The following is a 474872-nucleotide window of genomic DNA, read 5'->3' as shown; positions in this document are numbered from 1 at the left end:
ACCAGTTCATATCCTCAGGCATCGCTCCCGTCAGCCCGTACTGCAAAGCTTCTCGCAAGCCAACAACTAGCTAGTGGAAACTGGAAACCCATGGGTTCCTTGCCGCTGGCTGTGGGGTAGGTCTCTGCCATACGACAGAGAGGGGTATCCAGGGAGGCAGCGCGTTCAAAGGAGGATTGCAGAGACACTACAGCCAGCTCGGGAACCACACTAACCCCATCGGCAGAGGAGGGCAGCATAGCAGAGGCGCTATATTGTTTAAGATATTGTCCTGTGGTTTTTGGCATGCCCCGATTTCTGGGCCCATAACCACCAGCTGCGTGGGTGGCATTTGCATGGTTGTTAACTTCTCTCAGATTCTTAGTGAGGGGATTTTAGTCAGAGCTTTACGTGCTATTGCTAGAAGACTTGATTAAAACCAGTTTATAAAGATTTGGATTAATTGTCATTTCATGATGTGGAAGGTCGTACCCCCTTGGAGAGTCCCACACTAGAATAAACTGATCCTCTCTGTCCCCACCCCCTGCTCCCTCCGTTACCTTCAGCACAGCAAGTAACCATGCTCTCCCTCCAGCCCAACATAATTTTCCCCTTTCCAAGCCCATAAGTGAGGTCTTTATCCTCACATTTTCCCCAATGTCTCAGAGCCAATTCATCCTTTCTGCAATCTCAAAATCACTCATGGGCCCCAAGTCTTCAGGGCAAGCAGACTACTTTCTCATTTACTGTAGCAAGACTGATTCTGCAAAAACAGAGATGAAGGGATATCAGCAGAGGGCAGGCAGATCGCTCATTCTGCCTTCTGTATACTCCTGGGGATCAGCCTTCTGTTTGTCTGCTTTTCCCAGATGTTCCAAGGAGTGAGATTGTTTTTTCATGACAATAGCATGTAATGCATATTTCTTAAGCTGTAAATACTTTTCTCAATCCCAGACAGAGTACAACGAACATGATTCCCGTCATCTTTCGAATCACAATTCCACCACATCTCTGGGCTTACATGTCTACTGACTTATCTGGTCACATTCTGACACTTTAAAAATTAAACCAGGACTATTGCAAATGGGGACTAATTCCCCTGGTATTAATTAAATAGTCACTTCGGAAAAGGATATAAATTGGATAAAAAGTCAGGCCTCCTGGGTCCCAAACTCACAAGAAAGATTCTTCAGTGCATAACACTCAAATAACTGCAGAACACAATTATCTGTAAGATCAGAAATATCCAGCTAAGTATTTATATTCAGAGGTATATATACCTATTTCAGAATTTTTAGCAGAAAGCTGAAAACCTCCTCTTTCTGACATACAAAAGAAATTTAGTATTCATTTCCTATTTGGGATTCCCAGACCAGTTCCTTCCAGTGGCCGCTCCCACTGCATGGATTAAGGACTCTCTAGCCCATTTACCCCTCCCTACTCCTCCAACTCACCCAGGCCTGCTTGTCTGGATGCTCCCTAGAGCAGCCAGCTGCTGTCCTGCTCTTGCATGAGGCAAGGTCCTGCAGGGATTGCTTCTGCCAAAACCAACCAGCCATGGCTGTCAAGAGTGATCTCCAGTGCTTGCAGCCAGAATCCCAGTTCCATCTGCATCATCTAGAATAGACTGTAAGTGTTTAAAGATACACTGACACAGAAAAGGTGAGAGAAAAGCCACAAGATTTGCTAAAAATTACCAGGGACTAGGATTTGAAAGGACTTAGCCAATATGCCAAACAGGCATGTAATGTGCGCCATTCATCATCTCACTGGGGTTTTACGCAGCCTGGCTCATATTCGCACAGCTTCAACTTTACACAAGCCTCTGTGTTTGTTCAGCGGTGAAAGCTAGTGACCACTGAAGAATGATTTCCATGGTCAAAGTAGTGACCTGGACAGATAACTGTCAGGAGCTAACCAAGAAGAAAATATTAGGCACAGGAACTTAGCAGGAATTTAAGGCCAGCTGAATAGATCCATTTTATGCATGCTTAACTTCAGTCAGAGATCTAACACGAATCGTTCTGCAACTCTGAATACAGAGAAGTCCAGATATAAGGGCTTGTAAGATCAGATCTTGATATAATAAAACCACTTTGCAGCAATAATTTCACTATATAGAGGCTGCCAAGGAGAAAATATGTTTAAAAACCTTTTCACAATTGCTCTTTTCTAGAGCAAGTTTCAAATTTCAAAGCACAGTGTCCTAGCAACGATTTCAGTGATAAACGAGCTCACATGAAAAATAAGCTCAAACAGTTCATTACTAAATTAACTGATAGTCAAGTCCTTGTAATCATGTCTGTCATCTTCACAGTGCAAACATATCCAATTGTCATTGTTTATGGTCAACTCTTTAATTTCTTTTTTATTTTCTAGCATACTAAAAACTATGCCAAAGGCCATAAGTTCTCACCAACTTCAAAAATTGGATAAAAGCTTTATGAACAATAGGCATTAATAACTCTGTAAATATTCAGGCAAAACATCTAGTTAAACTGTGCTGGAGAAAGACTGCTCAGCCACACCCTCCACAGTTTTCTACTTCACCCTGAATTCAATCCAGATTGCAGTTGAGTTTGCAGTGTCTTCAGTCCTGTGTGTGGTCCCGTTATAAGCAGTGAATGGGGAAGATGGCACAGAGTGAAGAAAACAGGAGAAATACATTTCATTACTGCTCTGCACATTGGAAGATTTGATAATACTGATGTTTAAATTAATCCCAGCATAGTAAAAACCCAGTCTGTCTCCTCTTTTCCCATTCATAGAACACTGTAAACCTTAATGATATTGTGATTTTGTTCCACAGAGCACTCCAGAGAACAAAGATTCACGTCTTAATCCCACTTTGGCTCAGCTTTCTGATCTTGGCTCACAGTGAAGGCAGGCTAGCACAGAAGATTCTGAAAATCCTTGGAAAGCAAAACAGCTGATGTTAACAGGAGAAGAATTTTATGGGAGACTCCTCTTTTGGTTTTGCTTCTCGTTATCTTTCAATTTCTTTACTATTTTGTTCTTATGTAAGAAGCAATAAATGATCTGGACTATACAAGCAGTGTATTTACTTCTTCTATCACAGGATTTGCAGTCCATATATGTGTACAGTCGATACATAGTCCATTTTAGGTCCTTAGTCTGTAAATTTATCAGTGTGTTAAGAGCTGTCTTTGCTGGACATTTTATCCCAAGAGAGCTGCTCCTAGACCTGCAGTTCCAAGAACAGATCAACCAGTCTAGTAAGTCCCTGCCATGGAAAGGGGGAGGTCTTGCTTGCTCCCCTCTTCCCTCCCTCTAGAGTCTCCTCCTTACCCCTACGCCTCCTCTTTGCCTTTTTCTCTTCCTACCTTGTGGTGGTGCTTCTTAGATTCTTTCTGAGCCGAGTCCTTGCAGAGGTCCAATAGGTCCTAATGCTGGTAAACAAGTGAGAGAGGATGGAAAGAGAGGAAGGGAACAGGACCTTTTAGGCAGTGGCAAAGCTTGATACTCAGCTCGCCAGACTACTGAGCCTACCCCAGCCTCCCTAAAGTTTTAACTAGGATCTGGGCCAACTGACTTATTTGTCCAGAGGCATCTCTTAGTATCTTAAGCATATGAAACACAATGAACCAAAAGTATCTATTTATTTATGTTAATAATAAACAAAAAGTTGCTTCAGATGAGGGTAAGGGAAAGCAGCTGAAAGCAAAAGTCTTAACAAAGATACTGGTTCCTGCTTAGAAGGCAAATTTGCATGTCAGGAGAAAGAAATAGACCAGTAAATTCTTTGCTGCTTCTTGTCTACAGTTGTTCAGTGACTTTTGACATAACCCCCTTGCAGCAGTTATTCTGAGATTACACAGAGATTTATGGATTCTGTGGCCAATTTGATTACTCGGACTCATTGGTTACTGCTCAGGGCTGAATAAGAATCAGTCATAAAAAAATTGCCCAGAGAAGCTGCAAGAACTTGGACATTTATCTTTGGGAATGCAGAACAGGAACATTCTGCAATGAAAGTGAAATATCTCATGACCACTGACAGCATTTGTGTTTTTTATTTTAAGTAAATATTTTATTTTGGCATGGTGCCCCTCTTCACACCTCAGGTGAAAACATTCAAACTTCCATTCTCAAGTCTTCCTCTCTCTTCTTACAAACTTTTTTTAACAGGCCAGTCTTCTCACAGAATCGTTCTTGTCTTTTAACACAGTGACTATTCTCTTAGGTGATCCGGATCCTTCTTACTGTCTTTTTCAGTTAAATTATCTGGGCTTGTCATATGAAAGGTATTTGCATAAATACTTTTCTACTTGCTCACATACTCCTTCTCTCTAAAGTGCAGAGGCATGGATTTGACAGATGGGCCACTGGGTGTATAAGGAATTGGCTGGATGGTCGTACTCAAAGAGTTTCAGTCAACGGCTCAATGTCCATGTGACCTGTGACATTCCTCAGGTGTCTGTACTGGGACAGGAACTGTGCAACATCTTTTTTGGTGACAGGGATGCTGGGACTGAGTGCACCTTCAGCAGGTTTGCCAACGACACTAAGCTGTGTGGTGCAGTTGACACACTGGAGGGAAGGGAGGCCATCCAGAGGGACCATTACAGGCATGAGAGGTGGGCCTATGTGGACCTCATGAAGTTCAACAAGACCAAGTGCAAGGTCCTGCACATGGGTGAGGGCAACTCCAAGCACAAACGCAGGCTGGGCTGAGAGCAGCCCTGAGGAGATAGGCTTGGGGGTGTTAGATGATAAGAAGCTCAACTTGGCTAGGCAATTTGCGCCTGCAGCCCAGAAAGCCAATCTTATCCTGGGCTGCATCGAAAGTGCAACCAGCAGGTCAAGGGAGACGATTCTTCCCCTCTACTCTGCTCTCACCAGACCCCACCTGCAGTACTGTGTCAGCTTTGGGGCCCCCAACAGAAGAAGGACAGGGACCTGTTGGAGCAAGGCCAGAGGAGAGTCACAAAAATAATCAGAGGGCTGGAGCACCTCTGCTATGAAGACAGGCTGAGACAGTTGGGGTCGTTCAGCCTGGAGAAGAGAAGGCTTTGGGGAGACCTTACAGCAGCCTTCCAGTACCTAACGGGGGCCTACAAGAAAGCTGGGGAGGGGCTTTTGACATGAGCATGAAGTGATAGGACAAGGGGCAAGGGCCTTAAACTGAAAGAGGGTAGATTTAGCTTAGCTGTTAGGAAGAAATTCTTTACTATAAGGGCGATGAGACACTGGAACAGGTTGCTCAGAGAAGTTTTGGCTGCCCTATCCCTGCAAATGTCCAAGGCCAGGTTGGATGGGGCTTGGAGCAACTTGGTCTACTGGAAGGTGTCTGTCACAGCACTATCAAAACTAGCCAGCTGCAGCAAGGCTTTTACCATCCCATACCAGGTTAACTTCAGTAAGTAGTTCCCACACCTCGCCCCAGCACAGCCACCCATCCCCCACAAGGTTCCAAAAGTTCATCTACCATCTGCGCCATCCCTTCATCCTCTTCAGACGAGCCCACCCTGCTTCTTGCCTCTTCTCTGCCCAGTCTTCTTTCTCCATGCTCCTCTTCCAGCCAGCCCCTCCTCATCCAGGTCACTTTCTTCTCCCTGGGCCATCTCCTTGACTTTCCTACATCGAGGGCACTCTCTCCCTTTTCCCAGCTCTCTCTTCATCCAGAGCTTTCCTTCTATGCCCCTTAGAGCTATTTAACTACTTAGCAGGAACCAGCCACAGCTGCACCTTATCCACGTCAGCCAACCCACCGCCCCTGAAGCCAGCCCACAGCTGTATGTTATCAATGTTAATTAACCCACCTTCATTCCTCTATGATCCCTCTACAGGTGTCCATCTTTATGGGGGGTGGGGTCGAAATTAGATGATTCCCATTCTACAAGTCTGCTGAAGGGCTCTGAACGTGCTTTATGTGCTGCATAGTACTATTTTACTAGCAGCTCTTCCTAGCTGTTTATATTCAGGTGAAAGTGTATTGAAATGACCAGTGGGAGTGGGAAGAAGCTGAGAATACAAGTGTCATTGACTCCATCCTACCCACTCCGTGCCTGCTCAAATGATGTTTGCAATGGAGGGTATCTGTACTGCTCACCAACTGTTCCACGCGCTGGGACACCCTCCCCATGCAAGGCCCTTCCCCTCCACCCCCAGCACCAGGTCAGAAAAGTTTCCACCAGAAGGAAACATGGCAGAGAGGGACAGCGCGTGGGAAGCACGCTGGTTGGGAGGACAGCGCAAAGAGGAAGGAGCGATCCCTCAGCCAGGCCGCCAGGGCCAGTAGGATGTATCCTAAATAGCTTCCTATGCAGTGGGAATGTATGAAGCTTGCAAGCCAGTCCAGAGTTGCTGGAATGTGAGCAACAAATATGCAGGACCAGTCTGTAAGGGCATGTAGCAGGGGCGAGAAGCATTTACAAACCCTTTTATTTCTAACATCTAGCATTCTGCATTTTCTCTGTGGTTTTTTGGTTGCTTGGTCTGTTTGATTTGGTTTGGTTTGGTTCTTTAAAGTTAATTATTCTCGTTTCTGTTCCAATAAACCTCAAATATAGAACCGGCATGTCACAGTCCTCCCAGGTCTTTTCACAAGGTCTTTCCTCCTATTTTGTGTAAATTATTATTCCATTGCCACGTTCCCTTTCACTTTAGCCTGGCCTCATTATGTAGGTAGCAAAGACTAGTACTGATTTTATTTTTCCTCCTGTTCTATACCACAAGTGAACCCAAAACAGTCCAAAAAATGAGAAAGGCCAACGTAATCAGAAAATTCGTTACAGTCATCCCCAAGCACTGGGATTTTTTATACTTGTCTCCAAGTTCAGAAGCAAAATCTGTTTCAAATAAACCAACCTGCAGAAGCTGAAAGAGCAAAATAGAACTAGACTCATTCCATAAACACTTATCTTCCAATTCACCCCCTAAATTCCTTAAGCCATGTTTTCTCCTATCCCGTCACCTTTCTTTCTCGCCACTCTCTTTAGCAGAGTGGTTTCTTTGCTGAGACCACCCACAGACTTTTGAATGACTGTTCCAGTGGCTCCTAGGTTCAGCGGTCCCCTGATGCTCTTTGGAAGCAGGGAGACAAATGGAGGTCTCCTACAAACAAGAAATATTTTCACCTCTATTGTACACATATAAAGCAAGAGTGCAATGCTCTCGGGTACCTACAGCTGTCTCTGTGTTGCCCTGTAGATGATTTAGTCTGTGCTGCTGCAGATGGTGTACCTGCCACAACTGGCAAACAAGCTTTATAATTTTGGATGAAGTTTTCTAGGCGCCAATCATTTCAGACATTTTGGTCATTAAATTTTGATTAGCCCCAGTACAGTAAATATCTCTGCAAACATACAACTTAAACACCACCGTGGCCTCCACTGACTTCACTTCATACATGGGGGTGTTTTAGCAACAAGGGATCAAGAACTTTATTTTTTCCTATCCAAAGGCTTTGTACTGATGGATATTTGTTTAATAGAGCTCCTCTGTTAGCAAGGAGAGCTTTAAGACAACCACATCAGACAGAAATGTAAAATAAATCCTCACCTGTGCCTCTCAAGGCACCCAATGCTTCTAACCAGTTCCATCAAGACCAGCTGTTATTCTAGACACGAGGGTATATAACAGTTTATTCCAGTTTGTTGCATTCGTGTGGTGCTGCCAGAATATACAATGAGCCAGTACAGAAATGGGTTACCTGGAGCACTTCACATGTCGTGCACGTATATGAGAAATCATTGTACAAGCCAACAGAGTACGTGGAGGTGCAAGACATGCTATTTTGTTGTTCTTACAGACAAGCAGAAAAAGATAACGGTGTACTTCTGAACTTATCGATCTGATTGTAACTATACAGTTTCTCTCATGAGTCCAGCTGCCACAGCATGATTGCTGCAGAACAAGATAACAGCAAACACTGTGGCACAGAAGTTACTTTAGAAATACCCTGAAGTACGTTACATCTTTTAAGCACTGACTTTCGACAGGCTGCCGCACACTGGGCTGGAAGGAAGTGGCTTGGAAGCTGCAGCTGGGGGAGGGACATCATGCTGAATCGATGCGATACGGCTGGGAGGAAGTCAAACAGCATACTGTCAGTGGGTGATCTTAACCATCCTGATTAAACGGGTTGTGTTTAAAGCTAGCATTCCAGGCAAGGGTCTGTTGAAAAAGCAAGGTTTAAGGAAGATATTTCTCAGGTCCGAGAAATCTAAAATGTTTTGCTGTCATTTTGTACACTTCACACCTAATTTGAATTGTGCAGAGGGGTTGAAAAGTGAATAGAAGCATTTTTGGTCATTGTCTGATTACTGGGTTGTCGGGGACTGTCTCTTTTGTGGGTTGTTTTGTTATTATTTTTTAATTATGGAAGTATGTTCTATGACTAGAGGCAGATGCAGGTGTTCTTAGGATTTGATTTTGCAAAATTAAAATCTAATAAAATCAGAATCTCTCTGAAATACAGTATGAGGTATTTAAATACGCTCTTACTATTTTTTTAAAATCAATCACTGTTTCCACATGACTACCTTTTGATGCACTTTTAAAAAGAAAGCATGTTGAATAGACTATTTATTTTGGAAAACAATGTAAAACCACGTAGCACCAACACAGAAAATTAATAAAACATATATAAGGCTGATAGCTAATTTGCTTGTTTTAAAACAAACTTCAGAAAGCATTACAGAGAATATTTGGTGTTGATTTAAAAACATGCCATCATTAGCCAAATATTAAATGAAATTTATAATGTGCTGATGTAATTACGAACAATATATTTAGATGATTCCTTACCTCATGAGTTTAAATATTACTGCTTAAGATTCAAACAACAGGGAAAAGGGAAACTTAGAATCTTTTCCATTAAAAAGCTTGTCAGCCTCCACAGAAAGACATTCCCAGTACATTCCTTTCACCTTCTTAACAGAAGTCTTTAAGTAAATAGCTGTAGGTGAGTGTTTGGAAAGCACTTTCAACATGAAAAGTCCTTTAGAGTTGGTAAATCTTGAACATTAAGGGAGATACTAATGAAAACACACAAAGGTTAGATCTTTTTTCTCTTTTTGTTTTTGAGATACATCTTTAGTTTTGCTGTCCTGGGCTAAAACTTTACTGAGATGATTTCCCAGTACGTATTTCAGATTGCATTTACGTCTTACAAGAGCAACCAACAATATTATAGAAGAGGCAGGCAGAACCGTTCTGATGTACGTGACTCTCTCAAAGATTTCATTTCTTCTGAAAGCAGCACCTCTGTGTGAAAAAGCATGCTTTAATCAGTGTCTAAGAAAATTTCTACTTTGGATTAGAATGATTAACACAATTTTAATTTTTGAGGATAATTTCAAAATAACTCATAGCTTAACTTCTGTTTATTGCTCAGTTCCTTAGCCATTCTAAGTGTATCACGCTATCAGGAAAACCCCTGGGAAATATATGGCATACCTTCCTAAATTAAAATAAGGGGTTGGTCAATACTACTGACTGTAGAACCATTTAATTTTTCAGACCTGACTAAGGAACACATCTTTATTGTCAGTTCATTCATCTATTGACTAATCTATCCATCTATAAAATGGGCTTTCTCTAAAAGCCAAGATTAATTCAGCCCCAAATAACACAACAGAGAAATTAAACACATTCTAAAATAAATACCATATCCAGATGAATTCATCACAGTAAAAACACTGCAACTTGTCACCTTTTCAAGCAAACTACATATCTGAACATTTATTAAAACAATTTTTAAATATAAACGAGCACTTATTTTCACCCACACACAGTAATAATGTCATTTTAGCTTCACCAAAATAAAAGAAAGCAGAGCTGTAAAAACCCCGTTTTCTTTATCAACACAGGGAAACATATTCCTGTACTTCTGAACAGAAAGGATACTCCAGTTCCTTAGCATTCCCCTGACTGGCCCCTTCCAGCACTTAACTACACTCACGCTTGCAGTTTATCCAAACATCTACCCCAACGTGTCTTTTTCTAAAAAGAAATAGTACAACTTGCTTTGAAATTAAGGTCACCGTTCTGTGGGTGGAGGCAACATAAAACTATCTTCACATTGCTCCCCTATTTCTGTGTCACCAGTTCCCTCACTGTAGTCTTAAACTTCAGTAAAACTTTTCTTAATCGGCAGTAGCCAGTATCAGAAATGCGGGCATACACGTTTGATTCCATGTATATGGGGATGCTGAAGAAATATTTAGCAAGGAACTGAACAGTCACAACAGTCAGAAGTTTTCCTAACATAAGATACAAGGTACAAACAAGTATTAGGGCATAAAAAATGTTAGAACAGCTGTGGATCCTAACATTGTTCATTATTTTCTACTGCATTAGGAAGATTTCTTGCACAGCCATGAGGCAACTATTTCTCTACTCTAGTTATAAAATGCTAGGTCTTTTTTCAGTGTCTGTAGGAATTTTTATTTTGTTTCAGTAGAGGAAGGAGGTACAGTTAGCAAACAGTTATGTTTATGATAAAGACTTTTAATCTATTGCAAAACACTGTAGGAAAGTTGTTTTTTTCTAAAATAGAAGATGTGATGTATGCACGCCCAAGTCCATAAGTAATCATGCAACCCGTTGACAACTTTTGCATGCTTAAATAGCTCTTAAATACAAGATTCAGCTAGAGGAAAAAGCTGCTGTTTGTCTTTATAGAATAACATGTAAGTATAAAAGCAAGGTATGGATTTGAAAGTGCTAGAGTAATATTACTGTAAATTGGTATAGATATACTGAAGTGTGGCATTTTTTTTTTCTTTTAGTTGCATTATTCTCAGAGCATTTTAGGCAATTGTGGGAAAAGTAACAAACTGCAGAGACTGCATTCATGCGGTGTGGCCTAATTTTAGTCATTCATGTATACCCCTAAGAGCACGTAAAAAGTCAGACCCTTATCCCTCTTGCGATTCTGCTTCTCAGAGACTTTGAGTGTAGAAGTGCAAAACTGAACCGTCTGCTGTCAAGGTGAAGGCCACCTGGGTTCTCCTTCTCTCACCTGTCACATCTATTGAACATGGGAAATGCATGGTCCAGGCGTTCCAGCAGGATGAGGTGGGACATGAAAAAACTTTCCAGGAAAAGTCAGCTGGCAGTGCGAAGTACCCCCCTGGTGAGGCGGAACAAAAAATGGAAACAAGCCTCTGAATTTCTCATCTTTACTGTGTGTGGTTAAACAACGTTTTGCAAAGTTCAGTAAAGAGGACAAGAATGCAAATTGTCCTGTGCTATTCAGAGAGACAACCTAGCGGGATTTTCAGAGCAGGAAACATAGATGTATTTCTTCTTTCTTCTTTATTTCAGACCTAGAATAAATAAAACCTACAGCTGAGGAAAAAACGTTACTTCATAACGCAAACAGACAATACAGTTTACAAGGCATAGACCACTTATCATTTTTTATTACAGTGCTTAGCACATTGGTTCTCAGTTTGTGGTAATACAAATACCTCCTCACCCTAAAAATTCGTGCAAATGCTGGAGCATTGAGATGAAACTAAAAGCAGTGGCACTGCATAATGCAGAAGGGTTGCCTAACCTAGTGTCTTGTATCAAACTGCATTCAGTGGTGTATGCCCGGGGATTGTAGGACTGTCACAGGCATCCAGGAACACTTCCCTGGTTACAAACTCTTAATTTCTAGTGATCAGCCTTCAGCGAGTTTTCTACTCAGGTGTGTTACTTCTGCATTTTATGCCTCCACAGGCTTTGCTTCCATTAATTTCTCAGTCACTTCTTACACCATGTAAGCTATATGGGCAGTTTTGCAATTTAAGCATGGCATGTGTGAAAAAATGCTCTTCATTTTGGACTGGCTATCTCCCTACTACTTCTTCTAACAAAAAGACATACCTTTTCCACAGCACTCCTGAATTTGCAGATTACATCCTCACTAAACTTCCTCTTTCCCATCCAGAAGGGTCCCAGACAATTCAGCTCCTTCTCAAATGTGTCGTCATTACACAGCTTTGACTACTTTAATCCTCCCATTTGAGCCTTCCCTAGTTTTGCTACCTTTTTACAGCAGAACCGACTGGAATTTTACACTACGTTAAGACCTAAGTGAAACCACCAGTTTACAGTGTTGAACTGTTTTCCGTTCTGTTCTTTATCTCCTAATGAGTCGTTCTTCGCCCTTGTCTGACCTGCTGCTGAGCAGTGAGCTGATGTTTCCATAGCGTTACCGAGAGAACTCCAAATCGCTTTCCTACCCTGCAAGAGCTCCTTCAGAGGCCCCAGCTGCAGGTAAATTGAGTCTGAAGCATTACATTATACCTTATTTTATATTTACAGTATTTTAGTAAATCTTGAATTACATCTTCCGTATAATCACACTCAGTATCATGAGATTGTTCTGCTATTCCTAACACTTTACATTTTTGTGGTAGTTGAGAACCTGCCGTAAGTGCAAACACTGTTACTATTCATTCCTCTTTAACTGATCTGTTACGTATCCATTGAGCAGCAGAGCCCTACTGGACTCCTCCAGCAGCCTCTCTGGGTTGGGAATACTGGTGATTTATTCCTTTACTATTTACTGTTCTATTTTGCAAATAGTCATGTAACATTAAGGGACCTTCACTCTTCAGCCAGTGCATCACTGGTTTTTAAAGAAACTTTGATAAGAGACACTCTAAACGCCTTTATGTGGACTGCATCAACCTGGCCTTACCTACTTGGTGAAGCTTCCAAGAACTCAAATGACCATGAGGCAAGGACTCTGCCAATATGTAACTACTCAGCTTTCACACTGTAATTACGTGCTGACCTATAAGCTTTTCTCACAGGCTTCCTGTTTAAAAGAAAACAAAACAAAAGCATGCACAGGTTTTATTATTCTATATCTTTGACTTATGTATTGCATTTTTTTTTTCATGTTTTCACATTGGTCCATTTCTGTTTTCTTAACTCTGACAGAAAACATTAATGTACTAATGAGGACAGAGGTAGGGGGTTTTCCTCTTGAGAGTTCTCCAAGTAGCTCCTTCATGAAAAAAATAATTTATATTGCAATGAATTAGCAAACAAATGCTCGCACTAAAAATTGAAGTTATTGGGAGTTGCAGCCTCTGCACCACCTTAGTTACGGTTACCAGCAGAGTGAGGGATTTTGCTATATATGGTCTCAGTTCTCAGAGGACTTACTTCTTAGCCCTAGAGACATAGACATTCAGTCCAAGTGGAGTCTAGATTACCTGTTGCTTAACTTCAGTTCACAGCATGGCACCAGTTTCCAACGGAACAGACTTTGTTATCTCTGTTGTCTCAATATTATATCTTACTTTAAGCCAGATATTCTAGTCCTCGAGTGTTTTTTTAAACAGAGATTTCCACAGGGCTACATACAGCGGGTTCAGTTCCCAGTTTTAATGCAGCCTCAGTTACACTGCTCTTTGTTGTTTATTTTCTCCAACTTCTCCCCTATTCTTTTACCAAAGTCTGTTTACCATCCATAATCACATTTCCTTTCTTACACATCTACTTACCCCAGCTTCATGGATTTAAAATGCCTACTATTCTCCTCTTTAAATAAATGTTGTGCCAGAATCCCAGTTTCATTTCGGTTTGGGTAAAGCCTGCATTTTCTGCACGTACTCCTATTACTAATAAGCCTCTTTCTATTTCCTTGACAGTATTTGCACAGCTATGCAATGAAACACTGCTTCTCTCCCTCACTTCTCTGTGTGGGTTTGGAAAGCTACCACACCAACACCACGGTCCTCCAGCTTGACAGCCTGAAGAGCAACCCAGCGCTAAAGTAAAATCTTTATACAAAAGGGAAAGTGTACTTTTTCAGTAGCGGAAGGAAGTAGGAAGGAAAAAAAAAGGAGTAATAATCTTAATTCTCTTCAATGCTGCTGCATGAAAGAGCCATACAAAAACAACAAAAGGAAATTGTCAGTGAAAGGAAATCTACAAACTATGGCCAAAATAAGCAAGTGGGGAAGAAAGTACAGAAAACCTTTCCATTCTATTCATGGTCAAGGTCTAATTTAAAGATCAGTTTTCTGATCCTGCACTGCAACATGTACAACTCATAGATCCAACCATCCACAGGCCTGCATTTGGGCTTCCCGTTACGCCAGGGGTTCTACAAGCAGGATGAACTAACTCCCTTTTTTCTTTCCTGAAGTGTGTGTTGGTTTATACATGAAAACCACTCTCCAGGAAGGAATACGGTCACTGCAAGACACTCTTACTATGGTTCTCTTCTCCCCTTCCCATTTCCATACGTGCCATTTCCATACATACCATGCAGACAGGAAGGCAATCCTGTCTGTAGGTATCTCTTGACATGGTAGGAATCCTTTTTTTTTTTTTAATTACATGGAAAACAGAACTTTTGTGCCCATTTAAGCAGGTGTCACTGATTGCTCGGAGACAGACACATCAAAGCAAATACATTTCAGCATTTGCCTACGTATGTATTAGTTACCCACCCATGAGAGAAATGTCCTCCTGTGCAACCATCCTCCACATGGGTCACGTACAGGAATTTCTTATGCAAACTCAGCTGTGTTCCTCTGATATCATTTCAGGGACAAACCTTTTTTTGACAAATGTACGGAAAACATTATTTCAGGAGTTGAGGTTGTTTTATTGTAACACCTAATACAATTCAAATTTAAAGGATTACTTGCACAAAAAAATAAACACATTTGGTATAAAAATTTATCATCACTTTAACACCTTTTTTTCCTCTTATGGCCTGCACCTTCTCTGGAGCAGAAACATATAAAGACTAATGGCACAAGTTTGTTTTATTCTACAGCATTTTTTTTGCTTTTACATACTCAAGTACCCTAGAGGACAACAGCCCGCTGTATACAAGAACCATTTTCTTCAGCCTGCTGAATTAAGTTTCATAAAGAACCAAAGCTATAAAGGCATTTTAAAAACCATTGTCTCTTTTTTTTTTCAGAAGCACTGACTTTTTGCACCATTTATATACATAGTGTTACATAACAGCTCTTGAGTACAGTACATGCAGCAGAATATATCTGTTGTATATAAAACATACATTTAAAATCTTGATTTATCGGAATTTTTGGAAGATTGAGTAATTGTAGAATGCCCACTGCTTAGAGAAAATGGTTTGATAGTACAAATGTCTGCATATGCTGGCCACTGGAACAATCCAAGGCTCACTGGAATAGTATCCGTAGCACATCAATGTGCATAAATAATTTACTTACAATATTAAAACACAACTAGCAAAATCAATAGTTCAAGATCTTACGACTGCTATGTTAACCCTTAAGTGGTTGCAAGGAAGTGTGGTGGGATTCCTCCCCCTCCCAAGTCCTCTATAAAACCTTTAGTATGTAATTTGTTTTCCAGATGAAGAAACTTATTTATGTCTACTGCCTCTTCTCTTCATTGCAGCCGTACACTGTGGACAGAACCATTTCCCTTTCGGTGCTTCTGTCAGTCCAACACATCCATAGTGGAACCACTCAATAGGGCACTATAAAAGCAGAATTAAAGAGAAGGTTTGGGATCTGGGGTTTTTTCAAAATACCTATCACAAATACAATACTGTGAAAATGAAGTATTAGTAAAAAGCAGAGATTTTGCTACTCACACAAAGTCACAGGGCAAACAAGAAGAGAGGAGGATTTAAGACCCGAAAATATATTCAACGGACTAAGGAAAGTTACAATTCTAGGAGTCACATATGGACTCATTAACAGCAAAAAAAGTATGTTGTGCTTTGAAATATTCAGTTTGTCAACACTAAGTGACACAAAAGTCATCACTCACTCCTGTTTAAATGTAGTATCTCAGTAAATACATGATTACATTCAACTGTTTTTTTACAACTATTTTACTTGAAGGGGACAACCGATAACAGTAGTGACATAGCTACAAATTCTCAGAAATAAAGGGCATTTTAAAGATATCAAACGTTCCCAGTAAAGGGTGAAGCCTTCTAAAAGAACCTGAACAGTGGGGACAGATGAGAAGTTTCCTGAAGAACAGTTCAACGCATGTGCACGTCACTCTAAAGCTGTACTCCAACGCTAACTCTAAAGAAAAGTAACTCCTGCAACCAATAGTTACATGCACAAGCCTCCCATGAGTCTTTTGAACGTTGTTACTTACATCTTGGTTATCACAGCCTACCATTTCACCATAGGACACCTAGCAAACAAGAAACAAAAACCTTATTAATAGTTATATTAGTAATGAAAAGCAATCAATGTTTTCAAAAGGCTAAAGTTCAAGTTTCTTCCTTTGAGGAGTTTTTCCATTAAACAGCAGCAACATTTTGATTTTTCTTTTGTTACACAACCCAAAGAACCCAAAGTTCATAGAAAATTGATTTTCAAAATTTTTTTATGCAAAAAAGAAAAGCAAAGATACTTCCTGCATATTTTAGGTTGGATAAAAAAAGGTCAGTATTCAAAACCTGAATGAAGCGCATTTTGCTCTAAATAGTACTCGGCACACTATCAGCCCAGTTTTCCAGATTATATTGATGTTTCCCTTGCATACATGACAATTTCAAGCACTTTATTTGAAACAATCAAATATTTTCAAGACAATTACAGAAGTCTATAAACTCTGAAAAATGCCAACACCCTTAAAAATCTTTAAGAACAGGCATTTTTACAATCAAAGTTTCTCATGTTGTCATTCAGTCTCACAAGTTTCTGGATAGCTTTTGTTTCGGGATCATTTGCTGGGTTTTTTTAAAGGAAAGTAGGGGAGATCAGGCCAATTCCTCACTAACTTTAATATTTTAACTACATTCACTGTGAACCTATTCAATTTTTAATTGAGTTATTCCTGAATTCATTGAAAGATTTAAAACTCTCTAAGCATGTCACATCACCAGAAAACTTCCTTGGTTTTAGCTTCAACAGTTGAATTTATTATTCATATCAGCAGTAAGTAAATAAAAACATATCAGAATTTCAAGACTGCAACAGAATGTTTTTAAATTAGCAATCAGAGAAGGAAGTTCAGCTGCAACGAAATAGCAGCTGTAGCTGTGTTTCGGGTTGGAAGCCATCCTTACCTGATTACAAATACAGTAACGTGGCTCATTTGGATCATAAGTCCAGTCAACCTGGCTATTAGAATCGGTCTCTGGTATTACTGCTGTTTGCTGAGAGAGTTCTTGTGCCAGTGCAGATGAAGAAGAACACGATGATAGAGAGGAAGAAGAGGAAGATGATGAGGACTGCTGACTTGAAGATTTGTTGTTGTTTCTGGGGAAGGGTAAAATAAGAAGAAAAAAATAGCATACATCATTTCATTTCCTGCCAAGTGAAAGAATCACTAAGAAAGTACTTTGTTGACTCTGAAATACTGCAGTATGTAAATCCCAAAGCATCATTCCCCAACAGATTTCATTCAACAATTGCAAGAACTGAAATGGACACACTGAATGTTCTTTGGAAAAGAAAACAAGTTGTACCAGCTTACAAATGTGAGCCATGCTATTCTAATCAATTGAATCTAACAGCTTTAAACTGCCAAATACCTTTAATGAACCTTTTTCTTCACAAAATTTTCCAACAACAGCCTTGGTGTCAGGTCCCCATAAAAATTATATTACCAATAAAAGAGGAATTTACATATAAAAAATGTCATATGTCATGTACAATAGATAACTGTTTTGAAGATGACTGATTCTATGTTAATCTCCACTCAAGCATCACTAATGTCTCCATAGAACAGTGACAGAATACAAATTCTAGCTTTTGCTTATAGGTCAGATCTGACACCCAAGATAGAAGCATTTTTCATGTATGGGTAAGATAAAATTACTAACTGAGCTGTGAACACACACAAATTTCTATGAAGAAAAAACCCACAAGTCAGTTTAAAAGGATGGGCATTTTGACACAGGCGCTCTCAAGTACAGCTTGTGTGGATTGCTGTCACAATGTGTTGTGACACTGTGTTGTTTAAAATGTTTTTAAACTTCATTTTAATCAGAAATAAAATTCATTCTGTTTCCTGTCCTAGATGGGCAGCACCAGAAACCACTTTGTGATTATTTGAGAAGTGGCATGAAGCAGATCTCCACATTATTTCAAAATCATCTAAGCCACTGCATGGTAATTCCCCAAATTTGCTTTTAGGGCAAATCTTCTCTCCAGAACACAGAAGAACAAAGGAAGAAACGAGACTATATCACAGAATACAAAGCAAAGCAAGACATTTATTTAAAACCCTGAAGTGAATTTGCTTAAAGAAAAAAAAGACATGAAATGACAAAAGAAGAAAGCCCTGAACTAAAAAAAAAAAAAAATGCTAGCAGGCAATCACTATTTCTGCTGATCCCCCTTCCCACATATATGGCCCATGACCTTTAAAGAAAAGCTTATTGTCTTAAAAGCTGTAATTGCATTCAACAAGAAAACCTACTTGCTTTTTCTGCCACTTCGTGAATCTGTGGTTGATGAACTTAATGTCTGTGTTAATGTAGATGCCAGAGCTGATGATGAATATCCAGTTGAATCTCTGGATAATGAAAATTCTCTTCCAAGCTGAAAATCATTGTTCTTAAATGCTTCATAGCTGGCTTTTAGACTGGATGTTCGTCTTCCTTCCTTCATCTAAAGGAATACTGATATTGTATCAGATTACACAGTAGAGCTCTTACAGAAGACATACCAGGCTGCTAACTGCTAATTATCTGCACAGGATCATTAGTTACCCTGCTAACAAAATGATGTAAATGGTAAAAAGGTGTAAGAATGTCCCACAAGAAAAGCTAGAACATAAGCTGTCCCTTTATGCAAGTTTTATAGGATGAAACTGTAGCATATGAACCCAAATGGTAATATGAGAACGGAATCACACTGCTGAAAGTGATCATGGGAACTCAAATTAAAAAAAAAAAAAAAAAAAAATCACTACTCTTTCTTCTTAATTGATAGCAGATGCAGAATGACAAGAATGTTTTGACATTACCTGTGCTGTGGCTTGCACTGCTTGAGCTGCTGCCATGGTAATTGCACCAGCCCCAGATCCTGAAGATAATGAGCCCAGGTTATATGATGCCAATGGTTGAGAAGAGTTTGTATTGTATGCATTGTTTGAAGAGGATGATGAATTACTGTTTCGACACCCTTGATGAACAGAACACATTTATGAAATTCAAAATGAAACTAAATACCTTTGCATTTTAAGAAGAGTTATACATGACAACCAGTGAAAGAGTCGGAACTCCGTTTATGCATCAGAGCAGTCTGATCATTTGGAAAAAAGTGTAAGACGTTATTTGACACAGCCAGTATTGGCTTAAGAAAAAAAAGTCTGTTGCCCACCTACCCTCACGTGCAAGGACTCCTTTTAGAAAGGCAGTACTCACGATCATATTCAGTTATCAAGGAACAGATGCAGCTGCCATGTCTATAAACCCAACCTCTACTGAAATAATGCTGACTACCGTAACCATTAAGAAGGGAGTAAAAATGTGACTGTACACCTATCCTGCCTCCGAAACTTAAATTCTAAAAACCATAAATCACAGTTGTAATGCAAGATTTCCATGACCACCTACAGACTGCTCAAACAGTTACATTTTATGCACCATCTCATGTGCAGTTCCTTCAAAACAGAAGTAAAATGGGTATGTACTGAAACTGATCAACAGTACTTAATTCCAAAGCGTAAGGTAATTTACTTACTGTAACCTCTCACCATCTTTTATTTTCAGAAAAGAAACTATGAAACACCCTAATTTTGAAAATGGGCAGAAAGTCGTGGCTTTTTGTTTTCATATTACTCAAAAAGACTTCTCACCTCTTTTGAAATAGACAACACATGGAAGAATTTTATTTTATTGTAGCCAAATGCCATGTTAGACCAACTCTTAAAAAAAAAGCGTGAAAATTCTTTTCCCTTGCTTTGGAAAATGTTGCATGTGTTTCTTTTTCCCGAAATAATCATGCATTGATCTCTTATACTTCTGCTACTGGCTGAATTAAACTGTACTGCGACCTTCTTCCAAGCAGCGTAAATAAAAGGAAAGATGCAACATGCTCCTGTTAAATGACAACAAAGCTGTTGTGCTCCATGGACAACACAGATGAGTAACAATGTTTGCAAATTCTCACATTTCAAATGACCAAAAAATCCCAGAGGAAAGGGTATAAGCCTCTGATTTCAAAAGACAGTAACTCACAAATATAATTGAGTTTCTCATCTTCCGATTAAAAAGCAGTAAAATCCACGACAATTAAGATTACCTGGTGTATTTTCTTTAGAAGCATCTGAAGTCAGGGTAGATAGAAGAGCTTCAGATTTAAACTTCTTTTCAGGAGCGTGATCTGTTGCACCATGGTGCGAAGATGGATTGTTTCTCCTTTCTAAATGAAACAAATGAAGGGAACTTAAATGTAAAAACTTTCCAGCTTGAAAGTCAAACTATAACTAAAGACCTTAAAACAGCACTTCCAACTAATTTCCACCAGTTTTCATTATTATTTCATTCTTGCACTTCTTCTGAATAGGCACGATTATCATTGAATTATGTCTTCCCCCCCCCCCCCCCCCCATGTCTGGAGAAAAAGAAAAAAGTTGCAAACATTTTTTTTCCCTAACACTACTCAACTACTCAAAATAAGCAAACATAAAGAGTGGACATGTTCTTAAGTCTCAAATACTTACTCTCTACTGGAGTGTGAGAATGGGCGTGATGGTTATTCACAGGCTGTGATGGTGTATCCAGCTCCAGAGACCCTATGAGGGAGGTAAAAAGGATAGGTTTTGACTTTTAGATACTAAATGGATCTTTTTAATATTAACCAAATCACTATTTTTAATAGAATAGAAAAACAGAAGGGGTTTTGCTAGAGTTGAAACCCTTCCTTTGTACAACCAGGAGGCAGTGAGAATAACAGTTTTAAAATAAAAACTGGTGACTACTGCTGTTCAACTGTTGAAATAGGAAGTTAAAATCAAGGCCAATATGGAGAACAAATAACATTGTTCTCAACATGCCACTTATTCAAATGAGCTGCACACAAGCTGCTGATAGTTTGAGAATGCTGCACCAAAAATACTGACAATCTATACCAACGCGAATTGAAAAGACAATTGTAACAGGTAAACTATATTAACGAGGTATCTTGTCCCACTGAGTCTGTCTTGTCAGATGGAGTCAAAGCACACAAGCACTGGCAACGTTTGTCAAGATGATCTAACATTCAACAGGAAGGGATCTGGATCATTACCCAAATTTTCTTAGTATGCAAAATACACAGAGCAACAATTCAATGAAGGCGGGGGTTGGAGGGGGAAGGCAGCGGGGCACAAATTCAAGTCCATGTCTAAGACTAATATTTCTTCTAATGTGAGGCTAAACAATCACAGCATGGGAGAGACTCTGACCATAAATTTCCATCAGCCCAATACACAACAATTTGTGTATGAATCTTTGACAAAAAGATTTTGAACTAGCTGCAAAACCTACCAACTTACATTTATACAAAAGACAACTCAAGTAAGTAATTACTCATTTTTCAAAATCTGTAGCTTTGACATTTCTTCACCTCTTTCAGTGCTTTCAAAAAGTACACGAATGTATTGACAAAAGTTTAAAGAAAATTATTCTAAAAGAGGTTCAAAGCATAAGGAGACATTTTGGCTGAGCTGACATTAACTGTTATGAACTAGTCCAAAGGTTGCCCTCTGGCGGAACCTCAACTGCATGGATTTACTCTGAAAGCCAAAAATGTTAAGAGGCTTCTACTTTTCACTTAATTAAAAAAAAAAAAAAAACAAAACAACAACAAAACAAAACCAAGCAACCTTAAAGATGCAACATGCAATCTGGTACCTTTCTGTTTTGAATTCTTGAAACTCTACCTACCTTACCAAACACACAGCTCAACTGAAGGCAGTATCTCATCTTAAACCTGCAGCTGGGAGTCCTTTTCTGTAGTTGCTAGTCCAATAAAAGCACTTACTTTGCAGTTCTCTTTTTGTGCCTGTTATTTGTAATAGCAATTACAAATAAAATATCCAAAAACTCCCAGCTTTTTGACAAAGCTGCACAAAGTTCAAAGAAAGACTAGTTATTCCTAATCTCAAGTGATTTAGATCACCTTTCACTACCCTTGGATACGAGAACAGTCACTGCCTCTTAGCTCTGTAATCACAGCAGTTAAATCAATTTTTAAATTAATCATGATTACATTTGAACTTGATATCTAGATGTTTTGCTGTATTTGTTAAGCATGCAGGTTTCTTACCCAAAATGCTTCTCCCTCGCTACCCTATTACAAAACAACCCATTCTCTCCCCTTCGGGAAAAGAAAACCACTGAGTACCGAACTTTACTTGACATCCCACACCTGTAACTAAAATAATGACCCTCCTCAACTTGGTGGCAATCAATTCAAGTAAGAAATGGTACACTTTTAACTAGGTAGGTGGCAAGCTTAGGCTGAAGTACTTGTCTGAATACCTACAGTCATTAAAAACAGGTTCAAAGAATTATGTACCTTACTGTAACAATTCGTAAGTGCAACAGTTGTGCAAAAAAAAATAAATTCTAATTGCTCAGTTGTATTTTGACTTCACCGATAAAAATTGAGGTTGAAACTAAAATTTCAGAATCAGTGACTGATGAAAAGCATGCAGGGTAAAACACAATTCTGAAACAAGTGGAAATACTGCTGGCCACAAACAAGTGGTACAATATTTCAATTTTGTAAATTGACAGAAAAATCTGTCAAGTCCTTAAAGAAAATAATGTATACTTACGTCTCTCTAATATTTCTGTAATTCCAGCATTATCTGCTTCAAGTTCCATTTTAAATTTAGCAAGTTCCTGGTCCAATTTTCTCAAATGACGGTCTACCTGTTTTTGAGACAAAGCACCAATAAATACCATCCAGCTCCGGAACATGAGTATGAACATCCTTAATCTCAGGATCACTAAATATTTCCTATCCAGCAACTCTCTGCCGTGCTGTACTAAGCATGTATAAGACCGCTAAGAAGCATAACTACTCAGTCACCTACATTTCCCTAACTCCGCTGAGATACTAGAGTTAACACCAAAATAGCACTGTTGCTCCCAAGCTGTGAAGTCAATCACAGGATACAAGAAGGCTACATATTGGCTCAGCAGCTAGAAGCCCTCCTCTTACTGCAGCTGACATTCCAAGGCACGGTGTTAAAGTGGGGTTTTTTGAGGAAAAAAAAGGCGAGGAGGACTTGGGGATACTGTGGGTATGCTACAGAAAGGGGAAGAGAAAGAACATGCACTTTAGAAGAGGCTGCGCAGCATTGGGGAAATTGCAAGTTCACTGAGTTGCAATCTCTATGCCATGCCACTATACACACCAGTAAACCTAAGTATTGAGTAAAGGGGTCTCTAAACTGGAAGTGTAAAGACTCCTGTGCGTTTGAGTAAACTATGACTTGCTCCTGGGTACTGAAAATTAACAGTAACAAAAAAACCTGAACTTCATTTCATGGGAAGAGACACAATGTTCCAATGCTTTCTTCATCTAAAGTCATACAGCAGAATGTACCTGTCCCTAAACTATTAAAAACTGAGCAATTTTTTGCAGTTACCAACTAACCAAGAGAGAGGGTAAGTTCCAATTTTTTGAACTTCTGGTTATCTGAAGTGAAATTAAAGCAGACAAGAAATAATTGGTTTATGTTTACTATGTCCTAGTGCAGTCTGACTTGCAGGTTCTATTCTCTAAGAAAATGTAAAATAAAGATACTTAAAATTCAAAATACACATGCTATAAGGAAGTGAAACCTGCTTGCAGTATCTTTGAAAAAAATAATAAATGAAACTAAAACAAAACCAACATGCACAAAAACCTTATGATTTCTAAAATTATTCCTGTATGTTTTGTATTTAAGTGACACTACTCATAGCAACAAATATGAAATGCTTCTTTCACCAATAAAAACATCTGTATGTAGCTGGCATAACAGTACAGGCTGCACTGTTGTAGTGCTTATCAAAATGTTTATAAGTCCTTAGGGCACAAATTTAGGTAGTTCACCACAAGCCTTCTGTCCACTTACCAAATCATATATTTGATTAGCCAATTGCACTTTTTCATCTGCGTCTTCCAAAGCCTTGTAATAATCCTGTTATAAAGAGAATTTTTTTCAAATTATTAATTTCGCTCATTTTAAGCTTTGTTATTCAGCGCAAAATGTAAGTTACAAGGAGAAATGCAAGTCAGTTTTCAGAAAGAGTATGAAACTCTACTGTAAACAACAATCAGCTGAATTTAGATGAGAGATATAATACGTATCAATTTACTGTCTGTGCCTTAGAAAAAGCCAAACTACAAGATATGGACACTTCCTCCTTAGATTTCTGCAAGAAATGCTACAAGAAAAGAAACAATCTATACAGCATAAGGTTACAGATTCAAAATGAGACTGTATTTCACGTCATATGGAACTTTAGGACCACCACAGATACTATCACCCTTCAAAATTATGCTAACAAGTACTGTGAGGGGAGGCCTTTCCAACACTGTAGTTAAACAGACATAATGATGTACATAATTTAAATTATTTTAAAATACATAATTCATAAATGTATAATAATTTGACTAAAGCAATCCAATTTTAAACTCTGCTCTAACTAATGAAAATCCACAAACAAAACCTTTTTTTTATAAGTATGTCTGCACATGTTTTTACTCTAGATTTAAACAGGTTTATGTGCCTTTTTATTCTCAATTTCCACTAAAGAGTATCTTGCTTAGGTGAAAACTTGAAATTTTGGTAAAACTAAAGTCAAAAGCAAATTTTTCGTTTATGCCAGGGAAGTCAGAGCTTTGACTTTTTCTTTTTTTAAATATATCAATCTGTTTGTATTAACTAAAGAAAAAAACACCTTGGCCAAATAAGGGACTGAAGTAGCAAGTAGAAGACTACAGAGGAGTTTCTCCTGAAAAAATGATGGACTACCTTGCTAACAATACCATGACCAATGCCCAAGTGTTGAAGGATAAAACAGAACACATCCACCTTCTTATTTCTCCCCTGCTAAAGCTACATATACCATATGTATAACACATACAAGGACATAGGCAGAATCACAGGAAATGCTGAAGCTAAGCTTGAAAAATATCACCTAAAAGAAAGCTAATTAGCTTACACAACTCCATGTCACACAAGCAGAAACAAAACATCTGAGCTAAAATTTAGTACCTGGTTTCCTCACCATTTCAGGATCATAATTTTTAAAATGCTAGCAAATACTGGGTAAAACTTGAGAGAAATGCTTCATCAAAGAAACTTTTCAGTAATTTTTCCCCTCCTAGGTAGTTTTATCCATCTCTGTGAAAGCCCAAGGGAAGTCACAGTTCTGAACACTTAAGTCTCCATCAATCATAAGCTATTTTTTTCTAAGGTTCTTTTTGTTTGCAAAATAAAAGTGTGATCCACTCCTGTGATATCCTTACTTTTTTGATTGATGTCATTTGTTCTTCTCTCCATTCAGGTTTGTTTTTCTTTGCATTCATAAAAAATTCATTTACCCTCTGCTCAAGCTGATCCATTGCATCTGCAGCACAGGAAAAAATTAAGATAAACGTTATCTTCTCATGTACATAAACATTATGAAATAAGGTGGAATTTTTTTCTTAAACAAAGTTGACAGGACTGAGGTGCAAACTATCAGAGGAAAAAAAAAACAAAACCAAAACAACCAAGTGACAGTGGACTGAGAAGGGAAATACTTACCTTAATTTCCAAGAAGCAGAATTGCATTCTGGTAGGATTCTCATCAAGGTTCTTGTGCTCTCCAGCATGGGACAGGCAGGACTCCAAGTTCTAAAGGTTTTTTGTCCCTAAGAGCAGTGGTAGTGACTTAAAGCACGACCCAAACTCCTCACCCAGGGCTCTAGACTGCTGATTTTGGAACATTCTAGCCAGTTACAAACTGAGCAGGAAACAAAATGTTCTCCTAAGAGAAACAGTCAAATACAAAACCAAATAATTGAAAAAATTAGTGCCTCAAAAAGGTAGAGCAACTGAAGAGTCAAGTCACTGCCTTTAATTCAAGGCTCTCTCCACTGTATGTACTGCTAGGAAGGGCGAGGGCAAATTGGAAGCACTCACAAAGTTATTCCCCCCACCCCCACAGGGTAGCACTAAGGGATATATGCACTGATGAAACACTATTTGGACAGGATTCTCACTTGCATGAAGTTGAGAAGTATCGTAAGGAAAAAATAAAATCACTAATTCTCTAACATTAACTATTGTAAGAAAGGAAAATGTCAGCCACAAGTTATTTGTTTCATTGTTTACTGAGATGGGAACAAGGATTCCCTTCCCTTTCCTTCCTTCAAAAAAAAAAACCAAAAACAAACCAAGAAACTCAACACTGAGTTTAATATTTCAACAGCTGGACACCTGTGCATGCAACAGCTTGCATATTTTTCCAAACGCACACAGCTCCCTCGGTCAAATTGGCTTTGATAGCCTTGCTAGTCTCAGGACAGATGACAGTACTGAAAATGTTTTTCACAGCACTCTCAGTAATACTGTCCAGATAGCAGTTTCAAATCAAACATGACAATGCACCAGCTACCTACAGACTTCAGGCTCTGGGTGTAAAACACGTAAGATACTTTCAGAAACCACCATTAAAACTGGATCACACGATGGGCATCATCCTTTACCAAAAAAAAAAAAAGAAGAAAAAGTAAACTAACTAATTCAAGAAACTCATGAATTCCCAGGTATGATAAACTCTTCAAATCCAGTGGAGCCCATTTCACAATCTGTGAAAATTCAAAGCTAGAAATAACTGTTCATGTAAAGAACCAACAATCATTCATACTAAATGATAAAAAACATTCATCGGGTTTCCCTGTGCTGAGAATGTCCAGCATCAAAACCAAGAGCAATCTAACAACTGACCAGCCAGAGCTCAATCCCAAGGCAAACCGTTGTGACATAGGCTCACATCAACTTTACTTAGACAAACAAAGTAGTCAAACCGTTTTGGCATAAAAAAAGGTTAAAGATGAGAGAACCTGTACAATGAGCACTTTCAGCTTGCACTGTGCTCTTCAGAGCAAAGTTTAGAAAGCCTGAACATCAAGGAAGCCTGCACACACTCCACGTGGAGGCTGCTAAAAGCTTTGTTCTTTGACCAAATGACTTTAATTTGGTCCATAAAGCCAAGAGACACAAATGTTCCATCTCTGATTCCCAGAGGGCAAACAGTTAGGTGATAGCTATTCTAATAGCTCCAAAGATGTGAAAAGAAAAAAAAAAATAAAAAAATCAGTCTTACATCTTCATTTTTTACTGAGTATACCTATATCAGCCTGTGTAAGACTGCCCAAGGGAAAACTTCCACAGAAACCTGGTCTCTCCTGGAAAGGCAGAAACAACAAAAGGGAATGCAGGTCAGATCTATTATGAATTCTAATTATCTATATGAAAAGTTCTCTCTGGTATGTTCAGGTTCCTTCACCTTTTCTCCTCCCCTACCTTTTTAATCCAACTGTGATACTATATTCTGAGACACCAATCTCTTAGATAAGATTTCCCAAGAGAGTTGCCAGAAACTCTATCAGGAGAGAGGCCTTTTTCCAGACCTTGACATTTTACCATGGAGGTCTGATAATCCATAATCTGAATTTAGAGAAACATATTTTATCCTCCATGTGGAACTCAGTTAAAGCGCAAGAGTCAAATCGCAGCTCAGATGGTCTTTACTTTTCCCACAGCAGTCTTAATCAGGACATACAACAGGTACAGCTGGTTTATTATTTCTTCTAACAACAAACAGCAGCACCTGCCCCTTCAGATGTCCACGTGGTCCAAACAGGACAGACTATAACATCAACATTGACTCTAAAACCCAGCAGCACAGTTATCTCTTAATTACAACTCATACAGGTTTCTGGGACAGCATCACTCATCGAAGTGCTGTTTTCAAGTACTTCAGAGATACTGAATATTCACAGCAAGTCACTGTCACAGCATGAGAACAACTTCCACCTTTGTATGTAGTATTCAAAGGGCAGTTTGGCAACTGATGTTGAAGAGATGCTAGTCCAGAAGTTTCATAAATGCCTTTGGATGCTTTATCACTCATTGTGCAAGAATTGCAGAAGTACCAAGCTCCAAGAGAACTTTTCTCTGGGCCTAAGGTTGACCTTAGTATACAATATCCAGTGCTATTTGCTACTTCCAGTAATATAATGTGGAGTGTTATTTGCCGCTTCCAGTTAAAGCAGAGGAAATTATGCTGCTGCAACTCTGGCGGTGCTAGTTGGCTCAGTTCTGAAACACACTTCAAAAAAAGTAATAGCTTTTTTGCCTCCCTACCGCACAAAAGTAACATTTGTGAACTTGCTCTGAACTACCTAAGCCAGTGAGCTGCTCGCTCCCTCTCCTGGTGTGCCTCAGCAACTGTTGGTTCAGAGGTGCTACCTCCCAAGAGGAGCCATTGCTCTGTTCCCACAGCTTCAAGTGCGGAATCCAAGACAGCACTTGGGCCATAGTATACAAAAACATCCTACAGCCAGCTAAACACGTTTCAATAGCCTGTTAAACAGACCCGCTGGGTCCACTGAAGTAAACAGCCAAGGGAAAGCCTGAGCCCACACTTCAATGTATTGCAGGTTAAACTATCATTTTCAAGAATTCCTGTACGGCATTCACTTGTTATTTCAATCCTTGCTCCTTCTCTCATTCTTCTTTACAGTGGTCTGACCCTCCTGTATTGGTGATTCCTCTCATCTTTTGTGCAGTAAGTTTCATGAACAGAGACCTTTGTACCACAGTTAGAGATAAACGTATTAATCAAACACATCAAACGACAGCAACACCTAACCAGGTGTTACAGGACACCTATGTCCCAGACAAGATCGCATCAGAAAAGAAGAAAACGCAACGTGTCCTTAAAACAGCATAAGGCAGTGGATTATATGAGGATATAAGCAGAGATATTCCCTGGAGGCATTTAGAAGATGTGTAGGTGTGGCACTTAAGATGACACAGGTGAACTTCGCAGTATTAAGTTTACGATTGGAACGGATGATTGTGAAGGTCCTTCCCAACCTAAATAATTCTGCAGTCCCATACACAGTGATCTACAAAGAAACCTAAAGCAGACTGCGTATGAGGTTACTTGTCAGCCAGGGCACACACGGCTGAGCAAGAAGCACCTTCACGTTCGCTATTACGAGGGGAGCTGGCCAGGAAGTTTCAGAGACAGCACGCCGCTACCCGCCAAAGGAGTGGGACATAACTCACGCTCCAAACCACCATCACTGCTCTTAGGGATCAAAAATCTAAAGAGTTTGGGACGTGCCACCGAAAATGCCTCTGGGAGCAGCACAAGCCCAGGAGCGAAACTCCTGTCAGGCCCTACTCGCGCCGAGGCGCGGCTGCGGGCCGGGGCCGGGCTGGGAGCGGGCGGCTCGGCAAGGTCGCGGCTCGGCGCCGCCGGCGGACACGGCGCCAGCCCAGCGCGCCCCGCCCCTCGCCGCGTGCCGGCGGCTCCCCGCGCGGCGCCGGGCCTCCGCAGCGCCGCCTCCCGCCGCCGCGGCCACTGCACCGCGCCGCCGGCCCGCAGGAGACGACGCCAGGCGCCCGGTGCCGACGAGGCGCGCCCGACCTTCAGCTCCGCAGCGGCGCTGCCGGAGCGCCGGGCGCGGGGTGGGAAAGGGGCGCGGAGGCCCCGGGCCGGCCCGCGGGGCGGTGGCGGGGAGCGGAGCTGCCCGCACAAGTCGGAGCGCCCCGGCGGCGCCACCTCGCCCCCGGCTTCCCTCCTCCGCCTCCTCCTTCGCCTCCTCCTCCTTCTCCTTCGCCTCCTCCTCCTTCTCCTTCGCCTCCACCCGCCTCCCCACACCGCGGGCCCGCGGCTGGGCGCGGCGATGGAGCCGGTGCCCGCGGCCGCCCCCCGCTGGCGGGGCGGGGCGGGGCGGGCGCGCGCGGGGCGCGGGGAGGGGAGGGGGCGGGCAGAGCGGAGGGGGCGGGACTCACGTACTCTGCACCTGCAGGTCCATCTCGCGCATCTCGGTGAACCTGTCGCGCAGATCCATGGGAAGCTGCTCGATCACTGCAGGGACACGGGGGAGCGGGGAGAGAGGGAGGGAGGGAGGAAGACAGTCAGTCACTCACCGCCGTGGGGGAGGGGGGGCGCCGCCTCTTCGCCGCGGCTCCCCCCCGGCTCCCCCCCACCGGCCGTGCCCGGCCGCCCGGCACCCCAGTCCCGCACACACTCACTCTCCAGATAGTCCTCCAGATACAGCATGGCGGCGGCCGGGCCAGCGCCAAGGGGCTTCTCGCTAACGGGGGCTCGTCCCTTCCAATATGGCGCCGCCGCCGCCAACAACAGCAGCTCGACTCAGCGAAAACAACATTGGCGGCTGACGGCGCTCGCCCCGGCCGCGCCGCGATTGGCTGCCCGCGCCGCTGACGCACACCGTGGCTCGCGCTCTCCCGCACGGCTTCACGGGAAACGCAGTCTGGGCGCGGGCAGGCGGCGGGAAACTGCATGTGCCGGCATGCACCGCGGCGGCCGCGCCTCCCTCCCGCCCTGCCCGCGAGGCCCCGCGGGGGCTGAGGCGGCGCCCGCGGACGGCTCCGGCGCGCTCGGTGCTGCACGGCCTTGGTCACTTCGGCCAGGCTGGGGCCCTGGAGGCGCACCCGCCCTGCGGGATCCGTGCGGTTTTCCCCAGGGAGCGCCCTCCCTCCCTGCCGACCGCCGCCTTGCCAGGCGAAGTCGGGCCGTGCGGCTGCCGGCCCCGGCCGAGGGTCGCCCGCCTCGGGCAGCCGCGCCGCACCTCTGGCGGAGAGAAGGGAGAAGCTCGCAGCTTTTGCATCAGACTTATGTTCTCGTTTATTTATCCGTTATTTTTATATGCTCACAGCTGGTAACAGCGCATTAAAAAAAAAACAAACAAAAAAAATTACCCTGCTAATGAAATTACTCTTTACTTTGTGTCTTCTTGTGAGTGACCCAAAGCAAAAAAGCTGCTCTGTTCGAGATACACCAGTAGTATATACCTACCTATCTATCTGTCTATCTATATATGTACGCTACACGGGTAGTAACAACAGTACAGGCACACGAGAGCATAACCAGCTGCGGGCTTTGGAACTACTGTTCAGGAGTAGGAAAAAATAATTATCAGGTAGTAATGATTGCAATCCATTTGCAATACTTCTTAGTGTAATTTATTTTTTAAATGTTTGAGGCTGAGGTTTTTCACGCAGTTTCAATCCCCCAAATAGCTTATTTCATCCTTCTGTCACTATCTTATATTCCTTGCTCTAATCATGGACTGGTGCTTTTACCCAGATTTGGTTCTTGACTGGGAGAAGGAGTTTGTGTGATGTCAGGTGTAGGTACAGGAGCATAAGAACTGCAGTAGGATAGGCTAGCTTCCCACCATGTTTTTTATAGCCTTTTCATGTTCTCATCTGTGCCATATACATCCAAACAAGGAAAGAAAGTATATGTTTACGTCAAGCCTAAGTAAAAATCTGTGTGGGATGTTTTTGAGTGTCAGGGTCAATGGAGCATGGCGTTCTTTTCTCATGTTTTAAGTTCGAATGTTGTGAACAGTTAACTAGCTAAGGATGACTGAACTTTGGGAACTGAAGCATAAATTTTGTGTGTAGCATTTATGAAGACTGATGTTAGCTATGGCTCAAATACATAGGGTCTAGATGGATTTTTTTGTTGGTTTTTTTGTTGGTTTTTTTATTCCTGTGTCATTACAGAGGAAAAAAAAAAAGGTACAGCAATAACTATTAACTTTGCAAAAGAAGTGCTGTGCCAAAGTGATTACTTTCCACACTCGCTCCATCATTAGCTATGTAGCCTCTACTGCCAAAACAGAAATATCAACTAGTCTCATACATACCAATGGACAGTTTTTATATCGTCATTAAGCTCAGTTATCCTTGGTTGAAAGAATCTGTGTATTATTGCTCATACAGATCACTCTTTAATGTAGAACTTTTGACACACTGGTGTAGGAATGATAATATTTTTGGAGTTTTGTGTGAGAAATTGCTTGGCCCCATTTTGTTATGCAGAATACAAGACTGACCCTTCCTGGGAAGATAAATGCCTGCACTTTTATTAAAGTGAAAGGGTTGATGCAGCAAGAGAACTTAGACCATGCAAAAGCACAGCAAAGTAATGACATCCTATATTAATGTAGCAGAAAAGTTAGGTGAATTTAGGGAAATCTGAATTGATGGGGTCACCTTTTATGCTTAGTGGTGTCTTTAATGCTTTTAAAACAACAAAAGAAATTGTCATAGACATGTTTGGGAGCACATTTCATGCAGCCGGATTTTAAGAGAACAATATTGTACACAAATACCATACAAAGACCCCGTTGTTAGAACCGCAACTGGAAAACAGTCATACTGTAAGTTCTTAACGTTTGCTTCACGACCAAAATCCTAAGACAACTAGGACATTGGGACCTTGTGACTTCTTCCATGCTCCAGTTTTCATGCATGAGTTTGCCACATCCTCATCATTGCAAGTTTGGGAATAGCCAGCAAAATCCACACTGAGGGCTATTGTGCAAGGGTATTTTTATCTAGATCTTGTGTGTTGTGGTGCCCAGATGATGTAAACCAAGAAAAACAGCTCCTGTCTCAGTCATTCCCTTTAGTAATAGTATGTGCACTGTCTGCATTAGTGGAAAGGGAAGGTGAAACTCGGGCATACCAGAAGAATGACAAAGACACAACACTATGGGCCTGGTTGTTGTCTTCAAGGTATGAGTGACCCCATTTATACTTCTTGGTTTATTGGAACATGTGAGAGGCTTTTATAAAAATAGGAAGCTGCTTCAAAAATTGTTCATTTTTACAGCAGGGGATTGGAGGGGATTACATAGTAGAATACAAATGAAAATATGATTCAGCTTTATTCAGTGTGTATTGGAAAGCAAGCAGGAGCTTATTTATCTGTCTGTAGTCTTCAGTATTTGATACTGTCACATTTTTCATTTCTGCCAATATTAATTCATATTTTATAGTCTAAATGAGTAACCACACCAACTTCAGTGGAGTTGTGTGTGTAAATGCTGCTTATCATGACATATGGATGGAACTGAGTTTAAACTGACATTTAAGAAGTGATTATCCACTCAGACCATAAAAAATAAACTATTTTTACAATGGAAAACCTCCTGTTGTGTATAAATGTAAAGAATTAACACTATTTAGTGATTAACTTGACTTTTATAACAGCCTCATTAGAACAACTCCTGATAAGGAAGCATGGATTAATGACAGTATTTATTGGGATACAAATACAGTGAAAAAGAACTAAACACCAACTGTGAACTCAAGGTAAAAAGAAACTCAATTTGTGAATTACAATCGACATTGCTCAAAACACTTCTGTACAACAGAACTGCTTAGCACAGGGAAAGAAAGGGAGGCCACAGGAGCTGCCGTTTTCTCCTGTTGATATAATGTTATTAATTTTGATGGCATTTCTCCAGCAAATGTTTCACATAAATCATGTATCATCACTTGAGGCAGAATGATGGCACAAAGGAATATTACAGTTGCCCTGTGATCTACCTAAAGCTAATTGTTTGCATCGGTTTCACTAGTTTTCAACTGGCAGGAAAAAAACTGATTAAAAATATGATTTATGTTCTATTTTACACTTCTCAGATGGGTTTAAGACACTTAAATCATCTGTCTTCTGTCCTTACCCATTCCAGATCTCTGTAACGTCCTTTTTCTATTATTTGATTTCTTCTATCTCTTTGCATGTGTAGGGTTGTTTGACACATCTCTACCTCCATTCTTTCCATCTTTGTATTCCACGTGCTATGACTCTGCTGGTCCTTCCCTTCCCTTGTTTCTTCCAGATCCATTTTGTCTTCTAAGCTGTATGATTTCCAGGGCTTTCTGTACCCATTTAGCACTTTCACAGTTGCATATTTTCTTCAGTACTCTGTTTTTCAACTTCGTCTAATCCAGTGTTTCCAGACCTATAGTCCTTATGTTTTGTTTCTTTGATTTCAAGAAGAAATGTTTCTAATGCTTTGCTTCAAAAAAATCAGGAAAGACCTACCTGGCCCATCCTTACACTGACGCTCCAGGTCTCAGCTACTACTGGTAGGTTCCTGCGCTTCAGTTTCTCGTATGGGAGCCTCATTGCCTGTTGCACACAAAGATGGCTGATGCATGCGGTGCAGAAAGGAAACCCTGTCTGTTACGGAGGGCTAGCCTGCTCTCACACAGAACTTTAAGACAGAGTGACAGCAAAGTGGCATCTACCAGTGGTGCAACGGAGCCTCTGCACGACTACAAGCCTGGGTAGCTCTTAAACTACTGGAGAGGAGCAGTTCGCTTTTCTTTGGCACCCACTACCGCCGCACTACAGCAGTCCTGTCTGGCGGGCCAGAATCCATTCACCACAGCGCACTGCTGCGAGCATGTGTTGTCGATCGCAGCATTCCTAGCAGTTTTGTCTGCCAGTGTCAGCATCAGGCCTGCTGGTCTCCTCGCATGCTTTCAACTATTTTATTGTAATTCCTCCCCATTTCCTGTTTGTTGCCTGCTATTTTTCTGCTGTTGCTGCTGTTTTTCCATTCTTTCCAGTCCTCCCAGTCTCGCAGGCCAGCTGTCACTCCCAGCTGCCATGGAGCCCACCGTCTCCCATATTCCACCCCTCCTGCTGCTGTAGGGGCATCACCCACAGCCTCTCTCTCCCTCTGCAGGAAATAGCTATCATTCCTGCTGTACTACACACCATGGCTATTGGAGGACATTAGTTAAATAACTAAATTGTCTTGAGACTGAGCACCATGTAAGGGTTACAGCATGATCATATTTGTTCTGGGCAATCAACTTTATGTAATGGGAAACTCCATCCAAAGCTGAATCCCAGGAAAAAGCTGGGTGAGACTATCAAATACATAATGTTACCCTTATCTAGTGCAGCACTATGCAGAAACTTCACACTTCAATGAAATTATCCTCAAAAGAGCAAGTTTGGCCCAGAAGTATTGTGGCTGGATGGTAATCTGAGAAATTGCTTTGCTTTTCTACTTATTACAAACTCTCTAATTCTGAGATTCACATTCCTATTTCTGGAAACAAATCCATGACCCTAGATAATTAATTTGCTTTAACAGTCAACAGGAAAATGGAACTGCCATTTATCTTTCAGCTTGACTTTGTATACAGACTCAGGCAATTACATCTTCATCTTTTAGTTAATTTTATCTGCTACAGACTCAGTTAAATGTACTTGCAGATTTCAGTTATTTCCTGAAAGTCTGCAGGATATGAGCAATTGCTGTTTATATATTAATCACTGAAATGTTTTATCCTGACTTCCTAAGGAAATAAAGCTTATATGAGCAATGCACATGTTTGTGTGCACACTTCTTTATCTGTCCTTTCACTCTGTCCTGTATCGAATTGACTAATTTCAACCTATCTGAAGGACAGTCGTTCTTTTAGAGATGAATTATGTACTCCTTAAATGCTCTGTTGTCCTTAATAGTTATGGGAGGTTTTTTTTTCCTTTCACAGAGGAAAAGGTTGCAATATGAACCTTCCACCTATTAGACTCAAGAAAATCCACACTCAAGAGGAATGAGTGCCCCAACCATGGAAGAAGCTTCAATTGGGCAACTTAACTTACTAGGCACTGTTGGAAGCCACAAATGGACAAGGAACCAACTTCAGCAGTTTTGCTGCTTGCACAATGTCTGGGTTTGTTCACTTGATTTTCTTAAAATCCTGAATGCCGGGTCACATGGCATGCATGGGAATAAAGTATGAAAATAATTATTTTAATAACTAAACACTTCTAGTAAAAATTTTAAGTTTCAAATGCCTTTAGTCATTTATCTGTAATGATTTTTTGCCTTTTAATAATTGTCAGATTTACAACCATATTTTTTTCAATGAGGTCAGCACATTCTTGTGGCTGGGAGAGGTCCATATCTGCTAGCTTTCCACTAAGAAATGCAATAAATGGCTGCTATGTCATCGTCAGTGGCACAGAAGAATGTGGGATATGGTACCATCTCTCCCCTGTGCTGCTTAGAAGATGTGTCCTCTGAGAGCTCAGGTTTGCAGATGGAGCAGGTAAAAAAATAAAAAGCTGAAAGTTAGGGGATGGCAATGCAGTTGTATTGCCCTCCACCCAAACTGATGTTCTTGAGCCTCCTTTGTCTCTGGACCAAATTCAAAAAAGTTGAAAGCGGCAGCAGGGGAAGGAAATACTCCCAGAAATTTGCCAAAATAGTGACATTATGATTGAGTGAAGGAGCACAGCTGCCGCAGAAGAGGACGCAGACTTTGCAGGGCAGGCATGAATCTTCACTGCTCCTGGGCATTCACTGTCAGATACATGAGGATAACCCAGAAATCACCTTCTCCCTCATGATCATTAAGCACAAGCTGTGCAGAGATTAGGGCACTTGAGAAACTGGAGTTCAGACTCAGAGGAGTTGCAGGAGAGGCTAGACCCTTGTGACAGAATGGAAATACCATAACTTCTTAACAAAGGAGAGAAGATCTACTGGAATTTAGCGTAAAACAGAGGTCTGCCTGTTTGCTGTGATAATGTTTGGCAAAACTTGGGGAAAAAAAGGAGGAACAACTGACTTTCTTGAAATCTTATTACTGCATGTATTGGAGATGGAAATAACATTGTAGCTGTGAAGCTCTAAAGATACAATCAAGTGATCTTTCTGGGGAAGCTAATTTACATGATAATTATTTTATTAGAGATGTATACAACTGATGAAAATACAGACAATTTGTAGAGCACATAAGCTGTTCTCCAGCTGTCCTATTGACATTTTTTTGGGTGATGTTTTTAACTTTTACGAATATTTCACATACCTGTTTTACATACCCTTGGTCAAGTTTGCATCACAATTAAAAATATATCTGCTGAGCTTACAAATGAACTAATATTATTCCCTACTGACTTGTATCAGCTTACTTTAAGGCTATTATTGTTTATCATTTTTGTTCTGAAATGCAAATTCATGGTCCCACATGTGGTGAGACCTGTCATGTTGGTTACTACAGAAATAAAGCATAAAAGGTGGCCACAGGCTGAGTTAATACCTTATTTGTTTTTTATCTCATGCATTGGTAGAGTAACCTTACCGTATTTTTTAGATAACTTCTAAAGGTTTGCCATCAGCACATACCATAATTGTAACAAATTACCTAATGTTTGCATGAATGCAAAACCCCTTAATGTAAGTATGCCTGAGGTCATTTGAAATCACACTGCTAAAACAAAACAGGCAGTAAGTGCCATTGCAATCCATTTTAGAAGGAGTGATCTTGTGTCAGGTTTTCAGACATGTCAATAATTCTTATGTATTTCAAGGCCAATTCTTTCCAAAAAAGAAATCTAAATCTTAAGTGTGCAATATTCTTTTCTTTTAGTGCATGTGGAGAGTTTGCCTGTTAGACATCCGCCTTGCGTCAGTACTGTACTTCAGCATGTACGAAGAGAGTTACATAGTCACTTTGGACTTAACTGGCATATTAGTTGGCATTCATTGCAATGAACAGCATGTTTCCAGTGTAGCAAGTGGCAGGAATGCTACTTCAAAAAGAACTTTTCTACCATGAGCAGGAGATCTTACTCACAAAAGAGTTAATTTTGGCAAAAAGGTTCTAACTGAGAGATTTTCCAGCTCTCATTTTCATGCATGTTGGTTGCAGGGCTGTGCGGTCTTTTATATTTGCATGTGTTTTGCCTATTAAATTTGTTGGTATCACAGAAGTTATAAAAATTAAGGGCTTTACCAGAACAGAGAGCTACTTCATAGGAGGCCACAAATTGAATTTACAGGATGTCAGCAACTCTAAGCTAATGTGAAAAGGCAACATACTTTTATTAAGAAACAAGCTCCTTAGTGTTAATTAACTGTCAATAATTTATAAGGAAACAAATAAAATTACTACACTTTTTAACCACAATTCAATTTGGAAACAAAAAGTATTTTTTCCCTAGTAATAAGAAATCATGTATTCCACTTAGTTACAATCTCAGATCTTCTCTGAATCTCTGCCCTTAAAGATTAACGCAGAACGCTTGGGATTGCACCTGACTAGGAATTCTTCAATTAAACTTTTTTTTTTTTTTTTTTAGTTGGAAAATACTCATTGACTATATACTAAGGCATTTGCAAGAACCTAGGTGCTTCAGCAGGACTTTTACTGAAATGCAAAACTCAGAGAGTGAGGGGTATAATGGGTAATGGCTTTGTGATTGTGAAACTCTCTTGGGAGATAAGCAGCAAATTCAGCAGTCTTCTCTGCCTCAGTTAGGTGTTGGGCAGACTTAACTTAGTCCCCTGACTGCTAGGTGTGAGAGAAACTGCTACAGAGCTAATCCAATGATTATTCTGGCTATCTGGGATGTTGGGTACCGGAGTACTTTGTTACTTCATGGCTTTGTTGCAGAGAATTTAAACAAAATGTACAGATACAAAAAGTCATACTCCATCTCTTGCTTAGGAAAACCACTGCAAAGTTGATTTCCTGGTGGTTGGCACAGATTTCTGGGACAGTGAGGAATGGCAGACCTGCAGACTGAACCTGAACCTTTGACAGCCTAGGTAAATCCCTGCCTCTCACTGCCAGACTGTATCTGTGCATCCATAACATTGAAAGGGTTTAGTGTCATTTTATAAGGAAAAAGAATATTTAGGAAGCTTTAAGATGTTTTACACAACCAAAAAACCATTTCCTGATCTAACCTGGTATTGAGCATCTTCCATTAGCAGGGGACATATTTAATTAAAAATATTTATGATTATATATGGCTATAAACTCATATTATTTCAGTTTGACTCTGATTATATTTATATCCTGATATCATTAACATTAAGGATTACTTCCATTAGCCATGAAATCTGGTACTTTATGATTGACAATGTCCAGTATATAGAAAGGGAGGATCTAATTGGAAAAAATTGACAGAAAACTTGAAGAACTTTATATAACTTCCAAGACAGTGTTTTATAAATTTTTGAGGAAAATCCAATGGCCCCTAAACTCTTTGCCTAAGGTATGCTCTTAAAACTATCAGGTAACATGATGTTGTAGTTTTATAACAACATTTAGCTGCTAATTAACATAGTAACAGATAAGTATTTGGTAAAAATAGAAACAGTTCTTAATTCTTTTTTATCACAGATGTCAACATTTCTTTGCTGTGATTACATCTGGGCTATTTTTCCATTTGGAAGCTAAACGTAAATTCAGATTACAAATGTTTGCTTCTAAAGAATATTTACTGGAAGAAGAAAAGCCTAAAACAGTATGTCTGAGCAGGTCTCTTCTTTTGTAAACAGGATTAACACAAATGCTGCTGCCAGAAGATGATGATTAATGGTTCTAAACACTATGGATCTGCATTATGTAATGCATCTCATATCCTTGAAATGAGGACTGTAATTTGTCATTGTTGTCTAGAGCTAAAATTACAACAGGTAATTTCCAAGAATAGATTGTAGTGTTTTATAATTGCATTTTTTTAAAATTCATATGGTCTTGTATTTGAATAAAAGTTAGATCTCAAAGCAATGCATTCATTTCCTGTGTAGTGACGTGCAATGGCTGGGTAATCAATTATAAATTTGTTTAGCTAAAATGACCTCTACGAAATTTCTTATACAGTGTGGTACCCATTAAGTAGCACCACAGGATAAACCCACACTCTTCCCACCAAGCACCGTTTTTCTACTTTTATTTTCCTCATGCCTACTCAATCAGAGGACTGGCAGGGTTTGCAGCTAACCCTTGAGGTGGGAACCTATTCTGCCTGCTCATGAGAATCGCCTTCTGGTCCCTTGTCACCATGCCCTTACGGAGGGCTGCTTTCTCACGGGCCCTCCCTGGCACCTCTCCTTGCCCTTGCTGCGTCCCTCTGTTTTAGACAATGATCAAATTCTCTGACTGGCCTTGGCTCGTACCAGGTATATGGCTCATTGTGTGCTGCAGAGTTCATTAAAAGGCACACCGTATTTCATAGTCAAAGGTCTCTCTGAACCTCTCTGTACTCCTGCACAGAATTACAAAACAATTATGTAAGAGATGCCAGACAGAGAAACCTGATTCATGTTTTTTTGGGGGTTGGGTTTTTTTTTGTTGTTTTTTTTTTTAGGAATGCATTAAGAATCCAGTATTTTGGCTTGTGATATGTTCTAATGTGCCCTACTGATGTGAATAGGAAATTCCATTAAATTGCTGACTCACAATTCTGGAATTGCTCAGTGACCTCAAGTGCTGGAGGACGGCTGTAGCTTGCCTACTTTATTTACTGATGCCGGCTCATAAATGTATCTTGCTAGCTTGGAAACAGAGACAGCTCCCTTGTGGGCCACTTAGTTGAACTTGACTGGAGAATGTCTGCCCCTGGAAAGAAAAATATTTGGTTTTTGACAAAAAGCTGGAAGTTTCTGTGCCAAATGGGACAGTGTTTGGAACAAGCTAGAACAGAATGGAAAGAAGATTAAATTATCATGCTAGAACTGAAAGTTATTCTATAGATGCCTAAAACCAAAATACACCTATGTGGGTATCTGTCTACTGCGAATGTTCTTCCTTTTCTATTTTCAGTCAGTGTCAACTGCATAAAGCTAATGTGTAATCATTCCTATGATTTTCATACAATGAAAAATTGTAAATATTTCAAAAATATAGGCACGTTTTGTTAAATGTATAACATTGGCAGCAAGTGATATGGTCACTTCAAGCTGTTTAAGAGAAGAAAATGCAGGTCCTATCGGTCTTCAAAGACTTTACAGGGCCCTGCAAAATTCATAGTACCCAGAGTTAAATGCCTTTGCATCTAGAATCACATTTAATTGAAGTACAGTCTGGAGGTGCTCTGTGTCTGCTGCCTGTCTCAGAGATGTAAGAATTTATGCGCTATTAAGAATCAATATATTATACAGATTTTTAGTTCAGAATGAGCATATTTAAATTGAGGTCAAATATTGTCATCTGGTGAACATTTCCGCTTTAATCACCCACTCAGACTGGAATCTTAATCACCCCCTTCCAAACACACATCCACTCCATATAAGTACATGTGTATGCGTGTGAATGCATATGTATACATACATGTGTTATTTTGGCAATGGTACTCAGACCTTGTTCATAAAACTATTTTCCGTTACCTGTCCTTGCACATCTCATTTCAGTTTGCACAATATATACTTACAGATTCAGAATTTGAAAGTGATAGGAAAAGAATGCATATTTCCAATGAAGGCATCTGTGTGGTTTTATGTAAGATTTCTGTTATGACTGAATTGAAAAAGGGCAAAGAAAATGTTATAAAGGTAAACCTAGAGAATTTATTGGAATGCTATACTTTTGTTTATTTTTTATTTATCTTACAGATTTCATGAGAAAGTAATAATGACATTATAGAATTCTGTAAGATAATATCAAAAATTAAAATGACACATACTCAGATAAGTTCTGTAAGTATTAAAGTAATTTCTCTAGAATCCTGTCAGCCTCCTCACCTCTGGAGAGTTCTAAAGGATTTTCTGTAGATACTCTCCAGTCTGTTCACAGGAGGGCTGAAGGAATGGATACAGCCGGATGATACACGTGCCTTACTCAGTGAATTACTAGTAGCTATCATTTGCTGCCTTGCCGCAGCAGTAACAAAATAGTAACAGAGAGCAGAACTCCCATATCGGGTAACACACACGCACCAGCTGTCCCTTTAACCCACTGCTCTCCTCCTTTCCCATAAAACCCGTTCCAAAAATCTTTAAACGTTACATATTTCTCATATATGAATAATACTTTGTTTACAATATCGCATCTTAAGTATGCAGTGAATTATGGAAAATTCTGTTTGTAATGGACATAAAAGGCTCACTTCACACTGATAAAAGAAACCCAGAAGTTTGTCCTTCCTGTTGGTATTTGTGTAACTTTAAGAAATGCTTTTGCATCATGTACACAGGTGCCACCGATGCAGGAGTTACCATGGAAACAACACTATTGAATGGCGAAATCAGGCTTCAGAATAGCTTTATCTTAATCACCTTCAATTTTTCCATATGTTCCAAGTATTTTCTCTGTTCAACATGGAGTGAATGTGAAACATAACAAATCTGTGGGCTGAAGGACGATACGCTTCACTGGCAGAACTTTTCAGGCATTGCCATCCTCTTTCAGTAATGAATTCCTTTTGTTCCTATTATTGCTTGTGTAAAAAAAAAGACCACTAATGGACAAAGCATATATATATTTTGCGTACATATTTTCAGAAGATACTGTAAAGCAGACATCTTCTAGTGGAGACTTTAATAATTTAAGCACTGCCTAAGTAATAGTGATCCCACGAAAAGTCCATCAACGATGCCACACTGTGTTTTATGGAATAAAGGAGAATGGTTAGTTTGAGAGGGGACCCAAGACACCACTGAACCTGCACATAATGGTCAATTGAGCATAGCCGCTATTCTCTTGCATTAAAACCTCTATCAAACAATGCTTCCTTCTTTGACTATAAATTTCATCATATGAAAGAGCTTTTATTATATTTTTGTATTATAAGATGTTCTCAAAGGAAACAGAAAATGTACCTGGTATAATGCTCTACATAAAGAAGAACTCTTTTCTAATAGTGATGACTGGGCAAATGTGTCAAACGTACTTATATAATACAATCCCAATCAAAACTTTTTTTATTATAACGGTCAAGTTTATTGACTATCTAGCAGACCTAATAAAACATTCTTAAACTTTTATGCTCTCTGATAGAGAAAAACAGGGGGGGAAAACAGGTCAAAGAGTACAACAAATAGTTGCTAAGTATATATGTTATATTTAAGACTGACAATAGCATGAAGAAACACCAACACAACTGTAAGTATACAGATACATATTTAAACTATGATCCTGTCACACATAGCTCCATCTTTGTTGTTCAGCCACCTAAACTTTTGTTTCCTTCTTTGAACAGAGGGGAAGGTTTCTTTTTTCTTGGGTAGCTGAGTAAAGTACGTTCTCAACACATCGTACGTGATGATATGGAAAATCCTGCTGAATCCCAGCTGCAAATGAATCATCTCATGATGTCAGAGAAGGAAGGAACCAGTGTGGACTGTGAACAGCCAGATACAGAAAAGGAGGAATTTCCAAGAGACTGATTTCACTTATATCAGCTGGTAGAAGCAAAGTTCTGCTGAGGAATGCTTACAAGAAAATTAAATAATTAGCTAACCTGCTGAGAAAGTAAAGACAGAGCATGTGAGAAATGTCAATATCAGAAATAAAGAATGGAAAAGCGTATAGTGAGGACCTCTAAGTAACCATAAGATTTTTCTAGAAGAATTAAAGATACAGAAAATGAAAAGAAATTGCTGTTGATAGTGTGGGGGAGAAGAACAAGAAAAAATATGGGTAAGAAAGAGAAGAGAGGAAACACAGCAGATTAATAACTTCGGAACTAGAAATGAGAGACGACTGTCAAGGAGAGTACTGCAAAGTCATGGTCATTCAACATGTAGCCAGTAAGCATGTAGAAAACAATGGTGGCTGGTCAAAAACAGTTTGGATGGCCATCTCCTAAATGGATCAATATTCAATGAAGAGAAAGCTAAAGTGAATGGACATTTTGGTAAGAAGACCAATCACTTTAGAGAAGAAAATAAAATAAAAAAAACCCATGTCAAAACTAGGAGGAGGGAAGAGGTCCGATGAGTGGTCAAAATCAGAAATGCAGCTTCCTTCATACATAAGAAACTAAAATGTTTTACTCTAGCATTGAAATTTTACTTCCACACAGTCACTTCCCTTTACCTCTGGCCTTCTCAAAATCTGTTGCTGCTGCAGCTTTCCCCTCTCAATAAAAATGTTCTGTGCTTCTCTTGGCTTCTTTATAAGTCAAACATAACATCTGGCATCAGATTTTGACATGGGTGTGGACTCAGTTCCTAGGGCCGTATAAATAAAAAGGATGAAATACACAGAAATTTCATTGTCATTTTAGTTAGTTATTAGTTAAGACAGAGATTTTATAGCCTATAGAGAAATTTTTTATGAAAACAGTCAAACACTCTGCAATGAAAACTGCCATCCCAAGTACCAGAAACTGGTGAAGGAGGAGAGCATGCCCCTGCTGCTGCATAGCTGTGCACAGTGTGAGGCTGTGGCTAGCCCTGATCATTTGAGCATCAGTACCAAGAAGTTGTTGTTATAATGTGGCACAGATGAAAACTCTTTTCGCTCCTTTCCCAGATCCAGTAGCTCCTTACAATTTAAGACATTCCCAGAAGAGGGTTTATTAGTATTTTAGTTTAATCAGTTTTGTGTATAAAATACTGATGTGTGTATAATTTATTCTGCTTCCATTTTTAAAGTCTTACTGGATTGAACTAAGTATTCTTCAATAATTATGAAGCATGAATAACAGTCTGGGTATTTAGCTGCTGATAAAATTGAAAATTAATTCTAACTTCAAAACCAGATTGACTTCTTTTTCATTATTAAAAAAAAAAAAATAAAAATCACAGGCTAAAAAAGTTATCTGAGGCAAGTCCCATTTGCAAAAGTAGCATCAATGTAAGCATATATTACATAAAAGCCAAAGCAACTAATATCTGTACACAAAGTGCATAAAGAAGTAGTTCATACACAATGAGAAATATGGCTATTAAAGTGGCCTATTAATCTATAAAGCAAACTTCGTAATCAGTCCAGCAATTTTTCAGTCTCAAATAAGCCATTTGATGGGAGTCTAATTAGATTTGGTTTCTGTTATGGAAAGACTATTGTGTGTACTTTTTCTACTGCTTTATAGGCCATAACAAGTTGTTCCCAGGACACGTAACAGACAAGTCACATTGTCATCATGCACTGGAGCCTCGAGTACATTTAGGACACATTCTGCAGAGCTGTTCGCTGTAGTAGTTCAAGGACACCTGGTGCTGTGGAACAAATACTTTATTTACAAATATAGATTTAATGAGTTTATGACATGCAGTAAGGTACCCTTTGATCCTGAAAAAGAAGAGCTGATACATACTAGTGTGATGCAAACCGAACAATTTAAACTAAGGCATGTCATAGCTATCAAAAGCATCCCAGTGCTGTAATACTGAGTAAAAGTTCTTTGATTAACAATCCACTGGGACTATAGTGTCATTTTAACACGTTCCATGGCAAATCAGTCACTGATGTGATAGCTCAGAGCAGACAATTCTCTTCAATAATAGTGTTTCAGTGCTGGACAAAATTGAGCTTTATGGCATTTTGGTTCCTACTGTGTTTTTCAGAATGGCTTACAAAGTCTATTTATAATCACTCTGGTATCACTAGGATGTTATACTAAAGTTGTATAGCATTTCTGTACCTCTGTTTGTGCCCACTTTACCTTACCTGCTTGATCCCGTAGCCGTGTCCCGTCATGTCAGTGCCAATGGGTAGTGGCACAAGAACTGATGATCTTCAGCACCACTGAGTGGCAGTCCAGTTCTGCGTGCTTACCTCTGCATCGCAAATCCAGCACCCCTCCTCACCAGGGTGTTTGGTCCATGGGAGTAATGCATCAACGTTTCAATAACACATTGTTTACATGACAAGCAGACAATTCACCCACTTGACAAATGGCTACATTCAGGAAAGGTATTACAAAGAGACTCTTTATGGTGGAATTTAAACAAATAAATGCCCTACATTCTCATTTGCCAACTTAAAATTCCAAATACTTGAGAATTACAAGTACTTGTGAAAATAATGAGGTTTTGTGTTGAGAGGAAGCTGTACAATGATTCTGCTGTACATACTTACGAAGTACTGCTGTTTTGCACCAGCACACAGAAGCTCCAAGGAAAAAATCACAGCCTGTGCAGAGTACTACCTACAAAAAACTAGCGTAGAGACGGCTCTGATTTAGGGCACAAGCAACCTACTTCAGATAATATACAGGAAGTAGAAAAAAAATAGTGAGGAATTCACAGTCATCCTCTGTCCCATGAAAGATCATTTCTGATTCTGACTTTAATGAAAGCTAGTTACTCGCTGACTGTCATAATATTAGCCTATTTTCTCACATGAAGAACACTTCATATTGCAGAAATGTGAGACTGATTACAATGTGAAGGAAAAATATGGTAGCAAGCACCATCTCAGTCACCATTCTGGGGAGAAAAACAGTTTTGACTTACATGCCTAAATATATTCACTCTTCTGACCCTAAGTTCAAAGCAATGAAAACCTGCCACCTGATGATTCAAGATACTCAGTAAAATAAATGATGCTTTGAGAGGCATCCTTCTCATAAAGACTTTCCATGCCTTTTATATTTTTTGTTTAGATAAGTATCTTGGCAGGCATGTTACTTTGTCCAATACAGTCCTAGTTATCACATGTGAGAGTTAAAAAAGTCATGGTAAAAATTTGTGTCTTCTAACATGGAAAAAGAACTTTATTAGATTAAAGAAAATTGCAGCCAGCCAACTTTCTTTTTTTTCCTTCTCTGAAGAACTGCAGTCTAAAGCATCTTCCCTCCACACTTGCTGCCAGGTTTTGTAGTAATAGCAAAGTAATATATAGTTCAGATATCTTCATATCTCTTGTTTTCTTTTTCAAGCCTCAGCATCCCTTCATCATTCTCCAGATTTTTATCTTACCTGTTCTTAATGTCATTGAATTTCCACTCATCTCTGTCATTTCTGTGTCCTGCTTTCTCCTGCATCACTCAAGCCTCCAATGACAGTTTCAGAAGCGTTTTTCATGGGAACTGTAAGCCAGCCAGGGGGGGCTTTCACATCCAAGGAGAAGGGAACACCATTTATTTGTCCTAAGGCACCTCACACAGCATAGCTCCAGGCTTTGTCATCAGAAGACTGGTGTAAGTGATCCAGACAGAGCCCTCACCTCAGACACTTCTTTATCTGGCTCCTGGATGACAGTCTCAACAGGAAGAAGAATCTGGGCAAGGAACTAAAACTTTGGAGGAAAGCCAAGTTTAGCAGCAGAGGGTATTTTGAAGCGGAGAAAGAAAAAAAGTGGAGCTGAAAGGAAGGATAAGGAGAAAAAGGAAGAAGGTGAAACGAATGGGAAGAAGGGGAAGACTTCTCCCCTTCCTGTAAGGCCACAAGGAAATTAATGATTGCTTAAGTAACCTCACATTTTGCTTCATCACCTCTAGTAAATTCTCTGCTAATTCTTAATCAGAGTTGATCTCTGATTGTCACACCTTTCAGACCTGGGACCTCTATTATGGAAGATAATCCCATAAGGAGATGTTGGATTAGATGGAACAGGGTGTGACAGCAACTCTGCACCGCAGAGCAGCTATGTGCAAAAGCAGTGTATTCGCCTTAGCTAGATTCTCATCACGAGAACCTTTTCTGAAAACCCATTTCTTATTCACCCTGACCTCCCCAAAAAAGAACTGCCCTAAGAGATGGATGATTTATCAAACACTGAAAAATAAGGAAGTGTCAGAGTTAAAGATGCCTGCGAATCTTTAATCCCTTATTAAATTATGAAGCTAGCTTTAGTTATACAATCACACATATTTTTCTCCTTGACCTCTGCTTCATTAGGTGCAAAGAATGTCCTGGTTAGTATGTTCTTTTAGCTTCATTCAGCATGTGGTCTATTTACTTTCCACTATTCAGTCCCAGCTGTGAGGACAGCCCCACATTTTCTTCTGGCCTGTTCTGTGGCTCTCATAAATGTGGCACACACACGTTTCACAAACATTCCTCCCCACCACACTTCCCAGAAAGAACAGTTTTATCATCTCCACCCTACCGCTGGGAAACTCGGGCTGTACAAGACGAGCCTCTGAGAATTCACGCTCGTCCAGCTGAGTAGTTCACAATGGGCAACATTTCATATTTTCAAAGGGCAGTTCCTAGTAGCTTCAGATACAGTTGTTAATATTTAAACATTTCTGCAAATCAGCCTGTCAGATCTAAAGCTGGACAACAAAAACAGAGAACAAAATAATCACCTGGGAAAAATGTGATCAGAGGAACTTGCCACACAGCAACTCTGCCTCCAGTTCTCCAAAGCGGCTACTGTCTAGCGATGAGATCTCCCTTGTACTTCCCTAAGGCACCAGGGCTTTATGATAACAAGTGTCACGCAACCTTGCTAACTAGCAGTGCTACTGGCACATCACAGATACTAAAATGTGCTCTTTGCTCATGTAAAATCCCCTGTTGTATCTGAAAAGGAAGTGTGGGCTATAATAAACAGGACTCTGAAGATCGCTGTGCCTTTTCTCGTTTCTGGAGAAGTTACGAATGCTGAACACCTTGTTGTGGGATTTAACTAGAAGCAAACGCCTAGCAAAAACTCTGTGATTCCCATTATAACGTCAGGCACCATGTGTTGAAGAAAAGCCACCAGAAAACAATAGAGCAGATTTTGCAAACTGTCTTTTAGTGCAGGCAAGATGTTTCTGTTGAACTGAAATCCATACTTACGGAGAGGGGAAGAAGACAATGAAAAACAGGCACTGGGAAGTGCCCTAGGATAAACAGCCAAGAAATTAATTCTATGGCAGGGATAAAGCAACCCAACTCTGTATTTTTCAGGTCCTCTACCTGGACTCACCTTGGGAGTCACGTTAAAAAACACTGCTCTTTTAAATCCATAAAGTATTATTCTTCCCAAGCTCTATGACACATGGCTCACTGACCACATGACATTTTCTTTCTTGCCTCTGAGAAATTCACAGTTATACTGTTTGCTTAAATACTTTCAGCAATTAGCTCTGGTAGCAGCCTTTCATCTCTCACTGGCTGTGCATATTTTCTGGAATAGATGGGATTTCCAGACTGTCCTAACAGGGAGTTCACTCCTAATGAGCTGACAAACGCTCCTGCTAAGGATTCTCATCTCCTGGCTTGTGTAGCACATCTCAAGTCTGTTGACCTAGAAATCACACAGCCAGATTCATCTGTTTCTGATTATTGGATGCATCACTTCTGTTATTCCCAACATATAAATTTTGATATCAAGGACATATTTTTCCAGCTGAATTTGGTTCTCACAACATTTGTTTGACATGCAGATATTTATGCATTTTTATACTTAAAAAAAAAAAAGACTGAAAAATGTGAGTTGTTCTTTTTCATTTAGTATTAGAAGGAAATTTGAATCCTCTCATTTTTCATTTTTTCAGCTGCTATACAGTATATTATTCTTATTTCACTCCCTTCTTTTTCTCTTTCCAGATGCCCTGACTCTGAAGAATCCGTGGTCACCTGTACTTATATCCATATTCATCTTCACGGAGAAACACTGAAATATACTGTGACGGATGGATTGCTAGCTCAAAATGCACTTTGTACGAACTATATGTTGTGTGTTTTGTTAAGAAGGTTTTGCTGGCTGTGAAGAGGGAGGCTGTTTGCCTTGTTGCTGCTGCTGTGGTCCTCTAGTTAAGGAAGAAAGAGGAGAATGCTCACCAGCCAAAGGGTGTCCCAGAGGAGCTTCTAGAGGGACACTCATGGCCAGGACAGGAGACAGAGGGGAAAGAGGTGGAAACATAGGCTTAGAGAGTAACACAGGTTGGAAGAGACCAGCTATGAGGTCAGACCACGTTGCTCAGGGATTTATTCATCTTGGGCTCTGCAGTGAAGCCTGTGAAATGGTGGAGAGAGAGAAAACTGTCCTAGAATCCCTCCCGTCAAAATCTGCTGAGGTGTTATGTTGGAAGAAGGGTTCGCCGGAGTCAAGAAGACGCTCAATATGAGTTGTGCATCTTGCTCAACTTTATTAGTTTCTAACACTACTTATATAGAACCGATACACATGCATATTCGTAAAGCAGAAATATAATGGGTTAGTAGTCTCTAAACACACGTGGTTCTCACACCCCTAATTATCATGACTAAAATAAGCATTCTATCCATGTAGCTAATTGTGTTGCTGTGCTTCAGCCTTGTAGTTTGTTACTCCCTATTTGCCCATACCGGTCCCTACCTTTCTTGGCCCTGCACCTGCTTTCCCAGCAGCTGTATCTTGTTACAGCCACGGCCTGTTGGCACAACATAATTACTTGGTCTCAGGATTCAAGAATAGCTCAAGGCTACCTTTCTTGTTAACTTCAGCACAGCAACTTCAGTACAATTCTGATTACAGGCCTATTCTAATACCAGGCCTGGATTGTGCAGATCTTCAGAGATTCTAAGGCCATGCTTCTGCAGCCATTCTTCTACAGTGTTATTTCAATTAAGGGAGCCATGGAAAGCTGCTGAACTAGGAAGCAAGGGAAGCTTTTCTGCAAGAGTCCATTAAAAACCAGAAGGTTTTCAAGACTATGATAATATCTACTCTTTCGTAGTTTATTTATTTCAAGTGCTACCTTATTCCAGACTGTTTTTTCATGTTTGAGTAAAACCAAGCTTTAGAAACCAGAAGAAGTTGGTGTCTGGGTGTCTTTTGATGTCTTTATTTCAAAAGAAAGAAGGGCACTTCTACCTCATGACCATGAACGATTCTGGGTCCTGATACAAGCACAAATTTACTAGAGAGGTTGTTCCTGAGTGAACTAGTACACCTTCAGTTTTTACAGATATACTTGTGTATCTGAGAATTTTGTTGTTAAACAAACCTCCATCCTGCCTTTGACATTAATATTGTCATTAGGAAGGGGATATTCATTGGGCAGACAGTCATAACCAGCGCTGAGGACCAGGCAAGAACCAGGCTTAAAAGAAGCAAGGCAAACCAGACCCCAGAGAAGTTAAAAAGGGTATGAAGCAAAGAGCAGGAAAAGGGAAACATGGACAAAAGGGCTCTAGAGTAAACAGCTCAAGGAGCAAAGGGAAAGAAAGTAAGTCAGAACCTAGCCTGAAGAGCAGACAGACATGGAATGAAGCTGAGAAAGAGCTAAGCTAACCAAACAGGACCAAAGTACAGAATACTATTACAGTGAAGTAACACGCTGAGAAAACAAGACTAAGTGGTGAGATGCCTACCTGAGACACTGATCAGCTAACAGCTAGCTTCAGAAATCCATCCTCAGAGGTCAGCGTTGGCACAGTTAATCACACAAATTACTCATTGAAGACAGATGCCATTTATAGAACTTGCCTACACAGGCAATACCTGGCAGGGGCTTGCAATTAAAAAGCTATGTATAAAAAAGGAATGGCGTAAGTAGCCTCAAAACTATGCAAACACCACAAACCAAAAGGGATCACAGAATCTCCACATCTAACGGACAGTGTGGCTGGAACAAATGTATTAAAATTAACTCGTTATGAATTGCCCTGGTGCTATCAAAGACATTTCTAGCTTAAACAAAATTTTGTAAGTAAATTTCTACATGAGCAGTTAGCTTATTAGTGTAGACCAAGGTGAGTAGATACCATACAGAATTAAAATGAGTATGTACAAAAGCACATCTGCACATATGTTCCTCTGTTCAGTACTCACCTGAGTAGTTTTAAATGTAATGGCAGCATATAAAGGGAAATTACTTCAACTCATTGCTTTTTCAATGATAAAGTTTCCTGCACCTTGTATCAAGCAATAACCACCTATAAATTTACACACATGCCTAATGGTATTCCACTTGATTAGGCTACTCATGTTGTTTAAATTAAGGACACTTGCAGCTATATGCTGGATGGGTGTTTTTAATATCCACTCCTCTTTTAGTCAAGTTTCCTGATGAAGAAGGACTTATGAGGTCATACTGTAGTATTCATGCAGACATGTTTGTCAGTCCACACTCTTCTAATAGCTTTTGAACCTGTTGACCATTTTCAAGCACACATGACAAAAAGGAGCTAGCTTACAGATATTAAATTTCTATACATCAAATTAAAATAGTTAAGCAGAGGAAAGAGATTATCAGAGCTATTTGTGTTTCCATTCCCGTCCTTTTCTATTGATGGAAATGCTGTATCATATTTAAGTCTACAGAATTCATATTGGAAAACTATTGTGGATGCCCTGTCACAGAAAAAGGCTTCATGATTTGTAGTTTATTAGACATCAGAGAACCCAAGCAGACAATATCAATCCACAAGGCTTCAATAGCTTCCATGCTCATAAGTCTCTGTGCTGCATTACTTGCTAACAGCTAAAGAAGCATTACTTGCTAACAGCAAACTCTTAGATCAAAAAAGTATAAATATGAAGAGCTTCACCTTCTGTTTGTAAAAAATATTCCCGTCTTGCTCTAAATAAAATCTGAAGTATTTAATTTAATGGAAAACAAACAAACAAAAAAGTGTACTGAAGCAGCATAGTAGTTTCCCTGATTTTTTTGGGGGGTGATCAGCTAATACTTCCAGTTTAGTTACTGTTTTGAATGCATGGGAACTTTCTGTGCATTTCTTTCCCAGTGATGACATCATGGAAATTTCACAGTTTGACAGTCTGGTAGAAAGCAGTATTCCAAAGGGACCTTTCTCTGGGCCCTATGGTATCTGGCAGACATTCATAAATAGGACCTGCTTTCTTTAGGTTTTGAGCAAAATCTCTTTGGGACAACTAATGATTTTAGCTAACAGCAAAATGATAGCAAAACTCTTTAACCAACTAGGGGAACCTTTTTATGTTTGTGGTGGAGTTATTGTAACGGAATTTCAAGAAATTAGTCGGAGAGCATCTTATGACCAAAGACCTCCAAGAATGAATATTCAGAGACATATAATCTTGAAGTGACATTTTTAGTAAGCTTTTTAACAAGAGAACCATTTTCTTTTTCTTTGCATCAGATTCCTGATGCACTGGGAATAGTTGAGCTCTAAGCCAAAAAATATCTGAAACAAGTAAAAGAATTTCCCATTTTCTGTTTTAGGTATGTTTCAAGAAAAATCACCAGGTGTAAGATAACTGAATATTTTTGTTGTGCATTTTTTATAAAACCTTGCTCAGGTAATTTGTTTTCTCCGAAGGTACAATCATGAACACAAACATGTCAATTATAATTAATTTGGTTTATAACAGACTGTATTGTCCTCAGACAAGGCTGGAGCTCAGTTGCAAACTGACACTGTTTTTGTAAACTGGCATGGGTTCACTGAAAATGCCGTACCTGTGCAAGATCTGTCTTGCTGACTGTGTTCAAGCAAAGTCTTCAGTAATAAGAGGAATGAATGGTATGTAAACAGCACAATGAATGTACAATGCCACCTTTTAACAGTATCTGTTTTAGCACAGTTTGCTTTACTTAGGTTTGGAATTAGCAATATTCACTGCAGATTAGAAATGTGGCATACTACACTTCCCGGAGGGGCTCTTGATTTCAGAAAAGAGGATCAAAATAGCAGTTAAAGCTTAGAAAATTTCAAGGAAGAAAAATCTTTGCACACCACATTTCTGCAACATTCTTGAGTACTTTCAACTTTACTACCCTTTTCACTTCTATAAATTTGGCATAAAATCCCTGTTGCATGGGATTTTATGTCCATCCATGTCCATTTTCCTTGCTTTTTAAGGGAGGATAAATACACCTGAAGAATCTGTCTGCCCCAATTCATTACTAATGCCAAGAAAATGTGGAAATTAAAGCCAAAGTGAGATTCCACCAGCAGCCTCAGTGAAAAGCATTTGAATATCTGGAGTTTGTGTGTTTTTTCAAGTCATTGTTTCTAGTGCTTCAAGAAACAGATTTTTCTTTGGCCTCGCAAGAGCTAGCTTTCATCCGTTACATCCTTTTTTCCTCTTTCCCAGCTTTCTCTAGCAGTTGTTAAACCAGTCTTCATATAATGTGTAGTGAAGATCATTTTCCTCTTCTAGGTAAGAAACATTTTTTCAGTGTATTTTCTTCAAATTTTTGTGCCGGTGGCACTGCAACACCTTTATAGGTATTCATGGGAAATTCTTTGCTAATCCACATGTAACTCCGTGTTTTAAGCTGTAATTCTTCCTTTTGAAATATTGAGAGATATATACATTGAAACAACACTTTAGCAGATTTCAGAGATGGGATTACCTTTTCAACTTAGTTGCGGTGCCTTAAGGACCACGCACAGCATGGGGCAAATCAATGGCCGTTTTGCCTAAGTAAGTGCGGATTTTGCCAGTTTCTGGAATAATTTATCACCAATACAGTTGCACTTCTGTATTTGCTGCTGAGGGTGGGGAGCGGGGGACAGGCCCTCAACGACCAGGGCCGGGTTTGGTGTCGGCAGGTGTAATTTCTGACACAACAACGCCGAAAACTCAGGAAAGGCCTGTGAAACCTTGCGAGCAGCCCCAGGCTGTGTGAGGTGTTTGCCACTCTGGGCCAACACGCCGCAGTTCGGGTGGGGGGTTTCATGTACTTCAGTTTGTCCGAGCCCACGGCCTAACGTCTCCCCTGAAGGAATGATGCAGCCCAGGCCGGGTGCGGGGCTGTTGCCCCTTTGGGCTTTGCCCCACAGGCCGACAGCCACCGCCGCCCAGGCGGGCGCAGCTCCCCCCGCGGACACCCGCCGTCGCTCCCAGTGCAGTCGGCACACGCCCCGCGCTGCCATCGCCACTCCGCCCCGCAGGTACGCCCCCGCAGCCGGCAGGCCGCAGAGGGGCCGCCGCTTGCCCGCTCCCCGCCGGGCCTGCCCGCCTCACCCCGCGGGGCGCTGCCAGGGCGGGAAGCGCGGCGGCGGCGCTAGGACCCGGCGGGCGCGGGCGCGGGCGGCGGCGCATGCGCGGCGGTGTGGGGGCCGCTGGCCGCCGCCGGGCTCGGCGGAGCGCTGCGGGCGGGGCGGAGGGGCCGGGGGCAGTCGCCGGGTTCTTCGCCTCAGTGCCCCGCTGGAGGCTGCGCCCGGCCGCCGGGCATGGGCGCCGCGGCTCCGTGCTGCGCTGCCTCGCCGCGTCCCGATGAGTCCTCGCCGGAGGAAGTGAGTGAGGGGGGCGCCCGGGCGGTGAGTGGCCGCTGTCCCCCGGCCGCCCTCCCCGAAGCGGCGCGTCCCCGCTGCGGGGCGGGAGGAGACCCGCGCCCCCGGGCCGTGCCCTCGCTGCCCTCAGTCCCGCTCCGCCCCTGGGGCAGCCCGCGGCTTCTCCCTTTTCCACGGTTTCATTTTTATTAAGAAGCCCTCGCCCATCGCTGTCTCCGGGAGCGGCGGGCGCGGCGGGAGGCGAAGGGAGGCTGCGGGGGGTGGGCGGCCGGTGGGCGCTGCGGGGGTCCCCGCGGAGCTCGGCCGCTCCCGGTGCAGGGTTGCCCCGCGGCTCGGCTCGCCTCGGCTCGGCACCTCCACCTGCGCGCCGGTTCCTCGGCGGGGGCGACCCGCCCGACCCCTCTCCGCTGCTTCCCCGCAGGGCGCTGGCGGCTCGGCCTCGGGAGGGAGGATGTGGTGAGAGGATGGGGCTGTCTCCCGCGGGGGCTCGCCATGGCCAGGGAGGACTCGGTGAAGTGCCTGCGCTGCCTGCTCTACGCCCTCAACCTCCTCTTCTGGGTGAGTGGAGCGACGCGGAGCGGGCCGGGCCGGGGGCCGCAGCGGGCCGGGGGCCGCCGCCGCCCGGGCAGGTGGCGAGCTGGCGGCGTGGGGCCGGGGACGCGGCGGCCTCTGGGCGCGGGGCTGGCGCAGGGGCAGCGGCGCTGCCCTTGGCGGGTCCCCCGTGCCAGGCAGCTCCCGTAAGGGCGTACTGATCGCTGGGGGGAAAAAAAAAAAGAAAAAAAAAAAGTGTTTGGAAAGCAGTTGCAAGTAAAATTAGATTTGGTATTAACCTAGTGTTATAAATACACGTGTGAATTCGTGCACCTATAATACGGAGAGAGGGAAGTATTCACGGGTGCTGTGGCTTCCTGACTGGATGAGTTTCGGAGCATCCTGTGACCCAAGCTGAACTCTGAGCTCTTGCAGGTATCTGATGCTCCGCGAAGGCCTTGCCCAGAGTCTCTTTTGTGCTTTCAGCTGCCAGATCCTAACTGGCAGGCAAGGCCTGGGGTGATTTCTTTCTTTTGTTTTCATCACTTCAGTCAAAGCTGTATTTGTAGCAGCAGGGCTCCTTTCTCTCCAGCAAAAGTGGGTGTGATCGGCGCTTGCTCCTGAAGTTTCACAGCTCTGGACAAACAGCATAATGGAGATTGCTCAGACTCCTTACTCACTTGCACCAAATGAAATCTGCGTCGCCTGAATATTCCACATTTATGCTGGATAAGTGTAATTGGCAAAAGGCATGGCATCACACAGCTGTTCATGGTGGCAGACCCCTGAGGTGCAGTAGACTTGAATGACACTGGGATATTACATGGGCTGGGACCAAGCTTATTTTATAATGGAATTGAGATGAAGTCCCACGATCACTGAAAATTAGGTGGAAATCAGAATATGAATGAGAGAGAAAACCGTTAAGCAGCATTTGGTACAGAACGGTAGATTTTATATAAAGCAAGTGATCTGAAAATCTGTTGTATGTAGCTTTGTATATTGGGCTTAATAAAGGTGAAAAATAAGTTATGTCTGTAGTGAGTGTAGGAATAAAGCCCTTTGATAGGAGATGAGGAAATCTTTATTTTAAAAAATGATGGGTATTTTTTTCTCACACCATACATGGTTTTCATTGGATACGGTACAAAATGTGAAATCCTGTATTTTCTTTTAAGGTGAAGGTTGCCTGGGTTTAACTGACCAAAGTTCAACTTTGGATTTTTACACGTGTGCTGTTAGAGTTGAGCGAATGGACATCCACATGGTTGAAAACACCCTGTCCTGCCATTTGCCTGTCTGCTGCTTTCCTCTGCTTCCTGTGATTCCTGCCTTGAGCTGCCCTATCAGTTCCTATTCACACCTTAACTCACGGCTGTCTTTGTCCCCTTAAAGTTACTTTGCTCTTTTTCCCTTGCCCTCCATGCTTGTTGCCTGCTGTGTCCCATCAGATTTATTATTCAGTGATGGCTTTTTGCAGTTGAAGTAGCCATTTAGGTGGTACCCAGGTTACGTGTGAGGTTATACCCTCACACTGTCTGTTGCATGGTGATGGAGGCCTTAATACTGGAGGAGAGTGCTTAATTTCTCATCCAAGATGCTTTCTCTGTGTGGGAAAGCCTGCCCTTATCTTTGGGGGGGAACTAGTGCATTGTGTTGCAGTTCTCTAGGGAGATCAAGGTTTCACCTGGGAGGTGTAAAAGTGTCTACTCTCTTTGCTCAGATTTTAGTTCCTTGCCGTGTCATATTGCTCCTTCTTACTGTTTTGTTCATGTGTTTTTCTGTTGTGGCCCTCAGATACGGATCTACACAGCACCTTTGAGCTTGGCAGTGCAACAGCCCTAACCACGTGGTGCTGCTGTTAACTTTGCCCATTCTTAATTCATGTCTAGATTTGGTTTAAAGCATTCATGGCTGTAAGTAACTTCTCATTCTTTAGATTTTGTTCCCTTTAAATAATGATGTCTCAGATCACCCTCAACTAGAAAGTGTAAATTCCACCCCCTGTCGTATAGGAAAAAGAATCTTTTGAGTCTGCTGTGGCATGACAGATCCTAGGAAGGAAAGCAGTAACTTACCATGCTTGTCTCCAAAATGTAAGAAATGCCTGTAATTAATAATCTTCCTAGCTGAGTCTAGGACACTGGAAATTACACTCAAGCAGCTAAGTGAAATCTGTATAGTGCTGAAGCATGTGAATATGTAATTAAATAATGCCAGCATTGCAGATGACTTGCTTCACAGATGTTGCAAAGAGTTGAAGTTTTCTTCCATAATGTATATAAAATTAAAGGTGTTGGAATTCAAATGAAAAGTCGTCTAGTCCATTTGGAGTTCTATGCATTTTATAGAGTAGATGAGTGCAGTGGTTTGGTTCAAACTAAAATAAGCAAATAAGCAAAAAAACCCAAGTGTGCTAGAATTGTGTGGTAAGAAATACGTGGGTGGGTAGTTGGGTGTATTGCAGTTGCATCAGACTTTGAAGGAATGTGTGTGTAAAAAACCTTCTTTCTGCTTCTTATCTGGTCCTGTTATTTAACAACTAAATACAGATCTGCTACTAGCTGCTTGTTGTGAAATCTGCTGTATCTCTCCTCTGGCAGAGCTTGAATTTTTTCCTGTTTGGCTTAGTGGGAATTTTGCCACTGACTTTTTTGAGTATTGGAGCATGACCTGTGAGGCAAAGTTTTCTTGTGAAAAGTTCCCTTGGCAGCAGGTGCTTGTGCACTGGTGTGGACATGGGGACCATGATTTCCCCGTGCTGCCACTCTTCCTTCCCTTTGGAAAGCTTTAGCTTGCTTATATTGGTGCTTACTTGGATAAATAAAAGCTCAGGTTATGGGCTGGATGTCAGGAGGTTTGATCAGCCACTTGAAAATGTGCAGCAGTGTTCCTCCTGAGAATGGTGGGTTCTGTCCCAGCGGGTGAAGACAAGAGTGATGCTGTGGTTCCAGGCTCTGTACAGATCTCCTTATTTGGGACACCGGTCTTGGAGGGTTTTTCACTTGCTCTTCCTTCCTTCCTTCCCAAGGGCCATTGCCTCCAAATGACTTCAGGCCTGTTGATAATGTGCCCAGTGTCTGTGTCATTTATCAGTATTTCGCTGGAAGCAATGAAGATGTGCAAACTGTGTGTTGACTTCTTAAAATCATGGTTTGGTTGAGAGTCCTGGCTTGAGCAGGGTGACACACTCTCCTTGTTTCACTGTAGTAGTGTCTGGCAGTATGTCTCACCAGACATTGTACAGAAAGGATTGCTTTCTTCTCCAGGCTGGGGGCTGAAAGCTTTTGAAGTCTGGACAAAAACTGTGCAAGAGCCAGTAGTCACTGTCTGGTAGGGTCTGATGGTCAGTCTCCTAGCAGGGAACATCTGAAATGGGCTTCAGGCATGTCCTGTGTGCAACTGTCCCAGTGTGTGTATGACGAGACTCCCACATTTGTCATTGCCAGCCTGGTGAGGGCAGACTAGTGCCTCTGAAGCTCCTTAAGAAGATGTTACACACTAGAGAACTGGCCAGTCTGACCATTAATATTGCTGAAAAACTTAAGATGGGGATGGTTGCCACAGCACACTGGTGTCTTCATAATTTGGTTGCTGGCAGAGCCTACAGCAGCAGAGAAGTGAGAGAACCTTATCAGTCACTCTGCTGCCATCCTTGTAGCTTCTCCAGAGTGTTACTCTTAAGTGTACAGTTGTATGCTATCTATTTGGAAAGAAAGAATTTATTTTTTTTTTTACTGGGCTCAGCTGATGAGCTGTGATGAGGAATGGTAGACAGGGTGATATACCTGTGTGTGCATGAGAGGGCGGAAGGCAATTTTGTTTGTCATGCGTTTTGTCATTTTTGGGCTGAAGCCTGCTTAGATGTGAATAATTCATAAGCAATCAACTGGAAACCTAAGGCTCATAATAGTTCATCCTGTTTTGATAATGGACCAATCGATGTACTGCCTTTACTGCTCCAGAAAAGCACTGGATTTATGTGAATGGATTGGTACTTCTGGAGCTGCAACTTGCAGCAGATCTTGAAAGGAGTTTTCTTCTGAGGTGGGAACAATTTGTTGTCAGTGCTCTAATTGTTGATTAAGTGGCTGACTGTGGTAATAGACCTGATGATACCATTCTGGAAGCTGTTTCCAGGGTCAATTGAATCATGCCTCTGACTTCAAGATGTCTCAAAGCAACGGGAGTTGCAGTTTCAGCACCTCCTCAGCCTTCTAATTTCATAAGAGTTTTTTTGACAGTGCTGTGGACAAGGAATATCCTTCAGACTAAATTCCGCAGTTAACATTTGGTTTCATTCTGTTATACTCAAATATAAATAACCATAATTTCTTAAGGTAATTTATGAAACTAACACAACTTGATGCCTGCAGGTATCTCGCCTCATGCTTTGTAACACTGCTATTTGCAGCGTATTACATTCTGGACAGCCTAATAAAAAGGGGGGGCCCTCCAAAAATGGGTGTTTGGTGTTTTGTAGTGAAGACTTAGTGCTTAACTAAGCAGATTAACTTAGGGGTGCTTTAGAGAAGACATGCCTACTACTGCTTCCTAATTTTCTGTTCTTAGTGGCAGTACTGGTCTTTATTATCTCTAGATAGCATGTGTGTCAGGACTTAGAGAAATTTAGTTTTGGTAGTTCTACAAATGTATTTTAGGCAGTTTATGAGACTACAGGGCCTTTCCTTCTGGTAGGGGTTTTCTGTATCAGCAAGCTACTGACTCTGTTCCAGCTCAGTAGCGGTCATGGATGTAAAATGACTACCTTCGTTCATTTTGAGCACTGTGTAACTTGTCCTCACAGAAATCCTCCCTGCCACATTTTGCAATGTTGCCATTGTTGCTCAGTGCTTTGTGGTCTCTTTCCCGATTAAACCACCTTCACAAGCAAGCATGCTAGGGAGACCTTCAGTGGCAGAACATGGCCAGCTCAAAATAATGGCACAGGCGTAACAGGAGATTATCCAAGCACAGTGACCCCTAGGGCAGAACAGGAACTGGAAAATGGGGCTGAATACAGGAAAAAAATCAGTCTACTGGCTGCTTACAATAGTAGCGGATTAAGCAAAGCAATAGCTGTGAGAGGCATAGGCCTGTTTTACTTGGCAGCTCAGCCATGCGTATTCTTTAAAAAAAAAATTATAAATAGTCAAAATACATGGACTAGGTAGTGATCGTAGATGCTAGTAAAAGCAGCACATTTTTTTTGTGTCAATTTTTTCATTTTTTTTATAAAAAGCAAAGTATAGCTAATGTGCAGGAAAACGTATAGACCTTTCTACCTTGAGAAGACTGTGAGCTTTTTTATTTTATTTTTTTTTTTCCTGGTGAGCATGTGAGGCAGAAAAGAGGGGCAGCTACCTTTATGTCAGTTGTAACTAAGTATGATGGTACTGCAGTGGCTTGGACGTATCAAGATTGTAAGTTGCAGATGACTGCGTCCTAGGTGGTGAGGATCTCTTAACCCATGATTGATAGTGCCAGTGGATGTGTGAGCCAAGTTAGCAACGTTGCCACATCCTTCACTCTGTGAGGTTTTTCCACCTGGTGATAGCTATTTCTGCTGAGCGGTGCCTAAGTTTTCCTTCATGTGCGTAGCAGTACCATCTAACTTTGGCTGTGTGGTTGCAGCCAATAAACCCTTCTTGCAGGTAATGGAAATTGTTTTGCAACTATCTTGAATTTGTGCTTGTGACAAAAAAAAAAAAAAAATCACATACAATGAAGGAGGGACAAGCTTCCAGTTTAGTTTTCCTTTTGTTTTGAATAGTTTGTACACTTAAATCTTCCTAGTTTTAGCTATGTGTACCACCGGAGAACCCAGAGCAAGGGAATGTTAGCATCGTGCAATGAAGCACTAAGGGTGGCTGGAAGCAGTAGTACTGTATTTCCTTCTTTTTCCAACCTCAAATGTGTGTGTTAAAACTAGTATTTTTTTGCTTCATTTTTCAAATGTACTTGACATGAGAAAGAAATAGTCTATTCTCCCTTCTGTGGAATGAGATTCTGCATAGAAGTTGTGTTTCTGCTTCTTTCCAATTTCCACTCACTGATGGCATTTGTAGGTACTTGGAATGGACAGTGTTTGGGTCAAGTTTTCAAGGAGTTTAAGTGACTAATAATATTCATTGAAATGAACGCTGCCTGGCTGGGTACCTGGAGCAGTGTAAACATGGGATTAAGTCTAGGCTAGTACAGTCTGATTTTAGAGTCTGCAGTGTAGACCTGTGTAATCGGAATTTTATTTTCTTATCATTCTTGTATAAAGAAAATATCTAAAAGCCATGCAAGAGTAACTCTGGCTTCTGTGGGAAAATGGTATCTTTTAAAGGAATGCATTCAGCAGAGCACGCTATACGAGGAGATTTAAAGGATGAGAAAAACTTTTAATTCTGGTCTTTGAGAAATCTTTCATGTTCTGGTGTCTTTAGGCTGTGTTATTTGTATCACATCATTGCATTACCAGACCATGTCCTAACAAAGCAAAGCAGAGTTCTGCCGTAAGTCAACTTTATATCTACCGCTGTATAACCTTTTATCCCACATATCTTTGTGGATGATATGGCTCACCCCACATGGCATGTCAACAGTGAATTGGTAGATGAGTCTCTGCAAAACTGTTCTGAAAAAAGAGTGGCTTGCTGTGATAATGGAAAGGACAAAATAAACCCAGAGCCCATCCTAATGTTAGAAATGACGTTAATATGCTTCTTAATTGGCTTTCAGAATTCAGTGAAAGCACAGACGTTTCTTGGATAATCCTCACAACTAACTATGTGCAACTCATTGCATCAACCTTGAGGATAAAGGGACAAACCTGTGCTGGCTACATTTGAGCTCATAGCTCAAGAGGATGGAAAAACTTCAAACTATATGCTTATACTGGTAAGCCATGATCTCCAGCAGAACTGGGAAGCTCCATCTGGCCTTAAGGTAGTTGCATATTTTTTTTCTTTAAATTTGCATCTCTTTCTGTAGAAGATAGCTACCCAATTATTCATGAATCCCCAGGCACTGCTTCTGTATTGTGAAGATTTTCCATCATCATTTTAAGAGTCTGTGGTAGACACTAGACAAGGCTCATATGAATAAGACCAATTTTTTAATCTCTTGTAGCTATTTCCCAAGGTACAGGGGACAGTTTAATTTTGTACAGTTTTGTAGGAATGTGTGATTTACTTAAAAATGATGGTTCATTTTAGTCATCTTTGTGTGCTCATGGGTATTCACATGTAAAACGGGAAAGTTAAGTGATGTGCTGACAGCCAGCTGATACATACATCCTGTGGATGTATGTAATACATAATTCTTTTTTCATACCTGTCTTCCAGTTACATATCCTGGGTTTAAAAATAATTTGCCTGCCATCTGCAAGGTAGGCTGCTGTCTGGGAACAAAAACAAGCTCCTACAGAAAATATAATTAAGAGTATATCGTGTATATGTAAAGGTGTATTGTATTGACATTGGTGTGTGGCTTGCAATATGGATCTGGACATGAGCTCTGAGCATTGCTGCAAATTGCCCACAATCAGCAGCACATGCTTCTGCCTCCCCAAAGGCAAAAGGTCTCTTGACAGTGTGATGCTTACTTTTGAGGGAAGAGTGGCGCAAATCATGTCCTAACAAGAAGTGCAGTGCCTAGGTAGTCACAGAGGGGATGGATGGAGAAATGTTTGCACTTTCTTGTCCCTCTGCTTTTAATGTACCCTTGTGCTACACAGCCCAGAAGTTGATATGTAGGTCTGACACTCAGTAGAACTGGGTGGTAGATCAACTGTACCTCGACCTGTTTGCTTAGGTGGGTTCTCACTTGTTCCTTATGCTGGGCTGCTGTAGGAGCCTTGCACAGCTAACTGCTGGGAAACCTGCTTGCTTCCCCTGGGAGGGTGACCCGTTAGCAGTCTGTCAGGGCTCTGGCAGTTGCCTTATTGCGAAGCGTGCAAGTTCTAGCCTGTGCCAAACGCAGAGCAGGTTGTTAACTCAGTGTTGCAGCTGTGCAAGCAAAGGCAGATTCAAAGTGCAAATACGTACATGCTTCAGCTGTTTGCATGTGGGAGGGCACCAAGGCATAACCCTGTGTAGGAAGCTTAGCTAAAACAAAAAGTTGGCATGTCTGTAGAATAAAAAGTGCATTAGTGGGGAATAGGGGAATTTCCTTTTTTTTTATAGGCCACCCTTTCTCTAAAGATTTCAATGATTTTGCCAAGTAATACAGAAAAACAAGACCTCCAGTCCTGCTCTCCCCTGCCCTTATGCCTCTCCCTCACAAAAAAAAATGTAGTTGTCTGTTTATCCAGGGATCTGAGTCATCTATGTTTGTTCAATGATCTGAGTATTGACCCTAATTGTGAAAATTCTGTGAAACCTTTGCAACATGTTCTGTTCACAACCTGGTAGTGATTTATCCCCATGCCCCCTTTGGCAAGTCACAGCTTGGGTTACCCAAATCGGTTTTAACTGAAAAAAATTCTCAAGGTTGATTTCTTTACTAAAATTAAAGGACATGTTCTGATGAATGTTGTCATATCTGGGAAGTAATTTCCTTGGAGCTGGAAACCTTTTTCTGCAAAGCAAGTTGCTCTGAAGTGCGGCTAGTCAGCATTTTGTACAGGTACCAGAGCGTAGCCTGAAGTTGTTTGCCACATCTGTTATCATAAAAAGAATGCTGTGTGATTTTTAATATAGAAGATACTTTTAATCTTTGAATGCCAGAAATAACGAAAGAATGAAAAACAAGTGTGCACATAGCGACAGCAATTAGTCTTACTCCCTCAAAGACAGAAATCCATGTTCATCTATTAATTGAAAACACACATTTATTTTGCAGTTTAGGTGTGACCTCAAAGACATTATGAGTAGGACTGTCACAATAAGGGCTTAAAGTAGCTACTTAATGAATAAAATACAAATTGACATTTTTTTCATTTTTATGCATAATTTATATAAAAGAGTTCTAAAGGTAATTTAAAATATGCTTGGAAGTGACCACTCCTAATAGTTTGAGCTGTTGTTAGATATTATAATTCAGTTGCCTAAGAGAGCTCTAGTAGCTTTAAGAACTTCATAGATTAGTTTGGAAATTCAGTACTTTATTGTGTGATCTGCATATTGGTTGTATATAAAAATATGATTTATTACTGTTGTTTAATCCGTGTGAAAATACATTTAAAATAGGGTATGACAGCAGGCAGTTTTGTAAACTCTTCAGTGTCTTGTTGATGGCTATATAACATACTGTGACAATTCAGGATGAAACCCATAGTGACTTGTGCAGCCAGCTGCAACAAATAAACATGTTTTACTGCCTATCATACTATGTTTACAGCACAGCAGACTGGCTGTCATCAGAGAAGCTTGGATGAAAACTTTTTGGTGAAATGATGTAACTGCTAATGTGGTGAGAATTATCTTCGTAGTTTTATTTCTCAAAACTTACGGGCTTTCGTCTGATTGCTTGATACAGATTTCTAACTGTGTTTTACATCTAAATTAGTTACAAAACAATGGCTGAAGTCGGGGCTGTCAGTTTTTTAAGCCTGCCTTTTTGCCTTCCTCCAAATAAACCAACAAAACCTGTAATCAGGACCTTGCCCCTGTCCATGACTCCTTGAAAATCACATGGCAGTGAACTGCAGTGATGGGACTGCTGTTCTTTGCTAGTAGGTTTGGATGCACAGCAGGTTTTTTCGGGAGGTTGTTACAATTCATGCCTGCTAAGTGCATGGGCTGAGTTGTGCTGCTGGTGTTCATGTAATTCCTGTGCTGCTGGCTGAAGATCTGCCTCTGCCAGAGGTGGTGTGAAGTGGTGGGTGCCTGGAGCCTCCTTGATGTCAGCTGGCCCTTGAGGATGCTTAGTGCTTTTACAGGGCAGCACATGTGCATGTTGAGCTGTAAACAGGAGGCCGTGGAGGTCAGTGTTGTGTTCTCATGATTCCCTTGTGTCTATAAAGCAGGTGAGCAAGTTGATTGATGGGTATGAGTTAGTGCTTGATAATCTTTTGTTATTAAGGTAAACATCAGTCATCATTATGCAGGGCAGTCTGGTGTTGTGAATACATCTTTCATCCTGCAGGGTGTTCCTGCCCGAAGGCTCACTTCTGCTGATCTAAGGGGAATAGGACTTTTTTCCCAGCACTTTCCTCTGCTAGCGAAGAGCTGCTAAGCTTTTGCTGGGTTATGTGCCATAAAACATACCTTTTGTAATCAATCTATTGCTGAATTGGTTTTTTTTTTTGAGTTACCACAGCGTGCTTTTCCATGGGCCTCTTTTGTGGTTTTTTGGGTTTGTTTTTTTGTTCAAGAGAAGCTTCTGGAGTATTTGCCTGTTCTTTTTCTGAGTCATGTCTTTGTGCCGCCTCAGTTTGAGTGTTGCTGACTTTCATAGATGTAAATTCAGTGTGTCACAGCCCTCTGGCTTTTTGGATTATTTGGAGTAATAATTCACTTTGGACTTCTCTCCCAAGGAATTTGTCTGATTGGCAGAAGGGTGTTGCACAGGTAATCTGTGTTGTAGCGTCTGTGTAGCATCGAGGTAAGGCATTGTGTGTGTATGTTTTTAGAGTAGTGCTGAGCTAGCTTGTGTGTTGATACCATACGTGCGTTCTAAGACAGAAGTCAGTAACATCTGAAGAAGTTAGTGGCGGTGAGATCATTCAGGGCACAGGGTAGGTGAGTGGGTGAGCTGTAGTGCGGCTCTCACAGGGTTTACAGAGAGAGGGAATTTTCTAGCATGTAATTTATGTCTGGCAAGAAACAGTAGGAATTGATTGTTAGCAATTTACACTGAAGGAGAACAGCCAGGGGACCTAAATGGCTAAAAGCTTTTTGAATGAAGTGAGAGACCTTTCATAGAGAGCTTGTTCTTATGAGCTGAAGTATTCATATAGTTACATTATTGGTGAAGGTTATGTTTCCTAGGTGAAAGGAAGCAGTCCTTTTCTTCCAGTTGCCATTCATAAATGAAATCAGTCATGTTTCATGATACGGTCATTAAGTGTTTGTGTAGAAGTCATGTGGCTGTCTGTTGGCCACAGCTTGGAGATGCGTCTGCCTACGCTTTCCTCTCACTGATTTTATGTGAGCAAAAATACGTATCTAGGTAGAGAAAACTCAACCTAGGCAGGCAGAGCAGAAACAAAAGTTCTCCTTCCTCATTTGCCTTTGAATGCAAGTCCTTTCTTCCAGCAAACTGAATGGTTCTCTCAGTGGCTTGATTCTGCTCATTGCTTTTGATCTCTGGGAAGTCCTTTCTGTCCCTTCTGCCTTTTACCTGGTTGCTCCGTCATCTTCCATCTGTTGCCAAATAACCTGCAGGCTCCAGTACCCTTGTGGTGACTCTTTTGCCTGCCAAATCGTGCCTCCGCTGAAGAAGCGATCTCTTGCCTTTTTCCAAGGAATCCACCTCTCATTGCTGTACAGGAATGTATTGCTGCATACTGAAGACTGAAGGAAAATGAGTGCAGCCTGTGAGTTCCTAATGAAGAGTGGGGACTAGGCAGTCCACCAGTCTGGTATGGGAGGAATAGTATTATTTACCAAGTAAACATTTTTCTGGTAACAGTTTTTGTAGCAGGACCATCTGGCTCTTACTAAAAGTTGCTGAGGAGTGTGGTTTTGATGGTCTTCTCACTCCTGAGCACCACTGCTGTAAAGCAGCGTAACCAAATTTATCTCAAGTATTTTACTATAAATAGAGTGGAAGTGTGAGCTAACAATTTATCTGTGTGTATCAGGAGGACTTGCAGGGAGATGTGGAGGGTTAAAAATATTGCCAGTTGCTTTTTTACCGTGAGAAGGTTAGGCTGGCTGGTTGTAGTCTTCTTTACCTCTCTTAGTGTTAGAAATGTGTTTTTATTGCTAGTGTGATATATTTCCTGATGCTTTCTTCCAAGGAGGTAGCCATTGTTGAGGAGTCCATCTAGAAGGACATTCTAGTCATCTTCTTTTCCTTGCTCCTGCAGCTCCCTGCAAGTAACACAACAGAAAATGCTCTTTACTCCTGCTGTTCTACCAACCAAAATAGATCCCACAGAGCATAAAGGACATGTGTGTACATAGACTTGTAGTGTGCACTAGCTTTCAGGACTATGCTTGCAGCATGCCAAGCTCCCAGGGCTCTTGCTGGCACCACACAGAACCAAGGCAGTGCCTGTACTTTGTGCATCCCTTTTGAAAAGCAGGAGGAAGATGTGGAGTAGCCACTGGGACTTCCCTTGAAATTTTAAAGGCAAATTTTGAAGGTGTTAAGTTTGAACCTTTTAACTTATCTATCCTTCATAACGACTTTAGGGAAATACGGTGTGTGGGAAGCTAGCTGTTGAAGGCAACAGGGGAGATTCGCTGGTTTAAGATGCAGGTGGTATAATGCTGAGGTTTCCTGGCATACACCTATGCAGTGCATGAAAACAGTAGCATTCAGGAGAGCCAGCATGCTTAGGTCTCCCTCCCTCAGCTAGGCAGTGGTGCTTCTGAAGTCCTGAATCTGCCAGGTTCGGACCCTGAGCTGTAGTTCAGGCTTAGGTGCCCATGTGAGACCACTATTCCTAAATTCTTTGTGTGTAGTAAACCAACTGAATTCCCTGAAATGATCCGGGAAGTACGCAGTGGCATTAGTAACCTTGCCTTTTCTCCATTTTGTAGAAAAGCTTAGTGGTTCCCTCCTCTCCTTGAAGGAGTTTATAGCTGTGTGTCTCACCTTCTGTTTGGGGAGCAGTGGCTCTTGTCTGCCCTGTGCATGCAGGAGGACAGGTGGTGCTCTGGGGGCCAGAGAGCATGCACAGAGGTGGGGATGACTGCCACTGTTCTGTGAGCCCTCCTCCGGGATGAAGAGCACGCTGGCTTACCTAGCCCAGTGCAAAGTGCATGGACCAGTGCCGTGGTGAGCGTCTTGTCCTCTAGCGGTACCTACCAACAGAAGAGCTGGTGCTGTCTCAATGTAGCAGATGTGTTCTGACCATGTAATTCAGGTTTGGCTTCTCAAAAAAATCAGAGGCCAGAGCTTCTACTGGTAGATCCCAGGTGTGCATGATGGCATCAGGTGATAGAAATCTGGGTCTGCCAAGGTGTGGAGGCAATTCTAAGTGGTTTTAGTCTCGGGGATTTACTTGCTGTAGGAGCAGTCCTGGTCAAAGTGTAGTGGCTTTATGCCTCTCAAGTACTTGGCAGGTTAGGTACCCAAACACTTTGATGATCTGGGATTTATAACTGAAAGTGCATTGAGTTTTACTGTCATTTTACAGTTCAGGAAGCTGAGGTGTAGTGTTCATGGTTTGACTATTTGAATAAGTGAGAGTATCAGAATCTTCTAAATTTACCCCCAAGATAAATCTCATCTCCTATTATGTATCAGTACCGTTGTATTTTGCATGGGGTTTCAGGTTATTTTTCACTGGCTGTGTACCTGAGCATGGTTTCATACAGACTGGTGGATACCACCTGTAAGCCCTGAAGAAAGTCACTGATTTTAGGCGCATAAAGTCTCACTGTTGTTTCTGCGGTATGATGTACAGCAGGAGGACTTGAGCCAGCAGTAGCATCACTGGGTGGACGAGAAGGTATTCCGGGCATTAATTATGCATACTGGAAGAGAAGATTATTGTCACTGGCTCCCTAAACACTTGGGCAGCAAACCAACTCTGAGTGTATAGAAGTACAGTTTTGGTGACAGTATGCTGTTTGGATAAGTAAATGCATGAAATACGTTCCTGATAATTGATCCTCTACTTAAGTTATGAATGCTCTTGCAATTTTCTAAAAAATGCATGATAAGTAACTTCATCTTTTCTTTTTAGCTGATGTCCATCAGTGTATTAGGTGTTTCTGCTTGGATGAGAGACTACCTGAATAATGTTCTCACTTTAACTGCAGAAACAAGGTAAAACTTTCGTTAAACCTATTAATCTGTGTGGGTGATTGATTGCAGTATGTATCATTCATTCTGTACTGCAAGTTTCCTACTTAAGATCTCTAGAATTAAGTAGTCTTCTGTTGAGCTAATTATTGTTTTGTTGAAAAGTGTATTTTTGCCACAATTTCTGGCTTCAGTTAAAAAGGTATGAATTCAGTGTTGTTTTATTCCTATACTTTCTCTTCCGACAGGGATCAATTTTTGGCCCATATTATATTACTGTTTAGTTTTGAATACATTTTTTTAGTCCAGCGATTTAGGAATGCTGTTAATTTTGTTACAGCAGTGCTTGTGAGCCCTAGTGATGGAACAGGGCCTCATTGTGCTACATACCATGCAAGTGCAGGACAGGAAGATCACCTTCACTCCAAAATTTTGGGTGATGCATTACTTTCTGGTACCTGAATGCAGTATTTGACTTTAAAACCACATAGAAGAGGTTTTTGTGAAACGTGTAGGGCACTGGAAAGAACGCATCTACTAATTCACCATTTTTGTTTTAATGGCTGTATTACGTTCTTCTTTTGTACCGTTTTTGTGTGGTCATGCTTTTTTTGATTATGGATCTGATTGGTTTTAGGGTGGAGGAGGCTGTCATTTTGACTTACTTTCCTGTGATCCACCCGGTCATGATTGCAGTCTGCTGTTTCCTCATCATAGTTGGAATGCTGGGCTACTGTGGAACAGTGAAAAGAAATCTGTTGCTCCTTGTCTGGGTATGTTTCACAACCTTTAAAACCAGCTAACTTCTGCTTTATTTTGACAGTGGAAGAAAAGTTTTAATCCAAAGGCACTAGATAAATACTGATTATTTTTTTATTACTGTGTTGAGTTATGATATCAGTGAGGAATTGTAATTGCAAAGCAAACAGTAGGAAAGAATTTATTGCCTAGACTGCATTATGCTGCGACTGAAAGACAGGCAGTGTCTCATTTGCAAAAATCCACTTCATTTAGTAGAGGAGTTACTGAAGGGAAAAATAACTCGAACTCTTAAGTACTAATAGTTATAGGAATGTGTCTCAGTGCTCTGAAAAAAACCCCTTATGCTACCCTTTTGACTCTTCACTGTGCAATAGCTAAATAACCTAGACTTTGCTTTATCTCCACAGTTGCTTGTTTGTGTAAAGTTACAGCATTTTTAGCTGATGAAAGTTCATTCTGAGCATATTCAGAAGCTTTGCCTTCTCTTATGTGGATGTGGAATTTTACAGTTGCATTGGGTTGTGAGCGAGTTTAAAACTGAATTCCAAGTACCCAGCCTTTTCCTTGGATTGGAAGCTAACTGACACAACAGCAGCTGAAAAGCAAGTCTTTCCTGCACAAGGCTCTATGTACAATGTCACTGTGATGAGGCTTTGACTGTCGAGGGAGCAAAATGCCTTTTTCTTTATCTGGAAGTCAGTGAGTTTGAGGACAGTAACACTGTCCCTGCCTCACCCACCCCCCCAAAAAAACCCCAAAACCAAAAACCACAAACCAAAAAACCACACACCCCCCACCACCAAGCAAACCCCAAAACAAAAAATCCCCACCCAAACCAAAAAGCCCATCAAACTTGCATTCATTTTAAAGATTGGGAGTTTAAAAATGTTTAGACCGTTGGCAACACTGAGATCAAGGAGTGTCATGTGCCTGTATGCTTCTTAGAGGTCTGGCTGATAGCCCTGCGCTGAGTTTGACTTTGTGTTTCAGCGTGAGGGTAAGCAGGATTCTGAGCAGTCTGTAAGCCCCAGAGAGTGGGAGCAATGGATGTTGAAGAGGTGTATGAGACTTGATTATTGTAAATGCAGTAGGAGAAAGTGGACAGTAAAATCCTTCAGCTCTTGAGAGTATCCAGGAGTCTTACACAAGCAGAGTTGGGCTCCTGCTGTTTTTTCACTACAGTGTGTGTTGAGCTCCCTCAGAGTTGCATTGTTCTTGTGGATCTGTGCAGGCTGAAGTACATGACGTGGACCTCACAAATTTTGCAAAAATGACTACAAACCCAAGTGAGAAGTTGGCTGAGGTTTATGCAGCCTTCACTTTTAACTAACAGGAAATATTCGAACTGCAGCTAAACCTATCATGAAACTACTGGGGTTTTGTATTAAAATGGCTTTTTTTACTTAAGAGGGTTGGAGTAAGCTTTATTTGAGATTTCCAGCTGAAGGTCTGCAGCAGAAGTGTTCTTCCTGTTGCAAGAGGGCAAATGCTGCTTCTCCTTTTGGGTATTTGTTAAGCCCACATATATATATATAAAAATATATATATATATATGAAGATTGTTGTTTCAAAGTTATACAGTTAGGAAAAACTGCCATTTAATTCTGAATACTTTATAGTAATACAATAGTCATGCATTTTTTATTTCTAGATCTTTACCTTGCAATGTTAAAGTCAATGGAAACAAGTTTTAAGACAGATATTACTTTAGCTAAGAGCACTTGCATGGAAATAATGAATGAATGTAATTTTATGCCATGCAATTATTTATCTAGTCATCTTTCTCACACACATACCTTAAGAGAGCTTTGTACATATTTTTGTTTTATACAAATAGTGAAAGTATTAAAAGATGGTAAACTTATTAACCCTTAGGGTTTTTGCTAAGATTATTTTTGTGAAGTGTTCTTTTATTTTATAGTGGTGATACTTTTTTTTAATGTGAATTAAAACTAATTAAAAGGCAAAAGTAACTATATGATGTTGATCAATGCTACATAGTATCTAGAAAAGTTACCATTTTTTGTATAAGCCTTGGGAAAAAATCCTACCTAATTAAAAAGAAAATTAATTTATAACTGGGTTTGGCCTTCAGTTTATTTAAACTGTCAGTGAAAAGAAGAAATCATTTACCACTTCTAATGCCATCTAGAAATATATTATTTAAAGTGTGTTTAGGCAGTCAAATTATACTAAATCAAAACAAGAAATTTCTATCAGTTTATGTTGCAACATTTCATTTTCAGGAGCCTGAAAATTTGCGCTTGCAAAGCAAACTGATAAAAAAACCTAAATGATATCTTCCTAAGTATCTCATTGTCTTTGATTAATTGTTAAATGAATGCAATCATGTTATACCATAGAAGTACGCAGACGTAAGTCAATGCTTCATTCATCAGGCTAATCAGAAAAGTGATGGATCAACAAAATGAGCTTTTGTACAACCAGATGAACTAAAAGAAAAGAACCTTCATGTAAAACATTAACAACCTCTTCAATCATGTTTTTAATCTTCTTTTTGAAGTACATGAACAGCCATAATTATGGCATGCAGCAATATTTGGATACAAATCTTGATGTTGCTGGCAGCGTGTTAGTTGCTAGTGCTAATGTTTTTAATTGACTTGGATTTTTGGAAAATCTAATAAAGCATAAGGACCATAAAAAAAATATATATCTTACGGTGTTAGATATTTATAATACATCTGAATACATAATTATTTTCATTTGTTTTTGAAATTTTATCTTGCAATTGATTAAATGCTTGACTAAACTTCCTAGTTTCACATGGGGCATAAATATAAATTGAATTAATGTTTACTCAGCTTAATTGTAAGAACATATAACACCTCAGTCTTCTGGGGTGTGTGCTTTTTATTATTTGTAGAACCAGCATTTGAAAGCTATGATTATTTAATTTTAATTGCATCAGGAATATGTAGTCCTGAAGGCTATTTGGTATAAAAAGCCCATGTGTACCCTAAGTGCCTGTAATATAATTTAATTATTGTGCATGACATTTAAGTATTGTGTGTGACTGATGTCCTCATGTAGGAGTGGCTGTGATGCCAGCCTAAACTGGAAGATCTGGACTCTTGTAAGTTGCTAGTCCCTGACTTGAACGTATAAAAAGTCCAAGGATAAGAAATTAGAGTACAAGTTTAACAGTGCCTATTACAGTTTATTTGGCAAGATTCTTAAATTATTTTTTTCAAATCCGGAACCGTCTTTTACCTCTTCTAAGGCTCTGTATATTTGGGTTGTATTGAGTCTGTTGTGCATATAGTCTTAACTAAAAAAGCACCCTAAACCCAAAACACCCCAAAAACCCAACACCCCCCCCGCCCCCCTTATTCTCTAAGAATGGTAACTTCATGGGTGTGTGATTTTTTTTTTTTTTAAGTTCTTGTTTTATTAAAACAACAAGAGTAAACTCTGTTGTTTGACAAGAAGAGCTTCATGAATAATCCCACTGGAAAATATTTTCTTGGCTGGAGTTTTCATTGCAAAATCTGGCATTTATAACTATGAGTTTTCTGTAATTACAGCATTCAAACAGCACAGGATTCAAATTTGTCTGCATATGTTTTCGCAAAGGGAAAAACTGTTAGAAATATTTGATGGTCAATAGGGCAAATCCTTTTACTGAGTTTTATCATAAAGTTGGCAGAGAAATAAGTATTTCTCAGAGCTATACGTTGTTAGACCCTGTTGGTGTGTGGTCAAAGAGCTTATTAATTCACTTATGGCATAACCTGGATATAAATTGAAACTTGGCAAACTGAATTGTCTGTTGAGTTGAAACACAACCAGACAAGCAATCATTAAACTAAACTGGTCTTTTCTTTAAAAACAGGCTGGTATTTCACAGAAGAAAAAAATGAAATGGTACTATGTTTTGGTTGAAAAGGTAAATTGGAGGCATGCGACAAACGTTGTGTACATGTAGCTGTTTCATGTCAGTAGTTCTTAGCCAGTTAAATGCAGCGTTGGTGAAAGTGGTTTCTGTGGAGTCCGTCTGAAGAATGACGGGAAACCACTGACCGTATCAGCACTCGGGGCAGATTCTTCTGTACCTGTACACCCATTTCAGTCTGTAGTGCAGAGGTGACGGGGTGATTAAATTCGGATGTCTGCTGTGTTGCAAGGTATCGGTAACTCCTAATGTCTTCCTAGAAAGAACTCCTATTCTGGGAAATGTTAGCCTACTCTACAGTACCACAACACCAGCTATTCTACAGTACTTATGGCTACAATTGGCATTAATTAGCATAAGAATTTAGCACCACTTACTTCTTCAATAATGTAGGTTATTGGTTCTACAGTAATAAAGGATATTTGTTCTGACCCAGGTGGACTCTTACCACAGTCACAGCTGCTCCAATACCTTGTATTAACATTTGGCGCTGGAATTGTTATTTACCAACCAGAAGTATTTATTCATTATTTAACTACCAAGCATTGAAAGGGAAAGAATAACTGACAAACATACTTGGGGTAAACCCATGCAGTTTAGAATTAGACAGGACAAAGACCGGGTTATCTTTCATATTTTGTGCCTTTTATCATCAGTTCATTTATATGTGTGTGATGTGAATGTGGTGTGAGCCTTTTATCATCAGTTCATTTATGTGTGTGTGTGTGAATATGGTGTGAGCAGGAGGAAAACTTCTTCACAAGACAGGTTGGCCTGCCTTCTTGAAAGACTGGTTTAAGTAGGTTTATAACACTGTAGTACCAGTTTGATGCTCAGAGGCCAGTACTGTGCTAGAACTCGCATTCACAGTCAGTGTAAGTAAGGGGCTGGACATTTAGTTTGTATTTTGAAGTGCTGCTTGTTTGACGTTCCACTTGTAAGAGAAAATATACTTAAAATTCACCAATTTTTATTATACCCCAGTAATTTCACATATAAGCAACTTTCTCAAGAAGATAAACACAGAGCTTTTTTTTTTTTTTTTTCCTTTATGGATTTCTAACTTTCAATTCAAAGGTGAACTGCTTGAGGAGATGCCTGTACTAACGATTATTAGACATCTTTTTGCCTTGAAATGAAACTTCCCTGTCCAAACAGGATTTGTAAGGTTCATACAAATTGTTAGATATTGAGATCAGTTTTGGTGATGCCACAGTGTCACCACAGAGCAAAGATGGGCTTTGCAGGGGTGGGTGCGCTCTGCAGGGCTCCCGGCACGGTGGGGTGGACTGTGTTGGTCCTGGGGTTCAGTGCCGGCCTCTCTGTCTGCATAAGGATGAGGTGCACTTTGTTGACCTCGTCTTCCCCTATGTAAGTGTACAGGACAGGATTGTGTATATACTTCAAAGACTTTTGCAGAGAGGCAAGTGCTTTGAAACAGTGCCAAATTTTCTTAATTAGGAGAGGGAGTTTACAGAGCAGAGACACAAGGTGCCTAGCGTAATGGGGAGGTATTTTGAGATGAAGGGTGCTGCCTGCTGACCAAACCTCAGGCAAGAGCAGCTGCTTGTGTGAGGAGTATGGAGGGAAGAGTGTTGGGGTGGAGGAGCGTGATAGGAATGGAGCTGGTGGGAGTGTCCAGGTCTTCTTTCAAACGCTTGGCTTAAATCCAAATGTTTGCTGTGCTCATGGTGATGATCCGCTTCTTTCACCCTAGCACTTAGCAGCTGCCTTGAATGCACAGCCACGTTATACCAGAGCAGAGGCAGCATAGTACTATTTGGTGCAGTTATCCAGTGGCTCAAAGTAACAAGAACTGTTCAGCCCTTTGAAATTTTGAAATTCAGGGAAATGCCTTTGACTCACGACAGCAAGATTGGACAGTGTGGTTATAATGCTGTCAATTGAAATGTTTTGGGTTTTTTTTTTTTGGTGTACTTCTACATTAGTGAAGACCGCTTACTCATCCTTTTGGAAAAAAAAAATCACAGTGTGAAATTAAAAGATAAATATCTGTTGACAGTAGTAATTTTATGGTTCCAGAATGTTTTCAGCATGAAACATGCTGCCTGGATTTCTGTCACACGCTTTTTACTGTGTGCTGTGCTTTTAGGCTTACCTGTGATGGGGGTGACTACCTTGCCTGTTCCTGGGGATGTGTGGTCCTGAGTATTGGTTTTCCTAGGTGTCACTATGTGTGGCCTCATGATCCAAAACTTTTGGAGCAAGCCTTGTTCCTTTTATCTTCTTTGTTCCTGTTTTCCCCTATTCCCACTTGTTACACTGTTAGTACTGCTTCCACCCTCCAAGTTCTTGAAAGTCACCGATACCCAGGGCAGTAGAAGAGACTGAAATGGCACCAGAGCTGAAGAGGGCTCTGGAGTGGTACTCCCTGGTAACAGAGGAGGGAAGATAGTAATAGAAAGATTGGTCAAGTGCAGTGACGGAAGTGGGTACCGGGAAGCTATTGAAAAGACGGGTTGATATGACAGTACGTTCAAGGGACTGGGGTTGTTGAGGCTAGGGAGCTGGGAGTGACACCAGGATGGAAATGAGGGATGCTGCATCTTGACTGAGAAAAGAAGGTGGGGAGCTGCTGGGATGATATGTGGTCTTGCTGCTGTAGTGCTTTTTTTCCCCTCTGTCCTTTCCAGCTCCTCTTTTCTCATTGCTTGTTTGCCCAGCTTTTTCTCTGGTGAAAGGAGTAGGGAATGGGAGAGTCCCTGAGGGCAAGGAAGGAGTAAATGAGTAAACAGATCCACAAAGCTCTGCAAAAATGCCCCTGTCTTGTCTGAAATACAACCCAGCCTCACCTCTGGGGCATGCCTTGGCACTGCAGTTCAGCTGCATTCTTGCTGCCACAAATAGAATATGGAGTGGATGTCCTGTCAGGTAAATTTATCTCTTTTTTTCTTACCTAATCTTGCCCTCTTGACTAATTAACCACAGAGGCACTTTGCTGTGTGCACAGAGGCTGCGGTGTGGGTTTTATATCTAAGAGCACTTTTTCAGTCAAGGTGGTGAATGTTTGAAGCGTTTCAGGGCATGCTGAGGCAGAGTTACTGCATGTATCAGCACTGATTTGGCCTGTTTTGCAAGGAAAAAGGATTTTCTTGACTAAAGAACCATTTTTATGGTGTTTAATTTCCTTAGTAGAAAATAGAGGGGGTAGAGAGATGAAGGAAGATGTGTTTCAAAAATCTGTGCAGAACAGGAAACTTTATTTTTTAATATAAATCCTATGAAGTAAGTGAAGAAGAAAGGGGAAGGGGAATATGGTAAGCTGTGAGGATATCTTTACTTATGTCCTGTTCAGTACTTTACCATGACCTTTCAACAACCCTTATTCCTTGGAGTTCATTGACTTGAGGTAATTGAGCCTTGAGCAAATAAATCCTAATAGTTGTCTGATGTGTGCATTTGCTTATTTCCAAAGTAATACCTGTTCCCTTGTATAAGCAGAGATTAACCATTAAAGTAAAAATTTAAACCAGGTCATTAATATGTCACAGAAGAGTTGAGGCTGTGAACAATGTTCCAACTATTCATAAATAATTTTGTTTAGTTTTTAAAAAAGCAAAAGGGTCAATCAAAAGAACACTTTAGACAAATAAAATGTTCATTGAAAAAAAATATCAGAAAATCAGTTATAAACATTTTATATAAGTAGTTACCACTTTTTCTAAAACTCGGACTTTGCAAAGGTCACAGGCTTTAAGACTGATAAAATTTTGTGATCTAGGAGACTAGAATCTATAAGTAATAGAGATATTTGGCCATTTTGCTGTGGAATGTATTTCTTTTGAAGAACTGGATGGTATTCAGTAGCTAATGTAAATTGGTGGTTTCAGGCCATTTCCTTGTTGACTTGTGACTGCATCTCTCACAAATTTCTATGTTGTCAAGCAAGTAAACCAAATTTTAAATTGGAATGACAAATGAACTGTTAATCCCTTCAGGGCAGGGCTGAGGGAGCTGAGGAGGGAGGAAGGGAGGGCAGGGGAAAGTTTGAGGTGCCGGAGTGGATAAACAGAGGATTTCAGTTTCCATGTGGCTTGTCTGACTCCATTTAATGAGAGTTTGCTCCAGTTTTAAAAAAGTATAGCTGGATTAATCATTACAATAACCACATTAGTTTGTAAACTGTAACAAAAATAAAGGGAACCATAGCCTGTAACTTACTGAGGGAGGAAGGACTTCTTACTAGGTTTTGCACAGAAAGAGTCTGGTTCCCATGGGTGATGTAGCAGTGGTGGTCATCTGACATTTCTCAGGGTGCAGGCAGATGTCTGGATGACCTGTGCCTCAGAAAAACAAGGCTGATGCTCTCAGGCTGTTAGCCATTGGGAAATGCAATGCACAACCCTCTTAAAATTTTCTGGCATTTCTTTTACATACCATATACTCTGGTCTTTTAGAATTCTGGTAAGTCTTAATTCTGCAGCAGCCTTACCCTTGGAATATCCGTCAGCCCTTGCCCTTGCCCCTCTTGCCATGTGGACCACGTTGCTCAGGAACGTGATGTGAGCAGCAGACAGCAAGTCTGAAGAGGCTGGACTTGCCGATCAGCTGCTCTTCATTTGGTCTGACAAAGGGGTTGCTGTTTCCTTTGAGTCTGAAGGGAAAAAAATAAGTTTTATGTCTTCTGGGAGAAAAGAAAAGCGCTTGGTAGGGTAGTGGTAATACTTGAAAAAGGATGTTTATTAAATGGAATACAGAGCACATGAATTCATTAATTAGTACACTGATTCTTCAGAAAAAGGCACATTTGCTCAAAAATGGAAGCATTTCTACAGTCTTCTAGAGCAGATTCTCCAAAAGCTTCAACACCCTCCATGCTGGCCCTTTTCTTCACCATGTTGCAACTTCTGACTCCAGTCATTAGCCCCAGCCTGCCATTGCCATTTGCTTTCACATGCAGAATGCTGTCTTGCTTTCTCGCTGTCTGGAAGTGGGCTTAAGAAGTCAGTATTTTGAGTGTGTTGTGTGATGGGTTCTATTTGTTCTGTAGAAATGAATTTTGTAGGCTGTGAAGTCTTTTCAGGTTTTCTAGGACGACAGTAACGGAAGTGTCATGCAACATGCAAACCAAAAGGTTTGAAGGAGGAAAAAGATCAGTACATGTTTTCAAGACTCTTACTTCCAATTCACAGTTCCAAGCTGCAAACAAAATGGTCAGACCCCATTTGGTACGAGCAGGATCAAGAGAGCATGACTGTGTATGTCTTTGGGTCTTTGTTTCTCCTTGTCTGTGGGATAACAGTCCACTGATTTTACAGGTTATAGTAGCTGAATGCTGATGAGGCATTCCACAGGTCATTGGGGAAAAAAATTACCCAACCCAGCTGGCAGACTGAAAAAACCCCCTGTGGTATCACTTCAGGAATGTACTTGGGTATGTACGCACGGCTTTCCAGTGTGACTGCCCTTACCTGCCCGGGCTGCTCTAGCACCAGCAGGCCATAGTGACTCCTTGGTCACTAAATACCCTAAGCCGTCAGATTTCTTATGAGGGCTCCTGCTCTTAACTTAATTTCTAGCATAATACTTACACTAGAGCTTGGAAGGGCAACCTCAGTCACGTGGTTTTCGTAGCTGTGCCAGTGCGATTGTCACGGCGGTCGATAATAGGACACTGGGTATTGACGTTGCCCTGGCTATCGCACTGAAGACGGCTACCGCAAAACACTAGAGTTTTAACTAGTTTTCCTTTGCTAAATGCAATTAGAATGTAATACTTCCACTGTCAAAAAATCTCTGAAAAATTCCATGTTCTTGGAAGTATTTTGGAGAAGGGCATTTAAACTGGGGATTGGGGTGGGGGGAGGAACAAAATGTTTGTGAACTCCCTCCATGTACTGTGTTTTCTGAAGTCCCAGTTTTTCCATTGTTCTGTTGCCATGTTTGTAACAAAAATAGAACATTATTTTTCACCAGTTCTTTTCACCTGTTGCCTGAAAAGCATAGACAAGTTATATTAAGTGATTAATTGCAGGAATTGTGGCACATTCAAGACAAACAAAAAATCTCTAGACCTACACTAAGAGTTTTGTATTGCATCTTTGCAGAAAACAAAAAACATTGTGCTTCACGCTTTATATTCTTCCCTGCAGTTGCCCACAATTGCAACAAAAAAATCCTGTACTCTGCAGGATAGAAAGCATGAGTGAGAGATTGTGTGTTGAGGTACTTCATGTGTGTGCTGTTCAACATTATTCTCTGAACAGAATGGGAGTTGTTGGAACAAACACCTTTTAAACAAATGCAAAATATCTGAGATTCAGTAATTGTGGCCTTTGTGTTTGGATTTACTATTTTTATTTGTGTTTGTATCTAAATGGTTGAGGTGATGAAGAAGGAAATGTGTTCCTGTTATGTATTTGGTGGTGGTGGTCGTTTGCTTAGTTTGGTAGAACAAACAGGATAACCAAAAACCTGTTACAATTTAATTTGGATAAATTAATTTTGCTGTTCAGTTTTTAGCCTTAGGTGGACAGATTCAAAGACATTTTGGGCATATGCCAGAGCATATATGGTCTCTGTATGAAGCACTGGGGGGTGTGTGTGTGTGTGTGTATATATGGAACTTGTGCCCTCTTATGGGATGCCGCTGTGGTGTGCAGGAATTTTATTCAGACTGAAACTTTCGATCCTATTTAGGCAATCCAAACAGATTTTTCTGAAAATAGTTTTGAATTATTTTGATTTTTTTAATATGTATGTGAAAATACCATGTATCTTTCGAGTACTTTATCAGGTTTTAATAGCCTTTATGCAGAAAGCTATCTGAATAGCCATCTGAATTGGCACAAAACCTATTACTTCAGTGCTAGTCCCCGGTTTTGTTTGTTGTTTTGTGGTTTGTTTGTTTGGTTTTTTTTCCTGCATTTTATTGTTTACTTGATGGTTACCTCCCTTCTATTGTGGAATTTCATCATTATTGGATTTCCATACAATATGTTCCACTATCCCATTGTCCTTTCTGTCTTACGTATGAATTCTCTGTAGAAGTGGACTTGCAGTTGTCTGATTTGCACAGGAGCATGACCTCTCTGGAGGCTGTTACAAACTGTAGTAGCTGAATATGATCTGGTAGTATTCATTGTGGTGGGTTTCTGTGCTGTTGATGTGTGTGGTTTCTGCACTGGAAGTTTCAGGGCAGGATGAGGATGTCAGCTGTGGTTGCTTTTACACCTGTACCATATGAAGAGTATTTCAGCAGAACAGGGTCTTGTGATTACATAGAGAATATCTTTAATATCTTCCCTTGGACCTTCATCCGTCTGTCTTTACATCTCTGAAAGTGGTTTTCACAGTAATGACTTTGTTCCCACTTGTTTCCTGTTTACTCTTGCACAAGAAAGGGAGGGGAACAGGATTCTCCTGAACAGGGTCCCCAGTTCCTTCACCTCTGTTTCAGGACTGGTGTGTTGGAAAAGTACAGTGGTTTAAGCCTCTGCATGCTGTCAGCGCTGCAGCTCTGTGCTCTGAGGATGGAGACACGCACACATACCCATTCATTGCTGCAGGAAAAAAAAAAAAGCCAGGAGCTTGTGCAAAGTTCCTGGTATTAGACAAGATGCTCCTGTTGGAAGCTACTGCTTTGCTGAGCTGCTGCCTGCCTGCCTGCCTTCCTCCCCTGTGGCCAGCGGTGGTGAGCAAGCTTAATGAGGAGGATGCTGGAGAAGTAGCTCCTGCTAGTTGACAGCATCCATTTGACACTGCAGGGATACTGGAGTTCAGGAGGATCTTGGCCACATGTGTGTTTGTGACTTACTGAGGAGCGTTACATTTATATATTTTTTTTTTTAATTGACAAATATTTTTACATGGATTTGTTACTTTCAAAATAGTGTTGTCTACCAGCATTTCAGTCACTCAGCTTCTCTCAAGGAAGAAACTAGCTTTTTCACAGCCTTGCTGGAGGAAATCCTTGGGTGAAACTCTCTGCCAGGTTTGTAACAGGATGAAGCCGCTTCAGTTTTCTGATGGCTTTGCATAGTCTCACTAGGGAAAGAATGATAGTGATTAGCAATTGCCTACAAAAGAGAAATGTTAGAAGTCTGCAGGACTTGACATATGAAAGGTCTAGTTCTTGAAGTGATCATGACTTTGCATTAGTTGCTTGTAGACTTTTTTTATTTTATAATAATTTTTAGATATGTAGATATCTGTGTGAAACCATTCACTCCCTTCTGTGCCTTCCCCAATTCTAACCTCTCCCTGCCAAAAAAAAAGAATAATTTAGAAAATATTTCAGTGATGGCCAAGACTGATGTTAGGGAGATTTTATATAGAAGGTAGTATCAGTGACCTGCTGGCACAGTGTTGAGTGTAATACAGAATAGTGCTCCTCAGTGTGTTAGTCTCCTTTACAAAATGTAGCCACTCAGCTGACAGGAAGAAATATAAGCCTTACTTCAAAACAAAGTCCCTGTTTCTGGCAAAAAGCAGAAGTGTGTAAACGCAGAACGATGCATTTATCATTCAGACTCCAGTGGGAATTTAATTGGGGACAAGGAATAAGCATTGAAGCCAGTAATAATTTCTGTATTTGAAAGATGGAAATTAGGGGTAATAAATTTAAGTAATGGTTAGAGGGGGTTTTTTCCACACAACTTCTAAAAAAATTATTTGTTTTTCAAACCATTACATTTGGAGAGAGGTATAATATTCCCCTTTAGTAGCAGGGTGAAACTGAAGCTCCTGTGTGCAAGTTTGGTGTGCCTGCAGTTGCTCAGTTCTTAGCGTGTGCTTTCATGTGTGTAAACTCTTTGTGTCTTTTTTTTGTCTTTTGCCTTATCAGTAGATGATGTGCTTTCTCAGGACAGAAGGCTTGATTCTGCAGTGCCCAGATGGGTTCAGATGTGCTAGCTGGGAGTGCTCAATTCCTGGCAGACCCAGAAGTCTTTTATGAGTGAATCTGGCTAAATAATTTTCTGTCCTGGGCTGTATTCAGTAACTGGAGAAAATCTTGGGTTTGGCTCTTCTGTCTCAACTGCTACCACAAACTTTCTTAACGATATGCTGACAAAAATGAGGAAGTCTCAAATGTTAAGGCTGGTGAATGAATGAAATGTTACAAGGAACTGCAAATAAAGAGTTTTCCAGAGAATGCCAGATGTATACCCCCAGATGTATCGCTTTCACCATGATCAGTGAGTTTTGTATAAGGTCTGGGGACAGCAGGTAGTCCCAGGCTTGTTACTCAATTAGAGTATAAAACCACTGATTTTTTTTTTTTTCACAGCTGAGAACTCAAATTTGCCTTTCATCAAAACATTTAGTTGTTCTCACTCTCAGAAATCTCAGTATTAGCTGTGATTTCCTTAAACATTTTTTGGTATGAATTCAAAGAGTTGAAGCATGTGGCATTCTTTCCTTCTTTCAAAGCGAATACTTTGTAAAGAACCCTTTTCATAACTTGCAGGCACTGAAGCGATAGTGGATACATTGTCTAGAAGCTCATAAATTTATTTTTTAGAGAAAGCATAATCGTTCTTACAAGGTATGACTCAATTTTTTTCCTCTTTTCGGAGGATGAATGTATTGGTTATTGAAGGCCTCTACTGGTGCTCTGTGTGAACTCATAATGTTGATTTGTAAGGATATGTGATGTCTTGGTCAGCTACAACGAGGATGCAGTGTAACATGATGGAGACTAGGACAGCTGGACCTCTTCTTTCAACACCATCTTTATCGAACAGACCTTTGCAGGGAGAGGGTATGAGTATAGGTTTCTCTTGAAAGTTCAGATGAATATTTTTACATACACATTTTTAATTTGGCTGTTTGTGTCTACAAACCTAAATCAGGGAGTTAGATTTGACCAGCAAATAGAAGACACTGTTCAGTAGTTGCCAAGGTATCTGTGAATTACACTGTTCTAGACAGAGTAAATGAAAAAGGTGCTGTGTAGATGACTGTTAAATCCTAATATTGTAGATTTTTATTCTCTGTTTTAAATTATACAACTTATTGACCCTTTAACAGAAAATAAAAAAACCCACTTATCCTTAGTACCTGTTTTGTGTCTTTTATACCTGTGCTAAATAGATTCAGGAATGAAATTACTAAATTGGAAGCCTTTTGGCATGTATCCTACTAATGGAATTATATACTTATTCTATTCTATTTTATATTGTGATGGTGTTTCTTTTGATTTCTAAATAAAATGAAAATCCATGAAGACTGTAACTTTAATTCTTGTGTACTGAGAACAAGGGGGAGCTCAGTCCATTGACATGGAAGAAAGTTTTGAGTCAAGAATGAGTGGAACTATACTACTGCTTTCAATAAAAGTTAAATGGGTTACTTTTAATAGAGAACACTAGTTAAAGCAGTCTTAATTTCCATGCAGCTTTATCCTGCAGTTCAGAAAGGGTTTGTTGATGCTATATGGAGGGATAGTCCTTTTCTTTTTAATCATAGCAACCACTTTTTCTTAACTGTCATTACCAAGACCTGTACAGGTTCTTCATTTATACACCTATTTTTCTATTTTGAAATAGTTCAAGTGTTAGATCTTGTAATAGACAAAGATATTTCAGTCCATCTCAATAAATACATGTATGTTTATGCCTGATCTCAAATATCTAAATCACTTTGATTTGAACATAACTTTCAAGAACCTTATTTGCTTCAGTCTTTTCAATTTTCTCTTCTTTTATTCTTCTTTTTCTTTTTTCTTCCCCTTTTTGGCTATTTGCATGATTTGGATATGTTGCTTAAATGGACAGAACTGAAAAAAGAGATTTCTGTTTTTTTCCACATACATGAAGGAAAAAATACCATCCTCTGCAACTGTTTTCATGGTAGCCTTGCACTCTTGGGCAACAAGGAAATGAATTTATTTTCCCATTGCAATGTTCATATGCTTTATGTTAAGTTAGTAAGAAATGTTACATGACAAACCTTTAGAAAGTTTGCTGCGTGAATTTTTAATGTGTTGGTTACAAAAACGTATTTCAGATCTCATGTCTTCAATCATGTGAGATGTTACTAATGTTTTGAGATGTCCTTTAGTATTACTGAGTCCTTTTTTTCGAAGTTAACCTGAGTATCAAAAATAACTAAGACTGTTCTGTTTTCTGCAGTATTTTGGAAGCTTGCTTGTAATATTCTGCGTTGAACTGGCCTGTGGTGTTTGGACCTACGAGCAGGAAATAACGGTGAGTCAGAAAAGGAGGCTGTGTTTTTTCAAGAGAAGAAAACAGAAATTTCCATTAGCTAGCTGTTTTCTAATTGCAGTAGTGTTTATCTTTGTTCATTATTCCGACAGTCTAATTTCAAGCGGCTGCCTTTTTTTTTTTTTTTTTTTTGTTAAACAGAATTCTTCTGGGAAAGCTTTTCTGTCTGGAAGGTCCTATTTGGGTTTTTGTCCACCCTCTCTTTATTTGAGAGCCAAATCCTGCAGTCCTGATTTAAGGACTTTATTTATTGTTAGTTCTTGCTTAGGCAGGTTCTCATTGAATTCGTTGGAAGTTTTGAGGATCAGGTACAAACTTCAGCCTTAAGTATTTTGAGAGAGGAGATGTAAGAATTTGAAGGGGTTTTACCTCAGAAGCTCTTCATCTTTTGAAGAGCTATAACGGAGTGTACCTTGTAAAAAGACAGTGTGTTCTTTCAGTAGAGGACTTGTTGTCTGCTGAAATCTTCACGCTGCCTCCACAAGCTATAAATGCCAGTTTTAGGCAAAACATGTCTTGGCTATAAAACACTCTCATCTGTAAACTTGTTAAGAGGTTTTATCTCTGTCTAGTGTTTATAGCTGTACCAGCCTTTAATTTTCAGACTGAAGACCTGTAGCCATCATGCAAGAAAATGGGTAAGTGTTGAGCAGAAATTAAACTGACATGTTGTTCTACTGGCTGCTATATCCTTACGTCTTGTACTTGCTGTGGTACATTTTTATGAATAGACAGACAAATAGTTTCTCTGAGCTGCCAAGATATGCCCAATATACTGGCCTTTCCAACAGTGAGTAGTACATACATTGTAGTAAGATGGGAAGGAGCCTTCTTGATACTTACAGGGTACTGGGACAAAGGAATTTCTGGCAGATTTGAAGTCTGAAGTTATGTGGCAGCACTTTGCATCAGCATTCATTCCCTTGTAGTACAAATTCCAGAGGGGTGTTCTAATATCATAACTGTTACGGCTGTCCCTTTACTTTAAATGTCAGCTTACATTGATGAATTTTAAAGTTGGAAATGCAGAGAAGAGGCATGCTTCATCCTGTGGGCACAGCTACCCTCTGCAGGGGTTTTGCCAAGGATGACAGTTACAACTAACATCTGTCTTTCCACAGAAATCTTGCCAGCAATAACATAGCCTTCAGTGCAGTGGTACATGCCTCCTCCAGCCCTCACTAGTCGAGAACCTGAAGTTACAGTGTGCTTTAGTGTGATCCCCCAAGCTTTCAGTTACCTGCTATGCTACTGAAACCCAAACCTGGGACAGTTTGATAAAAGCTGTCATAGCCCTACCATATGTTAAGGCACTGGTTATGCTGCTTCTGTCCAGAAAAAAACATGGGTCTCCTTGCACCCCTTTGCAAAAAGAAGCAGTGCTGAGCTATGTGTCTGCACCTTCTGCAGTGGGTCACAGTGAACCCAGATACTCCATGCTCCTCTGGTTCTTCCTCTTTCTCCCAGGAGTCCAAGTGTATGAACATGAGCATGCAAACACAACAGATAAAAATCTGGTCAGCAACTGCTTTTGGTTTTTTTTGTCCCTATTCTTCTCTCCCTTTATATATATTTTTTTTTTGGATTCCGATAAGGAAATACTGGGATTATTTTGTTTTCTCTTTCCATTTGATTTTGTCTTCTTAGTGTCTTTGTTCTACCACTGCTGCTCTTTGTGTGATGAAGTGGGCCAGTCTCAGGTTTCTCGCTGCTGAAACTTGTAGGGAATGTGGCAGCCTGGAAGAGCACAGCATTTTTTGCAGTCATTCTTTCATATCTGTGCAAGTCACTTCCCTAGAGCTTGCTTTCTCCTATTCTGCTTGATTAAGATAAGAGTCCCTTTTTATACCCGTGGGTGTGATTTGATGTCATGTTGGTTTCAGTGTAGCATGAAATCACATGAGCCCCTGGTGGGTTTCAGAGAATTGGTTGGCATTAGTATAGGTGGTGGGTGATGTTGTCAAAAATGTCACTGAGGCATAACCACCTCTGCTGATCCAATATGAGCTCTCCTTGGCACGTGGACAAGATGCTCTAAGAGTCCTTGTATAAACAATTTTCCTTCCAGCTCATGATAGCTCTCAGCATGAAGTGTGCCTCATGACTTATTTATTCCACCCACAAGACTGAAAAGCCAGTGTGGGTGTACAGCTTACTTGGGCATTGGTCAAGCCTTGATACTCATTAGAAAAATTATAATGAATAAGTAGATCCCAATGGCAAACAGAGCTTTGCAGAATTTATGCTAACACCAAGCCAGCATCTCTAGTTTTTGTTTGTCTCCACACTACGGAAAAGTGTTGGCGTATAGTCAACGAAATGCATCTCAACATCATGTATAATTGTGCGGTATTGCATGCATGAGCTGAAAGAAAGCTTATTTTATAGATACATCAATGTCCTTGGTTTGGTATGTTGGCATTCTTGGAACCAAACAAACACAGATTCCAGTATTCATCCTTAGCTCCAGAATTCAAATTGCCTTCCTGCAGTGGGGTTTCGTTTGTTTTGACTTGCTTTTAATTTTCCTTCTCTCACTTCTTGATTCCGACCCACACACCCCCACCTCCTGGCTTTGCATTGTTTTCATAAAGAAGTTGAATGCCTTGTGTTACGTGTGTAACCTTGGACCGCATTCAACTCAAATAAGATAATAAAGAAATAGTCTAGCAAATAGAAGCTTAATTGCAGCAATATCAAATATTATCCAAAGAAGGTGGAGTGCTAACTTCCAATGCAGTGCAAAGAGAAATGCATTGAATAAAAACCCAAATTATTTTATTGTAGTGACCAGTGTAAATGTTTGTGGTAGAAATACTCTGTGATACTTTTTAAAGTGTTTTTAGTACACTACTGCTACCACATTTTTCACATAGACAATTGTGAGTTCAGTGCTTTATAGCTTAAGAAATAATTCTGCTAAATGAAAGGTGTGTTAAATTTCTGGGATATTATTAATACATTTATTATATATGGAGCTTTATCAGGGCATCAAAAATGTAACTAGCAGCAGTAATGAAACATTATCAAATGTTCTTATTTGGATTACGGGGTCAGTCAGGCAGTGATTGTCCCTCTTATTTTTGTAGAGCATCTAGCGCAACAAAGATGAGACTCCTTGGGAAGTATTGTGATAATTTTTTTTCCCCATAGATAATGTTTATTACTATTTGTAAAAGGCTTTTACTGTTCACTCAAAATTGAACAGGATAGTTAAGTCGCAGCTGCTAGAGGAGCTGGGCTCCCCTGCTCTCCAAGTGAAAGCTGATATTGCAATTGTGATTTCTTTCACCATGAGTATTAAGGCTAATGGGAACGAGGCAAAACTCTGCATGAATGGTATGTGTGTCTAGAAGGGTAACTGCAAAGTCTTCAACTCCTTGTTTTAATTCGGCACACTGAAATTTCTGCTGCTGAACAGAAGTTACTTACCTTGACTCTTAACTGCATTGTATGCCAGGTGCCATAGAACTTGCTTCTGTTGTTCCTGACAAATTAAAAACTGAGGGTCCTAGTCTGACAATGGAGAGCACTAGCAACTTGCTTCTGAGTAGTCAAATTTGAGAGAAAAATACTTCAAGAATCCTTCTTTCAGAAGAAAAGGTTTACACGTCTGAATGTGTGCAAAGAAAAAAGTTCACAGGTCTCACTGTCTACACTTCATTGTTACTGTTCTTGAGCAGGATACTGAAATCGAGTACTTTCAGGATACCTGCATGCAGGGCTCCAGGCAAAACCAGAAAGCCACTGAGAAGACTCTCAGGGTAGAATTCATCTCAGTTTTATATATTTTAGAAGTCAGATGTTTAAACCTAAGTTTGTCACCTTAGGCAGTGAAATGAGTTTGAGAATTCAAGAGAATGATACGCGCTCTGTTTAAAATATATATCTTGAGATGAATTGCCCCATGTGGCTGCCTGTTTCTAATGACTAAGACAACAACAGGGAGATGCTTAAACTGGGGCAGACAAGTTGCATCCCTGATGACTTGGATGGGCTTGGTTAAAGTTTTTTACCAGGTTAAAAAAAATCTGGTAACGCTGTAATCAAATCGTATCCCATTATCTCTGAATCTCTAAAAAATGCCGCTCCTTTTTCAATGTACGTTAAGTAAAGGATATAACTAAATTTTTCCTGATACTTTAATAAAGCTCCTAAAGTTTCAATGTCAGAAAAATCAAAGGACTTGTTTTCCTGTTTATTTACATACAAGGTTATTTTGGCCGTTGCACTGGAAAGATTTTGGAATAGATGGAAGTTCTGGGTTTGGATCTTCAAGCCAACTGATCTGTTGTGTGCATTGTTTTTCTTTCCTCGCTCCAGGTTCCAGTGCAGTGGTCCGATATGATCACGCTGAAAGCCAGGATGACCAATTATGGCCTACCTAGGTACCAGTGGCTGACACATGCTTGGAATTTTTTCCAGAGGGAGGTAAGACAACAGTTAATTCATGAGGTGAAGTAATACATGCTTGGCAAAAGTTACTTATCTGCTAAAGGAGAAAGTTTTGGTTTAAGTGAATAGGTAAATAAATGCAAGTTTGTTTCATGTGAAACCCTGTGTAGTGATGGTGTCTTTTAACATCACGTGATATCCAAGTCTTGAACTTTGTAGGCCCTAAATACACTAAACCACAAGCACACAAAGAAGTTGTTACTTTCAGTTAAATTGCTAACACTGTCATCTTTGCCAGTAAGGTTAGGACTTCAACGCCTTTTAGGATTATTATAACATTTAAGAATATGATGTGTATAAAATTAAAAATCTGCAGGTGAAGTAAAATGAACATTTCTATGTGCTGTTTTAATATTAATCTGTGTTTCCCTTCCTGTAGGCTCTGTTAAGTTTCCTTCCGTGGAGCTGTCATGGTTAAGATATGTGTTTAGGTAGAAATGAGTGGGAAAGGAAGTTTCCAAAAAGATGCCCACACTGTCTCTTGGGCTGTGGTTTGAGAAAGTGATCAGGGTTTTTATTTCCTTTGACTGGGAGGTGTGGGAAACAAATCAAAAAGCTTCCTTGTGTATTCACAGCTTTGCCCTCTAGCCTACTAAAATTCAGAACGAACTTCAGAAAGAATGAAGTATTATGTTGCAAAAACATGAAATTGCCCAAGGTAAAACCCATTAACTCCAAATATAACTCACGTGCAGGAAGAGAACTTTTTAAATGCCTGTCATTGTGCTGCCCTTGTTGAAATGTTTAAATCTATCATTGTTGCACAGATTTCCTGTTAGTTTAAGCGTTTCCTGGCAGCACTTGAGTAGTCTGTATTTATACTAAAACCTGAAATAGAGAGTGAGGACTAAAGGAGGTTAAACACCCCCCCACCCTCCCCATTCCCCTGCACTGGCTATGCAAGTGTCTGTGAAACAGTAATTCTCCATACACAAGTAGAGTGTTTGTGTCTGTTCTGTACCTGAGATAACATAATCAAATGGTCTCTATTTCCTTTAGTAGAGCCGATACTGTATTTTGATTTAAATATCTAAGTTGATTAAATTAAAAGCTGCCTCTTGTCCCCCTGGTTGTTGTAGTGTCATCACAATGACCATTTTTAATATGAATATTAGTAATGAAACTTCAGCTATGCCTTAAGTCTTCCAGGGGAGGAAAATGTTCCTTTTAGAAGTTAGGTTTCCTGTGTTCCGTCTCTGACCAGAGGAACGATTTGGGGAAGGTCTGATGTGAACTGACGTGGCTCTTTTGCAGCTCCTGCTTAATTGGTGGGCTCTCCTTTTAGTTCAGTCTACTCGTAAGTCAGCCGGTGGATGTCAGAGCCTGGTACGTGCTTTGTGTCTGAATGAGCACAATGCTTGGGGCCCTCCTTCAGTCAGAAGTACAGGTTTTTTCCTAAAGATAATATTTGTAGTTGCAACTTTGTTCCCAAAGATTCAGCCCTGATCAGGTTTGTGCTCCTGCTTCTGTATCTTTTAACATCTGAGAGAGATGGGAAATGTATTTTCTGCCTAACCCCTTGGCTAATCTAGTTATCAGAGTTGTGGCTGTGCTAAGGAAGGTGGGAAGGGTCAAATGAAGTAGGAAGGAAGACCTGGGCAGTGAGGAAAAAAAAGATTTGAGTAAGGAAAGGATATTTAATAAGGTGGTCTTTGCAGTTACGATCAGGAGCCAAAGCTTGAGCTTCCCTTAGAAAGTGCTATGCTGGGAGAATTTTGGCTAATGAACTGATAAAGAGAGACATGAAAGCTGTGGTGAAAAAGGAAGAAATGAGATTTGTAAGAGGACTGGTGAAGTCAAGGCACAGGGGCACAAATATTCTCAAGTTCATGGGTCGAAGGAACCAGGTGATGACTTACACTCAGGCTGGTACTGGAGAACATCCAGACAGAAGAAAGCAGCATCTTGTTCCTGCAGCAGTGCTGCTTTTCCCTCATACTGAGTCCTTATCCAGTGCTGAAGAAAATCTAATGTAGCTGCTTCAGCCCTTTTTTATGTAAAAGCAGCTTGGAATGTGGTAAGCTGGTCATTTGGCTCTAAATCTCTTATTGTGCTTTGCAGAGAAGACAGGTTGTTAGTCCTGGTGTTTTTTATAGCCAATTATGGCTCATCTGCTTTGCAGCCAGACTTCTTCATTTTATGGTTGATTCTGTTGCAGTGCTTTTAGTGTTACACCCCTTCTTTCCATTTTCCTTTTTCCTTTCAGCATTTGTGATTTTTATACCTTTTTGCTCACTTTTAAAATCTTTTTTTTCTTTTTTTTTTTTTCTGTATTCAGGTAAATCTATGTTTTTTCTCATCTGGTTTTCAACAGCTGTGACCACAGTTATAGCCTTGCAGGAACAGGCCTCACTAGTCAGACCTTAATCATCTTTTCTTCCTGCTTCCTTCAGCCAGAAGTATGCTTGTTCATTAGTTACCCTTTTGACATGAAATCATCACGTGGTAGTTCCTTGTAGTAAGGACAGCAGAATTGCAGGGTAGGACAATTTCTGTGAAGCATCCTTTGAGGGAGCAGTTGCAATTTAAAGGACAGAGCAGTATCGTGGGCAATTTCTGAGGGGTTCATAAGTCACTGCACTACATTTTTCACATTGCTTTTATGTCAAAGTACAGCAAAAGAAAATAGGTGGAAGCGCCAGCAGATGTTTTTAGTCCTATGTAAATATGTTTAAAGTTGTTAATAGGAATTTATTTAGGTTTTTTGATGACCTACTTTTTATGAAGAAGTAGCATCATTATTGCTGATCTTGGCTAATCCTTCCCTTGCAGTTTAAATGTTGTGGGGTGGTGTACTTCACAGACTGGCTGGAAATGACAGAGATGGACTGGCCGCCTGACTCCTGTTGTGTCAGAGAGTTCCCAGGATGCTCTAAGCAGGCACATCATGAGGATCTCAGTGACCTTTATCAGGAGGTAAGAAGAAAAATGTGGATGTTTTGGAAGGCTTTCTACATTTTTTCTGATCCAGTCATTTTCCAAACTCATTTGCAGCGCAGCAGAAAGGTTTGTAGAGTAATTGTGTTTATGGAAAGTGTTTATTTATGTTTATTACTAATGCTGAAGTGGGGGAGGGAGGGAGGGAGGAAGGAAGAACTTACCCACTCTCATCTGGAAGAGAGACAAGTTAGTAGCAATGCAGTTAACGTCTGAGGTGTGCTTAAACATTGAGGTTTTATTTTGTGTTGGTTAGGTTGGAGTTGAAATTTGCTCCTTTCAAAAAATAAAATACTAGTTTTGGTGTGATGTCCAGTCTCCAGCTTGCCAAACTATGAGAAATTCTACTGACGCTATGGTAATGAGGGCTCTAGTAGTATGTGCAGTGAAAGGATGCTTTTGAGAAGTCCTTTGGAAGGTGGGAGCTGTCCTGTTGACAGGCCTCATACAAGGAGGCAGGTAAATCAGTTGCTCCCCTGTGAGCTAGATAGAAACTTTGTGTAAAAATGGTCTTTATCTCTAACTCTACTACATTACAGTATGGTTATTATTTTTTTTTAAATTAAAAAAAACCCAAAACCTTAAAACCAGGAGAGGACCTATTTGAACTCCAAGTGGAAGAGGGAGGTGATCACAGTATCAAGTCATTTCGGTGACTTAGGGTTCTTAGGGTGAATATCATAAAAACAAGTAAATATGTTCTCTACCGAAACTTTTTTAACTGCTCTTACAAAAACGTTGTCTAAAGCCAGCTTTGTCTGGAGACTGCTTTGCTACCTATCATTTTTTTTAATGCTAACAGCCCTCTGAAGAACTTCAGTTGTCCATTCAGTAATAGCAGAATGACCAACAGTCCAGGTAGTCCAGCAGCAACAAAAATCGTGTTGTAGTCAAGTAGTTATGAGTAGTTATGAGAAGAGCTGCATTCTGTATTTGGTTGCTTTAAGAGTAATATAGGGGGCAAAGGAAGGAGGATGGGCCTGAGAAGTGTGCTGTCAGATGCTGCAGCATGAGGATTTCTCCAGCGGACACTGCAACTCTGTGTTATGGAAGAGCACCCAAAGAACCATTTTATCATGTCCCAGTCGTACAGCTGTCGAAGACTTGTTTCTAACAAGAATCTGTTATGTGGCTGTTGCTCAGGAGCTATAGAGATGGATCTCGGAAGCAGGGGAGATTGACTGTATAAACAAGCCAAGATGAATATTAGCTATTGCCAGAAAACAAGTTCTGGGGAAATTGCGTCACGTGGAGTGATTTGCTACATTTGTATGGCAATGAATCTCAGAAGAAAGTATATAGTTTATTCTGGACTTTCAGACATCCATCCTAGGCATCATATGCTTCCACTAGGAAGAGAGAAAGTAGAGCTGCCAAAAGGCAGGTGCCTCAGAAGGCACAGAAGGTCTGTGCTACCAACCTTAAAGACAGCGGCAGAGGCTATTTTCTCTCCACCAGCTACTTGTAGAGCCTCTCCTGCCTTAGGGCAAGGCTTGCAGGACAGGTAGCACTGGTTACACTTTAGAAGTGTCACTCTGAATGGGAAGGCCATTCAGGCTTCTTCTGGGGCCTGGCAACCTCTTACACGTTCTTGAAGAAGAAAGAACTGTGGCTCGCTGCCATAATGGTTGCTTTTTGTAATACTGTTGCCAGTACTGATACCGTATAGACAGACTCTGCCATAGAGAGCCTCAAGGAGTGTAAATACATGGAAGCTGCAGAACGCTCATTTGCCCTGAACATCCTTTCTGCTTATATGAAAAAGCAAGAGTATGTAAGCAGTGTGAGCTCAGGAAGCTCAAAAAAAATTGTGAGAAAGGTGTACTAGTCACTGGAGTGTCTTGTTGAAACTGCAGGGTTTTCTCATGTCATCTTTTCTGCTAACTTTTCATTCCCAAAACTGTATTCTACAGCAGTGGTTCTCTGTGCACTTCGTATGTTCAGGTTCTTTTGGTTCTACTTGGAGAACATTAATAGCCAAAGATGATGATGTAGCATATAAGGGCTGTGTTGAGACCCACTTGACAAAAAAGGAAGGCTCTCTGGCTTTTTTCCTAAAAGAAACCTGAAGGGTACATTTGTGGTTCTTCCCCTACCATACGCCAGAACGTGTGGATGGGTTCAGCTCTTAGCAAAAATTTATTTTTCGTTCTCTACTGCAGAATCCGTTCCAAAAAGGGACAGGCTATGTTCTGTTTTACCAGCCACAAAAATACTCGGTTGCTCTTTGAGATATGTACAGTATTTGGTTGGCAAAACATTTTTTTTTTTCCCATGGTGCTTGCCTGTGGTTTGTCTCACAGGCGCTTGTACAGTATACTTGCTAATATGTTTATCAGTATCATGCAAAACCAACTTACGCTTGCAAGGCTAATCTGTCTGACTTCTGGTTTGGAGAATTGAAAGAGAAAAGCTTTTTTTAGAAAGTGATTCAAAACAATCTTGCATAGTCTGGTGGTTTGAGAGGGAGTCTGATGAGATTAGCCTCGCTAGCCTAGAATTGGCTTATGTAAATGCTTTTGCAAGTCCAAAGTCCATTGTGGTACTTCAGTTTTCTGAAGTGCTACAAAGAATTTTTCTGAAGTTTGGTTTGGCTGGGTTTGATAGAATTTTGTTATAGCTGTGCTGTAATTTTCTGCTGGGATCTCCGAGCTTTCTGTAGTCTAAGCTGGCATCCTTCAAAATACAGTTCTTGTAAGCAAGCCACCTTTCTACAGTTCTGCTTGAGAGTATTTTTGGCAGGAATTGTGCTTCCCCTGCTGGAATTTGAATACTGTTTTTTAAATGTGTTAGTCATCTTGGATTGCTTTTGTTCTGACAAATTTCACCTTTGGTGCAGTTCACGGAACAGGCTAACCTTAGAAAGAGCATGGTTGTGAGAGAAGTGATGACAGTATGGCCTCAGAGGTTTGTTGTGGTCTGAGGACAAAGGGAGCTCTGCTCAGCTTGTGATCAGGAACTGTAGCCTGGATAAAATGATTGGTGCGAGTTGAGACCTTCAGAAAAATCAGAATTGCATATGTAATACTTTTTCTTTTGTTTTCTAGCGTAACTTTAAGTATACTCAAAACTTGGGTATACAACAGATCTGTTGAATATACTGATAGTTTATCCACTCTGGGAAGTGCCTTATTTAAGATTTGGTCCTTATTCTATGATGTTGCAGTAAATCAAAAATATATGCTTTGTTTCCATTTTGAGACTGAGAATATAAAACAGTCTTTGTAATAAATATGAGTCAAGCCTCTAATCCATAGCTCTGTAGGAGTTTGAAGTTCATTCTTCTGAATGATCACTGCAAAAGTTTTATATTATTTTTGAGTTGTCAGCAAGAGCTCCCTGTTTAGTGACAAACTTTTACTTTTGCCGAGGAAAGTGTATTTATGTACTCTTTAATTGCAGGCTGCCAACTATGAATGTGTCACATAAGCAGAAATAAAATGCATGAATGTGAGGATAACTGGGGTGGCTGGATATTTCTCAATTTTGAAACTGATATTGAACGTGTATTAGAGCAGAACTGTAAGAACATCATTAAATGGAGGGAGGCAGTCTATCTAGATGGGGCATAATTTGTCTCAGTTATGTGTCTGTACTGCAGAAGATGTAGGCATTACTGTTATTGCTCTCTGTTAATGGATGTTTCCTCTAGGCAACGAATGAACTGAATTTGAATACTGCTGTGGTTGAGCGTTTTTAAATTGTGACCAGTATTTACCTTCATTCCTTAAAGTTGTTAAAAGTATTAAAATGCAGCCGGTTTCTCTGTAATTAAAAACAAATTTGGAAAGTAGTATAATTACAACACTGTTTTCTAGTTGAAGAGAAGACACCAATGTGACAATTTTTGTTCCTCATCAAGTTCAATTACATTGCTTTCGCTACAGTGGATTTTTTTTTTTTTTTTTTTTTTTTCAAATTTCAAAGAATCCACATTTACTCCTTGTTCTGTGTCTGGACTATGTTAATGCTTAGAAATTACACAGTGAAATGATGAATGGAGCATTGAGATCTTTAACTTACTCTGGTACAATTATCATATAGTACATAAATTTTATTTAGATACTAAATGAAAATCTTTTTGACCGCAGTGTGAGTTTTGTGTGCGAGACAAGAATCGGGCCTTTCACCAAATACATGCAGGACTGTAGCATTTGATACTGTGGGCGTTGAGGAATTTCAGTGTAATTGAAAAGTGTTATTTATTGTGTCCTGTCTTCAGATTCTGTCACTTTGATCAATTGCTTGCTTTTCATAGAAAAACTGTAAGAAACATACAGTAAAAGGGTATAAATGCCAAAATGGCATTTTGAAGATTGTGCCCAGTTTGAGGCGGTCCTGATGTCTTCGTCTGGGACCAATGCCTGTTGATACTTGTGGTGTTACCCATCCAGTTACTCTGAATTTTCTCTTGGTGGCTGTGTTCCTTTGACTTTTGTGCTGTGAAGCTCTGCAAAGTTTAAAATAGAGAATAAGCATCGACCATAGTAGGTAAGGGCTCTCTCTTGAAGGTTTTATTCCTTTCTAAGACTGGGCATCATCTTTCCTGATCAACAAGCTTCATAGCTTGTGTTTGCACTGCTACCCAGCAGCTCCCAGAACTGGTGTCTCTTTGTGGATCCTGGCTGCATTACGAGGGCTTGGGAGCTTTCCTGAAGCCTTGAACAGTAATTAGGTGGCCTTGTACAGCAAACTGCGGAGCATGCACTGATGGTTTGGAAAGAGCTAAATTTCCGTTCCTGGGAAACACAACTTGTGATCTTTTAACGTAGTTTTCCTCAGACTTTTTCTATGTAAATAACTATTATTATTCTGTAAATAATTGCAGAGGTGGTGTATGTGACCATCTTCCTAATACGCCATGTGGATGGTCAGCTGTTTTGGGACAGGGTCTGGCTGCCTGCCTGGATTTGTGCAGAGCCTGATGCAGGGCAGATTGCTATGGCTCCTCTCACAGCAGTTCAGGACACAACTGTGCTCTAAGTAACAACAGCTCAGCACAAGATAGGAGGCAAAACTGGCTTTTGGTATAATATCATTACAGTAATTGTCAGGGAGGTTTCTACATTTAAGGCAGTTAATTTTAAAATACAGTCTGTGGGTAGGGGAGGTGGGCAGAACCTAACTAGTATAAGCAGACAGGCTTTTTTGCAATGAGGAGATGCTTCTAGTTCAAGAATAAAAAGGAGTAATGCCACATTCATGTCCTATTATTACCACTAAGTACTAAAGAAAGACTGTTTGTACCCACTGCATTCTGGAAATTTGTCAGAAGTCCTCCATTAAAGGTTATTCTGTTTGAGGCTCCTTACTCAGTGTGTGGAATGTAATGATTTTTCTACTCCCTAGGGACTTTCTGCAGAACTAATAAACTGGCATATAATGAGTCCAGATAAAACACTAAAAGAGAAAAGGTGGGAAGAAACACTGATGAGGTTTTGCAGGTCTGTAGGTCTTTCCTAGAATATTGTTTTGACTTCAGATTGTGGTATTATTTGTAGAAAAAGTCTATAAAGAGTTTAAAATAGTGGACAACCTTGAAAAATTGTAATTTTAAGGAGAGAAACAAGATGAGTAAGAGGATTTCATGGCTTTTAGACATTGGCAAAACCAGTTGAGTTTCTTTAAAAAATCAGTGATAGTTGATAGGAACTCAGATCAACTTTGATTTCTGAATCAAAGATAGCACAGGTCTCTTGGAGCTTGTTACAAGCAGTAAACTCTCAAGCAGTATGAGAAAACGTAAAGATGGCATTATGGAAGTGATTAAAAAGTAGACAAAATAATTTCCAAAGTATTGGTTGAAGGAGGAGAGAGAGAGATTTTGGGGAGCCAGCAAAGCCAGTGCTAGGTAGGATGAGCTAAACCTTGGGAACTGCAAGCCAAATAATACTGACTGATTTTTTTAAATCTGTTTTTGTTTTGTAGGGATGCGGTAAAAAAATGTACACTTTTTTGAGGGGAACGAAGCAATTACAAGTGCTGAGATTTCTAGGAATCTCTATTGGAGTAACGCAGATCCTGGCTATGATCCTCACTATTACATTACTGTGGGCTCTGTACTACGGCAGAAGGGATCCCGGGGCAGATCAGATCATGGCCCTGAAGAGTGATACCTCACAGCAGCTGTCATGCCACTCTGTGGAGCTACTGAAACCAAGCCTGACGAGGATCTTTGAACACACGTCCATGGCAAACAGCTTTAATACACACTTTGAAATGGAAGAGCTATAGGTGATGCAATCAATCTGAGAAGTCACAAAGGGGTTTAATTGGTTTTTGTTGTTTTTATTCTGTTCCATCAAGTATGCCAAATACAGCAGTCTTTGTACGCCTCGGAAGACAGCTAATGAAGTGAAGGAGGCCAGCACAGAAAGAAGGATAATCCTGACAGCCTCTTAGCCGTGGCCTCAGCCATGAAACAGAGTTGGTATTTGTTTGTTTGTTTGTTTCTTAAAAGGCACTCGTTCACTGGGCACAGTAATATTTAAATTATTGTCACAAGCTGTGTGATGTGTAAAATACTGATTCATTCACAGGTAGACAGAACCTCAAAGGAAGCTTCACAGGAAAGGAAGATAAATACTCGGTTTTTTGAAGAAATGACAGTGCTTTGGACAAACAAAACGTGACTTCAGTTGAAATTGACTTCTACATTTTTAATAAGCCATTTGGAAAATGTCTTAATCAGGGATCTGTGTATATATAGTAGTGTGTTTTTATGCGTGCATGGAAAGCAGAGCTACAATTCAAGTCAATACTTGGATTTTAAAATTTGCAAGATCTGTAAAAAGAGCAAGTTTTTCTTTTTTCTAACAAAACCTTTATCTTAGCTGTTGGTAAAGATGTTCCAAAACTTCTATTTTTATCTAACATAACTGTTTACTTTTTAACTTTAAATATATTAAACAGGGATTGAAAACAAAACTATGACTCTGGACAATAGACGTTAATTTTCTGAGTAATTCTGGAGAATTCTTCTTTGAAATAGTTTGTTCTATGGACTGCTTCACAGTGAAAAGAAAGGAAACCTTAAACATTCTTTCCGAAATGGGAATCAATATGGGAGCAGCACATTTTTCTAGATAAATCTTTTCTCCTGCCTGTGATTCCCCTGAAGGTAGAAACAAAAGACAAGGAAAATGCTTATCATTCTGGATGCTATTGCAATAATTGTAAAGTACATAAGGAGAAATTATACTTTGGTGGCATCTTCATTAAGAGCTTTCTAGTGGCTTAAAATGCCAACTGGAAACAGCGTTAAAATGTATTTATTGATGTGGGGAAAGTGCATTTTACTGTATTTTTATGAACAATGTTTATTTCATAGGATTATTTTTACAATTGGTCACGCTCTTGAAATACATATTTGTAGTTTGTGGCAAATGGATTTTTACATAATACTACATTTTAGGAGTTCTTTCATTTGTTTTGGAATTTGTAAAAGAAAAAATAAATCAAGGTGTGATTTGGTAGACAATAAAATTACTTTTGTCTTAAATTCCATGACTTTTTCATTTTGAAGTCCTAGGGTGTGAATGATTTGGGTGTATCTTGGGAGGGTCCTCCTGCTAAGTGTGAGTTAATTTGACCTGTCTTTATCCATTCCGCTTACTCTGTTGTGGAGAAACTGCATTGTAAATGTAATTTCCTATTTTTATGTCTTTTCAGAGAGCTTCTTAAGGGTTCATGAAACAAAGCTCTTCAGTTGTGTGGGCTGTTTTGGTTTTAGCAGTTTATATGTGAGTGTACTTATTTCACAGGTAGTACTGCAAGCAAGATAACCTTTTTGCTTTTGTACCTCTCCTACAGATGCTAATACTTATTTTGGGAGGTAAGAAAAAAGGCTGAAGGATAGAGCTTCCCAAGATTCTGCCTGGAGTATCTTTGTCAGAAATACTTTTTGATGCACCGTTTGGGAAGCCTTGTTCCTGGTGTTACCGCACATGTACAGCAGACTTGCATCCTTCCCACTGGTCAGCCTGGGCCGTGTTGCTGTAGCTAAGGGTGAGGTTCCTATGTAGGAAAAGAGCAGGTGTCTGAGCAAACCTGGATGTAGACCAGCTCTAGACTTGAGTGCTACAGAGACCTGTGATGCTACACAGTGGATTGAGCCATTGTTGCATTTTTTTCCATGTTTAAAAATAAATGGGGGGGGGGGGGGGGGGGGGAAGCCAAACAAACTACAAATGGCAGATGTGGACTCTATGGATTACATCTACAGAGCTATGTTCAGCTGTGGATTTTGGCTGAACGTAGAGGATTTCACCATAAGGAATGTAAAAAAAGGCAGGAAGAAGTCCTGCCCTTTGTCCAGGAAATCCTGATGCTTAAAGTTTTACTCAGGGAGTGTCTGTGGAAGCTCCTATAGCCATGCTTCGTTCGGCTGTCCTGAAGGCCTCTCGTGAGAGGCAGCCCAGGCTGCCGGTGAGGGTTGCCTCTTTATCTCCTTGTGTCTGGGTTAGAGCTCATGAAGAAATAAAATGGCAAATTGGGCTAGGGAGATCCATTGGAGAAGTCCACAGCTAGAATCTGGGGTACTGACAGCCCAGATGATTTGGTTTTAGGTTTCCCAGGGGGTAAGGAAGCATTGCCATTTGGTGTAGTCGGGTTATTTTAAGAGCAGGAGGGTTGGTTTGGGGTCGGGCTCCTTTGATACAGGACCAATCGCCCAGACCAGTGTTTGTGGACTCTGACAACACTGAGCATCCATGGTCAGGGTAACCTCACCTGGGCTAGGCTACCCAAATCCTCAGCCTGTCTGTGTTCAGGATGGGGTAGTGTCATTTGAGGGAAAGACCCACGTGTCGATAATGATAAAAGTATTCTCTTCCCTAGTAAGGACTACGGATAAGTATTTCGGGAAAGAATCCTATTTTGGGTAGCAAACCACATTTGTCAAAAAGGGTCTTAGCTGTAAATTGGAACATTTTCAGACCTTTTTCTTTGACTGTGCTCAGGCTATGAGGTGTCTCTTTTTCTAGGACTTGTTCAAAGAGCCTTAAAATTGATTGACTAGGCTGCTGTGAGCCTGTTCTTTTTCTGTAGAGCTTTAAGATATATGTAGGAGAGAGGCTGCTTGACAAGAGGGGAAAATTTAGAGATACTTGCAGCAGTGAAAACTACTTCATCCTTTTATTTCCTTTCCCCCCTCAGTTTTGCAGGAGTACCTGGAGGAGAAGGGTGGTGTGTTCTTTCATCTCTGCAGCATAAACTGTTATGAACCAAATCTTTCTTGTTGCAACAAACAACTACGGAGCTGCTCCTTCATGTTTTTCAGAAATTGCTTAATGTCAAGGGGAGTGACTGTGTTAGAAAGGGGGTCACCCCCTGCCCACATCAGGTGTTTCTGTTCAGCCCAGTGAATCATTACAGAGCCCGTGGGACTGTGCCTGTAGCCGTGGGGCTGACTACGGTTTGCAGCACACAGTCATGACTCAGGAGTGTGGGGATGCTTTTAGGAGCCAAAATTCAGTATTCCTGGTCTTTGGATGAGTTATTGATTCTTCTGCCAGCAGGTTGTATGACAAGGCTTTCTGAAGGATAGGTAACTATGTTTTCTGTTCTTTATAACAGTTCATTTTGTCAAAGCAACCCGTAAATAAAAGGAAATGCATTAAGAATAAATAGTAGAAAGAGAGGCTCTTGGTCACAGCAACTCTACGGTTAAACATGAAGGAGGAAGGGGTTTTCAAGTAGTTTTTGAAGTTTTTGCCATAAAAGCATTGTGTTGGGTTTACGTGGCAAGGTTTTGATAGTAGGGGGCTGGGGGGCAGGGGTGGCTTCTGCGAGAAGCTGCTAGAAACTTCCTTTGTGTTCCGTGGAGCCCATGCCAGCTGGTTCCAAGATGGACCTGCTGCTGGCCAAGGCTGAGCCCATCAGTGATGGTAGCACTACCTCTGGGATAACGTGTTGAAGAAGGGGAAAAAAAGGACCCTCCACAATGGCGGTTGTGGCTGGAGAGAGGAGTGAGGCTGTGTGAGCGGAGCGTCCCTGCAGCCCCCTGGGCCAGTGCAGACGGAGGGGCAGGGGGGCTCCAGGCCCGGAGCAGAGGTTCCCCGGCAGCCCCTGGGGAAGCCCCTGGTGAGGCCGGCTGTGCCCCTCGGCCCGTGGAGGGTAACGGTGGGGCAGATCCCCACCTGCAGCCCGTGGGACCCCACGCCGGAGCAGGGGGTGCCCGAAGGGGGCTGTGACCCCGTGGGCAGCCCGTGCTGGGGCAGGGTCCTGGCAGGGCCTGTGGCCCCGCGGGGAGAGGAGCCCGGGCTGGGGCAGGTTTGCTGGCCGGGCTGGTGGCCCCGCGGGGGACCCCGGCTGGAGCCGGCTGTGCCTGAGGGGCTGGACTCCATGGAACGGATGAACTGCAGCCCATGGGAAGGAGTCATGTTGAAGAGGTTTGTGGAGGACTGTCTCCCATGGGGGGGACCCCGGCTGGAGCCAGGCGGGGTGTGAGGAGCCCCCCTGAGGGGGAAGGGGCAGCAGGGGCAGCGTGTGAGGGACTGACCCCAGCCCCGGCCCCTGCATCGCTCGGGCGAGCCCGGGAAGATTTGGGTTTATCTCTTATTATCCTACCCTGACTTGATTGCTAAAAAATTAAACTAATTTCCCCCAGTCGAGTCTGTTTTGCCCATGAACAGTAACTGGTGAGTGATCTCTCCCTGCCCTTATCTGAGCCCAGGAGCCTTGCCCAGTATCTTCTGTCCCCTGCGCAGCTGCGGAGGGAGTGACAGAGCAGCTTTGGTGGGCACCTGCCATCCAGCCACGGTCAACCCACCACAAGCATTATGTTTAATTCATGTAATTACTATTACTGACTTAAGATTGTATCTAAAACTTTAGAACTTGTGTATGATTGACTACATTTCTTTTGAAAGAATTCCGATGTCCTAAATACTTCAGAGTTTTTATGCATTTGCTTGCTTTTTGTTCAGCACTCCCCCACTTTCAGTTGTTTCTTGTTCATAGATACTGTGAAAGTTGGTACCTTAAAGGTAGATAAATAGATAATGTAGTCAGGTAGGAAATGAATCTGCCCAGGTATTTACATATATCTCACAGACTTTGTCAATCTGAATGTGTTCACTCCCAGCTGTTCTTTTAGCCACATGTTCACACATCACATCATCTGCGTGCTCTTTCAGAACACCTGGTAATCTCCAGATGTTTCCATGGTCAATGGGAAAATAAAGTCCTGGTGGGCCCCACATGCAGGAAAGAGAGTATATGACCTCCTATGCACTGTCACTGCCCCAAACTTACTGATCCTATGGTTTCACTGATTTATCCTCCTCCAGAGCAGTCTCCTCTCTGAAAGCCACTCTTGTCCCTGGAGCAACTGAGGTTGCATCGTGCTCTCCACTGTAAAAGCCTTCTGACAGCAGTCAATATGTTTCCACAGCGAGTATATCCAAAACCTCAAAATCTTAAATTTACATTTTTGGTGTGTCTCCTGTAGCTGTTCCGTGGGAGGACAGTCATTCTCCTTTAAAAATGCTCTGGGACGATTCACAGACAGGTATTACTTTTACCTTTTGCTTCCTCCCCAGAGCGTGAAGCTCCTGGCAGAGGCGGCTGTCATGCGTGCTGGTGCTACACTATACACAGCTGATAGATCAGCATCATCTGCACTGTCAGTCGCGCTGTTTAAGTGATCCATGGTGTGTTGTTACCCACTGTTGTGTTACAGAAGCGGTTCAGTCTCATCTGTGCACTAATATTTTATCAAGGGAATTTGATACCAGGTTTGAGGAGGCTCTGTAGCCTGGGAGGTTCAGCAGAGCGGTTGGTGTCTGGGCGTATTGAAAACATAGCGGATATTTTTAAAAGTACAGCTAGAGAGGTGGAGTTCATATTGCTGGAAATAATTTGGTCCCCCAGTTTTCTCTGCTGCTGCAGGCTGGGAAGGGGAAGGTGATGCCCACTCACACGGAAGGGCAGTTCTGCATTATGGAGCTGTGGCATCCTGGTCCCAGTGCCTCTAGTATGGTTCAGATTCACTCATGGCTCGCCTGGAATTTGTGTCAGGGACATTTGTTGCCCTCAGCTTTAGTGTTCCTTCAAACTTACCAGAGGAAAAAAAAAGTTACATGAATAAGTTATTGCAAAACCAAGTTGACCCATTCAAGCATGCAGATGTTTTATTTAAATACTCCTCAAATGTCTATTTATTCAGCATAACGTGTATTATGCTGCCTTCTGAAATACGATATATGACTGTCAAACAAAATCGTCAAAACAACAACCTCGGTTTCTTTGTATGATACACAGAAATAATTACATTTCATGTACAGTACAGATGCATTTTACACAGTCATCAACAGTCATTCACTACCAAAACAGCATTTAAATCACCTAAAACACCAAAAGAATGTGTATTTCCCAAGTCCAGAATAAATTAATGACTTTGCATGGGACACATGGAAATAGGAGACAGGACTGGAATTCTGCAAAATCATACTAAATTATTCCTTAAGCTGCATTTTAAAAATGAAAGTACATGTTGCTTCAGGGGTCTAACTGTTATGCGAGTGTATTGCTGTAGTGCGTTCTTTTTAGTCCATACAAAAAGGAAAACAGAGATTAAAAGACACATGACCTGATGGAGTCAGTAGGTTTCCTGGGTTCTGTGTAGTCTGTCCCAAAGAGGGTTTAATAACTGCCTTTTTGCATTATTTACCTGATCTAAGTAGTCAAGAAGTACCATGTGGCATGAAGAAGTTGTTGCAGATTGCTAATATCAAGGCAGCTCTTATGTCAACAGCTGTTTGGCAAAAGATAAGGACCAAGCCATTTTTTGTATGAGTAACCATGGGTAGACGTAGGATGCAAGTAAAAACTCTGGGTCCATTCTGCCGCTCCTTTAAACCCCGTTAAAACTTACGTGACCCACCAGCTTCAGCAGATCTACTGCAATTTTCCAACAGGGTGAAAGAGGAGAGCAACGTCAGGTGATCGACTGTGGCAGAGCTCCTGAGAAGGAGCACTCCCCTGGGCTTCTGCGCTCCGTTAAGGTTTGAAAGAAACATAGCAGCTCAGTTTACAATGAGTAAGTTGTTCTGTTTTGCAGAAAAAGTGGGAACTTAACTGCAAATTAGCCAAGCTTCCAAATAAGTAAATGATAAGAGACTAATGCATGACGTATACCCTTTATCACTGCAGTTGCATTTTAATATATTACATTGTTGGATTTTGATGTGTATACTGTAGCATGATAGTCCCTCATCTACTCTTCAATCTCTGTTGACAGGTGGAGAGAAAGACCAGTATTTGTGTGCAGTAAAAGGTGTTTTATCAGCAAGTTTTGTTTTTTAGTGGGTATTTTCTCTTAATGTAAATTTTCAGGTCATAGAATGCTAGCAAATACTATACTGAAACATACACTACTCAAACTATTAAATAACTGTGTTAATCATTTATTGTAATGGCATCTAATGCACTGAGCTTTTTGATTTATATGCATATTTTATTTTGCAGACATGCAATTATTTCTGATCCAGTGTTTTTGATGTATATATGTATGTATTGATATGCACGTATTCCATGTATATTTGATGTATATGATGTATGGTATGTCATGTATATAGGAAGCATTATGATACATCTGATGCACTCACGTGAAGAACAATGACACTTTTTTATCAGGAAGGTTTCTGGTAACATCAATGTCTTTTAAAAACGAAGCCAAAAAGCCTTAGCTAATCTCAGCTTTTAGGCCTGCCCATGTAGGCAAATTTCAATTGAAATCAATTATATTTTTATAGCTTTGGGACCCAATCCATTATTCTATCAGTGTTCTTAGGTAATTAAATATCTTCACACACTATAAATCCTCAAACAAGTTTTAGGATGCAAGTTTGCAGGTAATTACAAAAAGAATTTAGCCATAGTTTTTACTGAATGTCTGTCTCTGTCTTCCAGTGTAGCCAACACACTGGATGCTGCAGAATGTCAACAAGGGAGGTTTGGAGATAAGTGTAAGCTGATCCCCAAAACACCTTTATAGTAATTTTAATTCAGATAGGATTGATCCTGTGACAGTACACTGGGGTGAGAGATTTGTTCTGAAAATACAGAAGTAGACCAGATGGGTACAGCAGAAAGGACTGTGTTGATTCGTCAGTAGCCTTGAAATCCCAAATGCTACAGTGATGTCGGGGTGGGCAACAAACTGTCAGTAAAAGAGGACAGTGGACAAAAAGATCAATGACTGAATAGCACATTTGTGGTGCACAGTTTGGCTGTAGGATTATTTAAATATTTTCCATTAGAAATTTATAGAGTAGATGAACTTGTGTAAAATACCTTAAAAAAAAGAAATCCTGATTCCTGATACAACAGGTGTACAATGACTTATTGCAGTTGTAACAGTACCTAGGAAGCAAGGTAAAACAATAGTAAATATTGAACTAACTGAACACCTTTAGTTCACTAATGAGTGTTTGAGTAAGAAATACTGCAATTTTCAAAGGGAAGTTATTTGTACAACTACCATGGAACATTAACAATCAGCTTGTAAGTGCACGGAAATGCCCCTTTCTACAGTAATATTTTATCATGCCTAATCTGAAAAACAACAAAAGTAAACTGAGATCACAGCTCCAAATAATTTTAGCATGCATTATGGTTGTAGTTCTTTCAGTCAGTACAAACATATTTCATATGAGCATTTTTTCTTCCATTTTTTGATAGTTCCTCAACAAGTGTGTGGTTTATTAACAGAAAAAAAGAAAAAAAGACATGTTATCAAAGTGTTTCTTGTTGTTTTGCATTCAGCAGGAACACAGGTTTGTTTCTATTTTTTGTTTTGTGGTTGGGTTGTTTTTTTTTTTTGTTTTTGTTTTTCTAAAAAGAGCTCTCATGATAAGAAGAAGCATCAATGGGGATATTTCATTGTGCTCATATAGTAAGTCAGGATGGTCACAGAAGATTCCACCACGCATCAGTTCGGACAAGGGGTAAGAAACTCCTTTTGGTTCACACGCTATGACACTGAAACCCACAAAGTGTTTTGTTTCTCCTGAACCTGTCGCTCTGTGGCCACTGGCGCACACGTCAAGGGGCGTTGTCTTTTGTCAGCTCTCTCATTCCTCGCGACTTGTTTCTCACTGCCTCGAGCTCAGCTTGCAAGTGGTCTTTATGCTAATTTATAAATAATTCTATATTTTATAAAGCAGATACTCTGACAATGTTTCCTCCCGAATACTCGGGAGACTCTGGCCTATCATCTCCTTCGGGTGTGGTGACTGGAGGTGTCGGGATGCTAATTATTGCTGTAGTGACGTAAGGCTGCTCACAGTTTAGTTTAACGCACTCTTCCACTTTGGCATTTAAACTGGAACGGCTGGAGGAAGAAACAAAAATCCATGCAGAAAGAAAGTCCATGTTACTGCAAACCTCTCTTGTGCCTGATTCTGCTCCCTCAGCTGGCCATCTCCATCCTGCCCCATTAGAGCTGAGAGGTGCAACACAGCACACACCCCCAACCCTGCGCCCCAGCAGCAGGTGGTCCATGTCCATGGACAGGCCCCCTTTTTCCCTTCCTTCCCATTGTTTCAGCATGCCTAGAATTTTCTCAGCCCACCACCTAAGTGTTTCTGAACAGGGAAAGCATTTGAGCAAACCTGACACAGCCAAGTGACTTGCTGTGGAGGAAAGTGGGAACTAAGGACCAGTCCCAGTCTCCTACTGGTTCCTCCACGCCGTGCTTATTTAAGAAGCTTTTGTATATTCTGCATCCTCAATAGTAAGGCACAGCGATATATGCACTAGTTGAGGTTGAGTTAACGTGTTTGTGGAGTTGCTGCAGTACCTCAGCATCATACGAAACTTGTAAAACTCAGACTGGCATTTTGTGTTTGGGTTTTTAGCTCATTTTCTAGCACAAGGCTGGTGCTTTGTGTTTTTACGTCCTCTGTGACTGGAAGTGTGGTGCAGGCAAGCCCTCTAGCAGAGAAAGGAAGGATGGATCCAGGCAGAGTACTTCCTGAAAAGCTAAGACAGATCGGAGCTTTGTGCTGGCCCGGATGTCTCGTTGCACAGCAATTGAAAAATTTCAGTAGCTACAAGCTGCTGGATTGTTCATGGAAATGAAATCCAAACCTAGTTAACTATACAAAGCAACTTACTCCAAACGTAACTTAACGAGCCAATCTCTATAGCAACTAGTGCTGCAAATAGTTCTTTTTTAAATGGTGGCACCTTTGAGTTCAATAGAAAACACTTCTGTGCCTCCTGAGACTTTGCTCTGTTTTCAGAGGGGGTGTTCAGATATACCTGAAAGCCAAATGGTTTACTTGTGAGATTACTGAGACATTAGGTAAATTACAGACTCCTAAATTGCACTTTCCTCATTTTTGTAATAACCCCTCAAACTAGGCAATATATTTTTTCTTATCCATTTCATATTTTTTATTTATAAGAGTCTTTCTTATGGCTATTACACTGAGGACTCTGGGAATCAGTTCTATTTTTCTGCTCTGTGGAAATGCAAGGAAGTCTCATTTGTGCTGTGCTTCTGAACCAAACTAGTAGGAACAGCAGTGACCAACCTTCCTTTCTCTTCCCACTTGCTCATCTCGTATATCTGAATTGCACATTTTTCTATGCTAAATTTTTCTTCTGATGCGTTTGTCCATGGCATATAATATTCGGTGCTCTATTTCATTTGGGGTCCCTGGTTGCTATTTGCTGCAAATAGTACGTAGTAGTTTGTGGGGAGGGGATGAGAGGGCAGAAGTGGATACAGAGAGACTATTCTGTCATCTTGGATTAAGCTTGGAGCAAACTAAGTGCAGGATGTTTCAGTACTAGTATCCATTTTTGGGTGACTGCCTGCCTGCCTGTGGAGGCCACAGCACCTCTACATCTCTTCTCTAACGAAGGAAGGGGTTTCAGCTCTCGGTGTGCTGCTGCATGTGAAGTACCTGTTAGACAGAGGCGTCCTCTCCACACATCTGATCTGGATGGTGCTGAGCTCTTGTACGCTGCCTGGACGGCTGCCGGTGATGGTGGTGTTTGGGATGCGGTAAGTCTTTTTATGCCTTCGTGAGCAGCAAGTGCTGGTAACACCTTGTTGAGACGAGAGAGAGGGGCTGTGGCTTGGGGGTCTATTGACTGTAGAAACCTCCATGCAGCTCTCTTCATAGACTTGCTCATCCACAAACTCGTGGTTCTAGCCCAGAGGAATCCAGCAAGAGGGATAAAGCACACACAGAAAGATAATTAAAGTGAACATATTAATTGTGATTGTTTAAAGGCTTAAATTGACACAACTGAATAAACTGGGAAAGTTAGACAGCTTATTCTTGATTATAGTGTTTAGCCCATATTAGCCTGGGCTGAATACCAATACAATGTAAATGCTGGAACAAAACACTCAGAGCTCTAAATAAGAAAATGTTAATCCAAATTATTTTGTAAAATAGCATGTGATTGTAACGTAGTTTGCATTATAAATATCTGTATAATCTATGAAGCACCACAGAACAGAGGATAATGTTTACTAATAAAAATGCAAGTGGTGCCTACATAAATGCTCTAAATGTAATTTGGAAATACGTAAGATTTATTATATTGAACCATAATACAACAAAATTCAAATATTTTCCAGATGAATTTATAAAGCTTTTGAATGATGTGTTAGAAATCAGGATCTGAAACAGTGTGTTTCAAGGTATGCATCTGTGTGGGGGAAAAAAAAAAAAAAAAAGATTCAATCAAATAGAAATTTTGATTATAGGAGAGGAGGTGGTTATTTAAAAGCATCAAGTTCCTAATTACTGTAGATGGATGTGTCGAAAGCAGTTTAGAAGACTGAGGATTCAGTTAAACAAAGCACTGTTTATTCATGCAATCTTTGCTTAATCCCAGCATGGCCAGTAGTTTTATTGGGTTGTCACAGAGCTGAATGCAAAGTCACGCAAACAGACAGTTTATGGTGACTCAGTAGGTGATTAGGGAGCATTTCACACACAACTGTGGTTTCCACATTTTCTTTCTGTGTGAAAGAGTGTGAAATAGTGGTGTTGCTTATGGGGGGAAGGGAGGAATTTTAACAGTTGTTTTGAAGTAGCAGCCCAAACTAAGTAGAGATTAAGATACATCCATGTGCGGTTTGAGAAAGCCTCCTTTTAAAAAAAAATATCTTTTCAGTTACTGCTGGAATCAGTCTACATATCCTGGGAATGGTTTAGGGGAATGGTTTATGAGCATGTTCTGGATTATTTTACACTCTACTTACTCTCACTCACTTCCAATTTGTTAGCCAACTGCAGGTTTTTGTATTAGAATGAGAAAAAAATATTTTTTTTCCCCTAAAGAATGATGCACTAATTGGAAAGGTGCTGATTTTTTTTAGGAGAATTACAGTACAGTGTTAATATAAAATATGTGAATAAAGTAAAGAGAGTAACAACTGTGGCCTAGTGTTTGTGACAAATGGAAATATCTTTACAGGCATATTATTGTTATTTCCATTTCTTCTATTCTTCTTCACTCCAACATAAGTTCATGTGGAACTGAGTGGTGTTGAAGCATGCCAATTTCAAGTGATATGGAAAAAAAGAACTTGCCTGAAAATTGACTTCTAGAAGGCCTGTGTCAGTTACAATCAAGATTTTGAATGTGATTGCACAGTGGACATAAAATTCAGAGAGAAAAATGACCTAATTGCCATCTTTAGATTACATTCAGTGGTTTGCAGTATGTTTGCCAAGAACTCTGCTAGTTTTCCAATTAAAAGTAATTTTGTACTTCCTAAAACTTTTATGGAGCAACCAACAAGAATTCAATTTGTCCATTAAAGAGGGTATTGAGTGAACTTTTAATATAGACTGGAAACATTTTGAAATGATGTAATGGCTCAGACTAATAGATTTGATTATACTTGTTAGTTAACTGTTCTTAAATTAGTTAAAAGAAGCCTGTAAAATCTTTCAGTGCAATTATTTTAATTATTAATGTAATTTTCATTAATTTCCTAACATTGCCAACTCTGCATTTCTTAGAGTAGAAGAGATCTTATCCTAATGACTTCAAAGTGGCAGAAAAGAGAAAAATATGCCTTTGCTTAGTATCATCTGGACTGATGCTTATACCAAATGATATTTCAAAGGATGCCAAGAGGCTGAGAAGGTACCTCACCCTTGCTGTTATACCATGAATCAGCAACTTGCCAGATTCTACAAGGTGAGAGCCCAGAATTTCCAGTTCCCACTAAAATTTTAGGAATGTATGATCTGCAGATTGCTATTTGGAATCCCTGCATACATTTTTGTGTTCATGTGTCGTATGAATTCAGTGCCAGTAGCAGGACCCAAAAAACAAGGAAAAAAAGATTCTATGCAGATTCAGGAAAGATGATTATACTTGCTTTCTAGGCTTAATCCTTTTTTTTTTTTTTTTTTTTAAAAAAAAGGTCTGTTTAAAAAAAGAGAAAAAAACCACAAAAGGCTTATGTATTCCACCATTATGATTAGAGGAAGTGTGAGACTTTGGGAACCAAATTCAACTCCCAGCAAATGAATAGAAATGTTTTCCATGATTTCTATGAGAGTTTGACAAGACCTGTGGCTACTACTAGGGTTTTAAATATGTTTGTAATGTTCAGCTGTGGAACACTTTTTAAGATAGACTGCTATTATCAGGTTCTAGTATGAAATGTCTCAAAAGTGTTCCAAAAGGACCCAGTCTGAATCTTGGCAAAGAAACCACATTATACTCTGAACAGGAAGCAAGACAGTTCATCCTACATGCATTATATAAAAATGAATACTCCAAAAGTTAGAATGGAGGAAACATAAGCACCTCTGAGATGACATATGACTATCTAAATGATGTAACAGTTGGACCTTTTTATTTAGAAATAAATACTGCCTAAAGGAGAACATGAAATTATACATATGCCATATTTTAATTTAGCAATGTCTGTTGTGAGAAAACTTTTTAATCTCTCTCTCTTTTTTTTGTTTTTGTTCTTTTTTGAGAAAGAGCAGAAAGACATTCACAGTGATCTCTGTTAAATATAACAGAAGCATTACTTGGGGAATGCTGGATGCCGGGGGATCCTCTTTTACGGTCCCTTCAGTAAGAATCATACTCATATCAGAGGAAATACTCAGCAGCTTTCCCTGTACAAAAGCCCAACATTTGCTCAGGCAAAAACTTGCTTTGACTGCACTGAGTATTGGATGTGTAAGGACTACAATTTGTATGTTAAAAATTTGTATGTTTTCATAGAGTGCATGAAAACCATAATGAAGGTCACATATACGGCTTGGATATACTGCTGTCATCTCACTGATGCCAGTCTCTTTCACGCTAGATGAGGCTGTCATCCAGGATATCTCTGTTATTTGTATGCAGTGGGTATAATGCATTAAAATAAGATAAACCGGCTTTTCTTCCCAGCTAACTGCTTTCATATAAGGGCTTATTAATTAGAAGAGATAACTGAAAACATTCAAAACTAGGCTGGTGTTGGGGTTCACGGGAAAAGACAGCTCTCTCTTCTTACCGTAGTTTTTTCCAGGCAGTGAAGCAGGTGGTGGTGCTGCGTTTCAAAGGAAGAGCCAGATTTGCTAACAAAGGCCTGTTCTTCTTCGCTGGAGGACTGTGGATACATAGAACTCTGTATTATCCTCATTTGTGAACAAGAAGACTCTTATCCAAATATTTGATCAGAACTAATCCGGATTGTGCACGGTAGCGTAACTGCAATACTTCAATTACATGGTATAACCCAAATTATTTTGGACCCGAGTTTTCTTTTGCTTGTTTGTTTTTTAATCAAACTATTTTCTTTCCTTTCCTTGCACCTCCTTTTAAATGTTTCCATCTTAGGTCTTTTATGCAAATGGAATAGTACAACTTACAAGTGCAATCAACATGTAAGCTTTAAATGTTGGATCAACGCATGCTTAAAATTATCATAAATTTAAGTGACAGCAAAATATTTTTTTTTTCCTGGGAATGTGCCTCATTTGAAGGAAATTAAACATAGCAGTCCTCCTGGGATCATTTCATAGCACTAAAGAATTTGTGGTATTGCTGCTTTCACAAAAATTCATGTCAGTGATCCCAGTCTGCTGCGTTTGGAAAGAGCGTAGCAGATGTTACCGACACAGAATGAAGGACTAAGTAGAAAGCATCCACTGTTTATTAATTGCTTTCATAATTATTCACTAGAAAGCAAAAAACTGAATAGGGGAGGAAGGGGGATAATAGGAAAGATTACAATTCAACTTTGGGATATTTGAAATCTGAATGGCAATTAAGCTATTTGGTGTCTTTTTATTTCAAAGATCTGAGTTCTTTCAAGCAGAAGAGGAAACGAGGGCTCTGACTGCTCATCTTTTGTGCCAGACCAGACAGACAGACAGCTACTTCCTCCTCTTCTGGCTATAGGTTAAAGCCTTCAGCTTTTCAACATGTATTGAACAGAAAGGGCATAGAGGAATGAAAGCCTGCCTGTGTGCCTCAGGGAATTGCCTAAATGCCAGAAAATGGCAGGGATTAAAAAACACTGTCTGTTCAGTCTTTCTCAGCTGGGTACAGCTCAGAGCAGCCAAGGGGCTGCCTCTGGCCTGTGGGTCACTGGGATCCCAGTCCCAGCCGCTGCCTGGGGCTCCTGCCACTGGTCCTGGCTTCCTCGGCAGGGGTAAGAGGGGGAATTAGCTTCAGGTAACATCAGATTTCAGTGCCCTTGAGGTAATCATCAAAATTCTCCTTAGAGCAAAGTAGGTGCTTCCAGGGGGTGTTGTTCACTCTGCAACACCCTTCTGCGCAAATGGTATCCAAAAATCATTTCTTTCCCTTGCTGACAATGAAGCTTCGGTTTGTCACCCATGTTTTACCTGTCTAAAGCCAAATAAGATAAATTTGACTTACCTCCTAAGAGGCAAATGCTTTGTAATTTCTTAACGAGGTCTTCTACAGGATCAGGCTCTAAAACTGTGGGCTGCATTTGAATCCAGCATTTCTATCTATTTCCCTCATCTTTTAATACCCTCTCATCGACTCTCACAGGCTTCCTTTAATGATAGCAATTGTCCAATTCATCCTTCCTTAATCTACCTCCAAAGGTAACATTGCCTAAAGACCCAAGCTGACTGGCCCTGGTGATAAACAGAATACGCTACTGCTGGGCTGTCATTAAGCTGTTACTCTGGAGGTGGAGGATATAAAAACCTTACCTGCTGCAGCTGGTTACTCAGTAGGCCATTTCGTTTGCTCTGCATGTAGGCATTAGCACTCCCACTCTTTGCTGCACGAATTCGAGCAAGTCTGGCTTTCTGTGTAAACAGACAAAAAGAAGAGTGTCACTTGTACGCATACCCATTATTCTGTTTATCTAAAACTGCTAATTGGAATCAGCTGCTTATGAATACCAATATTGTAACGACTGAAAGGCTGCATTGCATCCGTCCTCCAGGTGGAGCAAATCATGAGTGTCTTCCCATTTAAAATGCAAATAACAGAAGTTTGTATTTGTTTGCATGCATCAGCTAATAAGAACAACGATTTTGGAGAAGCGATTAGACAGATTGGGATGTAAGTGCCTACTTTTTTTCTGCATTGCTACAACTGTGCCACTCTTTATGCCTTTTGGGTCAGGAACACGGGCATCCATCTCAGCTGCTACTGCAGTGAAAATCTCTTTAAAGGGGAATAAATGGTTCAGAAAAAAATGTAATGTTGCAACTACAGTGAGCTGGTTTCTCAGAGCCTTCTGGGTTTTTAAAATAGCAGAATGTGGTACCGCTTTTTATGCTGTGTCCCAGGAAGGTTCCTGAATGCTTGCCCGGCCTTTTAAAAGCCAAGCCTGTTCATATAATCAGACTTAATGCTTGTCATCATTGGTCATAATCTGTTCATAACCTGATTTTTCAGAGACTGCAGGCATCAAATTGCTGAGAGAGATTTGAGTTTTTTCAGGTGAACTTCATGCCTTGTGAAGGTGACATTCATTCCAGAGTAGAAGGTGGCTCATGAGAGAAGGACACTGCATCCATTGACTTGTACAACAGTTAAAAGCCAACATTAGGGGAAAGAGAGAAGAAAAGACTCTCAACCAATCATATGGAAAACAAAAGCTTTTATGGGATTTCTAGGATAGCGTCCTGGTTCTCTGATTTTTGTTGCTGATTATAAGAGGAAGTTTGGGTTTATCTTCGTGGTTAGGTTTCTGATTCTGAAAGCCAAATGCTGAGCAGCATCTGGAGTTGAATGGCTGCTGAATCACAGAAGGAGATACAGTGAAGAACTTGAAAAACTGCCTTTGATATATTAATAGGGATTTTCATATCTGATAATTACTCAGGTGATATTTCCAGAAAATAGAGGTAGCATTTACCCCCCCTTCCCCCAATTTCTGTGGCATTAAATGCCAGCATGAAATGACTGTGAATCCCTGAACACTTACAGACGGAAGCAGCCTGGTCACTGCAGCAGCCAGATCTCTCTGGCGCGATTAATAATTGAGTGACTATGAGGAATGGTTCAACACCATGCCTCTTTGCCTCAAACTCACAGCCTCAAACTCACAGATCTTCTGAACAGTGAGGCAAGAAATTTGTGACAGCTAACAGCAAACATGGCTAGCATATGGCTTATGTTGTATGTCATGTATTTATTATCTTTTAATTGTTCTGAAAGAAAATAAGATAATGCTGTGCATTTGCACATCACGGAGACAAAAAGCTCACATGAGAGGCTGTTGCCTGATTTTGTGACACGTTGGCTGTTTTAGAATAAACCTTGCTTGGTGCACACAGGCTTTCCAGCAATGCAGTTAATGCATGTTATTCTAGTGGTAAGAAGTGAAGCGCCCCAGTCACCTGCATGGTGCTTCTTCACAGGTGAGCCCTGGAAGGACATCTGCAGCTCCTCATTCTATCACCCTGAGCAGGTCCCCAGAAGCTGGACTGGGGGTAATTTTCCAGTTAGGGCTTTTATGCTGAGCACCAGGGCTGACCAGCCCTGGGCAGCCCAGTATGCTGCAGCAAGCCATCCGAGGGCAATGCCCCAGGCTGGCCCGGGGTTCCCAGGAGCCAACCAGTGTGGGGAACAGTTAACAGTTCCCACTCTTCAGGCTCACATGGGCTCCTTGATGGCACATCCAGTGCTACCAGTTTAGGTCTGAGTCCTCAGGGCTAGAGATTAAAAATCCCCTCGGCAGGCGGAACACAGTTATTTTCAAGGTGGAGCTCTTGAGATGCGACACCAGCATGACAGGCTGAAGGATGAGGGAAGAGTTTTACCTGCACTGCAGAAAAGTCATGGGCTGGGACATGTGCACTGGGTTATGTTCATAAATATATTAAAGGTCTCTCCTAGCATGACTGTTTAGCCTTAGGAGCGCAAGATGCTTTAGACATGCCTTTGCAGGATGCAACATGGAGTCCAATAAATAAGTGATTTCAGTCACAAATGTTTAAGCTGCAGTACTTTTAAGTGTGCTCTTTATACAAGGAGATTCATTAGATTTAACGAACAAACGTTTTACATACATTAGTTATGCTTTTCCTTTTAGCATGCGTATTCATTTTCTCTTTCAGTGATTGTAGCAATAATTATGGTGCAGCACCATTCAATAAAAATAAAAAAATATAACAGTTCATCAGACTATCTTAGTATATCAATGTGCTACAACACATATAATACGAAGGTTGTACTTTCCATGTGAAAATTTGAAATAGCTTTGCAAATATGAATTTATTGTGTCTTAGAAAGCTATTGTGAGGTGGAAAGTAATAGCTTACATCTTTCTAGCTGAGACTCATTCAGATGGCCTGAATTTACATCATTTACCAAAGAGAAGACAATAAATCTATTACCAAGACAGGAACCAGATATTGTGGTTTCCATGCTTATACTTCAGCTTACAGAAAATACTCCTGAAACTGGAGGTGTTTACAAATCTGTTAAAGTGGTAAGATTTCTTTTCAGTGCTTCTGCCTGATTTATATCAGAGCCTGTAGCGTGAGTAGTCTAGTAACTCCTCGTATTTCCTATCAAGGTAATCATTACAAGGTCATGTCAGCCACAGGATTTTTAGGGCTGCGTGCTGGGGATTGAATTCCCATGAAAGACACCAGAATGATGGGATGACATCAGGAAAACTGTGATTACAGAACTGCACTTTTCTTTAGTCTGTGAACATCATTTTCTGCCATGCACAGCAGAACAGGAGTGATAACTGCCCCTTTCAACCACTGCAAAGCCTTTCCTAACTCTCCCCTTTCATGGAATACCTAGCGAAAAAAGAAAGTTCTCCTGCAGTAGATTACCTCTTCTTTGCTGTGAGGTTTTCCCTTTTAGCCATTGAATGTGAAACTCTGATTTTAGTAACTTTTATGTTGCCTAGGACAAAACCCATGTAGCTGAAATGCAGTTCTTTTACTTATTCTGATGAAATGTCACCGTAATCATCCTGTGTGAAACTTCCTGAAGAAACTGATGACCAGCTCTAATTCTTACCGCACCCCTTGTATTTGTATTGAACTCCTCTTTTGAATGCATCGCTTTTTACTTTTTTTCCTAGCTTCAAATTTTACAACAGAGGTAGATCTTTTTATATGGCTGCATTTAGAGAAACCTTACAAAGGGATTTCACTGTTACTCAACAACAGCTATCTCTGTCAGTTTTAGAAATATAAACATATATTTTCACAAGGTTTTAAATAGTGCTCAGTGTAACGCTGCAGGGTATTTGTAACATCCAGTTTTTAACACTCAAGTTGCCCTCAGCAGTCCAGCTGTTTTAAGAAAGAGATTTTATCAGGAACACTTTTAGGGCAGGGCTTACTGCAGTACTGGAAATCATTTGTGGCAAGAGCTTCTCCCCAGTTTGCTATGCAAGGAGCCTAGGTAGCCTGGGTAATTTAGTACTTAGCTCCTGTTGTCTCTCTTCTGCTGCTCTCCAGACTACATAACTATCTTACTATCAAAACTCAAGAATTACTAATTGCTTGCCTTTTGTTTATTATTTTTTATTGATCTTGTGCAATTAATAAGAGTTCCTTCACAGTCATTCTTTGTGTGCTGGCTTTGGTTGGGACAAGAGTTAATTATTTTCATAGTAACTGGTATGGAGCTACGTTCTGGATTTGTGCTGAAAACAGTGTTGATAACATGGGGATGTTTTAGTTACTGCTGAGTGGCGCCTGCACAGCATCAAGGCCTTTTCTGCTCCTCAGGCTGTCCTGCCAAGGAGGCTGGGGGTGCAAAAGAAACTGGGAGGGACACAGCCAGGACAGCTGCCCCTACCTGACCAGAGGGATATTCCGTACCATCTCGTGACATGTTCAGCAAGGAAACTGGCAGGAGGTCGGCAGGAGCTGCCCTTACCCTGGGGCAGGCTGTGTGTTGGTTGGTTGGTGGTGAGCAATTTTTTTTTCTTTTGCATAATTTTTCTTCTTGGGTTTGTTTCCTCCCCATCTCTGTGTTGTTTTTTTCTACTCCTTAAAAAAAATATTGAACTACCTTTATTCCCACCCACCAATTTTTGCACTTTCACCCTCCTGATTCCCCCCCACCCCCCACTGGGGAGGAGTGAGCGAGCGAGCAGCTGGGGTTAAATCACAACACTGTGGCTCCTAGAGCAATGGCCAAAATTGTCCTAAAATCAATCACATTATTTTTTATATCAGGCCTTTTGTAAATTCATCTTGTATGTTTGTTTTCAAGTGAAAAGTCAGGCCCACATTTCATGCTCTGATTTTCTAATTTTCAGTAATTGCAAATAATTGACTTTAGATTAGCCGACAATAATTTATGGGATGTCAGCGTGTAGTAGAGATGAAAATGCTGTTTACTTTGTATGCTAATGGATATGGAATTAAATAAGTTTCATGTATTTGTTGAGTTGTGACTTGCTTTAACAATCTATTCAAATTATTGTTCAGTAAACACAGGTTTTACACGTTTTTGTGCTAATTTAAAAAATCTTGGATAAGTTATTCTGTTAGTTATGTCTCTGCAACCCCACTGAGATTAATAGCCTATCTCATTTAAAAAGTCATAATGGCAAGCAGGGTTCCGTACTGCAAATGCTTAGCTCTAGATTGCCAGGTGCTGTTAAGCAGTTGTTGCAGTTTATCCTAGAGCTATTTATATTTATCTAGTAACTAATTATTCATAATTGGAAAGATAAACACATCATGTAAAATCAATAAATAATAAAGCCAAGCCAATCTTCAGGATATATTTTGCGATGTGAACGTAGAAGACCACACTCAGATGAAAGATTCAGGTTGAATTTTAGGTATTAAGTCAAGGTTTGGAGCTGATGATGGTTGTTTGGGTGTTCTGTTGAGGCACCATGCAGAGTCAGCCTAGGGAGAAAGTGCCTGGACGACTACCATTAAGGCTTCTTCAGTTGTCAGGTAATGAACAATAATGGACAGATGGATCTGCACTTAGGACTTGCTGGCTGAGATGATACAAGGCTCTTGCCTTCAAAGGGTGCAGAACTATAGATGTATGGAAAACGGGGAAGGCATCTAGCAAGAAATCCTTCATTCAGGGCAAGGAGGACATTGTCATCGTAAGAGCTGCTGCAGTATGCTGGGATGGAGCTTTCAGCCAGGCTGCCGTTGAGTGGCCAGACACCTGTTCCAAGGGAGCTGCTATGCCTCCTTCTTCCCCTGCCCTGTGCTGGTAGGCATCCCAGTGAATATGACACTGTGGGAGTCTAGCCATATCTTAACCCTTGATACCTATCAATTACAGGACAGCAAACCGTATCCAAGCTTACCTAAAACTTTCTTTTTCCTTTTCCATCCTTACCTTTATCCTTTCCACCCCTTTCCTTTCCTTTCCTTTATACATGGAATCGTCACAACACATCTGTCATTAAGTTTGCCACCTGAAGGCACTGATAGGCTATGAAAATAACTTGGCATCTTGAAGTTGTCTCTAGCTGAGAAAAACTCCAAAAATAGGATTCTTCAAAACTGTCTCGGTAGTGATAAATCTGCTTGAGGAAAAGGCATAGAAAGACTACAGGGCACAATTATTTCAGCCCTGAATTCCAGTATCTAGTTTGGATTCTTTATTTGTCAGGACAGGTCAGATCCTTGGACCTTATTATCTGATAGAAGAAAATGTTCTGATAAGCACGGATGATTTTTCTTTATTTTTATTTTCATCTCTTTTGGGTTTTGTTTATATTGATTGTCAACAAGCTCCTGATAGTGCATTAGGAAGCTGTACCCTCCTGTTGATGCACTGGCTACATTACAAAGTGGGATTCTGAGGTAGTTACAACAATATATTTCCATGGCTGGATGCAGGAGCTTCCTTTAAAACATGTTCAAAATGGAATGGTATATAAATAAATTTCTCTCTTCCATCTTCTCCTGAGCATTAATGTGCAGCATCTTTTTGCCAAAAAGAAGCAAATGGAATTGTCTAATCTTGCATGACTGTGCAGAACTCAGTAAATGTGTATACTGATGGCCACATTGTTCTTGAACAAACCTAATATAAGTGAAAAAAAAAATCTGCTGAAAATTGCCAGTGCACCTGTGAGTAGATTGCAGCTTTTCAACAGAGAACTTTCTCTGGAGTTTCCTTCCAGCCCAAATGTTTTGCCATTTCTGAAGGCTACCTTGATTAAACTTCTGTATGAGATATTGATAAAGTAAGTTGCACAACTCAAATACACAACACTCTCAATCAGATGGAAGCTGTTGTAGCCAGCAGGAGGTACCATCACCTGCACGGGTTCATGCTGTGCTCCATGAAACAGCACCTTCTTTCAAGCTTATGTTCTTCAGCCTTAGATAACAGAAATAAAGTTGGTGCCCAGGGAATCATTTATTTTAGAAAACTGTGTAAAGCTTCCATTGTATTGAATGAAGAAGGAATTTCAAACTTCAATAACGGGACTTTTTGCTTGAATATTCCTATACAGTTATATTTCTATATAGGAATAAAAAAAATCTATACAAGTAGAACCCTCCTGTGAAATGCAAGGATATACTTCATAGCTAAATATTGCTAAATGTGGACTATACAGTACCCAAGAAGTGCTTTTTGTTGATTTTTTTTCAGTCCATCACAGTAAGGTTCAGTTCAACATCTCAGTCATTTTAGGTTGAGAGAGATTAGCTTTGCAATAGGAGATATCAATGAGACACACATCCAGTGCTAAGTTAATCAGACCTCAAAGCCATTTTCTCCAAAGCAAGAAGGGCATAAACATGGTCAGAGAAAATCTCATCCTTACTCTTGGCATTGTTCTGGGGAGCAGAGGGAAAGACACTTGGCACGATTGCCATTCATCGCTTCGTATTCCTGTTTGAAACATACAATGAGCTCACTGTTTTGCAAGGAGAAAAAGTCAGTTATTAACTCGAGCAGTTATTAATTCTTCTATTCAGAAAGAGATTATGGGGAATAGCAGCCAGTCTGCCAACGTAATTTTGCAAGGTATTTTCTAGTGTCCATCTCTTTTCACTGGCAAGTGTAAAACAGGCATAGAAAATTCTCTTTCATGACATACAGCAGGAGACGGTTTCTATCTGAAGTGAGGCTGGTTGTGTCTGCAGTTATTATGAAAGCTCGGAACAGGCACATTTATTGCTGGGATAAAGCAGATCTGTTACCCATGACTGGTGCGATGCTCGGAGGCACAGTAATGAAGCACTGTGTTCCGGCTGATACATACTGTTCTTTCACTGTCTGCTGCCATTACACAAACAGAAGCGGCAGCGATGTGGGAGCAGGGAATGCGCAGCTGGAGCTGGCACGGGGGACAACCCGGCATGCGGAAGGGTGGGTGGAATTAGTAGCTAGGCAAGGTATGGTACCTGGATCACTGAGGCAGCCTACATTTGAAATTGGGTTTCTAGAAAGGTATGACATCTCTGTGATATGCCTGGTTTCTTTCATGGCCATTTTCCTCATCTGACAGCGTTCTTCCAAGATGTGGCCATTAAAGGGTGCAACATCTTCAGCCTGGGCCTATGACTGACTTTCTTGGCCATGTACCTTTGTTTCTCCTGATTTTAAGATATTCAGGGAATGGTATCAGCGTGTACATTTCCTTCACTTCCTTTTTGTGAAGAAATCAGTTGAAAAGGTGGCCAGAAAGAAACACACATTTTGTAGCTTCAGCCCTGGTGCTGTCGTCTCTGAAGCAGGTGCAGCCTGGTCTATGTACGTGGTCACCAGCCATGGCCTGCCTGCACGCTGCTGCAGGCGACAACCCCACTCTCCCTGGGTCACTGGAGACTCAGGACCTCTGAAAAGAGGCCATGGGACAACAAAAAAGCCCAAGTGGTGACACCTTAGGCTGGGCAATCTTGCAACTTGTGTTGCATCCAGAGCCTTCTGACTGCCATCAGCAGAAGAGCAGATGGTAATGTGTCTCAGCTATCTTATCAGAGCTTCATGTGCCCATGGAGGCTCTCTGAGCTGGGGTTGGGTGAGGTGTATTGGGACCAGTATGTTGGCAATGATGTGGAGGTGGAGGTGACTGCCCAGGCTTGGGCTGCATCTCTCCTGGTAAATAGCTCTTCCTGGCTCCTGACCTTGCCCACACGGGTCAGGGAGGGAAACTGTCTTGTTATAGAGCTAGCTGGTATTTTAATGAGAGATTCAGCAAATCAGGGAAGCTGGAAAAACAGACTTTTCTTTTCTTTTCTCCTGATTAAGCTCTTTTTCTGAAGCCTTTTAAGAGAACTAGAGCTGAGGAGACAAGTTCCCCAATAATCAGATTCCCCAGGCACTGACCTGGGAATTAAACACATAGATTAGTGAAGCAGCCTGTTAGAATAGACGTTAGAAATCACTATTAGGTTTTTATTTGTTTGGGTTTTTTTGGTTTTTGGGTTTTTTTCCTTTTTTTTTTTTTTTCTCAGAAGACTCTGGCGGAAAGAAAGTCTGCCTGAAAAACACTGAAGAATCTTCAGTGGGTGTGACTGCAGCTATTGACTGAAAATACTAAATCTAGTTTAACAAGCAGGATGAATTACCACAATAATGGATCTGTACATTTTGACAGAAAAGATAAATAGACAGGTTTTGGGGTTTTTTTTCCCACTAAAAATAGCACAGTATTTGCATCTAGGACATGGGCTAGGCATGTAGCACATACATGTAGTAGCCCTTTTGTTAGGAAATACTCACTTCGAGGGTGCACAGCGTATAAAAAGTTATATTTCATCTATCGCTCAACAACAAAAGGGGGAAAAATTAGAAGCTCACCTTTTGTGCCCTGCGCTTGTCTGCTCGTTGATTCTGGTGGTAGATACGGCTGAAGTTGGAGACAATTACAGGAACTGGCAGAGCGATGACCAAGACCCCGCTCAGAGAGCATATTGAACCAAAAATCTTTCCAGCTATTGTCTTCGGCACCATGTCACCATATCTGAGTTAAAGAAAGCAACGGGCTTAGTAAAGACAAATTTTCTTCTGTATTGAATTGCAAGATGAATTAATTACACAATAGATTTTACTTCTCTTGCAAATAACATTTCCTGCAAATGAACAATACTTTATACACATCTGCATACATATACAGCATGCCCAGCGTTGTGTATATAAATTTAGTTTGAAGCTAATGTTGAGTATCCTGTACATCAAACTGTGGGTGTCTATGTTCTACCTGGTGTAGTGTTCCCAGGCTGCCTCTATTGCAATAGAGAGAGAGTGACCTTGCTAAGGGGGCGTGGTGGTGGTGGTGGTGGTGGAAGAAATCAGTGTTGAAGTTAAGTCCTTACTCTGTTTGCTTGTCGAAAGAACTCCTCATTTTCCATCAGCAAGATCCTAGGGAGACCACTTAGTAAGTTCGATGTCAAGCTGAATAATGTTGCCTCATTTAAGTTGATACAGTATTTTAATTTAGGAGGGTAGCACATTTTTTGGAAGGGATCGTGGACTTTCTGACCTTGGAGATTTTCAACACTGGGCTAGAAAAACCCATGGCTGACCTAATCTATTGTTGATATGCCGCCTTTGAGTGGGAGGCTGGACAAGCTGACCTCCAGAGGTCCTTGCTATAGTCTAGCTGACAGAAAACATGAAAATCTCCAGGCACATGCAAAAACCTAAACAAATTCTAACTGCAAATGCTGTCAGTGCTCAGAATTACTAGGGCTACCACCTTTCTTCATGATGTTGGACATTGTTTTGTCCAGCAAGTAAGAACATAGTGCTACTGAAGTATGTAGAGGCACTCCAGCGACAGTTTATTAAGAGATACAGTTCTCTTCGCGCTCTGTAGAGTGCCATATTCTATAGGACAAGTATGTAATTACATACTACAGAGTGTAATAAAGAGATAAATTATTTTCAAGTGCCATTCGCTTTTTTAATTTCATTGGATTTTAAGTTATTATTAAAACTGATCGTTGCATGTGAATTAAGTATGCTTGTGAGCAGGGAGATAGCACATTCCCTATTACAAGGAATTTATAAACTGTTAACACAAGAGAAGGTAAGAAATAAAACTGTAGGAGGGACGGTGTTTGGAAAATGCTATCTGGAAAGCAAAACGTGTCTGTTCAGCAAGAACTGGAAAAATAATAGAGAAGTTGGAGTCTTCAAGTCACATGGTCCAAATTGTGCACCTAATCACAAGAAGGAGGACGTAAAGGGATGGGGATATCAGATGATGGAGAATCTATGTGGGGGTTGAGAGCACCTTCTAGCAATGAGAGCTCAGCGTATGTCAAAAGGAGATTATGTATCGCCTTGCAGGTGAAGATGAATGGTTTGCATTTTGTAAGATAAGGAGGTATTTAATGTAAATACTCAAATAAGTTGTCATCTGGGCAGATATAATATAGATGACCAAGTCTTAGACTATTGAAAGAGATTATGTTGTGTAAAATAAATGTTTAGCTGCTTTTCAAAGTATGCCCAAGTGTAAAATATTCACAGGAAAATTACATAAATATTTCTACCAGTAAACGCTTCCACCTGCTCAGAATTTGAATGCTATTAGTTTGTGATTTTGTGACACGCAGGGTGGGATAACAATACATAACGTAATAGAATCCACCTTCTGATTTATATATATCACTGGTCTTAATTACCGGAGAGTCATGTTTTCCTTCACATCATTTGCACCTCACAACATAGACATTTTTGGTGCTTATCTTCCTAAAGGCAGAGCTGACTATCAGCTGTCAGGAGTGATGCATGCCCAGCTGTTCTTTCCTTTGGGCAGGGAAGTGGATAAACGACCTTTCAAGGTCTCTTTGACAAATGAGATCCTCGACACCTAACTAACCCCAGGTTTTTTTAGGCAGAGCCGTGAAGAGAGCAGTGGGCACGGGGCCAGGGTGGTGAGCTTAGGGGACAAGTCCTAGAATCAAATCACCGATAATCATTGCCAGTTTACAGTATTTGTTACTGTTTTACTTCATTCTTCTAGATACAATCCAAGCGTTTTCTTAAATTGCATCGAAGTATATCAACAGAAAGGTATCTGAAAGGCAGTATATATTTACATACACCTGACACAACCAGATCTTGGAATGCAAAATTTACTCATGGCCAGTACTACTGGAACAGATCTCTTAAATTAGATTCCTAAACCTATATTTAGATGTCTACCACTTAAATGGTAAATTGCTGAACTTTTATAAGCTCGCATTGTCACTGGTGGCTGCAATGGACAGAAGGCATTGCCGGCTCTAATTAATTTGATTTGAAGTTGCTCAGGGATGTAGTTCATCCTGTTGATAATGTGACACTATAATTATGTGAATCAAGTGCAGACTGATGTTTTAGGAGTGGTGACAGGAACTATTAGCTGATTCATCTGTAACATTTCAGTATTTATGTGTGGACCTACCTACTGACATAAGGAGATGCCTTTTCACAGTATTTCAGTGTTTATAGAGCAAAAGAAAAAAAAAAGGTTTGTTTGATACGTGAAGGAATTTCACAATGTTTTTCTTATCCTCTAGGCAAAATGACAGGCAGATGGATATACTGCTTATTTTAAAATCACTTGCTTTTGATTATTTTTCTGTTTTGGCTGGAATAAGCTGTAATATGCTGACATTTTCCAAAGGTAATGTTGCTTGTCCATAGTTTAGTGCTAATCATATCTTTCACATCGTCAATAGCTCTTACATAATTAGATTTTTGCCTGTTGATAAACACTGTCTTGGAGATGTTTAAATAAAATTATGGCCAGAAAAAATGAATGCCAAGAAAACAGCCTTCCTGCACAGGGTATGAAACATATTTGCTCATTTTTGTGACAAAATGGAATTTTTACTACATTTACCCTGGTTGGTGTTGCTCTCCTTTGGGACAGCGACACAGATTTTAGTCTAGTGTAGGCATGACTAGAAATGTTAATGAAGTTCTTCCTGCTGGATTAAATATTACCTTTAGTTATACCTCATATATCACTGAATGCCATCAATGGAAGTAACTGACACAAAACGAAGGGAAAATTTCTTCCTTTACCTCACCTGCAATTGCTTTATTCCTTGGGAAGTCTAAGCTAAAAAGGAACAAAACTCCATTTTCAGATGGCAGAGTAGCTTTGCAGTGGTTGTGTTTCATAGTGGAAAAATTATACTTGATCTCTAAAACAAATTCTAAATTCTGCAGAAAATCTGATTTCTTCAGTCCTGGAGACACAACAGATACGGAATCTTATTAAGCAATTTTCACAGAGTCACTTTTCAAAAGGGAACTATTTCAAGGTTTTATCTAGTGCTACCCTACTTGTCTCATTGCTCTTCAGACTGGCACTACAAACGAATTCTCCTTTATGGGCTTTTTTTCCCTAGTTGCAGTCTTTTCATAGCTTTGTATATGTATGGTCTGTTCCACATATGTCTATTATTGTGGCCAAAGCTCAAGTCAGTCTTTAGGCATTTATGATTTGTACTGACAGTCTAATTTTGCAACGTCAAAAGTGTCGTCCCAGTATTGTATTGCTCTGGATGAGTGAAGAAAAAGAGATGCCATACTGATCCTTGTTATCCATCAGGTGCATTCTACTTCATTAGCCAGAAAGGGAAGAGAAAAGGCTATGGAAAACTAGATATGTCAATCAAGTTTTATCAAATAACAAGACAGAAACTACATGATCAAACTAATGCCTAGGTTTCACTAGATGCTGTCCAGACAGGTCAGATGTGTGCTATTGCTTGCAGTCCGTAAGTATCTGTTCAGTAAGTGACATCGTACAGGGATGGATGGATTTAAAGGCATGAGTGTTTGTCTCAGTTGTTTGTATTCAACAGGTGACAGACCATTTTTGCATATTTGACTCCTTACTGCATGGCAAGGCAGCAAGCCAGTGAATTCCTTCATTTTGCAAATATTGGATCTTTGAGAGTACTGATCTGAGTAACACAGGCATGATTTAGCACTTTGCATGACAAATTTGGGGACACAAAATGTGTCTGGAATTGCACACAAGAGGCTGAGCTGTTGTAGGAGCATGAGAAGCTTGAGTGTATTTGGCTTTACAAATGCCCAATCTGCAATCCCAACATTGCCATGGCAGACCTTACCTGTGGACATCCGTCTGCCAAAGTGATACTGCTTGTCTAACTGATGAGTGGGGTATATCTGGTGTTGCATGCCCATAATTCAGGAAATCTCAGACAACAGAGGCTGTATGTTTGGCATCATCGGCTACTTATCTTATTCCTGAATCTAACGAAGACTGTTTTTCGATGTCTCTAAGTTGGAATATTTCATAAGTCAAAGGGCTGAATTATAATTGAAACAAATAATACTCTTTTTGCTGTTTTTCCTTGATGTCAGCAGAGAAGGTATTTTCTTTAATAATTTTAACAAATAAGAAGGACAATGCTGCTTATTTAACTTCTGTTTGTTTCTTTGAATGCAGGAGTAATTTTTTTCCAAGCAAAAGTTAAATGTATTTTGGAGGATAAAATAATTAATTACAGAAGTTGTAGTTTAGCAATATTTGTGTGTGTGTTTGACAGATCAGAAATTCACATTTGGAATAGCTTACTTTGGATAGAAACATCCCCCCCACCTCCACCCCCCAGGGTGACCTCTACAGAAAAACTGTGAAACTGTAGGACATGTAGTGTAGAAATAAATTAAGAGTGTGCATTTTTGCAAAGATCAAGTAGTTTAGGCTGACACTGGCAGAGATACAGGTAAGGAAAAATATTATCAGTATTAAAAAACCCAAACACCTGCAATAACGTTTTTTGACAGTAGAGGGCATAAACGCCATTAAAAATAAATGCAAATGCAAAACATTTTAAAATGCGTGTTACAAATACGTGTGCCCTCTCCCACCTCTTTCGAATTAATTTACATTCTTTAAAAAAATACTACATTGATTGAGGTCTGTTGCCTGCTCCCATCTTATTTGCTGAAAAGGGAAGCTAGTAACATTTTTGTTTCCAAACATGTAAAACATGTCAGAAAATAATGGAGTTCTAAAATAAGCGAGAAGTCATTAAGATTAACTTGGTAATATTTATTTTAAAAGCAGGGGAATTTGTGATCGAAGAACAATAAAAATAGTATGAAATCCATGGTAACTAAACAATCTTTGTAGAAGCCAGCACGGCACATTTTTCTCATGTGTGTGGGAGACCATCCACGTTTCCCAGTGGATTTAGCATGTCATCCAGGCAGAGTTCAAGCTTTTTGCACTGGAGCTGGTGAACAGAATGGTGCCCTGCCTTTCCAGGACAAGGTCTAGCCTCCCATCCTCCAGCTGTTTGCTAGCCCTGGGCAGGGTTGGTGCTTTACCCATCTGGGTGGGATGATGATGTATCTGCCTTCCTGCTTCCCGTGTCCGCTAATGGCCTTTGCCTCTCCTCCAGGAGCAGCAGGCAGAGCCCCAGGGGCTACTCTGGTGAGACTCTCAGCGAAGATGATACAGCTGCTCATCGGCCCATGCATTTAGGCAGCCAGCCACCCCATTGGGCATGCACTTACGTACCGGCACAGGGGAGAAGGCAAAAAAAGCAATTCCCAGCCTCTCTGACACTAACAGTAATCATGATGAATCTGCACCCTTACCTAGGTCTTAAAATAGCCTAATGGTTTTGGAAAAGTAATTTCTAATATTACAAGATATTGCAGTTTGTGTGAGATGTGGAACATTACATAGATTATTCCAAATTTTATCCCAGCCTTGGGAGATTCTGCATGGAGTTGCAAATAATCTTCCCAGCTGCTTTTACTGCTGTGAAGGGCCCTCTGTTGCAGTAGCCCTCTCTTCTTCTCAGTAGCGATGGACGTGGTCTCCTCTGGGGTCCACAATGTTCCTCCAAGTGCTGGCCAGAATGATTGCTCATGAATGATGGAAAACACATCTGTTTCTTAAGAGTGGTAGTGCTCCCTGGGCTTTCCAGCCTGCAGGGCCAGACAGTCAAACTATTGCCCCTGCACCTGGCTGAGTCAGCAGTTTCTGAAATACAAATTTTCTAATAAAATTCAGGGATTTTTGTTGCACCAGGCTTTCAGGCACGTGTACCAGGGCTTTCATCCCAGAAGCTTAAACAGATTTGTAAAGGTGGGGTTTAGTACTTAGAGGTCAAAAAAAAAAAGAACTTTAGCATGGAGAAGTTAAAGAACTTGCTCAAGGAAAAACTCTCAGCATCTTGCGGTCAGCACAGAGATCCAGATAACCAAATTCCTTCTGTTTTCATTTACCATAAAAAATAATTTATATTTTTATTTAATATTTTATTTTATAAATTTATTTTTATAAAAAATAAAATAAAAATAATAAACCCCCCTTTTTTTGCTCATCTGTCCATAGGAAAAGCTAATATCCGGACTGTTTAGGATATAACGTTAGGATATGTTTACAGCAGTACCCTGAGCTGCTGTAAAGCATCACAGAAGTATGATGCGCATTTCATGTTGTACGGGAGCCGTTTAAAAGTTACTGGAGCTACAGCTCAGCTGACTAACAGCTGCATTACGGTAACACAGACATACTACGGAGGTGGAGCTTTGTTTTGTTTTTTCCCAGATTTCAAAGGCAAAAATGAGCATGTCTGTTTTTTAGGAAAATGAGAATATTTCTGAACGGATCAGATATTTTTTATGAATAAGAAAGGAACCATAGAAGAAAAACTGTTCTTGATGCAAAAATTTCAGCTGCCTTTCCTAGAGTTACCCAAATCATGGTCATTCTAACAATGCACTATCACTCATAGGTGACAACGAGCCTTTTTTAGAGTTTGTGGGCCACAGGAGCTTCACACAACCTTTTGTATGGGAGCAAGTTCCTGCGGCAAGTGCAGGTGCCCTCACCCTGGGTGGCCCCCACCAGTGCCCGAGCCCCCTTCAGCAGAAAGGTGACACTGAGACTGTGACAGTCGCTGCTGAAGGTCTCTGCACACTGTGGCAGGTGCTGGCTGGTGCCTCCAAACCCATTTGTGGTGCTTTTAAAACATGATGTAATGTCATGGCCCGTTATGGAGTGCCTCAGAACTGAGGCTTCCGGCACCAGCTTCCGTGAGGGAGATGCTTACCTGGTGAGAGATCTGCCATATATTTAGTGGGATTTTATGTTTAGTACCGTGGGTGGAAGACTGTATGTCAGCAAGAAAATTCATCAGCTGGACTGCCACATGCTCCACAAAGGAGGAGTGACTGGTTAAGCCCTGCCTTTGCGCTATCATGGATGTGCGAATGAACTGTTCTCAATTAACTCCCTTCACAATAAGGCTAGCTCTAGAACCAAGGAGGTACGCTGCAAGGGAGCAAATATTGGTTAATTACTTCGAGGGCAGTTAAAAAAACCAAAACAATCATCAATGTAGAATAGAAACTGTCCATTCTGAGAGCAGAAAAAAAAGTGTTATGCATAAAGCGATATTATAGAGATGTCCAATTATATCTGACAATTGCAAAATGGTGTCCTTGTCTAAGGAGGGTGCTGTAAATTTTATAAATCTGTTCCCTAGAGCTTCCAAGCTGCTTGGTGACTAAATGCTGGCAAGTTGACACTAATTAGTCATTTATTTCAACATTACACCCAACAACAGATAATTTAAATTGCTACTAGTAATAAGTTTAAGTGGAATTTCTAAATAAGCATTTCAACTGTGTTGCCTTAAGGATTCAACCTGTACATCTACAATTTGAGAAGTATCTAATTTGCTGTTTAGGAGCTAATTCGATTTTTAAAACGTGGCTATATGTGAATGTGAAATGATCCTGGGCTAGATCTGGAAGAATGAGACAGAGGTAAGTAAACATGTCTTCATTTTCTAAAATCATCTTTAGTCCTAAGAATACTGTATCTAATTAACATAAAATTCATTTATTACTTTGTTGTATCACTTCAGAATTTCAAGTCTTCAGCGTACCATGGTGATAAGCAAAGAACAAATGCTTGGCTGGATTATAATTTATAAGATGGTACAAATGACTGCAGGAAGAATATTCTTTTCCTCTATCACTCAGATACTTCACATTTGCTGGGGCCTGATGTAGACATACCATTTTTTTCATTCTGTTTTATGTGAAGACAAAAGTAATTTGAGGGTGGGTGGGTGGGAACAATTTGATCTTTTCTCCTGTAATTCTAACTTATTTCCCTAAGAGAAAAATTTCTAAGGTCTTTCCTTCTTAAAATCAGTGACTTGTATTACTTACTTAGTAAGGACCTAATTTTTCAATAGGTCTTTTGTCAGGGCATATGCCCAACACACAAACACATGTATAGGAGGAACTGACCAGCTCTTTCAAGTCTTAGGAATGAACAAAAAAGTACCAGTAAATAGGTCAGACCAAAGCTTCACCTAGCCTAGCATTCAGTCTCCAAAATCTAACCTGAAGCAAAGAAACATACAGGGAAAAAGAACAAGCTAAATACACATTTCCTTGAATGCTCTTCTATCCTCCAACCACTTAAAAATAACTCAAGAAGTACCAGAACTGTAATTTCTTTGTAGTTAATGATCCTTAGTGGATCATGGGCTTTATTTTGCCCCATTAAATCTGTGCACATCTTTGGCATTCACAACACTGGCAGTTCCTTGCTCAGTGACCTTTTGACTGTTTTGGCTTCAGTTCCTTGCTTTATATGATGCCCCCAACCAGGCCCTTGTACTAAAAAAAGCAGCTGCTGCGTGATGTCTAGTCACCCTCCTCCTGCTTCTTGTGTTTTCATACCTGTTTACCTGATCTCCTTTCTACCCTGACAAGTTCTACTCTGTTCATGCAGAATCTTCTCCCTATATTTGATCCTACCTTTTACCCTTTTCTGAATCTTCTCAAATTCTTTTATATTACTTACTAGAAAACAAGACCATAACACACATTTTTTAAAGAAAAGGTATGGAGAAGTTCAGAATATCTTATTTTTCTGTTGCCAGCCTGGACAGTGAGCCATTATTATTCACAATGTTAATACACGATGTTTCACTCTTGTTGTTTCTCTGTCCAAATCTTTATTGGTGGGAGCTGGCAAAATTTGCCTTACTTCCCAGATCTCTATCACTACACAAAAGAAAAGGAGCTGTTAGGCTTCCAGCAGAGCATGGGGGTTTTGGTGACTGTCATGACATCATCCTTACAAAATAATTCTTGAAATGACGTGGCTTACTCAGCAACTGTGCTAGCCAGAGAAAAAAAATGCACTACTAGATTTGTACCAACAATTAGATTAAAAGAAATTAATCTTTTTTTGTCCTGTGAATACAAATTTTTAGGGTATTATTATTATTACTATTATTATTACTATTATTATTATTAATTTTCCCCTCCCCCCCATTCTGTTCTTTCAGAAAATCCTTTCTTGAGAGAACTGGGATAAAAAGAAATACAGAGTTAAGAGACAGTGGTTTATATATCATGGAAAAATGGAGAAATAGGAATCAGGATGAATGCAGACCAATCCCAAGTGCTCAGCATTTTTAAAAAATGTGATACAAATACAATAGAGTATAAAGGATTTCCAGCAGTTTCTACTTGAGACATTAACTGGAAGCAACATGAACATCAAGATATGAAAAGCTCCACCTTCAAAAGTACCACCATCTCCAGGCACTCTTGACATTAAAGGTTAGGGGGGAAAAGGTGAGCAATACTTTCAAGTGAAGGTCTGGCCACAGTACCTAGTAAAGACTGAATAAAGAATTCATAGTACAGATAGTAAACGAGAGCAATGTGAGATTTATTGCCTGCATCAAGGCTGTTATGTGAGTCCAGTTGCAGGCTCCATTGACTCCCAGCAGGATGGGCTAGGGATTGACACATCCTTCCTGCAAAAAAATTGCAAAGGCAGCAACTAAGTATCACCCATCTGCCCCATCTGGCCTTGGGTTTGGACTCTTTCTGTTCCCCCAGACCCTTCAGAAGCATGTGGAGGACTACAAAGCCACACATTTCTGCATTCTTCTGGAAACACACCGTTAAGTAAAATTTTTCAGCATTGTGATTAAAATTACGATTGAGCTGGACAGTACAGATTTCAGTTCGGTTTTAAATGCACCTTTCTGAAGCCCGGGGGTATGTTTTGATGTTCCGCCTTGCTTCAGTGGAGGGAAGGGCAGAATTTTCCTACTGGTGTTGTGATTAGGTATATTCTGGGTCCAGCGTTCATCCCAGAAATATTGCTGAAAATTTCATGTAATTAATTTCTCCTGCAGTTTTTCTTTTACTTGCAATACTTGTGCTAAATAGCAGCAAAGTCAAAACAAAGCATCGATCTGCCAATCCGTTCCTAAATTTCTCGTGAGTATATATTAGCCGTCAGGTCAAACTGCTCCAAGTGTAAATCACATTAACACTAGAAAAGCACTGTGGAAGTTTGCAAGGACAGCCATGCCTTTTTTTTGGTGACAGCTATTGGGCACAGCACTGAGATCAGTGAGCTGATTTCACTTGGGAATCAAATCCAGCTGCTCCCACGTTCAGGTAAAACTGTAACTGACAGAGGTTTTAGCCATGCTGGCTTTAATGCTGTTCAGCACTCCAATGGGCAGATCGAGATCTAGGGATGATTCCCAGCAAATTCAGAATGCCTTATTCTGCTTTTTTTCCCCAGCAAAGTACTACACAAAGTCCCCAGTCTGCAGTACAGGTTTGTCCTCATACTTTGATGCACCTTCCAACTTAAACCCATTCTGGCTTTTCTTCCACGTATTTAGTCCCATTAGGTAACAATGGAGTTTAACATGTTTGTATACCGATGGTAAAAATATTTCAAAAGTGTTTTTTAAACAATAAACAGAATTATTTCCTTCTCTTTAAAAATAATCACAACTCCCTATCCTCTCAACTTTCTCTTTATTACTAATTTTGTTTCAAATATTTTCACCTCGTTTGAAAACAGGCTATTGTGTCATGTTTAGCACTGGCCAGTTAGGCCAAGGTAACTTTTTGCTTGCCAACACGACCACTGGCGGACCGGTATTATTTTTACATTCCTTCAGGCAAAGCTGAAAAACATGAAATATCCTGTGTCAGCGTGACACTGCTACTGGCCTAAGTCTTGGGATCTCTACCAAATATTGAATACTTCAATTATTTTTCTCTAATGCTAACTCTAAATCTGTTAAACCAAGAGTAAAAACTACTCTAGCATATTTTTATACACACAGAGAGATGTGTATCTACATTATATATACATATAGATATATATATGTACACACTTAAGGAAGACTAAGAACTTACCCTTTAAAGTAATAATAATTCCTTTGTACAACTTGTGCACTAGAAGATTTATCACACCCCAGGATCTTAGTGTCCCTTCCTAGTTAGTAGTCAGAGTAATTTTTCTGATAAAATCTACTGTTACTTTGCCTCTGAAATGCCACTCTTTCCTCTTTCATGACATTTTTCATGCCTTCCTATTTAGAATATATTTGAGAAAACATCAGTGGAAATTACTAGTTGCAACAGACTATTTATTTTTTTCTGCCTTGGAATAATTGTCTTTTTTGCTCTTTTCCATTTTCAGGGATTTCTGAGCTTACTTAGATAAGTCCAGGAAAAAAATGAAACAATGCATGTACTTCAAGTCTAGCAAAACAAAAACCTCTTCTGAGTTCATTCAAGGCTCCTCACAGCTCAGGTTTCCATCAGTGCTAAATCACCCCAAACCTTGAAAGCAGGAGGGGATGCTATGGCATTCAATCCTGGTGAAGTTTCCTGGCAGGGTAATTATTTTCAGCTGAGCATAGTTATATCCCCTTTCTTGCAAAGAAGCCTGTGTGAGCTGCCCATGGGCAGCTTAACCCTCACCCTCCCAGGCTGTAAAAGCTTGGCATTATGTAGTTTATATAATTTAAATAACAAAATTTGCAATTATCACACGAGAGGTATTGAATCAATCAATTAGGAAACTAAAGTTTCCTCTTCTTCAGATTGTGCAGTGTGGAGTTTCAATGCTTAACCGCGCTGGTTTTGAATCTTCGACTTGAGTTCAGATGAGTAACTTTGGATATGTAAACGTAGCAGCATGTTACAAAGAGTAGAAATGGACTTGCCTACCTCTGCCAGTTTTGACAGTGCATTTTGTAATGTGACCTCGTCTGCTAATAACTGGACTCAAGCCACCAATGAATCTCTAAACAGCAGCACACTGCAATGGCGTGGTAATGACTTTCTGTCACTACTAACCCCATTCCTGTTTGAATTCATGTCCCAAAACTGAGAGGCTCTGTGTCTCACGACCAGTCCTCTCAGTCATTCAGGCATAAAGCTTCATAACGCTGACCTGTACCATTCTTTTCACAGGTAGTAAAGAATTACATTTGCAATGTGTTTCCTCCATTTAAAAAAATGTCTCCCTCTCTGTTGCATACCACATATAAAAAAAATGGTGCCAGCGCACTTTCAAAATCTAACTTTGTAGAGATCACTGATAACCCTGGAATGTTCTCATGGATCCCTCAGAAATGGAGCTTCTGGATGCACCACACATCCTTCCCATCACATTTTAAAATGCAAACTCTGTAAGTTTCAGTGCTCATTAAAAAGTCCGGAGCTTTGTAGAAAATTTGCCAGAAGTCCAATGGTAAAAGCGAGGATTTTGGGAGGTCATGTGTGAATTGTCTGCCCAGAGATGTGAGTATGTATACCCCACATATGTACTCAAGAAATGATGCTATGGGCAATGCTGGAAAGGGGTTTTCTCAGTCTCTTCCTGTGCAGCCTGTGTTTATAAAATGCCTAAATATTAAACAAGCCAAGCTGAAATTTGGTACTGTTTTAAGCGAACAATCAAACCACAGCTACAAGAAATCTTGTATTTGTTTTTAACTAATTAATTTTCTATTTTGAATTACAACATAGAGAAAACACTTTACCCACCAACAGTGAGTAAAGCTTTTGGAGACTGAAGCTTTCATGGAGGGTCAAATCCCTCATGCAGAAAATCTTTATGATGTTGGCTTTCCAACAGTTGGTTCAACTGTAATGAACACCGAGACTGGGATTCAGAGACAGCACCTGCAACTATTTCCCTGCCTTTTGGAAGAAAAGCCTTATCCTATCCTCTCCCTTTTTCAGGTTTTGAAAAATAAAGGTGTTTCACTTAAGACGATGTCTACTATATATTCATGGAGGATGTAGCCCTCCTTGCATGGGTCTGCATTCTGTGAGGGAATAGGAATTCAGTCCCACAGCACTACTTTCACTTTTTCGCACCAGTTGGCTTACACTGACCTTCCCCAGCGGGCAGACTCCTTTTTTAGGTGTCTAGTTCTCCCATTATTATTTGGCACAGCCTGTGTGCAAATCGTTATGCCTAGTAATTAGATACTGCAGTGCTCAGGGTTGTGACATGAGACTTTCTGAATCATTAATATTATGCTTCCACTGTAATTCTTTCCCCTTCCAAAGGTTGTGTGTCATGCTCAGAGAAATGCTGCGGTATGTCAGACATTGGCATGGAAGCACTGTAAAAGTTGCCTTTTCAGTTATGATTTCTGTGCTACAAATAAGGGTTCCTTCTGCTTATCCACTGAGCAATGAATTCCCCAAACCAGTGATTCCTGAACATTTTGAACCGCACACCAGCTTTCTTTGAACTTCTGTGAACCTTTAGAATCACATCGTTAATTGAAAACACTATAAAAGCAATATACTGCAGATCATTTATCTTGGCCTTGCAGGCTGTGTTTTTGGACCCCTTGATGTAAACAATAACTAGGCAAGACAAGGTCCTCCTGACCAGCACTCTGACCACAGCTGAAAGATTATTTCCTGAGCCACTCGCTCTGGCTTGACCTCAAGGTCCACAACAGCGTCAAAGAATAATCTAACAATCTTTACCTGTCTCCACTTCAAGTATAACTATATTCGATGTATTTATCTTTCTGTTTGTCAGAATCCATCAGAACTCTAACCAATATCTAGCAACTCTCATGCTTAATTTTGCCAGTGCCATTCACTGAAAATTTTGTCTTTGGATTTTAAATTTCTGCTCAACCTTTTGGTTCAAACTGTGTTCCTTTTATCTCTACAACAACAGGCACAATTTAATGAGGACTGCCAAACCCTCTCCTTTTTATGCATTTTCAATTAGTTTGCTTCTTACCGAGTATAAATCTCTTTTTACAGACCTTTATATAGCAAGTCCTCTGTCCTTTTCTGCTGTCAAGTTTATTGTTTTCAGTGTGTTGAACATTGAATTCCTCCCTTTTCTGCTTGTCTTTCTTAATATGGGTACTTTCTTGTTTGTGCCCACATTTTAACTGCTCAGCTTTGGGGATGGAGGAGGCATGTTGGAGGAAGAGAGCCCCGGTGCAAAAAGATACCACATAGCACTGCTTCTCCATGAACTGCATTAGGGCTGCCTGACAATTTCCCCCGGGTCCCCACTGGTTTGCAGCTCTGCATAGAAGTCGTATGTCTAGGGAACGGGTGAAGAAATGACCTGCTGGCCTTGAGCTGTTACATGGTACAAGAGGCAGAGGAGTCATGGGTATGGCTGCATGTCACTGCAGTGGATGTTGTGTCATGTTGCACACACTTATCTCCAGAAGTGACTTCTGGTCTCCTGTGGGAAATGGTAGCTGGTGTCTCATGATTGCAAGGACCCTTAAACTGACTTTTACCACAGAGGTTTAACGCAATGCGTCATCGTAGTCTGAAAATTCAGTTTTTTCAAAAGTAATTTTTTCAAAAGTAGTATTTTCAAGTGGAGTATGACTTCAGCTGAGGACCACATTCTAGCCTCTCCACTTGCCACAATAACTTGACTTATTCCAGTAGGACTTTTTTCATGACTATTCGCTCTCAGCTGTAAGTATCTGATGTTTGCAATCTGTCTTACAACCTTTATCTGATTACAGAGCAGACCCCACCAATGCTGGTGTTAATGCTGCTTCTTGTGATGATAAAGCACATTACTTAATGTGGTAATTTGCATAATTCCTATTGCTTTACCTTCTGTAAGAGACCTCCCTATCTTCTCCCATGCCTTTTCAGAATATGCTCTGCTTTCACATTTGTGCTGGTCCCTTTCACCTTGCTTAACCCCACCTGGTACCGCAACAGGTGGTTCTTCTTGAGGCTGCCTCTCTCTGTTCAGTACCCTGCTTTCCCCCACAGCTGCAGCACCCTTCTTACGGGAAGGGCACGGGTCTGCTCCACTACCACAGCCAAAATGCACAGCACTGGGACAAACCCTTCTCATCTTTTCATTTTCCATACTTAGGATTCCTTCTAGCACTACAAAAACTGAAGTAATAATTTTCATAGAAAGAGTAAAAATATTTCAAGCATCTGAGACTGAATGATCATCTGGTCTTATTACTGTGACTCCTGTTTTATATGCTGGCTTTTCCTCTGGAGCATTTTAGAACATCCTTCACCCTGCTAGTAAACTTACACTGTAAAATCTCAGAGTGACTTGTGCTGGAAAGCATAGATCAGTTCTGGGTGTTAGACAGCTAAAAAGCCACTAAACCATTTTTCATTGCTTTGAAAGTAGGTTGTAAATATTAGGAGCGTTTTCCTTTCTTTTTACTCAAAACCGTGTTATTACAAGTTCATATGTCAGATAGCAATTCAAGCCCTCTCTCCAGGTCTTTCTTTCTTTAATGAGTTCATCAGTATTAACCACTAAATGCATTTGCCTGAGGAGCTAGAAGAACTCTACCTTCTATTACCAACACTATGTCTTTAATAAGTAGACATCCAGGTGTATCACTGGTCTGCTCTTGTTCAGAAAGAGTGGGAAAGAATGGAGAAAAAAATCCACAGGAGGTCAACTCTCACAAGAAAGAAAATAAAAGACCAAATTAATGGAAGCTTCTTAGGGAGTAAAGCATCATTTCCCATCTGTGCAAATAATCAGAACACGGCTGAGCCGTATTTTTCCCTTCTGATTTTATATTGCTCCACTTTGCTTCTCCCCTCCAATCCCCAGACTAAAAAATGCTCCATCTGTCTGTTAATCTCTGATCCTCTCATTCATAAGAACTACTGTTCAGCCATTCAACCTCAAATTTCAGTCTGTAGGATCATGGCCTATAGACTTTGGGATCCTGCCTTCATATAAATGTGTGTATCACCACCACCCGCATAGCTCGAGGATAACCTCACAGAGAGTGTGAAAAACAAAGGGCGTAAAGAAAGAGAAGAAAGAGGTGCCCAAGGACATGGTTCCTCAGGAATTATTATAGAGAGGTCTCTGAGGACAGCCATATGTGTGGTCCTCCTGCTTGGTGATTCAGTTCCGTGAAGGTTAGGTGAGGGAACCGAGTTGGTCGGCTTTTCAAGAGATTTATCAGCTCTAGCTCAGTGCTGTGCTGGCATAGGCCCCAGCCCGGGGCTGGATTTCATCCCGTCAGCTCAGAGGGTGGGCAGAGGAGACATACAACCTGGTGGCTGTACCTGCAGTGTTCACTGCTTTGTGCTGCTGGTATCCCACAGGGGCACTGCTTCTGCTCTCAGGAGAGGATGGTCTGTGACCCTTACTGGACAATATGGACCATATTTTAGGGTGTAGCTGCTGGTGACTGGAAGACAGTGACTCAGCTTGTCTGCATCAGTCCTGTCCTCCTGACATAATAATTCTGTGACTATTAAAAATGAGCAAACAGAAGCAGTCAACGTGGTCAGATTTCACGAAATACAGAGTTCATCAAAGTGTAGGAAAGAAAAAGCGGTGCCAAATTCTTGTTAGTACAAGTGTTTGCAGCAGTAAGAGGACTAAGCCCTAAAGAGTGCTGGAGAAACACTAAAGACAATCATAACTTCATGACAGTTCAAGTAATTGATGCATTTTAGCTTGTAGCTGAGAGATTGAGCAGATTTACTTAATCCTTAAAAAACACTACACGTTAAGTAGCTTGTAAACCTATATAACATATTACTTGAAAAATAAATTGTAATGTGACGTAAAACAACAAGTATAATAAATGCTGTTGTTCTTCCAAAAATCTTTTGGACATGTCAAATGTAATTACATTAATACTTATTTTATTCTATTTCCATAAAAGGAATGAATTTGTAGAGGTCATGTACTGCATTATATCTAGCCCTTTTTACTCAGCTGAGCTGTTATGCAAGAAACACATCAGGCCTACAGGGTAGCTCTTGCCAAAGGCCGAGTGGCACCACAAAAAAAAAAAAAAAAAAAAAGAACACTTAGCAGTGGAGACTTCGTTAAAATATTTCTCTCATCCTTTTACAAATAATTTTCTTTGTTGTACAGTCATGGATGCTATTTTTGGTGTCCTAGTCTCTCAAGGTCTCAGGGTAGCAGTCATGCAAGTCTAACACAATCTTTTTTGTCCTTCTGTAAAGACTGCCCTAAAACCCCATTCCAGATCCTATCTGCCATATTTGAGGAGGGCAAGAGCACCGTAAGAAGAAAGAGAGGGGTATTTTCCCACTTGAAGCCAATATAAAAGCAATGTGTGTGCCCTTACACATACAGACTGATCTTATTCTTTGAATCCACAGGGATTAGACTCCATAATACTCTTTCAAATTGCCAGGAGGTGGATTAGGGCTCAAACTACTGATAGCAACCTGGTTTCTTCAAAAACAATCTGCACATGAGTTTTCAGGATTTAAATGCGGAAGATATTTGTAAGCACTGTAAGAAACTAATTTTGAGTTGAAATTTAGTAGGATAATGATTCCATAATGACTAACAGTTACATAGTTGTGGAATGAGTGTTCTTTAAGCTCTGGTTATACAGTCTCCTTTGACTTCTAATATAAAAAAATTGTCATTAAGTAGAGTTTTGAAATCAGTGTGACAAGGAGTCTAAAATAAGGGTCTTCAATGAAGACAATCTTCTAGGTAGTGAAACAAAATCTTTTGCTGTTACATGGCACTATATGAACACTGTAGACTAAATTCTAACCTCATTTACATCAATGAATCCCCACTGGAATCTATGGGCCAGTACCACAGAAAAAGGAGCAGCGAGTTTAAGTTTGAAAACCAGCCTCTGCCATCTGGAATCTTCCAGATAAAATAGTAAATAAGCTCCGTATTGTTGACGATGAGGATCGATTACTGGTGCAATGCTAATAAAGTGTACTTATAGACAGAGGTGAAGGCAATGCCTATGTTCCAAAAACCTTAGCAGAGCTTATAGAGACAGGAGATGAAGCTGAAATGGTGAAAAACCTGAATAGGTCTTAAAGTATGTATTGCTGTTGATATGATTTCTGAGAATGCTGTTTTGTGATGGGAATGATCCTTTCTGTGGTAAGAATGGTGGGATACATGGTATATGGTTGCATAGACCTTCACTTGGATTCACCTCACCTCCCTTTGGAAAGTTATCTGAGGAATCTGAATCAGAAAGCTCTTAATTCTCAATGCATAGTTGAGCCATTTCATAAAACCATACAATCATTTAGGTTGACAAAGACAAAGACTTTCCAGGGATGGTGACTCATCCATTTCCAGGGCAGCCTGTTACAATGCTTGACAGCCCTTTTGGTGAAGAAAATTTTCCTAATATCCAATCCAAACCTCCCCTGGCTCAGCTTGAGGCCATTTCCTTTTGTACTATTGCTTGTTACTTGGTAGAAGAGACCAACACCCATCTCACTACAACCTCCTTTCAGGTAGTTGTAGAGAGCGATAAGGTCTCTCCTGAGCTTCCTTTTCTCGAGGCTAAACACCCCCAGTTCCCTCAGCTGCTCCTCACGAGACTTGTGCTCCAGACCCCTCACCAGCCCCGTTGCCCGTCTCTGGACACGCTCCAGCCCCTCTGCGTCCCTCTTGCAGTGAGGGGCCCAGAGCTGAACACAGGGTTTGAGGTGCGGCATCACCAGTGCCCAGTACAGGGGGGCGATCACCTCCCTTGTCCTGCTGGCCACACTGTTTCTGATACAAACCAGGATGCTACCGGCCTTCCAAAGATATCAAAGTAACTTCTTTCTTATCATCATCTGAAAGCCTAGGTAAACTCAAGTGCTTTAACTATGGAGAGCTAAAAAATAGATAAGATGAATCCCAGCCTGTACATTTATGTTCTCAGAAGCAATGTTCAAGAGGCTTAGAGACCAATGATGATGCTCTTTAGTATTTCCTCAGACTCCCTTTCCAGTTGTCAAGATCAAAAACGTTTTTTCTCAACAGATCAGTAAATACTCAGGGAAATAAAACCTGTCTCTTTCCTCAAGACGCACAGAATACTTCAGTTGCTGGTTTTTTATCCTTATTTGACTGTGCTTACCTATCAGTGTATGTGTACTTGAGCATGTGTAAATGCAGGTATATTAGTCACTTTTGGCCAGACTTTTAGGGAGTTTAATAAAAAATATATTTGTTTTTTATTAAAAAGTCTGATATTTGTGGTTGGAGTATCTAATGCCTGGTGTTAGAAATGATACTTCTGACATTGTTTTTGGTTTATAGTTGAAGTTGACAGGTCATTTCTAGTCTAAAGATAGTCTGCTTCTTTTTTATTTCAATTTTTGTTATTACTCTGCCTTAAGCAATGGAATATATACTTCAATATTTCGCGTACTTGGTCTATTAAGATACACATGCTCTTCTCCCTTTCCTTTTCATTTTATATGCTCATACATTTTTATGATACTGCTCTGAAGGATTATCTGTAAATCAGATCATACTCAAGTTTTATTAGTATGTGCTAAATATTATAGAGAAACTGTTCAAACATATTTAACACACCAGACCGGAAACTTTTTACTGTGAGGTATCTTATTGGGCATTTCATAGGTCTCTAATCTCCATTAGCCTGAATAAACAACAACAACCCACACAAAACAGCTAAAGCCAGGACTGGATTGCTTTTGCTGATGCAGAAAAAATAATAATGTTTCTGCAAGCTGATGTTAGCAAAGTCAACAGAAAATTATATATGGAAGCTACATGTTGTCCAGAGACTGAAGCAGTTTGTTTTTATTCCTCTACTCACCAAAATCATGTTTAAACAAGAATAACACGTAAGCACTGCTTCACCTATAAGAGCAGCCTGTGTGCTCATCAGTGCTCTGCTCAAATGATTTCCTCCAGCAAACAATACTCAAGTGAAAAGCAATGCCACTTCTTAAGCATTTGGAACAATTATTCTAGACTGAAAATATTATGCAATGGGATTTCTTTAATGATCTGAGATACTGATCTCTGTAACTACTGCTCATTTTATAAAAAGGAGCAGGACCCATCCCCTGAGAAATGGAAAATTATTATGCGAGCTGAAAGACACCGAATAGTGCTCCTGGAGCTCTTCAATGGCTTTATGTTAAATTTGGTAGGAATACAGATGTACTGCCCATGTTGATGTAAGGGACGGCACAATGACCACTGGGGCCTGCAGGATCTGCAAACTATAACTCCTGAGGAGGTGAGGCTACGAGTTGCATTGGTTTGTGTATTCCTTGGATACAAACATATTGCCAATGCCGCTTCAGTCAAGCAAATCCAGGCAGCATTTCCACCAAAAAGTCTTATAACACACCAAACTGGAGGGAAAGAATGAGATGAGGGAGAGCACAGAGTGCTATTCCAGCCTCTACCGGTAGCTTTCTATGTGAAAAAGGGCATCCTGCTTTAGGCCACTTTCCCACTGTCCACTGTGTCATGTAAAGTTGTGGAAACAACCACCCAACCGCACCTGAACGAGGCATTGTAACAGGCAACGTGCATGTGGTACCAAACCTCCTCTATTCAGAACGTTGGCAGAAGAAGGAATACTAAGGAAAGAAAGAACCTGCTTCTGAGTATGGGACTGAGTGTCAAAGGACGAGGAAAAGGCTGAGATACCTGTGCCCTGTTCTTTACTGGCCAAAGAGCCTTTGCAGAGAAGAGCCTGCGTTCCTTGGTGGGCAAGCTGACCGTGAGCCGGCAGTATGTTCTTCCTAACCATGTGTAGAGCTCCATTACCACGAGTTTAGCCATCAGGATAAGTAATGTTATTATGGCCCTCTGTTCAGCAGCTGTGAGATTGGCTCTGCCACACTGTGTCTGGTTTTGGAATTCCTCTTGCAAGGGATACATTGGCAAACTGGCAGAGGCCCACGGAGATACCTGGACTGTGGAGTCTCTGCCCTTGGATATATTTGGAATTTAACTGGAAAGGGCATGAGCAGTGTGACCTAACTTCAAAGTTAGCCCCGTTTTGAGCAGGCTGGACTAGATAACCCTCAGCAACATTTTTTCTACAATTCTATCATTATGTGATGAGCCAGCAGCTTTTAGCAGCAGGTGGAGTCTCAGCACTCTCCTTTGGTTGAAGTACCATGATATATGCCATCTGAATATGGTCCATTACACTTCTGTTTCCCCTCCCTTTCCTTGACCTTTGTTGTACTTCAAGTTCCTGTGAGGTATGAGGTACCTAATCCCCAGGGAAAGACTGTTTTGTATTTTATAGACTGAACATGGAGCACCTAGTTGTGCTTATTAGAGATACTGCGCAAATAATAAAATCTCTCTTTAAGACGGCAAAAACCTGAAATTTTGTCCTAGAAAATCTAACCCCAACCAACTCAAGGCAGGTTACAGGCAGACTTAACATCAATATTACATATTCCCTTTTGCTCAGTGTCATTATGAATTTCCCCATCCTCCCCCCAAATTAAGAAAAGCTATTGCTTAGCAGTCAGAGACTACTGAAATACCAATCGGGCTAACAGCATTTGTAAATTGTTACCTTGGTTTTTTCTTGCTCCAGGCTAACCTTCCTAGTGAGAGTCTAAAATGAAGCAGATGATGTGACATGGTGCTCAAATCATGACTGGCATTTTTAAATGAATCACCGTTTCCCCCTTGATTTTATTTTTCATTTGATTGTAACCCTTCGTCTTCAGCTTTGCTGTAGCTCAGTACCATTCTTTATAACTGTATTTACTTACATTGTGTATCACATTGTGTATCATAAGGCTTTAACGTATTTTCTCTAAAGAACCTCTGTGCTACTGGATATTGCAATTGTTTGCAAAAAGGTCTGTTCAGAAGTGTAGCCAGGCCTTCATTTTTGGTAAATTAGTCAGGATTTGTGGAAGGTATTAAAAGACGGCCAGGCTTGTGTCTGTAGGCTACACAAAATCCAATCGGACTTACTTTGGCCCAGTGCCACCTGAACCTAGCTAAATTCTCCTTCTAATGCCACTTTGGGTTTGGATAAAACACGATTGTATTTATATAGCCCTGGGCCAGTAAAACCTAAACTGGCTTGCCTGGAACATGTCCAGACATCACCTGGAACCCAGAATACTGGGAATGCAGTGGGTTAACCTTAACTGGTTGCTAGATGCCCACCAAACTAGTCTATCACTCCCCCTCTTCAACGGGACAGAGGGAGAAAATATGATGAAAAAGCTCATGGGTCAAGATAGGGTGGACTCCTGACTCTTCCACCTCCCTGCCCTGAGCGGTGCAGGAGGATGGGGAATGGGGGTTGTGGTCAATACATAACACTTTGTCTCTGCTGCTCCTTCCACCTCACACTCTTTCCCTGCTCCAGCATGGGGTCTCTTCCATGGGCTGCAGTTCTTCAAGAACTACTCCAGCATGGATCCTCTCCATGGAATACAGTCCTTCAGGAACAGACTGCTCCAGTGTGTGTCCCCCCTAGTTTCCAGGAGGCTGCTTCTGTATGGGCTCTACATGAGCTGCAGCTTCCTTGAGGGCATCTCCACCTGCTGCAATGTGGGGTCCTCCATGGGCTGCAGTGCAGATACCTGTTCCACTGTGGTCTTCCATGGACTGCAGGAGGACAACCTGCTTCACCATGGTCTTCACCACTGGCTGCAGGGAAATTTCTACTCTGGTGCCTGAGGCAGCTCCTCCCACTTCTCTGACCTTAGTGTCTGCAGGGATTTTTCTCTCACATTTTTCTCACTCCTCTCTCTCACAGCTGCTGTGCAGCATTTTTTATTCTTTCTGAAATATATTATTACAGAGGCACCACCAGCATCACTGCTGGGCTCAGCCTCGGGCAACAGCGGGTTTGTTTTGGAGCTGGCTGAAACTGGTTTTATTTAACAAGGGGGCAGCTTCTGGGGTCTTCTCAAAGAAGCTGTGCCTGCAGTTCCTCTTCCACTCCTCCTCTGTCAAAATCTTGCCATGTAAACCCAACACAGAGGAACATGGTGGTGAGCTCCTGAGCTGTCTCAACTGATAGCAAAGTAACAGGGACAGAGCTTACCAGCATCAGGTGACCTGTCCCACCCAGACTCATGGCTTTCTGCTGTGCTGAGGCCTCCCATTGCGTCTCAGGCAAGTGTGGACTCCTGGTCTCCACCAGCCCTGAATTAGGAGGTATTTCTGCATCTGAGACACCACAGCTGTGCAATACAGCAGCTGATGGCAAGTAGACTACATGTTGGTGCTTCTTACTGTGCTCTGCTCAGTCTTGTCTTGAACTAGTATAACTGTGAACGTTCATGGAGAGAGTTCAGATGAACAAAAAAATAGACCAGAAATTTGCTATAGAAGAGTAGGCTAGATTCTTTTCAGAGTCATTCAGAATGACTAAACCTGTTGGTTAAATAACAGCTTGCCAAATACTTCTGAACTGGTTGTCTCTTTTTTGCTTCCATGCCCCTGAGAACAAAGCTGAGATCAACACCCACGCATGGGGTGGCCTTACAGACAATCTCTGTATTTTGAAAGAAGAGAAAATCTGAAAGAACTGGAACAGACTTTATTATTTTTTTCCCCTGCCCAATTCAATTCAATTCACAGCAAAATTAGAACTGGAAGACAGGAGAACAGCCCATCTTCATTGCCTCTACTGTCTGCCTCGACTGGATGGCAGCAAAGGTTTTCAACACCTCATCTGATGATAGCCGCTCATCACAAAAGAAGACCATCAGCTGCTCAGCTCTAAATTAACTCTCACTAAATAGCACAGATGCTATAAACTGTCACCTACTGATCAGAATATCACCAATAAACTAGTAGAAATGGTCTCCCATCCTGACTATGAGCCGACATTTCCCAGTTTGGCCTCAGGTTTGGATGGGACATTTTTTGTCCTCTGTTCCATAAACCTGCTGCCTTGTTTCCCAGTTCTCTGTCTGGCTTCCCATTAATTCTCATCAGGAGGTTTGACTAAATTTCTAAATTTCCTGCTGAGAAATTGCATGCTCTGTGCTAACTGTTGCCTCTGATGATAACATTTACGGTCCTCTGAAACAATGGAACAACAACAGGCTGGTGTGTGCAGGCAACAAAACTTGCAGAGGATAATGGACATTATCGTGCCCTCTCCTGCACAAGATAAGAATATCCACATTACTCTAAAAGCTTTCAGAACAAAAGATAACACTTAGCTTATTTTCTTTCAATAATTTATTTACACATGCATGAGGCACACATTTGCCTCTTATCACATAAATATGTACAAACACAAGCAAATAAACAGAAACAAGCAGTTTTATCTCTGGGCTTGGGAGGAAAAGAAGAGATATAGTTATTGTTCTTCCTGTTTCAGAAAACCAGAGGGACACCCAAAGCCTGTGAAAATAAGAATCATTCAGTATCAAGACAGAAGCAGAAGAGAGAGAGAGAAAGAAAGGAAGGTAATATATGTGTAATATGAATCAGAGAGATTCTAGCTAGATTTTCAAATCCCAAAATGTGTTTACGTGTCTGCCAGAAATAAATTTTTTTGACTGATAAACTGAAGTAACTTGACACGAAAGCAGACATTTCTTTGAAACAAAAACATGGACACCAAAGTGTCACTCTGAGAACTAGGCTCTCCTGACATTCAGTCAAAGGTATAGTTTGCTGATGAATAAGCTCATTTGTCAGACCTGTCTTCTTTTTTTCTGATACTGTACTTTTGCGCCTATGAGTAGGTATTTCGTAGTCTTTTTTGCGCTCCAAACCTTAGGTATGTGAACAGCTGCCCAGAATGTCCATAGAGGTGCTCCCATAATTTCTTCAACAGGGATGACTGCTCAGGGAAAATGGGATTGGGAAACAATTCAGCATCTTACTACCTTGTGACACGGAGGGTGCTGAAATTAATGGTTCTCCCTTCTTTCTCCCTTCCAAAAGCTGTTACCAATCAGGGACCTTGTAAGGCTCAGGCAGTATAAAACTGCTTGCTGCCTGGGGCTGAGTAGACCTCAGGCCCTTTCTCTGCTTTTCCTTTCCTCTGGGTCATTCTAGTCCTTTCCATCCAGGTGCTCTCATCATCCCCTGCCTCTCTCTATTAAGAGAAGAATGCCCTATTGTTCCTTTTTAATGAATCTTCAGATGAGAAAGGTTCATTCAGCTGCCTTTGTGAGGCATCTCAATTCTGCAGAGATCCAGGTCAATACCCAGTGTTACTCTGGTCTGTGCTGGCAAGGCTTGCAGCCCACCCGTGTGCGTGTGCATTTGAGGAGCAGAGGTCACAGGCTATGCAGTGTGATACAATGAGGCTGTGACTCCTTCCTCTGGTGATGGGAAACCTTGGTGCTGGGATGACTCAATTATCTTCTGGCTTTTGCTGGAAACATTTAGAGAATATGAAAAAAAAAACCCAAAAAAAAACCCCCAGTAGGAGCTGATCTGAGATCTGATCTATGCCCCTCAACCTCTTTATATGGCTTTTTTCAGTAACTCAAGGCTGCATTTGCCTGCACTTGTTTTGTCTGTGCCTGAGTGTTTTCAGTTTCACGCCTGGTTGCATGTCTACCTGAGCACTGCTGAGAGCATGTTTTTCTCTGTGAAAGGAATGCGTATGTTTGCCTGCCTGCTTCAGCCAGGAACTATTTCTATGGGGAAAAAGAACAATTGCTGTTGAATTACAGGCAGGCACTTCCTTCTGAAAATTGTTCTTCTTGTAGACAACAGCTGAGGTTCACTGAGGTGAATGCAGGGATGTGTGATGTATTTTTACCTGCTCCAGCCTGTCCTTTTTTTTTTTTTTTTTTAAAGGTATGGAGGGAGTGCAATTTCTTACATAGAGAGGCGAGGTTATTTGGCCACCCTTAGGGTTAGAAGGCATGAAGTTGTGAATGGGGGATTCTGGATCCCTCCGTAATCTCAGCTGCGTATTTTTCCTTTCTATGCTAGATAAAATGGTCTCACCAAGAAAGGAGAGGTGGAGAGGTTGCAACTATTTTCCATGGCTGCAGCTCCCTATGGCTGACTTCTATCCTCTAAGGTCTTGAATGTGATCTGTGTCGAGGGTAATTTAAAGAAATGTTTGGTTTTTAATTTGGAGTAAAACGGGTTTGTGTTTCTACCATCAGAGCTGCAGCGAGACACATTGTGTATTCCTTCTAGCTTTGTGTTATGTTTTTGCCGTGTGTGGGGATATGAAGTCAAAAGTTCCAGCACTCCTTCCTAAAGGCAGATACTGAACAGCACATTATTTTTTGATCTGCAAAACACTGCCAAGAAAGTGGAAAACAACAGTGAGAAACAACATAACCTGTGTTACTGCAGGAACTTAAATCATGGCTGAAACTGATACCCTAATCACATACGTACTTAAAATGTCCTAGTCTGAGAAAAGGAAATAGGTAAATCCATGGAAGTAGGGGTCATGTCACAATATTTTTTTTTAAATAGTCCACTGTACAGCCTTCCTTGTAAATACTGTGAATAATTTCAATATAAAAATAACATGAAATATATGGTTGGTCTTATGAAAGCCTGAAAATTTTCTGTGATTAGAGCTGTATGATCAAGGAAGGCAAACAGAACTGAAGATTCTCAGGGGTTTTTTGTGTTTTGTTTTGTTTTTTTTTTTTTTAATTAGGATTTCACCTACAGGAATTATTTTTATTCCTTCTTACTCAGTTTTTTCCCCCCTGGTCTTATCTTCTCTTTACCTGGTCAATGGAAACTCTGATAATTTCGATTTACATCCAGGTTTATGCCCTATAACTAAGCTCTTAGCTGATAACAGCTGGCCTTTTCTCATCTTTATCTTCTCCTTTTCCCCAATATACCACTGGTCTCAATACACATTTCCTAAACCTGTTCTCTATTCCTCCCACCCTGCTTTGTGTCACTGTGGAATGAAAGCTGTGAAACATATATTTACATTGCTCACTGACCTTTTTCAAGTGGTCTTGGCTGGTTTTTGTTTTCAGGAAATCAAAAGTGAAACACAAACTTTGGATAAGACTTTTGAGCAGGAGGTGGTAGGACAAACCTTAGTGATAACAAGAAAAGTGGGCTGCCACCTTGTGAGAATTCTCCAACTGTTTTTCCTCTTCCCTTATCTGTGTGTCTGCCCAAATTGCTCTGTTACCTCATTCAAAGCTGGACCTTTACTGCATTCTGCTAAGAGGATGAAATTCAGCCAGCGTAAATCATAGGTGTTTCTCTGAAATGACATTTATAAGAATAAAGCAACTCTCCAAACACTTTTCAGGTGATAATAGCGAAGGCTGTTATCACAGACCTCAATTTCTGGGCACTGAGAGATCATGTCTGCTTTGCCTGGCCCCGTTTGCATAGTGTTTCCTTGAAGAATCAGTGTTCAGCAATTTGGTTTCAGCCGCAAGCGACATGATGCTGTTTGTTAATCCCATGCCATCTTCTGATGGCTGGTCAGACCTGCTACTTGCCTTTTCTATGTATTAATTTCTATGTCTGCTTCCTAAATTAACCTCTTGCTTAATTTTTATTTCCCATTTGAACCTTTTTTGCATACTTTCTGTAGATATTTTGGTATTATTTAAGCTTAGCCCTCAGTCAGTGATTTCCATGGTCAATTCAATCTCATGAATTAGAAAGAATAAAGGTTGCCTTTTGTTATGTGATGAAGTTAGAGTATGTAAAAGACATTTTCTGAAGTGGTACAGGGGATCTTCCTATTTATAGGGCAGTATTTTTAACTGTAATAAAGAGGTCATGTAGTAACTGAAGCTTTTCTTTGTCTATGAACATTTTTCCTTGAACAAATGGCAGCTGGGACAGATACTCCAGATTAGCATCTCTCTCTGATGATCTTTAAAATGACCTGGTAAAATCCAGGCGCTTCTCTGTCACCAGCTAGGGAATGTGCATTTTGAAGTATTTTTACCAATTCTTTGTTGGTAAAATTTTTTTGTTGTGAGCTGGAAAAAACATTTTCCTATGTGGAATTTAATAATCCCTAGTCTGAGGGTTGTTTTTTTTTAGTAATTTCTTCAACTTCTTGCTAATATTGTGGAAGGAAATGTAACATGTTTTCAGTCCCAGATTTATAGATGTCTGAAGCTGCAGCTCAATTCCTGGAAGAGAGGTATTACACACTATTGTTTTGGATAACGTCTCTTTTTGATATGAATTGAACTATGCAATTTTTTTTTGGTTTCTTAAAAATCATTATTTTCTTCTGTCCACAACATTTTCACTTTCTTTGTAAGAACAGTTACCAAACCAGTTAAAGTTGTTATATTTGGAATGAATATTCCATAGTCCTGTCTAAGCAGCAGAATATTCTGAGGCATACCTTGGACATGTAATACCTGAAGCAGCCTTGACTCTTAAGAAGCAAAAAATTAACAAACTCTATTTATAAAATAAAATCTCACAAGGTATCCTCAGTGTATGATGCTTTGCCCATCTAAAAGACTCTTCCCTTTGTCCCCTCTCAGTATCCAGCATCTATCTCCTCTCAGGGCCCTAAAGCTCAACCCTGGAGAACTCTTAAAGGCCCTATTTATATTTTATGTATAATGGATTTTAATTTTTGGAAGATATGTAGCCTCTAATTTTCATCTGATATGCTACATTACCTGGCTTGAGGGTGTGTGGGAAGGGAAAATCCAACAAAAGTGAGCACACTAATCTTTGTTAGCTTTAGAATCACATCTTTGCAATTTATTTCAAGCTTCCTTTAGGTTTTGTAAATGTTCATCTGAAATCTTCCCAGTTATTAGCATGTCATCCAGATAACAGACACCACCATTTACCCCCTGCCTTACTTAGCTCATTATTCTTTGAAGCACAGCAGGTGCTTTTTCTGTTCATACCTAAATAGCCCCTTTTGTGTATTTGTCGTCAGGATTTTTTTTTTTTTTTTTAATACTAGCTGCAAAGCCACCTGCTGACACTCTTGGGACAAACCTTGTTTGGTTAGCTCCTCTCCACATAGCACTTTGCAAATAACTCTTATGCTCTAGAAATCCAACATTGTCCAGTCTGAAGCAACAAGTGCTGGCGATTTCGTATTTCTGACAAGCTTTTCTTTATCATCTCCCCTGAAATACACTTTGTTCAGCCCATTCACTGACATCTAGGGGAAGAAACCGACTCTGGTTTCCAGAGCACCAAGCTGCTTTCCCACAAGCTTTTGCAGGACTTTATGGCACAGGTCTGCTCCTGAGAAACGCAGAGATGATTTTGTCACTTGCAGACAACATTGCAGTTATACCTATTACTAGGCAATGTCTGTAATGAACGCAAGTATAGTTTGAGTTCTCCTACCCTGTTACACAGCTGATTAGCTACTATCCACTGTAATTTAAGCTTAGGGAAACAGTTTCTGCCCACCACTTTCAGTTATGATTCCCTTCAATGTTAACAAAGTATATTTGTAAATTACAGTGACAGGAAGACCTACCTGTTAATCATTACTTGCCCTTACACTACAGTGATACTGTGTGCTATATATGTTCATTTTCTGCTGTGCACAGCCACTGCTCAGTTATCACGGAGAGTTTATTTAGTTGACAGATTAATTGTGCCACAGATGCAGAGGCACTGGGGGATGCCAGCTTAGTTCTGGCAGGCTTATTCATGCAAGTGCAGTTCTGTGTAGCTGTTGATACATTAGTCCCGCTGGATGCACGGTGACCCAGTCAGGGAGGATACAAAGGACCACAGACATCTCGAGCCTGCTGCAGCATGGGCAGGACAACCTGTAAGACCAACCAGGGACAACATGGCTCAAGCACATCCACTTGGGTGCAGGCAGGAGATGACTCTAGTGCTGTGGTTAGGGGTCTCATACCAGATTGAGTAGCGTGGCATGAACTTGCCAGCCAGCTTGGGTCCAGTCCTTGGCCAAAGCTCATAAACCCTAGGCAAGCTGTGGAGCTTAATGCAGAGGAACTCAAATGGTTCCACAAAAGTCAGCTTAGGATGAACAGGAAACATTATCTTGAACTGAGAACCAGCCATACCACCCTTGTAATCATAGCCAACTTACTGGGACACTCCTTTCCAGGTCTATTGCCCAGTTTTCTCTGATAGCCGTTGTGTTACAGTCCCTACAAGCATCTACCCTTCTGGCACTGCAGCTTCTTAAATGAACGATGCTCCTGCTCTGGGCTGTAATTCCTCAGGCACTTTGGTGGAGACAGTGAGAAGACTCAGTGAATGGACTCAGGTTCAAACCTTTAATTTCCTGAGTTAGTTTAAACCAGATTACTTAGCAATTTGGCCCATGATTGCCCAAATACTTCTGCCAGCCTAATGGAGGCAGTGCTATAGAGGTGAAAAAGAAGGGATGGGGTGAGAGGAGAACTGCCTTTTTTGGGTGTAGCACTGCTTTGTGCAAATTTAATGTGCTTGCAGAATTATGAAGTTCCTTCTGGGCATCAAATTGGTGTTTGAGAGTCTTTTGCAAAAGGGTATTGAAACAACCCATAGCAGGAAACATTTTTAGTCTTGTCAAATCCTAGAATACTGTAGCCTTCTAGCTGATTTCCAGGATAAAACTATTGTACTGTTAAAACAAAAACAAAAACAAAACCAAAAACAAAACATGGCAGCTTTTAATGGTTTCCTTAGAAGATCTACAATGTCTTTATCTCAATAAGTTCCAGTGTAAAGCATAATTCTTTAGGGACCATTTGTGCTTCATATCTGGTAATGTTAGGAAAATAACTTTTGTATAGTGAAACTTTCCATACCATTTGTATAAAAATACTGTTAAAGCCTGAATGTCTTTCAAAAGTTTTCTTATTTGCATTATATATGTAGTCACTTTTACAGAATGCAAATAGTTTATTTTTGCTCTCCTTTTTTATTTTAAGATCCAGTCCTTTGCTAATTTTCTGTTTTGTGTTTTGTCATATGCAGAGTAGTTAAAAAGTAAATAATCCACTGATTTTCATAGAAACAGGTTCAGAATATGGCTTTATTTCCTTAGGATGCAAGACAATAACTCCCAACATCCAAAAATGAAAAGCAACTAACAAAAAGGAATAATTTATCCTCCCTTGCTGCAGGAATTGTAAATCATAATTGAAATTAAAGACTAAGTCTTCATCATACAATTTTTATAACCTTGCTTTACAAGAGAAGTGCAAATTCATGACATTTAAAGCAGAGCTGACACTGAGAAGCTGAAATCGTTTAGTTCCTGTTGGAAGTGCCTTTCTATGCAGTTACTCTCTTTGGTCCAGTGGAAACACTTAAGGAGAATTTTATAGATGTACTCCCCAAACTTATCCTTTCTAACTCCCATATGAAGATTTTTAATACTGCTAGAATCAAAATCTGCTTCTAAATTTAGAGGGGGGGAAAAAACAACTACTGAAGGGAGATTGAAAACTGTGGGAATTTTAAATTTGTTCTAGATCTCATTTACACTGGTAAAAATCAAGAAATATTCTCGTTTCTGTAATGTACAACTGGTAAGGAGCTGGCAGTGGAAGGAGGAATATAACAGCCTTTCTTATGATTCTTTTTCTCTGGGCTACATTATATAATCCCAAGCAAGAACAAAGCTATGAGCTATATTTATTAATGATGAATCTGAGTCAGTACTTTCTTACACCACTGTAAAAGAGGTATGATTCCAGAGGCGTTGCATTGATCTAAATGCACAGAAAAATCAAATTTAGGTCTCACTTTATAATTTGAAGCACTGCTCAATTTGGGCCAGAGGTTCCTCACCTACTTCCAGCACAATAATTAAAGGATGCCAAAGGAGCCTGATGCCTGTTGCAGAGTAACCTGGACAGCTGTGATTTGGAAATGAAATACTGGAAGAACGGAGTGGCAAAAAGTTAGTAACAGTGCTGAAGGGTGTGGGGTGGGGGGGTGGGGGAGGCAGTGAGGAAAAGAACAGAAAATAGAGCAGACAATGAAGGCTATGCAGAAAAAGGATCCTGAAAAACTAGCAAGAGATGGGGTGAGTTTCATCAAACAGAAAAATGTATGTGCATGTGGAATAGAAGGATAGTAGGAGTTAGAAGCTCGCACCATTGTACAATGTGTTTTCTGAACCTATGTGGTGAGTATATCTTTGAAGAAATATAATATCATTGCTTGTATTGTCATACAATTTCCTTTTGGGTAGATCAAACGAATCTGCTCTTTGCCCTTGAGTTTTTAAGTAAAATTGTGTCTTGGGGCAGAACCACTTGTTAAGGAGCAGGGTTAATGTCACAGCTGAAGAGTCTAGAAAATGTTATTCTCTCCACAATTTGTGACCTCCTGTCTATTCAGCATGAATAAAACAAGTCAGGGGAGAAAATGTTGAGCTACATATCCCTGATTTCTCGTTCTAAAGATATTACCTGGAAAATTCTGAAATCCACAACGGGCTGTCTGAAATATGGCAATATATAGATGTCAATTGTCATTATTAGGTAGAATGCATACAAAATAAAGAGGATGAATCTCTATATTTGCCTGAGTATAATCCCAGGCCCTTCAGCAGAAAAATCAACCACAACTTCAGGTATTTGTAGACATTTTAACTCCAATAGCAAATGGCTGAAACCACTGCTTCATTTTTAAATATATGCTTCAATTGCTGAACCTATAATATGTTTAGATGTTTCCAAAAGACAGTTCGATTATGGATTCATTAAAGAAATTATCAGAGAAAAAAATCCAATTATGTCTACCAGTGAAGCCAGCATAGCAACATGCTACGTGTAAGTGAAGTGCATTTATTTCGACATGACTGGAAATGTTAGCTGTGCTCCAGGTGTGGTCTGACCATGGTAACTGTTTCAAAGCTGATACGCAGGAATTGTAATTAAGTTTAAATGTAGTGCACTGGCACAGTACACTTAACAGACAAGGCTTGTTTTTAGAAAATGGAGCTGAGGGGAGGCTCAGTCTCCATTCACAAAAGCCATTTATTGCAATGATAGTTCGACAGAAAATGGCTAACAAATTACTGATTATGGTCTCACTGCAAGATATACACAAAAATCCTGTTTAAAGTATATGGACTGTTGATTGGTTTCATATACCCCAAAATGAAACTTCTCAATACTTCTGTATGACCTTTCGAAATCCCAATTTTTTAGTTTTATTTTTCCTAAGAGATACCGGTTACATTAAAGGCAATGTGATATATTTCACCTTGTATTATCTTTCCAAACTTATGTTTTTTGGAAGAACTGGCTAATTTTTTTCCTCATGGACATCTTCAGGGTGTTTCAGACAATCTGCTCCACACAGAATGAAAACTACCACACACTATTTAAGTGGAAAGTGTTACAAAACCAGCTCCCTGCCTGCTCATCACCAGTTACAAGACTGATGCCATTATGAGCAGAGATGAAATGCTCATACGAATCTTGACTTTTTGCTGCATCTAGGTGCTCTCATTTGAAATCCAGGACCAATGAATGATTTCAGACTAATTGCTTCTAGACATTTTTCTTCTCTGAGAAGTTTCAGGTTGTGACAGTTCTAAACTGCAGGAATCGTTTTTAGAAGCCCTTCATTATAAAACTTCAGCATCTGTGAACCTAGTGGTTCATTATATTTTCAAACATTCAGCAACAAAGAGAAGAAAAGCCTGTATGTGAAATTTAAAATGGTCTGGTTACCATGGCAAATTTATATATGCGTTAGCATTCCCAGAAAAAAAATGTAGTTCATTGATCAGGGCACATGTTATTTCTTATTTCTTAACTTACCTGTGATATTTTGGAACATGTCTTCCTTCCAGCAAACTAGATTGCATTCATAAACACTTAAAGCATTATAAAGTAACCACATTTGCTGGCAAAACATTTTTTAAAAATAACTTCTTTCTGAGATGTGCAGTGCATTCCAGTATCTATTCACTGAAAAAGGGAATGTATTCCCTATGAAATCTGGAGAATCTGTGGAGTTCATTTAATTGTGCAGTAACATGATAAATTATGAAGAAAAGTACTGCGTTCTGTAAAAACACAGTGCAACCTCAATTAAAGCTATGGAGAAAGCTCTTAGATAAATAAAGTAGATATTATTAGAAGTATGGACAGAAAAGGTCAATTGGTTCCTATTTACTTGATAAAATTAAAAGCCAATGCATCTGATTCATGCTGGCATAGTTCCATGCTTTTCATGAAGTTGGTGGCAGAATAAAGATCAGGAAGTATTATTTACTGCACACCATGTTTTTGAAAACCCATCAACAGTACCAAAAATTCTGTGCCACACCAAATACCAGATTTTTGAAAATCTCTCTCTTTTGACTAAACAGAAAGGAAATAGCTCACCCTGAAAGAGTGAATTGAAGTTTGTTACAGGCCTGTATGATGCCCATCTAATATTGATCTAAATTGCTGCATGATTTTAAATAGTACCAGTTGTAGGAACAACACAGAGAAAGGGGTCATCCTGAAGAAGACAGGAGTCCATTGTTATTTCATGTACTATGTGCCGTTCAGAACAGTACTGCCAAAACACTCCTTGACAGCTGTGATACACCTTTTCAGAAACAATCCCTGCTCTCTCCTTAATGAGTACTGATGCAAAAGAAGAAGAATTCTCAGGAACAGTCAATCTGTTGCTTAGCTAGCATGACAAATTGTGCTCTCATCAGACTCATGCACTCCTAATTTGCTGAAGCTAACATGGATTGCAGAGTTAAAAATGGGAGCAGAATATGGCTCCTCTGTAAGTGCTTTTTAAGGCTCTCTTCTTAATTGGCCACGCTATTGTATATTTCCTTAGTTCATAAGAACACTTTTTTTTTTTTTTCATGCAGCTTAGTTTTGAGGCTTAAGAAACTCTAAAACTGAAAAGCATTTTGGTTATTAAACTCCAAGAGATGCATCAAGTCACTTCACATAGAATGCATTAGTATTTGGAATATTTTGGTAATGAAGGAAGCATAACTTATTGCGCTTGAGTTACTTTCTTGGTTTATTTCCTTTTCAAATGAATTTATAAATCACTAAAGGATCTCTGAATGACAGCCTTGCTTTCTATTGCTATTACAAAACAAGTTCTAATATGTGCTTCTTTGCTGCAGTCTTATGCTGAAATGACTTAACCAAAGACAGGATAAAGTGGGACACTAACTGGAGACACATGCATATTTTATGTAACTTTTCAAACATTGTAAAACTGGGGAAGAATTGGTATTTATTAATACCTGCTGCCAACATCACTAGGAGACTGTTACCTCTAACCGATACTGAACTCAAAGTATCTGATAATTCAATGTATTCCAGCAAATACTAATCACATTACATTGATACTTTAAAAATATTGGTATTCATTTTATTTAAAAAAACCTAATATTTGGGATAAATATTTATGATACTTATATGTTTGGGATAATTTAAGTTATGTTGTCCTGTGCTCATGTTCTTTCTCACTCCTCAAAGCTGTGAGCCGTATGGTGCTCATGCTGAAATTTTATTTAATTTAGTTTCTCAAACCCTATGTATCCTACTACTTGTTTTACAAAACCTGTTCAGTTTACAGATAAATTTTAACAACTGTTTTTTCTTTATTCCCATCAGATATCTGAAAGGAATGGCTTAGGACACCTTTAAGATCGTTTTGTGTCCTGCTTCAAACTTTACACACGTTGTTATTTTCTTTCTTTCTTCTTTCAGGGGTGGGAAGAGGGTCAGGCAGAGTGAAGTGCTGCCGATGCGACATTAACTTCTAGCAGCTGCTACCTTAGTGACCTATAGCAGAAGAAAGGAGGTGTCCTGAAAATCGTTACATTCCTTTATGTCCTTTTCAATTTGCTGAGACAAGAGTGATGCTGGCATGAAGCACAGTCCTGTCCTAATGTTCTTGCTAAATGGTAGGGTCTTCTGTTACTGGGACAGTTTTATCTACTGCCTCTGCTTATAGTGCTTCCCTCGTGAAAAACATCCTTTCTTCCTCTGCTTCCAGAGAAAGCAGCCTGAAACTACCTGGGGGGGGAAAAAAAATATCCACTTTGCTGTCTTTTATTCTCTGCCTCTATATTATATAGCCTTTTTCATCAGAGAAGGAACTGTCACTGGCAAGCTGGAAGAGTACTGCCCAGGGGCCGTGCTTGCTTCAGATGAAGGTTACGTTGAAGCTCTGGAAACCAAACTTCTGGCATGTTTGGTAGGCTTGCTTTTATAGAGCCTTTGCTGCTAGATCTAAGCGGTAGGAAGATGTTAAATGATGAAAGGAGCTCAGCAGATGCTTGAAATGATACCAGTGTTAGAGTTTTGCCCTAGTGTGAGAATGCACCAAATCTGAGGTGGTATTTTTTTCTCACTTACTTGCTCCTGGCTTTAAATACTTTAATCAATATGAAACTTGGACATCTATGCTTAATTTATTGTCCTGCTACTGGCAAGCAGGCTTTATTATGCACAGTGAAACAGCTACAGCTGAGCATGCTTGTCTCTGCTAACTGGGGTTACAGGGTCCTTGGTACCATCAAGGCCCTGAGGGAACTAATGGCCTTTCTTGTCCCCTGACCCTGCCACAGCCCAGGACCCCCCTGGGGCTGCCAGCCCTTGAAGCCCCAGTGATGGCACAGCAGGGCTGGTCTCCAGCTCCCCACAGTCCTGCCCAGCCATGGGGCCTGCCAAGCTGGGACCACCTCCTGGCCTGGCCTTGCTCCATCCCTACCCCAATGGAGGTGCTCAGTGCCTCAGTGCTGGGGGCTGGGGCTGCTCCTTGTGCCCCCCTGGTCTGTCCCACTCCCTCAGGGCAGGAACCTCCAGCCACAGCCTGTCCCACCACCCCAGTGGTGAGATGGGCCCCAGCTGGGGGACCCTGCCCAGTCACCCTCAGGAGCCCCTGCTGCTCCCAATGGGAAGAGTAGAGTTTCACGTATATGTAACTTTTAAGTCTGGCAGACAAAGTACTGGAAAGGGGGAATAAGTGAAGCAGTAAACATGGAACATCTGCAGTTATCCCACATGAAACTGGCCCAGAAGACCAATTCTGGTCTTGCTCGCCTCTGGCAATTACATTTTGCAATGGCACTACATTCTCACAAGAATATGATTGCAGGTAGCCTGTATGTCGTCTATGAAGAACAGGTAGTAAAAGTTAAAGATCTTCCTTGAACAGCTGTTGTGAAACCTTGAGCTGCTATAAAATATTTCTACAAGAAGCTGATCGTGCTTTACAGAGAAATAACAGAAAAATGACTATATGTGGAAGATAAAATTAAATGATCTGGTATTCGTATCGTCATGTATTGCTGAAAAGACCATAATTTTAGAGGTGATGAAATCAGCACTATATTTTCATTGATTTGCTGTATCTATTCCAGTTCTAAGTGGCATGTAGAAAATACCTTCTTTAGTTTATTAAATGCCTATCTGTCATCGCTGAAGTTGGTTTGAATCCAGTCCATTGACCTAGACTACCCAACAAAAGCATCAAAATCATTAGAGGCATTTTGATTAAGAATTACCAAGAACTTAATTTCTTAGTAATTTCTTGGATTTTCTTGTCTCATTTTTCAGGATGGTGAATTCTGCATTTTGTCTACTAACCAACTGAATCCAAAGTATTTAGTTAGAACAAATTTTAGAACAACTCTGAAATAATTTTGTTGTTTATGCTTCATCTCAAAACAATGACTAATAATAATATTAATGACTTCTCCCCTTCCATGCTTAAGAAGGCATTCCCTTGGTTAAAACACACTGCTATGTATTCTAAGAATTCTGGGGAAAAAAACCTCACAGTTATGTGTAAAATTTATTTGAAGTATTTTAAATTCCTGTCCTGTTTCTGATGATGAAAAACTGCAGGATTACACATTGTGACAAAGACACAGGATGAAGGATAATTACAGAATGTGTTACTACCATTCATCTGTGAAATCTTCTAGGTTGGAAAAATGCATGCTGTTAGATAGTAAAAGACACACCAGTTAAATGGATAACCTTGATGCACAAAAAAATTCTGAGCACGTTTACTTCTTCACCAGGTATTCATCTGAGAATGCCCCTGTGTTACAGCACTGTTTTTTATTCTGTTTGGGTTTTTGCTTTTTCAGCACAATGATATTAAAAAGAAATACCCTAAAGGTCAAATTATTGTTGAAAATTAATTCTTAGCTAATATTTGTGGGTGGGTTTTAAGACAATTTTATTATACAAATCCTGAATTCTTTGCTAAACTACGTATTTTACCTTGTCAAGGAAACATGTTATTTTATTTACTTGACTAACACTCATGTATGAATACTTAGACGATTTAAAATACGTATGTGTAGAATCTATGCAGTTATGATATTTTGCTTGAGATCACACTTATTTCTCACAAGTCATTACACAATCCACAAAGAGATAACTTATGAAGTAATATTCTCCTAAGGTACACAAATCTTCTAAGCAAAAATAGACCCATTATTATCCAGCAAAAAACAAACCCAAAAAACCACTAACTCATTCAAAGAAAGAAATCAGTTTTCAGATAAATGTGTTTGCATAATAAGCTGCTGGCAATCAAGAGGTTTGTCAGCTACTGTCGTGAAAACATTTTGTAAGTAAACAGCATTTTGAAAATTAAAAAATGGAATCAAATAGTTAAGAACATAACCAGAATAAAAAGTATGACATTTTCATAGAGCTGATCTACGATGAAGCAAGATTTTTTAGTTAATTGTTGTCCATGTCATAGACCACAGCAGGCTAGGGCACCTTTTTTTCTTTTCTTATTTGTATCATGTTTATTTCACTCATCTTTTCTTACCCCTAGTTATAAGGGGTATCCTGCTTCTTGTATTTTGGTGGTGGTACCAGCATTCATAGTAAGTTACTCTCACAACAGCTTCTCATATTCTTCCATGCTCTATCATGTGTGTACCTTCCTTGCCAGGCTGTAACTGAACTGTCTCTCAGAACTCTCTTTTTCTGCTATTCCACCCTCAAAGGATGGTTAGGAGAGAAAGAAAGATAGGGAGAACAACAGGAGGAAACATTTACACAGTATTTAGAATTATAACAAAGAAACTTCATATTTCGTTTGAATTTTTAAAATATTTGCTATTTCTTTCACTCTGCGTGCAGAGCCAACATGAATTCTTACTCCCTGCAGCAAAGGTCCAGGCAACTGCATGACAATATGACAACATGTCGTACCACTGAAGGTACTGAGAACACTCAGTAGTTAAAATTAATATGAGTAAGTTTTTGAGGGACAAAAGCACTTTATAGAAATCTGTTCTGAGCAGAGATGTTCTTTTCTGTTCAAATGACCCCTTCTAATTTCTTACCTAAATATTAAACTGACAAAGATATATATATATATATATATATATATATATATATATTATATATAACAGCTCTTGGGGAGATAAAGCTAGTATTAGCCTTGTCTCGGTGAGACTCAGAAGCCAAAAGATTTGGAATGGGAACTTGGGTGGTTGAGGTTAGTCCTTGGAAAGAGTCTCTTTTTTCCATCTACTGCAGCGGGACCCTAGGGAGACCAGGCTTAGTAAGAAACACAGCTATTCTGCAGAACCACCATGCTCAACATCGGAGTTTTTTCACAGCCTGCTTGGCTGATCTGGAGCAAGTCACCTAATCACAAGTACTGCTTAGTCCACTATAACCTTTTCTTACAGTTAGAGCAGTTCAACGGGGCCTGTGCAAATCTGGAGGCTGTGTTATTCCTACTAGGTTTCTGTCAACAGAATGTTTTTAAACTACAGAGCAGCATACAATTATAGCTTATTCCATCTGCTTCCCTCTTCCTTTTGGAAGATTTTTTGAGAAATAAATCTTTTAAAGAACCAGTATGAAACAATCTGTTAGTCAATTAATATAAATAGGAACGGAAATGATATTACTTTAGTATTTTTTTGAATAGTACAAGTGTTCCATAAAAACTGTGAATTCCCTAGGTTTTTAACTAATTTTATTTCAGCTTTATTGGCAACAAAGTTGCATGCATATGCAGCACCTTTTCCTCATGCCTTCAAGGAACAAGAGCTGTTAAAAGGATTATGAAGAAAGCTTTATGACTTAAATCTGTTGTGTTTCTCCTAGTGTTACACTCGCAAAATACTCTATAATAATAAAATTAGATAATGAGGAATTTCATCAGTTTAGAATAGCAAAAATGCTATTCTGGTATATCATGTAAAGCAGAGTTCTACATTGTTGCAGCAAACAAAGCAAAAAATTGCAAGTACATATTTGATCAAGTGTATTTGAAAATACAAAGAGTGGAATAATCATTGTCTGCATCTATCTATGAATTGCTTGAAGTATGAGTTATAATCAGTTGTAACTGAAACCACTAGCAAACTCGTATTTTGAACTGAAATGCAGGAGAAGGATAAACAATGGATAGAAGCATATAATTTAAGACTAAAAGCTATAATCAAAGAAAGAGGTGGTAGGGGTGCTGGTGTGTGTTGACTTCAGCATAGCTGAATAGGAATTCATGGAATTTGACAAGAGATTCCAGTCAGTACTCAGGGCAAAGGAAAATCCTGTCACTCCTGTCAATGGGTGCCTTTGGTTTCAGTGTGCTCAAGGTTTCTGCCCTAACACCAGATTTGAGGCCCACCATTTCTTACTTCAGTCTCAAAGTAAAGTCTATCTGAAAGTGGAAATGTTGCATTCCCTAAGCTATGACATACTATGCCTTATGATGGACCTCCTTCTCTCCTACTTTTTGTGCAGAAAAAAGAATGCACTTATATGTGCTTAATTTTTAAATCACAGTACTTTAGAGAAGAGGTCTCTGTTTCCTTAATGTGAAGAGAAACCTCTTCCACATCCACCTGATTGCTGCCTCCTAAAAGTATGTTCATAATGACAGTTTCTTTGGTCATAGGAGAACTTAGACTGATCTTCAGCTGGGACAAAGATTAGAAGATGCCATCAGTTAAACTCTCTCCTGGGATCTGGGGCTGTCCTGTAGTCAGGGCTTTCCATAAAGGAGTGGTAGAAATAAAAATATATAGGCTCTACTATTTAGGATTTCCCAAGCAATTACCAGGTACCACCTTTGACAATGTACATCTTCAAAGAATTCTTCACCCCCACCTCCTTACAACAAAGAAGAATCTGATATCATCCAGCTTTTTGAGACTCACACAACAAAAGGAAGGAGAATCCACAGGATGATGCAAGGGTCCTTTCTTGCCCTCCCCAGTAGGATCCTCTGTGTTCAGACTGACTCAAAACGTGTGCAACACTGAGTAGGCATGGGAAACATTGACTTGTATTTTAGTTTTGGGGTTTTTTGGAAATGAAATATTGGCCGTAGTCTGATGCGTTCATTACTGGGAGAGGAAGCCAGATGTCCTCATTCAGTTGGTTTCAGTTTGCAAACCTAAGAGAATAACTTTGTTCAGTTCAGAGCCTGTTGTGGCAGCCATGTAGTAGAAACTGAAGTTTTCCTTGAAAAGGTAACTGTGTTAGTTTACTTACAAACGTTATAATTTGCATTACGGGCACAACACATCAGTGCCTGTGGTTCTGACCTCTTAAGCCACTTCATGAGAACCCAGATGGTCTGTTTAACTTCTTAGATGTATATCAACTCTACAAGGCTCAGCACTGTTTAAGGCTGAATTTCTCTTTGTCCCTGCTGTTAAAACCTCAGAGGAGTTTTTGCCTCCTGACTAGACACTCTGAGACAAATAGTTTTGAGCTGAGGGAAGTTGTGTCCCAGGAAACACAACAGAGGTGCTGCAAAATGATTACAAAGTGTTGTAAGCTATTCTGAGAAAAGTGAAAACACTGGGTGTCTATAGGTATAAGTTTTACAAAAATACAACAATGGCTTAAGTGATATGATCACTATTTTTAAAACAAGAAACAGGCAAGCAAACAATAGTGTTCTGCTCTCCTCTTTTCTGTATTCTGTAACTAGCGCACACAGTTTTTAACTAAGACAGATAATTCTGATATAAATTTGTAAATGAGGAGCAAGCTTGATTTATGGAGGGATTATTTAATGTTCTGTATTTACAGTCTATTTCTTCTCTGTAAGTTAGTTTTGGAATGAAGCACACACCATAACTTTTATGTTATTGTTGTTCAGCCTTGTTGTTGGACAGTTAATTTGCTATAAAATCCACACTATATCATTGTTATTAATTAGGGTAGCCATGAACTTGCCTTTCAAAAGCTATTAAATGCAAATGTTTAGCCACATAAAAATATAAATGTGCAGTGAGGTTCTTCAGCAGAATAATGCCATGGAAGAAGTAATACAAAGTAATGAAATCTTCATTGAAAGGAATCCACTTTATCAAGTGATGAACCCAACTCATAGGATAAAAACATAAAACCAAGAAAATACTATGTCAGTTGACAATAACAACAACCCTTTGTGGCTTATAAAATTAAGAGGGTCAGAACTGTACCTTTACAACTGTATTAATCGAGAAGCTGAGGAAATAGATTAGTGTATGTGAAGCGATCTGTACTTTACAGTCTGCATTACAAATTGTCAGTTTTCCATAGCATTAAGAAACATAGCATCACTAACCACTTACATGAAATTTTCTCAAATATGTGTACCTTCTACAGACAAAGAAACAGCACTGTAAAATATTAATGGAATTATTCCAATTGTGCAAGCAAAATTAAGAATTTAGCTAAGGTTTATAATTTTGGAGATTTAATCCAGAAATTGTTCCTTAATGGAAAATATACATGTACTTAACTGAAATTATTTGCCTAAGTGCTTTTCTGAAGAGAGATAATCTTTGCAGACTCTTAAATGCATTTCTGTTTTATAGCATTAGATTTTGAGACTCAAGTTTCACCATTTGCTCCCATTTTGTACAGCAGCTCATTGAATACTAGCCTGGCTTCAGGTGCTCCTAGAATACCAACAGACAAATAATGGTAAGTATATATTAAAGTAAGTTATAATGTAAATCAGAGAATGTGTGTTTGTGATTTACATGCCCTTGGAACCAGAAATAGCACTGTCAGTTTGAGGAACTCATCTGAATTATGCTTTGTCAGGAATCTGGTAGGAGATTAACATTTTTTAAGTAGCTACAGAGAATTTCTGTAATAAGACCTGGAATAGTAAGTGAAATTTAATTCACTGTGGTTGTAAAAAACTTGTAGGGAAATGTATTACTGATCAAGATGTCACATGTCATTTAAATGGGAATTACATTTGTTCTAGTTGTAACATACTGCAGCTAATACGAAACAAAATTAAGAATGATCTGTGTATCAGAGAAAGTTGTTTAAAACAAGAGGTTTAATTACAATAGCAACAGAATGAAAAAGACCTGCCAACTACAAAGAATAAAATCAATTAATAGTCAAACAAGGCTTGGGAATGCAAGCTGCCTCTGAGAAAGCTGCATGGAATAGGCACAGCCATTTATGGGATTATAACACAGCTAAGGTCATTTAACATCAGTCCTTTCCCAGGAACCCTGTAAAAACTTGTGAGCTACGTTAAGTACCCCTGGCACAGATATTATACAGCTAACATATATTGAATTATTACAGATGAATATCTCCCCTTCTTCCCTTAACGTGACCTCTGGAATCTGGTTTTCATCTGATTAGAGTACAACACGTTTTCCAAAAATCTTACACTAAGAGAAAGGTCACCTCTCAGAGTGGCCCGGGCTCTGAAGGGGAGGCTCTTCTGTGCATATTCCAACTCCCTAGTTGTAGTCTCCGTGCAGTCTTCTAACTGCACTCTCTATCCAATGTTTCAAGCCAACCCGGCCTTTTTCAAACCCTTATTGGGAAAGGAAACAACTGGCAGTTTATTTTGCTGCAAACTCCACTCCAGCATATTTTCAGACCACACACCTACCCCTGGATATCTGCCAATAGAAGCTAACAAACGTTTTGACTGAAGGCAGGCACTGGACTTGTAGAGATAAGAAACTCCTGAGAAGTTGTTTAGGAGAGTTTTAACTTCTATTACTTTAAATAAGGGGAGGAAACAGTTTTTCTGAACTCTTCTTTCCCTTTGTGGTTAGTGCATGGTAATGATGGCCAACTCATAGAAATACTTCTGATGATCATATTGGAGGTTCTTGACAAACATATACCACCCACCTTGTAAAGCAAAATCAAACCACTGGAGGAAATGTGGTTTCCAGTCAGCTGCTTTGGTCTCTGCAATTGTGAACACTTACTAAATCTTGAAGCACTTTGAATTATATTTGAATCAATGAATTGGACACATAAATATTTAACTAATCTCTGATAGATGTTGGAATGGTATTTCAACAACATAGAATGATGACACAGTAGTGGGATCCCATTCTCGCACAGAATTTAAATTCATTATATCTGGGCCAAATTTTGATAATAATATCTACAATAATAATATTTATAATAATAATGTTTGTAATAATAATGTTCATAGCAATATTAATAATGATAATAATAATGATAATAATAATAATAGACCCTAACTCCTTTCTCCTGTTGCCTGTATCAATTCCTTTCAGGATATGCAAAAATATGAAATATTTCTCCAAGAACCATGTGCTTCTTTAAGAAATACTTTAGTATCAGTACTGCTCCTACCACACTATCAGGGAAGAACTAATTGCATTGACATAATAATTATCTTTTTCTAAGATATAGTTAGGAATGCAATCCTGAATAAGAACTGGTGTAGAAATAACTAGTGTCTAATAGATCCAGTGGCTTATACAGATTCTTTTTACAGAAATTTTCACTTTGATTATGATGCCTCATTTATGTTATCAAAAATAGGAATCATTCCTTGTGTTTTGTGTTTGGTTTTTTTTTTGTTTGTTTTGGATTGGATTTTTTTGACAGCTGACTGCCATTTTAGAGTATAGTAGTTACAGGTCAATGACCTGCTGGAAAAACAAAGTATATCGTGAATTTACAAAATATTCTTACTAGTACAAATGAAAACATTGATAGTTTTCTCCATAAATGTCTAGAAATGTCTCAGATACAATTTTTTGGTCAGTCGTGCTTAAAATGAAAAAAAAAGAAAAAATCTGCAGGGACAGTTCCTAAATTTACAATTAGGAATAAGACTGGTAATAGGGGCAGATTTTTTTTTCCTGGTACATAAAAACTAGTTTGGTTTTGATTGAAATATTATATTTGGAAATGCTAGATAAGATGAAAAAGGGAGAAATATACAATTTAAAGTAAACCTGAAAAATGCTATTGAAGTATGTAATTAATTTTGTGGTTTTGTTATAATAAGCTTTTAGAAATCTCTACTCTTTTTAATAATATGTCAATTAACATTTTCATTTTGGAATACATTTACTTTTAAGAACTGTTGAAAAACAATACTTGATGTTTTAGAAATTTCCGCCCAAAATTTTTGGCCCATATTTTTGGATAGATTCAACTTAATTTAGAGAATAGCTCTTGGATTTTAATAGAAACATTTTGGAGTAAATCTGCTGTTCATCAAAAAGCAACCATTTAACTTAATTTAGAAAAAATATTGCTGATAAGTGTTCATAACTCCTTATGAAGAAAATGAGTATTCATTTAAAGCAGTCACAAAACCTGTAGCTTACAAAACTTAAATTGTGGCCGTTAAAGTCATTTTAGCAATAACAAAACTACTTATTTTAATCTTTCTACAGTATGCATCTGGTCTGACCAATAAAGCAGGCTCAAAAGAGAATTATACTAAATGGGATTGTGAAACACATGGAAAACTCCAACTCTGATTGTCTGCTTGCCCTGGTTACAAAAAATTTAATTCAAAATGCACTGAAAAACAGGGGAAATCCAGAAGCATTTCTATCCACTTATCTTTTAACAATTGGAAGATACCTTCTGCCATGGTGTGAGGAGAATTTGGAGCCAGAAAATAGAAACAGGTTTTCACTGAGCTGAACCACTCTCCTGTGTTGAACTGAAGCCATAACCATACCTTCCTTCCACAGCATTGGGACAAACTGAATAGTGAAGCAGATAGCTAACCAGCTCACCAGCCAGCCAGCTAACTATTCTTAGTCTGAGAGTGGAGCTGAGATGTCTTTCAGCCATTATTAAAAAATAGATTTGTAGGATCAAGAAAGGGTAATGTTTCTTATAGGTTAAAGTAAACCCAAACCCAAACTGTTACACCTTGTTAAAAAATACAGACTTCCAGTGTATAAACATGCCATTCCTCCCCTCTTTTTCCAGTTTCAGGCAGAGTTAGATGTTCTTTGTCAACTGTTTTTTGTAAGGTAACAGTGTAGAGGTTTGGGTGCTCCCCACAGCCCCCTTTTTTTTTTTCCCTAGTGAGAAAAGTGGGAGACAGAATTGACATATGTAATTGCTAGCAGCAGCTGTTGCACTTTTGACCATCATGTTTCAGACCAAATGGTATATAATAAAATGTCTCTATGGAAGCCCATGTTAATAATGAATATTATCAGAACCATTTCAGTCGTGAAGCTCTGTTTTAGCTTTAGCAGGGCCTGTCAAATCAGAAAGTGATGTGAGGCTGTAACCTGTATCAGAGTGCTCTCGCAGAGCACAGAGGTGCCTCATTCAGTTTGCATAGTATCTTGTTTGAAGGATCTGGATCCCCGGAGAGCCTTCCCTACAGGGCCTTCCCCTTTGTATTATTCCTTAAATTCAGCAGTGAATTGGATACTTTCAAACCAGCGTGGGCTGATCTAACAAGAGAATAATGTTTCCTCCACAGAGGAGGACTTTCAGATGATCTTTTGCTTAATAAATTCAGATTTTCTTACTATAACAAGGGTTGAAAACCTTTTATTTTCAGCAAGGGAAAAAACGGGGAAATTGATTCCCCTTCGCTCTGTGTTTGGTTAAGCACCCTAGCCCACAGAGAGTGAGCTGCTGCACATACCAAGACTTATCTTCAGCTTTTAATTCTAGCCCTTTCTGCGGTCGTTTCTTAAAACACCCATGGTGCCCTTTCACCCATTGTTTCTCTCAAGAGTTACTGACCGTCAGCGTAGTTGGCTGAAACCTGATGTGCCGGTGAGCCCAGCCAATATTTTTAAGCTGCATTAGTTTGCTCTACAGTCTTTCTCGGAACTACTTGCCTGCTGCAGTAGTTCCTCATGCAGACAATAGTAGGAAATTGTGTCAACTGAATTATTTCCCTATATTAAAAATGTCAGGATTTCCCCACACACACACACCACATGTCATTTTATTTGAAAAATCACCATACAGAAAGTACAGGAAAAGGAGCAATTAATGTGTCAGTCCGTAGGCAGTCATACACTGCTGAAATAACTGTGATGGCTGATGTTATTTCCCCTGTGGTTCCTTCCTCCCTCTCTGCTGCCAGAGGTTACTGTCTCTGAAGCTGAGTGGCCGGGATACAGCATGTAAGTGCTCCTCAGTGCACTCCCTGGCAGCTTACCCAAGCATCTGCCACAGCAGTTTGAATCAGCCTGCCAGGCTCTGCACAGAGCTGGCTGAGCACAGATGTATATTCTGTCCAGTAGTGAGGGTAATCCTTTCATTGTCAGTCCCTAGGTACCACCTAGGGACATTGATGTCATACATAACTACAGCCTTTTGGCAAACATATGGCCTCACCTTTGTAAGACTACCGCCATCCTGGGCACACTCAGGTTATATCCACCAGCACCTTCCTCAGCTGAGGTGCCTTCAGTATCTTTTGAAGAATCGTGTAAAAAGCACTTTGCTTCACCATTTGCATTTAACTTAAATTTAGCAATCATCCTGAGAATTCCCTTTGCCTGTCTTATCTGACCTTAGATTATGTATCTACCCAACATCTGCTGAGAAACTGTGAGGATACTGTCCATTTCCCTATTGGATTCAAACACTGACTAGTGATGAGCAAATTCCACCCATCTCCCAAATGAAAGGCAATCACCTGCATGGGAGAAAGACATTGTAAGTTTCATGTAAAATCACCGGTCTTACACGAAAAAGTAAAACACATTTGGCTCAGTATATTCCCCTAGGTCTTTGCAGAAGAAATCGGTCTCTTTAGTAGAATTTCACAGGAGTAAACATGGCAGGACACACACATGGAGAAACTGTTGTTTTTTAACTTTAGAGCACTGTATGTAGTGTTACCACTTTTACATTCAAACTACCAATTTGAGCTTGGAGTACATTATCTCCCATGTAATAAAAAAGTACATTAACATGAAAATGCAGATAAGGATTCATTTCTGGTAAAATGAACATAAAGCAACATAAAAAGGACACCAACCAAAGTATCTTGAACATAGCAAGACAGTAATATTTTACCATTTTCTCACTGCTTATTTTTTATGAGCTTTACTCAAAAGACCAAACATAAATTCTATTAATGAGATCAAATAATCTATGTTAATTATTCTGCTGTTTGCTAGTAACAAAAGAATGCTAATATGAATGTGCTTCTGAAATCTAAAAATGTAAATGTAAATTAATGTATAATGAATATCACAAAGCACTGTAGCTAATAAAAGATCAAGCTTACTAGAAAGCCAGTAGCAGTTTCAAGGCAATCTGATAAATTAGAAAAACACTTAGTTTAAAGTTAATAGAAAGTAGTAGGTAAACAGTCTAAATTGCAAACAGTGACAGCTTTGCAGAGAAAATAGGTTAAATGAGTTTTCTGCTTATATTTTGGGGCTATGTAGTCTGATGTCCCTGATTCCACCTCACTTGTCAGTTTTCACTGTTTTTCACCAATTAGTTCCCTTCACTTTGAAGTTCAATATCAGAATGGAATCAAACTTCAGTATACATTACTGCAGCAGAAAGTCTGCAAATGTTGTATAGGCAGCTGCCATTTTCTGACTTTTCTACTGAATTTTTGTAGGCTTTGTATGATCATGACAAAGACTTATATGACAATTTGAAATCAATGGCAGACCTGCTGCTGACTTCGGGGAGTTTGGGAGTTCACCGATGCTGGTCAAGATAAGCTCAAAAAAAAAAACCCCAAAAGTGGAAAAGCAGTGATATAGTTGGAGATTGAGAGAAGATGTTCAGAAGATGTTCAGAACTCAGCTTCTGGTCCCATAAAGGTGGCGGGATCAATAGCCCAGCTGAAGTGCATCTACACCAACGCACGCAGCACGGGCAGCAAACAGGAGCTGCAATCCATTGCACAGCAGGAAAACTATGATATAGCTGTCATCATGGAAACATGGTGGGATGAATCCCACAGCTGGAGTGCTGCAGTGGATGGCTATAAACTCTTCAGAAGGGATAGGAAATGGGGTAGGGTTGCCCTATATGTTAGGGAGTGTTTTAGTTGTCTAGAGCTTAATGATGGTGACAACAGGCTTGAGCGTTTATGGGTAAGAATCAGGGGGAAGGCCAACAAGGCAGGTATTGTGGTGGGAGTCTGTTACAGACCACCCAGCCAGGATGAAGAGGCAGATGAAATATTCTATAAGCAGCTGAGAGAAGTCTCACAATTGCTAGCTCTTGTTGTCATGGGGGACTTCAACTTACCAGTTATCTACTGTAAGTACAATAAAGTAGACAGGAAACAGTCTAGTAGGTTCCTGGAGTGTGTGAAAGATAACTTCCTAACAGAGCCAGGAAAATGAGCCACCTAGGGAGGGTGCCCCGCTGGACCTGTTTGTGAACAGAGAAGGACCTGTGGGTGATGTAATAGTTGGAGGCCATCTTGGGCACAGCGAACACAAAATGGTAAGAGTTTTCAGTTATCAGAGAAGTAAGTAAGGAGGTCAGCAGAACAGCTACCTTGGACTTCTGGAGGTCAGATTTTGGCCTGTTTGGGAGACTGGTTGACAGAGTCCCTTGGTAGGCAGTCCTGAAGGGCAAAGTGGTCCAGGAAGACTGGATATTCTTCCAGAGGAAAATCTTACAGGCACAGGAGCAGGTCACCCCCATATGCTGAACAAGCTGGTGGGGAAGACCAGCCTGGCTGAACAGAAAGCTTTGGCTGGAACTCAGGAGTTTATGACCTTTGGAAGAAGGGGCAGAAAACTTGGGAGAACTTCAAGGATGTCGTGAGGTTCTGCAGGGAGAAAATTAGAAGGATCAAAACCCATCCAGAACTTAATTTACAGTAAAAGAGAATAAAGAAGTTTCTATAAATACAGTAACAAAAAGAGGGCTAAGAAGAATCTCCATCCTTTATTGGATGCGGGAGGAAACATAATGACAAAGGATGAAGAAAAGACTGAGGTACCTAATACTTTCTTTTCCTCAGTCTTTAATAGTAAGACCAGTTGTTCTCAGGGTACTCAGCTCCCTGAGCCAGGAGACAGTGACAGGGAGCAGAATGAAGCCCCCATAATCCAAGGGGAAACCTTGTGCTACACCACTTGGACTCACACAAGTCTATGGGTCTGGATGTGATCCATTCAAGGGTACTAAGAGAACTAGTGGAAGTGCTCACCAGCCCTCTTCCAAACCATTTATCAGCAGTCCAGGCTAACATGGGAGGTCCCAGTTGACTGGAGGTTAGCCAATGTGACACCCATCTAAAAGAAAGGCCAGAAGGAGGATCTGGGAACTACAGGCCTGTCAGCCTGACCTTGGTGCCAGGGAAGGTTATGGAGCAGGTCATCCTGAGTGCCATCACATGGCACGTGCAAGACAACCAGGTGATTAGGCTCAGCCAGCATGGGGCATGAAAGGCAGGTCCTGCTTGACTAACTTGATCCCCTTCTATGACAAGGTGACCTGTTCAGTGGATGAGGGAAAGGTTGTTATTTACCTAGAGTATAATAAAGCATTTGGCACCATTTCCCACGGTGTTCTGCTGGAGAAAGTGGCTGCTCATGGCATGGACAGGTGTACTTTACACTGGGTAAAAAACTGGGTGGATGGCCAGACCCAAACAGCGGTGGTGAATGGAGTTATATCCAGCTGGTGGCCGGTCACAAGTGGCGTTCCCCAGGGCTCAGTATGGGGGCCAGTTCTGTTTAATGTCTTTATCAATGATCTGGATGAGGGGATCAAGTGCACCCTCAGTCAGTTTGCAGATGACACCAAGTTAGGGAGGAGTGTTGATCTGCTTGAGGGCAGGAAGGCTCTGCAGAGGGATCTGCACAGGCTGGATCAGTGGGCTGAGGCCAATTGTATGAGGTTCAACCAGGAGAAGTGCCGGGTCCTGCACTTGGACAACCCCTTACAAAACCCCATGCAGTGCTACAGGCTTGGGGAAGAGCGGCTGGAAAGCTGCCCAGTGCAGAAAAGGACCTGGGGGTGCTGGTTGACAGCCGGCTGAACATGAGCCAGCAGTGTGCCCAGGTGGCCAAGAAGGCCAACAGCATCCTGGCCTGTATCAGTGAGAGTGTGGCCAGCAGGACAAGTGAAGTGACCACTCTCCTGTTCTGGGCACTGGTGGTGCCGCACCTCAAACCCTGTGTTCAGCTCTGGGCCCCTCACTGCAAGAGGGAGCAGAGGGGCTGCAGCGTGTCCAGAGACGGGCAACGGGGCTGGGGAAGGGTCTGGAGCACAAGTCTTGTGAGGAGCAGCTGAGGGAACTGGGTTTAGTCTAGAGAGGTGGAGGCTCAGGAGAGACCTTATCGCTCTCTACAACTATCTGAAAGGAGGTTGTAGTGAGGTGGGTGTTGGTCTTTTCTCCCAGGTAACAAGGACAAGAGGAAATGGCCTCAAAGTGAGCCAGGGGAGGTTTGGATTGGATATTAGGAAAATTTTCTTCACCAAAAGGGCTGTCAAGCATTGTAACAGGCTGCCCATGGAAGTGGTTGAGTCATCATCCCTGGAAGTATTTAAAAGACGTGTAGATGTGCATGGTTTACTGGCGGACTTGGCAGTGCTAGGTTAATGGTTGGACCTCATGATCTCAGAGGTATTTTCCAACCTAAATGATTCTGTCATTCTATGATTCTACATCAACCACCAGAATCATCAACCAATGGCTGAAAAAGTTAGAGTCATTTAGTGATATTATGACATGCTACAGAAACCAGAACTTCAATTAAGATGTGGAAGAGATGGGCAGAAAATAGAGATTTTGCTGCAGGGAAGTTTATAAGCATTATAGACTAAAATAAGAAAGGGAATATATGATCACACAACCTGATTTTTGGCAAGGCGTATAGCATCCAAGAAGACTATATGCCACAAAAATTGGAAGTTACAATGTCTATGGGGGGAATTAGGCACCCCAACCTCAGATGAATCAGGCAGACAACCAAGGCTGGGAATACCTTGTAAAAAAATGGAAGGGGGAAAACCTGAATCTTCTTTACCAGTCTCCTCTGGCAGGTAAGCATCTCTGTCCAGGCAGGATTGACAGCCCAGAAGCTTGTCCTGAATGAAGGTGCTGGTTACTTTTCTTTAAATGAGAGCAGTTTTTGTAGTTTGGAACTTTCTTTTTTTTTTTTTAATTCCCCCCCCCCACACACACAATTTTTCACTGTGGGCAAAAAGTAGAAATGTACTGATCATATATGAACGACATAAGATTACGTGATTCAGACTTTCTGTTCCTGCAATGGAAGCCGTTAAGGACATGCTGATCTCCAGAGGAGGCTAAGGGAAGCAAATCTACTGAGGTGAGCTCAGCTAGGAGTTCATGTGGGAACTGGTTTCTGCTCTAGTCCCAAGAGTTATTCACGTGCTTTGTGCTAGTCACATGCCATCTGTAGAGCTGGGACTAAGCAAACAGATGAATCTCACTTTGGCACTCACCCAAAAGACAGACCTAACAGTAGTCCCACCATTGCTTACACATCCCTTCCCAGGAGATGGGAGTGAAACCCTTCAGCCCAAAGGTGTGAACCGATGCTTCATCTCTTATGAATCTGTGGTTGGAATTGAGGAATGAAAGAGTATAACTTGGTCATGTTTTGAAAACCAGTGATTACCAAAATGGTGCTTGGGAAATGTGACTTCCCCAGTTCTTGAGAAGACATCTTGGAGAAAGGCAGCAGAACACCCAGTTACTCAAAGAGCAGAGACTTGAGAAAGACACCGAGCTGCTCAGTCCTGTCAGGTCGGAGGTGCTGCTGGGGAGTGGCAGAAGCAGCTCTGCAGTGGTCTGAGCTCTGCAGGATCTGAGACAGAAACCTGGTTCAAGGTGTGGGTGGTTTTCAGGGCTCAAGCAACAGGAGTTTTCAGAATCACAGTTGTGTGCACCTGAAGTTCACCTGAATTCTCCTTTAAGGGTTTAAGTCTTTCTATATATGTGGCCTGAAGTTTAATATCCACTAAAATTCATGGGGATTAACATCTAATTATTGTATTGTTGCTAATTCTGAATTTAAAATGCTCTCTCTGGCAGTTAAAAAGAACAGTTAATCATGTCAACCCACTTGTGCATGAATTCATGGAGGTTAGCAGAAGTGTTTTGGGGCCTAGTCAGGTGCATCGGGAAGTGTAAGAGGCATCTTTTAAGACTCCAATTTGATTTGAAGGATTAGAGTTTTAATAGCCCAGGGAAAGTGCCATGAATTCTAACTTTCAAACAAACGACTGAGAGGGAAACCTGAGAATGTGACAGGTGGCCAGGTGTTAGCTAGCCATGAGGTGAGAGCTGCCATCTGCACAGAGGTACCCCCTGGATAAACCACAGTAATTCACCTGTTCATGACATAGGGAACCACACCGGAGGGTCTCACGGGGAATGACTATGCGCAGAGGAATTTTTCTATAGAAGAGTGGGTCACAGATTTATATGTGACATTTTTTAAAGTTATATATCCCCCCAGTTTTAGACCTCAGATAAATCCCATTCAAGATTTATGCTCCAACTGTGAGGAGGAAGCGGTCATACAATTGACAGAAATAAGATTATTTAGTTTGGAGAAGAAGGCCCCTAGATTACCAGCACTGCTTTTGCAAGTACTGGAAATAAATGAATAATGCAAACTAGGATGAGGGAAATTGGGAAGAGGGCTCAGTTTAGCTATCTAGTACTTCCAGAAGTTACTGACCAAGTCACAAAGCAAAGCCCTGCACAGCTAAGTCTAAGTGCAGAAGGGGAAACCCTGCGTACACTGGTTTAAAGTTAAAACCACATGCCCAGGTGTATCTGGTCTACATCACCGAGGGAGCTGATCTCCAGCACGCTTGCCAAAGCAGCCCGCTGTCTGCCTGGGACTTCAAACGTGCCTTGGGCTAGATTTTCCTAGCCTGGTGGAGTTCATCATGGCACTAAGGTGACTAGCACCGAGGGAGACCAGGTGTGTGGTGTGTGTTGGTTCTTAGTAACTCTTACCTTTATTGCTGAGAGTAACCTTATGTTCACCAAGGACTTCACAGCAGCCAGTGAGAGTTACTGAACTGTTACTATTTGTAGTGCTTTCCAAAGTGTGAAATAAGCCATTTCTGCAGTTGCTGTGATCACAGTACCCGTTCAGCCAGAGCCACCTGACATTTAGTTGGATGCTGTGAATACGGTAGCTGGTTCCCTGCAGATGCTACCCTGTTAAATGACTTGCATATGAACCATGCAGGGAAGGATCCATAAGGATGGAGATTACAGCCCCAGAAATCTTTTTCCTAGTGATCTCAATCTCACTTCCAGAGGCTGATGGCATAATCAATGTCTGCTGCACCTGTCTCTCCTAGAAGCGAGACTGCTGGAAAACTGAATATTAGTCTTTGGAAGAGTCATTGCGTACATGTTAATCTTCTTTCATACAGATTGTGTAGATAAAAAGATTCTTAAAACACAGCTTATGTGTAATGCACAGAACTTCAACATGGAGAAGTAATGTCCTTTCATCACTAATACTCTTAGACTTTAACTGAAAATATTGAAAAAAATAGAAAAAGTTTTACTTGCTGCATTTTTTGATGTAACAAAATAGAAAAGTAAAACATTCTTTCTTTTGGGATAGCACACACAGCATGTACAATTTAAAGGCTGGCAGAAGCAGATAGCTGGAAGAACCTTCAGCGATAAGGCCAATATTAATACATTAATAATTTTATTAATATATCAGAATAACTTCTTTAACATATTCTATAGAGGATTATAAATCTTTTTGTAACTTACAGAACTACATAATGGTGAAAGAGGATTTACAACATCTCTTAACTTTAAGATGTCTTTTTACACAACACAAGCATTTAATAAGTGTTCAATGGAGCTTATTGACATTTACTTTTCCCTTCGCCATACATTTATTAAGTTTTAATATCACATTCACATTAACATCAAACACATAAAATATGGAATAGCTGGAGAGAACAGAAGACATATTTTATTGCTTTGATGTTGATGCCAAAGTTTTATTTAAGCTATTTATATGTAGCCTAAAAAGGATAATAAATTTCATTGAAAGCTCACTATATTACTAGACTTTTCAAAGTCCACAGGGTAGACTGAAAGAACCAAAAGGGAAAAATAGTAACACTGCAGAACAATCAATCTTCAAAAGCAATGAATGTTATTAGGAAACCACATTTAAGATATCTGTAATTTAAGTTTCATTTCTGAAAAGTGGAATGACACATACACGAGAGTTTCAGATTAGACATAAAAATGGGTTCCATTAGCTTTTTCTGTTTTCTTACGCGGGGATCATTTGCTTCAGAGGCATTGAAAAGATGACTAGTGTGTACAAAATACTTAAGATGAAGCACAGCATGATTTAGCAATGTAAAGTATGGTCAAAAGCTGACAAAAGCAAAGACAATTCCCTTGACTGAAGTGTTTGCCACTTTCTGCCTATTGTTATCTAGTTGAAATTAAATTCATCCATAGATTTGTAGCAAGAACATGAGAAAATGAGCAAGAAGGTACATGGACTTGGTAGATTAAATTTATATCTGCTGTATTTCTCCATTCACAGTTTGTGCAGGGATGAGATATTAGGGATGAGCAAACTAGATCAGATTACAAGGAAGTTGAGCTGTCCATCTCAAAGAAAGCTGTAACAGGGGATTTCATAAAGAATAAAATTGTTTTGGCAACTTTTGTTATTAGATAGTTACCATTTATTGTTAAAAATAACCATTTGTGTAAATTGGAGGTTATCAATTGGACACAAAATTCCATTGCCAAAATATGTACATATACTTTACTGTGAACTCAGGCTTGGTTTGTTCTTGTTGGCATTCAATTCAGGGGAAAGCAGAGATGAAAAATTCTGTCACTGTTTCCCAAATAATAATAAAAAGTATGCAGAAATACTTTGGATTAAATATCGTGCTTTGTCTTTCTCATGTTTTGTAAGACATAAAGGCATGTCTTTCTCAGTTTTGTAAAATTTCATAGAACTAATTTTTTGATTCACTATCACTGGGAAACTTCTATAGGCTTCTGTTTAGATGTTTGAACTTTTATTGATATATTTAAATCGAAATTTAGACTCCTAAATACTTTTGTGTATTTCCTGGGTTTTATTACCTGCTGAACATTCCTAGATGAAAAGTCAATGGACGCTGTTGCACACTTTGTATCTGCAAGAAATCAGTCCTGTGATTGACAGCTGTTATAGCACCAAAGAAATTAAGAGTCAGGTCAATTACTGGATCAGTACTTAAACACACACCAGAAAGCCAACTGTAAGCTCTAGTTTAAAAAAAAGGACAAAAGGAGGAACTCTCTGGCGTTATATTGTATTAGTTCCTCAATTCACTGAGGACTTTGGAGTCTATTCCCTGAATTTTTACGTATCAGGTTCAGCAGGTTTGCTCAGTATAAGAAACTGCAGCTGTAACACAGCTCAACAAGTCACAGCTGCAGCAAGTCACAAATTCCCAACCTGACACACTGCTGAAGAAAGCAAGGAAAGAAAGAGGAGACAGGATAAAGTTATCAAGATATCCACAGTCATGATATCCTACATATTTCTATAGTCATCAGATTTTCATGGATCTACCCTGTTGCATATTGGTCAGTCAATCAGGGAAGAGCACAGCCTTCTGTACTTGAAAAAGATTCCCTTAGGTAGGCTGAAATCTCAGCCCGAGGGATAGATTACCAGATACATACCATGCTATCCATATTTCAGTAGCTAATTATCATTAGTATGACTTTGGTTACTGTTTTGGGCCACACCCCCCACACCCCACACACACCCCCAAAGCAATTTGAAACCTGTAATCCTGAGGTTCTACGAGAAAAAATTACAATGAGATCTGGACAAATGTTTATATACTTATTTCATTTCATGCTATTTTCTTGGTCTTGAGATAACAACTTGGGCTTAAGACTGGTCCAAAAAGCAACATCAGAGGGTCTCTGAAGTGCCTCAACTGTAAGAGCCCTCAGAGTGCAGTGCCTGAGCTGGGCATTGCCAGAGTGCAGTAGCAGTCTTAGATCACTTATTTGTCTTTCTCCCCATTTCTGTTTTTGGTGAGGGACTTCTGACAAGGAGAATCCTTAAATACCTTGTAAGATTGGCTACGGAGATCCTTTAGTGCCAGGCATCATTAGCCTGGTCTAGACTCTGGTCCAATACTGCTTGGCATTAAACCATGAACAATTCTGACTTTGTGGAGATGTGTAACCTCTCACTAGGAGATAAAGTCAAGGAGAATTTCCTGTTATTACTATTAGAGCAGAATAAATTATGAAACACAAGTTATTGGAAAATCCTAGTTGGCACCAATTTATCTGCTTTGGATCTAGGAAGAAATACATATTTTAAGGTGCTTCTCTGGTATTCTGTATAAATATTCCTGAAGGGTATGAGCAGATATTAAAATCTTCCCTGTTCAGGTCTACATTATATCAGTTCTTATATCCTGCCTTCCAGATAATAATTTTATCAAGTAACATCCAATTTATTTTGTTTCAAATGCCAGTAGGCTCCCTACTCAAATTGCACTGCTGTCTATTTAAAAGCTGGATGAGCCCTGGTGTTTAGAAACAAAGGTAGTATTTTTAACTAAGATGAGGAAGTATTATCATCACTGTAAATAGTCTTGAATATGAAACGGATCAGTAGACAAAGTTTTTAAAATCATTATTTAAGCTTGCATAAACAGCATTTTATGATCACCCACATTTGTTGTAACACTACCCGGGTGAAAATGGATCAAAAATGTTACCTTTATCACATTTTGAGATGAGTCTTAAGATATTAGACTATGCATTATGTTTCTGTCAACAGCTTTAGAAACAGTTGTTAGCAAAACATATAATCTCTTTTAAATGGTAGTTCCTTAAGGCTGATGTGATCATTAAGCCAAAAGATTTTACAGTTTACAGATTTAGTTATCAGATGTAGTTAGCAGCACTCTTATTAAGTCATACACACCTAATTTCAAGTTCTGCCATATAAGATTATATTAAAGGTCTGCTTCCGGCAAGTGTAATTTGCATATTTATAAACCTTCAAAAATAGAAAAGGAGATATGAAATTTTTACTTTGAAATTGTCCAGAGATAATGCAGAGACAACCTATGTAATTAACACAATTCAGATGGTTTGGGTTCACTTAAAAAGTCCATCTATGCTTTGGATCTCTCCTGGTTTGCCCATTGTCTTTGTCTTTAAGTTCCAGTATCACAGTTGTAACACTCAAGATGAAATCCTCTTGAAAATGTTTTGTGGCAACTGATAGGACTCTGCTAGAAAATGCATCTAGGCATCCCCTGTTGATGCAACAGATCAAAATGACCTTACCTGTTGAGGAGGAAAACATGGAGATCTTAAGAGGATGGATACTTGACTGGATTTATTATTGGGTCATTTCACTGGCAAGTGGATTAATGAATAAATTAATGGTTAGTTCCAAGTCACACAACATGTAACATTTGAACAGTAGCTTATTCAATAAGGTTTTTCTGTGGACATGAATTCTTTCACACATGTTTTTTTCTGCGGGTCTAAACCTTTATTTTTTCATGTAATTAAAGTGTGTTTGTTCTTAGAAAAATGTAGTAAATGACCTGTATATATCTACATGCATAAATATAGAAAGTTAAAGCAACATCCAAGTATGTGCATGTGCACATATGTGCACACACATGGGCATGAGGCAGAATTGCAGAACTAGTGCTGTCTTTTAGTTGCTTTGCAACTGAATAAATTATTACTTAGCATGAGGAGATAGACAATGAAATTTATTCCCCCTTAATTCTTTATGCTTGTTCTCCAGATATTTTTATCATTTATTATTTATATTTATTTATATAGATATATTTAATTAATTAATATTTTGTTCTTTTTTTTTGCCAGCCAAAAGGAGGGAAAGCCTGAAGCAAACAGCATTCAACCTCTAGATAAAGTGGTTTGTGGAGTCTCCATCTTTGTGAAAATTAAAAACCAGATTGGACAACATCCTAAGCAACCTGCTCTAGCTGGTTGACCCTGCTTTGAACGGGGTGGGTGCGTGGTTGGGGTTTGAGCTAGATAATGTCAAGAGGTCCCTTCCAAACTCAACTGTTCTATGATTCTGTGAAGTTTTCAGCTTTTTCTTTCTAATATAGCAGATATAATGTATGAGCTATTTCTGATTATGCAGGAAAGGAGGTAGTTAATGGAAAAGCTGCATGTTGAATAATTGTATTTCTAGAGAAGTCAGTGAACTAAACAAAGTGAAGAACAAAACAGAGGAACTATTGTAATAACTTGCAATAAACTGAAGACTTTAGAGATTTAACAAAATAGTTTGATGGCATGAGCAATCCAGTTCCCTGCATCCTAAGCAACAATTTTACCAGAAGTCATACTGTTTGAATGTCGAATCTCCTCACTATAAAACCAAAGGGGAAGTGGACAGAGGCATTATCCTATCAGAAAGCTTCCTGTGGAAGGCACAGTATGAGCCAAACACATACTGAAGTGAATTCTAATAATGAAAGTCTGTTGATAACCATTGCCCTCAGATGCTGGCTTAGTGAAAAAATCATCTTTGCCAATTAAAGCTTTGCAATCAGATTTAAAACAAAACAAAAAACCTCAACCAATCAAACTACTCCCCCTCCTTTTTAGAAAATTTAAAGGAACAGAGAGCATTTTTGACAGAGAGGGAGCTCTTTCCAAAGAAAATGGTCAAAATTTCTTGAAATATATGGAGACCTTTTGCTCTTTCAGTACAAATATTAGGTTGAGAGCTGCCAAGTTAATTTGCTTTCTGCCAGTCAATGATGGATTTATTGTTATGAATTTACTTTTACGTTGTGAAAAGGGAGCAAACATCTGGTACCTTTCTAGTGCCTTCCACAAAAAATACCACTATGAAGATGGTAGTACTGATAAGCACATGCAAGAGGGTGGGAGTGTTCTGTGGAAGAGAATGTTCCAGCAGTGTTGTTTGGTTTTTTTGTAAAGCTGCAGTAGATGTACTCAGCTTCCAATCACAGAGTCTGCCAGAGGTTTTTTGTCACTGTAGAGCCTGAAAATCAATTTAATATTATTCCAGTTTTGCTACATTTTGTGGTTTTGCTAAATTAGAATGTGTTTGGAAGACCGCTGAAATGATGGATAAACTCAGAAGTGATAAAATGGATGTCAGTAGCAGCACGTAGGTAGGTAGCCCCTGTAGACTAATTAAGCATTTTCCTCTGTGTTCTGAACACCACAGCATTCCTTACAATAATTTGTCTAAGTGCACACTTAAAAGTCTTAAGTCTAGACTGAGAGAACTACTGCAATTAGAGCTCCAAGGACATTTTCTGTTCTTCAAAAAGAGAATGCTGGGGCTGTGAAAAATGTTTTAGAGGTGCATATAAGAGGCTGAGTGAGTCACGTGGCAGTCTTCTTTCAGAATGGAGGTAATTTCCTGAGACAACCTGAATCATGGGCAGTTTAATTTTCGTAGTTCTGGAAACTTTATAGCTTTGATTATAGATATGACGGAGTTTATCAAAATGTAAGACCCAATTTCTTAAAAGAAATAGTGGAGGCATGTAAAATTAATGGGCTTTTTTGGATACTTTGGCCTAAATATGCCAAAGAGTAGGTAGATCAAAAGACTACAGCCTTCATCGTGCTTCTACTAGTTTAGGTAGATGAAAGCTAGATTGTAAGGCAGGCAAGGAAGACACTTGTCTGTAGAAAACTGAGAATTAAGAGAAATAGCAAAAGGAAAGAAGGATAAGATGCAATAGCAAGAGTTTTAATTCTGGGTCTTTCAGAGTGCCTAGGACCAAGCATTTTACCGTGCCTTTACTGAGGAGGAGGGCCATCTCACTTTTATGATTGTGATTCCTATTACTCTGTTTTTCTTTTAGGATACATATGTATTTTATGCAGCTTCTACTAAGATGAAAACAGAATGTGGATGATGTCAGAAGGTCTACATGGGAACTGAGTGTCAGACTGAGTAATTTTTGCTGGGAACATTTAAAAAGATCTTTACATTCTGCTATTATTACCTACTGCTTCACTTTGCTGTTTTTCTAGTGTTTCCTAAGTTGCTTAATCTGCTTCATCAGTTCCAAGTGATGTGTTTAATCATTTGACACTGTGCACTATGATAAGGTATTTATCACATACAGAGTTACATATTATTGCTATATAATATAATGAAAAATGGTATAAATACTTTACTTTTTTCAACTAAGACTTAATGAAAGACACTGTAGTTGTTAAACATCCTGAATAATTACTATCCTTTGTAAATGAGATATTTAAATGCCCTATTTGTAATCGATTGCTGAAGGTTTATTTGAAACATGTTGACCTTTGGCTTTGAAGTCACTACTGACTGAACTTACATTAACAATAAAGAATTGCATGAATGGAATTTAAATGCAGATATCGGCTTGCTACTTTGTCCCTCTACTTAAGGCCAGCATAGGACTGATACCATAACAAAAGTTTCTTTTTGTTTGGAGAACAGTTAGAAATGGAGTTTGTTTATTTTTTTACTGCTGTAACTAAATGAAAAAGAAATACAGCATTAATAATTTCTTTTTCAAGAGTTAGAAATCCCGCTACAGAGCCACAGATGTTGAGAAATCCAAATAAAGAAATTTGTCACATGGATATCAAATTTTGAAAGACAAAAGCAGAAAATGTTAGTATTATTTGTATTTGCACCTTCAATTCACTGAAAATACTAATGAACTTTTCAGCACAAGAAGGTAGATGTGTCAATAACACCATTTGTGATAAAAATTAATAAGAAATATAAGGGTAACATAAGAAGACACTTGAAAATTCTTTCTGTGCTCATTCCATTAGCAAATACATCTTTTATTCTGAGAACTTAGGGTATTGCTAATTATGTTTTTAAATTGCTTACATATACAAATGCACCTTTTCATCATGTTTAAGCAGTAAAGAATTTTTCTTCTGCTGTTTCTTGCATAAGGGTAGCAAAGGCTGAAAATAAGTGAAGTTTAAACTGTGATTTTCATTGGTTTCAGATGAGTGCCCACTATTTCAGTTTGCAACATTTGCTTAGTTACCCTTATTCTCTCTTTTAGAATCAATAGAAGACAAAGGTGATGGAAATTCTTCTAACATTTATTTGGCATCTTAATTAACATTAAGGAGTTTCAGCAATGGGTGCCAAATAAATATTTTAAAAGAGGTAAATAGCATCCTTTTATGTGAAGTCAGAAGAGTATCTATTCAAAAAGAAAAATCAATCTTTTTAGTACAGTCAGTGTAAGTTTTGTTAGTTCAAAGTCATTATAATTGGTTTAAAAGATGTGAGGCTGTACTGAGTTCTTAGATACACTTTTCAAATTTTTCTTCCTTAGTGTATGAAGACATAAATAGGAAACAGACCATCAGATTGAGTTTAACAAATTGACTTGGTAAGTATTTTTTCATTCCTAGGTCTTTTGGCTTGGTGGACTGGAATCCAGTAGTGAATAGTGCTGAGTACTGCTCTTCCAGCACTGCTTAGCACTGCTGAGCAATGAAATGTAACCTGAGGAGTCCCTATCACTAAATTAATTTCCTTATGCGCTATTAAGAGCCTTGCTACCACGTTTTCTAGAGCAGCTTCATCCCTCAGCAGAGTTGAACACTTCATATAATGTACTTATTAGTTGTGATCCATTTAGGATCTTATAACTTTTGTTGCTATGAAATATCATAAATACGTGCTTAGTAACTCTTTTGTAAGAGTGTCAAAACCAAAAACCAGCCACAATGTCGGCAGGATTAGCACCATGGACAGCGCTGCCACCCGCCCCTGCCGCCCAGGGCAGGACGGACCGCCCGTCTTGGAAGGGACCCTTGAGCGCTGCAGGACAACCGCTTGCTCAAAGCAGACTCAGCTGTGAGATGACACTTCTGAAGACTGAGGCTGAACTACCTCCCCGGGAAACCTGTTCCAGTGTTTGACTATCCTCATGGGACTTTGTTCTCATTAAATTCCAACTTAAGCCTTTCTGATTCCACTTACACCTGTTGTCCCTCGTCCTCCCACCGTGCACCACCAGAGTTTGGTTCTGCCTGTTTTGGTAACCTCCTACATATATTGGCAAACTTCAGGCTTTCCAGAAGGCTGAATTAACTTTTCCCTCAGAAACTTCTCACAGGGCAAGTACTCCTATCCTCTGACCAGTTTGGTGGCCATCTGCTGAACTTGCACCAGTTTACCAGTGTCGTTACCAAAGGATGCAATACTCTAGATGTAGTCTAACAACTTCTGGGTATGGGGTGAACAGTAATTTCCCTCAGTCTCCTGGCTGTGCTGCTCATAATACAATCTAGGATGATGATGCCTTTCTTAGCTGCCAGGGTACCCTGCTGGCTCATGTTCAGCTTGTGCTCTGCAAAGACCCCCACAGCCTTTTCCTCAGAGCTGTTCCCCAGCCAGGTAGCCCTTAGCCTGAACCTCAGACAGATGTTCTTCTTTCCCAGATACTGAACTTTAATACTGATAACTCAGGAAATCTGCTAGTTTGTAAAATAAAAACTCCCACAAGATTTCTTCTATAACTGTCTTAAAAACGAGATAGCTTTAACACAAGTATTTCAAGGAGTGATATTAAATGTCATGAGATAGTTGTTCGAGCTTTTTATATTTCTTAAGCTGTAGACTCCATGCAGGAGTGCCTGAATCTTGCAAGGTATCATGTTGACGAGCTAAATTAACTCAAAGGAATGAAATGCAGAGTGGAGGAATATGCCATGTTTTCTTAATAGCTAACAAGATCATTGTATTAACTGCAGATAAGGAGGATATAAAAGAAAGAACCAACTTCCATCTGTTTGCATTCTATAATTTATAACTGAAGGAGAGAGCATAGCATCATCAACTCCAAAACACTGATTTTTTTTTCTTTATTTCCATCCAAAATAACTTAGGTATATGCCCCCTTGCCAAACACTTCTATTACTTTCTCAGCTCAATATGTTCTTGATACCACTTTCATGTATAAAAAATTAATCATCACCAGCTGTTCTATCCGTTATTTCTCGAGTGTGTTGTGTAAAAGTGCAAAATATCTATAAACTAGTACTCAGTGAAGAGATATATTGAAAATATATGCCAAGGAAATCAGGTCTTGTGGAAGAAGGCTTATAAACAGATCCAAACTCAGGTATGTATTCATGTTAAATAAATTTCTCATTGAACTATGCTATCTAGAGGCATTTAAATGGAGGAAGCTGACAGAAGTTACCAATCTGAAATAAAATGCACCTGTACATGCATTCTGGGATTTAATATTTCAAAGCACTTTTCATAAGTATATTTCCACTCAAAGGCAAGTATGTTTAATATTTTTTAAATGGTCAAGTCACCAAGGCAAGTTTTAAGAATTCCTTATTCAATGCTCTCCATTTGTCATGAAACAGATTCATTTTAGTGTTAGCTATGAGAAAGGTTTTAGGGATCTAAAGTACAAGATGTTGTAGATGACAGTATTACCTGCCTTCCAAATATGCAGGCCCTTCCAGCTGGAGGCATGAAACACTCATTTCCCATTCATTACCTCAAATCATCCCACCATTCCACTAGAGGACTGCTGTCATCAGATCTGCAAATTTTACTACATATTCCTGCAGAACGTTTGTCTAAATTAAAAACTTTAATAGTATTTGCTTTATTTTCCTCTGGAATATGCACACACTCACACTTGCACGCACAACTCATTCTTCTGTTTGCTCCATTGCCAACTTACTCTTCCTGTAGTCCACCCCAAACTGGCCTTCATAGTAAGAAAACTTACTGGTTTTCTGAAAGCAGAAGAGAAGTTGGAAAGAGCAAATGCATATAGGAATGAGTGTGTATATGTGAGGCAGGATCAAGGAAAAGCATCCTCTGTACATGTTTGTGTGTGTATGTGTGTGTCTGTTGGCACACATATGTGGTCCCCTTTCCTGTGTCCCAGTTTGTGCTGCCATGGCACTATTATGGACCCATATTTGTCCTGGTGAAGAGGGAAGTGGAAACACTGTTGGACCCCAAGCCAAATGGATTCAGACACTCCATAACACTCAGCACTGATTTATAGGTCAGGCAGATCAGGACACACTCTCATGGTTTAGCCACAAAAATATAAGGCCAGAAAAATGGAATTACTCAGGGCAGACCCATATTTTTATACATAATGGGAACAGGACTTCTGTAGGTGTGAAGTGATGAAAACAGAATAAAATATGTAAAACAAGGAGGGAAAAAAAAAAAGAAAAAGAAAAAGAGGAAATAGAGCTTCCACCCTGGAAAGAGAAAGAAAAATTCTCACCGATGGTCATTCTACAGGTTGGCAACTCTCTTCAGTGGGAGCTGGGAAAGACGCAGCGTTCCTTTGCATGCCCTAAACTTTTCGGCCAAGCTTTACTCAGGAGGAATGTGTTACTTAGACAGGAATAGTCATCTCACAGCAATCATTTCACAGGCAGTTCTCTGTAGTCATACTTCTTTTCTGCAATTGCACCCAGTGCTTTTAGCTGAGTAGGAAGAAAAGGAGCAGATTCTGCAGGGCTAGTGAAGTCCTTTCCCAGTTTTTTGGCTGTGGTGATTCACTGAATACGGTGGCTTCATCTCGTGAGATTTTACCTTGCTCAGGGGCATGATTTCAGGGCACAGATGTGCTCTATTATGCCTTTATAAATTTCCATTCCTAGCACAACAGATAAGATCTGAGGAAAGGAGATCTATTGCTTGGTGTCTCAAGGAATTAGAGGAATTGGCACTGAAAGCTGACAGATATAATAACTATTCTTATGGATGTACTTTATTGTACCTATTATATTAGATATTGCCTAGCCTTCATCTGACCTTAAGATCTGTGCAGTATAAGCATGATGTTAAGTCATCTTACATTTTCTTTCCCAGTTCAAGCTGGACAGTTTAGTCAGACCAATAAATCTGGGCGTAATTTACTTGTAAGAAAGTTTTCCTACCTGTCAATCTGTAAAGCAGTATAACTACAGAGCAACTTCACCCTTATCATTCAGAGGAACCTTTCACTCTTAGGATATATAATTATAATTCTTAAATACATGCAGCATATCCAAGTCTGTCCCACTGCTACTTTTGTACTTGAATTTCAGGCCATTTTGTGAGCAAGGTCTAACATTAAAGGAAATTTGAATTAAAAAATTAATCTTGCTTTGGGCAAGATACTACAGAAGAGGCAATGTGTGGAAAATCAAAGAACAAGCTAGGCAAAACCTTCAAGAAATAATTTTAACTTAGTTAATCTTATTTTTGCTTTTATGGCATAGGCAGATAGATTGAGTGATCTGAGATTTGTTATAGCTTAATGTTCTGTGAGGCATTAACATTTTTGGAGTAGGGGTACACAGAAGTCATGAGGAACATCTGTTGGGTAGTAATGGGAAGCTTGTGTATGGAAGACCAGCTTGTGAAATGGAGACAACAGCTTCAAAGGTCAGTAGCACAATCGCGAGGCTTGTTCCTGCAGGTTATATGCTTTGTTACACCTGGTGTAGTGCAAAGCTGAATCTTGACAAATGAGTACCCTCTGCTTTCCTGTGTGCCACGAGTTTAATGTTTTGCCACAGGCAGAATCCTGTAATGTTTTCCCTCAAAGACTTTCATATTGGCTTGGCAGATATTGGTGGATTTCCACAAATCATAAGTTAACCCAATGACAACTTTCTGTAGATTGTTTCAGGGTAGTTGGGATTAATTTCTTATATTCTTTTGAGGATTCTTTTGAAGCACACAGAAAAGTGATTTTTCCAGTGCCTCCAAGGCCTTACAGTACTCTTAGAGATTTACTTTCTCAAACTGGACTCAAAGCAACAATGATATTACAAAATAAATGTTCTTTCCATTTAAATATATTTGACATGGGTCTGGTCTCTTAACAGTAATCCTTTTCCTGTGACGCAGCAATCCTATCAAGTATGAAGCAGTCACACAATTCCCTACAGCAAGAGGACTGGCCTTTGGGCTTAAACAGAGCTTCCTGCAACCGCCGCTATAGAAATATGCTAATAACAAATAAAAGAAGTGAGCTACACAGGCAACCAGGTTCAATGTTATCAGCAAGTAGGTAGGATGGCTCAAGCTGAGATCTTTGACAGGGCCATCAGTGAAAAGAACTTAAAGATACTTTTAGATTTGCTCTCACGGAACACATTCTTTTTATTTCAAAGGTGCTTTTTGCATACCTGTTTTGCGGGTTGTTAACGATGACTATCATTCTTTTTCCTGCTTTAAGCAAAAGTGTGTATGTCTGGGAAGTAATCACTGTGATGTTAATTTGATGAATGGTTGTAATGTGCGTTAGCTCCTAATATACAGAAATTAGGAGAGTTCCATATTCCAGAAAGTTACCTGAGAAACTTTAAAAGTAAACTTATATACAAATACACCAATAAGTAGAAGAAACCTTATATTTAGATATACCTATACACATGCACATAGAAGTGGTGCAGACTTTTCCTCACTGCACAGGTGGCCTGTGGTACATATATACATTTGACATTATTACTTGGGGGGGGGGGGGGGGGATGCCGGGGCGGGGAAGCTGCCTTCATCTCATTTTTGGACTGAGGACATAGATATTGAACTTAATAAATTGTTGCCAAAAAGAATAAGAAAAGATTATTTCTGTCAACAGTGTGATTGCTGTCAATGAAACCATTTATTTAAGCAGACCCTGCAGAGAAGTAACTCATTGAGAAGTATGAAATGATAAGAGAACTTATCTTTTCCTTCTTACCATCAATTTTTAGTAAAATGAACTTCTTGAAGTGCTCCCTGCTTCAGTGTTGAAGGCTACTGCGTATAAGCTACCAGTTACAACAAGCCTTATGGCATCTACTTTCTGTTAATATTCACTGGATCACTTCTGCAAGCCAGCTACAGCTCATTTCTAAGCAGGCACACAATATACTTTCAACATCATGACTGTACAAGGGCATTGGGTGAAGTCTGAATTCTGGACTGCATTCATAGCATTTAAGCTCAGGATTGACATGGAGAGAGAAAGCAAGTCCTGAATCACTTACTGAACTGCGTTGAGTTGCCTTCTAGAGATGTCTGCCTCCATCCATTGATCATAAAGGCATCCTGCTGCTATTAGCCTCCTATGTTTAGGAGGCTCAGTCAAGCCAAACAGGATGAGCCCAGACCTCCCTCTCCATCAGGCCCTTTATTCTCTCTGTTCTTGCCCCATTCTCTTGTTTTTCATATCTTTGCAAAACATGTGGTAGTTAACACAGTACTACAAAGAGAAAATGTGAAGCTACCACACTCCTGTCCTTGTATTCATCTTGTGCAGAAATGAAACATAATGTAGCCCTTATTCTTAATTACTTTATCCCTTTTACTTTAGATTGTGAGTCTTTAAAACCTGGACTTCACTTTGTTTGCAAGAGAGATTGCTCTTCCACAATTTAAAAGTGTTTCTAAGCATACAGTTCCCAGTATTTAACAATACCCTTATCATCATGACAATAACCTTATTGTCATTACAATACCCTTACTGTCACTACCATTCTTTGTACTTCTAAAGTATTTCATTGTACAATGCATATAAATGCAGTAATGATGTATAAATCTGTAAATGTGACTTCCAGTGATTTCTGATTTATTATTAGTTTTATGAAACTGGGCATATTTACTATCAGCAACTATTTTTTTTAAGGGGAGACACATTTTCAAGTTATTCACATATTAACATCTCAATGTAATATTTAAAAAATATGTTCAAATGAGCCATGCCTGAACGTGGTATAAACAGATCATTACTTGATGGATTCAGCTGACATTAGATTGGCAGGAAAGGAGTCTTCTTAGTATATTAAAATCTATCAAATGAGTGGTTAAAAAGAAAAGTCTCTTGGATCTTTAAGAAATTAGCTTTCAGATACATAACACAGTTTATTCAGGACTGTATGTTTCAGTTAAATTAAAGTGCATGCATCTGTAAGCAACTAGGATGTGCATGATTATTTTAAGAAGTACACCACAACAGCATTCCTTGACTTGTGGTCCTGAGCCAAGTGAACACTTAAAATTGAATCCTATTATGAATGTATTATCTCCCTGTCAGGAAATATCACTCACCTCAGAACTGGCTTACCACCTTCCTTGTGTGCTGTGCAACCCCCAGCTATTAAGGCACATTGCCATTTAAGAGCTTTACAAAGTGCAGCATCATTTTTGCATAGAGTATGAACATACGATGAAGTGCATGCTAAACTCAAGTGGAACAGAATTGCATCCCGCCCCAAAGATAGATTTCTGGGATGAAGGAACTGGCTAAGGAGACTGGTAATAGAGTAAGGAGGTTTTTGTTCCTTGCCAAAGTCAAATTTATTAACTTGCAGCAATTCTAACACACAGGGGAGAGAAAGGGTCATCTACTATGTTTACGGACAGAAACAATGGCAGTGCAGGGTATCTCCATTTTCTTAATCTCCCCTTCAAACCTTTGACTAGATTAACATCTCCTGGCACCGAACATTGCAAGAGGAGAAGAGGTGAGGCAAGGTGCAGTTATTTCTGTAGGATAAGAGTTATGTACACCCATCTCACAAGGGTTGCATTGTCATGGAGAATTCAATCTCCTGTCTACCACAAGGCGTTGAGACAGCATGGTAAATCAGAACTATCTGGACTATTTCACAAATAAACGAGGCTCTAGTATGCTTCCTGAGTTTTGCTAAACTAATTAATATTACTTAAAGAATCTTGACATCAACAATGTGGGAAGGTAATTACTTCCTGTTATTTTGCTTCCTTACAAACAGATGGATTTTCTTTGCATTTGCAGGACAGGAGGAGGGTATCTGTGCTATTTACTGTTTTAATGTAATGTGAAATAAAACAAGTTCTGCAAAATAGCTCAGAAAATATGTTTATCATGACCATAAAACTTTCTAAATAAGGTTTTCACAGTCTAGCACAATAAACATATATTCTAAAAAAAGTAACATTACTGCTGAATGATTAATTCTTCAGATATTGTTTGCAGATACGCAAATGTGTTGAGGTACTGTCACATTCTATAAAGCCACACTTTCCACATGGCACTATGCAGTTCTGTGTTCCCTTGCACTGTAAGCAAACATGCTTTCTCACTCTGTAAACAGAGGAGAAAAAAATTTTAACTTAATCAGAAAACAAATTCAGAGCTGTTTTCTTACTGGCTGATTTGTACACCGTAAGGATTTGCAAGCCAGCATAGAAGCAGATCAGTGTCTCAGTTGTATTGACTGCGCTGGCCATGACTTTTGCCACTTAAAGAAGAAAATGTGAATAAACTCGTATGACTGAATACATAGAAACAGCGTAGCTGATGATTAAGATTTTGCATAAGCAAATTCCTGACCATAATGAATACTTTAAAGAAATGACTGAAGAAATTTTAATTACTGCATGTCCAAGTTATGACTCAATTAGAGCCCTCCTGCTGAATAAGAAATTTACAGAAAGGAACAGAAACATTAGATTGCCAAATGTCATAAATTAATTCCTTAAAATGTACATATAGGATAAACATTTTCAAATCAGCCTACAAGACTTACGTGAATAGGTTCTAGTGAAATTTTTTGTTTGAACTTTAAGTGACTTGGAAGCTTAACTTCAATGAACTTTCAATGGGACACTTGCAGTGACAGCATTTTTCTCAGCTCCTTCTTTCTATATGGCACCAAAACTTCCCGGACAATGCTGCTCGGTTTGTAAATTCCTGTATACCTAAAGGCAAGCTGTGCAGCTCAGTGGTGTACCCTGCTACCGAGGCATACACCAGAGAAATCCATTCACCCAAAGGGCACTTTGACAATGTCCCAGTAATGTTGTTTTAATGACTGCTGTATACCAGGAAATGAGAAACTTAACTGTATGGCTATAATAAGAATGAATATGTATTCTTTGCAAACACAGACTTTTAACAAGAGAACAAAATCACTGAAAAACCCTAGAGATGAAATGTCTTAAGATCATGAGCTACAATAAGGATCTTTCTCTCTGCTCAGTTTAAGGGATTGGATAATGAGCAGATTACCCTGAGCCAGGATATGTTTTTTTATCATCACCTTTCCTTTTGCCAACTTGTCTAAATCGAAACACTTTCTTCTTGTTTATTTGTCCCTCATTGCCCGTGATTTGATACTGTGATGTTGTGTGAGAAACGATTAAGTAATCCCACTCTCTCAAATATTTCTTAACACCCTTGATGTACATTTTAAGCTTTAGTGTTTCAGCTTTAAGTTGCTTTTTCCTCTTACATTCACTGTGATGTCCAAATCTCATAACACTTCTGAATCACACACGCTTAGTAATGCAACCATAATAGTTTAATCACAGCTAGCTGTACAACTTAAACATGATGGAGAGAAACAACTGATGAGCATGACAGAGTGACATCCCTGCCCCTCCTGTTAGATTCAGTGAACTTTCAGCCTGCCATCATGGTCTCCTGTGTAATGCAGGTGTGTTGACCTTGCAAGCTAGGCCTACACTTGTTTCTGAGCTTGAGTGTGGTTTAAAAATTGAATCTTAAACTCTTGTCTGCGGTTTAACACCCTGTAGCAAAATGCTGAGAGGGATTCAGCTTTCCAAAGCTGAGCATGGACTTCTTCCTGTTAGCAGCCCTGACAATGGGTTGGATGGAAAATGTTGATATCTAACAACTAGTAGACAGAAAGAAACAGGTTTTTACGGTTCTCAGAAAGAACTCCGTTAAACTTGTTGGCTGGAATCACCATTTAAGCTGCTTCTTACTGGCTTTATCTAACAGGCATCTGTTAGGTGCTACCTGACTGTGTCTCAGTCTGGAAACAGCAATGCTGAGTCAGGAGACTTCCCAGACCAGACCCATAGAAACAGACCTCAACCAAGTATGATAAACAAATGTGCTGAGAAGTGTGCACACATATTTTCACTTTTCTTTTTTAAATAACAATTCACACATCCAGTGTATTTATGAACTTCAAAAGAGAGAGAAGCATCTTTAAGGTGCTAAATCAAGGTCTAAATGAACAGATGGACTTCTATGTTTCAGTGATGAGAACGGCAGTGTCTAACATTTAAATGCCTTCATGTCTAGTGGCATTGTCTGTCCCAGGCAAGCTTTCCATTGCGCTTCTCAGGATGCCCAGGAGACAGCAATTTGAGCTGAGAAGTGCAGGTATGATGTAGAACTGCTTGGCAGGATGCGAAGTTTGTGTTTCTGCCCCATCAGAAATGTAGGCAAACTTGAACAAGGTTCCTACTAATGGCTTGTAGTATTTGGAAAAAGCATATCTAATGCATTGCAAGATAATGGTACAGTTTGCAAAGCAAGTCCTTATATGTGTTAAAATGATGGGCACTGAGCCCCACAGCAATTTTGAAACCCCCATTATATACTCCTCTTTGGGTATCTTCAGTACCTTTGCAGAAGTGAACTAAGTAATTTTCAAAAGGAAGATTTATATGCCAAATTCCTGATTGTGGGGCTTTGTTGTTTCTTTTTTACTTCTGTGCTGTAGCTGAATGTGATAGAAAGTTGAGAAACATAGGAAGTTGGGAAGTACTGACAAGGTAAGAACTAGGATATCAGAGGGATACTTTGTCTAGACCTATATTGTGACAGATCAAAATTATTACTGTGACATGCAAAGACATACATTTAAGGACAAGACCCAGAAGTCTCTGCCAAGATCTTGCACTTTACCAGCTAGAGGTGACCAAAGAGAAAAAAAGATCTAGGAGATGGACTGTTATCAAGAGCATTTGTGTAATGTTGTCATGTGTGTGTATGTGTGTTGAAGTTAATAGCTGATTTACATAAAAACAGTAGAATGTGGGATGTGCCACACAGGTGATTTTGGCATGGCCATATGTGCAGTTCTGGTCACCTGTGTCAAAAAGGATTAATTCAGAGACAACACCAGAGCTCGGATCTTGGGGTGGTCAGTCGAGTACAGAGCCTCCTACAGATCAGGAGACAGTACGTTCTTGTTTACTGCAGGGAAAAGCAGCTGAGGGAAAAGACAATGACACTTAAAATATATAATAGGATAAACGCCGGAAAGGGTATGTAATTATTTAAACAAAAGGATAAAGGGGGGGGGGGGGGGGGAAGTGAATATAAACTGTTTATGAGCAAATCTAGCCTGAAAGTTACATTTCCAACCCTCTGAATAATAGATGAATAATGAGAAAAATATGAAACAAACCCAAAGCCCAAACTTCCTACTTTAAAATGTAGGCTAATTTTTTATGATAGATAGATGGATCTGACATTAAAGTACTGGGACCTGTAATCACTGCATCCACTGTTTCTTAATAGGCACCCAGGGCAGTTCTCTGAAACCATCTGACTATCAAATAACCACAGTGAACATCACACCTGAGTGATCTTGAGCTTCATCAGCCCTTGGATTAAACATCAACAGCAGCATCCTTCTGTAAGGATATAATAGGGCAGATCCACTCAAACAATGAAGACAGACACCTGGATTCCCTACTGAGAGAGAACAGAAAACAAACTTCATCCTTTCAGTTAAATATTTGAACAAAACCAGGTAGATTTACCAGTGCTACAGCACTCTCTGATAATAATCTCATACATACCATTGCAAGAAATACCTGAAAAAATATATTAAATAGAAGTGAATTTATGTTCTAATACATATGGCCAAACCAAGCTCTTATTAAATATTCAGAGTTTTCTTTTTCCATAATATGTCTAGCATAAAAAGAGGTCTTAGAAATATACACAGTTTTGACATTGAAATAGTATTCATCGTGTAATTAGACTCAGCTATTACATTGCAGCTTATATGACTGCCTACCATAAAGTGACTTAACTATTAAGGATTAAACATTAACGGTTACTTGGAGGGCAATATCTCACCTTTTCTACACAGTTTATAGAAAATCTCATTCTTATGAGAATTAAAATGTAAAATTATTGCATTCTGATAAACAAAAATCAAACATGTACACAACTTCCATTCCTGTGGTATGGTTTCTTATTATTCTGACAGGAGATTTCAAGTATGTATATATGCATTGTATGGATTGTATCTAAAGTATGCATTTATAAATGTGTAACAAATTTACAGGCTGTCAGATGTAACACATTCATCTGATGATTCTAACTGGCTGATGCATTGGTTCCCAAGGTGGATCTTAAAATCTATTTGCATCCAAATAGAATTTTTTAAAAACTCATGAGAAAATGTACTGTACAGAAAAAGGCATAAATAGCAGAGCTATACATTAGAAAACACCACATTTTTTCCATTTCTAGTTGTCTTGGTCATTTTCATACACTTCATTAGTCATAGATACCCTTTTTTTGTTGTTCCATCTGCTCTCCATAGGTTAAAAATAAAAATTTATATAATGTCTGGAAAGATTGTAGGGTTTTTGCTGTTGGATAAATTAGTTTCGTTCTTTTAAAGTTTTCTGACTGGCTTCTGATTTTGCGTATCTGTTTTGATACTCTGTTCTGTCTGTTTATTTATCAGGCCTACTTCTTATTCCAAAACTATAAAAAAGAAAATGATAGTGCCTTATAAAAGGACACCGGGCACGTTACTGCCTGAGCTTTGTATAGCTAGATAAATTTGATGCAAGATTGTTTACCATCCTTCCACAGTAAGCAAGGTATTCATACTGTGTGGCTTATTAATCAACATTGCCATCATGTGTGACATTATACTGGGCTGACATAAGAAATTCTAATGAGAATGAGCCATTGACAAACTTTAGGCACAGACCTAAACATAGTCAATAAAATCACATCAAAAATAAGAAAAGAACCAGCATGAAACAAAAACTCTGAGATAGCAATGCCTGGTTGTTATTGCCTTGAGCACTCTATTAGGATTTCTGGAGTGCTCTGATGGTTGGAAAACTCCCTCTCTGCATCTCAATCTGTGTCAACATGTTTCTGCAAACCTCCGCATAAAACTTGCTTATTCCTATCTGTACAGAAGAAGGTACTCTGAAAATGCAGGGGTAAAAGATGTATCTTTCTCTTTACATACTTGATTTTTTCTGGAGTAGTTAATATTGCCTTGCTTCCTGCTTTCTCTCTGAAGCTCAAATTAAGGAAAATCTTAAACAATCCTAAGAGAAGATGTTGAATGTCACCCACATAGTGATCCATCTGTAGCTAGCATTTTGAAATCCTTATCTGCAGTGTTGCTTCTTGTCCCATACTGGGGATGAACGCTCTAGGGTCATGTTAAAGGGCATCCATTCATTGCCTTTGGTTCACAGCTCTCTGTTTCAGTCATGGTTATCCGAGCCAACTGTAATGACACCAGCTGAGTCAAAAGCAGCACTTGGGCAGATCTGTTGTTCTTTAGAAAGTATTCTGTATATATCTCTGTGAGCCTTGTGAGAACCCACATATCCATCCCAACAGAAATCAGCCCATTCTCCTCGCATATGTATACACATGTATGGAATAAAGATAGAAAAAATGAATAAAAAAACATGTATAAATATACATATGTCAGCACAATTTTGATATGCATTAATACTTTCCTTTTCCACTGTAAAACTCCCTGTTTTGGCCCTCTGGCTTCATTTTTACTTGCTAACAGAAGATAAACAACAGTTTGGGTCTCCAGAGTTATTTTTTGTGCAGTGGTTTCTCCTCTGAGAAGAAAGGATGGGTAAGAGCCCTGCTAAGCCACCTCAATACAGTGCAGCTGAAATAGTTTCTGATGTGTTTATTCCTTCTGCAGCCTATTCAATGTTGTTTACTTTTTTTTCTCATTCTGTGCCTTGAATGATGAACAATACTGAATGAGGCACCACAGCCTCACTGCCCTGAGGGTAGAACAGGTAGTTTTCTGCTTCCACAAATTCTTCACTAAATTATATACATAAGCCTCGTTCTGTAATACAGAGACTGACTCACAATGGGATTCCACTCTTTCTTTGAGAGGCTGTTGCACTCCCTGCTCATTTCAATGGGTGCTAAATGAAGGCACTTATTAACCAGACATAAAACCACATAATAATAAAGGCTTATCATGATATTTTTTTCATAGACATAAGCCATAAAGTTATGGATATGGAGAACAAGAAACCAATTCCTGGAACAGCAAGTTGTTTATTTTGTTAGTAGATCAAGATCCTATGTACTAATATTCAAAGAAGACATCTATACAATCCTGTGAAAAAGAAAAAAAAAAAAACCAGAAGAAAATTTCAAGCCATAGCACAAACTATGGAATAAAAGGTGATAATTTCACACCAGTGTTTCATTGGATGGTAATTGTGTCCATCTAATCAATTTTTCTATATAATTGTAACTCTGTCTACATATATTTAAAAAATAATTTATCTCTGCAGACTGCTGATTTCCATTTGAAAGGACATTTACAAGACTGAAATTTAAAGCTAATAAAGTCTGCAGTCCATTTGGAAGCCCCCTAAGAGTCCCTAGGCAGGCTGTGTTCTCATGTCCTCAGCTCTCCTGGAACAGGTGGACTTGCCCCCAACACCAGCCAGGAGGACCCTAGCTAAGGGGCTGTACAGTCTAAAAATGTGAAGAAAGGTCTTTGAAGGAGACACAGAGTCATTCAGTGTTTAGTTGTGCTGTACTGTTCAGGAAGGCAGAATCAATCACCAGGCTTCTCACGGTATTCATGTGTGGTTGGTTGCATATTTTGCTGTTGTCCGAAAGTGCTTTGGTTGTGCTAAAATCATATCTTGCAGTCAAACCGATGTGCATTTTGTATATTAAAGGTTAGCATATAAAATGGTAAACATATGTTACTAATGAGAAGTCAATAGTAAATTCCTGAAGCTTTGAGTATGTGTCTAGCATCTAGAAATTAAAATGGTAGAGTAAATCTAATGACAACTAGAGGCAGGAATATGGAGCCAGTAGGTTTTCTTAAAGGAACTTTAAGATGATACATCTTGTAAAGAAAATATTCTGCATGTACTTGAACCTTTTCACAATACAAATATCAGTAATAAACGTGAATTTATTTGGATCATTTTGTAGTAATGTAAATTTTGGGGAACATAGCAGTAAGGAAGTAGGATAGTTCCTTGTGTATTTTGGAAATGCTTGGACCCTGGATGTTCTTTGAGGCAAAGCAGAGGAAAATGGAGTACTATAAACATGCAGAGTTTCTGTTTTCTTATTAAGGTACTATCAGTCTTATTTCTCCATCACACAGATGCAGAAAGTGTGGGATGCCTAGATGCAAGTCAGACAGATTGAGTTGTTTTGCAGAACTTAGCTCAGTGGAAGGGCTTCTATTCACACCAGTAAATTGAAAATCACTGTGGTTAGGGTGTTAATGAATTCCATAAAACAATCCAAAAGGCCAAGTGTTCAGGCTTAGAAAGATCAGTACTGGCCTAAATGCAACAAGGGGCAGAAAGGGAATTTCAAAGCAAAGTAGAGAGCTTCTCACTGAGGTCTAATAATTACTCATCTCTGTATTGTATAAACCAAATTACTCAACAAAGAAGAATCTGAGCATTAAAAATTAATGTCTCAGTTAGGGTGTTTTGGCATCTGTTCATATCCAGATATGCTCCAAGTTATCTCCAGAAATAAATAGGAAAATTGGGTCAGATCCCAGCCACTCATTTGCCTAAACTAAAAGGGAGGAAAGAACTTGCAGTCTTTACCATCATCCAGATCTGGATATTCTGGAGAGCAGTTAGACCTTTTCCATCAATTTCCTCTTAATTTAGCTACCAGCCAAAGGTTTTTCTAGTACAGAACATTATTATGTTTAACACCTGCTGTGTTATTGCACAATTTTCTTTATGCTGACATTAAAACAGGGAGAGGAGAGTAAGTGATTATGTTCTAAGATACAAGTGATACTTCTGAAGATTTACTTCTTGGCAATTAAAAACAATGAACATATCTGCATGTTTGCCTTTCTCCATACTGAGGTGAGGAATACTCCCCTCAGTGCCTTCCTATTTTTCATGCTTATTATCTACCTCCACAACCTGTGGAAGTTCTGCAGTGGAAATTACTTTGATGCAACAAAAACCCAATTGTGACAGTGTTACAGCTGTAATGGCAAGATGTAAAATCTGTGGTTATGGACACCTAATTTAACTACCACACAGACCTAAACTTGGCAGTGTTTTCTAGAAAGGCAATGGAGCCCCAGCAATGGACTAATCTTCCTGGCTGGCTTCTGAGAAGTCGTTCTGGGGCAATCCCATGCAGCAGTGTGGTCCCCAGCTTGTGGGGAACTTGTGAACAGGTCATCTGGCAGATGGCTTTGGGCTGTGGGCCAAAGCAGGTGAGCAGGCAGAAAACCACTCAGCTTTCTACGTCTGTCGGGAGGCTGGTTTATATAGTCCCTGCCTGGAGTTCTGCCAGAACAGTGCTGCAAAACATTTCCATTTCACCTAATACAGGTACGGTTCACTCTTCCTTACAAGGTCTACGTAGACTACATGAGACCTAAACTTTCCTCTAAAAGACATGTTAGGTATCAGTATCTGTAGTGTACCAACTAACGGCGCGTTTCTGGCAGGAGGTGCCGAGTGGATGCGCAAAACGAGAAGGTGCTCAGTGTTGGACTGCCAGAAAAGAGAAACCTGGATTCTTGTTATTGTGGGCATATAGGTATGTGCTGTGTGTGCTGCCAGGATAAGTTACAGTCATGAGAAATGATACCATTAGCTGGTGAAATGTAGACTGGTGTGAAGCGTGGATGAGGACACAGACAGCAGGGAAGAAAGATTTTTCCTGGTTTATCATGCCTGCAGTGATGTTTTATATAAACACACAGGTGAAAGCTGTAGAGTTAGAACACAGCTTGTTTGTTCATCAGTATAAGGGTTGTACATCTGATAGCTGCATCTGCCACTTTTGGCTTCTGTCAGCAGTTTGAACGGTGAAAGATGTCTGATTGAATTAAAATGCTATTTATCTTTAAAACACAACTTTTGGATGGAGAGTCCTCATTCAGCAACTTGTTTGGTGACTGTCACCAGGTTAACATTTCAAGTATACTCAACCATTTTTCAGTGTTTGAGTTGCAACCATTTATTACCGCTACATATAAAGAGGGTTTTCTTACAAGTCTGGATATAACTTGTGGGAAAAAAAAATGATGGTAAGACTTTTGGGTGGTGGTGGTGGTAGAAAGCAATGAAAACAAAGGGAAACACTCAGGAAAGTTCTGTCACACTGTCAGAAATTATATAAATATATAATTATTTTAATTAGTCTGAAAAGCTGTTAAGCCTTTGCTTTTCTTTCTTTTTTTTTTTCTCCCAAGATTAGAACTATCAAATAACCTTGCATTTTAATCTTCTACAGTCTGTTTCTAATCTATAATCTTCTACAGTGAACCTAGAAGGTTAATGCTTAGTATTACTTAAAATTCATGCAAATACTTTCAACCAGCTGTAGGATGTAGTAAAGGGATTTATGAATTAAAGGACAATTGATGCTATAAGAGGTTCTTTCTGACTTTACAAGACAACGCACTCGTTTTTCAGTTAATTTCATAGTTTTTTATATCCAAGGTAGGTTAATGAAACATTACATTCCATTTTCCTTTTTCTTTAAGTAAAAGGGGGTACTGGCATTACAGTGTTAATTGTTTAATGTTATGATTAGTTTATTGGGTTGGTAACATTGGATTAGTTAGGTTACTGGCTCAGAAATATGCTATCAGGCATCTTATGTTCCTTCTGCTTTGAAATATTTTAGAATTTGCAGCCTTAACATTTTAGAAACCACATTCATACACAGACATATTTGTAGATTGCTATTATAAGGTGGAACTTAAAATAAATTCCTTAAAGTTTGGCCAGAAGGCTCCAGGACTGGTTGTTTGGTACAACTAATATATTTTTTCCCCTTTGATAGGAAGTAATTGTTACAAACGTAACTTGGTTCCAAAATGTAATGCAGGGAAAAACAAGACCATATTTTGGTACCATCTTTCTCCCGAAGTAGTTTAGGTAGTTTGCAACACAGATCTATTAATAACTTGTGCAGTGTCAGCTCCGCCACCTGAGAGATACCTGCCAACAGATCTCTTTCTGTGCTGCCAGCTGGCCTTTGCTGAGTGATGAACAACTGCACGTCCACCACTCCTCTGCCTGTCCCTTCCTGCACCATGCGGAACCAGCGCCACTGCTAGGAAGTCATCTCATGCTTCTGTGCAAGGTGATAATTGTGAAGAAGCACGTATTTTTTCCTCATTTTAGCGGATACTAGGAATTCTAATCCTCTTTCTCATTGCCCTTAAGAAAAGACATCACCTATTCCTCTTGCCTTCTGGTTTGTGAGGATCCCTATTGAACAGCTATCTGAACTTTCACTGGGAGCTGGCTACCTCCACTTCTGCTGCTGGATTCCCAGACTGGTGACAGTTCGTTTTCCCAGAGCAGCCACTATCATACTCATGAATCATTCCTTCCTTCAGTGACTGGTATTGAACATGCAGTTTTACAATTAAATAAGCAATCACCAACTTTTCTGCTTACATGAAAACCTCTGGCCACTTAACCCTTTGCCTGACTTCATCAGTTCCTGAAGGCTAGGTGGGTTCCTTGACAAACCTTCTGCTGTAGGCTCTCAGGGGAACCTGTGCTCTACAGAAAAGGTTCCAGCTCTGCCTCTGGCCTTTTCCCCCCTAACTTTCACCACTTTATTATTTTCCCTTCAGGCTTTCTGTGGTTATTCACATCTTCACATGCCTCCCTGTTCAAATAAAGGCAAAAGAAGAAGATGGTTTAACTTGGATACATCCTTCTTGCCTTACTAATTCAGAACTGCTCTCACGACTGAAAAAGACATGAGCTTCCAGGAGGATCCTGCCAGTGGTCAGTGAGCCACAACTACAGTCTGTGCTAGTCCATGTGGCCACCAATTCATTTTCCTGCTTGCTTTTTTTTTTCCTTCAGAAGGTTTGTACTTTTGCTGTACTAAGTGTCGCTCCTTATGACTGTCTTCCATATCATTTGCATTTTGCAGAACCATGACCAGAACCCTCTGTCATATCTGAAGCTCTGCTTGAGTGGAAATCACTCTGTAATCAAGTGTTCCCCGCTCCAACAACAAAATTTCAGCAATCACAGTGCCATAAATTCAATCTTGTTGTACCAAGCTGCCATTTTTTTGTTGTGAAAGCTATCTTTTTTTGGTGTGGGGAACTTCCTCCTCTTCCCGCGTTTTAATACTGTGTTCACTCATTTTACCAGCTCATTCTTGTTGCTGCTGCTCTACAGGCCTGCCAAGCCTCAAAGCACCTGCATGAACTCATGCTTTCGGGACCTGCTTCCCATTTTGGCACATCCATTCCCTCAGCAGCACTACAGCTTCTCCTCTCTTTGTCTTGCAGTCCTGCCCTCAGAGCAGCTGCATGACACTGTGCCACGTCCAAACATCAATCATCCCTTTCAATGCACCTAGACCTGCCTGGTCTAGGCCAGTTCCCTCTTGGTCACAGCTGTTGCAGTTTGTGTTCACACTGACCTGTTGGGGTGAAATGGAAACCTGGTCTCCCTTCAACCTAAGGCAGCTTGGGAAGGGAGAAGAAGACAGGATCTCATACTGCTTTCAAAAGCTGATTCAGGTCTTCCTGCATATTAGCCACCCCCAGCAAGGTGCTCTTGTATAGTAAAAAAAAAAACAACCACAAACCAAAACAGAACAGAGGCTGAAAGATTCAACTCTTTCTGTTGCAAGAATTACTATTTCTCTCCCTGCTTCAAAGAGGTGGAAGATGTTGCACATTTTTTTCTTGGGCACATCAGACCCAGAAGACTTAGTGGTGTTAAGCTTTGCCTCACTCATCAGCTTCAGGGCCCTGTTTCCCATCAAGTGCATTTTTATGGATGTGGTGGAGAGAAAGTGCTGTTAGAGGTTGTCATGGTTTAACCAGGCAGGTAGCTAAACACCACACAGCTGCTCGCTCACTCCCCTGTCCCCAGTGGATGGGGGAGAGAATTTGGGGAAAAAAAAGTAAAATTCATGGGCTGAGATAGACAGTTTAATAGCACAGAAATGGAAGGGAAAACAACAACAACAGCGCTGAATGTACAAAACAAGTGATGCACAATGCTGTTGCTCACCAACCACTGACCTATCTCCAGCCAGTTCCCAAGCAGCGGCCCCTGGCTGCTTTCCCCCCAGTTTATATACTGAGCATGACATCATACGGTATGGCATATCCCTTTGGCCAGTTTGGGTCACCTGTCCTGGCTGTGTCTTCTCCCAGCTTCTTGTGCCCCCAGCCTCCTTGCTGGTGGAGTGGGATGAGAAGCTGTAAAGTCCTTGGCTTAGTGTAAGCGCTGCTCAGCAACAACCAAAACATCGGTGGGTTATCAACATCATTCTCTTTCTAAATCCAAAACACAGCACTATGCTAGGCCGCTAGGAAGAAAATTAACTCTATCCCAGCCAAAACTAGGACAGTGGTGGAAATTAATTCCTTGCAATAACAGTCCTCCCAGCACATGTTGCATATTCCTCTGCCTTTTTCTTTTTGCTCACATTAAGACACTGAATTTCTACTGCAACCCATAATCACATTTGTTAAACAAAAATGCATGTTCTGTCATATGACAGGTTTCTAACTCTGGAATATGTCCTTAACTTGATTAAATTGGCTTTAGCTATGTAACCCCTATTAACATTAATGGCAGCAACATGGCTGAAGCTCTGAGCATGAACTTGAGAATAATTGTTTAATTTTTATTGCCCTGCATGTCAGCGATATCAATTGGAAGGAGGATTGGAGTCTTGCATGTAACTGAACAGGTGATTAAATACATCTTTTGATATTTTTCATTAAGATGAACCTTTTTTCTAGACTCTCTATATTCTAGTAGTTTTGCCTTGTAAAAAAATATGTTAAAGCTTTAACTAAATAGATGTGGACAGATATAAATGGATATGTGTTCCGTGTTTCTACAGTCTTAAAATTGTTAGTATAACAACTTTTCTTTTACACTGAAAAGCTTAAAAATCTTCACATTGTTTCCAGATCTCTAAATGGACTCATAATGAATAAATAAAAACATGTCTTTTTTTCTGGAAGTATTTTTCCTTGTTAAGAAATGGACTTTTTTTTTTTTTTTTTTTTTTTTCAGAGAACACTTTGCTGCAAAGCCTACACTAGATTTGCACTTTGATTAATACATTTTTATACCATTGAGCAGTCAAACTGCATTTATGTATCAGAAAACAATGTTTATTGTAGCTCTGATTTTAAATCATTCTGTAAATAATAAATTAACTCCATGGGTACAAAACACTTCATATCAACGAGCTGGTCAAACATAAAGGTTTACAGTTCATGATTTCTTCAAGTTCATACTAAAATCATAGAGATTAAAAATATACTCCAAAACCCCACTGAAGTCAGTGAAAAGATGCTCACTGACATTAGTAGGAGTTGGATAGAGCCCACCATGGGAAAAAAAATCAATAGGCTTTGTACGTGCCAAGTTCATACACAGGGCACGGCACATCCACATCTTGCAGAAGGAGGCATCGACTTCCTCCAGCGTGTGTAGGAGATATTGTTTGGATTTTAATTTAATCCCTTGTTGATTATTCATTGGTGTGAGGCTGAGGGGTGGGTAGAATAACAAAACAGATACTTTTAAAGCCATAAAAACTGTTAGCCAGTATTAAATGTGTATTCAAGCCAATATAAAACATACTATGCATATAAAAACACCGCCCCCCTCATTCTCTTCCTGTGTTTGTACACATTCATATATGTATATATCTATATACGTATCTGAAAGAAAAAGAAATACTCTTTAAAACATGAAAATTTTCTATTACAATTTTACATCACAAATAATTAGTTTTGTGTGATTTTTTTTTTGGGGGGGGGGGGCGGGGACTGTTGTATGAATGAGTATTGCAAGTATCTATAGGTCTGGATAGAAAAACCCAGCAGGCTGGAGAAACAAAAAATGCACACTGAGAAGGTAGTGTGGGAAAGTTTCCCAAGGACTGATAACCCCTGGAGTCTGTTGAGTCTACAAGAACTGATAAACTCAGAACACCATGAATCTGCCAAACCTGCACAAAGCCATGAATGCACACTGGTGTCAACAGCTCACAGTTGTGGTCTGCGACTGCCTCAGCTGAACCCATAAACAGGGAAAGGCGATTTATAGCATTTGTGTTGGGAGTTTACAATATGTGATCAGGCTGAAAAATTTTTATTCTTTTTTTTTTTTTTTATAGTTGAATACTAAGCCATTATTTTTTCCAGTGTTCCAGCAACCCTGCTTTCGTGTTAAAAAGTTTGAGTTTTACATCCTTTGGTTTTGATATAGGAGTTTCATCCCTGCTATGGCTAAGCTTAAGCTTTACTTTCTGTTAAATGCTTGCCAAGTAGCACTGAAATAAAAAACCCAAAACACACCAGGTTTAGTGCTGATTGACATCTGGTATTTATCTTACGTTTGGTCCTGAAATAAGCAGATATGATATCACCTGGGCACAGAAAGCATCAAGATGTCTGTGGCATACTCAGCTGTGATGTTCTTCACCTTCCTTCTACGATTTTTTGGGAAAAATCATCAGGGCAAGAGTAAAGAAGGGGTAGTAGTTTCCTGAGGGCGATAAGCTTTGCATGAGTAGGTTTAACTATAGGTAGACTGTAGGTAGCTTTGTGTGTTATCTGGCTAGGTTTAACTACAGGAAAACTGTAGGTAGGTTTGTGTGTTGTATTTGATCTAAAACCAAATCTATGTTAGTAAAACACTAGACCTACTCTGAAGTCTGAGGTCTTGAGCATCAATGAGGGTAAAGGCTTGAATACACATCGTGTAAAGAGGCAACATTATAGATCCATGACACAGGTGTTGACTTCTGTACTACGTGGTTTTCAGAGGATTAAGTTTAGCTATTCATTCACAATGAGAGGGCTTGAGGACTCACTAAGCAACCTAATGTTAATCTGTGCATTAGCAAAGATTTTTAATAAACTTCATAAATATGCACTTGCAGGGCAAAAGGCGAGAGATTAAATTGCCACAGTAAAGTTAATCTTGGCATTTCCTACCTTCTGAGTATTTTATTTTGTGTCACGATTGTTTTCCCAGTATATGGAACACCAGGGAAGTGTTACGTAAAACTGAGAATAAATAAGAGGGAGAGGGTTCAGAGAAAGCAGTCTGTTGCCCTTGCCCCAGATGGTACATGGTTTCTCTAAAACATTTAAAAAAATCTGAATCTTGTGAGCTTGAGAAGATGTAGTACAATGAGGACTTTTTATGTTATGTGATTTATAATGTTTTGTAACGTTTCTGAGAGCAGTGAGATCTCACAGGAAAGCCATTTAAGGCAGGAGGATTACACCAGTGAAAAGTGCTAAGTGAAAAACACAGCAGGAGTGCAAACTAGGAGAAACCACCTGAATAAGGAGTGAAGGAGAACACTCACATTACATTTGCATTGAACAGTAGTATGAATCCATTCAAGAGTAGAACCAGGAGGAAAAAAGGGATCCATGTTGATCAAAGGGACACAGGGAGGAAACAGCTGTCCAGAGCTCCCTAACGTGGCTATCCCAGGTGGCTCAGCAGGCCAATTCTTCAGGCACACTGTAGAGCTCAGCTCAAAAAGATCAGGAAAGGAAAAGCTACTGTCAGCCCTTCAGCTTTCACATTGAAGTCAAACCTCAGAAATCCTGCATGACAATGCATAAAGAAACACGATTCCTAGTATACTCCAAGGCTGGAGCTCATTACAGAATCACAGAGTGGTCGGGGTTGGAAGGGACCGGAGATCACCTAGTCCAACCCCCTGCTAAGGCAGCTTCACCCAGAGCAGGTTGCACAGGATCATGTCCATGTGGTGGGTTTTGAATAGCTCCAGAGAAAAAGATCCGACAACATCTCTAGGCAAGATTGGATATTGTATTATTGGATATTCCTTTCCCATTGCAGTTAAGCAGGAAGGTATAGTTTTGGTGCTGTCTGTAATATATTTTTTCACATCTTTAAGTCATATATTACACACTATATGAATTTAACAAGCTTGCATGTGTGTATGTCTTTTCATTCATTCAGGGCAACAAATGCAATTATAAAAGTGTGGGTAGGCAAATCCTGGGAAGGACCTGCAGCCTAAGAGGTCAAAGAAGCTGCCTCCCTCCCAAGGTCAGCTTGCAGACTGTCATGACCAGGGTGAGCTCTCAGGGAGAAGCTGCTGCCACAGGGCAAAAACTGGGGCCATTCTATCAAGAGACAGAGTGAGCTATTGTGCCCACCTTAGCGCAGTGATGCTCCCTGCCTGTCTGCAGGGATGGAGGACCGGAATAAATGGTGCTTTGAGTGAAAGAGTGAAAAACACTGCAGGAGTGCAAAGTGTGCCACTGGCTGGATGGAGAAGTTATGTTTACTGTGGAGGAACACTTTTTTTCCCACTCTTTCCAATCTTTAGTACTGCCTTAAGAAAAAATAAAATAAAATAAAAAAAAGCTGTTGCACAGCAGACTACGTAGAGCAGAGGATAACAGGACTGTAGGGTGTAACTGCAGGTGCTGCCATCCTCCAATGGAACTCCCCTTGAGCTCCTGTCTGGCCTCTCTAATTATGTTTATTCTCATTTTTCACTGTGTTATGCCTCTCTCTTCCTGCAGACCTCCTGTGCCTCTTTCTCTCATTGCTATTTTCTCCACCTCTGCTCCTTTGCTTCCCCATCCACCCCAAATTGTTGTGTCTCCACGTGAGCTTTCCTCCCCCTTGCTTGTTTTCTTCTGTGGTTCCTACTCCTTTCTCTCTTATCTGCCTGACTCCCATTTCTTCCTGTAGCAGAATGCATCCCACCTCCATGGACAGAAAGTCTCCCTGCTGCCTGATCTCGTGCTTGGCACCATGGTGACCTCCACTGCCTACATGGAGTCATTTGTAGAGACTTTGTAGCTGCTGGATGGAGCTTGCTCATGCCTTTGGTGGGGTGAGGTTTAAGAAGTCTTGTCAGGGAAGAGGAGCTTGGATCTGGCTTGGATCGAGCTTGTTCACAGCAAACACTCTGGGGAGAATTCATATGGCAAACTAAAGCCTCCATCCATCATATGTAAACAGAGGACTTTTGCTTTTTTTTTTTTTCCCCACTTGGTGATCATATTTGGGCAGCTAAAAGGGCAGTAAAAGACAATACTGCTTGAGGTAACCCCCAGCCTTTTTCAAATCTCAATTATCATTTCACCATATAGAAATGCTGCTTTGACTCCTCAGCTTTATCTACTCTCTCCCCATGTACCAACTGAAGTTCTTATTTTGTGAAGAGGGCTGGTTTTCTATTACTTACACAGTATACTCAGCACTGAAAGTATAATCTGAATGCAAAGATAGAAATCTCAGGATTTAACAAAGAGACCTATTATTGCTTCATTTGAGCTCTGAGTCAAAGGGGAATATGACTAGATTTTATAATAACATTTCTAAATAGTGCTTTGAAACTCTCATTATATACAGCGTCAATCTGAAAAAAGATCTTCACCTTTTACCCGAGAGTTGAAGAGTAGGTCAAAGAGGACAGGAGCACAGATACGCACGTAGTCATTGTAAAATGCCCCTGATCACTAAACAAACTACATTTAAAAGGCACGAATCTCTTGAAAAATAAAATATGCTGACAGTATTTTGTGTAATTCTGTCTTTTATATGAGGGTTAAATTAACATGAAATATAAAATGTCATCTTAACAGCGAACAACTGCCGTATGGTTGGTGTTTGTTCAACAACGAACACGTACGTGGGCCAGATGCTGCCTGACAAGCAATTTGTCTGCTCTGCCTTACCATGGGGCTGTAGGAGGTTGGTTGAGCTGTTGTACCTCCCTGATGCCAGGACAGTGTGCCTGGGAGCTGCTAGCAGCCAGCCATGCAGGGGCACTCCTGCTGGGATAGCCCCAAAAAGGAGGTAGGACAGGGTGGTTAACTGGGACAGCTCAATGTTGCCTGTGAAAGTAGGGAAAGCTGGGGGTCGCAGCCAAAACCAGTGAGTGTCTTTACCCTTTCAGGCAGCTTTGGGTGGCTTTGCAAGAGCAGCCTACCCGGCAAAGGGGACGGGGGAGGTCTTAGAGGTGATCTGGACACGTCAGCATGGTTTTCCAACAGTGGAAAAGGGTACGAGGGGCCTGGCCTGGAGAAGGAAAGGGTATGGAAGGAATATACCGTTACTGGAGGGAGCTTTTGTCGAATTTTGGAACTATTGGGGGTGTATGAATGAGCTAGGGGACAGAAAGGAGGACTTCATATGGCTAGAAGACATCAAAGGCTGGGAATGATCTGGAAAGTTTTGTAGAGTCCAGAGGCAGCTGTGTGTTTTGTTTTTTGTTTGTTTGTTTGTTTTTTCTTCTGCCAGTTCTTCCTTTTAGGAACCATTTTTATTTCTTCCCTCACAGCCCTGCAGCAGAGCACCTTCTGGGGCCTGTAGACCTCCTTTCTCCATCCTCACACAACTACGTACCGCTTTGCAAAAAGCCCTGTTCCCCTCCTGCCTCATGTCCCTGCTGCTCCTGCAACAGCCCTTCCCTACCTGCATTCCTGGGGGGAGGCAGGTAAGCAGCACCAGATCAGGCAGCCCTGGAGGTCCTGGCTGTGCGTTGGGCCTGCCTGCTTCCTTGGAGGTGAAGGAGAAACAAGCATTTTCCCACATGCCTGACCCTCTCGCAATGGCAGCAGCTGGATACTGCTAAGTACATCAGTTACCACAAGCAAATGTGCTACGGGCAGTTGTTCCACCAGCAGGCTTTCCATGATGGACAGTGAGTAGCTGCACAACTGGAGTGCCTAGGACTCGCTTGGTCTAAAGTCCACACCCAGATAGTTTTGAAGGGTTAAAATCTTTTCTGTTGGTCACGACAACCGACGCAATGACTACTGGGAGGTCTGCATTTAGTAATAGAAAATATTAAGCTTTCCCACTTCAGCATAGCTGAACTACAGCACAGAGCCAGAAATCCGTTGAATTGACACCACCACCTCACCTACAGTAGTTTGGAAGCTAGGAAATAGAAAATACTGAACTCCAAGCCCTCTTGAGCCAGAAAAGAGCACAGCCGCAGAAGACAACAGCAGTACATTTTTCTACAGTGGGGGAGCCATGAGCCCAAGGTCCTTCAGGGTGAAGGTCTAGAACCCAAATGTGCCAGATGATTGGCAATGTATTTTCGCTGCTGGGTGGTTATGCAAAAGGTGGCCACCAGCACCTAATGTCACCCTTACCAAGACAGATACTGCAGAAGTTCCAGGTGAGGCGCTCTGCATATTTTAAGGAACGCATGGACATCATCACATTAGGCACAAGAAATCCAATTTTTTAAATTCCAAAAGGCTTTAGACTGCAGTCTGTCTGGCTCAAACAGAGAAAAATTTTTATTTTGGGCTTATTGTGCTCGCTCTATATTACAACATTTAGGGAAATTTGTGCTTTAAACATTTTATGCCTAGACTGTGTTTTCTTGAATTGTTCTCATCCTGAAGGAATCTCAGGGGGTTAAAGAATAATTTTGTCTCCTAAGTATTTTGCTGAAAATCTGCCTTGGAGTTTTAAAAGAATGCTGTAAGAAAAATTGAATTAAATACATAACCACACCACATATTCTGCTGTGCTAATTTGTGAACGGACTGTATGGATACAGATAGACTTAATACTAGGAAGAAACTAGTTTGATATAATGGATGATCTTACTGTGCTCCATCTAATACATGACACGAACTAATAACATCAGTTATTTCTATTAAAACTGTGAGATTTTTATTCTGAAAGACAGAAGAAGACAAAAGTTATCCAATCTTTCATGTAATATAACAGATTAATAAAAAAAAAATGAAGAAAAAAGAAACAAACTGGAAACATAGACTGCTGAATATAGTCATCTAGTGGCATTTGTTTATTGTGTCTATCTGTAGGGAAGTGATAACCTCTGCATGCACATGTGGTACCTCATGCCAGGAAAAGATTGCAAATTAATACCACAGGCTGTCCTGTTTAAGGTGTGACCAATAACTAGTGGCTATCTGTACATATATTAAAATGACACTTATGCTTCTCAGGAAGCCTTCTAGAATTTCTCGCAAGTAATGAACGCAGAACCTTAGGCTGTAAAAATGTGTCTGTATCCTGAGCTGGACAGCAAATCCACCAGCTTGGGGCAGTAGCTATCCCATAAATCTCCCCAAATGCTTCAGTCACCAAAGAGGAATAAAGGGGCATATTGTCTTAGCAACGTAAAAAAATATAAATATATTTTTTTGGTCAATTGTCAAAAAAAAGGAGTATGTCCTAAAGACAAAAGTACTTGTTAATTGTTTTGTTTCTGGGACTAATTTCAAAATTTCTGAAAGAAAAGAGGAGATATCTGTTCTTCCATAGTCTATTTTTGCCTTAAAGGTCTCAAAGTTAAGTAACTGCAAAGTCACAGACACCAAGTCTTTTTTTTCCTTATTGAAAGATGTTCTTACCTATATTGACACCCACCCCATGCAATGGCATACACCTGCTTAGATGCTCAGTTCTTGGGATCAGGCTACAAAATCACAACAGGTAAATTTTCTTCAGAGTTCTTAGTTGGTCAGGGAATTTTAAAAATTATTATATTTTGAAACATGCATTTGAATACAATCTAACCTGTCACTGTATGCAATCAGTGTTTCAAACACTACAAAGTAGTTATAATTACATGGAGAGAAGCAGTCATATCATGTATGGGTAATTTACAGTTTTTGAGTGTGTTATCTAATCCTGCTAGGAAGGATTTTAAGATGTAATTGTTTTGTGACAGACTTCTTTTAAACCAGAATAGAGGGTTGCTTTTGCCTCTTAAATAGCATTCTTCCTACATCCATGGGGGTACATTTGCATGTATGCCAGAAACTTGCAGTAAACTTTAGATGTTTAGATTTTTAGATGTTAATCTGACAATTATTTCAGTTGCACTTACTTTCTGTACCACATTTCAATAAAAAGTGGAGCCTCAGGACTTAATATCAAGACTACTACAGAATGGTCCAATGTCTCCCAGAAACACAGAGTTCCAAGGATTCTTGCCTAGGGCCCTTGTTCAAAAAACAGTTTTTATTGATCGTGGCAGGAAATAATTTTATTATAATTCTTCCAATTAACATGAAACAGCTATTAAATTCCTAGTGAACGAATGTTATGAAAGCACAGACAATATCAGCACCTTTGCTGAATCCTGGAATGCCTTCATTTCTGATATCCATGCAAACCATTAATGAACTTGATTTTCCACAGTTTTCTGTATATCCTAATTTAAAAGCAAGAACTCTACTTTTATTCCTATCCTATGCTGTTTCAATATCCATCTAAATAGACCTGTAGCCAAAATATCTAAAAGTTTAGTAATTGCTTCTCTCCGCTGAGATAGATAACCAGGAGAATGAACATTAACAGTGCTGAGAAAAGAATATTATTGCTTCAGAGGTACAGCAATACACAAAGCATAATGTAGTACAAAAAAACTGGTGTTGACAATTTTATAAAAAGATATCAACAAATACTATAAAGTCACTTAAATAATGCAGAACTACTTTTTGGGGTCCTGCCTAGACTAAAATTCCTAAATAAACAAGAAGGAAAACAGCTGTGGGAAATAATACATTTTCTATTTAGTGAAATGCTAGTAAGCTACCTAATAGATGTAAACCAGAAACAAGCAAAATTGAAAGCTTAAAACTGACATTTCAAAAGAAAGCTGGAGGACAGCAGTTGGTCCAGGAATATGTGTCAAAAAGTATGTTGGAATCACAGGCGAGAGCATTTTAAGTAACAGAATCACTTGTTTTTCACAGTCTGGAGTGCCATGTGATAACCAACATGAAGAATCTGTCTAAATGTAGACAAACCAAAGGGATCCGGCAGATAAACAGCTGAAGAGATGAGTGGCCAATAATTAACTCAGTCTGAAGAGCTTAAAAGGCTTTAGGTAGTCTGCAACTGTAATTTTCTTCCTGAGGAAACATCCTAAAGAAAGGGTCCCTTACATTTCCACCCACACACCTTGAGGAATTACCAGAACAAGTGAAAACAACACAACAAGGAAAACCAAAAGGTTTGTGCAGTCTCTGCAGCACAGAATTCTCTTCTTGCTGGAAAAAGAGCACAAAGGGAAAAGAAATCATCACCACACTTACAGACTGGGAGAAAAGAGCTGTAGCAACATGAAAGAGGGAGCAAAACTATTACCATGTCTGTATGCCAATATTAACAGTTCAGTGAATGTCCCACCTGTGGGATGATCGAACTCATCAGGTTGTGCTTTTTTCATCAACAGAAAGTTACACCCAGTGGAACATTTAATCTTAAAAATTTCTAAGGAAATCCATTTCCAGCACTTCTGGAGTTAAGAACAGAGTTTTTTTGCTCTTGCTGCTCAGCAACCATTGATAGTGTTTACATTTTACTTCACACAAATTTTTACACCACTTCAGCCAGTGCAGTCGCTTTTTTTTTTTTTTTTTTTACAAAATCCTTCAACTTCAAAACAATATACAGCTAACCCTTCCCAGTTCAAACTTTCTGCCTGACATAAGTCCGTTCCATAAACTGAAAAGTCATGGTGATATTTGCTTGTCTTAAACAGATTAAGAACTTTCCTACTACTGGTATAATTAATGAGAAAGAATGTCACATTTTACCTTTACAGACAGCAGTACGGACCCTAAGGCAACAGAAAGTCATATGCTAAAGTTTGGTAACTAATCACTGAATTCTGATCAGCAGTCTTTTACAGAAAGATTTAAGCAAACAACAGGAGAGCTGAAAAACTAATGAAACGACAGGCAAGTTCACACTGAAACCTGGTCAGGGAAAGGGCAGCCTGAATTTCACTTGGAAGAGGGGGATCCTACATCCTGTGGCTGAGTATATATACTTATCACTTAGAGACAGGTTTTTGGAAATATGAATTGAGTTTATGTATATACAAGAGTCAGAAACCTGCTAACTCTCCCAGCTGTGATTGTTGCATTACTGGATGCACAGTGGGCTTGTGTGAAGAGAAGGGGAAACATTCATTCATGAGGGAATTCAGCCCTCAGAATTATCAGCAGATGTCATTTGAAAATTACTTCTTCAGTAAGACTGGACATTAATTCAGGTTTACCCACTCTGGGTCCTGCAGGCTACATCCTTTCCTGAGAATAATTCATCCAGGGCACTTTCTAAAGTAGTTAAGGAATATCCTTTATCACATTCAGACTGGACGGGTTGTTTTGATGCTCTGCACGTTATCCTTCATTGTATTCTTTCCCTCCCATCACACAAAAAAACATGGAAATAGAAATCTAGTTACATAACCTCGTGCTGTCATACCCAGAAGAGCTCATAGCATGTGGCAGCAATGTCTGCATTTTTGTTGTATGCCAGTCACATCTCCAGATATATAAGAAAAATGATATGGCCTATTTATTTGTATCCAGACTAGCTTACATGTACTCAAAATGTAAGATCTTGTTCAGGCTCAGAGTACGCTCAGACTTAAACATCTGTATGGTTGTTCAAGCAAGAATTCCCTTGCTTAATGCCTTTGAAAGTAGCTTTATAAAAAGAAGGAAATAATGGTTTTTTTTCCGTTTTTAGGGTCGACTTACTGAGACTTAATGTTGAAAGTGATTGACTATGTGAAGATAGAAAGATGTAAGCAGAAAGACAGCTAGTGCTTCTCAGTCTAGAGAGGAAAACTCTTTTGCTCAAATTTTCATCCCACTAAAAAGGTTGACCTAAAGAGTGTATCAGAAATTATGTGTGTGCCAATATACAAAGGACATTTTATAACAAATGCATTTCATTTAAACAAATGTTCTTTGGTACACAGAGAAATCATGATGACCTTTTCAAGTACCACTATTTCTAGAGTCGTCTTTACCCTTTACCACATCCATCGTTACAGTATATCTGGAAAAGCCTGAATGAGAAACTATAAACCACCAAATGTCAAATGAAATGTCATCATTAACTTTAATATGTTACTGTTCATCATAATAAGTCTGATGTTGAAACAACTCATAACAGTTACAAACTTGTGTAGCTTCACTAGCAGCAAAACTTCTAATTTACATGCATCACAGGAAGACCAGGATTGTATTGCGTGTCCTAAATGTAGCAAGATTTGCCTTCTATTTAAATAGTTTGCTAGTAGCTGGGAGTAGATCTTTTAATTTTTACTATATTATTCCTTAAAATGAAATACTTTGGTAAGGACATTTCTTCTTTTGAACTTAACAACCAGTATAAAATCCAGTTGAAATGAGCACAGTGTCCTGCCAGCAGACAGAGCATTCAGGAAGAGTCCAAAGTACGATTCATTTTAAGGCCTTCAACACAAGAATAAATCACTTCATAACCTCACAATAAGAAGCTTTATTTATATTAAAGTTTTACCATAAAGTTCTTATGATCTAAAGTCTTTTCACCCTATATTCAAAAGCACCACCTCATTTGTTTACGTTGTTAATAGTAAAAACAAATTACTTTGTAGTTTGAGATGCATTTTGCATTTCTTCTTTTCCTACAAAGCTTTATATATATATATATATAAAAATAATATGTATCTGCCTCAACATTAGAGGAAAAAAAGTAAAGAAGAATTTATGTTGCCTTTTCAGAATTAAACTTTTATATCATACATTTAAACATGCCAGAGTCTGTTCTAAGGTGTAAGCCTTAGCAGGATGGACACTCTGTAGATAATGTGCAAGCCGCATTTATTTATAAAGCTGTATTCTCAATACCCAGATAACAAGGCTTCAGCACCCGATTCTTTCTGATAACAATTTCTTAATTGCCTTGTATAATCTTGAACATGATAGTTAAGAGATTTTGAGACAGAGCTAAGAGCAGATTAGAACACTTTGCTGAAAGCAATGGAAGTTATTTCTTTTCTTCACAGGGCTAGAAATCACACTCCTACTTCCACCATTAAGATATTTTAGACCAATAGATCTTACATAGAAAAATTCTGCTTTAGTCTGGAAACTGCTAATCCATTAAGAACCTAGAATAACTTGAAGGAAATGGTGAAGTTTGGTCCATTTCTTCTTTCCCCACCTCTTCAGATTTTATCATGGTTGGTGAAAGGACTTAGTGGAGTCACTGCCTGCCTTGCATCTACATAACCCTGATTCCAGAGCTGCCTAAACTCACTCAGCTCCCAATAAAGTGATGTGGATAAATGTCAAAAGTCTTCTTTTCATTTTCCTGAGAGTCAAAGTCCTAATCAAAATAAATCTGAGAAACAATACTCCTCCTATAAAGCCTTTTCACAGATTTTCATGATTAAATACTTTTTCCTTATCAGCTCCTCTGTCTAAAACAGCCTAAAAACAGAGGAAAGGGGACTATGATACACTTAGAGGACAGCAGCAGTACTTATTCCCCTTCAAATGCTTGCTTTGGTCCTGAGAGAATACACCTGCTTCTCTGAAGCAGTTCCATCCACTCCCCAAAGAAGAACCTGAAGAACACGGCTACTGTTATATTTAAACCTCACATGTAGGTTCTCCTGGTCCCCAAAGAGCATCGTGAACTGAAACAGGCTTAAGGGAAAACAGTATATTTGGTAATTAGTCCCTTTGAAACAGCCTCTGTTCCTCTAAATACAGCATACTTCAGAATATTTTAATGACTGTAAAAAGAACCTGAAGATCCAGAAATACCAAAAAATTGTCTCACAGAACCATTCAGCCTTTGTGAGGATCATATCAGCTGTCTTCAGGTGACACACAAGCCTCGCTGCATTCGTCCCTCAGACTTCACATGCTCAAGCTATTAAAAAAAAATGTCATGTTCAATTTAGGGTGGAAAATTATAGCAGCTTACTCTGCCAACTGTGCTTATCCTCACAGGGTGTCTTTCTCATCTCTTATCCCTCAATGCAGGAGACTTTTCTATCTGTTTTGAAGGGCTGACCCCCATAACTTCCTTTAAAAGTAAGTTGCCAGATACATACGCGTTATGCATTAAAGCCCTGAGCTCAGCACATGGCTCAACAAGCTCCTGGCTGCTGTGTCCCCCGCCGGCAGTCACAAATCTGAGCAAGGATGTCGCAGCTACTCACACAGCTTGGAGCAGGTGAGCCCTGAGCCTGGCAGCCTCCTATTCATCTCCATCTATTCTTGGGAGGATGGATCCAGGATCCACTGGTTTGTGATGCTGTTAGCTGCCTCCATTCAATTCACGCTTGGAGCCTTGCCTTCCAGAAATAGATGGCAGAATAGGTCATGAAATAGATGGCTCTGGACCTGACTGGGATTCTTCCTCTATTCCCAAGGTCTAGGGTCTTAGCTCATCTGAGTTGTGACCTTGCTTAGAATGACTTTTCCACCTTCTTCTGTTCCCGGGAGGGTGACATCAGAGCTTCCCACAGACCCAAAGTGCACCAGCATGCACAGCACCGTGTTAAAAGGGTAACAGGATTTTGGTTGTCAGAGAGCAGCTTGTATTTTCTTATTTGCTGGGGAAAACAAGTATGTTTTTGAAGAACTGTGTTTTCATGTTTTCAAAAGCTTTCCCATTTTTTGCTTTAAAAATAAGCAGTCCTTAGCAACAGACTTCTCTAGAAGAGAAATATCCAACCTCAAAAAATGCAAAAATAACCTTAGATCTTCAGTGGATTTGCATTTTTCTTACCAATATTTTGTCTGGTGTTATTAATTTTGATGTGAATTAGTTCTGTTTAGGTATACTGAAAATCTGAAAGGTTCCTTTTTAGTACTAGTTCAATTAATGTGGCACATCCCAGCACTCTGAGATTAGGGAGGCAAAATTTACTGGCACTCTGCCATCCCTAGCCATCTTCCAGTTATATTTATAGCTTAGGGAAGTCCCAATGCTGCTTTTACCACATATGTGCAGTACAAGTGAAAATCTTTTGTATCTGGGCTTCTCTTCAAAGCTGTTAACTTGGGACACTACAGCAGGTGCTGTCTGGGAAGTTGCCTACCAGATAAACCTCCCAGTGACAGCAGAGATCTAATGGAAATTCACCTGAATGCATTGCACCAGATTTTTGTTTAAATTATGCTACAATTTGACTGAGCAGAAAGTGCTGGTTAGACTGGAGATTTCATTATAGTTTTTAGTTTATATTTTGCAGTTTGCCACAAATTGCTCAGTATTGCAATACAAAATATGTATTTACTGTTGAATCATTTATAATACATGCAACTCTCTAAGGTGCACAGACAATGTGTGTATGTAATAGAAAGCTTTTGCCTAGTAATCGGTAAAATAAGTATTCCAGATATTCACTACATAACATACTGTGCTTAACTATAGAGAAGGTACAAGGTAATTTAGTTTATTGTTAGAGGTAGCATAATGAATTGAATTATTTTATGTCAACAGATTTCTGAAACTAATTAAAACATTTTAACAGCATGCAAACAAATACAAAAACATTTCCAGGACTGTTATTGTAATTTACTTTGATATATTTTTAAAGCTAACCTGGACCATGGCAGGTTAGAAATCAGAGCACAATACACATTATTAAGCTCTTGCTTACAGACTAGCTGCTATGGTTGTTCTGTCATGAAAGGCTGTTATTTGAGCAAGGACAGGACAAGAACTGTCCTTCAAAAACCTAATAACAGCATGCAGCCTGGATTTTGTTATGTTTTGCTGGGAGAAAAGTCCTTAATATATACTATAATTTTTTTTTTTCCCTAAAGCCAAAGTAGACATTTGTTTCATATACAGATATTGTCCTGGGAGTTGAAATACTGGAGAAAGAGTTCTTGCATAATGTTGAGCCAGAATGTTAAACTGTCCTTATCACAAAGGGCCCAATACAGAAGTCTGCCAAAAGGTCCCTGGGTGTCATTGTGATAAATAGGGGAAAAGGAAGCAATAGAGGGTAACAGCGACAGCAGCAGCAATGTAGCCATAAAGTAACTGAATTTAAGTGAAAAATTAATTACTGCAAATTAGAAAGTATTGTACTAGAGACCACATTCATGACTATGTGACAAACTGTGTGTGCTGGTTCATCATGCAGCAAGAATGCAGTTAGCATTTCTTATATGATCCAGTGCTACAAAAGTGTTTGGGGAATCCAGAACTAGAAAAGTAATACTGCCACTGAAACTGGTGCTGAAGGGTGCTGTGACAGTCTTTCTAGCATCTCTAATGACACATAAATAGCCAAAGTGAGAGGGATTTCTGTATCTATCATATTCATTAGGAAAACAATTATCTATAGTTTATGTGCCGGTCTTCTGAGATATGGAACTGTACACAGTATAGAAAATCCTTTGGAAATGTACTATTATACAGAGCACAGAAAGAAGAGATGCTGTACAGATTTTTATTTTGCTAAACAGAGTCCAACTCCCTAAAAAACCCTCAATTTTCTTTGTAGCTAACTTTTACACTGATGAATTAAGAAAACCATAAAAAGAGGCAGGAAAATTGTTCAGAAGTTACTAGCACTGGAAATATTCAGAAATAGCCAACTTCCAGAACTCTGTAAAGAAAAGATGAAAATTAAAATGCTTCTCTTTGTAGGGCAAAACCAAGAGACTTCAGGTACAGGTTTCTGAGTTCTGTTCCTGTATTGAATCAAATTAAATGTTTCCAGTTCACTAGATTTCTGCTTTCCTGTTCAGAAATTCCATTTTGGTGCTATTAAAATTTAACATTAATTAATCTGTAGTATATTAAATATTCTTAGATGGAAGATCCTATGCTACTGCATCAGTATTACTGAACATATGACAACTCAGAAATAGAAAAAGAAAAAGAATCAGAACAAACCTCTAGAGATTTAAAATAGCCACAAATTAAAATCTGTTCACTGGCCCATCTCTGCCCATAACCTGATGTTTAAATGTATCTCTATCATTCACTAAGCAGAGAATCCTTACTAAGCCAAGCAGCAGATAGGTTTTTTGTCACAGCACTACCAAAACTAGCTGGCTGCAATAAGGCTTTACTGTTAGTCAGATTCTACTGTCTCCTTCCTCCAGAGGTAAGACCACACTGCTCCTCCTCCATCCAACCCTCTCCCACCATCCTCAGGGCTATTTAACTATGTAGCAGGAACAAGGTACATCATCCATGTCAATCAACCCACTGCCTTCGAGGCAAGGCCACAGCTGCATATTATCCATGCTAATCAACCCACTGACTTCATTCCTCTACGATTTTTTATTTTTATATCTGCAATTTTCAAACATTTATTTGGATCTTTTGCAAATCCAGTCTTTGTCAAACTTCAGGGTAGCACCTTTTGTAAAGCAGAATCCTACATCAGTTGCAAACAGTATTGTAAGCCCAACTGAACTCAAAAGCAACTGAACTAAAAAGCAGACCTCTTTTGTTATCAAACAAGTGGAAGAGTCCTTGAGGAAGGCTCGACTTCTAAGTTCATTATGCTTTTTGGTTCACGGTTAGCTTCAAGGCATACCAAAAGGCCTATATTTTTATACAAGCTTATTGGATGTGCAGGGAAAAGAACAGGGAGAAATACTTTCAATTATAATTTTTCTTTATAGCTTTTATTGTATTCAGAACTTGTCTTTTATTCTGGTTTGCAAGATCAGCTAAAGCCAAGAACAGGTAGTTCTTTTATGAAACTCAAGTAATCCATGTAATGAATTTCTACAAACCCCAATGAGACGTGAAACTACAAAATTCACTTTCTTATATGCAACAAACAAAAGCAAAATCTGTATAAGTAACTCTCCAGTCATTCTTCTGGCAAGTAACTGTACTAAGGTTTTAAGCAGCTCAGTTTCAGATTGTAAATCTCCAGATATTCACCAGAGATTGCATCAAATTATCAAAATCTGATTAAAACTGAAAACATCTGGATACTAAAGTGGCGATGTGTATTCCCTGTAATTGGCTTTGAACTTAAAGACAGGTCAGGGTTTGCCTGCTGTTAAATTGCAATATTTGCAGTATTTTATCAGAAAATACTACATAGTCTTTTGTTGTCCTGTGCTTCTATTCACCTGTACGAGGTACCTTTTGCTATTTGTTGGTCCTCAGGAGAAAGTGCTTTGACACTAGTATTTCTAATGCCAAAACACGATAACGGGGACTTAATGTGGGTGTGGCAAAGAAACCTGATGCATTAGTTAAGAAGAAAGTGGTATAAACTTCCCCTCCAGCTATATTATTTCTTTCTTTAAAGAGACAAGGAGTTGAGTTTTTGCAGCATAGTGTTACAGAACTGGGCGAGTTGTCCTGATCTTGAGAAAACTGTTCCTGTCCTTCCTTCTCTGCCTTCCTCCATCCCAGCCTCATTCTCCCCTTGAGCCCAACCACATTCAAATCAGCTAGGGGAAAAAAATCCACACATTATTATTTGTGACTGGCTTCTTCTGCAGTTCTGGGACCTCTTCATTCCCTGTAAATTTAGGGCCAGCCTTTCAGAAGGGTGAGGCAACAGCATTCCGGAGACACAATCGTACTCCGAGGAAATCTCTCTTAATCAAATGCTTTGCTTCCTTTTTAGTAAGCATGCTGTACCACCAAGTAACTGGGGAAAGAGGAGGGAGAGGGGAGAAGATATGAACGATTCATTGTTTTTGAAATGCTATGGACTGAGAGAATTTGAAGTATTTCTTTTACAGAGTAAACTGCCAATGTTTTGTATCTGCTACACATAGAATTAATTTCAAAATAATTAACTGCTTATGTCTGAGACATTTTAAAAAGGATTATGCAGACATGCAGTTAAAAACTTTAAGAATGTTTTTAATATATGACTTCAGGAAACGGTGTGGTCTGTAAAGTTAGACTATTTTCAAAGAAGAGAATACTGCTAATGGTTGGATATGGTTTATAAATAGGAAGATGCAATAATGAGAACATTAGATCGATAGCTCTTAGAGAGAACATTTAAACATCATTTATGACATAATTGCAGAATGTAATTCCAGAGCTGAAACTACTTCTTCTTTTCTGTTATTCAGTTAATATCAAGTATTAACATGGTTAATCGTTTGCAAATGCTCTTTATATTTTAAAATAAGTGTTCTTGCTTTTGAATGCAGGTAGAATGTTTTGTTTTTTCTTAAATGGAATTACTTTAAATTAAATGCCAATTAAAGAATCTATAGATCTTGGTAAGAACAGAAAACTGAAAAGTGGGATGATAAAATCCTTTTCTGGTACAAAAAATATTAGGGCCAATTCATCTTTTCCCAGGCTATGCTTTAACACATTGGTCTTCATCCACATTTGCTGAGGTTTTATTTGCAAAATGGATGCATGATTTACTGTAGGAATCAGTCAGGCACTTAGAAATGCATCAGTTGTAGACTTAAAAAATATCTTGGAAAAATTAAATAGGAATAATAGATTTGTGATGAAGGCTTAGGAAAGACTGGGTCTTCTGCGGCTTCCTCCTGGGCCTTTGGTAAATATCATTGCTTTAATCAGGAGTGCACTAACACCTAAGGACCTCATTCAGGGGGCCATGCTGTGCTAAATACTACGCAGCTGCACAAAAGAATCTTAACTGTGAAAAGTTTAGTTACTTTGTGTGTCAGTCGCCTACCTGTAAAATGAGAATATTACTTCTATTTTTCTTTCTCATCTTTTCTCTAGGTCAGGGAGTTTCTTCTACTCTTTCTTTGTAGAACAAATATGCAGCGGGGCTCCAAGTTAGCTCCTGTTGGTGCTAGTGTGATAATCCAGTAACAATAATTATAGTCCAGCTACAGATATTGATACACGATGAAATTCATTGCATCTGGATTAAGGCACCCACAGTGTTGATGTCTGTATCAGAACTAGCCACACTAGGCTTTTTTCGTAGTCAAGGAAGAGAAAAAGACACTCGTAAGATACAATTTGTCAGAGGAGATATATCATCTCTTTAGGATGGTTGAAAGATACCTGTTTCTGTCCTTCGGCTACTGCGAGAGTTGAGGTGAGCAGCTCAGACAGAAACAACTGATCCTATTCACAGTACCTGTAGCCTCACAGAGAGATGAGGAGTGGCTGGATTTATGGATTCTTGATTTATATGAATTGGTTTCTTATGTAAGACACAGGAAAGTGTATTTAGCAATTGCTATGGAAGGAAGATAAATCTGCTCCTTAATAAGATCCAAGGTAAGTTGTGACAGATTTCAGAGCGAAAAACCTTGAAATATTCTTCTTCTTCTTATTATTATTATTATTATTAATAATGGCTGCATCTTTATGTGTATAAAAGCTCTTTAGGCAATTTTTAAAGGTTCTATTATTGCCCACAGTAATGCTTCACACTAGGTCTGGACCTCTGTTTGCAAGTATAACAATGTAAAAATAGACATAGTAAAAATATAACTCTAATGCCTCTGAAAAAATATTTTTGCTATGACATAGTGACACATACAGAATATCTATGAGTAGAATAGCATACAAAGATTTTATCAAAGTTGTTGACAACTGTATGGATTACTCACTCCTGGCATTTTTCCATTCATGAGGAAGGGAACCATATAAACTGGATTATATTTCTACAGCAGTTTGAAAATTATCTGATATGGTATCCTATTCCATGCATATGAACTCTCTGAGCGGTCAAACTTCCTCTGAGTTTGGACAGCCAAAGCGGGGATGGCCTCTTCCAGTGAGGATGGCCTCTCAGCAGACTGGGAACCCATTATAATGCTGGAGAAGTAGCTGAAAAGTCTTTTTGGAAAGTAGAAATCTAATTTTTCTGACACCTGATGTCGACAGTGTCTTGAGCTGTGCTGCAAATAGAGGACCATCTCTACTAGCTTATGGCCCTATGAAGAGATATTACTGAGAATATAACTAAACAGGAGACCTAAGTCAAAGAAATTATATATGCGATTCAAGATTCAGATATATGCAAACACAAATACTCTGGAGAAATAAAAAAGGTCCTTGTTGATAGCATGTATTTTCCCTGTCTGGTTTTGTTATCCACTTTCCTTTCCTTTTCTGTTACCTGCCATCTCTTACCTTTTTTTTTTTTTTTTTTTTTTCCCTTCCCCTCTAGTCATCACATCAGGGTTTTGTTGGTGTTTCCATTTCCTAATTTTCACACTGCACTTCTTTTTCTGCCCATAATGTGTTCCCCCCTTATCCAAATTTTCACACTGCACTTCTTTTTCTTCTACTAAGGTGTTGCTCCCCTTATTCCTTATTAACTGATTAGAAAATCTAGGGGGTTTAACTCCCTCTGAAAAATCACTTTGACATCAGTGATACTGTATTGGCTGTATAAGAACATGGAGTTTAGCCTGTAATGTTTCTTTCTCCTCCTAGGATACAATTTCCCTTGATCTCAATAGTGCATTTTGTGGTAGAACTGTGGAATTGAGTTTATTTTCTTACAACTCCATAGTTAGTTCGCTAAGAGCTTTGTAGTGTACATTGTACAAAACCCTGTAATTTGCACTAATTTGGTATACTCTTCAGTTAACAGCATGCTACCAATTTAAAACTGCTCTGTGCAATCTTGCAGCCACCAGGAAGGATGAGCAACTGAAATAGGAAGAAAAGGTACTACTGGAGAGAAGTAAGGGGATGACATTAATCCTGCATGACAATGTTCACTAGGTCATCATCCAGAAAGTATCTGTGTAGGGAGAGGGCTATAGTACTAACATGTAAGGAATTAAAAAATCTCTGTAAAGGGAAGAAAAAACTAAAAATCAAGGACTTCTTTTCCATTAAAAAACCCCAACCCATAACAAAACCCCCTGAAACTACTTAAAATACTGGTACATTCGCAATAAGAGATATTTCCTTCAAGTTTTTATGATTTTTCTTTATCCTATGGTTCTCCCAGTGTTTCCAGATATGATGCTGTAGATGTGATTTTCAGCAATTTATGTCATGTCAACTCTTTGAAGTTTAACCAATAGTTTGATGAAACGTGATAAGCATACAATATTTTGAAACGTAAATGGGTAATAATTTCAGCTGTGGAAAAGTTAGCAAAAATGTTAGTGTTACTTTTAACATGAAGACAACCTAAATTCTTCAGTGTGATTAATTTGTTACAAATTTTATGTAATAAAACATTCTACAGCACCTTTCAAGGTTTCAGAAACAAGATTTTCTGTGCAAACCAGCCATTTTTGTATCAACATTGAATGATTTATTAATATGCTTTGGGGCAGAAGATAAATCTGAGAACCCAGACAAGTAACTTGCCAAGATCTGGTGGGTGTATATTAAAATGTTCGCCTTCCATCAATCACATCCTCATTTTCCTAATAGAAGAAGATCAGGTATTCAAGTATAATCATGTGGTATGGAAAATTAAGTTAAACCTAATGCATAGAAGGTTTCTTCACCTTTATCTTCCCCTTTATTCTAGCAGTGTTTTGTCGTGTTTTTTTGTGTTTTTTTTTTTCTTTAGATCTGGATTACGTAGTACAGTGCTCACTTTCACATTAGTCTCAGTGTGGTGTATCTACAGTGGTTTTATTTGTGGGGTTTTTTTTTTAAGAACTGTTTTTTGTGTAAGTACTGCAAAACTGTCCTGCAATCAAATCACTGCTAAAGTCCAGATTACTATGTCAAACAGAAACATAGGATATTTAAATGCCCCCTGCTTTAACCTTGTGTAATATACACTGTAGTTAATGTAATTTATTTTAGTTAAAGACTGTAGAAGCAGACTTGTGTAATCTTTACCTTACTGAAATAATACTAAATTAATCTGAACGTGGTAGAAACTGGAGAATGCTCTGTGAGGACTACATCTACTGCTAGAGGGAGTAGGATTATCTGACTAATTGCAGATGTCCATGTAGGTTTTTTATGGTCTTTTGCAGACATCCTTTAGAGTCATGGAGTCACGATTCATAATGCAGGTATCAACACCTGGGGAGATGTATTGCAACCTAAAAATGTCTGTTTCTCTACAGCGACTTTAAAGAAAGCCTAAGTTTAGTAACTGTGATACTACAGCTCCTATAGATACTACACTACACCAGTGTTGTGTAGAGATAAAGGTGTTAAGTGAAGCAAGGGCCACCTTACAGCACCAGCTGGGGGACAACGTGTAGTAAAACACAACAGGTCACACGTGTCCCTCAGCTGTCCACAGAGGGAGGATGAGTTGACAGAGGGAAAATAGCAGGAGACTTGGGCAACAAAAGGCATTTCAGATGGTCTGGTGCTTCCAGAGGCTGCCTCCATGCTTGCTGCTGGGGGAATATGGGGGGCTCACCTTGGGTTTTAGATGCAGGGATCCTTATATTTACAAGGAAATGAGAGCCTCCAGCTTGCAGCTTTTTTTCTCTTTGATATTCGCGTTGCCAAAGACTTTTGATTCCAGCAAAACATCTTGGCCTTGTGATCAGTCTTTAAATTCAGGCTTTATAGAACGCAGTGGCTAAACTCTGCTTGACATCTATGGAAGCAGGGCTTCATAACTGCATTAAAATGATACTAAAAAATCATAGCAATAGCACAGAAAGCTTTAAACTAGTTTAAATTTGTTTCTATGGCTTTGATGTTATTTACCTAAGTTCTGTTTTGGATTTTTTTTCTGCAGTATGAATGCACTTAAATTCATATTTTCTTCCAACAAAAAAAAAAAAAGTGGTTTAAACCCCTTATCAACTAACCTTTTTCTGGACATTTTCTCCTGTTTGTAATTTTTACTTTGCATGCCTTATTTATTTGTTTAATCAATCTTTTCTTTTTTCTTTATTAGAAGCCATTTTTCTAGGTGAAACTTTCATTAAAAAAAAATTGTAACTGAGAGTCCATAAACATAAATGTTCATTTAAGACATGTTCATACAAATGAGGAAAACACTTTTGCAACTTCATAAAATCTGTAGCTTTAACTGACCCAAGAAGAAAAAGATTGATTACTTTCTTTAGTCTATGTTTAACAAAGGAACTAAAAATGTACTTCTCCAAATATGCTGTTTCTGAAGGACCTGATGGCCACCTCCATGGCCATTTGTCATGTAGAACAAGTGCCTAAATGTTGAACTTCACAGTGAATTTAACATCTCAGTAAGAATGCTCTGAGGAAATAGAAACGTGCTTCCAACAATGTAAAGTGATTTTAAAATTTCAGTGGTTTAGATTACCTCTTCCCACTGAGGGATTCAAAGGGCAAAAAAACTGCAACAGCTATACTTTCTTTACAAAGTTTTCTGAGCAACATCATCTCTGAAGTTGAAACTTGTTGTGGGCTATTAGGAATGCTGCCAATTCATAATTTCATTGTAGGAGCTGAAGCTCGTCCTGTGAAGTGGTCATGTGAAAAAAAAGTAATTCTTCATTCATGAAGATTTAAATATGTGAAAACCAAGCATTAAGTATTCCTATTTTAGGTGCTTCATTTAAGAAGACAAACTCTCTAAGCTTTCTCAGTAGTCTATAGGTAGAAATAGACTTCTCCTGAGCAAGATGCAGAGCACTTCTACTAGCTTTCTCTTTTTATTTGGACTCTTGTTGACTCTTATCCTTTGGCAACTGTGGGACCCTAAACAAGTGTCCCCTGCTTTTAGGGCACCTGGCTGTTGTGGCTTTGAAGAAAACACTGAACATTAAAACTGGGTACAACTGTGAAGCTCAAAAATTGGACTTGGGTAAAACCTCCTATCTACTTCATTAAAAAAATAATGCTCCGTTCACAGAAATATGAGGGACAATAATCAAGAAGGAAAGTTAATTAGTTTATGTATATTTTGCCTTTCTGAATAACCTCAGCTTCTAGTTTGTAATATCGTATTGGTAAGCTCTAGAACACATTGCAGCATTAAACTTTTTGTTGACTATAATGTTATGCTTTGAAAGTTAATGGTTTAAGCCAACCATTCATCTAAGATAATCTATTTCTCTGATGATCATATTTTTTGAGTGCTTCATTGATGCATAGGAAATTGATACGTTCAGTGCAGTTGTGGAAGTTAGACATGTAAATTATATATTACACATAAAATGAATCCTAAACTTTAAAACATTCCTTTTATATTGCAGCGATAAGGCTGAATGTCTTGATAATAAAGACAGAGATGACCAATATTTTCATCTCTTATCCCACAATCATTTTTCTTTCACTTACCATCATGATAAAAAGTCCCATTTGCAAATACTGTGATTTACTTTAAAATCTAATCTAGCACCTGATTGGATAAATAAGGTCAATTTCGGATGAAGTAAATGAATACAATTACACTGAACATCTGTCACTCTCGCACCGCAATTCATCAGATAAAATGGTTAACTCTTCATCAATTTCTTGACATAATAGGAATGAAGTCATCATAATAGAGCACTGTCATAAGATCAACGTTTCCAACTTTGAAAATAAATGTCTTGGCTTTGCTTCAGCTTTAATGTGGCAGCTGGAGACCATTAACCTAAGGCAACTTTCATTTCCATTGACATTATCTCTTAATTAAGAACATACTTCTGAGCACTTTTTTGGGGAGTATCAAGTTTTTCACACTAATTTAAAGAGTATAAACCCTTGTGTTGTATAGTAATTATGTTACCTGAAGGAAGAAATTGCAAATGAAAGGGAGAGTTTTAGTCAGAGTAAACATATCTACAAAATTAAATTACAATAAACCATAATGTAGAAATATGAAATATTAATAAGAATATAGGCTGAATGACAGAGAAACCAATATAGTAATGTTTTAGAATCATAATATTCTAGACATAATCTCACTTCTCTCAAATTGTGTATGCAGAATGAATATTAATATACTCCTTTAAGATATTAGCCTTATTAAGATTGATGATTGAAGACATATACATCACTGAAGTTAACATGTTTTTTATATTCTGGATTTTTTTTTCCTTCTTTGCTTCTGGTTAAGCCTAATTTCTGAGGTGGTCACAAATAAGGGCAACAGAGTACAAAGTTTTATTAGCAAAGCAACAAAATTAAAGAATTTTACCAGTTATTGCCATGGACAAATTTTTAAAACCTTTTGGAATTAGTAGTAGGAGTTGTTGAGTATTTTATTTTTGTCATTGTTCTTTCATTACTTTTTGCAAATTGCACAACTATTTTGCAATATGTTTGAATATGCTGGTTATTCAAAAACAGTCAGAAGTATCTACAGTAAATTGCTGTTTGCCTGTTGGTAGTTATGCAGTCCGGTTTTACGTTCCCTGATTCCAAGAGAGCTATATGACTTAACATAAACAGTACCATATGACTGATGTAACTAGCCAACATGTAACAGATTGCAAGTGTTACAAACTGAGATTCACTTCCAGGCCATATCCCAGTGACTTGTTTAAAATTTGCATGTAGTTACGTTAATATACCAATAAAATCTAAGTATTGGGTACCAGTGGAAAATGAGTAAGAATGCACCACAAAAACAGTTGAATCATTTTTTTTTCCTTCCACTTATGCCATCCAAATATCTCTTCAATATAAGAAGCAAAAATTAATATACCCAGCACCATTTATCAGCTTCTGGAGAAAAACCATGTACTCAGAATGACTGTAAAATTCTGATCACCGCAGTGGGTGAAATTCTTTATTCATTCAAGTAAAAGACCAACCTGTCACTGAGCCTAAAGCACCCAAGAGACCTCATAAATCTAATACATTAGGATCCTCCAGAATGTTTTAAAATGTTGCCTCATGTCACGATGAAGACAGTTCACAGGTTACGACACACCAGGGTATTCAGCTCACTTGGTGTACACAAAACCTAGTCCTGACTGAACACCTGTATAGTTATATACTGCTCTTAGTGGCAACTCTCCCTCTGCAGGAGCCACCTAATCAGGGCTCTTAATTCATATGCTTAATTTAAACTCTCACATTATGGGAACATGCACATCTTTCACCTCTGACCAGATGGCCCAGTTGTCAAAGACTTCAACCTGTCTTTGGGCATCTCTAAAAAATGCCTGGACAATAACCCTCTCCAGGTATTCCATGAATTTTGAGATACACTCAAAAACAACTGGCCAGGACGTGAATGAAAAAGTCATGACTTTGGCAGCTTGTAGCCCTCTCATACCTCTTCTGCCATAAGTAACCTGGAGGGTGAACAGTCCAAACATGTAGCTGTCGCTGGTCAAGGCTGTGCTGAATATAACGATACTGTAGAAAAATCATTAGAATTTACCATCATAACTGCACTCAGCTATACGTGGCAGGTTTTATTGTCAGACTAGTCTAGTCATAACAGTCAAAAGATCCATCATAACACAATGTGAGGAGGTGTAGTTGGAAATAGGCAAAGTCTGGATCAACGTATATACCAAGATATAAATCCTCATTTTTCTTGTTATTTTCACTAGCAAAATGTGTCAAACTTCTTTGTTCTATCACTATGTGCTTATTTATTGCCGATAAACAAGAGGTTGCACAAAGCTCCCATCTTCTTCACAAAATTGTCTTCTTTACTAGAGATTAAATTCCTGCTTTTTGGTTAAACACTTCACAAAAAAAATACATGTGAAGAAATAGGTCCTAGTGCGAGATCATGATTTAACAGGCTGTTTTAGAGAAGACAATGTGTGCCAGAACTTGAATTAATCTCTATTATATCTGTAAAATTTAAAAGAGATTTGTTTCACTATAGACCTAACTTAGCTATCACGAACCATGACAGCTCTCTGTTGAGCTCTATGAAATTTGTAGTACTTAAGAGAATTTATTTTAACTGTGACAACTGGTAAAGTCAATCTCAGTCTAAAATTAAAAACTAGAAATGTACACTGTTCATAGTTATGTATAATACTTTATTAAGACATCAGTGCACAAAAGCCTAAGAATCCAATATTGCATTTTGCAAACAATTTTCATTGAAAAAAATTCCATGGAAATGAATGGCACAAAGTTTGGTGACAGAACAAAAAAAAACAAACAAAAAAATCAGCACCCGAGTTTAGTAAGGTTTGAGGACTGCATGGCTATGAGAAATTTCTTTATGATGATGCTTTGACTGTAAAATGAAGGAATATGAGCATCAAAGTGTTCTTCCACGTTCATGTATTACACATTACTATGTCACTATAAGACAATAGTTCTGTGTCTGCGTTTGGGTTGAGAAATTCAGGGTTTAAATATACTGTTTCAAGCCTTCCAAATGAAAAGGGAAGTACTGTTGCACAGCTTCAAGACAAAATCTGGCTTAGAGTGACATCTACACTAGCGAGTAAAACAGGGCCCTGAGGTGGCCCTGGTGAAGCCACCCAGGTAATATGGATTGTCCAACTGTTAACACAGTCCTTGGGTCAGCTGTGCCAGGGCAAGGAGTCACCGACAGTGCCAGCCTACGGTACAGGGAGCCGCATGTCCCACATACTCTTCCCACCACTCTATTTCTGCGTAAGTGAAAAAAATGTAGTCATGTGGATGTCAGCTGTGCAGTTCTGCCATGCCTTTAAATCTTAGGGCCAGAGAGATGTTACAAGTCTGCATTTGTAAATATTATAGACACAGTCACAGTCCTGCAAGGTGATGTCTGTATCACTCTTCTTCTGGAAATACGGTACCATACGCTTATTCAAGTGTGGCTATACACTTCTAATCAAAACCATCATTAACTCAGCAAAAAAAAAAAAAAATTCTCAGGTGTAAACATCCGTACATAGTCTTTAAAAACACTAGGAATTCACTGGTTTTTAATACTTAATGCTAATTTGTTTCTTCTCCAAGGCTGATATGAAACAAATTAAACATAATTCTAATTAATCGCCCCCCTCCAATTGTCAATATTCTAACAGATTACTTTTACTTCTTATATGTTGAATTCATCTGAGACCATAGATACACTGTTTATTTTCAGAAGCATTTTAAGTCACCTAACCAGGCTGATGGTGGATTGTGGCATGAAGAACTTTCAGAAATCTTGATTCCAGGAATGCCCCAAGAACTTTGGTTGTACATGCTCCTTCTTCAAGAGCAAGAAGAAATGTTATGGAATTGCTTTATTCCTGAGATGGCAACTTCCAGGAGTCTTGTCTTACTCCAGTGAGAAATGAATTGTTCAAAGCACTACAAAGGAATTAGTTAAATGTAGCAATTATTTCCTTTGTGTATCTCTATTGCAAACACCTAAATCCAGGGGGAGTAGGCATGGTGGTTTAAAAGAGAAAAGAAGCAGTGCTAATTGAGACTGACAATTTCTTTTGTCATAGGGAGATTTTTAACAGTTTAATGGGCTTTAAGGAGAACAAACAAGACTTTAATATACTGACACTTCAGTTGTTTCCTTTATTAGCTGTTTGTAAACCAAACATACGGTGACATGGGGAAATGGATTCAGTTCAAGATTAGAGCTTTAGGTATAAGATTCACATGGCAGCTTAGATCCCGAGTGTCATTTTGACAACTGACTGCAAAAGCGTGTACCTTAAAACCACTCCCCCAGCTCTGGCACTTAAGTATCTGCTAGCAAAGCTCCTATTCTGTGGCTGGCCCTACGCATGGCTTGTTTCAATGGTTTTGGTGCCAAATTGTCTGGCATCAGCCCCTGTGGAAATACAGACTAGGTGATACCTCACTTACAAGAGTTGCTGGGTTGAATCATCCTTAATACACTTGCAAAAATCTTTAATTAGTAGAAAGTACAGCATTTTAAAAGAAAAACTGGAAGTGTGCCAGCTTCTGTTGCCTTTAAGCTCAGTGGGTAGAGACTAACTTAGATGTAGGGGAGTTGGTTTGGGTCTTCTCCCTGCCTGGGCTAAGCAAAGATCTGAGACAAGATAACCCCAACTACGAGGCAAATATTCTACCTGTGTGAAGGGCTGGGGAGGGGAAGACAGTATGGCCATCCTCCTGATGACACCATGCTGGTGGAAGAGCCAGGCGGATCTTCCCGTGTAGAAATATTGTAGGGGAATGGGGACCAAGGTGTTCAGCAATTTTAGGACGTGTCCAGCATTGGAACTAAAGGTTCTGCAGGTAGGACTCATAATACTTCAAAAGAGAAATCACAGGAGAGTAAGGATTAGAGGATCCAAATTTTGAATTTATGTGCCTGTCACTTTGGTGTCCTACCCCCAAATGCACAGAAACCTAATATTATGCGATTAATTAGAAAAAGACTGAGATGTAGTCACTTCTTACTGGTAATTATAAAGTACTTAGTTTTGTTGTTTCTGATTTTTTAGAGTTTCTCTTATAATTCAATTAATACAGCCCTTAAGGTTCATTTATACTTCATGTAAATCAAATATAAATGAGCTGGAGATATTACCATGGGAAATGGAATGAAATTAATTAATATATTACTTGATTAGTTCTTATCATTAGTTATTAAGAGTTAGAGTTTTTTCCTGCACAATTAAGAGATGCCTGTGCTATAGGAAAAGCCATAAAAATTTAGTGTGTTTTGTTAAACATCATTCTTGGCCTCCAGGTACCCCAAATTACCAGCTTAAATTATAGAAGGATTCACATTCCTTAACAGACACGAATTGGTACTGTTAGTCAGGTGCCCTTGTTAGGGTGTTCTCGATGGTATATTGATTACTGGGGAGAATCAGTATGCTCACAAGAAAGTGTGGAGATTTTGGGGATGCTAAACAGATCCAGGTTTGTGCACAAACTACAGTTAAACGCAGGTTCTGAGGACAATATGTCATCTGTTGGAAGTATTCCTCTGGAATCTCATCATTCATGCTTATTTCTCTCATTTATCTTCCTTCTCTCAGAAAAGGTCTGACAACTAAAGTGGCATTAAACACCATGACAGCCAACCATGCAAATTCAATCTTTCAAAGGCGGTGTACCCCAAATACTATTACGTTACACAGAACCAATACAGAACATCACAAAGGCACCTGAGTATGTATTCCCTCCCCCCCACGATGCAATTTTTGAAATTACAAACTTCTTAATGATTATGCACAAACTTTCACTACATTGGTGCACTTTGTCCACTAATAATGTCCTTCTGTGAATATTGTACTACTAAAGAAAAAATGGATAAGTGAAAATATTTTACAGCTCATGAATGGGACTTGGCACAATGTATGTATAGCTTATAAAAATATGTGTTAATATTTACTTTTATTATTCACTGTGTATGGTAGACATATGTACTTTGACAGAGGCAAAGCAAAATATTGTAACTGCAGCCTATATAAACACGTTCTTTTTTGTCCCTTTTTTTCAAAGAAGGTGAAATGCTAAAGGTTCTAAAAAGTATACTTAGACAATTTAGAAATCTCATGTAGGAAAATTAGAGCTATGTATGTTAAATAGATTCTTCTTAATGGAAGACTTTTTGAATCAACATCTTAAAGACTTTTAAAATTATATTACTAACAATACTGAATCAGTTAATTTCCTCTCATTAAAACTTCAGTTTTATGGGAAGTGACATTTGCATTTGTCTCCAATCATTATAAGCACTGTAGAAAAATGGGAAATATATTTTAAAATAGCTCAACGCTGCTATCACTTCATCAAGAAAAATTCACCATGAAATATGCTGTTCCCAATGGAGAGCTAGTACAAGAAAAAATCTACTCCGTCCTTGCAAGTGTCATGTTTAATGAATGTATTTGACAAATTCTGAGATCTTTAGTAATACATAACGACACAGAATGATTGAAGCAGACTATTAAATATATTCTTACTATTCAGGTTCAAATTAAACTGCATGAATATACAGAGCAGGTACACATTTCATTTCAACTGGTGATATGAAAATCCCAAAGCAACTTGTTTATCAATTTATGCACATTGTAATTAGAATGTGTTACACTGTCCTATCAAAGATGGAGCTTTAAGAGAAAATTAAAGAATCTCCCTTCCTTGCTGGGTACATTACAATGGAAACTGTGTGCAACAAGTAGGCATGATGTTAACACACAAACATTATCAACTATATCTTAAGTCTGTCCCACAGTTTGTGAATAATGAAGAAATAACAACCATTTTTAGGAAGGACTTGGTATTTGCCATTCCTGGCTATTGACTGAGATGAACAGGAGTATTCCTATGCATTTACATAAATGACTTGCACTCGAAATTCTAAAAGAACTTAATGGTCTCATCCTTTTCTATATTAACTGCTGCCTACATGGATACTCAAACCCCCAAATTTTGATTGACTTAATATAAGTTAGTGTAGGTTAATAATGTAACAAATGGTAAAAATGTACTTTTTGATTAGCATGAAAAAATCGAGCTGTTGGGTTTTTAGGAGACATTAATAGCAAAATAGCCCATTAAACCATGTTAAGCTATGACTTGGTAATTTCCTTCTTCCTTTGCACCTTGAGTAAAGTTTTCAAAATCACTGAGTAATAATAGGCAGTTATCATAGAATTCAGTGGCTGAGCTGATATCACTGAAAGTAAAGTTAGGTAAAAAATGAATGCTTTTGAAATACAGTCTAATACCATCTGGATCCAAAAGAAAAAAAAAATTAACCTTTGCTTACTGAATAACTTTCTGTTTCTCTTACCTCATTTATGTTTACAGCAGTTAGAATTTGGAGTAATTTCTGTGTATTCAATATACATAATAGATACGATGAAAAGCCTGTTGACACCTCATACAACTGTGAGAATAATAATGTAAAAAAAATAACATCCAAAAGAATTTTTTTACTAACTTGAAGAATTTTTAAGTAGATCTTTAGTATAAAGGCATGTCCTTTACTTCCTGAATCTATTCTGAGCCTTTGCTGTAAAAGTCTTGACTATAATGTGCTGTAGGATTTTAATTTCTGCATAGCAAAGCATTATTGTAATTAATACACCCAAATGTATGAAAATGCATAGTTAAAATAGGTTGGTAAAAATTCTTCGGTAAGCAATGAAATTTCCATATAGATTATTAATAATAAAATAATGATGCTTGTCAATGTTTAAATGTTGCACTATACTGTATTAGAGTAGCAAGCAGCACATTTAATATAGTGCACATTATTTTTCCTTTTCCTCATTTAAATCTTTCTAGTAAGTGCACACCATGACAGCAGGAAACACAATGACTGAATATGCACAGATACCACCAGATCATTCTTTCCCTATTAAAACCATATTGCATGTAGCAATGATGTTCTGGCTGTTGAGTATTATTTCTGGGTCAGCATCATACCTCTCCAGGAAAGGTGGTTTTGCTGTTGGCCTGACTTTCCCTCTTTCTGATTTAACTGACATAGTTGAAATCATGCCAAGGTGAGAGAGCATTTCAAGTTCAGCAATGAGGAAAGCAGCTTGGGTAAATGCCATGAACAAGCAGCTTACTGAGAAAGATGTGGACTGGAGATTCAGTGAATGATATTCTTGAAATGAGAAAGACACACACATTTGCACACTGAATACTATTCTACCCCTTTCCCCCTCTTTCCCTTCCAGAGGAAACAGAGATCAATGAACAAGTATGTTATATTTCATTGCCCCCCAAATGCTACTCTAAATTTTGAATTAAAATCTGAAGATTGAAGTATTTAAATTGAGCAATTTTCATGGTAAATCTTTTCTATAGAAAAATTTCTCAAGGAACATAATTTGCTTACTTCAAGGTAAAATGAGATTTTCTTCAGACAAACCCAGGAAAGAAAAAAGCTATCATAGCATTTAAGAAGAAAAGTGTTGCTTCATGAATACCTCCTTCTGTTTCCCTTATTAGCAAGATAATCTATGTGCTAGGTACATTTTTTGTCATTATTGTTGTTTATTGTAAATATAAAACCTTGAAGCAGCACAGGCGGGGGCTCCTGTGTCCCCTGCACTAGGTATTGCACAAAGAGAAGGCGGAGGTAGGCAATTTAGATTTGAGGTTGCTCATTGGCAAGTGCAGGCAGACAGGCTGCAAAGGCACAACGAGGTAACGTAGGTCAGTGTGACTGACAACAGTTTTGTCAGGGGTTGTGTAAGCATTGCAGCAAAGGAAAGACAGAATCGGTGATTTGAAGGAAAACAGCGAGGCAGGTTGGCAGGTACTTATGGGATGTACTTTTAAGTTATGGTTGAAAACACGAAAGTGCATCTTGGAAAAGTCTGCTGGGAGTGTGAGGGAGCCAGCTGGGGATATATGTGTCTGGGTGACTATGTGCATCTGAATAGTCTTAAAACCACAGAGATGTTACGTCTATGGGGGTCAAAAAAGTGGTCCATCAACAGAATATGGTATGATACGGTGACAGCCATTGTTATTTTCAAGGCTATAGAAAAAGGGTGTGTGTTTTAGCCATCCAGGCATAAAGTGAACAGTTTAATTGGGGAGGGTGTGTGTCTGTGCGTGTAGAAAAAAACATCTGTATGATTTATGTTTTCATTTGAAAAGAAGTCCCCCAATACATTCCCTCCAGCAAAAACAAGTTAGGGGTGGGTAATAGACCTTAACAGAGATCCGCACATAAATGAATCTTAGTAAGAAACAATGCCTAAACCACTCAAAGCTTCCAATTTGATATTAAAAAACTACAGTGATGTGAAACACAGCAGCAGCCTGTGACACATGATTTCCCCAAGAATAAATAAACAAACATATTTTGCCAGAAGCTGTCGGCTAACAAGGAAGGAGGCAAAGCTGAAAGCCAGAGCAGAGTCTGCCGGGCATGCTCTAGGACCGTGGTTTAGCCAGCAAGAGCTGCAAGACAGCTGGGAAAGGCAGTCATTTTTTAGAGGATGGAAGAAAAAAGTGGGAGGGGGAGGGAAAAGGAGAAGTAGTAAGACAATGTTTGGAGAGAAAAATAGGATGCAGATTGGCTATGGGAGTTTTCTTAAAGGCTCTTTTGGCTATCACTTTGTTGTTTTTTTTTTTTAAAACAGAAGTCATCATTGTGTAGCTGTGATTACTTCTGTGGTCTTCATTTCACCAGTTACAAAGGGTATGAGCTCTTCAGTACAACTTGTTCATTACACTGGCACAATTCCCAAAATAGCCTCCCAATCAGGGTCAAATATAGTTGTGATTTGCAGTCTGTATTGACTGACAAGCCAGCTGACTGAGACAGCTGGCACATGAGAGTGAGGCTTTAAGGCATTCCATAATTTCAATTTAATTTCAAAGTATATACTATAACTAGGCACAAAATAAATAATTTGCATGAGGACAAAGATGATATCCGGAAATAACTATGTTATTCATAAATTATACAGTTATAGAACAGTCTCATTATTTTTAATTGTCTGAGCACAGTGGAGTTGATGTCAGTATAACACTGTAATATACATACAGTATCACTACAAATGCATGTGCAGAAGGTTTACTGGTGGTACTATTGGTACAGATTATGAGAAAACACCACCTATGTTGTGTCTGTGTTCACGGTTAGGTATATGTATAAAACACATCAACAAATGCCACAGAATTTGAGAAGCCCGTTTCACCTTTACCATTACCAAATACCTATGTTTGAATATGCCAACATCTATGGGGGCAGTTTCATTGAAACTAAGCTGTTAGGGGTTCATTAACTAAACAAAAAAATTGGGAGTGTATTTCAATGGCCACTACTTTTGAGGGCTGTCACTTATTCTAGAGCTAAAGCCACCTCTGTTCTACACAAATCCTAATTAGAAATATTCACAGCTAATAACTGGTTTTGCCTGTGACAGGGAATCATGAGCAGAGATCCTCTCTGTACTGAATGGTTAAGCCCACAACTACTCAGGCAAGCATCTCTGATATTTGGTGGGGTCTTGAGAAACCTCAGATCTAAATAATTCTAGTACAGGTGGAGGATATTTGGGATTTTTAAGAAGTAGGCTCTTTTGGGACAAATCCATAAGGCAATTGGAATGAGCTAGAGCATAAGTAATAGAAATAATGAGGAAAACTAAAAGTGTTCTATAGCCACTAATTGAGCACAGTCTGTGAGTGTCTTACAAAGGAATGCAAACCCTTACTTTTCTGATATTCTAAACCTCACGTACAAGTTTAGAATACAAAACTTTTGCAGTTTGGGATATGGTGAGATTTCATCTTCGTGGTTTCTCCCCATCTTGTATTTCAAAACCAAACAATGGCTGATTATATTTTCTTGGCACATGAGTGCAAGAGAAGAGAACAACGTGAAAAACACCTCTCGCTTTTCTGCAGGCGTGATGTGTTGGGCACAGTGGCATCGCTTCCTTGTTTGCTGTGTGACAGAGGATCTCTGTGCCAGGCCCTGATGGAGGAGCACAGCCCTCCCTGATGGCTGCTGTCTCAGGGCTCGGCAAGAGCCTACCCAGAGTGTGGGGGGAGGAAGCCCCATCATGGACCTCAGCTCTGGGGAAATAGCATGTAGCTTCCTCAGGCACTTTGTCTCTGTTTTTTGACTCAGACAAGGCAACTCCATAAAATGTGTCAATAGAATATAAACTTAAAAGGCAAGAGGACAATTTAAAGCTGCTTGTGTTCATGTCAATGACCAAGGTGGATTGGACTTGAGATATGAGTAGGAGCCACTGAAGACTGAATTATCCGTGTACTTAAATATTATTCTATTAAAACCAAACCCATCCCTTTTTTACTGATGTTGTTTCAAAAAATCACTCAAAAAGTTCAAATCATAAGCTGGAATATGAAAGTTTTCTCCTAAAATAAATAATACATGGAATTCTCTTAGAGATAATGAGACAAACCATTACTTCTGAAAAAAATATATTTTTTCTCCATGCAAATATTATGATCTTTAATAATTATGTTAATTTGTCATTTATATTCACAGCTCATCTTGTAAAATCATTATATGTCTTAACATTAGCTTTGATTGCATAAATATTACATTAACTTTGATCATGCAAGTATTGCACAATCACCATTTTAAATAGTTATGAAGGTGACTGAGTAGGTTCCAACTGAGTTTAAATTAACTGGATTATAAAATATTTTTCCTCTGATTTTTAAATAATACTTTGATTTAGTTATTTTATATACAGATGACTGAAGTATTCATTCTTTTATTAACTCATATAAAAATGCTCACAGGACCATTTCTACAAGCAAGCAAGAGTTTGAGGCTGACTACTATATAACTATCAGATTATAACTGTATCTTCCCTTCTATGGCATAACCCAGAAACAAACTCAGGTCCTGATACAACAGTGATTTTAACACTTGTATATCATATGCATGTGATTAATTGCCATGATTAAATTCACCTGGATTACTTTGCTGTTAAATGTTTCTTCCATGCTTAAGGCGCTCTGTTTTGTTGGGTAGATTTGAGCATGTGTTTAACACTTTGCTGGACCCTGGCTACAGTGAGGTCTTGATGATAGAATTTCCAGCCCAGTCCTCTCTGGCATGAAGGGTTTTGACGCCTCTGAACAAATGGTAGGATATCAGTTCACAGAACCTCGGGCCTTCTACCTTATGCAATCAGCAAAGAAAGCTGTCAACAGCTGTCTTAAATGCTTATTAACAGAGTCACAGGGCATATAGGAACTCCCTGTAAAGTAATGGTGACATTGTAAATGGCAGCTTGTTCCCTCCCTACTTTGAGGAGAGACGATATGGCTACCGGAGTGTGATTTGCTCAGCTACAGTATTGCTTCATTCACTTCTCTGGCCTTTCAGAACATGACATTTGAGTGATTTCTTATCCCTTACTAAGGTAATTTTCATCCTTCAAGAATGATCTCTCCAGGGTGTCCATGGTGGGACACTGCACTTGTGGAGGAAAAGCAGAACCAAGGGCAGTTCCTTGTATCTGGAAGTGCTGATCCTGGATACAGCCCCACTTCGGTGGAAAGGGGCCAAAGAACCCTCAGTGTCTGCCAGCTTTATTTAAGACGGTGGCCCTTTTTTACGTAGTTATATATCATCCTGGCAAACCTCTCCTAGGACAGCAAACACCCAAAGCTAAGGCACTCTTCTGCTGTACCTGGGAATTCTTTCTTCAGATCTACATTACCTTCTCCCCACTGCAAGAGAAGTACCATAAACTCCTCCTCACCTTCATTGGACAGATTCATATTAGCAAGTCCCAGACATCTCTTCAGTGGGTCAAATCTCTCAAGATACCACAGTTCTGATCTGAGCCCAGTGAAGACTGAGGAGAGAAGTAGTCCCACGTTTATTAAACACCATCCTTGGTTTCTCCATGGTCTGTTTGCCTGTTCATGCTGCTTCTGGTCCAGTATCTTTTCCTCCTGTCTGGCTTCTGAGTGTTTTCCCAATTTGAAAAACTGCTCTCTGCAAGAACAATTTGGTCGGGCTCCACACGCTCCCCCTCCTTTTTTAATTTTTTATTTATTTATTTATTCATTTATTTATTTCTTTCCAAAACGAGAACGGGAATCCCTTCAGATTCCCACCTCCTCCCCCTCCTTCCAGCCCTTCTTTCCTCTCTGTGGCAGCCTGGGTGTGGAAGTCTGTCAATCACAAGAGTCTGGGATATATCAAAGAGGGTTTTCCATTGCACCTAGCTAATAGGACTGGGGTTTTGGCTGAAGCCATAGCAGCTATTTCAGTGGTGCTAATTGCTGTCCTTAGAGATGATCTAATCCAGTAGGGATAGAGGATTTTTGTGTATGTGTATTGGGGTAAAATCTACTGCAGGCTTTTTAAAGTAAAGAAGAGTTGATGTTTTTTTTACATTTTACTTATGTTCTTTTTTAGAGAGAAATGCATGTTTTTAATTGTTTGGTTGTAAATTCTGTTCTTAAGGTAAAAATCAAAAAGGAACAATTAAAAAATTACTTCAGTGATTCTACATTGGCAAACGTTGACACATTATATTCCTGCTACCATCTTTTTCTCTGTCTCACTCTCTTTCTTTGGGGTAATTATGACTCTTTTAAATTCAGAGAGTGTTTTCAAAACACAGGTTAATATATCCAATAACTTTGACTTCATATTGTATTTCTGAAGCCTTTAGAACATTGGCATATAAAATTGGAATAATGCTACTTAACTGCCTTCATGCATTAAAGTCTGTTTACAACATGTATTTTACTTTAGTTCTTATATTGCAGAGTTCTTCAGGAAGCATGAATAACTCAAGTAGACAGAACAGCAATTGAAAAACAAAACTAAAGAGCAAATGGGAACAGATTTCAATGTAGCAAGACAAAAGATATTTTTTTCCCTCTGGAGGATATAGTACTGAAGGAGATATCATATTAACAGCTTCTTTTACAATACCTTAATTGTAAAGATGCTTTGAATGAGTCTTTACCTTGTTACATTTCAACAGAAAAACCACATTCACAGTGATAGAAGTCATAACTGATCATAAAAAGCACGCATTATTTATAAATAACCTAATCAACATTCAGCAAGGAGTTGCATAAATGAGACCTTCTACATATTGCACCTTATAATGAGCCATTGCACAACTAATGACTTATTAGCGCCGTGGGCAATGAATGATTAATTAGTCAATTCAAAAGTGACTTTTTAAGGGTGTAATTCCTACCTTTCCTAATTTCTGAAGGTTAGACAGAATTAATGCCATGTTAGCATACTAGACCTGATAGAGCAACAACCGTGTTTGTCAACAATGCACCGAGGGCAGGGGTGGCTCCCGAGCTGACTGCACCGAACAGTATGCGCTCTGGCTATGGATTCCCCGGATTACAGTTGAGTACTTTACAGTGAATCATGTCTAGTGAATCTTGGGGAAATTTAGGAGAGCAGCTAGCTAGTGAGAGCTGGAAGCGCTAGATAAGATAAACCATTCAGATCCTGCACAACTGCTGCTGTGCCTGGAGTGTGCTGCTAGCTTTGATTCTGGCACGTAACTCACTCCCTCCTCCAGCTGCTGTCCTCTGTCTCTTCTTGCTCCCCATCTTCCCTTTGGCATTTGTCAGCTTTGGAACGTGTATAATGAACTAGACATTGCCTAGCACCTCACTGCACAGAACCCCACTGCATGATGATTTGTAGGAAAGGGTCATAAACACGTGTCAGATTAGTAGCAATTAACAAAAGAAGAATGCTCTTTAGAAAAATTGTGTTTGGTGTATATGTAGTTCTAGGAAGGCTTTCCAAGATATCAATATACAATATCATTCCTGGTAATACGCTGACTTCTATTTGTGTGATCCAAAATCCACACAAGTCAATGGAAAGTGTCCTGCTGGATCCAGTGGCGCTAGGTAAGGCAATAATAGAGGAGATGAAGAAAATCTTAGCTTAATTACAGTGAGCGCTGTATGGGGACAGAATGCTGTGGTGATTAATGAAGCAGACTTCTCTGTAAGGGAGTCAGTGAAGAGACCACAACAATAAACGACATTAAAACTATGACTATGTGATCATTTGGTCCTAATTCAAGACCATGAGGCAGAAGCCTGACAAGCAGACAAACTGCTCTGTGATTTAGCAGTCTCACAGGGCTAATGAGAGGAAAGTGTCACTTCCAACACCCATATAATGCCCTTTTGCAAAAACCTTTGGGTACAACTGCTGACATGACATCAATTAATGAAATGATGTCTTCAGTTAAGCAAAGCTGCTGCATATGTGAAAAGGAAAAGAACACACGTATGTTTATTAAAGCCAGACAGAACTTTATTAAAGGTTTATGTTTGGCCAAATTGAAGTTGGAACATTATTACTACTAACGGTAGTGCAAAGACTAAAACAATTGCTTCTCAGCATAATACATCTAACAAACATCTGTACCCTCAGCTTATTCAGGTCACTTGCCAAAGAAAGTACTGAATTATCAGTGGACAAGCATGAACCAGAAAAATGACACTAATCAACCCATCAAGGGATTACATCTCTGTCACACTCATATGCACCATCCGAGGTTATTGAAAAATACCTCGGTGGTAGGGCACAGCCACTCTGCTGATGGTCTTTGGCTACCTCACATCCCTGGATCCACAGCACTGCTCCTGGCTGCAGGAAGCTGGGAAGTAACCCCTGCACAGCATGCTTCAGTCGACAAGTCTAAAGGGGAATGTAGGCAGAAATTAATACTGTTCTCAATGGCATTAACTCCTTCCAGCTTTAAGATAACTCTATTTCATTTGCACAGAGCACCTTTCATTGGAGGATCTTCTTACTGTGCGGGTTGTTGTTGGACAGCATTGGAAATGCTGTTGCCTGTATTAGTGGAGGGACTTTTCAAGGGCTGAATGGCATTAAAGATCTCGAGTGGTGAAAAGCTAGAGCTACATAAAGTGGAAAATTAACCCTAATTTCTCATCTCTTTCCTGTTTCCGAGGTTAAACATCACTCTCAGTTTTTCCCTCCAGCTGTCAATGAGCTTCTTCCAAGTTACCAAACATTACTTACCATGTGATACTAATTTCTAGTGCATATAAAATCCCATTCTCCTATGAATTTCTTAAAGGAATGGGAACATTTCTCTTGAAAGGAAAAACAGGTTTCGTTGGTTTTTTTTTAAACAGATATATAAATACACTTTTATTTATAATTGAAGTCAAATATGAGCTGTAAAGTAAGATTTATGCATCACTTAAAATAACGTTCTTTTCTATGCTTTTATTCTCACTGGGGCTTGGGTGATATTTAGGTTCCCTCCATGATTTTTGTTAATATATGTAGCCCATTCCTGTGACCTTTCTTCTTATTTCTTACAGTTTCCAAACAGATGGGGTATATTTTTTTTTTGCATAATTTTCCTGCAATAATTTCCTTTTTAAATAAAAAGCTATTTCACACACTTTCTTCTCGTGTGTGTGTTATTTAGTTATGCCTCTGTGTCTTTATTCTTTGGACTGGAGATTACTGTTCAGTTATCTCCCCTGCCTCCTGAATATCAGGTTGTGTCAGAGACATGCTTCTCTTATTATTTTACTGTTTTGCACATGAAGAACTGCACCACAAACAGTTTAGCTAACACAGTAGTGATGGTGCTGTCTCCTGCCCCATGCTATCACTGGAATTGTAGCTGGAAATAATGGACCTGCACTGGGAACACAATTACAATGAGAGCATTTTATCTCATACATATGACAATGTCATGTCCCATGAAGATACAGAATAAAAGTGGTAAAGGATTATCTAAATATGATCTATCTAAGTATAACATGATTCAACAGCTGCAGTCCCTACTTGTAGCCACTGGCCATCATTGCCTGAGAGGTTTATTAGAATGATGTTATGTTTGCTGCAGGAAATGTAAATGTAAATTTTGCAACTGAGATCAACAGGGAGATAAAAATATCATGTTGTTCTTATGATGTTTCCCCCTTTCTCTTGCTGCCCATGGGCTGGCAAAGGTTGTCACAATGGCTATGCTTTAATTTGTCTTTTTGACAAAACATAAGTCCTTATAAACGTAAAGCCAACCACAAGCTAAAAGTTCTGCAATAAGGCATATACTTTTTACAAGTAATTAAAATGGATTTGTCTTGCTCTTTGATAATCATTAGAAACAATATTGTTTAAAATCTTAATTATGAGATAGGTTGCTTTTATGTTATTTTTTTCTTGAATAAAGCTCTAATTAGCAGCTAATACACAGTTGCACCACACTTTGCATATAAGTGAACAGACAATAAAAACACTGAGGTTCATTAAAGTGATCAAACAGAACTGCATACTCTCCACTTCTTTTAATAACTGTTCTACAGAGAGCTAAAGGTTTTTAAAAAGCCCGAGTTGTCCTTGCCATTAACATACTAAGTGAGTGTAATTACCTAAATCAAGAGAACACAACTTACTTGCAATGAACTTTCCAAATTAAAATCGTTTGACTACTAACACAAATGAGAATCTGCTCATGAAAGGATCATTATAATTAAGCAAAAACTATTTCTTTAAACTATCACAAACCCTTAGGACAATGACCTGAGTTTGTAAGAACTGGTTTTTATAATATTGAGAGCATGAGACTGACTCTGATTAGCTGGCTTTCAGTTTAGAAAGATGTTACTGGATAGCATGGATCTAAGTCCACATTATAGTCACTGTGAAATTTATTGGGTGCAAAGAGTTTCAGAATCTTTACAGATTGCACTGAACTGAGTAAAAAAATGTGAGTAATTTTTTAACTGCAGATAAAAATCGCTGAGAAAACATCCTGTCCTGAAAAATACATATGAAGACTCAAAAACAGAGAAGGAAGAAATAGTATAGGCAGAGACAAATAAAGAAAAAAAGGTGAAAAGTCACAACCAAAAGAGAGAAGCCTCTGAGATCCAGGTCTAGATCAGCAAAAAACAAAGGGCAGAATAACAATAACTGAGAAACTACCACTTGCAGTTTTTCTAATGGGCTTGTTAGTGTAGAATGCTGCTTTGAATTTAAAAGAGAAAAGCAAACAGAGACACTCCTTAATGTATTTACTTGAGTAGGTACAGTTTAAAACCATGCTTAACTACTTTGTGAAATCCAGATAAATTTCTAACAGGTGAAATCCCTGAGAGTAAAATCAGCTCTGAAATTTGAGAATTTGCCTTACAATGGTTTAACAAAGCAAAACACAGAGGGAAAAAACTGGAAAAAAAAAAAAGCAGTTCTAAATGGAGAATCTGAATAGTTTTAATTCTTAAAATATTAATTGTGTAATAAATGGCATTTTTTTTAAAAAAATCTAGCATGAATAACAAAATGCCAAATTGCAGTGTACATTGGGGGCTAAATTCAGGCTCAAGATTACTATAATAAAGACCTCTCATTAATCTTATTTTTGATTTTGTTTCTGAAGGAAAAAGTCTATTTTGTTAGATTATTTCTGAACATATAAGAACACTGCTAGACATTTTTAAAACTCAGCTAAAATTTAGTAAGAAGTAAGTAGAAAAAATTCCGTTAAATTTTTTAAGTCACAGACACAAAGAGAAGCAGAGGTGCTTTGTTTAAGTGAACAGTTTTATAGTTTGCTGGAGTGGGACTGTATTCATTGGAAATCAGGTCTCTGGTGTTCATATTAAAACGTGTTTCAGTAAGACAAATATGTGAAATTGTCTTATTTTTTATATATTTTTTATGATGTGGTATTTTGGTGTACTGCACAAGCCAAACAAAAGTATTTTGTTCCTACTAGCAGTCATGCTGCATACACTTCAACACGAGCAAAAACTTACCTTTTCTTATAATACAATTTCTGCTTGGATGTGCATGGTGTATTCTTGTCCTAGGGAACTTTAACTGTACATGTACTTACATCTATAATTCAGCTGAATGCTTTTCCATTTCTGTGATGGTATTTCCAGTTTGTTTACTTTATACATTTGATAATACATTAGCTTAACTGGTACCTGCACATTTCGCTAGTCCTAAATGGTTTTTTTTGGAGCAGAACCTTTTTTTTTTTTTTTTTTTCCCCAGAATCAGCATCCTTTGTGAACTCTCTTTAATTATTTCTTCTGGTTCATCAGAAAGGTTGTGAGCTAATGAATTTTGCTGTAGTGGAATATATAGCTGGCCTCAGGTAGTTCATAATTATGTTAAGACATTGTTTTTTAAATCATGGCTAATTGTTTTTAAACATTTATGTATTACTTGGTCTTCAACTGCATTTTAACAACATTAAAAGTATGAGAACATTTTCTGTTACAATACAGATTTGCACAAAGCCAGCAATGGGACAATTCAGGAAACTAAAATTATTGATTCAGCAACTCTTTGTAGGATCAGTCTCTGAGTCAATTTTCCTGGTTCTTTGCATGACTGCTTCTTCAAGCAATAAGATTTAAAAATGCTTATAAAAACTTTGTTATAAAATCATAAATGGTTCCTGAAAGGCTTAAATTAACTTCTAGTTATGTTATATCTAACTGTATCTACATAGACATTTATTGTCTTTGTACATATTCGATTGCATCTGCAAGGTGCCTCCAACACCAAACGTTATAGTATAGTAATGGTAGCTTTGCACAAGGAACCATTGTTAACCAAGGATTTTGGCATGGTCTGGCAGCTCAAGGATTTCCCTAGCTTTTCCAGTAGTCCTTCGCTGACATCACTAGCCTGTGTGAAAACCTCTGCCAGTATTATTCCATTATTCCACAACCGTTTGAATCACTCAGCTGAGAAGTAATATTGTTCTGAGGACAAATCCTGCCTAACAGCTGCTTCCAAAGTAGTGGGGTGAGCTTTTGAACACCTACACATGAACTTAAAAAAGCTTCAGAAAGATAAGAAACCATTGTGCTTTCTGTCAGCTAATGGAGCAACTGAAGTCACACACTCCTGTTTTCATGCTCTTAATTTTGAAGTGGTTAGGAATTACAGTAAAAGCCAAGCCAAACCCCAAACTTTCATCAGATTAATAGCACTCCATGGAATAATGTCAACTGTTTCTCTCTCATTATTGATAATCTAAATATGCATACTAGTATTTCCCTAATTTTAATAATAATTGTTTCACATGGTCTAAGATGGCATAATGCCCGGAAACTGTTTCACTAAATTGCATACCATGATGATCTACTCTTTGGAAAGTCTCCAGGACAAAGGCCATGAAGTATAATTAAAAGCAACTAATAATTAACTCCCTTAAAATAGAGCATGAAGGAAAGGAGTGATAAATTTAGGTATATACTATAAGTCGCTTTAATATTTTTCCCCTGATCAGCTAAAATAACTAGCTGTTCCGGTGATTACCGGTGTATGTAAATATGCTAAGATAAAACCTGAGAAACGCGGCTCGTTCTTTACTTCAGTACATCAAAACAATGGAATCAGTACATCTTAATGAGCACTTACTATTTTGCATTTTGTGCTACATGCAACCTATTATCAGAACTGTAGCAGTACATTTTACATGAGGAAGTTTTGGAACACAGTATATCTGAGGTTGGATGGGATCTCTGCAGCTCAGCTGGTCCAACCCCCCTGCTCACACAAGACCACCTACAGCCAGCTGCTGAGGACTATGTCCAGACAGCTTTAGAATACCCCCAAGGATGGAGGCTCCACAACCTTTCCGAGCAACCTGTTCCATTGCTCAAAAAATTAAAGAAGTTGACTTTACTCTAAGTAAAAATGTTCATAATGCTGCAACACAAAGAAAGAAGAGAAAGCTTAAATGAATAAAATGTACTTCTATGTAATAGATAAGTTAAATATATTAAATGTACTCTGTGGAGCTGTGATTTTATTGATAGTATATATGAACTCTGACTATACATAAATATATATTTAGGGAGGGTTTGACTGTGCATGTATGTCCGCCATTACTACATACACCAGCAGACTAAGAAATTTTGCTTTCACTTGCACCTTAAGTAAATTAAGAGGAATTCTACTGAAGCACTGTTTTTAATGGAGCTATATGATGTGCTGAAATGGAGCATAATGTCAGGTCTTCTTGTATTTATATTACCACCTTAATGACCAGCTATTTTTAATGATTATAAATAGCTAAAATACAAGCATATCACTTACTAAGGTTTACTTATTAATGTCTCAACCCAACCTGGGAAATAACACAGTAGAAAACTCCGACATCTAAAAATTTGCCTGAGTCACAAATAACAAAGCATGCATATTCTCTTAAAGTCCATTTGTGTTACAAACCTTGAGAAATAGGCGAGCAACAATATATTTACTTTTTAATGTCTTTATGAATATGCTCTGTACCTAAGAATATTTTTATAAGTAGAGATTTATAATATTAATTGCAAAAAAAGAAACCTAACTGCTTTTGAAATACGTAAAAGACATCTTCACTATTAATTTTGTGGGGTCTACAAGTCATTTTGGAGGCAATCATGGCACATTTGTGTCTGTGAAACAAGGCAAACATGAAGAAAGTAATTAAAGATATTGCACAAGAACTACAAGCTCTGATTCCATACACAGAGAAACTGCTGTCTTCTTGATATGCATTTAATCTTTCATTCACATCTAACACTACCTTAAAGGACCTGCCATATAAATATTTCTAATGATCAGTCAATACTGCCAGTGTTGCCATCAATCACTAAAGAACAAGTACTCTTTTACACAGTAATCACATAAAGTCGTCTTCCAAGAAATTATAATTCTTCCAGACACACCTCTTGATCTTTGGCAAGGTCATCTCAACTCCTGAAGCCTTCATGGAAAGACAGCATATGTCAAAACTCGAAGATGGATGAATGGAGGAAAAAGTAGATTCAGTTTAAAAAACTGTCGAAGTAAGCAAGCCTATCTCTTTAACAAGCAATGTATCAGAAGCATTTGTAACGAAGAGTTTGATATTTGCTGATAATATCTAGTAGCGCTAATGCTTATTCAACACAGAAATAAAAGACAAATGCTGGTTTGGAATATTGCCAAGAATTATACAAAATTTTGCCACAACGCTCTGGAATGAGATATGAACCTTTACAAATAATTCCTGGGAGAAATGTGTGTACCTGGTTAGCAAAAACACCTGTGTGTCATTTCTGAGTACATGAAGGAAGGAAATATGGTCAAATTAATGTAAATTTACAGCTGCTGCTTCAGTGCCTGAGATGCTATTAGAAGTATTAGTAATAGACAAAATTGTAAGGCAATTAGGGCAAATCCTTGTGTGCCTTTTCTGTTAAGAATTTCCACTGTCTTCTTTTGAGCACAAAATACAGCCTCTACACAGCGTTTTGCCTTTATGTGTGTATATTAGAACTGTGGGTTTAGGTTGTTGTATTTTTTCTCTTAAAATTTTCTTTTCTCCGTTAGATGTAAAAAAATACTGAAAGCAAAACAGAACAAAAATCTTTCATTGATTGCTGCTGTCTTTCTTCCTTAAAAGTCAAGAGAAAAAAAGAAACAAACACAAACTTTTGGAGAAATGATCTCGGCAACATCATTATAAACCAATTGCTAAGAAATGGCTTTGTGTAAAACTTCTTTACAAGAGAAATGGTCCACCAATAAGAATTATTTCAGCATTGATGAAAAAACAGGGATAACAAAAAGACCCTGGGGTAAGAGGCAATTAGGGTCTCATTTATGAAAAGACACCACATACAGACGAACAGTTTTCCTCCTAACATGTTGTATGCATTACTGTGTTTACATGTCACCCCAGCCTATCAATAAAGAACAAACCTACAGAGAAGTAGAGACGTGAGTTGGAATAGTCGTCTTGGAAAAAACAGCTGTTGCTTGAATAAAGTTTAATGGCCAAATCTTGTCCTGAGGAAGGAGCTGCTGGCTCCTTTAAATGATGCTAAAGTTGCAGATAACAGTCAGACCAGAAGACGACAGGAACCAGAAAAGGACTGAACTTGTAAATTATATCTAAGGGGGCAAATGTCTGACTGGAGAGAACAATTACAAGAGAGGTTTAAAAATCATCACAAGTTCTAAAAAAAAAATCGAAAGAAGAGCTGTTTTCTTCACTTGAGAGAACTAAGCTAGATTTAGATGAACAACACAAGAATGTAATAATCCTCATATTTCCCTATGACAAGTAAACATATGACAATAATTCACAGGAGATTCTGCGGCATAGCTGAAAGATGTTACTGGTAATCAGTAGGACAAGGTTATTCTCTGGAGAAATAGCACCCACTTAATAGCCTGGAAATAAAGCCCAGATACTTAAAGGGTTTACTGTGAGATAACAGAAAATAAAAAAATACGCATAGAGCATATATACAAGCTGAACAGGAACACCTGGGCTTCTGATGTATGAGAGGTGTTCTGGAACATTTAAATGCCTTCACTGCAATGTTTCCTCCATTATATTTATCTTATCTATACTGCAGTAGCAAAGAAGTATTCAGTGCCAGCCAGCTTGATTCAAATTAGGAATGCAGTAAGGCAAACTCATCTGAATTCCAAATAGTTTAAATTGATATATACAAGAGAAGGCTGGTTCTGTGGCTATGTCACAAGACAGAAATCAGGAGAACAGATTCAGACCTTTTCCCTACCACAGCCTTTCTCTGTGACCTTGAGGAAAGATAGTTATGTCCAGACTGTTAAAGGTAAAGAGCCGGAGAATATAAATATAATTTTTAAACAGGTCAAAATAAACAAAATCAGATTTATTTTTTCCAGACAGAATGCTGATAAATCTTGCCACATGGTGGTGTGCGTGCAGAAGGTGATACTGGATCAAAAACTGGCCAGGTGAATTCCAGTAAGAATATGTTACAATGACTATTAAAAACAAAGATGAAACTACTGGAACTAGATGATCTCTGAGATTCCGACTGATGCTATTTCGGCGGGTGTCCCAGGGGAGATACCACAGCATGTTGATCCCACTGTGACACTCTTTCGCAGACACTGCTCCAAGTCACGAGTGGAAGTAAGATGTCAGGCTACATGGGTCTTTGGTGTGGCCATTTTTGTGTTCGTACAACTTTTAACTTGCTAGCTTGGGAAGTACTTTTACTGTACCTACTACAAAATGAAAATAATCTGTTTGACAAGCTAGGTAAATATCGATGCAGTTAGCTTGCAGTGAATATTATGTTGTCTCAGCTTCATTGTTACCACTGCAGTTAACGTAAAGCCAGCTTATATACACATAAATTGTAATTCAGGATAGAAATGGCTTTAGATATCCAAGATGCACAAATTCATCATGAACCTTAATGTCATGACACATAATACATTTTGGAATGAGCTATAGGTGCTGTAACTCTTGCTTTGAACACAATTGCCTCATAGGAACATAGGCCATAACATAGTGAAGGGGACACTCTGCCACCTTGTGCCAAAGGGTTGGAGCAGAGACAGAGACTGAGTGATAAAAAGCTGACACAGCACAAAATGTAATGCCGTAGAAACTCATTATTTTGTCAAAGTTCCAAATCCCATTGATTGTCAAATAGAAAAATCATCCCAGAACATTGTCATATTGCCATGATTTAACAAGATATACTGAATTAGCTGAGCAATTTTAAATGTTTGTGCACTCAATCTTAGCCAGTGGCAAATATAAGATAATTTTGTTTAACCTAGCCTGAAATGCTTAATGTCCAAGCTAAGCTGATGAATGGTAACATGTTAAGCAGTAGTAACCTAATTGTGGGCCTGAGTTCTCAGGCTCCTAAGTCTGCTTAAGTCACTTCGGAAAACTGGATTTTGCTATGTCATTTATAACAAGATTTTTCAAGGTATTAAGACATTTTAGTCTCATCAAAATCAGTGGGAGATAGATGTCAAGTGCCTTTAAAAATCTTGTTTGTAGAGCCTTGCACTGCTGAACAGAGGAGAAAGAAAACCAGATCTTGCGCCTATCTGCGAGTTGTTTTCGGACAGTGACTGCTTCCTGGGCACAAGGATGCACTGATGATTAGCTGAGGACAGACAGACACAAAAGGACTCGCACTCACATGGAACCCCAGAGCAGGATCAGGCCTCAAATACACACGATAAAGGAAAGGCTGGGAGGGAGGGGCTGAGTTGTAGTAATAAGATAATGCTTTGCTTACACTGATTCTGAGCAAAATTTTAATGGATAGGAATCACTTCAAAGTTAACACAGAAAAGTATGTATTTCACCAGTTTTCTTCAATGCAGTTGTAGCCAGTTGGTTTCTTGGCATCACAGCAAACATGAATAAACAAGATGCTATTTTCTGCGCTTTAGATGTCAGTATTTAAGGAAAGTCCAAAGTCATGACAGAGGTGAGCTACAGTTTTCTTTCTCTTTGCTTAGATGGTGATTGGAGAGACTGACAGCGCTTGGAAGGACGAAGGAGTCCATGTGTCATTCCTGGTCCTTATAGGGCAAAGAGGGAAACCACAGCCCTATAAAGGGCTTGGTGACCAGGGTGATTGCTGGTGTCTGCAGCAAGCAAAAGGTAAGATGAACAAATCCAAGAAATAAAACAGTGATCAGGATATTTCCTTATGAGATATATAAAGAAAAGAGACCTGAATTTTTAATATACTGACCTCTGCCACTGAAAATCATCCTTTACTTTTCTCTGTAGCTTAACTTAGAAACAAGTGGGAGTGATACACCTGTTATGTGAGAACAGAGGGTGACCATAAAGCACCACTCCTAAGAGTTAGTTTAAAATATTGTCTGAGGTGTAAGATACAACCCTGCTTTTTCACATGCTTAGCATGATTACAGATGTCTACAGTGTGCTCCCTTTGTTAGATACTTAATAGCAAATGCGTTGATGTAACCTAATAAAGTAGAGCTAAATATCAAAAATTGGACTATTCAAGCCATAAATGATGCTGACTGTACTGGCATTATTCTCTTCATAAGATTTGCTACTCTTCCCAGTCTTTTAACAGAACTGAGAGAACAGCAGGGAGCATGGCTGAGCCTCACTGCAAAAGTGCCAACCCTTGCTAGCATTACACAGCATCCCAACATAATTTTTAAATTAACCCCCATGTTTCTGAAATGTAAAACACACATAAAAGGGTTTTTTATCTCCAGGGTTGTGCGTACGTGTGTTGCAGGTTTGAGGACTGCACATCATAAAAATATGAGAATAATTCCTCCGTGGTAAAATTAATTCCTTCCTAGGACTGCTGAATTGAAAGAGCTGCAGATTTCAAAACAGTCAAGTCATGGTACTAACACATTTATAAAAACGTAAAGACTGCAGAGTGTTCAGAAATGAAACTATGATCTACCAGAGGTTCATTCTTTTCCTTCTCATAGTATCTAAAATACCTTGCAACCTGTGATAGAACTTTACCCTTAATTATGCTATGCTTGAAATGAGACTCTGGTACCTGTCTGTGAAAGCCAATCTCAGGAAAATATAAAAGGAAATGAAAATATAAATGGAAAAGGTGTTACATTTTTACGCAGCTATTTAATACCTAAAATAGTTAATGAGACAAACTCCCACTGATTTATAGATCTTTTGTCTGTTTCAGAGTTCCGAAGTTTAGAAATAGCAATTCAAAAATAGCAATAAAGTAAACGTTTTTCATCCTTTCTTATACTCTTATAGATAAGAATTATTAGGTAAAGTGAACATTATAATGCTCATGCATGCTAGGTAGCAATTTTCTCATGTGAATGGAATTTCTCACATGTATTAGTGTGATGCAGGATATGTTATTGGATGCTGCTTGTAAGAAAGTGACATTCACTATGAATAGAGTTACAGAAATCACCATCTAATAGATATAGTGCTGCATCTTTTAAGCCAGATATTAATGTTCAGCAGTCACAATTTTGAAAAGAATTTCAGAGTTCAGCTCTTCTTTAGATGCTTGGATGAATATTTCCTTGGAAAATCTGATTGTTCCTGAAAATCAAATATCAAAATTATGGGAAACAGAAATCTAAGGAAACTCCTCAGAGTATCCACAGCTTGTTACAACTGTATCATTTCCTCATATAATATGGTCCACTAATAATGACCCTAAGCGTTGCTACCACTTCAGTATTTATCACACAACCACACAGCAAAGCTGACCAGTGAGATGGCAAATAAAAGCCTTGACCCTTCTACAGATTTGTAGGTATTTTTACTTTAAGATCCTCAAGCTGGCTCACAAAATTATCACGAAAAAAAGCATTCTTCTCAGAAATGTCTGCAGGATGAGTAAAGAGCTGCTTGTCTCTGGGGTTCAGCTGATGTCCTCAGCAGAGCAGCTTATGAAAGTCTTTGCTACCAGGCAGAATTCCTAGGAATTCAGGATGTTGTGATACCCATAATTTATCTAGCTCTCATGCTGTAGCACAGAATAGCTGTGGCTTTCTATTTTTCATGCAAACAGCAGCATTCACAATTTGTTGACTAAATGCAAGTGGGACTACTTTGAATGAAGCTCCTATTCGTAGTTGCAAGGTTTCCATAAAGCAAATAATGACTTTTAGAGCTACTTTCCAATGTCCTATGCTTTTACACATCTGTCTACATAGCTATCTACCTACCTATCCATCTTCAGTTTCATTAAGAGGCAGATGTTAATACAATACTAAATTGGCACTTGTAAAAACCTAAAGAGGTGTCGGCTGAATTTTAATTTTAATATGTCTCTGCATATTTCTGTGTAAAAGCTTTTGTGCAGGTATTTATGCCTATGTTTCAGAGACAGTTGGAAGAGGTATTCTCATTTCATGCTTCTAGAAGTCGGTGGATATTATCTGGCAAGCAGTGCACTTAATTTGCTCTCATAGTGCAGTGTGCACTACAGACACAGTTTTGAGATGTGCAGTGGAAAAAACACAATGTAATTTTAAGAAAAAGGGTTGAAACGATCACATTGCAGTACTTTAGCTATCACTGAGTGTATGTTACATGATTTCCATAAAGTTTCATGGAATCCAAAACATTCTAATGATGATTGCATCTATTTATACTAATTATGTAATTATACCAATTGCACAAATAGATGGCAATACATATCATTGACTGAAGCCAAGAACTAATTATCAAAATAAAAACAACACGAAACCAAGCTGGGAGTAAAACGGAATGAAAAGTTAGGTGTTTAGTCTTCAAGTACATGCAAAAATCATATATAACCTCTCCAGTACTTTTCCCCTTCTGTCTTCTACCCAAAAGAGAACTCTCCCACTCAGACACCGCCTCAGGAAAATGTCCTTACAAGGCTTCCCAAAGCATGTTCCATATACCAAACCTGAACTTGAAGATATGTCTAAATGTTGTCCCAAATAAGAGTTGAATTGCATAATCTGGGTACAACAACAAACGACAAAAATTGTTTTGCAAGTACCTTAGTGCACAGGTCAAAAATATTTCCAGGGTCCCACGGATGACCTGTTTTTCTCTCCAACAGGAGGAAGTTAACGTTGCTGGTAGAGATGTGAACTTGGAGCCTGGGGTCTGCATCAGTGTAAGGAGGAACTTCTGATTGTGGAGATTTATCAGTTCGGCAGGACCTGGAAGATACTCCTCCCAGGCTTTCTTTTAGGTGCTCTCTGTACCATGAGTACAGAAGGCTGTTGTCACCTTCCTCAGTATATTGCATTGGTGAAATCTTATCCTATTTGATATTCTCTTGTCTTACATCACTTGCTAGTGTAATGTGGGGTGTTGTATTTCAGGAATCCCAAGATAACATACAAATAAACATTTAAACAATGAAATTGACTAATCAAGTACTTCAAAGTTCACAAGTCAGCTGAGGATCATGCTTCCCACATACAAACAACCTCACAAATATTTCACTATATGTAGGTTATGTAATTTAATTTACAATTGTTTCCAATGCATACCCCCCCTGGCAGATCCCCTACCCATTTATTTTTTTCTTGAGGATTACAGAAACAGGTTATTTCAAGTATGTCATAAATCAACTCTAGAATGAACTAACTCATAGGAAAGCCAAAAAATGTGTCTAAAAATCACCAAGCTGCTCTGAAAGGCCACTAACAACTGTACTTGATGGACTCAGATTTCCCAAATAATTTGGGAACATTTTGCTTTTGTAAAGCAAAAACCCCCAGATTGTCTTCAGAAAGAAAGTATGCCAGTGCTGTCATGATGCATAGATTACAGTCTCTATACAACTAAGATTTGGGCTTAATGTGTTCTATTAGAGAAAAGAGTTGTAGTGATTTAAACATCCATTTTCCTCCCTTGATGCAGAACAAAGACTACCACTGCATTTGGGTTGATGTAGGGAAAGGAAAATGACTGTCTCTTCACTAAGCCATCTCTCTACCCTAAAAGCTTACAGGCTGTTCCAATAAAAATGTGGTGACACTCTTTGGGACCACATTATGCAGAATCACTGAAGTCTGTGGACGCCTTGCACAGAATATTTTCCCAAACTAGCCTGACAATGACTCACTTACCAGATTTGCTTGGCTGTATATGCAACACAGGGCACAAACAGATCACCTGTAAGCCATATTGTCCACACCAGTTTAAAGGAAAAGAACAGAATTCATGGTAAAAACATGCTTTATTCTGAATTACTTCTTATAGTTTCAAATTATTTTTATTTCCTTTCTATGGAATGTTATGTATACACGTTATGAGAGTGAGTCTTTAAAGAACAGTTTTACACTTTTTTTCTGTACTAAGGCATTTAAACATACACTTCTAAGGACAGATATTGCTAAATTTTAAAAGAGCTGTGGTAGCTTTAATTAGGGCGCTCAATGGCATTTGCTAGCAACATTTAACTTTAATCGACAACTTGTCAACATGATCTAACATTTCTTATTTTTAAATGACTATGGGAGAAAGAAGTGCAAACACCACTAAATGAAACTGCTAAAGGACTAGCCATCAGTTCATGCACCTAAAGGCACCACTTTAATGAACAGCTAGATTTTCAAGTTTCCTTTGGGTTTGGTTATTGCAATTTGTATTTTTTAGCAAGGAGAATGGATTCTAAACTTCAGGTTTTGCATGAGGGTCTTTTTATGTCTTCTGCAGAACACAGAAACATATTTAAACTAAATCTTGAAAACAACAGAATTTTATTGACTAGTGGTCTAATTTTTTTCAGTAGCAACAACAGACGATGATGTACATAAACAACTTTTAAAACATTATCATTATTGTCATAATCATTATTACTGAAATGCTTGGAGATTCTAACTGACCTGAGTGATTCATTTTGTGTGGCATTTTTTTTATAGCTGTTGCCTGCATTTATTTAAGAAATGCACATATATGAAGAAAAAAGCCACCCCAATCCATAGCCCCCAAATAGGTGCATAGAAAAAGCGGTAATTCATCAAAGATATAGTCTTGGAGGAAGAAATGTTCTCTCCTTGTCTGCTTTGTGTAAAGTCTATTGAGGGAAAACAGATTATGACAAGAAGGAAATTCAAAAGAGGGGGAGTGGATCTATAAATTGAGCAATTAAGGAAAGATCATTATCAAGTGTTTATTATAACAGCTGAAGATGAATTAAGTTGTCTAGCAATTTTAAAGAGTCATAAACCAATGGTGACATTCCCATATTGTAGCAAACTATCAAAGTCAAGATAGAACAATATATTAGGGTAGATAATATAAACATAATAAAAAATGGGGAATAGCAGAGTTCATCAAATCATCATCAGAGACAGACAAATTAGATAATGTTTTAGGTAACTTCTGTTGCTGAATGAAAAATCAAGTTTGATGGACATTATAAAAAATATTAAATTGCCTTTTATGAAGCATGTACTGTTTTGTAGGTAAAAAAAAATTATCTATGCCTGCAGAGATGAATTCCATTTGCAAGGGTCAAGAACTTTTGTGGGGATTTTAAATGGTTGCTAAAGGTCAAGGAATATATTTTTACTGACAAAAAGAATAAAAGATGTCATAGTATATTTCCTAACCAAATACCCTTCTTAATCCATGTAATGAGATTAAGGGTCAGATTCACCTTATTTGAACTAAATTAAGAACATAGTTTCTTCATATTTTCTGCTTCTAGCCAAAGGAAAGAAGGAGGAATCCCTAGATGACTATGCCACCTAGTCTCCACTGTCTACCATTGGAGCTAGATGGAAAAATATCTAGATCCAAGGGCTTTTCTGCTTTAAAATATAGTTTGACATAGATATGCTTCAGTTGCCTTTCTACTTGTAGAACTCTGAAATGTTCTTATTCCTTATTTGTGAGGAACAACTGTACACTTTAGAAGTGGATTAAGGTAAAGCACATTAAGAGCCTGATGTCAAGTTTTTAAGCAATAGTTACTCTAAAAAGCCTCAAGAGACAAATTTACACTAATGAAAAGATTTTATCAAGACCACAAATGATTTGATTGTGCAAGTTACCATGCATCAGCTGATTTTGGATAGCTGTCAATGCATGTGGTCTTACCTTCAGGACACAGTATGGTGAATATCTTAATGTAGGTAATCACAAGCAGAATTTTAAGCACATGCTTGAATCCCTCTGAGACTCAATACAATTTGAAGTTCAAAGTTAAGCATATGCTTAAATATTTTCTTGAATATGCATGAGCTGCTCAGCTGGGCCCTTCAGTGAACATACCTCCTTTTAAAATTGTTTGCTAGAATATTTGCAGAAAGGGAATCCACTGGGGCCACAGACACAGACATTTTTATTTTTTTTTTAATTCAAATAAATGTTCGTGAATAAGTTTTGCAGTATTTGCTTAGCATTTCTTAGGGGAATAATATCTGCCAACTGGCCTTGCCATCAATAAGGAAGTAACTAGATGCAAAATGTCAATATATATTGCTCTCTCCAGAGTAGACATGTCAATGAAATTAAAAGGTAAATTACTGAACATCTGGCTAGAACTATATTTTTAAGAAGCCTGTTCTGGTTCAAGTTAGACAACTGGGAGAAGAATGCCTCACCTCTACTCAAACATCTGCTATGTTCAAGAACTGCCTATTCCCAAAAGCTTTGATTGAGCTGGGAGCCTAAGAAGGCATTTGAAGATTCCGTTTGTGCAAAAAAAGTGGCTGCAATGTTGCAAGTCACAGCCATGAATGAAGGTTTCCATGGTTCAGCAGCTGCACCCACTGATTGCGGTGACCTGTGCCTGTGCTATAGTGATCAAGTGACCTACGGAAAATAAAGGAATCACAGTGTGGCTTCAAACCTGCAGCAAAGATAGAGCAGAGACAAGTCTCAACAGGATTTTCTTCTGAATTCCAGAGCTAAAGCATTATTTATTATTTTGTTAACTATTTCTTTCTCATTCATATACTGTAAGATAAAAGCAGATTTAATACAAGAGTAGAGAAAGGATCTCAATGTCACGTCATTTACATGAGTCACAAGTTGGGCTGATGTTTGTGAAAAGTCTTTACCAGGAAGCACCTACACAGTGATAGAATAGAAAAATGGCTGATACTTAACACGTACCATAATATTTAGGAAAATAAGATTTTAATGAGTTATATAAATGAATAGATGCAGTTCTGAGTAAGTAGTATTTCCATTAAAGGAGTGATCTCTTAATTTCTGGTACACTTAAAGCTCCTGGATTTTCTCAGACAACCAAACCCCATAACAGACAAATCTATGCTTGGAGAAAATAGCACGCATTTCTACTAAGTGTTGTACAATTCATTGTGCATTAACTATTACTGATTGCTATACGTGAATCTGGTTATTCTGGATCTTATTATTCTGCCTAGAATATACTGATTAATTATCCAAAACCCATTAAGTAACACTGTTCATCATGCTACTTAAAATAAAATTATACAAAGGATATGGTAAGGCTTAAGATTATTATTTTTATGGCAATTCCTCAGAGTTAGTGCAGCAAATCCAGAACAGGGGGGCAGGGAGACAGGAACTCTACCCTGAGTTTGCTCCTAAACATCAATCAGTACATAATGCTGTAATCAGCGTTAACAGAGAGTGGTTTGTAAAATACAGTATGGGGATGAAGATGAAGAGACTGAATTGTGTTTAAGGGTTAGTAAACTATTTTGACACTGACTATAAAGGTAAAATATTTATGAGACCTACTGGTATGCGTTGTCAGTCATGTCATTTATGATCTACCTGGAAATTATACTTATGTGTAAACAAATCTGCTAATTAGAGCTAATTGTGTCAGATGGATGGCCAACAAACACAATCAATCTAAGCTCTCTGATTCCATTGGGGAAAAGGTGTTACTGAGTGCATCAGGTGAAAAATGTAAATAAACTTCAGAGTGGAAGGCAAATAAGTGGTAAGGTGTCAAGAAGCATTCCAGTTAAGAGTGGCTGGAAGCACAGAACATATTAGAGATTTGGTGGGAAGCGAGGTGATAGGGAAATACAGAGGCAGATGAATGCAGAGAGGGAAAAATTGTGCTGATTGATCTATGGTGAATATAGGTAAAAATGACTGATTTCCAGCTTTTATATCAAAAACAATTGCCACATGGTTACTAATACTCTATTTACAACCCTCTGACATCAGAACACAGAAACAGCTACTCAAAACATCTACATTTATATGTAAGTAAACCAGGTACATATATCATCCTTTTTGTTGATGAAGAAATATAAACTGTTCTGAAAATCCTGCTGTCTGGTAACAATGCAGGTAGGGAAAGATCACTGTTGTAAGTCAGCGTGGTTGCCATCAGTGATCAAATGACTATCCAATTAATCTATCTGAGGGGCTTCCAAGCCATGTTTTCCTATTGATGTTCATGCTCTGAATTGCAACAAAGAGCCTGGAAGGCTGTTAAAAAATTGAAAGGAATGTTTACAACCCTATGATTCAGACTCCTTTTCCTGAGAATAAACAAGCTATTCTGTGGAGAGCAAAGCCATCAGCAAACACTTGAAATTTATTAAATACTTTTCTACAGCGTTACTCTTCCACCTCACTAATTGCTGCAGCTGTGGCTGCAAAAGCATTTCAATTACAAGCTGGAAGGAGAGGTGGCCCATGCAAATCTTACATGGAGAAAAAGACCCCTATAATACTCCTCTGTGATGCAGTCCAACACATGAATGTTTGTGTGACTCTTGTGTTTTGCACAGTCATCACTGGGTGACATTCTGGCTCTTGTGGTGCAAATGGAAAACCTCCCATTGTCTTTAACGGAGTATAATTTCACCTTTTCCCTTTTTACATTATGCAACAGCAAATCTCCATTGTAGGAGTGAATTGTGAGCCTTTTTCTTATCAGTTACAATAAATTTAAACTCAGACAAGGAAACTGTGGCCTTAATCCTAGGTACTACTTGAAAACAGAAACCAATGTAGAATGGGGACAGGTTGGATCAATTTCAGTTGAAGGAGTCCACGAGCATACATAACAAGCCAAGAATGTGCTATGGATTGCCTAATTTATTCTGTGCTGGGGCAAAGTCACTCTCCTGGATGGTGTGTCAGACCACACATTCTGGGAGGCTCACAAATTTTCATCAGTTCCTCTTTGCAATGACCTAAGTGACACAACACAGATTTCCAACTTTTCATTTTAGAAGCATGAACAAACCTATACTATCACAGACCCAAACTGTTCTCTGCATTTCAAATCCCAGGACTTGCAAATGAGGTGGATGAGATCTGTTACATCTATTTGTTCACTGCTTGCTGCATATCTGCATGGTGTTTTCTAAAAGAGCCATCAGCAAGGAGGAGGCAGCTACTTGGGGTTTTTTTGGCCTTGGTTAGGAAGAAGACACTGAAATGCACAAGTGATTGTTCCTTTCATGAAGCAAGTATAAGAAGCTTTGGGAGCGCTCAGTGGGACAGCACACAGATGGCTTGCAGCATGGGGTTGCTTAGGAGTCTGTGGTGACACAAGAGGGATGTCTCCCTACAGCCTCAGAGAAGATGGTGTGAAAAGTTTTGCTGCCCAAGCCGCCAGTGAACGTTGGTGATCAGAAAGCGTGGCTGTAAGAAAGGCTTAAAGAGGCAGCAGGTTTCATGAATATTTTGTTTCAAACTTGCCCACTAGAACTGAGCTTTCCGTATTTCAGTTACCTCGTTGTAGTTTGTCTTCTAGTAGAGAATGGTGTTAAGGAGCACTTTTACTGGGTTTTGTTTGCCCATGTTAAATTAAGATAGGATACTTGTACTGCAAGGCCACGGTTATCCTAGAGTTGTTGAAAGATCCATTTCCCCCAGATATTACTGGATGAAGAAAAAATGCTAGGACCTTTCATCTCCCTTTTCAGCCATCAGAGCAAGAACCTGTGGCTTGCTGCTCCCAGATGGGTGCCCTGGCAGCTGCCTTTTCTATATTTTGTCCTGCACCACAATCTTTGCGTTTCATGTGCTTCTGGAGGCTAATTGGGAATGGAGGTACGAAACGGGTGAGATTCATCTTACCCCTCTTTGGCATTCCTTAGCCCAGAGACTAATGACTTAGCAACAGCGAAGGAAACTTTAAACCAGGTTCACAGGCATAGGAAAAAGCAACTACATATCTTTTCATATATTTTTAACTCAGCCAGAGTGGCATTATTGTCTCTTTTAACCTCCAGATAAAATTGTGTAACTTTTTTGCATAGATTTTGGCTAGAAATACCTGAAAGAGGTCTTTTAAATGTCACAAATTTTTTTCAGCCTTTTAGAAAACTTTCTTTGTATTCTGTGACTAGGATTGAAATTTTGAGAGAATTTCAGAAAATTTTGTCTTCATTCTAAATGTGATTGTAATTTCATGTCAAAATGTTTGCTCTTCTCTTCCTTTCCCTTTTCCTCCTTCTTCTTTTACAAAAACCCCAAAGTAACACTATTCCACACTTTTAATACATCATTATTCATATTCCAGACAAGAAAAACAGTAATTATTTGTCCATCTGACAAGATCGCATACCTTTTTCTGATTTTGAATCAAATTGTAAGATGAAAAAAAGATGTCTTTCTTCAGGGATATGGCAGGTAGACTGACAAAAGAGTGTGAAGCACTGAAGGGCTGCATTAATCCTTCAACAGTACTAATCAGAAAGAGAGAATTTAGCTTGTGTTCAGATAATTAGCAGAGCAAAATTGGTAAAGGGGTCTGATTTTTTAATGGAATAATATAATTAAAAATGATTGCCTAGTTATTTCTATTAGTCTGCTTTTCCCTCTTCTATTTGTAGCTTTACTACCTGGAAAATAATGTTTGGGATATGTTAAAAACTTACATATAACTCAGAACTCATCTGAAATCAGGTAGTTGCGAGGAGTCTCTGGACAACTGCAGTACTCAACAATTTGATTTTATCTGAATAAAAAACTAGTCCAAAACACCTCAGGGTGAATGGAAAGTCAATGACCTCTGTAGTATATGGGAAAAGAATTTGGTTTTCTAGTATTTCCAAAGCCATGCCATACTGTTGTTTGTCTGCTTCTCCTTCTATCATCCAGTCTCCTAAATATATTTTTTTTAAATACAATAAGTAAAAAATAAAAAAATACACTACAGCTATATGTATTTATAGAGAATCAATATTCAAACTCAAATTTGTGCCATTCCAAGAGCAGCAAAATAAGTTCTAAAATAGAATTGAATCTGGATGCTGAGCTACCATTTATAAACATAATTAAAACTTAAACCTATGCCATGAATGTGTTCATTAAATACGAAGTTTCTGTATGCTGTACACTTTTTTGTAAGGGTTTAATCTTACTTTTATACTATTTTATTTTATCTATATAATTATATATCTATATGGCTATCTATATAACATCTAGTGCTGTTGTGTTTCTTTTATTTTAAGTCCATGTAACACTTTCATGAACTGCATTCTATATATAAAGTAAACCATGTGCCAATAATACCCGAGTAGTGAAATTTACTCCTCACATCAGGTAACTAATAAGACACCCTGATTGAAAGACTGCCATTATCTTTCGGAAGAGTTGAACTGGGCCCTTAATCTTCTACAGATCATGTACTTAAAAAAAGAGAGAAATTGTGATGTCTGATTTTACAGGAGCTGTTAACAGAACTGAAATAAAACATCTCCTATTGGTGCAATAATGAAACCACAATGTGATTATACAGCAGTTAAATATATTTTAGTGTGAAACACATCTGATAAATTATTTGAAGATTAATAACCACATCTACTTCATAACAGTGGTATGACAGAGATGAAACGCTGAGCTCCACAAATGAAAGGTTGTAATTCATTTACTTCTATGCTCTACTCGTGCTCAACATCTAAGGGATTTATACAGCAAAGTGAAGAATGGGTCGAAGTTGAATAAATCTGTGAATTACTCCCTAAACAAAATGGTATATTCTCTCCTAAAATCTGGATGTAGGGAATTGCTGAAGGTAGTGTATGATATACTCAGATCAAGTTCTGAATGTCCTGTGGTCTGCAGCCAGGTCAAACTACCATGACTGCCTGTGGAAAAGGGTTGCAGAGTTATTGTCCTCTAAAAAAGAAATAGTTCAAATAATACTTTCATACAGTATATCTTATTATGTGTAAAGCTCATTGTTTAATCCCAGATGTACCGATCACATTAATCAGTTTCCTTTTCCCTTCACTTAAATAATGAGTGGAACTTAAATAATATCAAATATACTAAAAAAATAATTGAAAAACATAGCCTTCCAAAAGCTGTGAGCATGTTTATTCCAGGTAAAGAAATTCTTGTCTAAAAATATTCAGTAACATACCATAATGTACCTAACTGTCTTGCAAGACTAATCATTATCATTATTCACCTATCCCAGTGCAGTCACAGAATACACCGAACCCTTGTACAATAACTTATACCAATAAACAAATACTCACTCCTTTGTTGAGGTGTTACCACTTCATGTTTGAGATCTGACATGGTAAGTTTGAAGAAGGCCAATTCCCACCTAAGTTTAAGAACCCTGTGACCATTTCATATTAAAGCAACCTATAAGCAATATGTGGGTTCCTTCCTATGCTTAAGGGGACCAAAAGCCTTTATTTTTTTTCTTCCCCATTCTATTTTTCTAGTTTTTCCCTGGTTTCATTATTGAGCATTAATGTTCTCAGGTTCAGCTCATTGTATTCAAGTGCCGTCATACAGAAAATGAAATCATTGTTTCTTTGTAGTATTCCACTTCAGATGTCATGTCCGAAACAGAAAATGGTAGTACAATACTTGAGACTTTTGGGTACTAAAATTCAGCTTTTTCTCCTTGATACCTGCAGAAGTAGTAAAAACTGAATCAGCAACAAAGAAAGAATAAATGATTGCATCAGGTAGTAAACAATCAAGAGCAGTGTCAGCAATGCTACAATAGTGCAAGTAACTGTTACAATATCATTATGAGAATTTACTTAACAGCATGGTCGTTAGCAATATCAAATTTCAGAGCCAAAGAGGAACACAAAAGATCTTTAAAAACTCTTAAAATATTAATTTATTCAGGATTAAATTCTGTGCTGATTTTCTATCTGTGCAGCTTGATAACAATCACTGAGATTACACAATTGGAAAGCCAGCCAGAAAATAAATGCTACATTTCTGATTTAATCAGACTTTTACAATAGCTGTTTTTTGAATCAAATGATACTATAGTGTAATAAAGAAAAAAGGCTGCTTGTTGATGAGTTTAAAGAATTTCAGGCAAAGAGAAAACTGTGAATGTTTAGTCCTACATCCTGCCTCCTATAACCATAGGACTGCTCTAAATCACGTCTTGCTATTATTACTAGTATTTACAGTAGCTGTGGTTGAAATAGATGCATTCTTTTTGAAATCAGAATCTCATTTCTATATTTCAAATCATAGCACATACACTATAACTTTGCTGAGTTATGCTAATGATAGTTTCTAGAATGTTTGAAAAAATTGTCCATGAAAAACTACCTGCAAAACACTAGTTAGAACAAAAACCAGATGGGGACCCTATCAACTCACCTTACTTATGACCACCTGTACAATTTGGAACCTAAAAGTCTTAAATGAAGCTACATCTCCTGTGTCTTTGTGCCTTCTCTAGCACAGTGAGAATCTCAGCAGCTTCGAGGAGTTGGCTTGATTTAGTGTTTGTAAGGTGTCAGGTGGACTTCAGACCAGCCCCCAAACCTCACATTCCAAAAGCAAACAAGTAAGCAAACAAATGAAAAATCCAAACCCCAGGCAGTCTTATTTGGTGTTAAAATTTGCGAGTTTTCACTTCTTAGACTGTAATCTGTTAAGAATTTTTACTGGATGTAAAACGCCCTGCTGTTAATTTTTCCTTTGAATTTCTGTTGTAAACTATGGTCAAACTATTCCTCCTTATAATGTGAATGGACTGAGAGCCTTCATTTTCTTTCTTTTGTGCCTGTTTATCATTAATTTAACTGTCCCTTGGTCATGTCACTGAAGTGGATTCATGTTTGAACAGCTTTCTGGAAGTTTGGTGACAACTGAACCCAGTAGCCCAATAGAAATGGTCTTGGTACCAAGTAGACACATGTATTATTGGTATATTTTCTCAAAAAGGTGTATATATTTTACACACCTACATCATATTTGTGTCTTCATTCTCATTTGCAATAAAAATAGCATGAGAACTGTTTGTAGAAAGGTTATACAGAACAGAGGCCCCAAATTTTGAACCTGTCTTAGCCCATATGATGCTCTTTGCAGAGTCAGTAAAAGGGAATGTGATCAAGGGTTAGAAATGAAAAATATTTGCTGTAAAGGTATCAGCTTATAAAATCTAAAGTTAGTACTTTATGTAGTTTCAGCAAATTCCATCAAATGGAGAGAAAATTAATATTAAAATAATTATGACTGTGTGGCCACATCCTTTCCATTAAGTTTAGCACTGCAGAGGGGCTGTTAGATCACTTCATATGTGACATACCAGTTATACTGAAGCCAATGATTTGTGCTTCAGTGAAGTACAAACCAAGTTTGGCCAAAGAATATCTTCTTGAAAAGAATCCAGACTGGATCTGAAGACATCTGGCCATGGAGACTCTGGCATTTTCCTCTAGTTTTCCCTAGCAATTTGTTAATCTCACTGTTGCAAATTTTGGCCCAGTTTTGTATTCCATTTAATTATCTTCCAGTTTTGAGTTCCTATTAGTTTGGCCCAGTTTCGTATTCAGTTTAACTATCTTCCAGTTTTGAGTTCCTATTAGGGTTTTTTATTTTCACATTAAAGAGACCTTTAACAGTCAGTAGGTTCTTTCTGTGAAGAAACTAATCCTCTGGCCCACAAGTTACTTCTCGATCTTCTTTTGAAAAGCTACATGGCTCACTTTTAAGTGTTTAACCAAGCTTCTGTTTATCCACACTTACATAATTCTCAACATACTTTTGCAAACTTGTGTATCTGAAGTATACACATGATGAACTTTTAACCTGTGAACACTGTACCTATCTTTAGGTAGCAAGTGCTGGTTATGGTTACGCTTCAGTAGTTCTATGGTGATGTCTACCACTCTGAGATGTCATATAACTATGGTGAAACCTGTCTTCTAAGATGAAGCCATGGATTTTCTGAATTGGCAAAATTCCTGCCAACATTAATAGGGCCAGAATTCCCTTCAAGAGGAACTGAAATCAAACAAATGGCAAGAAACAAATATTCAAAGCAACACAAAATGAAAGTGAATTGCTGAGATATCTAGTATCAGGCCTGTAAACAAAACACATGACAGAGCCCCTGTAATCTTTATGTCATTACATTGATGTGCTGTAGTAAAATAATATGCACAGGATCTTAAAGGAGCACAAGCATAAATATTTTCTTTTGAAATAAAACACTTCCTGGGGAATTTTATTAGGAAAATTCTGAACTCCTCCAGCACCATCAAAATCATAAAACGAATTAAAAAGCATTAAGGTGCAGGACCTTAAGAAAATAAACAAATCCCCCAGAGCAAAAATTCAATTTTGTAACAATGACAACTTGCACGTTAGCAGCATAAATGCAGTTTCCCCATTTCAGGCATGTTTTGTAGGTCTACTGCAGGCAGAAGTTCCCATGTTGCCTCAGTAGCACTATTTACTTAAATTACTTCTTTCTGCTTCATAGACTCCAAAGAATGAAACAATTTAGACATACCGGGTGAGATTCTTCCCACCTAACTTTATACATTTACCATGTGGATGATCTACAATAGATGAAGCTACCTAAACTCCTTGTAGGTGGTGAGTGGAGTCACAGCGGTGACTGGTACAGGACTGAGGTACTGGCAATTGCTGAATACTCTTTTGTTTTGACCACAAATAATGTCTAAGCTAGATGCAAACATCCATGTTAGAGATACCAAAATTGGTGAGATGCGTTCCATTCTTATTCGTATATAGATAAAGGAATTAAAAAAAAAAAAAACAAACAACAAAACAAATGAGGATTAAGTCAGACTTGCTCTTTGAGAGTCATCCCCAAGCATTTTAATTGGTGGTGGGAAGTAATTGAATTTTCTGGGGTGGGGGTGGGCTGGCATGAAGGATATGTATTTAGAAGCTATGATGGAAGAAGGAATACTCAACTTCTCTGTGCTTGAAAATGAAAATTCCCTTCCAAACAGCTCCATCACCCCTAAGTGCCCCAACCAGACACAGAATAAAGTAGACAGATGTTGAAGTGACTTCAGGAGAACAAATTGCAGATTGAGAAACCTTCTTTTTCCTCTTTGACTGCTGGTAAGTACTTTCACTCTGGATAAATTCCAAGAGGGTAAAAGGAAAGAGGTAAATATGAAGTATGGTGGTAACCTCCCTTCAGGGTATCACAGGTTGTTATTACAGTCAGGGATTCATAGCTAGATGAGTGTGTGCAGAAGATGTGCAAGCTGAGGTGAAGATGGAGGGTTAAAATAGGATTAATGAAGAAAATATATTATCTTGTCCATGAGGAATACCCAGTTTATATTCCTCTCTGTAACAACTGGAGTTGATTTGACTCGCTTGGGAATGGCGTTTCCCTGCATTGGAACAAACGCTCACAAGCTCAATTTTCTGACAAAGTATGGCAGTCCAATAATGGTTTGGTTTGGAAACAAAGTGACAACATTTAACTGTTTTCAAGACAAAATATGCTTGCCTGTTTGCCCAGGGAGTAGAGCAAGGGCCAGGGATCCTTGGTTGCCAGACTTCTGGCTGACTTACAGGCTGAGCAGCTGCAGCATGGGCAGGCTGCCCAGCACAGAAATATGTGAAGGTTATCAATAAAATTGGAGATTATCAGCTCATACTTTCTTAATGTTTGTGTATGTAGTTGAAATGCAACTAAGGTCCTCCTAACAAGCATGATGGTTGACAAAAAGCACTGCTGCCAATTGTCAGAAGGCAAAAAGCACAAACTGGTAATTAGTGGCTATATAGGCTGCTATGACTAAAACTCTAATGTTCTGAATTAGCAATAGACTGAATGGAATTTGACTAATTATAATTAGAATGTAAGCACTTGACTGAGAGTACACGTCCTCAGCCAAAGCAGAGATAGTTGAAAAGTAAGGTTTCATAAATCTATAAAAGTAAGAAGAAAAATGGCTTGCTCTGATAAAACTGCAAGGGATATTTGCAATGAATCGAGACAAGGTTAAGAAGTAAAAGTTTCCACATGAAAATATAAGTATTATATACTCAACTCAAACTGCAGTAAAATGCAGCCTTTTTTGCTGGGTCTGAACATTTGCATGTCATCCAGAATGGTGGCCATTTGGTACTTTGGAAAAGCAAGCAGGTTTTCACTATTGTAAGAGTAAATTAAAAATTTTTCATCTTTAACAGCCCTGCAGCAAGTCATATGATGTAATTATAAAACAATTCCTTACTCTATTGTATGTGTACTTGTTCTTCTGCTGTTCTAAAGTTGGTTATTATTTTGGACATCAAGAGTATGAAACATAAATTAATGGCTGCACCTTCCAAGTTCTTTGGAACACAACACTCTAAGGATACCTGATCTAAGATGAACGTACAAATTGTCATAATGTGTCAGATCAAAGGTCCATGTAGCCCAGTAGCTTGTCTCTGATAGCTGCCAAGAATAGAGGCTTAAGTAAAAGAACAGATACACAGTAAGAATAGCTTACGAGAATAGTGTTCTTCCTTCTGCTGTATCTGTTCACTTTTCAGCAATAAATAGCAATGGCCTGAGCCACAAATTGCATCTAAACCATTAATTCCCAACCTAAGACATGTTCTCCATGAATTTAATTATTGTTTAAAGTTTTGTATATGAACAATCTCCTAATCACATGATTTAAATTACATACTGGATGAAAGCAGCACTTCTTTTTTTCATGAATTTAGAACTGTTGCCTGATATTTTAATTCAGATGTTCCCTAATTCCTCTGTTGTGAGAAACTTAGAGAAATCTTTCTGCTTGGCCATTTTGCCATTCATAATTTTAAAGAAAACTCTTGCGTCTCTTTTCCAAGACGATTAACCACAATCTATTCTGACTTTGCCCATTCAAAATCTGTTCCTTGTCTCTGATCATACTTGTTGAGTACCTGGTAGTTGTTCTTTATACTGCCCTGTGTGTGGCCAGTCCCAAAACTTCTCCAAGACTTTTCTGTGTCCAGCTCAAAATATCAGCTAATGCTCAAAATATCATAATGCTAATGCTTAGCATCAGCTAAGCTAATGATATCTTTTATGAAATGTACTAATGGTTTCAAGTGAAATTGTATGTTAATTTTTATGTGAAGATCTTTTGGAGATACATATGGGCTTGCAGTATTCAAGATAAAGATGCACTACAGGCATGTGTGATGTTATGCATTTCTTCTCAAAATCTGCCTATATACACAGCATTTATTATGCCACTTTGTTTTCAGTAACTTTCAATCACTGAGTTATATTTTTAGAAATTTATTCATGGTGACTTTTCTGAGTGGCAACAGTTAATTTAGAGCATATCGTGTAATTGTCATTAGGTGATTGGGGACAGTTCTGTTTATATTGCTTTGCACCTATCATTACTTAATTGAATCTTTGTTTTTATTGTCCAGTCAGTGTTTGGGAATTCTGAAAATCTTCACAGTCAGTTGTAGATTTAGCTACCTTGAGTAGTTTAAAATGTAAATATCCCCCTCTTGCTCTTTTCCCTTCTCATTTTCTTTGCTTAGTTACTATTGTATTAAATAGCAATTTCCTGACAGAAATCCCTGTGGCACATACTGAAGAAAATCTGTTCAAACAAGGCCAATTGTACACCTGTTGAAATCAGACATCAAGCTGTGGATACCATGATTATTATTGATATTGATATTGATATAGGCAGGTTTGTGCACATTTTCATTAAAAAAATTAAGAAAGCAAAACATTTCCGTTTTGGGTTTGGGGTTTTTTTTTTCTGTTTTAAGTTTTCCCTTCTGTTAACATTGTGTACAAGTTAAATGGCTGTTTTCAGACACTGCTGTCATATGCTTTCTACAAAAATGCATATTCAGTATTACAAACTGAATTTCCTGGAGATTAAAGCCACATCAACTGCATGACAAAAGCAAGAGTGGTAGCTATTAAAATTTTCCTAATATTCATCACCTAATATAATATTTAATAGCCATTTATACTTCCAAAAATCAAGTAATTTCTTCAAATATATTAAGGATGAACAATTTTATCTCACTGTATTTCCTATGTTCTGATATCTAAATGTTGCATGAGTATGACAGGGTTTATCATATATTGTGACTCAATCAGACATCACATCTCTGAAAGGATAAAGCAGGGTTAATAAAATTACTACTTGTTTTTTCTTGCAAGTTTATTTTCTCTTTCTGTTCCTGCTTGCCCTTGACAAAGATTTCCCTTGCACAAAGGTGCCTCTGCCCTTACCAAGGAAGGGAATCGATCTGGATGTTCAATGACTCCTGCTATCAAGATCTCTTTCGCTTCAGCTTGACAGCAAATACCTAAAGGAACTGGAGTGCTCACAATTTTTCCAGTCATTTGTTTAGTGACAACTGTCATCTCCCTGTCTATCAGCATGACTTCCTTGTCACCTGACAGAACAGAGAAATTATTTTCCATACAGCTTTTAATTTCCATATCCCTGAGCCAGTACAGTGAAATGTTAGGATCAACTTCCACCCAAATGTGATGCTTTTATTTCAAAACAATCCTTTCCAGTCATCCTTTATAAACACACTCCCTCCTTCCTGCCTTTCAACCCAGAAAAGGCAGTTATAGCAGTTACTTTAACATAAGTAACTCTGACCACAAAAAGTAATTACCTTGACCACTGAAAGGATATAATGACTTGCTATTATTCTAGCTGTTTAAATACTGTTTGAAAGTGTAAGTGGCAGCAACAAGAGACACAGTTTATTACTTGTTTTCTTTCTTTCTTTCTTTCTTACTTTCTTTCTTTCTTTCTGTCTTTCTTTCTGTCTTTCTTTCTGTCTTTCTTTCTGTCTTTCTCGTCTTTCTGTCTTTCTTTCTTGTCTTTCTGTCTTTCTGTCTTTCTTTACAGTTAGCAAATCCAAAAATAATGTACTGCAGGGTCTGCCTAAGTACGTTTCACCTCCAAGCAGTTCCTGGATGACTGATTTCCTAATTCCTTTAGATTTCAACACTGAACATCACTCATCTTAACCAAATGTTTAACAGCTTACAAAATATACAGAGACAACTATAATTGCTCCATCTAGTCTAACTTTAAGTTCTTACCTGAAATAAGGCATAAGGTCTAAACTTCTAAATATTCATACTTGCATTTTGGAAGGTGAGATTATGGTTTCTAGATGTTAAAATGTAGAGAATATTGGGAAGAGTCAGAAGGGAGAAAGATGATTTTGACACTTTTAAAACCCACTATTTTAAGATACAATCTAGAATTTTTAATTGGACATTTTCTTGGTTCAGAGTCCTGAAAAACTTCCTACAACACAAATTTAGAGACTGTGCAAGAAGGACAGCCACACTGCAAATTTAGGAGTGGCTGTGTTCGCAGGAGGATATACTATTACAACAGGTATTACTAACACTCTTGGACACCCAGTTTGTGCCCTAATTCAAAGCAAAATATATCAGAATTTCTTTGTCAAAGACTCTTAAACTGCTCACTAATGGGATGTAAGCCTAGGCTTTGCGTTAAGTATCCCTTTTAAATACCTCACTGAATCATAGCTTGGATGTTTCCAGGAGCCCAGACTCACTTGCTTTATACTAAACGCTTATTCAGTTAATAAAAGTGCTTTTTACTCTTGTATAGACTACCTGGCTCCTAAGTGCTCTCTAAGCTTTATGATATACACCTTTAAATGGGGGTGATACCTGCAAATGCTGCTGCCCATCCAAATAAGATTTTAGCTTTTAACTACACCTGGAACCTAGAGCAGCTGAAGAGCATGAGACATCAAACGTCACAGAAAGGCAAGAATTGTCTTTTAACATGTGAGAAGGAAGACGGGAGGCTAGGCATGTGGTTTACCTTGGCATTAAAGACAATTTACACTAACTCACCTGGGAACAACATGACACAACACACTGCAGCTCACTATTCCTTCCTGAATTTCCTCCTGTCTGTAGAAGACTGCCACCTCTGCTCCAAGCAGAGATTAACTGAGGGGCCTAAAGCCAGTCTGCAGACAGCCCTCCTCTTCCTTCTCCCATTCATTCTACCCAGTGAGGTGCATGCTTTGTGTGTCAAAAGATACAATGAATACCGATCCGCACGGTCCTTTCCTACAAGAGCCATGCCCCATTCTGTTCCTCATCTTTGATTCCAGGTAAGAACAGCCTTCACCAGTTTCTCCTTAATCCCTGCAGGACTGCGTTCCTTTTCACCTTTTCCCACGCTTTGGGAAGGTGACTCCACTATCTCTATTTCCATCTATGGATGCCAGAAACAAGTCTATGAGTGAAACGAAGACATCACTTTATAAACTGCAACTTGCAACAACCTACCTCATGGATGTTTCAGCCTTACTCTCAGAAAGGTGGACAAATCCACTCTCCTGCTTTGATGACAAAAGTAAAAACCTAGTCTTATTCTTCAAAGGTCAACCAGTGTGACAGATTTAGCAGACCGTAAATCCCAGCCCCATGCCAAAGTGAGGCTGGAACTGCTCATCTGTGAGACAAGTCTAGTTATATTAGCGCTGTACAACCTCATCCAGTCCTCCGGGTGCCAAATCCTTAGTTAAGCCACACTGGCCAATACATTTACTCATGTGGTCTTCAGCTTTCCTCACCTGATAATTCCCAGTTTTCATTCCTCACACAGGGCAAAATTAAAAATGACGTGTTCTGTTGTTTTTTGTAGGCCTCCTATTTTGAGTTCATCAGATCATCAGGTTGAAATGAGAGCCTAGAGAGATGTCTCAGTGCATTGTGGATTTTGTCTCCTCCCATGCAGCTTGATACTGCAGTCTATGTGGAGGGCAACATAACATGACACAAACATTTTGCTGAAATCAGTACACTTGCTGGGCATTAACTGTAAACAGTAAATTCAATAGTGTTGCATGGATATAAAGCACAACAGACTTTGGCCTAGAGAATTTTATGATGGTTTTACATATGAAATATTACATTGTTTTTCAGCTTCCAAAACCCACTTCGAAATCTGACGTGTTACAGTGATCCAGAGGTTTGGAGAACAATAGGGGCTAGTTGGCTGCACCCTCATCTGGCCAGCCACTTCTATTTCTCCTCTTGTGGATATTACTGGTTTTATAAGGTAATGTATCACAATGAGAGCATCAGCTGCATCATTCTGCAGCTGCGCTAAATCCTTCTTCACACAATGATGTCCATTATGGTGTCCTGATACTAGTAGGCTGAGTTATGAGCTGGACATGGAATGTTCTGGAGTGCTGAAGTAGTCTGGCACCCAGCCAGGGGCATGCTGCAGTAGTGTGTGCTTGGTGGAGTGTAGCAGATGATAGCCGGTTGCTGGAAATTGCAGTTCTCTCATGCTGTGCAGAGTTATGATAGGGTGCGATGTGTTGGCAAGTGGTGGCTATGATTTTATGGCAAAATTGAACTGCAGTACGAAGCAGGATGAAATTGCTTAACGGCTTTAGTTTGTCAGGATTTGACTTAAGCTATTTTTTCTAGTAATGAACTAGGTCAGAGTGCTGTGGTTAAGTACTCCGGGAATGTGGCCATTTACTTTTTCAGGTATGAGTCTAGAAGTGCCTAGGTATTTTCAGTATACTTTTGCTTCTATTTTCTTTGATGAAATAGCATGAATTTAGAGCAGATATTCTCATGGGACTGCTTCATGTGTGGTACTTCGGTTCAGGAGAAAGAATATTAGGGTTCACACAATTTCTACCTGTAGGTGTCTTCTATGGGCTTTCAGAACCCCTCACTGGGTTATTGCTGTATATATGGCCACATCCTAACGAACTACTTAGGTTTCGCTGACTGTTTCACACAAATGCATTTACTCTCACTGGAACACAGTTGGCAACTGCTTTGATGAATTCCTTTACAGGAAAAAAATTCTGATATGAATCCTAAGCTCTGAAAGAACAAGACCTTCAGATGGTCCAGATAGCTTCACCCTATTCCTCATTTTAATATTTTGCAATTAAAAAAAATAAAATCCTGTCTATATGGAAAAAAAAAACCAAACAACTTTTCTTGAATTTGGGTGAAGTTTAAGAAGATGATGTCTGATTTTTTTCTGGCATTGGGTCTTTCTTTTTAGTTTTTGTTTACTATCATAGAACCATAGAATCATTTAAGTTGGAGAAGACCCTTAAAATCATTGAGTCCAACAGTTAACCCAGCACTGCCAAGCCCATCACTAAACCATGTCCCTACGCACTACATCTACCTGTTTTTTAAATACCTCCAGGCATGGTGATTTCGCCACCTTCCTGGGCAGCCTGTTCCAATGATTGACAACCCTTTCTGTGAAGAAAGTTTTCCTAATATCCAGTCTAAACCTCCCCTGGATCAACTTGAGACAATTTCCTCTTGTCCTGTCTCAAGTTATCTGGGAGAAGAGACTGACCTCCACCTGCCTACAAACCTCCTTTCAGGTAGTTGTAGAGAGTGATAAGGTCCCCCTTGAGTCTCCTCCAGACTAAAAAACCCTGGTTCCCTCAGCCGCTCCTCAGAAAATTTGTTCTCTACACCCTTCACCAGCTTCGTTGCCCTTCTCTGGACATGCTCCAGCACCTCTGCATCCCTCTTGAAGTGAGGGCCCAAAACTGAACAATGTTTGAGGTGCAGCCTCACTAGTGTGGAGTACAGGGGGACAATCACCACCTTAGTCCTGCTGGTCACACTGTTTCAGATAGAGGCCAGGATGCTTGACCACCTGGAGAAGTGCCATGCCAGGCAGCTTTCCAGCCACTCTTCCCCAAGCCTGTAGCATTGCACGGGGTTTTTGTGACCCGAGTGCAGGACCTGGGACTTCTCCTTGTTGAACCTCATACAATTGGCCTTGGCCCATCAGTCCAGCCTGTGCAGATTCCTCTGCAGAGCCTTCCTGCCCTCAAACAGATCAACACTCCCCTTCCCCTCCACCCCCTTCCAACTTAGTGTCATCTGCAAACTTACTGAGGATGTGTTCGATCCCCTCTTTCAGATCATTGATAAAGATATTAAACAGGACTGGCCCCCATACTGACCCCTGGGGAACACCATTTGTGACTGTCCACCAACTGGATGTAACCACTCTGGCCTGGGGTTTTTACCCAGCATAGAGTAACCCATCTAAGCCCTGAGCAGCCAGTTTCTCCAGGAGAATGTTGTGGGAGATGGTGTCAAAGGGTTTACTAAGGTCCAGGTAGACAACATCCACAGCCTTTCCCTCATCCACTAGGCAGATCATCTTGTCATAGAGGGAGATCAGGTTCATCAAGCAGAACCTGCCTTTCATAACACCATGCTGGCTGGGCCTGATCTCCCAGGTGTCTTGCATGTGCTGCGTGACGGCGCTCAGGGTGACCTGCTCCATAACCTTCCCCAGCACCAAGGTCAGGCTGACAGGCCTGTAGTTTCCCAGATCCTCATTACTGTCCTTCTTATAGATGTTAGTTTGTGTTACTAAAAGGGATTTAGAGAAAACTACCATGCTAGCCAATTATTTTACATATTAATGAAGAATCCCTTTAACCGTGAAACCTGCCTGTACCCTATAATGCATAAGGGGACAAGGAATTAAAATTGAGACAGCAAGTCTTCTTCCAAGTAGGAGAGATTAGTCAGTTTTTTAGTGATCAAAGCCAACATTATGTCATTCAATATGTGAATGTGGAGTTCTAGTGTCTAATATTCAGAGTAACAAGTGGTCACTGAGTTTCCACCATTTATCTCTTGATTCTATCCCAAAATTAGCATAATTAATTAGTTTTGCCTGAAGGTGGCCAAAGCATGGGCCATAATACTAAGGTCCGTATCTGAAGAAATACGAAAATAATATTATCTTTCATGAGAAAAACCTTAGATTTTACCATTCCTACTTGGTAAAGTTTCCATTAGATTTTCTTAAAATATCTGAAAATGAAGAAAACTTTAATATTTTTTTTATATTGTCCAAATACCTGGCAAATGTTCTAGATTTGGAAGACTGCCAAAATACCCACATGCTACCATTATCTCCTCACTTTTTATCTCCTTCAGACATGAAAAGGCAATTTGCTTTCATCAGTGTCCCGACCGATGTCAGTAGAATATTTAATATAAGAGAAAGATATTAAACTGTGCAACATCAAAATGCTACTCATATTTCAAATGACGTCTCCTTATCAAATCCTAGCAATCTAATATGTCCTTAGATTTATTTAAAAGGTGACAACAGCTTGAATCTTAAGCATCTTGTGAGAATCTTTGGTGTGAAGAAATTGCCCAACACTAATTTCACTCAGTCTGAGGAAAAAAATGAAAGGAACAGTAGGATAACCCTGTCCACACTCACATACATATCTACAGCAATTTTTGGATTCAGACCATAAGTAGTACTTAGTGGTTCCATAACAGCGTGAACATTAATGCTTAGATGACATCAAGAAATCATCTATCAATGAGTAATTGCTAATCTATTTCAGCTGGAACCCAACAATCATGTTTAGAGAGTTCAGGTGCATTTCTGTCTGTCCTGCCCTTTTCTGTCTTAACCTTTTCCATAACCTTGAACAGAAATCAAAGATAAGTGGTTAGAAGTCAGCACAAAAGCTAACATAAGAAAATAAAAAAATACTGGGTTTTATAGCAGCTATCTTTCAAACTTCATCATAGAAGACCTTGACCTCACAAGAATGATCTATGGTACCTAAAACTTCCATGTACATCACTTGCTTAAACTGTTATTTTTTTAATAGCTGTTATTTATTATTTCTGGGTACTGGACTGCATTCAAGGGGATGAAATTTAAACTTACTTTTTAACCTTATTCTCATTAAGGATCATGTTTGCTGTTAAACATTCGGATTTTGATTTATCTTATTATAGCCAGTCAAGGTATGTATTTCTAATTTATTCCTTTTATATGTGTTGATTTCTACTTTTATGACATTACTGAATACTGTGATGGGCTAACATGTTCTCCTCTGTATGATAGTGCTATTTCATAATATTTTAATATAAAGTATTAATAAATACAAACCACCTTCTATGCTGCAATTTCTGTGTGCTTTTGTGTTGTAGTTATCTGCTTTGAATTTAGTTGCTAAATTTTAGACTTTAAAAATCATACATATATATATATACACACACACTTTAATTTTAGTAATTTATTTAAATTTTACGCCTCCCAAGACAGTCAAGAACACAAAACATCATGAGTCCTGCAGCTGAAAGTCCTACAATGGTATCATTCAAAAGCTCATTGAAAATATTTGGTCTCTATTCCAAACATGACATGGTCGAAGCAGGAATGAAATTGGACACATATCTCCCCTTCTAGAAATTACACCACAGAGCAGGTTTTGCTTCTTTAAAGTTTGCTTGTTTGGACAAAAAAAGAGTTTGGACTGTAACTGTAGAAGACCTTGAATTTTCCATGGTTTTGGGAAACTCATCCTACAACTATAACATGGAATACAAGTACAACACCATTCCGAATAAAATTTCTAACTCTGAATGACTGCTGAACAAAAATTTTTGATCCTGAACTGATGCCTGTCCTCTTCAAATGCTTGTTTTATTAACTTAAACTCAAAACAGTATGACAAAATGGCAGCTCAAAGTTTTGCTATCAGTCATGTTGAAAAGAAAACAAAATTTAAGAATGAGCTATCTAATAAGAGGAATATTCATTTTTTTGTAAAAGATTATTCCTCATACTAAAGAAAAAAAATACAAATATGGAGTTGGTGCATACCATGGAGCAGATTCACAAACAGTATACGTTATTAAAGCATAGCTATGAACATGGCACTACGCAGAAATTGGCTAATGATCTTTTGCAACACAGTGTTATGTATTGCTTAAAAAATACCTTTATTAATGTATGCCACCTACCCTTGCAATACTCTTCTCATTTTGAAATAGTCATAAACCCAGAGGCATTTTCAGGAAACTATTACTCTTACATAATGTATAAATAATTATATACACAAATAAAAATATCTACTAATACATCAAAATAGATAATCAAAATTACTGGGATATTAAGCAGAAACTGTAAGATGAGCAGATTTTAGTCATGAATGTAAATTTATGGCTATCAGAATAGATAATAGTATCAGATATACAGTAAAAAGACATGAAAAATAAAACGAGACAATTGTTTAAATATACATTACTTTTATTTCCTGGTAGCAAGACTGTTTTTTGTTGTTTGGGGTTTTTTTGGGGGGGTTGGCTTTTTTTTTCTTTTCTTTTTAAATGAAAGCAAGTTAATTTTAAATCAAATTGTCCACTGCTTCTGTCTTATGATAACTGCACTCAATGGGGACTTCTGAGTTTACTCTATTGGAAAAAGTATCATGTTATATATTGTTGCTTAACAAAAAGTTCTAATAACTTTTGCTGTTGGCAGAGAACAAGCAAAATGGAATATGTGTAGCTTATGGATTAACTACTGGCATTTAATGTAAAAATACAGAGGCATCATAAACAACCCATTCTTCATTTTAACTTGCTTTACTGTATTGGGAATTGTGTGCACAATTCCTATTAAAATATGTAGTACAGGATGAACCCAAAAGTGGTCACAAAAATAATGCAGTAGTTTATGGTTTAATTCATGCATCACATCATATTACCTAATTCATAGATCAGTCAGCCAATTTTTATCAAGGCATTGGTTTGCTAATGGCTAAGATTTTTCTGGATAGGAACCTATTATAGCTACACACTCTTTTTTAGTTTCTACATTTTGACTACACAAAGCTAAGAACAATAAAGATGTATGTCTAAATGCTTGAAGAATTTAAAAACATTTGTGATGTCAGTCCACTGAAGTGTTTTCCAGGTTTTGGTTGTGTTTGTTGGGGTTTTTTTGTTTTTGTTTTTTTGTTGTTCTTGTTGGTTTTGGGGGTTTTTTTTGTTTGTGGTTGGGGTTTTTTTGGTGGTTTTGTTTGGTTTGGTGGAGGTTTTTTTGTGTTTTGAGTTTGGTTTTTTTTTTCCTTCCCTTTTCTTTTTTCTGGATAAAGCGTCAAGAGTTTATCTAGAAAAAAAAAACAAACAAACCCACACTTTTCTCATTTTATCTTTTTATTTCTCCTGGAAACAAAGGAGAATGATAGCCTTAACATCAGGTTTAGTGCGGACAGAAAAAATTAGAGTTTTAGACTAGTAGATTAACATATTGTATGTTCAGAAAATGGAAATTGCCTTAGGAAGGATTTGAAATATAATAAATCAGTTTCAAGAACAAAACAGAACCATTTATTGTTGTGTCACAAAGCCTCTTAAGGATATACTGATGTATTTCTACTGTCTACATACAAAAAATGTAAACTGAAATTATGACTATAATAGCAAAGAAACACTTCTTTTGAATATTCAAATAGATGGTTTTAACCAGGGAGCTGCCAATATCTATTTCCAGTCATTCTGTGGAAAACTAACTGTGGCAGATGGCACCCAGCCTGCCTGACATGAATTTTACCTGCTGTATATTTCACTGATGATTTAAATCACTGATACCTATCTGTGTGTGCTTCTACATACATATCTTAGCCTATCTTTCCTTGAGTTACGATGCATATAAAAAGCCTACTCCTCTGGCATGATAATGATGGTATAGCACAAATCTTTTATACTAGGACATTTTATTTCTTGCATTTTTCATTTAATTTCTGGACAGGACCTGTGACCTATTCTCTTTGGACATCTCAGTTCTTCTGGAAGAAAACGTTTCATCCCTCTGGACCCTCTCAGAAGATGCCTTGGCACAGCTACAGCATTCAGTCCATTTCCTTTTGACCTATTCCATTTATCCACTTTCTCCTTTTCTCTATGGAATATGAATTCCTTTTCTTTCATTTTTGGATAGCGTATTTTCATTTGTTTCTCACTTGACATCTTGCTACGCCAGCTAAATGTTTCCCTTCTCCTCCATCTACACATTCTCTTACTCATTAACATGCTGTTGGTGTTCAGCATTCCTCCCTCACCTCACACACGTGGAGGTGCCATCATTCGCCTCCTTTGGTTGCAACAGTCATGAAAGTGCTAGAGCAGGAAGGATGCCAGCATTTTAACTACTGTGTTGTCTAAACCTGAGCAGATGGTTTTCTAATCTCCTAGGCAGAGCAGGCTCGAATGTGTGATAGATAAATTCTTTGGGGTGAATTTGTGGGAAAACAGAGGGCTCTGAAATACACAGTGCACTGAGGTCAACATTTTGAGGGGAAGCTGAAGGTACTTTGACTTTTCTTCCTTCCTCTATTTAGAGTTTCATCTTAAAATTTAGTCATGACAAAGGTGAGGTTTTGACCATTTTATTTTTCTGTAAGCCTGGCTATTGTACAGCTAGGGATGAGTAGTACTTCATCCTTTCTACTTAAAAACACAGAGCTTTCCTCACTAAATTGTCTCTGTCTCCCAATGTCACTGACAGGTAACCTCTCTCCTCGGGGTCCTCTCAGAGCTGTCTGTGACTCAAGGAGTGCTTTCGATATAACATGGTTGTGTAATCCTGGCTCAAACTTCAGACAAAAATGCTAAGTTGTGAGAAAGAGCTGTGAAAAAGTACTAAGCTAGAAAAGAAGGGTAAAATGACAGGCAGCAGTAAGATTGTTGAGACAGGGATAGTTGGCATCTCAGTGATTCCAAGAGAAAAACACTGACATGAGAAGGTATAAAGCTGGCACATCAGCAGCACTGAGGATTAGCAATGGACGCTGACCCTTTCATACCTGCCATCAAGCTGTCTGGCCAGCACAGTCTTGCTGCGTGCTTTACTGGGGGTTGTAAGCGTATTAACACTGTCCTTTCTTGTTTGTCCAGACTTTCTGCTGCATATACTAGCCAAAAAAACCCACTGTTTTATTCTCTTTGGATGCGTACATCCTTCTTGCAGTGTCTTTGTTCATGATAAAAGTTGTCCAAACAAAGTGACACAAAGAAGACAGGTTACAGATAACAGATGAGCAAAGGCATCAGCCCTATCAAGGCAAAATGTCAGGTGGTGATTAACCAGGCAGATTTACATAATAGCTATTGAGTGGGAAGCCTCTCCCTAGAAATCAACATCACTTAGAAAAATTTGAGCCATATATAAATTCTTAATATATGTAAATGGAGACCTGAACACTTCTCCATCATTATTCCCTCAGTGATCACTGGATTTCTACGCTACTAGTACAGAAACCAGAACCTTGTGCTAAGGAAGCAAAGCAAAACCCCTTAATTTCTGCATAAATTCTGTTAATCGATATGGACCCTCCTTACCCAATCTATCAAAAACCACTGATGCAATATAAAAAGGGAAATACATTTTCCTATTGCAGTCATATTGTACCTTAATTACAAGAAGTTGGATACAGAAATTTATAGGTGGAAGTTTTTCCCTCTGGTATTAGATATGACATCATCCATGATGATCCAACAGGCCACTTCTGCCCACAGGTCCACAAATGAAAACCTGGCTCTGTTAGTTGCAAGGACAGAACTCCCTTTCATTGCATGTAGAGACCAGTGATGACTGGTGTTCTCAGGGGTTGGTACCGGGACTGCTGCTGTTCAACATCTTTGTCAGCAGCATGGACACTGGGACCGAGCATATCCTCAGCAAGTCTGCTGATGACACCAAGCTGTGGGGTGCAGTCAGCACGCTGGAGGGAAGGGAGGCCATCCAGAAGGACCCTTACAGGTGAAGAAATGGGCCTGTGCAAACCTCTTGAAGTTCAAGAAGGCCAAGTGCAAGGTGTGCCCGCGGGCTGGGGCAGTTCCAAGCACAAACACAGGCTGGGCAGAGAACGGGCCGAGAGCAGCCCTGAGGAGAAAGATTTTGGGGTGTTGGTGGACAAGAGGCTGAACATAGCCCAGCAATATGCACTTGCAGCCCAGAAAGCCAACTGTATCCTGGGCTGCATCAAAAGAAACTTGGCCAGCAGGTGGAGGGAGGTGATTGCCCCCCTCTACTCTGCTCTCTTGAGACCCCACCTGGAGTACGGTGTTCAGCTCCGGGGCCCTCAACAGAAGAAAGACAGGGCCCTGTCGGAAGGAGTCCAGAGGAGGGCCACAAAGATGAAGAGAGAGCTGGAAAACCTCTTCCATGAAGACAGGATGAGAGTGTTGGGGTTGTTCAGCCTGGAGAAGAGAAGGCTTTGGGCAGACCTTATGGCAGCCTTCCAGTACCTAAAGGGGGCCTAGAGAAAGCTGGAGAGGGACTTTTTAAAAGGGCATGTGCTGATAGGACAAGGGGAACAGCATGAAACTGAAAGAGGGTAGATTCATATAAGATATTAGGAAGAAATTCTTCACTATGAGGGTGACGAGACACTGGAACAGGCTGCCCAGAGAAGTTGTGGATGCCCCATCCATGAAAGTGTTCCAGGCCAGGCTGGATGGGGCTTTGAGCAACCTGGTCTTGTGGGAGGTGTCCCTGCCCATGGCTGGGGGGTTGGAACTAGATGATCTTTAAGGTGCCTTCCCACCCAAACCATTCTATGATTCTGTGATTAAAATTTAAAAAGACAGAAGAGCACATGTATCTATGAACTACTAAGTATTTTATCAGTGTTTATTTAAGTATATTGTAAATAATGAAGGTTTGTGGAAATCAGTATTGCATGATGACTAGGATGGATTTCAGTAGGATCCATCTGTTTCAGCATTTTATAGTCGTTCCTGCCCTTATATTCCCAAACAGTTTTGAAATAATTGAACTGGGATTAAATCTCATTATGACTTTGAGTCTTTTTTTCTCTCATTAAGGGATGCTTTATTTTTGGGCAGCCAGATGTGACAAAACCTTTTTCATATTAAAAGACAAATGTACCCAAAAGTACATCTGTGACTGAAAAATGAAAACAAACAGGAAACAAATGCATGTGCCCTCTTTGAGTCACAAGTCAATATCTACAAAGCCATGAAAGAAACCAATTAAGACCGAAAGCAACTTTTATTCCTTGTATCACACAGTGTTTCCCATGAGGTTGTCTCCTGAGATGCAAAATGCTACAGTGAAAACATACTGCATACTCCAGTTCCATTTTCTATTTAATATATGTCATGATCTGCCTCTAGAAAAAGAATATATCCATAAAATGACAACTAATTTCTGTAACTGTCTGTTGGAATTTAGATGATTTTATGTTGTTCTCTACAGTTGTGACTTGGGTTTGTCCAGGTGCTCTGGATATTTTTTAATGTATTATATCACAATATAGATCTAAAATAAGAAATTTATGTGGCTACATGTATAAATACATGTTTCTGGTACAGTGATGATAGGGAGTTTTCTAACATTCTGGAGTTTTCTAACAACATCTGAGGCTACTTTTCTTTACCTTATTTTTATTTTAATGCCTTTTGTATTTCTAAGATATAAGAAAAAAAATCCTGAAGTCTGTCTTTGTTTTTATGCAGATGTGCTTTTTCATCAAGTATTGGGACTACTATAGCATATGAAAGTGATTCAAGTAATACTGTAAGTCTGTTCTTACTGCTTGTTATTTCAAATACATTAAAACACTCAATTCCCCATTCAGTGCAACTTGACCTACAAAACTAACAACTTAATATTGCCAAAGTATCCAAACAAGCCAAGCCAAGTGTGATTCATCAGGAGAAATACTTTGGAAATGTAGCATTCTAATAATGCACAGTAAATAGGATTTCAGATGGAAACCAGAAATGCATTACACTTTTGTCTATTCAAACTGAAACTAATTGTTGAAATGTAGAGACAATTAAGAAATATTAACATGTGAAAACACATTTACAATTACAATATGAAAAGTTACTGTATTTCTAAAAGCTATAGTCAGTGAAGATACTGACACTATTTTCAGCCACAGAGAAAATGGAAGACTTTCAGTGTAACTGCCAAAATACAGGTCAACAGTTTTCAAGCTGCATGTTTGTTTTGCAATGATTGCTATTGTAAGGACAAGAGGGAAGGAAGAGGGAAGGAAGGAGGAGAGGGAGAGGCTGCTTGAGCGCTTTTTGTACGCACTGGTGAATGAAGGGGGGGAACTCAAGCTGTCCCTCAGTATATAAGATGGAGAGCAGAGATGTGAAAGGATGGCAGTGTGGATGCAGTGGTTGATTGCTTGAACATTGTGTCAAGATGAATAGCTTGAGAAAATACACAACTGGGATGAGCAGTTGAAATAGTCTGGGGCAGGTGCATGCAGGAGGAGCAGGGGTTGTAGGGCCTTTAGTGTAAGGGAATAGGTACAGAGAGGTCCGTATTGAGGCAGGACTCTTCTTTCTGTATTCATTAGAATTCATTAGAAAAACTAGAAGTCCTAATGCCACCATGCCTATGCTTTTGAATACCTTCAAAGCCTTCTGAATAAACGATAGAGGATTTTTTTTTTAAAAAATGCACTTTATTTTTTAAACTTGAGAAATCTGAGACAAAAGAAACTCAAGCTGCCTTACAAGAATGCTATTCTCTTCAGAAAGTCAAATATACGAGGCTTATGTAACGACATAATTAAGACTGCACTTACTGCCTTGGCTCAGATTCCTTCTGTGTTTGTTTGTTTGATTTTGTTTTCCAGTCACCAGCATATGTGAGATCCTTATAATCTTTCTCATTTTTGTCTTCACAGCATCCTTGTGAATCTCTACTTAGCACTGGCAAGCCACACCTGGAGCACTCTGTCCACTTCTGTCTGTGCTCTCCAGTGCAAGACAGATGTGGAGCTACTGGAGAAAGTCCCCTAAATGACCATAAAGATGATTAAGGGACTGGAGCATCTCTCCTATGAGGAAAGGCTGAGAGCTGGGGCTGTTTAGGCTGGAGAAGAGAAGGCTCATGGGGGATCTCATCAATATGTACAACTACCTGAAGAAAGGAAGTGAAGAAGATGGGGCCAGACTCTTTTCAGTGGAGCCCAGTACGAGGACCAGAGGCAATGGGCACAAACTGAAACACAGGAAGCTCCTTTCAACAGCAGGAAACACTTTTTATCTGTGAGGGTGACCAAGCACTAGCAGAGTTTGCCCAGAGACACTGTGGAGTCTTTATCCTTGGAGAAATTAAAAAGCCACCTGGACATGGTCCTAGGCAACTGGCCTTGGCTGAGCAAGTGGCTTGGACCAGGTGACCTCCAGAGGTCCTTTCCAGGCTCAACCATTTTGTGACTCTGTGTGAGAACAGTACCTTATAATTTTTCTGAGTTCTGCATTTAGAAATCTGAAGTAGTAAGGATGGGATCCAGACCACTTAAACTCATCAGGCATCTTCCAGCTTGACCTGGAATTCATCTTAGTAACTACAGGTTACCTATATTTGACTGTTTTCCATTCATGCAAGGAGGCTGAAATTAAAGTTAAAAGAGTTTTCAGCACCTTAATATTAATATAATATGCTTTATATTTCCAGTTTATAGAATATACATAAAACTGTGGTGCTTGTGGTTTGTTGGTTTGGTTTTAATTTCTTGTATCGTAGCCTTCTCCATTTGGGCTCTGAATTCCCTCTCGTCCCTCACCCCCCAGTGCCATCCCCCAGTGCCCCCCTGGCCTCTTGCTGCCACTTACCACCTGTCAGGCAGGAGAAGCAGGTAAGCCCCAGGGCTCTGTTCCTCTGCTGTTGACAACAGCCCTGCGTGCTAATTCTGTCATGCATGCCATAGGCTTGCTATCACGGCTTATTATAAACCGTAGATATGCATGTAGGCTTGTAATTTGAACCCCATAACCTAAAGGTTTGGATAAAAGTGGACTGATTTTTAGAGATGCTGTGCATCAGCAGCTCTCAACCTCAGTGGTGTTTGTTTAAGTGTGCACGAGACGCTTTTAAAGCCAAACACATAAGGAAACATTAAAAGAAAGATGAGTGGCCTTGAAAAACACAGCAAAATTACTACAAGGAATGAAAATATTACAAACTGATTTTAACTTCATTTTTTGAAATAAAAAGTAGTGGTTTGACATTGAGCAGTGAATGCTGAAAACTTTTAAATATCAAACATATCACAGAAAAATAGAATCATTTAGGCTGGAAAAGACCCCAGAGATCAAGTCCAACTGTTAACCCTGGACTGCCAAGCACATCACTAAACCATGTCCCTACGAAACACATCTACCCGTTTTTTTTAAATACCTCCAGGGATGGTGATTCCACCACCTCCATGGGCAGCCTGTTACAATGATTGACAACCCTTTCTATGAAGAAGTATTTCCTACTATCCAATCTAAACATCCTCTGAATCAACTTGAGGCCATTTCCTCCTGTCCTGTCACTTGTCACCTGGGATAAGAGACTGACTCCCACCTGCCTACAAACCTTCTTTCAGGTAGTTGTAGAGAGTGATAAGGTCCCCCCTGAGCCTCCTCTTCTCCAGACTAAACAACCCCAGTTCCCTCAGCTGCTCCTCACAAGACTTGTGCTCCAGACCCTTCCCCAGCCCCGTTGCCCGTCTCTGGACACGCTCCAGCCCCTCTGTGTCCCTCTCGCAGTGAGGGGCCCAGAGCTGAACACAGGGTTTGAGGTGCGGCATCACCAGTGCCCAGTACAGGGGGGTGATCGCTACCCTAGTCCTGCTGGCCACACTGTTTGGAATACAAGCCCGGATGCTGTTGGCCTTCTTGGCCACCTGGGCACCCTGCTGGCTCATGTTCATCTGGCTGTCAGCCAGCACCCCCAGGTCCTTTCCCACCAGGCAGCTTTCCAGCCACTCTGCCCCAAGCCTGTAGCGCTGCGTGGGGTTGGTGTGACCCAAGTGCAGGATCTGGCACTTCTCCTTGTTGAACCTCGTAAATTGGCCTTGGCCCATCAGTCCAGTTTGTCCAGATCCATCTGCAGAGCCTTCAATATATATCACATATAAATGAAACATATATTGACACAAGTGTTTCCATCAATCTACCTTTAGCAAAGTGAGCTATGTCTAGTATTTGACAGTTGCTATTTGTGATTTTATGCCTTGATTAAAATGGGTATGTTCATCCAGGTACAGTATTTTGGTATCTTCTCTGCCACACTAATAATGATCTTGTACAATGGTTCACTCCGGTTACTTGTCACCTTTTCCAAATCGTAGATATTTAGGGCTGACTAGCTCTAAACTGCCTGTTGAAGTGCCACTAAGTATAGAGCCCACAGTTTTAATAGTCCCCAAGTTAGATGCCAGAAGTTAGGTGGTGTGAATAGCCCCCTCAAGGAACAACCCATATAAAGGAACAGCAGCCATGTATGGAATGCAGAGCAGCCTAATATAAATCCTGAACAAAAATCCTGTACGTCACAAGTGAAAGCCTGCTCTTGAGAGATTCTTGCACCTTTTAACTCCCGTGAGAACCTCAGGAGAAGCTCTGCACCTCCCAGAATTGGGCCTTAAATGGTTAAGCATTTCTATCCACTGCCATGCTCTACCTTGCCTGATCTCAAGCAGGGTTATTGCAAGAACAGGGATTAGACATCATTTCCCTCTACATGACTGAATTATTTACTCAATGTGCTTTATTCCACAAACTATTCTAACCATGCTTGCAAGTGTTTAAATCAAAAGATTGTTTTGTTACACGAGCGATCCTTAGAGGAACAAAGTGCTCTGCTGTATTCTTTGTGGCCACAGTTAGAAAAATGGTATATACCATTGAGAACCATGGCACTAACGAAGGTTCCTAGTCTGATGTATTATTCTAACATTCTCCCAAGTTTCATTATGATGTCATATTGACCATGCTTGCTGTTTGGTAGTAAATTTTGGGAACACTCACTTCCTGCTGGCAGGTACAGCAACAGAAGATAGTGCTACAGCTGACACCAGGCATCTGTCATTAAAACTGTCAGGAAGCTAAATACAAAAGACATTTACTGGCTGGGCAAAACTTCGCAGAATTTTTAGCTTCTATATCCCTGCTGTGTCTCTTGCCGTTATTAGTAACATTACGATGGCTACCTCAATTATGAACAAAACCCAATACTTTTTAAAAGTAAAACAACAGTGAAAAAGGATGTAAGCTTTTTTCCCGCATTTTAACAGTATCATTACAATCTCTCTCTTTCACCATCAACATTACAGAGACCACTTTCAATTTTCAAATCTAAAGCCCATACCACTATTTATAAAACAATTGAGATAGTATTTAGATAGGAAAAGTAATATATTCTTAGCTTTTTTTTTTTTCATTTTTAATTCCACTGTATAATTTACTCTGCTTATAATGCTTTCCTTTAAAATGGAAACATTTACTCTAAGATAAAAATATTGCTTTCTGATGTATTAACAGTATTTCAATTGCTTAACAAACAAACCTTATTATGTCTTTCAATGTTCATTTTCAAAACGAGATATGCAGCCTAAAGGGAGACACAGCAATTACAAAAGAGCTTGTGATGCTAATATAAAGCCAATTTATTCCACCATTTGTCTTAGAATTTCAGGACAGGACACTATTATTTGGGTTCATTTGAGATTATCGATTTGTAAGTAGGTTTCAATTCAATATATAAGGATTGTTGCCAAAGGACCTCTTTATCTAAATCAGAGGTCATATATAAAATCATTTGTTTTGGAACATTTATCTAGAGAGAGTGTAACCTTCTGAATTGGCCTGATTTCTCTTGGAAGAGAAAATAATAAATGCAATAAGGGACAGGTCCATAAATGGTGTATGTATTTTTGGACTCGAGTTAAGAAATAAATAGCTTGCGATTCTGGCTAACCAGAGGAAAGCAAGCAAATAATCAGACCTGTGAAGAGGATGAGCCATAGTTTCCTTCTTGTGCTGGCCACGTCCATAGGACTTTCAGCCAGCAGAAGCAGCTCATATCAGCATCACATGCCCTGCTATTTAGTCCCAATTCTGTCATCACCTTCCTCCACGATATCAACGAAATTGTTTAATTTCTCTCATACTTGGTATCCCCTTCCATAAAACGAGTAATACATATCTCCTTAATGTCAGGAGAATATTTTTGTAAAGTATTCTGAGAATCATTTATATAAAGCCCCCAAAATGATTATTTTAGCTACAATATCAATACACAGAGAAAGTTTAAAACATCCAAGTCACAGACTCTGATAAAAGTTTACCCTGAGATATTATGTGGTATCTGGCTTTCATGTTGTACATTGCTGACGTTTTACAAAAATGCCAATTTGAATGCTTCCAGCAAAGTGGCACTCTCTAGGCCATGTCAATCTGTCATCATTCACCCTGAGAAGAGGATCTCTGTTCTGTGTCCTCCATTTCTCAGAATAAAATGATTTTTTTTAAATTAAATTAGGTATCTTTTTTGCTTTTTCTTGCTTTAGTATTGGAAAAAGAAAATAGAATGTTTAAGGGGTACAAGATTTCTCAAAACGTGGTAAGATTTTGGCATTAAGGAATTAAAGTACTTGGAATATATTTTTCTTTCCTTAATGATGTCCACCAACACGAACAGTTCACCCCTACCTAGCCTTCAGTATCACCTGCTAGGCTTTTTAAGCATTAGAAACTGATTTATGTAATGATATCTCGGCCAAGCTGTGGGTTTTCAAAATTTCCTAGATCATAAACCCAAAAGGACCTCAGCAGTCATTACCATTTACACAACACAGATTGCAGGGCTTCCCTGAAATTAGTTCTTGTCCAAACAACATCTCTTTCAGAGCAGATGATTACTCCTGATTTTAAAACTACTTTTGATAAAGCACTCGTCTCAGATCTGTCAAATTTGCTAAAAATGTACACATTCTTTCTAGCTTCAAATCTAGGCAATGGAAAAAATAATTTCTGTTTGTCTATTACAGAGCCTGTGCTTGTTACCCACAACATCAGTGCATGCCATAGACAATCTTACTTGACTTTTTATTTTATAAACTGAATACATAGAGCTTGTCCAGTCTTTTAATGTATATTTTGCTTTTCACTTATTTAAACACTTTATGAAATTTCTCTGTACTGTTTCTGGATCAATATTCTTAATGCAGTCTTCAAATGGTATGGGATCACTGGGGAATTGTATCAACACAACAGGTTGAAGCAATGGAAGCACTTTACCTGTCTGATGTATGTCCATGCACCTGAGGACCATATGTGGATTTTGCCACTGTGCCTTCTGTAACAGTTATTGTTTATTTCATTACTTATCAGTACGCTAAGTTCTGTGTCAACTTAAAACTTTGTTTTATTATTTTTCCACTATAAATTAATTAAAATAAGATGAGACTGATCTCTCAAATAGCAGAAGTTTCCTTCATTTGAGACGTGTCATCTAGTTGCTGCTTAATCCCCTTGATTTTATGGTAAATCCTGATTCCCGCATTTTTCAAATCAAAATAATTAACAATGCTAAATCATTGTCTTAGACTATTTTACATATAACATATGAACAAAATTTATCTACATAAATTGTTTTATTAAAATGAAACTGAAGGGAATGATTTTCCTTTTCTCTTTCTGATTGTCTTTCAATATATTATTCTTGTTTAACATTTTATTAATTGAGGTCTGTATTACTGTTGCATTGCTTTTCCTGTAGGTTTATATTTTCCAGGTTGGCTTATTTAGTCTTCTTAGATAATGATATAATGGTTATTATCTTCCATTCCTATGGAATTTCTCTATTTGTTCCAGGAAAAATAATAAATCCCTAGTGATAGCCTTGTGAGCTCCTTGATTTCAAGGCTCTTAGATGCAAGGTATCTACAGATGGTAGCTGAAAATTGTTTAACTGCAGTAGCTGCTGTTTAACCTCTAGTTACAATTGAAACAGGAAATGTTTTTACTCCTCCTGTGATGTAACTATAGCATTTGGCTCTTTCCCCAGAACAGAATTATTCATTGAACAGTTCTTCTTTTTGAGAATTATTACTGTGTTCAATTATTTTCATTTTGAGTAATGTGCATTCTGAAATCATACCTGTACCATAATGAAACTACAGTCCTGAGTTCTTTATTTTCACTGATGAAGCTATACAAACCAGTTTCAGGTATTAGGAGACAACTGCCATGAAGCTTTGTGCACCTTTGTGAAGTAATGAATATTGTCTGTGTGACAGATAATCCTAATTGATAATCAGTACCTCAGCAATTGATATTGCTGAGAAATTAAGAACTATTAAATAAATATTTGTTTACAGATGCACATACATGCACATAACACACACATACAGTCACTTACCTTTTATACTTGTGACTGATAGAAATTAAGTCCTTACCTAAAAATACCGTTTAAAAGATATCAAAGAGCTTAGAATTTTTTACAAGAAGTATCGAGATGACCCTATTTTCCCTCCATATGCTGGGGCAATGTGAATCATTAAAGTTCAGTTCATGGGTGTATAGCACCTGGTGCAAATATTCACAGACATTATTTGTAGTTGATAGTAATTTTGCATTTGCAATGGCCACATGTAAAGAATTACATGAAGTGTAGGGCTCTAGAGACTCAATATGTTGGAACATGAAAAAGAAATTAATCAGGATATGCAGGAAAAATTAACACATTTATAATGTCAAAGTAACTCCTGATATTACCTTGAAATAAGAACAAAATAAGAAACAGACAACATTCAAATGACTCTGGGAAACACAATGCCATACAATTTAAGAGGAAACTAGGATAGATAACAGTAGCTAGAAGCCAGAGTGGTTTTGGATGCACCTGTGCAAATACTTTTTTTCAGGCTACTAAATATAGGGGAAACATTCATGCTTGATACAATAAAAGATCAGACCTTTTACTTCAAAGAATCTAAGGGGTATAAATAGGAAGAGAGAAAAAAAAAGAAGTGTATATATATGTGTGTGCGTGTGGTTTCAGTTTATAAAGATGCAAGCCCTTCTGACGCACAAAGGGATAAACTACTGACAGTCTCAAATGCTAAGAGGCAGAAAATCTGGCAGCGTGTATTTAATGCTGGGTAACATGTATTTCTGTTTTCTTTATTGGCATGGTTGTACATATTCATAATCTCTGCGTTGTCTAGATAAACAGATAGCCTACACTTAGGGCAGATATGATTTCACAGTTTTGTTCTTTTGAATTGATTTGATAGAATCCTCTCTCTAATTAGCAAATAGGACTGTTACTGGAAAATTCTGAAAAAGCCATTCATCCTGATGAAAATAAAATCAGACTTCTATATCTGAGCTACCTTGTAGTTTTGGGAAAAGCACTGCTAGATAGTTTGATAATACTAATCTGTGAGCAGTGATACGATCAGCACAGGATGTTGAAGAAAACCTGAAGTTCAAGTCTTTATCCCATAACTTTTTTGGCTCAAGACTACTTGTCACGGTGTATTTACCCTAAACAGGAATTCAATATAGTGCATAGTCAGACATACATGCTCTTTATAAACTGGAAAGAATATGTTCAATGTCCAAAATGCTTTATTTCCTTGCATCACCTTAAACAATACACAAGATGTGACCAAAAGACATAATATTTTTCAGAAAAATCCTCAGGAAGACACTCCTCTGAGAGAGGCCTTTGCAGCGGTGTAAAGATCCCATCTAGGTGATCAAAAGCAGCTAGCCATGGATTAGACAAGGGCAGCACAGGAACATGCTTTGGCAGTTCCTGAGTGGCGGATGGCCTTTGGCTGCCCCTATGATCCCAAAGCTGCAGTTCAATTTTCCATTGCAGCTTCACCCAGTGAACAAGGTCAGCCCATACTGTCTGCAACAGACTGATATCTCAGATGCACGGCATTTCAGGGGGTGCATAGGGTTCCCTTACATAATCCCTCCCTTCCCTTTGCTGGGGCTTTATTCTCTTTATTAACCTACTCTTCACTCGGGTATCTTCACAAAACATAATAGAAAAGCACGATTTTAGCAATAATTTAGTGACAGCTTTAATAATGTGATATAGCATCATTTTAGCTTGTTTTTAAAGCTCAAATTCCTCACTGTTGCTGCAACAACAGTGGTGTAAATGAAAGTTAAAATGTTGACTGATGAGGTCATTATACATCACTTCTGTGTGACGTAAAATTGTTGTGTCTGTTTCTCAAGGGCTGTTCTTTTATGAGACTGAATTACATCATTGCTTCACAGAAAGCATTTTTCTGCACTGTCAGGAGGCACACAGGGTGAGAAAGAGATGAATGTCAACAGCCAATGGGAGATGCTGCTTCTTAGCATTACTCCGTGAAGACACACTCCTAAGTGCATGTTTAATTTTGAGCTTCAGTGACCCCACTAAAATCTGGAAGAACAATCATGGGATTAGTGTTCTTTTCAGATGCTCTTGTATATTTGGGACATTTGGGGGACGACGGCATTTACAAACAGATTTCTTCCCCCTTCCTTCTCTCAACCTTCTCTTTCACAAGCTTATAATGTCCTGTAAAGATAGCCTCAACTTGGTCATCTGCCCTTCAAGCAACAGAAGGGCATCAAGGAAGCAGTACTCGTCCTGCTCCCTTACTGCAGATATTTCTCATCTTGCCGTGCACCACCACGGGTGTTAAGAGGGAAATTCTGTGCCCACTCCAGAATCACTATAATAATGCCTCTAAGGAGAAAGACAACTTTGTACATCTGGCTGATGTTTCTGATCATGTATAACCCTTTCCTTCCAAAATTCAAGATGACTGGCTACACAGAAACAAATTCTTGCGCTGGCAGTGTAACACAGTGTTTCTTAACAACAGCAAAAATAACAGTTAAGGAATTATGTGTTAGAAATGACTGAAGGGTATCTGTTAAGGGTTTGACTGCATCCACAAGGTGCAGTCATTTCTTGGGGTAGTATAGAGTTCTGTTCTTAGAAAGGAAGGAAAGGTCATAGCAAAAGGTTTCATAGAGAAGAGCTCATGGGCTTTTATTTTATCTTCATCTACAGTTCAGTTTTATTGTCCTGACACTGCTACGTGGTGCACAACAAAGAAGGCAAAACCATAGCTCCCCTTCACAGACCAGCAGATCTTCTGCGGGAAGGGGAGTAGAGGGTAGGAAAGAGAACACGAGGTCTGTGTGCAGAGCCAACTTTTTGGCAGACAGTACAGGCAAAGGCAGGGATAGAAACAAAGGCTGTTTGCATATGCCAGCTGTGCCTTTAGAGCTGCAGAACAGCATATGAGCTAATTGCAAACTGCCCCACATGGCTAAACCGCCCTGACAGACAAAGAAACTATTTGGTGATATGATATTTATATAAAAATCAAACTAAAGCTGTTTAAAATGGGCATAACACTGAAATGACCTACTCGAGCTCAAATGTTCAGGTATCTCTGCTGTCTTAATCGATACACAAGAGACCCAAGGTCATGCTTCAGAAGCAGCATACAAATTAGACACTGTTTCCTGTAAAGAAAACCACATAAAGCTGAAGAGTATACATATAGAAGAAAAAACACCTGACGAAATCTACCACTAACAAAGCAATACTTAAGGCTTTGGAAATTATTGAATATTCTGTTATACTAAGAAAATGGCAAAATTAACATTCACACTGATGAGGTGCATCTTGCTTCTCAGCTCATTTCTCCTTCCCACAAAGGCTTCTGGGTGAATGGTTCCAAGAGAGGGAGCGGGTACAAGAAACCTACTTCGATCAAGGGAGACTGGTATCTAACCAGAATCCTACATGAAGAACATGCCAGAAGTAAGCTTATTCCCTGTCACAAATTAATTTCTTGTCTTCAGATTTGAATCAGTCTGCTTGTTCTGGGTCATGGGCTCCCAAATATTTCTCTTTTATAAACATTGTAGGTGATGAGTTCTTTTTTCCTCATTGTCCAAGCCTAAAACTGCCTGTGTGAAATCCCTGTTTTCGAACCTTTGGTGCTTTCGCTTCCCGCAGGTCTGCTTTCTTGTGCCACTGGCCACTCAGCAGCACTGACTCCTAAAGGAGGTGCAGTAAAAAGGCAGCAAACCATAAAACAGCAATACAGAGAGTAGCAGATTAAGATGGAGGAGTGGTTTCTTGGGAAGGATAATGCAGCCCTGTTCTCATAATCACTTCTGAGCCTCTGTGCAGTAGCATGGGCTCCAAGCTAACAAACCAGGCTGATCTTTTAGTCCAGGTCTTATCTTTGATGTAGATCAGGTTGGTATGCTCTAGATACACTACAAGAACCAAGCACAAATGTGCTCCCTTGAACAAAGGCACGGTAAAGAAATCCATACTGGTTTTCTGCAGCATTAGTTATGTCTGACCTTCACTGCACAGACGAGTGCAGGGGTTGCCCAAATCCTTGTGTGCTCTGTGGACCGCCCAAGCTCTGCCTGAAGGACAACCTGCAGACAGCCTGTCTAGTCATGTCCAGTTGTGTACCAAACTATTCAGCGTGCTCAGACTTGAAAACCTCAGAAAAGAATATTAGCTCGAAACACAGCATAGAAATTGTACCCAGCCAGATTTTTAAAAATAGCAAGAAACCCACCCCCTGCTCCCTGCCTTTCTGTGCCATCCCAGCTAGCAACCAGCATCATACAGCTGTGGGCTACCACTGATCCCATTAGGGCTGCTCAACTACTTATCAGCCTCTGACAGGATGCAAACAGCAATCTCTTGCTGAGTGACTGGTGGAGCTCTGGCCACTTTGAGTAAGAGTCTTTGAGACTGACAGCCTTCTGTGCCCAAAGGGAGCAGAACAGTACTGGGAAACAATTTGAATCCCAGCTCTGACACTCCCTTCCTGTATGACATCAGACATATTACCATCTTACCTCAGGGTGCTGCGTAGGTGACTGTGGAAAAAAATAATGCATCATCCTAAATTCCCCAGAGACTGGCTCAGACATCGTAAGCCAAATTGCCTCAGAGAAAAGACTTAAATCATATTCTAGGGGGTATTAAGCTCTGAGAGATATCAGAGTGTTCATGAGGCCTAAGCTGAGGACTTCTGCCAATTCTGTTTTGAGAATAAACTCTGCTATCTTTTAAGAAAATAGCTTGGAATGACACAAAAAGAAACTCTGAGGAAGCCCCTTTTCTTACTGGTCTTTGCTACAGTTTGTCTGCTGAATGATGTGATTCAGCCCCAGAGGATCGGAGTAGACTGAAGCTTGATATGAGAGGTATGCTGATCAAGGGCAACATGTCTACCTAACAGATTCAAAGAACAATTTGATTTATATTCCTATCTGCTATATTATTATATATACTATAGTCCTATACTCTGTGTCCTGTTTTCATTTATACTCCTACATGTTTTGTTCCTATATGCCACAAAGCAGGTCTACCTGGTTTAGCAGGATTAGGAAAGAGTAACAGAAGTTCTTCCAGCTAAAAGAATTTCATTTTATTCAGAAGGATTCAGCAAGTTTAAAAGACATTTCTACCCTTTAAAAAAGTGTTTTCTATGTGCTTCTTTCAAGGAGCCTAAGGACAACAGATCTGGTTCTCAGAAGATGAGAAGGATGAAAATTCAAGGGGAAAACTACTCTGTTGAGCATCAGAGGAAGGATAGCAGGAATCTGAGATGTCACGAATGAGAAAAATACAGAGAGATAAATTTCAGGGATTAGATCATTATAAGACAAGTGGAGAACAGGGGAATGTTTGGAGTGACAACAGTGATGGGAAGACAGTGGGAACCAAAACAAGTTTCATGTCCTTCAACCTAACTTTGTGCTCAGAATAGCTTCAAATGGAGATTAAGTTGCTGTGCTTCACTGAGGCTGATTGCTATTTATAGACCCATATTTGTCCTAGTTCTGCAGCATTTATGCATTTTTTCTTACATTAGAACAAACAAACAATAAAAGCTGGCAACATTTGCTCTCAATGTACAACGTACCATGGAGAACCTATTTGCCTTTTAAAAAAAAGGTATTTTGATATTGAGTTACTTTCAATGATTTTTAATGATTTTTAGTTAAGTTGCAAAGATGCAAAGGTTTTAGATTGCATAGTGTAAAAATTACAATTTCTAAAACATTCTGAAAAGTCAGATTAATGATATCTTAATTTTTAGGAATTATTTTTTTGACTGGCCTGCTTATTTTTACAGAGAGAGACAGGAAGGTTAATTTCATATTTTTTTTCAGGTTTTCATCTTGTGTCTAGTAATTACCACCACTGTTAAAAAGCTGAAGATTTCAGGATGTTTCTATTCCTTAGCAAAAATCTTGACAAATATAAAACCTATTGATTTACTCAGTGTTCTAGCTTACAGGTTCCTTTTGAGATTCAGGCTCATTTATGAAGTTATTTAACTGTACCATATATCAGTTTTTAATCAGAAATTTTCAGCAGTATAAAAAACGAATGATGACTTGATATAATTTGTTTTAAGAATAAGAAATAGAAGGCTGTACATTCACCAGGCAATCTTTTAGTATTTTTCTGGAAATTTTCCAATAAGAAATGGAGGAGCTCAGTTTGTCGGTAACCTGAAATGAAATGAAGCAATCATCTTGAAACTTTCTATATTTCAATCTTCAGATGTTTACAGAATCAGAAGTTAAATGGATGATCTAAGTAAATTTTACACTAGCAAAAAAGAAAAGAAAAAGGATCTTTAGAAGAGCAGAGAGAAGTAACTTAGGTTGTGACAGGTCATCTGCATCAATTACTAAGAATTTACTACCGGCTTCAAAGTTAGGTGAGACAAGAAAGGCTGAATTTGTCATTGGCTGAGAAATCCATTCCAGCACACAATTTTAGTATCCAAAAGTATTGTAAGATATTACTCAACCTGAATAGGGAGGTGGGGCTGGCAGAGAGGAAGCACTGGAGCGGCAGACAGGAGGTGGGAAGGGATGGTGGGAATGACAGAGTTGGGGAAGTGGGTGTGAGAAGACCCAACAGGAAATGCCGACATGTAAGATGCATAACAGCAATGGAGAGAGTTGGCTTAAGAAGATGAGCAAAATATAAAAATATAGTGCTAGGAGAGGTTAGATGAAAGGGTATCTGTAATAAATGACAATATGATAAATTACTAAAAACATGGGTCTTGTTTCCTATTTAGCTGATTTATGACCTCAGAAGCCTGAAGACTCACCTTGTTATTGTTCACATAAGGCAACAGAGGTGGAAAAGCCTTATGCCTTATTATTTGCTCCACTCTGAGGGAAAATAGCAACAACCATGAATTTATCCTCTGTATCTACAGTAGAAAGTTGTGCTGGGTTTTTTTTGTTGGTTTTTTGTTTTTTTTTTTTTTTTGGGGGGGGGGCATAATATGTGGTCATCTGGAATGATGCCTAACAATTAAATAATGTAATAAACTACTGATACGTCTTTTCACACGCGAAGAGAAAAATTAAGTGTTAACAATAGCTTACATCAGACATGAGACACATATAGCTTTTTGGACCCTATTTGAGAAATACTCTGCTCTCCTGTCTATGCATTCCAAGCCTTGTCATGCTCCCCACCCTGACTCACCCTTTCAGTTTGTCTGAAGTATTATGAAGAAACACAGAGCAGCAGGCACAGGAAGAGATAGGAAGACAAGAAATGGAGTGAGACTTCAAGAAAATAAAGGGTGAAGATGGAAAACCACAGAAAAATTGCACACATCTAAAGAAAAATTATTTAAGCCAATCTAAAAAAACATGTCTTGCCATGGGAAGAGAAATTTACCCTTGATAAAAGAAGCTTAAAATCCACCATGACTTTTTCCTGTGAGCTCCCAGGACTGTTAACTAAGCCATATAGTAAATTGTGATGCCTTATTGTAATCCTTGATTTCCTCTATGATTTAGGGATATTTATCACACTCATCTGTTGGGGTTTTTGAGTTTGAGAGTATGCGTTCCCTGAGGACTAGGAAATGAGGGCCAGATTCCCAGACACTGTAAAATATTGGAAATCCATTGACTACAGCAGTACTTTTGTCTGAATTGAACCGCTAAAGACTAGTCCTTATGTTTTTTCCTTGCTGCCTGGCACTCTGCAGAGTGTGCATAGTAATACTATCACAACAATGACCACCATTTAGTGGTCCGAGGATAACATATCATTCAAGGGGAAAAAAAAAAAAAAAGAAAAAAGAAATATACATCGTGTAATTACATCAATTTTTCACTCAAGATAAAAAAAGATTTTGTATGCATAAAAAACGCAGTGAAAAACACGCAGTAATTTAAAGTTGATCTTCACGAATGTTTAGATGTGTGTCTTCAGCAATTTTCCTAGAAGACTTGCCATTTAAAAATCTACTGTCAAAACATTTTATGATGTTCTGGACTTTCTGTTCTCTGTGAAAGATCTACAGAGATACACTCAAAAAAATTACTAGAAAATATGTATGAAATTTATAGCTTGAAATTGCTTTTGCCCTTCCCATCATTTTACAGCATTTTGAAGAACATCTACAGTTATTTAGTCATGTTAACAAAGTAATCCTGAGGGGGAAAAAAAACCCCAAACCCTCTGCAATCATTCCTTATAAAATGGTTATGCTTTCATGCTGTTTTTATAATAATTTCCATAATAAAAACCCACAGAAATATTACTGCAAAGATTTAATGTCTTTTCAAAACAATTTCTAGGAATGGTTGCATTATGCCCCTTTGGCATAATATGGGATAACCATCAAGCAGGGAATTGACTAGTTTCCTTGAAAAATACTTCCACTCCAAAACCAAATCTAGAAATTCCATTTTTTAACCTAACTGTACTACAAAAGGCAATCTCAGGAAGAAAATATCCTGTTACACGTATTTTACATGTAAGACATGTTTTACATTGAAGTCTCTATGTTATGCAATATGGTATAAAAAACCCAAACGCTTAAAATAATAAAAGGATAGAAGATGACCTTTTTATGCTCCCATATATTAATGTTTTTTTAGTTATAAGGATAATACAAATAAAGGTCATACCATGCTAAGATCCATAAAATGCCTTATTATAACAGTCATATTTGAAGGATTTATATGATTAACATTACATAAAAGTGACCTTTCCTTTAATGTACTGGTATTTTCATTCCCAGTGAGAATGACCTCACTTTGTGATAACGTATCTTATTAAATCACAACATTTTAGAAGACACTCCCTAATTTGCTTCTTAATGTAATTTTTGAGAAATTGAGAAACTGACTGTTATAATAGCTCTAACACTTCCTTTATGCATCTATAGGTGACCTACCCGTACTGTTTACCCTGACAGCAAAATGAAGTTGCCCTCCTCCAGCAATTTGTATTATAACTGTTTTCTGTTTCTGTGCCACAGTAACCATAATACAACAACTATTTAAAATAGCCTCAGCACAAAATTACACTGTTCCATACCTGTAAGGACATAAAGTGAAAGACTGTTTTAGAGGGTATAATAGAATAAACATGCAGCTATAAGTGAATTTGTAATTTTTTTTATCAAAGTCAAAACCCACGCAGAAGCAAGGTCCTAACTTATTAAATCCTTAGGTCCTAAAATTGAGTGCTAATATTTACCAACCTATAATTTTACATTGTGTCTCGGCTGTTACCAATGAAAAAGGAACTCCCTGAAAATAAAGAATTTAAATGAGTGGTAGACCTCAGAAAAAGAGACTCTCAAAAATACAAGCATAAGCAAACAGAATCACAGCTGGTTTTAGTTGTACTTCAGATACTTCTTGACTTTCTCCCCTAAAAGTATACTTTCATTAACCTATTTCTCTACAGAGCAGAGCAACAATGATTCTAGTGCACAATTTACTTTCCCAAGTAACCTAAAAGGGGGTACGGACAGAAGGGAAGACAACTGTGTAGCTGCCTGGAATATAACACAGATTGCCTCTAGCAAAGGAACATAAGGAGCTAATTACCTTGAAGGTGCAAACTAATCAAGTTAGGGTGATAGCATGCTCATGTTATTCACAAGAATAGCCCAGATGAGTTTACTGAAAACAGTGAGAAGCTGCTGATGAAATGCATACTAACATTTAAAGGCATATGCCCAAAGGGGCCAGTCCTCTGTCTCAACCACCATTCTGTCTTACTGGTCCTAAAGTCCACTAACGTAACACTGCATCTGAGCTGAGCGAACCCCATGTGTTATACGAAAAACATATGAAATTGTTCTTTCCCCATATGTCTGTGGCAACCTGCTGCTTTTCCAGATGTTTACCAGTCCCAAAACATAGCAGCTATCTCCCTGTGTATAAAGCCCAAATAAACAGAAAAATATCATGGGTATGGGTTCAGCTGGACTCACCTGTTTTACACATGATGTAATCTTCTGCACATGATGATTCATCTGTTTGGGACTGAAAAGGATCTCAAGCATCTCTGACGGGGTGTTGCATGCCCAAAGGGGTAAAACCATAATGTCTTGAAGAAAAGGATTGTTTGTGGATAGTGCCTGCTTTGGGTGGGCAGCTCTGCATCAGTTCCTTGTAGTTTAGGACTGTATTGTCCTCCTATTTTTAAATACTATTAGTTTAGTATACACTAACAGTACTATTGAAAGGTGAGACTTAAAGAAGTTTGGATCAATGCATAAAAGCCTTCCTACCCATTTAGAGAGAAATAATATTGTTTGTTTCCCAGAAATGGAACATTTCTGATTTTGCTCTCCAAGCTGTTTTACACTAATGTAGCACCCTTCAGAAAAGTGATTTACATCATCATAAAGAGGAACAGAGTCAATAACTACTGAGACAAACAAAGGAAAACTTAATGAGGATCCTGTGTGCGCTTTTTAAAATGCTAGGTGAAGAATTCCAAAAAGGGCACAATTATGCTCCACTAAAGCTGTTGCTACATCTGCCTGAAGAGGCTGGAGGAGGTTTGCACACCACCACAGCTGGGACAGACAGGTCCGACTGTTGCTGGCATTGCGCTCCCTACACAGCAAATGCTTGGTCATCAAGCATAAAAGCTTTTTGCTCACTGGATAAATAAATTAAGATGAAATACAAGGAGAGGATAGTGCCTGTGAACAATTCAACTTTTTTCTCAGCTGCCATACTTGAAGGGAGTAGGTACTCAAGCTCTGCTGAAGATACTGACCTGGAACATTTTATAATGGGTAAGAGTGGAAATAAATTGACAGTTTCTCACATGTCTGTATGCACTGATCTTCCCTCCCACTTCTATTTGGCAAGAGCAAATCCAGTATCATAAATATTAGGGGCTTTTTTTGTTGTTGTTGTTGTTGTTTTTCTTTCTGTTTTTCTGGAGGTTTTTTTTGTTTATTTGTTTGTTTGTGTGGGGGTTCTTGGTTTTCTTTGTTTTGTTTGGGGTTTTTTTTGTGTGTGTGTATTCTGAAAATCTAAAATGATCAACTAATGTAGCAGATCAGATGATGTCAACCAACATCTTACCAAATTTGGAATAAGACAGTCTAGTCTGTATTTCATATCTCCATCTGTAAAGAAGTAACTGTATTTCATTAATTGTCCTTCAGGTATGTTGTGAGTGAAGCTGAGCAAAATGTTTTATAATCTATAATCTATTGATTATATACAGTCAACTGATCATATATGATCTGTTGACTATTTTTTAACAATGTACTATTCACCAAAAATAATTTAGCAGAATTACTTGTGAATTTTTTCTGCAGAATTTTGATTAATTATTTCAGAGGAAAATGTGTATTTTAAAGATAAAGTGAAAATTAATTCTTTAAAAAGTTGCCTGTAAAAGATTTGAAAAATATTTTGACCTTTCACTTGAAAATTTCCCCTTTCAAAAAAGCCAAAGAGTTAAAGATGGTATGAACCTCACACAAAATCAGTGAAACTTTCAGTTATTGTCCTATGGATATTTCAGTCAAGCTGGAAATACTTTTTTTTTCTATTTTGCAGTTTGACTGCTAAACTGAAAGGAACCAGTTCTTTGCTCAATCCTTCCTGTGATGATAAACTTTATTAGTGTGAGAAGTCAGAAATACATGAATAGAATGTAATTATTAACTGAAGCTAATGTGTATTAATTGTCTGAAAATAATCAGTAAGTAGTACTTTATGTAGTTTGGTGTGTATCCAATTCTAAATTTTCAAGAAGATTTAAGAATTTATGTCAGAGATTTAATAACTTTTTCAGAGATAAAGTTGAGTGGAGACAACCTCCAACTGTTACATAGTTTCTTTAAACTTTGATTTGTCATTAGGATAATGATTTAAAGTCTGTTGTATTCCTGAGTACTTCCATCTTTGGTACTCATTAAGGGAATGTGTACATGCTTTGGAAAATTAAACGAGTTGACACTGAAATTTTTGTTGTTTGTAAAAACCTGATATAATTTGAACAAACATTGAAATGGTAGAAAAATAAATCATACTTTTTAAATTGGTTTTATTTGGAGCTATATTCTTCATGTTTTGCAAATGTATTAAATGTAAGAGACAGTAACTGTCTCTTAGGGAACAGTAACTGCATTTTTTCTTTCATTTAAAAGAGGCCAGACTCAGATTATTCTTCAAATGATAATCACATTTTCAGCTCTGCTTTCATATAGTGACAGTTTTAAATCTCAATGAGACACAAGACACTTTAAAATACCTAAATTATTTTCTTGATTGCCTGAAAACACTTGCATCCTTATGGAAAAAGTAGAAATGACACAGAAAAATCCTCATCTAATTTGGAACACCTCAGAAAATGTCACTGCTGGGATCTTTTGGCTACAATAGTCCTGTTGATTTCAGTGCATTTTGAGGGCCATCTTGAGACCTTCTGAAAGGCCAGATTTGCTATGTCAACAGTTCTGTTATGATTGTGGTGGCAGGCATAACCAGAGCCTGATGGGATGCCACATGCCTGCTCATATCTACTGGCTTCAGTGAGCAGTCAGAAGTATTTTGCAGGTAAAGCATATGGCAGGTCTGAGGCTGGAAAGCTGGTGGCTCACCGTGGTGCTCAGCTCATGAGGTTTTCAGGCCAGCTAGACATTGGGGGTAGACAGTATGCATCCACAGTCCACCTACTCATAAAATACTGATTATTCAGTTTGAAGAATCATAAATGGGTTTTACTGATTAATTCCATTTTAGGCAAACACTGAAGAAAACCCTAATCCTTCTGCAATTTTAAGATCATCCTCACTTCTGCATTTCTTTGCCAGTTTCTGTAAAAAAACCAAGTTTGCTGTAATAATCATGAAGTGTATCTGTCAATTCCAATCAATGTTTGAACCCATTGCCCAAAGTCTACCAAATTCGATAGAGAAAAAATGATATCAAGTCTAATAAGTTATTCAATTACTTTTTTTAATACTACTGCTAAATATGAACAACCTATTAATATATCCACTGAGGGAGTGACTGGAGTGTGAATTAAACTCAAATTAGACATATATGTTATGAATGTCCCCCAAACAGAAAAAGTTTCAATTAAAGATTACAACTGAAGGTGTTAGAAAATCCAAACAAGAACATCACTTATTCTACTACTTCTGCTACTTTTTGTCTATGAAGTAGCTCTCAGAAACAGAAAATACATTCTTGCAATGAATTTTTTGAGTACCCAGTTCATAGATAGTTAACAGTATAAAGTTTTCTGTAATTCTATGTATAGTTATGGAAACTGAAAACAGCAGCACTGCATATATAATCCCACATTAATTATTAACTTTGCAGAATTGATAATTCATTATAGGGAAATCTCTTTCTTCAAGTTGTAGTTTCAGTCTGAACGGGATACATTGATTCACCTTCAAAAATTATGCCCACAGCTATTAGGTATAGAACTATTACATTTAAGATGAAAGTGTATCGATCTGATATTTGAAGAGCAGGACTAGATTAGTTTACTAGACCAGGTGTTTGACATGAGTGTGCATCATTTAGTAGCTTAGTGTTTTTACTAATAAAAAAGTTACATTTTCAAATGTATTTTTTGGTACTAGTAAACTAAATATTTGTTAATCTTAATTTATCATTTATTTGATTCACACAGTATTGCTAGCTTCCAGGGTATGAGGGAATATACAAATCATCCAGTGGAGGGGTTTGTTCTGCTCGGTACTTCTTTCTGATGTTAAAACGTGGCTCTACATGTGGCTCAGCACAAAATTCTGATCCCCAAACACCAATGGAATTTTGCTGCAGTCTGATGGGACCGTATTTTTTAGGAATTTACTCCTGGTTAATGATTGTAACAGTGAGATAGAACAGGGAGTATATTTGATGCCCTGTGGGAGGAAAAAAAAAGAAAAGGACTAATACTACATTACTGATCAACAATATGTGGCTACTCATTTCTTACAGAACTGTTTAACACCTTTAGATGTCCACAGAGATGTATGTATTTTTATGACTACCTAGAATAGCTGCCTTGGTATAGTTTTTACATCAGAGCTTTCAGAACAACACTTCAAGTTAGAACTACAAGTGTCAATAACCTGGACGTCTGCTAGATTTCACTGCAAATTATCTTTAGATCCATTTTGAGTCTATGTTTATATAATCAGAAGAATTAAATTTTATTACCTATTCCCACTGTAGTTTTGCCTCTATTCTTCTTATAAGGTTCCACAAAAGTCAGAAAGACTCTGAGGAGCCCTTTAACAGAAATAATGAATGCTAGATGCCCAAATCTACATTTTTATCATGCATCTTGATCACTCTCCCAGTGATCCAGTTTACAATGAAACAGATCTGGCTTGACTATGCTTTAGCCCCTGGTAAAGCAGTTAACCTTATGGTGCTGAACCTTCTGAATATTATTGGAACAGAGTATCTTCCATTTAGAAGAGTCTGTCTTACTTTCTGTAAGTGACTATTACAATTTACTAGCCACTTATTTCAGCTTTATTTTACTTTCAGCTACAAATGAGCTGTTCACTTAAACTGACATAAATTTTCTTCACAGATTAACGTGGAAGACACAAACCATTTACTGTGGAGAAATGTGATATTACAACTATGATTATATCACCCCTTCAGTCTCTAAAATCTGGCATATTAGAAGTTTTTTATTAAAAAGTTCACGTTTATCAAAATACCAATCAGCTAAAACTAGTCATTGAAGGGGGGGGGGGGGGGGGGGCGCGGGGGGAAGAGTTGTCTGCGAAGAAGTACATTTAGTTTGGATTCCACAGTACTTAGCAGCAGAAAATGTAGGACAATGTCTCAAAAGACGGACATTCCTGGCATTCACTCTTTCTTTAGCTTTAGAAACACTGTATTCTGCCGTGCCAAAGGAACTCTTATTTCTTTATCAAGCCAGAAAAAAAGGATGAGAAAATCATTGCGGCTGGGAGCCCAGGCCTTATTCTTTGGATGACCAGAACCAGAGCATTAAGCAAATGCATACAGACTTTCTCCATTCCCTTCGTGCTCTGACGTTTTAAAAGGAAAAAGGGATTTAACTATCTATGCTCAAAAGGTGTAGCAGACCATTATACATCCATGTGACGGTTACCACGTTATGAATTTCAATCCCATGAAGATGCCTAGTTCAGGACGGGAATTAAGTTTTCTTGTATTTCTAAAGTATTTGTATGTCTTAACTCTATCAGCCACTGCCAGGTTAGGTCTACTTGGATGAACTCTGCACAAGAACGTAGGTCCATGCAGCTCAGCACAGCACTGCGTGTGCATCTGGTAAGTTATAGTGGTGTGTTTCTGCAGCACAAAAAGGCTTCAAGTTATCTGGCCTTGACGTTCAGGTCAGATTAGCTATTTGCTTGTGCACTGTGCTGCTTTCAACCTAGAAAACTTTAGGCAGCTCTATCATGTCAGTCTGAGCTCTGTGTTTTACTGAGCATAAGAAATATGACCTATGAGCAAAACAAGATGTGTTCAAATTCAGGAAACCAAATTCCTTAAAGTGTGGAGCTACAGAAAGGAACAGAGGGATTATGACAGAGGAAAGAATATTTACATTGTAATACAAAACAAAGACAATATCAGTAATACCTCCATATTTTACAGGACTCAAAGAAAAATCTTAAAATAACCTGTATCATGCAGTAAGCTGTTTTTATGGAAAGGCCTGCATTAAAATCTGGTTTCACATCATACTTAAATGTAGTCATTTCCATGTCAGTGTAAACTAGTGATACTATATACATTACAAAACAAATAGACAAGTAAAGAATTCTTGCCTCTGCTGGTCTGACTCTTGCATTCTTAATCTTTTTTTCAGAACACTGAAATAAAATTTAAACAACTTAGATTTAAATTGACCATCTGTCAATTTTGCTTTCTTCTACTCTCTTCACAGCTTTGATTTCTTCATTGTGTTTTCTTAAATTCAATACTCGGTAATTCACAAAGCCCAAAATGCTGGTTGGTAAACAGAAAAGAAGATGATGTGAGAAAGTATCTCCTATTGCACTTCTCAGGAACAAATGCTGTATAAACTTTACTGAGCCATAGTGCAAGGGGCTATCAGTCCCCAAGGGCTGGATCAGTTTCACACCATTTTAATCATCCCAAAGTTACTTACTTCGTAAACTTCAGTCATCTACGCTCCCCTTCTAATCAAGGGAGACAAACAGGTACTTCCAAAGGGTAATAAAAAGAATATGCATCCTCATAAGGTGCCTCTTCCCTTCTTTAGCGATGGAAAACTTCCGTGATTTATCTAAAATATCTATTCCCATATGTATAATCTTAATTCAGATCAACCCCAGACTGAAACCTGAAGATAAATGCTTAAGTGTGCTATGAAATGGTATATTACTAACCTTATTTACATTTATTTTTATATGTTCTGGAGTACAGGCTGAAAAGTGAAACTTCACATGAGTTACAGGCATAAATCATATACCAGCTCATGTACCATGAAGGATATACCAGTTCTACTGACAAACCTGTGCCTGCTTGTATGGATGTGGCTTTGATAGAAACTTCTGTCACAATTTCTAGTTTGAGACTTGCAAAGATTTACTTCAAGATTGCTAGGGACATAAAAGCCTGAAACTCAATTTTATCTTGAGAATGACAGGGAGACACTAACTCATTAACCTGTTTAGGAGCCTCTTGTGATTTTTGTTTTGTTATGAACAGAATGGTTATGAAAAGGAAAAGAAATCTGATTTTAGAGCTGTTAAAGAGGTTAAAAGAATAACTCGTGCTTACTTTATTAGGTTTTAAACTGTGGTCTATCTATTACTTTGACTTGGGCTTTTTTTTGTGTTTAGCATTCTGTTTGGATGTTAGGTTGCTGGATTATTTCAGCACACTATTGCCCTGACTTTTAAAAGTATATTGTAAGCTCTAAATCTTATCTTTATGTTTTTCCTGAAAGAAATGTTATTACTGCATATGATAAATCAATACAGAAGATATGATTTTGAAAGCAGAAATATCTCCAAACCATGCGTAATCGTAGCCCTTGATGTGAACACAGAATTACCATATGTAGTTAGGCAAGCTGGGCTTTCTGGGCAAAAATGTTCAAATTTATAAAGACAACTATTGTAGTAAAACATGCAGATTTACGATTTCACTCATGTTTTTTGTGTTGGCCCTGGGATTCTGTATGTTTCAAAAATCAGTGCTGCATGTTAATACAAGAAATACAGCGTTACGAGGGTAATTTTGTTCAGTATCTAAGGGCTAAAATTAATTTTTTTTAAATTATATTTTTATAAAGGTATATTTTATGGAAACATGATGAAAATGTTGGAGACATTCTTTCTGTAATCAGGCCCAGTTCTATGCTAGCTAATTTCATACTCTTTTTACTTTGCATTATCTAGACCAAAAAAGGCTTCACAGTAATTTAGACGTTATATTGTATCAAAGTAATAGAAATAGTTACTAGGGTATACAGTTTTCATCTTGTACTTTCTAATTTTATATAAGCTCTTTTATTTCAGCTGTTACGATAGAACCTACTAAATTCTTTCAGGTCTTTTGATTTCTGTGATCTCATATGCACCAAGCTTTTGGAGGGGGAGTAGACTCTCTTGCCTTTGTCAAGAGCACCTATGGGATTTCTTAGTGGACATTTCACCAGGCCAACTCAGTACCTAAGAAAGCATCAGACTTACCCAGCCCTGTGCAACCTAGCTAATACGGAAAATAGTCCAACCACTTCTGCCTCCATTTTCACTGGAGGCATCTGTGTGTCCTGTGATAATAAAGGTAACTATACACAAGGTGCACAGTACAGTGTCATTCTAGCCTTACGCCTATTTTTTTATGCTTTCATTGCATTGTATGTACAACTGTGTAAACAATGGCTTATGACTAGACAACAGTATGGGGCTGTAGTAGATTGCTTTGTTTCACAGGCAGAATACACGTTCTAAAAGGCTAAAGTGAGAAAAATTAAATAAAAAGTAAGAAGAAAAAGCGTCTTGTCTCGTCCGCATGAAAGCGCATTTCTTAGGGCTACTCTGAAGATGTGGACTGACATGAAGATATGGTCAAGCACCCAGATCAACATCCTATAGACATGGGATAACAGAAAACAATTGTCTCTCCTGACAGAGGATTTGAAAAAGAATGAGCTACGTTTATGTTATAAATGGTGGGTTAACTCAGTGAAAAGTACTCTTGGACTGCTTAAATACTATGGAGATGGACATAATACAAGACACAGAAAAAAACCCTCACAGACCTTCCTCCATCTTATCAAACACCGATAAACCCATGAAAACTGTGCCTGCAAATCTTTTTCAAAAAACAGGGGCACATAACTAATACATAGATATTTAATATGAAAGATTATTATGAGAAGCTGTACCTCCCACAAGTGTAGTATTTCTTCAGAGCTTACATTTTACTTGGACTATGAATAACCATCTTTATTTGCAGGTTAATCTCTGAACACAATGCATGAAAAAGAGAAACTGGTTTAATTAACTCTGAGCAACATTCTGATAGGAAAAAACTTAACTGGATTTTCAAATGTTAGCCCACAGTTCATTAGGTTTAAATTAACTGACTGTTTCATACAGGAGGTAATCCTAGCCTACAGAAAAATTTCTTCTACCACCTTTTGGGTACATTAAAAAAAATTAATACAGGAAAAAAATTGAAAATCCATTGAAAAAACAATTGAAAGATGTGTTTAATCATCCCTTGATGCTTAAAGATTTATAGCAGATAACAAAGTTATTATGATAGCTAACCTTTGATAATGGTCAATAATCTAGATTTCAAAGAAAAGAGGTGTGGGCATACAATGTAGGAAGTTTTAAGACAACTCCAAATAACAGGCAACTATGAAATCGCGAAAAGTGATAGAAAAAACACTACATTTGCTGTGAGAAGTTGTGATAGCCTATGTTATTTAATCCTTTGATTAATAATCCAAAGCTTTAATAATTACTATAATTAAATGAACTTTAATTTTAATTATTGATGCTGAAAAGAAATTATTTTTGTCACTTCCTAAAATTAACATTTGAGAAGTGACTTTTTTAAATTAATAATCACATAATGCTGCAAAAACCCAAAAGCAAAACAGTTTAACAAGGCCTTTACAAAGCCATCCTGGCTCTAGCCGAAACAGCAGTTAAAGCATAAATTCTCTAAGGAAACCAGTTACCTTAATCCAGAGGACCTCGTGGGGAGCTTCTTTTGTCCTTGTAGATCATCGCCATTAAAACCTAGGTCCCACTAACGATTACTGAAACCTACCCTTAAGGGCTGGCTTCAGGGATGTGCCTGCATTGCCCATTCTCTTGGCCACTTGCATGGTTCTTCTCAAGACCATGCTAGCACTGGTGTGTGAGTTCTTGTTTCCCCCCCACACCCGAAGCAAATACTGATATCTCCCTGCTAATGCAGAAGGGTAGGCAGCAATTTTGCTGGTCTTGCAGGATGGGGCAGCTAGAAAGGCTGCCTTTCCAGCAATGGCATGTGGCTTGGCTTCCGCGCATTCACCTTAAATCTCAGCAAGACTACTTTGCTGCAGTCTTATGCTCCAGGTTCCCACCTTTTATCTGTATATCCTCTCCCCTCTGATTTTCAGGGTTTTTTTTAAGCTAGAGCTTAGATTTATCTTCCTGGAGCATTTATGTTTTGTCCTAGTAATTATCCAATGACTGACACAGAGGTCTGAACATGGGCTGCTGCTCCTGGGAAAATGCTCTACAGATGAACTATAAGCCTGTCTGCTCTCTGTCATTTACAGAGAAAGGAACGGTTCCACTAAGCAAGAAACTGCAGCTCACAGAGGCAAAGGCACCTGCCTCCTCCTCCTCAGACCACCTTTGCTCAAGGTCCTGTTCCAGGGCAGGTGAGCAGGGAGGAGCTCATGTCTTCCACATTCCTTATGGATATTTCACCCACTATAGGTTTTTAAATATAGGAAGGGAATCCTTCCTCTAGCTGCTAGGATGATGCCTGTGAGGAATAGAACTCACAGTTAAAGATACTAAGAGGACAGAGGCACCTACTGAGCTGACTTGGCTATACACGTTTCCTCTCCACCATTTTCACTTGCATTTAATTACACCCAGGTGAACCCAATCCACGGGTTTACCAGCAGGTTGAGGTCCCTGACTCACAGCTTGTGGTATTTGCTGAGAACTTCATGGCACAGTAAGATAATGGTAAGGTCACGTGGTGCCGAGCAGAGTGTGCCAAATACTCTTCAAAGCTGGCTACGTAATGCAGAACTGTGTGCAGTATCTTTACAAATCCAGACTGAAATATCTACATCACTGTCTGCAAACGGATTCTACATAATGTAATTTCCAAAATCTAAACTGAGAGATTTGCCCAAGCTAGTCCAAAACCTCTGCAGCAGGGAAAACTGTTCCCTGGTTTCACCCTCTTCATAAAGGATGGACCCATGAGCAGTGTATGAGTCACTCAGGCCACTGCTTGTTAAGAAATATGATCCTGAAGAAATGCTCTGAGTTGTGAACTTCACTTGCAAGGCGCTTATGCAATGGCTGGAGCAGGTAAGCTATCAGCCATGGAAGAAAACTGTCGGGCAGACTAATTTAACGATCCTGAAGATTTATATAGCACTGAATCTAAGTTTGCTTCTGTGGGAGAGACAGGTGCCTCCATCCCTCTCAATTTTTGTCACCTTCATTCCCAGCTCGTTAGAAACCAAACAATCCTCATGCCTCCAAACGAGGACTCCCAAAACAGTGATGATGTCCTACCTGGAATTCCTGGATAATTTGTCCCGAACCCCTAATTCACTTATACTTTACCTTTAATGACAAGAAAAAGTTGATCTAGACTTTGTAATATAATCTGGTCCTGAGAATTTCCATGTTGTGTTAGAATATGTGACAGCTGCTTGAAAAGGAAACTGCAAAAATCCAAACAGGCCCACAAAACAGAACTGTACTGCTGAGTGCAAATTCAGTTCTTGAATTGAAGAGCAGTATTAGTTTAGAGTGTACTGTTCTTGTTTGCTCTAGCTCTGATGGACATTTTGTTTTCTTATCTGGCCACTTTCCAAAATTTTTGTTCCAAGCATTTATGCAGCACTCCAAGGAGTCAAGGATAGAACACTTTTATAAATAAAAGATGTGCTTGTATAATTACTAGGTAGAGAAAGTAACTGTTTCTGGGTTTAGTTTATTTCTTTTTGAATGTGCACAGAAGGCCTGCATTTTTCCTTTCTACTTTTGGTCAATGGCCAAAGCCCTCTTTAGAATCTTGATATATGAATACCAATTCAAAATATTGCATGGTGTGACAGTACTTATAGACATAGTGTTACCTCTCTATATTTCTCCTTAGGTGGCCAGCTGGAAAGCCTTCTGGATTCTGTGGCATTCTGTAAATGGCTTGGTAAATTAAAAAATTGAAGGGTTGGATGTTTTAGCTATAAAAATAAAGCCTTAAGGCATTAGATAAGAGTGATGTTAGTTATTTTAGGGTTATTGTTTAAACAGCTTATTTTCTTATTTCTATCATAAAATTCAGCTGCAGATGAAATGCTGAATAAGGATGGCAGGTCTCCTAGGCCTAGCATTAAAGCAAAATGAAAGGATGGACTTTGAATAATTTTGATAAATTATTTCAATTTTTTTCCTTTTGTTGATATTGAAATCAGGCTCTTACAGCAAATATATTTCTTTAATCTAGCAAAACAAGCAAGTAGGATGTGGTGGTACTCCTCATCTGTATCTTAAAGATGAAATACTACACCACCCACCCACACCATATGGGAGAGCACGCACAGGTTCAAAGTTTATCTCTGCTTGATCTTCAGTAAATGTTCATCTTTGCTTTCCTGTAAAAATACCCTCTTCTACTAGACATTCAAAAGTGAGGTGCTATGGAACAAGTTAATGCATAACAAGTCACACAGTCCTGACTACTAAAAAATTACCAAGGCATTACATCAGGAGAACGTGTTTCAACACTGAAAAATTTATAGTCTTTTATTAATCCATGCAGTTTCCTCACACCTGAAAATTTCTTCCAATGTACAATGAACTTGCTCCTCACACTTCCAGTGTGCAGTCTGCTCGCTGCCTTTACAGTAGGGATGGCTGTGGTTTGATGGCTTAAGCATCACATTTTGACTCCTGTGTCTCTGGCCTTACTCCCTCCTCTTGCTGCTGTTCCTCTTCACAGAAAACACTCAGCTGTCACCCTGGGCAGTAAAAAGTTCAAGCCGATTTCTGAAGTTTTAGGTAATCGCAAGGAAAGGGGAGAAAGGGAGCAAAGAGGATGTGACAGAAGAAGTACAAGAAACTGGGTTAGGGTTTTGCTTTAAGTGAGTTGAAGTATGCAGCAGAATAGAAGGGATACTAAGGCACATGGATTGCTTCCTAGTTTGGGAAGGTGGGGAATGCAGAAAACAGCGAATTTTTTTTTGTTTTCACAGTAAAATCTTGGCCCAGTTCTAAATCTTTACACAACCGGGGGTGGGAGGGGGGGGGCGGGGGGAGTGGGGGTGCGGAATGAAGCACTTAAGGAGAGAGGAAAGGATCTGAGGTTACTGCAACAGGGGAGTACAAAGATGCAAAATGAGTAAAAGAAAGGACCTTCAGGTACCTTGGGCTTTTTTCCAGACTGAGACCTGCCTTCGAATCTTGATCCAAATTCAAGGATCTGCCTTTAATCCACTTGTTGGATATTGAAGCTATGCGATTAGACATTTATTTTTAGAATTAGGTAAGAAACAGGACACCCTGTGTGAGGCCAAAAGCATATTTGATACTACACTTGATTAAGTGGTAGGTTGGGCTGAATTCATTTTAGGATTAACTTTGGTTTATTTCTTTCCTGTGGCATTATGTCAAGGTGAAAATGTGTTGACTTATATTAATTTCTTTTGTTCCGCACATTCTATGTATTCAAGTTAATTTATAAAAGGGTTGCTATAGTCTGGTTTGGCACATCACCTTGATAGTGACTTTTGAAAGGTACTGGTTAGTGCAAGTGCTGTTGAAACTCTTCACGTAGCTGGTATTTTAAAATCTCTTTAAAATAGTGCAATCTGATATAGCAATTCATTATTATCCTGCCATCCAGTAAGAAGGATGACCCTTACTTGTGCATAGCTTGGACTGAGGAGGTTTTACAATGATTTACACCAGCCCACAAACCAGTCCTAACTTCCTAGCCTTGTAACTGCAAGTTCAGTCATTCTAGGAAAGATGACATAATTGTTTCTATTCTACTATCCATTTCCTGAAAGCCTTCTGAACAATCTGTCATCTTCTGAGAACAAATAATCTGGACGCAGAGCTTCATCTTCTGAGAACAAATAATCTGGACACAGAGCTTCATCTTTCATCGCTTGCGTTGTATGCAGGAAGTAACTTCTGTGCAAAATGAGTTTCAAATTGGGTATAAAAAAAATACTGACAATCAACATAGTTGTATAAGGCACAACACAGTATGTAAGAAGGCAGAGGAGAAGACATTAGTATCCTATTTCATTGAAATTTAGTAAAATGTGACTGAAATATTTCAGTAGTTTAGCAAACCACAGAGTAAATAAGTTTTCCCCACTGAAAAAAAAAAAATAATGGTGTGCATATGTTGTAAACTTCAGCACTGAAAGGACTGAAGAGGCAGAAAATCTCCGTTTGCCAGTGAAACTACTCTCAATCAGGACAAATTTCCAGCTGAAATTGCATTTGAATTGACACCACTACACTTCACTGAAAAAGTCTCTCTACATAAGCACAGCAAATTCTAAGGAATGGTAACACACACGAGCTACGCAACAGCCTCTTTCCCTTGATTTCAAGGGAACTATAACAAAATAAAATATGGCTGGATCTTTTGGAAATTGGGTTACTGAAGACTGTGCACATAGAATATTTGCTAAGAAAACTGCTTTAACTGTATGGAAATGTAAACATTTCTGTTGAAATCCTATGTTGTTCATCTCCAGAGCTACTTTTCTATAGAGAAAGTATGTGTATTTGAGCTGAGCCCTACCTATTAACAAATTATGCTATCTCCAAAAATATCTCTGAAAAGGGTCAACAGAGAAAAAGAGGAGAAAAAATTGGAGATGAGAAGAGAGGTAGAGACTACACTGAGTAGAAAATATGGGTATAAGACCAGAGGCAGAAGATGAGGAATGCATACATGGAGTAACGAATGGTGGGGGTGATTGAAGTAAATTGTAGATACTAGAGTGTGGTACCAACTGTGAAAGCTGTAACTGAAATGAAATTAATAATGTCTCTAATAAGAAACTTACAGTTCAGAGTGGAGACAGCAAAATGTGTGATTTGCTTGCTTAAACTATATTGGCCAAGCAGACAAGATGTTATACTTGAGTCAGTAAAACTGTTATTTTGTTTTAAGATGCTATGTGAGACTCTTAGTGTCTGGGATCCTGGAGTAAGTCAAATTAGGTGCTTACAGTACAATAAAACAATGCTTTTATTCACTAACTAATATAAAGAACTGGATTTTGTAGCATAACAATATAAAAATAACTTGGGGAATTCCAGCATTCTGTCTACATGTATTTGAAGTCTTTGCATGCAGCGTTAAATTATAGCTGGGCAAAACCCTACAATTTACTAGATATTAATGATTATCCATAGTAAACCAATACAGTAATGTTAGATCATGCATAAAAGAGCTGATACAAGGCTCAGTATAGCATTTTATGTTTTATTTAATACATACCACTTCTTTTTTTTTTCTGTTTTGGCATTTTTAGGTAAAGAAAAACAGAACGCAAAGGGGAAAACTGAGCTGGCATCACCATCCACAGGTAACCCACCAGCAAAAGGAAGACTAAAGAAAACATGGCCCTGATGCTGGGTGGGGCAGGCTAGCAAAGGGCATGGAATAGGCCAAAGTCTCAAGGCCTTCTTTGCCTTAGGCTTCACTGGTAAGGTCTCATCTTACCTGGGATTCCAGGTGGCTGAGAACAGAGAGGAAGTCTGCAGGAAAGACTTACCCTCAGTCAAAGAGGATCTGATTAGGGAATATTTAAACAAGGTGAAATCCGTAGAACCCAATGAGATGCACCCAGGAGTGCTGAGGGGGCTGGCTGGTGCCACTGCAGGACCACTTGCAATGATCTTTGAAAGGTCATGGCAAACACTGGAGGTTTTTGAGGACTGGAAGATAGCAAATGTCACTCCTGTCTTTGGGAAATGCAGGAATGAGGATCAGCAGAGCTTAGTTAGCCTCACCTTAATCCTTGCAAGGTGATGGAGTAAACAATCCCAAGAAACCACTTCCAAACATATGAAGCACAAGAAAGTGACTGGCAGTTGTCAGCATGAATTTGTGAAGCATTCCTGACTGATCAGAAAGCCTTCTGCAATGAGATGACTAGCTTGGTGCACATACAGTGAGAGGGATCTGATGTTTGTCTTGATGTCAGTAAGGCTTACAGCACTGCATCCCATAAAATACTCCTAGACAAACTGATGAAGTATAGGCTAGGTAAGTGGATGGTGAGGTGGTCTGAAAACTGTCTGAACTATGGGGTTCAAAGGGTTGTGGTCAGGAGCACAAAGGCCAGTCACTAATGGTGTACCCCAGTGGCTGATACTGGGGCCAGTATGTTTTAACATCTTCACTGATGACCTGGACCACAGGACAGAGTGCACTCTCAGCAAGTTTGCAGATGATACAAAATTGAGAGGAATGGTTGATGAGCCACATGGTTATGCTGCCATTAAGAGGGATGTCAGTAACCTGGAGAAACAAACACCTGGGAAGGAATAATGGTGTGTACTGGTACAGACTGGGGGCTCACTGGCTGGGAAGCAGCTTTGCAGAGATGGCCCTGGCAGCAAGGAGGGCCAACAGCTTCTCCAGGGCTGCATCATGAACAGCATCACACTGCCTGCAGGTTGAGGGAGTGATCCTTTCCCCCTCCTCTGCACTGGAGAGGCTGCATCTGGAGTGCTGGTCCAGTCCTGAGCTCCCCAGTACAAGAGGGACATAGACATACTTGAGCAAATACAGCAGACACACACAGATGAGGAAGGGCTTGGAGCTTGTGAGCTACATGGAGAGGCTGAGAGAGCTGGTATTGCTCAACTTTGAGAGGAGAACGCTTAGGGCTACCTTACACATGCGTGTAAATACCTGGTAGGGATGGAAGTTAAGTAAACAGAGGCAGACTCATCTGAGAGGTGCCCAGTGACCGGGCAAGAAGCAATGGGCAGAAACTGAAATAGTGAGGGTGGTCACCTACAATGACAAACAGCTCTAACATAGAATAACACATTTTCTCCTATACATACATACTAAAAGGATTAATGTATGTAATGACTAAACTTTGATAAACATCCCATGCCCAGTATCTTTGCCAATTCAGCTCTATGTTTCTGTTAATTTTGTCAGGATTACAGACACTATTTAACCCTCCAATGGAACATGCACTTCTCCGCTAGCAAGCTTTGGTTTGAGTTGGGTATTTCAAAGGCTGAAAAGTCTTCCATTTGTTCTCTAATCGAGAGGAGAAAGTGTTCTTTGTCAGTTGACTTCAGTGACACTCAGACTGAATGATTATTAAAAAAAATTGCTGGCACTACAGAGAAATTAAAAGAACCATGGCATTTCTAAATGCCCTTGAAACCGATCCAGAAGGTGATGTCATTTGTATTAAGGTTCTTCTATGTATGTGCAGAAATAATGTTGAGACTTTAAAAAACAGGTTAGTTTTGAAATGCAAAATCCCTGTTTATTATTTTCTTTGACAGCCTTCTTTTTCCTTCCCTCCCACTTTTAGTGAGGAAACTAGACAAGAATGTACTTCTTCCCCACATTCCTGCTGCTTTCAGCACAGCTGTTGCTTTTTTCATAATCAAATAATGGAACTAAGGAAATAAAGAAGAATGACAGAATGGAAGATGGCATGAAAGGAAGAAGAAATCTTCACACAGATAAGCAAAATTAAATCTGGGAGGAAAATAATTGATGAGACAGGAATAGCTGTGAGCATTCCCGTAAATATCCCAAGGAATACTGGCAAACAGCACTACAATTCCTAGGGGACTTCCCTACATATCTCTAAAAGATAACACATGCCATCCAAATCTAGTAAAGTGGTGGGTTTTTTTAAAGATTAAAAGGGGTTTTTTTGCAAGATTGAAACCAAACATTTTATCCTGAAAGGAAACTTTCTAATGAAAGATTTAATGCCCGCTAGACTAATCAACTTTAAAAAGTGAATAGAAAAATAATTAACTTTTCCCTTGAATCTTTTAGTTTTGTTAAGCAAAGAGTTGGTTAGAATGTCTTTGACAGCGGTTCCAGGTCCGGAGTACAACATATAGCTCTGATCTTGTACTGTCTGACAGTGCTAAGTTTAGCAGTTATATTGTTTGAGTTGTTTGGTTGTTTGGTGGTTGGGTTTTTGTTTCTTTGTTTGGGTTTTTTTGTCTGTCTATTTTCTGGAACAGTGGAGAAAAGAATTAGGAGACCTGTCAAAGGATTAGGAAACAAACTTTCTGGTGCAGCGCTTTCTCTGTGTAGTGCCAATCTGCTTTGCAGTATTAAGAGGCAAGGGAGAGGGTGGGTCTTCCTGAGTGAAATCCGATGAAAGTTTTTTAATCTTTTAAAGGTTATGCATTATGCCTCCACTTTCACATCTCAGAGTGAATAAAGTTTAGGACAGATTTTCAGTGAAGCATGTTTTGAAATGCCATGATACTTTTGTAAGTAAATAATTAATAAACAAATCAAACATTTAAAGACTAGGCTGTGAGTGCTGCAGAGTGCCTGGATAGCATTTACAGTTGGTGGAACACACCCTACCTGTGTCTGTGGGGCTGGGGTAGGCAGGCAGCTGCTCTTTCGGTGTCACCACTGCTGGTCTTCTCTAGTGAGTAGACAGGGAAAAGGAGTGAACAGAGACCACAACCAGCCTCAAGCAAAAATCTCAAATTCAGCAGCTACTATAGCAGTGGGTAGAGAATGTTTCTGCTTGCTCAACCTTTTGGTTTTTTCCTTGCTCCCCCTTTCATTTCTTTCCTTTTCTTTCTTTTAAGCTTACATTTTTAGAAGGACTCAAACAAACTGAAAGAAGGAACTGCATCACACTCCATCGCACCCTCCCCAAATCTACGATCAGACAATGGATCACATGGGACAGATGTTAGCCACATCAGGTGCTGTTGGAAGACGTTTAGATTCTTGGTGGTTGAACACTGGGCAACATTGTATGGAGCAGAAAGAGTCAGCAACTCCAGTGAGGAGCAGTGCCAGCTGCTTCCTGGATCAAGGAGGGAGAACAGATCAGAACCCAACTTCGTCAGTCTCTTTTTAAGGGACAGTAACCCTAAAGTCATATAAAAATCCTTTATTGTCTAGGAGGAATTTTCGCTGCTTTGTCAACTTTCCTCATTGCAGGAGCTAGCCTTAATTAGCTCTGTGCTAATGAACCATGGCTAAGGATAGATAATTACTGTTCTCATTGAATAGCAATTTCATCAGGTTGCACTGATACTTTTATGTATGGGTCATGGAAATAATATTAAGACAGTCACATAAAACACCTATATTAATACTGAAATTACTTACTGGTGTGATACTAAGCAATACAGCAGATTTTAAATAAATCTGCTCTAATTACTTTTGGTGAGAAGGATCATCTCCCAGGTCCTGAAGTTTTATCTGCCTGGTCACGTTCCTGAGCAAGCAGTATTGACCCGAGGAAACGAGGCACAGGCTTGCCACTTTAGACCGGGATTTCGGTGGGCTTTTAATTTGTTTCTTTCCATACTCACTTTATGTCTGGTGAAAGAAATGTATTTCTTTTAGTTTGGCTCATGGGCTTCAATGAAAGTAGGACTGTGACTTGGCACAGAAGTGCAAGCTGGAATGTACAGGCATGGAAAAAAGCCTGGAGAGTGATCGGGGACAAATGAAGCATTGAGACAGGTGTTGGCAGCATAAAAAAGAGGAATGCAATAGAGAATAAGGTTAGAGAGATAGCTTGGGGCAAAAATTTGAGGGTCTTTCAAGGCAAGGACACAGACTCTGAACTCAAGGTGAGGTGTGTGAGTAAAATAAAATAGGACTAACTTTCTTGATGAGCTCTCCAAACACACATTATAACAAATTTTGTACTTCTATTGTTTAGAAGTGCAACTTCAACAGAGAGAAGCTCGGTAGTTTTGGTCTGACAAGATTCTGATAGGCTCTCAAAGAACAATAAACATCTCTTGACTAGCTTAACATAAAATAAAGTAGAAAAAAACTATGAAAAGATGCACTCTAGAAGCTAAAACAACCCAAGGAAAAGAGACTGCAGATATGAGGGCCATGTTGTGCAGTTTCAAATTAATCATTGCTTCACGGGGTGGAGACTTTGGAGCAACATACTCAGAGATAGCCATTTGCTCAGAACTTGTTCCCATTTTCCCTCAGGAGCTGTGTCTTCTTCAAAATCCCAGAAAAGAGAATGAGGGTAGGTGTAAAGCAAGAAGCAGTATGAACGTTGAAATGTTTGCCAAACCCAGAAGAAAGCAGTTGCTGTGAACCTGCAACTAAAAGTAGTATTCATAGAAACACATTTGTTCCCCTCTCTGAACTACAGACAGCATCGTTGGAAGAAGATAAACTGCTGCAATCCTCTGCATGTGTTAAAACACAGGATTATGGTTTTACTGCCACTTCATAGGGTCACTTAGTAATGTATAGGACAGCTTTGCTATGTGATTAACGAATTTTGACAGATATTAGGTGGTGCATAGTTCCAACTTTGCCATAACAGAAATAGTCAGCTGAAAATATCTGGAATCTAAAGGAAGGTTAACCTTCACTTAAAACATTGGTACTGTTTCCTGAATGATGTAAGGACATGTTGGAAGAATATATACAGTAAGTAACAGCCATAAAGAAAAGTAAAAATTATGTCAGTAGCTGCAGAACAAAAACAAGTTAAAGTTTAGACAAGACATCCTGGTGGATAAGCAGCTCAGTATGATTGAACAGCGTGCTGCTGTGGCCAAGCAAGCCAACAGGATGCTGGGCTGCATCAACAAGGGCATCACCAGCAGAAATAAAGAAGTCATTATCCCACTCTATTCAGCACTTGTCAGGCCACCTGTTCAGTGGTGGCCTGTTTAGAATACCGTGTTCAGTTTTAGTCTCCACTACACAAAAAAACTGTGGACAGGCTGGAGAGTTTCCACAGAAGGACCATGAAGATGATCAAAGGACTGGGAAGCCTGCCATGTGAGGAAAGGCTGAGAGATCTGGCTTTGTTCAGCCTTGAGAAAAGAAGTCTTAGGGGAGACCTTACCTCCATGTTCCAGTATTCAAAGGGTGGCTGCAAAGAACATGGAGACTCCCTTTTTACAGCAAAAGATGAGGGGTAATGGGTACAAGTTACTCCTGAGGAGATTCTGATTGGTCACAGGGAGGAAAATTTTTCACAAGGAGATTAACCAGCCATTGGAATAATCTCCCCAGGGAAGTGGTGGACTCCCCAACATTGGACACTTTCAAGATTCAGCTGGACAGGGTGCTGGGCCATCTTGTCTAGACCGTGTTTTTGCCAAGAAAGGTTGGACCAGGTGATCCTTGATGTTCCTTCCAACCTGGTATTCTATGATTCTATGATTCTTCTAAGGAGGTCATTCACATTTAGTATCCAAGAACACTAAAACGGTTGTATATGTTCACGGTTATATCTCATCAGAATATTACTTCATATGAAAATCACAGTTGTCAAAACTGGAAGAACCTTCTGCATATATATACTGGGTTTGCTCTGGCTTTCATTTCATGGGTTCCTTACATCCAGAACCAAGTTACCTGAAAGCAGAAATCAGCCCAGAACACCCAGCTGTGTTACTTATCAGTGCAGTTACCTTACATATGGAAAAATGGGTTCTCAGGTCCTTGACATCAAGGAGGCCATTTGTTGGATCTCTTCTACATCATACGATTACATCAGAGAAGGAGATGCTACAGCCCTGCAGCCAGAGTATTGATGTCAGAGACACTGCTCTCTCTAAGACCTGGAGTCATGACAATACATCCCAGGTTGCCCTTGAGCACTTCTGCTGCTAGGCTATGGTATGGAAGGAGATGTGGCAGCAGACGATGATATAAATAATGGTGATCAGCCCCTTCAGATGCCACTTTCTGTATTGTATAAGGTGCCTGGGATCTACATAACAAAAATGGTTTTGAAGTATGAACTCTAACCTAAAGAAACAAAGATCCTGAATTGTTTCTAGTTCCAACCTCTCTCCCTTCCCAGTCACTACCCTTCAAAGCATCATGGAGAGCTTTTTTGATGGTAAAAAATATATCTCATATTTTTAATTCTGTCTAGGATATACCTGAGATTTCTATATACAGAAAATCCACATCAATACTTAGAATGAAGCTTTTCAATTGACAACAAAATTTGGCACGAAAAAATTTAGACTTTTTTATAATTTTCTTGCAACTTGGGATAACAGGATTCTTTTCACATGAAGTATTTGTTTGCCAAATCACAGCCATTGTACAAGATAAGAATAACTGACTTGTCTAAAGTTAACTGTCTTGTGAAAGAGTAATGAATCAAACTGTAAGCTCTGATCACACAGGACATAATCTTTCCCACCAGAGCAGTCTTTCTTTTCTAATCACACTTTTCAAAATTATTGTTCTTCAGCAACACTCCTTCCACTATGAAAGCTGCCAAGGATACAAAATAATGTAAATTCAAGATAGCACATTGTGATAGTAACAGAGCAGCTTTTTTTCTCAGAATAGTTGGCAAGATAAACACATGCATGTGTACATATATATATATGGAAGGAGTGTGACAGGTGTTTATGTACACGTTTATACATTTATACATACACACATGCAAAGACACTACATTTAAGGAAGAAAAAAAATGAGCACTACTGTTCTTAGATCCTACCAAGTGTCCCAGGCTTGCTTCCTTTCAACCGTAAATGCTTTCGTATCTGCTTCTGCTGATCAGCAAATCATCAGTATCTTTTCTGGTTTAGATGTTACCAGCATGAAACTTTGAGAAGGCATCCAGAGCTGGGTATCGTTTCAGAAATCCACAATGTGTAATTAGTGACGTCAATCATATTATTAAAACGTAACTGCAGAAAGCACTTCAATAATAAAAGACTAGGATGAATATTAAAGGTCTTTTTCAGTATCATAAGCACAGTGAAAACAATTTATGTAGCAATCTTTTTTTTTTTTTGAGCCTGATTGATACAGTTTTAAGAATTTTGTTTGTTTACACATGAAAATCATCTTAACCATAGCTTTCAAATATAGTTTTATATCTCAGAAAATTCAGCTGGCTTAAAGGATTGTTAAATTATAAAAAAAGCTTGACCATATTATCTGCTTTGATTTTCATCTCTCTTTACTGGGAATCTGTCATATAGAGAAAAGGGCAACGAAGCTGGGGAAGGGTCTGGAGCACAAGTCTTATGACAAGCAGCTGAAGGAACTGGGGTGGTTTAGTCTGGAGAAAAGAAGCCTCAGGGGGATCTTATTGTTCTCTGCAGCTACCTGACAGGAGGCTGCAGGCAGGTGGGGGTCGGTCTCTTCTCCCAGATAACAAGCAACAGGGCGAGAGGAAATGGCCTCAGGTTACGCCAGGGTGGTGTACATGGGATATTAGGAAAAGTTTCCTCACTGCAAGGGTGTTGAAGCATTCGAACAGGCTGCCCAGGGAGGTGGTGGAATCACCATCCCTAGAGGTGTTTAAAAAATGGGTAGATGTGGTGCTTATGGACATGGTTTAGTGATGGACTTGGCAGCTGGGTTAACATTTGGACTTGATGATCTCAAAGGTCTTTTCCAACCTAAATGATTCTACGATTCCAGGAAAATCATTCTGCAAACTGTGTACTTACTAAAACTGCAGAAAGCTAACAACCCAATCCTAAGCACACACCCAGAGACCTTCATGGCAACTGAGGACGGACACAGAAATAAATAAATAAAGGAATGCAAGGAGATAAAATACTGAGACAGGATGACTCATTTTGTATCAGTCAGTGCCAGCTCTGCATTTGCATTGTGGAAGGTCAATTATCTCACAGTGAAATATAGCTGAAACTATGAACTCAGTAGCTCTGGGCACTTAACACTGTTTAGATCTGTACTTTAACACTTAATTTAATATTTTTCCTGAAGGGGAATGATTAATAATTGCATTCAGTGAAGCATACACTTTAAAAGATTGACCCACATGAGCTGTTGGTTTTTTTTAGGATCAGAAAAAAGTAGCTGTTTCCCCAGACACCATCCACTTATGTGACATTTTTTACGCTTCACAAAGCTGCCGAATGTAACGTGCTAAAGGCAAAATTTAAGATAACTAATTAGAAGAGTACTTTGCAATTATGTTTTAGACCATTCAGCAACAAATAAGAGTGAAGTATTGTTTGATGTTGAGTCTGATATTGATGAAAGTTCAGACTTTCCTCCTATTGAATTCAGTGTCGTCTCACCTACAGCTTAAGTGGAACCAGGGAGCAGGCAGGAAATGTCTCTTTAATTCTTCAGTTTGCGTACTCAAACATACACTATTGCTTTGAAAGAATTCACTCCATATATGAAAGTATTTTTGACCTCAGCAATACCTTGCCAGACCTGAGATATATCCCATGTACATTTTGAGAAACAAGAAAATGTAAGCAATGCGAGACCGAGACAAATAATAGCTTGAGGTAAGAATGCTTGATTCACTATCTTAGTATCAATTCAGAAAGAGTCGAGAATAAATTTTCTAAGGGCTTTTAAGAGCTACAGCACAAATCAAGTATGGTGAAATCTATTTACAGTCCAAACATTAATGTTAGACAAATAAAATAGTAAATTTTCTGCTCCTCAAGACTCTTTTGATACTAAAACCTCAATTATAATAATTAACATTCCACATTTTTGGTGCACATTGCAAACAATAAATAATTTTGGCAATGAAGTAGATAGGCAATATTATTCATATTTTATTATGTTATATATCAGAAAATTGGAACAAACTGATTTAGAAATGGACTGTCAAAGTTTTTTGGCATATGAAGCTGGGGATTGGAAACAAGAGGATTTTAAAAGTTTAAAGATGTTTAAGTCCTATAGATTAAAAAGCCAAGAAGAAGCCATGCCCTTATTTGGGTCTTCAAACCAGCATTCTAGTTAATGAACTTGTCCAGAGAAAACGCTGCATGCTGACTGGACAGAGAACGGTGCACAAAACGGACAGAGAGATCTGTTAGAAACCGTCTTTGAGAATCTAGCTACCTCTGCACAGAACAACACAGCAGTCGCTCTGTCATCAAAATGGTCAAGAAAAATTTTGTCACATTTCCATTGTATTTCAAACGTGTATCTCATATCCTGCCAAGGATGCTCACAGTTATGTCCGTTGTGTTTGTACATTTGTTTGTGGATACAATGCATTAGGAAGCACACCGATAGCTTAGCCACCAGTCTCAAAAATCTCCAAAGAGCCATTTCTTGGCAATAATTGTTGGTTCACATCCGCAATAGCTAATCTTAACACTGTGTTAGGTGCAGGAGGTTCTCTGCTCCATGCCAATGCTTTGAGAATACAATGAAAAGAATAGGCTTTTCAATCTACTATAAAACAAATATTGTTAAGCAAATGCCCTTTATGTTTATCTTGAAAAATATTCCCACTCTCAGATTTATAGAGAGGCATATGATGTAATTATTAACATGTGATGTCCTCTTTAATCTGAGTAGCATGAATATGCAATATAACTGAAAAGCCCTTCCATCATTACAGTGGTGAACTAAAAACTGAAACTTGCAGCTGGGCATTCAATAGTAACAGATTTTTAAATAGAAGGTGAAGGTTATGGTCAATCAATTAAATATAATTTAAACCCCCCACTATTTATTTTACTGCTACTGAATGAAATGTGATGTGTGCAGACAGATGTTGCACAGCATACTGGATGTCATTTCACACATTCTCTGCAGTAAATTAGGCTTCATAATTTGAACTATTTACAATGGAAATGAAATTTCAAAAATTGCTCAAGAAACACAGTTTACATTTCCAGTGTATAATTATCACCAGGGTTAATGACACAGTCCTTTCACACAGTATTCTTTCAGTTCCTTAAAATAAAGCCTAATTCTCTGGCACATGTTTGAAATGAGACCAGCACTTTACAGTTTTGGACTTAATGGTCTAGCTTATCTCATCGACTTCTCTCCCTCTGCACCAACCAGGTGGCACAGAGAAGTGAAAAACATCTCACCAGCAGGTGATACTCTTAGTGTGACAGATTCCCTGGCAGTCAGAGCTGGTAAAGCTGTTTCCTATCCCCTCTCTCCTACATCTTCCTACATTCCCTGGGCTGAAGACAACAGCAGATGAGCCAGAAGGATCAAGTTCACTCTTTTCCACACACCCTGCTTTACTCAGCAAGTAAACGGTCCCATTTACCAGCAAATAGGGATCAATGTCTCTCACTGTCAACGCATACATATTTACTTTACACAGTTCAGAATTTGAAGAAACTTCAATGGGACTTTAAAAATCTTGTAAAGAGGTGCTTACCTCACATCATGATACGCTAATCAATGAGGTGGCTTTCGTTAGCATTCTCATGCCTGAGGGTAACAGCAGACACCAAGACAACTATTTCCAGCACCATTAATTCTCATGAATATTTTTACAGAGATCCTGCAAGGATGCTTCTTGGCTTTGTCCATCATGGCTATTTCTGATTCAGTGCTCCAGCTAAACAGTGCCAAAACTATTCAAAACGTGTGCCAAAGGGGTTTCCGCTGCTCTGTAAGTATAACAACTTCTGAACTGAACTGTCAGTGCCCTTACCCTGGTTATATCCCAAGTTTCAGTCCTCTGCTGGATTTCTTTTTTTTTTTTTTGTATTAACAATTAACTGTTTCTATGACTGGTCTTTTTATTGAAATCACTGTAATTTCTTTTGAATGTGTACAGACCATTAGATTATAGCAAAGTGGCGCGTGATGCTTCTCGGAAGACCTTAATTTGCTTCAGTCGGGAAACAAAAGGATATATAAATCAAAATACCTTACAGAACTCCAAATCATAATTCTTACCAAATGTGATCTCCCACTAACTCACTTTAGTAAAACTGAATAGAACACTGACTTTCTCTTCCATGGTGCTGTCAGCCAGAACAATGTATTTACTAAATAAAAGGATAAGTCCCAGATGAGTAAAGTCTTAAGTCCATAATTGTCGCAGCACTCTCCAAACTATCAGGCTGCAACAAGGTCTTTTACCATCTCATACCAGCATACACTTCATACAGTCCCTCTGCTGCCTTCTCCTCGTCTCATCCAGGGTGTGTGTTCCCTCTTTTCTCTCCACTTCTTCCTCTCCCCGCTTTTTCCTCCTCTCTCTTCCTCGGCTGCCCCCTCTTCATTGACTCTCAACCACTTCACTTAAACAGTCACACCTTCACCTTGCCTACATCAACCAACCTGCCACCCCTGAAGCCAACCCACACTGTATATTACCAATGATTAACCCAGCTTCCTTCCTCTACGATTCCTCCTTCTTTTTTTTTTTAACATTTTATACCTTATGTTTTTAACAATTATTACAACCTTTCTACAAATAAATTTTTCATACAATCCTCAATAACTCCTCTACACATAATAAGAGAATTTCTGTTAAAATCATGACCTATCAGAGGTTTATTCCTGAAAGAATTCTACTGGCAGAACTCCTTAAAGTCAACACAGAAAATAACCAATTGGTCTGGCCTTAAATACAGCTTTTACAGCCATTTTACCCTCCTTTTGACAAGCTTGTCAAACAACATTTCATCCTATCTATCTTCTTTAAGAGGTACAATATTGATCCTTCCCAGTGTGCCAATTAATCTTCCAAAAAGTTTTAGAGGGAAAATGCAGTTATATTTATCTCTAAATCAATATTCAGTTTTCTAGTTACAGTAATCAGTTTTGTTTCAGTTCATGCAATTTTGGATGGTTCAAACTTACACAGAAAAGAATTTTGGGCTACAAATAGAGAATTAAGTGCTTATCTGATATGTACAGAGGAACATGAACATAATGTGTTTTGTAACAGGAGGACAGATTAAGACATTAAGACCAAATAAAACATAAGGAACAGCTTGTTATCTGTAACCAAAATAAATTCTTGTAGATATCAAGTGGTACTGAACACAATAAATTTTATTAGTATATAAATGTAACGTCCACTAGAAACCATAGTATTTTCAAGACAGAATAATTTTGTTATTTTTAAGGTGTTCTCAGAAGCCATGCATTTGTAAATTTGCCAAAATTTTATATTCAAAGTATAAGGATATATATTTTAAAAGCAGTAAATACAGTGAGTTACTGATCATGACCTGTATGAGTTGACAATTTACAACAGAATCCTAAAATTTCTTATCAAGTTTATTAAGTTCTCTTGTCTTATGTAAAGATATGTTGTCAACTTTCATAGCACTTGATTCTCATCATGGACATGAACTGAAACTTAGGCTAACACCTGAAAGCTGAGTCTTTCCCATGTTGTCAAATGTTGCTTGTTGTGCAAATAAGGCCTGTCAGAAACCTTTCATTACATTTTTAGGCTTTTCAGTCTCCTAAGTTCTCTCCTCTCAATGATATTGGGCAGAAGGAATCTTTTAGCTGTCTACTTGCATGACTCTTCTGGTGCCCAATGGCACACATACCACGACAGGTCTCTAGCTTTATTCTCAGCACAGTTTCCACACATTTCCATCTTCTCTTTGGATATCTTTACATGAAAAAAAGTTGCTGAACACCAGTTTTATTAACAATTCTTACATATTGATTCAATGCAATACCTAGTGTTTTTCAAAGGTGTTTGCTTTTGGAAGAAATGAGACTTAAGTCTGTACCTTCGATGGATTTACATCCTTCACATCCATATGTTAAAACAAAAATAACTCCGAGCTGTAAATTTCAGAATTTGGTCTTTAAATGGTAGATTTTCAGAAGCCTAATTTTGTTTAAGATGATGGATTTAAGTACCATATTTCCAGTTGACATTCTTTTCCTTCCAAAACACCCCTACTGGTTTGAATGCTGCTGCCAAAATATGCAGGCTGCTTCGCTGCTTGCATTCCTCTGACTTCTGAAGCAGCACGGGTTGCAAACTGACATCGCTCTGACTAGATGCTCTGAGCTACTTGTTACTTCCACCTTCTTGGGATGTCAGATTGGATTTTCTGATGTGGTTAAGGAAAGAAGCCCTTTGCTCCCCTTTAGCCACCCTTCCACCCCCTGAAGGTGGTGGGCACTGAAGACTTGTACAAATTCCAAGGGGTTTCTCTCTCCCCTCAGCTTCTGTGGGGAGATCCCTAGGTTCAAACCAATGCTCAAATGACCTGGCATGAGACTCAGTGTAGAAGGGGCAGAAGGAGGAGGAAGGCCTCCTTTCTCTACTGTGTTCCACCCTGATGCAAAATGAGGTGGTCCAGATGTGCACTCTCTTCCTCACAGTACACAGAGGTACACCCAGTCTGCTCACTTACCTACTGGTTCCTTGAGAAGAGCGCTAACATTATCCATAACTAGACCTGCTAGTGGGCTCTGAAATGAACTTTGTGATGCCTCTCTTGTACCCAGGTACTTCATTTTTTTTTCTCCCCCCCCCCCCCCCCAGTGAAGCCAAGAGCAACGTCAGGTAGAGGAAGACAGAGAACACAGGGGTGTTTGTTGCCAGTAGCAATGGTTATGCTAGAGGATACCCTCCTACCTGCAACAGGACTCTCCAGGCACAGCCCTGCAGAGACCTCTTTGAACAAGAGAAGTCATCGCCTGCTTTCCAGTCAGGCTTCCCGTGTGGTGGGTGTCTTTCAAACAGCAACACAGCAGAGAAAATATATTTAAACTTCTAACCATAAAGCTTCAAAGAATTGCCAGGAAGTGTCAGGAGCACATGCAGTTTCTGAAGCTGATTTTAGTTTGCTTCTCTTCTTAGCAGGGGGAAAAAGTATGAATTGGTTTCTTACTCTAGTGTCTGTTCAGCTGGTAGAGTGGGAACAGAAGCGATACGTTTCATGTAGTTTTCTCAACTTCAAGTTTTCAAGGGTGTATCCCTCTGAATTAGCCAAAAATAATCCCACTGAATTGACTTCAAGCCTCATGCTGTCTCATGAACCTCAGTGGTGTGCATACTGCCCTTATTCTGCACAGAGCCTGTGTTGGCACATGTGCTTCTACTGTTCTTTTATGAACCTAGGATAGAATATCAGATCTGGATGTCTTAAATTCTTCCTGGGCTATTTCCTGTAAAATAAGGAACATAATTTTTTTCATACTTGCACCTTATCACCTTGAAAAGAGAACATACTAGTCATAAAGGTTTATGGTTTATTCTTTCCTTTTTTTTTTTTAATTCAGAGATACACTCATTTTTATTCTTGATGTGCAAAATCCTTCAGCTGGTAAAGCCTTGGTAATGCATGACACTACCGGGAAGGTATAATCTATTGAGAATTTGGGATGATATGTGGCAGTTATAGCTTCTTCTCAGGTGTGTAGGGGATTATCGTCTCTCATTTATTTCCATTAGAAAATATTTATGGTTTTACTCAGAGCTTCAGCAGAATGACAGTGCCTGACTGGTACTAATTTATGGAAAGTGCCAAACTGCCCACTCAGAAACTTCCTCCTATGTGTTTTTCCTAATTCCAGACTTGTGAAGCTCACATTTTGGATTATGTGAATGGACACATAGTTAAATCAGGGAGTTATATCCTGAGGCTGTGCGTGGTGGTAGGAAGCAGCCTGGGCATGTTGCCTAACAATGTTGAGAGGAAGAGGAGGAGTGGAGGAAAGGCAATCTTTGGTGGAATTCATAGGGAAAAAGCTCTATATCCTTTGTATTTATCTAGCACTTCTCATCCAAGAACATCAGAGCCTTCAGCCTTTGATGGAAAGAGAAAAAAACTTCAAGACCTTACTGCTACAAACCTTTATCTAAAGCAGAATTTAAGCCCATGAGTGTTAGCAGTAACAGGGCCTAAATTTGCAAATGATCAAAGGCAAGTGATCAAAGCAAATGAACAATATCTCAAACAGGTTGGTATAGCGCCTTCCCACACATCTCTTTAAAGTATTATTAAACAATGTCTTTGCAATCTGGAAGGTATATTTCCCATGGAAAATAGATACTCTGAGAAAAGCACATTTTGACAAAATATGGCAAAAACCTCTGCCAGGTTTAAGGAACAGCAACAAACAGCTAGTATACTTAAAAATGGAGTCCTAAAAATATGACATGTAAAAGAAGTGTAAGTCAGTAAGGTTTTTCAGAATACTTTAAATTTATTAGCTGAGCTTTGTTATAATCCTCGTGAGGTGGGTAATGAACAGATTTCCTTTTTTCTTATCATTTCTGAAAGTCACAGGCCATAGCCAGTTATGCTTCCCCAGCCTGATTAATACTTTCCTGCAATGAGCAAAATAAGCAGGGACTGTCTAAATTTGGTACTATAAAGTTGATTTGACATGCTATTGACAATGCAAATAAATACTGACTTGGCAACAAAACCTGTCCTGACAAAAAAAAACCACAAAAGAAGACATCTGGCTCTATAACAAGAGGAAGAGGAGAAGAAAAAGTCCTTACAAGTAGTGTTAATTGCATTAAGTATTTAAACAAACAATTTTTCAAAATGTTACACATTTACAAAAGGGTGTCTTGGGTCTACTTATAACTTAAGAGGAAGATTATTATTTAAGCATAAAAATCTTGATTTAAAAATGCAAAGTAGTAATCTAAATGAAGTGTGTGAAGGGGCTGATTAATGCACACCTTAAGTACATTAGGGGCTCTCTGCATCAACAGCACCCTGTGTACGCATCCAAGGTATATTTTAATCAGAACTATTGCACAGATTGTCATCTTATTTCTTAATCAGAGCCTCCCCTCTCAAGGGTTATGGCTCTTTGCTCATCATTATTGTCATTAAAGCATGTGCTTTTTAATGCCAAGTAATTAGTAAAAGGTTTCTTGTGTGGTTTCAACTGGGAACTGCATAACCTTTGTAGCAATATAGTTAAAATTTTAGTCTGTTCCAGTCTATACTATGAATGTAAAGTTTCTCTGAAGTCTGTGGCCATAAAATAATACAGCTGCTTTAATAACATTGCCTTACAACTTTTGTCAGTCTTGTGAATCTCTTTTAACGTCTGAGCTGGTAGGACAGAGACTTAAGTCTCCCAGTGATAAATAAAACAATAGTGCTAAATCCCCATTTCCCTTGACTAGGAGAGTATTCTAATTCTCAACCAGGAGTTTGATTTATGGAGATTAAAAAGATTTCTCATCAGATTTGGGGAAAGTATTAAGGAGGAGAAAAACATTTTTACAGTTGATAACAATAACAGATACACTAGAAAAAGAGTAAAATAACTGTCAGAAATGGTAAACGTATTCATAGGTTTAAAAATAGAACCTGAAGATACATTCTTACTGTTAAATCAATATTAGAATTCTGTTTTAAAGACATTCACTAATACATTGAACATGCTTTTTCTGAACTACTACGCTTGCATCTTATGATTCTAGTTTTGCAATCTTCCTCTTGCCATGTAAGCTCAGTGGACTCTGCAATGAAAAGATTCATCAACATGATGAGTATGGTAGGGTCAAAGAGCAAATCATGCTAACTAATGAATATTTATTTCAGATATAAATGTAAGCATACACACATTGATGTATTTATGTGTTTACATATACACTCACAAGCAAGCAGGGAATAGATACGTGCATGTGCATTCTCCTAACATCAAATTGCTTCAATGTTGTAGATTAAGCAAAGAAGAATGCCTGCTTAAATGCTTATAAAAATCATTTTACTTTTATCTATTTTGTTTTCTTGAAAGGAGAGGATTGAATGTGAACCACTAGCAGAGTCTCAGCACTGCATATGACAATGCAATATATTTAATTTTGTTACAGTATAAAATAATAATTTAAGAATTATAATAATGAAATAATAGATTAAGAACTCCACTAACAAAGTCAGTAACATATTTTAAATGAGAAATATTCTAACCTAGATTATAATTTGTTTATATTAGATATATACAAACATGCTGTAATGCATTCAAATTTGTTTTCGTCTGTTAATGCATTGCATGTGAATCTTGCATGCTACCAGAAGTTCCCTGAAGAAATGGTATAGTAGTTCTTGATTATTCTAAATTCATGCTTTGTGTTTCCAAAAAACTTCACTTTCCAAAACACCAGACTTTAAAATTGTCTTAATTAAGTATGTTTAAGGATGTCAAATTGCCTGCAGTAAATTGTCTCTTGTACTGGGAAAAAAATCAAAGGATGAATTAATTTAGCTTTAAAAAGATTATTTGTGACAGTGAAGCTACAGGTAGAAGTTTTAAAAGGGAGGGAGGAATCCAGTATATATCCTGAAAGTCACTTATGTTAGTTAATAACTAACAAGTATGCATTCAGAAAGCAAAGATAATAAAACATAAGTGGACCAAATGATGGACAGTCAAGTTTTTTAAATTTTCTTGCCTTGTAAATATGGTTTTAGTAACAGGTACAGCATGATGCCTGCAAATGATGTGGTAAGTACAGAACTCTGGATGAACAGGATCTTAATAGAGAGGGGAATAAAATTTCTTACAGTCTTCCTTTATACTAAACCAAGCAAAAATGGTTTATGATGTAATTCTATTTCCATTTTCATTTGGAAGCTGGGTTCTGTATCCATAATTAATTTCTCCATTAATCACTGAATCCTTATCATTCATCATTTATTCTAAGCATATGTAAGTTAGGAGCCTAGCCATTTTACCATCTCACTTCATTCAAAAGAGGGAGAGAAGTACTATTCATCCCAAGCACTTTCTGTTCCTCTGCGCTGACTATGGAAGAAGTGTAAGACAACCACTCTTTTAGTTTGGACACATCAGTTAAATTTCCAATAGTAGGTGGGATGAACTCAAGCCTGACTCGTTTGGTTTAGGAAATTGTTAAGTTTGTCCCTACCCATGATCTGTGCCAGGAATAGAGAGTTTAGGGGAACAGATTTCCTGCAGCATCTTTCTGAGAGGGACATTTGGCATTAAACAAACAAACAAGTGAAAATAACGCCTCTTACTACTCTTAATAGTAAGAAACCAGGGATATGTGCATACTGTTTCTACTGTTTGCATATAGAATGGAAATCTTTAGTGCATTAGTAGTAAATGTAATTTCTCAGATGTCCCTGAGCTAGAATCAAACAGCATTCTGGGGTTCTACACTGTTAAATTAGGGAAAGAGGTACCATTAAAGCACTGACATATCTAACCACTTGATTTAGAAATATAAAATGAAAGTTAATAGTCTCTCTAAAATTAAAGGCTCTTTCTGCCTTCAGTGTATGCTTATGAGGTTTTGGCTAACTATAAAAAACAAGACTCATCTGCATCAGAAGTGAAACATCAAATAACGGCACTGAGGTAAATGGAGACACAGTCTAAGTGGCTTATTTGATGAATTTATTAGTGTTTAGAAACCGAAGAGCCAGTGGTCAACTAAAATGCTGGATTTCTCATAGTGTAGGTCTTTTAAAGTTTGTAGATTTTTCTTTCATGAATTATTCATGAATTTATAGAACTGGTGACTGCACTGTGATACGAATTCCAATGATTTGTGTGGCTCAGCTAGTCTTTTCATATAATAAAAAATATTTTTGTCTTTCACCATATTTACCTCTGATCATTGCTTTTATCTTTACCATTAATTTAGAAGGCTATTTTATTGGTCTTTCAGCTAGGAGAAAAAAACCCCAACAAACAGGGCGGGGTGGGGGGAGTAATATTGCTTTATTTTTGGGAACTTAACTCTTGTAAGTAGATGCAACTCCTCTTAACTACAGTGACAGCTGCAGCTGTTTATACCTGGGCTGATTTGGGTGATTTAGGCAGGACTAACAGCACTAGCTGACATTAAGTTTCTCTGACATTTCAGATTATGAAGATTTTGTGTTCAATTTCTCATACTCTGCCAACTCAGACATCAGCATTTTTCTACACTCAGAATCTGCTCAGACTTCAGCTTTCAGCTCTGGGCTTAGCTGTGCACCTTCGTGACTTTAATCAGCCTGACTTTCTAGTGCCTTGATTTGGGGTTAGGATTCTTGTCATGGATTTCAGTATTGGGCTTCCACTATCCATGTAACTGTGTTGTTTTATAGCATGCATGGATCAAGATAGAGTGTAGTCTAAAATCTGAATTAGTGCAGTGTAATCCTCTTTTACAACGGGTAAAATGATGCAGCATAAATCACATCTTCTAAAGGTTCCTTCAGCTGCACTTGTGATTTGCATTAGCACAGGCGGAGTCAGCAGTTGCCGTCTCCAGGACAAAGAAAATTATAAAATAAAAAGTATCACAAAGGGGTGATGATAAGATCTGGAGTGTAGTGGTTAGAAAAATAAGCCAGAAAAAGCAAAATGGTTTTGTTAATGAAACACCAATTTGTTGAGTCCAAAGTGTTTCACTAGATATCTCAGATTTGACAAATTTTCACCTGTTCCAAAGCGATACAGTCCTGTGATTTACACGTAAATTTCTGTTAGAAGCTCCCTGGGTCAAGGACTCATGTTTCTACAGTACATGGACACAGGTAAGACCTACAAAGAAAAGCTAGTGCCTCCAGAGAACATGTCTAAATTCTCAGGACCCTGTCAAATACGAGACTTTCAGGCAAATGTTTTCTGATGAATTGTTATTCCCAGCAGTGACAGATCTGGGGAATGCAGTTCATTCCAAGCATACCCCACTGGATGTTTCTAAGAAAGATATCTTACACTTCAGAAAACAAAAAAGGTTTGATTTACTTTGGATATGAAGAAATTCACAAAAGTGGGAACGCATCGGGCACGACGTCATTTTTCCCACATCAGTTCACGAAAGAATAAAAACATCTATTCAAGATTTGAGACAGTTGTTTTAATCACTTTGGAGTAGCCAGAATATCTACTGCTCTTTATTGAAGTATTTGTTTGTTGACCTTCAGGCTTCTGTCTTTGAAGACTTTATGAAATGTGCAGTTATCATCCATAAATACATTCTATATCATATCTTATTGCATAAATGAACAGCTTTCTTTCATCTATAGATAAGTGGGCACGGGAATTTCAAAGATGACACAAAATCTAGATGTGCATTTCAAAACAAACCATGAAAAATAGAATATACCTCCTACTCAAAGCTGCAACAGACATGATAAAATGGGTAAAAAAAGATATTCTTGCACAAAGACACAGATGTTCATGGCTCAGAGAAGAGAACAGACACACATTGAAGCTTATCTACAAACAACAGACAAATGAAAAAATACATTATTCTTCCTCTGAGAAGTATCTGTCATTATTGTTCAGAAATATTTTTAGAGATGTTTTGGACAAATGAAGTGCTTTCATTGATAAGATACTCAAGAGTTTAGACAAAATCACTCATTTACCTGTTCTTTATGAATAGCCTTGTAGAATGAAATTTCTTTCATGTTTTTCTTAGCCTCAACCAGTCGTGTAACTGCTCAAACTTTAGTACACTCAGAAGTCCACACATGAAAACATAAACCTCACTTGTGTATACAAAAAAGGGACAGATTCCTTTATCCACTTGCATAGAAATAGTGTGCTAAACAGCAATTAAAAATATTATTCATAAAAACATGCCTTATTTGCAATGTTTGATGATGTGCAGTAGCACTTCAGTGACTTGCTCCAGAAGCACTGATGTTACCCATACACCTATATGGAAAAGTGATATTTTGTAAGCTTTTCAGAACTAAGTTTTGTTTCTGAGTTGGAGAAAAGGAGTAGCTGAGCCTATTTTGTAAATAAAACATAAGAAAAATGGCACTTCCCATTTCTATTCCATTAAAATTTACACACACACACAAAACATCATTGTTGTCAAACCCTGTTTTCTCAGGAATGTTTTCCTTCATTTCTTTTGGCCAAAATGGGTTCAACTGAGATTATGCATATTACGCAAAGTATTCATGTAAGGAGATATCTGTGGAGTCAGTAACACAAAGTGCTGAGTACCCCTGAAGTCTACTGGAGTCAACAAGTGTTAAGTCTTAAAAAAGAACTGTAAATGTATTATGTATCAGGTTTTTCCAGCAACTAAAAAACACTTTTCTGCAATTCAGGGAATGTAGGGGCAAGGGAGAATCATCTTTAGACCCCATTAATAATCAATGAGTGTAAAAGATCAAACAGTGCTCTGTATGGTGATGACAGGACTGGTTTTTGTAGCTGAAGTAAAATCTTGAAAAAACCACTGCTAGTCTCTTTTCTCACTCAGTAATATTTACAATTTTCTAGGTTTTTGTAGCAAATTCCTCAAGATGTATTTTTTCTAATTAACAGAGAAACACTTTCGTCTGATGTAAGAATATAAAATAATTTTGTTAACATTCCTATTTTTATAGAACCATAAAATCATTTAGGTTGGAAAAGACCTTAAAGATCATCAAATCCAACTGTTACCTGAACATTGCCAAGTCCACTACAAGGTGGTTAAATACGTCCAGGGATGGTGATTCAACCACTTCCCTGGGGCAGCCTGTTCCAACTCTTAACAATACCTTTGGTGAAGAAATTTTTCCTAATATCAGGTCTAAACCTCCCCTGGCACAACCATAGGCTGTTTCTTCTTGTCCTGTCTTGTTACTTGGGAGAAGAGACTTACACCCACTGTGCTACAACCTCCTGTCAGGTAGCCATAGAAAGTGGTAAGATCCCCCTGAGCCTCCTTTTCTCCAGACTAAACAACCCCAGGTCCCTCAACCACTCCTCATAAGACGTGTGCTCAAGACCCTTCACCAGCTTCATTGCTCTTTTCTGTTTGCTTTACTAAAGATCGAACAGTTTTTTTTGTAACTAAGATAAATTTGGATTATTTTCTGTTTCAAGAAAGCCACGGTCAATTCAGGAGACCGAACCAAGTGGAACCAAGATTTACACTGGTGTGCAGGTGGTTGAGATGACACTAACCTCCAAGCAACACCACCAGAGCTTTGTATTCAGTTCCCAGTCCTGCCACAAATTCTGCAAACATCAGCAAGCAACTTAATTGTCCTCCCTAAAACGGAAATATTGCACCTTTCCCCCTACTGTCTACCTCTCCCACTTAGTGTGGTCCCAAACTTTCCAAAGAAGAGGCTGTGAAGTCATATGGTTCTGAACCAAATTATTAGTGCAGTATGTAATGGGAAAAATTCATACAGGATAGGAAACAACTCGCGTCGAGAACCTGCGGATGAACTACACTTTCACTGAAGTAACATTGCTAATTTACTATACACATTGGTTATTGGTTGTAAGTATACTACTGGTTTTTAGGCTAAGGCCAGGGGGCTGTTGTTTCCTTTTTAGTTGGCTTTATGGTAAAGGATGGGAGGAATACATTATTATATGTTAATCAGGTTTAATTCTAACCCCACTGAAGCAGAACTCCCACTGACTTCCATGCTGCTTAGATTTTATCCAGCGTGAAAATTTCTTCTCTGAATCTTTATGTTTTGATTCAAGCTTCCAAAACAGCTTTGAAAAACAAATGCAAAAACCTTCATATAGAAGAATTAACATCGGCATAGAAATTGTTTCATCCACTCTGCATATAATAAAAATGTAGCATGAGTATGTACTTATTTTCCAAAGCCGACCAACTAGAATAAAATGCAAATTTCTTGTTAGCTAAAGGAAAGTAATGTGCTATCATTACTGTCAGTACAGAAATCCCACTACAAACAAGCAACTAATGTCAGGAAATGTCAGTTTCAGAGGGGGTGTCACCAAGAAAAATAAGTCTATGACATGCTGAAATACAAGTGGTATTGCTTCCAACCTTGAACTTTGATAGCAGAAATCAAGTTGGTTTAGAGGTATATTTCAGAGGAGACAGAGTGAGTATACCTTAAGATATGAAATTTAAATACATCAATCCTTTAACATAAAATATAGAAGATGCAACCTGATGTCTGAAGATTTATGAATTTTAAGGATTGAACATTTAAGAATAAATACAGCACACATGTTCACTGGTAATTCACAAGTTCATTTCAATTTTCCTGATGTTGGAGTCATTGTACTATTCCAAAGTGTGGCAACCTGGTTCATCTGAAGTAAAACCTAATGAAGATTTTACTTGTATTCTAAAAAACCAAACCAACCCATTTTGGAAAATCAGACTTGTTTCACTTACTACTTTGTCTGTTGGTAACAAGGATACTGCTAGTGCAGTTCCTTTCAGGACCAAAACAATGCCTGGTCATGTCAGTGGGAATATTTCTGGTGTGTTGCAGATTAGACCCTTACAGGGCATTCATTGCAAAGGGCACTGCTCCTTGTCAGACTTTTCATTTAGGAAGTCCCAAACATAATGCTTAAACTGCTGTACACTGCAGGAAAACTTCAGAACAGGCAGATTTATGGGAACTCATGGTGACAGCTAGATAAATTTAGTGAGTTCAGCATGTGGCAAGATTCTTTTATCAAAGCAAGCTTTTATACGAGAAGGAAATAAAGGTTTTCTGCAAAGAGATACTACTTATCTTTTAAGAATCACATGACAAAAAATGATTCTATAATACCAAACTCCTTCCTACAGAATAGGTATTTAATGTTACTAGGGGAATGATGCCAATAAGCTAAATTCAAATAGCTTGTACACATCTTCAGCCATTGTTAATCATTAATAGCATTAACAGGAATTTCATGTTTTAGAATGCTTTATTACTGCAGGCACATAATTTTGGTTTCATGTGTTTTGTTTCATATTTTGCCTTCAGATGGTGAATTTCCTATTTTTTCCTTTTGTAATAAATCATGAAGACTCGTTTAATTTTCTCCAGGACAGCTCTTAATGTGACTAGTTTTTCTTTTTGTTACTGTTGTTGGAGAAATAGCTATTTTTAGCTAAATCTTTTTATGTGAACACTGTTTCCTTCCAAAGTTGCTGGTTCACTAGTTTATTTTTTTAATATGTAGAATATGTGGGGAATATACTCGGTCACATCTGAAGGCTGACCTTTTTCTGAAAATATAAATCTCTAGTTTCTAGGAAGGACCAAGTACCTGAGAAGTTTGAAATGGTAAAACTAAGGTGCTTCTGAACTGTAACCTAACAGACAAAACTAGATAATTACGGTGAAGGACAAAGGCTATTGAAAGTCACTTCTATGTCTGAGAAACAATGGCTCTGTTGAATATGCACTAGTTTAAGCTTTCACTTCTGAAAGAAGACACCTTTACACAAACATGAGGGTTTAACAGATTTGTGATGGTGGTCTTAAGTGAGCTAAAAAGAAATAATCATAAAATGCTTTTATAGTTAATTCAATTATCCATTAGTGAAATGTTAAGTAATCCGTGTATTTTTGTTTTAATGTGTGCCTGTAACAGTGTAAATACATTTTTCTTCCAAAATTTTTTATTAAAAGTAAAGAAAATATTCTGACTGTAACAATACACATTAAACATCTTATGCACAGGAGAAATAATCTCTTGAATTACATGTTCTAGGACCTTCATCTTCCAATAATCCCAGCAGAATTTCAAGATCAATGTTTTCAACAAAGGATTAAAAATTCCCAAAGGCTATGAAAGAATGTTTATGCATTTTCTAATCAAGTTGTGGTTGGCAACTTTAAAACTGTTCTACTCAAAAAGATACAACAAATCTCGTTTTCAGAATTGGTTTTTTTCATAAATTACAGGCAAAGAGGCATAATGTTCTATGTTACTATGTTAACACACTATCAAAGTAGAAAGGATTTTAAGTTAAATTAACTGTTCTTAACTAACTAGGTAATAAGTTTATTATCCCATATATTGTGGACTAGGCTAGCACACTTAAAATTTGACTTTGAAACACAACACTTGTAAGTACAAACAGCATGCTAAGTTTAAAAAGCAGTCTTTGTACCAAGTGCTAACAGGTTTATATGGAAGTTGCATTTCCAGTCGGAACCTCCACACTTTCAATACAGACTTAATGCACTTTTCTTATCATTAGGCTTATTGTGAACTTCACCCATTCTGTATTTTCTGCTCTGGTTACTCCCAAATTCAGCTAGCCCTGCAGTTTTCTTCTGGACTCTCTTAATGTCATTCAGTTGTCTAAACCTAGGTATGTAGCTCTTACGATGGCCTAGGGCATCTGACCTGGCCATCTGCTCTTCCAAAAAAAGCAATGGACCTCCTGTAGGTCATAGACGTCTGTCTACTAGCCCTGTGTGGAAGTCTTGGAACCCCTAGGGTGTCCCACATGGCACTCAGTACACACCTGTCTTCATAGAACTGAAAGGAGCTCTCTGTCCTCTCTCATGTCCTGCCTTGAGCTGGCTTTGGAGTACTGTAATCCATTAGGTTTGAACCTGGTTTAAAATTAATATCTAACTTCATAAGTGTGCATACGCTTGTGAATTGGTGTTTAAATTGACTGTAGTCAATTGGTGAGGCCAGCGATGCCTGCTCATCTACAGCAGACATATTTCAGATGCCTAGCGACATTTGAAAGAGCTCTGCAGTTTCTGTATGTAAATGAAAGCTGTGACATAATCCCAAAGGAGACATGCATCCTGCAGGAGAAGCAGATACCAGGCAAGATGTCATAGGCTGTATGAAATGGCATTACAGGTCTGTTTAAGCAACTGAATCCTAAGTCAGCTAAACATCCATCTCTGTGGATACCTTTCAATAGCTACCTGCCTTCTCTGGAGCAGAATTTGATTTCCAACACTTACCTTCACAGGCAAGATCTCTACACAAAAGTCAGCATCACAGCGCCTGAAAAGTGGATGCCTGACTGTGACAGGATCTTTGGAAAGAGACAGGCACCTTTGTCTATCAATGATCATCGAGATCTCTTGAGTTGTTTGTTTCATTCCATTGACTCAATGAAAAGGTCAGTCAAGTCTGCAGAACAATTCAGTGCACCAGAATGCTGAGTAAGGCAGTATCTGGAGACAACTAGTAGGAAGAACATAGGTGTTCACACTGGACCTAGGGTATTGATAATGAAGCTGAGCTAACTTTGCTGCTGAGGATGCTGTACATGTTTTGCATAATACTCTAGTTGTTATGAGCATCTCTCCAGGCAAGAAGAATTGCCCAAGGAGGAACTTCAGCTGAAAAGTAGAAACTATTCCTGCTTGTCTTCTTAATGTTCCTCTCTACTCCAGTCTCGAAACTCTGGAATACGCTGCTTCTTATGTCCTTCTGTTGGAATGGTCCCTGTACATTTTATCCCTAAATGCTGTGCAAATGGGCCACATTGCTGCTGCACATATTTATGAATGAAAGTAATGACATTTGATGCAATTAGCTATTTTCTGAGTCAATCTGCTATTTCTAAATCCTTCTGGAGACTTAAGTGAGGTTTGCATTTTAGAAGAGTGAAGTCAGGAAAATAAATGCCTGTTTCCCTGACTGAGGTGCTTCTAACCATGCAAAAGGTATGGGTGTAAGCACCGAAGAAACTGAGACCAATGTAAAGGTGTCTAAGGAACTGAGATGCTCAGAGCAGGCGGCTTTCTTCTGTCTTGCGTCCAGAAATATCTTTCCATGTTCCTTGAAGTAGATGTTTTGGATCCATTGATTATGACGGAAAGCTTTAGTCAGTGCGCACAAATAGGGTGCTTTTTTGTATCTTTGATTCAAAAGAGGAAGGGGATAAAGATACACATCCCAGTTTATTTTGGTGCAGGTTTGGGAGTGGGGAGGTTCTGTAGCAGGATCTTATGACAAGTAAATATTCCAGAGTGCTATAGTACAAAAGCAGTACTTCCAAGCTTTCATACAGACTTCAAGGAATAAACAAGAAGGTGCCTTAAAGGAGTCCTGAATCCTTAATGGATACCCCAAGTTTGATAGACTCTTTCAACAGAGACATTCTGAAACCAAAAATATCTATGCTGACTTGTTCATTGTTCCTCAGGCATTTTAATGAATGAATCTATCTATCTATCTATCTATCTATCTATCTATCTATCTATCTATCTATCTATCTATCTATCTATCTATCTATCTCTATCAATCTCATCTCTCTCTCTCTCTCGACCCCCCTACTCACCACCCCCCTCTCTTTTGCAAGTTTATAAAGACAAACATGTATTGGGAGAGAACTGCCTATTTCTGTAGCCATATCAAGATGGACAAAAGAACTATAAATTCCGTTCAGTACTGATGTCTACAAGGCTCTCAAATTCTCCGAACTTTTCATATGTCAAGGAGCAGAAGGACGGGGATGAAGGAAAGACATAAAACTTCATCATCATTCATGAATCATAGGCTTGCTCTAACATTTTGCTCAACTGAAAGCACGCTTTCCTGATGGCTAAAAATATAATAAATCTTAAAAATCAATCAATCTGCTTTAAGCAAACCTGAAGAATTCTAAAATCCTTCTTCCAATGTATAATTATTACTGTTCAATGGATAGTACAGACAGGCTTTCCTTTTCACTGATGAGATTTTAAACAGCTACTGGTTACTTTGTAAATTATATTTTTCCCTAGATTTACTGTTAAAGCAAGGTATTTGACTTGACAGATCACTCACATTCAGCTTCTCTCAAAGGAAGGGAAACCTAGCATTGACTGGTGAATTTATATGGATAAGTATATTTGCAGTCAAATGAAGACTCATTCCTGAAGTATATACAGCAATCAGTATTATCCCTGAGCCAAATACGTCTGCATTCAGTCTTTAATGAGGCAAAACCACAGAGGAGTTGAAAGAAGGGGCTACCAAGCACGGTGTCTTATTTAATGAACATGAAGAGTGCTTTCTGTAATGCCCGTGGGGCAGGCATTGCAGGGTAGGATTTGAATGACCATTTTCCTCAAATTTCTTCGCAGCCCTAAAAAGTGAATTTTCATGGTTTGGCTTTATTGGCAGTATCAGTGTCCCGCAGCAAGGCTTTTCACCTCCTGTTGCAGTAACAGAAAAAGAATTATGGAAAGGCTTCTAAATTAATACTTTCCCTGTGTCTGCAGAATTAAAGGACAGGTATATATGAGAAATACACCAGGCAAGGCATGGGTTGTCAGCAGAGGTGACTTTTACCTGTGCTGCAGTTCAGGCACCAGCAGAGCAGTAGTGTGGTATGTGACCAAAGCAGAGAAGTGACAGCATGTAAAGCCTGACCATGAGCAACATGAAAATGTATGAATGCCACGGTTTACATCTTACAGCAGGTCAGGCTAGTCGTTCTTTCCAGGGTGTGAATGTAAAGTGGATGCTGCATGTAACATCCAGTGTTACTAGTCGAAAGGGCTGCAGTTATTTTACCCAGTTCTGTATGTGGTGCAAGGTAAATAGAAAATCTGATTTGTTTCACCTGCTGAAGACAGAAAAATGTGAGTTGACAACCTGGCTTATACAGGGGATGCAAATTAGTCAAAAATTATGTCAACACAATTTGTATTTTTCTTGTTAAGGATATTCAGCATTGAGCTTCCGGACAGCTAAATAACAGTGTCGAGGGATTTTAATCTTTTAGGGACCAGTTTATGAAAAGGCTTAAGAGATGTAATTTCATCATCCTGCTATTTTCTTAATATATGATTTTGGTATTTTTACTATGCTACAACAGCTCAATGTTTGTCAACTAGTGGACACATTTGCAGATAAACTAAACCTGTAATTCAATAAAATCTACTTAAATATTCTGTAGGAATTTATGTGATAAAAAATTACCAACTCAGTGATGATAATAGAATGTAACAAAAAAAAGTTTTCATCCTCAACTATACCAATTAAAACATTACAAAAAGCATTAAATGAAACACTCAAATTTCATTACATCATTCAAAATAAATTTGCGGAAATGTAGTATTACAGCTGTATAAGCAGTGGATGGTCAAAATCATGGGAAGTTATTCTCTCCTGTGTTTTGCAAGACCAAAACCGACTGTCTTGCTTTATGTTATAGATATGTTTCACTTAGAAGAGAATATAAAAAATTAGTGGAACTTATCAGAAGCTATGACATTTGTCAGCTTTACTGGCAGCACAATACTGTTTTCCTGATCAGAAACTATTTTCATTACCTTCAAAGCATAATTTAAGAACTAATTTAATCAATTTTTTATTTAAATTGAATGATAAAGAAAGGGGCTTCTTAACAGAAATGTTTTCTAATTACCTATATTATTTTTTTTTGTTTCTACTGATGCAAATATTTGTTTCCATGTTTTATTCCCCCACCATCATATTTAATGACACATTTAAACTCTACAAGAAATACTTCCTTAGAAATAGCTTTTTATATCTTATGTTTGGTTTTCCTAATTAGTAGGATTAAGACTGGCATGAGACGTTTAATTGCTTAAAATATATTCGTGTTCTTTAAGATTTCATAACATGAAAACAAAAATAGTATACAATGCTGTTTTGTATAATGCAATGTGTGCACGTGCCTCTGTGGGTGTGTGCATAAGACAGCATTATGAATGGGAGTTTTAACTTTAGTAAAGATTGAGCCCTTGGTTTTGGCTGCTGCCTTGGAAGTGACGCCATCAAAGAAGGCTGAATGATTAGGCATAAGCTAGGGTGCAAGGGAAAGCAGGTTCCTACTAGGAACAGACTAGTGGAGGAAAAAAAGCCATCCTGAGGCACATTCTTTTTATTTAAAATATTATGCAGTGTTCAGAAGGTTTGTGTTCCATACTTATTGAGTAGATTTTTTCATAGGGAAAACGACATACAGAACAAAATTAAGAACTTCTGTTTTTCAGGCACAGGCGCATTTGTTGAGCTGCAGCAGTCAGTGGTGGTAACTGGATTTTCATGGAAGTAAATGATGACTCACTACGATTGAGTTCATAAAGAAGTATAAGATTGATCTACTCAGTAGGCAAACTAACAGTTCAACGAGGCAAGATCAGCTTAGTCCACAAAGGCTTCAAAAACCATGTAAACACAGGCAAATGGATTATAGCTGGCTCTAAACCCAGTGAAAAATAGCTCATGCACACTGTAACTACAGCTTATTTTTAAAGATGAAAAATAACATGCACAAACTGTATTATTTTGTAACAAACCGGAACAGAACAGTTGCAGAAACACATGAAGGAGGCTATTGTACAGAACAGCTTTCCTTTCAGATCTTTCCATTGATAACGTCAGAAGGTTCCACTTAGCTTTGTTTAACCAGATGTCAATGAACAAAAAAACCCTTTTCCTGATCTGTTCTCCAGTGTAAAGCAATGAAATATTAATTAACGTTACATTTATCTGGCTATTCAATTTAGAATAGTTCATTTTTTAAAGGCAGGAGAAAAGAAAGAGTAATTGACATCTACGAGCAGGTGTTCCTCACGCCAAAAAAATGGCTCACTTTCATTTATTTAAAAAGCTGGAAAATGCACATTTGTTTGGGAAAGCCATTTATCCAGAGAAATCTTTAATTACATGCACCATAAAGCAAGTGCAAAATGCTATCTCCTTAGACCTGTAACTTTAAGCCATTGCAGAGCATGAGCTGCCTAATTTCACCGGAGAATAACAGTCGCTACTTCACTCTGTTGTTGCATGACAGCTGTATATGAACAGCTACTCTCTCTATGATGTGAAGTGGAGGGATGCCACATGACTAGAGGCAAAGCAATGCATTGTGTCAATGTCGTTTCTGTTAAAGATCTTGTAGCCTGACATCCAGAATGGAGTTGCACATTCATGTTCAATGGATAATATTTCTGACAATATACTCTGGATGGCCTTGAGCTGATTACCACTACTTCTTCAGAAAACAGTTGTTACTGAATTGTTTCCTTTCACTAGACTCTGCCTGAGGAAGAATAGCAAGCAAGACTGGATTTAGTGCTGGAATAGCGTAACTTTGTAATTGCCCTACTTTGGTTCTTGAAAACAATTCTTTGTCGAGGACAGGAAACAGCTTGCCTACAGGTGCAATAATGGGAAGAGTAGAGCTGATTGAGATGACTGTCTGCAAGATTATTTCATGTCTACATGCTAAAACTTTAGCTACTTAACAATAACAAACTTAGGTTAAAGGCAAATGGTATCCTCAGGACCACTGCTCAGACTATCAAGCAGAGCTGTACACAACACCCTTAAGATTTATTCAATATTTCAATCAAATTAGCAAAATGTTTGACTACAATGAGCTACCTGAAAGGTTCACACAGTTGTTTCTCAAAGTTGTTTCTCAACAACCGGCAGTATTGCTGTCCCGCAATAATGTTATTATCTGGTATCAATCATGGATCTTGTGTCACAAGCAACTTATGGATTGACTTTCAAACCAGATTCGAGTCTCAGAACTGACAGTGGAAGTGCGTATGTATGGGGATTTAGGACCACTTAAACCCCATGAAGATGTAAGACATTAGGGTGATGAGGTGACATGATAGTTTTCTGTGGAACTCAATGAGAAGTCTAACCCAGATTTCCAGTCGATGAGGGAATGGAAGGATCAGCTTTCACAGAATCACAGAATGGTCAACGTTAAAAGGAACTTCTAGAGACCATCTAGTTCAACCCTCTACTAAAGCAGGGGGTGTTTCTCAGCTATGAACCAAATCTAAAGCATGTCCTTCCTTCAGCCTTCTGAGGTGTGAAACTGTTAGTCCTTAAATTTCTCAGTATATGATCAGTAAGGTCAGCCTAGATGGCCAACCAGTCCTACAGGTCTACAGATGCAGCCATATACACACATACCTGTTACTATTTTTAAAATTATTGCACTAGTAAAGATGAATTTTCCTGTGATGTTTATTCCTCAAAGAGAGATTTTCATAACAATTTACTTCAGAGGCAAGAAACACAGCTCATCCAGAACGTAAATACTTGCTAGGATCTTGCCTGTGTTTAGAAGCTCCAGTCATGGAGATTTCTGAAGGGTCTCTGCATTCTGCATACCAGCCCATCATAGCAAACACTTAAACAAAGAAACAATGACTTCCTAAGCATAAAATCCACCTCAAAACCTGAAACTGATTAAACAGACAAACTATGAAGACAGCCATTGCATTGGACTATCTATTTAACTTAAGAAAACCTTGAAAAGCTTACAAGAGAAGAGTCACTGAGCACTGAACCTAAAAGCTCAAATGAAAGCTGCATAGAATCACTCAGAAAAGCTGGAAGTAAAGAATATGAGAGGATGGAAGGAAAACCTGCCTAATGCCAAACTCCTATCGGGAGCTCCCATGTTGCCTAAAAGAAAGTTGAGAAAATTTCAGGGGAAGCTGAACTTGCTGGTACAAGCATAGCATGTGGCAAGACTTAATTTTTTTTCACCTTGGAGTGCCAGAAAATGTATTAACTGTTAATAGCCTGAGTGTCCTCTTGTGGTTCTGGTATATGTATGTTCTTTAAATTATCCATCATTTATAAAATTCTTTACTTCAAATAACCTGTATTTTCCCAGACAAACAGGATCTGGGATGAATATTTAATATAAATATATATGTATTAAATATATGTGTAGATACACAAATAATTAACCCTGTTTTTTCTTGATAAACATTTCCACATTCCAAGGCCACATTCTATAAGTTGACCTAAGCCTCTTTCCCATTAATGCATTTCCATTAGGTCAGGTATTGGCCATAATCCTCATCCCAGTAAGCTCACAGGACATTTGACATCAATTTCAATAGCAATAGGAACAAGCAATTTTTGCATGTATTTGTATAAATCCAAATAGACTTTGGGCACCTTTCATGTGACAACCTTCTTCTTCTCTGTTTTAATTTTGTATACAGGAGACTAAATACCACACACAGACCTCTATCCATCGAACTCCCAATCAGATTTGCTAATCAAAATTTTCTATTCATCAAATAGCATTATTCTTCTTCATTCTTTTCCTTTAATAGCGGGTATAATCTTACTGTGATCACTGTGCTTAGATGAGAGAGATAAAGCTGTATCATCTCATTAAAACATCCTTTAATATGGGTATCTGCCCTCTTAAAAGGAATAGAAGCAACTATAGATTTCCCACTGAAGCTGCTACTAACTCCATTCTGCATCTTCTATTCAAAAAAATTCCCACTGTGAAAAACCTGACAGTGCTTACAAAGCCCTTACTGCAGGGTGTATCAGATTAAGATAAAGACATCAGTAAAGACTATCTGGTTTGCTCAAACTTGTACACAATATGCAAGCTCCCTCCCAATTTGTTGGATTAACAAGGATGACGCTTCTCAGTAGTGCACATGCTATTCCTTTATTTCATCGTCTCGAACCTGACAGATTCGTGCAATACAGATGTTTAGATGTTTTTCAATTGTCTTACTTGAAACTCCTGTAAAGCTCAAATAAAACTACAGCAGATATTTTTAAGGCACGGCGCAAATATTCAGTGCCATGGCCAGCATACTTCCACAGTTCTTTCTGTCTTGTGAAATCTCAATACAATTTTACAGGGTCAGTTCAGCTGTATGAATATGCTTACTCTGGTTTCAATTAATTCTTGCCTTCATTACTTGAAACTAATTAAAACTTATAGCAGAGGATATAATCAGCTAAATAGCTCACAGCTTATTGCTGTGGACAACAAGCCAGTGTGATTCTCCAATACATACACAGGAATCACAATTACACGGGTTATATTACTTGCAATTTTGTCTCTGGAAAAAGTGCTTGGAGAACACTGCATACAGTTCTGCTGCACATAATTCAAGACTAATGCTGAAAACAAAGGTGAATTATTGGAATAACCACAGGAGTGACTAGGGCTTGGAAAACATGCTTCACAGTGAAAGACTCCAGGAGCACATTGCCCATTTAACTTCACTAAGGGACCCCTGTTAACTGGTGACCAATTTGATCACAGTGAATACTGCAGTGTCCATCCAGAGAACACATACTGATGATAAACTCTTCCTTCGAGCTCAGTGGAAATAAGACAACTTCCAAATGTACAAAATCGACGACAAGGTTGCATGGGATTCAGGTTTCTTCTGCTCAGATGCAGACATCCGTAGTATGAATAGTTGCCTCAACTCTTTTACAGGCTGCGGACAGCTACGAACATTTCTATCATACTACTTTGTTCATCTTGGCTAAATGAACTGTGCTCTAAAGGGCCTATCACTCTCCACCGGAAAACTTGTTCAGTTGTAAAGGGACATCTAAATTAAGGTTTGGTGAGAACACCTCCTCCTTCATTCCTACTAGAAATGTCATACACCTTTCAACAGCTATTAAAAGACTGGTTCATTGATGGCTCTTCAAATAGAATAGGGAGCACTACTCCTAGGTTTAAACCAGAAGGATTTCAGAATACCCCTATACCTTGAGTCAGATAGGAGGTCTGATGCAGTGATCACAATGGTCTTACCTGACCTTAAAAAATAGATACAGCTGATTTAAACCAAAAAGGAATTTTCAGAAAAATTTCTTCTTCAACTTAACTTTGATACTTTAAAATCATGCCATGAAACAAGTGCCATGATGTGCATAACCAAACCTAGATCTTTTATTTCTGCTTCAACTCTTCAAATTCAATTTGGAGCTCTAGCTGAAATAAAATGAATTAATATTTAATTCCCTTACAAAGTCTGCATGAATGGACCTTTTGCAAAAAAAGAAAGGAGACCTGTATAAATAACTTTATGTCACCAAACCTTTAACACTATGGTCTTGATATTCTTACAGAATTGTTGTAATTGCATTTCACGGATGTATTAACTGTTTATTCTTTCCTGACAGCAATGTTTGTATGCTCATGGGTCAGATAATACTATTAGTATGTCCATAGAAAACACAAGTTTTCACTTCTGTCTTAGAAATCAAACTGTAAGAGATAAAATAGGTGTCAGATGTAATAAAACTTGATAATTTCATTGCCACCTTCTCATATTAGCCTTAACCAAAAAGAATGTCTCCATGCCTTCTTCTGTTTAGCAACCTTTATTATATGCCTACAGAATTCACTACTCAGTGTTGAAATAATACACTGTGTGTAAGAATTCAGTACAAGCTGTGCTCATGCCAAAGGAATTCTAAAACAGAACATAAAAATGCTCTCTCCTGTCTAAAAATTAAAATGTGAATAAGTTTTCAGCCTCGTAACCACACTAAATTATAAATGCAACAGAATACATCACATATTTAACATCAAAGTTCTTAATTCATTCAATAGCTGAAAATATTTTTGGCTCTGGTCCGAATCTTCAGCATTCTCAAATCTCCTTTATTCCTCATTTTTTTTAATTGAGCTTGCAGTTTAGAAGATGTATTATAGACTTTTAAATCATACTGTAGGTGCAACTTCTTACGTCTTAAATCTACCATTTTAAATTTTACATGATAAATTGAAGGTTTAACTTTTTTTTTTTCCCCTGTAGTATGTGGGAGTATTTGACTTGAACTCATAAGCGTGAAGCAGGTCCAGAGGTGCTTTAGAAACTCACACTTTCAACTTCAAAGTAGTAATATAAGCTTCTGCTTACAACCATGTGGGACATGTTTAGCTCTGGGCACATTTCACTATGTAACCTATATATGGCCAATGAGAAAGACCTACTTTTTTCCATAACCTATTTTCCCCTTATAGAGTTTAAATTCCTATGAGCAATGAAAATCACATAAAATAATTTCAAAGCAAATTTTTAAATGGAAGAAGTTTGATTGAAAGAAATTATTAAAATTATTTTGCTTACCTCTTATTCACTTGTTTCTGTATTGGGAATCTGCCATTCTAACTTGTAAGCATTAAGTAATTTTCTGCCCTCTTCCTAAGTTTTGAAGACAGGCAGGAAGTTTTCAATGTTTTCACCATTTTCCAGTATTGTTAGCTACTTTTACATTTGTATGGGATGAGCTTTGATTCTGACCATGGATACAGAGAGACCAAATAATTCAGGAGGGCCTGAAGGGGCAGAGAGACCACTGCTCACTGTGAAACAGTTTCACGGTGTCACGGCAGCGATATGGCTGCTCTAGGTTCCCAATACGGCCAGCATTTAGTACAGGAATCATGGAGCTGTACTCTTCATCAAGGTAATACTCCATAAATATGAGTCTCTGCAGGTTAACTTTTATAAACTTCTGTATATGCTTATTAGTAATATACACTAAAACTTTCAACTGCTTTTTTTTTGTTGTTGTTGGGTTTTTTTGGCATGATGTCATGGGAGCCTTCTAAGTAAAAATAAATGTCACTGTATTGACATATGCTTGCTCAAACTGAGTCCGGGATACAACCGCAAGCAATTTATTTATTTTGTGGGGGTTTTTCAAACTAAATCTTTGGGGGTTGCAAATGCTTGAATTCACAGAGTAGCAAGATTGTTGTTTTTAGTCTTTTCTAGTCTATCTGTTCTGCAATATATTTTATGATTATTATTGAAATTTCTTCCAAATTCTCTCCACACCATGAAAGTTACTGATTTTTAGTAAAACTATCCAATCACCACATTGCTTGAAGGAATGTATTTCTCTTAATCTTTACAGTTTGCAGTGTGATTGAAGCAATCAGTAAATAAATATAAAATAGATTTATAGTTTAATCTTCCTGTCCTGTTTTCTCTTGAACTTATTCAACTTCGAACGTTATTTTTTTATCAAGTCACTGTCACTAACATTTCACATATCCCATAAGAGGAGGAGACTTTTTCCATTTTACTGAAATGTATTTGTTTTATATTCTGAATTTTATTTCACTAAAATTATGTGTTCAGTTTCTTCTAAAATCAGATTATTAGTCCCTAAGCTTTTTATATGTGCTTACCTTTGCAAAGACTTTTGCATATTGTTATCTTCATACAGCGGATATAATCAAGGTTGAGTAGAAGTTACGCCATTGAGTTCAGTGTGAACAGGACAGGATAAAAAGGAAATTTTTACCATTTTGATGTCCAGTTTTCCAATTCCCTTGCTTGGTTTGAAGGCACTTCTGTGGCCCCTGTGCAGTACTGCGTTTTCAAGGATAGAAGGCTTTTTTCCAAAACATGTCTACCTCTGTTTCAAGATGATCATGAACAAATTAAGTGGAGGAAAAAAAAAACCAAACCAAAACAAAACGAACAAGGAGGGTGAACAGATGTCATTAACATGTTATTCTCTGAAATGACATTATTTAGAAAATATTTTGAAGGTTCTAAGTCTTTTTTTCAATGGGTAGCCAAGATCAGATGTTCTTTTGAAATGGAATTGCCTTTGTTCTAGAACTGTTTGGGATAAAGAGTTAGGATTGACTTATGAGAAAAGGCATTGTCTTCCATTAAGATAAATAAATAAATAAATAAATTTCCACTTTCCCCCAACAAAAAAAGACAAGTTACTAAAAAAGGTTGGAAATGAGGTATTATTTGTTCTGTTACACTTGTTCCAAAACACAATAAATGCACTACAGCTACTGTAAGCCATCAAGTGATACTGTAGAGCTTGTACATAACAAGGGCAAATATACTATATTTTTGAAAGTTGTTTTTACAGCAAATAGAAAAATTACTATTACAGATAAAGGAATGGGCAAAGAAGTTTTACTCTGATCCAATATCATAGATATCAAATCACCTGCAAAGGGTTAGTATGTTCCTATCTATGTTAGCACTGTTTCTATCTATACTGGACATAAGTGATTTATTTTTTCTGGTGTGTACTTATAAATTACACAGGATTTTTTGATTTTAAATCTAACTTCTATTGGCATCTACCTCATCTGTTGCACTTTCTGCTGAAGACACATAACTCACAGCCCTCTTATCCACTCTGTCATTGCATAGAGCCAGGGCCACGGGAACAGCTTTTTACAGCTGGCAGTCAAAAATATTTTGCTGGACTTCCTTAGTACATGAACAAACTCATCTGATGAAGCACCTGGAAACAACACCACAATGAGTCCAAAAAATGGTGAAGCAGAAACAGGGAAAATGTGTTCCCGAACTTCAGGCTTTGCTGTCTTCATAAAAATATCTCAATATATACATATTTTTAAAATTTAACTGGCATTTTGTGTCATTTGAGTATTATCACATCCCAAGATTCTTAACTCTCTGATAATCAAAGCAAAGAAAAGTTAATGAGCCCAACACCCACTCACAGTACAGGTGAGTACTCTTTGGTCATACAAAAAAGCCTTAAAGTAGCATAAATATAAATATTAATTTTTATAAGATATTTTAATATCATGATTACATATATATATATTAAAATGAACCTCCTAAGACAGGCAGCTGATATATTTATCTTCAGAATAACAGAGTTAAATTCAAGAACTGCAAGACAGAGGATCCAGATAACTACAAAAGCCAGTCAGTATCACCTTGACCCCTGGGAAGGTAGTGGAGCAAATTGTCCTGGAAGCCCTTTCCAACCTATATGAAGGACAAGGTGACTGGAAGTAGTCAGCATGGATTTATGAAGGGAAAATCATGCCACAAGAAGCTGAATGACTTCAATGATGTAATGACCAGCTCAGTGGATGAGGAATTCTTTTTGGATCCATTTTATTTAGGATCCATTTATCTTGGATTTAGCAAAGCTATCAGGAATGTCTCCCATAATACTCTCCTCAACTAGCTGATGAAGCACTAGCTAGATCAGTGGACACACAGGTGAGCTGAAAACTGACTTAACTGTTGGGCTCAAAGGGTTGTGGTCAGCAGCACAAAGTCCAGCTGGAGGCCAGTCACGGGTGGTGTTTCCCAGGGGTCAGTACTGGGGCCAGTACAGCTCAGCATCTTCAGTAATGACCTGGATGGGGGGACAGAGTGCACCCACCCTCAGAAAATTTGCAGGTGATACAAACTCGGGAAGAGTAGTTGATACAGCAGATGCTTGTGCTACCAAAGGGACCTTAATAGGCTAAAGAAATGGGCAAACTGTAACCTCAAGAAGTTCAAGAAAGGGAAATGCTAAATCCTGCACCTGGGAAGGAGTAACCATGTGCATCAGTACAGGCTGGGGGTCGATTGCCGAAGCAGCTTTGCAGAGAAGGCTCTGGCAATCCTGGTGGATGAGCGAGCAATATGCCCATGAGCCGTAAAGGCCAACTGCCTTTCCTGGGCTGAATCAGGACCAGGATCTCATCACCTGCAGGTTTCAGGTGTGATCCTTTTCCCCTCCTCAGCACTGGGGAGGCCACAGCTGGAGTGCTGTGTCCAGTCCTGCCCCCCCCTGGGACAAGAGGGTGATAAACATACTGAGGTGAGTTGAACACGGGGCCCTGAAGATGATGAAGGGCTTGGAGCATGTCAGCTACATGGAGAGGCTGAGACATCTTGCATTGTTCAGCCTGGAGAAGATGCTCAGGGGTATCTTATCCATGTACATAAATTCCTGATGAGTGCAGAAGTTAAGAATATAGAGCCAGACTCTTCCCAGCAGTACCTGCAGAAAGGCCAAGTGGTGATGTGGGCCACATTGAAATAGGAAATTCCATTTAAACACAAGAAAAAAAAATAATCATTGGGAGAGCAGTAAACACTGGAGCAGGTTTCCCAGAGAGGTTGTGCAATCTCCACCCTTGGATATATTCAATAACTGACTAGACATGACTCCGAGCAGCCTGCATTTGGTGACCCTACTTAAAGCAGGAAGGGCTGGACAAGACAGTCTCCAGAGGTCCTCTTCAACCTCACCTCAATTCTGCAATTCTGTTCTTCAAGAACAAAACGCTGTGCTGTAAGGCTATATCCCCTACATTGTAACACTCCTTGTGGGATTAACGATAAAGCAGCTTTTCCCCTACTTGTAACTGAGTAAGAGACAGATAAGAGTGGTCTTAAAATCCATGGCCCCAGCACGGTGTGATGGTTGCCAGAGGCACAGCAGTGTCAGGAAAGTCAGTTCAGGTATCTCATGAATTAGAGAAAACTAGACTTTGCAAAACCTACATTACCATCCTTTGAGAACTTTAGGAGATAAATAGTACAGACTGAGGGGTCAGAGGAAGTCAGGGGACTTCAGAAGAATCAGAAGACTTAATGGTCTGGTAATTCATGGGTCTTTACACCAAACTTTTAGCTTTTATTCATGTGACGTTTTGCTTAAACCAGGAAATTATGGTCCTCTAAACAAGGTCCTGCAATAAAATATTACTTATTTTATTCATTATCTGGTCTATATAATGTTCTAAAGTGTTAGATTCAAGTTTTCTAAGAAGTTAATGGCTTCAAGTTCTAAAAAGTCTTTCAAACAGATATATAAAATGGCTGGCTTTATGGTCATAAGCATTAACTTTCAGTTCTTATAGTCTTATAGACCAAAAAAGTTACATACACATTACTGGTATACTGGTGGAAGCTATTTGATTTTACAGACATTTTCTGCAACTTTCTTCAGTAGTAAGATTTTCAAAGAAATCACTGAAAGTAGTGGTTGTAACATCCACCTAACCCATTTTTCTGTCCAGTGTATCTCTTAACTTTTTGCTATAAAAGAAATGTCACACATACACATTTTTAATTACAAACAGAACATTTCATCAGATTAAGTATGCAAAAAGCAACATATATATTGCTAACTGTAAACTTCCCCACAAAAGTTTTATGCTGATATGTTATTTCTGATGGGACAATGTGACAACGTGTTGAATGAAAACTACTTTGTTAGAAAATTTTAGGACTTCTGGTGACTCATAAAAACAAACACCAGGGACATTTTGGAATTTTGGAATCTCCATTCCCTTAGCCCACAGGTTTGATTAATCTGCTCAAAACAGAGCAATTTCATGCTCCATTGCTTTTGAAGTGACATAAGGACTTAAGCACTCATACCTTGTGTCAGATCAAAGATATATCTAGCCAAGGATCTTGTGGCCATTACTGACTGTGCGAAGGCATGAAAACAGAGCAAACATATTTGACACTTTCTCTTAATATTGCCTCATCTTCCACCTATTTTCAGTTCAGTGATATTATGAAGCAGAAAGCTTTTCTATGCGCTTACAAACATAAATTAATTTGTTTTGTGAATTCGCCTAGCTACCCCCTTGAGAAAAATAACTTTTTAAACATCTATCATGTGAGATACTGCAGAGTTTCAGGTTTGCTGAAAGTCTTGAGAAAAAAGTTGAGTTCCTACGAACTATAAATTGTCTTAATACAGGATGAAAGTAAGGGTTAATGAAGCACTAAAGCATTCATAATCAAAAAATCTAAAACTGCCAAAAGTTTTTTTAGATGCAAGTCTTTTCCATAGATTTTATGACAGCATAGCTGAAAATTTAGAACCATGCAAAATGTTCAAAGTTCCTACATTTAAATGAAATAATAAAATATAATCCTTCCGTTTTTCTTAGATATTGTAGCTTGACCTGCCATTTATCTGACATGTAATTTGATATATAATCATATTATATATGGTTTTGCTCTTCTGTATTAGCACAATTTTAGTAAACAACTTCCGTCATATTTATCTCCTCTAATGCATTTTTAAGGTCTTTCTAGTGATAACTATGTCTGATGAATACTGTTGAAGTCATATGATTAATGAGTAAGTTAACAACTAAAAGTTTTCACGGAATAATCCTCCAGGCTTCTTGCAGAACATTCAATAGGGAAGGCATTGTTATTTTTTCATAGCTTAATTCAGTTCCTCAAAAGACTAATCATGGAAATAGCCCCTGCAAATATTTAATGACATTGATCCGCTACACACAGAGACATACCTTAGGCTCCCATTGCTCCCTCTACCAAAACCAGTGTTACTTTTTAGCATTTTCCCTCATTTAACTGCAGTAAAAAAAAAAAAAAAAAAAAAAAGTTGAAGTAAATGTAATGATATAATCTCTAAATAATATTTTTTCTTTTTTTGCACCCTGAACCACAAACCTGATGAGTGGCTCCTGGAATTCTCAGGAATGTTCACTGACTGGAAACCAATGGAAAATGGGAACTTTCTTCATGCATAACCCCAAACTAAAACAGCTCTTCGTGTCTTCCCAAGACTAAACATACGTTCAAACACAAAGGAACAAGAACTTGAACCACAGTGGACAAGAGCATGACCAGGTGAAGCCTTTCCTTTTGTCACCTTGCCCTGCTGCTGTGCACTGAGCCTGGTTTCCACTGCAGCTCACATTAATATGGGAAGAGAATCAGCAATTTTCAAAATCCCCTTGGATTTTCCATGTCCTGATAAAACTTGCTCTCCAGGTACCTTTCAACTACACTTTCAGGTCTGTTCTGAAACGTCTTGGTTATTTTTCCTTCCAATTTGGGAACATTACACCATCTGGCAAGGGTTTTCTCTTTTGAATTTTCCAGAACTGAATTTCCATTATCAGCTCTATTTTGATTTTACACAGAATGCCAGGAAACAATAATCTAGATATAAAAGGAGGAAGGCATTATACACAGGCTACCTGTGAAAAAAAAAGCATTTCTGAAAATGCATATTTTACACCACAAAATTCACAAGGACAACATTATTTGAAAGAGAAATGTAGATCAAGAAATCCTCCCTTATCAAGTATTTTCAAGATTTTTTTTCACAAATTTTGCCCAATCTAATAATTACTATGCCTGAAGATAGGACTGTGATGCAATTCATACTTCTAAAGATACCTACTTTTTCCTTTCTTCTGAGGTCTTTTTTCTAGTAAAGACTCTTTATTGAGACATAATCCAGAACTCTCTGAGGTCAACAGGATCCTTAATGGGTTTTGCATCAGCCACTAATTTACTTACCATTTGCCTAAAGGATACAACTTCAACTGTAATTATTTTTCTGTCATTAACAGTCAGCTTAATTTCTATTCAAAATGTCCTAAAACAAATTTGAAAAAATCTTTAGTTTTAAACAATGGAAAAGGTTTTGATTAACTTTACGATTACAAGAACAAATTAACATGAAAGTAGGCTAAAAATTGTGAACATGCCTTTGATGAAGAAAACTGGGCTCCTTGCCAATGTTAAAAGAGAGAGGTTCAAGGTAAAGATGTTACTGTTCAGCTTGAGTCAGAATCTGGAAACAGAGACCCTTACATTTTGAGTCCTTACATATGCAAGAAGTCTGAGTGAAATTAAGCGGGGCAAAAATAAAGCACTCAAAAAAAGGAGATGTTTCTGCAGCAGACAAAAATATGATACAGACAGACAAAAATGAGCTGCAGCACTTTTCAGGATTTGAATACCCTGGTACATAGTGAAGTATATATAAGGTGTGCTGCTAAAATAAATAGTATAATCATGTATAACTTTTATTTATATCATAGAATCATAGAATGACTTGGGTTGGAAGGGACCTTAAAGATCACCTAGTTCCAACCCCCCTGCCATGGGCAGGGACACCTCCCACTAGACCAGGTTGCTCAAAGCCCCGTCCAGCCTGGCCTTGAGCGCTTCCAGGGATGGGGCAGCCACAGCTTCTCTGGCCAGCCTGTTTCAGTGTCTTGTCACCCTTGTAGTGAAGAATTTATTCCTAACATCTAATATAAATCTACCCTCTTTCAGTTTAAAGCCATTCCCCTTGTCCTATCACCACATGCTTTTGTCAAAAGTCTCTCCAGCTTTCCTGTAGGTCCCAGTTAGGTACTGGAAGGTTGCTACAACGTCTGCCCAAAGCCTCCTCTTCTCCAGGTTGAACAACCTCAAGTCTCAGCCTGTCTTCCTAGGAGAGGTGCTCCACCTCTCTGGTCATCTTTGTGGCCCTGCTCTGGACTCTTTCCAACAGGTCCCTGTGTCCTTCTGTTGGGGGCCCCACAGCTGAATGCAGTACTCCAGGTGGGGTCTCAGGAGAGCAGAGTAGAGGGAGAGAATCACCTCCCTTGACCTGCTGCTCGTGCTTCTTTTGATGCAGCCCAGGATATGGTGATGATTATATGATTATATATACTGCATTTATACTCTGTGTGTATGATTATGTTTATATGTGTGTATACATACATACAAACACAGAGATACATACATACTATGTAATTATTTGGTATAAATTGTATATTGTACCTTTGTAATAGACCCTAAAAAGTGTGTAGAGAAGACAAATTCAAATAGGCACTAAATTAGTTTTGAGGCACTTCACAGGTATTTTTGTTTTTCTGAAAGAGCCAGGTACCTAACTGTGTAGTCTTCTGAAGATAGTTGCATGGGGAACTACAAGCTTTACAGGAGAAAAATAGCAAAGGTCTTAGTTGCCTTGCAAGGAATAGACATTTCCTACAGGTAGGAAGAGATGTCACCATTTGGGAATCTAAACAGAACACCTGTGAAGCAATACAGCTGGGTTCTCTTCCCATGAGAGCAGAGGGGTGTCAGGCTCCTCCTGTGGAACAATTCTGCACTAGGAAGAGGAGGAAGCCTCTGTAATTAGGGCCCTTTTCTATTAAATATTTATACGATTGCAGTTGGCATCTATTGCCTGATAACTCTACAAGCAGCTGGGAGATGTCTTGTGACCACTAGACCTTGCTCTTGTGGGGGACTTCATCTTACCAGATGCCTGCTGGAAGCACAACACAGCAGAGAGGAAACAGTCTAGGAGGTTCCTGGAGAATGTGGAACATACCTGTCTGACACAGTTGGTCAGAGACTGGACCAGGGGAGATGCCCTGCTGAATCTGAACAGAGGACTGGTGGGTGATGTGGTGGTCAGAGGCCGTCTCGAACATAGCCATAATTTTTGATTCTTGGAGAAGTAAGAATGGGGGGGGGCGGGGGGGGGGGGGGGGGGCGGGGGGGCTGTCAGCAGAACTGCTACCTTGGACTTCCAGAGGGCCAACTTTGGGCCGTCCAGGAGACTGGTTGACACAGTTCCTTGGGAGGCAATCCTGGGGGGGCAAAGGGGTCCAGGAAGTCTGGACTGTCTTCAAGAAGGAAATCTTCAAGGTACAGAAGCAGGTCATCCCTATGTGCAGAAAGACAAGCAAGCAGGAAAGAAGACTGTCCTGGCTTAAAAGACAGCTTTGGCTGGAACTCAGGAGAAAAAAAAAGAATTCAGTATCTTTGGAAGAAGGGGTAGGCAACTCAGGAGGACTGTAAGGATATTGCAAAGTTATGCAGGGAGAAAATTAGTGAGGTGAAAGCCCAGCTAGAACTCAAGCTGGCCACTGCTGTAAAAGGTAACAAAAATGTTTTTACGAATACATTAGAAACAAAAGAAGGGCTAAGGAAAGTCTCCATCCGTTATTGGATGCAAGGGGTGAGGGTGGGGGTTTGGGGAGTGGGGTGGGGATGGAATATTGCCACAAAGGATGAGGAAAAGGCTGAGGTACCTAATGCCTTCCTTGCCTCAGTCTTTAATACGAAGACCAGTTACCCTCTGGGTACTCAGCCCCCTGAGCTGGAAGTCTGGGACGGGGAGCAGAATGAAGTCCCACAGTCCAGGAGGAAATGGTTAGTGACCTGCTGCTCCACTTAGACACACACGTCTGTGGGGCCAGATGGGATCCACCCGAGGGTACTGAGGGAGCTGGTGGAAAAGCTCATCAAGCCACCTTCCATCATTTATCAGCAGTCCTGACCAGCGTGGGAGGTCCCAGAAGTTCTTCATTGCAATTGAACAAGCAAATGCTTGAGACATGCTATGTACTTCATGTCTTTTAATCTGTAGTAAAATTTGTCACACAAAATTCTGTTTTATTATCTTTTTTTAATCAGCTTATTCAAAACCTTTAACTGCCTAGAGGAGATTAGATTAAGCTACACAGCAATGTGAATAATGGCTATATGGGTCTATAACTACTACTTCTGAAGAAAGAAGAGACAAAATATGTATTAAAAATACACCTAGTACTTGATATGCTTAATTAACATCTCTTACTTTTGATAATTTGACCTGTTATATGGTATTTTAACATACATCCAGCATTATTCTCAAGAAAAGTTGAAGTAGAATTTACCAGACTACATTAGGCAAACTCTTTCTGAAAAATAGTATTTGGAAATGTGATTGAAATAGTTTGTAACAGTATTAAACATGGAAAGTAATGAATGCGGGATTATTCTACCACAAACCACTTGTGGGAAAATATGATAGTCTTTTATTTGAAACTCCAAGCAAGGGTTTCCATTTATTATCCTTGATTGTCCACGTGTGGCTGCTTAATTGAATGGATTGCTGATAGAAATAATCTCTTAAAGGCTCTGTGTCTGAGACACCTTCCAACCAGTCTGCAAAAGAAAGTTACAGTGATATATAGCATCAAAATTAGGCCTCCCGAGGTGCATCCTGTATCTTTCAATTTATTATATAAATAATAGATTCAGTATGTGACTTCTCCGTTACTTTTCAAAAAGTAGATTATTTCATGTGAGAAGTCCGCAGCGTGCTCACTTGGAGAACTGACATTTCAAGCAAACCATTCATTTTTTTGTTTTCTTTTTTTCCCCCCGAAGGGTGATCCAAAACGTGCAAACAAGGAAAATTTAGTTATGACAATAGTTCCTATGAAACAGCTAGCAGAAATGGACAGATGCTTCAGTTTTGCAAACTGTCTTTTTTGCTATATATGATCATGAGTGTCTCTCATCTGCTGTACTTCCAGATCAAGAATTCTGGAATTTCCTAACATTTATGAGAAAGACTGTTATTTGTTTTTTTCCAGAACTAAGTGATATTTTATGCAGTGGCTTCTCAGTTATTTGAACAATTGGAGATGAAACTCCACTTTTTACAAGTATGGACCACCAAGTCACCGCTCCATTACTCAATGAAAAAAGAACACTTCATTTTCTTAAGTTATTATGGCACTGCTGGCCCTGAAGAGAAATTTCAAGTTACAGTAATGAGCATCACATAATAGAATGGTTGATGAAAATTGTTTCTAACCTCAGATTTTCACACGTACATCACTTGAATCGCAATAGAATTGCTTCACCTGTTTCCTACATCCCACTATTTCAAAAGAATTAAAAATGTACTTTGCTGGCAGTGCTAAACATGACAGATCAGACCTCATTCTATTTTCACATTACTGTGCACTAGAAGTAGCTCATGAAACAATGGCTTTACAGTGCTGTAAAACTGATGTGAGATAAGCAAACAACAAGGCTCAGCACCCCATACGAAAATGCTTCAAACTCCTTCCATAAAAAGGTCATGCTTCAGAAGACAAGCTTAGTCTTTAGATGCAATGGACACTATAAAACCATCTTGTCTACGCTTTTACATAGACAAAATTCACAAGTGGCATAGTGGCTGAGATCCACACATTTGTGACCTCAACACCTGCCTGCTGCAGCAATGTCTAAACTACCAACCTTGAAGGAGCCGCTGTTGCTGAAGGAAAAATAATTTGTTCAACTTGTAGATGTATGTTTACAACATAGGTGCATGGGTACCAAGAAGATGGACAGGGTATAGAAACCTAATTAAAACCATCTGTATCACTATGGAGCTCTGTCTTCTATACTAGCTTCTTCCTAAATGTTAAATCAAACCTAGGGAAAAGAATTGTGGTGTCACGATACTCAGAAATATTCCCAAGACTAAGCAATGAGATTGCTACTTCTTTAATCACCACAGTCTCTGAGGAAATTTGCAATATACTGCATGATAAATATCTTAGTGAAAAGAGCAGGAATGAAGACAGGAGAGGACAGTGCTACCTCAATCTGGATCTCAGTGCTATGCCTGAACTCCAGAATAAAACACATTTTTCTCTTTTAGTTCAGCCACACACACATGTACAAACAGAGGGAATAAAAGCCAGCTTTTATTTTAATCAAGTGCACAAAGTACCAAGAAGCCATGGTGGACCTTGTGTGTATGTTTGCAGGCAGTTTCAGGACAGGACTCCCACTGAGAACAAAGGATGCACAGAATGAATGTCAAAAATACTCATGCTTTGTAGAACCAGTATTTCATATCGGGAATTTAAAAATACAGAGAGATCACCTCTGTATAAAACAAAATTGGAAAAATACCTAAAGAAACAAAACAAACAAACAAGCAAACAAAAAGCACAACCAAAGGAAGAAGAGGCATTCTTTAGTAACTTCTGAATGTTACTGTGTTACTGCAAAATTGCAAAACTGGGATACTGTTTATGATTGAAGACACCCACATTTCAATAGCTAGCACACTAAATTGGTAATTGTTCACAAAAACAGTTGAAACGTATCTGTTGGTTTTACACGTACTGGTAAAAGAGAACTGGCACCATAAAATACTAAACCCCACAAGTTTTTAGTTTTTCTGTCACATCTCAGTGCATTTAATATCCTTCTGTCATATTATTTATGACTTCACAAAGAAACCAGTTATTTCCCATTATCTCTTCAATAAATAAGTAAAGCAGAGCATGCTGCAGCGCTACAATTCGTTAATGAGATGCCTACAAAATCGTCACGGTGTCTAGTCTCAGAAGCTTGCACAGCATCTAACTATTAGAGTTTGCCTCAGCCCTGAAGAGTAATTGCATTTTTCACACATTGATATGTTCCAACCTGACAGCTGAGACACGTATTTTGGAGTGGATTACATAAAGTAAGTAAACCTTTCGATGACACATTTAACATTAAAAAAAACCAAAACCACCAAACCCAAAAATTCTTGCAGTGCATTCAGCTTTAATCAACATTTCCACCTATCTATCATAAGAGAGCTGCCTTCTTTTCTGATAAGGAAAACAGGTTAAAACTTTTACTTTGGATTTCATATGGGAATAATCAATCCAACACTCCAGTCCCCATTGGAATGAGTTGTTTTAAAGTTACAAACTAATGACATAGAAATGTTAGATTATATACTGTAAGACATAACTAGAATTCTGATCTAAAGCCTGCTAAAGAAAATGAAAGCCTTTCCATTAGCTCCTGTGGGCTTTACCTCCAAACCCAAATGCTGGTAGGAATAATTAACTTTTCCACCCATTTATCTATATTGCTGCTTAGAAAACAAATGCGTAGGTGAAAAATGTTTCTCTTTTTCATTAGCTAAGACTGTCAAAAATGAAAAGAAACTAGCATGAAATTACTTCTACATTTGGAAAAACAAAATATTTACCAATATTTTTCAAAAACCGGTAGGTATTTACCCTGTAATTTCTAGAGGCATTTTTGTAAGATGTAGTGTTTACCATGCATATTTCTTTATTTGCTCTAGGTTCTCTCATCTCATTTCACTAGTTTGTACTACAGTTCCATAATATTACTTTACATCTTTTTTCTTCTAGCAATATTTTATATCTTGGGATATAATTTCCACTGTGTTTTCTACTGTTTTCTAAATGCACTACCGAGGACAGAAGATTTAAATGTTGTGAATTTTGTATGTTTCCCTCTCTCTATTCAATTAGCAGAAGAATATTTACTCAGGACTCTTTAAATGTGTACAGAGGTTATTGTAATATAACCATAATGCCTCAAGGGAATATGGGTACACAGATTTTTCTGAGGTGACCTGTTCAATATATTCTTTGTCCTTTCTCTCTGTGTGAGTGGACAATACCATTAGGAAAAAGCATCTTGGGAAACGCTTGAAAATGGAATAAGGAACAGTTAAACTGCATTAGATCATTAAACAAAACAGGCCCCCAAATCTGAAAGGGGAAAAAACAAAGAAAAAATAAAATATAAATAAATATATTTACAAAAATAAAACCAAAAAACCCCAACAAATCAACCAGAATTCATAGCTCTGACATTACGGCCAGTTCATTTTGCTGTCCTGGAATTGGATTCAAGTAAAAAGTGATGACACTTGGTGTGTGCAGGTAGGTTTTTGCCCATGAGTTAGTGCAGTAACCACAGTCAATGAGTCTAGAAAAGTGGTTTAGCTCACCTGAAAGTAGACAAATATATTTGAGCATTTCACCCAGGCTCATATCTAGATATTCCTGAATTCTGTTATCTTTTTCTTCAAGTTAGTGATTCAAGCAGAGCAGAGAAAAACCAGCATTATTTATATATGAGATAAGGAAAAAGAAATTTCTCAGTCAGAAAAGGAAATCAGACATAAGATGATGGGTAAAATTCTTGGAAGAGTAAATGCCATCAGAAAAAACTTTTTTAGTCAACAACACATTTCAGGCAATGAGGATAAATATACGTGTTTATCCACAGAACTCATTTACACATGCTATATGATTACTGTTTAATAAGACATTTCTTTCCAAAGAACAGTTGTGAATATGCATAAAATCACTCATGCAGTGCATCTATGCCAACAAAGCTGCAATGTGCTCTTAAATGGAATAAAACCTACTCTCTCTCAGTCCTTCTCCAGGATTTTCAGAGTATTGGTATTCATGTCACACATCAGAAAAAAAAAAACAAAACAAAAAAACAAACCAACAAACCCAAAACTACTGCAAGTTTATTTCTTTTTCATTAAACAAATTATTTAGCTAATGGTCATCATGTATGGGAGGAACCTAAGAAAGTGTGGGCCTTCTTACTGGGACTGATGGATTTTAATGTGGAAAGGCAAGTAAGCATAGAAGTGCATATAATAAACATTGTGCCATTGATATGTACAGGTTCTAGCCAGGCATTCATTTTAACTGATTGTTTGACAGATTTTTGTTAGGGAACTGAGCATTCCTTCTTTATGCCCATTTTAGATATATAACCTTATCCTAATATAGTTAAGCAGTACAATCCCAATGTATAGGCAGAACTATCAGTTTAAAAGTCCTTTACATCAGCATGATAATGAGGAGATATAATATATGGCACATTTTTCACCAACTACTTTAGTAAACAGCTCAACCAACAGATAAAACTTTTATTACTCTAAATAGCACTGTTATACCAGTCCAAAATTAGCTACATCAGGCTCTGGCTGTCATGTTCTCTGATGCTAATAATGTGATACCCTTTCAAGCTTGCCTGAAAGTTTCTGTGAGTTAACAAGACTTTTGTAAGCTAAGGAAAAAAACATGTCAACTTGTTCTCCTTTTAGCTCTAAGAAACTGTGAGCAAATTCCCTACTCCAGTGTTGATTATGAGCAATTTCTGTGAAATACTCGGGGAGGGATCCCATGTATGACTCGACCTCCATGTTAGGAGAGGAGATGCTGTATTTCTTGTTTCCCATCAAGAGTTTCCTCTTGATAAACTGCAAACAGAATAAAGCTGTTACATCAGAAGTTGGAATCTACTATATTACTGTCTTTCTAATGATGAAACTATGCTTCGATAAATATAACTTAACTCTATCTTTTGCTTTTTTCATCCTATCTTTGTATAAGGTACTGGCAGCAATACATGTATTGCAGGAATCCCTGTTGCCCTGCCATGGAGTTTGGTTTAAATCCTCAGAGTCTGAGATAATTCAAATAAATAATTGTTGTACTGGTCAATATCTTGCTAGAGTTGTTCATAGACAAGCCTGATGCAAAGTCCTCTCGGGTCAAATCCAAGTTCTCTAATTGATTTCCATGGGCTTTGGATCAAGTGAATAGCACTAAATCCTGCAAGGCATTCAAAAGTCCCAGGTGCTGCAGAATTTATTCATCTTCTATTGAAATGCTTATTAGGTTTAAGTGTTCTGAAGCTGACATAAGTTCTCATCACCTTGTAGATTACGACCTTTGATTATATAAATAGCTGAACAAAACAGAGATGCAAGAAATAACTGTGAGTTTAAAGCAGCTGTTTTCCTATTTGCACAGTTTTCAAGCTCTACGATATTCTTGGATCCTCTGAACCTTTGGTACTTAAGAACAGCTATCTTTTATCCATTGCCTACAGTTCTTTAAAAGAATTTAGAGAAGAAGTATAAAACAATTTATTTCCCTAATCTAAGGCTGATCCAACCCACAGTTAAGTCATTTTCATTAACTGAGAACGTGAGAGGGTAATATGAAGAAGTCATTTAGCCCGATGCCTTATCAGTGGCCAGAAGCAAATGACGTGGGTAGGACATACATAAGGCAAGAATACAGTGATATTTCCCTCTTATACCTTTTCAGGTTTTAGCATTCTGCAGTTTAAGGATTTTCCAAGGCTGATGTTGTATCTTTTGCATTTGATGTGCATTAGTGGATATCTGGCCATTAATTTTTCTAATTGTTTTTTCAGTCAAAAAAGAATGGAACAGTAATGGCTGGAACATAGCCTTTCATCATATGATGAAATCGTTCTCTCACAGCAATGTTTCTTAAAAATACTCTCCATTCCATGTACGGATGAAAGGTCCAAAATTGCTTTGAACTGAAATCCCAAAAGCAATTCAAATCAAACATTCCAAATATGTAATTTAATTTCAGATTTTTGTTCTACATTTCTAAAGAAAAATGAATAAAGAATAAGTGGTTTTTGTTCATAACTTTTTGGAAATAGGAAATTCATAAACCATGTTTTCCAACTACATTTTCTGTTATCAAACTCTCACATAAGGAAAAAAAAAATTGAAGATTCCTGAATAGATTTTCAATTAGCTTACATGGCAAAAGCTCTTGGTGTTTTACTGTGAAACTTCCAGAAAAAATATGGGATATCTTTTGGAAAAAGTTCTAGAGATTTAGTTGAACATATCCAGAAGAGTTACCGACTCTTGTACTATAGTAACGAAAACTTGTGAACAGGTATATTGCTCTTCTGCCTCGCACCTCAAACCTGTCACAGTGAACTTGACTGGGACATCACAGTCCACAGAAGAGCTAGTGATGCACGGAACAGTGAAACTGAGTAAGCAAAGCAGGTCTGTGCTGCATGTCCCTGCCGGCCTTCAGCCTGGGCTGTGCTGCACAAATTCCTTGTCCGCAGGATAAACCTGAGGAGAACATTGTAACAGAGGAGCCTGCAGGCAACTCAGGACTGGTGATTACACCACCTGTGTGGCCTTGCCTTCCCCTGAAGTGCACCAAGAAGTTCTCATGAGGACATCCTTTATGAATTGGTTTCTTGTAAAAAGAATCAAATATGTAATAGCATGAAGGACCAACAAGGAGGATCTCTCCACAGACAGGGTCTGTGTGGCCTGCTGTGGAAAAGTCCATCCAGTGCTACAGGAGTGCATGTTCCCAGCATCTGAAGGGACATATTTACTGGCTATCTATAGTCCTGTTTTACTCTATCTTATGAAAACAGCTGTTTCATTAAGTCATTTGTTGTTGGGCCTTTCTTGTGAAGATCCAGAAAGAATCCTGCACCATCTCTCCCTCACCTCACACCCCACCACTCCAGCACAGAACAGTGACTACCAGGCTACTCTCTTGAAGGACCAGCAATTCAGATTTCTAACACGATCTTAATCTATTTTTCTGTAGCAAACGAGTTAGGTAAACAAACTCTGCAGATACATTGCATAGGTCCCTGTTCTCAGCTCATTTCTTAAGGCAGTAGAAAAGTGGTTGGCATATTAAAAACATCACTTTGAATCTCAGAAGTATGCAAATAAACTGGTCTTCATACAAGGACTTGTTCCAAGGACAACTTAGAATTAAGCAAGAAGCTTAAGAAAGAGCCTACATTCTCTCCCATCGACATTATCACTCTTCAGGCTTGTAAAAAGCATTTACTTGAACAGCAAATGGGAGAAGCACTATTTTAAAAATATAATTAGATCAAAATTATTTTCCCCAAATTATGGAATAACAACTGTTGCCCCTCAAAGGAGAAGCAACCTTTCTGCAGTGGTGCAGGATAACACTTTTGCTTTAGAACTTGTTTGGAAATTTATGATAAAGCTTCCCAGTTGAGGGAAAAAAAGAGGAAATAGTATTTTTATTTCTTCTGCAGTTTATCCATCTCTTTCCAAAAAAAAAAAAAACAAAAGAAAGAAAGATGTTTAATATGCCCTTTAATGCATGAAGGAACACAACTTCATGAAATCTTACACAAAAGAGAAACATACCAAAGGAAATGTGGTTATTTCACACTAGTATAAAACTGTACTTTCACACTAGTATAAAACTGTTCTAGCTGGCAAATTTGAGATTTGCTGCTCTGGAAAAGGGCATGAAGACGAACTAAAATGTGTTAAACCAAATCATTGTTGATAACAGGATTTCATCCCAAATTAGAGAATTTCCTCAGCAAAGAGATCAGTGTGATTTGCAGAGAAGTGAACAAAGTTCAGAAGGCAAATGAGAAAGACATGAACTCTGAAGCAGTTTTGACCATAATCCTCTCTTGCGGCCCTCAAAGTTCTGCTGTGCTGCAGTCTGAAGGCAACTCTAAATGAAATGGTAATTTTAATATTTAATTGAATATGAACATGAATACTGGAATGAAGAGAGTGTCTGCGCTGACATTTATTTTAGTGTGTCTCTAAGATTTCCACTATGCTTCAGAGCTACGCATTCGCAATGCCTAACTGGAGTTTAGAGCTCTGACACCTCCTCAAAGACAGCAGAATAATGGCATGGGGAATATGCCTGACACCTCTCCATTGCAGCACTTTAAAAATGGACAGTGGTGAAACAGTTAATAAGACCAACATGTGAATCAGTCTTTAAGTTTCCCATTCAGCAGAACAGAAATTATTTACAACCCTTTGAAGTTAAGGTTTTCAAGCGCTCCATATCTTAATTCAAAAGTGTCGCTATTTGAAGAATGACTTATTTCCTGCAGAAAATTACAGTGGTTACTTACTTAAATGATTCCTTCAGTTTTCTAGAAACTTTTAAACCAGTAGAAATATTAAATTATTTTTTTTTTGTTGGGTTGTTTGGAAAAGGCCGAAAAATTGTCGAAAGCACGGAAGTGGCCTTAAGGGTTACACAAAATAAGAATATTTTGAGTTTAAATGTAGCAGACACATTGCCACTTTCATATAGTGCGAGTTGTCATCAAATCCCAAGCACCTACTCTGCTATGATCTTCGAAAGGAATGTGATGGACCTTTCAGAGTTATATAACTGGGAACAAGCAGACTAGACCAAATCTTGGTTTGGTTGGGATTTATCTCATCCGTTTCACTTGGTGTTTAAATATTTGAGTCTCTGCTAATCATAATAAATTTCATTTATGCCCAATGCAAATGAACAAGCACCTCCAGATCCATGCTTCTCTTCATTACCTCCTAAGTGAAACAAAGATGACTAGTAAAGAAGGATTTAACTTTTGGAAGAGTAAGTTAAGGCTTATAAATACCTCCCAGAGACAGTAAGCAACTGGCAGAGAAATAAGATTGAATTCCTCCTTTAGATTCTTCTATAAGTTTTATTTTACAGTATGCCCTGGTTATCTCCTTTAAAAAAAGGATGTCCTACTTGTCTCCTTTAAAAGAGTGGTATGTCCTGATTGTCTCTTGCAAAAACCCACACACCTAAGATACGACCTGCAAATTCTGTAGCTACATCCTTCCACACAAACATATGGACTGGGAAAAGAACTGTATACAGACAACATGAAAGGCTTATTTAAGGAAACTTTTCTGCTGTATTTGGATTTGTTTGCTTTGAAAACAAAGGAACTTCTAAGTACAGCTAGTCAGCTGGAAAATAGGTATCAGGAAGTATATTAAGGCAGAAAACACAGCACTGACACTAAAGAGATGAATCAACCTGTTTTCAGCCTTTTGATATGAGTATCATTCAAATCCATAGTTCAAACTATTGTCCTGTCCAGTATTCCACATCACCTAGCACTTTTTGCTGTATTTATTGAATTTGTTTGCAAAGGCATAGCGAACAGTGCACACTAAATGTGGTGGCTACACAGAGAAACAGGGGAAGCTCACATACCTTGTGGAAAAGTGCTGAAAAACCCACCACCTCTTTCCCACTGCATGGCCAAACCCACTGTAAATCCACGCCGTGGATCACTACCTGACAGACACGGTGCTGCACTCAGTGTGAAGAGGGCTGGGGCCAGACAGTGGCTAGAAGGCAGTTGCATCCAAAGAGATCTGTGCAGTTGGCTCCAGGCACCCTTTTCTGTCTTCTCCTACAGACCTGAAAGAAACTGGCTCCTATCTCCCCCTCCCACAACTAGGTTTTTATCTTATGTGCGTGCACTGCTGCACAAAGGTGCCCATATTTTAAAATCATCGGTAGTGTGTGCCAGACACAACTAGTCAGCATCATTTGTGGTCTGCAGCTGCGCAGGTCCCGGGAGGAGCAGAGAGGCTGTCACTGCTCTGCCGCTACGGCAAGAGGCTGAACCATGCCAAAGGGCTCACCAGCATGACGAGCATGATTGCTTTTCTCATGAATGATTTAATGCACTAAATTTCAAAAGTTTGGGCCTTGGATGGAGAGAAACTGTCGGTTAAATGAATGATAATGGTTGCAGTCTTTCAGCAGGTATCATTTCTGCAATGATCTGACTGACATGGGGTAAAGGGAGAGAGGTGCCAGAAGTAGCACATGGTCCAATAAGGGTAGCATATGTATCATATTTTACACCTGTGGTTTGTTTTGTGTTTTTTTTTAAAGAGCTTGTAATATTTACCTCTAAAACTCAGCATCTTTTGACACAATTAACATCCAGTAGTTGATTACCATGTCAACAAGCAAATCAGATAAAACTTGAGTTTCCCTTTCACTTGGAAAATAACTAATACCAAGCTTGTCAAATCATTAAGCCCATTTGTGGACAGATTTACTCTAAAATGTCTGTGGGGAAGCTTCATTATGTACTCTTTGAAGTTTTCCATCCAGGTGCCAAAAAAGTAAATACTAACTAAATTTTCAATCACTGTAGAGATTACAAAGCAAATATCTAAAGTTTCTTTTTATATAAATACATATCAAATAAACAGAAGAAATCGCTTCACCTATAACTTACCTAGCTCACATTAGGTGTATGAGAATAGGTGTATATAGACTGTATAGTTCTGCCTGTCCCTAGTCCTTGATATCCATGTCTCAATATGGGTTTGATCAACTGATGTAAACAATTGCATCAATAACCAAAGCCAACCAAAAAAATTTAGAAAAGCTAAAAATTCTCAATTCTATAAGTGATACAAGACACTGTAGTATTTTAAATTACAAAGTTGCTGTTACAAAGAGTTGTTACTACAGATTTTTTGGTAGTGCTGTGTTTTCAATAGAAAGGCCACAATTCTTAACCTGCTATTTACCAACAATGAAGTGATTAGATATCCTAAACCAAAAAAAGTTTATACCCTCCTCACAGTCAGAATTGGAAAGCATCTTCTGCCTCTCTGCTTTTCATTCCTCTGTGGGAAGTAGGAGATTTTGGGGACCAGCATGTTGCAGCTGTAATCCACCGTGTCAAAGAGCATCAATTTTGTTCCTAAGCAACCTTGCACAGTACAGTAGTTGCTGTCCATAGCTGATAAGGATGCTTAGGGAATTGTTAACTGGCTGCAGGTGGGCGAGATGAAAGTTGCAGAAACTGAAAGTAAGGCCACTCACACAGTAATAAAATTCCTCTTTTGGGTTACAAAGAAGGGGGAGATGAGCAGTAACAACAATGAAAAGTTAAGGATGCCTCTCGCGTTACATATGCTCTCATACAGAAAACTGGTTTGGTTCATCTACTGAAAGAAGCAATGAGTTAGGATGCAGCAGACACTTTCAGACTGTGAGCTATTACATGATACTAAATTACGTCCTTCACAACCTCACAGTCTGACTCGCAGCCGTTACAAGGAATGCCTGGATGACCAAGCTTGCAAGTGATAACTTGAAAGACTATTCCTGTGGATCAGCCAAAATATTTTGAGAATCTGCCAGTACAATGCAAAAACCCCTCGTGTCTCTGGATAGACTTTTGAAGAAAGTTAGACTTTGGCCTCAAAACATTTTTTTTCCAAAATAATAATTAATCAAAGCATGCTAATGTATTATCATAAAATTAGACCATTTTAAGTACCTTTATGGAGTTTCACAGTTATTTTTTTATCCAAGGTGATTTAAAATTCTAGTGGAATATACTTACTCTATTTTAATGTACCAAAGTACTCAGACTAATTAAAAAAATTCCTAGAAGTTTATATTGTCTGTTATAGCATAAAAAGTTTTATCTATCTAAGGAAAACTGAGTCTTCCATACTCAAACAACCAAATCTATTTATGTAGACACAGATTTTATAACATTTTTGTTTTAATGTTCAGAGTATGTTATATTAGATCATATTTTGAAAAAGAAAATAATACAAGTGTTCTTAATATTGGGAGTTCTGGTTCACATGTTCCTGTTTGATATAAACTTTAGTGCAAGTGGTAGTTAGTACAAAGCTGAGCTAGACACTCTCTGGTTGAGTCAACTCACAAATCACAATGTCTCCTGAAAGAGAAAGAACTGTGAAACTCTGATAGAAGATGCTTACCTCACGAAAATAACTTTTTATAAAAAGAATCCGGAAAAATCAGGAAAATGTGTTTTAAAGATGTTTCATTTAAGAACACAGATTAAGGTCAAAATCAACTAACAGACCTATAGACCATGCTACAAAGCTCATATTGCTGCAAAAAATGAAAAAGCAAATACAGGCAAGTACTTCTCAAACCTCCCACTTAAATCTACAAACAACATATGTATGAAAACCAAATACAGACAAAATAAAAATATTTGCCATCATACCAGAGAAAGGGATGAGTTTGCAGTGGTCAAAATTGAGAGTTATGGTTTATGTTTTCTTACCACACACCAGCGTCTTAACGAATTTACTGTATATAAGCTAAATATGAGACCTATTGAAATCAATAAACCCTCAGGTTGGATGTGTCTTTGAAAAAATGCTATCTCCTACTTGACACTGTGTTATAATTTTGCACGTGGTTTCTAAAAACATTTTCATTAATTTAACAGTATCCGCATGTCATAACTCACATTTCTTACATATCTTTTCATGCTGCACTGTTGGTTTAAAAAACAACAGAGAAAGAAAATTAGGATCGAAAGATATGTTTTCCCTTGGATGCTTTACATTCCTCTTTCATTCATATTACCTTTTTCTTTTCTTTAATTACTTATTTCTCTTTCCTAAGAATACCATGCACACAACACTCCATCTCCTTCTACAGTGTTGCGTGAGTATAGGGCATATTGTATTTTAACAAGACCTGAACCCTTCTGAGTTCTATTTGATTCTGACAGGGGTAGGACATACCCAGTCTCGGTACAATACTCTGCTTTTCCTAGCACTTAACCTGGTGCATGTAAAACTGTTTTCTAAGGTGACTAGGTACCTAGTTTCACAGCTTAATTGTTTTCAACTGTTCTCCTTTGTGTTTCTAAGCACCTAAGCCTCTTTTGAGATTTCAGGCTGAATGCCTATCTGCATCTCCAGATACCTAAATGCCTTTAAAAATCTTCCTTGCAATGTTTTGCTCCCATAAACTAATAAACCGAGGAGATCTCTGTGTCTGTAAGACTTGACTCTACTAAAGCAGATCAAAGGAATCAGTAACATGGATGAAAGTGAAAAACCAGGGATGAAAAGCAAAATACTGCTCCTACATACTTTAAATATGCAACATTTTACTTTCTTCATATTAATATTTTTGTAGGGTTTTAGACAAACTCCCATTTTCTGTAACAGTGCAGGACCAAGCCCTAATTACGTACATTTACACAGTGGCTCCAAAGGCTTTCACTTCCAGGATGGAGACCTGCAGATATGCAGGGAACAGTCCTGTGCCGTGGACTATAAAAAAAGGAAACTGTTTTTATAAATACACAAATAATGTGATTGCTTATATGAATTATATCTTTGTAGCTTTAATATTTACACAGATAGCAGTCTTTTAACGTTTTGTTAGCTTTTGTAAATGTACTTAACTGCTAGAATCTGAACTGACGGTAGTAGGAACTCTGTACTGATGGCTGGGTAAATTAAGATATGCCTTCTAATAATGTACAAGGTGTGTCTACACCGGTGAAAAAGAGTGCAGTCCATTTGAAATATAATAGAGCTGAACCTTGTTAGGTATTTTATTTTTAATGAAGCTAAAATATTCTAGGACTCATGTATTGGTCACATGATCTTCATATGTACTCGCGTTTAAATCTCAGCCTTCATACACCAGATACCTGAGTAAATATTTGTATCCAGTGTTTTTCTACAGAACACTTTCATCTGTTGCAAAACAGGTGATCTAGTCAAAAGCACTATTTTATATTTCATCTCCATTCACATTTATTTCAGTACACATGGAAATAAAGCAAAATTATTTGTGTACTTTGCTGAAAAGGGATTTTTTTTTTTTTTTTGGTCAAAACAAAACCCACAACATTTTATTTAACAATGGGATTACAAAATATTACCAGAGACACAGGAAGATCAAAAGCATATGCTTCAGAAAAAAATACTTAAGAAATGATAGAATATAGCCTACTAATTGTGACTGGGGTTGAAGTCCACACATGGTAACTATTATTGTTTCGGGAAATGTAGAATAGAGCTATCATTTCTAAGCACTGTCTATGAATTTTAAAACCTTTCCTCCACTGCACAAGCAATTCAGGAAAAGATGTTTTAAAGACTGTGTCTTGCACAAAAATATGTGCTCCCATTTATTGCCCAGTACAGAAATATACAGAATCTTTTCCATCACTCTGTCAGGTAACTGATGAAACTTGATAAGGCTGAATCTAAACTTTATTTCTATATTTCTAATTTATATTCCATCTTTTGAACAGTCTATCCACTTAACTCCTGCTGAACCAGATCCTTCTCTCATCAGCTTGCCACAATGCAAATTATGAACTGCTGCCAGTGGAATATAATGGCATAAAAATCAAGTAATTGGAGTAGTTCATTAGACTTTCTTTCAAAAGTCTGAGAAGTAAATTGTCACCCTGAAGTTGCAAGATGTTCTCAACTTATTTTGGATAATCATTTTATTTTTGCAGCATTTATAAGTTCTCATGTTCAGAAATACAGTTTCCATTTCCAGATTTTATTGCACAGTCGAACTATTTCTAATACTGTATTCATAGATTTATATATCTTTCGTATTGCGTTTTTTCTTCTTAGAGGCATAATGATGTGAGTCAAGTATGGATTGTCATGACTCAGTTTGAACTTCTTGGGTTCGATCATAAGGATTTTACTAAAATAACAATATTCTCTGACAATTACTTTAATGATAGGCCATAATTCATAGATCAGACACCAGTCATAATTACTCTCTATGTCAATTTGTTCTGCTGTATTGTCAGCGTATTTCTTTGCTAGATCCCGGCCCACATCAATCTCATTGTTCTTATTCTTGACTCACAACAACAAGGAAACAAAATTCCATCTGCTTCCACCAAAGAAGCAAAATAAATTGGATTCTGAGCAGAGAGATCTTTTTATTAGGCATCACCTCCCCTCCATGCTTTTCATAAGTGAAGTAGGGAAATTCATGCTCAAGAAAAATGAGTGAAGTAAGCAAACTGCCATTCCTCTAAGAGATCTTCAGGATAATTTTTTCTTGACGAGGAAAGCTGACCCCAAGTGCAACTAAATAAGAATATATTGACTCCTGTTCTCTGTAAAGCCAACAACCCAATACAGTTTGAGCAATCTTTATATTAAAGAACAATTATTTTTTTTCCCCCCATCAAAATGACCCTTACTTTTTGTATTTCAAATTCTCCCTGGAGCCCTTTTTGAATATCTAGTAATGTGCTTTGAAGGTGATTACACTACGCTTTGTCCCTCCTCTGTTATATCGTGTTCTAACTAATCAGGCTAAATGTCTCTGCTGTGAAGAGAAAATAGATTGAGACATCAAACACATCTGTAAAATACTAAATTCACTAGGTTGTATAGAAGGATACAAAAATAGAAAAAAAACTATTTGAAACTGGGTTGAAAATATCAAACACAAAATTAATGAATAAGCCAATATGCAGGTAAAAGACAGAAAAAAATAATTCAACTTTGCTAATCTTTACCTTTGTAATATTAATCATAAAAGTATTTCCAAAGTTATAATTAAATGGTTCAGAAAACATTTATAATTTTGTACTCTCTTGTCAGATTTTATTGAATTCAGTTTTTTTACTACAAGTTCTGAAGAGATGGATGTTTTCAAACTAGCACGCAGAGACCATAAGAGACTAAAGGCTCTCACAATGGTCAGAAAACAAAACCAAGATAATGTGTGTGACATTTGGGAAAAAAGTGATGCTGTGGAAACTTTATGATGCTCATAAGGAAAAAAAATCTATCAAACAAAGGTCAGAAAAAAAACCCCTGCTACGAGGAAAGTTCAGGGCAAATGAATAATAATGATGATGACGAATGAAAGATTTGATCTAATGGTGAAGTATGAATGAGGAATCTGGAACAAAGAAGCAGAAAAAATAAAGCCAGGAAGAAAAAAGAAGGAAAGGTACCAAACCAGCAAATCCCCAAACAGGAAGGGAATGGAAAGTGGTAGTTTGAAAGAAAAGTGAAGAAAATAAATAGATGGAATATACCCATAGGGATGCATTAAGAATGGAAAAGGAGTGAAGGTGGGAGAGAATAGATTCTGCAGGAAAATTGCATCTGTCACCCTATTTCCCTGTTCATTGTTTGAGGGTTTCTGTTGTCAAATCCAGTCACCTATTTAATTATAAAGTCTTCAGGGAATTTGATATGTCTTAGATGGGATTCCTCAAGCATTATGGACTATATTGACAAATAATGAAAATTAATAGTTGCTTTATCTTTTCTGGAAGACACACCTCTAGTTTGTACAGTCAAAGCAAATAAATGAATAGTCTTGTGTTTAAGCTTCCCTTCATGAAGTATTGTGCTCAGCTACAAAAGTATTTCATGACTTAACAAAGCTACCCAATGCAAAGCCTATAAATAGAACTTTAATATAGCACTGAGATTGCTTTAGAACTACTCACAGAAGAGCACTGTGTTCCTTATTTAAAGTATAGTGTCTTTATAAAACAAACTACACTATCGGTCTGTCTGATTTGGGAACAAGCATTACCCTTACACCATCAAAACCTTACCTGCTCATTTGCTGGCTACTGACAGGGCAGAAGGAAAGTTATTAGATATCATATTATGAGGTGGCAGCAGAAAGTGACATGACTGGGTCGTTATGGGTACAGATGTTCACAAGCCCCCATGTAAGTCTGCTAGTCCTAATTCAATAGACCTGACTTTTTTTCTCTGCCTGTTTCTTGACCTTTAAGCCCCTAACTTCTATGTTTTTCATTGTTATCTTGAACCTCCACAAACTGCTTTGTGACCTCTTCAAATTTTATTCTCTTGTTCCTTCTTGTCCCTTGCCCCTACTTTACTTCTGCTTTTCCTACAAGTAACATTGATAAAACACTGATTTAATAATTCAAATCAGCTCAGTTTCTGGCAGAGTGCATGCTGCTATTCTAGAGTCATTGTCCTGTCTCCTCTCTCTCTCTCCCCCAGCCTTTACCTCTTTCTCACTCTCTCTTTCTCTCTTCTGTTCCTCCTTTCTTCCTTTTCTTTCATTTCTTTCATATAACACCTCTATGTACAACTATGTACTACTTGAGTTGAGCAGTCAAGAACAGTTAATAGCTGGAATATCCTTGGAGGCTAAAATGTAGTAATATTTGAAGTCACTGGCACTCTGCAGAGGAAAACGTAATCTATGTTTTTTAAAGACACTTTAATTGCTCAGCAATCATGCAGAACTGAGAAATATAGCTCTGCTTCCAAGATAGTAACTCCCCAAATTGCAAAGGTCGCTTACTCAATACCCTTGCTATCTAGCAAAATGTGAGAATGACACCAAGACTCAAACTCTCAACTTTATGTCAATTTATTATTCTGTATTAGCTTTCATGTATTTTTGTAATATTTCACATAACCTCCTGTGTGCTATCATTAAAAACAGCAAGACTTCATCTAGCTTTGTTGCTAAAAGAAACAAGTTGTTCATATAACATCCGTTTATATAGCCCTAATTTAGCTAAAACTAAAATTAAAAATGAATGGTAGTTCTGTATTAGTAAACAGCTGAGTTGCTTTAGCACAGAGAAAAGGTGGCAGTACTAATTACAATTAGCTTTCTGTAATTCCCTTCCTGCTTTTCCTTGTAATTCCCCTCTCTTTTTGTGTAATTATTCCACCAACTAAAAAGAGTTCAAAGCTTTTATTATGTTAATTCTATTTAAATTATTCATATATAGTTAACATTTTAAAATAATCTTTATGTGGTTATCATGGTGTTATTAAAAGGACATTATCTAGCTAATGAATTGATTAAAGATTTCCCAGAAATATGTGAGGTCTTTCATATCTGAACTTATAATCATATTTGAACTTCTGAGGGTGAAACTTTGGATGCCTGTACAACCTGCTCAAAACTTTCTCTGTGCAAACTACCTTGAAAAAGGAGTCAAACATGAATGTGTGCTTTTTAACCCTTTTTCTTCCCCTCGAGACCTAAATATTGTATGGCTGTGTACTTGAAAACAGGTTCTTAGGCTCTATTCAAATAAATATTTAATTATGTTCAAATTTCATCAGTACTTTTGGAGATTTTACTCAGAATAATACCTCAAAACCTGGAGCTAATACGCCTTTTGTTGTTGTTGTTGTTTTGTGAAAGAAACAAACAAGTCATATCAACGGATCACATGGGTGATACCATACCCGTGTCATAATAAATTGCAAACCGGCCATAAAACTGGAAACAAAATTCTGTTCAGTACCATGGACAGGTGCTGCCCAAACTGTCCATAACGGCAAAAACAACTTGCCCCAAGATCACCTGTCTTTACAAAAACCACAGACCAGCTCCTGCTCTTTTAGGTTAAGATTATACATTATAAACGTTGGAAAGTTCTTAAGACCTAATTTGTTGAAATCGCCACAGTTCTAATTAAAAATGTATGGCAAAAAGTATCCGCATCTGAAAATACAGGACTATGGAATTAGTTAGCATGTATATAACTTGTTCCTTCTGCTAACTTGTCCCTTCAGTTTGCCACTACCAGAAGAAAATGAAAACCAAAAAAACCACCCAGGAACCTAAAAAGCAGATTAAAATCCCCAAAGCTCTTGTCACTCCTTTTTAGCATAACTTGCTCTTACAAGTATTATAAAATATTTACAGTGCGCTATATTTATCTTCATTTGTTATATCATGCTGAAGATAAAAGCCCTGTATAAAAAATGGTGGCATAAAACAGTCTCTTTCTCTTTTAATGTTTTGAACGTGTTTTTCACAACTAAATTACAATTGCACATAATAAACCAACTTTTTCATAATAGTTTAACAGCACACTTTCATTTTGCTAAATTTAAAAGTTATGCATATTTCATAAATCTCAACAGTCCCAACAAAGTGTGGCAAGATGTTTGACTAATAAAATGATGGGCTTTGTCTTTAAGAAAGTGAAAAGTTTATCTTCTAATATCTGTAATTATTAAATAACTAGACAGTTTCTAAGGAATCGTCAAATTTTCAGTTTCGTAGCTGATACTCTACAGCTCAAAATTAGTAATGGGGGAAAAAAATGTCTTCTCAAATTAGTCAACCTTTTAAATCACTTTTGCAATTACAGGCAAATGCATTTTACAACTCGGTGCACAGAGTCAGCTGACACAACAGGACTCTGGCATCAGAGACCATATAAAATAATACTATAACGCATCATTCCACTAAACTGTATTGGAGTCTAATGTCAACAATGGCATTTTTAAACTCCTCATTCTCTGGAAGAATTTATATTGACATTAGAGTTACATTTTAAGACATATGCTTGATGTATCATGTGTCTCACACTTCCTCAGACCATTTTCCAGAGTCTGTCACCAGTCAGTGTGGCTTGCCCCTTGTCATTTAGAAGTTACAGGTCCATGGAAATCAAAGGAAATTTATCCAGTGTCTTAAATAACATCAGGAATAATGTTTGTGAAGATTAAGGTATCTATACCTCTTTCACTTTAATGAAAACAAATCACTTTATAATACCAAAGTCAATATCCAAGTCTACATCAATACATCACTTCACACAAAAAGGCAGATCCACACACTTTTATGCATGATCAAATTAAAAGATCGCACTTGGGTTCCCCTTATAATTATCATTACTTTAGCAACACTGTAGTAAGTCCTGTCAGCAAACACATTACTCTATGAAAAATCCAGCGATAACTCAGAGATATTCATAAAATATTCCAATTTCACTATCCAAAACCAAAAAAAAATACTAGAGAAAATTCTAAGGAACCCAAACAGTTTCAAAATTGTTTTTCTTTGTTTTGTTCTTTGCTTTTTCAGTTTATCTGCAGTTTTGGGGTTTGGTTTATATTAACTGCAGCAACACTTTTTAACTCACTTGCACGTGTAAAACATTCAGAAAGAATGTTCTTTCTGACAAAGAAAGTCACATCGCTAAAGTTCTGTAACAAAAATTGACCCTTGCATTTTTTTCTTTCAACATTTTTTTTAAATGGAGTGTTTCCTGTTTGTGCCAATACACTTGTTGAAATGTTGGCTGTAACCAAACACCAGCTGCACTTACCCCAGTGTTGTCATGGTGACAATGGTGTACCAGAAGGCTGCAGGGATGCTGGTGAATTTGCTGGCTGATGAACCTTTCTCTGCATAGTACATGACTGTGGCAAAGATGATGATGGCCATAGTGAGTGAGAAGAGAAGGAAGCCTAACTCCGAGGCACAACTTTTCAGAGTATAGCCCAGGATGCGCAGCCCCTGTGAGTGGCGGGAAAACTTAAAGATCCTGAAGACACGAAAGACTCGTAGTGTCACAAAAGCCCCACTGACATCCTCATTATCTGTCATCACCAGGCCAATGTAATACGGCATGATGGCGACCACATCAATGATACTCATGACACTGCGCACGAATTTGTAGCGACTAGGGGCCGCCAGCAGACGCAGGAGATACTCAACTGTGAAGATCATGACACAGGCGGTATCCAGACAGAAGAAAGCCACGGCATAGCGCTCTCCACAGGGCAGCTCTTTGATGCGACCCGGGCTTACCCCGCAGGGCACTGTCTCCACCACATTGGCAATAACAGAGACGGCAATGAAGAAACCAGTGACATAATAGAAGACCAGAGCCAGCGTACTGGTGTGTGGGTTTTCAAAGGCCCGCCACATCCTCTGCCGAGCTGTCATTGAGGGCAGGGAGCTCTCAGCTGCATGATCCTGATCAGCATCGTCCTGCAGGCGCTCGGCATTCTCACGCCGGCGATCCTTGTACTCCTCATAACAGCAGTCGCCAATGATCTCGGGGATGATGCCAAAGAAGGCCAGCTCCTCATCGTAAGCTGAGATGCACTCCTGGCGGGGATAATGAAGCTTCCCTGTACGGTAGAAGTTGAGAATGTGGCGGAAAATGTCAGGGTCCCGATCAAAAAAGTACTGCTGTGTCTCAGGGTGGTAAAAGAAGTCCCGCTCTGAACTGCCCAACAGAGTGTCAGGGTAGCGCTCCAAGGTGTCCAGCCACGTCTGGAACTGGATGCCACTCACATTCAGCACAATCAGAGAGTCCTGGCTTCGCTTCCTCTCCTGCCGCGGAGCAGCTGGCATGGGACCTGTGGCCACTGGCATCCATCCTATGGCTGCTGCCCTGGCAAAGGGTAGCCATGCTGCTACTCCTGCTGCCATGGTCCCAGACACCTACTACAGCTAAGGGAGTCAATCTAGAGACAGTTCTGGTCCATCCACTAAAACAGAGAGTGAAAATAAAAATACAAATGCTCACACATTTTCCAGGCAACAGAATTTCTGAACATTGTTGTGATTTTCAGTATTAACAGAAAATCTTTTTGCTTCCTTTTTTGCTACCCCCACTCCCTTTTTCACCAGAATACCCTTTCCAGGGGCTAGTTCACCAGTTAGGCCAATAAATCTGGGCACTTGGAAATCAACGTATTCAGAGCAGCTACTCCAGCAGCCAGATCCTTTGGATACAAGGTCCACGCGAGGCCCCCGGATGGAAGCAGCGGTCCACAAAGGACTGACCCCGGGAGCCGGCTAGTAGCTCTGGTGCAGCGGTGCAGCCACCTGGAAGGGTATCTTCTTCCACACGCGATGCAGCCGGTCCCCCCGCCCCTCCTCCGCTCCGCTCCGCTCCGCTCCGCTCCGCTCCCCGCCCGTCGCCGGAGCCGGGCCGCGGCCGCCAGCGGAGCCCTTCCCGGGCGGGCTGCAGCGGGGCCGCCCGCCGCCGCCTCCCGCTCGCCGTGGCGGGGCGGAGGGGTGGGCCGGGCCGGTCGCCCCCCCCTTCCCCAGCCGCAGCCCTGGAGCAGCGGCGGGACGAATCCGCTCCCTGACCTTGATCGCCGCCCCGGGGACTCGTCCAGAGCCCGGCTCAGGGCCGGGGGAGCCGGCGGGGCAGGGGGAGGAGCTCCGGGCGGCAGCATTAAACTTTAAGGCAAGTTTTCCGCGTAGGAAACGCGTTGAAGGGCAGAGGGGCGCCGGGGAAGGGGCGCCGGGAGGGGGAAGCGCCCCCGAGGACGGGGGCGGGCGGACGGGAACCTCCCCGGGACGGGGCGTCGGGGCGCGGGCAGGGGCCGATCCCGGGCGAGGAGAGCGGGGCCGCGCTGAGCCGCGGGGGCTGTGGCGGGGGTCGGCGCGGGGGCCCCGAAGCAGCCGCAGAAGGTGGGATGGATGCGGGGCAGGGCAGCCTGGGGAGGCGCCGAGCGGGTGGCGGAGGGCGAAGCCAGGGGAGCCTGGCGGCGGGGCGGGAGCGGGGCAGGGGCTCCTCGGCGGCGGGGGGAGGCCAGGGCGGGCGGGGGGCAGGGGCGCGGGGCTCCGTAGCGGCTCGGCGGTGGATCAGCCCCCCCCCCCTCCTTTCCCCGTCCCCTTCGTGTCGCCCCTTCCCCGCGGCTCTGCTCTCGCATCCCTCCGGACGTGCCCAGCCTGCGGCACCTACCTGTGAAAGTCTGGCGAGAGCGCTCAGTTGCATAGAGACTTTTGGAAATGCGGGCTCTGCCGCTAGATCTCCGCGCCCCGCCGGGAACGGCGGGGAAGTAGTTGTTCCTGAGAAAGCTTGATCGCATCCAAAGGGACATCGATAATAAGGCTTTCCCCCACCCCCACCCCCCTCCGCCACCGCCGAGCGCCAAGCAACAAGTTCAAGGGGTGGGTGGGGGGAAAAAACCAACGTAATCGCGCCTGGCAACTCGGCGGAGCACGTCCTTGCGGGGCGCGGATCCTGCGGCGCGGGGCTGCCGTCAGGCGCGGCTGCGGCTGCGGCCGCTGCCCCTGCCCCTGCCGCGGGGGTGCCGCGGGCTGCGGGCGGCGGCGGCGCCGAGGCCCAGGCGCGGCCGGGGGCGGGGGGGGCTTCCCGCTGCCTCCCCCGCGGCGGGCGGGCCATGCCACCCTGCCGCGCCGCCGCCGCCCGCGGGGTAGGGGCGCAGGGGCGGGCGGCGGCGGAGCGGGGCGGGGGGGGGAGCGCGGAGGGCATCGCTCCGCGGGCGGAACAAAGGGGCGGCGAGCGGGGAGCGCCTCTGTGTGCGTGTGTGTGTATGTGTGTGTGTCGGTGTGTGCGCTCCCCTGTGTGTGTGTATGTGTGTGTGTCTGTGTGTGTGTGTGTGTCTGCGCGGCCGGGATCGCGCGGTCCAACGCCTCCGCCGGCAGCGCCGCACCGACCCTGTGGAGTTCGCGGTGTTCCGGGTGGGGATCGGGTGGCGGTGGCGGCTTAGGTGAGGTGTCCAGGGGATTTCTCGGGGGCGCTATCTCCTTTCAAGGGAAGGGGAACGATGTACTGAGAGAAGGGGGGGGGGGGGGGGGGGGGGGGGGGTATGAAATGCCTGGGAGCGAAGTGCGGCGATGCTCCTCGCAGCCCGCCCCGAGCCACTCCGGAGCTCTCGCTGCGATATCCAAATGGCTCTTACCAGCTTTGGGAGAGGCGAGAGCTGGGACGGGTATGGGAGCCTTTTCCTCCTCTGCTTTCCGCTCCCGTGCAAAGCCGCCCCGTTCCCCGTCGCTAGATGGCGTGTGGGTGACGGGAAGCGCTGCCCGCCCGGGTGCCGCTGCGGGGCCGCTCGCACCGGGCCTCACCGGGGCCCCGCCGCCGCCTCCGGCCGCAGACCAGCCCCTGGCACCGCGGCATCTGCGGGGGGAAACGGGCACGTCATTCCTCCAGCTATGCGTGCCGCGCTGGTAGCTCCCATAAATGCAAGGAACTATCTGTATTTTTCTAATTAAGGTTCTGAAAACACGCGGTGGCTTCTTCACGGTGCTGGCACCAAGATGCCAGAAGGCACTCCTCCTCCTCCTCATTTACACCTGCTCCGGTTTATCAGTAGGAGGCTTCCAAAGGAACTGTAAAGTTAATAGGTTCCTTTATACCTGAAGATCTTCTGACCAAACCTCCCACTCCCATAACCTATTTTATGCATACGCCAAAGAAACCCGAAACGAAAATTAACCGAACCTGGAGGGATAACTCCCTTCTATATTTTAGTAACATGGTCATTTTCGATATATGTTAGCTTCTCTTTAAGTTCCCATGAAAACGATGAACGCTATCAGTAGTGTAGTCTCCAAGCTGTTCCTATGAGAAGTACTTGAAAGCACGGAGAGAAAACATTTAAAAATGCTTGAATGCAATTCCTACCTTAGGAAAACTTGTGATGATGATTGATCGCATATATCAAAACATGAAATGACACAGAAAATAAAGGATACTTTCTGTAGTTTTACTGAAGTTATTGATTGGTTTCTTGGTTTTTATTTTTTCTACCTCAAATTTTAAGTACATTGCATCCTATAAATGAATCCATTAATTTGAAATTAGTTGGCCAACTGTAGCTATTGAGCTTTCAATGATGTGAGTATTCTTCTCTCATGTGAAAGATTAGCAGATTTCATTTGGTGCAACAAAGAGGCTGTTCTGTGGCAATTAATAAATTCCAATTTATGATCCTGTCAGCTCTGCACACTGAGACAATAATACAGGACTTCCTTTCCTGACAAATAGTCACAAGAGTTTGATTTTCAGCTATAGGATCTTTTTGTAATCAATAACTGCTCTTATTTTCTAACGTGCCTAGCTTTCAATTGCTTATTTCTTAGCAGTTTTCCAAAATAGGTTTCTTTCCTTGCTAGAAAGGGGTTGCCCCCCCTGTGGTGGTGAGAATGGGTTCCATTGAAGAATCACTTGGATTCCTGTTGAAAATCTTAAATTTGTTTCTGAAACTTAAACATTTCATAAGGAAACAGAAAAAAAAAAAAAAAAAACCCAACACAAAAAACCAAGCAAACCTATACATTTGGACAAGTGTTTATCAGGTAGGTTGTAACACTGGGTCTGCTTTAAAGCACAGGTTTGAAACCAGTCCAGGTTCAAAGTCTTTTCTGACACCATTGGCTATTTGGAAAAGTAGTCACCTCACCTTTAATGCTTGCGGACAGCCTGTGTATGAAAGATGTCTTTCAGCAATTGTATCTTGGAAGGAAAAAAACCAAGGAGTATACTCTTAGTACTTTTCTATTCTAACAGAAAGTTCATTAATATACTACTGAGAAGTGATAACCAGGAGCTCAAACTCACAGCTTGTGCCTTAAGTTCAGTGCCTTGAAAAAAAGGCTGCAGTATTCCTTACTTTGTACATTTCAGAAAGACTAAATCCTGGTACATAAAGTGTACCTAAATAATCAGTTCTTCCAAAGTCAAAATCCTGTCAGTGACATCAGAATTAGCTACCAAGAGATTGGTGTGATGTGACAGGGAGGATTATGACTTCAAGTAGGAATTAAGTAACAGGGATTCAAATGAGACAAAAATCCTATTTTCATGCAAAGAAAATAAACCCTAGTAATTGTAGCAAAAGGAGAAAATGGTACTAAGGGGAATGCACAATGGACTTTAATATGAATAGTTTCTTAATTCTTTCTGAAGCCATGAGGCACAAAGAATTCTCTGAGGATTAAAGAAGATAACAGCTATGATGCATAAGTTTGTATTAATGCATTTAATTTTTTCTTTAGTATTTTCGGAAGTATTTGCAACGTTTGAAACCAAGAATTTTCTTTACAGACTGAATGTATGCGCGCATCCCCTCTTCCTAATTCCTCTAGTATTAAGCCAGTGGTCTTTCCTTTTAAGAAAACACTACAGGTATATAAAGCCACCATTTAAGCCTTAACCTCAAGATTCAGCTATACATCTGACTTTTTTTCTTCCTCTCTCTTTAGTCCAGAAGATAATTCCACAGTTCCTGCATTCATATACTAATATTTTTGTACACTCAATCCCAAACATAAAAACATGCGGGGATAACTGGTTTCTGGATATATGCTATTTTCTGCCTTCTGGATTAGGAAGAATAGCTTCCATAAAAAAAAACATATATTTATCTACTATTTGATCAAACAATGCATAGGATTTTTTCTTTTGTAAAATTTATATGAACCAAATTTATTTACTCTTCTTCAAAAAACAGAAGTTTCTTCCCAAACCCACTCTGGTTATTACTAGCAGAATATTTTCATCTGCCTCTTCTACCTCATGTATTGCTTGTTTGAAGGTCTGAGTGCTTCTCAGTCTGAGAAAAAGAGGTTTGGGGTTTTGGTGTTTAGCTTTGAGGGTTTTTTTTCAATGGAGGGAAGGTTCCTGAGACCTTCAAAGTAGGAAAAGGTCTGGTATAAGGATTTCTAGAGTGCTGATCACAGCTCCATTGAAGAACTGGGTCATGAGATTAAGAATGTGTCGCACAGAGGAAAATGTTTGATTCTATAATGTAATAAAAAAAAATAATGCTTTGGTGAAATATGCAAACACAAATATATGTAGTTGTAGTCTGCAGTTCCCTTGCCTTCATAGATTTTTCTTCTCTAAATCTAGCTGCTTTTTGTACTATGGGCCAGACAGAATAAGCAGCAGGCTTTTCATTGGGGCATAATTTACCAAGACAAAAAGCCATCTTCTTGGGAGTTTGCTAAAATTGGCTTAGGTCACTCTGCAGTGCAAGTGCTTGTCGTCCTTCTTTCTATATGGAGAAATGGATTGCTCTGGATGTTAAGAAATGACCTCTCACTGGTCAAGGGTTAAGACATACTATAGGGGAAGTGCACAGTATGCACCATTTCTTTTAAATTCTGAAGCCAACCTGAGAGTTAGTATAGCCATCATTAACCTAAAAAAAAAGACCCTTATTTCTGTGGAAAAGATTTTTTTATGCATTTATTGCACATTTAGTGGATGGAAGAGGAAGGCAGAGCTATCAGCACTGTGGTTTCTTTTTTTCTTAAGGTGAGGTTAAGTCAGTACTTGGAATCATCTCAAGAAAACCTCACATTCCTCTAAAGAAGGGGATGATTCCGTCTCAAATATTTCCACTTTATCTGCTGTAAACCAACAAATACTGTTTTAGTAATTATATATGTTTTTCTTGATGTACAGGATCTTCTATAAAAGATTAATTCCATTAAACTATATTTTAGTCATATTAAGCTCTGGGAATTCCTCTTCAAATTAGTGAAATTTTACCCATCAATGAAATGGTAAATAAAAACTTTAAACTTTACTTTAGATAAATACATACTTCTCATTTTGAATTCATGTTTTGGCTCATATAGTATCTTCAAAGGAACAGTTGTTTCATCTATATAATGAGGCCCAATTTTAACCAATTTAGCTTTAGGCACCTGTGCTACCTAATTAGGAGCCTACTCACCCTGACTTCCTAGAGTTGAGAGAGAGAAGAACAGCTGCAGAGAGCAATCCATCCTCCCTACAGTCCCTGCATATGTAGGCAGGTGTCCGTTGACCGTAAAAGGCAGGTTGGGGTGACTGTGGTCCTTAGGTTAGGAGTCTTAGATGCTTTAAATGAGGCAGGATGATTCTGAGATTGTAAGCCTGAGCCAGCCTGCTAAGTCAATGGAAAAACTACCCTGGACTTCAAGTGTCTTTAAGGTCGCATCCTTAGAAAAAGAAACTAAGAGAGAATTAATGCAGAAAACTAATTAAGCACTCCAGTTCATACTTGTAGTTCTGCTGAAGCACTTTGGGAAGTCTTTGACAAGGATGCCTCTTGTCAGACTCGCTCTGTGATGCTGTAGCCACATTTCTAATCCATGCAGAATCTCCAGTATCATCAGATAATCAACTTTCACTCCACAAGCACTCAAAAAAAAAAAAAAGAAAAAAAGAAAAGAAAAGGAAAAAACAGTAAGAAACCCTCTAAGAATGTATAGCATGGATTAGAAACACTGCCTTCTTATACTGAAGTGTGAGGTGCTGGTGAAGTACTTGGTTCTGACTAATCTCTTCATCAGTGCGTGACAGCATGCCACTTCGACTAGGTGATTCTTTTAAGTATGTAGAGTTTGGTACTTGTGTTTGTGCCATTTCTTAGTGATGATTCTCTAACATATGAGTCTCACTGTTCACTTGAGCCATTGAGTAAAATATATATCCGACATGATTTAAATTATCTATTCTGTTTCTCAAAGACCAGTGCACAGAAAGGCCATATTGCAGCAGGCAGAAAATATCTGCAGAATTAACAGTCTGTGTGTGATTCAGTCATGATCATTCCTTCATACGTTTCTTCTTGGTTCAGAAGAAAACTTGGCTAAACTGAAGGACCAAAGTGGGCAAAAAAACAAATAAAATTTATGAGTCCAAGTCATTTTAGTTAGGGCACGGAATCCTACTTTGCAATTAAATAAACTATTTGGCAAATTCTCTAGTCTTAAAGCAGTGAAAAGGGTAAATCAGATGAGAATCCCAGTCTCAGCAGGAAAGGAACTTGCCTGGAAGTGTTTGTCAAAGATAGCTGCAAGGTCTGCTAAACAAGAATTGGTTGATTCACAGGAAGTCACACTAAAAGGGACATGGGCATTCTGCGGTCCAGTGTAACCATAGGTGAGACAGGCTCCACCAGGGTGGTTCTGAAGTCTTGGAGGACACAATAGATTTGCACAGTCCTGGAAAGCTTGAGTCTTTCCATTTTCAAATCTGGTTACTCTTCTTTAAAAGTGTCCACAGACAAGGGCCAAGGTGAAGAATAAGTTAATTTACATTTCAGTAGCTTCCAGATTCAAAGAACATGAAGAACGTTGTAGAAGAAAATTTCTCCCCCTTCTCTTAAGGTCTTAAGCTCCTTACTCCTGGCCATCCATAGCCCTGCCATCCTTGTCTACAGTGAAATTATAAAATCTTTGCTCGGTGTAATTATGAAATCTTTGTTCCATTGGTATGATACCTGATAGAAAAGTTGCCTAATGTTGGATGAATAAAGCAAGAAAAAGTTAATATCCTTTATATTTTCTTACACTTTAATTATGATGGACAATATTGCTAAAAATTTTGAAATTGTGGTAAATTTGTAAAAAATGCAGATAAGCAAAGCAAACTTGGTAAAGCTAATACTTTTTCAGGAGTTCCCATTCTGATTTTTCTTACATCAGTCTTGGTAATGGATTTTGACAATGTGTTGAGTTATATATAAATTAAAATGTGATGCTTTTAAAATTTATTTTAAGGTTTCCCTATATCTATTTTGCTAGCAGACCTTTCTCTGTGTTCTACATTTTAGGAGCTGTTTGTCTCATAGACAACAGATTGTATGGCAAAATGATTTATCAGCCAAAGCAAAAAATACAGTAATTTTGGGGGGTTTGACTTAACTTGTTGTGTTTTTTGTTTGTTTTTTTTTTTAAGTTTACTTTAGAAGATACTCGCAGCATTTTGATCTTGGAGTCTGTATCAAAACTTTACCATTTTAGATGTACTCCCTTTTCTTTGTATTCCAGGAAATGTAGGGTTTGGATGTCAGCCACCTTCCTCTGTTCCTGCAAAAGCCTCACAATGATCAATGGCTCCTTGCCTAATTAGTCCCATCTCTCTTATACAGTGAATCCTTTCTAAACTGCTCTGTTACTAGATTGGCTCTGCTATTCAGTACCTTACGTGGAGAGTACCGCAAGAGGGGTAATACAGCTCCAACTGAGAGTGACTGGAATTCTATCTGACCCATTTTTAATAACTGATTTCTGTTCCAGCAAAGCTTCCACCATTTGCATCTCAGTGGTTATAGGAATCTTACATGAACGAGATGAATATGTGCAAAAATATAGTTAATAGAAACAATGTGTTTCTGGCACAAATGAATATAGAACATTTTTCAGAAGTTAGTAGATTGAATAAAGTTATTATCCTGCATTGCAAATTACCTTCTTAGTCCAGCCAGCTCTTAGCGAAGGAAGAAGCCTGGGGTCAGGCAGACTGGCGTGAAGCTGGTAACTCTTCAAACCTGAGAATATCTGGAGAGATGCCGGTAGGGGCACTTTTAATGCCAGTAATTGCTAATAGCCCCTGCACCAGAATTCAGAATAGGAAATAGAAACCTTCTTTCATGTTAATGATTGCTTTCTAATTGCATAAACAGCAATGAGAAAGCAGTCCTTTATAGCAAGCCACTTCTCAGCTTAGGGAGGAAATAAAATTTTTGTGGCATTCCTGGTGGCATGGATGTGGAGAATGTTGAGTCTAAGCTTCCAATAAGAAGAAAGTATTCAATAAAATGTCTTGGAGTCTGTCAACAAAAGTGAAACATTACCCATTATTTTTTGCATTAAGTTAATTTAAAAGATCAAGCCAAAAAATAAAAATGAGAAAAGCTAGCATTTTTTTTTTATAACATCGAAAACCAGTTTTATTCCCCTGGAACATACATGGGGGTAGAAGAGTGGGTAGTTAACAAGTCCTGAGAAACATGTTGATTAGACTCGATGTCTTGGTATGAGTGGATATCATCTGGACCTAGCAGTCATAAAATCAAGAAGTTACCATTGAAAACTGTCCTAAATTTCTGGTCATTATGCTCTACATGCTTCATAACAAAGTTAAACAAATATTTTATTGCTTGATAAACATTACTTCACCTCAAGGGCAATTTTCAGTCCAGGTTATTCAGTTATATTATCCTGCTAAAACAATCTGACAGCTTGCACAAAGTTATTGCTGTCCAAGTTAAAAGAAGTATGTTTGAATTAAATCATACTTGCTTCATAAGAAGGCTATAGCTTTGTTTACCAATTAAAACTATTATTTTGCTGTAGTATCATTCATAAATCAAATAGCAAGAAACTACTCAATTTGCATTACAACCTTTTTAAAGCAAGATAATAAACAAAATCATCACAATGTCAGATCTTTAGTTTCCTTCTGGTCGTGCATGTAGCATCACTTTGTCACTTGAAAGAACTGCTACATGATGTAACATAAAACAGATATACATCAAGACTACAGCAATTACAGTCTAGACGTGACATACACCATGTGAATTAAAAAAAATAAAAAAAATCTGTTCTAATTCACACTAACACAATAGAAAGCAGAATGGTGAAACACCAGGCAGCGGGACATTTCTCTTAAGTACAGCTCTGTTAGAAGAAACAACTTGAAACCACTTGTGCAGCTCAAAGTCCCAGAATCAATGAGAGTTCTGTCGCGGGTCAAAGTCTGTTTGTGGCTTCTGCTCTGCTCTCATCAGCCTCTGCAGCCTCAATAATTCACAGTGAGGTTGGTCATCTAATTTTATCTTTTATACTGAATGGAAACGTTTTCTAGATGGGACATCAGTCCTTCCAAACCCCATACCCTACTCTTCTAATTCATCCCGCAGTTATACCAATTAGATCAGAAGATAATATAACACAGAAAGCTTAAAAAAAAAAAAAAAAGAGTAGTACTGTGTGCAGCATAAGTAATGATGTCTGGTTTCCTCCTGTCTCTGATGTCTAAGAAAGGATGATCTCATTAGCTGCTTTCACAACAAATGATAATAGGGTATCTCTTTTCCATCCACTTGCCAGTTCTCATAAAATTATAAAAACTGCTTATCTTTAGGCTCTTTACCCCTGTAAAATGATGTTCAAGAATTGCTGTGGGTTTGACAGCCAGACTGACATGGGAAATGACTACATTCACTCGGTTTGGGAAATTTACACAATTACCTAGAAAACCAGGCTACAAATTGCCTTATTTTGATGGGTTAATTCTGAGAATTTCTAGCCATCTTACTAGAAAAGAGAGATCTGGACACATTCTTTTCCAGTCTCTTTATTGTGGACTTCCATAATTCCCTCCCTATAGGTGAAACTGGTTACATCAGGCAGTTACAAGGGCTAGCACAGAGGTTGATCTTGCCTGGTTGCCATGCCCCTGAACTACAACAAAGAGTTACAGCTGAGAAGTGGGAATCCTTCTGCAGCTTTTGCACAGCTGCTAATGTAAACAATTGCAGCTACTAGCCAGAAGTGTGTGTAGATCAGCAGCTGTTCTTGAGCAATGGCTCTTCAGTGGCATATCCCCCGCTTAGACCCTAGTCCATGTCCGCTCAAATGCTTCGTAGCTTGTAGAGATCTTAAAAAAAAAATCTGTAGTAGATTTGCGTCTGTGTATATGTACAGGTCTAATGCAGTGGAGGTTTAAGAGAATATTATCATAAAACCCAAGCACAGTATAGGTTATTTATTATCACAATGATACTATCAAGATGAGAGTATTCATTGGAAAGAAACAAAGGGCTTTAACTTGTAAAGGTGCTGGTAATTTTTGTGGCACTGCCCCAGTCCAGCTCTCTGAGCTTGGAATAGCCTGCAAAACACCCCTTAAGGGCTGGTGTGGAAGTGAACTGTTGCGTGACATCTCTGTAACATGCTTAAACATCAGTGAAAAACATACCTATGGAAACTTGTTACTTGGTGGAACTTAAATATTGGGGATTTGTCTGGCTGTCCTCAGGCTGGCAGAGGCAGGCATGTAGTAGCTCCGTGTGAGTGTGAAAAAGGTCACGGAAGTTACAAACAAGCTAGTAATCTTTCCCCCCCCCTATTTTCCAGTATATAGCAACTAGTCTTACCTTGTTAGCGTTGCCTTAATAACAAATAATCTAAACCATTCTTATTTTCTGCATTCTTGTTACATTCTGTTATCATTGTGTGTCACTTAAGACAGAATAACAGAAAGATTTCAGTGAGCTTCAGAAAGTTTGGATGGGGATAGAGCTCAGTACCTCCAAGATAAAAGTTATCCTCAATCCCAGTAACTTACATTTCCCTAAGCCATTTCTATTTGAGGGAAATGTTAAAGGGAAACTCTTCTGTTATTTTCTTCCTGCCATGTCATTTTGTGGTTGGGGCCAGTGGGCAGCTTTTCATACTTTGACATACAGTGTCATATTTTCAGTGACAATTCTTAAATGTTTAAGTGCATTCAGACCTTAAAGACCAGGGAGTGAATGAGCTATCTTTAAATATGGTAATAATTTGAACCCATTTGCTGGAATTTTGAGCTAATGGTGAGCACCTCCTGGTCCTAATGAAAACAATGACATCTAAGAATGTTTAGCACTTCACAAGAATAAGTTCTTATTTACCATCCAAGAAGATAACAGAACTGGTCATAATTATCAAATTCAAGCCCTTGTTTGTCATTCCTATTAACTTTAGCACCATCAGGAAGAGGTCCTATATGAATTTTGTATCTGTATTTTTATATATGTGTGTATATATATATATGTATTTGTATTCATATATTCCTTATGCTGCCATGTGGGTAAAATTACAGCTCAGAATGCAACTGCCTGTGTGTAAATGTTTTTTCTTAGTCAGCATCAAGATGTATTGATCTGTGATGTGCTGCAGAAATTATATATGTTAATGTTTCAATCATTAAATTGGTGTAATACCTGACAAGATAATTCTCATTTTAACTAATATATATGTACAGCATTAAAAAGATCTAAACAAGTGGTAAAATATCTAGCATGCTAACATTTAAAATACAATAAAACCAACCCAAAATTATATTCACAGGAAAAAATCACAGTAAAATTTATTGTTAAACAACTTGATTATAGCAAATTTTCCAGAATTAATTTGCCATGTATGAAACACTTTGTAATAACCAGACTCCATATTCCACATGCAATATTAAGCGGGAAAATTCAGCAAGGCGTGATTTTACTATTGCAAGCCACATTCACTCCAGTTTACACTGTTGCACTTCTGATTAAAACAGTGGAAGCAAACAGATTTAATATGATTTAAGCATGTAGTTGGGAGAAAAATATTAACACCCTCACGTTTGTTGGTGTATCATGAAAAATGGTTATTTCAAAGGTGGAATTAATGGTTAATATCATTTGTATCACTGAAGAAACCTTTCTGCTATGAAAGAAGTGTTTTTTCTGCTGTACATATTCTCTTGATCTCTTTTCTTTGCCTAACAGGAGCAAAGGGCAATAAAGAATTCATGTTTCCTTTTTTTTTTTTTTTTTTTTTTTCAAGTTACAATGTCAGATCTTGAGTGTGCCTGCCTTTCTTCTGCATTCATAATCTCCTACTGTTTCATTACATATGGAAAGCTCAAGTACAGTATCTGGTTAAATGTACTCAACCTTTCAGGAAATTACAAAATCCAGTGTTAATATTTGAATAATAGATATTTTGCCATTTGGTTTGGTGGAATATAAATATCATGACTCTAAGTAAAATAGAAATGACATAAGGAAAATGTTGTACATGCATGCACTCACAGAAATGTACATGTTCATGACATTTTAGGTTTGATCTACAAAGTTTTCTGTAGACAAGTACATTTTTCGTGGTAAAAATGTAAAGATAGATAAATTGCCGCTATGGCTTTCTGGTTTTCTTTGCTTTGTTTTGTATTGGATAAGTAGTTGACAAGCTGCTAGCTTTTCAAATATAAGAATTTATGGTTGGTAGTGGAACTGCAAATAATTGGGTTTATTTCTGGTTTTTTTCCAGTTCACTGCTTGAACACAAAACTTAAAAAAAACACCAGTGTTGTATGTTGACCCAGAGGTAAAATTCATTGATTGTGGCACTGAAAGAAAAGAATGAAAGCAAGTTAATTTAGTCGTAAAACTTTGTTAGAAACATTTCATTTGGGTTTTTTACATAATTTTAATTTTTTCCCTAATTTTGGCATGTAACAAAGCAAAAAGTTGTTTCAAACAACAAAAAAAAGTTTTACCTAGAAAATGTAAAAACCTGAGACTTTCAGATTTCCCCTTTCAACCAAAACTTTTAAAAGTTATTTCAACCCAAAGGCTGGTTTTTTTCAGAGAAGGGGCTGTTTGTGGAAAAAAGGTCATAAAACACAGGTTTAGTACTTGCTGTAGACTTTAAAAACTCATTAATGTAGGCTGTGATACAGGTTTCTGTGTTAAAGAGGAAATTTAAATTTATATCCTCTATCAAGGTTCCAGTTTGTAGTGATGACTAATACAAAATTCTCTGTAAGTACCATGAGTTTCAGCAGGGCTTTGTCTGGGCACAGGGATGTTTGGTACAGAATTCTTACTGTAGGACCAAGGCCTGATTCCAGAATTCATGATTCCTCTCGTAAGGACCCATCTGCAAACATGAACGTGTCCACAGTGTTTTCTTAGGAAAGGAATATGCAAGGTATGGTAGCCAGCTGGAAAATCCATAGTTACTTGAACCAAAATGTACATACTTACTGCGTAGCTTTATGCTATGCTTATTAGTTAAGTCTATAACTGTGAAAGTGTCATGTGAAAGGGCAGGGGGGAGATTTTCTTGACCCTTAGTGTTTGATCTGTCTGTCAGCGCTCCGAAAGCCTAGACCCTCATGCCTGACCATCCTGTTGTAGGAACCCTTCACTGACCAGTCCCACTGGATCGGAGGGCGGCTCGACTGACTTGTTCAGGGAAACGTGCCAACAGCATCAGGGGGACCCCTCAGCAGGTCTTCCCACTTTATTTGAATATGTTGCCCACAGCTGGCAACTGCTGGTGCCCATGAAGGACCAACACTTAACAGTTTTCAGGATAACACTCTTTAATATGAAATCGTGAAAAGTTAAGGTTCATACCCAGTAGGCATCCCTATGGGGAAGAAGACAGGTTTGGCCCATCAACTGATCCCAGAAGTTATGATGGTGTCTTCCTTCATTTGTCCACTTTTTATACTCTTCTTTACTCTCAGGTGGAGCTTGAGTGACTCCAGTCTTATGTTCTTTTGTCATTGATTGGTGTAAAATTCTCTTCTTGTTTAAAGATATAGCTGATAAAAAATATAAAATGCATGCTTGGTGAGGGGTGGTCGTACCTTGGAGGTGGGTAACTTTGGGATGGAGGTGTGCATTAGTATTATAATGAGATTATAAAGAGCAAGGTTCACCTAAGGAAAATGATTTCAGCACAGTTGCTGGCTCAGGAACGGACATCTTCTCTTATATCTCCCGCGTGACAGCTGCTATGTGGCTTATCAGCTGTATGGTACCACAAAGTTCCCCGTCCTGCAGATCCTGGCTGCAGTGTCTCCACTCCTCTCCACCCTCTACTGCTCCTCTAGGATAGCAGGTTGTATTGTCTAGGGAACAATGGTGGAGTAGATTCTGTGCATGCCAACCGTCCTTAAAGTTGCAACTATATTTTACTCTGCAAAGGTTTCCACAACTTCTGTTAGACCCAGTTTTCTCTAATTCCCCACCCCGCCACACCCAAGTGATTTTCCCACAGAAAGCTAACAAATTTTTAGGCTTTTATCCTCCCAGTAATTTCATACATGATTAATGTTACACTCTGGAACAAGTACGTTGACCCCAAAGAGCCACCCAGAACATCTGCATTAGTTTCAGAGTGGTTGTGTGAAAACTTGTGTCTTGGACACTGTGTACCTCTTTTTGTACTGGCTGAGTATTTCAAGTTTTAGAGTATGACTAATATACGTAATAAGCTAATAAAGGTTCTGATTATACTTCTGTAACTCTTACTCCTTGACATAAAATCTTTCTCCCACTGTGTAAGTAAGATTAATTTGTAATCTTATATGCTTACTTATGTCTCCCACAGTGATCAAAACGGGCTAAATACATAGAGTCTTGAATACAACTTGGGCCTAAATTATAAAAAGGAAACACTGTTGTCTGTATGCTCTTCCTCCCATTTATAATATGCCTGTATCTAATATAAAAGATGGAAAGATTGCCTTATGTATTTTTTGGGGGAAACACATATGACAAAAAAATCCAAGGTTTACTAATATCAGCTGTAAAGAGCAGCTTTTATTACTAGTCCCAATAGGAAATCCTAATATTTAGTGCTGTGTATTGTGCACAAATTACTGAATTGTTGTTCAATGAATCTTTAGGTATGTGTTGTGTACAGATATTAACAATTCCATGAGGTAAGTAAGCAAAAGGTAATTCTTGGGATGACATATGCTTATTTGATGGTGTTGAAAGGTTATAATGAAGATGGTTTGAAACATGGAGTGTTTACTCAGTGTTAGTAAAGAATCGGCCCCAGGAAGGAACATGAAGGAAGCTGCAGAGGCTCTCTAAAGGCACATTGCAAGGTGGGATGCATCTCACCTAAGTTTAACTATCCAAAAATCAAGAATTAATTCTAAGATAATATTCTTAGCTTCTTTTCAGTAGAGACAGGCAAGTAATTGTGTCTTGTCTTTACTTACAGCATCTTCAAGTATATTCTTGTTTACTTTTAATATTTTTAATACTTTTGCATGAAAGAGTAATAGGAAAACGGATTCCTGGAGATTTTTATGAGGTATCTGTAAAGCTCTTTGGCATCAAAGGTAATTCTCTGAGAGCAAGAAGGCATCCTTAAAATACTCCCTACTCTGTAAGTTGTGCAAAAGGTCATGGACTAAAACGTGAAACAGGGCATTACAATTGCAATAATGTACTGCAAGTAATGTGCTGCAAAGATGTTTATATCATGTGTCCTAAGTCAGCATCCCTTCCATGTCATGTAATTGCTGTGAGACAGTCGTATGCTATTGCATGAAGCTTCCGTGCATTTAACAGAGTGTAGAAAAGGGAAACTACGATTGCAGTTTCAAAGACATATAATGTCTTTGACGGGACTAAATTATACATCTAATCCTTTTTGTTCCAGATGTCAGTACATAAAAGTCATATCAGAGACTCCAATGCAGAACCTCATACATAATTTTAATCCCTCATCCTGTGCTGTAGGTTACAGATCTGGAAATCATAGCGTGTAAAAGCTTCTAAAAGTGGATTCCTTTCTCATTGCTTTTAAATCCAGTACCGTTAATAGTAACATTTTACTGAGTTATTTTGAAATACCCTGTGTGAGAACTAAATGAATTACAAATTGTTTATACAAAATGAGGGAGGGAGTTCAGCATTTCATGACAGGTGAAAAGCATGTCACACACACTGACTTTCCATCTGCGGCTGCATACCTAGACAGTGCCAAACTAGGCAGTGTGCAACAGCTGTACGTCACAAAGTGTGATGTACATTTAATTTCAGGAAGAGAACTGTCACATGCCACAAAACACATCAACTCCTACTGTAAAATAACTGTTTTATGTGAGTGAACACACATACACACACACACACACACACATTGCTTGTTTGGGTATATTGTATTTCTTCATTACAGAGGCAATATCATGTGGCTGTAACAGCTCTACAATTTAGCTATATGATACTCTGTGTGTTCTGCTGGTGCCAAATGACAAAAATCTGTATAAAGTCTGCTAATTTTCTACTGCACAGAAATCCCTCATTGCATGGAGATTACGTAAAAAATGGAATGTATTGAAATCTATGTACCTATTTCCTTTATAAACCACCAGTCTCTCGATACAAAATAATGAACAGACTGTGCTTTTGAAGAGCCTGAAATGCTTTATGCTTTTCTGCTGCAAATTTAGTCAGCAAAAGCAGCTCAACTTATCTAAAACTCATTTCTGAGCTGTGCTGACATTAATGAAACCAGCAATGATACTGGTGCAAAAACAGTGATGGAAAGAAAGAAGTTTTTTTATTTTAAGCTTCATTGAAAATAAAATACAAAACAGAACATTTGTCAAATAGCAGCAATTTATGATTAGTAGATTTTAAAATGTCCTCAAAATTTAAAAGAATCATATTTCAAGTGCTAGTGGATCACAGGTAAGCTACAATTCTTGCAACAAGAGATTAAAAAAAATAAAATTTTTTACATCAAGAGTTAAAAAAATATTCCAAAGGTGACATAGTACATGTCCCCTCAGACTTTTATCCAAAATTGGTGCAACATGGCTGCAATATAATTTATGCTCAGAGTTCAGATCCTATGGCTGTCCAGTGATTTGCAATATTATACTATATAATAATATATATTATATAGTATATATGGTACAATATATAATACATACTAAACTAACAACTGTAAAGCAGCTAATGGGCTTTCGGGAGGTGCTGGAGGCCCTGAAAGTCCCCTGGCAGATGCTTGCAGTAGATCCTGGTAAGATAGTCTTTTGCCCCTGTAGGATCACTTTTCCTTGTTTTCAGGTGGGCAGTCTACACAGATTAGTAGTTCGTTTCTCTGGTGAAGTCTGCTGCTGGTGACCTGAAGAGTTCTTCAAGAGGTGAAGGACCTGAAAAGGATAAAAGGGAAGATGGCAGGCCAGTTTTCAAGAGTAATGCTTGTCTATTTACTTTGTACCCATAGACTTGGAGAAAATACACTGGAAATCTTGTCAGTAAAATTCCTGACCAGATCACTTTGTCAGGCATCATTGGGAGTGAATATAGAGGGAGTCCTGGGGAGGAAAAGGAGAGCAAACTGGACTTCAAGGTGAACAAGGCCATAGGAGAGAATGGGGAGGGAGAGAGACAGGGGGGTTCCGAAGTGGGGTAGGTAAATGCCCTCATATGACTATAAAGAAAGACCAGTCGGAAGTCCAGCGTAAGGAGGTCACCTAGAACCTCTTTTATTGTCAAGTATATCTGACAGTATTCAGAAGAAAAAAAGAAGGAATTATGTGCAAAGCTGTTGTTCTTATCACAGAATTTATAAACCCTACCCTTCTTCTTGCTTTGATGATGTAAAATGTATTGCATAGCTTCTCTTAAACCCAATCTGCCTTAGATTACAAACATGCCCGTCTGATTTTTCATTTATGGCTATGTAATAAGTGGGGAAGCGTATCTCCCCCTTCTCCTTTTAGTTTCTGCAGGCCTTCAGTGAATATAGCTGTGTTCTCATTTTCTTTCTTTTTTTTATGTTATGCATCAGGAAGAAACAATGCCATGCACCCACTTTGTGAAAAAACTGTCATGTAACATTATGTGAAAGATGCTTTTATTCTGACAATCCCAATGAAGTCATTGAAAAAGGACTACCTTCATGAAATAAAAATTCTTACCTACTTTACCTAATTGGGTATGCAAACTACATTTTATCAGTAACAAGAATTGTCATCCAGTGGTGTTCACACGGGTTGCCCTAAGGATGAAATGGCAATCAGAGACATTGTTCATTCTGTTCGGGATTCTGAGTTGTCATGCAAATCAGTATGCAGATATACTCTGAGGATGAAACAAATAATCTCAGTGATGAAATGAAACATGAAACTCTCATTTGAACCTTTTGGTGTTGCTTTACTGAGCTTCGTTGCCTAAACAACAGTATGCATATAATTAACATAAACATTTGACATTGTCTTGGGTTTGTAATGCTCTGGTAGGGAGTTTGCTGTGACCTTATTTTGTCTTTGTATTTAAAGACTTGAACAGTAGTTTTGTCTTCACTGCAGCCATTCTGTAACTATGGCTCTCAAAAAAAATTGCAAACTTAGTTTAGAACGGGACAGTTAATATAGGTCTTTAAAGGAAATTCTATTATTGCTTCAGTTGGAGTATGTTTTTATATACTTGCTGGTGCCTATATATGTGCATATATATATATAAAATGATATATGTGTATATATGATTTAAATACATATTTACATTTGTATACGTGGTAGACTTTCAGAAAGGTTAGGGTTTTATGTTTCTCTTCCTCCCATTCCCTTTCCAGGAAGATGTTCAGCCCTTTAAAAAAAGATCTGCACTAAATTTTCAGCTCGTGATGCACAAAAAAGGAATACTTATAAGCTCCCTTTTTGTAGATGAGTATAGCTAAGCAGATAATGAGGGGTGAAGTCTGCAAATATTTATGTGAATGAAACACTGAATTTTCCATGGCATTATTCTTTTTTTTTTTTTTTTTTTGTGCTCACTTTGCAAGAATATTCTAGGAAATTAATTTACTGAGAGGCTGCTTAAAATATGTATTGTTACTGAATAGTGGATGATACCAGTGAAAGTCATACTTGGAGTTCTAATATGCAATTATTGAAAATGAACAATAAGCTATTAGTTCTGAGCTCTGCTCTGCCCTGTAGAGAACAAAAAAGAAAAAGTCACTGCTGCTTATGTGCTAACTGCAATACTTTACCCATAACCTCCTGCTCTTCTTTTCCAGTTATAGTCACACATCATCATGATCAAAGACATAGTCTCTTCCTACAAACATTTTATGTATTTGTAACTTAATGCATAGTCAAAATGGTCTTTTATGGCCAAACATGGGCAGAAATATTTCTAGAATGGGAAATTTATAAAGCCAGACTTTTGGGGCAAGACTTGTATTGACATAAAGTGCATTAATCAAAAGACCTATTTCTGTTTGTTACTACAGGTAAATAGTAGAAGATCAAAATCAAATTGATCTTCAGGATCTCCTGTTACTCCATACTTGTAGTAAACTGCTAACTACACTATTACCAAGTGTATTTTCAGACAAATTTTGGCTAATGTAAATGAAGAAATAAACAGTAGTAGTATATTATGAATCTTTAAACTAACCCTAGCCGCGTGGTGGGAGCTGTGCCGTAACGTGCGTGAGGCTCATGCTGATGGTTCTTGCCTTGTGAATGCCCAGACCCAGGCCCGAGGGTCTCCGTTGTGCCCAGCAGAGAACCATAGCTCCTCGGCTGCTCCATAGCATGCAGGACAGCCCGTCTGGGTCACAAATCAGCATATACAAGTGGCTGTACACCAAGAGGTGGGTCATCCTGCAAAAATTTGTGCTCGAAGGATGCCAGCAAGGAGGCAGGCCACATAGGTGCAAGGTACATTATGGCCTCTTGCTCACCTTGAGTGACCCAGCCTGCTGTTGGCTCTCACAGCTGGGAGGAAGATGCTTTTTCACAACTGTTCAAAGAGGAAAAAAGGAAGCTATATTCAGCAAATAAATTATTAACTCTGAATTATTCCCTCAGCTCTATGGCACAGTCATTGCTGCCCCAGTTTTCTGTCTTGCATATGCAACATAGAATAGTGTTCCTGTCCTCAGAGCCTTTTCTGGCAGAAATTGGTGAGATGGCTGAAGTCAGAATAGGCCTTATGCAGAAATTGGGAATCTATTGCTAAAGAATATGTAATTTCAGAATTTTATTTTTTCAGGGCCATGTTCTATTCTTCTTGAATTGCAAGGGAGACTTGTCAGTGACATAGAGGCAGGGAAGAATGGCCCTGCAGTTTCTCTGACATGGAAGGACCTGCTTAGATGCATAAATCAACAGCAGAACATTCACACTTGGTACATACTTGGTACAGTGGTCTCAGCATAAATTTTGAGCCATTTTAGCTGCTTTCTTTCAGGAGTTTGATACAACTAGGCAGAATGACTTTCCACAGATGTCAAAAGGCTGAACAGAAACCTGTAGGACACCTGAGTCAACCAATGCAGAAATACAGCTTTGTAATGCTGAGCCTTGCTTACATAAATGAGTGTTTTTATCGAACTAAGTTACAAAGTAACCCAGATGTTTTCAGGGTAAATCAAACTTCACACTGTCTTGACTTGTATCTCTTGTCCCAGCTCATTCATAGAAGAAATTTGTCAGGGCAAAAAGCCCTTTTCTCTTTTTTTATATATCGGTTCAACAATTGGGCTCATTATCTCTGTCTTGCAGATACAGAGAATGAAATAAGAAAGGAACATGATCTTCTGAAAATAGGACAGTAAAGCAGGGTCAGAAGTTAGATTTGACTTTGTATCTTCTGAGTCCCAAATCAGTTTCTCTGTGCTAGAGAGTATGTGTTTCCAGAGTGTCTGCTTGTATATCTGTATCTGTACAGATATATCCCTGTATAGCTGCCTCTCTGTATAACTCTTTTTTGGAAGTAGAACAGCTGTTTTTCTAAATGAACATTACCAGATCTGAGCTGGCATGTAGATTCAGTGGTGTTCTATTATTGAGAACAATATTAACACTGTTAGTGATTAGGATCACAGAGACCAGAGAATAAAGTAGATATATGATATATTTTGGAAGAAAAGGCGTTGATTATGCAGACACCTAAATGCATATATCTACCTGGAAAATACATTTTGTATTGAACTTTTTCATTGTAACAGGGAAAAATTTCACTTTGTTAACAAAAAGTGTTGGCTGAAAATGTAGTCAAAATGTCAGTCTACTAGAGTAGTTAAAATCCATCCACTGTAGGAATTTACTGAAATTTATTAGTTCTGAGGAATGCAAGAATATTAAGAAACTGCCAAGATATAAGTCACAGTGCATATTTTAAAGTCAGCTATGAAGTAAGATGTTTTGACTGGATGTTTTCCTGTGTGAGACTTGGTAGTCAGTAATTACTAAAAGAAAAAGAACGTGTTACTTTGGGAATTTCTTTCATGTTTCTATGAACACAAAAGCTTTGTCTAGAATTGCAGTTAACTTCCAATGGTTATTTCTCTTCTCTATAAAATTTAAATAGTAACATAAATATTTAATGTAATTTAATAAAATATTTTAATGTAAAAATAAAATTCTATTTTACATTTGTAAGGTAGTTTTTGAAAGTCTGCAATATGCTGATTGTTAATTATAATCATGGTTCTGCTTCGCTAGGAAGGTATATATGGGAAGATCTACCTGCAAGAGCATCTTAAGTCAGCTGGTCAATGGATGCTCTATGCAGAGACACATTTTACACCATACTGGTAACTGATATTAGACCTGAGGGAAACAGTCATCTGTCAGATGGCCTTGGCTCTGAATGCTTCCTGAGCAATTCAGAAGGCGAGGGAAACCATTCCAAATCTTCGTTCCCCGTACTGACATCTTCCACTCCCACGGCAAAGCAGATGGAGGTAACAGCTACATCACGTGCTGAGGAGCATGCCTGTTCCCTCAGTGCAGTCTGTGCAAGTCAGATCAGACACTGTTCTTCTGGAGGCCAGGAGATTGAAAACGTCAGAGAAACAGAAATTTCACAGTAACTGGAACTTCCTCAGTGAATCATTATGGAGAGCAACCAATTTCAATATGATGCCATAGATATGTAAGCTACTAAAAGTCAGCACATCACCAAATTTAATCTTCATACTGATGCCCTTATGTCCTTCCTACCAGCTCATATGACCATCCCACAGCCTATTTCAAAAGTCATTCAACCTAAATGCTCTCTATTACATGAGGTGCAAAGCAGGTTTGAACTTGGCTGTTGGCAAATACATTATTAAATTCTCAGGAAAAAGGCTGATGCATAGCCAAGTATCACTATACTTTTCTAAGATCCTTTTTAAAGCTTTTTGTGTATTCATTCTTCTACTATTATCCTATTTCTCTTTATCTGGATTTCACTGTTTTCTTTTTTTTTTTTTTTTTTGTCGTTTCAAGCAAGCGAGAAGCAGGACAAGAAGAAAATTCATTCAAGGCTCAGGCTTGAACTCATTTTGCAGTTAGGGATTTATTGCAAGGATTTTGGATTTATCCAGCTTGACACTAAACACATAAATGTCTCTAGCCCTATTTCTTCCTTATAGTGTGACAAACAAATCCTCCCCCAAAATAAAAACTCTGAGGTATTCAGGTTTGCTGCTATGCTTTCCTAGAGTTTGTGACCAAGAAAATCCACTGTGTTTCTCTTCTTTGTGACTTTAATATCTTTTATAAGTGAAGGGCCTAAATGGGTTTATTTGCGACAATTAGTTCCCAGGTAGTCAATTCTTTCCTGAGCTGTTTCTGTAACCTCTCTGGGAATTAAGCTCCCAAAGTGGTTCACTAGAAATATGTTTCATGACCTAGAGGTTACCAAAGATCTCTTCACTAGCTACAAGTTAAACACTACCTGAAAGTTTAGATTATGGATCTGAAATAAGCTAAAGAGTGCAGTTGGGTAATCCAGAAGAGAAAGTTTATTTGCTAAGATTTTTATGTCATTTTTCGTATTTGTAAAAAAGCTAATTTGTGGACCAGTTCTCTTCCCAGATATTCAGGTTAGATTAACCTTAGAGGTATCAAACTGAGGTCAATATCTGAGACAAGAATTGGCTCTTATTCTCCAGTTTGAATTTATTCCTGTTGGTGACCGTGTGACTTTCTAGGATCTTTTTTCGTAGTACCTTACTATAGCTGAGATAAATCATTAGACTAATGATGAAGGGGGACTTATTGGTTATAGGTACCGTGAGGGTGTGTTTTCCTAACACAGTCAGCAAAAGCAAGTTCAAACAAGATGTGACTAACCAGTCTAGAAAATGTGTAGGTGAATCCTTGATGAAACAGGGAAAATAGTAGCCCTGCATATTGTGAAGCAGATCTGTAGAAACTACTGCAAATGGAGCAGTTCCTAGGAGATGTAGCTCCGTTATCTGTGTTTAGGGAATGCCAGTAAATGTCAGCAGTCTCTCTCCCAAAGAGGTCTGAGTAAGAATACATTTTCCTGCCCCGAAAGCATAGTTGCATTATTTTTTTTAAATGAAGCAATAAAATAAAATTATGATCTTGCAGCAACTTGTAAGACAATTTTTTAGAGAGTTGCAAGATTTATCCTCCTTCCTTGTTCTGCCCGTGTTATATAACTGTGGTCGAGTCATTTGTTTGCACGTGATAGTCTGTCCCTGACTACTTCTGACTCAAGTCAGGGATTTGAATCTGAATGCGCTGATAAGCTGGAGCTGCTGCGGTTGTTAATTGCAGATTCTAATTATTCAATTAGATGGGCTTTTGAGTCCTCCTTTTCCCTGAGCACCATAACCAGAAACCTCTAAAGTCAGCCTGTAGCCACCCTGGCCGATTGAGAGTTACCCAAAGTGGAATGCTCCAACAGGAAGACTTGTCAAGTCACGGTAGCCCAGCCAGTGCAGTCCCATCTTGTCTTGGGCAGATCCCACGTGAAACCTGGGTGAATTTCTCACTTGAGATACTTTTCAGTTCAAAGCTATCAAGCTTCACTCATGTTTCAACATCCGTGCATTCTCCTATTCCATTTATGTGTACAGAGATGCACAGCGAATTTGTGTATTATCAATGCATGGGAAAACGCTCCTCCTTCTTAGCTCAGATTCTCTGTTCCTGAGGGTCAGCTTGGGAAGTTCCTTTTCCTTCCAAAGTCTTCTGTTACAGGGACATCTGTCTGCATTTGGAATAATGTAGGTTTAGATGGAAAGCAACAGACTGCAACTGAAAGTTTACAGATGAGGCAATCCTCATTTTGAAAAAGGAAAAATAAGAGACAATAGAAATGGAGAAAACTATAGAGCAGCCTATGTAATAGCTACAGAGCAGCAGTAGTCAAAACATAGAGGGCTTAGATGTACCAGATTTGTAATGTATTTATGATGTCAGAAAGATTTAGGATACTAACTAAATTATAAAGTAATTTTGAAGTCATGTATTTCCTGGCAGCTAATGACTGGACATTGGATCTCAAACCCTGTGAAAGGGCTTGTCATTTTAACTCTCCTGTCATTAGCTGCCAAAAAGAGGTTAAAACTCTATTTTAAATCATAGATATCTAAAAATATAGAGGAAAGTAATTACTTTTAAATATTTTGCCTTTATTACCAAATTAAAACTGTGTTCTTCAATTCAAAGCTCTGGCCTGCATCATTGCCTTTGGATCTTATTATATTACTCCATGGAAGAAGCAGGCATCATGCTACTGTTAGTGAAATTCTCTGAACCAGTTCCCCCCAGATTTTAATAGCATCTGATTTACTGCATTTAGTGATCCTCTGTAGGAACAAATGGATGAAGTGTTTTATAGTTTTAACTTAGCTCCGCTTCTCTCTGCCTTTAAAACTAATCCCTTTTCATTTAGGGACACAGACCAAAAAACCAAACACAGTTCAGATGAGATTTTTCCAGACAAATGAAATCTCTCAGAACTGTTTAAACTGAGACCTTAAATCAAGGTGATTTTTTGCTGTGAAGCAGAGAGCCAAATCCCTGGCACGTGGAAATCGGCATAGTACTACTGACAATTCAAAACCAGTAGAACTCTTCTCATTTGTGTTAAATGAGGGTCTGACCCAAAACTTTCTGTGGAGAACTGATGGTCTTCCTGTGCGTGTTTAAGTTTCGAAGAGTTTCTCTGGAGTGTTTCCTCATGAAGGTAGTGATTTTCCCAACACAATGTTTTCTAGTAGTACCTGTATTAGTGTGGTGGGTTGACCTTAGGTGAATGCCAGGTGACCACCAGGCCACTCTATCTCTTTCCTCCTCAGCAAGGGGGGGGGGGGGGGGGGGGGGGATAAAATGAGATGAAAAAACCTTGTGAGTCAAGATAAAGGCAGTTTAATAAAGCAAAATCAAAGGTCACCACAGAGGCAAGAGAAAACAAAAGATGTTCTTCTCTACTTGTCATCAGCAGGTAATGTCTGGCCACTTCCCACATTGCAGGGCTTCAATATGCCTGGCGATTGCTCCAGAAGACAAATGTTGTAAATAACAAACGCCCCTCTGCTTCCCCCTTCTTTCTCCTAGCTTTATTGCTGAGCAGACATCATATGGTATGGAAAATCCTTTTGGTTGGTTTGGGTCAGATGTCCTGGCTATGTCCTCTCCCAAGATCTTGCCCACCCCAGCCTACTGGTGGGAGTGGGAACAGCCTTGCTGCTGTGTGAGCCCTGCTCAGCAGTAGCCAAACCCCCAGTGTGTTATCAATACCTTTCTACCTACCAATACAAAGCACAGTACTATGGGGGCTGCTCTGTGGAAAACTAACTCCATCTCAGCCAGATCCAATACATTCAGTTACTTTTCATTCAGTTAGTAAGCAAAAAAAAGAACCAATCTGTGGTGGCAAGTTGCAGATAGTTTTCTCCCTTCACTTGGAGGCTTCATGCATCTAACCTGTCAGGAGCAGTCCCTTGCCTGGGCTGTTCAATGAATGCTGCTTGGGCACTGTGTAGGACTGTCCCAGTTGACAAAAGTCAAAGCTGTTTTAGGGACCATGCTATAATTCGACAGTATGAGTGGCTGCATACATGAGATTTTTTCTGCGACCTGTTTAGAAGTTGCTTTTTGATTTGGTGCCTTTCATTGTTGCATAGAAGTTCAGTTTAATTGGAGAAGAGATTTTTTAACCTTAGAACTGATACTTGTGCAAACTGGGTCCTGTTGATTTCAGAATCATTCCACAAGCTTAGTGTCTCTTGCACTGACCTGCTTTGAGGGTTGAGCTAGTTAAAGTTATATTAAATTAATGATGCTGATTAGTAAGTTCTGTATTGTCTTCTTATAAAAGATTTTATGGAAAATCAAGAAGAACCTACAGGCACTACACAAATGGAGTTTGTAAGTCTTCTTAAGGTCTTTGTTGCTTCACTACGTATCCTCACCATTATGCTAATAATGCAGCCCTTCAGTCAACACAATAGTTAAAGTCGGGTGCAAAAATCGTGAGCCTTGATCTGTACACTGAAAACCAGTGTGAGAAATCAATCAGGAAAAATAGTATGCCTCACAAATACCAGTTTGCATTCCTATATGGCCTGAATATCTGCATTTTCTGTATACACTGCAAACTACGTATCAGGATAAACGATCAGCCACAATAAATGTATGTATTTCATTCCAGAAAGCAAACAAACACCATCATGTTATGCTGTATAGTGTTTGTTCTTCATGTTAAATATTTCACAGTTCTGTACAAAAGCCTGAATTTACCTGCTCAGGGCAGACTACTAAACAAGTTGGTAGATTCTATTTTTCTGAAAGAATTGCTTTTAGGACATGGTGCTGTAATAAAATGTGCTGTCCTTCTACAGGCATGCGGTCAAGTGTATTAGGTAACTGCAATCCAACCCATGTGGCAGCAGGTCTGTCAGAAATTTACTCTCTTTGATGCAAACCTTTTACGGCAAAGATGAGTGCATTTTTGATCTTGTATGTTTGCTTGGTTTATTTTGTTGTTGTGGTGGTTTTCCCTTAGCTGAGTACATCTCAGTTGCTGGTAGTTTCATTATTAGCTCACTAATACTGAAATTGTTGCTTTCATTAAGTCAGTATGGAGCTTAACTCCCACTGTTGTTTCAACTTCTATTAGCAACTATTTTATTGAAGCTCTTCATACAGTGTCTTTGACTGGGGTGTGTTCATTTTTTGAAAAAAAAAAATATGCAGCAGTTGCATTTGGGCATTTACATCTCTAGCAGAAGGTCACCTACTAGCTATGAGTGAAATGGTGACACCTGAGGGCTTGTGGTCATTTATTTATTTATGCGTGTATGTAGAAAAATCCAGTTGTATGTCAAGAGCTACAGCTACAAATAATTGGGGCTTTTCTAATTTCTCTGCCAGACTAGTCTCAAATTCAGATCCTGAGCACATAGCCACCCTATAAGTTATAGTTGTCATAATGTTTCCCGAGGTGCTGAAAGTCTTCTATTTCTGCATTAAAATTTCCAAACCCAATCAGTTCTTGAGAGTGGGGAGTAGATCGATGTTTCTGTTATACTGGTACTCACCAGGAGTCATAATCTAGGAACCTCGTTTAGCTTTTCTGCACAATCTGACCCAGCAATTATTTACTGCACACTGAGCAGAGTATGTTCTGCATACAGCGTAGCCAAAAAAGGCTGGGTAGAGCATTCACTGTGCATGCAGATGATATGAGTCCAGTTCTTTTTCACCCTTCCCCTCACTTTAAGAATATTTGAATGTATCTTTTCCAAGACAGTGATTTAACCATAAGAGTCTCTTTGGATCTGCCTCTCAGATTTCTTAAATTTCTTAAATTTTCACTTGTACAACAGAACTTTTATCTGAGACAGGAATACTTTCACCTGTCTAAGCTCTAAAACTTAGAGTCAGTCTCTTATCTGACTATGTTTTAGGAATTAATTCAAGGAGATACATTTTCCACAGGGCAAGGAAAACATATATCCATACTGGTTTATATTGAGTGGATAGAGATATCCTTTCAGATTTTTCTGACCAACGAGGGAATTGAATGCTTCTGAGGTGAAAAGGAGCTATTGGATTACTCAGTTATTGGATAAATGGAGGAGAATGCAGTGCCGCAAAGGAACTCCGAGAAATGGCTGGCTTAGATGTGGTTTTAGCATTTTGTCGTTGCTAGGATGTGAATCCTGAGTGGCTGCTCTCTTCAGTCCTTATTAATGCAATAACAGTATAGTGATCACTTGTGAAACGCCATGAATGAATGGGGAAGAGGTTATTAGCTTACTGTTAGCTGCTGTGAGTGAACATTTCTCTAAGAGCATTCAGAGATATTTCTGTTGCTAATATAGATGGAGAGTGCATTTAACACTGTCAAAACAAGCAGGGATAGCCATTCTCCCATTTATTTTCTTGTGAATTCCTGAGCACCCCTATGTTACAATCATTAGGAGATTAATTCATGTTTTTATTATGTATGCATTATGTAACACTTCCCAAATAAATGGCTATTTTAATGGGGGTTTGGATAGCACGATTGCATTAACACTTATATGAGACGGATATTTTTGTAGCTTTGGTTGACTCTTGCTATATCTTTGATTATATACACACTTCCTAGGTAACCTGCTCCTTGCCTACTCATATGGTAAGTGTAGTTTGTTGGCAAAATTAAGAAGTTGCATCCAATAATCCATTGCAGACTCTGCATCTCACACTGTGTTAGAAAAAAAATATCAATAATGTAATGATGAGTCCTATTTAACCTCTGACAAGATTTCTTCATTGGAACAGTGTCTTCCAAACTTTGTTAAGACTATTAGAAAAGGGAATTTTCCAAGGTCTGCTGGGACTTCTTGTATTGAGAATACTTTGATTTCTAACACAAGAATTCCTGTTTAATTAGCTGTAGAGAGCATATGTTTTTGCCCGTGTGTAAGTATTGTTTTGTAAATATAAGAAAGGAGGCATTTTGCCATTGCCATAAAGCATTATTGTGTTTTGATGGCACAATGCAACCTGCATGTGGATGGAGGATCTGTGCAGCTGCATGTCAGCCCTCATTCCATGAGATGTGACTTGGACAGGAGAGGGTGAAGACTTTTCTAGCACTCTTGCTAAATCTGCTCCTGCTCCAGGAAGTGATATCTAATTCAATACCATATTATCAGCCTCTTGATTTTTTTAATTTCCCAGATGCAGATATCAGAGTGCACCTGGAGTTGCTGATTGCCTGTTTTGTACTTAGCCTAAGCAGCCCTTCTCCTCATGTGAATTGTTTAAACAGCCTCTGCCAAGTCATCTTTTATCACAGAGGTGAACCAGGCTTCTTCAATGTGTCTCAAAGGTATATCCTTGTTTCTTAATGAAATTATTTGGAAAAAATATCTGCTTACATTTGGAATTAAGCACAAATGTCCAACATCGTTTCCCTGAGCCCATACAGTATTTTACCTGATCTTTACAGCTGTCTTGCTTTGAGTAAATATTGTCCTGAATTGGTGTCAGTTTTGCTTTTGTTTTTCCCTTTTCTCTTCCCTTCCCTTCCCTTCCCTTCCCTTCCCTTCCCTTCCCTTCCCTTCCCTTCCCTTCCCTTCCCTTCCCTTCCCTTTCCCTGTTTCTGTTTGTTTCTTTTTTCCTGGTAATACTGCAGCAGTTGCCCATGCTACTTTTAAATGTAAAACATAGTCTGTTCCGTTCAACACTGAACAGTTTTTTCTTGCATATTTTGTCCCTTGGAATGTGAAATCATCATGTGATTTATGCTGATGACAGAAATGTTATCTCCACATTCTCTGGGCAGCCTCTATGTTGTTAGGAAAGTACAGTATCTATTTTATGATGCTTCCATCAGTCCTCTCTGCTGTTCCTAGTTTCCAGCTGTTGCTTGTTGTTGTCCTCCTTCTACAGCTCCACTTTTCTCTCTTGTGAAAAGATTTTGTTCTCCCCGTCCCTACTTGTGCACTATTTTTGTATTATGAGAATGCTCCTGTTGCTATTTCAGTTCTGTTTGGCTCATCTTCCATGTATCGAGGCCACCTGATAGAGGACTTCTGCTTCGGGAACGGTAAGTAACATTGCCTGTGCTTGAATCTGAGTGACAGTGTCTCTTCCCAGAAGCGGGCTCCTTTTATATGTGCAACTATTCTTTCTTATTAGTTCTCTTTTGAAGTCCACATATCTGCCACATTCAACAAACCTACCAACTGCTGTCATGAAAGCTTCACTCTTTACCTTTATTCCTTCCTAGCGTTTTATTATAACAAGTGATGCTGTCTGAAACTGTTTCGTGAAGGAAGTCACAAGGAATAATAGTCTGCTTCAGCTTTTGAGGCATGCTTTCCTGTCACTGTAAACTTAGACAAAATAACTAGGAAGGATCCAACGGTTGCACCTTAAAAATAGTTCAGAAACAGTTTTTTTCTTAACAAAATTAGAAGATCTCAGCCAGCAGCTTGCCACTGTCAGTTGTTCTACTTGAATTGGTTTCTCTGACCCCATAATGAGGACCTGTCCCCTAGAAAGTTGGTGTAAGGTATTACTTTTTTGTAATTAGTCTAATAACATATAATATAATATAATGCAATGTACTATAATATAAAATAAGACAGGAAATTGTGATATTTTTTTATACATTTTTTTTTTCTCTGAACAAAATATATTAAATCCGGGAGGGAAGCTAACTTGTTCTGACACCAGCACATATGAGAACAGCAGCCTAGATAGCCCTGATGGTATGTAGTAATATTATCTTATTTATATCTGGATCATTAATATTCTTTGCCTTTTCATCAACTTCAGAAGATAACCATCTTATGCTGGTATATAATGTTGTACCTGGAGGAAAATTGCTCTCCTCTGAAATGACAGAACTGATTAATATCCAATATTGTAACTTCTGAAAACAATTACACTATCTAGTTAACTATTTTACCCATACCAAAATAAAAGATAGTGATATATATTGAAAAGTAATTAGGTAATTGCAAAATAAATTTAAGTAAACCTGACTTTTAAACTAAAATTTATTTTAAAGAAAAACATCTTTGATGTTATTGTCTGGCTTTATAATGAAAAATGGAAAAGGAAATATTAGAATGTATGTATATTTTAAAGATTCTGGTAAGTGGTATATATCAAAGCATTTTTTGTGAAAAAAAAATGTTTTTTAAAAAAATCTGTTTTTCACAACCAATTATTCTTCTAGGTTTTTTTCCTGCGCTTGAATTAAAAGTTAGAACCAAACCCATAATGATTTTTTTCAGAAATTACTTTTCCCGGAATGATATTTCTGAGTGGACCTAACACTCAGAAATTCAACTAAATGTCATCTTTGGTTGGACATCAGTCCAACCCAATACCTAGTGAACTCAAAGGCAGTATATGATTCATAGTGTCATATAATAACTGAAGATGGGACCTCTGAAAGTCATCTAGTCAAGATCCTTTTCCAAGTGGGACTAACTTCAAAGTTAGATTAGTTTTTCCAGGATAAAGCTTTCCCAGAAACACTTTATACAGGATCTAGACATCTGTGATAGCCTGTATGTCTAAGCATGCTTTTTACATGTATGTTGAGGCTCAAAATATGAGTTACCACTGGGAAGAAATGGGAAGTTAGCCTTCACAGTTTGGGATGGCTTCCTGCATCTTCTGCAGTGTTAAAAGATCTTTCAGTTTGAATCTCTGGGGAAAGAAAGTTTGTTGTTCAGAATCCAAATAAACTTGCATTTAAATGCAGCTTACATTCCTAGAAGTACTCTTTTTTTTTTTTTTTTTTTTTTCTTCTTTGGGTTCAGTTATGAAGCCTGCTGCACATAGATGGATGAAAATCATAAATATAAGTATTCCCTTACATTTTGCGCAAATACTTCATTTTTTCAGAGTCTGCATGTGAGCATGATGAAGAAGGGAGAAGGGAAGAAGTAACAGCTGTTGAGCAACTTCTTTGGCATTCATGAGGGTTGAATGAGAAGTAGGAGTATGAAATCAGGGTTGTGTGACTGTCAGGAGCACTGACACAAGAGTGTGGAGGGAGGACAATCTGTTTCAGACCTGCACACTGAGAGGTTGGTACTACACAGTCTTTTTCTGAGTGACTTCTGTGGGTGCACCAGCCCACCACAACGATCAACTTTTGCACACACTCTTATGACTCAAGCCCCCCAAAGTGTATGTATATACATATAAATAAACAAATATGCTCTTGAATGTACCTTACAGAGAGACAGGGAAGAATTTCAAGGTGTCATAGTCTGCGTCTTAATTAGGTATTCCCTCTTGAATCTCACCTGAAGATGGAGAGGCAGGTCCCAGAGCATGTCCTATTCATGTCGCGGTTCCTCAACTTGTGATTCTAAGCATCCCTAATACCACTTAATTTGTCAGTTGATATACATATGATTGAGGGTTTAGTTTGAAGCTCTAAGAACATGCTCATTGGCACATGTCCGAAGCTGCCTTTATACACATAAGGATTTTATTATTTCATAACTTTTAAAATTGTTAAATATATATGTTAACTTCAGAGATATTTTGTGAAATGACATGGAAAAGCAGTTACAACATAAAGGATAAAAATCCACACACTTAGGGTGCCTTATTTAGTTTGTCAAAAACACTTAAACTGTTGAGTGAATCTAATGGAATTCAGTGAATCTGCAAATACATTTTCAGTCCACTGAAAATGACTGTCAATTCAAGGTTAATTCATGAAACTGAATCATGAGCAAATATTATTTGGTGAAGATGAAAAAGGCAAAGAAATCATACAAACAAGGAAATGGGTATTAAAAAATTAGAAATTAGAACAATGGAGAAATGCTAACAGAGATTTGTGCCAATAAAAAAAAAAAAAATATCTTATAGTCTTTCTTTGACCGTCATTTGCCTATTTATTGGTTCACTATGTAGAAAGATTATCTGTTGACTTCAATAGCACTATTTCAATTCATGCAGGCAACCATTTCCACTTGAAAAAATCATAAATATAATTCATGAGTGTTTTCTTACATGAATGGAATTGAAAAGCTATTCTTTTCTCCATACATTTTTTCACCCAATTCTATTTCAAAGTATTATTTTGAGCTAGCATTAAAATATGAATAAATTTAGGAATTCATAAGCTTATGTGGTTGTATTTTCTTTTACATATATTTTTAGGAAAAAAACATTTTTTCATGTTAGTTTTTCTTCATTTCTTCCCTTAGATTGTCATGTGAAGCACAGGATGCTTAGAAGATTACAATTGTCTACTCTGTAAGAAAGGTTATTTATCAAGTCTAGAATTGCTGAAAACATAAAGGCCTTAGTTTCTTTCCCCCGTTTGTTTTCTATGCTTGTATTTTCTGTTCCAGTTCTCTAGCTAGAACTGAGTTGCTGTCTAGACAACTGTAATGCCATCTTTCCTTTGCACAGATAGTAAAATTAACTATTGATTTGGCCTATATGCAAAACTCCAAAGTATAAATTCAAACTGGGTTTTCTAAAAGGAAACAGTGCCAGATTAAGTTCATAATTTTTAATGTTAAACTAGATAATTTTCAAAATAAAGGAAATAAAGGAAGTTGATTGTAAGTTTACATACTATACTTAGTGTATAGCAAGTCTATTACATAGCAATTACACTGAAATTTGTATGCTCACACACAAGTCATCGGAAATATCACTTGAAAATTATTAGTTTAGCAGCCGAATGTAAACAGTAACGGAGGAATGGGAAAGTGATCGTGTACTGAGGTTGGCAGTGGAAGTTTCTGCTGTTGGTCATGAGAACAATGTCAGTTGATATTTCCCTTTGTGACCTTGGAAAAATAAGTAGAAGTACAAAATTAACTAATAATGATATTGAGAAAACATTGCCAACAGATGGAATGCCATGTGCGGGGGGGTGGGGGTGGGGGGTGGGGGGGAAAGGTGGCCATAATAAAAGTGTTTTCAAATGTAACAGCATAAAATGCACAGGACTATATGCGTAATAAAAACAACCAACAACCTTTCTGTTACAGGGAAAAAAACCTTATTTTCATATGCCCAAGCAACAAGCTGAAAAAATCAAGTAGGAATCTAAGTTCTATCCTGAGAGGAATGATAACCCGATCTTCCCCTTACCATCCAAATACACCGTAAGACCATGTCTCACTGCGCCTTGGCATAGTACCTCGTAACTCTTGTGACCAGAGGTCCTAGTGCCGAGGTTATACTGGCTGCCATAGACAGGATAACCTGCGTGTAGTCAGACACTCCTGGGAGATGAAAAATATTAATTTAAAAAACAAATAAATAAATAAATAAAGATTAAATTTCCTTTGACTATGGAAGACCTAGAACGTTGTTCTCTTTTTCTGTGTGTTTTGAGTGTCTACTCTGGACTTACAAAACACTGAATCTGCCCAGCGTCTGTGGAGGGCGGCAAATTCTGGCCTCTGGTTCCAAACATGAAAGATGAGTATTGTTCAGCATTTTCCTGCTGGCCAGCTGCGTCTATTCCCCTGCGCACACAGGGGTCTTCATGAAATTAATTTGCATTCACTTTTAATGTGCCAGCGTATGTTTCAGATATCTGCATTGTTACAGTGAGGTACTGTGTTTCCAATGAGGCAGGAAAAAATTGCTCAGATAATAAATACAGCTGCTTGGTGCCTTCCAGCACCTGCACGTGGTTGTACAAGCACCCCTAGCCTGTTTCAAAGAAATTAGACCAGGTAAGGGTACAAAGAAGACAGTATTTTCAGTTAATATCTTTCTCTAGCATGAGGTGGACTCAAAAGCTTAGACAGGCCAAAGTTTCATGATGCATAAGCTTTGGTAAATATAGAAGTTTTTGTCATTTCTGCCTCTCTGCCCCTTGTCGTTCCACTGCAGTCCTACCCTGTGACTTGTTGCTCATTTGTATTGCAGGGTTGTTTGTCACCCCAATCATTTCCATGATCCAGTTCACACTGCTTTATTGATCTGGATTACAAGCAACTCTGCAACACCAGTTAAATAAAAACCGTTATTTTGTTTGTAATCTGGGTCTATTTTATGATGAGTTCAGAGAAAAACCTCACAAGCAGTTGAGCTGACACAACAGGAGGAGTAGACTGCTGTGACATGGAAGTGGGATCATTTTACAGAATCACAGGATGGCTGAGGCTGGAAGAGGCATCTGGAGGTCGTATGGTCCATCCCCCTGCTTAAGCAGGACCACCTCAAGCCAGTTTTCCAGGACCATGTCCAGATGCACTTTTGATATCTCCAAGGGTGGAGAATCCAGTCTCTCTGGGCAACCAGTTCCAGTTCTCAATCACCCTCACAGCTAAAACTCTTAAGCCTTGCTATCATTAAATATTTTGTGTGATGACAGCCTGCTGTCAATTAGAACTAAGAAGCACTTTTAGAAGTTCATGGCTGGCTCCCAGCTCGGTTCTTACAGTTATAGACTGCGAGCTCCTGTGTCTGTATAACATGGTGCATCGATGCTTGTCAGCTCTGGTACGCTTCGGAATGCTTCGGGGCAAGGGAACAAGATCATCCTTGCTAGGCAGCTCTCAGCACACTCCCTGGAAAACACCTTGGCCTGTTTCAGCTGCTGATTCCCCCCAGCAGCTCCCTGGCATGGCCTGTCAGTCCCAGCGGCTCAGGAGAACACCCAATGGGCAGTTTGCCTTCAGCTGCCCAGTGTTGGCAGTCTCTTAGTGTAGATGACAGCCGTTCTGTGAATGATCTCAGTACCTTCAGAGTCCTCAGGCATGTTTAATTTGCTGATGCTATGTGGCCTGTGTCTGCAGGACATCTGAAGGTTGTGTGCTCAGCCCTGTGACCTGATCTTGGGCGCATCAAGCTGCTCTACATGCCCTTGGCTCCAGGCTCGGTACGCAATGTGTGTTCAGGTGATGGGGTGGCGAGAACACCAAAACTGACTCTTTTTCTTATCTTGCTTTCCTGAGAAAATTTTCATTAACTCTTTCCTTTTAGAACTTGTCCAGAGCTTGGGTTCTGTTTCTGAATGTCAGCCTTCTGGGCATGAAAATCAATTTCACTTATTTTTTTAATTACTGACATCAGGTGGGTAATGTTGTGACTCAGACACATAACAAGGAAACCAGCTTAATTTTAGCTGAAGTACAACTTTCAAATGTGTTTTTTAGCCTTCAAACAATACTTTACAATTTAGGATCCAAAAAAGCTCTGAGCAGAGATTTTTGATTGAATACTGCAATTGTTGTCTGTATTTCCAATGCGTCTATTTCAGAGTGAGACTTTTTTAAACCTCGGTATTTATTTTTAATTTCAACTGCATTTGCAACCTCCTGCTGGGCCACTTTGTGTTTTTCTCAGTTTATATTCATTATAAAACTGATTTTGGGAGAGAATCAATCACTAGGTTTGGAATGCTGATGAATTTCTGATCTTTAGCTGTATGCCTCTTTAGCACAGTTATCTTTATGCTATAAATATATATAACTCAGTTATGCACATTAGTAAAATAAGGTATTTGTGTTTTAATAAAATTAAGACATCTGCATTTATTGCTCTCATAAGATCTGCAGGACACTGTGAAGAGTTTGAAATTATAGTATTATACGTAAAGGTGTTGCCTATGAAGATCTAAATAACAAAACCCAAGAACTGTTTTAAAATAATGTTTATATTTAGAAAATTGTCTTCATGCTCTCGTTAGCCTTGTCGTTCAATTGAATGTGCAAATGGTTAATTATAGAAATCTGTTACATCATGACCTACTGAAGCAAGAAACGGCAGTCCTCAGCTTCTTTTATTCATATCTTGCAGCTGTCTTTGTACCACAGACATTTTTGAAACTTTTTCTTGAGACCCTGTATTATTTTGCTGTATTTTTAAGCTTGTCTGAGTAAGTTGTGTTATTTATACTTTTCATCATGTACTCTGATTTCCAAAATAAATTAAACTCTCCCATGCTTCGCTTTTCTATTCTGTTTAGCCAATTGTTATATGATAACTTCCAATGTGGTGATTCATCCAAAGTGAGCACACCACGTAGACGTACATATACCAGACTGCTGTCTATTCTTCTTAGTGAAATTATCTATTGATTGCGGTTAGCTTTGTCCTTTATTTCTCTTTCTTACTGCAATAGCAAGGAAATGAAAGATGCATATTTATTGACTGGCTGATCATAGGCTTGTGTGTAGAACTTTTATTTTAAAATATTAGCTTTTCTAAAAATGTTTGTACCATGGGCTGACAACTACATTAGCCAAGTAGGAACTATGATTTTTAAAATGTGGAATGTCCATGTATACAGTATTGTTATTACTAAAACAGAAAATATGGCAGGATTCACAGAGCAAGGAATTGTACATGCATCAAAATTGAATATAATAACCATACATTTTTCTTCAGATCATGTTAAAAATCAGTTATTTTTTCTATGGGCTTATGTTCCTAGGAATTACTTCCTTTAAAATGCATTTTATGCATACCAGAAGCTGCAGAGAGACAACACATTCTAAACAATTTTCAATACAAAATATAGTGTTTGCAGAAGGCTTAGAATTAGTATGTTTGAATGAAGATTTTAAATACTATGATAAAGATCATACTTTGTGGTTCCATAAAAGAACAGCACACTTTCAAATGAATTTAATGCTTATGGGAAGTATAAAATTGACTGGTATACAAATGTAACTCTTTTTAGTTTCACTGATTACATACAGAAAGACAAACGCAGAGTAGGAGTCCCCCCTGAAGCACCAGTGTGTCTTGTGTGATGGACAAAGATTTCTAAACACTTTATATCTGCAAAATCAGCCAATGAGGCTTTTGGCTGTGCAGATAGGCAGTTAATATGGGCATGCAGCCATCAAAAATTGAAATGAGAACTGTGCCAGGAAATTTCGTCAATGAGTTTGTACATGCTGTCAAACAAAACTTCATCAACTACTGACCTTTCCCTTGTAACCACTCCTCAGTGCCTGAAGGAGAAAAGCTCTGCGGTCACTTCTCTGTTGCCCAGATAATACAGCCACGCTACGCAGGACAATAAAAACACATATTCAGGTAGGAAAACAGGCTAAAATTTCACTCTTAAGTTCTTCAAATGACCCAAAACCCACAAATGGTTTCATTACTCTATCAAAGATACATCTTTTAATTCTGCAACTTTTAATTTTTTGAGATCTGGTACATTTACACTATTTCCCTCTATTTCCAACATTGCAGGTAGGTGAGTAAAACATGCCTTCAAGTATTATTATCTATGCTTTCCAGACATGTTGAAATTACTTACCTGTTCACTAAATAGGTAAGTGAAGGGAAGATATTCCCCTCCTTTCATCCAGGCACATTCCTTCATGGTAATAAAAAACATCTGCTTGCTTCTTTAATATAGGACCAAAATATTTACACTATTAAATATTAAATAGTACACTATTAAAAAGAAAATTCAGCATGAAGAAGAAAACTACATAGAAATGTGTTGGGGGGGAAAAAAGCAAAAGGACTGATGATATAACTGAACAAATAAGCACTTGTTAAGCTGTGCTGGCTTTCACTGTGCAATGACCATAAAGAGAATAAAATTGGCTTGGATACCAAAACACTTTAATCACACATGTATGACATTTTACAAATTTCATAACTTCCCTGACCCACAAGAAGGACGATACAGTCTCTCCATGACTGACAGCTGGGTACCACCGGCACTGGCCTTCACATTCTGTGGTTCTTGACACCTTCATGACTTTCCCATGTTGTTTATACTTACAGTCCTCTATTCCTGTAACTGAGCAACTCTCTTTTCCTATAAGGTTAAAGAAAGTTCATAGGCTGACACTAGCCCTAGTGTCCACTAGCCTTAAATTATGCTACTTGCCACACTCTCATAGAAATATATGACTTAACTGAGGTGTAAAGTTGCAAGAAGGTTATTTGGATGGAGAAGACTGTAATGCCACAGGTATCTGGAGGTATCTGGGGAAAAATCTACTACCGTATTCAAACAATATATGGAACAGGAGAATAGGAACACAGCAGTATACAGCAAAACAGTTTTTCAGTATAATTATTAATATTCTTTTGTTAAAAGATCATCTAAATATTTTGTATAATTAATAAAATACCACTTCAGAATAAATGTATCCTTCCACTTTCTTTTTGTTTATTTTGAGGGCTGCATCGGGTTCCCTGGTTTCTCAGACTATAGTATTATTTCTGCACAGGATTTCCCAGGCAGCAGTCTGGTGGCCCATCTTTGCGATTAGTAGTTTTTCTTTACTTCCTATTCTGACTTTCTGTTTTAGGAAGGTCACACTACCCATAAAATTAATACAGTGACAGGAAAGAGACTGTATGATCTATGTTTGGCACAAGAGCAAGATATTAGTGAATGGGAATTCAATAGTTAAAACTCACATACCGATTAGCTGCCAAGGACACAGACATTTTTAGGTTGTCTTGAGAAAAGGTATAATGCGAGAAGTGGAACTCCATTTTTCCAATGCTAGTCTTTCAGTTTGTCTCCTCTCGTGATTTAGTGAGGACACAGGCCTTTCAAGTTTCCATGATTCACAGCTTGGATTCTTTCCTGAGGATGACAAGAAGGAGGACGGCAAAATGCTGTAGAGATAGCTTAGACTGCAGGACTTTTGACTGCTGGCAGATATGAAATTATGTCCTTGGGGTGAAGTGCACCTTAGTAGACTCCACAGTCTACTTTTTCACTGACTGAACTGAAATGTAAAAATATTGTACAACTTTTGCACGTGCATTTATATGGTGTATTATGCCGTACACTAGAAACTTACACTAAACAAAGTATTTGAAAATCTCAGTAGAGCAAATAGTCTCCAACAGTTTTTATAGACAAGTCTCCAAATACCTTAACTTAATTACATTAATTAAAACAGAAGTATATGGTTTCAGAAGCTTTAGATACACTTAATTTGCATCACCACTATTAAACCTTCATCTGTCCAATGAGATAAGCATCAAGTATCAGCATGTTCTAAAGAAGCAAGAAGATCTTTTAGGATCATAAAGCTGAAGTTGAGAAAAACGCCATTGCCTTGAGATATGAAATTGAAGTCCTGAATTTCTGTTGCTGGTGTTATATCCATGGCCATGAGGACTTCTTACGCTAAACAAATGAATGGTCAGTTTAAAACCATAGGTTGGCCTTTATTCTGAAAAGTCTTAAAACATTTAGAGATACACTCTTTACAACTTCCATTTCTTTCCCTGCTTCATATCACAACATTAGAAAACTTCATTTTAGGTTAGCAAACATTAATTTTTACCTGACTTCTCATGTGTTCCATAGAGACCTCCACAATATCGTCTTGATTTTGTTAGATCAAAACTATAAGATGCTACTGAAGTAATTATTTTGTATTTGACAGTTTATCAACAGTACTCACAAGACTATAAGCATTTTATATTATGTTTAGATGTAATTAGATATACAATAATAATAATTAGATATACAAGGTATCTAATTACAACAATTCTTGAAGACATTGTGAATTGTTTTAGTACTCAGATCATTTCTGTATCACATGTAAAAGTAAAACCCAGGTACTTGGTAAAGTTTTAATAGAAACAAGGTCAAAATGTAAAAGGAGGGAGCTGCTGGATCAATGCATTTAGACTGATATCATCTATGCATTTTACTTATTTCTAGTTAATGGGAACATTCTAACAGCATATTGCTTGAGATTTGTATGTGCATTACTATATTTCAGGGAAGTGTACTGTAATATATTAACATATTGATTATATGGGTTTAGCATATTAAAATGCCATTTTAATCTTGTGCATATTTATTGAACTAACAATATGCAGTAGGCTACTTACTGTACTATTGTCATTTGCACAACAATAGCTGAGGACCTTGTCAGGATTTACATTATAATTCCCTATTTTCAGGACTTTATATTTCATCAACAAAAGTTTGCTTTGGTGTGAACATTGACACGAAAGTTCTATGTTCAGGATCATATATTTAGCAACAAAAAGGACACTGTAAAATCAGAAATCATTTTACTAGGGGATTATTTTCCTTTTTTTATTGTTTTTCAGAACAGCTGATCATGCTGAAAATGTTACAGAAAAAGTATCAGTATATTTCTCCCCACGCTTCCAGCAATTTTTACCAATATGCTAAAGGCAGCTGAATCACACTTTACATAAAACTCATATAATCCATTGCAGATACATGTTGTCATCTCCACTCTTTTTGCGGTTCCCTCTGGGGTACATATATTCACTTTCACTGCTTGAGTTTCACACACTAAAAACATTTTGCTATGTTGTGTAACTTGTAAAGATTAAGAATGAAATGAATTCACAAGTGTTTGATTTGCCTGTGATCAAATAGCAGCTGTCAATTCATTCAAAAAAAAAACCCCAAAAAGCCAAAACACAAGTAGAGATGAAGAGTCAAGGAAGAAGTGGGAAGGGAATGTGAGATAAGAGGTGAAGCATCTGCATGCAACACACAGGCAGCCAGGAGACTTCCAGGGAGGACACATGGCAGCAACCGAGCAGTGAAACAAGTGAGTTTCTGCAGTGATTATCTGAAGCTGAGGCAGAAGGAAACAAAGCTGTAGTGGGTAAACAGGAAGGAGGATCAAGTAGTTTCCATGTTTTGCATACTTAAACATCCCTTAGACACTAGCACAGGATTTTGAATAGCATATTTAATTAATCTGAGTATGTAGATAAGTATTCATTGTTCTCAAAATGGAGTTAATATAATAAAGTCCATATTAAATCAGTTCTGGAGTATATGTTCAGCTCATCAAAGACATACAGTGCAGTCTACCTCAGTTAGACACCACAGATACTACACCGACTTTGACACCTAAGGCAATCACTATCTAGAAGTAAATGTTTCTGGGGCCCTAATTTAGGACACATTTTGCATGTCTAATTTAGATTGAAATGAATAGCACCTTAGAAACAGAAATTCCTCTTTGCTAAGTATAAAAGAAGCCTAGGATAACCAAATCAGATAGAAGTGCTGCACTGGTGGCAGTCCCAGTGCAAGCATGGCCAGCAGCTCTGCCCTTCCTGGAGCCCCTGGAACTCCTTGCAGCGACAGCAAGCTCCAAGCAAGAGGATGGCGCCGGGAAAATCTGTCTGTTGCAGTGCAGGAAAGAGTGTGCCTTTTCAAGTGCCTGACTCCTGAGTCTCTAGCACATCATTGCTTGCTTTTTCCTTTCTCTGTGTGTGCTACTTGTGATGGAGGACTGAGACATATATTCAAGGTAAGAGCGCTGAAGAGTTTCATATGCTTTCTAAGTATGCGGTTCTTCAGACTATATGTGTACTAACAGTAGAAGTGGCAATTGATCTCTTCGTAGCCACAGCCTAATGATCTTAGAGCACACAGGTTCCAAGGATGGTGTTTAACACTGAAGTTTGTAATACGAGTTTTAGATTTACTGCAGTGACAATAAAAAGATAAATGGATATGTAAAAAACATGAGCATACAATATGCAAATCAAAATATTTACCTCAGATTCATTTTGATATGGCTATATAAATTAATTTCTACATAATTATTTTAAATAGAAAATAAAACCCACATGTGAAATTATGTGCGCTGTTAGCAAGGAAACAAACAAAGCTATGGCATGAAAGGAATGATTGTGTTCTGAGTTTTATAGCATCATTAACTTCTTCAATTGTAGCAGAAATAAAAGAAGGAAGAAGGAAGAAAGAAAGAAGATGGAAAAGCAACCTGGATAAATGTCATTGTCCTATTTTACATCAATATTGGCTGTCCATTTGATCTGAAGTATCAGTATAACTAAATATTTATTTCACTAAAATAAAGTTAATCAATAATGGCTGGTGACAGAATACACTCATTTTCTTTTTTATGGTTTCCCAAACTGATGTTCTTTATATTTCTTACATCTGTTTGGAATAACATCCACTGGTGTTTGAATGCCTTAAACTGAAATAATTGAAAGGAGTGGATTTTCTCTTGGCTTCAGAGCCCAAGTTAGTGCTGCAGCTAGATTCATCCATTGGACACACCTGCCTGTAAAATCAGAGAAGCATATCCACAAACTCAGATCTTTGTTTGGAAAAAAAAAAAAAAAATTGTTCTTTGGAAAAAGCAGCTAAGATCTGCTCAAGTATGTACAAGAGGTCCTATTATCCCATATAAATATATAAAGACAGTAAGGCGATAACAAATGATGCTCCAAATTATTTTTAAGAAGAAAAGCACATAGCATACTCTGTCCCTGTCCTACCATTGATAGAAATGGATCTGATTCCAATTAGTTGATGTAGCCAGAGATTATTGGTCCCATTTATGTGTCTTTAGAAAATGTAAACCCACCACAGTTGGCTCCAAATCTGAAATGTATTTTATAGATTGGTAATCATTGTAGAATGGAATGGTTTTACTAACAAACACTATTTTTATTTTTCACCACATCCCCTGCATTGATCTTGCTGGTAATCCTGAATAACCACAACCAGAACTGTGAAATACGTGGCCACAGGTAGTATAAACAGGCATAATCTGAAGTGTTCCTACAGAAAACAAGTGAACACTAGAACAAAAGTCTTCAATTACAGAAGAAAGACTTCAGTCCAGCAAGATAAAATTACCAGATGAAGGGAAAATTCTGGAGTTATTCTCCTTTATTTTTCATAGGGCTTAGAGACAGAGCAAGATATTTTTGACCCTTGTATTTTACAAATGAACAAGGAAAGAGCAATAAAATATCTTCCTCATCTCACATATTCCCCTTTTACTGTAAATTATACTCTTTCTTGGGAAAAACAATAATTTAGGATTAGATCTATGAAAAGATTAAAGCACTGCAATGGGAAGCATTGTACTAACTCTTTAAAGCATTTTGCTACCTAGTGGAATCCCTCATCCTATCTCCAGTGCTTAGGCTTCCCATAAATGCCTGGAGAAAATCAGATCCATAGAATTAAGGTCAATAACAGAAGCAGGAGCTCATTTTCTGAATCCATAACAGACAGCAGGTAGCAAAAGGAGACACCGAGGTACAAAATAAGGCACAGTGAACCCAGGCAGTTAATGCCTAATTACAGGATACTACTCCTGTACACTGGCTCCTGACACAATATGGCTAAAAGAAGAGAGTTTGGTTTTCTATCCTTTTTCTTATGCTTTCCCTCAAAACTTCCATGCAATACAAAAATAGCATATAAGGAAACAGGTTTCCATCACTACTTCCTGTTGAAATGGTCCTTTTTTTCCTGTGAAAGAAATGTGTTTTTGTTGGACAAGCAAACAACTTCCAGTGTGTGGCATACTCCTTTGAACAAGGAGACTAGGTGTCAGTAAATGATTGCTATTCTGTATTAAGGATTCAGTAGGCAGATAATCAAAGATTCTTTCCTCATTCACTAGCCTGTGAAGTCATGCTGAAATATTGAATACTGAACATGTAATCATTTTCTACTGAGTGAATTAGCCAAGCCAGAAGGGACCAGAGTGTTGCTTTTGCTTCACCAGGCTGCAGAACAGAAACAAACCTGGTGTTGACAACACTGTTGCTAACGGTTGGGTATGGAAGACAAAGATGGGATGGCTTTTTACATGGGACATCCCCAAAATCTGGAGACTTGCCTTTCTTTACTGATAAAGCTGGAGAAAACAACATATTGTCTTGTAACACTAACATACGTTGTGTCAGCCAACAAGTGTGCTATGAATATCTACTGAACTTAGCCCAGCAGATAATGTGGGAAAAAGGAGTAAATAACTTTTCCTTGCTGTCCATATATAGTTAGTTCTGGTAATATCTAAAAACAGTCCCTACTCAGGGAAAGCTAAGGCTTTATGGCAATTATGGTTGTTGAATATGAGTTTTTAAAATCTAAATTTTGGATCGCAGAATCATGGAATGGTTAAGGTTGGAAGGGACCTCTGGATGTCATCTGGTCCAAGCGCCCTGCTAAAGCAGAGCAACCTAAAGCCAGTTGGCTCACAGGTTGCTCTAGTCAACTGGAGCACATTCAGGCAGCAAAAGGAGATTTACAGATAGATTTAGGAGCTGATGTCCTTTTGTGGGTCAGTCCCAGTTAATTCATCTTTTAAACATATGTCACGTACCGGTTGAAATAACTGTCCTTCTATAAAAGGACCATTTCTTTGTTTCCAAAGGCAAGAAATTAAAATAATGTACATAAAAGAATCATATCTCTCTTCAGTATTACATACAAAATATTTATGACTATTCCTTCATTTTCTTTCCCAGTTCCATTTGAGTTCTCCTGTCCTAACAGATGGCCTACTAATTTGTAGTTATTCTATTAAAACACCCATGAATCATTGCTGAAAAACTGTTGTGACATGAATTAAGCATTCACTGATAATCTGAGGCTGAAATCTTTTGTTGTTCTTTCTGTAGTCCTCTGTGTTTATATACCCTCTCCTCCAAATGTTAGTCTCAGAGTTTTGAATCAATCTTCTGACCTATGGGTGTAGCCAGTGCCTCAAAAAGAGAATGATGAGCAGACCGCTGTCCAGGTGACTGACATAGCAGCAGCACCCAACTTGCTGTGAGCCTTGGAGGAGACTTAACCGTAAGTTTTGTGTGGACATTGAGGTTACCAGAGAATGGAAAATGTGCCGAATAGTTACTGTGTGTGAGACCGGAATAATGCTGCCAGATCTCAGCACAGCCCTTGTCCCAGTGCCTCGGAACAACAGCCGCTGCCTCCTTGCCTGTGGGCAGCCCGTCTCTGTGGCTGGAGGTTCCACCTGGCTGCTGTTGACTCTCCCAGTGACTGCGAGGTGTCGGTCCATCTGACTGCTCCTTCTGGGAACAGTCCAGGCCTCAGCTAGGTTTCAGGTACACAGGCATTTAAAAATTATAAAGATCGATAATAGAGGTGACAGTGACAGAGGGTCTAGCAATAATATTTTGAACAAGAGCCATCTTTATTTTGAACATCAAAAAAAAGCATGGTGCTTGGACCATACCACATCTGTCTTTGTTTCTCAGATGTTTCCACCTTTTGGCAGCTCTGTACACCTCCTGTCCCTGACTTGTCTCTGATCTCCATCACAGGCCAATCTGATTGACAGTTCAGCTGTTCCTTTATGATCAGTTCAAAGTGTTTATTCGTGCTGTACCTTGCTCTTCTACCCCTAAAAGGTTCTCTCATTGTCTGCATTTTTTAGTATTCCTGATGAGTGAATGACCCAGTTCAATACAGGGTCTCAAAGCTGAAAACTTCCTCAGGTGGCAAAATTCATGTGTCTTACTTTTCTGTCTCCATCCAGCAGGATTCAAGAGCCTGATGATACTGTACTTCTTTACTGCTTTCAGCTGGACCATGGGAGATGATGAATCCCTAAATCTTTGGATTTATTCTTTTGTTTTCCATTCATCTGCAGGAGACAAGCAGATTGCAGAGGGTCTTGTCTCTACTGCTGATGTAACTTGTGCATAAACTATGAGTATGGAACTCAAAGGGATAAAGGTAAGCCAGATCCCTTTCAAATGGTGGTATCTGGTGGTATTTGAGGTAGCAGGGCATTTTACTATGGATGAGAAAAGCATGGCTCAAATAATAAAGAGCATTCTGAGATGTTAAGCAAACACTTGAGGTTAGATGCTGTGCCCATGGCAACCCATCTAGTGTGTATAGTCCTGGCGCGCTGCCATAGTGTCCTAATGCCTTGTTGTGAAAAAGCTGGCAGGGACCTTCAGGTTGGAGCAGCTTTACACAGTGGCTCTTAAAAGACTGTGAAAATTGTAATCGCAAGCAAGGTGTCAAAATTTTCACATTGTTGATTTAAGAATTTTCCTTTACATTTTCTGGCTTACTTAAGAGATGGAGATTGTAATAGGTAGAGGGTGTTTTCACCCGCGCTCTGGAAAATACTATATTTCTATTTACCAAGTATAATTAATCTTTATACATTTTCAGGTTATTTCCAAACCCGACTTTTGTGGTTCAAATGGGATTGAATTTCAATTGAACTAATAAAACTCAATGAGGAACTTGCTAAAAATGCAAGTTTTGTTTGTTATGAAGTTGTATTTAGTGCAGTACAGCACAGTATTACTGTTCTAGTGGTTTTCCCTAGCTGAGAGGCAGCAAGGGCTCTCAGTCTGATAGTCCTCTTTTCACCTGATGCTTTGCTCTGCTTTGTTTACTTGCTTACTTTCTCCCTCCCTCCTTCCCTCCCCTCCTGAACACAGTTCCAGAGCAATTATTTCTTTATGCCAGTACTGTGTATGTACTGTGGAAAGAGCTAGGTAAGAAAAGTAACAGAGCAGGGACAGAACTATATATCGAGACAGTGAGGGATTAACAGTACTTAAAGCATAGTACAAGAATTTAGACTTAGTGGAGGCTTGGAAATCCTCCTCATTTTTCTCTTTTCACAAGCTATGTTTCTCTTTATCAAACCTTGTGGGTTGATGGGGTTTTGTTGTTGTTATTGCTGTTGGGTTTTTTTCCCTCTTTGCTGAAACAATGGAGCTTTTTTTTTTTTTTTTTTTAAGACATCAGCTCAGTAAATCATTAGGTAGTACATAAACTAGAAGGCAGTCAATATTAGGAGGAGGGAAAAAAAAAAATAGCAGCTGTTTTATAGTACAAACTGCAAATAAAAGAGGTAGAATCACCACCATAAGAAATATTTACATCTAGATAACTTATCAGTTTATCCCAGCCACTTAAAAAGAGTTAATGAAATAAGTAAGTCCATGATGTAGGAGGAACTGGCATGTTCTCGTTCAAGAATTTTCCACTGTTTCTAGCTTGGAATTGTCAAGATCTACTAGATATGATCTGCTGGCTCAGAAAGCTCCTAAGCCAATTTTTTTGTCTTTTCAATTTTTAAATGCAATAATTATTTTTGTATCTTTAAGACACAGATATTTTTTTTTCTTTTGTTTTGAGAACTGTAGGAGAAAGAAGCAGTTAAAACAGGTGAAAGAATATCCAGCAATATTAATTGAAATTTGTCATTTGGAAATAAATAAGAGCCCACCCAGACTGATCCTTTCCCTTCATTTGTGGTGACTCCTAAAGAATGCAATTAAAGGGGCCATCATATGCTTAATTGTGTTATAGTACAGCAGTAAGCATTTTGCATCCGTTCCCATAGCAACAACACCACTGCAGAAACAAGTTGTTCAGGCTGGGTTGTGTCACACCGGCGTGGGGATGCTCTCCCTGGCAGGGGAAGGACTGTAACTTTCTAGGTTTCAAAAGACATTGTTTAGAACTGCGCTACTAAACAATAACAGTATTTAACAAGTCTTACAATACCCACAAAGGAAGAACTGCAGGTGATATACATAGTTCTATTTGAAAAAGTAATACAGGATTCCTAGTGCCATCACTTTAAAGAAAAAAACAATAATTGCTGGCTATAGACACAGTAGAGGTTTTAAAACACCTTTGAATTCTGATCACCATACTTTATCTGCAAAGCTGTAATAAATCATAAACAGTAGGAAATTACTAATCAGACCCAATTTTGGTTTTGATAAAACAGCATTATCACTTGCGGCATTATTAAAACTATTTTTCAGTATGTAGCTGAATGTTTATTGGTGATTTGTTTATAAAGAGTTCAGGTTTTCATAGCATACAAGATAAAAGAATTATCACTTTCTCCTATTAGATTCAGTGTGTGAACTGAGGTTCTTTTTAATGTTAAATTCTTTCCTCACAAATAAACATTTTATTATTGTCTTATCAAACATTTCTGCTATGCTGTATTAGAAGGGAACAGGAAAACTGCTGTGTGAGAGAAAAAAAAAGATAAACCCAAAAATGAAAAAAAAAAAAAGAAAATATAAGGACATTTTTCTGCTTTTTTTTGTGTGGAAAATCTTCACATTGTAACTGCACAGATTAGTTGAACTACCTAAGAATTCAACAAAATGCACCAAATAAGAATACATTATCCTAACACATTTATTCCATGGTAACAAACAGAACAGTTAAGGATGCAAAACAGTTTCAGATATAACCTCTAATTTTCACACCTGCATAATGGTTTAAATTGTCTCTTTCAGAAGAAACTTTCCTTATTGTTCTGTGTCCAGACCTGTGTTTTGATTTTGGTGTTTATTTTTTTTTTCAGTTGTTTGGCACTATTTTTGCTTTAATGTTACTCCAGCCAGTTATCTTCAAGTCAAGGAAAAATACATGTTTATAATTTTTAAAATGTTAGCTGACCTGTGTTTTGATTTTGGTGTTTATTTTTTCTTTCAGTTGTTTGGCACTATTTTTGCTTTAATGTTACTCCAGCCAGTTATCTTCAAGTCAAGGAAAAATACATGTTTATAATTTTTAAAATGTTAGCTGTATTTAAAAAAAAAACAAACAAAAACCTCTCTAGAAACACTGAAACATGAAATAAAGTATTTAAGGCTAAGTCCAAGGAGGCAGGTGAATTATCCTGGCAACATAATTAGACAGGTCAACTGACAGCCTTGGGACTTGCTCCATCCAGTACATTTTCATTAGGGCTACTGCTGGAGAAGATGTAAAAATGTCACAGGGTGGGCCAGTTGCTGTGAGGGCAGGCAGCGGGGAGTTAGAGGTGTGCTTTTCAGGAAGGGTTGTAGCTGGGCCATATCAAGAAGAAATCCTGATTCTCTGGCAAATTTTCTTCTTTCCTTTTTTTTTTTTTTTCCCAGTTCCAGCTGGTCAGCATAAGCATCTTTCTCTTTGATCTCATGTGTTCTGTGAATCCTTCTCATAAAAGCTAAATTACTGAGGGCCACACCTTCAGGAAAGGACATTTAATTATGAGCTTCTTTTAAAATTTGATCAATATTTTCTGGACTTGAAATCCAGTAAAGCTTTATGACTTATCATGCTGTAATTATTTTCACTCAATGAATTCTGATCAAACAGGGAGATTCCTTTTTTATTTTTACACAACACAAATATTTACAAAGAGTTTGCATAAGGGCTATGTATAAGTTGTCTACCACTTTATATGAGCTTTGCCTTTCCTTCCTGCCATACCAAGCAGTATGAACTTAAACTTCTTATCCCCAGAACAAGCGCTCTGTTTTGAATTTGGGATAAATCCAGATTTGCCCATTAGGGTACACTGATTTTCCAACGTGTCAGACAGTTACTCTGATGTGGGGGATATGAATACGAGAAAAAGGAAAATAGGCAGTTGCTGTGGTGGGAAGGCTAGAGAAAGATCATTGCAAAGACTAGTGTTTAAACACCTTAATGCCAAATGCAAGCCACAGCTCTGAGGTAAGTCTCTGAAGTCTCCATACAATATACAGGGATGATGACATTACTGTGGAAAGGAACCTATGCCAGCTGCTCCAGTATGCAGTGAGCCACATAAACTGGGTGTTCTTGGTGCCCTCATTCAGTCCCATTTCTTTTGCCCAGATATCTATTTACACATCATCCTTCGGGATCCTCTTTCCAATGGCTTTAACCGTACCATTTCCCTATCAATGCATCAGCTAGTCTCATGAATGAGACTTTTGCTCATTAACGTCTCTCTGTCATGGTCTTCTCTTTTCTGCCCTCTTCCTCGCAGAAGTTTGTAACCCAAGTGCTGTGTTTAAAAAGTTCCAGCTTCCTGGCATTACATTGTGTGCTTTAACACACTGTCTTCCCTCCTCCTTGTTCTTGTCCATTAACCCCCCCCTTACCTTCTGTTTATCTGCCCCACGGTTTGCTGCCAGGCTCAGAACCGCTGCCTACAGTTTACCTCATTTTCCAGAGCTACAGTCTTAACAGGCTTGCTAAGTCTATTTCTTTCTTTCTTTCTTTCTCTATATTCTGGCTTTTGTTGGTTTTAAATCCCATTTTGACAGCTCTCCTTTCAGGACGATCCTTTACCCTGTCATGAAGGACAGTCACAAATGCGCCTGGCTTACTTCCCACTTGCTGGCTGTGACTAGTGTTGGCCAAAATCTGTTTCTGCTGTAACTTTGCGATGGAAAGAGTATGCCATTGGAGGTGTTGCTTTACGGTTGGGTCAGGCTCCATCCAGGAGGACAGAATCATTAAAGGTTGCTTCTGATTATCACCAATGATTCCTTCAGCGGCAATTATTCAGGAGACACAGCAAAGCAGATTTTCACAATGAGTATAAAAAGCACTCTTCTGACACATGCCAACCCCTCTGCCAATGCTAAGCCTTCTGCCAAACACAGAATATTAAAGCTGTTAAGGACTAAGATCTTGAGAATTTTTTAAAATGGATTACTTTTTTAAATGATTGAATTGCTCTGTATATTCTAAAAAAAAAACAAAAAAAATTTTGATCTGAGGTTGGCAATGAGGATATTAAAAAGAAATCAGTCTAAAACATGCACATTTTATGAAGTTATAATGTAACTGAAAATGTGGCAGTCCAATGGGAATTTTACAGAAGTTATAAAAGTATATTGCATCAGCAGCTCCGATTTTTACTCAGCAAATAAAAAAACCTCAACCTTTTTCTAAGAACTTTGGGATGTTATAATAGCGGAAGGAGAGGTGAGGAGAAACACCAGATGATAGCACGGAAAGGAGGAAACCCACTTTTCTTTCACAGGAAAAGTAAAAGACTTCTAATTCTTATTGCAAGTTACATTGCTAGGGGTTAGATGCAGGTGAATCTGTTGACAGAGTCAAGAGAGATTAATAGCAGAGGAAAGCTGAAAGAAGTGTATTCTTTGCCAGCCATCACAAGCTAAAGCATTTGCAGTATAGATGCACCACCACACTGATAAAATAAGTTATTATGAAGCTTCATTTTCTCTTGGTTTTGAGAAAAAACAGCTACCTCACTACTTCACCATTATCTGTGTAGTGAAGGTGAGATGGGATTCAGGAGAGTTTATGACTTCGTTTTTCAACAGTAGTAGTCAAAGTAAAAGGCAAGTAAAGGGCAAGAATTGAACTCAGCATTTTCATTTTCCACATGGGACATTATATATTACATTTGCATTTTATATGTTGCATGCAATTTTCTGAGCCTTTCCCTTCTGACATTTATGCCATATGAGATGGTTGAGTATTTGTTCACTTGCATTACTGTTATAACTTTTAAATTATAGCAGATTTTTTGCTGACAAGATACAGACTTCACCCTAAAGCAAGCACAGGCAAAAGAGAGAGAGGAAGAGAGGAAGGAATAATGGAAAGAAAAGCAGAAGTAATAGAGAGAGAGATAAAGAGAGGGACGGAGGGAGGAAGGGAGAAAACTTTTTTAACAAGCTTTCATTCTTTGTTCCCTAACTTTCTGCATCATGACAAGCTACTTCAGAACTCTCAATCTTATTTTCTTATCTTTAAATGGCAGATATCATTACTTAAATAACTTTCTCCTAAGCATTGAAAAACTGAAATAAAAAGCAGATTGTACAGGAAAAAGAAAGGAAAATATTTTGATATTTCTGCCAAAGACCTTCTTTATATCCTTCCACTTGGAAAAAGCTGTTCCCTCTTACTCAAGACAAAGTGGAATGTTATTATGAAAGAAGTCAGAACCACCTGTCTAGGACACTTACATTACCTTAATTTTCTTTGCTTCAACTTCAGTGCCCCCAAACCTTTGTTGTTCTTCTGACTCCGTATTTCTATGGAACTGTCACTACGCAGACCACTACTGGAACTTTCAGATTTCTGTGCATAGAAAGAAATGTCCGTAACATAATAAAACTGTTAATTCTAATATATTTTTGATAATGCTCTCAGGATGTATTAGAAAAAAAGGAGGGAGACAATTCACCAGATCAAGAGTATCTCCAGGTTTTTATATGTCCACAGACTGGATATGGTGTCATGGGTCACAGGGAGAAAAGGGGAGAGTGGTGCATGCTGGTGGCTCAGCTTGGTGAGAAGTGTCTTTGCTCCAGCAAAAGGAAATTAATTTCCACTCACTCTGCTCAGGTGCAGGAGGTTATTAGAGAAATTCACAAGATGAACAGGTCTTTTAATGAGTTTCTTTTAATGGATTTTATTAGCAATAAAAATATTATAATTTAACAGTTTGCTCACTGCATTTTCAGAAGTATTTGACAAGTATGTGCCTTGTTGATGTACTGGTTCTTGGGAGCCCTTTGAGTTTCTGTATTTGCTTGTACCTTGGCGGATAAAATCATCCTATTCAACTTCAAGACAAGTGCTTAACTTCTGCTTTCATACTGTTTAAGATGAGTCTCCATAATCTTCCAGAAAAGACAGAGAAACATGTCCTGTGCTGAAAGCTAAACTCTTAGCTAAACTCTTTTAAACATGACCAAACAAAACCTGTCTGAGATTTTATTCTTAGGGTAAAAAAATGTATATTAAAAATGTTTTCCATTTTAAAAATATTGCCTCCCTACTTCAGAACTAACAAAACTCACATCATCTTTCTAAGATTTGTTACTGATAGCATAACTCTCAGCACACAAGCTCTTAAATGTCATGCGTTGTGTCCCTCCAAAATCTTGAAATCTAAACAATATGTTTGGGGTTCTTCTTCATTCTCTCAGTTTTGTCTGTTTCTTTTCAGTATGTTTGGCTTTCTGTTTAAGGCTCTTCTCTACAGATAACGGAGACTTGCAAAGTTTCATTACAGAGGCTGAAAAGAACCTCAGGCTTACTGAATGCAACTGCTACTCTTGCTTTAGCAATACTTTTTTATAGATATGTAGCAAAAGGATAAATGAGAGGAAGGTTTTTCTATATATTTTTATAATGAATAAAGAGAAACTATTTAATACGTGTGGAGGATAACTTCATTAAGACTGAAGTTCAAATAGCAGTCTTCGTGATTTCTAGGGCAGGAAAAGATGTAAGGAAGAGTAAAGCATTCAGTCAAATCAGAGAAGTATAAGGGTATATTTTTGAAGGCAGTAGCCAAAACCAGAAATTAAAGAGAGCTGGTACCTTTGAAGAAATAAAGTACCTTTAAAGAAATAAAGCTAAGTGCATCATTACAAGTTATCTCACCGCGGAGGAAAACATAGAAGACTACCAAGAGATCAGCTTGATTAAATCATGCAGCCTCCATAGAACTTGGGCATGAGAATGAGAATAGAGAACATAGGACAAAGATCAGGTTACTAAGGAAGAATTAAAAAGCGTAGCACAGATGTGTAGAAACAAAATTTTAAAGAAAAAAAAAGGGGTGAGACAACAATAAGAGGCAACTATTAAGGGTCAAAAAAAGCATCACTAAATCATCCTACAAGGATTGTAGTAGTCAGATGCAAAGGACCGAGGAAAGGCTTGGTCTGATACCAAACTAGTAACCAACGATAGTTTTCAATGGTCTTTTTGTATATTGGTCCTCACTAAAAATATTTACTGCCATCACATACCAAGAACATTTTTCTTATTAGTCACGTATTAGCAACCAAGGGGTAAAAATGCAATCTTAAATATTGACAATAAACATTTAAAGTGTCTCAGAAAGGATGGTATTTTTGTAGTGATCTAGCTCTTGCTTAGGTGCATAAGGTACTCTCAGAACTACTGGCATTATCTAGAGATGAGGATGTGGCCAGACTACCAGTAATATGCAGCTTGGTACTTGCATTTAATAAACGAAACAACTGTGTCAATGCCAGTTCTGCTGAGAAGGATATAGAATTACTGAAGATTACATGCTGCACTATCAGCAATGTCCTCTGCTTATACTGGAAGGCAAAACAGGAGTATGGCCAGGAAGGTGTATAAAGGTACATATATATATATAATTCTTCTGCTCGACTCTGGATCTTCCAGTCTATGGTCCATTGTTAGACCCAGATGAGTGTGGGAGCACCCAGAAGCAGTCTGCATAAAATGAAGTATGAAGGGCAAAGAAGTAGTTATTCAATTTAAGTGCTATCAGTGGTGTCATATTTAATATTTGTACCTCTTTGGTGCAAAGAAAATAGTTACGATTCATGTAAAAGCACCATCTGATTGTTCCATATTCTAATATATATGTGTAAACAATGTTTGTTCTGGTAGCAAAGCAGCTTAAAGGCAGGAAATTACTAATTAAATTATACAGTTTAATCTGAAGAAGAGGAGGGAAAGAAATTTGGGGTCAGATTTATCTGGCTAAAAATATGTTATCTGTGTAAACATCTACATTTCAGCTCGTTATTTAGACTCCATACACGAACAGGTTCTTTTTGGGTATATTCAGCTCATCCAGATGTAGATGTCTAAAACAGAGCAGATAAACAGCACCCTAGAGGTGTCTCTTTTCTCTGTTCACCACAAGGGGAAGTTAGAAGGAATCTCTCAGGTATATATACATAGACATCGGAGTTATCAAAAGAGAAATGAGAGCATTAACCTTGGATGTCACAGTGCCAAAGCACAGAAAAACCAGCAACAACATCATGTGAAAGAAAAATGGGAAAAGCTTTATATTTTAGAATGGGATAAAAGTCAGGCTATAGATTTTGCTTTGTGGTCTTCCTATTTACATGGAGAGGAAAAGAAAACAAAGCGGCCCAGTTATTCAGAGGAGTGGCTACTTCTTAAATTCAAAATTGATTGTTCCAGACTAATTCAGATGAAGGAAACATGGAAGCTGGTTTAGACAGTCCTCAAGGATCTTTGTTTGTCATGTCCCAATGCAATATGTGGTTTAACCATTTTTGGCTGGGTTGGGTTTTTTTCACTGCACTAAGTGCTAAGTTGGTCAGTAAGGGAGGGAGAAGGATACCTGATTCTTAAGGGGTTTTGAGCCACAGTGCAACAGCCAGATAAAATCCAAAGCTTAGTGCATATACTATGCTATGGAAAACACTTGTTTGTGTATTGCAGAGCCTAAAAATTCCCTGAAGTTCTTTGACTGCCTGTGTCTACAGTGAATCCCACAAGTGCATTAGGCAGTGCGCTCATTCCCTTTTCACTTCTTAGAAACCAAAATTCACTGAGAATATTTTTTTTCCATGACACTTGAAGGGATTGCACCAATATAATTTACAGTACCAGAATGCATGTTCAGAGAGTGCTTCTGACCTCTGCCTTATGAGGTGGTGAACAGTTAAGGGAAAAGGACAGACACTGAAACTTGCAGAATTCCCCACTACTCAGCAAACCTTTGCCTCCTTGACTTATGAAAAAACAGACTGACCATCTAAATCATCACAAGAATTCCCTTACTTTCTAAGTCAGCAGTCACGGAATGACTATTAAATACACCTCTGGGAAACTTAAGGTTTATTGATGCATTTTAAGTCCAGCTTGTGGTACATGTCCAGCATATTGAGTGACTGATGCACTCTGCAAAAAATCTTCAAGACCAAAGTTTAATTCTTAGGTGAAGGCTGTTATGAGAGACAGAGGTTTGCTTTTAAGCATGATCAGCCAGAATCAACAGTAACGTCTTGTCCATTAGGGGCCTGAGACATACACTAAGTGAAATGCATGGTTGCCGTTTCCCATAGCATTCTTTTGATGACTGTAAGTAAAAAAGGAGGAAAGAGTTTGGAAACAATGAGAAGAGTCTTTTTCCTGTAATGCAGGCTTGGACCAAAAGTGATATATCATTCTAGCTAAATATTTAGATAAACATAGGTGTATATAGATTTAAAAGTGCTGTAGAATTTATATGTTTCATTTAAGTTTTGGGTCAATATACTGCTTTGAGAACTAGACGTTGCTTTAATTGTACTGATTCCTAAGTAAGAATCAGGCTCCAGTCTCTATCAAAAACATTATTCGTTAAGTGCTTTCCTATATTCACAGGAGGATGAATTTATGGTTTGTATACCATATGATATCCCAGCCTCAAGTGCCAAGCAATGTCTGCCACTGCAAGGTTATTATCCACACCAAGAGTATGCTTGTACGTCATCAGTGTAACAGAAAGGTAACTGTTGGGCAAGAAAATATTGTTCCCTTTTCAATATGCATAATGCACAGACTATGACAACCAAAAAGGACTGAAATAGAGCAGACAGCAAATTATTTGGAAGAATGTTAACAAGTGTCTCTTACTCCTGTTTTTTGTAACACTCATAAACATGGAGGAGCCTATGCTTGTTCCAAGACATTCAGTTCTGGGAAGGCTAAAGTCTCTTGGCCTCAAGTGCTGAACCATTAGAAACAAATTTAATAAAAACCCCACACTTGGATGCCAAGAACAGCAACAATGCCGATCCACATAGTTTTGGTCCAATGTGGGACGTTTTATATCAGCCACAGATGAATCTTCTTAGCAGTATTTCATAGTTTTCCACTGTCTGCAGGCAAAATACAGACATAAAAACTTACAGTGAAACATATAAATATGAAAAAGTTCAATGGCACAGAGCTCTAGCTTTCCTTTAAGAGAGCTTTGCTAACCTCTTGCCTAAACTCACTTATCTTTAGTTAACCATCTTAAAGAGTATAAGGAAAAAAAAGAAACAAGTAATAGACACCCAACTTGTTTAGCAGCAGAAGAGAGTACACAGGCCTACCACTGTATTCTTTATTCCTGAAATTTCAAATTGATTGAGCGCATCACAAGTTGGCATGGGTGATATATGAACATTATCATTCTGTGACTCATACTAAAATTGGAACAGTTGTGACTGGTGTATTGGCTTTTTTGTGTCAACTGAGAAAATAAGAGTTGAGTTGAAACAGATGACACTGATGAGTGTCGCTATGGGCACATTTAACAATAAGCATGTCATAATGGCTCAAGTTCTCGAGTGCTGTCAGTGGCATTTAAAGTTACAGGAGTTTACGGATCTGCTGGAGTAACAAGAAGAAACATTTCTGGATTTCTGCACCAGAGAAATTAAAATAAAACCCTTAAGCATATGTATCATTTTCACTGGTGTTCAGATGACACCAGGGCCAATTTTTGAGAAGACAGTGAAGGGGAAACAGCATGTTTAGTGAAGTGTGAAAGCCATCATAATGCAAGAGCTTCAGAACACAGAGCTAATGGTACAGAGTGTGAGGGGGGAAAATAAAGTGGTAATTTTTAGTATATAGAAGTGTCTTTCCATGTAAATGGTCTGAATGCAAGAACTGAACAAGTTTTGTAAGGCTGGCAAAAGACAGTATAAGGAAGTTCTGACATATAACAGCATTTGATAGTTGCTTCTGGCTATTGGCATCTCTTACATGTTTATGATGCCCTGAAATCACACAATGACATTCTTTCAGGAGTGAGATTCCAAGACCTCATTATAGTTACTACATCACCAGATAACACTTCTAAATTAATTTTCAAGGGAATAAATAAATAAAGTATACAATTTTTGAGACTGAAGAGGCAGAAGTTAGAAATACCAAAAGGTGGCAGTGCTTGAAGTGTTGAAGATGTTCATTATGTTCAAGTCAAAAGAAATGCTGAATAAACTATTTAACAAGGCTGTTTTGCATACCACATCTTCAAAAATGTTAGTATTTTTTAGTACTTGGGTTACATATTTGAGAAAATAAGATTTCCTAGAGAATTATAGAATTTTGTTCTGGCTAACTTTGGTAACTATTCCAGGATGTATCTATGGGCCAAAACATTTCTTATTTCCCTTCTTATTTTGTGAATAACCGTTCTTCTCTGATGACAGGTTTTTTTGAGTGAGGTGCTATGGATTAAGTACTTACCAATTCCCTTGAAGACTCCAAGAACAGCAATTAGACTGAGACTCCAAGAACAGTAATTAGACTGAGCCAATGCCAGAACAGTTAGAGTAGATGGAAATATCAGGTGTGTTGCTGTGTTTTTTCTGGTAGAACCTGTTGTTTACTGCTTAGTTGTAGTTGGAAAAATGCTTGCTGTCAGTTCTGTGTATTTCCTTGTCTCATTGGGTTGCTTTCACTGGCTAGCACAGTAAAGAACAGAGGCTTTCCATGGTGTTTGTAAAAAATGTGTTTACTTTTTTCTCCAAAATGCAAGCAGTCTTAGAAGAAAAACTGGCAGCTAACTGGTGTTAAACTGTACCAAATTATCTGCCAATTATGATGTAATTCAGAGTCACACATCAAAAAAGGGTCACTCTAAATACAAGTTTATGGAAAAGAACAGTTCAATTTCATGCTTAAGTGTTTCATTAGACTCCCAATTTTCCTGCTTTTCTAACTTAATAATAACTTAGTGAAAAGTGCTTTAGAGTATTCAGGTAGATTGCTTGCAATGAGTATTTTCCAGCTGTGTGGCTGGCTTGGAAAAACTAATTATTTTTTCAGTCCCCAACAATATTCTACTTCATAAGTGGCCGGGAGTTAGGGTTTGGGAGCACAGAGAAACAAGGCATGGGCAGGGCATTGGCTTAATTTCAGTTCTTGGCTTGAACATTGAGGCAGGTGGGACAAACATCACCATTTGCACTGATGCAGGCAGTGCTAAATAACAACTGGAAAACAGCATCACCCAGGAGCCTTTTGCAGTGTATGTCAACATTGGCATTATTGGCCACGTTACAAGTAGTGTCACTTTATTTCATACCCAAGAGACTTAGCACTCACAAGCAGCTATAGCTCCCATAATAGTTGCTGCTATGGAGCAAGGGTGAAACAGAGAGAAAATTGGGCTTCAGAGACACTGTACCTCCCAGATCACATTTACCTGTGTGTTTTACAGGACAGAATCTAGTTCAATGGGTACATCTGAGTCACGCAGATGTGTTTCTGGCAGCTGTAGGTTCTATAGAGCCTTTGAAAGTAGGGCTTATTATTTCACTACTCCTGTCTGGAGATCTGGATACGGCAGGAGTGAGGGGAAACAGGTATGGACCCAGCAATGGCATTTACAATAAGGTAGTTACATGATAGGACTGCAGCTGAAGGCAAAGGCTGTTTAAAAGCTTGACTGATGAAAGCGAGAGAAATTTGGAGAGCTGACACTGAGATGTGACATCAGGAGCCAAAAGATGTCAGAAAACCTGAAAAATGCAGTCAGGAAGAGCTAAAAGATATGGACATGAGAAGTTAACAACTTCTGAGAACAGGCAGTCAGGGAATTCAGCAGAATTTGAAGATGAAAAGAGAAGCTGAGGGAACAGAACCCACTGGGAATTTAAATATATGCAGTACACTGGGGAGTGTGTGGAGCAATGTGAGTAATTAAAATGTTGAATTTACATATATAAGATAATTCAGCATAAAATATTAATGAGGGCACAATTCTGAGTCCTTAACCTCTGGTTGTGTATAATTCAGTTGTCACAGAAATTGTTCCATTGCTTTTTTAGAAGCAATGAATACATTTTTAAAAAGGAAATTTTGTATGTATTTGTATACTATTTTCAGTTTTCAGTTGACTGTGATTCCAGTGATATCTGTGGGCACGGTGCCAACAAAGATTCAGGGAAGCCTACTGACCACTAATCAACAGGGGAACGCATATTTGTTACCCAATACTCAGTCTGGCATGGTTACACCTACCATACAATTATTGCAACTGCAGACTGGGCTGGCTGTGAGAATTTTCACCTCAGTCATTGCTCTTAACATAAAGCAGTATTGTTAGCATGTTCACATTTTGTCTTTCTACCAGATCATTGTCTCTTTGCTTTATTAATGTATGAGCTTTTAATACAAAAGCAACATCAACAGAGATTAAAAAGTGGTTTTCAGCTTATGTACAATTACTTGGCAAAAAGGACCTATGTAAAAGCAATTATTATTTAAACTGGGGCTAATGCTGGTTACTCAGTGTTTGCGAACACTACCTCCATTAGCAGATGATTTGTAAAAGAGAAAAATGTTTTTTTCAGCAAGGTACACCTGCTGACAGGGAGACAGATCACCCTTCTGTATTGCATCAGATCATAGACCCTCATGTGGCTGCATTAATACAGAAAGTTGATCAATTCAATCATTGCACATTTTTTTCATAAAACAAGGCCAAAATAAATTAGATTATGTTCTTAGAGCTCTACTGTAAATTTGTTGTTTGATAATGATGATGATAGATTTAATTATTTTAGTTCCCAAAAATGCTACCTTAAACCAGAACTCTAATGTGCTAGGCACTGAACAGATAAGAAACACAGAACAAAAAGTAAAGACTTTGGAGAAGCAGGCTGTATAAAAATTCCTGTTCTCAACTGGAATTTCAAGCAGGGCTGTAGGTTTCTTATAACTTCTCCTTCCTGGTATCATCAAACTGATCCAGTAAAGGTGGTCTCAGCAGCATGTCCTAAGAGCATCTGTGTCTTGCAGACTTTCATTAAAAGTAAAAAAATGGGTCAGGGTTACAACTATCTTATACTTTTGCACTGCAAACCCCTGAATGGGTAAAGAGTAGGTATACCTGGAGTACTGAATGAATCACAAGAATTCTGATAAAATACAATTTTACCACTGTATTAAAGTCTGTATGATTAAGCTTGAACATGAAGATTAGGATAACACAATCTCACATTCACCTTTTCTTACCTTTTGAATGCTTGGTTTGTTTTGTTTAAAGTCTTCTGTGTTTTAAAGGAATTTTCCCAATTTTCAAGACCGAGCTGCAGAAGAGGATATTCCAATAAATGCCATCATATTAGCATCAATATATTCAGAACCCTTAGGCCCTATATACAGAGCTTCCTTGTTTGAGTTTATGTAAATGGAATTGGGAATAGGTTGTCATGCAGTAAGAAATGGAGGAAGCAGACTAGAAAACCATCTGGAAGATAACCAAATTACATATATATATCTTTGATACGGATTTGCCAAGAACAAATCATGCCAGACTAATTTAATTGCTTCTTTCTATTCAAGACTAGCAGACTTCTATAGGTGAGAAACTGGAGGCTTTTGGCAGTCTTCGATGATATTCTAGTAAACAACCGAAGCAAATGTTTTCTACAAAAAACTGTTCAAGTGTGGAGTGAAACTGGTCAGAAAATCACATTTGGATAGAAGGTTTCAATTTTTCACTGTCAAAGAAGAAAAGTTCAAAGATAAAGGTATTCAGTTGCAAATGGAGAGGATGAGAGACAGCTGGCTAAGAAAAAGACCCAAGCTGTAGCTGCACATGTGCTATTAATGTCATGTTCTTATGAGTAATATCATACAGCCATATAAATGAAAACATGACTTCTGAAATATATAAAAATCAGTAAGCTTTTGTCTGGAGTACCATTAACACAGTACTTCAAGAAAGATTGGACGTATTTGAGTTCAGAGAAAAAACAGCAATTGGGGTAAAGGTCTTAAAAACATTACTTACTAAGATTAACCCCTTCTGTATGATTCCTGAGATTCTCCTCATCTCTTGCCATTTTCCTGTCTTCTGTTCATTTTCCTTACTGGGATTCCAGTTCCCTTCAGTATCCATCTTCAGGCAGTTTCCATCACCTCCACCCTTGTCCTTTGTCCTACAGGCTCTTCCTTCAAAACATTTTTTTCCCCCCCTATTCTCTGTTTTAGTTCTTGTCACATCTATATTTAGTCATTATAATCACCCAGATAGATTATGCCTGGGTAGCTGTATCTAAGAGTTACTGAAAGCAGAAGAGAGTCAGATGGACAATACAAGGTACTGAGATGGGGTGAAAGGAAAATCTCAGGGAATGTGAAATCTCCAACAGTTTTAACAGTTAATAAACCACTATAAAACATGTACTAGGAAATTACCATGTAATTGGTAACACTATTTGGAAAGTCCTTATGAGAACAAAAAATGTCCACTCCCCACTTCCACATTCCTAGACCCTGCTCTCATGATATATATATATATTTCTTACAAGAAAGGCTGCCCACATTTTTACATGTCAAAGAAAAATAAATAAATGGAATCCAGTGTGAGGCAGATACCTAGCATGAAAAAACCTTGACTCGAACAATTTAAGTTTAGTAGCCTTGTAAATAACTGAAAGCAAAGCCTTATAATGGAAAGAGTTGAGCAATCTTAGTAAAAGGCACTCAATGTCACAAGCTCTACCTATAATAATTTTTCCTTAATGTAACCGTATCCTATCCTTCAGCTCTCCAGCTGGAGACTCATTTCACAGATATCTTTGTCATTCTGAATAAAGTTCAATGACAACATTTTTATGAGAACAGTGAGTGTTTATAAACAGAAGCTCAGGGAATAACCATGGTATTAGTACTCCTTTTTCATCTCTCTGTTGTTGTAAGAATATCTTGTGGGTTTGTTTGAGGCCCCAAAGGGCAAATGTCATCTTTTTATTTTTATTTTTTTTTAAGTTGAAAAGTCTGCTTTTTTTAAACCATGACCCACTGCTGCAGTCCTGAGAAATCAAAATTAACAATGAAGTGACACATAGGGAAGAAGAACTATTTCAGATATTATACAGAGATTACAGATGATTATGGTGAAGAAAATAAACTATCTTTTCTTGTGCATCAGAATCTGTGCAGGGACAATTAAAACTGTGTGACTTCATTGCTCCACTTCTCCTAATACACAATAAGGAATCTGTACCATTGTGGAGTGGTTTGCTGCCCTTTTCTGGGTGAAGATTCAGGGGGAACTCTGAGCTTTGTGTTCTTCTGAGCCATGGAAATAAGAGCCCAACATGTCTGGTAACATTTCTCTCTTAGCTACATTGTGCTATTTGCCATGTTCTTTGCTGCTCTGAAAAAAAAGTTTTGTCTTGGCTGCAGTCCTTTTCTTGCCTTGCTGTGACAATTTTCAGTTTTACAACCTGTACCTTATATAGTCCAGATGACAACAGTATAAGTATCTTATACAAAGACAAAACTGTAAAATGTGTTTTGACAAGTTTCTGTTAAAACATAGTATAGACAATCAGATGATCCCTATAAATCTGTCACAACTTTTATAAGGTCAATGTCTAGTTTCTTGCCATTACCTTCAATACATTGTGTAATACTGTATTACTTACATAATGACTGCCATTCGTTCCTCCTTTATTGTTGCTTTAAAGTTCATCCCATGTAAACGTAGAGTCTTGCAAATGCCAGAAATTATTGTGGCTCATGTGGAAGGCACACAGCTTTAAGTCATACACAAATATAAGGAGATTTTGTCCCTTTTTGTCTCAAGGATGTCTGCATCCATCTCCAACGTCCATGGGGAGAGGTCAGAAACCCAGCCTTTTCCTCAGGAATCCCAAAGATGATGTTCTCATCTTAAGACAAAAGTTGACTTTAATAAGCTCAGAATAGCACCCTCAGAGATGCCCGAGTCCCATTTCCAGAAGTCACCCATGGAGATAACGTGTTGTCTGAAATACCAGGTTGGGCTGAGAACGATATATTGAAATTGTTCATGTCCTGTAAGAAGGAAGGCACCAGAGCAGGCTTTGTAGGAAGTGTACTTCTGCCACTTAATCTTTCATACGTTAATTCTGTGTGGAAGATATCTATTTTCTTCCTATACTTCAAATTATCGACAGGAAATCACTGTGAGAGGTAAAAATACCTAAAATAATTATCAGCATATTTTCAGCAGTAAATTATGGCTACCATAAGTTCAATATCTTTAATATCTGTAATATCCAATTTTTTACAAAGCATAAAATCTGTGTTTTTAACATTCTGCCTCTTTCTCCTAAAATAGTAAACTTTCTTGAGAATAATTGGAACGTTTAGGATGATGGTGTTGAATGTGGTTGGACCTGTTTAACAAAAAAACTGCAGAAAAGATCCTGAAAATTATTGTCTTCCTATATGTGATTTTTTTTTTTTTTTAAAGATTTACATCTTGGAGAGATTAAAAGGTTAGACAGAAAATTATTAAGAGATTAGACAGAGAATTTTTGATTACTTCTTGATGAATACTGAGGCTTTGGACTCAGATGCCTCATCATCAAAAACTCTTGACTTTTTTGTTTGATTTATAAAATTTGCTCATGCAAAAAAAGCAAAGTTGTTGCATACGTGAAAGATGTAAAAGGCACCTTGTCATTTGACTTATCATTAGCATACATGTATGAATACTTGCACACAGATTTAGACTGATGTATCTTGGCTCCATTATGTGTAAGTAATATGCTATTCCGATGCTAATTCACCAAAATATTTTCTTAAAGTAACTTTGCCAGGAGTAATTCCTGACCACAAAACATGAGAAAACTTATTTCCATTAACTGAGTATGGAAACTGTGTAAGTGGATTATTGGTTATCAGGATATTTAACAAAGGGTTTTTTCCCTTAGTTTAGATGGTTTTTTTATGAACATTACTTGTGAGATAAACCTATAAAGGGGCTAAGAAGATAAACATATAAAGAAGAAAGGAATACACATTTATATTCCTATAACATCACCTGGGAAATACATGGTCAGCTGTAGACATCAATCAGGCAGCTTTCTCCGCATCAACTTACTAATATCAATACTTAGTATGTAGTAAAAAAGTTACAATAATACAGATTAATTTCTCATTTTGCCAGGTTGCTCAGAAAATTATGTGAAAGAAGAGGTCTTTAAAGCTAATGAATTAATGTGTTTATATTTTTTATTTTACCTTAAATATTGCTTAAAGTGTGCAATTTTTTTTTAGTATCCTTAGTTTTATACATCAATTTTTCACTTTTAAATTGCATTCGTTTCATAACTTGTGCTGATTTTCACAGGTTTGCTTATTATGAGTTTACTGCGTTGACAGTAGTTTATAGCCAAGATGCTGGTCACCTTTCAACAGCAGAGCTTGTCAGGTCATGTATAACACATCTCCTCTGGTACCTCATCACAGGTCATCACATCATTAAAACCATGAGAGACCAAATGTTTGGATAAAATCTATTCATACACACACACACACCCCCCCCCACACACACACCCCAAATAAAATTATTCATTAAATGTGAACAAGACAAGAAATATGTGAGCTCTGGAAAACATTTTGAAGAACTTTAAGGCTTTTTGTGGCTTTAGTTCAGCATGTAAGTCAGCACATAGATTCCAAGTGACCAGAACTTCCTCACCTTGTTAGATACCTGAACTATGTATATACATTTAGACATAGCATTTTTCCTAGACTCATGATCTTTTTCTCAAGGTACTGTTCTCAGTACGTACAGTAGCTAGCAAGAAGATGATACTAACATAGCTGTAGTTTTTGTCAGTATGCTATAATTTTGCCATGTAAAAAGATCCTAAGCTTTCCAGAACGTAAGCAGAACTTCTTGGTTGTGCAGTATTCCTGGACACCATGAACTCATCAGAAGGATCTACAGCTCTTTACATTGTCATACTACAGGAAACAGAACCAGTGCAAAGTCTTGCACTCAGTCTGCAAGATACTCAGTGAGCACATGGATAAGACCACTTACAGATTCCTCCTTGACCGAGTTTCTCCTATAAAACGAATAAACCATATGCAAGAAAACTATAAAGGTCGACTCAGAGTCTTGAGGACCATCTGAAATCATAGAATGAACTGCAAGACAAAAATACTTGACAAAATTCACCTTCTCCAAACAGAGGGTACCTTTCTATAAATGTGTGTGTGTGTTTTTGTTTTTTGTTTTTTGGTTTTTGGTTTTTTTTTTGGGGGGGGGGGGGTTGTTGTTGTTTGTTTGGGGTTTTTTTCCTTTTCTTTTACTGGAAATCCATAGCAACAAACTTAAATAAAGCAATAATATTATTAGCTCAAACTAGTCATTGCCCCAACTGGAAAGAGAAAAAACAAAATGAAAAGGTACATTTCAGATTTTTTCTTTGTCATGTTGTAATCCTGCTGGAGGGTGTTTGCCTGTTCTGATGAGTGCTGCAAAGGCTGGGTAAACCAGAATAAGAACAGAACTTAACCACCCAGGAAAATAAGGTTAAAGCCCATTGTCTGCTACTAATATCTAGTAAGTGTTGTCAATAGCTCCCTTATTACTCAGGTGTCAAGCAATTAACACGTCTATTGGACTCATAGTTTATCTAAAAGCCTGTCCTTCAGTTTTACCCAGAGTAGAGCCCTCAGTATTATTTGTTCATTTATGATCCTTTTTCCCTCCCCTTTGGATCATTTATGAGGACTACAAAGAAAAGAAGAACTCACGTAGAAGCACAGTGGTGGCAGCTTTTGAATATTTGATGCAGATAACCTTCTAGGGTATTGAAATGGGTACTAGAAATTTAAAACTGTTGTGATATCCAGAGAACAGAATAATGGTCAAGATTCTTATATTTCCCATTATTAACATTTTCAGCTGAGCTATGAAGTATATGTTGCTTGCAGGAACTCAAAGACCTTTGTATGGCTGTGTATTTGTGAAATACTCCTCTTAATGGGCAGTGAGACATTACAGTCTATAAGCTGATACGAGCAGCTATTATTCTTGGACTGGAGTTTGGAACCATACTGTTGAACAACAGCAGGAATAAAAATGTCATTTTTTTAACATTGCAGTTCTGCAAATAAAAAACATAGGATTAACTTCTCAGTATATGGCAAGAGCGGTAGTGATGCAGACAGGCACCCATAAAATCTGAGTAAAGAGAAATAAAGGGATTTCACAAAACTATACAAGAACTAGGATCTTCACATGAGGTAATTTGCAAATATTCTTCACCTCTGGGGGAGGGGAAGTAAAAGAAAACTGGACTTGTTAATTTACTACTGACATTTTGCTCTTCAGAAGAACAAACGATACTGAGACTTGGGAACATGGCTAACTGATCCTTTTGCCTTGTGACACGTACAGTATGAAGACAGTAGACTGTCAAAGAGACAAGAATTCTGGCTAATCCGTATATGTCATTTTAGAAAGGTCAAAAACTACTGTATGTTATTTCTATCTAAAAACACATAAAAGGCAAAATTTAAAATAAGTAACATTTTTTAAGAAAACTTATATAGTTCTGAAGCATTTGTTCCACATATAGAGTATTTGCTTTACTTTTTGGAAAATAAATTATTGTTTCAGAGGTTTTTGTTTGATTATTTGTTTATCTTAAGAAATTTGTCCTTGGTGCATTGTCCTTTCAGTTCAAATTGCACTCAAGAGACAAGGTTAGTCAATCTTTCTGACAGAAAGGTTTATGTCTGTACAGAATATGCCACAGCAGATACCCACTCTTAAAGATCTTGCTGATTGGAAATAAAGTAAATTAGTCATATTTCTGTAATGCTGAAATTATGGAACTTTTCTTAAGGTGATCTTATTGCAAATAGCCATCAGCTTCTTATTGTCAAAATGCAATTTGACGTTTTTTGTAGTTAAACGGTCAAGTCATAATTGCAATGTTATAAACAAACTAATATCTCAAAAGGAAAGAAGCATTCCAGCAAATCATACTAATAGCAGCCATTAAGGTTCTTACAAAACTAACCTTTGGAAGTTACAAAGCAGTTCTCAAATATTTGGAAAAGTTGGTGTAAAAAGTAAAAATGTATATATTTATGATCTGTGTTATAAGTGTATGTTGAAAACTAAAGCTAGTTCTGTTAGCTAGTTTTATGTCTAGCACTGTAAAGTATAAAATTATCATAAGTAAAATCTTTCTTGCCGGCTGTATCTTAGCCAGTGTGATGAACAAAAAATATGCATTTCACCTATATAGCATAGCAAACATCTTTGTACTTCTTGACAAAGACCTATGGTTTATGCCATCCTAAACATAGCACTAATTGAATATTTAGGTATTTAATTATTTTTGAAGAATTAGCATAATATTCCCAGTCATCTAGATGAGAAACAATATACCAATTATGTTTAGCAAAGAGTTGCCTGAAGAGATTGGTTTAGCACCTTGAATGTGAAACTTGATTCTAAGAAGCTGTAGGTTTTAGATTTGTTAAGGATGTTGAACTCTAGTTCCCGTGTCAAAAACTTTACAATTATGATGTATTTTCTGAATTAAACAATAACCAAAAATGTAACCCTTTGTCATATCACTATAGGCCCTGGTAAAAACTCTCCTAATCTTTCTTACTTCCACCTTTATATATTGAAAGGCTGCAATAAGGCCTCCTCAGATCCTTCTCTTCTCAGGGCTGAACAGCCCCAGCTCCCTCAACCTTTCTTGATGGGAGAGGTGTTCCAGCCCTCTGATCATTTTTGTGGCCCTTCTCTGGACCTGCTCCAGGCTGGTGTCCTTCTTGTACTGATTTAGTACGTGATTTAGTACCACTTCTCAAGAGAAGGAAGCAAGAATCTATTTGATTACTCACAATTAAAGATGTTACCAAATATTCAAAAAGGTACATTTCATATGGTCAAGAATATTTTTAATAAATACGCAGCTATATTTAGTTCATCACATTCATTGCACCCCATAGTATTAAAATTACTGTTTCTAAGTGTTGATAATAAACTCTCTTTGACAAAGTCACGTTCCTATGTCTGACAGTCACATGGGGTGGATTTATAAATGTGATCACTTCAGAAGCAACAACTTTGGCCATAAGAAGACCATTTCTCCAAAATGTTGAGATTACCAATAGCTGTGCAAATGCACTCGCATTCAATATCACACACTTGAGAACTAATCTCCTAAGACCATAAAAATGACCAAATGTAGTAAAGTCACCATCTTGAAATCAGAAAGCTTTAAGCAGGATCTCTAGAAGTTAAATTTATCTACTCAAGGCAGCAGGCTTCAAACTGCTTTGCAGGAGTTTCTTATGTTCAGAACAAACAGTTTTACTGCTTGTGCAGTTGCACAGAGATATAAGGAGAAATAACAATGTTATTTTTTAATCCTTGAAAGCACAATGAGATTTATAAATGAAATACAATCACGCTGTCATACCATCAAAACATTAGGAAGCATATTTTATGGTTCAACAATTAAAATATGTTTTTATTTTCATAAATCAACAAACTAGGATCCTAATTCTGTACTGTGCTTTCTAAAATGCATCATGCATTATAGAAACATAGATAATACAATAGAGATATAGAAACTCAAGGCAATAAGCTACCTATCCAGATAAGGAAAACCATATTTACCATAGTAACTGCATATACTGCATATACTTAATTGTCTAAGTTTATCCGACTAATTAAGGAGGCCTAAGCCAAGTGTCACACCAAACGCTGCATGGGAACATGGGAACCACAGCAAATTCAGAGCATGAACTCCCACAGTGCATTCCAGAGGGAATTAATCTTAAGCGGTACTTGAGCAGTGCTGTTTAAAATTCCTCCAGTTTCCTCACTGTTGTTTGTTCATGCTGACCAGCAGCTCAGCACCACCCAGCCGCCCGCTCACTCCCTCCACCATGGCATGGGAGAGAGAATTGGGAGGGTAGAAGTGATAAAACTTGTGCATTGAGATAAAGACAGTTTAATAATTAAACCATTGCAAAATAAGGATTTAATTCACTACTTCCCATTGGCAGGCAGGTACTCTATTTCCAGGACAGCAGGGCTCCATCATGAGTAATGGTTACTTGGGAAGACAAACACTGTAACTCCAAACATCCCCTCTTCATCCTTCTTCCCTGCAGGTTTTATTGCTGAGCACAATGTCATATAGTATAGAATATCCCTACAGTCAGCTGGGGTCAGCTGTGCCTCCTCCAACGTCTTGTGCACCGCCAGCATACACACTGGTGGGGCCAGGATAAGACCTTGATGATGTGTAAGCACCGTTCAGCAACAGCTAAAACATCAGTGTGTCATCAACGCTGTTTTGGTCACAAATCCTAAACATGGCTTCATACACGCTACTATGAAGAAACCTAACTCTATTTCAGGCAGAACCAGGTCACCCAGTAGTGTAGTGAAACAGTGTAAGGGCAGAGCGTACTAACCTAATAGTTTCCATAAACTGCTCCCTGATAGTGTGCTGGTGGTAAATGGTCATGCTGCTGTTACCATCTGCAGTTCCTTTTTCATCGTTAGTGTAGTACTATTACCTTTCCTTGCACTTTTTTGTACATATAGCAGCCTTTGTAGGCTTGCACCTTGTGCTTTAGGTAATCTGTGTACGTTTTGAACAATTATGCAAAGTTCTATAACTAAACAACCAAAACCTCCTTTATCTTGAAACCATTCCTATGCCAAATGCTGTGTGTGAGGGAAAAAAAACAACCAAAACCAAAAACCAACAAAAAACATAAAAAACAAAACAACTATTTGCAGGGACTTTAAAGCATGTAGTTTAATCTGCTTTTTCACTATCAATATTCAAATTTACACATGCTACTACTTCAGCCAAGCACTATATTAGATGGACTTCCTACCGCTAGAGGCTATCATTTTATATTTTTTGCCCTTTACATGCAAATTCCAGTTTGCCATCATACACACTTACAAGATGTATCAGGATCTTTCTCTAAACCATTTGTAAACTTTTATGTTACCAACATTACCTTCTCTTACATTATAATGCCATCATAGCTTGAGTCATTTTCTAGAATCCTAACTATTACATATATCATTTTGCCTTGAAATTTCAGCAGATGCCAACACTGTATAATTTGCACTAATAAGGCCACAGTTTAAAATGTGAACTCTGGTAGCTGCAAAATCTGCAACTCTAGATGTGGAAAATCTAAGTAATTCACTGATAACCCTTTTAAAATGAAGGTGCAAAGTCTTGGGTGATTATTTGCAGATAAATCAGTGTAAGCTGGATGTAAATATTAAACATGGCACTCAATCTCAAAAAAACTTCTTGCTCACTGATGAGAAATAAGCTTGCATTTTCAGAACAATTTATGGTAATGCCTTTCCCATGTTGAAGCATAGGGCATCTGCGGCTTAGGATCACAGCACAGAAAAGACGTCAGCTTTGAAGGACACTGACAGAGACTGGATTAGCACATTAGGGAAATCAATACCACCCACCCCCATCACATGCCAGCAGAACTGGGAAGAGGGAGAAGGGACTCTATGATGTGACAAAATTATAAACTGTGGTGGGTTGACCTTGGCTAACTACCAGATGCCCACCAAGGTGGTCTCTAACTCCCCCTCCTTAGCAGGACAGGGGTAGAAAATTAGACATAAAAGATCGTGGTTTGAGATAAGGACAGGGAGATGACTCAGCAGTCACCATTACAGGCATAAAAGACTCAACTTTCAGACAATTAATTTAATTAATTCCCAATAAAAAAAATAAATAAAATGGGATGGAGGGAAACAAAGACAAAACTAAAACCACTTCCACCCCCCACCCCTTTTTTTTTTCTTCCCAGGCACAACTTCACTCCTTTGTTCCCAACTCTTCAAGCTCCTCCCTACTCTACCAGTGCAGGGGAGTTGTGGAATGAAGGTTATGGTCAGTTCACAACGTTTCATCTCTGCTGCTCCTTCCTCCTCACACTCTTCCCCTGCTCCGGTATGGGGTCCCTCCTACAGCATGCAGTCCTTCATGAGCTGCTCCATTGTGCGTTCTTCCTGTAGGCTGCAGTTCTTCAAGAACTGCTCCAGTGTGCGTGCTTTCCACAGGATGCAATCCTTCAGGGACAAACTGCTCCAGCATGGGTCCATGTGCCATGGTTCATACCAGAAACCTGCTCCATGTGGGCTTCTCTCCATGGATCACAGCTTTTGCCAGGAGCCTGCTGCCATACAGTCTCTGCATAAGCTGCAGTTTCCTCCAGGGCACGTCCACTTGCCCTGGCATGGGGTCCTCCATGGGCTGCAGGGGGATAGCCATGGTCTTTCCCCGGGCTGCACGGGAACTTCTGCTCCGGTGCCTGGAGTGCCTCCTCCTCTGCTCGTTCACTGACCTTGGCGTCTGCAGGGATGTTTCTCTCACATTTTCTCAGTCCTCTCTCTCACAGCTGCTGTGCAGCACATTTTATCCTTCCTCATGTAAGTTTTCCCCGAGGTGCTGCCGTTGGTGTCGATGGGTTCAGCTTTGGCCAGCAGCAGGTCTGTTTTGGAGCTCTGTCTGACACGGGTGCTGCTCGTGGTATCTTCTTACAGAGGCCATCGCTGAGGCCCCCCGCTGCCAAAATCTTGCCACATAAAGCTGATACATCTCCTACCTACATCACACTGTGAAATAAAGGATGGTCTCATTTCTGGTCAGATTCATGGCACCACAGTTCCTTTACGCAAGAGAAGCAAAGAGTAAATTCTCATTCTAACCCGCGGTGAATGACCTCTCTTTCTAAAGCATGGCTTTACTGTTGTAGGGTGGAGTCCTCTATATCCCTACACCTATGAGCATTTTTTCCTTTTTGCATTCCATCTCTGTACTCAGTGAACTCAACAGGTATACTTACATACTCATAGATAGTTGTAGAGTTAATGCCAGCCACTTTGAGCCCAGCTACGTTTCAGATATGAGATCACCATGAAATCCTCTTTTACGCTCAGTGAAGTGACAGTGAAGCTGTCACGAAGAATAAACAATAGCTGAACACATCTTTCTACTCAACTTCTAACTCGCAGTTTTCCATGCAAACTTTCCTAATTTAATTCATAATTGCTGGAAGACCAGATAAGCTGCAATTAAGTATGACATAAATAAAAGCAGGAAGGGGGAGCAAGACGGTAGCCTAGAGCTTGTTCAGCTCTTATAAAGAGAGCTGAAAAGAATTTAACTTTGCTTCAGTACTGATGTGAAAACTGGTCTGGAATAGATGCTTCCCCAGACTCTAATTAGAAAAGGAAAAATGCAAGCAATGAAGGTCATTGTTGAAAAGGCATGTTCTTATTGATAACAATATAATTTGTGGCCGCTTTCAAACTAAAGTATGCTTAAACGGCTAATTAGAACATCCAAATAAACACTTTTAGAGTAAAAAGCCTTTCCTTCCTGTAGACACATTTCTCAGGGATGTCTTTAATGCTGACTGTTCTTCAGGGAATTCATGTTTAAACAGTTAGATAATTAACAATCTGTCTTAATATCCCTGATTTTTGTTATGCTTAGCTTTTGATTAGCTTCAGTCCTTATCTTCACTTCATGTCTGTATTTAATACCCTGCAGAACTCTCCTGAAATGCATTTCTACAAAATTGTTTCTGGGTAAATATTGCAACATAGTAAGTACAAATATTTCTTTGAATTTAAAAGAACTATTTTATTCAACCATATCATGCTTTTAAAATACATATTTAAACAACTATGTTTTCACCTGTATACAATTTTTTCCTGAATAGCTTTTTATACAGGTAAGTATACATTCATACAATGTAAATGTGTACTTTTGTTAGTTTTGTCACTGGTTCTTCCATATCAACTGGTGTTATAATTTTCCCTCATTTTATAAGGCATCAGGAATAATACAACAAAATATATATTAGAAATTGGACAGAACAAGACATGTGCAAGACCATTAGTTCAAAACAGACTCTAAGTGGTTATATACTTTTTCAAAATATATGGATGTTGCTTAGACTACATATGAGATAAACCTACATTATTTATGAAAGCAGGATTTGTTTTGTACAAACATGTCTAATTTTATTGGACAATTTATTTGTAGTGAGCAAATACAGTTTCTCTACTGCAGTATTTGGCATGTAGCTCTTCAAATCAAAGAGCTGAGAAAATAGAACTAGCCCTCTCAGTATCTAAATAATTTTCTTCCTCTAATTTTTGCTTTTTTTCTGTCTGCAGTTATTTACTGCACTGATAGTTTTGCTAGGTGGTGGTATTCATACAATTCAGTTTTACCCATCCAAATTCCTTTGAGCGTGACTAACAAAGGGGCTCACTGAACAGCCAGTGGTCTCCTTATGAACAGATGGCAGAAACGGATGCTGTTAGCATCAGACCACCCATTGAACTCTGGTGAGACCGCAGGGGCTAATTCTGCATCCATCCCTCTAGAATATTACTTCTCAATGTACTTATTTAACTATGCATGAGAAAACCCAAAGCAACTGCAGAGGGAGGCGGCTTTTTTCCCCACTGTGATCTTTCGAGCTTCAGGTATGCTAAGATACTGTACCATCCGCTGGTAGAAGTGAAGACTTTGGTCTGATCTAAGAACTTAAGGAGATCTGTACCTAGCATTCTATTAAAGGTTTAAATAAATACATCATCCATGCAGAGGAGAAAAGTTTTGCTGTTGAACAGTATATTGGGAGATATTTGAGCTCCTCTGTCATTCTCCATTAGGGAAAGAAGACCTATGGCTGCATGCGCAAACATAAAACTGTGTTGTAGAACCCACTGCCAAGGCCTGTGATTAGAAAATGAAATCATTGCTTGTTCATTTTTTCCAAAGGTTGTGGGTTTTTTTTATTATTTCTGCATGCCTCAGCACTTTCAGTTATATGTTTTCTCTCAGCGATTATTTATTTCTACAATACAGCCTGTGTAAAATCCTGCTGCCAGGGAACTGGCCCACAGTAAGTTAATGATGTACATTATACTGCAGTTACACTATGACCCTGTCTGCTTTTCCACCTTGTCAAAAGTGATTTAAAATTTCACCTTACACTTACCAGTAGTTAGGCTTGATTTCCTTGTGAAAGTTTTATTCATATCTGGTCATTCCCTGAAGTGAGTAGCTACATATTTGTTTAATGCTTCCATGGCATATGGGTTAGCTCCCAAACTGACAAGCTCTTTAGCACTCATGGTCTGAATTTTAGATTTTATTGCCAAAAATATATCAAAACATTGACTCATTCTTATCACGAGGAGGAAATGTTACTTCCTCAAGACCCAGTTACATTGGCTTTATCTGCATATTATTGGTATATTTTGAAACAAGATGTTTTATCAAACAGTATATTGTCTAACTTAGTTTTGACAGCATCTATAATGAAAAAATATGGCAGATGATGCTTTAAAAGGAACAGACTGTATTGTAAAGAACTTTCACACATTCTGTTGTGTACTATGGTATGCATGCCATTGAATTTTGAACAAGCTATAATAATGTGACTGAAATAGCAGAGATTAACAAAAAAATTCCTTAGAGAAGCAAGTGTGAATGAAGAGACTGGAGAAGGTTTTACCACACTGAGCAGAGACAGTGATTCGCGTGCAGATTAAAATGGGAGTCAGTACCCACATGTGCAGAGGATGTACTTGATTCTGTAGCCATTTCTTAAGGAAATCTTCTGCAGGAAGTCAAGACTGGGAAATCATGAGCATTTAAGGTATTTATTACAGGAGTGAATTTCTGCTGTTAGCCTACAAGTATATATTGAAGAAATTGCTTTCCACAGGCTTATTGAGGTCAAGTGGGGATGACTTCCAGGAGAAAGCTTTATGTCAGTACTGAGGGATTAAAGAACTGCTGCTCACAGGATAAATCAGATTACATTAGCAAAAGTAGAGCTTCTTTTCTGCAATATTCCAGGTATTTCAAGGTGTATGTAACCTGCAGGCCACCCAGGCTGCTAATGTGTGTGCCAAGAAGGCCATTGGGCCATATTGCCACTTGCTCTGGAGCTGTGCACCTGGGTGTCCTTTGCATAGAAGAAATGGGAGCAGGAAGCACAGAAAGGAAGATTATGAGAATAGTGCATGCTCATGTCCTGTCCCGTTGTGGAACTGGGACACAACTGAGAAGTTTTCAGTTCAAAGGCCATCTTGGCAAGGTCTTGTGGTTCTCTTAGTGTTTCTCATTTTGCTTAGGCAAGCTTTTAAATATACTATTAATTAACCAAAAAATTAACATAATGCGTGATCTTTTATCAACAGGACACACATAGTTCTCTTCTGTGAAACTGAGGGAATTCTGGAGAGCCATATAATTAAGGGGTGGCTCCAAATATCCTCTTCAGGCACTTGTATTATTCACAGACTGGTTTTGCTGCTGTATGTGAAAAGTCCCTATACCTTAAAACACCCACGAGTTACCATAGGCATGCGAAAGAGATTTTGTTGGGAAACAGTAATGTTGTTTAGCTGCTTCAGGTGCCACAGAATTTTCTGGGAAGATGTTCCTTGGATTATACTGCTTTCGCTACATGCTCAGAAAGTCTCAATCTGCATAAAGACTACAAAAACCAAAACAGACAGATGTGTGCATCCTCATCAGCCAATGGTTATTTTATATTCCCAGCATGTGGAAGACTCCAGTTCAAATTTCTGCATTATATGATAGTAACAGTTACAAGTCCAGTCTGCAATGTGCAGGTAAACAAGAGTGGCATATAATTTCTTACCATGATGTCATTGGTTGCTCTGACGTGAGTGTCTTTGCATTTTCATTGCTGAAGAGGCTTGAACGTGTAGAAATCATATTTATTCGTATTAGTAAGACAGTGCTTCCACATTCTAATGGGTAGGACATTTATGGACTATGATATATGATATATGAAGTCTAATTTAAGTTTCTGTTAAATAAAAAAAGAGTATTTATTTGTACAAAATACACCAGATTCAACATGAAATTTCTACACATACACTCTTGGAAGGATTAATACAGTTAATAAATTTTGAAAGGGGATGTGAATAGTAGCGTTTTTCCTCGACATCTTCTCCTTAGGAGATTATAAGGTTTCTTGTCCATTTTGACCATCTGACTGAATTCCTGACTTGGATACATCTCTTTTATTATGCCTTGTATAAAGGCATTTAACTCATAGCTCAGGTAAGTTTCAGTACTGCAAATTCCTTTGCACGTACGGGCTTAGTCCAGTCAAAGTCCACAGCTCTCAGCACTTTTGAAAACACATTGAGAACGCTACCATTTTAAATTCACTTCAAAGATATAAATGTCTGTTCCTGAAATGTTTCTACTTTCACAGGATTATAGGATCAATCATTACGTAACTAAGCACACAACTTAGTGCGTAAAACTTCAGTATTTGTTGAGAATGGTGTCATCAGAAAATTAACTAGGAAGATTTTACTGTCTTTTACGTATGCATGCTCATCCCTCATCAGTAGTCAAAGTGAATTTAGTCAATTAAATTTCACAAGGAAGAATGTAGAAATAAGCCTGAGTGATGGGAAAACTTTGGTTCCAACCCTTGAAGTTAGGATCCCTATCTGTAAGGCTTTTTAGTATACGTCTCATAATTGTGCTTTGTATCCTGTTTCTCTTCATGGACACTTTCTACCAGCTCGACTGTAAACATTAACAGCTCGGACATTGTTTAGAAGTATAATTTTATCATAGCATACAAGCAAGTTGATGTAAAGCTGACATCATCAACAGGATTTATTTACCTTGATTTACAGATTACAGGAGAATCCATCTATATTCGGTAGCCCTTTTTAAAGTTAAATGTGGTAATCACAGAATTCAAATTAAACTAGTGAAATCCATTACCACACTCGTAATGTCAAAAGCAAATTAAATCTGAAATCTAAATACACTAGACAACTAAAAAAATATGCTCAATTTTCATTTATCACCTCCCTAAATGCTCATGAAAACAACAGATGAACTAATATATTTAATACCTCTCCCTCATCAAGGCATACCGCAAAAGCATTTTTCTTTCAAGTTGAATCTCTACACTATTAAAGCTGCCATTGATATGAAGTGAATGCATAGGAGGCAAGCAGCCTCAGTTTCATAACTGAACAGAAAAATCACAAAAAAAGATGAACATACCTTCTGAGAAGAAAAATGAAAGAACCTGCTGGAAACTACAAGCTGCTGATTCTGTATCTTATTTGAGTGTTATTTGTGATGCCTAAATTTACCCCCAGAATGTGGTTGGAATCAACAAACAGGTAGGAGGGATGAGTTGTTCTCTCGAATGTTTGAGCTATTCTGATAAAAGGTACCAGTCAAAAATACGATAGATGTTTTCAGCATTTCAAAATGAAAATGTGGTAGCATTTAAAAAAGAAATATGGTAGGTGGTGTCACTAAATCTGTGGAAGTGATGCTATTCTGTTAAATATTTACTGGCCATTATAACGTTATGGAAGATGTTTCAGTATAGCATTTGCAGAAAACATTTCTGTTATTCCCTGCTTCCACACACACGCCTCTCACCCCCTCGCCAAATGAACAAAGTATATATAAGGTTATATGTATTTGTCTTCACAAACTTTTACTGGTGGAAACTTCACATCATTAGAGACCATGCCATTAACATTATTCAGTCTAAAAGTGCACTATAGCTCTTTAGAGCTTCACCTAATGTGTGCTGCTCTGTTACATGATAGAAGTGGGGTATCAGATGCCTGTGCCCTGCCCTTGGCATGGATGACATTTTGATGGAAATGAAAGGCAGCAACCCATTTTAGATCAGGAGAGGAACAGTAACAAGTGGTGCATTTGCAAAAGTGTTCTAGTCTTGTAAAACACAACCCTGCTAAGTCTGTCTTGCTTCTCTCCAGTCTGTTAAGGTGGTCCACTTGTTCTACTGTCTCCTTTTAAATGTAGCAGTCACGTCTTCCAATGTTTAAATCTACATATTACTCACAGCCAGCCTCACTTCTTTCATGCACTCACACAGGCCCTCAAGCTAACTGAAAAACTGTGCTGTAAATAAGCACTCAGAGTCAAAACTACAAATGCAGTCTGGAATCTGCATTTTGACCAGGTATGCCTTTCCATTTCTAACAGAAAAAAATTAACTGGTAACTGCACACACCAATTCCAACTTGATTACATACTTACATATTGTGATAAGAAAACCTGAAAAATGGCATTTGAACATGTGTTTGCTAGTTCGTTACTACAAGTGATTCCTTTTCTGGTCCTGCAAAATTCAAATAACCTTTTATAACTGAAACAGGGATGAATCACATCAGGAAAACACCGATCTTGCCAGACTTCACCACTTCTGCAGAGTTGCCTTTGGGATTTTCACCAGGAAGAGTGGCTTACCAGTGCAAAGCAGAAGAATACTAAAGAGATTGTACAGATCCATTTGTCAATGTACAGTCTAAATCTTAACATTTTAAAGATCCGAGGTCTTCTCAGGTACAATAGCTGTAAAAATGCTGGACTGAGAGAAAGCTGAAATGAAGTTATAAGGAGCTGAGTGGCAAAAGAAGGTATAAACTTTTCTCCCCCCTTGGTTTTATACAGGATTTTGCAGGCACATGCAGTAGTGTTGCCATATTAGCACTCAGCAGCCAGAGGTGATTTCAGAGCAGAGTTGTCCTACCGTGGCATTAAAGGATTGCCTCCAAAAGATATTGACAAAAAAGAGCTGAATAAAATAAAATCTTCTGAATGGATCAGAGTGAAACTTTTGTATAGTTTCAAAAATTTAAATTAACTTAGGTTTTAACCTGAACTAATAATTTCTGTTTGGAGCAATAAGTGTTAAAACAATTAAAAACATTCTGAATGTGTATTACTTTTGGACTAGTTTGACTGTCTAAATGCTGAAACTTTGCTAAAAGAAGATTCTTCTCTTGCCATTTTTATACCAGTTTTACAAAATCAAAGCAGGAAAGCTTGAAGTTTTCGACAAGCGTTTTAATATTTAGCTGAATATGAAAACTACAACCAAGCTCTTCAGCCTTTTGAAAAATGACTCTTTGGTAAGTGATGAAAACCAACAGAAAGAACAAGACATCCCAAGAACAGAAGGGAGAACAGTTTTATTCCCCTATCTGGTCATTTTCTCCTATTTAACCTTCTGTAATTTTTTAGTTTTTCCCATCCTTTACCATATGTATTTATAGATATACTCGTTGTCATCACAGCTTTCATTTCTCATGTAAAACTATTCTTTTTACTGCACTGTAAGGATGCTTAATATTTTAATATAAAACTTTTCTTTCTGTTCTCTGACAGGTATCCTATCTGGTGCATGCAATTAATATCATCCCTTAGTTTAGCAATCTCCCTCGTGAACAGATGTTAAAGTCTTATGATGCCTCACAGAAAATAGAAAGAAGCAGTCCATTTTTATTAGTAAAGGATCATCATCTGCCTGTACTATCTTCCTATAAAACATTTTAAACCAACCCATTCTACATGGGAATTTTGTAGCTTATTTTCAAATAGTGTTTTCCTCAGCCGATGTTAAGTATGAGACAATGACACACTTTGTTAAAATCAATGAATAAGGAGGGTGCAGTGAGAGTTTGCACGTGTTACTAATTTTTAGATCACCAGTCTGCAGTAATGCTAGAGCTGGGGACTGCAGACAGAGCTAGGTGTTATCATAGTAAAACAGAACCCAGATGTTCACTTTGCATCCCTTTCACTGAGAAGCTTGAGTATTGAAGAACTTGTGTTCAGTCTGTAATCTTCAGCAAATTATTTGCACATCAACACTGTTAACCATCAGATACACTATGACAATTGCTGAAGTCTTATTTTCAGCAAAACACGTTTTGCTCTCCTCCACATGCAAACATTTCCACATATGCTTCTGCTGTCACATTTACAAAAGTTATCAGTTAATGCAAAATTACCATATGTTCCTGACAGGGTGGAATCCTTCCTCATAATTTTTCACCAGATTTTCCATTTCTGATATTGAAATCCAAATAATATATGTCATAAAGTAGAAACATTGTTTTACCTGCTGTGTCAGGTAGTTATTAACCTCAGAGGTCATCCCTAATAATAAAGAGCAACAGGGTTCATTTGTGAATTGGCCATTGCAATAAAATAGATATAGCTGGATATTCCAACACATTGAACCATATGACTCCATTGCCTACATCCTAAATAAACTGCATCTGAATATTCAGTCTTTTTTCTAGGTATACTCTGCTTGAACTTGCATCCTGAAATAAAAAGGAATTATATAGTAAAACCAGGGACTGAATCCATTGCACGAGTACTTAACTCTCAGCAAGGAAATTAAAAAAGTGTTCAATATAAAGTAGAATAATCAATTTTTAGTTCATAAGGGCCATAAACAATTTAAAGACACTGTTGAATGCCATTACTCCATAAAGTTGCCATTAAGAAATGAGATGTGCACCTAAGAAGCTGCTATCCTGTTAAAAAACTCTGATTCTTTTAAAAAGCATTAAGAGGTCACAAATAGCACATTAAATAACGTTAAATGTGTGTTAGCAGTCAAGTGCTCACCTGGAATTTTGTCTGTACAGTGATGGTTTTAATGTCTCAAATTCTACAGCCCCTCATCTGCTGGGCAAGCTGAGGTGGACATGCAAGTCCAAGTTAGCAAGGGGGTCTTCAAAGAGTGATACCTCTTTCATCATCCAATGTCATGCCTGAGGCTAATGGCCAAACAGTAATGGAAACCACATTTGGAACTCGTTTACCTAACGAGTCACACTATCAGTTCCTGAATCTATTCTTACAGTTCCAGTACAAATCATTTTTCATCCTGAATGGAAAGTATAAAAACCCACACTGTATTTTACCAGTTTTGCGGCACATCCTTTGAAAAACCAAGATTAGCCATGCTTCTACTGCACCTGCTCCCTTCCTCCAGCTCTCCTTCCCCACCCCAAGGTCCAGGTAAACAATTTATGTGTTCCATAGGAATTTTTGTTAGTTACCACTCCCGTGGAGCACTGTGTGAAAGCCTTGCCCATGTGTTGCTACTAACCAGAATCTAATTGCCAGGTCTGTCCTTCCTATCAGTACCAGCAGCAACAGCTTCCACTTTGACTTGGTGCTGTTCTTTCCCAAACCACCCAAAATACAGAAGAGACAGTGAAAAGACAAATGGATCAGAGTAGTGGTTCTTCAGTGGTGCAGGCAAAGGAAAAGGGGAGGAAAGGAAAAAAAGAACTGCAGTTAGAACTGCTGTTAAATTTTATAATGCTTGCTTTCTAGCTGAACCCCATGTCTTCCGTCGCCCCTGAAATCCTGATGCCACTCATCACTTTGTAAGGCAAATGGTTTATTAATCAAGTAGGCTAATTTGCTTGCTATTACTTGATTTACTTTACTTGTTGCAAGTAATCTTATACCAAGTTGTCCTGAAAACAGTCAGCAGAATCATTTGTTATTCTATAGCCACAAACAAAAAGGAAAAGAAGCTAAACCAGAACATGTGATCAGCTTAATCAGAATGGAAAAAGGTGTAACTTTAGTGAGGTCTCTGAAGACAGGTTTGCTTACAGCTAACAAGGCTGGGTTGGGTACCTTTGCTCTTGTTAATGAAAAAAAGAATAACTGCTGTATTTCTGAGTATTCGAATATCCAGGGTTTACAGACCATTTCAAATCTCCTCTCAACTGTACTCACCTTTTCCCCTGAAACTCAAAATATTACTGTGAAAAACTTCCTTCTGAAAACAACATTGCAACATAGGAGTTTGATGTATTACTGGTGAATCAAAAATTCAGGTAAGAGTGTTCATCAGCTGGCTTCACTGTACTATTTTGTTATTAAAAACAATGGTAATGGCAAAGAAAACATTTTTATTCTTGAGTAAGTAAAATAATGACTTAATATTATATTTCCTTTGTAATTATGAATACGTGATTGCTAAATTTTAAGGTGCCATCAACAAATATTAAAAAGGATGTTCATTGTACCAGAAAGAGGTTCCTAGTGCCCATTCTGTTGTCTCAGAATTAATTCCAGAAATAAGGCTTTCCTTTAATTAATTGTACCACTTAGGAATCTGTTCTGCTTCAAAAATATTTCTGATCCCATAAAATGCTGATGATCTTCCCACTGCTTTGTTGATTCTTCTTTTATCTGGGTGTAACCCAACAGATCACAGCCAAGGCTTCTGTATGGAACAGTTCTGACTGGACCGAGATGAAGAGAGGGACAAAGCAGTGGCAGTCCATCACTAGTGGTACTATAGCTTACAGATGCTTGCAGCTGCCTCCAAACCCCAGTTACTCAAGGCTTTAACGTTGCTTAAAGCCACAGGAGGTCCAACAGTCCACATTGCTATTGGCCTGCTCTGTTCTTTTAGTCTGAGGTAATATTCAGTTTGTTACTGGCCATAAATGCCTGACAGGAGACAGTAACTTTTAAGTTATTGGGCAGCTATAAGAAGCAGTACTTATTTTTTCTAAATTGTTAGCACATCTGAAATAGATGCCATGTCACGAATAATATAACAGTAATGACACCTCTCCAGAGCATTCCAAAAGAGTATATTCAAAGTTCACATTGTTTAATGGAACAATTAATGCGATAATTTTGACTCTAATATATCTTCACTTGTAAATCATCAAGCCATTAACCTTAATAAAGCCAACCTGCTGTCATTTATCATGCTCACCTAAATTGCTTGATACTGCAATAACAGAATACTTCACAGTAAGAAATATTTGAACGCCCCATTGAAACATGATAAATACAGCAACTTTTTAATGCACTAGGAATATTTCACAAAGAACAAAGGCAAGCTGAAAAGACACAAGTAAGAAAATTAGGCCAAAAAAGCTGATGGAATTAAACAAAACAAAATGGAAGGCTCTGATGGCAGATATAGTCCCTGCGTTATAACAAAAACCAGCCACGTAAAGTGCATATTGACACACAAAAATAAGCTAGATTGAACATCTAGGGAGTGTAGGCAATATGTATAAGTATCCCCTTGTGACTGAGCCAAACAGGCATGAAGTTTGAGTATGATTCGGTAGCTGGAGTATACCGTGTTAGTCACATTATAAAGCAATACGAAGCAATGCAAGGGAATGTTCAGCAAGATAACGTAGTAGATCAGAGGCCCAGTTTCATTTACCCGTGAGAGTCAGTCCTATTACAGTTATTTGTGAGAACTTTGGTCAGAAAAACTATATCACTTAGTTACAATGTAGACACCACCTTAACTCTTATCAGATCAAACTCTGTACTGAAAATGCTTATTCACAGCACCGATTTTCTATTTCAGTTTTTTTCTTAATGATGAACTAATTCTTAATGTGTTTTGTTTGCCAATAATTATTGCTGTATATACTCAAAAAGGACTAAATAACTCCCAAATGAAATAACAAAACAATGTAGCAGCACGTAAGGAAAGTTATTAAAAATTATCATAATATGTGGATGGGTGAAATAGCAACTTGAATCCAATGAACAGTTTAGGGACTGCTTAACAGCATCATGAGGAATAATTTCAGAACTACATCACCAAAATAAGGTTATAAAAAAAAAATCAAAGTGAATGTACAGATTATTACAATGATAACTGTCCGTTACATACAAAAGTAGTACATGTGAAAATGACTGTACTTGATAGCATTTTGAGGGGAAAGAAAGCTCTGAAAGAAAAACACCCTAATTATACTTTTAATTTTACCTCCCCTAATCATCAATTCTTAGCATTACCTCACTTCATGCTTAAAAAGCGGTATTGGCTATGCACTAACCTGTAAGAAAGTCTTGAATAACAAGTTCTAGAAGACACAGAATACTATTTAAATTTAGTGGCCTGGATCAGCAGCTGGCATATATCATTGTAGTTCTACTTAAATCAAAACAGCCTAGGTATCTGACTCAGAATTTCCAGAGTGAAATGAACATATATCTATGAATATCTGCCTGGCATTGTCTCCTGGTTTATAGGAAGGGTCTATAATTGGACACACTCCCAATTTAGACATTTTAAACTTTCTGAGATATTGGCTCAATTTAAAAGTACAACTGTTACTATCTATAACTGACACTTGGCAAACTTATCTCAACAAAAATAGCAGATTTAATATTACATATGAAATGATGATTTGCAGTAGTTCAAGCAGGGTAACCCTAATCCCACAGTGGGAGAGAATAGTTTGTTCTGAACTAACATGTGAGTTGCATGAGAGGTGAATTACATTCAATAACTATAAACGCATCTTTATTTTAGACCATACATTTCACAATATTTAGTGCCCTGCCAGCACTGATCTTCCGCACTAGCTGTGATTTCATTAGTTAAACAATATGTGAAAAAATAGCAATGTAATGAATAATGTATCCCCACCATCCATAGTCATCCAAGCAGACTGGAGTTTTTTTCCTCTTACCATCAATAACTTAGTAGAATTTGCTTCACAAAATATATATATTGGAGGATGGAAAAATGTTAAGCCAGGGTTTCATACGTAGACACTTTTCTTGGCAGTTTGTCAATCTGTTATTGAAAA

The 474872-nt window shown here is 38.7% G+C and overlaps 3 protein-coding genes and 1 long non-coding RNA gene across 13 annotated transcripts; 2 read left to right on the top strand and 2 right to left on the bottom strand.

Annotated features, from left to right (window-relative positions):
- Window positions 1–14545: 14545 nt before the first annotated feature.
- ING3 (inhibitor of growth family member 3) lies at window positions 14546–30367 on the bottom strand. Of its 5 annotated transcripts, XM_055712234.1 has the most exons (13): window positions 30187–30203; window positions 29948–30019; window positions 25675–25781; window positions 25395–25495; window positions 23995–24060; window positions 22705–22801; window positions 20605–20676; window positions 20184–20303; window positions 18904–19061; window positions 18355–18545; window positions 16997–17189; window positions 16078–16116; window positions 14546–15439 (listed from the first exon to the last, which is right to left on the bottom strand). In XM_055712234.1, the coding sequence occupies exons 4-13, from the start codon at window positions 25488–25490 to the stop codon at window positions 15323–15325; spliced, it is 1149 nt and encodes a 382-aa protein (XP_055568209.1). In that variant the 5' UTR covers window positions 25491–25495; window positions 25675–25781; window positions 29948–30019; window positions 30187–30203; the 3' UTR covers window positions 14546–15322. The 5 variants fall into 5 exon arrangements, with proteins under 5 accessions (XP_055568209.1, XP_055568206.1, XP_055568207.1 ...); XM_055712231.1 differs by lacking the exon at window positions 25675–25781 and having other exon boundaries at window positions 30187–30367; XM_055712232.1 differs by lacking the exon at window positions 25675–25781 and having other exon boundaries at window positions 18904–18962; window positions 30187–30367.
- Window positions 30368–54609: 24242 nt separating this feature from the next.
- Window positions 54610–99926, top strand: TSPAN12 (tetraspanin 12). 4 transcript variants are annotated; one of them, XM_055711156.1, is made up of 9 exons: window positions 55197–55334; window positions 62037–62243; window positions 64638–64709; window positions 69103–69185; window positions 69799–69934; window positions 84936–85010; window positions 89352–89459; window positions 92256–92399; window positions 98349–99926. In XM_055711156.1, the coding sequence occupies exons 4-9, from the start codon at window positions 69106–69108 to the stop codon at window positions 98652–98654; spliced, it is 849 nt and encodes a 282-aa protein (XP_055567131.1). In that variant the 5' UTR covers window positions 55197–55334; window positions 62037–62243; window positions 64638–64709; window positions 69103–69105; the 3' UTR covers window positions 98655–99926. The 4 variants fall into 4 exon arrangements, with proteins under 4 accessions (XP_055567129.1, XP_055567130.1, XP_055567131.1 ...); XM_055711154.1 differs by lacking the exons at window positions 62037–62243; window positions 64638–64709 and adding an exon at window positions 54610–54779 and having other exon boundaries at window positions 55198–55334; XM_055711155.1 differs by lacking the exons at window positions 62037–62243; window positions 64638–64709 and adding an exon at window positions 54610–54803 and having other exon boundaries at window positions 55198–55334.
- A 4602-nt stretch (window positions 99927–104528) lies between these two features.
- Window positions 104529–390634, bottom strand: KCND2 (potassium voltage-gated channel subfamily D member 2). 2 transcript variants are annotated; one of them, XM_005441771.4, is made up of 7 exons: window positions 390196–390634; window positions 387814–388987; window positions 123630–123792; window positions 114608–114706; window positions 112930–113025; window positions 109340–109587; window positions 104529–107757 (listed from the first exon to the last, which is right to left on the bottom strand). In XM_005441771.4, exons 2-7 carry the CDS (start codon window positions 388926–388928, stop codon window positions 107580–107582), a joined length of 1899 nt encoding a protein of 632 aa, XP_005441828.2. In that variant the 5' UTR covers window positions 388929–388987; window positions 390196–390634; the 3' UTR covers window positions 104529–107579. The 2 variants fall into 2 exon arrangements, with proteins under 2 accessions (XP_005441828.2, XP_055568600.1); XM_055712625.1 differs by lacking the exon at window positions 390196–390634 and having other exon boundaries at window positions 387814–389688.
- Window positions 390635–418441: 27807 nt separating this feature from the next.
- Window positions 418442–423154, top strand: LOC114016534 (uncharacterized). 2 transcript variants are annotated; one of them, XR_003561024.2, is made up of 4 exons: window positions 418442–418630; window positions 419288–419350; window positions 421168–421352; window positions 422493–423154. It is a non-coding gene; the product is annotated as an uncharacterized LOC114016534 (long non-coding RNA). The 2 variants fall into 2 exon arrangements; XR_003561023.2 differs by lacking the exon at window positions 422493–423154 and having other exon boundaries at window positions 421168–422480.
- The last annotated feature ends 51718 nt before the right edge of the window (window positions 423155–474872 follow it).

This window comes from Falco cherrug, chromosome 5, assembly GCF_023634085.1.
Source record: "Falco cherrug isolate bFalChe1 chromosome 5, bFalChe1.pri, whole genome shotgun sequence".
In the NCBI taxonomy this organism is placed as follows: domain Eukaryota; kingdom Metazoa; phylum Chordata; class Aves; order Falconiformes; family Falconidae; genus Falco; species Falco cherrug.
Note: the sequence above shows the minus strand (reverse complement) of the source record. Positions and strands in the feature narration are given on the sequence as shown.

Coding starts and splice junctions, on each gene's coding strand:
- ING3 (XM_055712231.1), bottom strand. CDS start 30,214: ATGCTGTATCTGGAGGACTATCTGGAGA. Junction 20,304..20,604: donor TTCTCACACTCCAGTAGAGA/GTAAGTATTTGA, acceptor TGTTTCATTTAG/AAAGGAGAAACAATCCATCT. Junction 16,117..16,996: donor GTTACTGTATTTGTAATCAG/GTAAGGATGGCT, acceptor CTTGTTTGCTAG/GTGTCCTATGGTGAAATGGT.
- TSPAN12 (XM_055711154.1), top strand. CDS start 55,269: ATGGCCAGGGAGGACTCGGTGAAGTGCCTGCGCTGCCTGCTCTACGCC. Junction 55,335..69,102: donor CCCTCAACCTCCTCTTCTGG/GTGAGTGGAGCG, acceptor TTTTCTTTTTAG/CTGATGTCCATCAGTGTATT. Junction 92,400..98,348: donor TCAGTGACCTTTATCAGGAG/GTAAGAAGAAAA, acceptor TTTGTTTTGTAG/GGATGCGGTAAAAAAATGTA.
- KCND2 (XM_005441771.4), bottom strand. CDS start 388,928: ATGGCAGCAGGAGTAGCAGCATGGCTACCCTTTGCCAGGGCAGCAGCC. Junction 109,588..112,929: donor ACTGCCTGGAAAAAACTACG/GTAAGAAGAGAG, acceptor CCTCTGGGCTAG/AACCACGAGTTTGTGGATGA. Junction 107,758..109,339: donor AGGACGCCTCTGTCTAACAG/GTACTTCACATG, acceptor TTCTTCCTCCAG/CCGTTCCAGTTTAAATGCCA.